We start from the raw sequence: 571128 nt of genomic DNA, 5'->3' as shown, positions 1-571128 counted from the left end.
CCTTTCTGCTGGCTGGCCTCCTTCACAAGCTCCCTGCCCTGGAAATCATTGTAACTCCTCTTGCTGTGTGAAGCGACCTGAAAGTTTCTCAGTCACCCCCCTTTCTGTTGCATGTCTTTGTTGGGGGCATGCAGTACCCAGAGGGCTCTTGCCCCCTTGCAGGGAGTGCTGAGGCTGGGGTGGCTGCTCCTGAACCTGCTGTGTGCAGTTTTCACTTGCAGCCAGTGTCCTGCTCAGGAAGGGCTGGGCTGAGGGAGCTTTATTCCATACCCCATCCCTTCAGGCAGAAGAAATACAAGGTTACAGGCTGCTGAGGGGATGTCTCACCCCACCAGGGTTGGAGCCAGGGTAGAGCCAGGTTTTAAGCTACTTGTGCACAGAAACCTTGGCACCTCCTCTTCCTCTTCCCATTACCAGCCCTTCCTTGGGTCATTCCTCCTCTGCACTGGGCAGGTGGATCTCCCAGTTTCCACCTTGTGGGGGCTTTTCTTTCACTGACTCTAGTTTTCACTTTGCTGAAAGGTTTTTCTCTTTCATTGACTTTTTAAAGTTAAGTCCCAGGGTCTTGAAAGAAGATGACTCATCCCTTCAGAAGTTCAGGCACCTCTTATCTCCTCTTTGGCACCAGCTGGGAGGTGGGCAAGAGAGAAGGGGAATAAAGAAGAAGAAATCAATACATCTTTCCTATGATTTTCCACAGCTCACCTCTTCTCTGTGCTCTCTTTACACTGCCTCTCAGCTGGGGAAGATAAAGTAATTTACTTGTGGCAATTCTTCTGCCCTTTTAGTCTAGAAAAGCCTTAATTCATTAACAGAGGAACAGTGTGAACAGCCCAGGAGGAGGGGAATAGCTATTTTTTTGAGCATTTTGGGCTCTGAGGAAGGAATCCTCCCTCCTCTTTTTACATGTACATATACACATGCATGCACACTGACCAGGCAGGTTGAGAGTGGTCCACAAAACCATGGTGCAAGATGGGTAAGATTTACCATCCAGAGCCTTCTGCAGAATGGCAAGTGGGATGTCCCAGGTGGTGGCTTCCAAGCAGACAAAGCAGGTCTCCTATGAAGGACACCTCTCCCATGAAGAAAGACTGAGAGAGTTGTGGTTATTCAGCCTGGAGAAGAGAAGGCTCCAGGGAGAGCCTTCTGGTGGCTTTTGAGTCCTTGGAGGGGCTGGTGAGAAAGCTGGGGCACTGGAACAGGAGCTTGCTGTGAGGTCTGCTGATGAAAAGGGGATGATGGCTGGGGGCCTGTGTTTGTGGCTCTGTAGGGCCAAAGGGATGGAGGGAAGCTGGACTGAGAGCTCATGCATGAAAAAAAAGGTCACTCACCTGTTTTTTCCCTTCCAGCTGGTTTAGGTGAGGCTGGGATTAGAGTCAGCTGCCATTTTGGAAAACCATGGGGTAAAAGACCCCAGAGAATCAAGTAAATAAGTGCTAACAGTGTCTCCCACTGATCAGCTTTAACTACAAAAGCAACAGAATTGGCCTTTTAAAGGTCAATCGAAGTGAAAACCTTTGCAGCAAATCTCTTAAATGCCTGAATCCCTCAATTGCTTTGCCTCAAGCCAGTGGCTCTGGGAATGGACTTTTGCCTCTGCCTGTGAAAAGCAGACACCTCCCTCCCCTCCCATTGCTGCTCTGTGGGGGACTGCACCCTTCTAACACAGCCCCTCAACCCCCTGGGGCAATCTTCCTCTGCAAGCCCCAAGACTGAGGCAGATAAATGGTGGTGAAACTTCTGGGACCCATTTCCAGTTCCACCACAGTTCCACCTTTTGCTGAGAGGTAGACACAGGGGAGATTGGTTTCCAGAGGGTTTCCTTCTGGGGCCTCTTCTGGCTGCAAACTGCCTCCTTTCACCCTCTGAACCATGCTCTAGATGTTCTCAAGGTGGGATGACAGCCTGGGATGATTCTTAGTCTTGTTGCATGCAGTGGTTCCTACATGACCCCCACAGCTTCCTACTGACTGCAATCAATTCATAGCCCTTTAAAGCTCAAACAGACCAACCTCCCATGCCAAGAGCAGGAACATCTGCAACTAGAGCAGGTTGCTCAGAGCCCCAAACGACCTCACCTTGAATGGCTGCAGGGATGGATGGGGCATCTACCACCCCTTCAGGCACACTTGGCCAGGGTCTCACCACTCTCAGTGTGAAACATTTCTTCCTCACCATCTAGTCATCTTCATAGCCCTAATTCATGTGCAAGGAACTCATTTCTGGTTCTCCTAGGACCATCCAGCTTGCAGCTTTGGCAAGGTCCTTTAATATGTGTGTAAATGAACAAGTCCAAGAAGCTCTTCCTCTCATAAGGCATTCCTCCTTCAGGAGACCTCAGAGGGCTTTAGGAAGGAGAGTGGAACCTTTTCCTCCACGGGAAGGAACATTTGTGGCAGTTTCAGGCATGCCAGGGCACTGGCCAGGAGGGTGCTAATTCAAAACCACAGCAGGAGCTGAACAGTCTGGAAGATGTTCCCATGGCCTCCCCTTGGATAGATGAGCATGGACAGCAGTCCATAATGCCACATGTCCCTGCTCTAGAAAGTCATGGGGGAATGTAAAAGCAGGATCCTGGGGATGGAGCTGGAATCACACAAGCAGGAGCGTGCAGCTGAGCCAAAAAGGCACAGACATGGTCCCCTTTCCACCCTGGATTTCGAGGTGAGGATACTGTGACAGACTGGAGCCCAGCTGAGATGTGGGGTGCAGGTGCCCATCAAGTGTGAGAGAAGCAGGAGGAGGTGCCAGTGAAACAGTCTGGCTGTAAGGATGGAGGGAAGCAGCAGAAGGATGCCCAGAGGCAGCTTCCAGCAGCTGTCTGGAAACAGCTGCAGTTTCCATGGCCAGTCACAGGAGCCTGGACAGCAAGAGATCTGCCCAGGTCTCTGCAGAAAGGGCTTCCTGCTCTCCATGGAATGTTACAGATGGTTTTTAACAGCCTCAAGCAGTGCCCTCGTGGAGGCATCTCCTGCTGCACCAAGGGCTCAGGCCAAAAGGGCCGCTTGGCTATCCACTGGGGCAGTGAAGCAGAAGCATCCCTGCCTGAATTGCCATCCCCAAAGTGAAGAGCTGTGCTGGGAATGGGAGGATTTTGGAATGCTGAGGGTATGGCAAGGATTTGTCTGTGTTCCTGTGCCAGTGGGAACTCAGGCAGAGCCAGCTCAGCTCAGGGAGACTTCACAGCTTGTTTTCCACAGGAAATGAGTGCTGGTGATTATCCTCCACATGTCCATCAGAGACCACCCATCTCCCCCCACCCACAGCTGTTCCTGAGCCCATGAGGCAAAGCCTTGGAGCAGCAGACTTCACTCACTGCTGGATGGTGGAGGTCCCACCTTTGTCCCCTTCTCCCAGCTGGCCCAGCAGCAGCGAGTCACACAGCTGTCCACAGCAGCGGCTCCAAGGCAAAGCTTCAGGGTGCCAGCAGGGTGCCACACGCTCCTCTCCCTGCCCTCATCTCTCCCTGCTCCTGAGCCCTTGCAGGAGCCCAGGGGAGTGGTTTTGTTTTCCCTGGTTCTTTGCCATCTCAGCTGTCAGGCTTGACAGGCAGTATTAGCCTTGCTCAGGTCTGCCACGGCCTTCAAGGTTATCACTTCATCTCACGGCTAATTAAGAGTGACCCAGTCCCTGCCATCACAGGCTGCTGCTGTCATTGAGAGAGACAAGTGATGATAAAGGATAAACTGGGGTTTAATTAGCCTGTGTGAGCCTCTGCAGTCTCCTAGCAGAGGCTGGGGTGGGGAGGGGGCAAGCCAAGATGACAGAAGGGATTCACTGATCTTTGCTTCCCACCACAATGCCTGCTTTGGCTTGTCCAGGCTGGAGAAGTGCAGAGAGTGCTTGGAGTGAGTGCAGGCTTCATGGAGAGCAGCAAAGGGTCCCACCCAGTGGCCAGCCAGCCTTTCCCAGGCACCACTGGCCAGGCAGCTTTGTGATCAGCCTGGATCTGAGCGCTTCTCCTGCCTTCACCCCCTTACATTATTGATTTGGAGGGTCCTGAGAAGGTGACACAGCCTTCCAGGGCCAACCAAAGGTGTCTCCAAGCCAGAGCAGGTGAGTAAGAAGGAAGATTAAAACCAGCAGAGCTGCAAAGGTGATGTTCACCAACTGGAAGATGGAGTGAAGATCCTCTTGGTTTGGCTGTGGGTCTCCACACCCCTTTCCAGTGGTCTGGCTCATCAGAGTTTTTAGCCACCCTCAGCACCTCACTGTGACCATTCTGGCTTTCCAGTACTGTTTTTGGTTGGGAATGTGGGGAGAGATGGCACCTCCATGGCTGGCACGAGCCAGGCTGCAACCAGGTCACCCTTCCAGCCTGTGCGAGGCAGGCAGGCAGGCAGGCATGGGGGGCGAGTCCTTCTCTTTGTCCTCTTTGGGGGCACAGGATGCTGTGTTGCTAAGGAGACCAGCACACTGGGTATCCTTGGAGTCCTAAATATACTCTTCAAAGGAAGGCTTTCTAGCCTGCCAGGCTCCCCACCAGCACAGCTCCCTTTGATTCCCGTTCCTTCCTGACCCACCTCAGGCAGTGCTGGCCCCATTCCCCTGTGTGATAGTTCTGGGGACACTGAGCAGGGACTCCTGCAGCTGGCTATGCTTGATGCCAGGTGGATGCTGGGGGCTTTGAACTGACCTGGCCTGCTAAGTGCAGGCTGCTGAGAAGCAGGGTGAGGAGTTTGAAGGTGAACCCTGCCAGTGTCACCCACCAGCTCCTCCCCAGGCTGTAGATCCCTTGCAATCTTCTGTGCTTCTGCAAGAAAGGTATAAAGAGCAAACTTGACACAAAGAGAGAAAAGTCCTAGTTCCACTGAGTTGTCTTAGAAACTTGAGTTACTCTGGAAGGCCACAGATGTCACAGGGGAGGCTGGACATTGCTGACCTCTAGGCTCCTGAGCTGCCAGGATGTGGAACAGTCCGTCCCTGGTCTGCCTGTCTTTGGGTCTTGCTGACTAACCCCTCAGGCTGCTGAATGTCCTGTCAGCCACCAGCCTGACTTTGAGCAGGGCATGCCTCAGGCTCTGGGAACACTGGATGTGCTCTGGGCATCACATCCCCTGAGACCTCCAGGCCTTTGTTGGCCTCTCTCCGTGCCGGGAGTCCAGGCATCACCTGGCAGAGCGAAAGGTGAGCTGGCTGCCATGGGCAGGCTTTGTGGGGAGAGGCATAAAGCTCAGGCTCTCCCAGCATGCTCTGACTTCATCTCCATTTCATGGGTGGAAGAATGAGGTCCAAATGAGAGGCTCTGGACCCTTGAGAGAGTCCCAAGTCTGCTTTCCACAACCAATTCTCTACAACATTTGCACTGAGACGGAGTCTTGGTGCCCCCAGCCACGAGCCTGTGCTGCCCCACTCACCAGAAGCCCAGCTCCACGACCCAAGTGCCAGGACAGCAGGTTTGATGGACATTTCTAGCCCTAGGGAATGATGAAAGGTGGGCTCCTCCTTTCCAAACCACCAACCACTTTGACACAGTTCTGTCTGAGCGTCAAATAACAAGAGACACTGAAGAGCAAGCTGCTGCCTGTGTGCCCTGGTGAAAGACAAACACTAATGTCAGGAGACAACTCCACTCAGGAATGACAGAGCAAATCTGTGACACTGCCTGTGGAGAACAGAAAAAACCCCCAACCATGATGGAGTTTTGCCTGCTACTCAACAGAGCTGAGATCTCCAGGCAAGATTTTCAACCTTCTGGTTCCCCCCCACCCCCTCCAACTCCTCTCTGCAATAAAAGTCAACCATTTACAAATATTATTAGCCAGGTAGAAACTGCTGGCTCAGGCACAGCTTGCAGGCACTCTGGTTCCCACCTCCTCTTCACTTCTGCTTGCTCCAGCTGCCACAAGAGCAAATGAGCTGGCAGCTCGAGAATCAGAAACCCTTTGCCACCTCCTTTGGGTTTGGTATTGCTTTGGGGTTTTATTTTTCCTTTGATTATTTGGTTTTTAGCATCCCAGTGTAGCTGGGGTTCCAAACCTGAGAGACCACCCTGAAAAGCTTGCAGAGCTGGGTAGCTTCAGAAGGGGGTTTAGAAGCAGAGTGGATAGTTGTGCAGAAATTAGGAGACTGTTACCATTCATTTAACATTTGTCCCAGAGGATGAATGGGGCTGACTTCCCCCAAAACTCTCAGAGGAGCAGCTATGACATTTAGTAGCCATCAAACTAAGCTAGGAGAAAGCCAGCCCAGGAGGAAGATAGGACTAGCTGCCAGCAGCTCAACACAGGTACCCGGGGTGGAAAGCACAGAAGCTCAGCACCACCCTGGAAGCTGTGGATTTGCCTGCTCAGGGTGATGCAGAGGAGAGCAGACATGGGTGCCACAGCTAGAGACACAGGCAGGAAATTTCCTGTGTCACCTGTGTATTAGCAGCTCAGTGTGCACTTCCTCTTCCATGGGGAATGAACACTTCCATGGGGAATGAACACTTCATAGGGGAATGAACACCTCACAGGGAATGAACACCTCACAGGGGAAAGAACACCTCACAGGGAATGAACTCCTCATAGGGGAAAGAACACCTCACAGGGGATTGAGCACCTCACAGGGGAATGAACTCCTCACAGGGGAATGAGCACCTCACAGGGGAAAGAGAGAGCGTGGTCAGCAAGGTGAGCAGGTAATGCTGTGCCTGGGCTTGCAGATGAGGAGCTCATGCTATGCCCTAACAAAGCCACCTGGCACTGAGCACTGTCACCCTGATGTCCAAAAGGTGATAATGAAGCTGAGGTAGCATGAATGCCTGTGGATGTGTCATGGATGAATCCAAGCCTTCTGTGACTTTGTGCTCACCAACAGAAAGACTGCAGAAAAGGTTCACCCTCCATGGCAGTGTCTCAGCAGGAGTGTGCTGCACATCTCTGGAGATCCCACAGTAGTTCTGTGGGACAGGGCAACAGGTAAGGACCATTGTACCACACCATCAAACACCACAGGAAGGCCCTGAAGAAGCCTTCAACTCTGGGGTTTTCAGTCTTAACCCCAAATTGAGGGGGCACTGCAACTCCTGGGAATATTTGGGATGTTGGCTGTCTTGCAGACAAAAGAATGGCAAGCTCTGTTTCACAGCATCTCCTGTAGCAGTCCTTCACCTCTCCTGGAGATCAGAACCATGTGAAGGTAAAGGTTTTGGGTGGACAGCTCCCCACTGGCAGCTCCTAGGGAGATGCTCACGACCAGGCTTGCCTTCTCCAACAATAACCCAAACAGATCAGGGCTCAGGTAATGGGCAGTGCAGCTTCACCCCAGGAGCCACAAAGACTTTTATCACTGCTGGGACAGGCTGACAGATGAGATGATTAGCTGATTACTGCTCTCTGGGCAATCAGCACACCTGCATATTACTGTTTTATGCCTCCTTTCTAGTTCCTGATAAAATAATCTCCCTCATCCTCCCTACCTTCTCCAAAGCCCTGGCCTTGCAGCTGTACAAGCAAATGACATCCCCTCCATTTATAACCATCACAGAGAAAGCAAGAAGGGAGGGGAAGAACCCCGACTCTCAGAGCTAAGAGCATGCATTAAAATGTTATTAAGTCTCTTGAATTTCATTTGCACAGCTGGAGCTGTCCCTGGTCTCTGCAGAGAACCAGCGACAGGAGTGGGTTGAAGGAAAGGACAGCCCTGCGCTGCTTGCTGTTTTCTGAGTGTATCAGAGCAGCCTCTCAGCAGGAGAAATGTGTCCCTGCAGGACACGTGGCAGATCTCTTCTCCCTGCTTGAGGCAGACGTGTAAATAAAAGGAATGGATGATGGGTGGTGCACCTGGGGAGTCACAAATCCACTCACAGCATCTCCTGCAAGCAGCTCTAAGTGGAAACGATCAGACGGAGGCAGCGATCTGCTCTTGTGGCCAAGCAGGCCGGTGGTGACTTGGAGTGCAACAAGAAGAGTGTGGTCAGCAGGTTGAGGGAGGTTCTCCTGCCCCTCTACTCTGCCCCAGTGAAACCACATCTGGAGTACTCAGTCCAGTTCTGGGCTTCCCAGCTCAAGAGAGACAGGGAACTGCTGGAGAGTCTAACAAAGCACTATGAAGATGCATCTCTGTGGGGAGGAAAGGCTGAAAGCCCTGGGGCTGCTCAGCTTTGAAAAGAGCAGCCTGAGAGGGGAGCTGATCAGTGCTGATCAATAGCTAAGGGGCAGGGGGCAAGAGGGTGGGGTCAGGCTCTTTTCAGTGGTGCCCAGTGACAGGACAAGGGGCAGTGGGCACAAAGTGGAACCCAGGAGGTTCCATTTGAACAGGAGGAGAAACTTCTTGGCTGTGAGGCTGCTGGAGCCCTGAAGTGGGCTGTCCAGAGAGGATGTGGAGTCTCCTTCCCTGGAGAGATTCCAAACACCTCTGGACATTGTGATCCTGGGCAGACTGCTGTGGGTGACCCTGCTTCAGCAGGGGGATGGACTGGATGATCCCCAGAGGTCTCTTTCTACTCCAACCACGCTGGGATTCTGTGAAAGCGAGGAGCATCACTTACTCCAGGGGTTGTGCTCACATAATGTCTCAGCTGTCAGTGCCAAATTGAGATGGATTTTATACCTGAAGACCTGTTCATTCGAGACCTAAGGCAGCCTGGGAAGGCAGGAAAAGGTGTTCAGCGTTTCCTGAACACACAGACAAGCAAGGAGCTCAGATCAGCTGCCTGCAAACCTGAGCTGGCCTCTGTGAAGAGAGTCCCTTGTCTGGGTTTGTCCTTGCAGCCCTAGAAGGGAAAGCATGAGGCTGGTGGAAATGCTGAATTTGTTGCAGAGATGTCTTGCAGTCACCTGGTGAAAAGACAAAGTATCTGAATGAAACACCAGGGGCAGTTAAAAGCTAATGGCTCAAGTCTCAGGGTTTTCCTCTTTGCAAGCTCACCTCAGTGCAGAGGTGGCACTGCTGTGGTGACAGAGGTGTGCCTGCCAACTTGCAGGCACACCTGCCACTCCAGCTGAGAGCTGGCATCCAGTAAAAACCACAGAAGGGGTTCAGATATCTGTGCCCTCTGCAAGTCTTGCTTTGATGGAGAAAGCCATGGCCATGTCCTCATGGACACAGCTTCAATCTTACTGCTGGCTTGTACAGTTGCCAGTGCTTGGCCTCGCCACCACCAGCTCCCTCTTCTCTTACCCCATTTTCCCATTTTCTATGTCATTCTTGCCTCTGGAGTCAATACTGATTTGTGGCTGCCATGGGGCTCTGCTGTCCATACAATAGAATGGAATGGAATGGAATGGAATGGAATGGAATGGAATGGAATGGAATGGAATAGAATAGAATAGAATAGAATAGAATAGAATAGAATAGAATAGAATAGAATAAAATAGAATAGAATAGAATAGAATAGAATAGAATGAACCAGGCTGTAAGAGACCTTTGACATCATCAAGTCCAACCTATCACCCAACACCATCTAATCAGCTAAACCATGGCAGCAAGCACCCCATCAAGTCTCTTCCTAAACACCTCCAGTGATGCCTCTAACCTTCCCTGATCTAGTTGAGGATGCCCCTGCTGACTGCAGAGAGGGTTGGACTGGATGACCTTTGGAGGTCCCTTCTAACCCAGACCATTCTCTGCTCTCTGCTCTCTCAGGGTCTGGCTGATGTTTCCCACAAAAGCCCATTTGGGTCTGCACTCCTGCCTGGATGGACCCTGGGAAGCAGGACCCCACCCAGCACTGGTGATGCCCTGCAGCAAGCAAAGCAGCACTGCACCCATCTGCCATCCCCTTGGAGCAGCGGCTGATGTGCAGGGAATAAACCCTGCTGCGTGTGCCTCACCCCTGGGGACACCCTGGGGCAGCAGCTCAGCCGTCCCCACTGCCACCTCTTTGATTAAAGGGAAAGGGAGTGGGGGGGGGGATGGAGGGGAAGCCCTGTGGAGGAAACCACATCAACATTCACGACAGCTCTGCCTTTTAATTTGATGATTTCAGGGCCGTTCATAAATTTACATATTTAATTAAATGCCACAAGCAAATGATTTTTCCATTAGGCTCTGTGTTCCTTATTGCACTTCACAAGGCACAAGTTCTCCTTCCTTGTGTGCAAGGCCAGATAACGCTCCCCTGACATTCAGGGAAGCAGCAGGAGCATGTTTCCAGGGTTTTTAATGCCACGTGCTGCTTCTCTCTCCCCCCACCCCAGCTCCTTTTCTGAGCAAGCTGCAAAATGAAGAAGAGGGAAGTTTGCATGGGGGTGTCTCCCCTCTCTCCTTCCTCTCTACCAAGGATGTCTTTGAACGTGTGAGATAGAGAAGAAGGAAGAAAGAGGAGACTGAGAACACTACAAGAAAGGGAAGAGGTGAAATTAGACAAAAAGGTAAAGCTAAAGGGAAGGCAAGGGAAATGTGTCCTTCCAGGCTGCTTGAAGAGATTAAAGTTCACAGCTTAAGGCTCCCTCCTGGCAAAGGAGATGCCAGGAAGAATTCCCTTTCCCTGTACGTCATCTGTGTCCCTGTCAAGGAAAATTGGCTGGCAAGCTCCAAGTACCAGGAAAAACCCACCCCTAAAATACCAACAAAGGTCATGGGGCAGGCAAGAGGCCTGGGAGGGCTCTCTGCAGGTGATCACCCCCTTGCAGGAGCAGTTGGCTCTCTTCCTTTAAGCCAGAGACTCTTCAGTCCTGCTGGTGGAAGTCACTTGTGCAAAGCCAAGCAAGATCCTCATGTAACCCTTGCTGGAGCCTCTGTACCCTTTCTGTCACAAAGAATAGAAGCTGCTCAGCATTTATGCCCAGGAAAGCACCACGAAATCCCACTTACCTCCTCAGCCATGCTTGGAAGCTTTGGCCTTTCTGCAAGGATTGGGTCCCTGAATGCCACTGAGCAAATGTTTACTGAAACAACAGCAGCTCTGGCTGGGGGAGGATATGGAGAAGTTGTTTGTTCCTAATGTTGTTGGAGAGAGAGAGAGGGAGATGCAGAGCAAACTGCTTCTCGAGATGCATATGACACTACAGGGAGCTGGGTATGATAAGGCAGCATGATCATAAAACTCCTTGTCTCCTCCTCAGAAAGGAACCCGACCCTCTGGAATTTGTCTTTGGGAATTATGTAAGATTTGGTTGTTGGGTTTGTGGTTTGTTTTTTCAAGTGGTTCCAGCTACTTGGTGGCCTTTTGGTTGCAGTCAGAGCTGGTGAAGCTCTTTAGAAGCTGCTCGCAGCCCAGCTCGGCATGAGGAAGGATGAGGGTAGATAACACATTGCTTTTGCTCACTGGCTTCTTCCCTCAAAGGAGTCTTACAGAATCACCAAGGTTGGAAGAGACCTCAAAGATCATCAAGTCCAACCTGTCACCACAGACCTCATGACTAAAGCATGGCACCAAGTGCCACGTCCAATCTCCTCTTGCACACCTCCAGGGATGGTGACTCCACCACCTCCCTGGGCAGCACATTCCAATGGCTAACAACTCTCTCAGTGAAGAACTTTCTCCTCACCTTGAGCCTAAACCTCCCCTGCACAGCTTGAGACTGTGTCCTCTTGTTCTGGTGCTGGTTGCCGGGGAGAAGAGACCAACCTCCACCTGGCTACAACCTTCCTTCAGGTAGTTGTAGACAGCAAGAAGGTCTCCCCTGAGCCTCCTCTTCTCCAGGCTAAACAACCTCAGCTCCCTCAGCCTCTCCTCACAGGGCTGTGCTCAAGGCCCCTCACCAGCCTCATTGCCCTTCTCTGGACATGTTCAAGTGTCCCAATGTCCTTCTTAAACCAAGGGGCCCAGAACTGGACACAGTACTCAAGGTTACTTCCATACCAGGCTGGTGAGAGGGGAGCCAAAAGACTTTCCAAGCCTCTGCAGCATCTTCATGAGGCCAGAAATTAAATCCCTATTATACCAAAAGGGAAACTGAGTCATCTGCTTCCTGCTGCTTGCTGAGGTCAGACAGCAAGGGTCTGGCTGGAGAGTTCCCATGGGTTATAGTCAGCTGCAGCATGTCCATCCTTGGTTGAGATTAGGTCAGCTGCTGGATCTCAGCTGACAGGTGGCAGGTCCTGCCTCTAGGGTCACAACTTATTAAACTGTAATTGCACTGTAAATTGAATGCACTGAACTATTGTCTGATCACCATCCAAATCTTTGGCCATGGTGGCAGTGAATGCTAATGATCTGTTCTGCCAAACCCAGGATCCAGAGAAAGGTCTTTCTGCACACCTCCCTTAAGGGCTGTTCGGCTTTGCTGTAGGCTTTGCTCTGGGAGCGAGGTCCTTAGCTCCTCTCTCAGTTGGATGTGGAGACACCACCCATGGCTGTATGTGAGTGAAGAAGGGCCAAGTGGAAACAGAGGAAAACTTTGTGCAAAACCATGCTTGCCTTTGCTCTTTGCCAAGTGCAGAGGTGTGGAGGTCACTGGGACTGAGACTTCAAACCAGGAGCACAGAAATGTTCCCAGCTAAGTGTTCAGCACTGAGGCAAAATGCTGCTAGAAGTGAAGGCTGAGAAAGCTCTGAAGCACTCAGAGGCAGATCATCAGTGGCTACTCCAAAGAGCTGCTATATTCCTGTGGTATCTGTCAGACAAACCAGCACCAGAACAAGAGGACACAGTCTCAAGGTGCTCCAGGGGGGGGTGGATGTTAGGAAGAAATTCTTCATAGAGAGAGTGATTGCCCATTGGAATGGGCTGCCCAGGGAGGTGATGGAGTTACCATCACAGGAGGTGTTTAGGAGGAGACTGGATGGGGTGCTTGGTGCCATGGTTTAGTTGATTAGATGGTGTTGGGTGATAGGTTGGACTTGATGATCTCAAAGGTCTTTTCCAACCTGGTCTGGTCTGGTCTGGTCTGGTCTATTCTATTCTATTCTATTCTATTCTATTCTATTCTATTCTATTCTATTCCATTCCATTCCATTCCATTCCATTCCATTCCATTCCATTCCATTCCATTCCATTCCATTCCGGAGCTGGTTGGGCCAAGCCCCACAGTCACCCAAGGAGGACCCTTACAGAATTCAGTTGCCCAGCCCATTTTACTGGTGAGTTTGTTTTCAGAGTCCATCTCCTGAACTTCCTTTTCACTGACCAACTAGATGGTCAAGGACACATGCCTGGTGTTGGGGCTCTGGACAGGACTGTGTTTGCATTTGAAACTCTAGTGTAGGGCAGTGATAAGCCCAAGTTGTCTCACAGGTACTCAGTCAGCAAAGAGAAACTGGGATGTCTCTTGAAATGCCCACTCTCAGGTAGGACTTGTGGTCAGGGAGTCTTTATTTCTGCAAGTAGGCAAAGTAAGGAGAAAGCACAATGAAAGCACCAAGGGAGCATCCAGACAACATGGCACAGGGAGGCAGGAGCAGTGATTAGAAGGTAGGGAAGGCAACACAGTAGATTATGAAGTGGAGATGCCCACCACACTTGTTGCATCCAGTGCTGAGGTTTAACCACCTCCCCATCTCCTATGTGAGCCCACAAGATCCTCCCCTGTGGGTCTGCCCAGGAGTATCATAGTATAGTATCAGTTAGGGTTGGAAGGGACCACAAGGATCATCTAGTTCCAACCCCCTGCCATGGGCAGGGACACCCCACACTAGAAGAAGCATCACTGTTGGCTGCTGGGAGCAGTGCTGCAGGGCACAAGCAGGGACTGCTCAGCTGTGGGCCCTTCACGGGGTGCAGGCCATGGAGATGCCACAGAATCCACCAGGTTGGAAGAAACCTCCAAGACCATGAAGTCCAACTGATCACCCAGCCCTCACTAATCCCCAAGCCCATGGCACTAAGTGCCTCACCCAGGCTTTTCTTACACACCTCCAGGGACACCCACCCCACCCCTCCCTGGGCAGCCCCCTCCAGTGGGCAACCTCTCTTTACTCTGGCCCAGAATTCAGCTCATTTTCCAGCGCTGCTCCTTCTCCCAGGCTCTCTCCCAACCACACTGGCGGCGCACCCGGAGCAGGGCAGAGCAGATGAGTGATTTTGCCGCGGAGCTGCTGGCTGGGGCCGGGTCTGTGCCATCTGCTGTGGCATATGCTGCTCACAGGACGCGCCGGCTGCCTCCCCGAGCAGCCCAAATTGGATCCGCGGGTAGAGGAGCTCCATTAAGGAGACGTCACCGGCAGCTCCTGCAGCCTGCAGAGCTGGGGACGTCTCTGGCTGCGGGCAGGCTTCAGAGGGGAGGCCGAAAGGATGCTTTGGGAGGGTTAGCTGCTCGGTGCCTCAGCTGGTGTGGAAGGAGGGGGATGTCACAGGGAGCAGGGCAGAGGCGCAGCGCGGCGCACGCGGAGGTGATGGAATGGTGGCGTCGAGCTTCAAGTCTCACTTTGGTAATGACTGCAATTAGAACAGAGCTCTCATTAAAAGAAACACAATTCTGTTGTGTACACAGGCAGGGAAGAGTAAATACCCATTACTTTATCCACTTTATCTTCCTGGATGAATGTGGGCAATCAAAGGCTCCTGCTCGTTGGCAAATGGGCTCATTTATTGCATCTCACCCACCCTGCCTGCTCCGGGTGGGAGGCTGCAGGAAAGAGCTGCTTGTGCCTCCTCGAAGAGAAGTTCCCTGCCCTGCAGCTCTGCTCTGGGTGGGAGGGTACAAGAAAGAGCTGCTTGTGCCTCCTCGAAGAGAAGTTCCCTGCCCTGCTCTGCAGCTCTGCTCTGGGTGGATGGGTACAGGAAAGAGCTGCTTGTGCCTCCTCGAAGAGAAGTTCCCTGCCCTGCCCTGCAGCTCTGCTCTGGGTGGGAGGCTGCAGGAAAGAGCTGCTTGTGCCTCCTCGAAGAGAAGTTCCCTGCCCTGCTCTGCAGCTCTGCTCTGAGTGGGAGGCTCTTAGCTGCTTGTGCCTCCTCGAAGAGAAGTTCCCTGCCCTGCTCTGCAGCTCTGCTCTGGGTGGATGGGTACAGGAAAGAGCTGCTTGTGCCTCCTCGAAGAGAAGTTCCCTGCCCTGCCCTGCAGCTCTGCTCTGGGTGGGAGGCTGCAGGAAAGAGCTGCTTGTGCCTCCTCGAAGAGAAGTTCCCTGCCCTGCAGCTCTGCTCTGGGTGGGAGGGTACAAGAAAGAGCTGCTTGTGCCTCCTCGAAGAGAAGTTCCCTGCCCTGCTCTGCAGCTCTGCTCTGGGTGGATGGGTACAGGAAAGAGCTGCTTGTGCCTCCTCGAAGAGAAGTTCCCTGCCCTGCCCTGCAGCTCTGCTCTGGGTGGGAGGCTGCAGGAAAGAGCTGCTTGTGCCTCCTCGAAGAGAAGTTCCCTGCCCTGCTCTGCAGCTCTGCTCTGAGTGGGAGGCTCTTAGCTGCTTGTGCCTCCTCGAAGAGAAGTGCTCTGCCCTGCTCTGCAGCTCTGCTGCACCATCCTTCCCTCTGGCCAGCATCTCAGCTCCTGTCTGCAGGTCCATCAAGCTCCCTGGTTCTTTCACAGGAAAAATCTCTGTGGGTGCAGTTGTTTCGTCTTCTTGCTGGAAAGAGCATGGAAGGTCTTGGATGCTGCGGTGTGATGTGTCCTGGATGGGGCCATTTGTGAGGTGAAGTGACATTGAAGCCCTTCAGACTAGATGCACTACCAACCCTCTCCACCACACACCCCTGGGAGAGGATAAGTGCACCACACACAACGTGAGCTCAGCAGCAATGCCTGGAATGGGAGGCAAAGGCAAGCTCGGGGAGGGTGAGGGGGAATAAAACCCTTTGATACCCCTTGTTCCTGCAGGGGTTCCCACTCAGCATGGAGCAACTTGTCTCCCATCCCATCTGACAATGGGAAATGTGCAGCAGATTGCCCCATTAACAGTGCTTCCAGCTGGGCATGCTCTTTCTTCAAGCCTTCATATTGATATGTAGTGGAGAGGCCACTCTAGCCCAGGAAATGATGTTTGGTCAAACAGTTCATTATGCTGGGAAATGCAGATTTGGCTTGAGTGAAACTCTCAGTGAACTAATTTTCCAGTCCTTTGGTCAAAAGCCTCTTAGAGAGAGTTTGGTGGTTGGGTTTTTTTTGTTGTTGTTTCCTTCCAGGTTGCTTTTTAAAATGATTCTGCTGTAAAACAGTCACAGCAGCTCCATTTTAATAATGCTGTCACATGGAATGTTTGATTTTTTTCCCCTTTTCCATTGCTGCCCTGCTTCAAAATCTAGCCAAATGCAATGATTGCTCTACAGGTAAAAGGAAGGGAGGGAGGAGGGAGTAACAAACTGAATTTGTCCTTTGAGATAGCACAAAAAAAACCCCTAAATCTTATCCCTCTGCATCTGGAAATTACTTTTCCCTCCCCTCCCCCCACCTCTGGTTTGAAGAGAGGAGTAGTGGTAATGCTGCATGGTTGATTTTCTCCCATTCTTGGGGGTTTCACTCTGGGTGGGCCCAAAATGCACTGCAAGAAGTTACTGCTGCCATTCTCCCAATTAAAATGCAACAACTTATTTCCCCCAGCATAGACCAGGCTGCAAACAGGCTCACGAGGAATTAGGAGGAGCAGGAGCCCTGCTTATGAAAATGCAAAGGTTTCCAGCCTGAGTGCTCAGCTCTGGTTTGCTTTGGGCAATAGAATTTTTTTCCCCCCCTGGATTTTTCTTTTCCTTTTTCATTTTGATTGATGCTTTTGAGTGCATTAAGTTGAAGGTGGCCAGAGGGTTGAGGGAGGGTCTTCCCCATCTCTACTCTTGCCCTGGTGAGGTCACATCTGGAGTACTGGGTCTAGGTCTGGGCTCCCCAGTTCAGGAGAGACAGGGAACTACTGGAGAGAGGTCAGGGGAGGCTGCAAAGATGCTGAGACTGGAAATGTCTCTGTGAAGAGGAAAGGCTGAGGGCCCTGGGGCTGTTTAGCCTGAAGAAGAGCAGCCTGGGAGGGGATCTTCCAGGGGAGAAGTGGTATGGTGCATCCACACTCAGAGGACCTTTCTAGAAGACCTGCTCCCAAGTATCTCCATAACATGAAGGAGAAACAGCCCACAATGCCTGGCACAGAGTGTGGTTCTCATGGCCTCAAACAGAAGCTACAGGACCTCAGTTTATCTGTAAGGCTCTGGTCTGTGCCAACACCATAAACCTGAGGCAGAGCAGGGCTTCAACAAACCCTGACTAAGAAGAGAGGTAAAAATCTCCCTCTGCCCTCATCCTCTGCAGGAGGCTGTTCTGCTCTCCTCGATGAAGTTCTCCCCTTTCCTCCCCTGTCCCTGCTGAGCAGTGCTAACCCTTCCCACAGGCATCCAGGCAGTGTTAATTCTGACTGATAGCTGTCTCCCAGCCTCAGGAGAAACAGCTGCTGTGTGAGCTTGGTACCATCCTCCTGCTGCTCCAGGGCTGCAATGTGTTCCTCCTCTCTTCAAAGCAGGGAATGTGCTTGGAAGAGGCTGTTTACCTCTCACACATCTCTGAGGGGTGAGGACTCCTTCCTGTGCCATCTCTGCTTTGGGCAGGCTTAGGGTGCAAGAGAAGAGATGGATCATCCCCTTGAGCTTGCCTTTCCAACCACAGTTCTGCTGACCAGCACCACCAGACTGGCAGAGAGGTAGAGGGTGGAGTGTGTGTGTGTGAAATTCTCTTGGCAGAAAATCTCTTGCCCTGAGAGCCCACCCTTTCCATTTCACAGACAGGTAAGTGAGATGCTGAGGGGCCACAGAGAGGAACCTCAAGAGGAATTGTTTTTGCTCTCCACCACTTTCAGCCTCAACCTGGCTCAGGCCAAGGTCACACAAAAAGGCTGGAAGGTGTCTGGGACACAAGTATCTATCTCCCAAATCCCTAGGCAGATGCTCAGACACCTGATTATCCTCCCTGGTGTGGAAGCTCTTCCCAGAAAGCACTTTGAATGACTGGAGACCATCTCCTCCACCGCAGCTGTAATTAGTTGTGACAACTGCTTTCCCTGCAAGTATAAACCGAGGACGTGCGAGTGGCTCTGCGAGCGCAGCAGCGCAGCTCTCTGCTCTCAAGGCCTGGAGAAGCATGATGCCTCCAGGCTCTGATGGCAGCAGCTGAACAGCCCTCTTCATTTCATGCTAATTTTATTAGTGCTGGGGTTTTGGGGGGAGGAGATAGCCTGGTCAGGCTGCTGCTCTCCGCTGTCCTGGGGTAGGTGAGATGAAGTTGCGGCACAACAGTGAGTGCTGCACAAGAAGGCACTGGGATGGAGGTTTGAAATGAACAATTGCACAGAGGGTTTGAGGCTGGGGTTTGGGAGGGATTTTTTTGGCTATTTTTTTTTCCCCCTTGCTGTTTTTCTATTTGCCTTCATGGAGACTCCCCACAGGGGACAACCTAGAGCAGTTTGCCTCTACTGATCCGACACACACGAGCATCGCTCTGCCCCAGCTGGGAGAGAGGAGGAATCTGAGAGCATCTGAGCCCCTTTTAGGGAGCCTGGTAAAGAACTTACAGCTAATGGCTGGGTGTGACTTTAGCAGATTCATAAGCTGGAGAGGCAGGTAAGGCAGTCTGGAATAGAATGGATTGGATTGGAAGGGACCCTCGAAAGTCATCTTGTCCAACCTCTCTGCAGTGCCCTGTCAAGTTTGACCTCGAATGTCTTCAGGGATGAGGCCTCCACCACCTGTCCAGGCAACCTGTTCCAGTGTCTCACCACCCTCATTGTGCAGAACATCCTCCTAATGTCCAAAGTAAATCTGCCTTGCTCCAGTTTCAAAACATTGCCCTTCACCCTATCACTCCAAGCCCTGCCAACCTCCCCCTCCCCAGTCCCCTTCAGATACTGAAATGCTGCTATAGGTATTGGATGCTGGCCTCTTCCCAGGCACAAGCACCCCCACAAACATACACCCTGAGGGGAAATACACTGGAGAGAGAGGAAACCTTCCTCCAACACAGGGGTGGTGCTGGATTTTCACCCCCAGCCCTGTGCATGCTGTAGGAGGAGGTGATGCTCCTCCTTAGTGCAGAAGGAATGTGTGCTAGAAACGTTGGATAGCAGTTGGGTGAAATTAGGGCTTTGTTTGGCACCATCACTCACTGCTTCTCTCCCACTTGCAGTGGAAATGCCAAGAGGAAGATGCCTGAGTTCTTATGCACAAGTAGCTCATGGTATGAGTGGCCTTCCTGAGGTTGCTGTAGGCAGTTCTGCTTTCCTCAGCCCAGGAGTCCCAAGCCCAATTAGTCACAGAGGCTGTTCCAACGTGTGGGCACAGGAGAGCTTGTGTTTTTGTGAGGTCTTTCTCTCAGTGAGGACACATGGGGATGCTGAGGTTACCAGATGATCTCCAGAGATCCCTTCCAACCTCTACCATTCTGTGATGTAGGTGTGGGGAGGGAGAGGATGATCTTTTCTCTCTGCCCCAGCTCCCTTCCTAAACAATTCCCTCTGCCTGCTTTCTACTCTCCTCTCCACATTCTACCTCTCCCCACTTTTTCTTTTCTTTCTTTCTTTCTATTTTTTTGTTGTTTTGTTTTGTTTAACATGAGTTGTGAGCTTTGTCTCATTCTCCAAGCCTCCAGAGTGACAGTGGCTGGAACTCTGCAGCCATCAAAGCTGCTTAAAACAGATCTCCTCTGCTCCTCCCTCGACACTGCCACGGGGCTGGATTGTCCATAAAGTGAGCAAACCACTGGGCATTGCTCCCTCACAGCTCATTTTTGCAGTCCACAATAAGCTCCCTAATCCTCCCTTTGTGGACAGCAAAATGCTAATCTTACCAAATTGCATGGCCCTGCTCTGTCACTACTGCAGGCTAAAAATCAAAGCTCATTTGACATAAACGGCATCAACTGGCACCATTATAACCTCCACACTACAGAGACCAGCTGTAAAGCCTGTGTCAGAAGGAATATCTCTCCACATATTATCAGCTGATTTAAATACTAATGAGCCAATAACCACATTTGAGCAGAATAATGACCATAATAATAGAAGCCATAAAAACAGAGGTACCTGTGGTACTCTCTGAAATGTTTCCAGGCTCCTTGCCACTCAGGTATTAACCCTGTTAGTAGTTCTTGCAGGAAGAAGCTGGAGAAGAGGATGTCCAACAATGCTCAGAGACAGCTGCAGGAAGGCATTTAAAGGCACCACACCTGGAAAGAGCTGTGGACAGGTTTATCCTGCACTGTGCCCAGATGTGAGAAGCCTCCTGGGTCTGCATCTCACTCCATTTGTGGGCTGATGGCAATCTCTTCCATCTTGAAGGTTTGTCCCCTGGCCTGTAGGTCAGGGCAGACATTCAGAAGATGTTTTGAATGAAGCTGATGCACTGGAGAAGGACTGGCTCATTTGGAGTCATCCACAGAATCGCAGCATGGTGGAGCTGGAAAGGGACCTCTGGAGATCATTCTGTCCAGCCCTCTGCCAAAGCAGTGACACCCAGCACAGGTTGCCCAGGATCACAATGTCCAGGTGGGGTTGGGATCTCTGCAGAGGAGACTCCACAGCCCCTCTGGGCAGCCTGCTCCACAGCTCCAGCAGCTTCACAGTAAAGAGTTTTCTCCTCATGTTCAGGTGGAACCTCCTGGGTTCCAGTTTGTGTCCCTTGTCCTATCACTGGGCACCACTGACAAGAGTCTGGCCTCAGACTCTTGCCCCTCACCCTTTAGCTCTTGCTGAGCACTGATCAGATCCCCTCTCAGGCTGCTCTGCTCCAGGGCTCTCAGCCTTTCCTCCTCACAGAGATACTTCAGTCCCCTCAGCATCTTTGTAGCTTCTGTTGGTCTCTCTGCAGCAGTTCCCTGTCTCTCTTGAACAAGAGAGCCCAGAACTGGACCCAATACTCAAGATGTGGCCTCCCTAGGGCAGAGCAGAGGGGCAGGAGAATCTCTCTTGACCTGCTGGCCACACTCTTCTTAATGCATCCCATGATACCATTGATCTTCTTGGGCACAAAGGTGCATTGCTGGGTCGTGGTTAACCACTTCCTCTTCTCAGTGTGAAGCCCTTTGGTAAGTCCATGGTCCAAGCCTTTAGTTGCTATGCACTGGCCCAAATCTCTCCCATCAGATCTTGGGGAGAAGAGCTCAAGTGCCTCAACTTTGGAGGCTTTAAAGAAGACTCCACCAGAGTTCAACAGAGCGTGTTCAGGTTCACCAACCCCTGGCCCAGTCCATGGCACAACATCAGCTCTCAGTGCTAATGGCCACTGAGCTGCCCTCAGGCTACTGCAGCTCCATTGTTATCCACTCTGGTTGTTATTGTTGTTACTATTATTGTTTTCATTTGACTGCTCAGACTTATGAAACTTGGCTGCAAAGCAGGGGACTGGGAAGGAGAAAATCCACTTGTGGGTTGCATCAGAGAGCCACTACAGCAAGAGAATAGGCAAGGCAGAGCAGCAATAAAGTGAATTATTAAACCAAAAAATGTTCCAATCCCCAAGTTCCTTGGTCAATTAGTAAGACTCTAAGTTATTACAAAGGCAGAGGAGAATTAAAAAGTGAAACCAAGTGAGCAATAGGAATTAATTGGAGAGGAATTTTAACCATGGTGGGTGAGTGAGATGTTAGGGAGAGGTGAGCAGGAGGTGGGAAGGGACACGTTTGCTCCTCCAGCTTTGCCAGGGTGCCAAAGGGCTGTGGGATAGTGCTAAAGGAACACTCAGGAGGACAAAAGTGACCTTGTGGAGGAGATGCCAGTTTTGAGCTAAGGGCAGCAGTGTCTGCCTCATCACTGAGTAAACCTCTGAAGCTCTCTATGATATATTCCTCAAGGTCATGCTAAGTTCATCAACGTTTCTGAGGGGCTTGGGGCTCACCATTTGCCTACAAAAGAGCCCCACAACCTCAGCCAAAGTTTGTCTGTGTCAGAGTGGGTGCTGAGGGGAGAAAAATACCAATTTCACCAAGGTTCCTCAGCAGAAAAGGGACAAAGAGAGCTTGGAATAGGTCCTAGGATCAGAGCTGCTGTATTTATTTCTGTCTCTGAAGCACAGGGGTTGTCCAGGCTTTTAGTTCTGCTGAGAAGAGCTGAATTAGGGTTTAGCCAAGCCTGTGATGTGAAGGAAGGGGCACGTGTCCCAGTTGAGTGGGCATCACTGGTGCTCCAAAGACTTAGGATCCGGGCAGGAGAGTCAGGGCTTTAGGGAACTGAGCCACTTTGGGGGTTTTATTAAGCAAATACCACAGCTCTGAGATCTACACTGGTTCTGCTCCCTGGTGACCCAGCAATTTCCTTCTGATGGAGCAAGTAAAGCCCTATATGGCTTTCTTCACCTTACAGGAAGGCTAAGAAATAAATGCTCCCAGAGAGGGAATGGTCCTTTGGCCCCAGAGCTGCTTCCTGACAGCAGGAGATGAAGCACACTGCAACCATGTGAAGGGGCCAGGGAAAGACTCCAGCTTTCTGTCAGTCATCCTTGCATCACATTTTGGTAACAAAAGCTTAGAGAGGAGATGACTCATTTGACAGGAGCTGAAACCTTCCCTGTGCTGAAGGTCAGCTATGAGCTTCTGGTGCACCATTGTGCATGGCTGGGTAACGCAGGACCAGGAGCAGCGGTCTGGAGAAGCATGAAGGGTAATGAGATGTATGATATGGAGGAAGCCAGGTGATACCTCCAGCAGCCTGTGCAGATCAGGTGAGACCTAGTCAAACCAGGGAAGGGATGAGTTCTGGCCTTCACAAAAGTCTGGGGTGATTGGGGCAGGTCTAGTGGGTAAATGAAGCTCCAGCACATTTCTCCTCTTCCCCACTTGGCATCCTCCTGTCCAAGGAAGTCCCAGGACTGGAGACTGCACCATCATCTTGTGGGTTTTAATGTCTTGGGCATTGCAACCTGCTGTGAAGGTTGTAGGGCTGCTCATAGGCAGAAAAGGAGCAGGGCTGTTAGAGGCAGTGGGCTGTGCCCATCTGGGCATGCAGGATTAGTGCCACGCAGTGTGGATCAGCTGGCAGCAGCTGCTGCAGCCACCTCCTGGATTTGGGAGCTTTCTGCAAGTCCAGTCTCAGCAGTGACTAAAAGCCCATATGTATGAAGTTCTCCTGCTCAAGGCTGAGTGTCAGCAGGGGAATTACACCAGAAACCAACTCATGGGAGAGTGGAAGGCTGCCGTGGGAGGGGAACAAGTGAGCTGTGCTGGCCCCTTTTGTTACACAGGTAACCCAAGAGGCTGTCCTGACATTTCCCAGACCTTTGCAGTCTCCTTGAGCTGTTCTTGTCCAAGTCAGCAAGTGCCTTTCAGTGCAGAGAAGCTCAGGGAGCTATGGCTGGTACAGATCCCAGATGATCCTTGAGGATTCCAGGACACTGCAGGTGACTCCCACGCTGCTGCTGGGCACTGCTGACAAGAGTCTGGCCCCAACCTTTTGCCCCCCACCCATTAGATATTGATGAGTGTTGAGAAGATGTGAAGCTAGAGCAAGGCAGATTTAGGCTGGGCAGCAGGAGAGGCTCTTCACAACGAGGACAGTGAAATGCTGGCACAGATTGCCCAGAGGTGGTGGAGGCTCCATCCCTGGAGACATTCAAGGTCAAGCTTGACAGGGCCCTGAACAACCTGGTCCAGCTGGAGATGTCCCTGCTTACTGCAGAGTGGCTGGGCCAGGTGCCATTTAAAAGCCCCTGGGCCAGGATGACTTTGGAGGGTTCCTTCCAACCTGATGCATTCTGTGATGCTGCGATTCGAAGCTGATTGCTCTCCATTCTTGCATGTTGACTACAGATGAGAGGCTTTCACCCGGACACCAGCCTCCAAGCCACTGTTTCCCACAGCAGAATTTCAACAGGAAGGTATTGGGAAAAAAAAAGCAGCCAGGGCTACCCTGAAGACCTCCATCAGTCTACAGCTGGCTTGGGCAAACCTCACTAGAAGCCACACAGTGGGGGGTGGGGTGGGGGGTTGGTGAGGAGGATGACAAACCTTTGCTGGCAGTGAGGTTGATGAGATACCTTAATAAGATCTTTTCCCATCTCTAATTTCTCTGAATTCAAACTGCTCATGCAGAAAGCAGGCACTGAGAGATTTGGAAAGCTATTTGTGTGGGTAATTGACATTATTTTCTCTGCTAGGCAGCACGCCCAACTTCCACTCTTAATATAAACATTTTCTTTCCCCCCACCACTCTCTCTCCCCCCACCCCCCCTCCTCCCTCCCCTTTAAATCAAATGATAGCTTGTGCATAGATTTTTTTGGTGTGGGCCCAAAGCAGGATTTGTATTTACAGCCAAAATGCATAATAAATAAATGCATATATTTGGGGGGAATATTTTATCTCCCTGGGAAGAGGAGGGGGAAAAAAAAACCCCAACCAACCCAACCAAACAACCTCAAACTATCTATTCAGGCTGATCAGAGATGCTTGTTCATTCTGGCTGGCCTCAGCAAAACATTTGGGTTAAAAGCACCTAACAAAAGAGTTTGGGCTCTGGGTTTTTTCTGGTGGGGGGGGGGGGAAGGGAAGAGAGAGGATGTGAAATGGTTTTTGATAGCCATTTTGGCCACAATATAGAGCCTTCTGGGGAGGCTTGAAGTGGTGATTCAAAGTTGACCTGTGTTACCCTTGATTTCTGGAGAAGGCTGAAGCAAGGAAGCAAAGGATTGATTCCAGGTTTGGTTCAGCCCACAGCTGAATGCTTTTTTTTTTTGGGGGGGGGGGAGAGTTTTGCATGTTTTGTTTGTGGCAAAAATTGTTTCTCAACCAGCCCTGCTGGTTTTCCTCCCATGTCTGCCATGGGGAAATACAGTTGCAGTCACATTTGGGGTATGGAAGTGGCTCGAGATTTGGCTTCACCGCTTCTCCACCTTGCCCCCCCACCACTGCCCCTCCTTTGCTGCTGTGTGGCTATGTTCCAGCTGTGCTGGCTGAACTCTTAGGGCCCTACCTAGATATGTGCCCTAAGCTAGGTGTGTGAGATGGTTTTTCACGTGCATGTAAGCAGTCAGCAGGGACATCTGCAGCTAGAGCAGGCTGCTCAGAGTCTCAAACAGCCTGACCTGGAATGTTTCCAGGGGTGGGGCATCTACCACCTCCCTGGCAACCTGGGCCAGGGTCTCACCACCCTCACTGTAAATCATTTCTTCTTTACATTGTCTAAATCTCCCTCTTTTAGTTTCAAACCATCAGCCCTTGTCCTGTCACAACAGGCCCTGCTAAAAAGAACATCCCCAGCTTTCTTACAGCCCCCTGGGAGGCTGTTTTAAGGTCTCCCCAGCACATTCTCTTCTCCAGGCTGAACAAGCCCAGCTCTCTCATCCTCTCCTCACAGCAGAGAGCTTTCAGCCCTCTGATCATTTTTGTGGCTTCCTCTGGACCAACTCCAACCAAGTACCATATTTGCACCTTCCTCATGTGGCTGCTGATGGCATGTGCTCCATGGAGGGGGTACTGATTAGGACATTCTTTCCACCCTTCTCTCCACTACAAAGCTCCTTTCACTCCTGCACATGCTGCCCCTCTCCTGCTTCTGCCCACTCAGCAGCCTCCAAGGCAATGCTCTGAGCCAGATCTTCCCTTGGCAGTTCAACATGAGGCCCCTTCCAAAACATTTGTTTTGCAGGATGATGCAGAGCAGGATGGAGTAACTAGGTCAGGAGAGCTTAGGTGGAAGCCAGCACTGCTGTTAACAAACAGGCATGTGGCACCTTCCCTGCTTTCCTTTCCTGATGCCCTGGTGCTGCCAGACACCTGCTCTGCCCCAGATCTGGCTGGATGAACTGGTTGGATGAGGTGAACTCTTACAAACCCCTTTGTGAAATGCCTCTGATCTTGTCTCTGTTGGGAGAGATATCACCAAGGTGAGGGCTCCTCCCTCATCCCTGAGAAGGATGGAGCAAACAACACAGAAGCAGAAAGCCAGATGGAAGCAGTGTATAAGTGACTTCAATATGATCTCCACTCTCTGTCTTGGACTCCTCACCAGCCCAAGGGGAAGAGCAACCTCTAGAAAGCAGAAAGGAATTCATGTAGTGCAGAAAGGCTGAGATAAATCAGCTCTGTAGTTAACATGTGCAGTCCCCTCCTCTCACCTGGAATTCCCCCACTGGTGGAAGCCAGTATCCCCTTCCTGGGCTCAAGTAATTCCATCTTCAGCAGAAGATACCTCAAGTAAGGACGAATTCCCATCTGGCCAAAACAAGGAGTTGGAACCAACGGGTTTTGGGAAGGCAAAGCAACCAGCAGCCCACCCCAGGAAGGAGCAGGGTAGGGAACTGGCAGTCCCAGGGGGGCTTCAGCCACACTGCTGCTTTGTGGTTTTGGAAGAGTACAGCTCTCTTACTGCCTTGGAAGAGGAAGAGTGTGGCCTGTGTGTAGTGCAAACAAGGTGGAACAGAGTGAAATGGACTAAAGGGCATTTTCCTACTGTGAGAGAGTAGCCAGCTGTGAGCATGGGAAGAGGCAGCCTCACAGATCAGTGTTGGGAGCCAAGATGAGCTGCCCAGTCAGAAATGGAGTGTGTCCAACATCAGAAAGGCTTTTCATTAGCTAACACAAACCCAGGTTCGCGTCATTTGCTGTGGCTAGGATGCCACGCAGTTCCTGTGGCCCTCCCATGCTGCAGAACATTTATGGCTGAAATAAATGCTCCCTGGCTGGGTTGGCCAAACACCAGAGAAGTGGAAGGATGGCATGAAAGTATCCTTTTCTCTACAGTAGGATAGATTAAGCTGCCCAATAACTATCTCTGCTTCATGGCTGAACACCATGGATCAGAGGGAGGGAGCTGGGCAGCAGCAGCATGTGTCATGGTCCTGCCTGCCTTGGTGGAAGATCAGCTGGACTGGCTCAAACCCTCTCCAGCACCAGCTTGCATAAAAAAGGTTGATTTTCCATGGGCAGGGCTAGAAGTGTTCATATGCTCCCATTCCAGCAGCTGTGCTGTGGGGACTACCACATACAGCCCAGGAGCACTTTGCAGAAGGCAAGGAGAGATCAGGCTGCTCATTTAGGAAACAGCTCTGTTGTTCTGTTTGCTTGGTTTTTAAAGACTTCAAACCTTAAAACCAAATCACAGGGTCCATGCTTAAGGCAGGGAACTCCTCACAGTTGCTTTCCTAGCCACTAATTGAGTCCAGTCTCCATTACCCTGGTTAAAAAATGCTGTGCTGCTAAAACACTGCTCAGATGCTTCTCTCTCCCAGTTCTGCAGCTGACAAGCATATGGCAGTAAAGGATGGGGAGGGTGAGCCAAAAGCATGGCACATCTGTTGGACAGGCTTCTGGAACCTTCCTGACAGGTGCAGTTTGGCAGGGTAAGATCCTGGTGGCGTCAGCGGAAGGCACGAAAAGCGTTGAGTCAGGTCCCTGGTCCCAGAATGGGAGCAGAGATGCCACACAGTCATGAGCATCCCCCCTCACTGGCAAAGCACAAGTGGAGGCCATTGAGCAAACAGAAATCAGTTGGCAAAGGAATGGGGGGGAAGTAAATCACTATCATGAGGCGAAACTCAGCCTCCCCCAGTTGAAATGCGGTGGCTGGACTTATTAAATGCAGAAAACCTCATTGTGCTTCTTCCAGAGGGATCTCTGTGAGCTGCTGGCCCCATTCTGGGACCAGGTATGCATGAAAACATTGTGGGTTTTATCCTGGGAAGGCTGCAGGTGATGTCTGGATTTCATTATCTCCCTGCCCTCTAGCCTCAGAAACAAAGTCAAGAGGCAGTCTTTGGAGACAAGCTAATTTAGACTGGGAACATCTAGCAAGTCTCCAGCCAGCTGAAGGTGGAAGGTAACTCATGTCAAGTTCACCTCAATAAGCCTCTGAAGAGGGTGTGACAGCAAAGTTCTGTTGCTCATTAAGGCTGTTTAACTGCAGACCTCTGTGGGGAACAGGTCAGTCCTCATGTGAGAAGTTCTGGACAGGCCATCTGCACAGGGGATACTTTCCTGTCCAGTCATGGCATGATACCAGGAATCTGTTTCAGGTAGTGTCACTCAGGAAGTGTTACCTGCCGGGGAGCACAGAAATCCTGCACCACTGGACAGGGAGCCAAGAAGATGCCACACAAGAGGATGAGAAGGATGATAATTATTGGGTGGTGTTATGATTATTACCAAGCTATGCTGGAGATTTCATTTGAACTTTAAAAACCACACACCCAAACCACAAACCCCACCTGCACTGGATCCCCATTGGCCAGGTTTTGGCTCAAACCACAGGGAAGACCATAAGCCCTTCTGGGGACCTTCCATGGACTAGGAAATCATTAATGGGATGGTGCCCATGGGAGAAGTGTATGCTATCAGTTGGGAAACCTGGGGAGAGTTGAGATTTGAAGCAAGACCTTTTATAGCAGCCCCATGGCACGTTCCTGATTTAGAAAACACTTTTTACATCAAGTGTGATGAGTGCAGCTGTCCTAAGGTACCCAGCTAGGCACTGAAACCACCAAGCTCCTTGGAGAAAGGGACTTTCAGCATCCCCATCAGATTATTGCTCTTGCTGCAGCTCCCTTCCAGTAAAACAGAGATAATGTAGCCAAGAAACAGCCCCCCTTAAACTTGTTATCAGTCCTTCCTTGCTTATTCCTGCCACCAATCATTTCCTATCAGCATTCAAGCAGCTGATCTCCTCCTTTTGTCACTGAAACAGAAATACTTGCTCCTTTTTGTGCCATCTCCAGATCCTCCACAATGGAAGCATGCAGCCATTAATTACCCACATTGCCATTACCAGAGGAAATGATAGTCATTAAAACTGAGGTGAAGCTCATTTGTACTTTCCTCAGCTGCTTCTTTTTTTCAGATGTTTATAAAGTCATCAACTTAATGCTTCCAGTAAAGATCCCAGGATGCAACAAGCTAAGGAGTGTGAGGAAAGTGAGTGGCATGTTGTCACTTCCAGGAGTTCTGCTTCCCTCATGCTTCATGCTCCTTTTCTTCCTCTGTGCTCTGCTGTCATCTGGAGGTCCATGGGGAAAGCAGCTTGGTCTTCCTCGTGACCCTATTTGCTCAATCACAGCCCTGCTTGACATGAAAGATTTGTCTTGAATGGCCTTCATCCAAACATGATGCTCAACTCTATGATGTTTTGATACACTTGCTGCCCACAAAGAGTGAGGGTCAGCCTCAATGATGCGATGATACAGGACTGAGAGAGTGGCTGTTCCCCACCCCCCCCAGGCTGTGCTGCCATTCAGAAAGGCCTGGAAATGGATGAAGAGTTGGGCAGAGGGAGGACAGCCTCATGAAATTCATCAAAAGCAAATGCAGAGTCCTCAGCTGTAGAGGAATAATCCCTTGCACCACTACAGCTGCTGAAAGGTGGAGGCTGAACTCCTGTGCCCTCTCTGCCCATGGGAAATGCAGGATGTGACCATGAAGCAGGGAAGCACAGCTCTGCTGAAAAAAACAAACCAAACTGTGGAGAAAGAGCAAAGCCTATTGGAATGGATGCAAAAGCTCCAGATACCTGCCCTAGATGCACATCCAGGCTTTATTAGACACAGAGAGATAAAAATTGTATTTGCCATTTCCCTCAGAGCTCAGCCATGGGCAGTGCATGAGAAAAGGAAGAGGCTGACTAGTTTATGGTATCAAGATAAAGGTTAAACAGCCAATTATTGTGTGTGGTAGCAAGGTTATGGGCCAGCACAACAAATGACTTTGTTAATATCTGCCTGGAAATTCAATTCCACTCCCAGCCACAGCCCTGGCCTGCTGCTGAACGCTGTTGATCAGCAGGAGCGTCCAGGGGTGTGTTTCAGCAAAGCATTTCTGCACAGCACCTGCTTTACACTTGGTTTTTAACTCTTCATTTTCATTCTTGGCTAGTCACAGTAGTCATAGTGCAAATAAAATGATTTTTCTGCAAGGCTTTACAGCCAGGGATAAGAACCCCTTTAAATCTCTGAATTTAGGGGATTTCTTTATGCCATTGCCTCCCTGGCAGCTATTCCACATCTGAGAGATGCCTACTGATGAGTCAAGATGCACCTTGAGTTTCAGGGCTCTTCTCTGGTTTGGGTTTGGGCAGAGCTGCATGAAGATGACTGAACAGCCATCAGAATCACAGAGTTATTGAGGCTGGCAAAGGCCTCTGAGAGCATGAAGTCCAGCATATACCTAACACCACCACGTCAGCTAAACCTTGCCCAGTGCCACATCCAATCTTTTCTTGAAGACCTCCAGTGATGGTGACTCCACCACCTCCCTGGGCAGTCCATTCCAGTGCCTTTCTGTGAGGAAGTCCTTCCTAACATCCAACCTAAACCTCCCCTGGCACAGCTTCAGGTCATGCCCTCTTGTCCTGTCACAAGTTGCCTGGGAGAAGAGCCTGAGACCCCCACCTGACTACAACCTCCTTTTAGGTTGCTGTGAAGAGTGACGAGGTCCCCTCTAAGTCTCTTCTTCTCCAGGCTGAAGACTCCCAGCTCCCTCAGCCTTTCCTCATACTACTTTCCCTCCAGCCCCCTCACCAATCTCTTGGCTCTCCTCTGGAATCTGCACTCTGCTGGCTTGCAGTGGCTTGGCCAGCTTGGGACCTTTCCCTTCAGAGTGACTAACAAACAGATGCAGAATGCAGATACAGAATTAACCAGGTTGGAAAAGACCTTTGAGATCATCAAATCCAACCAAATATTCTCCTACCTGGGGAGATTTCCCTTCAGATTCTGACTCAAGGCAGTTTCATCCCATTTCTTTCTCTCCCTTGTGTTCCACTCATTAGGTAAACAACACTCTAGCATGATTTCTTCTTTTCTCTTTATTATTTCCAACACCCCCCCCACCCCCCCATCTTTCTCTCACCTGTAAAGAAGTGCTCAAGTGTTTTTAGGTGGCTTTTGCTTTGTTTTGTTTGTTCCCATCACTGGAATGAGCATGTGGCTGTGTGGTTCACAGGCTCCTCTCAAACAGACGGCTAATTACTTATGAGCAGCTACAAAAGTTAACTATAAATATGTAAATTGGGACAGAATAAAATCCTCGTTAAACATTAGGCATTTACTATGGAAATTAAGTGTCATTAGATGCATAAAAAAGGCTCTGCCAGCATTTGTTCTTGTGGTGTTTCTCTTTAAGCCTTCATTAGTGTAGTGATCCTAATAAACAGGGGAATGGGACACCCCATCCAAATAAAATCTGAGCCATCCTGAATGTATGCCCAGAACTCAAACCCAAACAGTTTGGACACATTCCATCACCTTCAGTTTCATCCTCCCAGTTTGCTTTCACTCTTTGCTCCTTCATTCAGTCAGCAAGAGGAGTAAAACCTCAACAGAACGTTAGCAAGAAAAAAGCTGTTCACATCGTATTCTTGACTGAATCGCAGCCAGGTAGTGCAGAAGCATTGAAGGATTCTTGGCAAAATGTTTAGAGGAGCACTAATTTGGGACTTCAGAGGAGGCAAAGTAAAGAGCTGGAGGAAAATTCTTGGGTAAAGGCTGGGAAATCCAGCTCGGGGAGCAAGCCAGTCAAGCACAGCCCAGACAAACTCCAGCACCACAAATAGAAAGAAGGAAAGAGAGAAGGAAAGAAGGAAAGAGAGAAGGAAAGAAGGAAAGAGAGAAGGAAAGAAGGAAAGAGAGAAGGAAAGAGGGAAGGAAAGAGGAAAGGACGGAAGGAAAGAGGGAGGAAGGAAAGAGGGAGGGAGGAAGGAAGGAAGGAAGGAAGGAAGGAAGGAAGGAAGGAAAGAAAGAGAGAAAAAGAAAGAAAGAAAGAAAGAAAGAAAGAAAGAAAGAAAGAAAGAAAGAAAGAAAGAAAGAAAGAAAGAAAGAAAAGAAAGAAAGAAAAGAAAAGAAAGAAACAAAGAAACAAAGAAAGAAAAAGAGAGAAAGAAGGAAGGAGAGGAAAGGAAGGAAAGGAAGAGAAAGAGAGAGAGAGAGAAGGAAGGAAAGGAAAGGAAGGAAAGAAAGAGAAAGAAATAAGGAAAGAAAGGAAAGGAAGGAAAGGAAGGAAGGGAAAGAAGGGAAGGAAGGGAGGAAGGAAAGAAAGAAGGGAGGAAGGAAAGAAAGAAGGGAGGAAGGAAAGAAAGAAGGAAGGAAGGAGGGAAGGAAGGAGAGAAGGAAGGAGGGAGAAAAGTCAGATGTAAAGGTGGAAATAGTTCTTTTCTGTAAATCTTCTGTAATCTAGGACTGATTTGTTCAAATGAAGGAAAAGTGAACCAAGGGAAATCAGAAACTTGGAGAAACTGTGGTGGAAGCTCAGCAATTCCTGTCCTTTCTTTAGCACCCACCCACACACAGTCAGCCTGCTGTCAACAGAAAACCCATGATAAAAAATAAAGAGGGGAATTTTGCCACAGAACTTTCTAGATTGTCCATTTCCCCCCTGGAAAACATATATATATATATATGTATGCATGTGTGTGTGTAAATTATTTACAAGCCATCTTCAAGCCCTGCCCAGAGACGTTGTGGAATCATCTTCTCTGGAGACATTAAAACCCACATGGACACTGCAGTCCTGGGCAATCTGCTCTGGGTGGCCCTGCAGGAGGGTTGGACTGGATGATCTCCAGAGGTGTTCTCCAAGCTGCACCACGCTGGGATTCTGGGATCTTGTGACCTCAAAGCAGTGAATTCAACCAAAGGCCACAGCAGTTGCCAGTGTGAGAAGTGCTGCTGATGTGCTGCCGCTTCAGAGCAGCCCAAATATGCCATGCCGGTTACTGCCCAGCACAGCTTTGCTGGGTGGAGGGAAAGTCTCTTCAAGTGCCTGACAACCACCAGGCTGGATTTTAAGACAGTTTCTGGGATTTTGAGACACTTTGTGAGACAAAATCAGTTGGTCAAAGGCTACAGATGCAAATCCTGTGGCAGGCAGTGCACAACTCAGCATTTTCAGTGCAGGTGTGTCCAGTGTAATATTTTCTTACTCTCAGTTTGTCGCTTTCTATTTTTCAGCCATCTGGTTTGCAGCAAGCCCGTGTCAGTTTGGAGAAGGGCTGTCCCATTGCAGCATGCCAGCCTCCCTTGCCAGGGGAGAACTCCCTTCTCTCCAAGGTGCTGAAACTCCCATGAAAAACGCCATGAAATCTCTAGCACCTTCTGCGGTCCTCCTAAAGACCCAGGCGAGGGGGATGCAAGTTCCTCCTTCAGCCGAGGTCTTCTCATAAAATCATAGAACTGGTTTGGTAGGAAGAGATCTTTAAGACCATCCAGGCCAAGCATTAACCCAGCACTGCCAGGTCACCACTAAACCATGGCCCTCAGCACCACAGCTACACAGCTTGGAAACCCCTCCAGAGGTGAGCACTCCACCACTGCCCTGGGCTGGACAGCCCTTTTGAGTCCAGGGCTGGACGACCCTTTGGGGAGGAAAGTTTTCCTCCATCAACAAGAGCTTGGGGAGTGTCATGGGAATGAACTGTCTTTGTATCTAGGATGAAAGGCAAAAGTGGAGTGGGAGGTGCAGTGAGACACCAAACTCCATTAGAATAGAATAGAATAGAATAGAATAGAATAGAATAGAATAGAATAGAACAGAACAGAACAGAATAGAATAGAATAGAATAGAATAGAATAGAATAGAATAGAATAGAATAGAATAGAATAGAATAGAATTAACCAGGTTGGAAAAGACCTTTGAGATCATCAAGTCCAACCTATCACCCATCACAGTATCACAGGACTGATATCCTTTGGACCTTTGTTTCTCCATGAGCAAACACAGGCAAGTAGCTGTGAAGTCTTTGCCTTCCAACCACAGCTTTTCTACCCCTGAGGTTGTGCTGGCTTTTGCCTCAGCCACAAGACAGCATTGTCATCTCCACTTGCTACCTATGCTAGGAGCTTGTGGGGGGGACTTTTATGTCTGATGCCTCCCTCCAAAGCACTACATCTTGAAGTTTGTTGGACCAGGGCTTGAAACATAAACAGCATGTGATGGCATGCAGATGGCTGAAGACACGGATCTGCTTTATTTATGCTTCTTGGAAAGATGTTATTCAATATGCTGTTGGAGACTTAAATGTTTATTCTGAGCAGTTCCCAGACAAAATTTAACTAGCAGTCAATGGGAGAGCTTAATAAGGGCTGAGAGGAGAGAAAAAAGAAGTCTTATTCTGTGTCTATGGACCATAAATCACAGATGCTGCAAGGGCCACAAATCTTGGTGTTTCATGCCTTTTAATCTCAGTTCCCTAGCTGCTGTTGAAGGAGATTTAAAGGCTGCCAGTCTACTCCTCTGAGATGTAGGTGTGCTGATGTGCTCATTCATTAAACACTGACACAAGCCAAAGGGTTAGTAAAGCCTTCCACAAGCACAACACTGTGTCCTGGGAAGAGGGAAAGTAGCTTTTACCAAGCATGCTGGATTTTGGCCTGAACACCTGCAAGGAGAGAAAGCTCCCTCGGTGATCAGATCTGCCCTGGTCTGTCTTAAGCAAATAAGACACAGCTTGCTCTACAAATCATAGAATCAGAGAGTTGTTTTGGTTGGGAAACACTTCTAAGATCATCAAGTCCAACCATTAACCCAGCACTGCCAGGTCACCCCTAAACCATGTCCCTCAGCACCACATCTACACAGCTTTTAAATCCTTCCAGGGACAGGGACTCCACCACTGCCCTGGGCAGCCTGGTCCAAAGCTTCACAATGCTATTGGGGAAGAAATTGTTCCTCATGCCCAACCAAAACCTCCCCTGGCACAACTTGAAGCCATTTCCTCTTGTCCTATCATTTGTTCCTTGGGAGAAGAGACCAACTCCCACCTGGCTTAAGCCTCCTTTCAGGGAGTTGTAGAGAGGCAGAAGGTCTCCTCTTAACCTCCTTTTCTCCAGGCTGAACAACCCCAGTTCTTTCAGCTGCTCCTCACAAGTCTTGTGCTCCAGACCCTTCCCCAGCTTTGTTGCCCTTCTTTGGACACACTCCAGCACCCCAATGCCCTTCTTGGAGTGAGGTGCCCAATGCATCAGCTTTGTGTGTACTTTTCTAGTTTCTGGACACTCTTCATAACTTTTTGTCACCTGCCTTACCCTGGAAGCAAAAAGACGTTCTAAAACCTTTTGCTTTACTTCTGGGAGACAGCTGCAGGCAGAGCCAGCACTGGTGGGCAGAGGAAAAGCTGTGTTGGCCCCTGTCAGGCCTAAAAAGCAAGTGACCTGGATAAAGCAATGTGCAGTCCTGCAAGTCTGAAGTGTCTCTGCAGATTGGCAAAGCTCTGTTAACTTGTCAAGCCAGGGCACATGAAGTGGGGCCCTGGTCCAAGTCGAGTGTCAGCCTCACTGATGTCAAAGGCTTTCCTTAGTACCCATCACATCCAAGATGCTGTGTGAACTCCCATCCCCGAGGCTGCATCCCAGCTTTGGGAGAAGAGGGCTGTGTCAGTGCTGTGAGCATGGAGGGAAGGACCAGATGTCTTTGGCAAAGCTGAGGCATAAGCAACAACCTTGCCAAGAGTAAATGCTGCTTTTAGAAAAACCCAGTCCCACTGCTATTCATCTTTTTGCAGCCAGATTGAGCTTCTCTTGTTTTACCTTCTCTCTTGGATCTGTCTGAAATAACAACTACAGCTCAGACCTCTTTATTTTTTACAGCCATGATAAGTGATAAAATCATGTCATCACAGAATCCTTTTGGCTGGAAGAGACCTTTTAGATCATCAAGTCCAACCGTCAACGCTCATACGCCTGTCAGGTCCTAGAGTTATCCTCCTGTCCCAGCACAGGGGAAGGTTGGAAATGGCTGTTTGGATGCAACAAGACAGGAAGGATCCCAGTCCCACATGTCCTGCTCCCTGGCACACTCCCTCCTCTCGTGTTGCAGCCACCTAGCTTCTGCCAGAGGGATAAAATATTGGAACAGTTTACCCAGGGATGTGGTTGAGGTCCCGTCCCTGGAGACATACAAGATCAGATGATATGGCTCTGGGTAGCCTGATCAAGTTGGAGGTGTCCCTCCTTACTGTAGGGGGGTTGGACAAAATGACCTTTGGGAGTCTCTTCCAACCCAATGCAGTTTGTGAATGTGTGAAAAGTACTTTGGCTCCATGTGTGTCTTGGCTGCAGAAAGTGGTGGCTTGTCACAGAGAGCAGCTGAATCACCTGCTCAAACCCAGTCTTCCCCCAGGCTCTTGTTGTACGAGTACAGGACTCAGAATTAACCAGCACATAAATAAATAACCTCCAAACACTCTTTAAACCAGAGAAACCTCCTGACAGGTGCTTAGGAAGTGAGTTCATTGCCCTGGGGAAGAGGGATTTGTTCTCACACATGACATGATGCTTTATTAAAGGACAGAGGCTATTTGGCTGTGGCCTTTCCCTCTGGCTGTGTTGTGTTCACTTTCCCTCCACATCAGCCATGATACAGGAATGATGAGGGTGACAGAAGGGGCTTTTCAACCTCCTCTGCCTATTCAGCTGGTCAGAAATAGGTGGTCTTCTTCTGAGTCAGCTTTGGTGAAAGTGTCTGTGGATCAGACCCTAGCAAAGGTGCTCTGCATGGAAATGAGTGCTGGTGCTGAGCAAGGTTATCTCCTAAACTCTGAGGCAGGCCCAGCTCAGAAAAACACACTCTTAGCCTACAGAGTCTGTCTAGCTGTACCTACTTGAAAGACAGCTGGAGAAAGTAAGAGCCTCTGAGTTCCTTTTATGCAGGTCAGCATCTTCTTTATGGGGAGCTTCCATGAGCAGATGAACAGAGTCCTCAGCTACAGAAGGAAAAAGCATCCACAACCTGTAATGCTAGGACTGGTCCAAACCCATCTGCTCTCCAGCTTCCTGCAGGTGCATCCAGGAGAATCAGTGGAGGAATGATCTGAAGTTCATGGAAGGTCCTCCTTATCACTTATCAGCACCATTGTCCACTTAAACCACTGTGAGCATGGAAGAAGGAGGAAATTGAGGGACAGGAGCTTGCCTTGGTGTCTTAGATACTCCTTCAGGAGGTGATTTGGGCCCTTGCAGTTTACTGATGCCTGCAGGGAGGCAAAGCCTTCTACAGAACAAAGTCTCCATCCATGAAGCCCACAGTGCAGTAAGGAGTCACATGGAGCCACCTTTCCACCCAAAAGATTTCCTGTGCAGCTCTAGTAACTGTTCTGCACCTTAGCCATGATCCAGTGTTGGTCCTTTTGCTTAAATGCCCTGCTGAAAAGCATCCCACCAAAATCCATCAACACTAATTAATCTATTAGCCCTGGCTAGCAGAGTGGCTGGCTGATGCCTGTAACCCACATCCCATTGGAATGTGCTGCCCAGGGAGGTGGTGGAGTTACCATCATTGGAGGTGTTTAGAAGGAGACTTGATAGGGTGCTTGGTGCCATGGGTTAGTTGATTAGGTGGTGGTGGATGATGGGTTGGAGGTGATGATCTCAAAGGTCTCTTCTAACATGGGCTATTCTATTCTATTCTATTCTATTCTATTCTATTCTATTCTATTCCTATTCCAATTCTATTCTATTCCTATTCTATTCTACTTCAGTTCAATTCAATTCAATTCAATCCAATGCAATTCAATTCAATTCAATCCAATTCTATTCTGTTCTATTCTACTCTATTCTATGTTACTCTATCCCATCCCAGCTGATGAGCTCTTGCTCTGGCTCATGACAAGCTGTGTTTGTCCACCTGCATTTGTCCTCCTCACTGGAACTGCCTTCCCCATCTCTGGGCCAAAGCAACCAAAGAGGTTCTCCATCAAGCCACCCCATTACAGCAGTGTGAGAAGGAGCAGTGCCTGCTCCCTGTGAGAAGTGGGAACGCTGTCAGAGCACTGATTTACGAGAGCTGAAGCGGTAAGCGAAGCAGCAGCTCCTTTTCCGTGACGCCTGCCCTGTGTTTTGTGACCTGCCTGGTGGTCACCAGATGATTAGGACCTTTCCTGAACGCATGGCTTCCCTTCCCCTCAATGTTTATGATGGCTGGTTTCAATTATTCCTTTCCTCCACACTCTGTATTTCAACCTGCCTCGGATGAGCAATTCATCTACTCCACCAAATGACTTACCAAGATAGATTTCACATACAAGGCAAATATATTTTTTGCCTCCCCTCAGAGTTTCACAACACTCTCTTTTATAATTCTCCTTCTCTTGCCTTATTCCCAGCCAAGCTTTACCCACATCAGAGCTTTCCACCTGTGTAAGGGGGGCATGAAGTGCCATTGGATAAAAAAAACAGTAATAGGAAGAATAAAATAAGGAGAATAAAATGAGGAGAAAAGGATAAGAAAATGAAGAGAAAAGGATAAGAAAATGAGGAGAAAAGGCTAAGAAAATGAGGAGAAGAGGATAAGAAAATGAGGAGGATAAGAAAATGAAGAGAAAAGGCTAAGAAAATGAGGAGAAAAGGATAAGAAAATGAGAAGAGGATAAGGAAATGAGTAGAAAAGGCTAAGAAAATGAGGAGAAGAGGATAAGAAAATGAGGAGGAGAGGATAAGAAAATGAAGAGAAAAGGATAAGAAAAGAAGTGGTGGAGTCCCCATTCCTGGAGGGATTTCAAAGCTGTGTAGATGTGGTGCTGAGGGATGTGGTTTTAGTGGTGACCTGGCAGTGCTGAGTTAAGAGTTGGAGTTGATGATCTTAAAAGCCTCTTCCAACCAAAACAGTTCTGTGATTTACCACTATTTTGTCTCAACTTTGTGCCACAGCATTTCTCCTGTTACTTGACTTGATAAATGGAGCTGGGTCAGAGGAATGCTGGGGCTCTGCACAGGGCTGTGGCAACATCCCACCGGGGAGCTCCACGCTGCTGTGTGTTCAGAGGAACTGGCGCCAGTGCAGGGCTGTGTTTTACCCCTGCCTGTGCATGCACAGACAACTATCAGGCAGCAGTGATGCTGTGCTGCCTGTGGCAAAGCTCCCTCCCCCTCGTTTGCACTTGGTGAATTGCTGATGCCGACTCAGTTCAGACTTGCAGGAGAATTAAGGGAGTCGGTGCAATGGTCTCCTAGGGTGCATTAAGAGGAGTGTGACCAGCAGGTTCAGAGAGGTTCCCCTGCACCTCCACTCTCTCCCAGGGAGGACTAATCTGCCTCTGTGACAATCCACTGCGACATGTTCTGAGGAGACACAGGGAACTACTGGAGAGGGTCCCAACAGAGAGCCTCAAGGATCATTGAGGGAATGGAACTTCTCTGTTGTAAGGAAAGGCTGAGAGACCTGGGGCTGGTTAGCCTGGAGGAGAGAAGGCTGACAGGGGGTGTGACCAGTGCTTACAAATACCTAGTGGGTGGCTGTCAAGAGGATAGGGCCAGACTCTGTCCAGAGGACCCCAGTGACAAAGGGCAATGGGCACAAACAGGAGCACAAGAAGTTCCACCTATATATGAGGGAGAACTTCTTTCCTGTAAGGGGGCTGGAGCCCTGGAGCAGGCTGCTCAGAGAGGTTGTGGAGTCTGCTGCTCTGGAGACTTTCAAAACCTACCCTGAAGCATTCCTGTGTGACCTGCTTGGCAGGGGGCTTGGATTCGGGGATCTCCAGAGGTCCCTTCCAGCCCCAACCATTCTGTGATTCTATGATTTAATGCATATGCATTGCTCAGGCTTGATTTTCTTCTGCTCTTAGTCAGCATGCCTGGGACCCACAGAAGAGGGTTGCTAAGTGAGTGATGAGGGCTTGGAGGGTGCTTCCATGGGAGCGGTGCTGTGTGGGAGCCAAGGCAGGCACGGGCACCGCTACAGAGCCCAGGTGAGTGGAGATTTGTGTCAGCAAAAAGCAGGATGAATATCCAGGAGAGGCTGGAGGAGCACTCAGCAAAATTCATCTGCAGTTCATTGAGGCAACACATGGAGAGAGTTCACAGGGAGTTTATCATGGGAACTGTTGAGGGTTAATGGCCAGCAGAGCAGATTGAGCTGTGGGATTACTAAATAATGAACTTTTCTCTCCAATAAATTTGGCCCTGACTTATAAAAAATCAATAACCTGCTACACTTCAGACAATCTTCTTTTTCTTTTGGTGGGGTGGGGCGGGGGGAAGTGTGGGCTCAGAGTCATTTTTAAACCACTCTTTCCTATATATAAAAAAATATATTTTACCCTGACCATTTATACAAAGGCTCTGATGTGCCACATTTATTGCAGCTTCATCACCTAGATGGATTTTTATGTGGGTGCCTGGCTATTGCTTTGTTTAATCATTCCTTCCTCTCCCCTCCCCAGTCCCTTGTCTCCCTCCCCTTCCATGCTTTTTTACGACACCATCGCCGGCGCAGATCTACAGGAGGGGTTTTTATGTGATGCAGGATGTCAGAGAGGCCAGGGCAGCTGGGACAGAGCCAAAAATATTAGCACTTTCTTGCTGCTGAAGAGAGAAATTGAAATAATAGTTAGCACTTAGAGACTGGCAGATTTTCAGCTGCAGGAGGAGAGAGGGCTTGTGTGTGTGTGGGTTTGGTTTTGTTTCTAAGGGCAGAGGTGCAGGACAGACTTTCCCTGGGATGTGGGCTCGTCTTTGAGTCATCTTTGGGTTGGAAGTGGGCACTGAGCTGACAGTATCAGTATCAGTATCAGCACCAAGGTTGGAAGAGACCTCAAAGATCATCCAGTCCAACCTGGCACCACAGACCTCATGACTAGACCATGGCACCTCCAGGGATGGTGACTCCACCACCTCCCTGGGCAGCACATTCCAATGATGAACGGCTTGCTCGGTGAAGAACTTTCTCCTCACCTCCAGCCTAAACTTCCCCTGGCACAGCTTGAGACTGTGTCCCCTTGTTCTGGTGCTGGTTGCTAGAGAGAAGAGACCAACCCCTTCCTAGCTACAACCACATTTACTATTGGACTGCTGTAATTCCTGAGTTTCTTCCAGTCCCTCCGTCTCTGCAGGGCAGTAAGTACCACAAATAGACATCCATTTTGTGCCCAACTCTGGGCTCCACAGAGAGACAGGGAACTACTGGAGAGAGGCCAGTAGAGGCTGCAAAGGTTCTGAAGGGCCTGGAGCATCTCTGTGGGGAGGAAAGGCTGAGAGCCCTGGGGCTGTTCAGCTTTGAAAAGAGGGGATCTGAACAAGGGAGCTAATCAATAGCTAAGGGGCAGGGGGCAAGAGGATGGGGCCAGGCTCTTGTCAGTGGTGCCCAGTGACAGGACAAGGGCCAGTGGGCACAAACAGGAACCCAGGAGGTTCCATCTGAACAGGAGGAGAAACTTCTTTGCTGTGAGGCTGCTGGAGCCTTGAGCAGGCTGCCCAGAGAAGTGGTGAAGTCTCCTGTAGTCCTGGGCAGCCTGCTGTGGGTGCCCCTGCTTTGGCAGTGGGCTTTGACTAGATGATCTCCAGAGGTCCCTTCCAAGCCCCACCCTGCTGTGATGCTCCCTCACCAGCACCCTCCCCTTCAATGTACCTAAGTGATTGCTTGCATTGTCCTAGGGTTTCATTTACATTCTGGAGCTGCATTTCTTGATGCCAGCTCCTCTTTTACCTCGGGTGTTTTTCCAGTCCTGTCTGCTCTTCAAGAGGCCAATGTACAGGAGTGGGAATTAAGCCCCAGGAACAAGGTCCTGTTAAGCATTTGAACACCATGACCTTCAGCAAGCTTTATGACTTTTCTCTCTCACACACATAAAATGGTAGGGAAAATCAAATCCAGATGCCTGGTGGTGCACAGAGGAGTCGTTCCATCGCGAAGCAAAGGACTTTGCCTCTTTGATAGATGTCATGGATAGGTAGGGGTGGATGGATGCTTGCTCTGCCAGCCTGTGTGCTCTCCTGCCCTAAAATGGGTGAGGACAGAACTGTTGTGCTGTGTGCAAGTCTCTTCAAATCCCACATGATTCCAGAGAAGCTTTCTCAGTTGCAGGAGGAGGGCTCCTGCCAGTGCCCACAGTTGTGCTCTGTGTTTGTACAACACAGCAAAGCTGTGAGACACCAAAATCTCATTGACCATCACCACAGAGCCTGTGAAACTGACTGCACTGGGGCTGGCCTGTGGGTTTATGTCAGATGGGAGCTACTGCTGGGGAACAGAAAGTGACTACTTCCAGCAGCATCAGCTGCTGTCCTCCCTCCTTTCCCTGGTAGCGGTGACAGCCAGCCCACATTTTCAGGCATCTCTCTGTTCCAACCACAAACAGTCAAATCTTAGCCATATGATGTCTCTTCCCCTTTCAGGTAAAGAAGCAGCCACACCTAATGGTGCTTTCAAGAAGTCCTCAAGAAAAGCAGGACTGAAATGAAGAGGAAAGTTGATAACATGCATTGCAGAGTCATGGAGACCTGCTCCATCCATATGGCTGAGCTCCATCCATAGGGAGTGGGCACCATACGCATCAGCAGCAGGTCCACACAGGCTTTGTCTGCTTTCTGATGCCACAAGTATCATGAGGATCTGCCTGAGTAAGCACTGAGCCAGCACTGTCAATGGATAAATAACACTGCCCCTGGTTCTGCCTTAAGGGGAGGTGACAAGGCACTGGTAAGAGCACAAAGCCATTGTCCCCTGCTCTTAGCAATGCTAAGGGAAGGAACAAGGATGATAAACTCTATCATCAGGGTGTCAAAAGCCAAGAATGAGGAGAAGTTTCTGGCTTTATCCTTGCAGATCATTTCACAGCTCTGTGCAGGCTGCGACTGGGTGGTGACTGGGACTGGCTACGGACAAGACAGCATCCCCTGAGGGTGGCCAGCTCAGCTGCTTGTTTAAACCAAGGAGTCTACTGGCTTGGCCCGCAGCATACTTTTCACTCTTCCAAAGGGCTTCCCTTATCTGTCTGCTGACAGATGGGCTTCAGGAAGAAGGTTTCCAATCCAGTGTCTGTGTGATTACGGAAAGCCCTCCCAGAGCGCAGGGAAAAGCATGGATGGGACATTAAAACCAGTGGCTGTGGCTTCCTGTTAACCCTTTCCTTAGCACAGTGCCTGTTAGTGGTGACTTGCAGACCTCCTTGCATTCTCTAGAAGTTTCCAGCACCACACTTTCCTGACATCTATCAGAGCTTAGCAGTCTCTTTCTGCTCCTAACTGCAGTTATTAACTCTTGGAGGGAGGGAGGGAGGAAGATTTCTAGACATTATGAAATGGCCTAAATATGATTCTTTCCCTTCCAGTGTCATATTGTCCTCACTGATTTGGAAATCCTGACAAAAAGCAAACAGTTGGTGCTCGTTAAAATGCCATCATGCAGGAATGCAGTGACATTTAGGGGAGGATATTTTGGAGGTCTCTTTGACCTTTGCTTGGTGATTTCTCCACAGAGTTCAGGAGGTGCCTCCACACCACGGCAACACTTCACTGAGCTAAGGAGCTTCCAGCAACCGAGGGCTTGCTACTGGATACCAGCAACATTTGCTTTCAGTATCTACCTTCTACCTTCTGCTGGTCATCAAGCTGAGGTGCTTTTGTTCCATGAGACAGCCAGGAGCCACAGGCTCACAGGATGTTAGGGGTTGGAAGGGACCTCCAAAGATCATCCTGCCAGAGCAGGAGTAGAGAATCCAGCACAGGTTGCACAGGAACACATCCAGATGGGGCTGGAAAGCCTCCAGAGAATGAGACTCCACAACCTCTCTGGGCAGCCTGCTCCAGGGCTCTGTGACCCTCACAGGGAAGAAGTTCCCCCTCATATTGAGGTGGAACCTCCTGTGCTGGAGTTTCTATCCATTGCCCCTTGTCCCATCCCAGGGTGCAACTGAGCAGAGCCTGTCCCTGTCCCCTCCCTCTTGACCCCCAGCCCTCAGATATTTATAAGCATTTATTAAATCCCCTCCCTCAACCTGCTGGCAAACCCAGGACACAGTTCACCTTTGAAGCAAAGGCATTTTGCTGGTTAGCTTCATGTCCACCAGTACACCACAAGTTCCCCTGGGTCCTTTCCTGCCAAGCTGCTTTCCATCAGGCACATATTGGCAGCTGTAGCTGGTTCCCCAGCTGCAGGACATTGCTTCCTGAGGTCCCTGTTGGCCCATTTCTCCCTCTTTTCGAGGTCCTTCCTGACATGGTACTGTGTGACCAGGGCAGCATGAGCCTCAGGCATGTGGTACTTCCCATGTTAGGGAAAGCTGGTGAACCATTTTCACTGTAACCACCCAGTTACAGCATCCCTGTGGTCTGGAAAACTCCAACAATGGAAGCCACCTGCTGCCACCAGAGCCCAGAACGCTTTGCAGGGTTTACCATCCAAGAACCAGCTCTCAGCTGGCCTGTGCTGCTTCACTCCAACTCAGCCATGGCTGTTTCATGCTGGGGGGGTTGCAGCCAACCTGAGGAAGCCAGCAGCCATACAGCAATAACTGCTCACTGACCCAGAGCCGCTGCTGTGGAGCCAAGGAGAACGAAAGAGCAGGCAGCTGGCTTTGCCATCTGTGCCTGCCTAACTGCAGCTCCAGGAAAGTCCTCTCCAGAGTGCCCAGCTGTGAGGAAAGGTAACCAATCCAATGGTGCTGTGGGGCTGCATGTTGGCTGGCACTGTGGCTCTGAGTCATTCAGACATGTCAAGCAGTTTGCACAAGTCATGCACAGGCCTGGCTTCGCAGAAGAGAACAGTGCTGGGCCCTGATGGACACAATCCTCCACTCAGCTGTGCAGCTTGGAGTGATTTCTAGCCCTGGTTGCAATCCACCATGAATAAAAGACCAGGTGTTCAGAAATCACTTGGTGCCTAAAGTACTTGTGAGAGCTTTGCTGTGTCCTGTGTCCTTTCCATCTGGCTGGGCACAACAGGCAGAGCTCTGCACTGCTTCACTGGAGAGTGCTGGGGCACAGGGATGGAAAAGGCCACCTATGAATTCTGTCCCCTGCAGTCCCAGGGTCATGAAGTGGGGACCACAAATGTGTTAAATATCCAAACTGACCCATTTTGGGCAAAAAAAAAAAAAGGATAGGAGTTGGTACCTCTGCTGCTCACTCATGAAATGCAGGAGTCTAGTCCAAGCTAGCTAAGGTCTGCAGGAGGGGAGCCAGTCCTGCCTAGCAAACCAAAGAGGACCGGCTTCATTCTTCCAGCCCTCCAGCTAGCAGGAGGGCTGGGAACAGGTAAGAGGCTACCACAGCCCAGAGAGAGAAGAGAGGAGATTTTGACCAAGTGGTGCTGAGCCGCATCATGCACTTTTGCCTAGGGCCAGAGAATGTGTTCTGTCTCTTTTATGTGTTAGTATTGATGCAGGCTCAGAGAGGAGAGGTCAGCTGCCTGCTAGAGATGTCAGTCAGTTCTCATTGATTCCAAAGGGAGCCCAGACACCAGGTTAGGCTGGATGTTGTGCTTTCAGCTGGTTAATGCTACCTGGGATGCTTTGAGATGTCTTGAGTTGCGTGTTTGCTGTCCTGTGTCTACACAAACTTGATTCCTTCGGCTGCTGCCTGTCTGAGACCTGAACAATGCAGCAGGACCCATCTCTCTGTCTAGAAAGTGACACCTGCTCTCCCTTTTTGTGTGCCCACCTGGAACAATTCAATGTTTATTCCCTTTTGGACATCAAACCACAGAATCATAGGATGGTTTGGGCTGAATGTGACCTTTAAAGGTCACCTAGTCCAAACCCCCTGCAGTGATAGAAAAGCACAGAGAGCCTTGGCAGAGATGAGAAACTTTGAACTCACTATCTGGTGCCTGTGCCAGGGAAGGAATTGCACTGCTGTTATGTTTGTCTCACCACAGCCATGCCTCTTTCCCTCTTTAAACCTCCTGCAGCTCAGACATGAGAGTCTGGCAGGGCAGGTATTTTGTTTAAAAGGACACAAATCCACACAGCCTTTCTTCTTCCTCCTGAGGGTGTTGCAGTGCAGGTCTCTCACGTAACACTTGCACTTGCACCCAGCTCGCATTACCCTGGCAGCACATAGCACTGCAGGGAGAAAGCAGAGCCTGGGCATGGGGAAACTCAGCCCTCCAAAGAGCAGTCCCAGAAAAGTGCTTAGCTCTTCTTCACAACATCTGGAAACCCTTGGGCTGCGTGGTACTCGGTCCTGGTCTCACACCAGCTGTTTCAGCCCAGAGGCTGTCCACTTAGCGGTGATCTGTGTTTAATAGCTGAGGAGCACACGCCTGGGAACAGCCAGCTACAGCATGGAAATGCCATAAAGCATCCTGGGAGGGTCTAAGCCCTGTTGGCTGGGGATTATCCAAAACCAGGACAGTTTTATCTACTTGATTTCTACCTCACAATGTCACTGGAAGTTCAGAAATGAAGGCTGTCTGTAGGTTCAATGTACTCTGTGACAGACAGCAGGCATGATTTGTAAGGGCTACAGGGCCTCCAGAAGATGAAAAGAAAGCAATGATCTTTACTGGGGGAGTACATTTGCAGGAGAGATTCCCAGAAGCAATGACTTTGGTGGTCTGATTTACAAGGAGAATGACCATCTGGAGGGATCAACCCAGAGAAAGGAGAGAAACAAGAAGTAATGATGAGTTTGACTAATGCATCGTGTCACAACATGCAGCAAGCTTGGTGCTCTCAGCCCAGACAGCTCTCTTCCTACAATGTTAATTATGGTCAGCTTTAAGGCTGTCAGAAGCTGTCCTCCTCTTGGTGTTCCATCTCAACTTGCAACTGTTCAGCTCATGTGATGGCCTCATCTCTGCTCCCCCTCCACATTTTGTTGTCCTTCTAGGGGATCTGAAAACTGTCTTTGCGTGCAGCTCTCAAAGACAGGCAGCTCAGGAGCCCAGTTCCTTGCTGCAGCAATCCTCCATCTGGGCTGCAGAGTGATGGGAGCTCCTGGAAGGCACTGAAAAGGAGCCTGGGAAACACCTTGGTATCACAGAGAGGAAAAAGGCAGTGCAGGTCTGGGGCACCTCACATGACTGTGGCTGATGTAAGTGCTATGGGAACTTGCTACAGATATCACCGTGCAAGCACGACAAGACAGGATCAAAGTGCTCTGTACTGCAGGCATGTCCTGAGAGCAGAAGGATCAGAAGTCCAAGACACAGTTTAGAACCATAGAATGCAATCATAGAATTGTTTTGGTTGGAAGAGAACTTTAAGATCACCAAATCCAGCTGTTAACCCAGCACTGCCATGTCGCTCAGCATGACACCTGCATGGCTTTTAAATCCCTCCAGGGATGGGGACTCCACCACTGTCCTAGACAGTCTGGTCCAAGACTTGACAATCCTTTCAGGGAAGACATCTTTCCTCATGCCCAAACTACACCTCCCCTGGTGCAACTTGAGGCCATTTCCCTTTTGTCCTATCACTTGTTCCTTAGGAGAAGAGACCAAGCCCCATCTGGCTCCAACTTCCTTTCAGGGAGCTGTAGAGAGCCAGAAGGTGTCTTCTTAGTCTCCTTTTCTCCAGGCTGAACAACCCCAGTTCCCTCAGCTTCTCCTCACAAGACTCATGCTCTAGACAACAGTAGCCTCTCACAAGTATTGCCAGGATTTCAGTACAGGATTTCAAGGACAGTGTTCCTCTAGCTCCTCAGGGCCAACCTTTCTACTTGGCTTGAATCTGCTGTGTGGAAAAAGCCACAACTCGGTCCCATCCATGCCTGTGCCAGGAAATGCAAGAGTGAAGAGCTCAGCTGCAGAAATCAGGTGCACTTTCCAGCCATCCTGCCCCAAGCCTGCAGTGTTTATGGGGTTGTTGTGAGGTGACCCAAGTGCAGGACCCGGCTGGCACTTGGCCACGACCCATTGGCATCAGCCCATCCATCCAATTCGTGCAGATCTGATGCAGTGTCCTGAAAGGGCTTGGAAGTTCCTGGAAGGCTTTTCCCTGAGACATTCTTCCCTTGGCATGACCAGATCTGGTCAGTTGTTTCTGCACCCTGTTGGGTGTGGGTGGCACAGACAGAGATGCTGTGCATGCTCTGCCCTGGAGGCTCAGCCATTTTTCTTTCTCATTAGTTGAATTTCCTATTTAGAGTGAAGGTCACATCGCCTGAGAGCGTTGGCTGGCAGTTGGGAGTTTCTTTGCCACGAGGCCAAAAAGATAGCTGAGGTTACGTGGGAGGCAGGAAATGTTTGTAAGTGTTTGCTCTGTACTCATACACCTAGTGCACACTGGAGTAGGAAAGGCCACACCTGGAGTTCTGTGCCCAGTTTTGGGCCCCTCAGTTTAGGAAAGATGTTGACTTGCTGGAAGGTGTCCAGAGAAGGGCAATGAGGCTGAAGAGGGGTCTGGAGCACAGCCCTGTGAAGAGAGGCTGAGGGAGCTGGGGTTGCTTAGCCTGGAGAAGAGGAGGCTCAGGGGAGACCTTCTTGCTCTCTCCAAATACCTGAAGGGAGGTTGTAGCCAGGTGGGGGTTGGTCTCTTCTCCCAGGCAACCAGCACCAGAACAAGAGGACACAGTCTCAAGCTGCACCAGGGGAAGTTTAGGCTCAAGGTGAGGAGAAAGTTCTTCCCTGAGAGAGTTGTTAGCCATTGGAATGTGCTGCCCAGGGAGGTGGTGGAGTCCCCATCCCTGGAGGTGTTCAAGAGGGGATTGGACGTGGCACTTGGTGCCATGGTTTAGTGGTCCTGAGGTCTGGGATGACAGGTTGGACTTGATGATCTTTGAGGTCTTTTCCAGCCTTATTGATTCCCTGATTCTCTGATTGTTCAGGAGGTGGAAGCAGAGCTGGTAGCAGCAGTGCTCTTTATGTAATTCAGGCACAACGATCTGTCAGCAGAGCAAGGTAATTATCCCAATAAGATTTCATGGAACGAGAAAATACCCTGGATTTTATAAAGCCTATTAACATGCAGACTGAAAGCAAAACAACAAAAGGGGTCTTAAAACCAAATGTTATGTTAAAATCAATATTGATTGCCAGCGATAAGTGTTCTATGAGGCAGTAAGACTCCACAAAATTCCCCCCCTCCAAAGGGAGGGTGCAGACAGAGCCGAGGAGAGCAGGGGGCTCTAAAGCAGCCTAATGGCTCTGCAGATTGGGGAAGGAGCATCCCGCTGCCGATTTGTTCCCACACCAGCCTGGCTTTCCCCCCCAAACCCCTTCCTTTCTCCTTTCCTTCTCCTGCCCCCGCCCTACAAGGAGCCCGGATAATAGCCCATTACTGAATGCACCATAATGGGGCCTTCAGGGATGGGATTAGAGTAAGTATCAATTTGGAAATTAGCAGCCTGGTTCAACGAGCGGCAACCAGCCCTGCAGGCACAAGGAGACATTTGAAATTCACACATGTGCTGCTTCACCAAATGCTGCTTTCATTACCCTCTTCCCTTCTCCTCCCTGCAAACTCCTCCATCCTCTCCAGGCAGGCAGGCTGGTTCCCACCGGCTCATTTGCAGCAGCCCTCACCCCCGTGCTGAGGCAGAGATGTTTGCCAGGGCATGCTTGTGTGGTCCTCCAACTGCTGGCTTCCCCTCCGTACTTCCCAAAATTATATGTCCACGTGCACCAGAGAAAGTGGGCCCCAGAGCTTGGGTGTATCACAGTCTCACAGTATCACTAAAGTTGGAAGAGACCCCAAGGATCATCAAGTCCAACCTGCCCCAACAGACCCCGCAATTAGACCATGGCACCAAGTGCCACGTCCAATCTCCCCTTGAACACCTCCAGGGACGGCGACTCCACCACCTCCGTGGTGGTGGCAGTGTGACCAGCCCAAGAACAGACCCTGGTGGTGCTGAGCAGCAGTGTGCTGACCTCTTGTTCCTACCAGGCTCCAGGGTCATAGAATTAGTGAATGACTTCAGGTTTGCATCTTGACTCAGCACAGGAGCCAAGAGGAGACACCAGGACCTCCTCTAGGACTGAAATGCCATTTCCCCCCCATTGCTTTATTGTATCCCATCCTCTTCCACAAGAGGTTTCCCTGTAGAATAGGTGAACCTTCAAGGGAGTTTTTCCAACTGGTCCCTTAACTACATCATCCCTAGGGTGAAGAATGTGTTGTCAGAACCTTTTCCTCATTGTCACTCAGCTAAGGCAAACCATGGACAAAAGGAGTGAGAAGCAAGCTCACTGCTCTGGGCTTCAAGACAACAGACTTCATCCTCTTCGGGGATCTGCTTGGCAGGGTGTCCTGGGATAAACCTCTGGAGGCAAGAGGGGCCTGAGAAAGCTGGTCAGTATTCAAGGACCATCTCCTCCTGGTACAGTGCATCCCAAGAAAGAAGTCAGGCAAGAGTGCCAGGAGGCTGGCATGGATTCATCTCTTTGATTCCTCAGCCTCGATGGCTGTGGTGGCCACAGGTGTCATTACTGCCAACAGCACACACAACAACCTGGTTCTCTGGAGTTTCATTCCTACTTTGGACAACTGTCCCCGGCCAGCTTGTGGCTGGAGGTGGCCACGGCAGAGCCGGGTGGTCTGCAGCCCGAGCAGTTCCCGCCTCTCACTGTGGGTGCGAGCACATGGCCAAAGAAAGGATTGTCACAAAGGGTAAGGAGAGGAAAAGGAGGTCAGTGCTCATCTACTCCATCTGATCACAATCCCTTTGGAACTTCCAGCAAAGCAGATGAAGGCTGTAAGCCTGGCCAGGCGGGGCTGTTCCTCACCAGCGTTTTGGGAAACCAGATAACAACCAAACCCTGCTCCTGACCTCCCTGCCTCACAGGGATAAATTAAAACCAATAAAGCCCAGTGTTAGTGCTGATACTAACGAGGAGTTCTGAGCTCTTAGATGGGAAGTTTTCACAGCAGCAGCCTTCCCTCTGTGACTGGCAGCTAATTTGCTGCAATTGATGCTTCACAAAAGGAGCACTGCAGAGTTGCTGGGAATAGATGGGGGTGTGTTGCTCTAACCAAACCCTCCGGGCCAAATGCAGGGTGATCTCATGCAGCCTGTCGCAGGGCTGGCCTGAAATGTCAAGCCCTGCACTGGGATAGAGGGGTGAGAAGAGCAGGTCATGTCTGGTATTCAAAGGATTGTTTGTGCCACTCTCCATCCAGTGCCCTGGATTGCAAGGACCCAGACAATCCTTCTCTTCATCCCCCAGGACAGTGGTATTTTCGGGAAGACAAGGAGGGGCTTAGGAGTGGCTTCCCACATCTGATTATTTTTTACTGCTCTCTCCCTTCCCCCCCCCCCCCCCCTACTCCTCCACCCCCCACTTTGACACATCCTATTTGCACAGTGGAAGGGAGAGAGGGTGGGATTCAGATCCAGACCAATATCTGAATTAGAGAAACAAAAGAGTCCTTAGGTGATCTCTTTCTGCATCTCTTTGTCTCTATTTCATTGGATTGTTCTCATTTCCATCCCAGATGGTTTAGTTTCTTTCCCAGCCCATCAGCCTCTGTATCTCTTATTCCCTTTCTTTTCCCTGTGGGAAGGCAGAGGGGTTTGCAGAGCCTCTGGCACTCCTCTAGTGGCTGGCCAATCCTATCAGGAAACCTCTCTACAGGGCAGATGCTGTGGCATGACCGAGATCCACCTGCTGCTCCTGTGCCTAACAGAGTCACGATGGCAAGGAGCAATTCATGTCACCTGCTCCACAGCACTGCCAATCCTTTTTGCAAGGGAGAGAGGTGGCTCTAGCATGTACACCACCCTACTTGGATGCCAGGGGTTATTTCTATCTGTAGGGAAATAAGGAGCTGGTGTTTGCGGAGTGGGTGCTTCACGTTGATTGCCTCTCTCTTGACCTCACAGAACACAGCACTCACAGCGACACCTCCATTAGCAGCATTCATCCTCAGCTCTCTTTATAGTCAATGGCACTTGTATGGCCTGATTCATCCCACCAGAATTAGGCAAAACAGATCACATGCTGAACTACCTGCTAGTGGCTGCCAGGAGAGCCAAAAGGGATCAGCTCTGGTGGTGACGCTTACACTCTGCATGACTGAGGCTGGGGGAGAGCAACTCTGTTCCCCAAAAGGCTAAAGAGCAGCTCAGATTGCTGAGAATGTCAGAAGCACTTGGCACAGGTGAGAACTCCATAATACCATCTCATCTGATCTGCAGAGGAGGACATCTGACCCAATTTCAGGGCATGGAGACACCTCTCCTCCTGGATAGTCCAGACAGAGCTCACCTAAGAGATGGGATTTGAGAGAAAGTTGGCACCTACTTGTCCTTGTCCCTGCACACTGGAGACAGCAATATTAAACCTCAGCCTTTCCCCCAGGCTTTTAGCCCTCTTCTGGTACTCCACTGGAGAGGCTGTGCTGCTGAGGGACCCCATCATTTTTAATTTTCCCTTTCCCCCTCATCAAGCCAACCATTCTCTTATGAAACTGTGATTCCATTTCTTAATCTTCCTATTTTCTTCTCAGTGTGTGTTTGCTAATCGATTTCACAAGCCACTGCATGAAGAGTGGGCAGATGGGCTTCTCTTCTCCATCATTTGCCACTTTTCCCTGGAAAGGAGCCAGACCCAACCAGGTTCCTGGGTGTGCCTCAAGTTACACACCCCTGTACATGAGTGGAATGGAATGGAATGGAATGGAATGGAATGGAATGGAATGGAATGGAATAGAATAGAATAGAATAGAATAGAATAGACCAGACCAGGTTGGAAGAGACCTTCAGGAACTGGTGCTGCAGTCCTGTAACTAGGAACTCATGGCCTGCAGTACCTCCTTCCATCCAAGAGTGGGTGAGAAGACTTCATCCAGCAGTTTCTAGCAGCCCATGGTAACTGCCTGGAGGATCTCAGAAGACTTCTCAGCCGACAGCTGGAGGGAAAGGACAAAGATTAAAGCAACTAAACAGCTCTGAGGGCACAGCTTCTGATTCCATCTGTGAGCATGTTGCAAGAAACTCAAAAGGAGTTAAGTGACTCATCTATGAGCTGCTCACATGTATCACCCTGCAGCTCTGGGCAGTCTGGAGGTGCTAGAACTCCTTTTCCACTGGTGAAGCTCAAACACAGATTTTTAAGGGCACTCAGGTGCCTGAAGATGGAGAGAGACCTACTGGGATCTGCAAAAATGTCTGGTTTAGAGAATCTTTGTAGGTATTTCTCTTCAGACTCCTGGGTTCCTCTGGAAAGCTTCTCCACAGATACACAAAGAGTGTTGAAATCCCCTGATCAGGGAGCAAGCTCTGTCCTTCCAACCACCTGGTGCATGGCAGCACACATCCACACTGCTGAGACTGACCCCCTGGAGTGGTTCCTCTCCTCCAGGACTGTCTAGCCAGCCTGTGATTATTTCTGAGGTGTGTGCTTCCAAATCAAAGATCTTCCAGCAAAACACTGCCTGAGCTGTGATCAGCTTTACTGCAAGACCTGAAGGCATGTGCTGCCTGCTTTGTGGTGTGACAGCTATCCCACTGCCTGCAGATCTGCTGGTTCACTGCCAGGGCTGTTTGCTGTCTCAAGGAAGGGTTCATGCACTTCAGTCACCCCAAGCCACATATTTATGGGGCTACAAAAATGATCCAAGGGCTGGAACACCTCTGCTGTGAGGACAGGTTGAGAGGGTTGGGGTTGTTCAGTGTGCAGAAGAGCAGGCTCCAGGGAGACCTTCCTGTAGCCTTCAGCATGTAAAGAGGCTGATCAGAAAGCTGGGGACAGACTTTTTATCAGGGGCTGTTGTGACAGGAGAAGGGGTGGTGGTTTGAAACTAAAAGAGAGAGATTCAGACTGGAGAGAAGGAAGAGAATCTTTTCATGCTGAGGCTGGTGAGACCCTGTCAAAGGTTGCCCAGAGAGGTGGGAGGTGCCCCATCCCTGGAACCATTCCAGGTCAGGTTGTTTGGAGCCCTGAGTACCCTGCTCTAGGTGCAGACATCCCTCCTGACTGCAGGGTGGTTGGACTGGATGAGCTTTAAAAGTCCTCTCCAAGCCAATGTGTTCTGTGGTTCTATGATCCTGTTTGTACATCCATACCTCAGATGCTTCCAGTCCAACACCATGAGTCCTAGTAACTAACTACACCTTTGTCAAATTTTGGTTTCCAAACTGAGAACAGTAGCCTTAAGCACCTGGAATGAGCCCCCTGGACTTCAGAAACTCTTTTGTGAGCATTTGCAGCTTATGAAGGAGATTTTGGCAATGAATGGGAGGTGTTTTCCCCCAGAATCACATCTTCTGTCACAGAGCCCAGCAGGCAAAGTGCACAGCTGGAAGAGCTCCCAGTCTGACTGCAGGTGAGGTTCAGGGATCCTTTCCTAACCCAGAACCAAGCAGGATTTCTAGTGAAACCCATTTTGAAAGACAGGCATTGGGCCAGGACCTCACCTCTGAGGGAGGCTGCCCAAGGTTTCCAAGATGATGCTGAACTCTGTGCCCCAAAGCATGTCCCCTGCTCTGAAGTTTAACTAAGGACAACCTACTGTCATGCTTCAGTACCCAGCTGGTCTCAAGAGGGCTGCCAGCTCCTAAGGATGAGAAAGCACAACTTGTGAGATGCACTGTATGGCAAGGAGGCCTTTGCCTCAAGGTGTGTGCAGCAGACTGGCCACAGCTAGAGGGCAATACTTGATGGGGTATGGCTAGTCCTTGCCTTTCATAGACTCATCGAATGCAGTGGCTTGGAAGGGACCTCTAGAGGTCATTTAGTTCGGCCACCCTGCAGTCATCTGGACACCTTCCTGCAAGCAGAGACTGAGAAATCATCAGGATTGGTCACCCTTCCTTTCACTGCTAAATTATTTACTTTACTGTTTTCTCCTGGCAGCTGATTTGTCAGAGCAAGTGAAGCAGCTAGCAGAAGAGTTGTGGCTGCAGCAGGAATATTACAGCAATTAGAAAGGGCCATAAACAGTTCCCTACATATGAAACCACTCATTGAATTTGACAAGTGGCCTTTTCTTCTCCTCCCAGCCACCAAACACAATGCAGCCTCTTTCTCTTTCAGAAATGCCAGCACTTTTTTCTTTTTCTTTCTTTCCTTCATTCCCACCAAGGGTCCTGAGCACTCAGATCAATACCCTCACGGACTGAAAGGGACCTTTCTCCTCACGCTGAATGTCTTGTGGGTGGAATTAACACTGATGGAGTGTGTCACAGTCCAGCTGTAATCCAGAGACACATCATGAAGCCATGCTGTCCTGGCACTGGTCCAGCTGTCAGATGTAATAGACAAGTAAACCAGCCTCATCTGCCCCAGCAGCAGGCTGCTCTCTGGCAACCACCGATTCCGGCTTCCGAATCGCAGTGTCCGTGGGAGATGATTGATGAAGGACCAGTGGATGTTGCTTGCCTGTTCCTGGTGGAAATAGGTGAAGGTAGGAGGAGAACTGCTGGATGGGTTGTCTGGGCTCATTTCCATGTTCACCTGGACTAGAGAAGACAGAGAGGACATGCTGCCAGAGAAGGACATTGTAAATCACTCCATGATATACTGAGCAGGGCAGGAACCTGCTGAAGTTTGTGCAGCCTCCGTGATTGTAGTGAAAGACTGTTCCTTTCCATTCATTAGGGCTGAAATAATAGAATCACAGAATAAAGGCTAGAATGGTTTGAGTTGGGAGGGGTTTTAAAGATCACCTAGTTCCAACCCCCCTACCAAGGTCAGGGGCACCTTACACCAGACCAGGTTGTTCAAAATGCTGCCCAGCCTGGCCTGCAACACTTCCAGGGAGGGGGCATCCATCACTTCTCTGGCCAAGAACTTATTTACTAGATTAGAGAAGTCTTGTGACATCTCAGAGCTTAGGACCAGATCTTCTAGGCCACCTATCCTGCCATGAGGCAGATTCAGTTTTTCCCAAGCCAGCAGTCCCTTATCACCACAGCAGCCTTGGGTTCTTGGGTCATTCTGATTAACATTTCCCTTGGAAACAGGCAGCATGAGGAGAGGGATTATTTCAGGTGTTGATGTGCCCTTTGGGGGAAAGGAAAAGTCAGTGTGACTTGGAGAGGATTTGTGGGGGGTCCTACACCGAGTTGTGCTGCAACTGTGACAAGCAAGAGCACTCTGCTGCCAACAAGCAGCAAAGCAATCATCAGCCCAGCAGCACCCAGGTGGACATGGGGTTCTTTGCATTTGGCCAAGTAGCTCTGCACCTCACTGTGCTTTATCTGTGCCCCAGAAGGATTCTGCATAATCAGAGACAGGTCAGGGAAGAGCCACAGGAGCAAATGGGGGTTTAGGGATGGAGATGGCAAGAGCAGGGGGAGGATGTCTAAGGATGGGAGGCATATGCTGCCTGGTGCTATGGTGAAAAGGTTAAGGGGTAATTTATCACTGTCTGTAAGTACCTGCTTGGGAACAGTAATTTGAAATGAGAGAGCTCTTCACTTTGTATCACAAAGGGATGACAAGATCTGCTGGCTGGGAGCTGGAGTGAGCTGATGTGTTTTCTGAGACAGAGCGATGGCAAAGGGAGAGAGGAGAGAAAGGGCAGTTGTGGGAGACAGAGTCTCCAACCATTCATCTCTGGTGGTTACACCCTCCTTCTTTCTTTAGATGAGGGATCCTGCACCCATTCTCACATGGCAACACTGCCTTGAGCAGAAGAGACTCTAGAATTTGTCCCCTTTCCCATGGAAATATCCACACTGGATTTTCCTTGCAAACTGGGCCAAAACCACTGACACTGCTGAATTTTCTGCAGCTTAGGAATTCCAAGTGATCCATCCATGCCAGGCTTTTTTGCTTCAGGATATTTAACCCAAAGGGCACTTAAGTAAGAGCCAGCAGTGTACTGTTGTAGCCAAGAAGGCAAATGATATCATGAGGTGCATGAAAGCTGAGGGAAGTTGTCCTTCCCCTCTACTATGCCCTAGTGATGGAGCAAAGCAGCTTCTTGCTAGGCACAAACCATCCAAAGGAAAATCTCATCTTTCATCTGTGCAGTCTGCCCTAGGTGATCCTGCTCTGGCAGGGGGGTTGGACTAGATGGTCTCTGGAGGTCCCTTCCAACCCCTAGTGTTCTGTGACTGTGTGATTCATGGCCTGATATTGGTTTCTATGTCAATGAAGAAATCAGAAAGTGATGTTCATCTCCTTTGCCTGCACTGGTGTGAGTCTGCTTGTCCCTCCTAAGTGCTCCAACAATGTGGTACCAGGACAGTCCAGCACCAGCAGCTCCCTGTAACTGATGGTGAATCTACTCCACTTTGTGATGGAAGATGTGAAGGAATGCTGAGCATCATCGGGGCAGTGACTACAGACCACTCTTTCCTCTTCCTCACTGTTGTATCATGTAGTCAGGCATCTGCTCTGCCTCCCCAGCTAGCTAACATTCTGCTACTCAACCCTAGCTCCAAAGAAATGTCAATCCAGATCCTGGCAGAGCCAAAGGATGACCTCCCAAGCTCCAGCCTGCAAGGGTATTGGCTCCCTTCCTAAAACCTACATTGTTCAGGGACCCCTATAAGCAAGTCTGAGCAGCTCTGTGGCCTTTAGCAGGGCAGAAGACAGGGAGATGGCCCAGCTGGGAGAAGGATTTATGGCCAGAGAGTGAGGATTTTTCATGGTGTGACATTTTATTGAGCGCTGATGTGTTGTCACGAGTCCCGTGAGTCACCACGGAGGCTGATCTCCGGCTTCTCAATTCTCAGCTCTGCTTTTGTCTACTGGGTTTGCTTCTACCAGGGATTTAGCACTAATGAAATTAAGGTCTTTTGCTTCTGAATGAATTATGGCTCTGTTTCGTGCCAGAGCATGAGAGAAAGGGGCAACAGAAGCATCTGATCGGGCTGTGAGATGGATCAAAGAGTTAGAGGCAACCTTGCTCTTGGTGACAAGCCTTGTAGCTGCTCTTCTGGAGTTAGAGCTCTTCAGGAGAAAGTGAACATCAGCTGCAGTCTGCAGCTGAGGGGAGATCTGTGCTACAGGATGTGTTATCTGCAAGTGAAACATGGATCATCATGGAAGGTGTCAGATGGGTAAGTTGTGAGCATAAGGTTCCCTTCAAGCCTGACAGCTTTGATGTGGCAGATTTAAAGATCTCCAACTTAGGGAAACCCTTTTGTTGGTGACAGGAGGTGAAGCAGCTTGACTCACTGAGATCCCAGAGAAGTAAGCCTGGGGCCTCTGATCTATCAGAATCGCTTATAGCTTTGGGCTACAGCTGGGGAAACAAACCTGAGGATGATCTTGATAGCAACAATGGTGCAACAGCAGGATGGACATCGCTTGGGAAGCTGAGATGGTGACTACCCTGACTCGATCCTATCGAGACCACTGGTAGCTTCAGTCCAGGTCCTGGATTTCAGGTAGCCTCCTGCCATGAGTCACCATTGTCAATGTTGGAAGATACCTCCTCAGCCCAGCTGAACCTCTCCTTGAACATGATGTGTAGATGAATTAAATGGGTGCAGGAATGGCAATGGTTTTGCTATTGGCTGGGGGGGTCATGTGTTTGTCCCTCTCTGAGCAGGTTTGAATAGCTCAGCCAGTTGCTGTCAACTGTTTGTTGTCTGGGGATAGTGTCTTCATGTCTGCTGCTCATGTGTGCTGCTCATGTGCTGTGAATTGTGAATGATGGAGGCATTTGTGCATAAATGGAGTATATGTGGAATGACAAAGCAATGGGCAAAGACAGCTGGTGGTAGCTAATGAGGACAAGAGAGCCATACCCCTCTTGATGATGACCACTGACAAGCCAAGAGGCAAAGGGTGCAAATCAGAAAACAGGAGATGCAATCTGAGCACAGGCAAAGCTTTTCTAATTGTAAGGGTGGTGAAACACTGCAACAGGTTGCTCAGAGAGGTTGTGGAACCTCCCTTTATGCAGATATGGAAAACAGGACTGGATATGGTCCTGGGCAAGCTACCCTAGGTGACACTGCTTGAGCAGAAGGTGTGGATAGGGTCATCTCAAGAAGTCTCTTCCATCCTGGAAAAGACTGGAACATCATTTACTGGAACAGGTTGCCCAGGGAGGTGGTGGAAGCCTCATCCCTGGAGGTTTTTAAGGTCAGGCTGGATGTGGCTCTGGGTAACCTGATCTAGTGTGAGGTGTCCCTGCCCATGGCAGGGGGGTTGGAACTGAATGATCACTGAGATCCCTTCCAACCCCAACAATTCCATGATCCTAAATAGTTGTGTGATTTTGATTTGTGAGAGAGCAAGGTCAGGCTGTGGAAGGCTCATAAGCAGGGAATATGTACAAGTATCTCCTTCATGTGGACAGACTCTATCTTCCTCAATGTGCTCACAGTCTGTGATTCCCTAGGGGAATAACTGTGGAATAACTTGATTATGGTGCCATAAAAAATTCACAGCACAGCAGAGGCTGTTTATGCTGTGTTGTGTCCACCTGCAGAACTGTGGGTAGCTCATCAATATATGGCCAGTCCAGGAGGACTGACAGATCATTAACTTCACAAGCTGCAGAATGCCTCCACATGGCTCATGGTAAGGACAAGTAGAGAAGTCAAAAACCCCTCAGTTGTGCTTTAGGAAGAGACAATGAGGGCCAGAGCATCACTGTGGTCATGACAGCCTTGAGGGTTTTTTTGTCAAGGCCATGTTTGGAGAGACAAGCAGCAACTTCTGTTGGGACAATCTGTCTGGTGGAAAAGAGCAAAGTTCTCAGAGAGGATGGCCCTTCTCCAGGCTCATACTGCAAACAAAGTGGTAGACTCTGGGCCACCTTGCACAGGGCAAAAGGAATTGCAACAGAGCCTGTGAGCAGAAAAAAGGGTTGGGAAGAAAAGAGGAAGTTCCTTTCTTTACTCCAGCTCTGGATTCAATCTAGGTGCCATCATTCTTCGCTGGGTGAAACCAGGGCATCTTCATTAACCAGCAAATCTGTAGAGACTTTGTCTCCTGAAGGTTTATCTGCAAAGGAGGTCTCTGGGCCCAGCTGGAGGCAGATCACCCATCCATAGGAGTAGCCATGTGGAAGAAGGTTCAGAGACAGAGCACTCAGGCAATTGTTTTGTGGAGAAGCCTGTGCCAAAGCTGTCAGTGTTGGCGTTGGTTTTGTCCTAACTCATAACAGCTTTGCAATCATGATCCAGGAACCAGCAGCCAGGCAGGAACCATGACTTCAGATAGCATGAAGGTAGCTGCTGTAATTTTACATACAGATGTTTTATAAGAGCTGTGCATTGACCTGTATCTTGGAAAACAAAAAAGAGAATCAGATGAACCACTCCATCTGAAACACAAGTTCTGTTGTAACAGACCCTGGGGGGTAGTATGCAATTATGTAGAGAAATGTTGCATGCAACGAGCAGAAAATAACTACAGATGCATGAATCACAGAATCCCAGCATGGTGGGGGCTGGAAGGGACCTTTGGGGATCATCTAGTCCAACCCCCCCTGCTGAAGCAGGGTCACCTAGACCAGGATTGCATCCAGGTGGGCTTGGAATCTCTCCAGAGGCAGGCGGCTCCAGGGCTCCAGCAGCCTCACAGCCAAGAAGTTCTTCCTCCTGTTCAGATGGAACCTCCTGTGTTGCAGTTTATGCCCACTGCCCCTTGTCCTGGCACTGGGCATCATTGATAAGAGTCTGGCCTCATCTTTTTGCCCCTCATCCTTTGGCTCTTGCTGAGCATTGCTCAGATCCCCTCTGGGGCTGCTCTTCTCCAGGCTCAACAGCCCCAGGGCTCTCAGCCTTTGCTCCTCACAGAGATGCTCCAGGCCCCTCAGCATCTTTGTAGCCTCTGATGGACTCTGAAGGCCAGCAAAGTATGGCAGCCTTTATAAACTTCCTGAAGCCTCTTTAGGTGGCAGCTGTTGGCCATCACCAGGCTACGTGATGCAGTTGGGCTGGACAAGCCTTCAGTCTGTGGCCGCTCTTGCACCAATTCACGCTGTCAGCTTTCCCCTCCTCTTCTCCCTTCTCCAGCTGTCCCAAAGAAAAGGAAAGCACTCAGGAGAGCACTGTGAGAAGAAAAAAAAAATATATATAAAAAATTAACTGCCCTGTGAGGCTATATACAACCCTCTGGACATAAGCAAAGTGCCTTGGTGCATTCAGGAGATGTATGCATCCAAAGCAGCCTGGCTGGTCGTATGTTACCGACAGGCCACGGTCTGACGCCTCACTCCTGAGCCCCCTTTCTGGAGCAGCTGTGATTTATGAATGAGATGGTAAAGAAACACAAAAAGAACCCTGTCAAGCTTCTCTGTGTGTGTGTTGTAAATTGTCCCTATATCAAAGATATTGCCCACACTCAGCATTTAATGCTATCAGTAAAAATATAATGTGAGGGGGGGTGGAAAGAAGGGTGGGGAGGGGAAGAGAAAAGAAAAAGGAGTTGCTCAGGAGGAAGAATGAATAATAGGTGTGAAGTATTGAGCCTGTAAAAGCAGCATTTCTCCTTTGGGCTGGAGCACTGCTATTTTTTGCTGTTTAATTTACACAAATCAATGATTAAACAAAAATAATTACGTAATAAGAGAAATCAGATTCTGTAGCTGCTGGGCACCTGGGGGGATGTGAAGGAGGAGCTCTGAGGATTATTGACATGCTCCAAAGGGAGCAGCACTGATTGAATGTGATTCAGCACTGCTGAACATGAGCCAGCAGTGTGCTCAGGTGGCCAAGACGGCATCCAGGGCCTCTGGGGAAAGCTTGGTTGCTCATCAAGAAGTTGAAAACCAAAGGTAGAAACAGGGCAATGCGTCCAGGTGTGGTATCATAGCAGCCTGCAGCACATGGATCTTAGGGCAAATGGTGTCAGCATGGCAGAGGTAGGGAGAAGCTGGAAAATGAAGGTTTCTGGCCTGCAATGCAAAGCAGAGAAGAGCCAAGAAGAGCTCAAGCATCTGAAGAGACCTTGAAGACTGCAGCTGAAATAGCTTCAAGGAATTTCCCCATTCAAGGCCCTGCACTGAAGAGGGTTGAATGCACCTGGACTAACCTTGAAGCTTTATCTTCCCTATCCATCAAACCTTGCTGTGAGGGGAATTCTGTGGCCTCCCCCACCAGCCAGGTGCAACATTTCCCTGTTGGGTGGTTAGAAAGTTTTCTGCCATCCCTGCTTATTTTATTTTTGGGGTTTTATTGAAATTAAGCTGCCTGCCTTCTTGTCCTTCTCTCAGTGGACATGACAGCAGTTGATCTCAGCTCCCTGTATAACAACCTCTTACGTGTTGGAAGAGGGTTGTCATGCCAACCCTTTCTTCTGTTGCCAAGCAAAGGATGGAGTGATAGCTCCACTTCCAATTCTGCACTAGGCACGAGATCTCAAGGGGAGCCATCTCCTCTGCACAGGGAGACAGCAGAGCACCCAATCTCTCCCCAAATCCTGTTACCCTGACCCAGATGAATCTGCTGGAAGTTAACCCAAGCCAGGGGCACTTGGTTCCTGCAGCTGAGCTCTTTACTCTCACATTTCATGGCACAGGCCTGGATGGGACCAAGTTGTGTGGCTTTTTTTTTGAGGTAGATTCAGTTTTTCCCAAGCCAGCAGTCCCTTATCACCACAGCAGCCTTGGGTTCTTGGGTCATTCTGATTAACATTTCCCTTGGAAACAGGCAGCATGAGGAGAGGGATTATTTCAGGTGTCGATGTGCCCTTTGGGGGAAAGGAAAAGTCAGTGTGACTTGGAGAGGATTTGTGGGGGGTCCTACACCGAGTTGTGCTGCGACTGTGACAAGCAAGAGCACTCTGCTGTCAACAAGCAGCAAAGCAATCATCAGCCCAGCAGCACCCAGGTGGACATGGGGTTCTTTGCATTTGGCCAAGTAGCTCTGCACCTCACTGTGCTTTATCTGTGCCCCAGAAGGATTCTGCATAATCAGAGACAGGTCAGGGAAGAGCCACAGGAGCAAATGGGGGTTTAGGGATGGAGATGGCAAGAGCAGGGGGAGGATGTCTAAGGATGGGAGGCATATGCTGCCTGGTGCTATGGTGAAAAGGTTAAGGGGTAATTTATCACTGTCTGTAAGTACCTGCAGAGAGAGCAGAGCACTCAATCCCTCCCCAAATCCTGTTGCCTTGTTCCAGCTGAATCTGCTGGAAGTTAACCCAAGCCAGGAGCACTTGGTTTCAGCAGCTGAGCTCTTTACTCTTGCATTTCCTGGCACAGGCCTGGATGGGACCAAGCTGTGTAGCTTTTTTTTGTTTGGGTTTTTTCTGTTGTTGCTGTTGGTTGGTTTCTTGTTTGTTTGGGTTTTGGTTTGGTTTGGTTTTGGGTTGGGTTTTGGTTTGTTTTGCTTGTGTTTGCTTTGCTTGTTTGTTTTTCGTGGGAGGTTCAGGCAGCACAGAGAGGTTGGCTTTGAGGAGCTAGAAGAACACTGTCCTTGAAATCCTGCACTGAAGTTCTGGCAATGCTTGTGAGAGGCTTCTACTGTCCAGAGCATGAGACTTGTGAGGAGCAGCTGAGGCAACTGGGGTTGTTCAGCCTGGAGAAAAGGAGGCTGAGGGGAGACCTTCTGCCTCTCTACAACTCCCTGAAAGGAGGTTAGAGTAAGGTGGGAGTTGGTCTCTTCTTCCAAGGAACAAGTGATAGGACAAAAGGAAATGGCCTCAGGTTGTGCCAGGGGAGGTTTAGGTTGGGCATAAGGAACAATTTCTTCACCCAAAGGGTTGTCAAAGCCTGAGCCAGGCTGTGTAGGGCTGTGTGGAGTCCCCACCCTCGGAGGGAATGAAAAGCCATGGAGATGGTGCTGAGGGACAAATGGTGGACTTGTCAGTGCTGGGTTAATGGTTGGACTTGATGATCTTAAAGGTCTACCCCAACCTAGCAATTCTGTGGTGGACACTTGAGAGGAGTTGTACTTGGATCAGATGAATCAGGGGAAGAGATCAGTGACAGCAGGGACTGACTCTGAGTGTCTGTGCTTGCACCCAGGTATGAGGAAGCCCCTGTTTGCCACTGGTGTCAGAAGCAATGAATCTGCCTTTTAAACAGAGCAAAGCAGAAGATGGAGCAAGCTCAGAGATGAGGAAGGAGATATTTATCTCACACAGCTTCTCTGAGAGCAGCTCATCCAAGGGTGAAATCTGACATTTGCAAGGTTGCCTAGGTTGGTCAGACCAGTGTTGATATGTGTCAGTCATGCAAGCTTAAATCTGCCTGCAGTGGTGATGCACAGAACTGCCCAGAGGGCTCAGCTGATGGCAGCAGTGGCAGCCCCTGGTTTTTGGGGGTGCTTGTGTCAGTGCTGTACAACACAGGATGGAAATCTTGGGTGCCACCCTGCACCACTGCAACCTGTCTCCTTCTGTATACCTTTTTCTCACCCTGCTACATGCCTGGCCCATCTCAGGCACCTTCTGCAGTGGGTCAGACCACTCTCCACCATCATCTCATCATCAAAGCCACAAGCTGACCAAAGGGAAAGAGAGCCCAGGAGGGTGAAGAATTAACAATTCTGCTTTCACAGAACTGATGTCTGAGCAAGCAGCATCTAAATGTAGCATGTACCAGTATAGGCTGGAGGATGATCTGTTGGAGAGCAGCTCTGGGAAAAAGGACCTGGGAGTCCTGGTGGACAACAGGATGCCCATGAGCCAGCAATGTGCCCTTGTGGCCAAGAAGGCCAATGGCATCCTGGGGTGGAGTAAAAGGAGTGTGGTAAGTAGGTCACAGAGGTTCTCCTGCCCCTCTGCTCTGCCCTGCTGAGGCCACATCTGGAATCTTGTTTCCGGTTCTGGGCCCCTCAGTTCAAGAAGGACCTCAGGGAACTGCTTGAGAGAGTCCAGCACAGAGCCACAAAGCTGCTGAAGGCAGTGGAGCATCTCTCTCTGAGGACAGGCTCAGGCAGCTGGGGCTCTTTAGCTTGGAGCAGAGGAGCCTGAGGGGTGCCCTCTTCTTGGTGATGTGCAGGGCAGTGTCAGGAGGCTGGAGCCAGGTTCTGCTGAGTCCCATCCAATGACAGCACAAGGGGCACTGGGGGCAAGCTGGAGCAGAGGAGGTGCCATGGGAACAGAAGGGAAAACTTTGTCACTGTGAGGGTGCTGGAGGCCTGGAGCAGGCTGCCCAGAGAGGTTATGGAGTCTCCTTCTTTGGAGGCACTCAAAACCCACCTGGATGCATTCCTGTGTGACCGGCTCATGGTCATTCTGCTCTGCTGGGGGGGAGGGGGGTGTGTGTGTGGTGTTGGACTGGATGATCTTTTGAGGTCCTTTCCAACCCCTAATGTTCTGTGATTCTGTGTAAATGGAGCTCTGGAGGGAACAGAGACACGATGGTGCTCTAAAAGCATTTATTTGCCTTCCCCTTACAACCAACATCAGCACCAGCAGAAGGCAATCAGGGTTCGTGGCTGGGTACAGATGAGCCGAGGATGCTACACGATGTTTGGTCATTAGCTTTCAATGAGACTGTGTGTCAGGGGAAAGGGTTCTGCTGTTGGAGGAGGGGATGATTTACAGACTGGAGAAATAACCAACCTTGTAAGGAACAAAGCTTGGAAACCAAACTGCATGCTCCACCTGAACCGCGAGCTGCCGGCGTGCGTGCTCCCGGCTCGTATTTAGTGCTTCTGGTGGCACATTGACAGACGGCTTAGTGAAAACAAATGTTAATGTTAATGAAGCTGGAAAACTTCCCAGATTGTGAGAATGAGAGTGTTTGCTTGGATAATAATTCAGATAGCCTGTGCCCTGCTGAACGCTTTCCCTGGGAGCTGTGATCGCTCGGAAAGAGAGAATCAAACATCCTGAGGCGCCCGGCGAGCGCGCAGGTCTTTTTCCCGGCGTGGGGGGTGCTGCTCCTTCCAGCAGCTTCCCCAGCACTTTGGGCACCCTGAGTTCCACTGGTTAAAGTGGTCAGACACTCCTCACCTTCCTTCTGCTATGCTAACAGAGCTCACTGCAAGGAAATGCTTCCTGACGTACCTCCTAAATCCTCCTTTACTTGACTTCCCTCCAGTGCTTCTAGACCATGACAGTTAACCTCCCTTACTGCCAAGAGTAGCGAAGAGCAGGAGCTTGGAGGTCTGAGTAAGAACAGGCTGGGCAGGGCTTCCTGTGCATACAGTCAGACCTCCTTATTTGATTTCAATAATTTGAGCTCTGGTAGCTTCAATTGGTCTTCACTGACTTGCACCAGCTAATGAGCAGGCTCACTGGTTTTAAATTCCCTTGTCCATCCTTCTGATTCACATCATGGTCACCAGTGCCAGCTTCAGCCTTGTGCCTACCAGAAAAGGGCTGCTGGCTAAGCAGATGCTCCAGCTATCATCAGGGGGGGTGGGAGGGCTTAGGTGTTTATTTATCTAATTATTTACTTGTTCAGTGATTTAGTTATTTATTGCTGGAAGGATCAGGGTGGGGTGAGGGGTGGGGGTGGTTTATAATTGGGAAATGAGGGGAGGCACACAAATAGCCTAGAAATCCCTGGTAGCACTTCTGTCTCTCTAGAAGGCCACCTGATGGCTCAACACGTTCCCATTTTCTGCTCCACTGAGATGGGTTCCCTATTGCGGATGCAACACGCGTGGAGTCCCAGCTGGCAGCTTAGTTAACTGTTGGTGCTGTAATTAAGCTGCCTTGGCGTTCAGTTGGGGTGGTGCTCCCCAGAGGCCTCCTTAACGTTTTCCAAAGGGACAGAAGATCAGAGCTCAGAGCTGCTGCTGGAGCCTGCTAACCAGGCGGGCTGCCAAGAGCAGATCGCGGAGCGGCGAGGGAAGCGCTTGCCCGTGTCGTGCAAGGCAGGATGCTCTGCAGACCTCTCCCTGGAACGCAGGGAGGCACACAACATATTTTCTTTTAATTGCTACTTGCTTAGAGAGATCCTCCAAACTCTGTCATCTGGGCAGGAAGGATTTTCTGCTCCTGCGTTTCCCCTTTACGACCCTCATATATCCATTCTGGTTTGCATGGTGGCAGCCCTCGAAGCTACAGCTAGGCTGTGGTGGATGCTGTGCTCAGCCCAGCGAAGGATATATGTCCTGGGAAATGTGCCATTGGAGTGCACTTCCAGCAAAGCCATTTCATCTGGTGAAAATACTCACAGGCTCCACCCTAAATCACAGGATGGCTGAAAGCCGTGCTGGATGAGGTGAGCCAGCTCTCCTTGTGCTCCAGGTGAGGTTGTTTTTCATGGTGGTCTCTTTCCTAGCAACTGAAAAATGAAATGGAAGGAGAATAAATGATATTAAAATAAAGAGCAGAGCATGAGAGTGATTTGAGATGCAGTAGTTCATCTGACAGTGAGCTGACACTGAGCCCACAAGTGGTGACTGAGATTCCCACTGCTCTGCCTCTGCTATCTGACATGACACCAAGAGGTCAGAGGGAGTGGTTATGGGAAGTGGTGACTGGTGAACAACTCCACCTAATCCTGATAGTTGAAAAAGCCTGTGGAGCTACACTGCACTACTTCTCCTCACTACAGGAAGGGCATTGAGGTGCTGGAGTGTGTTCAAAGAAGGACAACCAAGCTGGTGAAGGGTCTAGAGCACAAGTCTGGTGAGGAGCAGCTGAGGAAACTGGGGTTGTTCAGCCTGGAAAAAAGGAGGCTGAGAGAAGACCTTTGGCTTTCTACAATTCCTTGGAAGGGGGTTGGCCTTTTTTCCCAGGGAGCAAATGATAGAACAAGAGGAAACAGACTCAAGATCTACCAGGGAAGGTTTAGGTTGGGCTTGAAGAATAATCTCTTCCCCAAAAGGGTTGTCAAGGCCTGGAGCAGGCTGTCCAGGACAGTGGTGTAGCCCCCATCCTTGGAGGGGTTTCAAAGCCATGCAGATATCACAGTATCACAGTATCACAGTAACTAAGGTTGGAAGAGACCACAAGGATCATCAAGTCCAACTTGTTCCAACAGACCTCACAACTAGATCATGGCACCAAGTGCCACGTCCAATCTCCCCTTGAACACCTCCAGGGATGGCGACTCCACCACCTCCCTGGGCAGCACATTCCAATGACGAATGACTCACTCAGTGAAGAACTTTTTCCTCACCTCGAGTCTAAACCTCCTCTGGCACAACTTGAGACTGTGTCCCCTTGTTCTGGTGCTGGTTGCCTGGGAGAAGAGACCAACCCCCTCCTGTCTACAACCACCTTTCAGGTAGTTGTAGAGGGCAATGAGGTCACCTCTGATCCTTCTCTTCTCCAGGCTATGGTGCTGAGGGACGTGGTGTAGTGGTGACCTGGTAGTGCTGGGTTAAGGGCTGTACTTGTTGATCTGAAAGCTCTTTTCAAACCAGAGCAATCTGATGATTTGATGTTTCCATGAAACAGCAAAATCCTTGAGCACTGTCCTGGTGATTTAGCAACTTCAAGGCCAGAAGACACCACTGAGCATTTAATTTGACCTCTTATTTGTGACTGATTTTAGGTGGTTAGCAGCATATTGAGAGCTCTAAGTCAAATGTGACTGCCTCTGAGGGAGAAATTCAGTCTTGATTTGAAAGCCTTCAGCAGCAGAGAGATGCAGTGCTTTGCAGGGCACTTTGTTCAAATGCTCCATCACTCTGTTCAAAATTATTTCTATTTGAATATGTCAGGATTCCACTGCCAGTCATAAATATACCTTTCCCCTCAAGATTAAAGATTGCTTTGCTAACCACAATTTTCTCCCTATGAAAGTACTTACACACCTTAATCAAATCAGTCACCTTTCCATCTTCTTTTTTTTCCCCTCCTTTTTTGGTCACCTAAGCAGATTGGATTGCAGAAAGCCTCAGTCCAAGGCATTTTCTCCTGCTCTCAGGTCATTTTTCTTGCACCTTTTTCTTTTTGTTGTTGTTATTTTGTTTGGACTCTCTTCAGACCTTTCCCCAACCTCCTTATTAAAACTGGCAGCAGCCAACCAGCTGGTCTGCACAGCTCAGTCCTGCAAAGAAGTGGAAAACATTTCTCCTTTCCCAATTACAACTCCCTTCTTGTTTTCTCTGGGGTCTCTGTTGATCTCTTTGGCTACAGCACCATGGTGGGAATTTCTGGTGAGCTGCTTGCTTTACAAGACCCTTTAACCCTCTTCCCTAACATGCTCTGCATTCCTTAAGTCTCTATGGGTGGTAACTTTGCAATTGTCTATTTAAAATCCTGCTTCTCCCTGTCATGACCAATAATGCATTTACTTTGAGTAAAAGCTTGTGTTAAGGAGTACAAGACTCACTACTCCCCTGAGTACTGGGGCCAGTTCTCAGCTCCCCAGTTCAGGAGGGACAGGGAACGACTGCAAAGAGTCCAGCAGAGGCTACAGAGATGCTGAAGGGACTCAAGCATCTCTGTGAGGAGGAAAAGCTGAGAGTGCTGAAACTGTTTAGCCTGGAGTAGAGCAGCCTGAGAGTGGATCTGATCAATGCTCAGCAAGAACTAAAGAGGATGGAGTCAGACTTCCTTCAGTGGTGCCTACTGGTAGGCCAAAGGGCACAAAGTATCACACAGGAGATTCCACCTAAACACAAGAAAAACTTTCCTGTAGGAGTATGAGAGGGGCACTAGACCAGGCTGCCAGAGGTTGTGGATTCTCCTTCTTTGAAGACTTCTGTGATTTACTCATGGAGGGAGGCAAGTGCCAATAACTGTGATGCCACCTTATCCCTCACTTCACTTAAGAAAAGCTCACAGATGAAGAAATGGAGTTGTTTTAGTTCCCAGAGATGATTTTTTGGGGGTGCCTTGATAGGAATTAACACATTCCAAAAGGTTTTCTTGTCCTCTGCTGCAATAAATAGACCTTCCAAGGACAGAAGAAATCCAAGAGAAAAATTGCTGAGGACAATTTTGCTGTCACATTGCTGCTGTCACATTGCTGCTGTCAGAAGAGCCAAGTTGATCCAGCCACCACAGGGAGAGGTGAGAGGGGAAAAAAGAGACAGAACAACAAACCAGAAAAGGTAATAAAATGGAATCATTTGCTGTTTCCAGCTGGTAGCATGATGGCAAATAAAAATGGTCCAGAACTGGTTCAGAAAACTCTATTGAAAGCTGCATCCTATTGTCCAGAGAAGGTCAATGAGGCTGGTGAGAGGCCTTGAGCACAAGCCCTACAAGGAGAGGCTGAGGGAGCTGGGGTTGTTTAGCCTGGAGAAAAGGAGGCTCAGGGGAGACCTTATTGCTGTCTACAACTACCTGAAGGGAGGTTGTAGCCAGGTGGGGATTGGTCTCTTCTCCCAGGCAACCAACACCAGAACAAGAGGGCACAGTCTCAAGCCGTGCCAGGGGAGGTTTAGGCTCAAGGTGAGGAGAAAGTTCTTCACTGAGAGAGTCGTTGGCTGGAGGTGCTGGAGTCACCATGCCTGGAGGTGTTCAGGAGGGGATTGGACGTGGCACTTGGTGCCATGGTTTAGTGATGAGGTCTGTGGTGACAGGTTGGACTTGATGATCTTTGAGGTCTCTTCCAACCTGGGTGATTCTGTGTGTGATTCTGAAAGCTTATGGCTAAAAGCGTATCATGATGTTGAAATAACAAGTAGGAAGAGATGATGTTCCTCCTGGGACCAGAGGTCTGTCTGGCCAATTAATTTGCCTTCAAGAAAAAGCGAGAGATAAGGTAGACTCCTATTTTTTTGCTCTAAAGAAACCAACACCACATAAGCAATACACCTGGAACAGTAATTTGCACAGGTTTTGCTACATAGCTGCTAGTCAGAGCCCTTCTTCATGCCTTTAGGAGACAAAACAGTTTTGGGATCTCCAGTAGCTTTTGATACATTGCTGGTTCCAAGCTGAGATGGCTGCTGGCACCTGGAACATCCTCAGAAATGCTTTTTATTGATGTAACATTTCCCTTCTGTGCACAGCTGAGCTTCTGCAGCTCAGAAAAGCAGAGATTTAGAGCAGGAACGTCAGGAAGGAAGTTTAAGTCACAGTCTTCATCTTTTTTTTTTTCCTTCCCCTCACCTTTTCACCTCCAATGGGAGCTCTAAACTTTGTGTGGGTGGGGAAAAAAAAGAATAACAAGAAAGAAGAAATTTTGTTTTCCACTTGTGTTGCTTTTCTGGAAAGCTCTGCAGAGGAAGAGCTCCCTGTGCAGAGCTCAGCAGCTTCCTCCTGGCCATGGCTTGCACTTGACTGGTGCTGACAGAATTTAGTTTATATTTTATGGGGTTCAACTGAACCCCAAATCTCATTATTAACCTTCAGACTTCATGAGAAAGCTACAGAAAATGGAGAGACTGTCCTGGAAAGTTCTGCTGAGGAAGAGCTCCCTGCGCAGAGCTCAGCAGCTTCCTCCTGGCCATGGCTTGCACTTGACTGGTGCTGACAGAATGTAATACTCATTTTATGGGGTTCAGATGAATCCCAAATCTCATTATTAACCTTCAGACTTCATGAGAAAGCTACAGAAAACAGAGAGATTGTCCTGGAAAATTCTGCTGAGGAAGAGCTCCCTGCACAGAGGTTGGCAGCTTCCTCCTGGCCATAGCTTGCACTTGACTGGTGTTGACAGAATGTAATACTCATTTTATGGGGTTCAAATGAACCCCAAAATCTCATTATTAACCTTCAGACTTCATGAGAAAGCTACAGAAAATGGAGAGATTGTCCTGATTTCATCACAGGACCGTTCCAGGATGCGTCTGGACCAAGGCACATGCAGTTGAGATGAGGTTCAAAGGGCTCTCTACCCACCTTAGTCATTGCAGAGATTTCTGCAAGTTAGGAAAGCAGATTGACTGATCAATTAATTGATCTGTGAGTGACTGACAGCTTGCATCATGATGAAAAAAACCCAACAAAAAACCCAACCAAAAAAAACCCCAACTCTAGTCACTAACCTAAAGAGGAGTGAAATTAGGGTTCAGTCACCATCCCTGGAGGTGTTCCAAAAGGGATTGGACGTGGCACTTGAAGCCATGGTTTAGCAGTCACAAGGTGATGGGTAACAGGTTGGACTTGATGATCTTTGAGGTCTTTTCCAACCTTGTTGATTCTATGATTCTTTGATTCATTTGTGTTCCTTTTTCCACTTCCATCTCAGGACATCTCCGGTGGAGAGGCGGTGCGCACACACACACACACACAACCAGGAGCGGTGCCTGTCCAGGGAGACTGTCACACAGCCAGATGGAGAGCAAGCAAAATGGGCACACACTGCTCACCTAGAAAACCACTGGAAAAGATGCTCAACAATGAAGTGGAATTAAATGAAATTCTAGCCACTCAGAATACATTATCCCTGCAGCATGTCCATGAAATCACTCTCTGAATTGCCGAGTAATTTGCTCTTAGCCTATGAAGCCTTTCATTTTTATTCCCCCTCCTTTTATTTCCTCCTCCTTCTTTTTTTATTTTTTTTTAATAAATTGTATTTTATTTTATAGCAATCAGTTGGGAAGCCTTTCCCCCCCCCCCCCCCCCCCCCCACTCATTTTGCTCCCAAAGGAAATATTGGACAAGGGAACAATCGTGATGTGTCATCGTGACGTTATGGTTCACTCATTCAGTGGCAGTAATGTGCCTGCTTCCCAATTGCTTTGCCTGTGTGCACTAAGCTGCTTTTGGAAGGGCTTTCATGTCCTTTAACTCTTCACTGGATTGCTGGCTGATTGTTTCAGCAACCACAAATTTGCCTTTGCAGAGGAGCACACTGCACAGACTGTCCTGGCAAGGGGCCACGTGAAGTACTCTCCTTAACACAGTCAGCAGCTCTGATTTGGATAGAGGGAGAATCATAGAATCATAGAATCATTTTGATTGGAAGAGAACTTTAAGATCATCACATCCAACCTTTAACCCAGCACTGTCAAGTCCACCACTAAACCATGTCCCTCAGCACCACATCTACACAGCTTTTACATCCCTCCAGGGATGGAGACTATACCACTGTCCTGGGTAGTCTGGGCCAGGCCTTGACAACCCTTTATGAGAAGAAATTATTCTTCAAGTCCAACCTAAACCTTCCCTGGTGCATCCTAAGGCTTTTTCCTCTTGTCCTATCACTTGATAGTTGGGAGAAGAGACCAATTACCCACCTGGCTCTAACCTCCTTTCAGGGAGTTGTAGAGAGGCAGAAGGCAGAGAGCAAGAAAGAGCTGGATGAGGCACTTAGTGCCATGGTCTAGTTGATTGGATAGGGCTGGGTGATAGGTTGGACTGGATGATCTTGGATGTCTCTTCCAACCTGGTTGGTTCTATGATTCTAAGCCTCCCCTCAGCCTCCTTTTCTCCAGGGTGAACAACCCCAGTTCCCTCAGCTGCTCCTCACAAGACCTCTGCTCTAGACCCTTCACCAGCTTCATTGCTCTTTTCTGGACATGCTCTAAGCCCCCATTGTCCTTTGTAGAGTGAGGGGCCCAAAGCTGAACCCAGTATTTGAGCTGTGGCTTCACCAGTGCTGAGTAACAAAGCTGTAGAGTCTTTTGCTGCTGCAGAAGCCAAAATTAGCTTAACCCAAAGCAGTGATGGACAAATTCATTGCCCTAAAGAACTCCTGTGCTGTAGATCCTAGGTATGATTATCTTCATCACCAGCTGGACAAAGTATACTGTTGGTAGTATTTACTACCTTAGTAAATACTAAGTAGCCTTAGTGGTGTGGCTGCAAAGGATTGCATTGCAAGATGTGAATGTTGATGTAGCCCGTGGTGGTGTGACAGCAAAGCCATCCTCCCTGTTCTGCAGTTCAGGAACTGCCTTCAGGTCCATGTGCACAACCTGCACAGGAGCAGCATCTCTTTTGGGCCTGGTTTCCTAATGCTATTGAGCTCAGGCAGCTGTGCTGTCTTCATTCATCTGTGTGTCTGTCTGCACATTCCCCTTTTCTTTGATGGTTGCTTTTGAATGCCTTGGATCATTTCACCCCAAGGGAGTGTCTGCAATATATAAACCCCATGGATGTATGAAGTCCCATGGATATATAATATCTATATCCACATCTATAATATCCATATAATATATAAACCCCATGGATATTTTAAACTCCTTTTCATAAAGTCAAAACTCCATGAAAAGAGAGAGCTGGGCAGCAGGGAGGCTTTTTGGTCCTGAAGCTGATAGGATCATCTCAAACCCCCTGTCAGACAGGCTCCAGGAGTTCCTCCATTCCCTGAACTACTTATCAACATAAGTAAAAGCCCTGAGACACAGCCTCCTCCCTGGCTTACATTTCCTGTTGCCATTTCTACCACCGGAGAAGAGGTTTGAAGAGCTTTTGGATTTGAATAGCAGAGATGCTGCATTTGCTTCGCCGTGATGGGGATGGCGACACCGAGGAACCTCCAGAGCTGCAAGTTCTGTTTGGGGGCTTTTTCTTTTTTAATTTACAAAAAAAAAACCCTGAGACAATCTGTTCATTTCACAGCTGCTCAACAGCTCTCCAGGAACAGCCCAGGTGTGCACAGAAATAAATCTGCTTTGTTTACTAGGTAATAAAGTCTGATGGAAAAATAAAAGAAGGTGGCACTGGAAAGTTTCCCTTTCTTTCCTCGGGAAATAGCTTTGCAATTGTGTCAAAGGAGAATCAAGATGCTCAGCAATGATGGCAACAAAACTTGGGCTTGGATAAAAATCAGATAAACAAAACAGTAAAGCTGCTTACTTGGTGTGGTGGTGCCCAAAGAACCACAGAGCTGCAGAATCCCAGCATGGGGAGGGGTGGAAGGGATGCGGTGCTGGGCCAACCTGCTCTGGCTGGCCCTGCTTTAGCACAGGGGGTTAGGCTAGATGATCACCAGAGGTCCCTTCCAATTTCTACTATTCTGCAATTCTATGATGTTCATCTGCAACCAGGCAACCAGAACAAGAGGACACAGTCTCAAGCTGCACCAGGGGAGGTTCAGACTGGATGTTAGGAATAAATTTTACACAGAGAGAGTGACTGCCCGTTGGAATGGGCTGCCTGGGGAGATGGTGGAGTCACCATCACTGGAGGTGTTTAGGAGGAGACTTAATAGGGTGTTTGGTTGCATGGTTTAGTTGATTAGGTGGTGGTGGATGATGGGTTGGATGCGATGATCCTGAAGGTCTCTTCCAACCTGGTCTATTCTATTCTATTAATTCTATTCTATTCTATTAATTCTATTCTATTCTATTCTATTCTATTCTATTCTATTCTATTCTATTCTATTCCATTCCATTCCATTCCATTCCAACCCATTCCAACCCATTCCATTCCAACCCATTCCAACCCATTCCATTCCAACCCATTCCATTCCAACCCATTCCATTCCATTCCATTCCAACCCATTCCAACCCAACCCTTGGGGAAAAGAGAGAGCTGAAAGTTGTGCTGGTTTTTTTTTCAACTGTGTCTTTATTTCTAGGCCCCTTCTGCTAATTGAGTCTGCAGTCCCACAATGACTGACAAATGTGTTTAACTTGCAGCATCGTGAATACCTTCATGGATTTCAGCCTGCTTTCTCAAGCTGAGATGTCAGGATCTGGATCTGGACACACACACACACACAGAGAAAAATCAAGTTAAAAGAAATTAAATTGTCTGGATGCTATTCATCTTCCATTTCACAAGGTTTTAATCTTCCTCGGTGTCCTTGCGTCTCATTTCAATGACATTTATGCTACTGCATCTCTCCACACATCTAGGCTGTCAGTCCCAACTAAATTTACTGGTGTAAAAAAAAAGAAAAGCCAACCCCAAACCCAAACAGCTACACAGACTTCAAAAATTGGTCCAGAAAAAGTCAATGAAAATGTGGAGATCAGCAAAGCCTCCCAAGGTAATCCAGAAACCTGCTTTTCGCTCTTTCCTGCAAGGCTCCTGTGGCTGGGTTCAGATGACCACTTGAGTCTACCACATGAGTCTGGTGTAACTCAGGAGTGAGAGAGTAAGCTGGGGATGGGATTCAGTCTGGGAAAGAGGCAGTTAGGAAGGGGTGATAAAAATCTGGAATGAAAGTATGGGTGCCACAAAAAAACTATGGCTGATGTGGCAGAAGTCACCATCCCCAGAGGTGTTGAAGAGGGGATTGGACTTGGCACTTGGTGCCAGGGTTTAGTCATGAGGTCTGTGGTGACAGGTTGGACTTGATGATCTTTGAGGTCTCTTCCACTTCCAACCTTGGTGATTCTGTGATAAGGGTGCAAAGGAAGTTGGGATAGTGTTGAAAGAGTGTGTAGGGCAGAGGGATCCAATGCAGCCTGCCCATGATCACAATGTCCAGGTGGGTTTGGAATCTCTGCAGACAAGGAGACTCCACAACCTCTCTGGGCAGCCTGCTCCAGGGCTCCAGCACCCTCACAGCAAAGAAGGTTTTCCCTTCTATATCACAGAATCATATTGAGGTTGGAAGAGACTCTTGAGATCTCCAGAGGTTCCTTCCAACCCCCACCATTCTGTGGCTCCATGCTTCTCTTCGGCCGCAACGTTGTCAGCAACGGAAGCCTCATTTCCCAGCCAGCACCCACAGAAGCCAGCCTTGGGTTGTGCTGCAGTCAGCTGAATTGCTCCTGGCCTCGCTCTGCAAAGTCCCTTTCCTCTCACAGGGAGGATTTAAGGAAGAAATAATAGCAGTAGGTCATGATGACGTTTTAGTGTGTGTTTTATAGGGCATCATGACTCACTGATTCAGGGAAGAACTTTGCAGCTCGCCACGAAATTGCCGGCTTCAATCAGTCCTGCTGGTGGCTTCTCTAGGAAGTTTATGAAATGCAACTTCTCTATTTGTGTGAGGGTGCCTATACATATATATATATATATAAAAATCTATGTATATAGAGGAGGCAGGGTATTTATTTTTGTTTCTGGAAGAACCAGTTAAAAGCAAACCTGAAAATACTGTAAGGAAAACCAAGAAGCCTCAAAGTGCTGGAAGCGGCACAAGAAACCTATCAGGTGAGGAGAAGAGCTTAGCTGCCATGAATAACCCTGGCAGGAACATCTCTCAGCTCAGTGGCTCAGAGTTAGAAGGGTTGTTGTCTTTGTTTTGCTTCTTTGTGAGCTGGATGCAGTCACCACCCCCTATGGCTCTGAAACTCTTGGGCCAGTGATTTCTGAGCTTTGTAAGTCCTCCTGTCACGGATGAATGGGTCATAAATCAACCTTCTGCTGCTGGCACACAGGAGCTTATTTCCTCTGTGTTGTTTACAGTTTGGCTACTGCATAGGCAGGTCTGAGGTCTCTGAGGATCACAAGAGTTTGGCTGCTGCTGGTGCATGGAGCCTGGACACCCCAGGGCAGATACATGCACACAGAGCCTCAGTAGACAAAGCATCACCATACACTTCCTTCTCCATCCTTTCCTGAAGGGAAAATAGAGACATTGGAGAAAGCATTGAAAGCATATCTCCAGGTTGGACTTGGAGTTGGATCCTGAGTACTGGTTAAAAATGCTTGGAGGGAACTGAGGTACTGAAGGAGGAGAGAGAAAAGGGCAAGGGAAATTATTCACTTTAATGGACAATGGTAAAATAGTTTAATTAATTGACTTTTACTTTGCAAAGTTTTCATTTTGGGTGGGGACAGGGACCTTGAACACTTCAAATGAGCATGTGGGAAGTGTAAAAACACCTCTCTAGTCCCCTCTGGGGAGCTGGGTTGGGCCTTTCAGTATAGGATAGCATCAGGAACCCAGCACATCCACTTCTTGTTGTGGGGATGACATTGTCAGTTTGGAGATGGCAGAGGGTGGGGGTTGAGCTGCAGAGAGAGAACAATCTGGTGCTGGATGCTTTGGGAAGGGCACTGCTAAGTTTTGCACCTGGAGAGGAGCAACCCAGGAAAGGATACTAGCATGTGCTGGGGGCCACCCACTTGAAGAGCAGCTTGAGAGAAAATGACCTGGGGGCCCTGGTGGCCATCCTGTTGGCCTTGAGCCAGCAATGTGCCCTTGCTGTGAAGAAGGCAAATCTCTTGGGCTGTGTAAGAAAAAGACTTGCCAGTAGCTCTAGAGAGGTGATCCTTCCCAGCTGCTCAGCACTGATGAGGCCACACCTGGAGCACTGTGCCCAGTTCTGGGCTCCCCAAACCAGGAGACAGACAGTGAAGAAAGTGCAACATCTGTCCTGTGAGAGCTGGGATTGTTCAGCCTGGAGAAGATCTTGCTAATATATCTAATGAACTGAAGGGATGGTGCAAGCAAGATGGACTCGGGCTCTTCCCAGCGCTGCTCAGAGGCAGGACCAGAGTTCAGTAAAGCCAGATGCATTTTTTCATTAAGTTTGTAGAAGCTGAAGGTCTTTGAGACAGAGAATGTGTCTGAAATCTGTTGGTGGGTTCAAAAGTTACGAAGGAGGACTAAGACAGACAAGCAGATATTTCAGTTACATAAAGGGCTCCTTGCCCTAGGAAGCCAGCCTAAAAAAATAACCACACCCTTCACAGCAAATTGATGCAGACAGCTCCATCAGATGTGAGCCTGAGCCATGCACACATCCAGAATTCCTGCTGCAGAGGAATCCTCCCACCCGTGCTGTCTCACTTCGGGATCCTGGCAGGAGGCGGCTATCCAAGATGTGTGTTGTCCTGGAGCCAAGATAAGACCTCACACCCCACAGAGTTTCTGTCCACAGCTCTTGTTCTTCCTGGAGGTTTCAAACTTATCTGCCAAAATCAACAAGCCCCACCAGTGACTTCCTAGATTCAAGCTGTAAATGTGGTTGTATGAGGCTCAGGACTCTCAGCAACCTCAAGAGCAGTGTAAGTGTCTGACATTGGACTCTTCTCTCTCTTGACTGGATCCACACAAGACCTTAAATACACCTGGGTCGTGTCCTTTAGGAAATAGGGGGACTTACAGCCTGGCAAGCTCCTGACTCCCCCCAGAACTGTGAGACCCCACCTCAAATCCTGCATCCAGTTCTGGTGTCATAAGAACACAGATCTGTTGGAGTGAGTCCAGAGGAGACCACAAAGATGATCCAAGGGCTGGAGCACTGCTGCTATGAGGATCGGCTGAGGGAGCTGGGGGTGTTCAGCCTGGAGAAGAGAAGACTCCAGAGGAACCTTAGAGCTTCCTTCCAGTACCTGAAGGGATCTTACAGGAAGGCTGCAGAGGGACTTTTCATGAGAGTGTCTGGGGACAGGGCAAGGGAGAATGGCTTGAGGCTGAGGGAGGGCAGGGTTGGACTGGAGCTGAGGAAGAAGTTCTTCAGTACCAGGGAGGTGAGACTCTGGAACAGGCTGCCCAGGGAGATTGTGGATGCCTTCTCTCTGGGAGTATTCAAGGCCAGGTTGGATGAGACCTTGAGCAGTTGAGTCTAGTTGAGAGGTGTCCCTGCCCATAGTGGGGAGGTTGGAGTAGATGAGCTCCAAGGTCCCTTCCAACCTGAGCCATCCTATGATTCTATGAGTCTTTGATTCTGCTTGGTTCTTGGCTGGCTGGGAAGTGGCTGAACAGAGGAAGTTCACAGGACATGCTGCTGCTCAAGGATTCAGTCCTTCAGCACAGCATCTCTGTGATGTCAATCAGGAAGAGTGTCTTAACTTGCTTTATTGCCTAACAAGGAGAAGTCCTGCTCCATGCTGGTGTGTGGGCAGAGAGGGATGCACAACACTGCAGCTTTTGGTGACTGTCACATTTCAAATGCAGGAAGACAAGATATTAGCTGCAAACAGGGCTCATGGGTGCTGCTTTCTGTATTTCAAGGTCAGAAGGGCTTTTAAAATCATCCAAGACTGGCTGAGGAGAACTCATTTAGAAATCCTTTGGCATCAGAGAGGATCTGCCTCCCCCAGACTCTAGCTGAATCCATGGAGCTGGTGGGTCTCTTTGTAGATCTTAAGATCCATCTGCCAATGATGTGGCTGACTGGACATTGATTGGGGTTTCATGAAAACCCTCTGCACTGCTTGCTGATGTCCTAAGGCAGCTGCCTTCATCACCTACACACTGAAGGTCTTCTTCAGAGAGTGCTTGACACAGCATGAACAAAGTAACATGATGATGACGACTCAGTGGTGCCCTGGAAGTGTTGGGCTCTTTGTGATCTTTGTGGTCAGGCTTTATGATCTCAGAGCTCTCTTCCAACCAAAACAATTCAGTTCAGGTTTCTTCTAAAGTAAAATTAGGGCTACAAGGATGATTATAGATGATTAATGGAACAGAACATCTCTCTTAAGAGGGAAGGCTGAGAGCCCTGGGGCTGTTTAGCCTGGAGAAGAGCAGCCTGAGAGGGGATCTGATCAATGTTTATAAACACATTGAGAGTGGGTGTCAAGAGGAAGGGTCCAGTCTCTTTGCAGTGGTGCCCAGTGATGGGACAAGGAGCAATGGATAAAGACTAGAGCACAGCAACTTCTGCCTTACACATGAGGAAAAACTTCTTTGTTGTGAGGGTGCTGGAGCCCCGGAGCAGGCTGCCCAGAGAGGTTATGGAGTCTCCTCCTCTGGAGAGATTCCAAACCCACCTGGGCATTGTGACCCTGGGCAAGCTGCTGTGGGTGCCCCTGCAATAGCAGGGGAGTTGGACTGGATGATTCCCAGAGGCCTCTTTCTCACCATTTTGTGATCTTTCCATCCTCCATTCATGCTGCAGGGAGACTATGGTGTTGGGCACAGGGGTCCTGCTCCAAGCAGGGAGGGCAAGAGCAGGCAGAAGTCAATTTTGTCTAGGTTAGATTTGGCTGCTGGAGCACTGATAGCTGTTTTCTCACCTGTCACACGGAGTTCACACTGCATTTCCCCTTATATTTTCTATTTTTAAGCAACAGAAGAAGCAGGGATTTCATTAGTTTCCTCCCACAGAGGCCAACTACTCAGCACAGGTAGAAATGGCATCTTAATTTCCCTTTTACTGAGCAGGCTGATGCCTGCTAGATCAAAAGAATGGCATTTCTCTAAGAGCAGGTTGCAAAAACTCCAGTGAAAAGATGAGCAGAAGGAGTGGGCCATCATAAGCCTTTCTCTGATGATATTTGGAGATGAGAAATTATAACCCTGTGTTTCCGTGGAGCAAGGCCTTGAGGCTGATTTAAAAATGGAAAGGAAGGGGGGGGAGGAAAAAAAAAGAAGAGAAAGAAAAGGTTCCCCTTTCCAGGAAGAGCACTTAACAATATGCAAGCAAAGTGGATAAAAGCAGCTCAGTAATAACCCCAATTGCACAGAGACTGTCTCCTGCATTCCTGCACATCTTTGCCTTTTTGACATTTAACTTTAATTTGTGGCAATTTAGCTGGCTCTCCGAGGCTGCACTGAACGTTTGGGAAAGCAAAGTGATCTGCTCAATGTTTGTCTGAAATGTAAATCAGGCACAAAGTACCTTTGTCTCCTCCTTAGAAAGGACAAAGGGCTTGTTGCCCCCCACCCTCTTCAGAGCAGCCTTATTTTGGCACGGAGAGGAGAATGTTTCCCCTATGATAAGTTCATTGATGCATGAGAGGAGAGCCACAAATTTGCTTGGCCCATTGGTCAAGGGCTACAAAAATTAGATGCTCATGGTTAGGTTCCTAAATGTGCCCTTCAGGTCCCTTATCATAAAATGACAGAATCAGTTTGGTTGGAAGAGGTCTTTAAGATCATCCAGTCCAACTGTTAACCCAGCACGGCCAGGTCACCACTAAACCATGTCCCGCAGCACAGCATCCCCGTGGCTTTGAAGCACCTCCAGGGACAGGGACTCCACCACTGCCCTGGGCAGCCTGGTGCAGAGCTTGACAGTCCTTGCAGTGAAAGAATTTTTCCTGATGTCCAACCTGAACCTTCCCTGGTGAAACTTGAGGCTATTTCCTCACATCCTATTGCTTGTTACTTGGGAGAAGAGACTGCCCCCACCTCGCTGTGTGTCTTCTCCAGCTCCAGATGTCTGGCTTAGCAAGAGGACCATCCTGCCACGTGCTTGGCTTTGTTGCACTCCCTGAGTGTCACTCGGGGATGCAAAGCCTTCAGAGATGATGCTGGAGGACTGTGAAGGTTGGAAGGAGCCATCCAATCCAAGGTGCCTGATGGAGTGAGCCCTGCACTGAACTCTGTCCAGGAATTTCCCCACAGGTTGCTATCCTGAGCTGTCCCAAACTAAGCCTGGGACAGCACCAGCGGTGGGACTCTGTATACTCCATTCAGCAGTGGAAAGGTAACAGCTGACAGCCAGCTAAGTTCACTAATCCTGCCAGAGATACCCAAATGGGCTGATTTTCTGCTAGGCTGAGGAGCCAAATCACATCACAGAGGACTCCATGAGTACCACAGTCAGAGCAGAAGGCCTAGGTGGCCATGGATGAGTGTGGAGACAAGAAATAAAAGGCCACTTTTTGGGCAGCAGAGAACCATTCAGTCATTACCATTGCTCACGGAGTCTCAGCCTCCTACAGCTGTCTCAGACCCCAAATTGTTGGCTACTGAGATTTTTCTGGGCTGCCCATGAGCATGAATTAATTGTCTGAAAAGATCATTTCCTTGTGATGCTTTTCACAAAGCTGGAGCAGGGGTAGGTGCCTGGGAAATGATTAATTCTGCTCTCTTTTTTTGCCTCTTCCTGCTCATGAATTCTCTGAAAGCGACCCTGAGATCTTTCCAGGTTTGCCAATTATTCAGAATTATTCACTGATGACCTTGTGAATATTCTTGGCCTTTCCATAACTCCTAAGGAGTCTGTGAGCAGGAGAATGTCTGAGAAGAGGGAGAGGAATTGGTCCGGCTTCCAGGAGAGTTGCACAAGACAGTGCTTCTCCAGCTGACCTCAGCCACATCACTGAATGCCCCTGAGCTGCCAACCCCACATCTGAGCTGAACTTTCCCTTCCATGGCAAGGACTGCTTTGATTAGAATGGTGAAATTATTCATGTCCTCAAGGGGCTTCTGTGCTAATGTCAGAGCAGGGCCAAGGTGGAAGCATCCTGAGCCATTAACTCAGAGATGTGACATAATGGAAAGGCTTCTGGTGGGATAAGAAACTGAAAATCAGCTTTCTGGAGCACTTGAAGAGTTTGAATGCAAGTTCCTAGAAACTGTGCACTAATGAAACAGGAGCTCTTGCTCTCAGGGTGGGAGCAAGTGATTGAAATCCAGCAGCCATTTACATACTGGGCTTCTGTCAGCCTCCCAAAGCAGTTTAGATCTCCATGCCCACGCTTGGATGGCGGCTGGGGGCAGGCGGTTTCTGTAGCTGTTGCCTCAATAATCTTAGTGCCAGGACTCTCTGCAGAAAATGCACAAAAGAAGAAGAGTCACTGACAGATCTGAAGAGGTTTGTTACTGTTTTCCAGCCCTTCACAGAATGGTTGGAGGGGACCCCAAGGCTCATCTTGTCCAACCGTTCCAGGGAACAGTCGAGTTGAAATGAGCTGGCCCAGCACCCTGCCAAGCTGGGTCTTAAAAGTGCCCAATGTAAGGGAACCCACCACTTCCCTTGGGAGCTGATCCCAATGTCTAACTCTTCTCATGGTGAAACATTTTCTTCTGGAGTCCAATAGGAATCTTCCCAGGAGTAACTTGTACCCATTTCCCCCCTGTCTTTTCCACGGCACACCTTGTAAAAGGGGAGTCTCCATCGTTCAGGTAGCCACCCTGTATGTACTGCTACATGCTAAGAAGGTCTCCCCTAAGCATTCTCCTCTCATTTCTTACTGTAGCTCTTGTTAGGGTAGTGCAAAACCCCATCCTCAGGAGGCCAAACCCTCCGTGGCTTGCTCTGCTCATGGTAATCTGACAGCAGGATGAAAACCTCTCCTGCAGGGCCCTGCTTTTACACTGCTGGCTTCCCACCCTGTGTCTTCTGCTGCACATCTAGAAAGGTTCTGTAAAAAGCCTCTGCTGGCAGCAGATAGAGAGGAGAGCTCAGACAGTGTGACAGCTTCAGCAGTCACATTTACAGAAGGGAAAAGCTCACAATGGGTTTGAATGCTGGCATCCATGCTCACTTATTCTCATCACCCCTTGGATCCCCTGACAGCTGTGTTCCCAGCTGTGTGCTGGGGCCAGACTTACTGGGATGTGTGAATCCCTGCTTCACAGAGGCTTAAGGTAACTGGAAGATGTGGATCTGGGCCAGAATGCTCATCATTGCAGAATCACAAACCCATAGTGTTGTAAGGATTGGAAGGGACCTCTGGGAATTATCCAGCCCAACCCACAGCAGCTTGCCCAGGATCACAATGTCCAGGTGGCTTTGGAATCTGCAAGGAAGAAGAGTCCACAGCCTCTATGGGCAGCCTGCTCCGGAGCTCTGGCAAACTCACGACAAAGAAGTTTTCCTTCATGTTCAGATGGAGCATCCTGGGTTCCAGTTTGTGCCCATTGCCCCTTGTCCTGTCACTGGACACCACTGACAAGAGTCTGGCTTCAATAACTTCACCCTCATCCCTTGGATGTTGATGATCATTGATCAGATCCCCTCCTGGGCTGCTCTTCTCCAGGCTGAACAGCCTCAAGTCTCTCAGCTTTTCCTGCTCACAGAGCTGTTCCAGTCCTTTCATCTTTGTAACTTCTGTTGGACTCTCACCAGTGGTTTCCTGTCTCTCAAAGTAGGAATCCCAGAACTGGACACAATACTCCAGATGTGACCTTCCTCCACCTGCTCAGTACACTCATCCTCATGCACTCTGGGAGACCATTTGCATTCTTGGCCACAAGAACACGTTGCTGGCTCATAGTGAACTTCTTGTCCAGCAGCACTCCTGGCTCCTTCTCTGCAGAGCTGCTTTCCAGCAGGTCACCCCTCACCTGCACTGGTGCAGGGGGTTGTTCTTCCCCAGCTGCAGGACCCTGCAGTTGCAGTTGCTGAAGGTGCTGAGGTTCCCTCTGCCCAGCTCTCCAGCCTGTCCAGCTCATCAGTGACACATGGCTTCACACCGTGTGTGTATCGCTGTGTTTGCTTATTGCCATGGCATCTACTTTGCTGCCTCAGAGGAGATAATGTGGAAATTAAAGACATCAGAGAGCCTCCTCTTCTGCATAATATTCCTCTTCCCTGGTAATTCCTGCTGGGAGAATTATTCTTCCATAGCAGAGACATGACAGCATTGAGTCCATAAAGTCAGAGCTGAACTGCAGCATAGCTTGTAGAAGAGGGGAAAAAAAGGTCCTGTCTCACTTCCAGGCCTGGAGTGATAAGGTATCTGCCACTGCTTTTGGCAGGCTCTGGCAGTCAGCACTGCTCTGTGCCGCTACCAAAACTGAAATCACCTTTCCTTCCCACCGCCAAGCTTTTTGAACTTCAGTGTCCAAACATGTGAGATCAGCATGTGGGGGGGAAAAAGAGGCACTAATGTGAGTGCTACAGATCCCCTGACACCAGAGGGAAATGAAATCTGGCCAGCTCAGGCATGTGTCCCAAGCTCATCGTCACTGTCTGAGCATGTGTGAGCTGCACAGGAAACTGGAGCTGTGAGCTTTGCTTCCATAGACCTTGCTGCTCTGCAGATGGCCTTGATTTGCCTCTGCCTCATCCCTTTTGCCACACTGGACATACTGGCAAGCTTCTGGTTTGGTTGGTTGGTTTGTTGGCTTTTTTCTTCACAGAGTCATAGAATCTTCAGGACTGGAAGGGACCTTGAAAGATGGTTGAGTCCAGCCCCCCTGCCAGAGCAGGGTCACCTATACCAGATCACGCGGGAACACATCCAGGCAGGTCTTGGATATCACCAGAGAAGAAATATTCTTTAGTGGTTTTGGTTGGTTGGTTTTGTTTTCTTCATCAAATGCCTGGTTTTCTGCTGTGTTCTGGTGTGACATCGCTTCCCACCATAATACCAGTCAGGTTTCTTCTCCCCTTTATTCCTTCAATGTTGCTATTAAAAATGGTCAGGAAAATGATGGAGAGGGCTGCTGAGGAGAAGCCTTCAATCCAGTGGTCAGGTGTGCTCTGAGCTTCCATCCTTCTTTCCAACAAATGTATTCCCATTGCTGCAGCAAATGGGTGCTGGATGGTCCTGGTTCAGCCCTGAGCAGGCAGTGAGCATCCTTTCCAATGCTGATCAATATCTAAAGAGTGGGGGTCAAGAGGACAGGGCCAGACTTTTTCCAGTGATGCCCAGTGACAGGACAAAGGGAAATGGGCACAAACTGGAACCCAGGAGGTTCCCTTTGAGCAGGAAGAAAAACTTCTTTGGTGTGAGGGTGCTGGAGGCCTGGAGCAGGCTGCCCAGAGAGGTTGTGGAGTCTCCTTCTCTGGAGCGATTCCAAAGCTGCCTGAACATTGGGGTTCTGGGCTACCTGCTGTGGGTGGTCCTGCTTTAACAGGGGGGTTTGGATTGGGAGTTCTCCAGAAGTCCCTTCCAACATCCACCATGCTGTGATTCTGTGATCTTTGGTCCATAAAGCAAGATGAGGAGAAATGAGAATGCACAACACTTCCAGCAGACTGCTTACACCCTGCGGTGATGTCTTGCAGACCACTCTTTGCCTTGGACAACTGCAATGGCATGGATTCCCCCAGTCAAGCCTTAACAACAAAGAAGCAGAAATGTTTTAACTCTCCAAGGCCCAAAAACCTGGCCACCCACGTTCACCTGAGAGGTAAGACCTGGTAAAATCCTTTTAGTTTGAAAGCCTCCCCTAGATTGTTAGATTGTCCCAGTGTGGCTATGAGTTACTGGTGCCTGAGGAAAACTACATGACACCTCATCTAACAAATTAAATGTTTCCATGCAATTAAAATGAAGCACTCAGCCTTAGTGTAATAAACTTGAGGCTATTAGTATTCCTAGCACTGTTGCCTTCATTGTGCTTTACAGTGCCATAAATATAGACTCAGCATGATGGCTCAGCAGGCACTGGGCATAGAGAAAAATATCTTGTAATATTTGTTATTAAAACATTAAAAAGTCCTTTACTTGAGCACACACATTTTTAAACCGCCTCTGACTCGGAGCCTCTGCTTTAATCTCCCTGTGTGCCCACGGCACTTCGTCACAGCTTCTCGCTGGAGTGACAGGGAGAGATGCTCCTGAAGGGCTGCAAGCCCCTCAGCTGCTCTGGGGCAGAGAAAAGAACCTGAAGAAACCCAGCACTGGCTTGAGGTGAACATCACTTCCAGAGGTGGCAGAAAGCCTTTAGGAGTTTTTTCTTCCAGGAGGTTGGATGTTGAGTGTGGAAAAAACCACCCAGAGAAGGAAAAGCTCATCTCTGGAGAACCACAGCACCTGAGCATAGTCTGATACCTCCAGCTCAAAAATCCTCCAAGAGGAGGATCACTGGGACTCAGCTTGCAGGTGGTGACATTGTAGTTCAAGTGTCTACACAAGAGTTATCCAGGTCCCTGTTATAAACTGAAGGAGACCGAGGCACCTCTGGAGAAGTGAGCAGGCTTTGGGTTCAGTTGCCCATGTTTGAGAACCCCCCTGGGGTATCTGAGACACCTTTGCAGTTCTGCCTAAAAGAACAGAAGACTCATGGGAGACCTGGGCCCTTTGGCTGGCCGTGGGGCATTACCTGATTTGGCTCCCAGAGTAAGACATCCCAAAATCAAGCAGCTAAAGGTGCAGGTGCCTTTGTGTTCTCTAGGTGTGCAGACTCCCCAAGGAAATGTTTTCAGTGAAGTCAGTGGAGATGCTGGTGTGATCCACCTGGCTGAATGAAGGCATCTTCTTTAGCACTGTCCTGGAAGTGTTCAAGATCAGGTTTTGCAAAGCTCCAGTTGCAGATGTCCCTGCCAGCTGCAGGGCATTGGGACTAGGTGAGCCTTAAAGGTCCCCTTCAACCCAAACCATTCTATGATGATTCTATGGTTTGACTTGAAGGTTGGAGAGCAAACAGTAGCGTCTCAGGCACTCTGGCAGGAGTTATCTAAAAGAAGAAGATCTTCCTCTGATGATCTCCTTTTTCTCTGGAATCCAGCTGAGTTATCTCTGCCATGTCCCCATCCATACTCTCCTACTTACACCCTCTTTAGCAACCCACCACACCCCTGCTGCCTCTGCAAGCCTCTTTCGATGGTTAATACATTTCACACCCCAGTTTCCCTCCCTGCAGCCTGGCTGAGCAATGTGTCTTTGAAAGCTGGGGTTGCAAGGCTTTTAATAAAATCCAAACAGAAACTCTTTATCCACTAATATTTTCAGCTAAAAATAGTCAACAAATTCCTCTGCTGAGATTTGCTCCTTAAATACTCGAGAATTTGCTTGTGGGTTTGAGCTTTCCCCCCCTTTCTTGATCTGCTGTGGAGGTCCTGATTTTGCTCAGTACTTGTTCCATTAGTTACAGTTACCACTGCCAGAATCACTCTTCTTGTTCAGTGACTGCATTCTTTATGTTTGCTTTTGCATTCTGTGCTTCAGGATTTCTTTGCTTCCCTGCAGCCTGTGAGGGGCTGCCGCCCGTGCTTGCATTCAGCTCGGCCAGGCTGTTCCCGTGCGCCCCTCGATCTGCGGGCATAGAATCACAGACGGGTTTGGGTTGGAAGGGACCTTTTTAAGCTCACCCAGTCCAACCTCTCTGCAGTCAGCAGGGACATCTGCAACTTGTTTATGCCACAGAAAGGGTGAGCAGCCCAGCTCGGGAGCTGGCCCTTTAGCATCCTCCTGCAGAGGACCTTGAGCTCATGGAAAAGTTTGGAAGCCAATGCGTGAAGGCATCACCCATGTGAAACCTGGCGGTCAGGGGTGCATGAAGGTTACCTACTGGGAGAGTTTTAGAGTGAAAGTTCTTATTAGCTCCCTGAATGCCCTTAAACTTTACAGACCATCACAACATGGCCATCTGGATCCTGGGCACAGGGTGTAAAGAACAAAGCCCTTACCATTTGCAGCACATAAACCTGGAGGGGGGATTTCAACGGAGGTGATCATAAAAAGGCAGAAGCACCAGAGGTCAGAACACTTGACTGACAGCAATAAAAATAACAACAATGCACAAAGGAAGTCATTTTCACTCAAATTTCCAATATCCTCCACTCATGGAAGCGAAATGGCACTCCCAGTTAAGACAGCAGGAGAAGACAAACCAGGGCTGCCATAAAAGCTGAAGGGGAGACATTGAGTCATACGTGACTGTGGGAGCAATAAAAGCATTTGTGACCTAATCTAAGAGGTTCTCACTTATTTTTTTGGCACTGCAAAGGTTTCCTTGATGCTCCATGGGACAGGCAAGTGCTAGACATCAATCCAGACCTATGTCTCCTCTGACCACTGGCGTTTTGCTCAGTGTCTCATCAGGGGAATTTGGTGTTTGGTGCCTGAAGAGAAGTTCCATCCTGAGAAAAGACCCTGCTGGAGCTCCCAGGGAAATACATCCACCACAGAGCTTTCTGCAGTTTCAAGCAAAAGAAGGAAGAAACCTGCTGAGCCTCCCAGGCCCTGTCCTTCCTCCCCCCACTCTGTGCACTCACCCTCGCACCGTCCAATTAGCACTAATTGAGGCTCTCAGCAGTGGGAGCTGAGGCTGTCCAGCTCCGCCTGTGTTTCTGGAGAAGGTCACTCCTGGTCCCAGGCTGAGTGGGAGGTGTGGAGGGCTGTGCCGGCACGGGCACAGGGGAGTGTGCTGCAGAGAGCAGCCGGCAGAGCACCGGGTCTCTCCGCAGCCATGTGACTCCTTCCTTCTCACTGCCCAGCGCTGGGGCTTTTAATTACCCTTTCCCTTCCTCTCTGACAATCAGAATTGCAGCTCCTCCAGGACTCATTTGCTGGAGGTGGGCAATGGCATTATTAAAGTCTGCCATGTATCAAATGTCAGGGACCAGAGCTGTCACATCCCCAGCACTTGCGTGCCCAGCATCGCACCCTCACTGCCCACTGCTCCTAGTGTGGATCCTCCTGGGCAAAACTTCCCATTTGGGCCAGTGTGTGACATCTGTCATTGTGTGTTGTCTGAGAAAGGAAAACAAGAGGCCAAGGACCTCATCAGAAACGTGCAGACACAGCAAATGACCCCCGAGGGCACATCCTCCAGCTTCCAGGACCACACCAGCATCGTGCATCAGCAAGAGCTTGCAGGAACTGCAGTTCTGCTTTAGTGTCTGACCATCTCCTACTCTGGAGACTTTCAAGACACATCTGGATGTGTTCCTGTGTGACCTGTGCTAGATTCTATGGTCCTGCTCTGGCAGGGAAGTGGGTCTTGATGACCTTCAGAGGTTTCTTCCCACCCCTAACATCCTGTCATCCTGTGATCTCAGCATCCTCCTTCCTCTCCACAGAGTTTTACACCTGGATCAATAAGATTGCACTGGTGAAGGCAGAGAGGGGAAAGCTGAGTGTCTGAGCCTGGATAACCTGAGCAGAAGTGGCTGAACAGAGCTCAGGGGGGTCATGAGGGGTCATGTCATGCAGCAGCGCATCATGGCTCACTTTGGTTTGGCTGCTCCACGCTTCGGGTGGGCATTTGCTGTGTCATCTCAGCAGTGAAACACTTCTGTTCAGCCCACAGCTGTCAAGGATGGGCACAGTAAAGATTGGTAGAAAGACACTGAACAGCAGTGGGGGGAAGGTGATTCCTCTACCAGTGCATCTGTGTCACAACACACATCATGATGAGGAGGTCGTAAGATGGAGGAGGATATTCCCAGTGTCCCATGAGGAGCTGCCACATGGGATGGCACACTCCTGGGCTCTGCAAGCAGCTTCTTTACTTGCATGGTCTGAACCAGTCCCTGGGTACCACTGGATGGCATCTCCAGTGTGAGTGCCCAGCGAGGCTGTGGAGACAGCTTCTGCTAGGATGACTTAGCAAAGAGAGAGAGGCTGGCGAAGATTTCATCCCTGAAGCTGGAATACCAGCTTGCCAGCAAGGCAAGATGGGAAGTGACTAACCTGAGTAAGAGCTACTCCAAAATACCCACCTGTGAGGATGCTTTTAACTCTCTTAGTACATGTAACTTACCCAAATATGGGTCTGCCTACCCCAAAACAACTTCATTTTTCAGGCCCAAGGCAATACCCACGTGTCTGGAGGAGATGTGTGGCAGCGCCTCCTCTGATAGCGATATGAGGGAGTCTGGGGGAGATATTAATAAAGCTCAGTCATGGGCACAGATTGCACCTTTCATGGCTGTGGAGACAGAATCGTTTTCAGCTGGGGACAGCTGCTTTCAGGGCTGTCTTTATTCAAACCAACCTGCTGGTTTCCCTGCGCTGGCAGATTGCAATTAGAGCACAGGACGCCGGTCAGAGCGGGCAGGGCTGGGTGGCCACAGCTCCATCCACAGCCCCAGCCGGGATGGGAGGTGTCTCCCCGGACAGCAGCAGATGTTGGGAAGTGCAAAGCCACGGCAGGAATAAGAAGCAACACACAGCAGTGAGACTAATGAGCCTGCTGCTCGACTCTTGGCTTATTTAAATTCATTTTGGACTTAGGGAACGTTTCCTGCACTTCCCCCCCACGCCCCCCCCTCCATGTTCCTGTGTGGTTGAAGGACATTTGGACTGAAGGTAATTGGCTGGATTTAAAGCCCAATGCTCAGGAAGGAATTTGAGATGCTCAGGAAGGAATTTTTCCCCAAGCAAAGCAAATTGTCTCTGGGTCAGATCCTCAGCTGCTGCAAAGTGACAGACATCCTGTGACCTCTGTGCAGAACCAGGCACGGTGTGCTTTAAAATCCTCTTTGTCTCCCCGTTGTTATTAATTTGTTAGAGGCTGAAACGTTCAAAGGAACAGAGGAGCCCAGGTCTTGTTGAAATGCAGCCAGGCTTCTATGGATTTCTTCAGGGTACTGAACCCCTAGAGTGTTCTTGGCACAACCCTGGGTTCAGGCTGCTGATGGGCTCAGCACCAGAGCACACAAACACACAAGTCATTCTGTCAGTGCCTTCTGCACCATGCTCCTCACCTGGCTGCTGGTTGAGCCCAGGGAGATCCTAGAACCACAGAATGGAGAGGATTAGAAGGGCCCTTGTGAGACCATCAAGTTGCCCAGGATCACAATGTCCAGGTGGGTCTGGAATCTCTCCAGAGAAAGAGACTCCACAGACTCTCTGGGCAGCCTGCTCCAGAGCTCCAGCAGCCTCTGTGATGCCCAAAGAGGTTGTGAAGTCTTCTCTAGAGACTTTCAAGACCCACCTGGATGTGTTCCTGTGTGACCTGCCCTGGATGACCTTGCTTGGCAGGGGGGATGGACTTGATGATCTCTAGGGGTCCCTTCCAACACCTGACATCCTGTGATTCTATGATCCTGTGGTGGGATCAGATGATTATGAAGCTTCTCAACAAGAATCACTCCTGAAACATTTCAGTAGCAATTGTCTTAGTCTACTTTCAAGGAACAAGCTGTGTCTTGATCTTGGATTCATGCTACCTGGGAATTAAAAAACCCAAACTGGATTCCAGGAAAGCAGCCCAAAGCAGCCCAAAGCAGCTTCTCCCACCAAACTACTCTCATGCAAAATGTATCCCTAGCTCACTCAGCCTAGAAGCCAATGGACCTGCAAAGACTTCGTGTTTTGACTCAGTGTATCTCTAACAGAGCAAGCAAAGCAGGCATAGGTTCCTCCAGCTTCCAGTTGCAGTTGTGGCTTGGTTCAGAGAAGCAAAAGGAGCCCTGTGGGAAAGCACATGGTCTTGACTTCCCCTTGACCCTGGTAACACTGCTGCAGTCACTCTGTCTGTCAGAGATCCACACCCCTGAGAAGGTTGGGCTGTTGGATCAGTCACATCCATCAGGCAGCAGGATCCAGCACAGAGGATTTTGCTCACGACACGTTTTTGTACTCACAGCCCATAAGGTCAGAGATTCATTTGCACTGGAAAGGACCTCAGGGCTATTCCAAGTCAGAGTCAGTTACAAGGTTAGTCAGGGTTTTGTCCAATCTGGTTTTGAAAACCATTTGGGATGGAGACTGTGTTGGTGTCTCAGCCCTTTCCAGTCCTGGAAGCTGATTTCCTTGCTGCTAGGTTCAGGTGGTCACTGTGTGTGGAGATGTTATTGAAAGGAATCTGTCCTGGGGAGCAGTCAGCAGTCATCTGCCACCTGTGAAAAGTGCAGGAATCTTCCTCTGGGGCTATGATGACAGATCCAGAGAATAGCACAGTGCTGCATTTCTGCCCTCATGTGTCAAGCTGGAAAAGTCTCAGCTGCTACAAAAAAAAGAAGAGGTGGATTCACCTAAGTCCACAGTGAAATACAGGAACCCCAAAACCTTGGATCAATGGCCTGGAAGAGCTGTCCTACAGCTGAGCCAATTCTCCTGCTCCCAAGAGCAGCCACAGCAGAAGCTGAGAGAGGAATCTGAAGAGGAGCATGCACATGACACCAGCACACTGCTGTCCCCACAGCACTTCATGGCTACATGTAATTAAGAGACCTGACTGCATCTCCCACCATGGATCCATCCATCTGACTTTCCAGCCTCTGCAAGTCCTCAGTGTGCACCACATACTGCAGCAAGGTGGCTGTGGAGAAGCATCTCCTTTTCTTCCTTTTGATCCTGCTTCCTGCTGCGTTCCTTTGATCTCCTGGCACCCTCTGGGGGAGCAGCAGTCCACCACCCAAGGCTGCATCCTGCCTCAATCCATGAATAGTTCCTGGAGGCAGAGAGGTGCTGCTCTTCCCTGCTCTAATGCAAATGTGGGAAGGCATAGAACTGTAGATGGGTTTGGGTTGGAACAGACCTTAAGAGCTCATCCAGTCCAACCCCACTGCAAGGAGCAAGGATGTCTTCAACTGGAGCAAGTTGATCAGAGCCCCAAACAACCTGAGCTGGAATGGTTGCAGGGATGGGGCATCTGCCACCTCTCTGGGCAACCTGGCCCAGGGTCTCACCACCCAAGAGAATCAGAATCCTACAGTCCTTCAGGTTGGAAAAGACCTGTTAGATCATGGAGTCCAGCCATGTGGAAGGTACATCACTGATGACCTGTGCTGTTGGCCAACTGATGGCTACATTTGCACTCCAGAGCCAGAGGAGAGCATACTTGGGTGCTAATGTGTCCCTCCAAGGCTCCATTTTTGTCATCCAGAGGATTGCCCAAGGATGAAAGTGAGGGCTTGGACTGCACAAAATCCATGTAGCCATCTGTGCCTCAGCTTCTGCATTTATGAGCTGGGACCACCTTTGGTTTGATGAAGCCAGGGAGTACAATTTGACTTCTAAACCCTTATTTTTCACCTTCAGCTGTGTAATCCATGTCTTGTAGAAATTATGTAATGGGGTGAAACTCACCACCAGGAAATAACATTTCTGCTAGCAAATGAAATACTCCTCCAAGTCTTCTCTAGGTGTAAAGGGACATCAGAGCTGTGGTTTAAGGCTCAGAGAGTAAGAAGCTCCTTCTGCCATCTGATGGTGAATGGAGGGAAGGAGTCATAGCACTGCATCTGCTCAGTGCTTAGCCAGAATTACTGAGGACCAGACCTTCCTTTTTTGCCCTTCAGCCGATGGCAAGGCTTGAGAAACATGGCCACAGGGAAAGCTTCAGTTTCAGATGTCCATCCTTAACCTCCTCCTGTGACACTTGCTGTAGTCACCAGGACAGAAGTCAAACTGAGAGCACTTCATGGGGTGCAAGCTGAAACACTCTGGAGGAAGAGATCTGAGGCTGTGGTTGGACATGTGGGAGGCAGCTCTGAGAGCGACCCTTTGGAGGTCCTCTGCATGCCTGGAAGTTTCTCAGGGATATTCTTCTCTCCCTGAGAGGACTATGAGAATCTACTTGTCTTGTAGGGATATTCGCCTCTAACCAGCCCATAAACTAGTGACCCATAGCAAGGGGAAACAGCTAGCACTGGAAGGAAGGCTTTAGGACTGTCTCAGAAACACTGTTACTGGAGCAACCTTCCTTCTGGCTCTTGGAGACTCTGTTCCTTCCCACAACTGCCCCAGCAGCTGACCAAGCTCATTGTCACTGCTGGGCAGTGCACCCTTGCTCTTCCAACTGTCCCAAGCATGGTCTCTCTTCTCTATCCTTCAGACTCCCTACCTGCACCCAGCCTCTGCAGCCCCTCAAAAGCCCCCCCTCCCAAACATGATGGTGCATGCTTTCCCTGGTGTGATGTGCCCCTGTGTTTTGGGAGTCTGAATGCCCTACAGCCCTGCAAGGTCCCGGGGGGGCTTGACAAGGCACTGAAGCTTCTGCCACTGTAACTAGAAGGTGACCATGAAGTCCCAAGCCTGCAGAGTGCAAGGGAGATCATGCCTCTTGTCACTGGAGTTGACTTGGCTTCTGTCTGGGACAGAAAGCACCCCCAGCCTGTGCCAGAGGGGTGGTCTTTCGAACTGATAACAAGGGCTTGATTTTAGAGAGGGTGACATTCCTCACATTTTTCCTGGTGATTAATGCTTCCCTTGTATGTCCTTGCCACACCACAAACTCCTTGGCTGTGCAGTAACCCTTTGTGTGCTGCAGGATGCATCCAGAGAGGTCTCAAAGCTAGACCCATCATGGTGAATGGCTGTGGGACAGTGTGGGCTGTGCTGGGTGCAGAAACAGCCCTTGAAGCTTAGCACCAAGATGCTGGTGGGATCTGATAAAATCACTCTACTAGTGGCACCTCACCTACTCTGAGGTTCACCTGGATGCTCTTTGCATGATTGTGATGTTGCAGATCACATTTTTGAAGTAGCTGAGATGGCAACAGTGATGCATGTCAGAGCATTGAGCATTCTAGGGCTGTGCACAGCTTCTGTACAGCTGTGCTTGCAGACAAACCTTGCAGAAGGTAGTTTTCCTGCAGGAGCCTCTGCTGCCCCAGTGGTGGTGCTGTGTCTGGGACAGGGCCGTCTAGGAACAGCCCAGGTCAACTGCAGACAAGATCTGGACAGAGTCTAGAAAACCTGGGAAGGCATTCAGCAGGGAAAAATAGCCAAGGGAAGAGCTTGCAGCTACATTATCACTGCTTGAGTGCCCAGTGCAGGCTGATTTGGAAAGCTGGGTGATGAAGTAGGATGGTATGAAAAGGGAAGCATCCCTTACTCATGTGGAGACAGAAGTATGTGGGAGGAGAAAGGGAGTTCTTGGGTTCCCAAGGCCTTTTGTAGGTCTGAAACAAACCCAGTAACTTCAAATCAAGATCAGGATGGAGAGAAGTATTCCATGTTTTACCTGCTGGTCAGTCAAGCAACAAGAGCTGGTGTCAGTGGAGCAGAGATGTTAGCTCTGCTGCTGGGAGAGCTGCTATGGTTGCTGGTTCTTCTGATGTGTCTTCACAGAGTGTGGTGGCAGCAGCAGCATTACTCAGCTGAGACCTGAGCCCTTCATGAGCATTAGACCTTCACAAGTAAGGAGGAGGTATGGGCTGCTCTTTCCAGACCAGGGAACAAATGCTGGGAGGCCACAGAACTAAACAGGCATGTGAACACAACGGGCTGTGCTTTCCACCATGAGCCTGGTGCTTTTCATTTGGGTCTCTGTGTCCAGGGGCAGTGTGAGCTGCTGCACTCCAAAGACCAGTCATCTCTTTTGGTCTCTGGATGCTGCACAGGACCCTCACCATTTCTGCCAGGTTGATGTTTGCTGATTCTCAGCTCATCTCCTTTCTTCCCCTTGATTTTCCATCATGTTGGGCTTTGAGGGCATCTCTCTTCCTCCACAGTGAGCTTACAAGAGTGGCTACGGCACTTATGCTGCCTGCAAAGCTGCATGAAAGGGAAGCCAAGAAACCAATGCTAATTGTAACAGTAATTAAAAGCCGAGTGTGAATACTCAGTCAAGGGTCAGCTTGGGTGAAGTCCCAGGCACAGCAGCAGAGTGGCTGTTTCAGGAGTGGGAACGTGCCTCATGCCTGAGCTCTCAGCACTTCAGAGCTAATTGCCTCTGGAGCAGTGCTGAGCTGGGAGGTCTGCCCAGCTTTCATGTCCTGAGCCAGGCTCTTCACCTGGAGCCATGCAGTAGCAACAGCTTGTCCACATCTTGAACCCAGGGGCTGCATGGCACCATGGCAGGAGCTCAGGGATCAAGAGGCGGCCAAAACTTCCTCCCTGAGGTGTTTCTGTCCTTTGGAAGCTGTGATGGAAGCTGTCACAAGACAGATAGGTGATCCAGGATGAGATCAGTCTGCACCTTTCTTCTGTTGGAACAGGTGTGATGGCCACAGCCACACAGAGCAGCTTGGCAGAGTTTGGGCCTGATCCTTCTGCTCCAGGGTGCAAATCATGAGTAGCTTCACAGATGCCAAGGTATCCCACAGGCTTTTTGGAAGCTCCCACTTGGTGAGTGCTCCTTGACTTTTGCTAAGTCTGATCAGTATGTGTTGCATCAGGGCTGTCACCTGGAAGTCATTTCAGGGGCTCAGCTATGCTGGAGCTTAGTGCTTGAGACAGCCTGAGTACTAGGCTCAGCTCACCCTTTCCTTCCTTCACCTCCCTTCACTCTGCCACCAGACATCTTCAAAATGCCTGAATGCATCCATGTGCAACAGGTGTGAGAGCAGAAGATGGTGCAGTGGCATTTAGCTGCCTTTTCAGCCACCCTCCACCCTGCTGTTATACACCAGAGGCATCTTCTCTGCGACACCTCCCAGAGACGCTCTCCCACCGACTTCCTCTGGAGCAGTTTACTCCACTCTCCCTCAACAGCAGATCCAAGCTGCCCAGTCACCAGTTAATCAAATGCCCTGCTGAGTAGCTTGACTACTTGACAACAGTGAACTAGAATGGATGTTTTGAAAAGCACTCCTGCAGGAAGCCTTTCTCTCCTCCATCCCACTGTGGTGGCATTGTTGATGCCCCTCTGGAACCCATCGTGCAGCAGCAACCATGGCTCTCCTCTCTCCACTTTAGAGGAACAAGGATTTACCCCAAATGCTCATTTTTCTGAAAGGCCACAGGAAAAGTGTTTCAAGGAGATGGAATTACAATAACTTGGGAAGAAAACTTTACATTGCTTGAGGCTAGCAATGAGATTGATCTCAGCTGAAGTCTCTGCTGCTGGGCCATGGGAAAGAGCTATGGTCCTAATTTCTTGAGGTCATTGTAGCTCTTGGGGCTCTCTTGGAAGAAACAGAGGATTTGTTAGCATGTCTTGGCCAGTTTTGAATGAGGTGATCACATTTTGCCTCCTGGGAAGGACAAGGTTTCCCATAGTTTCAGAACACCTGTCCCTGAGTCAACATCTGTGCATTTCTGTTGTGATATGGTATAAAAAATGCACATTGCCAAGTTTTCATATAGCTCCCACTACAGAAGTCCAGCTGTGGAGCCCTCAGCACAAGAAGGACATAATCTTGTTGGGGAAGGGCTAAAGGAGGCCACAAAAATGATCCAAGGGCTGGAAGCCCTCTGCTGTGAGGCCAGGCTGGGAGAGTTGGGGGCTGTTCAGACTGGAAAACAGAAGGCTCCAGGGAGACCTTCTGGTGGCCTTTCAGTGCTTAAAGAGGTGATCAGAAAGCTGGGGACAGACCTTTTGCTAAAAAGTCAGTTGTGGGGCCTCTTTGGGAGGTGGTGGAGTCACCATCACTGGAGGTCTTTAGGAAGAGACTGGATGGGGTGCTTGGTGCCATGGTTTAGTTGATTAGATGGTGTTGGGTGATAGGTTGGACTCGATGATCTCTAAGGTCTTTTCTGACCTGGTCTATTCTATTCTTCTATTCTATTCTATTCTATTCTATTCTATTCTATTCTATTCTATTCTATTCTATTCTATTCTATTCTATTCTATTCTATTCTATTCTATTCTATTCTGACAGGCCAAGGGGTGATGTGTTTAAACCCTGCTTTGGCAGGGGGGTTGCACTCAATGATCTCTAAAGGTCCCTTCCAACCCCTAACATTCCATGATTCTTTCTGCAAGACTCTGTGCTTTATCAATAGAGTCCTCGGGTCCAGCTCTGATGGACAGCCTGTTGGGAAACTGTCTGCCAGGAAATGCACCCAACAGGTGTCAAAGAGAAGACTGGGAGGGCTGGGTGTCAAGAGGGAGGGGACAGGCTCTGCTCAGTTGCACCCTGTGACAGGACAAGGGGCAATGGATATAAACTGCAGCACAGGAGGTTCCACCTCAGCACGAGGAGGGAGGTTTAGGCTGGATGTTAGGAAGAAATTCTTCAGAGAAAGAGAGATTGGCCATTGGAATGTGCTGCCCAGGGAGGTGGTGGAGTCACCACCATTGGAAATGTTTAAGAAGAGCCTGGCTGAGGCACTTGGTGCCACGGTTTAGTTGATTAGATGGTGTTGGGTGATAGGTTGGACTCGTTCATCTCAAAGGTCATTTCCAACCTGGTTAATTCTGTAAATTCTCTCACTGTGAAGGTCACAGAGCACTGGAACAGGCTGCCCAGAGAGGCTGTGGAGCCTCTTTCTCTGAAGACTTTCAAGACCCATCTGGATGCATTCCTGTGTGACTTGTGCTAGATTCTATGCTCCTGCTCTGGCAGGGGGGTTGGACTCGGTGACCTCCAGAGGTCCTTTCTAACCCCTAACATCCTGTGATTTTGTGAGCCAAGATGGATCCAAGTGGCAAAGTCAAGGTAGCCAGCAACAGAAGCAGAGGGGTTCCCCTGCATGTAACCAAGTTATTTCCTACCAGTCAAGCAAGAAAGAGCAGTGTCTCAGATATCACCTTAATGGTTAATGCAACGTTATCCAAGTCATTTTGGGTCATCAAATGCTGGATATAGACAATGCCACAGGCATTGTAAATCTGCATAATTGCTACTTAACCAGTAATAGTGGAATCAGTTACAGCCATAATTAAGAGTGTGAAATTCCAGTGTTTATTACACTGGTGTAGTGAGCCCTGATCCTCTGACAGCTTAAAGTGGAGTGACTCTGCCACCAGCCACCACCAGAAAGGCTCCAACCTGCATGAAGTGACACAGCATCTTGGGTGGTGATAGCAGCACTGATGTGCCACCAGCTGAGGATCAGACCATCCTCTATGTGCTCCTCCTCAGGAAGAGCAGAGTTAAGAGAAGCCATGTAAGAGCAAAGAAAACATCTTTCCTGCTGTTCTCAGACTCTGAGCCTCTTCCAGGAAAAGCCCAGGCAGTAGAGGATAACAGCTCTTTGGGCTGACCCAGGGAGGGCAGGCCTGAGATTGAGACACAGGTCTCTGGGGACAGCAACAGTTGAAGTCTTTCCAATTAGCTCTTTGGATTGGAGTCAAGAATTGTCAGGGCTCTAATTTACAAACCTGTGTCCCTCTCCCTATATACCCATGTGACAGCTCATTCGTTTAGGCTTGATAGAGTGCATGGCTGGCCTCTAGCTGCTCTCCCATCCATCTCCCTCCCCAATTTGCCTCTTCAAGAACATTTTCCAAAGGGGAATATCCATGGCTGGTGGAGGCACAGGTCAATTTATGCCAAATAGATATTTCTGATGAGAAACAAAAGTCTCTCTGAGTCCTTTTTACACTCAGAGATGGAGATGTTGGTTGGTGTCCACCAGTGCAGAGAGGAGACAATGCTTTCCTGCCCTACGTGTTGAGCACCTTTTATTCAGCCTCTTGGACACCAGCAGAACATAGGGGCTCTGTTGATCCTGTTTGTTCAAGGTCAGAGTAAGGGTTCCTGGTCTAAGTGTTCCCTGAGAGAGTCTGATACTTTGGGTTTCCTACCCAGGGTTGTCCTTGTGCCTTTCTCTGTAGAGTGGCATTAGGCAAGAAAACAGCTGACAGGGTCTTACATCCAGAAGGGGCCTTTATCACTCTTTGTTTTCAAAGCACATGAATCTGGACTAGCATCTGGAGGTATCCAAGCTTCATCTAACCTGGCATCCAACCCCCAAGTTCTGGTTCTGCTTGAATCTCCCTTAATACTAAATACTCTCAGTCTCCAGATCCATTCTTGAGCCAGTTGTCTCCAGGGGGTTGCTTTGGCCAGGCAGACAGGTCTGCAATGTGGAAGTCTCCACTGGAGCTAGTGCCCTGCACTTCCTCTCCAGGCAATGGGCTGAATCAGGACCCAAGCCACTTGGTCTGGTTTAGATTTTGACTTAAGAGATGATGAGTCATTCCCAGAAGTGCCCCTTTTGCTCCCTTGATGAGAGAGTGGGCAGCTACCTCAGATGGAGGTGTGTACGCTGATTTAAAGCCTCAGAGAGTTTAAAGGGTTCAAATGATGTGAATCCAAACGACCATAAATAGGAAGGAAAGACACGGCAGCATCATTATGATGCTGGTGGGATAAGGAACAGGAATAAAAACACAGAGCCAAGCCCACATGTTCTGCTATTAAACAGGTACCACGGGTCAGCTGCCCAGCTGCTGGGAGCCTGCTGCCTCTTGGACCATCCATACACCTTGACCGACGACCCTGAGCTCCAAAAGGATGCTGGGAAGAGGTAGAACAGGAGCAAGGTGAGGATTAGTTGGAAGAACAGTGTAAGAATCCACAGTTCCTCCATGCTGGTGAGATTTCAAGGACAGCAATGACGCCTGTGCTTCAGCAGAGACTGATGCTGGGAAGCAAACCCCTCACGCTCCTTTGTGCCTTTGAATCTTCCCTATTCAGCTGCGTCGCAACAAAGCCTACTGTAAAGCAGGAGCTGGGAGGGGGAAGCAGGGATCAGAAAGCAGTGAGCAAGATCAGTCTTGTTAGTCTTTAGACTGAGAAGAATAATGGAGAGGAGGAGGAGAGGGCATGAGAGAACGCAGGAGGATTAGGCAGAAGTTCTGTGAAGCTCAAGCAGCCTCAAACAAGAAGTGATTTGCACGCAGCGCCGTTTAACCTCACGGCCCTGTGACTAATGAATTTCCAATGCTGAGGGACAGAGAAAAAACCAAAACACAGCAGCAACAGCAACAACAACAACGCCAGAACAAGCCACAATTAGCTGGCAAGCAGCCAGAGGGTGGTGTTTTCCCCCAGCTACTTTGCAAAGCTGTTCTCAGGAGTGTATCTTAGGGGGCATCGGTGGTAGCTGGACAGGCTCAGCACAGGACTTCAATCCTCGAGCACTGTCTGACTGATAAAGATTTTAATTGGAGTGTTTATGTTTCCAGTCCTCCAGCAACACAAATTTGCTCTCATAATGTGTTTTTCAGGGACCAGAGGTAGCATTTGGAAGATAAATGTGGTGTCAGCTGTCCACTGGGTTACACAGTCGTTATGGCCCACGGAGGATTCATTATCCATTGTACTTTGAGGGCTTTTAATGAGTTTCTCATGCATCCATCTCTGGTTTTATGGAACTTTGCTTGTTCCCTCTGCTGCTAGGCATCAGGCTGGATTGTCACCTGATGCAAGTCAAGCCACTTTCCTAGATGTTATCATATATATAGCTAGGGTTATCAGGTAGGATTCTGAACAGCAGGGTTACTCTGGACACAGGACATCAGAGCTGCTTTTCTTGTGACATCCTGAGTTCAGCAACTTTCAGGGTTTAGAGAGAGCAGCAGCCCTGCATTCTCAGCTGTGAAAGACAGACCACCTCAACAAGAGGAAAGGAGTCAATATCTGCCTGATCCAATAGCCTGTGTGGCCATCAGCATCTCTGGAACCATGGAAGAGAGGAGGGCAGATGGAAGAAATCCATGGTTGCACCTCCAACATCCAAGGATGATATCAAGTTTCAGTCCCCAGACTGCACCAGTTCTTGTTGGAGGACAAGATTGTCTGGGTGATGAACCATGAAGTCACAGGGATGGTTTGGATTGGAAAGGACCTTAAAAGGTCCTCTACTCCAACACCACTAGTTCCAGGGATGGCACATTTGCCACCTCTCTAAGCAACTTGGGTCAGAGTCTCACTACTCTCACTGCAAAATATTTCTTCCCCTCTAGTCTAAACCTCCCTCTTTTAGTTTCAAACCATCACCCCTAGCCCTGTCACAAGAGGCCATGCTAAAAAGTCTGTCCCCAGCTTTCTTATTGTCCCTTTTAAATGCTGAAAGGCCACAAAAAGGTCTCCCTGGAGCCTTCCCTTCTCCAGGCTGAAGAACTCCAATTCTCTCAGCCTGGCCTCACAGGAAAGGGTCTCCAGCCCTCAAATCACGGTTGTGGCTTCCTCCAGACCTGCTCCAACAGGTGTTGAGGACTCCAGAGCCTGACACAGTGACCTGTGGCTCTTTTCAAGAGTCCTGGAACATCCAACCATCCTAATTCAGGGAAGGCTACAGACCCTCTATTATTAATCTATCCTTGGCAAGGGGCAGAAGTGTCAATCCCACCCTGGTCAGCACAGGCAAGGTCCTACACCATTTGTCTTCTCTGTCTCCAGTGTCTTGATTGGCTTGAGAAAGTCAGCCTGACACAGAGTTATTTATTTTAACTGCATGTGGGACATGTTCCAAAGTGCCACACTGACAGCCTGGGAAAGCATGGTCTTGCATTTACCCTGGAAAGGGGGGCAGGAGAGTAAATAGCCACACAGGCTCCATCTTCTCTGCCCATTGTCTTTCAAGAGGAGCTACCAGTTAGGAAGATGCATCACCAGGTAGAAGGATGCTGTCCCCCCACCTCTCTAAGCCAGTTCACAGCTGCTTCCCAGCAGCTTGCTGGGATACCTCCTTTTTCAGACCTGAAATCATTTCGTGTGAATGAGAAGCTCCTGTGGGTCTTCACAGCTGGATTTCAACAGCAACCTAACAACAAACAGGGCTGGAGCCCTCGAGTTTGTCCCCCTGAGAGGCCACATTTGCCAAAAAAGGCAAGAAAACCAAAAGGAATTTTCCCTTCCAAGGTGAAAAGAGGTGATTTCCCCCCCTCCCCCCCAAGATTTCTGCTCTGTTCTGGTTTTTCCCTTACAGCTTACCAAAGCCATCAGACTCATTTGAGCCTGGGAACATAGAGACATGAAATATTTAGAGTTGGCACTGGCTTTATTTTCAGTCTTCCAAAGGCAGTCCAAAAGCAAAAAAAAAAAAAAATCAGGTTCAGAAGATTTATATGCCCTTTGAATAAGCAGTGAGCAGAGCTTTTAATTGATCACACTTCATTTAGAGGGAGAGCTGGGCAAATCTGGGAGCATAGCAGGGTTGGGACTAACCAAAATCCACTTCCACATGCCCCTGGAGACATCAGTGCCATTGGCAAGATCCTCTACTCCTGCAAAAGGAGGGTGAGGGTGCTTGTGGGGTAGGTGCTGTGCAGCACCAACCAAAGTCTTCTTCATCCCCCTGTGGTTGTATGGAACAGATGCTCTGCCCTCTCCCTGTGATGCACTTGCAAAGACCTGTAAAAGGAACAGGAAAACCAGCAGAATGAGGTCCAGCTTGCAACAAGAGGAAGATTGGTTCTAACCTGGATGATTATCCCATTGACATTGAGGTCTGTGGAAAAGTTGCCTGAATGAGGATGCTAAAAAGAGGATTTTTCACAAATAAGTAAAGAGGATCTCCTTTACAACTTACCCCTGAGGCAGCCCATGGGAGAATTCACTCTCCTCTTCTTCCTTGCAGTTGGTTTAACAGCTAAGGTGGCCAGTGATGGTTCTCTGCCCCTGTACTCAGCACTGGTTAGGTCACACCTTGAGTCCTGTGTCCAGTTCTGGGCTCCTCAGTTTAGGAAAGATGTTGAGATGCTGGAAGGTGTCCAGAGAAGGGCAACAAAGATGGGGAGGGGTCTGGAGCAGAGTCCTGTGAGGAGAGGCTGAGGGAGCTGGGGTTGCTTAGCCTGGAGAAGAGGAGGCTCAGGGGAGACCTTCTTGCTCTCTACAACTCCCTGAAGAGAGGTTGTAGCCAGGTGGGGGTTGGTCTCCTCTCCCAGGCAACCAGCACCAGAACAAGAGGACACAGTCACAAGCTCTGCCAGGGGAGGTTTAGGCTGGATGTTAGGAAGAAGTTCTTGGCCATTGGGATGTGCTGCCCAGGGAGGTGGTGGAATCACCATCACTGGAGGTGTTTAGCAAGAGACTGGATGGGGTGCTTTTGCTTTGGGCTTTTCCTCAGGAAAGATTTTTGTGTCACTTCTCTTTTCTCCCCTTTCCCACAGGGAAAGGGAATGATCTCTTCTCCTTCTCCTTTTGGGTTGCCCTCCCCATTGCTGGACCTCTGAAGATCATCTAGCCCAATTCTATCCTTCCTACCCTTTTTCTGAATCCAAATGTATGGAGTCAGGCTGCAAAATTAAGCATGGACTGTGAAATTTTCTTTCTGGAATGACAAAGATATTGGTAAGACAACTTGTCTTTGAGTTATGAGTTTCCTTCTGTGTTTCCACTGCCTACACTTCAGACAAAGGCTAACTTTTGTTTGGAAATGGCCTCAAGGTCATCTAACTCTGCCTCACCCCCACTTTGTCTTCCCAAAGCAGCTCCTGCTCTCTCTACACCATCCTCCACCCTGCCTAAACAGCTCCTGCTCCACCACCTCCCTTTCTGCACCCATCCCAGAGCCACAGGCAAGACCCTCAACCAGCCAAGATACCACCCAGAGGAGCTCAGCCCCAGTGAGGAGCCCCAGCCAGTGCCCATGGATGAGATTGGAGCAGTCAGCAATGTTAGCCCTAACAACCGGGGGGCCACCAGGCCCCCCGGCCTTTGTGTCACCACCACCATCACCCAGTGTGCACCAGAGGCACTCACCAGAGATGAGAGGAGGATCCTCCAGCCCAGATGGGCTCAGCTTGGGGCTGCTGCCCTTCCTGGCTGCGATTAAATAGGGCAGTGGGTGGGGAGGGCAAAGTGCCCACACCTGGGGTGGGAGGAGACTCCAACAGAGCCCAGGTGCTCTGGGTTTTGAGGGGGGAAAGGAGAAAATGGGGTGGGTGTGTGGGGTGGAAAAGGGGCAGACTGTGAAACCAGTGTCCTTGAGAAATAATGGATAATATCATACTATTAAAATATGAATTACTGACTTTTAGTGATTGCTTGATGCTTAATATGGCCAGGATCAGGATGCTCCACTGCTCTTGGATATTAGATAATTCATTGGCAAACCCAAACAAGGTTTTGATAGGCCAATATTAAGCTCAATAAACAACCAAACCCACACACCACCTGCTAAGGTGAGCAGCCTGATGTAGTTGAAGACGTCTCTGCTCACTGCAGGGCAGGGAGGGTTGGACTAGATGCTCTTTAAAGGTCTCTTCCAATCCAAACCACTCTCTGATTCCCTGATTCTCTGGTTGTATGAGCAAACTCCAAAGGAAGAAAGCAGAGATTAAAAGTTTGGGGGCTGAGTTGGACCAAATATTGTTAGAGTCCAGTGAGTCATTTTTCACCAGGAATTCATTCAATTACAAGTGAAGGGTCGGGGGCAGCCTGTTATTTGTGAACGTGGGTAGAGTGTAGCTGATGGCTTCAGCTGAGAATAAAAGCATGAGGATGATGGAAGGGAAATGTCAAAATGTTTCTTTTCAACCTGTCTTGTGTTTCACATCACAAGCACCAGAGCCCTTTCAAAGCAAAACCCTCTCGGCTGCCATTTGTCATTTCAAAGTGGAATTCCCCTCAGAGTGGGCCTGGTTGGTTTTAATAACTCAGAAATGAACTACAAAACTTAATTGGGGGGGGGGAGGTCAAGGGAAATATTTTGGGGTTGACCTTCAGAGATTTTTCTTTTTCATTTCACTGAAAATGAGAAGGGGAAGAGTTGGGCTTGACTTACATCAGCTGCTGTTTATTGATCTCCCAGTTAAACCAGAGTGATTCCCAAGCACAGAGCCTTGCTCTGAACCAGGCTGTATCTCGTGGTGCTGTGGGTGGAGTACCTTCTCCTGATTGCAAATAGTCTGGGCTTACAGATTGAGAATACACCTTCCCCTGATTATAGTCTGGGTTTATAGATGGAGAATACACCTTCCCCTGATTATAGTCTGGGTTTATAGATGGAGAATACACCTTCTCCTGATTATAGTCTGGGTTTACAGATGGAGAATTCACCTTCTCCTGATTATAGTCTGGGTTTATAGATGGAGAATACACCTTCTCCTGATTATAGTCTGGGTTTATAGATGGAGAATACACCTTCTCCTGATTATAGTCTGGGTTTACAGATGGAGAATTCACCTTCTCCTGATTATAGTCTGGGTTTATAGATGGAGAATACACCTTCCCCTGATTATAGTCTGGGTTTATAGATGGAGAATACACCTTCTCCTGATTATAGTCTGGGTTTACAGATGGAGAATTCACCTTCTCCTGATTATAGTCTGGGTTTACAGATGGAGAATTCACCTTCTCCTGATTATAGTCTGGGTTTATAGATGGAGAATACACCTTCTCCTGATTATAGTCTGAGAATACACCTTCTCCTGATTATAGTCTGGGCTTATAGATTGAGAATACACCTTCTCCTGATTATAGTCTGGGCTTATAGATTGAGAATACACCTTCTCCTGATTATAGTCTGAGAATACACCTTCCCCTGATTATAGTCTGGGCTTATAGATTGAGAATACACCTTCTCCTGATTATAGTCTGAGAATACACCTTCCCCTGATTATAGTCTGGGCTTATAGATTGAGAATACACCTTCTCCTGATTATAGTCTGAGAATACACCTTCCCCTGATTATAGTCTGGGCTTATAGATTGAGAATACACCTTCTCCTGATTATAGTCTGGGTTTATAGATTGAGAATACACCTTCTCCTGATAATAGTCTGGGTTTATAGATGGAGAATACACCTTCTCCTGATTATAGTCTGGGTTTATAGATTGAGAATTCATCTTCTCCTGATTATAAATAGTCTGAGTTTACAGACTGAGAATACACCTTCTCCTGATTATAGTCTGGGCTTATAGATTGAGAATACACCTTCTCCTGATTATAGTCTGGGTTTATAGATTGAGAATTCATCTTCTCCTGATTATAAATAGTCTGGGTTTATAGAGTAGGAATATACCTTAGAATCATAGAATCAATAAGGTTGGAAGAGACCTCAAAGATGATCAAGTCCAACCTGACACCCAACACCTCATGACTACTAAACCATGGCACCAAGTGCCACGTCCAATGCCTTCTTGAACACCTCCAGGGATGGTGACTCCACCACCTCCCTGGGCAGCACATTCCAATGGCTAACAACTCTGTCTGGGAAGAGCTTTCTCCTCACCTCCAGCCTAAACTTCCCCTGGCACAGCTTGAGACTGTGTCCTCTTGTTCTGGTGCTGGTTGCTCCTGATTATAAATAGTCTGGGTTTCTATATTGAGACTATACCTTCTCCTGATTATAGTCTGGGTTTGTAGATTGAGAATATACCTTCTCCTGATTATAGTCTGGGTTTATAGATGGAGAATATACCTTCTCCTGATTATAGTCTGGTCTTATTGATTGAGACTACACCTTCTCCTGATTATAAATAGTCTGGGTTTGTAGACAGGGACTGAAAATATAAAGAATGAAGAAAACAAAATACAGAAGGAGCAAAGCTTTCTGAGCTTCTCACCAGCTTCTAGTGGTAGTCCTCAAGCCTGCCTGAAGCAAATCAGTCCTTAGAAGTTTGGCAGGGCTGGAGAGAGCACTGGGTCAAGGTGCTGGATATAGAAAGGGTAAAGGCAATGAACAGGGAGCTTTGGGTTAAACTAATGAACCTGGCACCACGACACTGCCAGCTTGTCCTCTTCCCGCAGCAGGAGGGGTGTGAGAGGAGGGAAGAGCTCATCTCTTTAGGTGTGGTTAACTTGTTGTAGTAAAAGGGAGAAGAAGACAAACAAGAGGTTTTGAAGAGAAGCACAATTAGTCCAGAGCATGGTGTTGGGTGCACATATGGGAATCACAAAGCCTCATACAAAGGATTTCCCATTCCAGAAGGAAACTCACAGCCTATAGACCCCAGGCAGTCTGGCCAGGTGTTATGGCTCTCTGATAGGTGATGCCACATGAGGACCAGGGGGAGAACTGAGCACCTTCCTCTTTGAGCCACAGAAGGATCTTTGGGAGTACAAAGGTGGGAAAACAACTCTGCAGATCTCCTGCTGGCATCCTTCTCTGCTCATGTTTGGTTGCCTGCAGTAGGTAGCAAATTACCATGGCTGATGAAATTCTGGGCTAGGAAGCTGTGCTTCTCTGCTCCTATCCTGCAGCCCAGGATGAAGATGAACTACAAGGGGATGTATTATAATTGTGTTTGGAAGCAAAGAATATCCTCCAATGCTTCCCTGGAGGAAAGTCATCACAGCATGCAATTTTAAAAGCCATGAGAGGAGATGTGGGGGAATATAGGCCTTGGAAATAGAGCTTTCCCTCACTATTGGAGTGGTTATTGGAAACACTAATTGGAGAGCACAAGGTCTAGGATGCCACAAGGCTTAAAAGAAAACCCCAAAACCCAAACTCATAAAACTTCCTGGTTAATGAAATGGAAGATTCCCTTCTAATAAACTGGAAAGCACTCTCTGAAGCAGTAATACAATGAGTCATCTTCCAGGAGGGGTTGCAGGGCAGAAGTGTTTGGCTTAGCAGTCAGGTTGGAAGCCAGCAAAGAGGGGGGAAAAAATTGTCTGGGCATTGGCTTTGTGGAAAGCATGAAGTGCCAAGGGGAAGCATCATGGTGTGTGATGTGGTGAGCTAGCTAAGTGTGAATGGGAGCAGTGATGACATCCATCAATCATTTGATTCAGGCTGAAGAAATCCGGGCAGGAAGGGTTTAAGGGAAGCAGCTTTGGGCAGGGTGTCTCCCAGAGGGTCATTTGGGACGTTAAAAAGAGACACTGAGCCCAGGGGGCAGCTGTTAAGACGTTTACAATTACAGCGTTTTTAAGAGTGATTTGAGAGGGATGAAAGCATTTCAGCTGATTTATTTATTGTGTGTGGAAAGTGCCTGTGGACGGCCTCACATTTCTCGCCAAAGGCTGAACTCAGGGAAGCTTTTGGCCAGAAACCTCCCAAAACACTGGGTTCAGTGAAAGGTTTAGTTTTTTTATATCCTTGAAAGAACAGAAGCTGCTGCTTCTTCCTTCTTTTTTTTTTTCCTCTTCTTCTTTTCAGCCTGGTTTGTTTTGATTTTATCTCTGTTTGCAGGAAAGAACAAAACATTTGCCAGCCACGTTCCCCTGAAAGGTTGGCAAAGTCAAAATCTTGGAATATCTCAGAGAACTTGGAGAGGGGCTCAAAAGTTTCAGTTCAAACCTTCCTCTGGGCTGTGCTTACATCATCTGAGATAACAACAAGGCCCTGAAGAGTCGTGAAAAAGAGCTTTGAAATCAGTGCCAGCTTCTGGCTCTGAGTTCTTCAAACTGTGGAAATGGCTGCCAAGGGCAGATCCAAATTCCTCCTAATCCAAGACAAGATCTGAGCACTTTGAAATGGACCTCGAATCAAAGCCTGGATCTGAATTCTGCTGGAAACATCTCCCTCCTCTCCAGAAATGCCTCCAAAAAATCATCAGAGGCAGCAGAACATCCAAACAGGACAAGTCCAACTCGTGCAGTAGAATATTTTTTTCCCTATTCATTTCATTTTTCCTTGCTGGCCAGCAAAAGGGAGGACAAGATGAGTGACAAGAGCAGGGCACACAAGAAGATTGTCTGCTCTGTGGTGGTTTGCTTTAGCATCTCCCTGCTGCAGCCACTGGAACAGTCAAAGAGCAATGACCTGAGGTCAGATTGAGGCTGAGCAGGGACCTGACCTTAGCAAACTCTCAGGTGCAGAAGATGATCCCTCCCAAATCCAAATGGGAATGGAGGTTTGGTCTCTGCTGTTTTGTACCATCCCAAGCCTTTGCAAAGAGAGGATGAATTCCTCCCAAGCATGAAAGCTGAGGTTACTCCTGCCCCTGATGCTGATCAGTGTGGCCATGGGCAGTGTTTCTCCATGGTCAGGGACAAGAGATGAAGAGTGTCACCAAACAATGATCAGTGCCTGCAGCAGATGAGCCCAGTGGATTCTCCACCAAAAACCCCCAAAACTATTTGCCTGGAGATTTCCTTATCCAGCAAGAGGCTCTTGAAGACAGGGAAGGAATGGGATCATGATTGGATTGTAATGAGCTCCAAAGCAGCCCCAGACACATCCAAATGCAGCATCAGGGTTCCATCCAAACACAGCCACCTACTGCTCTCCAGGGAGCAAATACTGACCCCATGTATCTGTGACCTCCTCAGCCCATGTCCTCATGGATTTACCTGCACCAGTCCTGCATGATGTGAACCCAGCTCCAGCCCCAGCTCCAGCTCTGCCTTGGTTGGGGTGAAGCTGGGTAGCTCCTTCCTTAGGCTTGCACACTGGCTCCTCTGTTGGCAGTCAGACCAGCTCTTGCTGGCCTCCCAGTGTACTTCTAATAATTGCCTGGCCCCAGGGTTAGATGAAAGGAGAGCAGTCACAGGAGAGCTCCAGAGGTGCACACTTCCTCCAGCACCCTGGTGCATGTGCAGACACAACACCCCATTATTCATGCCTGAAAGACAGAAAATAGGCCACATTGTGATATCAGAACCCAGCACCTAAAATCCCTCACTTTGTAGGCTGCAAATGAAAGCACCTATCTGATCATATTAGGCTGGAGAAGTTTCTTTTCCCAAGGAAATCTCACAAGACTTGTGCTATGGACCTTCACCAGCTTTGTTGCTCTTTTTCTGGACATGCTCCAGCACCTTAATGTCCTTCTCAGAGTGAGGTGCCCAAACCAGAACCCAGCGTTGCAGGTACAGCCTCCCCAGTGTCCAGTGTGGAGGTAATCACATCAAATAACCACAATGTGCCAAAGCCAAGGAGATGAACCTGTGTGTCTGAATACTCAGGCCAGTGCTGTGAGCATTAGATGTACTTTCCTGGAGGTGATACTGCTCCCCCACAGGCCTGGGGGGGAAGAATATTGGTTGCAGGTGGCCTGCCAGCAGCAGTTTTAAGAGGAAAGGTAAAAGGAGGAAGATTAAAGGACAGAACCAAAAGCTTTTCCCTTGTGGCATTTTTTACATGACCATTTTCCTTCAGAAGGTCCCAAACATCCATTAAGGAGGCTTTTAGGACCAGTCCTTTCCTGTTTTACAAATTAGGCCAGATGCCAAACCCCCAGAAGTGGCAGCAGCAGTAAAGCAAACCAAAGCAAAGCGGCAGATTCACCTCCTGAAGCTGGCAGCAGCGTGAGGCCACCTTAGCAAAGTCATGATGGGATCATCCATCTTCTCACAACAATTCTTACTGCTCTGATTAAGGAGAGACTGCAAGGATTTGGGTTTGAGGGTTTTTTATCAAATTTATCAAATTGACTTTTATCAAATCAACAGCACTCACAGCCAGAGGGATCAAGGTCTTCTTTGCTGTTCATAAGCAGGAGAGTCACTCAGTGAGCACTGGTGATGGATGGTGAAAGGTTGCTTCTGCTCAGGACCAAACAGGTCTCTTTCTGCCTGGACCAGAGCTTGGAAGGCATTTTGTTTTGCTGGCCTTTCTTCTAGTTCGACCCTGGCTTGTGGGAGGGGATGCTCACTTCTCACCTGTGATGTGAACTTGGTCCTAAAGATGTCCTTTCACATGAAAGAAAGGGAAAGCGAAAGGGAAAAGGAAAGGGAAAGGGGGAAAGGGAAAGGGAAAGGGGGAAAAGGAAAAGAAAATTTTAAAAAATAAAACAAGAAAAAAGAAAGAAAAAGAAAAAAAGGAAAAAAGAAAGAGAAAAAGGGAAAGGGAAAGGGAAAGGAAAAGGAAAAGGAAAAGGAAAAGGAAAAGGAAAAGGAAAAGGAAAAGGAAAAGGAAAAGGAAAAGGAAAAGGAAAAGGAAAAGGAAAAGGAAAAGGAAAAGGAAAAGGAAGGAAAAGGAAAATGAAAAGAGAAGGAAAAGGAAAAGGAAAAGGAAAAGAAAAGGAAAATGAAAAGGAAAAGAAAATGAAAAATAAACGGAAAAGGAAGAGAAAGAGAAAGAGAGAGAAAAAGAAAGAGAAAAAGAAAAGAAAGAGAAAAAGAAAAGAAAAAGAAAAAAGAAAAAGAAAAAGAAAAAGAAAAAGAAAAAGAAAAAGAAAAAGAAAAAGAAAAAGAAAAAGAAAAAGAAAAAGAAAAAGAAAAAGAAAAAGAAAAAGAAAAAGAAAAAGAAAAAAGAAAGATGGTCTGTATTTATTTCCTGCACTTTTCTCTGAGCATCTTGAAGCAAGGTAGGCAAAAAAAAGTGATAGGATGAGAGGAAACAGAGCCAAGTTGCACCAGGGGAGCTTTAGGTTGGATATTAGGAAGCATTTCTTCCCCCAGAAGGTTGTCAAACCCTGGAAGAGGCTGCTCAGGGAAGGTGTTTAAAAGCCACAGAGATGTGATGCAGAGGGACGTGGTTTAGTGATGACCTGGCAGTGTTGGGTTAATGTTGGAGCTTATGATCTTCACGCTCTCTTCCAACCAAAATGATTCTATGATTCTATCTCTCAATCTCTGCTCCTACAGAGCAGCTCTGGGAGAGTGTTTCTCAAAGCCAGAAAGCTGAGCGAGGTCTCAGGCAATCCCATCACAAAGTGACACACATCAGGCTTTGGGGTGAGAAATCATCTCCTTTCAAGTGCCTCCCCTCTCCTGACAAAGCAGCCATTTACCTTCTGCTTTATGGAGCTGTGGGGATATGGAGGAAATCATAGAATTAGGAATGAGAAATGTGAGCTAGTTTTTTTTTTCCTCCTTTTTACTGAGCAGGTTTTCACCAGGCAAAAAATGACTGTGGGGAAAGTGTCCATGTTTCATCCTCCACACTGAAACATCCCTCACTCTCCAGCGGCAACCTTTGTCAGCTTGCAGCAAATCTTTCAGGGTGTGCATAGGCTTTGGGACTTCCAAAGATGTCAGGAGAATATAATCCTTCCCCCTTTCATTCCATGTGTTAATTGCATCCTCCCCTGCCTGCCCCACAGCTCCCCAGAGCTGCTTGGATCCTGCTCTGTCTTTATCCCACTCCTGTCCCACTGACACTATTGCTGCTCTGGTTTTGTGTTTGGGGTTTTGTTTGTTTGTTTGGAGGGGGTTGGTCGGTTGTTTATTTGATTGTTTTGGTTCCTGTTCTATTTCAATGTTTGGGGTTTGGCTTTGTTGCCTTTCAGGAGTTTTGGTGACACCCTTCCAGAGGATTTTTGTTTGTTTAGTAAATGTGCAAAGCCAGCTGCTGGGGGAGAATCGCAGAGTCTCGGCACGGTGGGGGTTGGAAAAGACCAAGCCTCCTGCTAAAGCCACAGCAGCTTGCCCAGGATCACAATGTCCAGGTGGGTTTAGAATCTTCCCAGAGAAGGAGACTCCACAATCTCCCTGGGCAACCTACTCCAGGGCTCCAGCATCCTCACAACAAAGAAATTTCTTCTCCTGTTCAGCTAGAACCTCCTGGGTTCCAGTTTGTGCCCGCTGCCCCTTGCCCTCTCACTGGACACTGCTGAAAAGAGTCTGGCTCCAGCCTCTTGCCCCCTGCCCTTTAGACACTAATCGGCACCGAGAAGATCCTCTCTTATCAAAGCTGGTGAAGCATTTGCATGTCACTGCTAGGGACTACAAGTCACCAAGCTCTGGCGTCCTTGAAGCCGTGTGCCTTCCTCTGATTTAACACAGAGCCTTTATGTGAAGTTAAGGACAAATACCTTCCCTTTCAGAACCACTCCCTGTGACAGCCTCACTAATTAGTTGTTATTAACAGTGATAACAGAGCTATCAGTTTTAATAGGCAGCAGATTATGGCAATTACAGTGAATTCCTCGGGTATGGGAAGCTGGAGCTCTGGCTCTGGGGACAAAGGGGCAGATTTTGTCAGGCAGCACACGCAGGACAGAGCTGCTGTAGGGAAGAGAGTGATCCTCAAGACATCAAATCGTGGCTGGGAAGATGTACCAGCCAGTGGGGCTAGTGGGGCAGGGGAGGGTAGGTAAGGATCTGGCTGAGTGTCTCTGCTGTGTGTGAGCTGTTCTGGCTCGCTCCCCTGGGTGGTCATGCAGAGCTAGGCCAGCACTTCTGCAGAGTGCCAAGGCTCAGCCTGAGGCTGAATCTTTCTATAAATAGCAGTGAAAAGAGGTCTGAGGTCCAAGGGCCACCTGGCTGGAAGGTAGTGGTGTGAGAAGAGCCTCAGAGATCCCCACAGCTCAGCTCTTCAATGTCTCTGGCAGGTCCACCTGCCCGGGCTTGTCCAATTAACCAGAAATGTGGAAACACTTCTGATGACCTCCACGTCCTTCCTCCCCTCCAGCAGCAGAGACATTTCCCTCTGTCTGTGCATTTCCCTTTTCCCTGCTGAATTGTCCTTTATTAATTCAGCCTTGGGGAGCAAAACCAAAGGCAACCTACTGTCAGAGCAAGCCCTCACTCCTCAGGAAAGGCGTTTACCAGAGGCTGCTCTGGTTCCCCCATTATCACCCAAGCCGAGGCAGACATCCTCTTCCCATTTCTGCAACACACAGGTCCCCATTCCCCCCCCACCCCCTCCACTTCACTCAACCCTCAAGCAAGCAACGGGGCTGAAGCGGTGATCCACCACACGGAGGAGCCCCTGGAGCTGTGGTAAGAGCATAGCTCCAGAGGGACCATTCTTCTGCTCCTCAAAGGGGGACCCCATGCACTTTACAGCACAAGAGATGGAGGAAAGGCAAGAAGCTATTTATTTTACTTTATTTCATTTTTAATTTACTTTATTTTTATTCAACTTTTAATTTATGTTATATTTATTCCTTTTATTTTTATTTTTAACATTTATTTTATTTTATTTTATTTTTATTTTGGTTTTAATTTTTTATTAATGTTCTTTGCTTTAAATTTTATTTACTTTATTAAATTTTATTTTTAATTTAATGGAAATTGTATTTATTTTATTTCATTTTTAATTTATGTTATTTTTATTCAAATTTGTATTCATTTTATATTTATTTCTTTTATTTTAATTTTTAACATTTATTTTATTTTTATTTTGGTTTTAATTTTTTATTAATTTTCTTTGCTTTAAATTTTATTTATTTTATTAAATTTTTATTTCCATTTAATTTCAATTGTATTTATGGTATTTCATTTTTAATTTATGTTATTTTTATTTTCATTTTAATTTATTTTCTTTCTATTTATTTTTCTTTCTATTTATTTATTTTCTTTCTATTTATTTATTTTAATATAATTTTTAACATTTAATTGATTTTATTTTATTTTACTTTATTTTCATTTAAAAATTTGTCCTTCTTTTTTTTTGTTTTATTTATTTGAATGTATTAAATTTTATATTGTATTAAATTTATATTTTATCAAATTTAATGTACTAAATTTTATTTATTTTCTGTGCTTTAAATATTATTTACTTTATTAAATTGTAATTTTAATTTAATTTAAATAGTATTTATTTTATTTTGATTAATTTAATTAATTTAATTAATTTAATTTAAATTTATTTTCTTACTATTTATTTATTTTAATATAATTTTTAACATTTACTTTATTTTATTTTACTTTATTTTACTTTAATTTTAAAATTTGTATTTACTTTCTTTTTTTAGTTTTATTTAATGTATTAAAGTTTCTGTTTTATTTCCTTTTATTTTTATTTATTTTATTTTAATTTTAACATGTTCTTAATTTAATTTAATTTTTCTTTGCTTTTTCAATTTTGAATTTTTTACTTCTTTTCTTTCAGTTTCAGTTCTGTTCATGTATTACATTTTAAATTTAATTTAATTTGTATTTCTTTTATTTGATTTCCTTTTTAATTTAATTTATTTTTATTTTACATTGTTACTGATTTTCATTTTTCATTTATTTTATTTTCCTTTTAAACATTTTCTTTCTTTTAATTTCATTTCATTCAATTTTTATTTGATTCTATTCTTATTTATTTTATTTTCATTTGATTCATTTTCTCTGTCTCTCACAAAGCAGTAAAAAAAAAAAAGCCTGGCAGGGGCTCAATTTCTGCAGCGCTCTGGTTTCACCTGGAAGAAGGAACTTTTCAAGCTTAGGTGCCAAAAGCAGGGAAATTAAATGTGTGTTTAGACAGTTAAATAAGAGGCTCGGTTTTCAAAGGCAGCCAGCCCCTCTATTTCTAATTGCTAGCAGAAGAGACTGAAATCTCACTTCTAAAAGGATGTTTTCCAGCTTAAAAGAAAAACAACCCACACTTTTTTAGTTGCAAAGCCTTTTCACAGCAGATTTCCATCAGGGGATGAGGGACAGAAGTCCCCTGAAAAACAACAGGCGTGGTTTCCCTGTTCAGGGCTCAGCTCCTGGCAATGGGCAACCCAGATGGATTCAGTAGCGGCAGACCTACAGTGATCAAAGGTCTCCTGCTCAGCTCTTCCTCCATTCTCCTGCAGTGAAGTGCTGGAGCCAAGCTGCTGCCAGGGGAAGTTAGGAATTCATGGGACTCTCAGTGCTCATGTCTGCCCTCAATGTTAATAACTAGAGCAGGGCACATCTGGGCTGGGCATTAGGAAGAAGCTCTTCACTATGAGGGTGGTGAGGCACTGGAAGGGGTTGTCCAGAGAAGTTGTGGATGCCTCATCCCTGGAAATACTTAAGACCAAGCTGGATGAGGCTTTCAAAGTTACACCTTGTCACTTTTGGTCAGGTGTTTTCCTCTCTTCCTTCTTCTCTTGACATGGGCTTTGCATGTCCAGTTGGCTGACAGAAGGGCGACAAGGCTGGGGAGAGGTCTGGAGCACAGCCCTGGGAGGAGAGGCTGAGGGAGCTGGGGTTGCTTAGCCTGCAGAAGAGGAGGCTCAGGGGAGACCTTGCTCTCTACAACTACCTGAAGGGAGGGTGTAGCTAGGTGGGGGTTGGTCTCTTCTTCCAGACAACCAGCACCAGAACAAGAGGACACAATCCCAAGCTGCACCAGGGGGAAATTTAGGCTTGGGGTTGAGGAGAAAGTTCTTCACAGGAAGAGTAATTGGCCACTGGAATGTGCTGCCCAGGGAGGTGGTGGAGTCATCACCCCTGGAGGTGTTCAAAAAAGGATTGGATGTGGCACTTGGAGCCATGGTTTAGATGTCAGGAGGTGTTAGGTATTAGGTAATAGATTGGACTCGATGATCTCTGAGGTCTTTTCCAACCCTGTTGATTCCATGATTCTACTGAGCATCCTGATCTGGTGGGAGGTGTCCCTGCCCATGGCAGGGCAGTTGGAACTGGCTGATCTTTAAGGTCCCTTCCAATCCAAGTCATTCTGTGATTCTGTGAAGTCTATTTCTCCACTTAGCTTTCTAGCATGAGATCCTCCTACCGTGCTGGGATTCTGGGGTTCTGGGACTGTGTTTGCTTTTGAAGCTCCTCTTGCATCACACCAGCCCATGGTTACCCAGCTCAGTAATGAGCCACGGTCACCCTGATTATGCAGCAGGACACAGGCTGCTCCCCTTGGTATCAGGAGAAGGTTAGAAATGAGCACAACCTCACCATGTTATTAAGAAGAGGAGGAGGGAAAGGAAGCATTTCAGCAATAAAATTGTCAATCTCCAGCTTATTGGGGGAAAAAAACCCACCCCAAAACCCCACTAAAACAGTGAGCTGAAACTGGGGAATCTGAAAAACCTCCTGTGATAAATGTCAGTACTTTTAAATTAGGACAAAGGAATTAGAAAGGGGGGGGGGGGGGGGGGGAAATGGAGGCTTATGTTTAATTCACTTGAAAGCAAATTAAAGGGTTCGGCTTATGGATGAAAGAGAAAATTAGGTTGGGTTGGGTTTTTTTTTGTTCCCTGAGAGTTACCAAGGCTACTGCAGCCCAGAGAAAGCCACAGTTCAGCACACAGCTTGGCAAGCTGCTATTGACAGGGCTGTTTGCACATCTTCAGTGGGCTTAGGAGAAGTGCTTCCATCTCGGGAGCTGGAAGCTGGACCAGACACTGTCACATCCTGGCAGGGAAAACACCTGCTTGAGGTTGTCTAATCCAAGGATTTATCCCCAAATTGAGAAGTTTTGAGTTGGTTTGTTTATTATTATTATTATTATTATTACCTGGGGGTGCTGATTGACAGCCGGCTGAACATGAGCCAGCAGTGTGCCCAGGTGGCCAAGAAGGCCAATGGCATCCTGGCCTGCATCAGCAATAGTGTGGCCAGCAGGAGCAGGGAAGTCATTGTGCCCTGTACTCAGCACTGGTTAGGCCACACCTTGAGTACTGTGTCCAGTTCTGGGCCCCTCAGTTTAAGAAGGACATTGAGACACTTGAGGGTGTCCAGAGAAGGGAACGAGGCTGGGGAGAGGCCTTGAGTATAAGCCCTGTGAGGAGAGGCTGAGGGAGCTGGGGTTGCTTAGCCTGGAGAAGAGGAGGCTCAGGGGAGACCTTCTTGCTCTCTACAACTACTTGAAGGGAGGTTGTAGCCAGGTGGGGGCTGGTCTCTTCTCCCAGGCAACCAGCACCAGAACAAGAGGACACAGTCTCAAGCTGTGCCAGGGGAGGTTTAGGCTGGAGGTGAGGAGGAAGTTCTTCATAGAAGAAGAGATTGGCCATTGGGATGTGCTGCCCAGGGAGGTGGTGGAGTCACCATCACTGGAGGTGTTTAGGAAGAGCCTGGATGGGGTGCTTGGTGCCATGGTTTTGTTGATTAGATGGTGTTAGGTGATAGGTTGGACTTGATGATCTCAGAGGTCTTTTCCAACCTTGTCTATTCTATTCTATTCTATTCTATTCTATTCTATTCTATTCTATTCTATTCTATTCTATTCTATTCTATTCTATTCTGTTCTGTTCTGTTCTGTTCTATTCTGTTCTGTTCTGTTCCATTCCATTCCATTCCATTCCATTCCATTCCATTCCATTCCATTCTAAAGCTCCCCAAGCCCAACCTCTCTTGCCTCGTACCAGTGGATATTTTTGGGTTAGGGGACTGGACCACCCATGGGAGTGTGCATGGCAGGGTCTTGCACAGGAATCTTCCTCCAGGAAGACAGACCAGATTTCCATTCCAGTTTCCACTCTAACCAGGCTCACTCTCACAAGTGAGTTTCTTTTAATCAGCATATTTTATGTGCCCAGTGATTTCTCCACGGACCTGCCCAAACAATTCTTTCTTTCATTGCCTTTGCTAAACCCCTTGCCTGGAGCTCTGGGGAGCAGCTCTTTGGGATAGGTCTAACATAAGGAACAATGGGATTTTTTTTACACCTGACTGATCAATACCTCCTTTCATTTGTGAGGAAAAGCAGCAGGTAATTGTAAGAGGGGTGTGTGTGTGTGTGCACTTCACTTAACTCCATTCACTCCAGCATCCACCCAGCCATTAGGAGGAAGCACGGAGCTGATAAATAAGGCAGCAAGGAACAATGATCCCTCTTTCTTCACAGTATGTCTCTTCTGGGTGGCTTTTCCCACTGCATGGATTCTGCCCCCCCCCCCCCCCCCCGCATACATGGAATTACAGCAATAGCAGGAAATGCCTCCCTGTTGGGATGGAGCAGGGGGTGTCTAACACCAGGACTTTCCTCAGGTTCAAAGGCCCCTGCTATTTTTTTCCCCTTCAGACTTGGAAGGCTCAACAGGGCCAAGTGCAAGGTCCTGCAGCTGTGTCAGTGCAGTCTCCAGTATCAGCACAGACTGGGAGATAAAGGGATGGAGAGTAGCCCTCTAGCAAAGGGTTAGCTGGACATGAGCTGGTACTGAGTGCTCACAGCCCAGAGCCAGCCTGTCCTGGGCTAATCCCCAGCAGTGTGGGCAGCAAGGACAGGGAGGAGCCCTACACTCTGGTCTGCAGAGACCCCACCTGCAGTGCTGGGGCCAGGTCAGGAGTCCTCAGCACAGCACAGACAGGGACCTGTTGGAGTGGGACCAGGGGAGACCACTGCAATGCTTGGAAGGCTGGAATCCCTCTGCTGTGAGAAGGCCAGGTTGAGAGAGCCGGTGCTGCTCAGCCTGGAGAAGAGGAGGCTCCAAGGGAGTCCTTCTGATGGCCTTGGAATGCTTAAAGGGGTGATCAGAAAGCTGGGGACAGACTTTTTATCAGGGCCTGTTGTGACAGGAAAAGGGGTGATGGTTTGAACTAAAAGGGAGAGATTTAGACTGGAGAGAGGGAAGAAATGTTGTTCACTGAGGATGGTGAGCCCAGGGTGCTTGGAGAGGTGGTAGATGCCCCATCCATGGAACCATTCCAGGTCAGGTTGTTTGGGGCTCTGATCAAGCTGCTCTAGTTGCAGATGTCCCTGCTGACTGCAGGGGGCTTGGACTGGATGTGCTTTAAAGGTCCCTTCCCACCCAAATGATTCTATGATTCGCTGAAACCCTGCTTTCCCAGCACTGGTTCTTTCACAGCTTCCCCTTGTCCAGAGGGCCAGGCTGTATCCTGTCCTTAACCAAGGAAGAGACAACAAGGCTTCTTTCAGGTTGCCTCCTGCAGCTGTTCAGATGAAGGAGGTGGAGTTAGCTTTCCTGATTTGACCAAAGAGAAGGTTTTCTGCAGCTCAGACCCCAGCAAGGGGACAAGACACAGTGCCAGGGAAAACAATTCCTCACGACCCACCTCTCTCTGTTTAGCCTGAAGAAGAGGAGGCCCAGGGGAGACCTCATTTCTGTCTACAACTACCTGAAGGGAGGTTGTAGCCAGGAGGAGGTTGGTCTCTTCTCCCAGGCAATCAGCGCCAGAACAAGGGGACACAGTCTCAAGCTGTGCCAGGGGAAGCTTAAGCTGGAGGTGAGGAGAAAGTTCTTCCCAGAGAGAGCTGTTAGCCATTGGAATGGGCTGCCCAGGGAGGTGGTGGAGTCACCATCCCTGGAGGTGTTCAAGAGGGGATTGGACGTGGCACTTGGTGCCATGGTTTTGTAGTCATGAAGTGTTGGCTGACAGGTTGGAATTGATGATCTTTGAGGTCTCTTCCAACCTTATTGCTTCTATGACTCTATGATTCTCTCCACACCCTTGTGTGAGATGAGACACTGATCCAAGCTCATCCCTTTTTTAATGCCTGGGGTGATGGCTCTCAGAACTTATGGACTGAGGGCATTATGAATATTTCATTCCTGAGAACAGAGATTTTTCTTTTTCCAAGGCAAACATCTTTTTTTTTTTTTTTCCATTTGTTAAAAGCCAAAGCCATAAAAAGCCACATGTGTTCCAGTGACATTATTTTTTCCTGGGGAAGGAAAAATAATAAGAAGAAGAAGGAGAAGAAGAAGGAAAAAAACCTCCTTCAAAAACAGAACTCCAGAAAAGAACCTGCCAAATAATTAAAAGTAATAATAAGCAGAAAAATCCAATCATGTCCCCAGTTTCCCAGTGAGATGGTTCAATTGCATCTCACTGCAAGCTCATTTTGAAATTTGCTTGAATATGATCAGGCTCTTCTTTACAAAGGACAAATAAAAAGGGGGATTAAAAAAAAAACCAACCCCAAAGCCCAGCTCCAGAGGAATGCTTTGGGTTTTATTTTAACTCCAACGAGGTTTTGTCCAATTTGTTTTTCACTCAATCACACAGAATGGTGGGAGGGCAGAAGGGACCTCTGGGGATCATCTAGCACAACCTCCCCTGCTAAAGCAGGGGCACCCACAGCAGCTCGCCCAGGATCATAATGTCCTGGTGGGGTTGGAAATCTCCCCAGAGCAGGAGACTCCACCACCTCTGTGAGCAGCCTGCTCCAGGGCTCCAGCAGCCTCACACTGAAGAAGTTTTTCCGCCTGGGAGTTCAGATGCAACTTCTGGGGTTCCAGTTTGCACCTGTTGCCCCTTGTCCTGTCACTAGGCACACCTGAAGGGTCTGGCTCCATCCTCTTGCCATTGCCCTTTAGCTATTGATCAGCATGGAGAAGATTACCTTCTCAGGCTGCACTTAACCAGGCTAATCCCCACTCCCTGCCCTGGCAGGTCAGGAAATACTAATTTTGGGTGTGAAATACAATTATTCAAGACATCGATGTGTTTACAGCTTTTCAATGCTGACAGAGGACCAAGGAACTCACTGTACAGCTCCAGACTGCAGCCTGGGAGGAGCTTTCCAATGGAGAGGAAGGCCAGGGATGCAACTTTCCCTCTGATTTCCCAAGAGGGGAAAAAAAAGACACAAGGAAAAGAAGTGTTTCCTTCACTGCTTTATACTTCAAACCCACAAACAGCTGTATAAATTATTTCCCTTCTCTGTTTTGCTCACGAAAAATAAAAATGTGCAGTTCCCCTGGCGTTCTAGGAGAGCTTGCTGGAGGATTAATGAGGTGATGCCAGGAGGAAAGGCAAGTTAAGAACCCTGAACAGCTCCGGCAAGGAAAAAAAAACCCAAACCTTCCCAGAGCGCCTAAATACCTGCTTAGCTGGAATACCTGAGCCAGCAGCCGGGAAAGCGCTGCTGCAGAGCACAGCCTGAGCCTCCGGTGTGAGCTAAAGAGGAGTGGTTCGGCGAGGAGAGGAGAGGTTCGGAGAGGAGAGGTGGGGAGGAGAGGTGTGGAGAGGAGAGGTTCAGAGAGGAGAGGTGAAGAGGAGAGGTTCGGAGAGGAGAGGTCCAGAGAGGAGAGGTTCAGCGAGGAGAGGTTCGGTTCAGAGAGGAGAGGTTCAGAGAGGAGAGGTTCACTGAGGAGAAGTCCAGAGAGGAGAGGTTCAGCGAGGAGAGGTTCAGAGAGGAGAGGTTTAGAGAGGAGAGGAGAGATTCAGAGAGAAGAGGTTCGGAGAGGTTCAGTTTGGTTTGGAGAGGAGAGGCTCAGCGAGGAGAGAAGAGGAAAGGCTCGGAGAGGAGAGGAGAAGAGAGGAGAGGAGAAAAAAGAAATTAAGAAGAAAGAAGGGAAGAACAAAAGGGAAATAGAAAAGAAGTCCTTTGAAAGGACAAATCTGCATTAGCAGTAGGAGCAGAGGTGGCTGTGTTTACAGGGTGCTGACTTGGAAATGAGGCTTCTGACTGTCGGTCAGTTAATTGCTGGGTGAACCTGCAGACATCACTTCACATTTTGTGCCTCAGCTACTCCATGCATGAAATGGAGGTTGTGGGAAACGAGGCTCACTTGTCATCATAAAGACAAAAGGGGTGGCTTTAGAAGCCAGGCTGTGCAGCTTGGATTCCAAAAGGAGAGTCACCCAACAGGACACAGGGATTAACGGCGTAGGAGGCTGGGAGGAGGGAGAAGCACCAGAGGATGGTGACAAGGGACCTCTTGTAGGGACTGGATGGGCTCCGTGAGAAAGATGTTATGAGGACGTGGATGGAAGGTTATGGAATCACCTAGCCTGAATTTACGGAGGTGTTTTTTGGAGGAGATTTGGAAGGTGGTCGTGTTGCAGGGGATTACTGGAAGGTGTCGTGGCTGGGAGGGGTGTAGGATGTGGCCCAAGACTTCAGGGCTGTGCCTCTGATAGCAAAGAGTCAAGATCAGGGCACAAATCCTAAGGGTATGTAGCTGGGGCTGTCATCCTGAGCAAGCAGCCTGTTTGAGGCTGCAAAGATAAGAGGATTTGGGGTGGGGGTGAAGCCAGGAGCCTCCAGGAGGGCAGCGAGGAGGAGCGATGACATCCCGGAGGACAGTGAAAGGAGCCGTGCCCTGGGGTCCACAAGCTGTTCTTGTTTGCCGGAAAGCCCCCCCTCCACTTCACGGGGACAGGGATCCGGGGCCGGGAAGGCGGGCAGGAGTGGGGCCGGGCCGCCAAGCCCCTCCCCGCGGGGCCGGGGCCGCGGAGAGGCGGGGGCGACGGAGGAGGCAGCCCCGGGAAGGCGACGAGGGCTGCCCCGGCGCTCGGGCACGGCGGAGGCAGTGCCCCGCGGACTGATGTTTGAAAGAGAAGGAGGGGAAAAAGAAATGAAATAAAAAGAGGAAGGAAAAAAAAATTGAATAAAAAGTAATTAAAGGAAAGAAGGAAAAAAAAAAAAAAGGAAGGAAAAAAACCCCAGGGAATTAAAGAACAGAACAGCCAGTCGGCAGCCCCGGAGGGATGCGGCGCAGAGCGGCCGGCGGCAGCCCGCGAAGCCTGGCCCGGCTGCGGGCATGACCCGGGCCCGGAGCGGGGCCGAGCCGGCTGCGGTGTGAGCTTCGCCCCGGGAGGGCCGGGCCGGGGCCGCCTCTCGCCCTGCCCAAGCCTCCGCGCATCCTCCAGCACCGCCTGCGCGGGCCGTGCCGAGCCGTACCGAGCTGTGCCCAGCCGTATCCGAGCCGTACCGAGCCGTATCCGAGGCATAACGAGCCGCGCCGGGCCGGTCGGTCCGAGCCGTGCCGAGTCGGGCTGATCCGAGCCGTGCTAAGCGGTAGGATGAGGGGCATCCTTTACTTCTGCACGCTGGTCCTCCTGGGTGAGTAGCAAGGGAGAAGGGAAGCGGAGGGGGGACGGGACGACAACTTTCTGCTTGCGGTGGGTATGAGGGGGACGATGCATATTTCAACTGTCCCTGGGGCACAGGAGGTGTCCCCCTGCCCAGCATCCCAGGAACGGTGGGGTAGCATCTCCCAGATTTCTGTTGTCTCCTTTGCTCTGGGATCTCCCAAGCGCTGGGATCTTTCCGACTGTCACTCTGGACAGTCCCTGTTTGCCTCGAAATCACTCAGTTTAACCCCGGGAATTGAGACACTTCTTGCTGGGGAAGAGGAGCTTGGAGGGTTGGGATTGAGACATTTCTTGCTGGGGAAGAGGAGCTTGGAGGGTTGGGATTGAGACACTTCTTGCTGGGGAAGAGGAGCTTGGAGGGATGTGGTGGTGGTGGAGGTGGGGGTGAAGATTTTTTACGGCACCAGGTCACCCCGTTGTGAATGAAGGTGGAACATGGGGTCTCAGGACTGGTGGGAGAGGACTGGCAGCCCCAGCTCTGCTGCTGTGATATGCAGCACCGTGCACCGTATCCCGAGCAGTGGTCTGTCCCCAGTATGTTTTCTGTGTGTCGGGGCTTCCTGCTGCAGATTTCCTTGCACCCACCTCCCCCTAAATTAGGCAGTCCTCAAGGTGTTTGTTTCTGTGGTTGTTTTTTGCTCCCTGGGAGCAAGGGAGCTAAGATCCCTAGATATGTTCTTCATTCCTCCGTCCGCTCTAAAAGCAGCCTTTGAGCCTTTGTCTAGTGGCATGACCGGGGGATGCCGTCCCCCGGGGGATGCCATCCCATCCACAGGGATGTGGTCTGCAGCACTTGGGCTTTGAGCATCCCGCTCGCATCCTGCTTCTCCTCAGCTCGGGGCGGACGATTCTCCTGCCTGCAGTTCGGGCAGCTTCCCGCGTCCCTGGGAAGAGCTGTGCGCGAAGGGGCTGCAGCCCGGCGGCTGCGAGCCCTCGGCAGCGGACAGCCGCTGCTGGGAGACACCTCGCTGCCTGACGTTGCTCCCCTTAGGGCGCTTGTGTTTGTTTCTGGTTTTGTTTCTGTATTTGTTTTCCCTCCCCTGTGCTTCTTTGAGATAGCAAACCCCAGAAGAAGCTCGCGCTTCAACAGACGAGGAAAGGCTGTGGGGAGGCAGCGGGAAGGATGCTCTGGTCCTTTTCGGGTGGCCACTGGGGGGGAAAAAGGATGTATCGAAGTGCTTGGGACATCCCGGCCCGCCCGGCATGGTCCAGCACTGCCTCCCTTGCACCCCGAGCGTCCCTGCTGGGAGCCCACGTCCCGATGAAGACCCCGAGGGTTTCTTTTCTCTCGGTGGAGACGGCTTTGCCTGAGCTCCAGGTAGCTCCTCTTTCTCGGCTCTCCCTGTCACTAGATGTCAGCAGCAGCAACTCTTGCAAGTCCCAAAGGCGGGGGGTGGGAGACGGATTTCGACCACCCCCAGGAGGAACCAGCTCCAGCCAGGGAGTGCTTGGCTCCGGGGGTTTGGAGGAACACTAGGACCTGAATATGCTCCAGGCTGGGACAGCTGCTGCGTCGTGGGGGCTGGAGCTGTGCACTATATGCTGAGAAAGGTCTCAGCCTCCCTCAGAGCTGGGTGGGTTTTTTTTCCTGTGAGGCTCCCAGGGCCTCTGGGTGGGAGTCCAGGTCTCTGCAGGATCCATTTTCCAAGAGGGTCAGGTTGACTGACTCACTGATTGACTGCCTGGTTGACTGACTGATGCACTGATTGATTTTCTCAAGAGAAAGTGGACTTAAAGAAAAGAGCAAATGGCCAATCCACCATTGTCAGCAATGCAACTGGGAATAGCAGGCAGGTGTTATGGATACACTCAGTGCCTCCAGTCTATGCCAGAATAGAGCCATCACAGCCAGCAGTCACCTTTTGGCCTCCTGCCCTCAGTGTCTCCAGAAGGACCTTTTCATCTCTGAACTGGCATTTGACCTTTGCAGGCTCAGCTCCATCCCAGCAGATGCAATTCATTGCATCTAGATGTTTGTGTTCTGGATGGGTGAGGGCTGCTCATTCAGATGTGCCCAGGGATACCCACCACAGGGATCAGGGGTTCTGGACTGGAGACAGCAGCCTCAGCATGGCAATTCCCAGCTTCATCTATGCTGGCTGCACACCACATAGGCTGCAGTGAGAGCCTTCCTTCTTGTTTGTCAGCCCCTTGCCATTTTTAAGAGAATCATGTGTGAAGGAGGCAGGGCTTGGAGAAATTAAGGCTCTCCAAGGTGGTCATCATCATCCAGTCTAGATGGAGAGCTCCTGCTGCTACTTCATATCCAGCTCCTTGTCAGCACAGACATGCAGGTTGACCTAGGGCAGGCAACTCATATAGCTGAACACAATTTTTATGTTCCTCAACCACTTTTCAGCCAGATTGGCTCCCTGACCTCTCTCACCAGCAACCACATCAGTACCAGTGCCAGCAGCAAGGACAGAACAGGAGCACACTGCTGGGGACAGGGACATGGCTTGGGGAAGTTCATTGCTGCCATAATGTCCCCTGATATTTTGTTTCATGTGTGGCATTGGCTGGAAGTTGTTGTAAAGGGTCCAGAGGAGGGCCAGGATGATCAGAGGGCTGGAGCAGCTCTCCTGTGAGGACAGGCTCAGAGAAATGGCTCTGTTCAGCCTGGAGAAGAAAAGGCTCTGGGAAGTTTTTATAGTGTCCTTCCAGTATCTGAAGGGGAGCTACAGGAGAGCTTGAGAGGGACTATTTACAGGTTGGACTTGATGATCTTTGAGGTCTTTTCCAACCTTATTGATTCTATTTATGATGGCATGAGGTGATAGGATAAGGGACAATGCTTTTAAACTAGAGCAGGAACATTTGGATTGGACATCAGGAAAAGAGTTCTTTACTATGAGGGTGGTGAGACACTGAAAAGGGTAGCCCAGAGATGCCTGATCCCTGGAAGTGTTTAAGATCAGGCTGGGTGAGGCTTTGGGCAGCCTGATTTAGTGGGAGGTGTCCCTGCCCGTGACAGGAGGTTTGGAACTGGCTGATCTTTAAGGTCCCTTTCCAGCTCAAGCTGTTCTGTGATTCTATGAAGTGCCACCCACAGGACAGTGGTGAGGCATTCAGCAAGACTTAGTGGAAAATCAATGCTCCAGAAAGCATCGATAGAATTAAACAGAAAGAGGATAATTAGTTTTACAGGGACATTGGCGTACACCTGCAAGCAGCCCCCAAAGCGCTGCCCATCCCTTGTGCAGCATTCAGAGGACAATCTAACAGTCATTAAAGGATGAGAATGAGAATGTGGGCTAGAGTTGAAAGCAGGAGTTAGTGGTGAAGGCTCCATGGGACCAAGAATCATTTCTGCCCCATTACAGTGGAGGGCAGGATCCCCAAATGGCATCTGGGCTGTCGTCTGCTGACAACTGCTGTGTTTGTCTGTCAGGTTTCATTGCCCTTGGTGGTTAGCATAATTTCTGGCATATGTTTCCCAGAGGTTCTTCACCAATGCAATCAAACACAAGAGATCATCTGGCAGCTTTTCACCTGGTTTGGGAGCTCAGATCCCAGGGGGAGAGCAAAAACCTCTTCTGCAATGCATTGGAGTGTCTGAGAGAGGGGAAAAGCTCCTGAAATTAGTGGCCCTGTCAGTTCTGACAGGAGAGAGCCATTATTTGCATCAATAAGATTGGGATATTTATGTCTCTCTGGATTGGTGCAGAGGAGAAATAAAACTTCTCCCTCAACAGGCTGTCCTCAAACCCCGTGCAAATCCCTCTCCAAGGATCTCACCACATCCAGGAAGTATTTTTCTTCCATAGCTCTGGAGCCTGGAGCAGTAATTACTGCTGGGTAAAGATTAGTATTAGTTAAGCCTAATAATTAGTATGAATTACTGTGAATAGAGGTTTGGTTTCCTTTTGGAAACAGAAACCACAGTCACTGAATCCCAGCACAGTGAGGGTTGGAAGGGATCTGCAGAGATCACCCAGTCTAAACCCCTTGTTATAGCAGGGGCACCCCCAGCAGCTTGCCCAGGATCACAGTGTCCAGGTGGGTTTGGAATCTCTGCAGAGAAAGAGACTCCAGATCCTCTCTGGGCAGCCTGCTCCAGGGCTCCAGCACCCTCAGAGCAAAGAAGTTTTCCCTCCTGGGTTCCGTTTTGCACCCCTTGCCCTTTGTCCCGTCCCTGGGCACCACTGAAATGTCTCCTCTGCTCTCCAGGCAATTTTCACAGGCAATTTCTGTCGTGCCTGAAATTCCCTTCATCATTTTTGCAGGAGACTTGCTCATTTTTATCACTTTCTGCTTGGTCATTTTTAAGCATGGCTTCTAATGTCACTAAAGTTTGCCACTTGACGATAAAAATACTCTGCTACCAAGTTATCTGTGAGCTCCTTTTACCTTCAGTGGACTTTATATTCCTTTGGCTCCTTCAAAAATAATATTGTATTAAAAAAAAAAAAGACCTCTTTCTTCTCAACCCAACAGTGGAAGAGGACAAATTCAAAGGTAGTTCTCCTGCTAAACCAGTTCTTTTAGAAGGACACTAAAAAAGTACAAAGGAACAAAGCTGTGCAAAGCTTGTTCCTGTCAATCTTCAGGCCAGTACAGCTCCCTTGTTTCAAACACATCTGTCAAAATCCCCTCTGGTAACACCTCCTGGCAGTGAACTTCAAGCCTGGGTGGACTGCTGGAGGGAGCTGCGTGATGGTGAATGGGAGAAAAGGGCTGGGCAGCCATTTCCATCACCTCACGTGGACTGCCTTCAAGGGAGGTTGTAGCCAGGAGGGGGCTGGTCTCTTCTCCCAGGCAAGCAGCCCCAGAACAAGAGGACACAGGCTCAAGCTGCACCAGGAGAAGTTTAGGCTGGAGGTGGGGAGAAAGTTCTTCACAGAGAGAGTTGTTAGCCATTGGAATGTGCTGCTCAGGGAGGTGGTGGAGTCACCATCCCTGGAGGTGTTCAAAAAGGGACTGGACGTGGCACTTGAAGCCATGGTTTAGTAGTCATGAGGTGTGGGGTGACAGGCTGGACTTGATGATCTTTAAGGTCTCTTCCAACCTTACTGATTCTATGATTTTATGATTCTTTTGGCCATCACAGCTTTAGAGGTTCACATATGAGCTGGCCTCCTGGTGGAAGCAGAGTGGGAAACCATGGTTGAGAGCATGAGTTTGAAGAGGTGGATAGAAAGTGAAGCCATGGATAGGCCATGGGAAAGGAGGAAAATCAAGCTGGTATGACGGTGGGGCAGTGTGCCCAGGAGGGGATTGTGGTGGTCAAAGTGAGGGAGTAAAACAACCCAGCACTCTCTCACAGAGAGCAGAAAGGATTTTCAGAAGGTGAAGCCACCAAGGAGAACCTGCCACTGTCACAGGGAATTGAAAAGGGTGTTCATGATGGATCAGTATCTTCTGAGGTCACATCACATTCAAATCACCTGTGACTCCTCCAGGATTTGGGTCTAATAACAGGTGATACCATAGCTGGCTTAGAGTCATCACAGGATCAACAAGGCTGGAAAAGACCTCAGAGATCATCAAGTCCAACTTGTTACCTAACACCTCCTGACTAACTAAACCATGGCTTCAAGTGCCATGAGCTTGATAGGTGTTAGGAAAGTTTGTTACCTTCATGGATATGTCCAAGCATCTCCCTGGAGCCTGCTGGAGCTGGGCTGGTAAGAAGTGATAGAATAATTTTAGTAGGAAAAGATGTTTCTTGAACACCTCCAGGGCTGGGGACTCCACCACCTCCCTGGGCAGCCTGTTCCAGTGCCTCACCACTCTTTCAGAAAAGAAATTTGTCCTAATATCCAGCCTGACCCTCCCCTGGCACAATCTGAGTCCATTTCCTCACACTCTATCACCTGATACTAGGGAGAAGAGTCCTTCACCAGCTGCAGATGTGCCTTGGGGGTCCTTCAGTCACTCAGCAGGAGCACTTTTCCTTGCCACTGGGAATGGCTTCCATGCAAGCCACAGGGCATGGCCAGACCTCTGGGGTGTTCTCAGAGCCTGGGCACCTCCTGCACTCTCTGGTCCACCTGGAGCTTTCTGGGGGATATGGGATTCATCTGCCTGCAGCAAGAGGCTTGAAGGAATGAGCGACCCCCAGAGACAGCAGCTGAATAAACCTCTCTGGGTGCCTGGTCCACTGCTTGACTGTCCTCGTGGGGAAAGAAGTGCTTCTCTGTATCCTGTTGGCTTAGTTAAACATTCCCCAGCTCCAAACTGCCTTGGCCATATCCTGCCTCATCTCTTTCCACCTCCCTTCATGCAAATCCCTCTTCTTCCTCCACCAGCAGCTCCTCAGTGCACGTGTTCCTCTTTCTGTCCAAAGCCATCTGGGGAGCAGTTTGCATGAAAGATGCCATAAAAACAGTTGTGCTGTGGTTTTGATTTATGGAATCCAACTGGAAAATCCTCTCTGCAAGACCTGCCTTCCCTGAGTGCTTTGACAGAGTTATTAGCAGCTCTCCCCATGCTACTGCTGACATATGGGTTGGGGAGGTCGTTTTGACACACAAGTGCAGGCAGCTGGTTTCCAGTTTACTGAGGAGAACAGAATGGGGCAGGGTTTATGGTGCTTCTTCCAAAAGCAGGATCAAATTGCTCCTCTTTTATACACTGCCAGGCTAAGTGATGTCCCCCCTTGAGCCCCAGGGAATGGCAGTTCACGTTGGGATGGGATTTTAAACAGGTCCAGATGCTGAAGGGCTGTGGGAAGACCTGAGAACCTGGTGGATTTTTGTTCTCTCCTCTCTTCCTGTTGCTTTTAACATGAAGAAAAAGGCCAAACACAGAGACAAGGATAAACTTGAATGTTCCTCACTTGAATGCCCCTCACTACAGGAAAGACATTGAGGTGCTGGAGCATGTCCAACGAAGGGCAGCAAAGCTGGCGAAGGGTCTAGAACACAAGTCCTGTGAGGAGCAGCTGAGGGAACTGGGGTTGTTCAGCCTGGAGAAAAGGAGGCTGAGACCTTCTTGTTCTCTACAACTCCCTGAGAGGAAGCTGGAGCCAGGTGGGGGGGCAGACAAGATAAAATGACCTCAAGTTGCACCAGGCTTGGACATGAAGAACAATTTGCTCCTGAAAAGGTTTGTCAGTCCCTGCTCCAGGCTGCCCAGGGCAGTGGTGGGGTCCCCATCCCTGGAGGGATGTTAAACCTGTGTAAGTATGGTCCTGAGGGACGTGGTGTAGTGGGGCACTTGTCAGAGTTGGGTCAGTGGTGGAACTTGAGGTTCTTAAAAATCTTTGTCAACCAAAATGATTTTGTGATTCTGTGCCAGCTGCAGTTTTTCACCATGAGCTGCCTGTGCTGCAGCCTGCCTTGCACAGGTTTGCACACACATTTCAGGTCTCTTCTGCTTCTACTGAGTTTAGCCTCTAACAGCTGCAAAGCCCAGGAGGACTGGAGGTGACTAGGGGGAAGAGCTCAACTCTTTGGATAGGTAGCAACAGGAACGTCTCTGGGAGTCCCTGTCTGCATCATTTGAAGCCTCTGGAGACTCAGATAGGAGCTGGACCCAGCAAACGCTCAGGACAGGTCTTGGGAGAGCTCCAGGGTGCCTTCAGAGATGGCAAATGGAACACAACCTCTGCAAAATAATCAGGCTTTGCTTCAAGCTTTGCATCAAAGGAGACTGGCTGATGCCTCTGCAGCAGCCACCTGGGAAATCCTATCATACTTGATTAATCAGAGCACAGAAAACACAGGGCAGCTACAGCCTCTTGGGAAGGGAGCCTTCACTTGGATGATGGCTGTGAATTTTCTGGAGCAAACCTGGTGTCTGGGCCACCAGTCACCCAGAGTTCAAGTGGTGCTGTCCGTGAGCTTTTTACATAAGGAGTCAAATCAATCACAGAAGGCTTGGAAATTCTCAGCTCACCTTTTATCTTTCATCCTTTTGACCCTGGCAGCCTTTATTAAATTCATTGCTTTATTTTTCCCTCCTCCTCTGGCCCATACTGGACCTTCCCTATGTAACATCTCCACTGTGAACTTCCTTCTGTTCACTACTGGTTTGCATTACCCCTGGCTGCATCCTGGGCTGCATCAAAAGCAGGATGAGGGAGGTGGTTCTGTCCCTCTGCTCTGCCCTTGTGAGACTCCAGCTGAAGCACTGCATCCAGTTCTGGGGTGCCCAGCATAAGAAGGCAATTGAGCTGTTGAAGCAGGTCCAGAGGAGACCACAAGGATGATCAAAGGGCTGGAGCAGCTCCCTTATGGGGACAGGCTGGGAGAGTTAGGGTTGTTCAGCCTGCAGAAAAGAAGACTCGAGGGAGACTTCACAGCAGCCTCCCAGTACCTGAAGGGGCCACAGGAGAGCTGGGGAGGGACTTTTCCCCAGGGCTTGTGGTGACAGGATGAGAGGGAATGGATTGAAGCTTGAGGAAGGCAGATTTAGGCTGGAGATTAGGAAGAAATTCCTGACAGTGAGGGTGGGGAAAGGCTGTCCAGGCAGGTTGTGGATGTCCCCTCCCTGGGGATGTTCAAGGCCAGGCTGCATGAGGCTTTGAGCAACCTGGGCTGGTGGGAGGTGTCCTTGCCCATGGCAGGAGGATTGGAACTAGATGATCTTCAAGGCCCCTTCCACCCAAACCATTCTGTGAATCTATGAATCTGTAGCTGGTGTCCAGGATCTGCAGGCTGGCTCCCAAAGTATGGTAGATAAAACGATCCAGCTTGCAGCCCACCTGCCCCCTTCCTCAGACTTGTCCCAGGGAGAAAAGCCAGGAGGAAACTCAAAGCTTCTCATCCCTACCTGCTTCTGTGGCTCTGGATAAACAAGTCCTGATAACAGGCTAGCTATTTCTGCTGAGATTTTAACTTCCATGCATGGGAAGAAAAATGCATCTCCCCATGACAGCCTTGACAGCAATATCTCTCAGATATTACACAGCTGACTCGCTTACCTGCAATCTGGAAATAGGGAGCAGATGTCTCCTTCAGCACCAGGCATTTTTTTCCACCCCCCTTCCTCAGTTGCTGCCTGTGTTTGCCTTTGATATTCGTTGTGCACAGCAGCAGGCACCTTAAAAAGGTGTCACGAGGCGTGCGGCGACATAAATCCCTGCACTCTGAATCTGCTCTAATAAAGGCTGCAGGTTAGGAGGATGTGTTTGCCATCTCCTAATGGAGAGGAGAGCCAAGCAGCCTGCTGAATTATTAGACAGGGCTTGGAATGAATCAAAGCCATTTGACCTGTTTGTGGAAAGCCCCCAGACAAGGCTGAGTTGGCCTCAGTGTTTCCTCTGCACGGTGAGGAATTGCTCTCCTCCTTGCAAGGGTTACTTGATTTGGCACATCAGTTGCAGCAGTTTCTAGGAAGGTCTTTCCCCCCCCCCCCCTTCCAATCAGTTTTTGTTTCTCCCTCTTAGTAAGAGAACATAAACCAGGGAGGCTGCTTGAGAAACAAAGAGCACACCTTGGGCTGCCTGTCACAGCCACATCATGGCTTGGAGAGCAGGCATGGGCAGAGTCACCTGGGCTGAGCTTTCCTTCCAGCATGGGGGAAAGTGCTCAGGGGGTCATGGTGCTCACAGCTTATAAATACCTTCAAGGGAATGTGAAGAACATCTTGGAATGAGGAGAAACTTGAGCTGCATGGAATAGGAACAGAATCACAGAATAGTTTGGCTTGGAAGGGACCTTGAAAGATCATCTAGGGCAGGGACTTCTCCATCAGGGCCAGAAGATGTGGAAATGGAAGAGTGGAGAAGGTCTTGAGCTGATTCTGGTCTGGAGGTGCAAAGCAGGGGAGAAAGGGCTTCTGAGAGGCTGGACAGAAGATGCAGATGAAGCATAATAGGGAATCCAGGAACTGAGAGGAGGAAAGCAAAGGTTCATGAAGGTCTGAGAGACATTTTGGAGCTGGTGAAGCCCTAAAGGGTTTGAGTCCCCTGTCTGCAAAAGGTGATGTGAGTCTCAGCAGGGGAAGTGTATGTGAAGTGACAGCTCTGAGCCCCATCCTTCAGCGTGGAGTGTGGAGCCATATGCACAGCAGTTCAGAGCTACCACCCTCCTGGGACTAATGCAAGGAAATTTATCTCCCTCTCCTGATACTGCTGCTTTCTTCCTCCCTACAGACTCAGCCAGGCCAATCCTTAATGTGTGCTGGAAAGCCTGTTAGTAATTAAGTACCTGACTCAAGGGGCTGCAGATCTCTAGTCGAGTTCTTATGTACTATCACATGAACAATAACTATTAATTAGAAACAGAAGCGGCAGGGAGGGGGAACCACTGCCACCAACAGAAATGAAACCCAAACCAACCAAACCCCCAGTCCAAACAAATGAACAACCTCCCCCAAATAACAAAAAGGCGGCCAGGGAACTCCTCCCAAAGTGCTTAATCTGCTGGTTGAATGCTGTCCTGAGAGAGGAGGATTTATGGCATCTGCTTCTGGGTGGCTCTCAGGCTTTGGAACATGAGGCATCAGTGTGAAACAGGGCAGGGGAAGTCTGAGGCAGACCCAGGTGGCAGTGCAGAGCTCATCCTGAGATGTTTGTGTGAATCATAGAATTGTTTGTTTGGAAGAGATCTTTCTGACCAAGTCCAACCACTAACCCAGCACTGCCAGGTGACCACTAAACCATGGCCCTCAGCACCACAGCCACACAGCTTTTTCTTTACCCCTTCAGGGGACTCCACCACTGCCCTGGCAGCCTGGTTCAGGGCTTGACAGACCTTTCAGGGAAGAAATTGTTTCTCATGGCCTCATGCCTGGAGCATTTATGGGATTGTTGTGACCCAAGGCTAGGACCCAGAGCTTGGCTTTGTGGAGCCAATGAAGCAGGTTACTAAAAGCTGAAATGAACGTTTCTCATCAGCACATCAGGAACAAGGTGACTTGCAGCATCACAACAACCCAAAGCAGCACTATAGAATTAGAATAAACCAGGTTGGAAAAGACCTTTGAGACCATCCAGTCCAACCTATCACCCAACACCATCTCATCAACTCAACCATGGCACCAAGTGCCCCATCCAGGCTCTTCTGAAACACCTCCAGTGATGGTGACTCCACCACCTCCCTGGGCAGCACATCCCAATGGCCAATCTCTCTTTCTGGGAAGAACTTCTTCCCAACATCCAGCCTAAACCTCCCCTGGTGGTAGAGTTGCTGTCCCTGGAGATCTTCAAGAAAAGCCTGGAGGAGGCACTTAATGCCTGGTTGATTGTATAGGGCTAGGTGATAGGTTGGACTGGATGATCTTGGAGGTGTCTTCCAACCTGGTTGCTTCTATGATTCTGTGATCACCCATCTACCCAGCTCCCATTTTGGTACCCAGGCAGGAACTGAATCCCTCTAATCTGCCTGAAAATCATTCATGCTCCATACACAGGGCCCGGGGACCCTGCTTTGTGCTGAGGTGAGAGATGTGCGCTGCTGAAGACAGCGGTCTTGAGTTCAGTGGTGAGCCACGGAGATCTGTGCAGCTCTGGGGTGCAAAAACCACAAAGCCTCCAGCAGAAGAGCAGGCTTGAAAACAAGAAACTCATTGCCCCAGAAAAACCCTGGGCTTTTGGCACAATTTGGCTTCAGAACAACAGCGACAAATCAGGAGCAGTAAAAGCTGCAATAAAAGAGAGCGAGTGGAAAATAAAATGCTTATTAAGGATAATTCCAGGGCAAGAAAAATGAGGAATGAAATAAAGCCCCTGATGTTTCTGTTCTGGTTTGCTTGCTTTTGTTAAGGAAACAGAAAATCATCTTCCCAGATGGGCCCTGAGTGAAAAGAAGTGGAGCTTGCTTCTCACTCCCTGCCCTCCCGCCAGAGAGGGATGGGCCCAGCGGGCTGCAGGAGATGGGCTTCCCCCCACCCAGCTTTCACCTGGGCTCAGCTTTTCCTTCAAATCAGCAGAGAGGAGCTGAGAGGTCAAGAGGGACACAGACCCAATAAGGGGCTGGAGATGAACTGTGCAGAGCAACTCCATCAGGTGTTTGGGTGTTGGGTAGAAGGTTGGACCAAATAGAATGGAATGGAATGGAATGGAATGGAATGGAATGGAATGGAATGGAATGGAATAGAATAGAGTAGGATAGGATGGAATGGAATGGAATAGAATAGGATAGGATAGGATAGGATAGGATAGGATAGGATAGGATAGGATAGGATGGAATGGAATGGAATGGAATGGAATGGAATGGAATAGAATAGAATAGAATAGAATAGAATAGAATAGACCAGACCAGGTTGGAAAATACCTTTGAGATCATCAAGTCCAACCCATCACCCAACACCATCTAATCAACTAAACCATGGCACCAAGCACCCCATCCAGTCTCTTCCTAAACTCCTCCAGTGATGGGGACTCCACCACCTCCCTGAGCAGCACATTCCAATGGCCAATCTCTCTTTCTGGGAAGAACTTCTTCCTACCATCCAGCCTAAACCTCCCCTGGCACAGCTTGAGAATGTGTCCTCTTGTTCTGGTGATGATCTTAGAAGTATTTTCTGACCTTAATGGTTCCATGATTCTGTCCTAAGTTTCTTGCACAACCTGTGCCATGGCTGTATCAGCTCTGAAGTGTCCCCTCCAACAGGCAAAGCCTTTCTTGGCTTCCCATATCAGTGAGCATCACCTCGGGGAGGATAAGACACAGGGGAGAAATCTGAGGGAGCTTGGTTTATGCAGGGTTGAAAAGGCAAGAAAGACACAGGAGAGAACATGATCTCACTCTATAAATACCTTCAAGGTAACAGCACAAGGGAAGGAAGAGGATTAGTCACACTTTTGTAAGACAGGGAGTGGAGGAGAGGCAGCAACAGCATCAAGCAGGGAAAGAAAAAGTTTTGAGTTATTAGGAGCAAAACATTTAGGTTATTTTTCTTTCCTATTTGTACTGTACCAAGCAGTGGCAGGCTCTCAGTCTGGGCTAGATCTGTGTAGGATCTGTAGGCCATAGGTCTATCTGTGAGCTCAGCAAGGGAGCCTGTGTAGCCTCCAGGACTGGAGCAGTGTCATCAGGCACAGGGTCACCCTGCTGTCCCTTACCCTTGGAACCGAGGGCTGGACAGAGCTTTTTCATCCCCCCTTTTCCTGTCAGCCTATGTATCCCACACTCATGGTGAAGGTGCCAGGGGAAGATGGTGCTGCTCAGCCAAGGGTCTTAATGGTCAGTTGATAGTGGAGTTGGGAGGTAGGTGTCTCAGGGATAGATGAGGAGTCTGGGCCAGCCAAGAGGCTTGGCTAACCCTGCCTGCTGCTAACAGGTGATGGGGTGAATCCTGCTCTCCTTTAATATAGCAGCCTGGCACTTGGTGCCCCAGACCTGGCCTCACCAACTCCACCTCCCAGAGCCTCCCTGCTCCTAGCACATGAGGCATCCTGGCCCCATCCTCCCTAGAAATGAAGGTGAGGAAGACAGGAACTTTGGATGCAACCTCCCTGAGGCACTGGCTCCAAGTCAGGCTGGGACAATCATTCTTCTTGTCACCTTCCATTACTCTGGCACTCAAAAGTAAATGTTTCCCCCAGAAAAATAAAAGAATTGGGGTAGTTGCTGCCAAGATTTTTTCTCTGTCTCCTCCAGCAAGTGCCAAGAACTTTTCCTTCTCATAACAAATCAACTAGCCAGATATAGGTGTCCCTGGAGAAACCCCTTCAGGCCAGTATGAATTAACTACTTGATCCGAGTCAGGGTACACAAGCTAATGATGTTGTTCTTCAGCCTGTGGTTTCCTGAGAAGATCAATCCTGTGTATGTGGCTCAGCTAGTCCACCCCAAATAATTTCTGAGCCCACCTCAGCTGGTTTTGATAGAAGTCTCAGGAGATGCTCAGATCCCATAGGCTGATGTGAAGTCAGTGAGCTGACAGTGGACCTGGGCACCTCAATACAAGAGAGATGTGAAGGTGCTGGAGCCAGTGCAGAGGAGGGCAACAAAGCTGGAGAAGGGTCTGGAGAATAAATCTTATGAAGAGCAACTGAAGGAGCTGGGGATGGTTAATTTGGAGAAGAGGAGGATGAGGAGAGACCTCATTGCTCTCTACAACTACCTGAAAGGAGGTTGTGGAGAGGCTGGTGCTGGTGTCTTCTCACAGGTAATCAGTGATAGGACAAGAGGGAATGGCCTCAAGCTATCCCTGGGTAGGCTTAGACTGGACATTAGGAAAAAACTCACAAGAAGAGTGGTCAGGGCTTGGAATGTGCTGCCCAGGGAGGTGGTGGAGTCTCCAAGCCTGGATGTGTTTAAAGGTGGTTTGGATGTGGTGCTTGGGGCTATAGTTTAGGGGTGACCCTTGTAGAGTAGGGTTCTGGGTTTGACTAGGTGATCCTGAGGTTCTTTTCCAACCTGAATGTTTCTGTGACTCTGTGATTTCTGTGACTGGATGATCTTAAAGGTCTCTTCCAACCCAAACAACTCCATGATTCTGTGAGTTTATGATTCTGTGAAATTGGCTGTGGAAAAGGGAATGAGCTTCCACTGGGGGAAAAACTGGTGAAGCTCATAGCAGCAAAAGGGAAAGGAGATGGAAAAATCCAGGCTCTTTCCGTGGTGCTACTTATTTTTTTCCCAACTGAGCACTCAAGTGTCTGATGCAGTTCTGTGTAGAGCCAGAGAAAGAGCTTCCTGAAACCAAAAAGGCAGCCCAAGCAGCCTGCAAGCACAGAGAGAAAAGGCAAAGTGAGAGCTTTATGTGGGTTCAGGATTGCTCCTTGGAAGTAAAAGTAGTTGAGCAATGTCAGCAGAGAAGTATGATCCCGTGGATGTTACCCACCTCAAAGCAGCATAGCTTTGGATGCTAATGCCATGTGCTGATGGTCCTGTGGCATTTGCACCTTCTGAGGAGGGCTACATTCTCCAGGGGCACAGGTATTAGCATGGAAATTTGGGGAACTCACCCCACTTGAGTTTTCTTGCTGTGGTGTCACCTTGAACACACCAAGGAAAAGGACCTGGGGGTGTTGGCTGACAGCTGGCTGAAGACGTGTGTGCCCAGGTGGTCAAGAAGGCCAGCAGCAGCCTGGCTTGGACCAGCAAAGGATCAGCAGAACCAGGAGGGCAGGGCTTATCCCCCTGTATGTGAAGCTGGTGAGACTGTCCCTCAAATTCTGGGGTCTGTGGGGCCAGGGCAGCAGCTCCCGAGATGAAATCCACCTCAGCAAAGCACTGATGATTTGGAGCACCTGGTTGTGGCACAACTTTTCAGCAGCTTCCCCACCTAGCTCAGGGTGTGCTGCTTGCACCTCCTACGTGCTGCTCAGCTCAGCTGTGACACACAGCTTCCTCTGTCCCTGGCATCTGACGTGTTGGGTGGCAAAGGTTTTAATGGCTTGGCATGCGGTGGTCGATAGCTGTCGACTGCAATAGGTGTGGTGACAGCTTGCAGCAAGGAAGGGGCAGGGGCTGGGTGAGCTGCCTGCTGCTTTCTCTGCTGCTGTGCCTGTGATTTGTGTGCACCCACCTGAACCTCACTGCTCCTTCCCCTCATCCCATGCCCTGCTGCCCTGCGGATTCAGGGGCTGGTCCCTGAGGCACAGAGTTTCAGATCTGCCCCATAGCGTTTCGTGCGGGAATCACAAGGGGAAGGATCCGAGGGAAAAAGAAAGAACGGTGAGGGAGAGGGAGGGGAAAGAGGGAAAGAGAGGGAGGGGGAAAAAGTGAAGGAGAGGGAGGGAAAAAATGGTGAAAGACAGGGAGGGAAAAATGGTGAAGGAGAGGGAGGAGAAAGGAAGGTGAGGGAGAGGGAGGGAAAAATGGTGGAGGAGAAGGAGGAAAAAAATGGGGAAGGAGAGGGAGAAAAAAAAAGGTGAGGGGGAGAGAGGGAAAAAAGGTGAGGGAAAGGGGGGGGAAAGGTGAAGGAGAGGGAGGAAAAAAGAAGGTGAGGGAGAGGGAAGTTAAAAATGGTGAAGGAGAGGGAGGGAAAAAGAAGGTGAGGGAGAGGGAAGGGGAAAAAAGGTGAAGAAGAGGGAGGGAAAAAAAGGTGAGGGAAAGGGAGGGGAAAAAAGGTGAAGGAGAGGGAGGGGAAAAAAAAGCTGAAGGAGAGGGAGGAGGGGGGAAATGTACCTTCATGGTGCTTTTGTTTTCTAACAATGTTGACATTATGTGGAGCAACTGAGTATAAAATCTGCCTATCGTTTGGGAGCCGGTGTGCAGAAAAGATGCTGTTATCTGAGCCTTTTATGCCTCTTTACCCTGTCTGGATCAGAGGAGATAAATGTGTAGATAGGAGCCTCAGCTCCTATCTTTATTTAAGCTGTCAGGTACTGCTACATTACTTTATGCTGATTGTTATGGAAAGGCTCCACGAAGAGATGGATGCTTCTCGATTCCCCCCCGCCCTTTCCCTCCCCCAACATATCCTATTTTAATCTATAATTTAATAATAAAAGAGATGTATTTCCCTGTGTTATTTTTATTTGTAGTGTCAGTGCCTCTCTTCTGCTCTTCTCTTCCCAATAAACATTCACAGGCATCAGGCACTTAAAATATGCACATACTCAATCTGCTCTCTCCTCTCGTGGGCTCCCTCCCGACGCTCGCCGCAGTCATACTTTAATTTACGCTGCAAGGCAAACCCATTTTTAGCAGAAAGCAGGTTCCCCGTGGGGCTGGCAGGCTCGTGGTGGGCACACAGACACGAGAGCACGGCCGTGGATTGGGCTGAGAGCACTCCCACACCCACAGGGCTCGCTCCGCTGAAGCCGAGCGTGTGCGCGCACGGAGCCAGGCAGACGCCACGGCTGTCCTCCTGACAGAGCCACTGGAGACAGCAACAGCTTGCAACAGGTTGCCCAGAGAGGTGTAGATACCCCTATGCCTCAGAACATTCCAGGGTAGCTTTGGAAGGGGCTCGGAATGGAATGGAATGGAATGGAATGGAATAGAATAGAATAGAATAGAATGGAATGGAATGGAATGGAATGGAATGGAATGGAATGGAATGGAATGGAATAGAATAGAATAGAATAGAATAGAATAGAATAGAATGGAATGGAATGGAATGGAATGGAATGGAATGAAATAGAATAGAGTAGAATAGAATGGAATGGAATGGAATAGACCAGGTTGGAAGAGACCTTCAAGATCATCGCATCCAACCCATCAACCAATCCAACACCACCTAAACAACTAACCCATGGCACCAAGCACCCCATCAAGTCTCCTCCTGAACACCTCCAGTGATGGTGACTCCACCACCTCCCTGGGCAGCACATTCCAATGGGCAATCACTCTCTCTGTGTAGAACTTCTTCCTGACATCCAGCCTAAACCTCCCCTGGTGCAGCTTGAGACTGTGTCCTCTTGTTCTGGTGCTGCTTGCCTGGGAGAAGAGACCAACATCCACCTGGCTACAACCTCCCTTCAGGTAGTTGTAGAGGGCAATAAGGTCACCCCTGAGTCTCCTCTTCTCCAAGTTAAGCAACCCCAGCTCCCTCAGCCTCTCCTCACAGGGCTGTGCTCCAGACCCCTCCCCAGCCTCCTTGCCCTTCTGTGGACACCTTCAAGTGTCTCAATGTCCTTCTTAAACTGAGGAGCCCAGAACTGGACACAGGACTCAAGGTGTGGCCCTAACCAGTGCTGAGTACAGGGGCACAATGACTTCCCTGCTCCTGCTGGCCACACTATTGCCATTGGCCTTCTTGGCCACCTGGGCACACTGCTGGCTCATGTTCAGACCATATCTCCTGAGGTGCACAATGACCTCCTGGTGTGCACAAGCCCTACCAGGCAGCCTGGCCTTCAGCAGAGAAGGGTAACCAAAGCTGCTTGAACAGTTCCTGAGCAGCACCTTGGCAGTGTGTCAGGCTAAAAACAGTGGCACAGTTAGTGGAAGCAGTTTCAGCCTTGATTGTTTCCCTCTTAGGATTAAAAAAAGGCATCTGTGGAAAACTTGGGACAGTTTCTTTCCAAGTGTGTCGAAAATGGATCCAAAAGGGAAAGGGAAAATGAGGGAATGCCAATGCTGGTCTAACATTTCTGCCCTAGGGAGCCCTGGGGTATGAGCTTGGCTGCACACACTCAGCCATGAGTGCCAAAGTTTGGTGACCTTCAAGGACTCTACAACTTGTCTACAGCCTGTCTACAACTACCTGATGGGTGGTGTAGCCAGGAGGGGGCTGGTCTCTTGTCCCAGGCAACCAGCACCAGAACAAGAGGACACAGTCTCAAGCTGCACCAGGGGAAGTTTAGGCTGGAGGTGAGGAGAAAGCTCTTCCCAGAGAGAGCTGTTAGCCATTGGAATGTGCTGCCCAGGGAGGTGGTGGAGTCCCCATCCCTGGAGGTGTTGAAGAGGGGATTGGATGTGGCACTTGGTGCCATGGTTTAGTAGTCATAAGGTGCTGGGTGACAGCTTGGACTTGATGATCTTTGAGGTCTTTTCCAACCTTATTGGTTCTGTGATTCTGTTCTATGATTCTGTGACTCAGCCACAGTGCCAAGTGCAGGACAGGCTCAAGAATAGACTGAAGCATTTTCTGCCCTGGGGACCTTACACCCATGTTTCTGCTTGGCACCCACCTGGTCCATAATATCTAAATGGTGTTTTGGAAGAGCTTATTTGAGACCAGAAGGTTACCTTTTGTGGTCCTGGTCCATCCAGTCCACCAAGGGCTCTGCCTCCCAAATAGGACCATGTGGCAATTACTGGGACTGATAGGATGGACTCAAGGGTAGCTTTAGTTCTACCAAGGAAATGAATCAGAAGTGCATCTGAAGGAACAACCTGGCCCTGTCCACTGCAATACTTTGTCCACCTCCACCCCTGGCCACCTCTCTTGGCAGTTCATGACAACCAGTTTCTAGCTGTGGCTGTGTCACAGGCCCTGAAAGGCAGCCCATCTCCCCACAGCCTGCTACACTGAGCCTCAGAGATTTGGTCTAATCAGCAGGTTTGCAGAGAAAATGAAGGGTTTTTCACTTCCTGGCTGACTTCCAGCAGCAGCAGCAGCTCCAGCTCTCCAAGGCACATCTCAATTAATTAATACAGTCAAACCTTATTATAGACAATTGCTGGCCAGAAATTACCCAGTCCTTAGTTCTCTTTGCTTTTCTCCTTGTTGTTTCTCCCTGTTGCTTCCCTCCCTGCTGCCTTTCTCGCCAGTGAGGCAGGTCCTGGCAAAGCCTGATGGAGAATGGGAGCTGCTTCAGTGTGCAGTGGAGGTTCAACCTCTCTCCTAGCCCACAGCCCTGCTGCAGTCAAGGCTCCTGAGAAGATATCAGCAGAGCTTGGCCAGAAACCATGCAGACAGCCAAGGCTGGGCAGCAGCATGTTACAGCAGTTGGGCTCCCAGGGGCTCTTCTGTCACCTCAGACTTGATGCTGGTGGACTATCAGTGAGCTGTTTCTGTGAGACAAGTGAGAAAGTGACCCAGAAAGCCTTTGTGATGGGGGCCATTGAATCCTGGAGGTGCTGAAATCCATCTGCAAATATGACTTGAGAGTTCCTGAGGCTCCAAGGAAGGAAGAAAGGAAGGAAAGGAAAGGAATGGAAAGGAAGGAAGAGGGGGCACAGGGCAATGCTGCCAAGATGCTTGTTGGAAGATACTGCTCAATTTGTGAGCTCTAGGCTAGTGGTTGAACTTGATCATCTCAACGCTCTCTTCCAACCTCAGCAGTTCCATGGTTAATTGAGAGCATGTGCTGGAGCTGGAGCTTGCTGCCCAGCTTAGCAGGAAGGGCCTGGGGTAGCCCAAGTCAAGAAGGGTCTCCTTGCTTCAGCTCCCACCATACAGTTGCCCCATGCACGATCCACGGCCACGAGCTGCTGGTGTGCCTATGTCTGGGTATGCAGCTTGGAAGAGCTGCAGCTGCCCCTGAGGCTGGGAAATGAGGCTGGGGATGGCAGAGACATGGGCTGAAGGGTATTCTGGGGTTCATCCTCAGCAAGGAGCAGCAGTGCCCAAACCCAGGCTGATCTCTGTCCTAACAGCAGTGGTACAGCAGGGGCAGAGGCTGCTTTGTGCCCACGGGTGAATGAGAGGCACTCTGCAGGGCTGTCAGAGCAGCACTTTTCAACAGCCTCAAATTATTGTTATTATTATTGTTTTCTTTTAACATGAATGCAAATATGTCAGCCTTTCTAGGTGGCTTCATTACCCCACCCAGCACATCACTCAGAGCCTCACAATTCTTGTCAAGTACGGCCACCCCTCATCCCTGTTGATTGCAGAGTCTGAATTCCTCTATCTCCATCTCACCATGGCAAACAGGCTCAGGCTAGGATTAAACAGATATCCAGAAGATAACAGCAATTGGTCTTCTTCCTTACAGCCACTAAATACCAGGGGAGGTACCTGCCAGAGTCACAGCAGCGTGCACCCAGGGCAGCTCTGTGCTGTATCGTGGTGATCCAGGCAAAAGCCGAGTCCCATCCTGGGTCTGAGGGAGTTTGAGCTGAAAAGAGAAGTGGGGCAATGCCTCAGCCCCTCTGTGTGTGGGGAGAAGGACTCTCTCTCTTCCCAATTTTGCCTCTCCTTGATTGAGCAGGAGGGAAACAGAAGTGCTGCAGGGTTGTTATTAAGGCTGATCGGATTTACAACAGACTAACAACAGAGCAACCCTTTCATTACAGCAAGCTCTTCATTTGCCTCTTTGCTTTCACAAACACATCAGGCTGTTTCTTTGGGCCATCCTGTTTCTCTGGAGTTCTACCCACCTTCCCTCCCCCCCCCCCAAAAAAAATACCACCAGGCAGGGAACACGAATCTCTCTGCTGTGTATCTCACGGTCAGAGGCCACCACAAGCCTCACCCGTGGCTGCTGCGTGGTTCCTGGGGCTGCTGTAGTGTCTCAGTGTGCTTCCCCACTCTCAAACCTGGCCTTGAGGCTCAGCATTTCTCCTTGAAAATCTCAGCTCCTAGAATCACCTCCTTCCAGAACTCAATTCCTTGTCCCTGAGCAGCATCTGTCGCGCACAGGGAGAGATGATGGCAAGGAAAAGAATCATAGACTCAGTAAGGTTGGAAAAGACCTCAGAGATCATCAAGTCCAACCTGTCACCCAACACCTCAAGTAGAAAGTGTAGAAAATGTAGAAGCCTGTGTCCTCCCATTCAGTTTAGGATGCAAACAGCCCTGCCCTTGTGCTGATCCCTTGCAGAATGTGTCCAGACTGACTCCACTTCTCTGCCTCTCTTCCAACCTGGTCTCGTCTCGTCTCGTCTCGTCTCGTCTCGTCTCTTCTCTTCTCTTCTCTTCTCTTCTCTTCTCTTCTCTTCTCTTCTCTTCTCTTCTCTTCTCTTCTCTTCTCTTCTCTTCTCTTCTCTTCTCTTCTCTTCTCTTCCATCCTATTCCATTCCATTCCATTCCATCCTATCCTATCCTATCTTATCCTATCCTACCCTATCCTATCCTATTCTCTGTCCTAGAAGAAGATCCTTCTCCTCTCAGCTGCATGCCATCAAGAAAGCCTCCTTCAAAGCCCTCCAAACATGGTGCAACTCAATGTATTTCCCAAATAAGTGCAGCAGGGAGAGGAGGTTTCTACATCTCCTTTGAGGCAGGGGAGCTCAGGTGAGAGATTTGTTAATATACTGTAGGAGAAGGCAGATGAAGAGGCAATTTTGAGGAAGGGAAAGCTGTGGCTATAGAGCCACAGAATCATTCTGGTTGAAAGAGACCTGTAAAGCAATCAAGTTCAGCCCTTAACCCAGCACTGCCAGGTCACCACTGAACTGTGTCCTTCAGCACCCCATATACACAGCTTTTAAACCCCTCCAGGGATGGGGACTCCACTTCCCTTTCAGGGAAGAAATTATTCCTAACATCCAACCTAAACCTCCCTTGGTGCAACTTGAGGCTGTTTCCTCTTGTCCTATCATTTGTTCCTTGGGAGAAGAGACCGAGTCCCACCTGGCTCCAGCCTCCTCTCAGGGAGTTGTAAAGAGCCAGAAGGTCTCCCCTCAACCTCCTGCTCTCCAGGCTGAACAACTTCAGCTGCTCCTCACAGGATTTGTGCTCTAGACCCTTCCAGAGAAGGGCAACGAGGCTGGTGAGAGGTCTGGAGCACAGCCCTGTGAGGAGAGGGTGAAGCCTTTTTCTGGACATACTCCAGCATCTCAATGTCCTTCTTGGAGTGAGGACCCCAAAGCTGAGCCCAGTACTGAAGGTGCTGCCTCCCCAGTGCCCAGAGCCCAGTACTGAAGGTGCTGTCTCCCCAGTGCCCAGAGCCCAGTACTGAAGGTGCTGCCTCCCCAGTGCCCACCAGAGCAACCATCCATTTTCCTGCTGCATTTCAAGACCAGTCAAAAAACCCCCACATGAAGGTCTTGAGCAGAAGGCAGGGCACACAAACTGGGTCAAAGGTGTTGAGAGAGGGCCCAAAGTGCTGTTTTGGATGTGGCTGGAGAAGACCATGGCAGCTGATGTGCAGGGAGAGGCAATTTTTGGTGCCTTTTAGCAGCAGTGTGTCTGAAATGCCTGAGCCTTGATCTTCAGCTGCACAAAAGAGGAGCTGCAGCCTCTCAAGCCTTTGAGATGTTTTGTGTTTTAACGAAGGAGAGGTACTCCAAAAATTACAGACTGAGCTGGCAGGAGGAGTGAAGGAAGTCTGAGGTGCTAATTAAAACACCACAGTGGCTCTTTTGTTTCCTCACACAGCCATGAAAACTGCAGAAAGCTCAAACCAAGCTTCACATCTGAGGATGCAGTGATATTTCAGGGCTGAAGTAACTTGGGCTCTGCTGGCTTATCACCAGCCTTCACACCACCATACCTGCTTCCTGCAGGCTCTGAACCCTCCTGGTCCCTGGAGGGACAGAAGGCCATTCCTGGTGACCCTTTTCAAATCAAAGCCACTGTTGCACAGAGGAGGTATCAGGGTGTCTGAAAGCAAAGGCATCTTTGGAGAGGTTGAGAGCACATGTTTACAGATGATATTTTCTTAGTGGCTGGGAGCAGGGAAATGTGATTTGGGTAACAGATTGTCAGCCTTTGAAAAGCAAGGCTGGGAGCTGTAAAACCAGCTGTGTGTGGAAGAGCAAGCAGAAGTCACATCAGAAGAAAGAGCAATCTCCCGAGGTTAAACTCTTTCAACTTGAACCACTGCAACATTCACTGCTGACAACTTCCAGTCCTTGAAGGGGACTCAGAAGAAAGATGGGGACTGAGTTTTGGTAGGGTCTGCAGCAGTAGGGCAGGGGACAGTGGTTTAAAATTAAAAGAGGAGAGATTTGGATGAAATACAAGGAAAACAAATGTTTTACAGTGAGGATGGTGAGGCACTGGAACAGGTCCTCACAAACAGAGGGGGTGGGTGTCCCATCCCTGCAAACATTCCAGGGCAGGGCAGGGCAGCCTGCTCTGACTGAAGATGTCCCTGCTGCCTGCAGGGGGGTTGCACTGGATGACCTTTCAAGGTCCCTCCCAACCCAAACCATTTTATGACTCTGTGACCTTCATTTGGTTACAGGATGCTCTGAGGAGAGCAACCCCCTGCCAGCCCCCCACAGCCAGGCTTGGAGAGGGGACCTGCACCCAGGTCTGGGTGGCTGCTGTGGGGTTTGTGATGGATGGAGATGGCAAAGCACAGGCTCTCCTCACTAATCACCAGGAGTGTACTCACAGATAGATGCTGTTTCCCTTTGACTTTTCTCTCAAGCTCTACTGGTGGATTTCAGCTGTATGAAAACTGGACATTGAGAGGGCTTGGCCAGACTGTTGTGGACATAACTGGGTGCAGTGGTGTTGACAGCCCTGTGAGGAGTTTTGCTGCTCCTCGCCAGTGTTACTGTGGTTTAGTTGGCAATTTTTCAGACCCTCTCCACATCCTGAGCTCTTTAGTGACTGTCTTTGGTTTTTCACAAGAAACAAATCTGCCTGATTCCCAGAAGCAGCCAGCTGTGTGGCTCTCCTCACCCCCACAACGATGTTTCATACCCCCTCTTCTACCCAGCTCTGCTCCCCACTGCCATCACTAAATTCCCACCCTGGACCACTGCCAACTGCACCTCCTCCTGCCCAGCCAAACTCCAAACCACCCAAGCCCACCACAGCCCTTGCACTCAGGTAAGAGCTCAGAGCCAGCAAAGCAGCTCCAGCCCTCTGCTCATCCTTGTGGCCCTTCTCTGGACACCTTCCAGCACCTCCAGATCCTTCCTGTAACAGAGGCTCCAGAACTGGAGGCAGTGCTCCAGCTGTGGTCTCAGCAGAGCAGAGTAGAAGGAAAGAATCCCCTCCCTGGCCCTGCTGGCTCTGCTTCTCTTGCTGCAGCCCAGGATGTGCTTGGCTCTCTGGGCTGCAAGTGCTCACTGCTGGCTCCTGTTGAGCTTCTCAGCCACCAGCACCCCCAGGTCCTTTTCTTCAGGGCTGCTCTCAAGCCAGTCCCTGCCCAGCCTCTCTCAGTCTTTTCCATCAGTTTGAAAGAACCCAAAGGTTTTCTTCCAGTTGTATTTTCATTTTCCTTTCAGAAGCATTTCTCTTTGAAGCTGTGTCCCTCCTCACAGTAGAGAGGAATCATCCCAAATCAACTGAAAGAAGCACATAAATTATCAGCATAAAAATCTGAGCAAATGGAAAGGTTTGGGGTTTCTTTTCCCCCCCTTTAAAACACACATCCCACCAAAGCCCCAGCTAGCAGAGGGAAGCTTGCACACTCCTGATGGGTTTGTAGGAGCTCTATCTCTTGCTGCAGGGCCTGAGGCAGGCAGCTGGCCTCGGGCTGTGTGGGGGTTTGCTTTGCTTGTATTTAGACCTCAGTGTGCAAAGAAGTCATTCTTTGGGTTTGGAATGGCTTGCAATATTCTTCAGCTGACCCCAAAACACTTTGTCTGAGAACTGCTGCCATGGGCAATTCCTTGTAAGCCACTGTTGAAGGAGGTTTTTATCTGCCCTGTAAGCAAAGATAGGGACTTTGGTTAGCAGAGGCAATCCATGCAAAACCCAAGTGCTGTGTTTGCAAACTGAGTTATAATAATGATGGTTGTAGCTATTCCAGGGCTGCAGCAGGAGCAGCTATTCACTCGGGGAGGCTGGGCTTGGGCAGAGGGACAAATGAGTTGAAAGCAGGGATTTTGAGCTCAGCAACTAAACTGAAGTGAAAAGCCAAGTCAAGGCAGTTAATGGGCAAAAAAAAATTCACAGAGGCATGGAATCAGAGAGTGGTGGGGGCTGGAAGGCACCTCGGGAGATCCCCTTGCTTTATTGATAAGCATTGAGAAGATTCCCCCTCAAGCCTTCTCTTCTCCAGGCTACACAGCCCCAGGGCTCTCAGCCTTTCACAGCATCACCAAGGTTGGAAGAGACCTCAAAGATCATCGAGTCCAACCTGTCACCACAGACCTCATGACTAAACCATGGCACCAAGTGCCACTTCCAATCCCCTCTTGAACACCTTTGGGCATGAGCCCAGTGGATACCTGTGGTTCTAGAGGGAGATCTCAGAGACCCATCATCTTTAACCCATTTCTTTGCATCTGGGAAAGCACCACCACCCTTGCTTCAAAAACTAAAATATGAACTGCTTTAATAGCAAGGAGATGCTGGGGAGAAGCCACTGCTGTCAAGGTTATAGCCAGGGGGGCTGTCAGAATGTATTTAATGCAGATTTCCTCAAGGACTAGGGACTCGTGGATAGTTGAGAGGAAAAGAAAGAGCTCTGTGCTTCAGCTAAAAGGAAATACTTTCTACTGCTACTGGACCCTCTGCACTGGGGGCCAGGGTGGTGGTAGCACTCACTGGGATTTCTAACCTGGCATGAGAGGTTCACACAGAAGTTCAGCATGGTAGCTGAAATCGTCAGCTGGAATCTTCCATCTTCAGATGGAACCTCCTGGGCTCCACTTTGTGTCCATTGCCTCTTGTCCTGTCAGTGGGCACCACTGAAATGAGTCTGGCTCCATCCTCTTGGTCTCACACTTTAGCTCTTGCTGAGCATGGATCAGATCCCCTCTGGGGCTGCTCTTCTCCAGGCTCAACAGCCCCAGGGCTCTCAGCCTTTCCTCCTCACAGAGATGCTCCAATCCCCTCAGCATCTCTACAGCCTCTGCTGGCCTCTCTCCAGTAGTTCCCTGTCTCTCTTGAACCGGGGAGCCCAGAAGTGGACCCAGTACTCCAGATGTGGCCTCAGGAAGGGCAGAATAGTTGGGAGGGGAGAGGAGTAGCTCCCTCAACCTGCTGGCCACACTCTCCTCAGTGCACCCAGAAATGGCTGAAGGACACTTATGGGTTCCCATTTAACCATCTGGGTCTGATGTCTCTTGTGCCAGTGCACAAATGTGGCTACTGGCAGTTTTTCTCAGGGCTCTTTGAGTTTGGAGTCTTTCTTTCCAGGTCCTTTTCTTGTCCATTCAGTCTCAGGTCCTTCACATCCTGATGGGAATCAGAGATTAGAATAGAATAGAATGGAATAAACCAGGTTGGAAGAGACCTTTGAGTCCAACCCATCATCCAACACCATCTAATCAACTGAACCATGGCACCAAGCACCCCATCAAGTTTCCTCCTAAACACCTCCAGGGATGGTGACTCCACCACCTCCCTGGGCAGCACATTCCAGTGGCCAATCTCTCTTTCTGGGAAGAACTTCTTCCTAACACCCAGCCTAAAGCTCCCCTGGCACAGCTTGAGACTGTGTCCTCTTGTTCTGGTGCTGGGTGCCTGGGAGAAGAGACCAACCCCCACCTGGCTAAAACCTCCCTTCAGGCAGCTGTAGAGAGCAAGGTCTGCCCTGAGCCTCCTCTTCTGCAGGCTAAGCAACCCCAGCTCCCTCAGCCTCTCCTCACAGGGCTGTGCTCCAGACCCCTCCCCAGCTTTCTTGCCCTTCTCTGGACACCTTCCAGCAACTCAACCTCCTTGCTGAACTGAGGGCCCCAGAACTGGACACAGGACTCCAGGTGTGTCTCTCCTCAAATCCCAAAGGCAGCAGCTAAGAACCATCCTGCATTTTACACACTTGCAATCCATTCCCTCGTGTCTGCACTCTGCTTTTCGCTCTTTCCCCCTCAAAGGGCAGGGACAGCAATACTGAAAGTGTTACTCACGGCTGCAGTTGTCCTGTGGCCCAGGGCTGCTGTTTCATGGCCACTCCAAATGCCTCTTGCCTTCCCCCCTCCCCCCCTCCAAGTTAATCTTTTCCCCCCTTCTAATTTATATTTTGTTGTTGCAAACTTTTGCAGAGAAGCTCCAATAACCAGAGCCAAGTGATTAAATCATCCAACTCTTCCCCCACACCCCCCTTTTGTTTACTCTGGATAAATCTGCTGGCATCACAAAACATTCTTTCCTCTTTTTCAGCCTTTTCATATTCATTCTTCAGTTAAAATCTTTTAAGGAGGCTTTGGCACCCTGCATTCCACAGCCTTGTGCTGCACATTGCATCTAATGCCCACCAGCATCATGGCTTAAAAAGGTCCTCCTGACCAACCCCTTCAAGAGGGACAGCCCTGGGGTGAGATGATCTTGTGTTTAATATGAACCTGAAAGTGTAAATCTGGATCAGAGAAAGCTAAACACCACTGTGTGGGGGCAGTGTGTGATTTAAGACCAGACCATCTCTTCAGCACCATCCTTCCCTGTGCTCAGCAGCTTAAGAACTTCCTAATTCAAGGGCTGTACCCAGTCACAGGATCCCAGCACAGCAGAAGATCATCCTGTCCAACCCCTTGCTCAAGCAGGGCACCCACAGCAGGCTGCCCAGGATCACAATGGCCAGGAGGGTTTGGAACCTCTCTAAAGAGGGAGATTCCACATCCTCTCTGGGCAGCCTGCTCCAGGGCTCCAGCACCCTCACAGCAAAGAAGTTTTACCTCGTGGAAGTTCAGATGGAGCCTCCTGTGTTCCAGTTTGTGCCTGTTAATGAAATAGTCCCTCCTGTTTAATAGCACCAGGGGAGGCTTCAGCTTCATCCCACTGGGACAGGAGTCTGATCCAGGACTCAGGCTTTGCCATGCTCTTTCTGAGCACTTCCAGTCCAAGCTCTATGGCTGTAGTTTGGTTAGGGAAGAGCTGGAACAACAACCCCAAACCACTGAACAAAAAAACATCCTCCTCCTTGGACTCTTAATTCCTCTGCAGCCTCCACTCTGGCTTCATAAGAAATTAATAGCCAGCAGCAGAGCAGCCACGCTCCCCAGAGCAGGTGCTGGGGAAGAGATGATCAGTGATGCTGGCAGGGTAGGCTTGGTGTGAGCACAAACCTGGGCTTGTGCCACAACCCTACTGTGTCTTCCCAGCCCAGCAGGGAGGGAAAATGGACTAAGAACAGATGGAAAGACCCAGCAGGAGCAGAAAATATTTTGAGAAGAGGGGGAGGAAGGGAGAAGCCAAATGCAAACAAAGGGGAGGGTGCCAGCATGTTAGAAGTAGTCATGGGCTTCTGGGATTAATCCTTGGGCTTGTTCACTCCCAGGGTGCTTTCTGATGCTAATCAGGCAGGTGAGGGAAGAGGGAAGACATAAGCCTCTCTCCCGGGCTAAGAAGAGATGTGATAACTTTGCTAAGCGAGGAGGGAGAAAAAGCTCTGCTACCTGAAGTCCTTGGCAGCTGCTCCCAGCACGGAGCCCTGAGTCAACGGCTTGGGGCCAGAGGGATGGAGGGGCATGTCTTACAGAGCTCATTTATACACCTGGAGCCAAAACACACTTCCTGAGTGCCTCTGATCTAAGCTAAGGACAAGCTTGTCACCCTTTCCTCCAGGGCTCTCTGAATCCACCAACCCCATGCTGTCCCACTCCCACCCCAGTCTGGCTGTTCAGTCCCCAGCCTGGTCCTTGCTGGGCTGGTCTCAGGTCTGTGGAAGAAAGGAGGTGAAAAGGTAGAGGAGTTCAGCTCTGCAGCCATGCTTGGGGTAGAGAGATCCCCCAGGACCTCATGTCTGCACCAGGGGGGGGCTTTTCCCAGCATGTGTGTGCAGGGTTGGGTGTGATAGTGCTTGAGTGGCTGGGACTGGAGGGGGTTTAAAGGAGCTCTGGCAAACTTCTGTAGAATCATTTTATTAGGAGGACTGGTTTGGCTTTGGTCCTGGATGGGGACCTAGACTTGTTCCCAAAATGCTCTGTCAGCTTGCCTCTGAAGCCTTTGAAATCCAACAGGGAGCAAGTGCATTGTTACTCCTGGTTTCCTCTACAGTGCTCAAAATGATCCTGGGACTTGCAGGAGGTGGAAAGCACCAGCTCCTACCCCCCAGATACTCTCAGATGGCAAATGCCATCTGCATTTGCTGTCTCAGACAGGGGAAATCATAGCAACCCGCTTTGCAAAGCTGCCTCATGCAGAGGCCTGTGTTTGACAAGTGTGTTTAACCACTGAATACTCAGGGGAGGAACCCACCTCAGGATGAAACCAGGGACTTCAAACACATCCTGAGGCTGAGACCCAGTTGTGAGAGAGCAGAATGTAGAATCATGGAATCACTGAATTAGTAAGGCTGGAAAAGATCTCAGTGATCATCAAGTCCAACCTATCACCCAACACCTCCTGACAACTAATCCATGGCACCAAGTGCCACATCCAATCCTTTTTTGAACACCTCCAGGGATGGGGACTCCACCACCTCCCAGGGCAGCACATCCCAGTGGTCAACTACTCTTACTATGAAGAACTTTCTCCTCACCTCCAGCCTAAATTTCCCCTGGCACAGCTTGAGACTGTGTCCTCTTGTTCTGGTGCTGGTTGCCTGGGAGAAGAGACCAACCCCCACCTGGCTACAACCTCCCTTCAAGTAGTTATAGAGAGCAAGAAGGTCTGCCCTGAGCCTCCTCTTCTCCAGGCTAAACAACCCCAGCTCCCTCAGCCTCTGCTCACAGGGCTGTGCTCCAGACCCCTCCCCAGCCTCGTTGCTCTTCTCTGGACACATTCAAGTGTCTCAACGTCCTTCTTAAACTGAGGGGCCCAGAATGAGTGAGGAAGGGTGAGAGGGAAAGCAGATGAGGGAGGTGGGCTGGGCACTCTAGCAGCACAAACAAGAAGAAATGGCTTAGGCTGGTGAGTCAGGAGTCTGTGCTGGTGCAAAGAGCAGCAGTGCAGGACCTATGTACACTTGGCAAGGGTGGAAGGAAGGAGTGTTTGCTGTCTTGGGAATAATTTGACTCACAGAAATGTGTTCCCAAGCAAACCAGTTGATATCCAGGGGAAAATAATAATCATTATAAAAGAAGCTAAATAATACAACCCCCAACTGCACCCAGCAAAGGGGCCTGCAGTGACACCCAGTGAAACACAGCCATCCCCACAGCCAAACCTCCACATTCCCAGCTTCATCCTCAGCTCTTCCTCCCAGTGTTTATGAAAGCCCTCTGCTGATTCAAGGCTGCTGAAGTTCTGGCTCAACAGTTTCAAATGGCCAGCATGCCTTTAAAAGATAATCAGTGCCACCAAAGGCTTTTCTTCCTCCTATCCACCTTCCCACCAGGAGCAAAAAGATTCCCCTGCATAATAATTGGCCCAAATGGAAATTGCAGCCATTTTTTCCCTAAGGTATGCACAGCTGAGCATCTGTGCTCTCAGCTGGGAAGTTCCATTTTATTCAGCCATTCAAGCCCAGTGCTCAATAAAAAATGCAAGAGCGACAACAAGCACCAAAACCAGAAATCAAAGGGCAAGGGAAGGGAATATTGCTGCCAGCCAAACAGCTCCTTTTCATCTGGGCTCTGGCCTCCTCCTTCTGAGGCGGGAATGGTGCTGTTATTTATGTCAGATGAGAGGGGGAGATGGGATCCTAGGTGTGCAGAGCTGGAGTGGTTTGAGGAGATAAGATTTAGTTTTCAGAGGCAGAAGCTGGAGCTTTGTTGTTGCAGAAAGGAGGGGGGCAGGGGGTGTTGGGGGAGGCTATGGAGAGCAGGGGAAACATTGAAACTTTGCTTGGTATCGGCACTGGGCGACACAGGGCTGGATCCGGATCTGGATCTGGGTGGTCAGCCAGAGGCAGAGCAGCTGGACAAAAAGAGAACTGCTTCTGTGGAGTTTTGGAGGGTGATTTGCTCTGAAACTTCCTTTCTTTGTTGGGAAGAGGTGGCAGCTCATAATGATGTAGCTCCTGCATCCCTTCTGTCAACTCAAAGCATCCAAGGGCATGGAGCACCTCTGTATGGGCTACTGCCCACGAATCAAAGCACAGTTTTGGTTGGAAGAGACCTTTAAGATCGTGAAATCCAGCTGTTAATTCAGCACTACCAAGGACCATCACCTGCAGTCCATGTCCCTCAACACCACATCTCCACATCTTTTGAATCCCTCCAGGGCTTATGACTCTGGTTGGGATTGCCCTGGGATTGCTACATGTTGGGCATCAGGGATGTCCAATGATCACCTCCTGTTGAGTGAGATCCATTTAATGACTCCAGCCCCACCTGGACATTGTGATCCTGAGCAGGCTGCTGTGGGTGACCCTGCTTTAGCAGGGAGGTTGGACTGGATGAGCTCCAGAGGTCCCTTCCAACCAAACCATTCTCCAGCATCAGACCCAGAGTGAAATAACAGAGAGGTGAAGTAACTTGCCCATGACTGTGCCACCAGCCTGGATCAGAAGTGGGAAGGACCCTGAGGCTTCTCAGTTGTTTTTGGTGTTTATCATCATGCCTACAGCTTTTCCAAGGAGAAACTCAACCTTAATCCTCAATGTCTTGATGAGCTTTTTGGGTGTTAAACTAGTTGACAAATGCTTGACCAGAAAAACCTCTCTGAGCTTTAGGAGAGTGAAGGGGGAAAAAACCCCCACACTTTCACAGACAGATAGATAGGGATGTGAGCTCCCAGAGCAAACACTGGTGTGAGACAGTGAGAACCCTCTGGATACTTCCGTGGGTACCATACAGACCCCTTCCTGCACGCCTAAAATTGGGGTCAATAACACCATTACTGATGCTGACTATGGCAGCCCCATTTCCCACAGTGTCAGCTGTAACAAGATAGCTCCCCAAATGTCAGGCTGAGCATAAAGGATATTAGAATCCTAATGGAGCACATTCATACCTCTAATTGTGAGTGAAATATCAGCAAACGACTGGATACTTCAAGGGGGTGGTTTAATAATTAGGCCGGGATGGCAGAGTGAGGATTCAGCTTGCTGCTGAAAATGAGGCAGGGCTTATGATGAGGGGAATAAAGAGAGCCTTTTGCAAAAGCAATTTGAGACTAAATATTGCTGGAAGAGTGCTGTAAAAAATTGCCATGGATATGGTCTCAGCATGCACAGTCAACGGGAGGGCAAGCTCAGTGCACTTACTGCCCAGGGAGGAGACTGCCAGAGCTGGATGTTGGTGAATAAGCCAAGTTTAAAGAGCAACTTTGTCATATTTGCTTTCATTTGGGTTTTAACATCAAAGACCTCATTTATCCTCTCCTCCAAGCGAAAGGCTACAAGAGGCAGAGGCATCCTGCTACCTGAGCAGTAATGAAAACCCAGCAGCTTTGAGCTGGAAACATGAAAGAATCATCTTTGTGACCCTGCTTTGACTTTGAGAGTCTCCAGAGATCCTCCACATCCCTTGATTGCTGTGCTTCTCTGGATGGTGCCAGCCCTTCATGTAACTGCACTAAACTAGTGGGGAGACACTGGTGTTGCAGAGAAGCTCTCCTTACCCTCCGTGGGAACATGGCAATTTGACCACCTCCTCTCACCTCTGTGTGTGAGAGACTGCTACCTTTGTTGACTCCATCCCAGACAGCCTCCATCAATGTCATCATTAAGGGAGGAGTGTGGCCAGAAATGGTGCTGCAGGGCAGAGAGGGTGCTGTGAAGATGGATATGAAGAGTACAATAAGGTGACAGGTTCACTGAAAGGGTTGTTTCAGGCATTGGAACAGGCTGCCCAGGGAGGTGGTCGAGTCACCTTCCTTGGCTGTGTTTTACAGCCATGTGGTGCCTGGGGACATGGCTTAGTGGAGGACTTGGCGGAGCAGGGTTAGGGGTTGGACTTGATGATCTTGAAAGTCTTTTCCAAGCTAACTGCTTCTCTGGTTCTGTGACACTGCTCCAGGTCAATGTATGCTTGTGCCAGGCAGACAGGAGATGTTTGAGAAGATCCCAGTGGGTTTTAGAGTAGAGGTTTCCCAGCAGGGTGGGCTGGCTGGGTTTGGGGACAAGGTGATGTGCTCTGTTGCTGCATCCATCAGCTGTGCTCACCACTTCCGAGGCACCTCTGGCACCAGCGTGGTCACCGCCAGCCTGGCCCTGTTCCTGCAGTCACCATTTGCCTCCCCAAATCCTTCCCATACTCTCAATTAGAAACAATTTTCTTCTCCACTTCATGAGCCAACCAATTGCCTTGATTAGCTTTGCACTGTTGATTAAACAAGGCAGCTCCTGTAGATGGCTGGAAAGGAGTCCACGGGGGGTTGAGCGCTGATGGAATGCACATATTAATAGAGATCAATAGAATTAATGGGTTAATTCTGGGCTAATACCTAGCACTGGAGGAGAAGTCAGGCTAATGAAAATGCATGTATTCCCTAAACTGCTCCATTTGCATCAGATGATTCATCCACCACTGCTTCTTCCTAGCATTAATGAGATTAAAAGCATATTTACTAAGTGTAGGCGACCAAGAAGGGGGAAGGGAGCAACAAGTTGCTTTCTACCTGGCCAAATTCTCTAGGTAAGGTGCTCTCCCTGTAGGTAGCTTTTTATAGGTGAGCTGGGGAGCAGAAGAGAAGCTGGCAGGAGCAGGCAAGCAGTTGTTTGCTAGCAATAGCAAGATGGCTTGTCCAGATAGCGACCTTGCGCTAGATCTGCCCTGGGCTAGCTAGAATCATAGACTCATAAAATCCTTTGGGTTGGAAGGGGTCTTTAAAGGTCATCTACTCCAAATACAGGCTGGGTGATGACTGGATTGAAAACAGCCCTGCAGGAAAGGGCTTGGGGATGCTGGTTGATGAGGCAGCCCAAAATGTCATCTGTGTCCAGGGCTGCATCCAAAGCAGCGTGGCCAGCAGGTCAGGGGAGGTGATTCTGCCCCTCTGCTCTGCTCTCCTGAGACATTACCTGGAGCACTGCATCCAGCCCTGGAGCCTCCAACACAAAAGAGATGTGGGGCTGCTGGAGAGGGTCCAGAGGAGGCCACAAGGGATGATCAGAGGGCTGGAGCACCTCTCCTGCAAGGACAGGATGAGAGAACTGGGTCTGTTCAGCCTGGAGAAGAGAAGGCTCCAGGGAGATCTTAAAATGCCCTTCCACACCTCAAATACCGGGTTCAGTTTGGGGCCCTTGCTGAGAAAATCACAGAATGGACACAAAGAAAGACACTGAGGTGCTGGACAGTGTCTGGAGAAAGGCAGTGAGGCTGGTGAAGGGTCTAGAGCACAGCTCTTGTGAGGAGTAGCTGAGGGACCTGGGGGTGTTTAGCCTGGAGAAAAGGAGGCTGAGGGGAGACCTTCTGGCTCCATACAGCTCCCTGACAGGAGGCTGAACCCAGGTGGGGGTCAGTCACCAAGGAACAAATGATAGGACCAAGAAATGGCCTCAAGTTGCACCAGAGGAGGTTTGGGCTGGATGGCAGGAATAATTTCTCCCCTGAAAGGCTTGTCAAGCCCTGGAGCAGGCTGCCCAGGGCAGTGGTGGAAGGATTTAAAGGATGTGTTGATGTGGTGCTGAGGGACAGGGTTTAGTGGTGGACTCTGCAGTGCTAAGGATTGGACTTGATGATCTCAAAGGTCTCTTCCAACCAAAATGCTTCTGTGATTCTCCAGCACATTTGCATTGTTCCATATGCACAACCAAAGGCACTTTGGCTGTGGCCCTGTGTGGCTGGTCTGATAAAAGAGCCCTTTGTAGTCTTCATCCAAAAGCCACCCAGGCAGCTTAGGACTCACTTCAAAAACAAGACAAGAGCTTGCTGGGGGTCAGTCCAGACACTGCCTGAAAACAACCCCCACTGAGCAGGTGGTTATTCTAGCCCAGCAGAGCAGGCTGCAGGACCTTGGGAGCTTTGTTTCCCCTCTGTGGGAAATATTGACAAAACCAGAGGCAAGAGAGAGAGAGTCCCAGTGGCCTGCTGGATTTTTGGCAAGAGAAGGAAATGGGTTTGGCCAAAAGGGAGGTGATTTGGATCCTGAGCTGCATCTGTAGTGCATGCAGGGAGATGAACTCCAGCTGCAAACTTCAGAGCAGGAGTGAGCCAGATTGCAGGACTCACCATGGCCACGGTTCTGAGGCCACATCTGTCTTTGGGGGACATTTGGCTTTTCAATTAAAAGGCAAAAAAAGCCTTTGTCATCTTCTCTTGGTCTGTGCATCTCCCTTTGCTCTGTGCAAGGCTCCGAGTGGGTAAAAAGAAAGGCCTGATCCTACGGCACTTTGGGAGACAGTGCTTGGAGAGATTATTTTTGAGAGTCCCCCCAAAGCTGGAAAAGGAACCATTTCAAACCTCCCAAAGAGGGTCAAATGTATCCCACTGCTGCTCAGGGACTCTGCCAAAATTCCTGTGCTGCCCTTGGGTTTGTGCAATGAGAGCGGGCTGAGGAGCAGGGTCACCTTATAGGTGACAGGCAGGGCTCCCCAGCGCTGCTGCAGCTGGCTGTTTCTCTGGGTGCCCCACTATCTCCAGTTTTCCTTAAATTACCAGCTAAATGAGTCCTGTTATCTCCAGACTTTCTTCATTCCCATTAAAAGATGTCTTTTCTTGACCTTAGACAATTCCAGTCTTTGCTTAAGAACTAATTCAGTGGTCAGAGCTGCTGTCAATGGCTGTGAGGGCTGCTGGAGCAGGCTGCCCAGAGAGGTTGTGGAGTCTCCTTCTGTGGAGAGATTCCAAACCCACCTGTGCCCACTGTGATCCTGGGCAAGCTGCTGTGGGTGACCTTACCTGAGCAGAGAGGTTGGACTACACGATCCCCAGAGGTCCTTTCCAGCCCCCACCATGCTGTGATTCTGTGACCACCGTCAGGGCCAGCGTCCCTAGTGCAGATATTTGTGTATCCAGAAGAGGAAACAGAGATGCTCAGTCACGCAAGAAAATCATCCAGCTCATGAAACCTAGCTTTAATCTCCTACTTTTATACATCACTGACTTCACTGCAGAGCTGACACCAGCAAAAATAAGACCAAGGTCTGTTCCTGGTGCATTAGAAGCAGCTGTGATACCAGCAGACACCTGGAGTCACCAAGCTGAGCTCCGTGCGACTACTGTGACTTTCAAGTTGTGTAGCTGTGATTAAAACCTTGTCCCTACAACGGTGTATATTCCACAGGCCTTTTTTTTTTTGGATGTTTCCCACTGTGATTGCACTGGGGAAATTCCAGCTGCATGTTCTAGATCATGATCTGTTTGATTTTGTCATCTCTTCAGTCTCTTGTCACCGTGGCTACTCAGTCGAAGGAGTGGAAAATGATTGTGGCTTTCCCCCAGGCTGATGTAAATCAGTGTAGCTTCAGTGCAGTCATCTGAGTCAGCCACGTCTTCCCTTGGCTGTGCCAGCCTCTAATTTCATGAAGTTGGGGATTTCTCCATGCAGAAAGGCATTGCAGAGAGCTGGGAAAGCACAGCACAAGACTGGTATAGAATTCCCAGCTCAAAAGGCGACCCGAAGAGGGCCTGTCTCAAGTGGAGGTGGCTGGGCAGGAATGGTGCCCAGTTCATGACAGACAACTAAGTCTGCAAGCAGCACCACTAGCAAGAGGATTGTGCTGTTCAATAGCTGGCCCCCAACTGTCCAAGGCTGTCCATGCAAATTGATTCCTTTCCTCTTGTGCAAATCCATTCTGCTATGGTCTTTAATTGCATGGCTGAAAATATTGATGCTGCTCTTGGACAAGAGAACCATCTGTAGTGTGGAGGTCCTGGGTGACTGGAGACACAAATCCCCATGGTTGGGCCATACATGAGGCAGGTGCAATGAGCTGCTGCTTTATCTGAACACAGGGGCCAGGTTTCCAGGGTGGGAGGGAAGTCACAATCCCTTGTCACAGAACGGCAGAGAGAGGAGCTGGGGGCCAGGGCAGGCAGGGAGTCCTGAGGATTTGCTGAGAAGATGTTGCATGCAGGACTGAAAGCCTTGATGGGCACAGAGATGAAAACTCCCTGCTGGAGGAGACAAGCTCAGCTTGTGGGGCAAGGCTCTTTCCCACGCCTAGGAGGGCAGATGTTGAACCACTGTTTCAGAACTGATGTGCAATTCTGCAAGTACCTTCCAGGGACAGAGATTTTAGGGAGTGAAGTTGTTTGCAGAAGGCAGATGAGTAGTGCAGTGACTCAGTTTTCAAGAGGAGGAGGGGGGAACAGTTAAATCTTCCAGGCAAAATAATAACAAGTGGTGAGGGAAGAAGTTGGGCCAAATACAACCCAAGGAACCAAAAAAAGGGTGGTCAAGGATTGTAACAAACCACCCAGGCTGAGAAGAGAGTTCTTTCTCTGTTAAGGTCTTCCAGGCAGTGGGGGCTCTTCCCTGGACAATACACTTGAGCCAAAGACTGACTACAGGGACTACCACCACTGTCAGTGGATGCTGCCCTTTGGTCTGTGTAAGGGAGGAGGTCAGCTCTGACCTCCTGTCCTCTGAACCCATGAATCACACAGCCCTTTTGCTTTCTGAAGGGCTCACACAGGCAGCACTGAGGGATTTAATCAACTTCTTGCTGACCACAGCAGAATGGTGATGCCTGTGCATGCTGGCCGTAATGCAGATCTGATATGGAAGCAGCCAAGTGCTTCAGACCTTTCCCCTCTTCCACCCAAGGGGGAGTTTTCCTCCAAATAACCTTACACTGACCCACTTCTTAACTATGCATATTAGCTCTGTTCTGGTCAACACCCACAGCCACCCTCTGTTCATCCCACACAGATCCTTTATTCCTACGCTCCCAATGCCTGCCCTAATTTGCTGCCCCTCCTTGCCCTCGTTTACTCTGTTAACAGCTAAAATCGACTCAAGATGAGACCACACAGGCAAGCAAGTTTGCACCCACACAGACATCCTGAAAGTGTCTAAAAGACATCAGAAAAACCCCTTCTGCATTTCCAGTGGGCTCCTTCTCTGACGTTGTAGCAGCTCCTCATGAGTCTGCCTGGTCTGGAGGCAGGCTCATGCCAGTATCCTCCTGGCACTCATCTCTCCCTCCTCCCCCAACAGGCCCTGCTACAAAGTCTGTCCCCAGCTTTCTGATCACCCCCTTAAGCACTGAAAAACCACCAGAAGGTCTCCCTGGAGTGTTCTCTTCTGCAGGCTCAACAGCCCCAACTCTCTCAGCCTGGCCTCACAGCAGAGGGCTTCCAGCCCTCCCAGCATTGCTGTGGCCTCTCCTGGTCCCACTCCATCAGGTCCCTGTCTGCTGTACTGGGGACTCCAGAGCTGGCCCCAGCACTGTAGGTGAGGTCTCAGCAGAGCAGAGGAGCAGAATCCCCTCTCTGCTGCTGCTGCTTCCCACACTGCTGGGGATCAGCCCAGGACAGGCTGGGGCTGGGCTGTGAGTGCTCAGTGCCAGCTCATGTCCTGCTCTTCACCTAGCAGCACTCCCAAGTCCTTCTTCTGCATCTGGGACCCTTCTGCTGTTGAGCAGAGCACCATGAAGAAATACTGTAGGAGCTTAATTCTTCCCTGGGCACTGGGAACCTGAAGTTCATCCCCAGCTGAAAAAACAGTTTGAGGATGGAAAGCAGCCCCTGCAGCCCTTTGCCTTGTTGCTCACCCCCACACAGAGCCAGGAGCACCGACCCCCCACTGCAGCAGCACTTGAGAGCAGCAGTATTGACTCTATAAGGTGAAAGGCAGCAGAGGAACCAGGCTGGACTCATAGTGTTTTCCCTGGCCAGGTCTCAAACAACTCTGAGTTACTTCTCATCATGTGCTGGAGGAAGGGGATCCTCACAGTCAGTTGCTGGCACAATTTTCTGTCATCTTCAGCAGAGCATCCCAGAGCTGAGAGCAGCCTCAATGTGCCCTCTGTGTGTGTGTGAAAGGGGAAGTGTTCCTGAAACAACAAATGCCATTTGAGGAGAGCTGTGCTTAGCTGGGCTTTAGGCAGACGGTTAGGAGGAGAGCAGAACTTTATTGCTTCTGGCTTTTTCAGCTCTGCCTCTGAGCTATTCAAACTTCATGGCACTTAATATCAGGTTAAACATTAAACTTCTCTGAACTGGGAAACTGGAGGGGAGGGAGAGCAGGGGAGAGAGGCAAACCACACTGTTCTCTGCCTTGATTAGATGATAGAAAATGTGATTTCCCTTTAAAGGTCCTGTCGATTGGAGTGTCTGGAATCCACTGATGTGCAATAGAGGTTTTAATAGTCCACATGTTCCTGGTAACCCTTCATAATCAATTTCCCTTATGCTCTTCTCTTGCATTATCCATTATAATCATCTTCCCCCAGCTCTCCCCAGCAAGCAATTCTGTATGGCAGGCTCACTCACAACCTGGTGACCTCCCTCCCACCTCCCCCCTGTGAAAGCTGTGAATAATCACTGAGCGTGTGGTGTAAATATCTGTCTGTGTACTCCAGCCAGTCATTGCAGCTTAGGATTCTGCTCCTCTTCCTGGGTGAACTCCTGCTTTATGAGGGTAAGAGAAGCCTTCGAGCAAGTTGCTAGACCTCTGTATGGATCAAGTTGTCTTGGATTACAAACTCATTCCTTACAGCAAAATTCTTCTTTGGTTATTTGAGCTGAGCCTGAAAACAGATTTCCAGGACAGAAATAGAGAAGGCTCAGCATGAAGGTCCAAACCTTGCTTAACAGCATATTATTATTTAATTGTCTCCTGTCCCCTGGGATCTCTGGGATGGAAGGAGCATGTAATTGTCATAAGTGCAGGTCTAGCTCAGGTGAAGACATCATGGCTTTAGGATGCTGTTTCAGAGGGCATGCAGTGCTTCCAGCAGATGCCCCCTTGCAGCTGTGTTGCACTGCGAGCGCCCATCCCATCTCAAGCAAACTCTGACTCTAGATGCCTGGCTCCAGATGCTTTATTTAATCTCTGACACAAGCCAGAGGTCTTCTTTTTAATCAGCTTGCTGCTTCCTCTGACAATGGAGTTAATGATCCCTGCTCTGGCCACATTTGACACCTGGCACTTACATTTTCCCTGTCATCTCTCTTTGTTTCAGTGCACCCTCAGCAAACATCTCGTTCCTGCGTGGCCAGGATTAAGGCCCAAGGGTCATATCCTTCTAATTTCACAGCAGTGTCTATCTGCAGCTGAGCTGGTTGCCCTGCCTAATGTGCTGCTCAGTTTCCAGTTGCTGCTCCAGAAATGTGCAGACTTCCCATGGGACTGTGTAACATCTGCAGTCTTGTTGATGCCTTAGCTACTCTGGAGCAGCTCGAACGGCACGAAGCACCCACAGGTGGGCAATTGGCTCCTCCAGGGATATAGAAACAAAGATACCAAGCTCAGGTGGGATCAGCTAAATGGATGCAAACAATTCCCATCTCAATCCCTCTGCACAGCCCTTCTATGACAAATCATTCGAAGAACCATAGAATGGGTTGAGGTCATCCAGTCCAACCCCTGCAGTCAGCAGGGACATCTGCAACTAGAGCAGGTTGATCAGAGCTCCAAACAACCTGACCTGGAAACACTTCTTCCTTCTCTCTAGACTACATCTCCCTCTTTTAGTTGCAAACCCTCACCCCTTGTCTGTCCCCAGCTTTCTGATCACCCCTTTAATCACTGAAAGACCATCAGAAGGTTGGAACCTTCTCTCCTCCAGGTTGAACAACCCCAATTCTCTCAGTCTAGTTTTACAGCAGGGCACTTCCAGCCCTCCATCATTCTGTGTCCAGCTTTTCACCCACCAGCACTCCCAAGGTGCTCTCCAGCCCTTCATCTTCCAGCCTGTGTCAATACTGGGGGCTAATGTGACCTAGCTGCAGGACCTTGCACTTAACCTTGTTGAACTTCACAACATTCCCACAAGTCTACTTCCCTCTGGACCCCTCTGGATAACAGGGCATGTCCCCTGCACCACTGGGCTTGCTGTCATCTACAGATTTACTAAGGGAGATAATTCAAACTTGTTGAATGAGCAAATGAAATATTTGGGGTTTACTCTGCATCTTCTGTTGTGTTTGGTGTTGGGAATTTTAACATACTGCCCTCAGGGTTCATTGTCTGCCCATTGCCTCAACTCAGCACCTCTAAGGGGAACCCAATCTGTCATCTTGGGTTTAGAACAACCCCAAGACATGACCAGTTTTGCTTCACTCTTTCTTTCTCTCTCTCTCTCCATAGTGTTTCCACAGTGCTTCCCTGCCCTGTGGTCTCCACGTTGCTTTTATGCCTTTTATTACTAGCAGTTAGCTGAATGAAATATCTCTTTTGCTCTGCCTTTTATGAGATGGATTTGAAAAGCCTTGCCAAAGCTGCTTAGATCTTGCAACACTGCTTCTTACTGCACTCTAAACACAAGTACAAGGCTTGACTCGCTTCCAAAGGGGGATTTTTAACCTGAGTTTGATGACTGAAATGTCACCCTCTGGGTCTACCTTGCAGTCAGCCCCTGGTCTTTGAGGCGGTGGAGATACACATAGTAAGAAGCACTCTGGTGTGGATAGGATAGGATAAGATAGGATAGGATAGGATAGGATAGGATAGGATAGGATAGGATAGGATAGGATAGGATAGGATAGGATAGGATAGGATAGGAAAGAAATAGAATAGGAAAGAAATAGAATAGAAATAGAAATGGAATGGAATGGAATGGAATTAGAATAGAATAGAATAGAATAGAATAGAATGGAATGGAATGGAATAGAATAGAATAGAATAGAATAGAATAGAATAGAATAGAATAGAATAGAATAGAATAGAATAGAATAGAATGGAATAGAATAGAATGGAATGGAATGGAATGGAATGGAATGGAATGGAATGGAATGGAATAGAATTAACCAGGTTGGAAAAGACCTTTGAGATTGAGTCCAACCTATCACCCAACACCAGCTAATCAACTAAACCATGGCACCAAGCACCCCATCCAGTCTGTTCCTAAACACCTCCAGTGATGGTGACTCCACCACCTCCCTGGGCAGCCCATTCCATTGGCCAATCTCTCTTTCTGTGAAGAGTCTAAACCTCCCCTGGCACAGCTTGAGACTGTGTGCTCTCGTTCTGGTGCTGGTTGCCTGGGAGAAGAGACCAACTCCCACCTGGCTACTGCTGGCACTATGTGTTTGTATTGCTACAGACTATATCATCATGCTAGTTTGGGATGAGAAGGGTCGATTTCAGCTCCCTCTGGGTTCCTCCTGGCAGGTCCTGCTCTATGAATCCCTGCATTTACAGTCTCCATGTCGAGTTCTGTTCATTTCAGCAGGAGCTCTCAGGATTTTGCCTTTCTGCTCTTCCACCATCCCCTGCTTTTTCACTTCCATGACCTCCCACCCCATGTTTGTGGCTGTCTCTCCTGATCAGCCTCGCTGGGGCTGAGCACAGCTAAGCAGGGTCTCTAGCCTCTCCTATACTTGGTGACAGAATGTGTTTCCAGAGAGGAGCTGCTAGCACTTAATTCAGGGTCCTCTGTGGATTGCCTCACTCTTAATTACCTCTGTGTTCATTATCTCTGTGCAGTGATGCTGTGATGTACATTACCCTCTGCCTGTACAGATATCATGACCAGTAGGACAAAGGAGGGGATTCTGCCCCTCTGCTCCACTCTGCTGAGACCCCATCTGCAGTGCTGGGGCCAGCTCTGGAGTCTTCAGCACGGCAGAAGCAGGGACCTGTTGGAGAAGGGCCAGAGGAGGCCACAGCCATGAGAGGCAGATTTAGACTGGATATCTACAAAACAGATATTTTTATATATTAATGTATATATAGAGAGCTACATATCTAAATCCCAGCTGTCTTGTAGCAGCATTCATTTCTCACTGCCTTTTTTCTCTTCCTCTTCAGCATGAAGCTTCTCCAGTTTTCCCAACTTGGTTTCCTTTTCCAATCTCACTCTCTGCCTTATTCAACCTCACTTATGCTTTGGGCTTGCAAACTCCAGCCTTCACCTTCAATGTCTGGTGTCAGCAGCCAAAAAAAAGGCTGGCATGAGAAGAAGGGATGACAGATAGACAGAATGACCTGGCTTGGTACAGCCATGAACACAAGTTTGTCTTTGAACCCAAGACTGCCTGGAACAGTGCCAGTGGAGAACATATATCGGGAGCCTGGGGCTTTGTAAAGTCAGGAGAAGGATCTCTGTTCTGTGATTTTAATCATCATTCATCTTCATAAAACTTCAAGGAGGGTTAGCTTTTGTTGGAATGAATTTTGTGACTTCCAGAGAAAACAGAGGCCAGGGGTTGGAGGGGGAAAGCATAATTGAGGGCTCGCATTGTGCCAAATTCATCTTAAAGCAGGGCATGCAAATCACACAGCAAGTGCTGAATTATATATGATTAAAACTGCTCCAGCCCTTGCAAAGAGGAATAAAAAAAAAGAGAGAGAGAGACAGAGCCTTTTTATTCACCAGTTAATCATATATATATATAAATTCTTTTTAAATGGATGGAACAAAAATGAACTTAATCACAGAAAGAGAGGTCACAGTTCCTGCTTGACACATGGCTGGGCTCTCTATCAGAGCACTGCAGTGCAGAACACTCTGTCATTTAAGTGTTTTTAAAGAGGGACATTCAGAAGAGGGTTCACTGCTAAATGACCCTTTAAGAGCAGGTGAGAGCCTCTCCTTACCAACAGCTGCTCAAGGTCTGCACAGTTGTCTCGGCCCATCCTGGATGCTCCTGTGCTTTGCAGGCCGAGCTGGAAGGTGTTGCAGTGCTTGTTTGTATTTAATGATGTGTGGGATAGATAGGAGTGTGCTGAAGCCACTGGAGGTGTGATCCAAATAGTGTCCTTTTTTTTCTGCTAACAGCTGCTCGCCTGGCAGTGCTTCAAACTCAACACCCATGGACTTTCCTGATCCAGAAAGTACCAGAGATCAAACAAAGAGAATGTAATTTTCTCTTGCTTCTCTGCAGAGGGAATGGGAACCTGAAAATGAGTCCCAGCCCCTGCTGAACCAGCAGCGTTGTGACATGCTCTTAGGACTCTTTGATGCAGTGGGCATCACAGCTCCCTCAGAGAGCTTGCTGAACTTCATGTTCCCTCTGCCTTTGAAGGCTTTGTGCTTATTTTGCTATTGGCAGGAGTGGACAAGAAGATGCTACGTGCTCTGCCTTAAGAACAGGCCTGCAGAGATGGTGTTGAGACAAAGGAGGGTCCAGAGCGAGCAAATGGGCTCAGGTTGCCCTTGAGCTGCAGTTCCCTCAGCTCTGGCCAAGGATGGCAAGGGAGGACACAGTCCTCCAGCAAGTGCTGAACTGTGATTTCAACCCAGCTGCCTTTCTGCTGCTTTGGTAGCAGAGCATCAGTGTTTGGTGGTAGCCAATGGATAGCTGCAGAGCTTCAGTGGCTGTCTTAGGGCCTGGTGAAGCAGGGAAGAACTGCTGAGGGAATGCTGGCCAGATCTGTTTACAGAAGAAGGCAGAGCCACTCATGGATCTGAAAGTTCCATAAAAATGGGAAAACATCTCCTGGGATCTGGATGCTGTCTGGGGCTTGGGCAACCTGGCACACATTGGGATCTCCACCATCCTCAAGAGAACTCTGTGATGAGCTAGTAGGCACCAGCCTCTCTGTATTTCACTCCTAGGATAATCCAGATGGCTAAACTAGACCAGTACATGCCCAATGCTTCATTCATTCTCAAAGCTTGCCCTTCACAGGTTACTGTGGTGATGGTAGCCCTTCCCTAATGGAAGAGCTTCTAAATCCATGTCCTTTGCTTCCCATGAGAGTCCCTGCCCACCAGCCTGCAGAATTATCCTCAGAAGGGGAAAAGCTGTTGCTAAGACAGCAGTTTTAGCAGGCTTCCTTCTTCTGAGCTTTGCTTGTACACACCTGCACACAGACTGCTTCAGTGAGGTCGTTGCTGATGGACACCAGCTTAGCTGTGAGAGGAGGGAGATGTCTTGCTCTGGAGGAGCCACGTGTCACACAGGCTCCATTCACCTTTCCTTTGTGTCTGACACCACTGTGGTTTCTTTGAGCTTTTGGCAGTCCTTCCCACTTCACAAGCCCACAGCTGTCACCAATAACTGCAACTGGACAGTGTGGCAGGGCTGGAGAAGAGGAGTTGACCACACGTGCAAAGCCTGCTGCTCCGGCAGGGAAGGGAGGATGCAAGAGCTGCTCCTGACAGATGCTTCTGTAAACGGCTCCGTGGCTGGGGATTAAACAGGCCCTCTGTAATCTGTTCCACTTTTTAACTTCCCTTCTAACATTTTTCTTAATATCTAACCAAACCTCCCTTGCTGCACATTTGCTCCAAATTGCTTCTCATCTGCCATCCCAGGACAGCAGAGGGCTATCTGTCACTGTCCGCTTCTCAGCCCTCTTGTTTACACATCACGCTGCTCTGACTTTGTTTCTTCCTGAACACGACAAGCTGCCTTCTTCCAGCCTTTCCTCACCCTGGAAAAGACACTTGTGATTTAAACACCATTCCTTTGGGACCTTGGCCTCTTTCTTAGCATGTGTTGTCCCATTAAAAAGGTGGACCTGAGCTCCAGCAAAAGCCTGGCTGGAGCAGAGAAGTGCAGGGTAATTGCTTCCTGTGATAACTTTGCAGCACTCCTCCACATCTTGTGTTTGCTGTATTCTCTTGTTCAGCCTGTGACCACTCCCCACACTGCTGGCAAGCCTCCCATTCCCCAGTTTTCCTTCTCCTTCCTGTCCTCTCCCACTTGCCTCCCTCAGTGCCACAGTTCTGTTCAGTGTCATCCTCCTGATTTCAGACTCTGCCTTCGACTGCTCAGAACAATTCTGAATTCCAGTCTTGTCCTGCACACTGCTCGTGACCCCCCCTCCTCATCTTCTGTCAGCTCCAAATTACAAACATCTATTCTCTGTTCCATCATCTGAGTCATTATGAGAATCTTGAATAGTCCCAGGCTCAGGACAGACCCTTGGAGACCTTCTCAGCCTGAAGATGTGCCACTGCTGCCCTTCGTGGAGCACAGTATTGATGAGCACTCATGATTGCTCAGAGGCCACTCTTATGGGCACATCATGTGGACCTGTGCCAAGCAGCTTGCAGAAGTAAAACCACACCATGGCATCCTTTGCTTTCCTGGCCAGTCTTGTCCACATGCTTGGTCTGTATTCATCTAGCTCCTTCTTCTGCTTCCTTAAACAGGACATTTCACTGCTTTGTCCTCTCCTTTGGGATCTCATTCTTGATGAGGACTGGAACTACAAAGATGTTTTCCTACCATTTCTTGCAGTTGACCTACACAGACATTCTAGCAGATACCAGCAGCCCTTGGGAGAGCTCATGGGAGGGCTCATGGAATGGTTAGGGGTTTGAAGGGACCTCTGAAGATATTTCTTTGTAAGTAGTTTTGTGGCACGAGAGGTGTGGATTTAAAACCACTATGTGAAGGGGAAAATCTCTTCTTCTATGGAGAGTGTGGTGGGACAGGACAGCCTGGATGCAACCTTGACAGTCCTGCCCAAAAGGCTCCTCAAAGTGCTTCACCTCCTGGGAACTGCTGTGTCACCCAGCACATGTCCTGGCTTGGGCAGCAGCCCCAGGGCCTTGCACTTCATTCTGTCAGTGGAGAAGATCATGACACACATGCCAGATACATTTGTGTTCCTGACTGATGGGCAAGTACCTATCCAGCAACAGGTTACCAGCACAGACTTCCCTCTCTACACCCTCAGCCCCTCTCACAGAATCACAAAATGATGGGACTTGGAAAGGACCTCTGGAGATGATCCATTCCAACCTCCTGCTAAAGCAGAGTCACTTGAAGCAGCTTGCCCAGGATCACAATGACCAAGGTAGGGCTGGAATCTCTCCAGGGAGGGAGACTCCACCACCTCTCTGGGCAGCCCATTCCAGAGCTCCATCACCCTCACAGGAAAGAAGTTTTTTTCCTTATAGTTAGGTAGAACTTCCTGGAAATGCATCAGCTGCTTGTTGGTCAGCAGCTCCTTCATGGGAATTGACTGCAACCAGAGACCAAGAGAGATGGAAAGCTTTTTACTGTTCTCACTTGTCCCCAGCGTAAATCCTTTTTCATATTTACATCCTTAAAGAACCTGAAAGATGAGAGGGTAGCAGGAGCAGGAAAGTGATACTCTGCAAAGCTGGGTAGACCAGGAAAGAGGAGTGCTGGGGCTAAGGGAGTGTGTGTGAAATTAAGCTAAAGCCTTAATAAACTGAACAATAAACCTCAGCCAGCAGCGAGGGTGGCTGACAGGGCAGAGAGGGGTGAGGGGTTGACTTTAAATAAGGTCATTAAAAGAAGGGGTTTGCTTACAAAACAGCTACAAATAATAAAGGCAAAGGAAAGCCATTGTTGAGGCTGCTGAGAGGCATTGGTGAGCCAGGCTCAGAAATCTGTGCTGTCACATCCTGCACGCTCACTGCCTCAGCCTCCAGAAATGCTTCTCTGCTCAGGAGACAGAAATCAAGGGAAGGGTTTGGGCTATCTACTAACACTGCAAATAGGGCTTAAAAATAGAAGCCACTGCAATGTGCCTGCCCCTGGGAACAGCAGGGAAGAAGGACAAGTCCCTCAGACCGAGATTATATCCCAAAGAACTCAATAGGAATATTCAGAGAAAAATATTTGCCTTTGCCTGTCAGGGGAGATGGTTTCAGGACAATGGTTGGAGATGTGTTTGCTTTTTATGCTATCAGCTGCCCCTCTTGGGTCCTTGCAAATTACTCTGACCAAGAAGACTTTTGAAAGTCTCCATTTCCAATGTCCCTGCTGGGAAATGTTGCTTTGGCACAAATTTCCCTGGGGAATTTAACTTGCTCCTGAGACTTCTGACAGGAAAGTGCAAGAATCATTTGAAGCAGAGGAGGGCATTGCAATACACAGCAATGATCTCCTGCAAGATTGCTGGGAGGGGGCAGCAGAAGGGGAGGGCAGCAGAAGGCTACAGAAATGGGTAAGGAAATGGGGCATGGCAAGAGGCATCTGATTGAAAATCAGGAATGTGAGGCATTTGGAGGGAAATACAGGTGAAACAACACACACAGAGGCCCTGGCCACAGCCAGGTGCTTGCAGAAGTGCTGCTTTGACAGATAACAAAGATTTGAAGAGCTTGGCTCCTGGAATAAAATGACATGACAGTTCTTCTTTCTGGGATGTTACGTAGAAAGACTCAAAATGAAATGGGACTGACAACCTGGACAGGGGGATTTGGAAGTTAAAGAGAGAAGAAAGCAAGCATCTGAGTTGTGGCAAGCTGTGTCACCCAGAGGTGAACCACCTGACCAGTAAACCCCTCTGCAAAAGACTTGGGACAGTCTGAGAGAGCACTGGTGTGCTTTGCAGCCTGGTGGCACTGGTTATCACAATGGCAAGGGACAGGGCTGGGCCAGCCAACAGAGAGTGCCAGAGGCTCTCCATGAACCTCTCTGCCTTCCCAGAGGGAAGAGAAAGGGAACAAGGGAGAGAGGCTGATGGGGTGGGAAAGAAACTAAACCAGCTGGGATGGAAATGAGAACAATCCAAGGAAAGAGAGACAAAGAGATACAAACCAATATCCAACCCCTGATGGCAATGGTGGAACCATTGTCACCAGTGATGCTGGGGGCAGGCAGTGGGGAAGTCCCAGGCTGGACTCAGCAGCAGATGGGAACCAGATTCAGGAGCTGAATTCTGGAACTGAATTCAGGAACACACAGACTGAAATTGAAGGCAGAAGGAACAGAGTCCTCCTCAGACAACAGCCACTGAAGAAGAGACTTGACCCTGGTGATGCCTCAGCTTTCTGCTGAAGATGACACCCATGGGCTGCAATCCCTTGTTGGTCAGTTGAGGGTCACCTGTCCTGTCTGATCCTCCCTGCAGGTGCCACCTCTGACTTCCTGCACCCCAAGGTGGCACAGAGGATGTAGCAGTGCCCTTGGCTGAACAGGCAGAGTCCTGAGAGTGTTTGGGGAGCTTGTTCTTGAAGACTCTTTGGAGAACAGCATAAGATGTGCAAATCTGTCAGAAGAGATTTCTCTCATCTCAGGCACAGTAGGAAATAAACTTCTGGAGGCCACAGAAAAGACAAGACACTGAAGAAAGCTATTAACAGTGTCAATGAAGGAAGGCTTGGGAGTTACAGATCAATCCAGATCAGAACTTGCTGTAATTGATAGTACAGGGTACAGATGCAAAAATTAGTGGTGCCAAAAATACAACAGCCCTGAGGTGTTCTACAGAATCTGTGAGATCTTGCAGAATGCATTGCAGTTGTCACAAACAGATGAAGGGATGAAGAACATGGATAAATGGATATGCATGAAGTATGGCAACAACTTCTACCTTCAAGACAGAAACTAGTGATGGTGGGTCAGGAACGGTGCAGCTGCTGGGTTATCCAGAGCACTCTGAGACTGCATTGTTAGAGACTCTTACAATCATAGATCCACTTCAGTTGGAAAAGCCCTTTTAAGATCATGGAGCCCAGCCACTCTCAACTCTAAGCAGGCTGGTGCTAAACCCTCAGCACCACATCTCTGCCTCTTTTCAATCCCTCCAGTGATGGGGAATCATAGAATCAATAAGGTAGGAAAAGACCTCAGAGATCATCAACTCCAACCTGTCACCCAACACCTCATGACTCCAAGTGCCACATCCAACCCCCTCTTGAACACCTCCAGGGATGGTGACTCCACCACCTCCCTGGGCAGACCATTCCAATGGCCAATCTCTCTGGGAAAAACTTTCTCCTCACCTCCAGCCTAAACTTCCCCTGGCACAGCTTGATACTGTGTCCTCTTGTTCTGTTGGGTGTTGCCTGGGAGAAGAGACCAACCCCCACCTGGCTACAACCTCCCTTCAGGTAGTTGTAGACAGCAAGAAGGTCTCCCTTTGAGCTTCCTCTTCTCCAGGCTAAGCAACCCCAGCTCCCTCAGCCTCTCCTCATAGGGCTTGTGCTCAACCAACCAGCTCCCTAGGGAGCCTATCTTTATCAGTGTCTGAGAACCCTTTCAGTGAAGAATTTTCCTCCAATATCTTGTAGGAAACAGTAAAAGTTTATTTGACAGATAAAGACTCCCCAAACCTGTCATGTTTTACATCAGTCTGCATATAATTGACAGGACCTTGCAAGATTTTGGGGAGCTGCTGAATGGCAGAATTCTTGACTCAAAGAATTTGAAGCAAATTGCAGTTAAGGGAGGTAAAAGATTACAGATCTGTGGTTAGGTATTTGCAAGAAACCATTCCAGGCCCTCATAAAGATCTGCATCTCACTCTGCTGGACTGAAGAAGACTGCCTTTAAGGCACTGATCATTGCCAGCTGAAACTGTGCTCAGAAAGCTGAGAATGAGATTGTCTTGCTTATTCAGCTCTGGGCTGATAAGATAGATAGATAGATAGATTAATAGACATAGCTAGTTAGCTAGATGATAGATAGATAGATAAATATAGATGGATTAATATAGATGGATTACTAGAGATGGATTAATAGACATAGCTAGCTAGCCAGATGATAGACAGATAGATTACTAGAGATAGATAGATAGATAGATAGATAGATAGATAGATAGATAGATAGATAACTAGCTAGCTAGCCTTGGTGACATTACTCTTTAGGTCTCCCAGTTCTCCCATACAGAGCCCCCCAGCTGTCTTCACATGCCTCTGCATAGGATTGTGCCATCCTTGCCCATGCTTCCTGCACCTGCCTGCAGAATACTCCATTTGTTGTCATCTTAGACTTCTACCTGGGACAGGGACAGGGTGGTAGAAGCCCTGTGTCTCAGAAGATTACAGGTGAGGTTGAAGATGTTCCTGCTGACTGCATGGGAGGTGGACTAGATGACCCTTAATGGTCCCTTTCAGCCCAAACCACTCCGCGATTCCATGATTTTAAGTCTCCAGCTTCCCCAGACTGCCCCTCTTTGCCACAATTCAGGGTGGCAACATGCTTACAATCATCCTTCCCCCTCCAATGAGGATGGACTTTTAGCTTTGGGGCTTCTCTAGCCAGATCTTCCTTAGAAAGAGGCCTCCCCAGAACTGTTGCTTTCGGCATCGCAGTGGAGATCTCTGATGTATCTGTGGCTCACTTTTCTCAGGGACAATGAAGAGGAAGAGACAAGGTCCCAGCACTGGCCAGGGCAAATGGAAGTCTCCTGCTGGTGGAGCATTGCTGATGAGTGCTCTCCCTTTCAGCTCTCTCTCAGTGCCCCCCAAATGCTCACTGCTTGAAGCAATTCTGATCCCCCTCACAACAGCTGCTGCTAGTCCAAGGGTTTGGATGTGCCACTGAGAGCTGCCCTTCTGTTACAGCAGGAATCACAAACTGAAGCTCCCTCACCCAGTATACAAATATCATCATGTCCCCAAATTACAGCAACCAGTGGATCATGTTCCCTACCAGAACTTGCACCTCCTTGTACTGAGTGGGTTTCAGAGCACACATTTCAGAGCTGCATGTGCTCAGTCCATGGATGCTCAAAGGTCCTTCTGGTCTAATTCAGAAAAGGTACACAACACTCTCTAAGTGGGTCATGCACCGAGGGTGATGGTCTGATTTGCTTCTCCCTTTCTCAAGAATGTTGTTCAGAGCTGATTTGGTGGTTAGTCTGGCTGAGTCAGTCCAGCAGGACAGGGCACTCCAGAGGCATCTTTAGAAAACAAAGGCTGAAGCCTTGTCAAGAAGGATGTGTTAGGGTAGAGGCTTCATCTCCAGTTATCATGAGAGCTTTCATGAAGAACTCTTTTATCCTTGAGGATAATGGAGACATGATGTAACTCCACCAGACCACAGACACCCAGAGGGCTCCTCATTTTCATCTAGCTTGAAAGTTTGCAGACACAATCCAACAACTCCTGCCTCAGTCCATGATTATTTTTTTTCCAGCCAGGTCCCTAGTCATTGACTTGGTGGGGGACAAATAAATGGCTTCATCTTTTCAAGCTTCATCAAAGTCAGAGTGACACTTCCCTCCTTGGCAAATGGCTGAGGGAGCCACAGATGAGAAGGGCTGTCAAAGACAAACTGGAGATTAGGCAATTCATCTCAGCAGATGTCTAAAACCCAAGCTGCAAGTACATTTTGCAGTGCCCTCTCCCAGCTGTTCCCATGGCTTGTGTGCTGGCTGGAAGACTGACTGTGGCATGAAGAGAGTCATCCACCCTTGCAGGCAAAACAAGGCTTGCAGGGGGACAGCCTCCCACACAACATGATGTGCTGCATGTGATAGGATGTCGGTCAGCAGAGGATCTCTGAGGTGTAGCAGGCACATGAGGTGGCTGCCTGGAAATGATCTTCACCAAGGATACGGTCTAGTAGTCATGAGGTCTTGGGTGACAGGTTGGACTTGATGATCCTGGAGGTCTCTTCCAACCTTACTGATTCTATGATTCTATGATTCTGATTCTATGAAATGGCCTCCTTAGAGAGGAGACAGACCTTCTTGTTCAGCAACATGCACTTTGAGATACCTGTACAAGAAGGACCAAGAAGGACCTCTTCCCATTGTTAAGGCAATGGGAAGAGTCAAATGTGTTGCTTCCCCCTGCACATTAGGATTAACTTCATGTAAGTGCCACTGAGGTAAGCAATAACAGAAGCAGATGTGGAGCACAGCTACAAACAGGATGAGAAAACAAACTCATTCCTCCTCCTGCCCACTGTAAACAGTGTGAAATTAGCAGCAAGTGAGGAATAAAAAAATCAGACAATCTGCCTTTTAAAGAGAGCAGGGGGAGCTGGAAGGGCTGCTCTTAGAAAAGCAGAGCCATGGAAAGCCCAAGTCATGCACAACCTGCTGCAGAACCTGAGTCCCTGCATCAGTCAGGGGCAGTGGCAGAGGACAATCCCACTGTGGAGAGTCAGCAACATGCTGCTTTTGAAGGCAAAGCCAGAAAGGCCACTTCAGCTCAACAGGGACAAGTGCAAGGCCCTGCACCTGGGCTGGGGCAATCCCCAGTATCAGCACAGAATCACAGAATCAGCCAGGTTGGAAGAGACCTCCAAGATCATCCAGTCCAACCTACCAGCCAGCCCTACCCAATCAACCAGACCAGGGCACTAAGTGCCTCATCCAGGCTTTTCTTGCAGATCTCCAGGGACGGCGACTCCGCCACCTCGCTGGGCAGCACATCGCAATGGCTGGAGGAGGAAGGGCTGCAGAGTGGCCCTGTGGAGAAGGGCTTGTGGGTGCTGGTGGGCGAAAAGCTGGGCATGAGCTGGCTGAGAGAGTTGGGGTTGTTCAACCTGGAGAGCAGAAGGCTCCAGGAAGCCCTTCTGGTGGCCTTTCAGTACTCAAAGGGGGCAGAGAGGTGGGAGATGCCTCATCCCTGGAACCACTCCAGGTCAGGTGGTGTGGGGCTGTGAGCGACCTGCTGTAGTTGCAGATGTCCCTGCTGACTGCAGGGGTAAGCTTTAAAGGTCCTTTCCACCCAAAGCATTCCATGACTCTGCTATCCTCTGATCTTTGGGAGAGAAGAGCTGGTTTTGCTTTTGTTGCTGCCTGTTAGGAAGCACCATTTATTTTATAAGTCACAGAGATGATTTTTTTGTTCCCTAAGAGGCATTCTCTTAATGTTGCATAAAATTACTCTCTCAGGGGCAGTGTGAGAAGGAAAACGTGGTGCTGTGTTGTCTCAGTTGCAGAGACACTGCCAACAAGCAAAGGCCCTCAATGATTTGGTTTTTAAGTGACATGATTATGGAACAGGTCATCTGTGACGTTCCGCTTCCAGTTGCTTCAAGCACCTTTGTCATAAAGTCTGAATGAGGATGGTTTATGCTTTGGGCTTGGGCTGTAAATATTCACCCCTGGTCTTTGTTCTGTTATCAAGTCTCAGCTCCAGGACATATTTACTTACACTTTTTGCAGGGAAATTTCTCAGCTGGTCAATCTGCTTGATTTATTTCAACTGGGATCCCAAAGTGGTTTACAGCTTTTACAGGCTGGCTGTGTTTATAACCATCCTGGGGAGTATCTTCTGCAATTCATGTAGCAGAGAGAGGGAAGGAGGGTCATAATTTCTATTTTAACCTACTTTTCCAGCAGCTGACATGACACTGACAAAGTCATCTCTCCTGGAAGCAAACCCGCCGTGCTTTGTACTCGTCCAGAGGAGAACCTTGGGAGAAAGGCAGGACAAAAGAAGTCAAGCACCCTTTGTATTCTTTTCCCCACACACTCTGTGTTCTGCTCAGACAGGGGTGTGGAGAAGTCAGTGTTGTCTGGAAGCAGAGACTCTCAGCAGCCCCATGGATCTCAGTGAAACTGCAGCCCAAATGATATTGCAAGGGAAGTCATTCCCTGCGTTCGGAGCTCTTCAAGAGATGACAGCCCAAGGCAGAGTTTTGTACGTGCTGGAAATAATTCCTCTCTCTGCATTTGGCAGACCCAAACAGGCCCTGAGTGCTAAATAAACCAAGTTTATGAATAAATCAGGGGGAGGAGAGCTCAAAGGCGAGGTGTTGCGAGAGCCGAAGCAAGCGGAGGGCTCGACGCTGGCCACGAGGCACTTTGGAAGAGGCTGGAGCTTGATGAAAGGGTTTGCATTTGAGATGCCATTGAGATATTTTGGGAGGAAACCTCCTGGTGGGTTTGCCCAAAGTTTGTAATAAACATAATTGAAGTATCTGAACTCCAGCTGCTGCCTCCTACTCTAATCAAGAGTAACAGAAGCAGCTCCTTCTCAGCAAACACCCTGTGACTGCTATGGGAAGGGAAATGGATTGGCTGGGTTCAAGCACCAGACTGGGAGGGGAGCAAGAGGCAGGTGCAGAAATGCAGGGCAGGAGAGGTAGCAGGTGGAAGGAGGAAGGAAGGATTTTATGGAGAGATCAACACTCTTGGAGAGAGGGAAGGTCTCATGAAGCCTTCACAGATGGAAATCAAGGCCCCACATTTTCCTCAGGAGAGAGGATTTTCTGATGCTGTCACAGCTGGGTCTCAGCAGGAAGAGATCCTGGAGGGGTTAAAAAACTGGAAGGTGCCCCCACCTTATCTATCTTGTGAAAGGTAAACTGTCCTTATCCTTCTGGCTGACATCCCGAGGGAAGACAATTTATACTGGGGACAAGGAGTTCCTTTGAGAAGTCCTCCTTCAAGGTCATGGCAGCAGTTGCCAGTTTTATAGTGCAGCAGGATCCAAAATTACCTTGCAGGCACAGAGACTGATTCTCCCCTTCCATAAACCAGGTCTACCTCTTCATTTCTTCCCCAAACTATGATGCAATCATGCCCAGTCTATGTCAACACACTCCAGAGCATCACACCAATTGGAAGGAGCATGATTTGCCATGAGCTGATCCCAGTCTCTCCATCACCTAGGAGCCACTGTGCACTGCTGAGCATGGCTGAGCCTCTGACCCTGCCATTGTTGGGGCACAGCTATGTAGCCATGAGCAGAGCCCCAGGGGTCACTCTGGATGTGGCCAGCCTGCTTTATTGACCAGCATGGATATGGTGTGTTCCACCAGATGAAAACTCTGGGTGTGCATGCAGCAGTAATGTCTTCCTCTCATGCTGCCATGGGGAACAGAGAACTTCTGGCATTTTTACAAGTAAATCTGAGCAGAATCTACAGGAGCTTGCTTTGGGTTGGAAGGGACCTCCCAAGGTCCTCTAGTCCAACCCCCCTGCAGTAACTAGAAGCATCCTCCACTAAATCAGGTTGCTCAGAGCTTTGTTGAGCCTGACCTTGAATAGCTCCAGGGATGGGGCCTCAACTACCTCTCTGGGCAACCTGTACCAGTGTTCCCCCACCCTCACGGTGCAGAACTTGGTCCATTTTTCCACCTGAGGCTGCTCCATCAGCTTCTCACCACTTGTGTGTTCTTTCCTTGCAGAAGGTATGGCAGAAGCTGTCAGCTCCAGCAGGGACTGCCTTCAAGCAGGGGAGTCCTGCACCAACGACCCCATCTGCAGCGCCAAATTCAGGACCCTGCGGCAGTGCATCGCAGGCAACGGAGCCAACAAGCTGGGCCCCGACGCCAAGAGCCAGTGCCGCAGCACCGTCACGGCCCTGCTCTCCAGCCAGCTCTACGGCTGCAAGTGCAAGAGGGGCATGAAGAAGGAGAAGCACTGCCTCAGCGTCTACTGGAGCATCCACCACACCTTGATGGAAGGTGGGTCCGAGCAGGGTGCTCATTTCTGGTGATCTTTCTGCCAGCCCCTGCTGGGGCTTTCCGCTGAGCTCCCTCCCCAGCACCAGAGCGGCCACCGTAAAGGTCACTCCTGCAGTATTCTGTCCCCTCTCAGACCCAGTGCCCCCCAGGGTAATGCCATCCTGGGGAAAGCAATCCTAAAAGCCTGAGACATCTCCTTCCTTTTGCTCTCCAGCTGGTGTGTTTTTTATGGTGTTCTCAGTATACCTTGAGCTCTCCTGCTGGGGAAACACACGGTACGGTTTGCATCTAAGGATGCTAGCCACGACCATGGGCTTCACAGAAGGGCACCCAGCACCACAACAAGAGGACACAGTCTCAAGCTGCACCAGGGGAGGTTTAGGCTCCAGGTGAGGAGAAAGTTCTTCCCAGAGAGAGTTGTTAGCCATTGAAATGTGCTGCCCAGGGAGGTGGTGGAGTCACCATCCCTAGAGGTGTTCAAGAGGGGATTGGATATGGCACTTGGTGCCATGGTTTAGTAGCCATGAGGTGTTGGGTGACAGGTTGGACTTGATGATCTCTGAGGTCTCTTCCAACCTTATTGATTCTATGTTTCTATGACACAAATTCACAGAATCATAGAAAGGTTTGGGTTGGAAAGGACCTCCAAGGGTTATCTAGTCCAGCCCCCTCTGCAGTCAGCAGGGGCCTCCAAGGGTCATCTAGTCCAGCCCCCTCTGCAGTCAGCAAGGGCATCCTCCACTAGATCAGGTTGCCCTGTCAAGCCTCACCTTGAACATCTCCAGGCATGGGGCCTCAACTCTCTCCCCAGGCAGCCTGTTCCAATGTTCCACCACCCTCATGGCAAATTATGAGCATGGAGGAGAAGCCAGCATGAGCTCAAAAAAGAAAAAAGTGATAAACTCACTCTCTTGGAGGCTCTCAGATGCACCAGTGTCTGGGTTAGTGAAGATTTGGGGCTGGTGACATCAAGCTGGAGTGCAAAGTGCTCCCAGAGCCAGCATTTAGTAAGTTTGCATTTTGACATTTTTTAGGGGGCATCGTTAAAGTGCACCTCAGTGATCATAACTCTTCCTTGTCAGGCTGGTGAGTATTTTATGCACCATGAAAATTAAAACAGGGAGTAAAACAGAACCTTCCAGCCACGGGCTGTGAAGCAGATTAATAAAACACTGCTGGCTGAAAGGTGAAAGGGAAGGTGCAGGGGTGATAACACAGGCCAAAAGGCCAAGCAAGACAGAGGGTGGAAGCTGGGATGCACAGGCTTGCCAGAGTGGCAGATGCTGGGGCACCTTCCCAGAAAGCTTTCAGGTGACACAGCTTGCAGGGTCCAGAGTGTGGTGCTATGAACTGAAACCTCAGCACCACCCAGGATCCCATCTTTCCCATAATCATGTACCAGGTGACTTTGTTAGCGTTGAGGTGAAGCCTGGGGAAGAGGTGACGATCCAGCCTCTCCATTCATTTTACCAGCGCAGGGGTGTCAGGAGGACTTCCAGCTCTGGGACCACAGCTAGAAGAGCAGTGAGAGGATGGCAGGCAGTGCTGGGAGCAGGCAGGGCACAAGTGCAGTCTCCAGATGCAGAATAGCAGATGAGTGCTGGATAGTGCTGGAGGTTGGCTGGGCTTCCTGCCCAGTAGCTTGGGACCTCGGGCACGACTGTTGATAGGGATGTTATGGGAGATTTCCAAGACTCTGCCCTACTTCTCCTCTTTTGTCATGTCCTGGGTCCCACATTTTTCATGAGTGAAGTTCACTTGCAGTGCACTGCAGATTGACACTCACAAACCTTTGGGTTCCTTGCCTTAATTTCCCTGGGGAGGTATATTTCCTACCAGTCACATGCTGCAGAGTCCTTACACGTGTTTAATCGACTGAGCAAGGAAGCCAACCCATATGCTCCATGCAGAGCTTTGTCTCTCAGTCCTACCTACCCAGGAGGCTGTAAAAAGCTTCCTAGAAGCCCTCTCATAAAATCAATTGTGGAAGTGTGTGCTCAGGGAATTTACAAAGCACACTATTTACTCAGCTCCTCTTGAGCCCGCCTGTGTTTAGCCACCTTCCCATTTGGAGGCACAATACCGCGATGACAACCCGATAACAATCCTCTGATAAGGTGCTATATCATCGGGACATAAAACTGCTATGCTGCAACATACAAATGGGCCCCTCTCCAGCCAGCAACGATGCAAGGTATTTCAATGAAGGTGTAAAGCTGCCTTGTAATGCACCTGTGGTAATTGCAGGGGGCTCTCTACCCTGGGAGCCGTTTCCTCCTGACCGCAGCTGGCGATCAGCATATGCCTGGAGCAGGAGGTTTGATGGTCCTTTTATCCCAGAGAGTGCATCTGCTGCTGCTGCTGTCCTGTTCCATCTAAATGGCTAATAAAATAAAAAAATGATAGCAAGCTGTTTGCTTCAATAATATCCCCTGGTATCCATCAGGCTGGAGGGGCACTACAGCCCATTGAGTGCAGGGAAGGGAAGCACCGACGGAAGAAAATGAGCTCCCCAGCAACTTCAAAATGGAGAGGGGAAGTTTCTGTGGGAGTCTTGGGTCATTAGCTCTGTGCCAAGCAGGAGAGGGCTGGTGGCAAGGAGAAGGGGAGAGGGGTTAATAAACATGAAGGTGTGCACGTCGCCACACACGGAGCTGCTCTAGAAACAGGTGAGAGCCATTGAGCCAGGGAGGGATATGTAGGGAACAGCAATGGTGATGGAAACCTCATGTATGGAGGCAGTGCCAGGCAACAAGAGCCTGTGCTACAGTTTGGTGTCCTCATTTGCAACCCCTGTAAAGAGGCCAAGACCTGAGCTACAGAGGACTGCAGCTCATCAGTTCCCCCAGAGTTCCTCCAGAGCTGTGAGATACTTGCAAATGCCTTCTCTAAGGCTGTGGCTCCTGTGACTCTGAGGAGCCATTTACTCACAGCCCTTAGAGCACGTGTCCTCTTGCTTGGGACCCCCCAAGCAAACCTGCACTGCATCTGCTGAACCTCAGATGTGGCAGACATCTCTCAAGAGCCTCAGCTGCCTTCTCACTGCCCTCTCTTTTCAACACAGGCATGAATGTACTGGAGAGTTCCCCCTATGAGCCCTTCGTCAGAGGCTTCGATTACGTCCGGCTGGCATCCATCACCGCAGGTAGGTGGAGGGGGGAAGATGCCTTTGCACTGTTGGGTTCTAAAGGGGGGACCTGGCTATGGGATCAAATGCTCTGGACAAGGCAGTCCCATTGCTGAGATCTTGCACTCATTTTCCCAAGGAGCTGCTTCTCATTCTTGTGCTAAACTGTTGGTAGAAGGGCAAGTCCTAGGAGGAAGCACTGGAGATTTTCTTCACGTGGCTTTTTCCATCCTGGGCTGGGATTGAGGGGCATAGGAAGGTCTCTTCCCATAAGCCATCACAGATGGGCTGATTCTCCATAGCAAGTAAATAACCTGTGCCATAGAATCACAGAATGGTTTGGATTGGAAGGGACCTTTAAAGGTCATGTTGTCCAATCCTCTGCAGCAAGCAGGGACCTCTTCAACCAAAGCAGGCTTCTCAGAGCCCCATCCAACCTGACCTTGAATGTTTCCAAGGATGGGACATCCACCACACAGACATCCTGCCAAGCAGGGGTGCTTGGTTATGGTTAGATATGAGAATGTACTTACTTCCAGTCAGTCACAGGGTCACACTCTGCAGGCAAAAAGGTCAATAACCCAACCTACAGGTTGACCCCAGCCACAGCCTTTAACCCTATGCCCTGAAGGCAACCTCAGGACTCAGATCTGTGTCCTGCTCTACAACATGCAATCCACTTAATAATGTAAGCAGAGCTGCCTGACACCTTTTAAACCCCTCGGGGGCATGAACCCCTGGCTCAGTAGTTAAAAGGTCAGTGCAGTAGCTGCTAAGCCATCCATCACCAACATCACAGCTGCCACCACAACCAGTGTTGCTTATACACCACAGCCATGGGGAAGCTTTCCTGAGGGTGATTTTTGATACCCAACTATCCCATCTGGGAGCAGGTGATGCAGTGCTCTGGCAGCTGTGCCAGAACAGTGGTGCTGTTGCAGCTCCTCCCAAACATGCCCCTGACTCTGGCTGGCATCTGCTGCTGGAGTGCACCCAAGCAAGTAAAGAGCAGCAGGTCCCTGCAGCTGATGGATGCCTGCAGTCCACACAATGGTGAGGCACTTGTTAGGTGAAAATGTCCAGGAGCAAATGAACCCATCAGCCCTCAACAATATGAGCAGCAAAGAGAAAGGGGCTGCTCCCTGACCTCACATCTTCTTATCGACTCCACTTGACTGATTTGAGCATGGGAAGTGAAGTGTGCACAAAGCTGTTTGCTGGGTCATGGCCACCTTTGCTACAGCTTTTCCCTTTTCACCAAAGCCCCACAGGGCTCTTCAGAGCACGGTGAGTTCTAGGGATGGGGATTTTCATGCCCAGTTAAGGCATTGTCAGGTTTTTAAAGCAGACTGAAACCCACTGGGCTGCAAAGCAAATGGGCTTAGGGCAGCAGGAGAAGGTACCAGAGGACTCAGCATCTGTCTAGGGACATGAAGTAGCTTGGGTTAACATTTTTGGTGTATTCCCTATTTATTATTTAATTGTATTATAAACTGGGAGATGGTAGATTAAGATGGAAGGAAGGGAGATTTAGACTGGAGATTAGGAAGAAATTCTTTGCAGGGAGGGTGGTGAGACACTGGGACAGGTAACCCAGGGAGGTTGTGGATGCCCCCTCCCTGGAGGTGTTCAGAGGAGGAGTGGATTAAGTGCCTGGTGAGGAAAAAGGCTCAAGTTGCACCATGGGAGATTTAGGTTGGACATGAGGAGCAATTTCTTCCCTTAAAGGGTTGTCAAGCCCTGGACCAGGCTGCGCAGCGCAGTGGTGGAGTCTCCATCCCTGGAGGGGTTTCAAAGCCATGGAGATTTGGAGCTGAGGGACATGTTTTAGGGGTGACCTGGCAGTGCTGGGTTAAAGTTGGGACTCAATGACCTTAAAGATCTTTTCCAAGCAAAACCATTGTGTGGCTCTGTGATAACATCAGTGAAAAGGAAGGCTGGCAGCCAGTTCTGAGGTGCTCGGAGAGGCTGCCCATGTCTAAACGCTTGCCGGCAGGGACTGGCTGGTTTTATCCTGGCCAAAGACAGGGCTTGACTCTGCACTGGAAATTTATCACCCTGGGGATTTTTCCTCTATGAAAAAATCCTTCTCTGCTGGGGAGAAAGTCCTTCTAGTGTGCCTCAGGTCATGAGTTTAATTCAGAGAGGTGAAAAATGGCTTCAGATTCATTTTCTCCCTCACGCTTGGAGAATCCTCATCATATCTCTCTGATAAGATAGAGCCTAATGTCTCCACTGACTCCTGCTAGGAGCTCTGTAGCATTTCCCTGCTGCACGAAACATCCTCATCCATCTTTGGATGAACCCTAGAACCAGTGTTCCACAAATACCTTTCCCTCTCACCTGTCCCCAACACGTGCAGAGGAGGCCTTTGGCACATAAACTCAAGAGACCCTTGTGTGCCTACCAAGGGCAGTGCATTTCTCATCCATCACCACAGCTTTTGCTTTCTTTTCTTGATTGTCCTCCTTGCTGTAAGCTTTCATTCCTGCCTTCCTGCAGCACAGCCCTGCTCTCCCACCCTGGCTGCTCATGGAATGACCTTGTTAAGGGTGTGGGGAGAGACCCACACTCACAGGCAGGCAGCTTCAAGGTCTCAGGGGCATCAGGTGGGATGGTAGCTCTGATCTTCATCCTGTGAAGGCACTGTTGCTGCTTAGGACATACCATACTGGGCAGAACTGGGCTGGGTAGGGCACGTCAGAGGTGCTTTGAGACCCAGACAGCTCTTGTTTGGCTGGGCAGGTTCTGGGATGAACATAGCAAAGCTGCTGTCGGAGCCAGACTTGACTCTCCAGAAACCAGAGAAAATTCATTGCAGAGGGTAGAGAGTCTGAGGTGCAAGGATGAGTGCAGATCACTCATCAGTGGCATGGCCACTGACCCAGTGCCTGACCTTGAGCAATGTTTTGGACAAGGACTGTCCATCAGGAGAGATCTCATCATGCTGGTGGATCCAGTTATGGTTGTAAGTGGATCCATTTTCTGATGACTGCTGTCTTCCTTGGCCTGGGGTTGGTTCGTTCAGGTTGGTAAAGTGTTCTGAGATGTCCTGGGTAGAGGAAACTTCATTAAATGCAGGAGCTTGGTGGAGCCTGGTGGAGCAGGCTCTGGGGTGTGAAGCTTGCTGTGGCTTCTCTTGGGAAAGGCAAGCAGGGAGAGGAGATTTGGTCCGGGGCAGGGCGAGGAGCAGGGCCAGGGCACGGGGCGGTTCAGCCGGCGCAGGGCCCCATCGCCATCTCCCTCCGTCCCCAGGGGCCGAGAACGAGGTGACGCAGGTGAACCGCTGCCTGGACGCCGCCAAGGCCTGCAACGTGGATGAGATGTGCCAGCGGCTGCGGACCGAGTACGTCTCCTTCTGCATCCGGCGCCTGGCGCGGGCCGACGGCTGCAACCGCTCCAAGTGCCACAAGGCCCTGCGCAAGTTCTTCGACCGCGTGCCGCCCGAGTACACCCACGAGCTGCTCTTCTGCCCCTGCGACGACACCGCCTGCGCCGAGCGCCGCCGCCAGACCATCGTCCCCGCCTGCTCCTACGAGTCCAAGGAGAAGCCCAACTGCCTGGCGCCGCTGGACGCCTGCCGCGAGAACTACGTCTGCAGGTAGCCTGCGCCCGGCCCGCTGGCCGGCGAGGAGGACGGGCACAGCCTGGGCACAGCTCGGTGGCCAGACGCGGGGCGCTCACCCGGGGCACCCATCCCACCGCCCCCCACTGACACAGGCTGTTGCCTGAGGGGCTCCTTTGCATGTCCCACTCTTGGTGCGGAGGCTTGGCCAAGCCTGGGCTTCATCCAGCAGCCACAGCTCAGTGGCCAGAAGCAGTGCACCCGGAGGCACCCATCCCACCACCCATCCCACTGACACAGGCTGTTGCCTGAAGGGCTCCTTTGCATGTCCCATGTCTTGATGTGGAGGCTTGGCCAAGCCTGGGCTTCATCCAGCAGCCACAGCTCAGTGGCCAGAAGCAGTGCACCCGGAGGCACCCATCCCACCACCCATCCCACTGACACAGGCTGTTGCCTGAGGGGCTCCTTTGCATGTCCCACTCTTGGTGCGGAGGCTTGGCCAAGCCTGGGCTTCATCCAGCAGCCACAGCTCAGTGGCCAGAAGCAGTGCACCCGGAGGCACCCATCCCACCACCACCCATCCCACTGACACAGGCTGTTGCCTGAGGGGCTCCTTTGCATGCCACAGAATCACAGAAACATTCAGGTTGGCAAAGAGCCTCAGGATCACCAAGTCCAAACATTAACCCTACTCTGCAAGGTTTACCCCTAAACCATAGCCCCAAGCACCACATCCAAATAGCCTTTCATAGAATCATAGAATCAATGAGGTTGGAAGAGACCTCATCAGATCATCAAGTCCAACCTGTCACCCAGCACCTCATGACTACTAAACCATGGCACCAAGTGCCACATCCAATCCCCTCTTCAACACCTCCAGGGATGGTGACTCCACCACCTCCCTGGGCAGCACATTCCAATGGCTAACAACTCTCTCTGGGAAGAATTTAAACACATCCAGGCTTGGTGACTCCACCACCTCCCTGGGCAGCACAGCCCAGGCAACCTGAAATGGAGGGGTGCTGGCCTCTCCCTAGCAAGACAAGAGGGCACAGCAGGGAAGAAGAGAATCAAAGGGGCGAGAGCTGCTTCCCAGGAGGCTGGAAGCTGTTTCCTGGAAGCAGCACAGCTGTTCATTATCTGGCTCTTTGCTCTCTGGGTAGATCACAGAAAAGATCCTCTGGAGACGTGGTGGGAGCCAGGGGTTGATGTGTGACCCGGGCAAAGCTAGCAGTGCAGACAGCGGGAGAAGAGGCAGTAACAAATCATAGCCCTCAAAAGAAACGGAGTAAAATACTCCAGGGCTGCCCCTGCCTGCGCTGCTAAGTCCTCCTGCAGCTTCTCCACAGCCGTAACCCCTTGAATTTCCCAGCCAGAGGTGAGGGCTCTGCTGCCATGAATAACACAAACCCCTCAGTGCCTTCCTCCCTTAAATAATGCAGGCAAAAAGCAGTTTGCCTGGCCAGGGTTTGGGAGAAAGGTGGCTATGGGGCAAGCATGGAAACAAAGAGGAAGAAAGAAGACTGGGGGAGAGAAATAGGCAGAAAAGCTCAAGTCAGAGTGCTGACACTGACCAGCAGCATCAACACAACGTCTGGAAGATCCAAGCAGCCTGGGAGAAGCAACGTGCTCAGCTTTCCTGAGACTGCTCTGGCAGAGCCAGCATCTGAGGTTCACAGTTCAGACACTGCAGGCTGTCATCTAAAGGGCTGAAACAGACACGTGGATGAACTGCTCTCAAGTGGCAGCAGTGCTAGTGCTTGCTTGGGTTTCCTAAGCACCTCAGATGCCCTGTGAGAGGCCTCCTTGCCTGGCCTTGGGATGCCTGTTTCGATAGATCTGAACCTCCAGCAGGTCCTACGTCCTACCTGAAAGCCCCATGTGGGTATCTTAGATGTCCAGCAATGCCTAAACTAGATGCCTGTGTGCTGACTGACTCATCCCTAAAGGATTAGCTGGCAAATATCTGGCTGGCAGCAGGATTTACAGAGTTTACCCAACCAAGCTACCAAGAGAGCCACATGCCAAGAGCAGTCTGGCAATGTCTGAATGATGCATCAGCTTCCAGCATGGCCCAGACAGTCCCAAGGAGCCCAGCATGAGACTCGGAGCTGCTTTGTGCTAAGGGATTTGCCTGCAGGTTGCAAACTGAGGCACAGTGGTGTGTGGTCAGCCATACACCTCTCGCTCCACAGGCTTCAGCATCCAACCTTCTCCTGAGAGCGGGTGCCCACAGCAGGGAATGTGGCAGCAGCCCTGGTGCCTACAGCAGGGAACGTGGCAGCAGCCCTGGTGATGGTCAGAACATTTCATATCTGAGCCTTTGGGCTTCTCCCTTAATGTGAAGTTGGCCTTGTCTACCATTTAAATGATCATCACTGAAGAGAGAGGAACTGGAGCAGAGTGCTTCTCTCTTGCAGCAAATCAACCCTGAAACAAAGGTCTCATGGGGAAGTTATTACCCAAGAGTCAGAACATGGAAGTAGAGGAAGAATTCCCTCATGGTCTGCAGCAGCTTTTCCCTCAAGCCCCAGCTTCACACATCAGACAATAAACATTCCTTCCAAGACTGGAGCTGTCTTGCAGTCCCCAAAGAAGCCTGAGCAGCATTACCTACAGCACCTACTCACGACTCACCTCAAAGGTGCAAAGCCTGCCTCTGGGTTTGTTGGAGGGGGACAGCAGAGGATAAAGTGCTGCTCACTCAAGCTGGCTTAGCAGCACCCATGGCAGCAAAGGGTTTTGTAAATGAGTTCCCTTCTGTAACCACCACCAGTGTGTTGTCAGCATGGAATCACAGAATGGTTTGGGTTGGAAGGGACCTTAAAGATCATCTAGTCCAACTCCCTTGCCATGGGCAGGGACACCTCCCACTAGCCCACATTGCTTGAGGCCTCATCCAGCCTGTCCTTGAACACTTCCAGGGAGGGGGCATCCGCAAGGTCCTTGGGCAGCCTGTCCCAGTGCCTCACCACCCTCACTTCTTCCTTAGATCTGATCTAAATGGGGTTCTTCTCAGTGCTGGTCAGTATCTAAATGGTAAATGTCAAGAGGATGGGACAGAGCCTTTGTGTGGTGTCCAGCAATGGGACAAGGGGCAGTGGGCACAAACTGGAACCCAGGAGGTTCCATCTGAATAGGAGGAGAAAATTCTATGCTGTGAGGGTGCTGGAGCCCTGGAGCAGACTGCCCAGAGAGGTTGTGGAGTCTGCTTCTCTGGAGAGATTCCAACCCCACCTGGACATTGTGACCCTGTGGGTGACCCTGCTTTAGCAGGGTGTTGGACTAGATGATCTGCAGAGGTCCCTCCCAGTCCCCACCATTCTGTGCCCCTCTGTAGATCTGCCCTGCTTTACTTTGAACCAGCACTCCTTGTCCTGCCACCCCACTCTCTGCTAAAACACCCTCCCCATCTTTCCTGTAGCCCACTTTTACTACTAGAAGTCTGCTATATGGTCTTCCCAGAGCCTTCTCTTCCCCAGGCTGAGCAACCCCAACTCTCAGCATGTCCTTCCAGGAGAGGTGCTCCGTCTGTCTGACCAGGGTTGGACTCCATGATCTTAGAGGTCTTTTCCAACCAAAACTATTCTATAATTCTAGCATCATCTTCATGGCCACCTCCTGACCCACTCAGGTGGGTCCATATCTTCCTTAACCTTGTGGCCCCAGAGCTTTTTGCCCTGGATATCTGTGCTAACACGTCCCCTTCTGTGCTCTCCCCTGCCCAGGTCACGCTATGCCGAGTTCCAGTTCAACTGCCAGCCCTCCCCGCAGGCTGTCAGCGGCTGCCGCAGGGACAGCTACGCTGCCTGTCTGCTGGCCTACACAGGCATCATAGGTAAGGCCACAGGCTGTGTCCTTCAGCTGTCATCTTCCACCTTCTGGCTGGGAAACAGCTCCTCTGGGTGGGAAATACCTCCTCTGACTCTGCGAGGGGGAAAGCTGGGGCTGACCTCAGGGGGATGCTGGGCTTGGCTCTGCAGCCACTAGAGAAGTCCAAGCCATGAGCATGGGGTAACATCAGGCTAGCTGCAGGGGAAGGAGAAACCAAGCACCACGAGGAGCTGCATGATCCTAGCTTCTCTCTCAGGTGGAGCAATGTGGTCTGTTCTGGGGCATCTGGTCCTGAGTGATAGGACAAAGGGCAACGGCTTGACACTGAAACGGAGACTTAGATTGGATGTTAGGAGCAAGTCCTTCACCATGAGGCTGCTGGAACACTGCAACAGGTTGCCCAGGGAGGTAGCTGAGGCCCCATCCCTGGAGATATACAAGGTCAGGCTCAACAGGGCTCTGAGCAACCTGATCTAGTGGAGGATGTCCCTGCTGCCTGCAGGGGGGTTGGGCTAGATGACCTCTGGAGGTCCCTTCCAGCCCAAACCATTCTGTGATTCTATCAGATGTTGCTTGGTGCTACCACCAGTGATGCCACTGGAAGTCACCATCCACTGTCACCTGGCTGTCTCCAGAGGATGTCACCCTGGGTTTTCAGATGCTGCAGAAACCCAGCTGGCTCTTGTTAGCACAAGCACACTCAGAGTCCAAAGAGAAGCATCAATGGCTGTTGGACTTGGCCCACCCTGAGCAGTAGGACAGACTGACAGTTTTTTGGGTCAAGATTTCATTCTGGCTTATTCCTTCCATTGCCTCTGACCATTCTGGAGGCTGAGTTTGGCTTTTCCTATGCATTCACATACAGAGTTTGAATGTTCTTGGAGAACCTGAGTTCCAAACCTCTCCTCTCCAAACCTCTCCTGTCTGAATCTCTCCTCTCCAAACCTCTCCTGTCTGAACCTCTCCTCTCTGAACCTCTCCTCTCCCCTCTCTCCCCTCTGAATCTCTCTCCTCTCCCCTCTCCCTTCCCTGGGAGCAAAACAGTCCCGTGCCACCAGCACTGGAAGGGGTTTTTTATGCTGCCGTCAAGGAGGGGCTCAGCTGAGCTGCCAGCAGCCCAGGAGAGCAGCGAGGAGGGAGATCCTTGTCCCTTCCTGAAGCACCAGCCTGCTGGTAACGCTCCTTGCTTCCCGGCAGGCAGCCCCATCACTCCCAACTACATTGACAACTCCACGTCCAGCATCGCTCCCTGGTGCACCTGCAACGCCAGCGGCAACCGGCAGGAGGAGTGTGAGAGCTTCCTGCGCCTCTTCACCGACAACCTCTGCCTCCGTAAGTGTCACTGCTGCACAGCGCCCCCCGCAGGCGGGGGAGGCCTCGTGTGAATGAGGGCGTGAGGGTAGCCTGCTCCTCGACAGCCGGTGGGTGCCCAGCTCCCTGCTCTTTCAGCCAAGCAGCTCCGAAGCCCCTCAGGCGCGTGTCTGGGTGGTGCAGGCAGGGGAGGCTGGAGCAGGGCGCTGTGTGCTTTGGGAACGTTGCCCTCACCACACTTTCCTCCATCTCTTCCCCACACCAAGAAAATGCGATCCTGGCCTTTGGCAATGGGACCTACCTGAATGCAGCTGTGGCCCCATCCATCCCCCCCACCACACAGATGTACAAGCAGGAGCGAAACGCCAACAGAGCCGTGGCGACCCTCAGAGAGAACATCTTTGAGCACCTCCAGCCCACCAAGGTAGGGGAGGGCTGACCTGGTCCTGAGAGATGCTTGCCTGTGTCTTTATCTCCTCCATGCCCTTCTCACCTCAACTCCCTCTTCCATCTGTGTCTTTTCAGCTACGAGCAGACATCCAACCTCCCCTCCACCTTCTGGAGTTCCTGATTCACCCTCTTCTTCATGCCCTCACATACTCTTCCCCAACATCAAGCACAGGGCTGAATCTGCTCTCCTGCCTTTGGCCACCTTCTCTTTTCTTTCATGGGTGCTGCAGTGATGTGGTTTATGGAGAAGTACTGGGAAACCCATGGGGTGTTCAGAAGTGTAGAAGGGGAGCCAGGAGCATTGGTTTGGCTCCTCACTCTCCTAGAGCAGCTGCATGGCTTCAGCCAAACATTTCAGCTGCCTGGAGCACAGGTTCTCCATTGTTAGATGAGGATCCTGGAGGTCATAACATAGAGGCCTGACTGACTTCCTGAGGCTTCCTGGCTCAGATCAGCAATAGTGTGGCCAGCAGGACCAGGGCAGGGATTGTCCCTCTGTGCTCAGCCTGGTGAGGCTGCATGTCCAACACAGTTTTCAGCCCCTCACTTCAAGAAGGACACTGAGGGGCTGGAGCATGTCCTCCAGCCAGGGAACATCTCCAGCTGAAGAGGCCACCAGGTCAAGACTCTGGCCAGCAGTGTTTCCATAGGCTGCATGGATCTCCACTGACCAGAGCAGGCATCCAGGTACCCACCTCCCACCAAGACCTCTCCAACCAGTGCTCAGGCCTGTGAGCTGCACACCCAGTGCTGTGCCCACAGGATGACCCTGCTGTGTGCCACCAGCTACCTTCACCACCATCTCCAACAGAGCTGAGCTGACCTTTAGTCTAGGTGGGGTGTTGAGACCAGCCCTGCCTCCCTCTGCACACACACACATGGGAAGGCTGCACAGCCCCAGAAGGTTCCTCAGGGGCACCAAGGTGGGGGACAGCTACACCACTCACCCCGTGCTGCCTCCTTTCTCTTGCAGGTGGCTGGAGAGGAGAGGCTCCTGCGGGGCTCCACTCGTCTGTCATCAGGGACCTCCAGCCCAGCAGCTCCCTCCTGCTGGGCAGCCTCCTCGCTGCGGATGTGGCTTCTCCCCTCTCTTGCTGTGCTGAGCCTCTTTGTGATGTGAGGCAGGGTGGGCACACACCAGGCAGAGACTCTCTTTGTGTTGGTTTCTTCACAAAACAAGCAGAGCAGAAGCTGTTTTGGGGAGGAGGGAGGGGATGGAAGGAGAGGTGAGATGTGGACATCCCTTCCTCCTCCTCCATCTGCCAGCTGATTTGATTTTATACAACCAGCATCATCAACAACCACCTCATTCTTGGTCCTGGCCACCTTTCCACCTCACAGCTTGGTTGTTGTTCCTCCAGCTCTCTGTGGACAGGGTCAGAGCCATGGACAATTCCCTTGGAACAGGTGAAGGAGAAAGTTGAGCCAAGAAATGAGAGCTGCAGAGGAAATGATTTTTCCTGCCCTAGCCAAGAGGGGAAAATCCTTTGAAAGATGAGCTCTCAGGAGCTTTCCTGAAGCCCTGACTCATGTTGTGGAACTCTTGACAGGACATTCCAAGTGATGTGGAGTTCAGACTGTCTCCAGGGTTGCTCAGGACCTGAAGAGCAGCCCGCCTGGTTCAGACTGAGGCAGCCAGAGCGGCAGCGGGGAGCTGGCTGGCTTTGTTCACCAGGAAAGATCCAGCAGCACCTCTGGGGTGGACTAAGCAGCCATGCTGCAAACTGGCTGGCAGGGATTATCCCCCCCTTGAAACCATGGCCAGCATGCAACCAGTTTGAAACTGCCAGCTGCCACCTGCCCCCCCAAGTCCTGCCCTTAGAGGAACGTGTGCCATGTGCTGGTGGTGCTCAGGCAGAGCCCCCTGTGTGGTGTTCTCCTTGTGGTTGGCTTTCTTGGTGCCCCAGCCCTGGCATCTCTCTTCCCTGGTCCTGTAAAATCCTTGGGGCAGGTATTTCATTGTCACATCCAACCAACCAGAGGCCAACAGTGTCCCACTCCAAGCTGCCCTTTGTCCACGAGGGGTGGAGGTGTGAGCCTGGGGGCAGGACCCGACGTGAACCCAGCACGACCCCTCCTCACGTGCCACCTGCGTGCCCACCGGTCTGGCAGGGGGGCTTCAGGCAGGGGAGTTCATTAGCTTTCCTAGGAAGAGACAGGATAGAAAAGGTTTGCTAGATACCACCTTGGGGACAGAAATATCCAGCCAGGTTGTGGGAAGACCAAGTCCTAAATCATGGCCTGGCTTTGCCACGGTTGCCCTCCTTGAGGAGCTGGCTCGGGCAGGCGCCTGTGCCCAGGGCAGCATGTGAAGGGCACTGCTGTCTGCTCAGGTCAAGCAGTGGCTGGTGGAGAGGTTCAGTCTGCTCCTCTGGAAGGCAGATGTGTGACCTTGGGCTACCTGAGCATTTGGTGGCTTCCCTCAAGGAGGGGAGCTGAGGACTCTCAGTGCCTTCTCGGGGGACTGAACCCTTCGCTAGATCAAGCCAAGCAAGGTGATGGTAAGGGAGCAGGAGAAGGTTTCCCAGGATAAATGCTTACCCAGGATGACCACCACAGGAGGCATGGAATAGCTCCTGATTCTCCCTCAAATTTTAGGTCCAGGCTTGGCAGCAGCTCATTTATTGCTTGGTTTGTGCTCCTCCAGGGACCCTGTTGTCTCCTCAGTAGCTGGCTCCCCAGAAAGGCTTGGCAGCAGCTGGCACAGCAAAGTCCATCTCCTTGTGTTCCCATTCCCTGCTGAACACCTCCCATTGCTTACTGCTTCAGGTTTTGTGGAGAGACTGCAGCAGCTCTCCTGGGCTTTGGTCCAATATGAGACCTCTCCTGTTCTCAGCTGGACTCCTGTCCACACAGGTCAAGCCCGCAAGCATCAGCTGCTTTCCAGGAGTCCTGCAGTTCCTCCTGGCTCTACTCCTGTGTCTCTTACAACTCTCTGGTGGTGATGGTGAGAGGCCACTCTTCTGTCTCCTGCTCCTACGGCCAGCCAGCAGAGACAGGCTTTCTCTAGGTGGTCAGCATGATTGCCAGTCCCACTTCAGCTCTCCCTTAGATCAGGGGTGCTCTGAGCAATAGATGCAAAGACTTGTAGGCTAGAGGGGGTGGAGAAGACCTGCAGAGGTTACCCAGTCCGTTGCCATGCTCCAGAGCAGCACCAATGCTCCATTTGCACTTTCTGGTGGATTTCTCTCAAATGGTTTTTGACAATTTCAGTGAAAGCCATCACCATCATCTCCCCCGGACTTATATCTTGCATTAAAGACTCCTGAGGTGGTTGTCTCTAAGCACCACAGGCCAATGAGACCCTCAGGTCCTGTTGTGCTATCTCCTCAAGCCCTCAGTTGTGGAAGGATGGCAGCTCAACAGCTGGGAGTGCCCCGAGGCTGTGGAAGGGGATGGCCAGCTCCCATGGATCATTATCACAGAGGCATTGCATGAGAAGCTCAAAACCCATGGCCAAGGTTTGCCAAGGACCCAGCAGAAACCTCAGCGAGCTGGTGTGCATGGGTGTCTGCTGGAGGGGTTCCCTCCTCACACCCTTGGTTGAGGGGCCTCAAAAGCATCTACAAAGCATCTACAGAGTTGAAACTGCAGGTCTGAAAACACACTCCTGGCCCTCAGCCTTTGTCCTGTGCTGTGAATCTGGATCCAGCGTCCTCCAAGCACTGTCTCAGGCCAGATCCTCCTCTGCCATGGGTTCCCCATGAGCTGGGCATGCTTCAAACTGAAGCAAGTGTGGCACAGAGCAAGGGGGCTGGGATGGGCTGTCCCACCCCCCAGAACTCAGACCAGCAGCGATCCCCAAACCTGCATGACTTTTGCCTGATCACTTCACCCTTTTGGCCAAGGTTTCATGGCAAACCTCCCTCCAAGCCTGCTCACAGATCAAGCTTTGCCAACAGCAAAGGATGGCTTTGAGTCCTTTTGGAGAAGGCAAACCCTGTTACTTCCCTCCCCAGCCACCACCACCACCTGGGGGGTGGGGGGGTGGGGGGTAGTGGCCACCTTCTTTCCCCTTGTGAAGAGTCAGGAATTCCTTTGGATGAGATTTGACCTTTGTGGAGCTCTGTGAAGTGATCTTCATTTTACAGCCTCTTGACTCACTACTGCAAGCAGCTGCTTGCAAAGGCAAAGGACTGAGCAAGCCAAGGGAGACCATTTTGTAAGGAGATACTCCATACCTGAAGGACTTTCATAAGCACAAAGAAGAGTCAGGGGAGGCAAAAAAACCCCAAAGCCACCAGGAAAACACCAGCCAAACTCTCTGTAGCCACTGAACTCTTTTATTTTCTGGCAGCTCAGCACTGTTCCCAGTGGTTTGGAGTCCTGAAGGCCCAGGAACTGCTGTGTCTGTGCAAACACCACCTGGCTGTCAAAGCAGGAGTGTGAGCAGGGTGGGAGATGCTGCAGCGTGGAGCTGGTGCCAGAGCAATAAGCTGGTGGGCAGCAGGGGGTGGTGAGAGCTGCTTGCACGCAGGGGAGGAGGGCTGGTGCCTGCCTGTGCTGCTGGGGTGTAACCTGTACTTCTCTCTTCTGTACATTCAATAGTCAAACATATCCATGAATAAAGCACACATGCATTTTCCTGACCCTCCTGCTCCTGTCTGATGCCAGGCTGCTCGTGCCCACATGGCCAGGCTGGTGCTGCGCTCGCTGGCCCTGTGCTGTAAGGGCAGCTGGAAGAAATGGGCTCTGAGGGTGCTGAGGGGCCTGGAGCATCTCTGTGAAATGGGCTCTGAGGGTGCTGAGGGGCCTGGAGCATCTCTGTGAAATGGGCTCTGAGGATGCTGAGGGGGCCTGCAGCATCTCTGTGAAATGGGCTCTGAGGATGCTGAGGGGCCTGGAGCATCTCTGTGAAATGGGCTCTGAGGATGCTGAGGGGCCTGGAGCATCTCTGTGAAATGGGCTCTGAGGGTGCTGAGGGGCCTGGAGCATCTCTGTGAAATGGGCTCTGAGGGTGCTGAGGGGCCTGGAGCATCGCTATGAAATGGGCTCTGAGGGTGCTGAGGGGCCTGGAGCATCTCTGTGAAATGGGCTCTGAGGGTGCTGAGGGGCCTGGAGCATCTCTGTGAAATGGGCTCTGAGGATGCTGAGGGGCCTGGAGCATCTCTGTGAAATGGGCTCTGAGGATGCTGAGGGGCCTGGAGCATCTCTGTGAAATGGGCTCTGAGGATGCTGAGGGGCCTGCAGCATCTCTGTGAAATGGGCTCTGAGGGTGCTGAGGGGCCTGGAGCATCACTGTGAAATGGGCTCTGAGGGTGCTGAGGGGCCTGGAGCATCTCTGTGAAATGGGCTCTGAGGATGCTGAGGGGCCTGGAGCATCTCTGTGAAATGGGCTCTGAGGATGCTGAGGGGCCTGCAGCATCACTGTGAAATGGGCTCTGAGGATGCTGAGGGGCCTGGAGCATCTCTGTGAAATGGGCTCTGAGGATGCTGAGGGGCCTGGAGCATCTCTGTGAAATGGGCTCTGAGGGTGCTGAGGGGCCTGCAGCATCTCTGTGAAATGGGCTCTGAGGGTGCTGAGGGGCCTGGAGCATCACTGTGAAATGGGCTCTGAGGGTGCTGAGGGGCCTGCAGCATCTCTGTGAAATGGGCTCTGAGGATGCTGAGGGGCATGGAGCATCACTGTGAAATGGGCTCTGAGGATGCTGAGGGGCATGGAGCATCTCTGTGAAATGGGCTCTGAGGATGCTGAGGGGCCTGGAGCATCACTGTGAAATGGGCTCTGAGGATGCTGAGGGGCCTGGAGCATCACTGTGAAATGGGCTCTGAGGGTGCTGAGGGGGCCTGGAGCATCACTGTGAAATGGGCTCTGAGGATGCTGAGGGGCCTGGAGCATCACTGTGAAATGGGCTCTGAGGGTGCTGAGGGGGCCTGCAGCATCTCTGTGAAATGGGCTCTGAGGATGCTGAGGGGCCTGGAGCATCTCTGTGAAATGGGCCCTGAGGATGCTGAGGGGCCTGGAGCATCGCTATGAAATGGGCTCTGAGGATGCTGAAGGGCCTGGAGCATCTCTGTGAAATGGGCTCTGAGGATGCTGAGGGGCCTGGAGCATCTCTGTGAGGAGCAAAGGCTGAGAGCCCTGGGACTGTTGAGCCTGGAGAAGAGCAGCCCCAGAGGGGATCTGAGCAATGCTCAGCAAGAGCTAAAGGGCAGACTGGATGGAGCCAGAGTCCTCTCAGCGGTGCCCAGTGGCAGCACAAGGGGCAGTGGGCACAAACTGGAACCCAGGAGGTTCCATCTGAACAGGAGAAAAACCTTTGCTGTGAGGCTGCTGGAGCCCTGGAGCAGACGTGTGCCAGTGTCTCACCACCCTCCTGGGGAAGAACGTCTTCCTGACATCCAATCTGAATCTCCCCATTTCTAGTTCTGTCCCATCCCCCCAGTCCTATCAGTCCCTGACACCCTCACAAGTCCCTCCCCAGCTTTCCTGTAGCCCCCTCAAGATACTGGAAGGCCACAATTAGGTCTCCTTGGAGCCTTCTCCAGACTGAACAGCCCCAACTCCCTCAGTCTGCCCTCAGAGCAGAGCAGCTCCAGCCCTCTGCTCCTCCTCGTGGCCCTTCTCTGGATACCTTCCAGCACCTCCAGATCCTTCCTGTAATAGAGGCTGCTGGGTACCCGGGGTGGGGTGGGGGGGATGAAATTAGTGGGGGTGGCTGCTGCTGCACCCTCCCTGTGGGTACAGTGGGAAGGGAGATGAGGAGGAGCGAGGCTGCTGGTTGATGCCAGCTGAGGAGACTTCTATATATGCCACGAACATCTGTGAGTTATTTTTGGCATCTTGAGGAGAGAAAAAAGAAGGAGCTCACAGAGAAATTCATTAGCAGCAAATGGAATGTTGTCTTGCCAGCTCTGGGTGGGAAAGATTTTCTAGAAAACAAATGGATAAAAAGCCCAAAATCTACATAAAAATGCCAACAGAAATTCAAGTCAGTTCCTAAACACAAAGGGAGTTCAGGGCTGCACCCAGGAATGTTGCCCTTTTCTTCCTGAAAATCACAGTTGTCTTCGTGCCTGTGCTGAGCAGCTGAGGATGCAGAGGGGGACAAAGACTGCTGGGTCCAGTCCTGGGCTTCCCAGCTCAAGAGAGGCAGGAAACTGCTGGAGAGAGTCCAGCAGAGGCTACAGAGGTGCTGGGGGGCCTGGAGCATCTCTGTGAGGAGGAAAGGCTGAGAGCCCTGGGGCTGTTGAGCCTGGAGAAGAGCAGCCCCAGAGGGGATCTGATCAAAGGAGGAGGCACAAAAGGATGAGGCCAGACTCACCAATGATGCCCAGCAACAGGACAAGGGGCAATGGGCACACACTGGAACCCAGGAGGTTCCATTTGAACAGGAGGAGAAACTTCTTTGCTGTGAGAGTGGCAGAGCCCTGGAGCAGGCTGCCCAGAGAGGTTGTGGACTCTCCTGCTCTAGAGAGATTCCAACCCCACCTGGATGTTGTGGTCCTGGGCAAGCTGCTGTGGGTGCCCTGCTTGAGCAGGGGTTTGGGCTGGATGATCTCCAAAGGCCCCTTCCAACCCCCGGGGTTAGTCTAGACTTGGGAGCCTCATCAAAGCAGTTTCCTTCCCCCTCATGGCTGGGCTGTTTCATCAGCTGGAGTTCTTTGGCCACAAAGACAATTTCCTGGGGGAGTTCCAGCTGGTTGGACCTGCAACCTGCTGTGGCAATGTTGCAGGTTTGATTTATTTCCCATGTTTTCTTTGCAGGTGGCCACTCACCCAAGCTCAGCACCCCGGTGTGTGGGCATGGGGAAAGTCATCAGAGCCCCACAAGGGCCAGATAGGCACTGGGTGCCAGTGGGCACCTGGCAGAGAACCTGAGGACTCCAGACAGGACAGAATGTGCTGGTTTGATTGACAGGGTGAAGCATGGGACCCTTGCTCTGGGTCACAGCAGCTGGCTTCAGGCAAGCCTGGAATTAACCCATTCAGGGTGAAAAGAGGGTTGGAGGGGGCTTCGTCTGCCCCTCACAGATCCAGGTCTGAGTATGGCTGGGGGGGGGGGGTGGCCACTGGCTGTGCCCACAACAAAACTGAGCCCCATTCCCTTCTCTGGCCAGGGACATCAGCCTGGGACGCCTCTGAAGCAAGAGCAGATGAAATGATTTTCCACAGCTCCTAGAGAAATGTCCTACAAGCTCTGGAGCCCCTGGGGCATCCTTGGAGGTTCAGAGGAGAACCTTGCAGGCAGGACCAAGTACCCCCATGGCAGACACCACAGGAGGAGACCCTGCAGGTGATGTCCAAGTCCTGAAAGGGGATGTTCAAAGCAGAGGTGACAGCTCTCCAGCCCTCATCTCAGTGCAAACACTGCTGGAAGACTCTTGCTTTGGTTGCTGAAACGTTGTCTCTTTCCTCTGCTCTTCCCATGAGTGAGGGAAAAAAACCCTCAAGTGTTTATGCTTCCACCACACCAGCAGGAGATTTCACCACCCACACATCCAAGAGCTGCCCCACAGCCCAGCTTTTTCCTGTGGAAGGAGAAACATCAGCCAGTCCTACCCAAAGCCAAGGCTTTCTGCAGCTGGGGCTTTCCAGTGGTTGAGTCAAACTGGTTGCTTTGGAAAAGGACTCAAAATTCTCCTCCCCCTTTGACAGGATATTTAGGACTTGTGGAAAGAAGGGCTGCATGGCAAACACCTCTGGTTCCTTACCCAACTGTGTTCACAGGCAGAACAGAGTAGAGTAGAGTAGAGCAGAGCAGAATAGAATAGAATGGAATGGAATGGAATGGAATGGAATGGAATGGAATGGAATGGAATAGAATTAACCAGGTTGGAAAAGACCTTTGAGATCATTAAGTCCAACCTATCACCCTACTCAAAATTCCTCCTCTTTGCATATTTAGGACTTGTGGAAAGAAGGGCTGCATGGCAAGCACCTCTGGTTCCTTAGTCAACTGTGTTCACAGGTAGAACAGACTAGAGTAGGATAGGATAGGATAGGATAGATTGGAATGGAATAGAATTAACCAGGTTGGAAAAGACCTTTGAGATCAAGTCCAACCCATCACCCAACTCAAAATTCCTCCCCCTTTGAGAGGCTATTTAGGACTTGTGGAAAGGAGGGCTGCATGGCAAACACCTCTGGCTCCTCACCCAACTGTGTTCACAGGTGACACAGCCAAGAGCATCCTCCCAGCCAGACGCAGAGCCTTGGCAAACCTCCGTCTTCCCTTCCCCTCCTTCCTTTTTGCTACAGCACAAAACAGGGTTAAAAAAAACAACCATCAGAGCAGGGATGAACTACAGCCCCATACCTCTGCATTTTATCCTGCTGTCCAAAATGAGCCTCAACAAGCTTTCAAACCACCCCCCCCTGCCCACTTCATTTCAAGGCCGGGCACACCACGCTGTGCTTTCAGAGCGCCGCTCCGCTCAGCCCGGCAGCAATTTCTGTGCACCGGGCTCCGGCAGCCAAGCTTAATGCCACGGGAAGAGGCAGCACGATGGGCTGAGGAGATGGTGGTGACTGAAACCTTCATGGCTCATAAATGCCAGGTTCAACTCCGCTTCGTCCCAGCAGTGCTTAATTTCAGAGCTGAAGAGTGACATAAAAATAAATGGAGAACAACGGATTGCGCAGCGGCAGGAAGCTGCCGCCGGGGGCAGGGAGGGCTGCACGCAGGCTTCCGAGGGGTGGGAGAGGAGAGGTCACCTCTGGCTCTGCTCTCCCAGCTTTTGTGAGCACCTGGAACGCCAGCTGGCAGCAAAGCTTTGAGAAGGCTGCAGAAACCGGTGGCGAGCCTCTCAGGGTGGTGCAGTCCGCAGGGGTGTCAGATTCTTGCCTTGTGCACCAGAGGAAGGAGTGGGTGAGGGGGAGAAGGAGCAGGGAGGGCAAGGAAGGGAAGAGGCTGGGCTCTTCTGTTTCTGTTTGGCTTGTTTAAACCCTGAGGGTGGAAGCCCTGAGCTCTGGGGCTAATGCAGTGGCCCGACCAAAGCAAGATCAGCAAGGACTTGTGACCCCAGCACAGAGGAGGCTGGAGCTGATGAAAACCCTCTTCAACCCTCAGCCTGGCATGGAGGTTGAGTCCCTTTCTCTCTACAATGAAGTCTTGGACACCACTTTAGGATGCTCCTCCCTTCCACCAGCCTTCAGAGGCAGCTGTGGAGACGATCAGGGACAAGAGTTTCCCAAAGGCATCTTAGTGGGAGGGTGATGTGCCTGGGAGACTGCAAGGCAGCATGGACACAGAAGCTATCCCTGTGCTTTGCTGGAGGACACAACCCCTTTTACTCCTTCCAAATGCAGCACCTGGCTCAGGGTGGACACAGCCTGCTCAGGGAAACACAGAGAACCCCAGCATGGTGGGAGTTGGAAGGGACTCCTGGGGATCATCTAGTCCAAGCCCCCAGCTAAAGCAGGGGCACACACAGCAGGCTGCCTGGGATCACAATGGCCAGGGGGTTGGAATCTCTCTAGAGCAGGAGAGTCCACAACCTCTCTGGGCAGCCTGCTCCAGGGCTCTGTCACTCTCACAGTAAAGAGTTTCTCCTCCTGTTCAGATGGAACCTCCTGGGTTCTAGTTTGTGCCCATTGCTCCTTGTCCTGTCCCTGGGCATCGTTGATAAGAGTCTGGCTTCATCCTTTTGCTCCTCATCCTTTAGCACTTGCTGAGCAATGATCAGATCCCCTCTGGGGCTGCTCTTCTCCAGGCTCAACAGCCCCAGGGCTCTCAGCCTTTCCTCCTCACAGAGATGCTCCAGGCCCCTCAGCAGCTTTGTAGCCTCTGCTGGACTCTCTCCAGCAGTTTCCTGTCTCTCTTGAGCTGGGGAGCCCAGAACTGGACCCAGTACTCTAGACATGATCTCACAAACACCTTGAGATCAACCACCAGCATGGCAGAAACTCCTTATCCCAGCCAGGAGTTTCCAAAAACACCTTGAGCTATGGTGGGGGTTGGTTTCTTCTCCCAGGCAACCAGCACCAGAACAAGGGGACACAGTCTCAAGCTGCGCCAGGGGAGGTTCAGGCTGGATGTTGGGAAGAAGTTCTTCATAGAAAGAGAGATTGGCCATTGGAATGTGCTGCCCAGGGAGGTGGTGGAGTCACCATCACTGGAGGTGTTTAGGAGGAGGCTGGATGGGGTGCTTGGTGCCGTGGTTTAGTTGATTAGATGGTGTTGGGTGATAGGTTGGACTTGATGATCTTGAAGGTCTTTTCCAACCTGGTTAATTCTATTCTATTCTATTCTATTCTATTCTATTCTATTCTATTCTATTCTATTCTATTCTATTCTATTCCATTCCATTCCATTCCATTCCATTCCATTCCATTCCATTCCATTCCATTCCATTCCATTCCATTCCATTCCCCCTTCCATTCCCCATTCTATTCCATTCTATTCCATTCTACTCTATTCCTATTCTATTCCTTTGTTCTATTTTAAGCAAAGGAAGAGAAAATAAAGAACAAACCAAAGCCCAACAAGCAAAACCCCAACCAACCCCCTCCCCAACCAACCTAACCCAACCCCCCCGCACCCCCCAAGTGGGAGAATGAAAGGTTAACCAGATCATCTACGGTTTATTTCAGAGGAAAGGTTTGCATTATTTACTTGTGTTTATATACATGTACTTCACATTGGTATTTAAAATGCACAGAGCTCCCAAGAACGTCCTCCTTCCTGCTTTAAATGAGCTGCTATTGTACAATACAAAAGAAGTCTCCCAAGCCCTGCAGTCCTGAATGCCTGTGGATGCCACCCACAGCCCCTCCCCCTCCCCTTCCCCCCCCCCCCAGCAATGAAATAGTTTACAATACTGGCTCCTATTTACAGATGAATGCAGGGAATGCTAAATTATACATATTAACAAACTAAGCTCAGGTCTGAACACAGGTAAGGAGAGGAAAATAATTACAGGACAAAGAACAACTGCAACAACAACAACAGCAACAACAGAAAAAGAGAGAGGAAGGCTCCAGAGCAGAATGAATTCAAGGATCTGAGAGAACATTTATTGTGCACAAATTCCAGAGCACTGGAAAACTCTGGGCTTACTCTCTTTTTGCTTTTCTTTTTCTTCTCTTAAGAAAGAAAACAAAAACAACCACTAATGGACTGACATTTGCCACACTCCTCCACCATTCTGGTGGGTTTGGGGGGGTGGGGTGGTGGTGTTTAAACCTTCTGGTAGAGGTTGGTGGAGTCAAGGATCAGTGCAGAGGAAATGCCTAAAGAAGTCCAGCAGCTGGAAGATGAACAGAACCTGCCTGTGCAGTGTTAGAAACTGAACACACAACCTGCCCTGCCCTGCCCTGCTGCAGGAGCATTAACCCCAGCACATGCACCCCATCATGGCAGTCCTAGCGTGGAGAACTCCTCTCACTTAAGCAGCTGTTGACAGGAGCAGCGTGAATTTGGCTCAAATTGCCAACCCCACGTTCAGAAAGGAGACACAGACACCACCCCCCCCCTTCCCTTTGCTGCTGCATCCCCCACCACACAGGTCCCAGGGGCACCTTTCCATGCACAGCTCCTTCTCCCAACCTGCTCTTGCAGTTTAGCTCAGGAGGCTCCCAAAACCCAACCCTCCCTCCCCCTTCCCCTATGGTATGCCCAAATGAGGATGAAAGCTGGAAAAGGAGAGATCCCCACAGCTTCCTGCGAGGTGTAAAAGGTGCTCCTGGCACCGAGGGTGCTGCAGGCAAATCCCTGTTAGTAGGGAACAGGGTTTGCCAGGGGCAGACATGCAGCTGATGCTCTGCCCCTAGCTCAGGGTCTCATGGAAAAGGAAACACAGCTGCTGCCATCAGGAGCAGTCAAGGATGGAGAATCAGCCTCATCTTTGTGGCAATGGATTTGCAGTGGGCTATGGGAAAAGCTGAAGTTTGGTTTCAGCCTCTTGACTGAGGGGGGTTCACCAAAAGCTTGTTTCAGCTTGAGGGCCAAGGAAGCTGAGCTGCCAATTTAAAACCATGCAGCAAGCCCAGTCACTGCCTTTTGGTAAATGCTGCCTGCAGAGGAAGTGATGTGTCTGAGAAGTATTTACTTTAGAAAGTGCCACCAGGGACTTTCATGGCCTTGGTGGCACCAAGCCAGCACACCTTGGTGTGTTGTGTGCTATGACCTTATGTGACAGGACAAGAGGTGACGCTTTAAACCAAAAGAGGGAGATCCACAGAAAGAACAAATGTTTGACACTGAGGGTGGTGAGACCCTGGCCCAGGCTGCCCAGAGAGGTGGGAGATGCCTCATCCATGGAACCATTCCAGGTCAGGTTGTTTGGGGCTGTGAGCAACCTGCTCTAGCTGCTGATGTCCCTGCTGACTGCAGGGGGGTTGGACTGGCTGAGCTTTCAAGGTCCCTTCCAAGCCAAAGCAGTCTCTGATTCAATCACAGGCATTACCCCATTGTGCACAGCTTTATTTTGGCAATTTCAATACAGTGCATTTCAAACCCAAGGAAGTTGTGTCCTACAAACCATCCTGAGCCATGCCGTGGCAGGGGCTCCTGCCACCCACAGCTGCAACAGTCCAGAGAAAATCCTGGGCTAAAAAGAATGGAGAAGTGGTGAAGCAGAAAGAAGGATGCTGCTTGGAGATCCAGGGGCACTGCTGCTTCCTAGAACAAAAGGGCTACAGCATTTCTGAGCCTTCAGTCCTTTTTGTTTGCTTGTTTAAAAGCCACTCTCAAAGAGTAAAAATGCTCTGAGGGTTGAAACCTTGAAATGCTGAGTTTCAGCCAGTTCCAAGCTGGAAAACAGTGATTTTGAATGGAAATCACTGACACAATCTTAATGGTAGAGGCTCAAACTGCTGACCTAATCCTCCAAGTAATGACTGCTCTAAGTACATTTATTACTTGTCCTCAAGTGTTGGGTTTCCCCCCCTGCTTTGAAATGGAAGAGCCACATTCCCCCCTGGCTTACACAGCTGGGTGAAATGCATTTGAATACATCAAAAGTCAAGCTATGCCTCCCTGCTTTATACTGCAGGAGATCACCAAGATCATTGGATGTTTCTTTAAAGCTCTGGAGGGAGAGGAGGGGAGGAAAAGTGAAGCTAATACTCATCATACGAAGAAGTTATTAAGACAAAACTCATACATCATTGAAAATGCATCAAAAAATACATTCAATATTTTTTTTCTGGCTTATATACACTGGCAATCTTCCCTCCTTCTGCACACTACTGTATAGTTTATGTACAAGTGCAAAACGGGTGTGCTGTCATTTCTGTACAGGTTCTTCCCCCACCCCATCGCCTTCCCAAAGAAAGAAACCCACAAATCCTTCAGGTTTGCTCCTGACCCGGTGATAAACCACCAGCAATTCTTCCTCCCTCCCCTCCATTCCCCACACCTCTGCCTCTACTTTGACTTCCCAGTTGGGATGAGACTGTTTGCAGCAGAAAAATGTATGAGAATTCTCTTTCCTCCCCCTCATCAGCATGGAGAGGAGATGCAGAGCAGAGCTACATCCTGCAGGAGCTCTTGCCTTTGCCTTGTATAAGCAACCCTTGTCCCTCTCTTCAGCTTCTGGTTCTGCTAAACCTCAACATTTGGTCATTTGTTTTTGCTCAGCTTTCCAACATCTTCAATGTATTTGTTCATTCTATTCTCTCTGACGTGTAGCTCTGCGGCTACACTTCTGGGCAGGCTCCACGCCTGAGATGAGACAACTCAGCTCTCCGGAGGCAGGGAGGAGGTAAAAACCCTAACAACTCACATTTCCCTCTCTTTGTTAACGTCAAAATGTATCACCCCTCCGGGCCGGCTGTTCTGAAAGCTGTTTCTGTTCAGGCAAACCTAAGCAACAACTTTAAGCACCTGCTTAAGTGCTGTCCTGAATATGGAGACCTCAGCACAGAGCTTTCTCGCTTGGGGCTGGCAGCTCTCCCACAGAAGAGCTGGGGAAGCAAGAAGCCATGTCTGCAGATAAGGATGGGCACCGTGAACACAGAAAGCAAGCACAGGGGAGGGATTTCAGCCTAGCATTATTTCTCTAGTGCAGGTTAGCTCTACACACACAGGAAGTTAGATTTTTCAGGAGATGAAGCTGTCTGAGGTAATCTGTGCATCAGGTTAAACTTGGCCTAAATCCCTTCATTTGGAAAGACAAAGCTCACTCCTTTCCCTCCCATCATTTCTTTTCCCCAGAGGGCATTTAAACTTCTAGTTCAGAAACAGATGCATTATATATATCTCTCTATGTATCTCTACAGACCCACAAACATAGATCTATCTATCTAAAACAATGCATTTCCCCCCAGTACTTTTGCTGCAGTCCTGCTGTTATTTGTGAGCTGACACATTAAATCACAGTTCAACCCCACCACAGCCTCCACACCAGCAGGCTGTCTCCCATCACTGCTCTCTGGACACACACACACACACAGAGAGCAGTTCAGGTCTCTTTAGTGATGCCACCTCTGTGCTCCACAGAGCTGCTCCAAACTGCATGGTTAACCTCCCCCCAGAGCAGACCGAGTGGCTGATCACCAAAACATGCGCACACACACACACACACAAAGCTGCAGTGCTTTGCTCTGCACATGGTGCCACCTGGCCAGAAGGCTCAAGAGCACTTTTGCCTTCACCCCCCACCCTTGCTTTGCTAGGTCTCCATTTCATAACCAGCAGATGCCCCAGCAGAAGCCAGCAGCTCAGTGACCTGGATGAAGCCATCCTTGCTGTGATTAAGCACCGCTTACACGCCTTGTTGGGCACCTTCACCTAACAGCTTCCCACCAGCTTCCACATCACAGCTTCCTTTGGCCCTGGCACTGTGCCACATTCCAGAGCCAAGGGAGACACTGGGCACCAGCATGCACAGACTGATGGGTCAAGCCTAACCCTGAACTTCCAAACATAATCCCAGCTAGTGAGAGCAGGTCAGATGGTCAGACACCAAGAGCCAAACTGCCTCTTTGGTGTTTGCAAGGCCCTTCCTTTCACCACCATCTAAGAGGGCTCAACCCCAATGGGAAACGTCAGCAACTCAAACCTGTGGCCAAATGCAGCTGCTCTGCTTGCTTTTTATTTAAAGTTGGTTTTAAAGTCATCCTCAAATAATCTGGCACCTGGAGTGTTGCCTTTTACACCCTGTAAGGAGATGGAGCAAATTGTGCTGCTGAGGAGAGACGGCTCTGAGCTCCAGCGCAGCACAGCTCACACGTAGAGGAATGGCAGAAGGGAAGGAGAAGGGAAAACAGGCAGGGAAAATCAGAAGAAATATCATGTACCTGACCTGCAACCCAGGCTGCTTCTACTGAAAACACTGGAGAAAGCAGGAGTTTTCTCATGAGATAATGAAACCCTGCTTTCCCCTCAGGTACTTCCCTCTAGTTGAGTCATTTGTTGGTCAGGAAAATGCCATTTACACACCATAAAGAAGCCAGACTGCCCCGGGTGGCTCTCTGCATGTGCGCATACAGGCATGTAAAAGGAAGAGAAGGACGTTAACCATCGACGTGTGCAGCAGCCTCCTCACCCCCTAGATCTGTTCAAGTCTAGGCACTTGTGTATGGTGTACTCCAAGCAGGTTAAGACTATGTAAACACTGAGTCCTTCAAAAGCAGCCTTCAGCTTCTCCAGGCATTGCATGTGGTCTGAGCAAGGTGAGACAGCAACCTTGGAACCATCCCAGCTTCTGGGTCGCTGCTGTTCTGCACCGTGGCGGCTCCCGAGCCGCCGCGTCCAGAGGAGAGTTCCGCTCAGAGAGCGCAGGGGACAGACACCTGACGCGAAATGAAAACAAAGGGTGGAGATGCTGTGGAAGGTTAATAGTAGTGTTTATGTGCTGAGAGCTGACACCTGTAAACACTGCATTGTTTGCCTTTGTTTGTTTGTTTGTTTCCTTTGTACAGTTTGATAAATACAGGAACTACAAAGCGCTTCCCCTGTATAAACCTGAGTCTCATCTCCCTCGGACTGCCGTTCTATTTACACCGACCACCAAACGGAGCCCTCCGCACGCCACCGGGCCTGCACTGAAACCATTGTACTTGAAACTGGAAGGAAAACAAAGGAGCAATCTGAAGCCACGTGTCAGTAAAACTTAAGTGGAGCAGCTGTCAAATAAAGCCAACTATCACGGAGAGGAGAGGAGAGGAAAAAATGTTGGGCGCGAGGACGTTGCGGTGTTGGTTTTCGTGGAGGTTGGTTTGTTTGTTTGTTTGTTTGTTTGTTTTGAGTGCTTCTAGTCTCTTGGGAAATCTCTTCTTCTCTTCCTCCTCTTGGGTGTTCCTTTTCCATTTTGTTTAAAACAGTTTCTGATGTCCATGCATCAAATACAGGTTCCTGGCTGTGCAGGGGGCTGCTGTTTCCGGTTCCGTACCGCGCCCGATTTCTCTTTGTAGGCAATTGGCATCTGTTGTGAAATGTCCACCAGAGCGCTGGCCACCGCCAGACCTGAGGCAAGGAAACACAGCAGTCAGCACACACGACAGCCACAGAAACAAATCCTTCCACCGCTGCTGAGAAAGAAAAACAAGTACACCTGCGAGCCACAAAAATCAATGGGAATTTTGGAGTGCTGAAGAAAGAAAAAGAGAGCTAAAGAAGCAGAACAGCATTTGGGCTTAAGAGATTAAACTTCAGCAGCTATTCTAAAAGCAGCTTTTAAACACTGCATGCTTTACTGAAAGCAATCTGCAGCAGGGAAAGCTGGAAATAAGAAGTGTGGGGTTTAGTGGGTGTGAAACCCAAGACATTGCATGGTCCTTCTCTGCACCAGCACATGTGTGAGAATAAATCCCCAAAGCACAGTGCATGGAAGGGTCACTGTGCTTCCCAAGTGCCATGCTTTAGTCATGTGGTGACAGGTTGGACTTGATGATCTTTGAGGTCTCTTCCAACCTTGGTGATTCTGTGATCTATCTTGGCTTGGATCAACAACAGTGTGGCCAGAAGGACCAGGCCAGGGATCTGTACTCAGCACTTGACTATTGGGTTCAGTTTTGAGCCCCTCACTCCAAGAAGGACATTGAGGTGCTGGAGGTGCTTCATGATCTTAAAGGTCTTCAGCAACCAAAATGTTGCCATGATTCTCTGCCTCTAACATCCTCCTGGCAGATCCACAGACAAGCCACCACTGGCCATCTGGGATTTAGCTCAATACAGCTCACAACCAAATCATCCCAAATACTCTTTTAAGACCCTCTGCTTTGCCACACTCAGTGGAGAAATCCCCACTTAAATCACTCAGGAGATTGTCTTAGTGCTCTGCAAGCAGGTTTAAGTGAGAAAGGGCTGGGAACAAGGAAATCTTAAGCTGGATGGAGAAGACTTCCTTGTCCAGAGCTCCTAGGAGGGCATGGATGCTTTGAGAGGACTCGATGTCTCCAAATGGAGGTGGGAACGGAGGGAGCAGGGTGGGAGACAGGTTTCTTTGCCAAGGAGCTACTGCAAACCTGTCTGTACCAGATCCCTCCTTTTCCCCAGCCATAAATTAAACTCTAATCCAAATATCAAATGTTCATCCATCAACTGACCCAAGAAATTGAATCAAACCTCAGGTCAGAAGCTGGCAGAACCCAGGCTTAAAATAACCAGAGCACATCCTCTGCTGAGGTGCGGGCACAGCAACTGCTGCGGGAACAAGTCTGAAACTGCACGGTGATCTGAGCTGCTGGGGAAGGAGTCAACAATTAAGGAGTTAAGAATTAGAGAGTCAGTCCCAAGGCACATGTCTCACCTGACTGTCCTGGTGGTGGGATACCCCCCAGCCCTCGAGGCAGCCTGACGAACACGGAGAGGACGGCCGCTTTGTTGCCGAAGCAGGGCTCCAGCGCGATCGGCTTTGGTACGGTCTGCAGCCAGGGTGGGAAGAGGAGAACACAAAAGTTAGACAGTGTTCCACCCTCCCTCTTCCCCCTGCCTCCACTCTTTCAGATTGTACAGGCTTCAGGGCATGAGCCACGGTGCTGTGCTTGGCAGATTTCCAGCACGTAGCTGGCAAAGCTAAACCCAGCGTTCGCAGCAATCCAAACCCCAGTCAAGGTAAAACAATCCACGCTTCCCTCACCACAGCCCAGCTATTAAACAGTCAGGCACTGCACCAGGCCTGGGCTTCTCCCCAAAGGCAAAGCAGCAGCTCATGCTAAAACAAGAGCACTGAGGTTCTTATCCTTCAAACCCATCAGCAACACAGCACAAACATCCATCAGCGCAGCTGACCACTCGGACCTGGCTGTTCGGCTGCTGTTCCCAGAGCTCAGCTCCACTACCACCTTCACAGCAGCCTGAGTGGTGACATGGTGCACAACATCTACCCTCAAGCCACTATTTCACTACTGGTTGCTTTCAGCTGCGTTCCCCCAGTTCTGTCTTTAATTTCTGTTCTTCCCCAAGGGGCTGAGTTCATTTCCTAGTGGTCTTCTAGATTGCTCTGGACTATGCTCATAGAATCATAGAATGGTTTGGGTTGCAAGGCACCTTTAAAGCTCATCTAGTCCAACATGCTTGCAGTCATCAAGGACATCTGCTACTAGAACAGGTTGCTCAGAGCCCCAGACAACCTGACCTGGAATGGATCCAGGGATGGGGCATCTACCACCCCTCCAGGCAACCTGGGACAGTGTCTCACCACCCTCAGTGTAAAACATTTCCTCCTCCTCTCTAGTCTGAATCTCTGTTGAAGTTTTACATCATCTCCCTTTGTCCTGCCACAACAGGCCCTGATCAAAAGTCTGCCCACAGCTTTCTGATTGGCTCTTTAAGTACTAAAAGGCCATCAGAAGATCTCCAGGCTGAACAGTCTCAAGCTGTGTCAGGGGAAGTTTAGGCTGGAGGTGAGGAGAAAGTTCTTCACTGAGAGTTGTTAGCCATTGGGATGTGCTGCCCAGGGAAGTGGTGGAGTCACCATCCCTGGAGGTGTTGAAGAGGGGATTGGATGTGGCACTTGGTGCCATGGTTTAGTAGTCATGAGGTGCTGGGTGACAGGTTGGACTTGATGATCTTTGAGGTCTTTTCCAGCCTTATTGATTCTATGATTCTACAAACAGCCCCAACTCTCTCAGCCTGGCCTCACTGCAGAGAGCTTCCAGCCCAGTTGTGGCTTCCTCTGGTCCTGCTCCAACAGGTCCACATCCCTCCTGTGCTGAGGATCTGGAGCCAGTCCCAGCACTACAGCTGGGATCTCAGCAGAGCAGAGCAGCAGAACCACATCCTGACTCCTGGTGGCCACACCATTCCTGGATACAGGCCAGGACGCTGCTGACCTTCTCAGCTACCTGATCAACAGCTACTTCAATATGTCACTAGAAAGGCAAAAAGCAAGAGCAGAGCCCAGAAACTGAAAGATGTCCTTAGTTGAGCCTGATCCCACCCCAGTTATCCACGGTCAGTGCTGTTGTGTGGTGGCACATCAGATGCTGCCGTGAGCCTACACCTAGGAGTACAGGTGCAAGAGTGCTTGCTCTTGTTCCACATAAGCAAAAAGAGCTGAGAACCACTGTTTTACCTGCCACACTCAGTGCTTGCTGATCTCTCGTTTGCTATGGACAAATTCCACCCTGGTATTAATAAAATAATTATTGGTTTTTCCATGAGGCACAAAACTGTGCTGCTGTACTTCAGTGTTCAACAGAGACTCGACACAATGCCAGGCACTGAAAGAACGCAGTCAAACAATGCTATGAAATTACTGCTGCTCAATAAAAAAAGAGAAAGAAAGATGACAGGGAGCAAAAGGCAGCTGAAGGCTGCTCTCGTCTCTCCTGTTTGCTGCCATGATTGCAGCAACAATTTGCCAGCCTGCACAAGGTAGATAAAGACACATTCCAGGGGCTGGCACGGCCGGCGCCGCCGTTTGCCAGCCTCACGGCTGCGCAGCTCTTCGCCTGCTCCCCACCCCCAGCACAGGGATCACACTCAGGAGAAGGCCTTTCCCACCGAGCAGCCAAGCATCCCCTGGTGCTGCATCCCACAGGCAACTCAATTATCAGAGGTAATGGAGAGAGCACAGGGAAGGCAAGTGCAGAAACACAGCCCACGGCCTTTGGGTGTAGGAGCGGCAGTGTGCACCGAGCGCTGTGTCCGTGGGCTTGTGGAGAGAGCCAAGGACCCCAACTGCCCCCTGCCAGCAAACCAGGCCTGCTGAGCGCCCCACGTTGGAGCCTGGGGCTGAAGTCCTGCACACTCATCCTCAGCAGGGAGTAGAATGAGCAGCAAATCCCTTTCCATGGGATTTTCATTTCATCTCCAAGGTCACACATCTTCCTCGTCTCTGTTTTCCTGATCCCAGCCTGAAGCACGAGGTGTCACTGGCGCCAAAAGAGCCCCAAAGAAGCAGCCAGTGTGAGTGACAACAGACCTTGGCCATGCAGATACCTACAATTCAGGGGTATTTCATGGGGCTGAGTCTGACCCTCACACTGCAGTGAATTTTTAACCTCTCTGATGTACAAAATCAGTCACAGAGTCGTTTAGGTTGGAAGAGACCTTTAAGATCATCAAGCCCAACTGTTAACCCAGCTCTGCCAGGTCACCACTAAACCTCAGAACCACATTTCCACAGCTTTTAAATCCCTACAGGGATGAGGACTCCACCACTGCCCTAGGCAGTCTGTTCCAAGACCTGACAGCCCTTTGACTATCAAAAGCAAGTGTCAAATCTATTGGGGTGCTACCTAGCAGCAGAGGGGAAGGAAAAACCAGCAAGCCTTCCTGGACTGTACATCCAGGGAGAACACAGTCCAGCAGCTAAACAGCCTCTCCGGTTAGGGTCTAACCCTTGCAGTGGAGGAACATATACCATGGGCAGCTGAGGACACATCTCTGAGCCTCCTTCCTTCCCTTGTCAACCTGCTCAGAAAAGCTGGAAGCCAAACAAAACTGGGTGAGGTTTCACCACACAAGGAACTTCGTCTCTGTGAACCGTGCAAAGCAAGGAAACACGCTTCCTGGAATGATGCAGCCACGGTCTCCCAGGCAGTTCCCAGCTCATTTAGAAGGAATTAAGCACAAGACCATCCTGCTGCATCTCAAACTCTAATCTAAAAGGAGGAAAATGCTCTGCTGTCCATCAAACCCAGCTGTTTTCCTGTGACAAGCTGCTGTGAACAGCAGCACAAAGAATCAAGCCCTGCACGTTTATTTCTGACAGCAGCAGTTCAGGCACCTGCTTTTTGCCCTGTGACTCATCCAGCAGCTCAGCTCCAAGCCTGTGCTCACCAGGCCAAGAGACAAAGCGCAGCCTGCTGCAGTGACTCACAGGCCAGTGACGGGAAGGGGAATGTGACGCAGGAGGTCAGCTGGGAGTGAAGGGCACAGCCTGCCCCCCGCGAGGGACACAGGGACAGCCACGGAGCCTGGGGACCCTGCTCTGCAGACATGGAGGAAAACACGTGGGGAATTCAACCAGCAACTTGATCACAGAATTGCAGCCTGGTGGGGGTTGGAAGGGACATCTAGAGATCATCCAGTCCGACCCCTCTGCTGAAACAAGGAGGCCTAGAGGAGGCTGCCCAAGTTCACAATGTCCAGGTGGGGTTGGAATCTCTCTAGAGGAGACTCCACAACCTCTCTGGGCAGCCTGAGACAGGGCTCTATCACCCTCACACCAAAGAAGTTCTTCCTCCTGTTCAGATGGAAACTCCTGGGTTCCAGTTTGTGCACATTGCCTCCTGTTGCTGGGCACCACTGATAAGAGTCTGGCTCCAACCTCTTGCCCCCCAACCCTTTAGCTTCTGTCAGGCATTGATCAGATCCCCTCTCAGGCTGCTCTTCTCCAGGCTCAAGAGCCCCAGGGCTCTCAGCCTTTCCTCCTCACAGAGATGCTCCAGTAACCTCACCATGTTTGTGGCCTCTGCTGGACTCTCTTTAGTAGCTCCCTGTCTCTCTTGAACTGCAGAGCTCAGACCTGGACCTGGTACTCCAGATGTGGCCTCCCTAGGGCAGAGTACAGATGGAAGAGAACATCTGTTGACCTGATGATCATTCTTAATGGCCATCTTGATTGTGGATCTCACCCACATCTGGCCCTGCCATGACTCTGCTTGTGTTTTGACATGAACTATGTAGGTGCTAGCACAGCACAAACCCACTCAGGAGGAGCTGGCTGGCTGCAGAAGACAGCACACTGCCTTTCTTTCCCTGCCTCTGCACCACTTCTGCCTCCTGCGTGGTTTCTGAATGCTGTTACAGATCCAAGCAGCTTTTCTGCAAGAAGGCTTGGAGTGGACTTGAGAAGCAGAGCTGAGGTCACTCTAAATGCCTGTGCTTCAGTCTGACAGGTGGCTTTTAATGGTCCACTTTGAAAAGTATCAACTAGGTAGATCTCCCAACTTTGCACCACCTTTCATCAGATGGTTAAAACCAGCCTCTGCCAGAGACTTTCATGTGGAGTGTTTTGATAAACCCATTGTTGAATTATAGAAGCAATTCCTTTTTATTGAAGGCTTAATAGCACAATAAAGTAGACATTATTCAAATCTATGCAAATAAGGTGCCTCACTCAGACACTTGGCACATGATGACTGCTTCACGTGGTGCCTGAACAGCAGAGTCCCACACTGGGAGGGGGGCACAGTGAAGAGAGCGGAGCCCAGCTGCTGGAGCATGTGGAGGAAGACCACAGTTAATGGCATAAGATCTCCCCTTTGGTGGTGGGTCAGTCCCTGCGAGGCAAATTGCCATCCAACAGCCCACCAGAACGAGCTGTGCCCTTGACAAACACAGAGCACACCTGCCCCCAGCCAGCAGGCACAGCAGCAGTGAGGAACCTGGAGCCAGAAGTCTGTGTCCCTGCTGGCTGCAAGCAGGATGGAGGTCAGCGAAGGGGACACTGCAGCACCCAGGATGTATCTGTGCTTGGACAGACAACTGCAGTTGGCCTACCTGACAGACACCTTCCCCTACAGCCACAGCCTGTCCTCAGCAACGTGTTGTGAGTGAGCTGGAGTGACAATTTTACACAGCTGATCACAGACTGGTTTGGTTTGGAAGGGACATTTGAAGGTCATCCAGTCCAACCCCCCTGCAGTCAGCAGGGACATCTGCAACTGGAGCAGGTTGCTCACAGCCCCAAACAACCTGACCTGGAATGGCTCCAGGGATGGGGCATCTCCCACCTCTCTGGGCAACCTGGGCCAGTGCCTCACCACCCTCAGGGTAAAACATTTCTTCCTTCCTTCTAATCTAAATCCTCATCTGTTAGTTTCAAACCATCATCCCTTGTCCTGTCACAACAGGCCCTGTTCAAAACTCTCTCCCCAGCATTCTTCAAGTCCTGGAAGACCACCAGAAGGTCTCCCTGGAGCCTTCTCTTCTCCATGCTGAAGAACCCCAACTCTCTCAGCCTGGCCTCACAGGCCAACCTTATCTAATCAACTAAACCACGACACCAAGGGCCTCATCCAGTCTTTTCTGCACACCAGCAAAGCTACAATCAATGGAAATGGTGGGAAAAAGCCACCAGGACAGTGCAAACAGCAAATGAATGCCAACAACCCAGCCAAGTCCTCTCAGCCTGGTGCACCGATGTCAGCACACTTCACTGGCAGATGTGAACCATCAGGAAGCGCACTGCAGCAGCTGACTTTCACCTGGGAAGCCCTATTCTGTGCTCTGTGTTAAGAAGCCTTTGGAAATGGGGAGCTGCCCTTTTTGGATGCAAATACAAAGCCAGTGGTATTTTACTAAGCGGTGACAGGATCCCTTTGTTCCTGCGGGCAGCAAAAGCCATCCCCAGCTGTTTTCCACCGATGACTTCAGTGGCCAAAGCCAGCACTGAGAAGCCAACTAATTTCAGCTGTTGATGAGTTTTGATATCTACTTAAATACGTGTAAAGCTTCAACAGTTACAGGAGTTAAAAGCAGCAGGAGACCTATTAGGTCACCTCATTAAGTCCGCCTTCCCCAGCAGGAATTTCTACCCGAAAAGAGCATCTTCCAGGAGTGTGTCTGGGCTGTTTCTAGGTGACCCAGGTGTGATGTGCAGCAGCAGTTCCCTTGGGAGACAATTTCACAGCCAAACGGCTTCCTCAATCGAGCTGAATCACGCCACGCTCACCCTGAACATTTCCTCCTCCCTTGCTCCCCTGGTTCCTATCTACGCCGCTTCTATTCGACAGACTCGCGAGGTTAATAGCGTGGCACATCGAGCTAATGGCCAGCACAATAAACATTCTCTGCACCCTGAGAAAACAGCATCAGCTGTAGTTAAATTCTGGAATGCACTGCCAGCACAGTGCCTCTGCAAAACATGGGACAAAAAATGAATCATAGAATCGTCAGGGTCGGAAGGGACCTCAAGGCTCAGCCAGTTCCAACCCCCTTGCCATGGGCAGGGACACCTCACACTACAGCAGGTTGCTCACAGCCACCTCCAGCCTGGCTGCAAACACCTCCAGGGATGAGGTTTCCACCACCTCCCTGGGCAACCTGTTGAAGTGTCTCACCACCCTCATGGGGAAGAACTTCTTCCTAACATCCAATCTGAATCTACCCATTTCTAGTTTCGTTCCACACCCCCTAGTCCTGTCATGGACTTGATGATTTTGAAGGTCTTTCCCAACCTGGTTAACTTCTATTCTATTCTATTCTATTCTATTCTATTCTATTCTATTCTATTCTATTCTATTCTATTCTATTCTATTCTATTTCTATTCTACCCTACCCTACCCTACCCTACCCTACCCTACCCTACCCTACCCTACCCTACCCTACCCTACCCTACCCTACCCTATCACCTGACACCCTAAATGAAGTTTATTGTTTTGTTTTTTCCTAACAAGAAAACATATTTGTGTGCTTTGAGCAAAGAACTTGAACATGTCCAGAGAAGAGCAATGAGGCTGGGGAGAGGTCTCGAGCACAAGTCCTATGAGGAGAGGCTGAGGGTTGTTCAGAAGCTTTTCTGAGCTCTTTTCTGGAGCAGAGGAGGCTCAGGGCAGACCTTATTGCTGTCTACAACTACCTGACGGGAGGCTGTAGCCAGGTGGGGGTTAGTCTCTTCTCCCAGGCAACCAGCACCAGAACAAGAGGACACAGTCTCAAGCTGCACCAGGGGAGGTTTAGGCTGGAGGTGAGGAGAAAATTCTTCCTAGAAAGAGTAATTGGCCACTGGAATGTGCTGCCCAGGGAGGTGGTGGAGTCACCATCCCTGGAGGTGTTTAAAAAGGACTGGATGTGGCACTTGGAGCTAGTTTAGCTAGTCAGGAGGTGCTGGGTGGCAGGTTGGACTTGCTGATCTCTGAGGTCTTTTCCAACCTTATTGATTGTACAATTCCAACTCTGACATAGTTTTCCATTTCCAGCAAGGAAATTTAAATTTAAAAAAAAGGAAACATAATAATGATGATGATGATGATGATGATGATGATGTATCTTAGAGGTGGGGGAAGAGAGGAGCATTATCGAACCAGTTCAACGTTGTGATTCGACTCCACCGCGCCTGACGATTTCACTCTCGCAGGGAAAGGGTCAGGTGCCGTCTGCAGGTTTGTAAGTGGTGCCATTAAAAGCTGCCTGAACGTTTGTACAATCAGTCACAAGCAATTTGATTGCTGTGAAGAAACAGAGTATTAAGTTTTTTGTATATAAAAAAAGATCCTCTTCTGAGGGCAATGTGCTTGGCCCTCCCAGACAGAACCCGCAGCAAGAATTTGCGGCAAACGGGTTAAGATTAACAATTTACGTTTACCTTGTCCCTGCTGTCTGCCTTGGCACCCACACGGGGGGCTGGGGGAATGAATTGCTCCACGCTGCACCCCTGCCTCTCAGCGACCAAACAAAACTCACATGCCTTCGGGGGAATGCTAACAGCCTGCAATTGCAAGCACAGATCCCAGCCCTCCGGAGCGGGCAGGCAAGCCAGCCTCCACGGGGCAGCGAGCCTGCTCCTCTGCCACCTTTACCAACGGCTTTCTCTTCCCAAGTGCTTGTTGTCAGCCCAGCACAACACAGAGAGCAGCTCTGGCTGAAGGGAAGGATTGCACTCAGCAAGTTTGCATTTCAAAAGCAGTCACCCTGAAACGACTAAACCTCTGTCACAGCTCTGAGCACTGCCGCTCAGGTAAGCCAAAACTCCTTCCCAATTCCCTGCTGATGCCCCGGGGAGGGGATGGGATGGGATGGACGAGGCCATGGGTAGCATAATCCATGTGGTCAGTGGTGGGTATTTATTTTGCTTTTTGGCCAGGTGGAGAGACAGGATTCTTCTGGTTCTTTTTGACCACTTGGCTGGTTTTAACACATGAAAAAGTGTAAGCAAAATAAACCCCAGCAAAACAGGACAGCAGGATGAAGACTGCAAACACAAGAAGCACAAAACAACTACTTGGCATAAAAGAATGCAAACTGGGCCCTGATAATGGTTCTGAGAAGCTGTTGGTGTTCTTAGTGCTTCAATCAGAAGAGACACTAGAGGGAAAAGAGCTCAGAAAAACTCCTCTCCTGCAGGAAGCTTTGCACTCCTTCCTCTCCCTCCAGCAAATTCCTCCTTAGCAGCTAAAATCAGGGGCCATCTTGCCCCAAAATTTACAGTCTTCCAATCCTAAAGCAGTTAAATCTCAATGATCAACCAAATATTCCCTAAACACAAGGCAGGCTTAACAGATGCCTCTGCTGATCCCATGATAACTCCCTTCCCAAATACTTCATTACATCATGAAAGCAGCAAAGTTTTCCCCTCAAGTCCCTAAATTTTGCAACAGAAACCAAACAGATACCTGGCACTGGCTAACTGGAATTAGTTCTTTAGAGGAAGGTTCTGTCAGGTGGTGTTGGTGTTGCTTTTGCAGTACAGATCACAGCCACACTATAGACATCTCTAGTGCAGCCACTCCAGCTTTACACACCTCACCTGCCCAGACAACACCTCCTCCTTACCACTGTGTCCTGGTTTTAGCTAGACCAGTACTCATTCTGCTCAGGGATTTGACTTCTCAGCTCAGGCTCTGCTCACTGAGGCACTTTCTGCAGTTCAGGGCAGGGCTCCATAGCCAGAGGCTGCTCCTAGCAGTAAGAAGCTGATGGGGAGAGTTCTTGCCAAGGGCTGGGCTGCAGAAAGGCTCTGAGTCTTGCTCATGGGCACACCAAGGGCACTGCCACAGCTTGTGTGCAGGAAGTCAGAGGTGGCACCTGTGGGGAGCAGACAGGACAGGTAACCCTCAACTGACCAACAAGGGATTGCAGCCCATGGATGTCATCTTCATGAGAAAGCTGGGGGATCACCAGGGTCAAGCCTCTTCTTCAGTGGCTGATGTCCAAGGAGGTACCCCAGCCCAAGCCTGCCCTTCCAAAGCCACCTGCTTGCACAAGGACCCCCAATGTCAGTGTGCTGGCACAGTGAAGTGGGAGACTTCACGCTTGCCTTGCTGCTCTAAGCCCTAACTTCACTTTAAGCAAAGTGAGTTGGGAGGGGGTGACAGAAGCAAATTTGAGGAGCTAATAATAGGTCAGTAACAAATGCACTGAAGGGGAAATGAGTCACCAAGAGAGATAACCAGAACAGGGCAACAGTCCTAGAAATGATCAGTGCCTTGGCACTTAGCTGTTCCCCACTGATCTCCTGTGGCACAAACCAGCCCAGCATAGCAGGGCTCAGAGCTACACAGACGAATTAAGATGAAGTCGCCCTGTGGAAGTGCTGGAGCTGGACAATGCTTCATTTGAAATCATTCCTCACTGCAGTGGCACCCCTGCAGCTTCCCCAAACCCACCACCCCCGTGGCACAGGACTTCTCACTTCCCTGCTCATTACTGACAGTTGCAACTTCATTGCAGTGTAAGAGGAACTTCACAAGGGCACCGCTGAGATGCGAAATCCGAGGCGACTGCGAAGATAAATCTGTGAGATCTCTTGCCCACTCCTAAATCAGCCCCACCACTTCATCTCTGTACTTCTGGAACAGATGGGACCTTCTGGCAGTCTTTAAACCATTCAACAGCACTTTCTTCTACAACAAAGCAAACTAATTACTGGAGTGAGATGCTATTTTTCATCAGTTCTCCTGCTATTTTTAAGGACCTGGCCAGCTTGGTGAGCCGAAGGCTGCTGAAGGCTGTGCAGTGAAGCTGATTTGCCCAGCAGAACTAAATGCACATCAGCATGAAGGTACAGAGCATGCTACAGGAACGAGGACTGTGCTCACCAAATACTTCCCTCACACCACTTAGGCAGCCAGAGACGTGGACAGCTTGTCAATCACACAGGCAAAGATAATCATCTCTCAGCACTTCGATCTGGAGATGTCCCTGCTCACTGCAGGGGGTTGGACAAGATGACCTTTAAAGCTCCTTCCCTACCCAACCCATTCTGTGATCCCCAAACACAACACAGCAAAGGCTGCTCTGTGCACCAGCTCTCACAGGCACAGGTTCCATTCTGCAAGAGTGCTTTTCAAATCCTCCACAAGCTTTCAAGACATCATTTTTCCAACTTGAGGATCCTTTTTTCTTCCCTAATGCAACAATTGTCTTGATCATCCTGTAGGTGTTTGCTCAGGTTGAGCATTTGCTTGCTGCACTGTGCAAGTGTTTCTCCCAAGAACCATGTAAGTGGTTAACTTCATGGCTTTTACCCACCTCAAGATACCTGGAAATCACACAGTGGCTTGGAAGGGGCCTTAGAGATCATTTAGATCCAAACTCCTCTGCTATGGGCTGGGACATCTTCCACTAGACCAGGTTGCTCAGAAGCCCATCCCACCTGGCCCTGAACACTTCTAGAGACAGTCTGGCCATAAACACCTTCTCTGGGCAACCTCTTCAGTGTTTCATCCTCATCACAATGACAAATTTCTTCCTTGCATCTAATCTAAACCTCCCCTTATTCAATTTAAAGCCATCACCTCTTGTCATGTCACTGTATGTCCTGCTAAGAAGTCTGTCCCTAGGTTTAGCCATGAAGTCTGTGGTGACAGGTTGGACTTGGTGATCTTTGAGGTCTTTTCCAACCTTGGTGATTCTGTGATTCTTATCAGCCCCTTTAAGTACTGAAGGGCCTCCAGAAGGTCTCCCTAGAGCCTTCCCTTCTCCAGGCTGAACAACCCCAACTCTCTCAGCCTGGCCTCACAGCAGAGGGCTTCCAACCCTCCCAGCATTGCTGTGGCCTCCACTGGCCCTGCTCCCAACAGGTCCCTGTCTGTGCTGTGCTGAGGACTCCAGAGCTGGCTCCCAGCACTGCAGCTATCAATGTCAAAATTACAAACTCTCCAACTTATTTCAAGGAAGTTTCTTCTACAAATGACTGCAGAGGACTACAGGCCTTTGATTAATGAGATAACAGACTTCAAGAGACCATTTCCCACACTTGGATGAGTCCCAGATACCCCAGGATGTTAAATACTCTTAGGGAAATACCAAAAAAAAATTTGTGATAAGCAGCACCTCTGAACACACAAAAAGCTGCAGAGAAAAGCCAATGGATTTTGTAATAACTAAGCAAATTTAGTGGTAGATTTGTGATCCAGTGGGCATCTGCTGAGTGGGAAATAAACCAAAGCAGGTAGTTACGTGTTGCTTAGCTGCAGACTCCAATATGAATAGTTTCCCTGCAGGTAAATCACTTTCTATCACTTCTAAGTACCCCAGGAAAAATACTAATTGAAAACACAGTTCTAATAGTGTCCAGCTGGAAAACATCAGCTTAGGCTGGAACTAGCCTGACACCGGCTGCCAACTGGCTACGCACAATGGAAAAGGAAATTAATCTCTTGCAGACAAGATGTCCCATTTTCCACTTCTCCATTGTAACCCTCAAATAAACTCATTATTAACCAAAGGCTTTGATTCACACGAGGGGCGAAAAACCCATCAATGCATTTATGGTAACACAAGTCAAGGGTTCCTGCAGTCAAAGGAAAGCTCACAAATTCTGACACAGCGGATGGCAGAGTAACTGCAGAACGGCTCTTAGTCCAGCAGCCCAGCAACATCTCATTATTTGCTTGGCTAATAATTAAGAACAGGCAAAACACAAAGGAAAATGCAGTTCCACCATGCTGCATGTGCCAGCCCATCTTCCTGCAGCTCTCTCCTCCTAAGAGGTTTTTCCCTTGCGGGTGCCGAGGGAAGTTGACCCCACAGATACCGAGACTGCTTTCTCACCTCTGTTGAAGTTCGTTCACATACAGCATCCAACAGGCCAGACTAGCTCAGAAGGATCATTCTTTCAACCCACAAACTTCCTGAACCCCCTCTCAGAGTCACAGATGGCACAGTGCTGGAAGGGCCCTTCAAAGGTCATCTTGTCCAACCCCCTGCAGTCAGCAGGGGCATCCTGATCAGGCTGCCCAGAGCTACATCCAGTCTGAGCTTCAATGTCTCCAGGGATGGGGTCTCAACCACATCCCTGGGCAACCTGTCTCAGTATTTTACCACTCTCATTGTAAAGAATTTCTTCCTAATATCTCACCCAGATCTCCCCTGGTCTCCTCCCCATGCTCATCCAGCTCTGCTGAAACTTTCCACACTTCCACGCAGACTTTTATCCCCGGTCCAAATTCTCCAAGATGATAAAAAGCCACAAATAGCTCCCCAAAATTCAGCAACCCTCCTTGCCATGGAAAAGTATGGCAAGGATTCTGCAGCCAGACCTTCCAGCAGATGGAGTTACCTGCTGGCACAAGCATACGTGTCCACATTCCCTACTTGGCTTCAAGTTACTGTACAGGCTTTGTGCTGTCTCCCTGAACCAGACACTCTCACTTATGCTTGAAGTAGATTAAGAAACATATCTATGAGTTATCAGCACAGAGGGAAATTAGCAGTTGGTAACAATTTGTGGGTCTGAAAAAGGACATCTGTCCACAGTCTTGCTTATGCTTAAACCCAGCTTCTCCATCCGTTCCCGAGTAACCCAGGGAGGTCAGACAAGTGGGATATGGAAGAAAGAGTGAGAGAGAGATGAAACTGTCTGTGGTGCTGGCTATGGAAGCACTTCAAGAGAGAAGAGTCAAAAATTTCTATGATCAAAGTAAAAACTGAGCAGAAAATAAGGAGCAGAGGGTGCCCAAGTGAAGAAGGGAAAAGCACTGCCAGCTGAACAAGAGGAGGAACACCGCGCTGATCACAACGTGGGAGTTCCAAAGAGCTTCTCTGTAGTTCTTGAGCACAAATTCATCAGAGATCAAAGAGCCTGGGACAGCTTTGTGCTGGTCTGACCCTACAGGAGAGGGGTCTTTCGTGGAATCACAGACTGGTTTGGGCTGGAAGGAATCTTCAAAGGATGAGCTAGACCAAGTCCCCTACAGTCAGCAGGGATATCTGCAACTAGAGCAGGTCACTCAGAGCCCTAAACAACCTGACCTGGAGTGCTGCCAGGGATGGGGCAATAAGCTTTTTGTTAGCTTAGTTCCAGAAAATGGCAAGAGGGGAAGGGAACTGCCCCCAGACAGACAGACCACAACCCAAAGCCAGCAGCAGCCAAGCTACAGCCTCAAATCTGCCTCCAGCCCAAGGGGAACATGCATGCCCATCCCATGGCTCCTCTGATGAAGCAGTGAAAAAGAGGCTCATTCTACTTTGCTGAGTGACAAGCCAATTGCCCAAGCATGTATTTCAAAGTCTTGGTGAGCTATTAGCAGCTAATGACTTCCAGTGCCTACCATCCCTGTATCAGAAGTACAGAAATCATAGAAACTCAGAAAACCCAAATCATCTGGAGTCAAAAGAAGGCCCACAGGGAGCAGAACCGCTCAAAGCCTCCACAAAGAGGTCCCAGAGACAGGTCAGCTCAGCTGCCCAGTCATTCAATTACCACAAACTGCTGAGTGCCTTTGCAGATTCCACTTTACTGGGACAGCAACCCCTGCCTTCAGAGAAAGGTAACAATTCACATGGAGCAATCACAGGCATCATATCCAAGCTTGGGACGAAAGGTTGGGATGGCACAGAGTGCCATCTTCTACACAGTGCCCATCCAGAACATGCTGCAAGACACCAACCAGGTGGAAAAAGTCTCACAACTTGCCATGAGAGACTCTATTTACAGGTAATTATGGAACAGTTCAAGCTATACAGGCTTAACTGTGGCATTTATTGCTCCTAAAGCCATGACTTAGATAATATTTCTCACCAGACAGAAGTTCTGGGCTCAGACTGTTTTCCTGTGCTTTACTGTAATTGAAATACACACAGGTTTTTTTATAGAAGAGCAGAGCTTGCTCCTTTGCCACAGTAATAGAAAGTGAGAAACTTTGTGCTTGAACTAATGAGAAAGACTTCCAAGGAAGTGAATCTGAAGTAAACAAAGCAGCTCCCTCAGACAAGAAACAAACAGTGCTCCCAGGTTCTCATTTTTTTCTGCTGGTGTACCAGGCTGCTAGTCAAAGCATCACATTAAAAAGGTCTTTGAATTCATTAAGTCTCCTTTTAAACATGCTTTGCCTAAAAATACAACGTGTGGTGTCTCAGAACATGCCAGACAAGGATCTCTCTGCACTCCTTTGTGTGCATCACAAGAGGTGTTTGAACACAGGAGTTACAGTCAGAAATACAGTAATGCTACTGCAGCACAGACATGACTGTAGCCCTGTTTGCTTTGAGGTAGCACAGCAAGAGGGTTTCTGTTTGCAGCACCTATAGCCAAATCACAGAATCAACCAGGTTGGAAAAGACCCCAGAGATCAGCAAGTCCAACCTAATACTTAACACCTCCTGACAGCTAAACCATGGCTCCAAGTGTCACATCCAACCATTTTTGAACACCTCCAGGGACGGTGACTCCACCACTTCCCTGGGCAGCACATTCCAGTGGCCATTACTCTCTGTGAAGAACCTTCTCCTCACCTCAAGCCTAAACTTCCCCTGGCCCACTGTGTGGGACTGCATTCTTCTCTATCACAAAGCATAAAAACCAACAAGGCAAACAGAAAATCTCAGACCCTGGAGTATAATTATTCCAGTGAGGGTGGTGAGACACTGGAACAGGCTGCCTGGGGAAGGTGCAGATGCCCCCTCCCTGGAGGTGTTCAAGGCCAGGCTGGATGAGGCCTTGAGCAGCCTGGTCTAGTGGAAGGCATCCCTGCCCATGGCACAGGGGTTGGAACTGGATGTCTCTAAGGACCCTTCCAACCCAAACCATTCTATGAATCTTAAGAGTCTCTCCCAACCACAACAATTCTACAGACCCCTGAATCTGTTTGGCCCTCCTGGACTTAGTATCATAGTATCAGTCAGGGTTGGAAGGGACCACAAGGATCATCTAGTTCCAACCCCCCTGCCATGGGCAGGGACACCCCACACTAGATCAGGCTGGCCACAGCCTCATCCAGCCTGGGCTTAAACACCTCCAGGGACGGGGCCTCAACCACCTCCCTGGACAACCCATTCCAGGGCTTCACCACTCTCATGGGGAAGAACTTCCTCCTCACCTCCAGCCTGAATCTCCCCACCTCCAGCTTCATTCCATTCCCCCTAGTCCTATCACTACCTGAGATCCTGAGCAGTCCCTCCCCAGCCTTCTTGTAGCCCCCTTCAGATCCTGGAAGGCCACAATGAGGTCACCTCAGAGCCTTCTCTTCTCCAGACTGAACAGCCCCAACTCCTTCAGTCTGTCCTCACAGGAGAGGTGCTCCAGCCCTCTGATCATCCTTGTGGCCCTTCTCTGGACACCTTCCAGCACCTCCAGATCCCTCTTGTAATAGGGGCTCCAGAACTGGATGCAGTACTCCAGGTGGGGTCTCACCAGAGCTGAGCAAAGAGGGAGAATCACCTCCCTTGCCCTGCTGGCCACACTTCTCTTGCTGCAGCCCAGGATCTGATTGGCTTTCCAGGCTGCAAGTGCACACTGAGAGCTCCTGTTGAGCTTCTCCTCCACCAGCACCCCCAAGTCTCTCTCCTCAGGGCTGCTTTCCAGCCAGTCCCTGCCCAGCCTGGATTTGTGCCTGGGATTTCTTCCACCCAGCTGCAGGACCCTGCACTTGGTCTTGTTGAACCTCCTGAGGTTGGCTTGTGGCCAGCTCCCCAGCCTGTCCAGGTCCCTCTGGATGGCATCCCTTCCCTCCAGCCTGTCTGCTGCACCACACAGCTCGGTGTCACCAGCAAACCCGCTGAGGGCGCACTCAGTGCCACTGTCCATGGCGCCCGCAAAGACGTTGAACAAGACTTGCTGGCACCCAAAATAAAAAAAGGGTTTGGGATCTTTGCATTGATCACAGTTTAAACCGAAGCATCCACACTCTGCTGTGGCAAGGACCATCCTGAAGCAGCAGCTCTCACCTTTATGCTTCCCCCGATGAGATCTGGTGGCTCTTCGTCTGTTTCTAAGGCAACGTTGATGGAGGCGAAGGGGCGGCTTGCCATCTGTTGCATCTCACGGAGCAGTTGCTAATTTAATAAACAGAAAAATATTATCATCATATTGTTCCAACACAGAGATGAACAAACCCCCTTCTATCTGAGAGGTTTTTGACCAGATCTGATAGGATATCAATGAACAGAGGGGGTGGGGGGGGTGAAATAACCTCCCGGTGATGTAATGGCCTTAAGGGCGCGGAGAGAGCGAGCTGTAAATATTTGTGCTACTGCAACTTCATAAAGTCACTGCAAGCACTGCCCTGACCCATTTGGGAGGGAAAATGCATCTGCTTCAGTCTCCATAAAGCAGTTAGTTACTTCTTTTTTTTAAGCTCTGATATCCTATTTATTTGTCACCACCTGTCTGGGGCATGACAGGATTTGTGGGGACCACTGGAAAATTCAACTGGCAGCAGGCTGCCACTACTGTAAAACTGGGGACTTTTATAGCAGCAGCAGCAGCAGAATGCTGTCAGGCACATACTGAACAATCATCTTTCTGCATTGTTTCTGTTCTGAATACAGCCAGTGCATGGAATGGCACAAACCAGCCTTGTTGTGATATGCTTTATGGAAACAGAAAACCTTTTCCTGGGTATATCTCTGCAAGCCCTCAGGGCACAGGAGATCTTTTTATTGAGCTCTTAAGTTTGGTGTACTCTTAAGCTTATTTACTGTACTCCTAAGCTTATTGTACTCAAGTTTATTACTCTCTTAAGTTTACTGTGCTCTTAAGTGTTACGATGCTGCTCCCTTTTTTAGCACAAACAAAAGGCACTTCCTATATGGCTGGGCTGGGCAGAGCCCTTCAGTTTCAGCTGAGCTGCTTTGTGGCTCCAGTGGTTAGTCTCTAATATGAACAGCAAACTACACAATCTGTAAGTGGATGCAGAAGCCACAACCCTAATTCCCAGAAGCAGTGGGTGTGATGTGACTTGGCACCCCTGTTTAATACAGGAAGAGGCATACACTTTGTGCAGCATGTGCAAGCCAGCAGTTTTATCCCTAAGTGCCTAAAACCACTTGTTGAACGTAGCTTTACACATTTAGTGGTGCCACTTAGCTGCAGCAGTAGTAGTTGTACTAGCTTAAAGCTAGATTGAGGCACCACCAACAGCCCACTATACTTCCCACCATTACCACCCATATATTCCCATTAAGGCTGGGCACTTTGACACTCCAAGCCCTAAACTGATCATTTACAGCACTCAAAAAGTGCTGAAGAAAACACCATAAAATGCATCGTGCCTCAAATTACCCAGGAGAATACATTGCCCACACCCAGGACACAGCACAAAGAAGGTGCTGCTGTCCTGTGCACAACTCATTTGGACCAAACTAATCACATCACTGTTTCCTTGACCTCAGAAAAACCTTCTACAGTCTGTTCTATGCCAAGCCATCTTCTAGTTTTGGAGGGTTGTTTTGCTGGGACAAATGGAAGACTGCCTGTGTAAGCCTGGGGTACAGGCAAGGTGGCAGGAAGGCGTGATGGGATCCATGCAGCTAAGGGGGATAGCTAAGTCTCTGTGGCTGGCTGTCTAAAAATGATATACATAAAAGGCAAGTGGCAAAGTTTTACTTGCTTTCTGAAAGGGAAAGTAAAGAAAAAGAGGAATGGAAAGAAAAGTGGCAGGGAAAGGAGGGAAAGGAGGGAAGGGAGGGAAGGGAGGGAAGGGAAAGGAGGGAAGGGAAAGGAGGGAAGGGAAAGGAGGGAAGGGAAAGGAGGGAAGGGAAGGGAAGGGAGGGAAGGGAAGGGAAAGGAAAGGAAGGGAGGGAAGGGAGGGAGGGAAGAGGCATTTGAGAGCAGATTGTAGACACAGCAACACAGCCCAATGGATTCACAGAGACAGAGCTGTACTAAGCAAACCTGTGTGCAACTCACACTTGGGTCCGAGAACACGCGGAGCGCTCGCATATTTAAAGCACACCAGCAGATTGCAGACGAAAGCAAGTGTGAAACAGATTGCTGGGTTGTTGTTCCTGCAATTGTCCCCTTCAGCTATCATAAAGAGCTTTGTTTAATAGCTATAAAATCAAGGAACAAGCTGTCCTGATGAAGATGTCCAAGAGACTTACGAACTGAAAGCTATTAGCTCTTTGAAGGAAGTTCAGTTTCCTAAAGAAAATGGCCAATTTGGCATCATGACTCCTAGGGAAGTCAATAGTAGCTTCAAGAAATAAACCCCTGAGGCACAGAGACGTGCTACAAGATGAAGAGGAGGAAATGCAACGCTGACAGCAGCGTTATCGCCTTCATTTCCTGACCTGCCCACGGAAAGCCATCGCTTTCGTGTTTGTCCCAAAGACAACATAAGTGGCCAAACCAGGTGAACCCAAACACCTAAGGGAGAGCAGCCTTTTCCCAGTGTCAGTTTCTTGTGTGCCACAAGTCATGGTACAAAGTTTCCCCCTCCCAAAATACTAAGGCTAAACCTGAGGAGTAATTGCTCCGTGCCAGAATGTCACTCTTGCCCCCAAGGCAGGCACCGTGCCTGCTTCATCCGTGCATGTCTATAACCTTCAGCATTGGTTTGGTGTGTCAAAACTTTAATTAAAAGATTTAGCTGCCTTGTGAAGGAGAAACTGTGGCATCTCCCCAGCCAAGGCATCGAGTATGTCGTTAGAAATCAGAGGCAATTAACATCAAGATACCCCAGAACCTGGCTCACCCTCGCTCGGAATGATTGGCTTTCTGAGGTTTAATATAATGAACCTCAACCCTCTTTCCAGCAGCCCTGTGGTTTCCAGATCACACAGTTAATAGGACAGCCTGGGAATGTTTGAAATCACTTAGGTCTGAAAAGGCAAAACATTTGACAGGCTCACAACAAAACACATCCAAAAGCGTGGACTGGAACACACTGCTGGCCTTTTAATATTTAAGCAGCCAGAGACAGGCAGAACCTGCACCACTTTGCTCCCCACCCCCCAACTTTCCTGCCTGTTTTTTTTTTCCACTATCAGCATAAGAAAACTTCATCCAAAAAAATCACAACTTAAAGCAAGTGCAGAATGGGAAGTGTGGAAACCACCATCTGAAGGTCTTGGTGAAACTGGACACTGTGAGAACCCAACAAGAAAAATACTCAACAATGTACAGTAGAGGAGAAGAGGAGAAGGGAGATGGGGGACCTCATGAAGTTCGAGAAGGGCAAGTGTAGGGTGCTGCACAGGAAGAGGAACAACCCCCTGCACCAGCACAGGTGAGCAATTGACCTGCTGGAAAGCAGCTCCACAGGGAAGGACTTGGGAGTGCTGGTGGACAAGTTCACCATGAGCCTGTCTTGTGTTTTTGTGGCCAAGACCAATGGTATCCTGGGGTGTATTAAGAAAAGTGTGGCCAGCAGGTCAAGGAAGGTTCTCCTCCCCCTCTACACTGCTCTAAAGAGGTCACATCTGGCATATTGGGTCCAGTTCAGGCTCCCCAGTTCAAGAGAGAAAAGGAACTACTGGAGAGAGTCCAGCAGAGGCTGCAAAGATGCTGAGGGGCCTGGAGCATCTCTGTGATGATGAAAGGCTGAGAGCCCTGGGGCTGCTGAGCCTGGAGAAGAGTAGCCTGAGAGGGGATCTGATCAATGCTCAGCAAGGGCTAAAGGGTGGGGGGCAACAGGATGGGGCCAGGCTCTTGTCAGTAGTGTCCAGAAACAGGACAAGGGACAACAGCCACAAACTGGAAGCCAGGAGGTTCCATCTGAACATGAGGGAAAACTTTGCTGTGAGGATGCTGGAGCCCAGAGAGGTTGCGGAGCCTCCTTCCCTGGAGAGACTCCAAACCTGCTTGGACAGTGTGATCCTGGGCAACCTGCTGTGGGTGACCCTGCTTTAGCATTGGGCTTGGACCGGATGATCCTCAGAGGTCTTTTCTAGAGGTCTGAGAGCAGCCAGGCCCAGAGCTGCAGACCCAGGAGCGAACGGTGCAGAAACGCAGTGTCTCACCCCAGTGGTGTTTGAAATTCATATGGCTTGAGTAATGGACAATCCAAAATGAGAAGTGAGTTACTGATGGGAGAAACACCGCCAGAGGAACCGAGGGGGAACTTCTCATGCAGTAGCAGACGCTCTCACGCAGAAGAAAAACAGCGGTTGGGGTTAGCAGGTTAATTGACTAATATAACCTATGCTGTGCTTGTGACAAGGGAAGGCCTAGCGTTTTATTCCTGATAATAAAGCAGTCACCAGTCTCTGTGTAACCATCCTGCTCCCATCCATCTCAGCAACTGCCCCCTGCAGAGTCTCTTTTATGAGCTCAAGGCCACGGGACCTCTCGGGGCTCTGGTATTTTCCGTCATGGAACAGCGCTGGGTTTCTCCGGAAGAAAGCCACACGTTGGGGATTTTATCTGCTCATAATAGAATCACAGAACAGCTTCTGTTAGAAGGGACCTTTAAAAGTCAGCCAGTCCAACCCCCTGCAGTCAGCAGGGATATCTGCAACTGGAGCAGGTTGTTCACAGCCCCTAACAACCTGACCTGGAATGGCTCCAGGGATGGGACATCTACCACCTCTCTGGGAAACCTGGGCCAGGGTCTTACAATCCTCATCCTCAAACATTTCTTCCTTCTCTCCAGTCTGGATCTCCCTCTTCTGGTTCAAACCATCACTCCCTGTCCTGTCACAACAGGTCTGTCCTCAGCTTTTTATTGGCACCTTCAAGTACTGAAAGGCCACCCAGAGGTCTCCCTGGAGCCTTCTCCAGGCTAAAGAACCCCAACTCTCTCAGCCTGGCTTCACAGCGGAGGGCTTCCAGCCCTCCCAGCATTGCAGTGGCCTCTGCTGGCCCTGCTCCAACAGGTCTCTGTCTGTGCTGTGCTGAGGACTCCAGAGCTAGCTCCAGCACTGCAGGTGGGGTCTCAGGAGAGCAGAGAGGCAGAATCCCCTCCCTGCCCCTGCTGCCCACGCTGCTGGGGATCAGCCCAGGACATGGCTGGCTCTGGGCTGTGCTCATTACCAGCTCACGTCCAGCTTTTCACCCAGCAGCACCCCTAAGTCCTTCTCCAGAGGGCTGCTCTCCAGACCTTCATCCCTCAGCATGTGTTGGTACTGGGGATTACCCTGACCTAAGTGCAAGACCTGTGCTTAGTTTCATTGAGTCCCATGAGCTTCACATGGGCCCACTTCTCAAGCTTGTCTCAGTCCCTCTGGGTGGCATCCTATCCCTCAGGCATGCCAACTGCACCAGTTAGTTTGGTGTCAATCTGCAAACTTGCTGAGGGTGCCCTGGATCCCACTGTCTTTGTCACTGATGAAGATGTTAAATAGCACCAGTCCCAGTACAGATCCCTGAGCAACACTGCCACTGATCTCCATCTGAGCTTTGAGCTGTTGACCCCTACCTTCTGGATGCAACCACACACCCAATTCCTTATCCATTGAAGAGTCTAGCCATCAGACCCATACCTTTCCCATTTAAACAGAGCAATGCTGTGGGGAACTGAATCAAAGGCTTTACAGAATTCCAGACAGATGACACCCAGAGCTCAGTAGAAATATCACAGCCATTATAAAGAATGGCTTCATAAAAAGCCAACTCAACCAGCTCTCTAGAACTTGTAATAAACTCCAGCTTTAACAGGAGTATTTCATCTCAATTTTCAACAGAAGGGAAACAAGAAAAATGTAGAAACTCAAGCAGGAAAAAGCCCTGGGTGTGCTAAGCGGAAAAGAGGCAGGGGTGAGCTTCCATTTTAAGTCAAAGAGAAGCAAGCAGGGTCTCAGAAGAAAAAGACAAAGCAGACAGGACACATTCAGGTGGGAATCACAGCAGGAACATCTGGTACCATTACACCAGTCTGTGGCTGAAGGGGGTGAGCTTTAGTATGGGCAGCCAGAAATGAGCAATACTCTTATCAACAGGCTTTCTTTCCAGGAAGTTTGCAGATCTAATCCTTCAAAGTATTTCTGAAATGCAGAGCCTTCTGGACCCATGGGTGGCTGTTTTCAGAAGTGCAGCTGCTCTGGGGATCCTCAGCACGTAACAGTTTGGTTTTAGAAGAGCTTTTGCTGAAGGTACTTCAACAGAGCAAGAGCCATGCTCCTGGGCTTTGATGAGACAAGCATGGCTAAAGGTCATCCTCCGAGGAGCCACACTGCAGCCTTCAAGGCTGCAAGGAATTTGGAATGGCACTCCACAGCTAAGGCTGTGATCAGCCTCCTGCTGAACTGGGTCCCTGCTGCTGTATTTCTGGACCACCATGGAAAAAAACCTTAAAAAATCAAGCTTTGCTCTCTTATGAACAAGCAAAGCCCCCAGCTATGTCCTGCAAAGCCCCCAGCTAACCAGGAGACTACACAATCAGCTCTGTGTTTTGAGCCACTACTCTGTCTGTATGGCAAAGATAAACTGGTCCACTGGGCCAGAACCCACAGACCTCAAAACCAACAGTGAGGCCAAAGAAAGCAAGAGCTCCAGTCTCATGGAAAGAGGAGAAAGCTAAGAAAGATAAGGAGACAATCAACCAGAGCACAAAAGTTTCAAGATACTTAAGAAAAAAGGAGTACTTGTGGGCAGAACAAAGATGTCTCCTTCTTCCTGACCAGTCTTTTAAAGAGCAGCAGTTGTGCAAAGTTAGTCCTCTCCCATGATCCCTCCAAGGAGCACAGAACACACAACCTAATCAAACACCTAAAGGTCTTGCTGTGTGCACCGAGCAAAGGCAACAGAAATCCTCCCAGCAAAGCTCTGACTTGGCCACTTGCTAACTGAAGTCACAGTGAATTTGTTGAGGTCAGAAGATGGAGACCACTCCTGTCCATCCAAACCACACTGGGTAGAGTGGCTGAGCTGCTAGGCAGGCATTCTGAGCTCGTTCCTGCAGATCCTGGACTGCTCTAAGGGCTCCATCTGAATTCAGCAGGCAGCTCACAGCACTTGTGCACAGATACATATTTGTGTATGCACATAAAGCGGCAACTACTTACTTCAGGCATGACTGACTTAGAACTGTCTGGAGAACTCGTCCCAGAGCTCTCCTGTAATGACATCTACCCAAACTGCAGCTTGCAGGCTGCTGACAGGCAGCACGGGGAAGGGCCACCACCCTCCTGGGGTCCCCAAGGGCCTTTGGAGAAGGTGCCCTTCCCAGCGGCGACGGCAGCTGGATGGAGACAGCACCGACAGGTCCTGAGGCATCCCTGTGCATGACTTGGAAGCAACACATGTGTGTCTTGGTGTGGGAGCCTTTGCCTTAGGTCAGAGCTACTTGGTGACCTTGGGGGAAAGGGGAGAAGACAACAGAGTTACGTAGCAAACAGAGAGGGGCACGGCAAGGAAACAACCATCTGGGGCACGAATCCTGCATGAAGATGAGCGCCATTGTCTCAGAAAGAAGTGATTTAGAGCAGTTAGCTACAATTACATTAACTGCCATGTAAGTCAACAAACAAACAATTTTCTCTGACGCTTCCATCATCACTGAAAATGAAGTTTTGAAGCCCCTGGAGCAGCGCACATATTAATGTTGCCTAATTAGTTTTGTAACTGACTTTGCAGGCGATGTCGAAAGAGAGGGGAGGAGAGAATTAATGTTCAAATGCTTCTCAACAGGCATTTCCACACTTCAGAACTACAACATAACAGAAAGCAAAGCTGCTGGGAAGTTGCCTCATGCTGAAGTGACAGAAGATATTTAATTCAGGGCTGATTAAGGTAGGTAAGGTATTCATCATAATCATGCCCAGCAGGAGGGCACAGCAAAGCTGACCTTTAGTAAGAAGAATAAGATATCATTTTGTTTTAAAGGACCAGAAGTATCCAGCCCACGCAGCCAGAAACAGAACGCTGGTACCAGATAATTACACAACAGCAGAGCACACCTTTGATTGACTGGAGCTCTTCTAGCATAATTACACAAGGCTGCTTCTCTCCTCCATTTTCCCAAACAGCTAAATTAGATACCTCCACCACCGACTCCTACTGCCAAGGGACAGGCCTGAGTCCAGAACAACAGCGCTTTTGAGACCCACAGATCTTCTTCATGCTTACCAACAGCTAAAGGGCAGGGGGCAAGAGGGTGGGGCCAGACTCACAGAATAGAATCATGGAATTGTTAGGGTTGGAAGGGACCTCAAGGATCATCTAGTTCCAACCCCCCTGCCATGGGCAGGGACACCTCACATTACAGCAGGTTGCCCACAGCCACATCCAGCCTGGTCTTAAAAAACTCCAGAGATGAGGCTTCTGCCACCTCCCTGAGCAACCTGTGCCAGTGTCTCACCACCCTCATGGGGAACAACTTCTTCCTAACATCTGAATCTACCCATTTCTTGTTTAGTTCCATTCCCTCCAGTCCTATCATTACCTGACACCCTAAAAAGTCCCTCCCCACCTTTCCTGTAGCCCTCTTCAGATACTGGAAGGCCATAACTAGGTCTCCTCAGAATCCTCTCTTCTCCAGACTGAACACCCCCAACTCCCTCAGTCTGTCCTCAGAGCAGAGGAGCTCCAGCCCTCTGATCATCCTCCTGGCCCTTCTCTGGACACACTCCAGCACCTCCAAATCCTTCCTGTAATAGGGCCTCCAGAACTGGACACGGTATTCCAGGTGAGGTCTCACCAATGCAGAGTAGAGGGGCAGAAATCACAAATACAACAACAGAAATCTTTGCCAACTCTTTTCAGAGGTGCCCAGTGACAGAGCAAGGAGCAACAAGAACAAACTGGAAGTCAGAAGGTTCCATCTGGACATAATGATAGAACCATTTCAGTTGGAAAAGACCTCTCAGATCATGGACTCCAACTGTTGCCCTACAGCACCATGGCCATTAAGCCGTCACCCAAAGCACCATGTCTACACATTTTTTGAACACCTACAGTCATGATGATTCCACTGCCTCCCTGGGCAGCCTGACCCAATGCCTGACCACTCTCTCTGAAAGGAAGTTTTCCCTAATATCCAACCTAACCCTCCCCTGGTGCAACTTGAGGCCATGTCCTCTCATTCTACCATTTGATACTAAGGAGAAGAGACCCATCCTCATCTCACTACAACCTCTTCGAGTAGCTGTAGAGAGCAATAAGATCTCCCCTCAGCTTCTTCTCCAGACTAAACAATCTGTGAGGGTGCTGGAGTACTAGAACAGGCTGCCCAGAGAGGTTATGGAGTCTCCTTCACTACAGACATCCAAAACCCACCTGAATGTGTTCCTGTGTGACCTGCTCTAGGTGATCCTGCTCTGCAGGGGGGTTGGACTGGATGACCTCTAGCGGTCACTTCCAGCCCCTAACATCCTGTGATGTAAAATCATGTAACCAATCATACAGGTTATTTGTTATTGGTTCTGTATATAAGCTGCTGCTGTTTGAGCTCACAGAGACTAGATTTGGGACTGATGGCTCAGCACCCATTTCTTCAGGACCCACAGAAAGCAAACATCTTGGCTCGTGTGTGCCCGCTGGCTTTGCACGCCAGGGAACGGACCCTCTTCCTTTGGGACTACAAGATGATGGTATCCTACATGGACATTCTGAAGCTACAAATGTCAGCTCTAACAGGCCATCTGCACATCCACCCAGAGATGAGCTCAATTAGGCACCAAGTGACAGCAGCATGCTCAAACCAAACTGGCCCATCGGTGTCCCCGGAGGCTGCAATCCCTTGTCAACATTAATATCCGGGGATGGTTCTCCTTTTCAGGGCGTCTCTTCTTTCTGCTACAAATGCTCCAGTTGGTGACCAAAGCCACACAGATCACTGCAGAGAGAATGCAGTGTTTGTATTTTGGAAAAAAGCCTACAGGCACCATGAGTTGGTTCCCATTCATAGATTGTAAGTGTAGGGATAGTGGAAAGCTAATGATTATTGGATCTGACCTCCTGCATCGTTCAAGCCACTGAACTGCACCGTGTGACTGACCTAGAAAAGATCCTTCCAAAAGCACTCAAATTCTGAGAGCCCTGCTTCCACAAACAATAAAACAACTACTGCTGGCATTGCTGCTCTCACCATTAAACAGAGAAAAACAAAACAGCTTTTGACTTTCTTTTCCCCCCCCCAGCTGCAGACGCTGGGTGTTCTGCCGTTGGCTGATCATTTAGAGGACCTTCATCCCATCATGCATCTCCTATGATTCCTCTCAATAGACACCAAATTTACATCATCAGATCTCAATATGTTCTTCCCCAGATAAAATGAGTAATTTGTGATGCTTTAGTCTGCAGCTTATCTTCCAGATAACAAATTCATCTTGCAGAGTTGCTCTGTACCATCTGCAACACCCAAGACACTGCTGAGACCAGAGCGGCCACAGCACGTCAGCGAGGCTTCTGGCACTGTCTCCCAGAACATGGCCTAGGGAGCTGGGGTTGCTTAGCCTGCAGAAGAGGAGGCTCAGGGGAGACCTTATTGCTCTCTACAACTACCTGAAGAGAGGTTGTAGCCAGGAAGGGGTTGGTCACTTCTCCCAGGCAAGCAGCACCAGAACAAGAGGACACAGTCTCAAGCTGCACCAGGGGAGGTTCAGGCTGGATGCTTGGAAGAAGTTCTTCATAGAAAGAGAGATTGGCCACTGGAATGTGCTGCCCAGGGAGGTGGTGGAGTCACCATCACTGGAGGTGTTTAGGAAGAGCCTGGATGGGGTGCTTGGTGCCATGGTTTAGTTGATTAGATGGTGTTGGATGATAGGCTGGACTCGATCTCAAAGGTCACTTCCAACCTGGTTAATTCTATTCTATTCTATTCTATTCTATTCTATTCTATTCTATTCTATTCTATTCTAGCTCAGGAAGTGTGGGCTACATGACTACAGGACAGGTCAGGGCTTGAGCTGCTAGAAGGGAGCTCTGTTGAGAAGGACCAAGGAGTCCCTGTGGACAGTAAGTTGCCAACGAGCTAGTCATGTGCCCTCATGGCCAAGAAGACCAAAGGTATCTTGGGGTGCAGCAAGAAGTGTGACCAGCAGGGTGAGGGAGGTTCTCCTCCCAACTCAACTCTGCTCTGGTGAGGCCACATCTAGAGCACTGGGCACAGTTCTGGGCTCCCCAGTTCAAGAGAAACAGGGAACTACTGAAGAGAGTCCAACAGAGGCTATGAAGGCAGTGAAGGGATTAGGGTATCTTGGTGATGAGGAAAGGCTGAGAGCCCTGGAGCTATTTAACCTGGAGAGGAGCAGCCTGAGAGGGGATCTGATCAATATTCAGCAAGAGCTGAAGAGTCAGGGGCAAAAGGATAGGGCCAGACTCAGGACAAGGGGCAATGACAACAAACTGAAATGTAGTAAGTTCCATCTGAACATCACAAAAATATTCCTCTGAGGGTGGCAGAGCACTGGAGCAGACTGCCCAAAGAGGTTTTGGAGTTATCTCCTCTGGAGAGATTCCAAGCCCACTTGTTCATTGTGGTCCTGGGCAACCTGGACTAGATGATGTTTTCCCTTCCAACCCCCAGCATGCTGGGATTCTGTGACTCTGTAATGCTTACACATAACACTATGCTCCACTCACTCACCAAAGCACCTTAATCACAGTCTGAGAGAGAAGGGATGAGAGATTAATGAAACCCTAACAGGTGAGAGCAGCAGGGGGAAGCAAAGGAAGGCAGGGCAATAAATAATTCTCAGCTCCCATCTCTTGGAAAGTCTTTGTTGTGAAAATGAGCACAGAAAACCACCTGCCTAAACAGTGGCCATGGATGTTACAGGGGAGGATGCCAGTGAAAAAAAAGCAGCACTGCTACATTTAGAATACACTTGGGAGGAAAAAAAGGTTTCAGCAGTGAGCTCAGGAAGGAGAAGGATAATCCCTGCAGTAAATCAATACACAAACCTCATCCTGAATAAGCTGGGCAGTGCACTGAGGAAAACTGTTCAGTGCTGGATGGTCTTGGCAACAAAGGAAGCAAAATACAGACAGTTTGCTGTATGTTGAGGGTGAAATCGAGCTCTGGACACCCAGGTTCAGTCATCTCTGTAAGTGCTTGGTCTTGATGCTCCCCACACAATGGGGCATGGAGAGTGATCCAGCTGACCCTCATGTAGACAGTTACACCGGGCTGGCCTAATCACTACCCATGCTCTGTTTGCTGGAAAGGTCAAGAGCAGGGATGCCTTGCTCCAAGTGGTAGAGAAGCAGCAGGCTGAGGGTGAAGAGAACAGGGATTTGGATGCTAGAATAAAACAACAGGAGAGGAACTTCACAACAGCAGATGAGCACACCGAATTTCTAATGCCATCCTCATCCTCTGTGCATCAGTCTCTGTTATCACCTTGCCACATTTAACGTGTCATTTTCTCCAGACAAGACAGAAAGGTTTCCTATCCCTGTTTCATAATATCATTCACCTCATCCTAAGCCTCCTATAAAAGCTGCCTTTTTATTTCCATTTTCCCTCTTTAAGATGTCTGAAGATACTTAAACTTTGTGCTCACTGGAGGGGGAATAAACAGACAATTTACCATCCCATCTCCTGCATGCCTGATATGACACAAATTGTTCCCATTATTACTTCAGGTCAAGTTTTATACTCTGCGAGTCCTGAACTTGTGCTCGGTGCTCCAAACTCACTTCCCTGCAACTACACATTGGCTGCACCGAGTTTGCATACCCAAAAGACTTTCTTAGCCTTAAGGCTGAGGAACATCAGCACTGGCACGTGGCAAGCAGTTGGTCAGACAGGAATAAAGGAGTCAGGAGAACCTTAGATGCTGCTGTAGGTTCCAGACCTATGGCAAGCTGCTCTCCCAGGAAGGTGCAATGCAAATGTAGTTCAGCAAACGCCGCTGCTGTTCCCTTCAGCTGATACCCCAGGCACAGCTGTACAACTTCTCCCAGCACATTTTCCAAGCAATACTGTCTGAATAATTTTGACTACTAGACCTTTCAACACACTCCCTTTTTCTGCCCTATACATATCTCAGATTAAGCTTCAGCTATCAACTTTTCACCCTGCGCTGCGATAAGAAGCCAGGCACTTGCCGTGCTTATATTGGAAGCAGAAGTGATGGAGAGCTGGGAATTACCAGCAGATTGCATTATATTTTACTTACTTTTGGGTTATGATTAGAGAACAGGCACAGAATGACTACAGCACAGCCCATAGGAGACAGACAACTGTAACTTGACTACTTCTAAAAGCAGCCCAAACCAGAAAAATATCTTCCTCCCGGGCTCAGCATGTATTAGTGTAAAGCTTACAATATGTTGTCTGAATTGGGTGTCCTGTCACTGCTGCTTAATCATCTTTCCTTGTACCCTGCCTCTGAATTGTAATGTGGTGGAAGGAGGTGGAGGAGGTGGTTTCAAGGCAGCATGTAAAGATGCTGAGGGGCCTGGAGCATCTCTGGCAAAAGCCAGGAACTTGGCAGGTAAAGAACACATCGATGAACTGCCTGCCAAACAGCCACACATGTAAACTGAATCTGGACCACAACATGCCAATGGGTTGCTGCAGCTCCAGGTTGGTTGTGTTTTAACTTGAAACATGCATCATGCTCAAAGTAACTGAATTTATAGAGCTATTTCTCATTTAGGTCACTGCTGCTGAAGCATTTCACCTGAGCTCCAAAGCACAGTGTTTGCTTCTCAGTCTATATTCCTTACACATTCCCAGACAACTTGAACCCCAGGAGCCACCAGGGAATGTTATGCTGACTCCAGCTTACTTTCTTGCCAAGAAGGTGAGAAGGGAAAAAAAAACAGCCACCCTAGTAAAAATTTATCTGCCTTCAGAGAATACAGAAAACCTCAAAGACTTACATTATTTCACAGATTAAGGGTTATCTGCTTGAAAACTACTGATTAGATTATGCATTTGAATTCACAAGTAAGAGCAGAAACATCTGAAGCAGAAAGAGGATGAAGAGGAGAAGAGTTATCAGGCATCAGCCTGCTTTATTACAAGAAAGATGATCCTCAGAGCACACTGATACTATTCCCATTTCTGCACTGGGAAGTACACCCAGACAAGAGATTTTTGGATAGGCAAGACACTGGCACTTGCACAGAATTGCAGCACTGTAAAAATTAATCCCCAGAATGGTGGTGATCGGTTACAACAGAGGAATAAACCACCCTTGGATACAACAGTTACACGGCTGGGGTGCCTGTGGCTGCCAAGAGCTTCATCCCTGCAGGAGGGCTGGAAGGGAAATCTATGGGAATAGGCAGATTTCACCCTAAAATTCCAAAGCAGGGGAGCAATGCAACTCAGTCCTTAGGGAAAATTACCTTAATACACTTAAATATAGAACATGCACATGGGCTCACGTGAATAAAGTCTGGCTGCTCTCATTTTGTATGCAAGAAGAGCAACTGCACAAGACAAAGCTCCTAAAAATAATCACAGGTGTAGCTCAGCCCAACCTCTGCCTTTGCCTTACACAGGGCTCTGCCTTCCATGGTTTTAGCAGTTACTACAGAAGAGAACCCCAGGAATGTGTGGTCATCTGCCCTGTGGCACACAGGACTTGGTTCTCTACAAACACAGCTCTACCAGATAGTGGTACAATATTGTGGGTGCTGGAGCATGGCCAAAGAAGGGCCACAAAGCTGGTGAAAGGTCTAGAGCACAAGCCTGGTGAGGAGGGAACTGAGCTGGCTGAGCCTGGAGAAAAAGAGGCTGAGGGCAGAGCTTCTGGCTCTCTGCAACTCCCTGAAAGGAGGCTGGAGCCAGGTGGGGCTGACAAGAACAACTCTGGAAGCTGATACGGTCTACGGTTAGTTGAAGGAGAAAGATGTGGCACCGAAAGTTGCCTCTTTAAGTAGCACACAACAGCTCTTCAAGCTGTGGGTGGCTTCTCCCACCTTTCTCTTATGCTAGTGTGTTCCAGGGAATTAAAAGACAACCTCTCCAAAACCTTTTAATTTGAAAATGAGGATTAGCCTTTTTATAAGAGATTAAAGGGGGAGCTAATGCTATTCAGAGGTTCAGGGCTGAACTGCTCTCTTTTGAAGCAGACATGAAGAGTCCCCTCCTTGGGGGGGAGGTTGTGTTTGTGCCTGCCTGGAACCTGAGTTCTGACAACTCAGGACTTTAACCCCCATTTTTTTGTCCTTCACAGAAACTGCAGCATCAGGATACTAAAATAGCATCATTTGTCACTGAAACTGTAATGGAAAGTACACTATTATAAATCCCCAAACAGAGGCATTTATAGATTAGTGGAGCTTATCCTCAACTGAAGGTTAATGCTATGCATTTGTGAATAAATACAACTATAAAGAAGTCATTTAAGAGCCAGCATTCGGCTCTGCCAGTTCAACCTCTCTGCGTCGCGATGCCCAGCAACTCTGTTTAATCTTCCAAACCACAGCTGCCACCAGGAGCAAAGACAGGAAACAACTGCAAAGGGAAAAAGAGAAAGAAATATCTTATTGTCCTTGTTCAGAGCATAACAGCAGCTGAGAAACTCAAGCAAATCGAAAAAGATCAACTAAAAGTTCCTAGAATTCTTCCAGGTACTTTGAGGAGAGATAATAGAGCAGAGCAAAGCCTCCGGCACAGTTCAGTGCTTGTGACACCCAGGGAGGAGCCATGCACCTCTATCTGCAGAACAAACCAGGCCACAGGTACCTCTTTGACCTCTTTATCCATCCCCCAATTTTCACCAGGAAATCAGAACAGTAAGGTCAAAAGACTTAATCAAATTGGAAAAGCCAGCATTGACTCTCTCGGGTGGTATTGCAGGTGAGAGGATAACCCAAAGCAGTGAAAGCCTTGAAAGGAGGAGAGAAAAATAGATGATTTTTTTTTTTCCTCTTCCCAATGACAAAAAACAAGATAAAGTGCAGAGGATTCTTTATAGCTGGCTGCTGCAGAACTACAGGCATTTCTTGATTTCCCCAAATCTATATTGCCTTCCTTAATTCTGCAGAGCAGAAAAAGCTGAGCAGATTTATCAACGCTGGAGAGAATGCAGAAGCAGCAGATTGAGCAAAAAGCAGTTAGAATAATAAAAAGAATAATAAAAGTCAACTTTTATCAACAGTTATGATCTTATCATGTTGAATACTTAATGAGCAACTTCAAGGCACAGAGGCTTTCCAAGATGAAAACTTTCCCTTTTGTACATCTGAAGCCCAGTGAAAGCCTCTCTTCTCAAGTGCTGCACTGATGTGTAGGAGAAAGTCTCCAAACCTCCCTTCCTGTGCTCCAGTGGATATCTAAAGGGAGTGCTTCAAGGAAGATGAACCAGAAGAGATGATTTATTTCTTAGCATGAGGAAAAACCTCTTTGCTGGGAAGGTGCTGGAGGACACAGTCTCAAGCTGCACCAGGGGAAGTTTAGGCTGGAGGTGAGGAGAAAGTTCTTCCCAGAGAGTTGTTAGCCATTGGGATGTGCTGCCCAGGGAGGTGGTGGAGTCACCGTCCCTGGAGGTGTTCAAGAGGGGATTGGATGTAACACCTGGTGCCATGGTTTAGTCATGAGGTCTGTGGTGACAGGTTGGACTTGATGATCTTTGAGGTCTCTTCCAACCTTGGTGATTCTGTGAGCCCTGGAGCAGGCTGCCCAGACAAGTTGTGGAGTCTCCTTCCCTGGACAGAATCCAAACCCACCTGGACATTGTGATCCTGAGCAAGCTGCTGTGGGCGCCCCTGCTTTAGCAGGGGGGTTGGACTAGATGATCTCCAGAGATGCCTTCCAACCCCCACCATACTGGGACTGTGTGAAGGCTGCCCAGGGCACTGGTGGAGTCCCCATCCCTGCAGGGACTGAAGAGCCACGCAGATGGGATGCTGAAGGACACTGCCTGGTGGTAACACACAGGCACCATGTGATGCACCCTAATTACTCTTCAAGCTCAGATATGTACCGAAATGTGTTTTACTATCCTACAGTAGATGCTATTAAAAGATTTGCACTTGCATGACTTCAGCATTAAAACACCTGCAGGGCTTTTGAAGGCTCCTACGGTGCTTATTTCATGACAAATTCAGGCAGGATCATGGGGAGATTTGTTTGGCCTTTTGCATTTTAAGAGGTCCATATTCCAAATCACTTCCCCCACGCTTCCCCTCAATATTAAAATCTGCCATTATTTCCCTGCCAGAGCCTGCCCATTCCCCTGCAAACACTAATAGTTTAGACAAGCATTTTTAATGGCTGGTTTATTTTCCTTTTTGAGAGGTACTGGATTATTACTGACTTCTGCAGTAAAAAAAGCCACCGTGCCCCTATTAAGGTAAAGAGTATACGTTAAATCTTTAGTGCCTCTTTTGGTAAGGAACATGTATTATTGAGGGTTTCCTACCTTCAGCTTTCCCTTCCCTTCCTGAAGCTCCCAGCTGCTGCATTAAGCGATGGCAGACTAAGCATAGCACCTGGGAGCAGGATCTCTCTCCTGGCCAGGGTCACGTTTAGACTAGATGGATTTTTGTTGAGGCCACACTTGAACAGGCACGAGTGAATGATGGACCAGCAGAATTCTTGAGTGCCAACATTTGTCTTGGGACTTCCCCAAGGCACAACTGCTACCACACTCACTCAATGGATTTGGTTTTTCTTCTTTTAAGCTCCCTCTTTCCTTAAAGAAACTTAAAGCAACATTGGCTTTGGTTCTGAGATGCAAAGAGGACAGTGCTCCCCAAAAAGCAATAAAAGCCCAATAACCTTTACAGTGAGGGTGGGCAGACACTGGGAACAGCTTGTCCAGGGAGATGGTGGATGCTCCCTCTCTGGAAGTGTTTAAGGAGAGGCTGGATGAGGCCTTGAGCAATCTCATCTAGAGAAAGGTGTCTTTGCCAGTGCTAGAGGTGTTAGAACTAAGTGGTCTTTAAGGTCACTTCCAACCCAAACCATTCTACACGTCTCTCCATGCAAAACCAGCACAGCCAAACACGAGCTACACCTGTGCTCTGCTTTGTTTTCAGTAACATTTTCACATCACCATACAAATGCAAGGTGGAAATAAAACAAAACCTTGAAGGCAGCAGGAGAAGTGTTCCTGGCTCCACATTTAATGTAACCAGGAAAACAACAATATTCAAAGCATCTGCAGGAGTCCCCAGGACATGCCGCCAAAGCACAGCACCTGCCAGGCAATTGCCTTGACGTCATGACTCCAGTGAGAAGCTTCATCTCAGGATAAATCTTTTTAGATGCATGTCATGGGCAGTAGCTGCTGCCATGGTTTAGCCTAGTCTACCTCCTCAACAGCCCTTTATCTGGGGAAAGGAGATGGAATATCCAGAGGGCAAAAGGCCAGATACTTCATCAATCTCTAGCACCCATGTCAGAGATTTGCCTTCAGGAGGAGTTTCTCAGGAAGCAAAGCATACAGACGAAAGCTGCTTTGTGCTGGGCACAACCAGCAACCTCCACCTTCCTGGAGGTGACCCTGACAGGACACATGTACTCCATGGATCTACCAGACAGCACCAGAAACACACACGCTGAAATGAAGACACATGCCAAAACATGCTGATGAAAATGGCTTCATTGCAGGACAAATTCGACCCCAATGAGCTGATTTGGTTGACTTAAAGCCAGCACCTCCCTACATATTCATTTACTCCCTTGAAAAGAAAGCTGGAGGACCAAGAGGATTATGTTTATCCTCATATTAAATCCCCTTTCCAAAATGCAACGTTGTACATGTCAGTGCACACCACAAGGGTTTCTCTGCCCTGTCCCACTTCTGGCACCTCAGCCAAGGCCTTCCAAAGAGACATTAAGGATCAGTAAAACTCTTCTGTAAGTGCTTGCCGCAGCCTCCTGCGTCTCGGAACAGCACCATGCATCTTTGGACTGTCACAAGGAGGCAGCAAATACCCACAAAAGTTAGAAAAGCACTGAGGAAATCTCCCCCTTGCACGACAGCCCCTTAGAGCATGTTAAGGGCAGTGCCTGCTTGCCGGGTTGGGATCATCACCTGTTGGAAGAGCCCTGGGGGTAGAGCAAAGTCAAGCTCTATCTGCTGGGTTTGCTCAGCCTAAAACACCCAGAAACAAGTTCAAAGGTCCTGTCCTCCCATCAGCAGCTTTAAAGAAGCTTTTTTCCCCCATACCTTCTCTAGGAAAGCAACTGCAAGTACGGAAGTGAGGGAAAGAAACAGCTATGTGGAAGAAGAGCTGTGCTGGAAAATGATTTGGAGGGGAAGTCCACGGTTGGCAGAGTCCGGGTCAAATGCCACACTCTGCCCTGCTTTCTCCAGAACAGCCTCAGTGACCTCTCAGTCAGTGATGAATATCCATCTCTAAACGGCTTTAAAAATAAACCTTAGCTTCAGGACTAGTTTTACCTTCTCCTTTTCTTTCTTTCTCCTCCAAAAATATGAGCCTACTGAGACCCTCCTTCATTCCTGAGACCCACTGGTCATTTGAATCTTCTCTTGCTCTTGCCATCTCAAACAACACTTTTGTATCATTTCTCCTCATCTGTTTCTCTGAGACAAAAAAGATCAAAGAGCTGGATCAGAGAGCATAGAAACACAGAATGGTTTGGCTTGGAAGGGACCTTGAAAGCTCATCCAGCCCAAGCCCCCTGCAATCAGCAGGGACACCAGCAACTAGAGCAGGTTGCTCACAGCCCCAGATACCCTGACCTGGAATGGTTTCAGGGATGGGACATCTCCCACCTCTCTGGGCAGCCCAGGCCAGGGTCTCAACACCCTCAGTGTAAAACATTTCTCCCTTCTCTCCAGCCTGAATCTCTTCTAGTTTAAACCATCACTCCTTGTCCTGTCCTAAGAGACCCTGCTATAAACATTCATCTCTCAAAGGCCCCCTTAAGTACTGAAAAGCCACAATAAACTCCCTCCCTTCTTTCACAGTTTATGGACTATATTCTATTTGATAAACAGTTTACTTCAGTAAGCCTTAATTATGTATTAGGTGAAACACAATAAATGAGCAAGATGGTTATGAGCAAGCTCCTCTCAGTGGGCCTCAATGCCAGCATTGGTGGTTAGTGCATAGGGCTTGGGTGCTCTTTACACTGCAGGGTAACCCAGTATCACAGTATCACTAAGGTTAGAAGAGACCTCGAGGATCATTGAGTCCAACCTGTCACCACAGACCTCATGACTAGACCATGGCACCAAGTGCCATGTCCAATCCCCTCTTCAACACCTCCAAGGACGGTGACTCCACCACCTCCCTGGGCAGCACAGGGAGGGGATCAATGACGAATGACTCGCTCAGTGAAGAACTTTCTCCTCACCTCCAGCCTAAACCTCTCCTGGCACAGCTTGAGACTGTGTCCTCTTGTTCTGGTGCTGGTTGCCTGGGAGAAGAGACCAACCCCTTCCTGGCTACAACCTCCTTTCAGGTAGTTGTAGAGGGCAATGAGGTCACCCCTGAGCCTCCTCTTCTCCAGGCTAAACAACCCTAGCTCCCTCAGCCTCTCCTCAGAGGGCTGTGCTCAAGGCCTCTCCCCAGCCTCATTGCCCTTCTCTGGACACCTTCAAGTGTCTCGATGTCCTTCTTAAACTGAGAGGCCCAGAACTGGACACAGGACTCAAGGTGTAGCCTAACCAGTGCAGAGTACAGGGGCACAATGACTTCCTTGCTCCTGCTGGCCACACTATTCCTAATGCAGGCCAGGATGCCATTGGCCTTCTTGGCCACCTGGGCACACTGCTGGCTCATGTTTAGGTGGCTGTCAATCAGCACCCCCAGGTCCCTCTCCAGCCACTCTGACCCCAGCCTGTAGCTCTGCATGGGGTTGCTGTAGCCAAAGTGCAGCCCCTGGCACTTGGACTTGTTGAATGCCATCCCATTGGACTCTGCCCATCTGTCCAGTCGGTCGAGGTCTCTCTGCAGAGCCTTTCTATCCTCTAACTGACCAACATCTGCTCCTAACTTGGTGTCATCTGCAAACTTGCTGATGACTGACTCAACCCCCTCACCCAGATCATCAATGAAGATGTTAAAGAGGACGGGGCCCAGCACCAATCCCTGGGGGAGATCAACCCTGCCCTGCCAGGAAAAGCCTGAACTCACCCCACCCCTTGCCCGCTTAGATTCCATACTCCGAGCTCCCGTTCGTGGCACAGATGATATTCTCTCCACCCCAGCTCTCCTTAAAGCTCTTTTTCTCATTTTTAAATAGCTGGAAAACTCCATCAGCACTTTGATACGAGGCATCCATCCGCTGCGTTAGGGCCCAATTATTAAAGCCTCCTACCACGTTTGTCAACATCAGAACTGCTAGTAAAAAATGGCACTTTTAAGTGCCAGGATATACAGCAGCCTCAACACTAATATGTTTTAACATATAGAGGGCAGTTAATGATTTCAGAAAGCGCTGTGATGATCACTGGAAACACATCCCAAATGATTTTGATGAATTGGAAGCCAGCGCAAGCGCTATTTGGGAGTAAATTTTCATCTGCTGGGGAGAGTTATAGGCTGCGTTTTGGTAAGCGCTCGAGGCATTAAACCTCAGCATAATTGGAACAAGGCCCCAGCACCCTGCCTTCCTGCCTGCAGACAGACAGCCTGCCTTTTTCATAAGCCCAGAGAGGGGTGGTGAACGGTGCCACAGCCAGCTGGCAGCCAGGCACTAGTGGTGTCCTCCCGGGATCAGCGCTGGGCCCCAGCCTGTTCAATACCTTTATTGATGATCTGGATGAGGGGATTAAGTCCATCAGCAGCAAATGTGCAGATGACACCAAGCTGGGGGCAGGTGTTGATCTGTTAGAGGGTGGGAGAGCTCTGCAGAGGGACCTCGACAGGCTGGACAGCGTCCAAGGGCATGAGATTTAACACATCTAAGCGCCAGGTTCTACACATTGGCTACAACCCCCCCATGGAGCACTACAGGCTGAGGCCAGAGTTGTTGGAGAGCGGCCAGGGGTACCTGGGCCACAGTCTCAAGCTGCACCAGGGAAGGTTTAGGATGGATGTTAGAAAGAAATTCTTCACGGATTGGCCCTTGGAATGTGCTGCCCAGGGAGGTGGTGGAGTCACCATCACTGGAGGTGTTTAAAGAGAGCCTGGATGAAGCACAGAGTGCCATGGTTTAGATGATTAGATGGTGTTGTGTGATAGGTTAGACTCAATGAGCTCAAAGGTCTTTTCTGATCTGGTTTGTTCTCTATTCTGTTATATTCTATGTGATTCTGTGATTTTATAGCCTCAACAGCTTCTTTGGCAGGAAGCTCTGGTTTCAGTTGTGGTCAATTCAGACTTCTGACATCTTAGGGAATTTTGTTGGTCACTACCTCCACCTGCTCATTTTGGGTTTTTTAGGGCTGCAACACTAAGGAAGAGGAATGGCAGCAGTGGTGTTCTGTGACCTTCCTGCCACTAGGTCTTCTCCTGGCTAGTTGCATGCTAACTGCTTTACAGCCAGCTAGCACACAAGTCATGCTTCCAGCTCTAGTATCTGCTCTTGCTTAATGCCCTTCCGCATCTTTGTTTCCTTCAAACTGTTCTTAATAGTTCCATTAGAAATCTCTACAGAGCAGCACAGAAGAAATAACAGATTTGCTTTTTGGTTTCAAATATAAGGATCACTGGTGAGCAGTACCAGTTTAGAATGCCAAATATTCAAAACAGCAGGTATTTTCACATCCTCTGTGTTCAAAAGCACACTGGTGAAATGCCCATTGTCAGCAGGTGTGGTGGCATTCCCAGATGTTTTGGAAGACAAGGAATAAAATAGAATAGAATAAACCAGGTTGGAAGAGACCTTTGAGATGGATTCCAACCTATCATCCAACACCATGTAATCAACTAAACCATGGCACCAAGCACCCCATCCAGGCTCTTCCTAAACACCTCCAATGATGGTGACTCCACCACCTCCCTGGGCAGCACATCCCAATGGCAAATCTCTCTTTCTGGGAAGAACTTCTTCCTAACCTCCAGCCTAAACCTCCCCTGGTGCAGCTTGAGACTATGTCCTCTTGTTCCTGTGCTGGTTGTCTGGGAGAAGAGACCAACCCCCACCTGGCTACAACCTCCCTTCAGGTAGTTGTAGAGAGCAGTAAGGTCTCCCCAAGCCTCCTCTTCTCCAGGCTAAGCAACCCCAGCTCCCTCAGCCTCTCCTCACAGGGCTGTGCTCCAAACCCCTCCCCAGCTTTGTTGCCCTTCTCTGGACACTTTCCAGCAACTCAGCATCTTTCCTAAACTGAGGGGCCCCAAACTGGACACAGGACTCAAGGTGTGCCCTAACCAGTGCTGAGTACAGGGCAGAATGACCTCCCTGCTCCTGCTGGCCACACTGTTGCTGATACAGGCCAGGATGGCACTGGCCTTCTTGGCCACACTGCTGGCTCATGTTCAGCCTACTTTCAACCATTATCCCCAGGTCCCTTTCTGCCTGGACGCTCTCCAGCCACTCTGACCCAAGCCTGTAGCCCTGCAAGGAAGCAGAGATACTAACAAAGTGTTTACTACTGACTGCCAAAGCAGGTCAAATCACCTCTGTGGTGCTTCTGCTTGACCTTGTTGCTGCATTGTTTTGGGCAAGTCTAACAGCAACTTTCTCTGCTCCTTTCTCCTTTACGTACAGTGGGGTAGGGGGCAGAAAAAAGGAGAAGCAAGTAGCTTGTTCTTGTGCTGTTTATTAGTTGTAAATATTGTAACTACTGTACATGTTGTACATATTCACTGCATTTCATTGTAGAGTGGAGCTTGCTTGTAAATACAGCTTTCATTTGCTTTCAACTGGGCTGGGCTGGAAAAGTCAATGCTGGGGGGGTGAAATTTCAACCCACCACAAGATCCTGCAAGGCAACAGCAAGATTTGCAAGTGAAAGAGCTCTGCTACGAAAAGCAGAGGAGGAAAGAGTGGGGAAAGCCACAACTGGCTTACAGTGGATTCAGCTCTGCAAAGGTTAACAATGGTCAGAAAATAATTTCTGCTGCAGCTCCCATTCTAATGCAGCATTAATGACACCATAACTTCACCCTTCCACCCAGCCATTACCCACTGACATTTGCTTAGCTTAAAATAAAACCTTAATGTGTTGTTAAATAAAATAATGCTAACATACAGCCCCACACCTGGCCTCGTGCTCCGCACTGCACTGCTCCTGAAGGAGCTGCAGGAGCATCCTGGCCTGCACAGTAGTGTGGCCAGCAGGACCAGGGCAGGGATTGTCCCCCTGTACTCAGCACTGGTGAGGTTACAGTTTTGGGCCACTCACTCCAAGAAGGATGTTGGGGTGCTAGAGTGTGACCAAAGGAGGACAACAAAGCTAGTGCAGGGTCTAGGCCAGAAGTCTTGTGAGCAGCAGCTGAAGGAATGGGGGTTGTTCAGCCTGGAGAAAAGGAGGCTGAGGAGAGACCTCACTCTCTACAATTCCATGAAAGGAAGCTGGAGCCAGGTGAGGGTTGGTCTCTTCTCCCATGGAAGAAGTGACAGGACTTGAGGAAACAGCCTCAGGTTGTACCAGGGGAGGTTTAGGTTGGCCAAGAGGAACAATTTCTTCCTCAAAGGGTTGCCAAGCCCTGGAACAGGCTGCCCAGGGCAGTGCTGGAGAGATTTGAAGGATGATTTTGAGTTTAAGTGGCCTGTATCTCCAAGGTGGTTTTACCAACTGTCTTCAGGCTCTGCAGAAAGCCTTTTCATTACCTCTATTTGATGTGAGACTTTTCAGCCAATCCTCTCTCATTAACATCACAGGGGGCTATCAGACATTACTTATTTATGGTCTAAATTGGATCCAAGTGTAATTACAAAACACACCCTAGAGCATCAGAACTGCAAGCGCTTCAGTCGTTGCCCCTACAAACAGCAGAGATGAAGCCTGCTGTTCCAACCCACTGCTTACTGAGTGAGTTACAGGGACTGCAAAAGGAAATACTGGGAGAGGAACTCAGCAGTGGCTACAGTTAAAGAATGGGAGAATTTTTTATGCATTATAAATGCTTACTTGGAAAACACCAATCAACTGTCTTCTCCTAAATACACATCTTATTGCTCTGGCACGTTAAACAGTACAGCAACAGAACCTCTCAAGGGGATCCACAGGATAGCAGTGAAGGAGGGAAGGAAAACTCCTCTTGGCTATCTTCAATCTGCCTAACTTTTCACAGAACCTAAGCATGGTGGGGACTGGAAAGCACCTGTAGGGATCATCCATTCCAAGCCCCTGCTAAAGCAGGGTCACCCACAGGAGGCTGCTTAAGATCACAATATCCAGGTGGGTTTGGAACCTCTCCAGAGGAAGGAGACTCCATAAGCTCTCTGGGCAGCCTGCTCCAGGACCCTCCCAGCAAAGATGTTTTTCCTTTGTTCTGATGGAACCTCCTGGGTTCCAGTCACTCCTTGTCTTGTCACTGGGCACCACTGAAAAGAGTTTGGCCCCATCCTGCTGACCCTTTCTAAACTGATCAGCACTGAGAAGATCCCCTTGCAGTCTTCTCTATTGTGGACTTGCATTTTCAGCTGTGCTACTGATCTATTATGCACGTATCTTCTGCTTCAACCTGTGATTCTCTTCCAATCACAGGGCTGGAGGAATCCCTCATATAGCAGAGTTTCAAACTCTCACATGCAGGTGGATCTGGGTCAGCAGAGAACTGATGGATAGGCTTTAAAGCCCAGATTACTCTCCTGCCATCAAAGAGGAACTGAAGAACCAAGTGCTTCCCTATTCATTCTCCTTTTAAGTAATTACCTTGCCACAAAGATCTTTAGGGCAGACCTTGACCGAGCTGGATTCAGCCTAACAAATGCTTCAGTCTGATCCTGGAGTAAACACTTCATCTGTATCAATGGCAGCAAGGTGGTGGTTTGAGCATGCTGTTTATGTGGGATTCTATTAAAGCACACTCCACTCTGGGACTGCCACACACTTAAAAAAAATAAATGATCTAAACCACTTGTCTGAAGGACCCATCTGGAACTCCTTGCTTTAATTAAATTCAGCATGGAATCTAAAGCAAGATATTATTCCCATTGCTTATGTTAAAATGGGTACAACGTTGCCTGCTTTCAAAGAGGATGGAGGATCTGCAGTGCTGTTTACCCCAAGTACAGCCCTCCTGAGGGAGTTCTTATCAATCAACCATTGGTTTGTATTTGTGGAGTATTAACAGTTCCTGGAACAGAGGCTGACACATGAGATTTGAAACCCGAAAGAGCTGGCCTGTGATGCTGGGGTGGGGGGAAGCATTTAGTTTCTTTGTTGGGCTATGCTTTCTTGGAGGATGGAAGAGAAAACAAGTGCTGAGATTGTTTCTGTTGGTCCTCACTTCCAGGGAATCATCAGGGTGCTTCACACTAAGAAATGAACTTTCCCAAGCAGCTCACAAGGACAAAAGGGTATTTGGCTTCAGTTGTGCTGAAGTGTGTGTTTGTGTTAAACTTGACATGTCTTCAGAGCTCAGTTTAAAACCAAGAGGTGCTACCTAAGGAGTCTGACATCAGTCCAAGCTTCACTCAGTTTGAGATGAGCCCACGCTGGCTGATTTTTGTCTGATGCTGTGTATCTGCACTGGCTGTAAGTTATCCATTTGATCCATGATGTGGTAACTCCTATGATGTCTTCTACATCATTTTAAAAGCAGCTTCTCCACTTCAAACAGCCTCCCCTACCTCCAGCCTCCCCTTCCCTTCACACACAGGACCAAGATTCATTTGCAAAGATGGACTGCGAGTTTTCCTAACTATTCCCTCACAGAATACTTGAAACATTGCAGAGATTTCCATTTTCTAGGCTACAGTGTCAGACATTGAAGTTAAAAACCCAAAGGCTACAGCAGAGAGCAAAACCCAAAGAAGAAACATTTAACTATCTTAAATGGACAATACCTGAAAAAGGTCACAAAGAACTGCACCAGGTCCATAAAGTTGCTGTGCTGTGAGAATGCAATCTGCAAGAGAAAACACAAATGCCTCCTGTTACTCACTGCTCAGTAAACTGCACTCCAGATGCACTGCTGTTGGGATCAAAAAAGTACAATGAAATGGATCTTTACTCAATGAGCATTGGTGCACACTGCTTTGGAAAAGCTCTGAAATACTCTGAGGGGAAAGGAAACAAACTAAAACCTCAAGTTGCATCGTGTTAAGTGACTAGACAAGGAACATCTCTCCCAACAGCATTGAAGGAATTGCCTTCAGTGTATTTTAACTACCTTGGAGAACAAAAATATCCCACAAAGTCAGAACACAGGCATTTCCCAGAGATCAGATTAGAGCATCTCTAATTATGATGTCCACAGCAACCCAAATACAGCATTTTGTAGGCTCAGAATGCACGCCCCTCCTCGTTATTTACACACCAACATCTCCTTGGGTAGGTAACTTGCAGCAAGAGCAGCAAAGAGGCATGAAAGGCAGAAGGTAACAGATGCTGTAAAGTGGCATTCATCCTACCTCCCTTCCCTGCAATCCCCTCAAACTGCAGGGGCAAGTGGGAAAACAAGTGCGTGCTTTGGACAAAAAAGAAATCAGAGGGAAGAAGTGAACAGGGAGCTGGGAGGTGGTTAGAGGGAGAAGGAAAGATTCAGTAAAAATTAAAGGAGCAGAGGGAGGCAAGTCAACAGCAGAGCAACTTCTGCAATAGCAGGGAGCAGGAGTTTCTTTGCAGGTACCTCCTGTCTCCTCTGACTATCAATCTCAGCACCACAACAGGCTATTAACTCTTTCATGCAGCAACTGAATTGATTTTAAAGTGTCACTTACAAAAGATTCCAGGGCTATTCAATTGGCTTAAGGCATAATTTGCTCTTTTTCTTTTCCCTAATAAACTGCACGTTGTGCTGCCTTGAGCACAAATACAAATCTCCCCTCCCAGCAACAGTCACATTCCACAGATCATGAATAGATGCAAAACGAGTTACTGCTTGGGTTTCTGTGGCTCAAAAGCACCTTCCATTATCATATTTGCTTTAAATATTCATTGCAACTTGCTACAGAAGCTGAACAAACTAATTCCCTTATAAATGTATTGCAATGTTCTGAAGTTGAAAGCTCCTTTACAGCACATAACTCCTGCTTCACTGAAAAGCTGACTTGAAACCTGCAGACCAGATGCTTGTGATGCCTGCAGAAGACAAGAGAACACAGTTCCTTGTTTCCCAATAGCTTTTGGATTAGAAAAAGTCACTGAGTATGACTTCACTTCTTATTCTGACTCAGTGCATGGTAACTGAGATGGTTTTATTGGCATAAAACTGCTCCACCTCAACATGGGGAAAAGCTTTTTCACTGGGAGGGTGCTGGAGCACTGCAACAGGCTGCCCAGAGAGGTTGTGGAGTCTCCTCCTCTAGAGACTTTCAAGATCCATCTGGATGCCTTCCTGTGTGACCTGCCTTAAGTGATCCTGCCTTGGCAGGGGAACTGGACTTGAAGATGGCTGGAGGTCCCTTCCAGCCCCTACCATTCTATGATTCTGGAATGTCTTTGAGGCAAAGAAGTTTCTGACTCAAATACCCAGCACCCAGCCTGGGTTTGTGCCTGGAACTGGCCCAACCCACATGCTGGACCCTGCACTTGGACTTGTTGAGCCTCATGCAGTTTTCACTGGGCCAGACCACTGCAGGTGACCATCAAGACCAGTTTGTGTGATGGAAACCCATTAGAAGACACTCTGCTCTTGCTTACAAAGGGCAGATTCTGGGGCAGATTGATGGGACTGCAAATTCATCTCTCAGCCTCTACTAGAGGAAGGCTTTGTTTGGTGACAAGTGCAGGCATGAAATACAACAGAGGAGAAGAGTTTTGTCCTGTTTCCTACCGAAGCACTACAAAAGCTTCACCAGGGGAGCTGCTGCTGCTACCTGTTGGAGCTCTTCTCTTGCAAAGACCAGCTGAGGGTCTGTTCCCTTGTACACAGGAAAATAAGCACCCAGGTTGTTTTCTGCAATTGGCTTCTCACAAGCTAGAAACACTTTCTGCTATTAAACCTGACCAATTTATGTCACAGGCAATTTAGGATCATAATTGTTAATAGTTTGCTTACTTAGAGCTTAATTTCCCCTAATGTAATCTGTTCCTAGGACTTAATTAATTCAGTTACCCAAAAAAAAAAAAAACAAACCAAAAAGTGGTTAGAAATAGCTGTTAAAAGAGCCTGCTCATTCTGGGGACAGGGAAATATGCTCCACATTTCTTAGCAGCACAGATTTGTAATTAAGTTTAAATGACAGTAGGAGATTCATTTATCCTTTTGCCAAAAAAAAAAAATAATTAAAGCAGCTAATTGTGCACTGAAGGAATCAGCAGGGAAACCACAGGAACCAGCATCTAGCTGGTGGTGAGGGCTGGGAAAGTCTCCTCCAAGTGGCAAGCAGCACTTCGGCCCAGCTGCAAAGCCCAACTGCCACTCTCACGCCACCCGTGTCCTTCAGAGAGGTTTGAAACTACCTTCTGCTGGAGCCTTAAGCAGTGCACATCAAAACAGATCAGAACATTAATTAGGTTAATTCCAGAGAATATTCTAATGCTTGTGTTTATCTGATCTGAAAAGGTACCTGCAAACAGCACACCAGCTTATCAGGCTTCCTCTAATGCCACATCAATTGAGAGATCAAAACAATCTGGCTGCTTTCCAGAGGAACAAAACCAGCCGGCTATATGGACTGATTCAAACGCAGGATCAAGAGCTTTGCTTTCTTTATCATTTCCTTAGCATAAAATATTCAGCAGAGGAGGAAATTTGGCTGCCTCCAGCTAGCCAACAACATCTCAAAAGACACGCTTCAAAGGAGTTAATGGCCGAGTACTTGGCCACAAAACATCCTGAGTAAAGGAAAGGCAATTTGAACTTAACTGACCTTTCAGTAACAAACGGCATTTCAAACTGATTGAGCTTGGTATCTCCTCTCCCGAGGACTTGGGGGTGCTCTTTGACGAGAAGCACAACAGGGGCCAGCACTGAGTGCTCACAGCCCAGAGTCAGCCTGTCCTGAGCCGATTCCCAGCAGTGTGGGCAGGGAGGGGATTCTGCCCCTCTGCTCTGCTGAGACACCCTCCACAGTGCTGGGGCCAGATCTGGAGTCCACAGCACACACAGGGACCTGTTGGAGCAGGGCCAGAGGAGGCCACAGCAATACTGGGAGGGCTGGAAGCCCTCTGCTGTGAGACCAGGCTGGGAGAGTTGGGGATGTGCAGCCTGGAGATTTAGAGGGTCTACAGGAAGGATGGGGAGGGACTTTCTACAAGGCAATAGTGATAGGACAAGGGATAAACCTTGTCGAGTAGGGTTACCAGTTGGACTTGGTGATCCTGAGGGTCTTTTCCAACCTGAATGTTTCTGTGATTCTGTGAGGATAGGCAGCCTTCAGTGTGGAAGTGGTGAGACACTGGCACAGGCTGCCCAGAGAAGTTGTGGATGTCCCATCCCTGGAAGTGTTTGGAGGCCAGGTTAGGCTTTAAACAACCTGATCTAGAAGAAGGTGTCCCTGTCCATGGCAAGGGGGTTGGACTAGGTGATCTTTAAGGTCCCTCCCAACCCAAGCCATTCTATGAGAAGATGAGCAAAGACTGGCAGCCCTCTTTCTGCACCTGTTCTTCCCCTGCTAACAATTCAGGATTATTTACACGCCACGTTCCTCTCTGTCTCCACTGTGGTACAAAGTGACTCAATTGACATCAGCAACTTCATATGAGACATGAGCAAACGGGAAACTGGCAGTGATATTTTGAGCAGGACACACTCCTAGAATAGAATTGTACAAGGAGAGAAAAAACAGAAGTCCAATTAACTCCTGAAACCAGAGGAGTGCAACAGAGAAGGCACACCGTGAGGCAGGCTACTGGAGCGTGGTGCTTGCTGTGAATGGAGAAGGTATCAAAAGGTCCCTCCTGCTAGATGCATTAACCTCACCCAGCAGGTGGGAGAATGCCACAGCACTCATGTTTTCAAGGTTTATGGGACCACACAGCACTGAAACCCACAGAAATTCAGAGGGTTTCTTTATTTAACTACAGCCCCAGCACCATAGCTAAAGAACAAAAAAAGTAAGCATGGAAAACTGTGAGGCCAGGAGCTCCAAGGGCTTCCACAGAGACAAAGCCAGCAGCCAAACAAGCTGCAGGTGACATTTATGTACAGTTCCCCTCTTTCCTCCTCAGTATCTCTGCTGTCTCTTCTTTTCATGGTTAGAGGCAAGGATTTAGTCTGACCTTGGAGAATACAGACAACAGTAAGAGGATGCTGTGGCCTGAATGCTGAGTGCCTGTGCTTCTGCCAAAGGACCAGGTGAAGCACACACAGTTTTCAGGTATTCTTGAGCAAAGCCAAAGTCATGAGAGCTGTCACTCTGCCCTCTATGACAGAGATGGGGGAAAGGTTGTCCTTGTGCTCAAGAGGAACAGCATTGCCTGGTTCAGTTCTCATTTAGACACAAGCAGAAGGAGCTGTGGTGACAACATGTGGCAGAACACAGCTTGCTCTTGGTGCTCTCCACTCAACAGCAGCAACCAGCCAACTCCAGCAGTCTCAACAGTGAGACTCCAGGAAAGCCTGAGCCAATCTAGCAACCCAGCTGCAGCACCTGAAGGGTGGGCCTGGCTCTGCCACATGCTGCTGCTGTTTCACACGCTCTGTCAATGTCTCTACTGAACCTAGGCAAGCTGTGAAGACAGAGAGATAACCATAGGAGTGCTGGACTTTCTGCTGGTATTTTTAATGTCACCCTGCTCACTCAGCAGCAACCCAAGGGAGATGACAGAACCCAGGTGAGGTTGGAACCTCTCCAGAGAGGGAGACTCCACAACCTAGAAGGAAATTCCACAGCCTAGGAAACCATGAACTTCTTAAAGCAACCTCACAAACCCTGTTCTAACCGTTGGTGCCCTAGGACAACATACTCCAGCTTTGTCTGAGTAGCTTTGTGTCACAGTGTGCTGAAAGCTTATTTTTGGATGCCAGGGGATCAGCTGCCCTTGGTCCTCTTTCCTCTAGGGAAAAAAAAGGCTGAGCAGGTCAGTCTCCTGAGACCCGAACTGTTTGCATTGCACTGCACCAAGTACACTTGGGCTGTTACACAAAGGGATAATGGAATACAAATGCCAGGGAATGAAGACATTTGACAGTGAAAGGTGGCCACTGGATCTCCAAAAGGGAAGAGAAGCACTACAGCTCCTCACCTCGGGGCAGGGTTAATGTTCAGTTCAGTGCCAAGCAAGACCTACTCTGAAAAAAACCAAAAGATATTTGCATCCCTGAGGAAGAAGCAAAGCTTGTTACAGACCAAGACTTCACCACCATCCATCCCTTCCATCAATGCTGCCCCTGTAAGCAGTTCTTCTCGTACCCCAGCAGGAGTGTACAGTGTGTTTGAGCAGCAGAGCAAGCCAGACCCACAGCCCACTGCAGCTGAAAGCTGATCTTTGCTGAGCTAGCTTTCAGGTGGCTCTCTAGCCTGGTCACAGCCACTTGCATCACTTCACACCATGAAGGCAGGAGAACATTGCTTTCCAGAGGCACAATGGATCCATTTCAAATGAACAGCAAAACTACTTTTTGAGGTTAGGAAGAAAAATTTAGGGTGACAACCTCTTCAAAAAGATCTTCACAAGCTGCAAGAACAGCTTGTTGCACAGGGAAAGATGCTCTAGACAGGAAAGTTTAACCACGGAGAGAAGGAAAGGTCTCACAGCAATTAATTGCAACTTACAAAACTCTGACACACAACAAATTGAAGTGCAGCATGATTCAGAGGTGGGAGAACCCAGACAGCTTGAGACACCTGATGGTGTGGACACGAGGGGGAGGAGTTGTGATACTCAAGTGAAAGCTGACAAATTTGAGTAGGGGATAAGTACCCACAGCTGCAGCATCAGCTGATCTGACAGATAAAGGTCCAGCAGAGATGGATCACAGGAAACAGAGAAGTTCCAGACCTAAGCCCGGATTGATCTGCTCCTGCTTGCAGTAAGAGTTCCTCATTGCACATGAGAAGCTCAAACCCCATCCACACCTTGAGTCCTTTGTCCAGTTTGGGGCCCCTCAGTTTAGGAAAGATGTTGAGTTGCTGGAAGGTGTCCAGAGAAAGGCAACAAAGCTGGGGAGGGGTCTGGAGCACAGCCCTGTGAGGAAAGGCTGAGGGAGCTGGGGTTGCTTAGCCTGGAGAAGAGGAAGCTCAGGGGAGACCTTCTTGCTCTCTACAACTACCTGAAAGGAGGTTGTAGCCAGGTGGGGGTTGGTCTCTTGTCCCAGACAACCTGTGACAGAATGAGAGGACACAGACTCAAGCTGTGCCAGGAGAGGTTTAGGCTGATGTGAGTAAAAAATTCTTCCCAGCAAGAGAGACTGGCCATTGGGATGTGCTGCCCAGGGAGGTGGTGGAGTCACCATCACTGGAAGTGTTTAAAAAGAGCCTGGATGGGGTGCTTGGTGCCATGGTTCAGTTGCTGAGATGGTACTGGGTGGTAGGTTGGACTTGATGATCTCAAAGGTCTCTTCCAACCTGGTGAATTCTGCGCTCTGTGTTCTACTCTGTAAACCAAGCACACTCAGCCCGCTGCTCCCTCTTACGCAGGAGAAACACTTTGTGGCCAACTGGGTGCACCTGCTCAGATTTACATGCTCCAACAAGTGAAAATAAAACCCCCACTAAAATTTGATTCTTCACACCTCCTAATACAAGGCAGGCTGCTGCTGGGTGAAGGCCCAATGAAAGAGATAAACGACTTCCTCCTCTCTTTGCTGCAACACTCCCCAGGCCGTTGAGCTTTACGGCGCAAACGCTTGATACTGTGCACATATCAAAACTTGCTCACTCCTGAACCCAGCCCGAGCTGGAAATCGATTGATATTCCAATACTGTGCCTCCCTTCTGCAGCAGTCACAAATTGTCACTTTGCAGCTAATTGGCTGCAGTCAGCAGCTGGCTCAGAAACGCCAATTATCTGAGCTTTGTCTCCCCGTGCGAGCCCTCAGATTGCTGTGCAGAGCAAACAGGGCCAGAGCCGCCTCTAAATTACACACAGGGCTTCAGACTCGGCTCCCCCCACCCCACCCCCAATCCCCTGCATCAGAAAAATTACCACACAAATCTGACAAAGGGGAAGTATTTGCTCAATAAACAGCCAGGTGCTGAATAGTGATGCTCATCTCAATTTAAAGAGCACTAGCAAACAATGTTCTGCAAAGTCCCATAATTGGAACAGCAATCTCAGATCAGACCCTGCAAACCTCCTCTCACTACAGTAACACATCTCCAAATGCCACAGGAAACCTGAAGCAGGGCTAGGAGAAAAGCAGCTCTTCAGAACAAGGAGTGGGGTCTAGTGGAAGGCGTCCTGGCCCATGGCATAGGGGTTGGAACTAGATGAAGGCAATGGCTTCAATATAAGTGAAGTGAAACACTGGAACAGGTTGCCCACAGAGGTGGAAGTCCCATCCCTGGGGACATTCATGGTCAAACTTGATGGGACCGCTGCTCACTGCAGAGAGGTTGGACAAGATGACCCTCCAGCATCTCCTCTGACCCAGTGCATTCTATGGTCCTATTCTATCACCTTCAAGGTCCTTTTAAACCCAAACCATTCTGTGAGTCTATAAATTCTACAAACTACCTGAAGGGAGGTTGTAGCCAGGTGGGGGCTGGTCTCCCAGGCAACCAGAACCAGAACAAGAGGACATAGTCCCAAGCTGTGCCAGGGGAGGTTTAGGCTGGATATTAGGAAGAAGTTCTTCACAGAAAGAGAGATTGGCCATTGGAATGTGCTGCCCAGGGAGATGGTGGAGTCACCATCCCTGGCGGTGTTTAGGAAGAGGCTTGATAGGGTGCTTGGTGCTATGGTTCAGTTGATTAGATGGTGTTGGGTGACAGGTTGGACTATCTCAAAGGTCTCTTCCAACCTGTTGAATTCTATTCTATTCTCTAAGGAAGCTGTGATTGCTAAGGGTCATATGGGATGAGAGATTTAGAACACTTATTGATGTGTACCACAAAAGCTTTGCAATATGCCAGCCACAAAGTCTCTGCAGAAACTCTAAAGATTTTACATCCTCAATGTAGTAGTAAAATGAGTGTATATATGTTTGTTTATCATATAGATCAACTATGTATAGTTCCAAGTATATAGAAAGATAATATGTGAATATATTATTATATTAATGATCGGGGAGCCAGAGCACCTCTGCTACAAGGACAGGCTGAGGGAGCTGGGGTTGGTCAGCCTGGAGAAGAGAAGGCTCTGGGGAGACCTTCAAAACCCCCACAGACAAAATATTCAGGTAGTTTGAAGAAACTTTGGGTCAAGGTGTAGGAACCAGGACAGTGCTAGTCCTGCATGCAAAAGAGACTGTTTTAAGATATTACTAACACATGACACACAGCATTGAGGAAGAAAAGAGGAGAAAACAACCACCACAAAATTGCCACCAAACTGTATTCTTCCGGGCCTGCTCTCCACCCTGCTGGTCAATGCTGCCATGAGCAACGTTTGCCAATGTGGTTTAAACACACAAAACCCAACAATCCCTAAAAATATCAAGTCAGGAAAATAAGTGAGAGCAAAGGAAGTCTCAGTGACACTCCAGGAATGGTTTGTTTTCAACACAAGCAGCCCCACAGAGCTGTCTGCGAGCTGCTCTCTGTGTGCTGGGCGCTCTGTCTTCACGTCTGGTAGCTCAACAAGCCAGAGGCTTTCTGGTTTGTCACCCTCTGTTAGCAGGGGATATATTTTTCCCCTGGTGGTTTAGCCAGGTTTATCTACTACAGCACTGGAGCACCCTGGCTCCTTGTATTTTATTGGCAGTGCACTTGTCCTCTCTTCATTAACTCTGCTTGCTGTTCTCTGCCTCTTTAAACCAGCTTCCCTACCAGGAAATCCATCCAGCTCTTTTGGTAGCTGTAAAAGCTTCCCAGCACTGGCTCACATCATTCATTTCCTCAGATATATTTGAGCCTGAAGTTTCCATTTACATTCAGTGGCGGCACAGTCTATGTTCAAGAGCTACTCAGCACAGAGGTGCAGCAAGTGTAAGCACAGCATCACCCTGGGCCTCACCCAGGAGAAGTTAATTGCCTAATGTGGACTTTGCTGCCACACAAAATTAATTCTGTGGGTTTTTAGGTATTATGCTTCCCAGCCCTGCATCTGAAAAGGAAAAATAGCTCAGCTTCCTTAAAAGTAAGGCAATCCATAGATATCTTCTTCTCCTATCCAAAAAAAAAAACCCCTCATCCTAAGAAATCCTCCTGGTGTTATTAAATCTGAATCTCAGTCTCTGTCTCTCTGCTCTTCTATAACTTTGCTTATTTATGCAGCTATGGTTTTGCAGCAGCCACACGAGCAGACTCCCAATGCTGTGTGCAGATAGGACAATAAACCCTGACCACACTGACTCACTGCAGTTCATCCCAAGTGCAGCTCCAGCTGGAGATATAAAACCCCAAGACTTCAGTGGTTGGGGAAAAGGACAAAAAGCACAACAGGCACTTGGGGGAAGTTCAAGCTTGAGCAACTGTTGAGCTCGCTGAAGCCACCACCACCACCACAAAGCTGCAACACATCCCAGCAAGGGTTAACTGTCTTTGAGAGAAACCCTAGATCTGAAGGCTTTAAGAAGGTACCAACAAAAATGCTGCTCAATATGAAAGGGCCCAACTTCTAAAAGGAGGAAAATGTCAGCAGTGGATGCCAAAAATCAGGCGACAGGAGCAGATAAAAAGGAGGCAGCTGTTTCATGTTTTAAAGTAGCATTTAACTGTTCTGTTTTCAATCTTTCCATCCCCAGCAGAAGATGTCACTTTGCCTGCTCTGAAACAAAAAAAAAAAACCCACGACTAAAAAAACCCCAGCATGTAATTGCATGTCTCCCAAAGTAATTACATTCAACAGCAAATTTCATCAGATTAACAAATTGATTTACGTTTCATTGTTCGCTTTAAAGGGAACCTCTCACCGCAGCGAAAGGGGTGGAGGGAGAGAGGCTCCAAAGCACCTGCAGCCAGCTGCAAACAAAGGCAAGGGACATCATTAGCAAACAACTTCAGCGTTCCAGGCCTTTCAGAACCAAAGAAAAAAGAGCAGCTTTGGAGAAGAAGAGTCCCAGAGCGCTAGGGATGATTAGATCTCCACACCTAGGTCTGTTCCTTGCTAGGGGAAGCCCATCCTTCTCGGCAGGGTCTCAAGCCTACCCAAGTATTCAGTCAAAGCCATCACTACCTGTCTATAAGTACTTCATTCTCTTTGGCCAACAACAAAGCCAGTTAGTCCCTCCCTTGCCCGTCACTGAGAGCTTTCAGTCGATTAGCCTGTGGCTTTTGATTAGAGAAGAACATTAATTTAGAGAAAGGCTGGAACTCTGCAGGGCCATGCCCATTCCTTGGGGATATTTATGCCCTGTATCAAATACCCAATGTTTCCCCCAGACACCAATCAGGGGCTTAAGAGTCCGTCACAGCCCCTGCTCTTCAACAGCGCTTGGGTTTCTTCTCTCTGTCTTACTCTGTGCGTTATCAAAGCCTTTCAGTGAGGCTGCAAACCTCAAAGAGGTAACCCTAGAGAGCAGCACCACCTGCACCACTCACATCGCCTTACCGAGGTCAAAAGCCTTAAATCAAAGGAAGGTGGAAGCGTGGGATCCAGCAATCCTCCAGCTGGCAGGAGTAGCTGAGGGCTACTGCTTTCCTCAGCTGGCAGGAGCTGAGGGTACCCCAAAGCTTTAGCTGGCTGTAGCAAAATGTCATCCATCACTTGGCTCTGCAAGACGACAAATGCTTCCCCGACCACATTAAACACGGACTGGCAAGTAAAAGGAAAGCTTAATTGAAACTGGTGTTAAGATTCCTGCTAATGGAGACCACCTGTTTCATGGGTAATGCTGGCAATAAAAATAGCAGGATAGCAAAAATAGCAGGGGAAAGAGCATCAGAAGAAGAAATTTAATCCAAAACTGCTTCAGTGAAGGAGATTTCCTTTGAAAAATGAGAACTCGAGAAGATTTTGGTATTTGCATACTGCTGGACACGGGAACCAGGAAACGTTAAAGTAATGATGATAAAGATCAGAGCAAGAGCTTTGTCTGAGGATTGAGAAGACTTTGCAGGAATGTAATTCCTGGCACTTCATGAAATATTGGCTACTCTTCCCCACTTACAAAGCCACGTTCAGCACAAGAGAAAAAAAAATGAGCCTGCTTTAATCAGCCAGACAGCCACTCTTGAGAAGAGTCTCAGTCTAGTTTGTAACTCATCTCTGCCCTGAGATCCAGCTGACACCAGCAGCACATGGCCCCACGTGAACTCAGCCTACATGCTAAAGCTGGCACTTTTCTGAAGCCAAACGTGGCGATGAAGTGCCAAGCAAACACCACACGGTGAGACTCTGCAAGGGGTATATTCTGCATGCAAGAGGCTGCACAAATCCTTTGCCTCTTTTCGCTCCTTGAAGCATTGGGCTGATAATTAACGTTCAAGCGCATTCAGATTGAAATACTTCAAGCAACTCCCGAGAAAGAGAGGAGGCAATTGCCAGCTAATGACACAATTACAAACTCTGCTTTGTCCTTAATCAGCGGCCAGGCGCCTTCCACACACTCCAAAGGAGAGATCAATGCGAAAGGCTTTGTGGCAAGGGCTCCGAGTCTGGGAGAACAAAGATCTAGAATCAAATGGGACAGCAAGTTAATGAAAACAAGGGTTTGGCTAAGGAACGAGACGAGAACACAAGTTTTTGTTTAGCGAGTGGCACAAAACACCGACAGCAGCCAGCTGTAATGGAGCAGAAAGCTTAACAGCCATTACACAGGGTGGAAATTTGCAGTATTAGCAGCTCTGAATTTCACCCCCTGTGCGTTCAGGAGAGGGACTGGCTCACTGGAATCTGCTCCAGGCAGAGCAGTGAACGTCGTTAAAAACCGCTGACACTTACACCAGCATTGAAGGGAATTTCCAGCTCTCACCACCAACTACTTGTCACTTACAGAACCGAAGTTCTGCCTCTGAGTGAGCTGACTTTGGTCTGGATTGAAACCCATGAGATGATGTCCCCTGGAAGTTTCTGCACTGGATTTCCTTGCTTCTTACTGTAACACTGTAAATCTGATCATTTGCCTTCCATATTTGTGCCATTATGTCCTACAGCTCTTTTCTACTCTGAGATACATACTGAGAAAGCAGCAAAGCAAACCTACAAAGATGAAGAACACAGGAAAAATAGCAAGGGGAGGGGGAAAACACATTACATTCACCTGACAAAAATCAACCCTACAACATCCACTCATGTCCTCTTCTTCCTTCAGTGGAAGATCAGGAATGCTTCAGGCAGCTCTTTCCAAGCAGGACAGAGAAAGGTGAAGAGCTGTGCAAAGTTCGCACCACACTTCGAAAGTCACCGTGGCAGTGCCAGGGAAAGTTTGTTAGCAGAGAGGAGCCACAAGGCAAAGGGAAAGGAAACACCAAGATGTTGCTGACAAGACCTTACCTGGGTTTTCAAGAGAGCTTGGCAAGGCAAGGTTTTAAGTGACCTCCTCAGTGGAGCCTTCACAGTCAGAAACCTCTCAGAGGTGTTAGGAAGCAGAGTGCTGCGTTGGGAGGCATTTCTGCACTCGGCAGCTTTAGTCCTTTTACCAAGTCATCACTGCAAATCCTTGAAGCAGGCAGGGAACGACATCTTAAACCAATATACTCAACAAAAGAAAACAACCAGCCCTGAACTGAAGTGGTTTTGAAGAGAGGTGGAGCAAAAAGTGAAAAAAAGCAGCAAGCCAGAATGCAGGGCTGGCAGGGACACAGCTATCTCTGACACAAAAGAGCATTTATGCTCTCTCCAAGGCCAGATCTTCACAGGCCAGAGAGGGAAGGAGAGACAGATTTCAATCAAGGATTTCAGAATGAAGTTACTCATGTTGAAAACAAGCCAGGATAAGAGACTCTGCTCTGGCTGTTTATGGTGGTACTCAAACTACCCCAAAAACCCACCCCAAGCATCAGCTGGCCATGGCACACTGCACAGAATCAGACCAAACATGGGTGAGCTGCCAGGTGACGCAGAGCATGTTTTCCAGCAGTCTGGCAGCAGCAGAGTTTCACTGACTTCATCATCCTCCTTATATTAAAAACACTCCCATTCCAAAAGGGAAATGGAAACACGTTCTGTAGCTGCAGAAAGCAACTTTCATCCAGTGAAAGGAGACACAACAGAATAGAGAATAGAATAGAGCACAAGCCCTGTGAGGAGAAGCTGAGGGAGCTGGGGTTGCTTAGCCTGGAGAAGAGGAGGCTCAGGGGAGACCTCCTTGCTCTCTACAACTACCTGAAGGGAGGTTGTAGCCAGGTGGGGGCTGGTCTCCTCTCCCAGGCAACCAGCACCAGAACAAGAGGACACAGTCTCAAGCTGCACCAGGGGAGGTTCAGACTGGATGTTAGGAGGAAATTCCACACAGAGAGAGTGATTGCCCATTAGAATGTGCTGCCTGGGGAGGTGGTGGAGTCACCATCACTGGAGGTGTTTAGGAGAAGACTGGATGGGGTGCTTGGTGCCATGGTTTAGTTGATTAGCTGGTGTTGGGTGATAGGTTGGACTCGATGATCTCAAAAGGCCTCTTCCAGCCTGGTTTATTCTATTCTAAATGTGCAGGTAGTTAACAACAGAACAAGAGGGAATGGCCTCAAGCTGCGTAGGTTTAGACTGGACATCAGCAAAAAACTTCTCAGCAAGAGTGGTCAGGCATTGGAATGTGCTGCCCAGGGAGGTGGCCGAGTCACCAGCCCAGCATGTGTTTAAAAGTTGTTTAGATGTGGTGCTCAGGGATATGGTTTAGGGGTGAGCCATGTAGAAGAGGGTTAATGGTTATGCTTGATGCTCCCAAGGGGCTTTTCCAACCTGAAAGGTTGTGGTTCTGTGAAAAGGAGGTGCAGGTGAGCTTCCTGGAGCAGCCCATCACCAAGTAACAAAGAACTGCTAGACCCAAGATGTTTAGCACCAATAGGTATCGGGAGAAAGATGGCAGAAAAGCTTTAATCTGGGGGGAAAAATGCCTTTGTTTCCTATGAACTGAAGAGCAAAGTAATGGAAATCATACAAACCACATACTCCTGGATGTGATGTTGCTGCCAGACTTCTCCATGATAAGGGAGAGTCTCTCAACCAGTAAGAGCTGCTGCTATTCTAGACTTGGTTTTGGCAAGTAACAAGGGCATTCAGAAGAGCTGGTGATAGAAAATGAGCTTGGATGGAGAGCACACAAGCACATTCATATTGAGTTAAAGATAAAACAAGGCAAGTGTTGTAAGAGAACCAAAGTTCACTCTTTTTAACTATGCAAAATGGATTAATGCAGTAAAATAAAGGAGATAAGGAATGGGAAAGCAGCCATCTAAGCAGTCCTCTCAGGTCAGAGATGCAAGACTGCTTGAAAGCTGCAGCCTCAGAACTAACCTCAAAAGGACATTAGGGACAATTAAAGGAATCGATGTATTATGGAGGGGAAAGGGATTCATTAGCAAGAAGCCAGCAAGCAGTAAAAAGATAAACTAAGAACTGCCAAATGGCAAGCTGTGCCAGGCCTCAGCACACAATAAACACAATAGCAAGAGATACTTCAGCCACACAGCTAAAGGAGATCAGAAAAGGAAAGAAAAGCAGGTGGGCTGTAAGGATGGGCAAGAGATTAAACCCATCAGCTGCATCCTACAAACTACACTGGAGGCCTTCATGGAGGACAGATACTGAACATCAGTGCAAGGCAAAGCATCTAATAGGAACATGACTATGAAAGGAGACAAAACTCTCATGTTCTGATGCATTCAATGCCATGTCTCTTGCTTTCACTGGCTCAGGAAATAACATCTCTGGTAGCAAGGCTGCCTCTTGATCAGGGCCTGTTGTAACAGGGCAAGTGGAGATGGGTTTAAACTAAAAGAGGGAGATTTTCAGAACACAGGGAAGAAAGAAATGGTTTTTTTTACACTTAGGATGGTGAGATACTGGCCAAGGTCCCCTAGTGAGGGGTGAATGCCCCATCCCTGAAAATGTGTTCCAGGACAGGCTGGACAGGGCTCTGAGCAACTTGCTCCACTTGTAGATGCAGCCATAAGAATCAGCAAAGCAGAACAGTGCCATAAAAGGAGCTAGGAAGGTCCATAAAGACAGCAGAGTCTGTAGAAAGAAATGCCTGACCAAAACTGTACAAGTGAGATTAATACAAGAGAGCACAGAGAAAAAAACAAATGAGGCAACTGCACCTGAAAAACCTGTTTCACAGGACAAGGTGATAAGGGTTTGTGTTGCTTAAAGCCAACAAACAAACACTAAAGGCTGATAGAGGATGTGACCTGTACGAATTCATCCAGGGAAAGCAGGAGTCTCAGCTGCCAAGCAAGAAGATGGATGGGACCTTTAAGCTCAAGGACAACACTGACATAGGAAAAGTAAGTGGAAATTCACCATAAGTACAGGTAGAGTGGGGACTGCAGTAGGCACAGGAGAGCTTAGGGGACAGAAGGCAGCACTGTTCTTAAAACAGCTGAGGTCTTCACACACTTCTGCACTGAGAAATAGCAATACAAAAATCAGATTGAGGCACAGTCCAGCACTGATCATGGAAAGTCAATTTACAAGTTGGATTGGCTGATAGTTAACTAATACCTGATTTTATTCTGACTCCTGTGATTACTGATTTGATGAAGGAGAAGGCTGAATAGTTCCATCATTACACAGGTACCCACCTCTGCAGGCAGCACCTTACATCCTGAAAGCAGTGCTTATCTCAATGAAAACAATGAGGCTTAGGACCTGCTGAGTGCCCAAGACAGGCCCTTGCAGCTTTAGCAAACTCCTTTCACAGCTCATAATCAGGACTAGTCAATGAACTAAAACTTCACCTATTCATAAAGTGAGAATTCTCTAGCTGGCAAATGGTTACCAGTACTGTGAGTCTTTGTTTAGCTCAACAACAGCAGTCAGAGATGCCATGGATTCATACAATGGTTTGGGTTGGAAGGGACTTTAAAGATCATCCAGTTCCAACCCCCACCACCACGGGCATAGATACCTTGCACTAGACCAGGCTGGTCAAGGCCTCACCCAAGCTGGCCTTGAACACAGCTCTGTAAATAAGCAAGTGTCCAGCTTTATGCCACAGCACACTTTCAGATCCACTGGGCTGAGGCAATATCAGAAGATGATGAACCTTTCTGCTCTGAACAGGAACCTCAAGCCCTTTGTGCGCTGCGGGATTACACTGAGAGCATTTTCAGTCTGGAGAACACCAAAGTGGCACACTGCCTGAATGGCAGCAAGAAGTACTCTCAGGCAATGAGCTCCACACACGAGCAGGCCCTACCTGTATCTTTATTGGCCAGGTGAAGTTGCTGACGTAAACGAAGAAAGTGATGTTGGGATTGTTGCGGAAATCGAATTTCTCATTGGAGAAGCTGTCCTTGTACTCTTTGATATTGCTTCTGGAAACAACTGGGGTCTCCTCCCCGGCCTGGGTGCCAGCTGGTTTAAAGGAGCAAGAGAAGATGTTTCAATGCACTTGTTAAGAGGCAAACAAACAAAAGGGCGAAGAGATGAACGTTAATGTTTCACAATCGACTTCTCCCAACACAACTACTTGAAGCTACACAGCGTTATCAGGATCGCTGTATGCCAAAACACTGCATTACAAAGAAGCCAATTTACCCCCTCCGTGGTTCCAAAACACACTGTTAAGACAGAAAAACATAGCTCCTTGTCACGTTTTACTGCTGCCCCCCCAAGCCAAACACTTAAAGCCATTACAGAACAAGTTCACAGTTCAAACCCCCGAGGTTTCTCCAATTCAATCTGCATTCAGATCATGGCTCATTTTACCTGCAAAGCTTGTAGACCAAGTGATGTTGAGGTTGAAGTTTTTAGATGCATTGATAAACATGTCCAGGTCTCTGTTTTGCTTGGGGGAGGGGGAAAGAAAACACATTCTCAGGGTAAGAATTTTACTGTGCTGTTTTCCTAGCAAATCTTCACTGAAGAAAACAACATAATCATGGGAGTTGTATTTCCATGAAGCAAACACAGCAAGCAAACCACTATTTACATTTTCTGAAAGCAGCATTCTCCTCCCCAAGAAAAGCATCATAAAGAACAAACCCATTCACGTGTATAAAAGAAGCCAGGAAGAACAGAGACAACATCCTGGGTGAACAACAAGCAAGACTAGAGCAGCTGTCCAAACCACCATAAAGAACCAGCTCAGGCTCCTTATGGAATTCTACCATGAAGATTTGAAACTGCATGGCCAAAAGAAGCTCAGAAGGGGTTGGTCTCTTCTCCCAGGCAACCAGCACCAGAACAAGAGGACACAGTCTCAAGCTGCGCCAGGGGAAGTTTAGGCTCAAGGTGAGGAGAAAGTTCTTCACGGAAAGAGTAATTGGCCATTGGAATGTGCTGCCCAGGGAGGTGGAGTCGTCATCCCTGGAGGTGTTCAAAAAAGGATTGGATGTGGCACTTGGAGCCATGGTTTAGTTGTCAGGAGCTGTTAGGTAATAGGTTGGACTTTATTATCTCTGAGGTCTGTTCCAACCTGGTTGGTTCTATGATTCTATTTGCACCGTGGAGCTGCACAAATGTGCCACATAAAAGAGATTGCATCTAGAGACCCACAAACTGTAACAACTCCTTGACTCTTGACTCCCTGGCCAAGAAACAATGAACATGTACCCACAGGATGAAGTTGAAAAGGAAAGGAGAAAATTTACCTCCTCAGGTGTTGCTACAAAGTTGATGGCTGTGTAATAGCGATCATCCTCTTGAGACAGGCTGAAGGTGAACTGATAGTCAATGAGCAGAGTGTCTGCGAGGAACAAGTGGAGAAAGTTATCTTGGAATAAACCAAACTTCTGCAGAGCAGACCTGGGACTGGGCATCTACCACAACCACCTGGGCTAGTATTTCCCCACCCCCTGAGCAAGAATGTGTTTCCCTGTATCCAGTCTAAACAAAACAGCCCTGGAATCCCCACTGGGGAGAGCTCAGAGCTCCTCACATAACAAGTTTCCATACCTCAGTGGACTGCTGAGGGAGGATTTCTACAGAGCAGCTGCTTCTTAATGGGCACAGCTGACATTCTGCTCTGGGTCACATCATGGCCAAGCATCCCAGGACCAGTTTTTGGTCTGCCTGCATGCCCTCCTTTGTCCATGCCTGCCTAGAGCAGGGTTACCACCCCTCTGCTCATCAACAGTCACTTTTGGGGATATGTCCTCCAACCTGTTATTAAAAGAGTCTCATGACTGGCACATATGCCCCAAGCCATGCAGAAATATTCCAAGCAGCAACAAATATGAAGGCACAGACTAGCTATTCTTTTTGTCTTGTTGGCTCCTGGAGCCCCCTTGCTGGATGGTCACAAGCTGGACCACCTTTTGACATCTACCCACAACTCCTATGAAGCAACAGAAATTTTCATGGAAGCAAACCAAGTGAGACCTGGCACAAGGCTGCTCCTCTTGCATGAAGTTGTTCCTGGAAGAGCTGTAAAGTTTTGACTGTCCCTTTGTTTTTGCCCAGTTTCCCAGCCCTGCAAGGGCAGCACTCTTGCAAAGAGACTGCCATGAGAAGCCATCAGTGACCTTGTCTGGCTCAACAAGCAGAGTTCAGCTTCACTAAATAGAGCACATGGGTAATTTCTGTGTTGCACAAACCCACTCTTTAAGACTCCCAACTCTGTACTTTGTGATCAGATCCACCCAGGCTTGCCAGTGTGCTGATTGCTAATATTTGTAAATAGAAGCTGGAGAGTTTCCATGAAGTAATTTCAATCTTGGCAAAGGATCTCCTCCAATTGCAGGGGAATGCAACTGCTCATTTCAGAGGACACGTGGAGATGGTGTAGCCTCATCCATTCCAACAAGGAACAGAAACTTATAAACCCAGCATTCTGCATGTACTAAAGCTCTAAAGACAGGCTTCAGCTCTGACTCATTAGGTACAGACTTTAGAGCATTCTCCAGAAGACAAGATCTCATTTCAAAGACACACAAAACACATCTGAAAGTTGGTTCTGAAAGATCTAATCATCACACAGACCTTATCATGAAAGCTTTTCTCATTCCCTTTAAACAATACTTCTGAAACAATTCCCAGTTTTAAAGATATTTTTCAGTCCTTCCCTTAATCCTCTAAATTTTAAACAGATGCTGAGGCAAATAAAGCTAGTTTTAAATCACAGAACCCAAACATTGTAAGGGACCTCTGGAAATCATCCACTCCAACCCCCCTGCTAAAGCAGGGCACCCACAGCAGCTTGCCCAGGGCCACAATATCCAGGTGGGTTTGGAATCTCTTATGAAAAGGAGACTCCACCACCTCTGTGGGCAGCCTGCTGCAGGGCTCCAGCACCTTCACAGCAAAGAATTTTCTCCTTCTGTTCAGACAGAACATCCTGGGTTCCAGTTTGTGCCCATTGCCCCTTGTCCCATTACTGTGCACACCACTGAAGAGTCAGGCCCTATCCTCTTGGCCCTGCTTTCCAGTTCTTGCTGAGTATCAGTCAGATCCCCTCTGGGGCTGCTCTTCTCCAGGCTCAACAGCCCCAGGGCTCTCAGCGTTTCCTCCTCACAGAGATGCTCCAGGCCCCTCAGCATCTTTGTAGCTTCCCCTGGACTCTCTTCAATAGTTCCCTGTGTCTCTTGAACTGGGGAGCCCAGAACTGGACCCCAACACTCCAGAGATGGCCTCACTAGGGCAGAGTCGAGGGGCAGCAGAACCTCCCTGAACTTGCTATCGACACTCTTCTTAATCACAGAACCAAAATCCAATACATCATCCTAGACTCACAATCTTCTTCACCTACCCATAACACAAACATAACATTTGGAGAACTTATTTTAAACTTCCCATGTTTTCATCTCCAAACCAAACCCCAGGGGTACTCACAGTAACACGTTCCTTTGAGTGGGTTTCCCTGATACCTGTTTTCAACTTCACACCTGAAAAGAACACACATTTTCTTTAATCAATGCAAGTTGTTGGGTGTTTTTTTCTACCCCAGTTTTATTTATTTCCAGCCACTAAAAAAAAATCAGGAAATAAATCCTGTGCTGATAGCAGTGCAGAATTACAAATAAAAGATGCATGCCTGAGCCATAGTGGCCTGCTGGAGAAATTCCCTGCTCCCTGCAAGCCTAACTTGTAGGCAGCAAAAGTGAAACTCCAGATATTAACCTTTGCATCCACTTGGAATGTTGTTTATGAGCTCTGCACAACTGAAGGAACTGGTTTACTCCAGCAAAAAGCTGAAGTTCCCACCTACATTTGTGGCTATGCCAGGTTCTAGGGCCCATAAATGGCTACTCACGTGAGCAACACTTTAAATAAGCCTGGCCAGGAGATTCTTTGGAATGAGGTTATTTCCACTAACATTCCACTAAATGCATTTCTGTTATGCTACAGAGAGACCTCCAGCAAATTGGTTGCTCTGAAACTGCTCCATTAAAATGCTGCAATGTCAAAGTCTGCTTTCAGATCTATCTGCACTCCCCCAGAGCAGCAGCAGCAGCTATCGCACGGACAGCACACACCTACCAATTAGAAAGAAACTGCAAGAGGGATAAAGCAAAGTGGTATCTGTGGTTTAAGGGGGAGTGGGGGGGGTGTCATTTTTTTTTTTCACCCCATCCCTTCTGCATGACATTCCCATTTGAAATGTTCTTAAAACTAGAAGTCTTTTGGAACTCGTTTTTGCCCGTCATCTCCTCCCCGGGGTGGGAGCATGGCTGGCTGCTCCGGCAATGAAGTTAGGCAACTGTCAGCAGGAAGAGATGAGCAGAGACAGCATAAATACATTCACTGGAAGAAGTCAGGGGTCCATGCTGGTATGGGCTTGGCCTTCTGATTTCAAATCACCAAGAGAAATGAACTCACAGTTGACATTCGTCTCCCTTTATTCCCTTGGTGGTGCAGAAACACTTCCCCGTGTTCGTGTTGCAGACAGAGGCGTGGCCGTTGCACTTGCAAGCTGTTGAGCAGAGGAGGGGGACAAAAACACAGCGTTGAGTGAAGCAAGAGCTTTGATAGTAATTAAGTCCTTGGGCTGCCAAATTGAGATACATCAACAACTGGAGTGCCCAAGAAATTTGGTACTCTTTGGTTTCTTTGAAGGCAGCCAAAAATAGAATCGTGCGTCAAAACACAGCGAGCCTGGGCTCCGGGACTCAGGGGAGGATGAAAGCATGACCACACTCTGCTTTTCAGCCCCCAAAAGTTGTTTAGCACTGGAGGATATCATAACTGGTGTAAAAGAGAGCAGAATTTGGAACAGCTTTGGGCTGGTGAGTGTATTTCCAACTCCAAACTCCCAAGAGAAGACTCTTTTTGCAAACAAAGCAAAGCTCCCGGGGCTTTTGGGGCTTCTTCTAGGAAGAAATGAGCCTTTGAGAAAATGATGACACTGTCAGCAGCATCAGGGGATCTGCAGTGCAAACTGGCTGGGTTTGGAGTGCATGCCCCAGTCTGTTTTAGCATAGTTCTAGCCTGGCCTTGCAAGCTGAGCTGCCGCCAAGCCATCTGAAGCAGATTGACATGTCTTAGGCTATCATACAGTTATAGGACGGTTTGGGTTGCAAGGGACCTTTTAAAGGTCATCCAGTCCAACCCTTCTGCAGTCAGCAGAGACATCTACACCTAGAACAGATTGCTCAGAGCCCCAAACAACCTGACCTGGAATGGTTGCAGGGATGGGGCATCTAGCACCTCTCTAGACAACCTGGGCCAGGGTCTTACCACCTCCAGTGCGAAAAATGTCTTCCCTCTATCTAGTCTGAATCTCCCTCTTGGTTTGAAACCATCACCCCTTGCCTGTCACAACAGACCCTGATAAAAAGTCTGTCCCCAGCTTTCTGATTGGCCTCTTGAAGCACTGAAAGGTCTGCCGGGAGCCTTTTCTCATCCAGAATGAACAACCCCAACGTTCTCATTCTGGTCTCACTGCAGATTGGGTCCAGCCCTCCCATCACTGCTGTGGCCCTCCTGGCTACATCAGGTTTGTGGCATGCCCAAAATAAAGCAGCTCCTAGACTCGGAGCCTGCTTGAGATGCAAACCAAGGTATCACAGTGGGCACAGACAGGAGATTTACTCCAAAATCTCTCACTCCTGATTCAAATTTAGATGCTAATGCTGACACACTGTGAGACCTTTGTTCATAAAGGAGTAGAGGAAGTACATGTCAAAGAAACCCCAAAGCAAATCAATAACCAAACCAATACCAGCAGTTATCTTTGATCCACATGGCCACTGTAACTAGGAGAATGGATCTAACAGCCCTGCCCAGAGGCTGGGAGCCTTTCAGAAGTTCCAGCAATGAGCTGGAAGGTGCATTCACCTGGAGCTGTGCATGGCAGAGAGCACAACATACACAAAGGTCCCCGAGCTTGCTGGAACCAGAATGCTTTGAAGGCTGGTGCCTCCTGTTAGGCAGACATAAGCCTCCTCCTTCAGCAGACATGTCCCATTCCATGCACCTGTAGATTCCTAGACATGAAGTCCCCCTTCTGAATATCCATGCCAACCTTGCATCCTATTTTATGAATCCTTTTGATGACCTCTTTACACTGGCATGCAATGGAAGGTGCATTGAATCAGGGACACTTAATTGTGCTTCTCAGACGTGGATGAGTGGTTTCCTAGCAGCAACACGGAACAAAATATGAAGGCTCATTGTGGGGACAAGCAGACTGAATGGAGACTTGACAAAATAATTGCATTCTGTGAAGCCAACACACTTCTCATTAGTGGCACTTGAAAAAAAGTGTAATTCTTAATACTACTGAGATTGCCCCATGCTGCCTTGCAAAAGCTAAGCAAAGTGAAACTCCATCAATATTCAGTGCTAACACACATCAACATTAGGAGACATTTCCTGCATCATGTTGTTTAGATCCCAGTATCTTCAGCTCTACCATCAATGCTTCCTCACCCTGCTCTGCAGCCCAATGCTTACCAAGCCTGAAAGCTCCAATATCTTCCCTGAGAACAGTCCTTGTTCATAAAGCAGCATCACAGAATGGTTTGGCTTGGAAGTGACCTTTAAAGTTCATCCAGTCCAACCCCCTGCATTCAGCAGGGACATCTGCAACTGGAGCAGGCTGCTCAGAGCCCCATCCACTCTGACCCTGAATTTATTTGCCTGTTTTCCTACCACCCCCATAATTGGAGCTCATTCACTAAAGGCCTGGAAGATACACAAGAAAGAGAAATGATCTCTTGGCTTTGCAGGCAACTAAGATGCTTGGAAAGAAATTGTTGACCAAATGTACTAGATACCCTTGCTGGAGGCTTAAAGTTTCCCCCTGGAGTCTGATGCTAGAGCAGGAAGCCAAAAATTCCTGGAAATGGCTTTTTGAGTTCAAGGCATGGTCACAGCCTGATAGTGAACCACCTTACAGTGAGGCTCCTTCCACCTCCTTCACACACCCTGGGTCACAGCCTCATTCGGAATGGTCACTGGGATCACTGCTCCTCCTCCTGCACTGTGATGGTGCAGCATACCAACAGCAGCAGCATGACCCACCTGCCCAGCACAGCAAGAGCTTTAGCAATGCTCCAAGGCACTGGACAGCTCTGGGAGGTGGTGGTGGGGTGGGTAGCTGGCAGGACCATGGTACCAGCACAGCTCATCTTGGGCCACCAGCAATCGCTCCACGGAGGTGTTCGGCAGCGCTGCTGCAGCAGCAATCTGATTCCAGGCATAATAGAGCTTTCCGTTCCCTTGCAAATAACTTCCTTATCTGCCACTAACAGATTTCCATGGGAAACTTTAATCAGAACATTCAGAAAATCCTGAATGCAGAGAAAGCACCTTGCAGCTATTTTTACATTTGATGTGCTGCAGTCCCTGCCCTTCCCGATTAACTCCCCTCCACGTTGGACGCTTCCTAAAAGCAACTGCTGAGGAGTGATTTACCTACCAGTTAGTCATTATCTGCCCAGCTCCACCAACACCAATGCCTGGGCTGATATGCAAACAATTCTTTCAGAGAAATAACTGCACTTTGTCCCTTTTTGTCCCCCCCTGCAACACAAGCAATATAGCAAAGTTGACCTGCCCTGGTGGCACAGAGGAGCAGGAAAAGGCATCTCATTTCATCCGCTCTTCTTGTTCCTCTCTGGCTTTTGAACCCCATCACTACCACTTCCAGCTCTGCACAGCCTTACCTGCTACTGTTATCCCAAAGCTCAGCAGAATGGGAAACACCAAACACTATTGCCAGCACTGAACATTTCCCATTTGGAAGATACTTATGCCCCAGTGCTGAAGGGATACTGGGCTAATGCTGCAGAGCACAAGGATCACACAGAATGGCAGAGGTTGGAAGGGACCTCTGGAGATCATGCAGTCCAACCCTGCTGCTAAAGCAGGGTCACCCAGGACAGGCTACCCAGGATCACAATGTCCAGGTGGGTTTGGAATCTCTCCAGAGAAGGACACCAGAAGGAGACTCTGAGCAGCTTGGTGCAGTGCTCTGACACCCTCACAGCAACAAGTTCTTCCTTGTTTAGGTGGAACTTCCTGGGTTCCAGTTTGTGCCCACTGCCCCTTGTGCTATCACTGGGCACCACTGAAAAGAGTCTGGCTCCATCCTCTTGTCCCTCACCCTTCAGTTCTTGCTGAGCACTGATCAGATCCTCTCTTAGGCTCTCTTCTCCAAGGCTGAAGAGCCCCAGGGCTGCCAGCAGGCACTAAGTGTACAAACACACAGACACTCGTGCATCAGGCTGGAATGTGCCAGCAGCCATCTGCAGCAGGGATGGGACTGTGGGCTTAAAAACAGAGCAGCACAAAACACTGCACATAAATGCACAAAAGAGTGGAATCAGCACATGGAAAAGGAGGAAGGACAAACCAGGAGTTGGTTTTGTTGCCTGTCAGGAGATCCTCATCTTCAAAATGCCTCTCTGGAAGCCTTTCCACACAAGGGAAGTTACTAATGGCTGCATCAGGATCATTTCCTCTCGCTTTCTCTCTCCCAATCCACCTCAGTCTTTCTACCCAGCTTCCTGCTTCCCACATTTTCCTGACATCCCAGCACACAGTGTTAAATTACAGCAAATGAGAAACCCAGGCCCAAAGCACTTGAGAGCAAAGCACTCCTGACATGAGCTACTGGTTTCATCAGATAAGGAGTGAATGCTGCTCCACAGTCTCTCAGTACATTTCCTCATTTCTTTTTCAGGCATGTGGATGACTTGAGTCTATCATTTGTTATCTCAGCAACAAACTATTCTTGGACAACCCTCACATGAAAGTCTGAAGGAACTGCCTGGTAATTTCCACATGTGCAGAAAAGCAGCAAACAGAGGGCAGGTTGTGATGCAGTGATCAAACCTGAATGCTCACAGCACAACTGGCTGTTTTCTCAGGCCAACTCAGTCGCCATTTACTCATTCCTACGCTTCAAATGATGCTGACACAAAATGGGTTTATGGCTATCAGAAGTATTTAATCTCCCAGATGCTGTCCTGAAGCATGGTGTCAGAGAGGCACCTTTCCCTTTGTGCCGCTCCAACTGCACAGAGCAGCTGCTCCAGCACCCTTGTCTCTACATGAGGCAGCCCTGTCACTGTCTGCAATCTCTCCCTCTCCTTCCTCAAACCTGTCCACTGGGAATTTGTTCTTCACAGCCTCAAACTTGCTCCTCCTTCAGGAATTAGGGCAATCATGCTGCTGATGCTGATCTCCATCCAACAGGTCAATGATGCTTCCAGCAAACACCACATGAATGGTCAAGCACTTTCTGCTGGGCTGTCTCCACACTTAGAAGCAGCAACTCAAAGTCTTGAAGATCCCCTCATTTATCACTTCTTTTATTTCTTCTCAGCTCATAGAATCACAGACTGGGTTGGAAGGGGTATTTAAAGATCAATCCCCTGCCATCAGGAGGGACACCTGCAGCAGGTTGCTCAGAGGCCCAGACAACCTGATCAGGAATGGTGCCAGAGATGAGGTATCTACCACCTCCCTGGGCAACTGTTCCACCACTCTCAGTGTAAAACACTCCCTCCTCTCTAGTCTGAATCTTCCTCTTCTAGTTCAAATCCACCATCCCTTGTCCTGTCACAGCAATCCCTGATAAAATGTCTGTCCTTAGATTTCTTACAGGCCCCTTGAAGCACTGAAAGGCCACCAGAAGGTCTCATTGGAGCCTTCTCTTCTCCAGGCTGAACAACCCCAACTCTCTCAGCCTTGCCTCACAGCACAGAGGTTCCGTTTTTGTGGCCTTCTCTGGACCTGTTCCATGCCTACAAGCCAGCCACACTCATTTCATGCAGGTACTGATTCTACTCTGCCACTGAGCCATGTTACTGCTGTTCTGCCTGTCCCCAATTATACCACTGCATGTAACTTTAATCCACCAAAGCTCTTTGGAGCAAAAAGTACCGGCCCTGACATCTGTGCATCACCTGCCACAGCTGGAGTCTGGTCTCCCCCTCCTACAACACTACAAAACGTTGCAAGGCTCAAGGGCAAAACTCCAACCCTTCCATGTTCATTTCTGACTCTTGCTAGTGCTGGGCTTTCAGAAAGACTACTTTCCCCCCCAGTTTGTTAACTGGATCTTGCACAACAGAAAAAAGTTCTTTGTGCCAAAGAGTCCCAAAGCTCTTTACAAACTTCAAATGCAATTTTAACAAGGATCACCTAATCCCCCACTGAAATCCAGCCAACTCCTCAGTGCAATGTGGCAAGCCTTTCATGGAGCAGACAATTGTAACAACCACCCCACGACATATTAACCAAATGTAACAGAAAAAGGAATTTAGATCAGTAGAAATTTGTCCAAGACATTGGGATTGACTTTGTTCCCTCTACAAAACAGAATTGCCAAGAAACTGAAATGCAAACATTTTTCACTGTGGTCATTTAAAGTTTACAAAGGAAGGCAAAAAAAAAGTCATCATCATCTTTGTCTGGTGCAATGAGAGCCAAAGACATTAAACAAGCAGATTCTGTATCTTTGAAGAAACAAGGACTGGGCCTTGCTTGTAGGGAAGAAAAAATGCATTCTCAGGATATGATTTCAGCTAAGACAGAGGAAGGAGTTGAGGGCAAGAAGCAGGCAAGTGTTTGGTGCAGGAAGGCTGAAGGCATCACTTACGCTGACACGTTCCCCCGTTGGTGGGGTCCCCATAGTAGCCTGAGATGCAGGTTTCACAGTGCTTGCCAGTTGTCAGGTTCTCACACTTCTCACAGATGCTCTCATTTACACACTTACTGTGCCCATTACACTGGCAGGCTGAAGGGAACAGAAAAAGATGAGGATCTGTGCTCAAACACTGCACAGAGTATAGAGGCTCAGAAGCCTGTGTCTGCAGAGGATGAGTGACCCCAGCTCATGCAGCTCCCCAAGCAGCCCTGGCAGTTGTGCCAGTGCTCCATGAACTCCAAGAGGGGTGTGGAATCAGAGCCCCACTTCATGGAATGGCTTAGGCTGGAAGGGACCTCAGAGATCATCTACTCCAGCCTCCCTGCCATGGGCAGGGACACCTCTAAACTAGACTCAAATCCTCAAGGCCTCATCCAGCCTGGCCTTGAACACCCCCAGACAGGACCTCCCTGGGTAGCCTATTCCAGAGTCTCACCACTCTCCTACTGAAGAGCTTCTTCCCAAGATCCAGTCTAAACCTACTCTCCCTGAGCTTAAAAGCATTTCCCCTTGTCCTGTAACTAGACACCATCATGACAAGTCCCTCTGCAGCCTTCCTGTAGGATGCCTTCAGGAATTGGGTTGGAAAAGACTTTAGAGGTTCTTGTTTATCTTCCAAGCTCTTTTCCTCCTGCCATTAACCGAAGGCAACACAAACATCACCACAGCCTTTAGAACTCCCTCCTCTTGCATTTAACTGTTGCCACCAGCTGAAATGTTTGAACAATTCAGCATTGCTCATTTACCTGGACACTGAATAAAGGACCAGTTGTAGCTGTTCTCCACAGGACACATGCTGACATTAAGGACGGGCTCCAAGCTGTGCTTCCCGCTTGCCGATGGCACTGGCATCTTGACAGGGCCTCTGAAGGAGCCTTCGATGCACTTCCCCTTGCCAGTGTTGCTGGGGTCGGTGCACCAGCCACAGCCAGGCTGCTCCAGGCAGTGAGCACATGTACAGTAGCCTGAGCAGTTTTCAGCTATAAAACAACCACATCAAATAATAATAGAGTAAATCAACGTCCCAAAACACAGGAGACAACACAGCAGAAGCCTTTGTATGTCTCTCACGACCTTCAGTCTTTACCTCACCACTTCTGTAAACACCTCAGTAAATACTGACTGTCATATGCACAGCCACACAGATTTGTTCAGACATATGTATATGGGCAGGCTGTAGCAACTGGCTAAGGCCAACAGCATGCAGCTCAACAAGGTCAAGTGTCAGGTCCTGCACCTGGGTCACAGCAACCCCATGAACAGTCCAGGTTTGAGGAAGGGTGGCTGGAAATTGCCAGGTAGAAAAGGACCTAAGGGTGCTGGTTGACAGCTGGCTGAACATGAGCCAGCAGCATGCCTAGCTGGCCAAGAAAGGCACCAGCATCCTGGCCTGGATCAGCAATAGTGTGCCCAGCAGGAGCAGTGAAGTGACAGGGTCCCTGTACTTGGCAGTAGTGAGGCTGCATCTCAAATCCTGGGTTCAGTTTTGAGCCCCTCACTCTAAGACAGGCATTGAGGGGCTGGAATGTATCTAGAGAAGGGCAAGGAAGCTGGGGAAGGGTCTAGAGCACAAGTCTGGTGAGGAGTGGATGAGGGAACTGGGGTTGGTCAACCTGGAGAAGAGGAGGCTCAGAAGAGACCCTCTGGTTCTCTCCAAATCCGTGAAAGCCTGGAGCGAGGTGGGGGCTGGTGTCTTTTCCCAAGTGATAGGGCCAAAGGAAACAGCCTCAGGTTGCACCAGGGTGGGGTTCAGGTTGGACATAAGGAAAAATTTTCACTGAAAGGGTCATTGGGCAGTGGAACAGGCTGCCCAGGGAACTGATGGAGCCACCACCCTTGGGAGTATTTAAAAGATGCTTGGATGAGGAGCTTAGGGACATGGTCTAAACAGTCATATACAGGAGATGTTAGGTTATGGTTGGAACTGATGCTCTTCAGGGCTTTTCCCAACTGGATGACCCTGCTATCACCCTGGTTAACTCTTCCACAACTGAGGACCGAGCTGCAGACACCAAGCTCCTGGGGTCAGGCACCTTCACCCAGGGGGTTTTCAGCATAACTGAGGCACAGAGTGTCCCCCATGAAGCCACTGAGAGGAGACTGCAGCCCACCCGTCCCTTACTCACGTGGACAGCTGCTCATGGTGTACCACTCCATGCACTGCCCGTAGGGGAAGGAGGCCACGTAGGCGTTGGAGTCGACGCACTGCTTCATGTTGCTGCACCACATGCACTCGGAGCTGCCGCTGGTGCACTCCCCGCACAGGCTGCGCAGCGCGCAGGGCGTCCGGCACTGCTTGGCGCTGTGGTTTGCTGCGGGCAGGAGGGACAGGGGTCAGCTTCCTCCCACAAACAAACAGCTGGCCACCCCCCAGGGAGAAAGGCAAAGGAGAGCAAGCTCCTGCCCAGGATTCAGGCTGGAAAGCCGTTCAGCACCACAGACTCCATGGTTTGGAGTTGCTGGTTGGAGGGGGTGGCATGTGGCAGGTCAGGCTGGGTGCCTCCTCTTCCTGCCACGTAAGTTACACCTCTGGTGTCCTAAGCGTCCAACCCAGAAAGGTGGACACAGGAAAAGCCTATTTCATACCCATAAATCCATCTGTAAAGTCATTCTCTTTCTCCCCTCTCTGCTCCCATGGGAGATGCCCCCTATCAGGTACTGGTGGGGGAGTATCTCAAGGCCTCTTAGTCCTGTCCAGGCCTAATGCCAGAAGAAGGGAGAAGGCAATCTCAGACCCAGCCAGCCTCAGATTAGCCTCACAGGGTGGAGGGAAGAGCAAGCCCTGGGGTTTTGGGTATAGCCTCAGGTGGGGAGAAGGGAAGTGTTGGTGTGCTCTAAGAGCTTCGTGTGCTTTGGGATATCTTTGCCACTGTGCTTTGCAGTTTCTGTAAGACACCAATTGCTTTTCCATTTAAGCTTTCCACCACTTTCCAATCCATTTGCGAGTGTCATTCTTTCATCCCTCTCAGGGCAACAGAGGATCTGTCAGGCCCTAAACCAGGAGAGGAGGTACCTTATGGTGAAGGTGAGAAAGGCAGAAAGGAACTGAAATCATTGTACTGGTTGAGAAGTGGGCACGTGTGAACCTCAGGAGGTTCACCAAGGCCTTGCACTGCAGGGTCCTGCCTGCAGGTCAGGGCAACTCACAGTATCAACACAGGCTGAGGGGGATGAAGGGCTGAAGAAGAGCCCTGTGGAGAGGGACTTGGAGATGCTGGTGGCTGAAAACCTGGACATGAGCCAGCTGGCATTCAGAAATCATCAGCTGGAGTGGAGAGCTAACAGAGCAGGCCACTGGAGGAGATCTGTGCTCCCAACACAGCCAGATGACTTTCCCCCAAAGCAAATAGCTTCACTTTCAGAGTTCTCATATCTCCAAAGTGTCCTGCCAAATTAATTCCCAACTTTGATAAAAGCCTCCTCTGGCCATAGAGCAGGGGAGGGGAGGGGAGGAAGGGGAATTCAATTGGAAAGTGACTTTTATTTTTTTTTTAATTTATTTTAATGGCATATTGCTCCTTCCCATAATTAACCTAAATGTCACACCCAGGTATGCAATTTAGAGAGAAATAATTAAACTATAATGCAGTTCCAACATTTTACAGTTAACAGCCTAAGTGTACAGCTCTTTATAAAAACTCTCCCACTGCTGCATAAAACACAAGATACTGTTTCACAACTACCTGTCTTTGGCAAAGTCAGGATGCAGGTAAATTTAACTGCAGTGAATGGGATCCTCTTTACTCTCCAGGATATACAAGTACCTAGGAGTTAACTTGGGGCCAGTGGAGCCCTGGGGCCGTTGAGCCTGGACAAGAGCAGCCCCAGAGAGGATCTGATTGATGCTCAGTAAGAGCTGAAAAGCAGGCTCTAAAGGATAGGGCCTGACTCTCTTCGGTGGTGTCCAGTGATAGGACAAGGGGCAACTAATTGGAACCCAGGAGGTTCCATCTCAACACAAGGGAAAACTATTCTGTGAGGGTGCCCTGGAGCAGGCTGCCCAGAGAGGCTGTGGAGTCTCCTCCCCTAGAGAGATTCCAACCCCACCTGGCCCTTGTGATCCTGGGCAGGCTGCTATGGGTGCCCCTGCTGTAGCAGGGTGCAGGGGTTGGACTAGACAATACAGAAATGTCTTGTGCAAGGCTGCCCAGTGAGGTGATGGAGTTGCCAGTCCTGGAGATGTAAATGCTGTGTGGGAAAATGAATCCCAGTTTCTCACAACAGCAAGGCAGATTCATATCCTTTAGTGAATCCAGGGGAGGTTTAGGTTGGGCATTAGGAAAATCTTCTGTGCTGAAAGGGTTTTCAAAGACTGGGGCAGGCTACCCAGGGAAGTGACTGAATCACCATTCCTGGATGCATTTGAAATCCATCTAGGTATGGTGCTCAAGGGCATGGTGTGGTAGTGGCTCTGGTAGAATTAAATAATGGTCAGACTTGAGGATCTTAGAGGTCTTTTCCAACCATGCTGATTCTGTGATTCATTACTATGATCCCCAGAGGTCCCTTCCAACCCCCCCCAAGCTGGGATTCTGTGTCCCACGCTGCCAGGAGGCACACAGCAGGCGGGTTTTGTCACCTGGCCTCTCGCAGACGCTGCCATTGACCTCGTTGATGCAGGTGGCTGCCTTCAGCCCCTGCTGGAAAGGCGCCGCCAGGTAGCCGCAGAAGCCGGCGTCGCTGGGCTCCTCGGGCAGCCACTGCACGTGGGTGTTGGTGAAAGGAGACATGTCTTCCCAGCACCAATAGGACACGTTGATTTTCCTCAGTCCCACCCACGGAGTCAGAGTTTTGGGCTGGAAATGAAGGAAGAGGATAAGATTCAACGAGCAGGCTTATTGCTGCAGGTATGAAAAGCAAACACACATCGCTGGAGGAAGCTCAGAGCCGCTTGGCCAGCTGAGATGCTGCAATAAGGGAAATATTTGTTTCCATCAGAATTAAATGTCACAGAGAGAGAGAAATCCTTCAGGAAACATTAATGATTTTATTTCTCCCCCCCCACTTGCACGTCTTGTTACCTAAACCAGGAGGAGAACAAGTCACACGTTCACAATGGCTGACTTGTGACATTACCTGCAAGAGTCTCTTTGCATGTTTGTGCCTCCTGTAAATGGGTAGACAGGAGAAAGATACATCTCTGGAGCTAGAGTTTGATATGAAGAAGGAAGCTAGGGAAGTCCCTAGACAATGTAACTGATACAATCCACTTACTCTACTGCCTGGCTAGAAAACCTCTGCTGTTTAAGCGAGTATGTGTGTATGGAGAGATGGAGAAATGGAGCAGGTCAAATCTAAGTTGGCATTGCTGGCAATAAACTTCTCCACATGAAGAACCCATAACCTGGTTATCTCTGCTGGCAATTGAATTTTTGGCATGCTTCTGCTTGGGGAGAGGCAGTTTAACTGTGGTGGCACCAGAGGTTATTTTTTGTTAAAATGCTTTCTCTGTCAAAGTGCTTTGATGGCACAGCTGTCCTAAGGGAGCTTCAGACCACAGGGCTTCCCTTCCAACTGCAGCTAACCATCATCTACTTCAAGCTGATTTTATACACTCTTAAACCTTGAAGCTGCAACACTGGACATGAAGAATTTTCCCTGGGCCAGGCTGCCCAGGACAGCAGAGAAGTCTCCAAGCCTGGAGGGCTTCCAAAGCTGTGTCAATGTGGTGCTGAGGGACATGGCTTGGTGGTGACCTGGCAGTCCTGGGTTAAGGGTTGGACTCCATCATCTTTAAGATCAGCTCTGACCAAAAGGATTCTAAGATTCTGTGACTAACTGCAGCTGGGTTAGACAGCACTGCATGCCAACACCAAAATGCTCTCTCATCATTACAAACCCCTCATGCACAGCTTTAAAAAGGAGTCAAGTGCACAGCCAGCCCAGCAGCGTGCCACCAAAGGGCAGAAGTTCAAGTCCCAGACACCAGCTGGCTTTTTAGCCATGGCTTTTCCTCACATTACAATCACTCAGTACTAACAGCCATTAAAAAGGGCAAATTCAGATTCTTAAGGCTCACTCTTTAAAGGACAGTGTAGGCAAAAAACCCCACTGTAAATTAACAAAATTCTAGTCCCCAGTGTAAAGGTTCCAGCACCATTAGGGACTGGTTGCCATGCCTCTTAAGGCTTTACACTACACTTACCCACTGGGATGTGCAGGTACACCTGGAGCTGTAAATGTAGGTACCTTTCACAACAGCCCAGGCTTGGCTTCCCCTCTTTACAAAAGATTCAGCAATCAATACTGCTTGAATTGCACCTTGCCTTCTATGGATAAATTGAATCTCCTCTAAACCCCCTTAATTCTCTAACTGCCACTTTCAAATTAGGAATCAAAGCAGGGAATGTTCTTGTTCCAACAGGGGAATATTTTTCTTTAGTACTGAGGTACGCTTCCCTCTGAGCAGCAGTAATCCTACTGCCTCCAGTCTCATTCTTCCTAGATAAAACACTTCCTGATTGCCAGCCCTGCCCACAGTAGCCTCTGGGACCCAAGAGGAGTTCCTCTGATACTCCATCAAGCCACAGCAGCTCTGAAGCCTAACCCAGGATTTCAGCAAAGCTGCACAGCATGGTTTTTTTGTTAGGGCTTTAGCACCACCTACACAACCTGCCCTGAATGCCTCCCTGCTTCTGCCAGGGCCTGGAAAGAAATATCTGTTTATTTTATTGATGCACAAAGAGGGACAGATTCCAATTCCCCTCTCACTGGCTCTGACAGAAAAGCACCTGCCACTAAATCAAACATAAATAACTCCAAATAAGCCAAGCAGCTCCGCGGAGGAAGAAGGCGACATTTTAAACAGCCTCTTTTCTGAGGGAAATAAATAACTTTAAATGCTTTACATTAAACACCTCTGCTGCCCCAAAGGGACCTTTATTTATAAAACACTGTGTAGAAGTCAGGAGAGGCCTCCTGCTGCAGTCATGTATCCCACAAGAGAAAGGCAGGGGTGATTTCATTATGGAAAGCGATACCTCGGAGGCATCGTCTATGTTTGTATTTATCTTTCCCATTTACATTCTCTCCAATTTCAGTTCAAGAGCACCCATAGGGGATGTGGAATTTCAAAAGAAGAAAAATCAAGTCCTTCTCAGTTAAGAGGCATGTCTGTTCTGTACAGAGCACACAATACCACAGCAAGGAGCTCTCCGCAGTCAGGGCTTAATTACTCAAGGGACATAAAAGAGAAGCACTCACCGAGGACTGCATCTTCTGCAGCTCCTTGAGAACAAATTCCACCTTCTTCTGGGTGGTGAGAGAAGCCAGCAGAGCCCCGTGGGACCTGCAGGACAGTTTGGCATGGTCATTGTTCTCCTTGGCATTTGTGATTTTCAAGCAGGAGTTGCCAACCAAATGCCAGTTTGTTCCACAGATATTTTCTGGAGGGGGAGGAAGATGAAGTAAGGCAAACTTAGAGATGCAAGTGGCCTTCAACGTTCAATATGGTGAAAGAGCCCTCCCACCAAAACAAAACCCACAGCCCCATCCCAAAGCAGCACAACTCAGTGTCCTCAGGAGTGTCTGTGCAGGACAGCCAAGGGAGAAGGAAAGCTGCCTAGGGGAGCTGAAGTGAGGCCTCAGCATTCACTCATCTGCAGCAGCAAATGAACTTGGCTGACTGCTTATAGCCACTCATTCAACCACCCCTGTTAGGGTGCCTTTTGAGAAGAGGAGGTGGGGGGTGCTAATCCTTTTCAAAGAAGCAAACTTCCAGGATTAATAATGCCTTGTTTCACCTTGAGCACAGCCATGCCCATTGCTGAAGGGCTCCTTACACTTTGTGGCTAACTATTTCCCTTACAACAAAACCTGCTGGGCACCTTCAGGGTTGGACTCGATGATGTCAGAGGTCTTTCCAACCTGGTTAATTCTATTCTATGGGTGAATTTCTGCTCCAGCATCTCAGTTCAGATTTATCTAACTGATTGAAAACTCTTAAGTGTCAGTGTCTCAGATGGGCTTTTTACACACAGGACCAAGTCACCTCCTTTTCTATGACAAATTAAACACACCAAGCTCTTTATCTCATTGAAATAAGTTTCCCTTGCTTTCCTGGCTCTTCTTCAAAGTCTCTTCATAATTTCACTCCTCCAGACTAGCAAACACATCAGAATTGCTAGAGGAAGGTCTTCCATGCCCATTAAAAGGCCCTGCCTATGTTGGTTCATTCCCTTTCTCTCTATTTTATTAACTGTAAATATTATTCACCAAAGGTCTCCAATTTCTCTCCCAGTCTCTGGGAAACAAACCAAAACAAAAAAATGTTACTAGAGAGGGACTAATAATCAACTCCTGTGAGCTCCCCCTGGAAACAGCCTAATAAGAGAATTTCCCTTCTACACTTTAGGTGCTATTTGCCTAATTTGTCCAGAATGTGCCATTACACTTTGGCACAATTTTAGCTCCTGAAATTAAATAGCATGCATTATTAAATCTAATGTCTTGCAGAAGCCTATTATATCAACAGTACTGCTTCTATCAAATGAAAAGAGAGAGATGAACTACAGTCTAGTAATTACACAAAGGATCAGACTCCTCTTCAGTCAGCTGGGACTGAAAAATACTCCCATCAGACTTCCTGAGTTTACTAGAAAAGAAAGTCTCCTATCAAAGCTGGCTGTGATTGAACAACATTTACTCCAGTTCAACACTGAAAGATTACAGATTTGGAGGTAAAAAACCCAAAACCAAACCAAAGAACCTCCACAGCTTCTGGGCTGGGTGAGTTTGGGGTCTTCTCTTACACAAGCACAACCACTGCCTACCTGGTAGAGCGATGCACTCTTGATTCCTGGGCTCCCACTGACAGTTTTGATCCATGGCACAGCTTTTACAGCTTGTCTTTTTGTTACAGTAATAGGCAGGGTTATCCTTTGGACAATTGTCATACAGAGTAATAGGAACCTAAAATGAAGGGCACAGATGAGGCTTTTTCTCCATCCAACCAAAGCCAGCTTACAAAAGCCACAGCTACCACACTACACTTCCCAGTTCAGACCTACAAGCTAACTCCAAAAGCTGTGTCAATGGATACAGCCTGTCCCGTGTTCAAGATATTCCCCCAAGCCACCAGCTGACACATTTTCCTTAGAGTTTTTACAAAAAGGTTAGGATTTTACTTAGGGAAGGCTCTATTTGGGCAAACCCAAATGTCTGTGTGCTTTACAGCCTAACCCCACCAGGGTGAAACTTCCACCTCCTCCCCTGCCCACAGCCATCCTCCTAACTTGAGGGGAAGCCCTCGGACCAACTTGGAAACAATTCCAGCATGCCAAAAGTTTAAGGCTAAATGCACTGTAAAAGAACAGCAGGGGTCATAAGCCTGGCAGCTGAAGGCATTTGGACATTTGACATTTCAAAGGCTATCAGAGAAAATGTACCTGTTCCTCTGTGCAGTTGCTATGCACGGAGACGCACTGGTCAGTGCACCACTGGCAGTTGTTGGTATTTGCAGTACAGCTATAGCAGTCTGTAATCTGATCACATTTTTCATTGTCTACAGCTATTAAAGAAAAAAACCTGCATGACCAAAAACAGGCATTTCCTGACAGAGCTCTAAGAACTTGATTATATACAGCAAGAGACAGAACCAAACAGCAGCACCTGGAGACTCGCCGCTATGGACTGCTTAGTGAATCAGCTCCTTCCGTGGGATGGAACTGGGAGAAAATTGCATTCATTTGCAGCAGCAACCAATTTTTAGTGCCCAAGGAGCTGAAAACACCCCACCAGAAAATGCACCAAGACATGGCAGCACATGGAGTTAGAGCAGGCATGTTCAGTCAGTGCAGAGGACACTCCACAAGGGCAAGGACCATGTCCCAGTGCAGCCTGGTTCCGCTGCAAGCCTGGCCTTCAATTACATGGAGCATTCTCATGCAAAGCTTCAGCTTTCCACTTCATCTTTCCAATTGCTTATTGCCTGTGTTTTGAGAAAATTTATTGTACATTGAGAGCCCATCAAAGCAATGTCCCTTTACATCAATTTCTTTTAAATAATTAAAGGCTGCCATCTATTACAGAATCAAGGTTCGTGTAATTCAATCCCGATGCAGCAGGATAAAGAGCTGAGAAGCTGTGTGCAAAGAGAGGAGAACACAGAACCAGACCTTCAGACAAATGCTCTTTTTGTATGTCCCTCTCCATACTGCACTGCAGAAGGAGAATTAAAGCAACTTTTCTTAAAGCACTCTTCCTGCTGTCTCTCTTGAAGAGCCCAGGGTAATATTGCAAGACCCCAGGGCCCTATGGTGCTCATCAGCAAATTGCTGGCTCTCACAAGGTCAGTTCTTGGAGCAAGCATCTACAGAACCATGGTCCAGGCCTGATTCCTCACTGGTGACATCTCATTGGGATGGGAAAGGAAGTACAAGCAGTACAAAAAAGTTCCATGAGCAAGCAAGCTCAGGGAGATGGAGGGGGAAACATCTCCATGCTGCTGCAGGCACTTGGTCAGAAGAAGGTCTGCCCAGGCACACATGGAAACAGAACTATAGCCCCCATCTGGAAGCTGATTTGATAGTGGCATCCAGCTTACAAGAAACAGAACAAGATGCTAGGCACCTTTTGGTAAGGGAAAAGGGCAATGGAATGAAGGTGACACATACCTGGCCTGGGAGGACAGTCCTCCAAGATCTTTTGCTGCTGCTCTACTGTTGCATTCTCCCAGGGGACGCAGCCAGAAGGGGAGGTAGACCACACACACCTGACACCAGGGCCTGCTCGCAGGCAGGCTGTCTCGTTGGCAAAAGCTTCACATCTCTCAGGGGTGTACTTCAGGATGTCACTCAGGAGGAGGCTGTTGAAGCCTCCAAAGATATACATAGTGCTAGACAAAGGGGAAGGAAAGACATCCATATTTGTGTCTGTGTTCAGAAACCATGGACTGCTGCAAGTCGCTGCGATTCAAGGTGTGAGCAAAGTGGTTTAGCATGCAGAAACCCAAATCAATAGCTCCTAGTTAAGGAAGGCACTAAAGAGAAGGGCAGCCACATCCCACTGTTTCACAGAAGCCAGAGAGTCTCAATACATGGGTGCTGAAACAGTCCCTAACCTATCCAAGGTCATGGACCACCTTCCCCGCTTCAGCCAAAGCTCTGGGTGACACCTGGTCAAGGTGACTGCATGTGAAATGCTGCAGCAGTGTGGGATCCTCCTGCCAAGAATGTGGGCAAGAAAGAGAGGCAAAAAAACCAGGGCCAGAGCATCACACCATCAAAGCAGCGCTCAGGAGCTGTAACAAAACAATTCAGTGTTGTCACATCTTGCTACATGGCTGTGACAAACCCACAGTTATCTTCACAGCTGTTAGCAGCTGAGCAGAGTCACTGTGCCAGCTAAACAAACACACACACCTGGGGGAAAGGGGAAGGTGTTTCTGTTTTGAACCTTCTTTACTATCCACAGTTGCTTCAGGCAGACATGAAATAAGTGGTTTACACAAAAAAGCCACCCAACCCCCCTTGTGCATCTGTGTTTGCAAGTGCACATTCAAAAAGATACTGAAGAAGACACTATTCAATCAAAACTTTGATTTTCAGTTGCATTGGAAATGTCTTTAATGTGATTTTCACCCTGGTTTAGGATGAAAAGGACTAGTGCACAGGATTAGTTGTCCTTTCTGGGAGCAAATGCTTGGTTGGTATTCAGACCACACTGAAACAAGCATCACAGAAGCACAGATTGGTCTCTGGAGGTCTCTTCCAACCCCTCCCATCGAGCCCAAAATCCCTGCCAGAGCAGGATCACCCAGGGCAGGTCACATTGCAATGCATCCAGACAGGTTCCACTGCCTTCAGCAGCTTGGGGGCTCTGTGCTGGACTCTTTCAAGCAGTTCCCTAAGGTCCTTCTTGAACCAAAGGGCCCAGAACTGGACACAGTATTCCAGATGTGGCCGCAGCAGGGCAGGAGTAGGAAGTGATTTTTTACAGACAAAGAGTATCTCAAAGCACTTTCCTCTTCAAGGCAGTAAGAGTTATCTGCCTGCCTTAACCTGAGCTTTAAATCACATTACTGATTTACAGCAAGTATCCTCAAAGGATAAAGGAATTGGAAGGAAAAGCTCCTAAGAAATATCACTTCCAAACTCAGTTCTGCAGACTCAAATGCAATAACAGATGTTCACCTGAAAGCACAGACATTATTACAGTGCTATAATGCTTAAGAGTAGGAATCTCATCTCTGAGTTCACCTAAGCACTGCACGAAGAAGCAGCACACAGCTGTGTAAAGTGAAACACAGATGAGTTTAGAAACCATGAGGGACAGCATGATTTGGAGACAGAAGAACAGGTAGGCTGTAAGGTCACTACAAGAGTGAAGATCTGAGAAGTCTGAAAGGTTTGCAACACATTCCCAAGCCTCTGGTCTCAATGTTACTGATCCCCAGTAGCAGCACAGGGGTGCACTGATACACATGGCTATGAAGTTCACCGAGGCACAAACTTGTCACACTGCAGGAACTCCTGGTCTAGTGGAGGGGTCCCAGCCCACAGCAGGAGGCTGGAACTAGATAAGGTCCCCTCCAACCCAAACCATTCTATGACTGCATGAGAAACACCAACAGTCCCCAGTGTTTGTAGCCTTACCTGTTGTAGAGCACAGCAGAGTGTCCGAACCTGTTGACATCGTGATGGAGACCTGGGCGCGGAAGGACAGACCACCGATCGCAGGCTAGGACGAAGGAAAGCTCAGGTCAGAAAAGCTGCTCAGCATTAACAACTCAACTTAAGTAGCATGATTCTATCTGGAAGACCCCCAAGTACTTCAATAACTCTAAGGAGCCCATTGCACCCACCACCAAAACCTCCTGAGTGAAAAGGGGAGCTCATGGAAGTGCTTCATTATCTCCTTAGGCACTACTGAAGGCTCATTCTTCACCCTAATTGCCATGGGCTGAGAGCAAGGAAGGGGATGGATGTGATGTTGCCCAGGGAGGTCGTGGATACCCCATCCCTGGAGATGTTCAAAACCAGGCTAGAGAGGGCCTTGAGCAGCCTGGTCTAGTGGGAGGTGTCCCTGCTCATGACAGGAGACTAGAACTGGATGATCTTTAAGGTCCCTTCCAACCCAAACCATTCTGTAAATGAAGAGCCCATGAAACCAGCAAAGTTTCAGGGCATTGTGTGGAAGAAGTTCAGGGCTTTTTTTGCAATCACTTGTAATTAAATGGCAGTGGCTGGACTGCTTTTTCTCCTCTACTAGTGGCATGTTCCACTGCACAACAGGTTCAGGTTCTATCTGTTTAGGTGTGAATGAGATGCAGTTTTGCTCCACACCAGTATCACTGAGAACACAGGCTTAGCTTCTTTTTATCCCCCCCTCCCCAACCTCCCCATTGCAATCATTCTCCTAGAGGGTGGATATCCATGTTTGCAAAAAAACACCCCAACTATTTTTCATTCCTCACAGCTGAAGGATTTGTGGTTGTTTTTCCTCTTTTAATATAATGTGGGATTATTCCATCTCTTTTCTATTAGCATAACATTGAGAAGTTCTGCTTCATCTTTTATTCGGTTTCTCAGGTAATTTCTTCCTTTAGGCAGCATGGGGAAAAAAAAAGGGAAAACAACAAAACCCAACCAAACAACGACCTAAGAAACATCTAACCCACTGAGCAATCAAAGGAACAAAGGCAGGAAAAGGCAGTCCAATCCATATCACTTAAAGCTGGTAAAGTGAAGGGGATCACCTTGGGGGCTAGCATCCCTCAGGCAGCTGTATGCAATTTATGCAATTAAGACAGCAAAGTCAATCTGCTGTAAAGATATACAGAGCCCTCCAATACTAGAGGATTCCTTAATGCAAGGGAAAACTGCTGTGCCACCAACTGAACCTCTGAAACAAGAGAGCGCACAAACCCAAACTACTACGTAGATAAACTGAGAGGGCAAAAAAAAAAACCCACCCCAGATGACCCCAAATCTTGCTGATTTTTTTTTCTAACTGGAGAATTAAGGCTTAAAGCAACTGATCCCCAACCCATACTCCAGCAGGCTCCAAGCAACTGATCCCCAACCCATACTCCAGCAGGCACTGGTGTTCAGGAGTGCTGCTGAACAAAAGCCATAGCACCCAGTTGGTTGGATCTCATACTTTGATGGATTGTGGTTTTGAGTTCATTTTTAAGTGTCATCTGCTGGATTGTCAAGGAATTTAAGGCAGCCCAGCATATCCCCACCCCCACAAGACAAGCATGCATGGCTCCCATTCCTAACAGGAGACTCCAGCAAAAGTGAGCAGCAATTGGCAATGTTTTCCTCCAAGTTGTGAGGTATGCAAGGCCAAGAAACATATTTTTCTAGATTAATAGAAGGCTTGGAATGCTTTGTTCTAAGCTTCCTTCCCATCCTCAGCTGAAGATCAAGTACTGGAAGCTACAAAGAATCCCTCCTGGCCTAGGAGTTCAGCCAAGGCTAAAGCTTGCAATGCACAGGACTTAAAAGGTACTGTTCAAATTCAACACAAAGGCTATGAAAACACTCAGCCTGCTTCTGTGTTTGGCATCAATGCAGTTTGGGGTTTGCATCTACAGAGTTCAGTGGGTCAGGGAAGATACAATAGAATTAACCAGGTTGGAAAAGACCTTTGAGATCGAGTCCAACCTAGCACCCAACACCATCTAATCAACTGAACCATAGCACCAAGCCCCCCATCAAGTCTCTTCCTAAACACCTCCAGTGATGGTGACTCCACCACCTCCCTGGGCAGCACATTCCAATGGCCAATCTCTCTTTCTATGAAGAACTTCTTCCTAACATCCAGTCTAAACCTCCCCTGGCACAGCTTGAGACAGTGTCCTCTTGTTCTGTTGGTGGACAGCAAAATGCAGCAAGAATTATCTGTCACTACTGCTATCAAAGCAAACCGCTCTGGCCAGGAGTGTCAGCACACATGGTTTTAATCAATGAAGTGAATTAATTCCACAGGGGCACAACTTGAAATCACAGGGAGCAAAGTGAACAGTCTAACAGACAGCAAAATGGCACAAGGTGCCAAACCCTGCTGCTGGCAGCAGCCCATTCACCTGCTCACTGCTGTCACCAAGCAGGAGTGCCACCCCAGTGGGCAGAGAATGCAGGCTCACAGGATGGTTTCAGGGAATCAGATGGGTAGAGCCCACATTTAAGGAATTCTGAGAGCAGAAGGTAGAATGTGGTATGAGCCCAGACCTGTGTCTGTCTCCAGCATGGATTATCTGGACGTGCATGCACCTTCTTTAATGTAATTCCATGGCTTTTTCTGTCCCTCCACAATGTCTCTGCCTTCCAATTCACAAATAAATGCTGCCCTCTCCTGGCTGCTCCAACACCTCCAAACCCTCCTCCCACTAACATTCAGTCATTTGGCTTCCTCGTTCAGTAGTGCTCCGGGAGATCTTTATGTTTCCATCTATGCTTTTTAAGCAAACTAATCCTTACAAGAGCACAGCCAAACAAGTCAGCCAGCCTGCAGCTCAAAACAAGAGTGTGCAACCCACGAGGTGTGTGGCAGCAGGGTCCAGTGCTGGGAGCTGTCCTAACAGCCTGCATTTCTGATAGGTCACAGACAGATAAAGCACACTCAATCAGGGAATCACAGGCTGCTTTGGGTTGGAAAGGATGTTCAAAGGTCATTTACTCCAACCCCCTGCATTCAGCAGGGACAGCTGCACCTAGAGCAGGCTGCTCAGAGGCCCAAACAACCTGATCTGGAATGGTTCCAGGGAGGTGGCATCTCCCACCTCGGAGAAACTTGGGACAGTGTCTCACCACCCTCAGAGTGTGAAAAATCTCTTCCTTCTTTGCAGCATAAATATCTTTGAGTTTCAAGCCATCTCCCCTTGTCCTCTCACAACAGGTCCTGCTAAAAAGTCTGTTCCCAGTTTTCTGATCAGCCCCTTTAAGCACTGAAAGGCCACCAGGTCTCCCTGAAGCCTTCTCTTCCCCAGGGTGAACAACCCCAACTCTCCACCTCGTCTTGCAGCAGACAGCTTTCAGTCTTCACAGCATTGCTGTGGCCTCCTCCAGCCCTGTCTGCGCTGAGGACACCAGAGCTAGCCCCAGCACTGCAGGTAGGGTCTCAGCACAGCAGAGGGGTAGAATCTCCACCCTGCCCCTGCTGCTGGGGATCAGCCCAGGATAGGTTGGCCATCCTGGAGTACAGGACAGCCTTGTGCCCAGGATGGTAACAACATGCTTTCTGTTTAAGAAATAATTTTTGATGCCCAAGCTCATGTATCAACTGTTGACCAAATAACTGCTGGTGTACTTGCCTAGAAATCACTGCAGCAGCTCATTTGCTTGGTAATGTGCAGCAAGCTAAACGAGCCCCTCCTGACTGCACACTCTCCTGCAGCAGGCTCTGCAGCGCTCGCTGTAATAACGCTCAGCACGGGGATTAGTCATTCCAAAGACAGCTCCTCTGGAACATCCAACAGTTCCTGTTGTGATGTTTATTTCTGCAAGAACTTACCAATATCATAGGCCATAAAATCAGAAGAGAAGCACTTGGCACCATAGCTCATGGAGGTGTCATTGTGCGTGTTGCCTCCGAACACCAGCATGGTCCCGCTTGTGATCACCGCCGCGTGCAGGTAGCGGAAGAATCGGCTGTCCTTCAGAATCGTCCTTCAGAAACAGAAACAAAGCCATCACTGATTCATACCTGGCACAGACAGAACAGGCCAGAAGTCCAAGATGAAGCAGGTTTCAGGCAGTACCAGGGCTGATCTACTGGAGACCTGCTGGGGGAAAGAGGACCTGGGAGTCCGGGTGGACAGAAGGATGCCCATGAGCTAGCAAGCTACCCCTGGGGCAGATTAGAAGTGGTGTGGTTAGGAGGGTGAGAGAGGTTCTCCTCCATTTCTACCTCTGCTCTGCCCTGCTTGAATATCATGTCCAGTGCTGGGCCCCTCAGTTCAAGAAGGACCTCAGGGAACTGTTTGAAAGAGGCCAGCACAGAGCCACAAAGATGCACGCTCCGGTGTGCCTCGCTGCAAGGTGCCTGCTTCCCTGCTCTGACAGCGCCCATGACAGTGACACAACCAAAGAGAAGTTGGTGCTGCAACAGCCTGGGAGAGTATTGTCATCTTTGTGACATTTTCTGTCTATTCAGCCACATTTGCCCATTCATGGCTGAAGTGGAGGATGAAATGAAGCACGGTTATTACTGTGTGCACAAGAGAGCAGGCAGGAAGGGGGCTGAGAAGTCGTCACTGGTTACTGTACCCATCAGCACAGCCTCACAAACAGAAACACAAGCTAATTTCAACTCAAAAAGAGAGTTAGGGTGGCTCAAATTTACATGTATTCATTCCAAAGGTGGTCTCCTTTTTGTCAGAAGCCTTTATAAAGAACTTCAAGAGGAAAGTGAGGAAAATGCCTTTTTGTCTCCACAGCTCAGTTGTGAAGTTTTGCTCCAGCTCTTTAATAAAAGACAGCTTTGGGGAGAAACAAATCACAGCAGATTTCAGCTTCAGAAATGAGTGTTTCAAGCAGTTACAGAGCCAGAAGAAAATGGGGTTATAATAGAAATTCTTCTGTGTTCTTAACTGCAGAATGAATGATGGCTCACTTGCCTGCAGTAACTGCACTCACATGCACAGCCTGGACTGCTGGCAAGGAAATCCCATCAAATATTTTCCTTTTCAGCTTTAATACAACAATAGATTCAAATGGCTTTCCTGGCTCGTTCACAGCTTTGACTGCATGTGATTATATGACTCTCTATTCATAAAGGGACATAAAAATAACAGATACAGGAGCACACTACATATCCTGAACACAGGGAACTGTGTCCTGCTGTACCCCTTATCCAAGGCCCCAACTTCTTGTCCACTACAACCAATAACAAGGTGGTGGAGAGGAAGGAGGAGGACTTACCACATACGGGTATCAACTTCGTATTTGTACAAGTCATCTGCTAGCCTGTATTTGTTGGCACTGAAGGCTTTGTAACCACCATGGATGTAAATCGATCTTGTGCTTGGGTCATAAACACTACTGTGGCCATAACCTCCTTGCACCAAAGCTCCGCTGGTCTGTAGGATGCTCCACGTGTTGGTGGCTGAGGAATGAAAGCGACAGAAGGCAGTGAACTCATCTCCACTAACAGCTTACCAACAGATCTGCTGGGGAAACAAACTGGGCTTCCCCTTGACTCAGATCTAGATGTTGTCTCTATCACTTCACAGCCAAAAATGTTCTCCTTCAAGGAGTCTGTTGTCAAGAAGCATTGCAGAGTATTTTTAATTGGAGCAGAGCTATCCCTCCCACAGCCCTTTGTTATGGTTTTGCAGAGGATAAGTGAGACAAACAGCACAGAAATAATTCATTGCCTTTCAGTGACATGCAAACACCAGCACCATGGCTTCATCTGGAATGGGACCCAAGAGCACTTTTATTTGACACATATATAAAAGCTAGAGAGCACTGAAGCCAAGCTGAGTGTGACTGTGAAGAACACTGCAGTTAAAAGTGAATTATGTGATTAATGGTCCTGGATCTCCCTCACTAAAACAACGTTGGGTTGGAGCACTCTAGACATAGAATGGCAACTGAAACTAAAGTGCCAAACCACACCAGTTCTCTGTAGCAAGTGTAGAACAGGCTTCCTAACTCCAGGGCAGATCAAGCACAGGACAGGCAAAGCAATTCAAGGGGCTGCAAGGCCCCACATGGGAAACAAGAGTATGGAACCAAGTCTCTGCCCCACACAGCCTGGTTGTCCTAGCCTGCTCCTGTAGGAGCAAAGCTCACTCCTGTGGACACCAGTGAAACAGAGGAGGCTGCAGGAGATCCTCTGGATCAGGATGACACAAGGATAACAGGTCAACAGTGCAGTTCAGGCAACTATTTCTAATCACAGCCACCACGGTGAGCTTCCTCTGCTTAACTGTGTTCTCTGCGTGGTCTGCAGAGTCACAAAATTAACCAAGTTGGAAAAGACCTTGGAGATCAAGTCCAACCAATCATCCAAGAGCAAGAGATATGCCTCCAGGAAGCCATTCCAGAGCAGCTCAGTGGACATCTCTGAATGCTAGCATCAGAGTATGAACTGCCCCTGGAGAGATAGAGACCAGATCATATCAGACATATGGAAGCCTAGAAATTCACTTCCAGTTTTCCTAAGCAGTGGCTCATCAGCGCTACCGGAGAGCAGGGGAGTTAAGTGGCTACTTGGGCTGAACTCTTACAGCCAGCTTCCTATCTGTCAAAGGGAGAGAGGACAATTAAGCTAAACTGTCCTGCAGTTAAGCTGCTCTGTCTCTCAGTTACAGCTTCTTTGTCTCTGGGACCTAAGCAGCTGTATAAAGTTGGAGGCAGGTGCCTGTGGGTGTTACAAAGACTGGAAGCCACACTGAACTCCCGAACACAAACGGGAGCAGAAGGCACTGTCTGGTCTGGTTTTGCCGTGTGAACAGTGATCCTCCACATCACTTCCAAAGCAGCTGTTAAAACTGGAGAGGTAGGAAGGGGCTCCACTCACCCAAGTTGTACTCCTGGACGTTGCTGATGTAGCCATAGAGAGGGCAGTGGCCAAAGATGACGAGCATGACGGTGCTGTTGTCCCTCAGGGTGACGATGTGTGCCGAGTGCCCCACCACAGCGTACTGCTCCTTGGCTGCCGGCGTGGCCTGGGCCCAGCTCTGGCTGGGGATGTGGAACACCCACAGCTGGCTGCTCACGTTCCCCGTCCGGTCGATCTTGCCCCCGTACATGTAGATGTCGTCCTGAAAGGGGTCAGAGCTGAAGTGAGGCCCACCAGCTTGGCCAAGGAGTGCAACAGCTCCCTGTGGGGGCAGGCTGAGGCTCTTCAGCTTGGAGCACAGAATCAACCAGGTAGGAAGAGACCTCAAAGATCAAGCCCAACTGCTCACCCAACCCTAATTAATCAACCAGGCCATGGCACTGAGTGCCTCATCCAGGCTTTTCTTAAACACCTCCAGAGACATTGACCCCACCACCTCCCCAGGCATCCCATTCCAATGGGCAATCTCTCTGAAGAACTGCTTTTTAAGGTCAAGCCTGAACTTCCTCCTGCAAAGCTTGAGACTGTGTCCTCTTGTTCTGGTGCTGGTTGCCTGGGAGAAGAGACCAACCCCCACCTGGCTACAACCTCCCTTCAGGTAGTTGTAGAGAGCAAGAAGGTCTCCCCTGAGCCTCCTATTCTGCAGGCTAAACAACCCCATCTCCCTCAGCTGCTCAAAGAGCTGTGCTCCAGACCCCTCCCCAGCCTTGTTGCCCTCACTCCTGGTGATAAAGACCTAAAGGGCAGGGTCAGGAGCACTGCACTTACCTTGTGCAAGGCCAGCGAGTGGCCATATCTCATCTCTACCGAGTTCACAGTGTTGTTCAGGGGAAGCCACTCCTCAGAAATAAGATCATACCTGTGCAATAAAGATGGACTTAATTATCTGAGAAGCAGCCATGCCTCCTCTGGTACTTAACATCCCTGCACTGATTTGCCTTACCTTGAGTATTCCTCCCTGTGCAAATCCAGAGTATTGCCTGCTCAGCTGTGACAACTTGCACCACATGATCCACCCAAAAGAGCAGAAAAACTTCACACTAAGCTCATAGAAGTTCCACCTACCTGACAAAACCCAACCTGCCAGCCTTTAAAAGGCATTTTTTAATTATGCCTTTGCCACTCAAGCCTGTTTTGCTTGTGAACTTGAAATAAGATAAAGCCTCTGCCCTGAAAACGGCCTGTGGCTTTATAGACAGAAGGATGAACTATCCTCACCAGGCTTACAGCTTTGGAAGATAAAATAATCTCTGAGAAAGTGCTCAATGAAGTCACAGGGTATCTGTTGAAGCATCAGGCATGACTTTGAAAGGGTGAATTGTGGATGTGATCAGCAACTGGTCTACAACTAAGCCTGCAGGCTCAGCTCCTCCTGACTTCCCCCTCCAAGAGCCTACAGATGTGAAGGCAGAATTCACAGCTCTCACTCTGGTCCAAACTGAGGTGTACAGCTATCCCCAAGGAAAAAAAAATTCCAGCTCTTATCTAAATGTGCCCCAGTGCTTGAGCTCAAGAGGAAGCCTGAAACATTGCTTTGGTTTCTTTTTAGGGGGAATTTCCATAGGGGAGACAATTATTGTTTGACACTTTAGTTACTGTTAAATCCCCTCAATTAATTGCATAGGTGTTCATCATCCTAAATGCCACTTCCTGTTGCTGTCCTACCCACTGTGCACTAATATCCAGAGTGATCAGGATGCATTAAGGAGCCAAGCACTCTGAAGTCACACAGAAGGAAGGGCTGATAACACTGAACTGAACTCCTCCCTTGGAATATGAGACCTGAACGCATCTAGAGACCACAGGGAACAGTTCAATGCTGTCAGAAGCAGAGGAATCAAAAACTCACTCTCAGGAGCCACACACTTTTCCCCTTCCAAACTCAGCAGCCCTTAGCAGCTTTTTCCCACATCTCACACCTGAGTTTCAGTTTTTATCAGTGCTGGTTTCCCCTGGAGATGGAGCACAGGCCAAGAGCACAGCCTGTCAGGCAGCCCTTCCTAAAAATAGCTCTGCAATCCAAGTTCCCCTGCTTAGACTTTACCACCTCGGTCATACTCACGCTAAAACCTTCTGAGAGTCAGAATGATTGAAGACATAGCCTCCAACAATCCACATCTTGTTGTCATGGATTACAGTTTTGTGAGATGCTCTGGGAAGTTTGGGCAGAGAGTAGTCCTCCCGGGTCCAAAACGACTGGTTCGCAGGAACAGGAATTGAGCAGCCGGGGCCTGAGGAAAACAAGGTTTAAAAACATCAGCTGATTCTCCCCAGGCTTTGTGTTTCAGCTAGAGATCAACATCCTGCACCTCAGGTGACAGAGTCCCCTGGCCCAGGTAGGAGATGAAAGCTGTGACCTTCGCTGTCCTTGCGCACACCAGCAATCTGTGCCGGAGCTGCTGTGCTATCTCCCAACCATAACCACACACCTCCCATTCAAACTTGGTTTCAGAACAGAAGTGCAGTTGCAGAACAGATGACTCTCTGATGCAGCAAAGCAAACACTGCACTGTTCTCCCTGGCTGTGATGACAGGGGGGCACAGCAGAGACCCCTTCCTCCTGCCCATGATGACAGTATCTTCCAGCACCCATCTCGATGCCACAGGATCCCCAACACAACCTGAAAAAGCTTCAGGAGACCTCCTCTGCAGCATGCTAGAAAATTCCAAGTGTCTACAGCTCTTCTCATTCCTCTCCTCAGCAAGACATCTTTGTGATTTGCTCACTTCTTATTTTTCCCTTCTATTTCTGCTGTTCTTAGAGCAACTTCTTCACTGCCAGGTTTCTCTCCACAGTTCCCCATGGCACTGGAACAAGGTGCCCAGGGAAGTGGCTGAGTCACCATCCCTGGATGTGTTTAAAAGCCATGCAGATGGGGTGCTTGGGGATATGGCTTAGTGGTGGACTTGGCAGAGTAGGGTTAAGGGTTGGACTTGATAATTTTGAAGGGCTTTTCCAACCTAAAGGATTCTATGATGTGGTAGAAGAGGAGCAGCAAACAGCAAGGTCTCAGCAAGTAAAAAAATCCATATGGATGCTCTCACTTCATCTCAGTGGCAGCCATCCACACACACAGGGTTACTACAGACAGAGAGCACAGAACCTGCTGGAGAGGCTCCAGCTTTGAAAAGGGAATAGGTTTATGACTGCCTAAAGCTGTCCTGATAGAAGTGAATCACCACAGAACAGAGTTATGGTCTCGACTGCCAGAGACAGCATCTGCCTGTCCCTGCCAAGCTTCCACCAGTAGTAACCTGCAGTTCAGGAAAGCAGACTGGAATCTGGTTTATCAACTCTTGAAAAACTCCTGGTTTCTGAGGAAGAGAGACCATTTCCAGATGTAAAGCAGCTTCAAAATAAGAAAGGGGAGAGCAGCTGCGTTTCAGTCTGCTGTGGCTTGTCCGGGGGCTTTTGGGTTGGATGTTCTCATGGTTGTTTGGTTTTGACCCCTTTACACACAAATCTATTACAGAAATGAAAAGGAAAGAAGAGGGTAGGCTAAAAAAGAGCCCAGCTTTGCTGTCAGGGTACAGCCATACTCTAGGTAGCACTAGAAGGCACCTCACTGCATAAGGGGATGTGGCCTTCCAGCCTTGAAGTATCTGACTGTCAGCACGGCCCAGTGACAAGCAATGGACACAAACTGGAACCCAGGAGATTCCATCTGAGCATAAGGAGAAAAACTTTGTTGTGAGGGTGTTGGAGCCCTGGAGCAGGCTGCCCAGAGAGGTTGTGGAGTCTCCTTTTCTGAGGACATTCCAAACCCACCTGGACACTGTGATCCTGGGCAGCCTGCTCCAGCAGGGGCATTGTATTAGATGATCTTCAGAGGTCCCTTCCAACCCCCACCAGGCTGGAATTTTGTGATGTTCCACTGCTAGTCAAAATGCTCAGACTTGTCAAGCAGAACATTTTCAAGTGCTCTCAACCAAACTGCAAGAGCCCTACAGAAAAGGTATCCAACAGCAGCTCCACGTTCCTCAGACTCACCTTGCCAGCCTGCAGAGCACAAACAGGCCTTAGTATCATTAAAGCTGCAGTGGCCTCTCTCAGGTGCCCCACAATCCTCAGTGCAGTAGGGGATATCACAGGCCTCTCCCTTCCAGTATTTGGCACATTCACATTCCAGAGCATTGCTGCTGCTGTTGAGTTTGCATTCTCCTCGGCCAGAGCAGTTATTGGGACACATATTGAAACTGTAGAGATGAAGGAAAGGAGGTTGGTCAGGGCTGGAGCAGCTGCCCAAGCCATCCCCCTTGGTCATGAGCACCGGAGTGATGCTCAATAGAAGTCCATACAGCTTTGTTAACACACAAACCCACGGCAGCTGCTCACCTAGAACCTGATGTGAAGGACCTGCAGAGATTTGTCCCTTTACCTACAGAGCTGCATCACTTCAGCAGTTACACTTCACAGCGCCTCCAAAAAATTAGCAACGTGATTTGTAGCCATTTGTAATGCAAATGAACTGCCTCAGAACACCCAGCTGTAAGCCAGGGATGCAATCAGAGCTTAAAGCTTCTGTGGTGTCTGTGCAATTTATACTTAAAGTACTCCCAATCACCTGCTATTCTGGGCTCTGCTACCGCAGGAACACACCAGAGACCAACCCCCAGCCGAGGATGTGCCTGTTCTGAATCACCAAGTGAAACGAGGCCAAGTGTCCTACACCCGGGTCAGGGCAATCCCAAGCACAAACACAGGCTGGGCAAGGAACGGCTCAAGAGCAGTCTCGACAGGAAGGACTTGGGGGTGTCAGCTGACAGAGAACTCAACATGAGCCAGCACCCAGTTCCAGCGCCCTCAGCACCAAAAGGGATTGTAGTGACAGGACCAGGGGCAATGGCTCTGAGCTGGAAGAGGGGAGATGGAGGCTGGAGAATAGGAAGAAGTTCTTGACAGTGAGGGTGAGGAAACACTGGAACAGGTTGTCCAGGGAGGCTGTGGATGCTCTATCCCTGGAGGTGTTCAAGGCCTGGTTGAATGGGCTGTGGGAGATGTCCCTGCCCATGGTGGGGTCTGGAACTAGTCAATCTTTTAAGGTTCCTTCCAACCCAAACTATTCTGATTGCTGATTTTACACTATCTGCAATGGAGCTGAGGCTAAACCAGATACATTCTTGGTGCTGAGCCGAATTCAGAGACCTTACTGACTTGCAGATCTAGTGCCTGCTGGTGTATCAACCAGTACACCTCACAGATGGGGATTACCACCCAATGTTCTTACTGTTATGTGACAGGAGGAGTCTCCAGCTGCCAGACCCTAATTTCACAGGTGTTTATCAAGTACCTGTCTCCAGTAGGAACCATAAAGACTGTTAAATGGAAAAGAAACCAAGATACCCTTTCAGCTACTCTTTGCAAGTGTCTCAGGTGGAAACCTAACAACCAGAACACAGAGAAGCAGCAGAACTCAAACCAGTCCTGGTGTATTATTTGAAATGGTTAAGAAAGGAGGTGTTTAAAAACCCCCAAACAACCCATACTGACACGTCTTAAAAGGCCTTTAGGAAAGCATCCTGCGGTGCTGCAATATGGTCAGCTGGCAGTAGATGGTGACATGGTTCATGGGATCAGCCAGACTTTCAGTGCTACTGCTCGGGCTGAACCTTTCAAGTCACTTTGCAGAGACTCCTCCTCATCTTCTGCAGCAGTCAAGGGGTGCCCCACATTCTTCAAATGACCCACAAGATACTGAAGTGCTTCATAAGGATGAAAACACCAAGGCCACCAGCCAAAAAAACCCTAAGCACCTCATTTTAATAATCATACAATGGAATCAAAGTGTTCTGAGTTGGAAGGGACCTCCAAAGGTCATCTTGTCCAAACCCCTACAGTGAGCAGGGACACCTCCAGCTAGATCAGGCTGCCCAGAGACATATCAAGTCTTACCTTGAATGTCTCCAAGGATGCAGCTTCAACCACATCCCTGGGCAACCTATTCCAGTATTTCACCACTCTCACAGTAAAGAGCTTCCTCCTGATGTCCAACCTAAATCTCCCCTGCTCCAGTTTCAAACCATTGTCCCTCATCCTATCCCCAGAGGCCCTTCTAAACAGTCCCTCCCCAGCCTTCCTGTAGGTCCCCTTCAGATACTGCAACGTAGTTACAAGGTCTCCCCAAAGCTTTGTCTTCTCCAGGCTGAACAGCCCCAACTCTGTCTATCCTCACAGGGAGGTTCTCTAGCCCTCTGATCATCTTTGTGGCCCTCCTTTGGACCTGCTCCAGCAGGTCCCTGTCCCTCTTGTGCTGGGAGTCCCATGTGTGGACACATTACACCTGTTCACTGCAAGGTGGGGTTGGACTAGATGACCTTTAAAGGTCCCTTCCAACTCAAACCATTCTATGATTGAATAAAAAAGACTATCCCAAGGAAAGCTGCTGGAGGACCCCCAACAGCAGGTACAGTCCCAAGTGACTCCTGTGTGCTTCCACAGAAGTGTGGCTGGGCAGAAGCAGCTCTGCAGAACATACACCAAACAGTTCTGCCTGGCTGAGTATGAGCAACTCAATGTAATACCACAACAATAAATAGGATGATGTCTTCCTGAGCAAACCTTTCCCCACACTTACAACTGACAACTGGAGTTAATGTTGAGCACATCACAGTTGCCAGGTATAATAAAGACTCCAAATTCAAGGATCTGCTCATAATTACATGCCTGGGTGGCAGTCACTTACTGCAAGGGAAAACTGAGAGAAGAGGAAACCACCTTTTGTTCAAGCTGTTCCATCACTCTGGAGTGAGCTGGAGTACTACTTACTTGTATGTGATGTTGAACCCTGTTAGATTATAGGCAGCATCACTGAAGAAATGCAGAAGGGCATATCCAGAAGTGGCTACAACTTCTGGCACTGTTTCATTGCTATCTTTCTCAGGAACAATAAGACCACTGGAAGAGAGAAAAGGAGAAACAACCAAGCAGTGTTAGAATTGAAATAAAAGGAGGCAAAGCAACAATGGCAATTGCAGCACTATTAATAAACAATTGAAACTCAGTTTGCACCCATCTGAAGCCTAAAGAATTTGTGCAACCATCGTTTTGGCAGTCAACAAGTTGGTTTTCATCAACAGAACTCCCTCAGTGTTGAAAAGAACACCTCTCCAGACTGTGAGTACCTGCACTCAAGACAGACAGCTCCATTCTCAAAGGCATAAGAACCCTCAAGGCCCTCCCAGAAAGATAAAACTCACATGCTTCAGGGATGGGCTTATCAAGCCCTCTTGCTTGGCTTCATCATCTGCAACACAGTGGCCATGTTACTGCCCAAGGAGCAGACAGAGCAGGGTACTGAGAGCAGCATTACTGCTTACCTCCATGTGCACCACAAGGAGGAATGGCTGCAGAAAGCAGCGCAACTAGAAGACCTTGAAGTAATCAGCTTGGCTCTTGGGAAAGATAAATGTACATGAGAAGTGTTTCACTTGAGTAAACCTGAAGCTGTCTAGAATTCCAGCTACTATCACTAGAATCCTATTTTCCTTCCCTTATTATTCTGGATTTAGGCAGGATGCATTCCTAAAGCAAGGTGGCACATTTGAGAACAGAAACCAGTGTCCCAAAGGTGTAAGCCAGCAGTCCCCAGACAGACCACAGGTCTACCAAGCCCAGCACATCCTCCTGACTAGGGGCCACAGCACATGGTTTGGGAAGGCTGAAAATAAAGCAAGGACAGAGCATTTTGGTGGTGAAAACATCACAGTTCAGGTGTTTTGGCCTGCAGAATGACCCAAGTTGGCATAGCTAAACAAACCATTCCCCCATGTTTCTATCTCATTCCTTTCTCAACCATTGATACCAACTGCACCTAGAGCATCTGCAGCAGGGAGCTCAACAATTCAACTCTGCAATGGTAGGGAAAGGACTTCTCATGCCTGCTTTACATTTGATCATTCAGCACTGCCCCTTGGGCTTTCCTTCTGTGAAGAATCAATACAATTTTCCTTACTCACAATCTTCCTGCCCCTCACTTTTCTACAGAGCTCCACTCAACTCATCATCATCTGCTCATGTGTTGTTCTTTCTGTCCTAAAATGTTGTCCCACTCACTGCTCCCACCTCATTGTTTCAAACTTGTGGTCACCTCTGGCTGCTTCCAGCTTCAGCAAGATCCTCCAGCCTTTTAGTTTTACAAAGGTAGTGCAGAGCATGGAGGATGGTGGAAAAGACACCGGTGACAAACCGGTCTCAGCCCCAGAGCAGGCTGCCCAGAGAGGTTGTGGAGTCTCCTTTCCTAGAGAGATTCCAAAGCCACCTGGACATTGTGATCCTGGGCAGGCTGTTGTGGGTGCCCTGCTTTAGCAGGGGGGTTGGACTGGATGATCTCCAGAGGTGCCTTCCAGCCCACACCATGCTGAGATTGTGCAAAGGCTATTTACAGAGTTCAAGACTAGACAGGACAGATTTGAACAGACACAGTCTGCAAGAGCTGGAGCAAGCTGACAAGGAGATTAAATGTCTCTTGAAAAGAGTAACTGCTACCTCTACCTACTGCACAGCCCAAATTGGATCTGAAAGACAGTGTTTATTCTTCTTTCAACAGAAACAATGAAGTCAATTCCTCCCTCACACAAAAGACAGAGCAAGTATAAACTTGGAGTCTACTGAATTATTACTTTTTAAAAGCCTTGAAGCAAGGAGCCCTGTCTGCCACCACCAATTCATAGCCAGCTGTTGTTTTCCAGGAGAGAACCATCTTTCCCCCAACCCCAGCCCTACTCCCAAATGTTAAGGGGAAGCTTTTTGAGAAGCAGAGACTCCAAACCCCAGAGCTGAGTGTGTTGGGCAGAGAAGCAAAGGCAGCTCCAGCAGCAGCTCCCTTGGGAGTGCAGCAGAGCCTGGATTTGTGCCCTGGGACTTCTGAACATCCAAGGGCACCATCGATTGAAAAGCAACAATGAAAAGAGTTTGTTCCCCTGAAAAGAACTCACTTTTCCTCTGTCCAGCTCTGTTCAGAACAGAAGGCAAATGCCTGTGAAGACAGTCCCCCTAGGACAGGTTAAATGAGTTTCTCCAGGCAGGGGGAACACTGGCAGTGACCCATTCACCCTGCCCGCAAAGCGGCGCTGTGCCACTCGGCCTTCCCTGTGCCCAGCACACAGCACAGCGGTGTGCTTGGAGCACAACACACTCCCAAAGAGCACAGCTTCCACAGCTTTTGCTATACAAGTTGGAGCTGTTTGCATCAAGAGTGACAGAGGAATCATTGAATCAGTCAGGGCTGGAAGGGACCACAAGGATCATCTAGATCCAACCCCCCTGCCATGGGCAGGGACACCCCGCACTAGATCAGCCTGGCCACAGCCTCATCCAGCCTGGCCTTAAACACCTCCAGGGACAGCACCCCAACCACCTCCCTGGACTACCCATTCCAGGGCTTCACCACTCTCATGGGGAAGAACTTCCTCCCCACCTCCAGCTTCATTCCATTCCCCCATGTCCTATCACTATCTGAGATCCTGAGCAGTCCCTCCCCAACCTTCTTGGAGCCCCCTTCAGATACTGGAAGGCCACAATGAGGTCACCTCAGAGCCTTCTCTTCTCCAGACTGAACAGCCCCAACTCCTTCAGTCTGTCCTCACAGGAGAGGTGCTCCAGCCCTCTGATCATCCTTGTGGCTCTTCTCTGGACACCTTCCAGCACCTCCAGATCCCTCTTGTCATAGTGGCTCCAGAACTGGAGGCAGTACTCCAGTTGGGGTCTCCCCAGAGCTGAGAGAGGGGGAGCAGGGTAGGTCTGCAAGCTGCACACAACAAGTCCTATTGGGGCAAAGGGTATCCTTTGTTTTATCACCACTGAAACCTGATCCCGTGCTCGGCTGAACAGCTCCAGCTCATTGCCAGATATCTAGCCCAGTAAACACTGCCTTGGGAGAAAGCCAAATTATGTTTTTTCTTCTTTCAGATCTCAAGGATCTGAGATTGAAAGGCAAAATTCCCTGCCTGTTCTCCACGTGCAAGAGGTGCCTCTTTCATGGTACAGTTGGAGACTTCTGATCTGAAGATCACCTCTCCCAAAAGACCATCTCCCACAATACCAAAGAACAAAAAAACCCTAATAAACTCCTTGCTATTTGGATCATAGGTTCCCTTTGTAATGCAAAATAAAGGAGGGTAGTGCTCCACAGGAAAACAGACATCTGAATGTAATTCAGGGTAAGGCAAATTAGAGCTCAGGGAGAAGAGAAAATTCCTTTGTTCTGGTTTATTCTTCTTCAGTCTTATTCCTGCAGCACTTATCAGTGATATTACAGAGCAATCTAACTGCAAGGCTCTGGAGAGTGGAGAATGGCAGCAAAGAAGAAAAGCACAGAGTGAATAGCAGCAGTGAGAGACGACAAACCACCCCCATCCCCCCAGCAACCTAAGGGGGCTAGCACAGGACAGCTCTTTGTTTCCCCTCAGACAGCCCAGCTGGGGGCTTCGCCTGGGAGGAGCGCAGGTACCTCCGCGGGGGATGCTCCCACCACGCCCCCCACTTGCTCCTTCTTTCCACCCTTCTCTGACAGCTCCCATGTAAATACACTAAAGACGACGTTTCCCCACCTACAGGAGTTTAAAACAGCCTGGTGGAGGCTCACAGATAAATAGGAACTGCTCACAGAGAACACTAACACGACGATAGCGATCGGGTCCTTGAAAGGTTGGAGCTGCACTGCTGAGCGCACAGCATGGTTCTGACTCAACCAGCACAAACAGGACTTTTATCTGTGCCATGAAACAACTCCAAGAGCAGAATGGGAATGATAAAGGATTACACAAAACTTCCCTTAAACCACAATCCAGGATCTCTTCAGAGCCCGGGCTCAGGCCAAGATTAGCCTGTTTCACAATGTGCCGCTTCTGGTTCCTTTCACAGGGCTTCAAAACATTTCACAATCATCACTACTCCAAAGCAAATAAACACTCCTACTCGGCTAAGCTCTCCACTGACATTATTCCTGAGACACTGAAAGGCAAACCCCTGGTTAGCCCCGCAACAGCTTCTAGTTTCCATGTGCCGCATTTGGAGAGGCAGCGGCACAGTGCAAAACAGCATCAAGGAGACTCGGTTCCCATCCTGCTGCTGACACAGCCTGCCTTGTTCCCTCTGCAACACAGAAAAATGGGAATTATTTCAAATTCTCATTACTTCTCCTCAATTTGCTATGCAAGCATCATATGGTGACGATGGACACGAGCCAGCAGCGAGCACTCACAGCCCAGAGCCAGCCATGTCCCGGGCTGATCCCCAGCAGCGTGGGCAGCAGGGGAAGGGAGGGGATTCTGCTCCTCTGCTGAGACCTCCCCTGCAGTGCTGGGGCCAGCTCTGGAGTCCTCAGCACAACACAGACAGGGACCAGTTGAAGGAGGCCACAGCAATGCTGGGAGGGCTGGAAGCTGCCTGCTGTGAGGCTAGGCTGAAAGAGCTGGTGGTGTTCAGCCTGGAGAAGAGAAGGCTCCAGGAAGAGCTTCTGGTGGCCTTTCAGTGTTTAAAGGGAACAGTATGAAAGGTGGGGAGAGACTGTTCAGCAGGGCCTGCAGTGACTGGACTCAGGGGTGATGGGTTTAAACTAAAGAGGGAGATGTAGACTGCAGAGAAAGAAGAAATGTTTTATGGTGAAGGTGGTGAGACCCTGGCCCAGGTAGCCCAGAGAGGTGGGAGATGTCCCATCCCCAGAACCATTTCTGGTCAGGCTACAGGGCGCTATAGGCAGCCTGCTGTAGTTGAAGATACCCTGCCCATGGCACAGGGTGGGTGCCCTAGATGATCTTTAAGGTCCTTTCCAACCCAGACTCCATGTAAGTAAGGAGACCTCTCCAATCCACTTTCTTAAAGGAAAGGCTACAATTCTTACACAGCAAAATGAATTCCAAACAAGGGAGGGAATAATTACAATGACACTTACTCAAAGAAAGATAAATACAGAAGACAGACTAATTCTTGAGAGCTGGCAGTATCTCCAAGTGGTTTTCCTTGACCCCATCTTCTCTTTTTGCCATACAGCAGAGCCAGTTGCTGCATCACCAGCACAGGGCTGCCTTTCCCCCTCCCTGAGCCCTCCACATCAAGGGGGCTTTCCCAAGAACCTCCTCAGCTCTTACCTGATGCTCCTCCTTCCAGAATCCACAGAACAAACTGCTAAGACATTAAGCCATCTCTGAGGAGCCATTCAGTGATTTTTAAGCATTATGTGATTGTAAAAGCCTTGTTTCAAGGGAACATGGGCTGAGAAGCCTCAGGGGAAATAAAGCCCTCTTTTTTTCCCCCCATTACAGTGAAGAAGTACTTTAACAGCTGAAAAATTGTTTGAAGAGCCAGACCAGGCCATCAGCCTTGGTGCAAATGGCTTTTCCTTCTCAGAACCTCAAGCCTGTTGTTAGCATTCAATGCTCATGAAGCTTGGTACAGGAGATCTGAATTAGTGAAAAGAAAAATGCCATTCTTCACTCCATGAGGAACAGTTTAAAAGAGGAGAATTGAGACAGGGAAGAAAGTGAGGAAGGTCTCTGGCTCTGAACTTCCTCCATTTAACTCAGAGGATTTCTCTTCTTAAAGGCCTAGAATAGAAGCTGTCTTTGTCCACCTTGCCAAAATGGGGGGATTGAAGGGGACTGCAGGTTTAGGGAACAAAAGCAGGTTTGATACAATGCAGTAATCTGCCTTCCTGACCCAGAGGCACTTTGATTCATCAATTCTCATGCAATCCAGGGATCAGCTGCCTCACCCACAAGCCTCATTCAGCAGGCAGACTTCTAGCACCCCCCCAAAAGAATGTGCATCTGGCATCTTACACCAGTCCTTCCCCCCTGCCTTTTTTAATCAATACTCTGGAAATTGTGGATGTGAAGAAAAGCTAAAATAGAGCAACATAACAAACAGAGGACAGAGCACTGCAGCACCTCTCTGACAAGGGAAGGCTGAGAGACCTGGGGCTGTTGAATCTGAAGAAGAGCAGGCTGAGAAAGAATCTGATCTACACTGATAGAGGGTAGAGGTCTAGACTCCTTTCAGTGGTGCCCAGGAGCAGAAGAAGGGACAATGACACAAACTGGAACAGATTAAGTTCCAGCAGAACTTCCATGAGGAAAACCTTTGCTGTGAGGGTTTTGGAGCCCTGGAGCAGGCTGACCAGGGACATTGTGGAGTCTCCTCCTCTGGAGAGATTCCAAACCCACCTGGACATTGTGATCCTGGGCAAGCTGCTGTGGGTGACCATGCTTTAGCAGAAGGTTGTACAAGATGATCTTTAGAGGCCCTTTCCAACCCCCACCATGCTGTGCTATTCTGCTCCCTGAGCAGAGTGTGAGCACAGTGATCATACTGCAGCACAGCCCAGCACAAGCTGGAAGAGAATACATCCCCATGCCCTCTGTTAGGGACCAGGATAAACACTGATCTGGGAGGTGATGGTTGATGATGTGCTGAGTGCCAGCTCTATCAGAGAAGGGTGAGAACACTTGACAAGGAAAATCTTGGTTATACACATGAGCAAAGGGCATCCAGCTCATGCTTTACCACAAACAGAGCAATAACCTCCTTTCACCTTCCTCCCTCAGAGCACATACACCCACAGCTTGCTCCCTACCTACACATCCTATAGGCAAGGACCACTTCCTTCTCTAAGTCTGTCTAGCACCAGCTCTAAGACAACGAAACTCCCCAAGACAAGCAGTCACCACCACCCTTTTTGCACCCATCCCAGAATCTGGGCCAAGACCCTCAACCAGCCAGCATACCACCCAGAGGAGCTCAGCCCCAGTGAGGAGCCCCAGCCAGTGCCCGTGGGTGAGATTGGAGCAGTCAGCAATGTTAGCCCTAACAACCGGGGGGCCACCAGGCCCCCCGGCCTTTGTGTCACCACCACCATCACCCAGTGTGCACCAGGGGCACTCACCAGAGATGAGAGGAGGATCCTCCAGCCCAGATGGGCTCAGCTTGGGGCTGCCGCCCTTCCTGGCTGCGATTAAATAGGGCAGTGGGTGGGGAGGACAAAGTGCCCACACCTGGGGTGGGAGGAGACTCCAACAGAGCCCAGGTGCTCTGGGTTTTGAGGGGAAAATGGGGCAGGTGAGGGACTTTTGGGGTGTCAGTAATGACAGGACTAGGGGGGATGGAAAAAAAATAGAAATGGGTAGATTCAGAGTGGATGTTAGGAAGAAGTTCTTCCCCATGAGGGTGGTGAGAGACTGCAACAGGTTGCCCAGGGAGGTGGTAGAAGCCTCATCCCTGGGAGTTTTTAAGGCCAGGCTGGATGTGGCTCTGGGCAACCTGATCTAGTGTGAGGGGTCCCTGCCCATGGCAGGGGGGTTGGTAACTGGATGACCCTTGAGGTCCCCTCCAACCACAACAATCCTACAATTCTATGATTCTAAACCAATTTTGCACTTTAGGCTGGATGTTAGGAAGAAATTCTTCACAGAAGGAGAGACTGGCCATTGGAATGTGCTGCCCAGGGAGGTGGTGGAGTCACCATCCCTGGAAGTGTTTAAAATAAGACTGCATGAGGCACTTTGTGCCATGGTTCAGTTGATTAGATGGTGTTGTCTGGTAAGGTGGACTTGATCTTGAAGGTCTTTTCCAAGCTGGTTAATTCTGTGATTCTGTGTGTAAGTTGATTAGCTCCTCTGGATACTCTTGGAACACAAACAGTACTGACTCACACAGTTTGTGCCTTTCCCAGTATAATTAATCCTTGTTAGCAACCCCCCTGCTGTTATCAGCTGATGATTTGCTCTAAGGGTAAGCTGGGTTTGCAGGTGAGCTCAGGAAGGGCACTGAGGACAGAGGGTCTGGGTGTGCCCACAGCAGCTGCCTGGTTACCATTTCTGGCACAGAACTAAGAGAATAAGAAGAAAACCAAAAGGGAAGGGGGACACCCATATGAGGACAGGTGGAAGAAGCAAGGTTTGCTTAGCAGGGAGGAGAGACGGGGTAAAACCCAGCTGCTGCCTTCAGCTCCCTAAGAAGAGATTACAGAGCAGGTAGCACCAGAGGTTCACTGAAAACAGACACAAGGCAACAGCCACCAACTGCTCTGATTACACACCAGAGTAAGAGTCATTTTTTACTATCAGTATTTTGTAACAGGAAGGTGACCAAGCACTGGCCCAGAGGATCAACAAAGAATCAATAAGGTTGGAAAAGACCTCAGAGATCACCAAGTCCAGCCTATTACCTAACACCTCATGACTTACTTAAACCATGGCTTCAAGTGCCACATCCAATCCTTTTATGAACACCTCCAGGGATGGTCCTTAAGAGAAAGTCACAACTTTGCAGCGCCAACTCCTCAGCAAGAGCTTGATCCCACTATGAGCTGGCCCTGCTTTGAGTGAGGGATCAGACCAGGGTCCCTTCCAACCCAACTGCCCCCACATTTGGTGCCTTGCCTCAGACTTGGGTGTGCAAGAGCCAGGTTCACCTGCCAGCCATGGAAGGAAGGTGAACTGCTCCTGCTTTCTGAGGGGACAAGAGCTCACAGGGAGGCACTGTGCAGAGCACCAGCTCAGCAGGTGACCCTGGGGCACTGCTGCCACCTGTCAGCGCTGGCACCTGCCAGCAGCCACCAGCGGTCTCACCTCCCAGCGCCAAGCACAGAGGCAGAGCCAAAGGGCTTGCACAAGAGCTGTTGGGTTTGAAGGGAGGAACACCCCCTGTCAATCAGCACAGAACCAAACCAGAGGTGCAAAAGCAGCTCCAGTGAATGGTCAGCGTGGAGTGCAGTTAAACACAACCCCAGCACAGCTCACAGCAGGTGAGTGGAGTCTGCTTCACAGCTCTGCATCCTGTGCAGACGAACATACTGCATTCCCCTTTCTCCACATTCTTGCACTGCCCTTTGAAGCAGCACATTTGCAGGGTCTCACGTTGCCTACAATCACAAATAGAAACCAGCAGAGTTATTTTTAACCCTGCTTCACAGGCCAGAAAACAAACCCAAACACAAACCCTTGCACAGGACTGGGCTGCTCCAGGGGCACTCAGGCTACAGGGAGTTTAGCAAACAGTTTATGCAGACACTTGCTCTGTGTAAATGTTTGTGTCATCCAAATGTTTCTGGGAGTTATAAGCTGCTAAAACCAATTTAAAGTTTCTCCAGGAAGCAGTGCTGAGGATTTCCACCACCACCTCACATGCAAGGTGAAAAGCCATACTGTGAACAAACATAAGAGAGCATCAGAAGGTCAGGAAAACAAGGTGAGAAAAGTGAAGGAAGTGAAGGCTCAGGCAGCTGCTGTGAAAATCCAGGGGGGAAACAGAACCTGAGCTTTCAAGAGGGAGGAATTTATACTGTTTATCAACAAAGGCTGACAGTTTACAGTGTCCAGCTGTGGAGAGCTTCATCTTGCAAATCCCCTGGCATGCTCCAAAAATAGCCAAGAGTGGAACAGGGACACATTTCATATTAAGATTTAACGTAAGCCAAGAAAAGAGAGAGCACTTGAACAGATGAGCAGAGGCCAACAGGATGGCATTCAACAAATCCAAGTGCCAGGTGCTGCACTTTGGCCACAGCAACCCCATGCAATGCTACAGGCTGGGGTCAGAGAGGCTGGAGAGCTGCCAAGCAGAAAGGGACCTGGGGGTACTGGTTGATGGTAGGCTGAACATGAGCCTGCAGTGTGCCCAGGCAGCCAAGAGGGCCAATGGCATCTTGGCCTGCATCAGGAACAGTGCAGCCAGCAGGAGCAGGGAAGTCATTGTGCCCCTGTGCTCAGCACTGGTTAGGCCACACCTTAAGTCCTGTGTCCAGTTCTGGGCTCCTCAGTTTAAGAAGGAGGTTGACTTGCTGGAAGGTGTCCAGAGAAGGGCAACAAAGTTGGTGAGGGGTTTGGAACACAGCCCTGGGAGGAGAGGCTGAGGGAGCTGGGGTTGCTTAGCCTGGAGAAGAGGAGACTCAGGGGTGACCTTATTGCTGTCTACAACTGCCTGAAGGGAGGTTGTAGCCAGGAGGGGTTGGTCTCTTCTCCCAGGCAAGCAGCACCAGAACAAGAGGACACAGTCTCAAGCTGTGCCAGGGGAGGTTTAGGCTGGAGGTTAGGAAGAAGTTCTACACAGAGAGAGTGATTGGCCATTGGAATGGGCTGCCCAGGGAGGTGGTGGAGTCACCATCACTGGAGGTGTTTAGGAGGAGACTGGATGGGGTGCTTGGTGCCATGGTTTAGTTGATTAGATGGTGTTGGGTGATAGGTTGGACTCGATGATCTTGAAGGTCTCTTCCAACCTGGTTAATTCTATTCTATTCTATTCTATTCTATTCTATTCTATTCTATTCTATTCTATTCTATTCCCTTCCATTCCACTCCATTCCATTCCATTCCATTCTTAGCAGTTCATTTCACAAGCACAAGAAAGCACAGCAGAAGGTTGATTCTGGAAAGAGTTAATCAGCCACTGGGAACGAGCAGAGTCCAAAGGGACCCTTTGGTTTAGTCCAGAAGCCACTTGGGATGATTTTTTCTGCTTTCAGCTGAAAGAAGAGAAAACATAAGGTGGTGCTTGTCACTGCAAGACTGAAGTACATAAATGCAGGAGCTATATTTAGGCCTCTTCGTGAAATGCCGACTGCCAACCAGCAACCACACATCGGTCTCTCACCGCCGGCAGAGGAGCCACACGCCAGGCACCCACCACACCAACAGCTAATTTTACACAGGCCTCCACAAGGCTGTTTGACCCCTCCTTGCTGTTACTGAACACCTACAAAGGGCTTCAAAGTGTAAAGTTTAAGGTCCATAAGGATATAAATAGTTCTGTGAGATGTTTGCAGTGTTGGTTACTTGGCTCTTCATAGAATGGTAGAGGTTGGAAGGGACCTCCAGGGATCATCTAGTCCAAACCACCCCTGCCCACAGCAGGGTCACCTAGGGCAGGCTGCACAGGAACATATCCAGGTGGGGTTTGAAAGCCTCCAGACAAGGAGACTCCACAACCTCTCTGGGCAGCCTGATCAGAGCTCCAGTGCCCTCACACCAAAGAAGCTTCTCCTCACATTAAGGTGGCACCTCCTGTGTTCCAGCTTGTCCCCATTGGTCCTTGTCCTGTCACTGGGCACCACAGCTTCATCTTGACACCCACCCCTCAGCTATTTATAGACAATGACCAGATCCCCTTTCAGCCTTCTCCTCTCCAGACTAAACAGCCTCAGGGCCCTCAGTCTTCCTTCACAGCAGAGATGTTCAAGTCCCACAGTCACCCTCAGAGCTCTCCACAGATCCCTGTCTCTCTTGACTTGGGGAGCCCTTCTGTCAGCACTGGCATACTTAAGAGTTAAACTTGAGTTGTGCTCACAAATGATCAATGGGACACTTTTCTCCTTCAGAAGGAGCCTGCATAGGGAATCATCTCAAGCTCAAGCCAATGACAATCATTTTGTTGTCTCTCAAATAACCAGGATTTGGAAATGAAACCATAATACTTACATGAGCTGCTCATTGTAAAGGCAAAACAGCTCCTTCATTGTTGCTGCTGACGATGGCTGCACAGAAGGCCACTTGCTGTATGTGCTCTGTTTGCTGCCTTACACATTGAGATGAGTGCAATGCATTTACACTGCCAGAAGCCACATTTGATTCAGAGTGCTTGAGAGAGCTCTCACTGTGTGCATTTCCATTGCCACCAAAGGGAACTCACCTGAAAGCTGCCAGTAAGGGAGCATAAATGGAGTCTCCATCATACACATACAAGTGGTCCCAGCTGCACTCTGTGGCAAAGTGATTGAATCGAAGCCTGAGGATTGTGTTTGGCCTGCAAAAAAAGCAACCAACAACAATAAGAACAAAGAGAAGATCTGTAATAAGCCACTTGACTCACCAAGTCCCTCTAACAAACTGCTCTGGTGTGAAGCTCCTCTCCAAACAAGACTAAAGCAGAGTGGTTTAGTGTAGCTGCAGATGCATCCAACATGCTGTGGCTTCTTTCTGGTGCACACACTCCTCTGGTATTGGATGGTAGGAAGAAGTTCTTCACCAGGAGGGTGGTGAGGCACTGGAACAGGTTGCCCAGGGAGGTGGTGGAGGCCCCATCCCTGGAGGTGTTTAAGGCCAGGCTGGATGTGGCTCTGGGCAACCTGATCCAGTGTGAGGTGTCCCTGCCCATGGCAGGGGGGTTGGAACTGGATGATCCTTGAAGTCCCTTCCAACCCTAACAATTCTGTGATTCTGTGATTAAGCAGCAGATTCTCTATGGCAAGAGAAAATGTATCCTTAAACCTCTTTTCACCAGCACCAGCAGGAACTGAAAAGCAGGCACTGCCAGCCCTCCACTCTTCAGCAGTCCTGACTGCCCTAATGACAGGGCTTTGCAGGGCTAAGCATGGAAAGTCCACAGGGACATCTTGCTCTCCTGCAGATGTGGTACTTTAGGACATGGCTTAGTGGTGGACTTGGCACTGTTAGGTTTAGAGTTGGTCACAATGATCTTAAAGGCCTTTCCCAACCTAAATGACTCTGTAAAGGATCACAGCCACCATCAGGGAGCTAATGAGAGCTAGTTTCCTTGTTCAAGGGATTTTCTGCAGGCCAATGCGATTATGGTGACCTGACACGATATCATTTGCCCAGAAGCTGGCAGAAGTCCTCCTCTTACTGTATCACTTGTGCAGGACAGCAGGAAGGCCCTGCTGAGGGAAGCCCCTCCAAGCTGGAAACTGGAAAAATGCCTCAGTGGATACTAATTAAAGAGGTTCTCATTCTTGCTCACCACATTCTGGGAGCTGGACAAAACAAGTCAGGAGAATGAAGAGGAGAGTTGTCTCCTGCAGGATGAGAGGCCCTGGGGCTTTGCTTTCTGCCAGGAGCAAGCTCTCTGGTTGTTACTTGGACTGCCCCAGGGTAGTAAGCATTCACTGTTCCTCATTCCTCATAAATGCCAACCAGGCTGGTTTCTTCTGGTGATGTGTCACAAACAACACTGGGACCAGCTGAGGTTAGATGAGCTGGAAGTCCTGGGAAGACACTTGGTGCCTTCTACCTGAATGCAGCAGGCCCAGCACACCCTGATGAGGCTCCTCTGTTGACTTCCTAATTCAAGAGAAGAGCATCCAAGGCCCTGATCTTCTGAGCAGGAACAAAGTTTCATGAGTTGATGTGAGGATGGAAACAGGAACTCAGACACCAAAACATATCAACAATTCCTTCATTCCACACACAGAAGCTGCCCACTAAGCCCTAACCAAGTGAAGTACACTTGGATACCATTAGGTTCATGGTCAATACCTAAAGAGAATCACTCAGAAGCCACAGCAGGTAACAGCTTAGAGCTCAGCTCCAGGGGGGTGAAAACACCACTGACACTGTGCTTGGACCCTGAGACCCAAAGAAAGTCCATCTGCAGCAGCACTGCTTCTTCCTGCCCACAGCTGCTGAAAGGGTAGATGCAAGTGATTAGATCTCCACCAGCACTGCCCTTGAGTTCAGATTAAATCCCTGTTCATCCTAATCAAATCAATTAATAAGCTGTCAGCTTGCCCCAGAGTCCTTCCTTGCCACAGAAGGGGAATTCCTCAGGGAGTTGTTCTGCAATAGAATAATCTGAGACAGGGACAGTGACCTGCTCCAGGCCTTTGGAGAAGAGAGCAGCCAAGTGTACCTCAAGAATAATATCTTGCTTAAAGACAAAGCACCAAGAAGCCTCAGCATTACAAGCCAGCAGCCTAGGAAATTGCAGGGGGCTTGCTTCCATTCTAATGGTCTGACAGCTGCAGAACAGAAAGAAAGATTTAATCAATGAAAGCTTTAGACCAAGAACAAAAAGATTATCTTTGCTACAGCTCACAAGTCATTAACAGACAGCACTCATTTGTGAGCAGGCTCTGCCTCAGATGGGATCCTCAGGCTGGAGGGATCTCACCTCCCTTCTCTCATGCTCCTGGGGAAAAATGAAAAGGACACCCCCAGGATGAGGACACAGCACAGGCACCAGTCAAGAAGAGTCAGGAAGGGTGCAAAAAGGAAATGAGTGCAGCACACAGGGCTTTGGAACATCTGATCTATCCAGCAGCCTCAGCTGCACATGTGGATTGTCCCTCTACCCACTGCCCCCCACAGCCCTCCACACCCTGCTATGCCAGCAACCAGCTGAGGGCTCTCAGCAGCATTTCACAGCTTTGCCAATGCTGCTTTCCAAGTCCAGATCTCTGGGAGCTCCACATCTGGCAGAGAGCTAGGGCTGCTTTCACAAGGGTGCATATCTCAGCAGCTTTAATCAGCATGATTGTCTCCTCTGTCCGCCACCATCCTCTGACAGAGGGCACAAGCAGAAGCAGGAAAAGGACATCCCTTAACCTGGTGATCAAAGAAGGAGGAACATTTTCCTCCACCTCTTTACAGCATGTAAGACCTCACTTCAAACCCCAGGAAGTGAGAGTTCTCTAGGAAGCCTCTCAGTAGTAGCAGCCAAAGGCTGAAGGAGCAGTAATGGTGACATTAACAGGGACCCATGAGCAGCACATCACTTCTGATAAAAACCTGAGTCACTTCATCACAGGATGAGGCACAACATCCTTGCAAACCAATCTTTAATTGCTTGTAATTCCAAGCTGGCTGCAGTTGTATTTTTGATTGCCTACAAAAATTAAGAGGAGTTGCCACTCAGAGCATCTAACTTTTGATCTTAACCACATTACAGAACTGGGCTCCTTCCATAGTTAATAGTGAGTGGCAGGCTCCCAGTTTCAGTGTTGTATGGGGCTCTCTGGAACAGCTCAGTCATCACCTTTCAGCATCCTGGGAGCTTAGGTATGGAAGCTACTGATCCAAAGTAAATGTCTGAAGCAGGTGAAGTGAACACCAGTTTCCCCACCAGACATCCCAATCAGGGAGGGAAAAACCACACTGGAAAAGCATGCCCTGGCCTTTGAGCAGGTTCTGACCCACCAAGATCACAGAATCAGAGAAATCATAGAATGGTTTAGACTGGAAGGCACCTCTAAAAGTCAACTAACCTAACCCTCCTGCAGTCAGCAGGGACATCTGCAAGCACAGCAGGCTGCTCAGAGCCCCAGGCAACCTGCCCTGGAGTGGTTCCAGGGATGGGGCATCTCCCACCTCTCTGGGCAACCTGGGCCAGTGTGCCACCATCCTCAGAGTACAAAAATGTCTCCCTACTCTCTAGTCTAAATCTCCCTCTTTCAGTTTAAATCCATTACCCCTTGTCCTGGCACAACAGGTCCTGTCAAAAGGTCTGTCCCCAGCTTTCTTATCAGCCCCTCTGAGTACTGAGAGGCCTCAATGAGGTCTCCCTGGAGTCTTCTCTCCTCCAGGCTGAGCAACCCCAAAGATGCCCAGAGACCTCAGCTTAGGAGCACTCAGTGCAAGTCAAGTCATTCCTGCTCTCACATGACAGTTCCCCCTCACAAACCTCCCTACCTCCAGACTGAGGGACTGCATGGAATGTGCCCTCACCCAGAGCTGCTATCACACAGCCTCAGAACTGACCATGCAGAGTTTTCCAGCCTAAACAAATGGATTTCACACTCCTGGCCTCAACACTGAGACCAGTCAGAGGCTGTGAAGTGCTGTGCCACCAATCAGGTGACAGTCAGAGGGTAGGCACTGGCCAGGCTGCTCCTCACATCTCTGCAAGAAACCCCCCTGAGCAACAGAAAGATCAAATAGGGGAAGGGTAAAGAAGAGAGAGGAAGAAGCCTGAGGGACTTCTCATGGTTTAGAAGACCTCTGCCAAAAAAAGGTCAATGGCCTCTCTGAAGTCCTCATGGCCTAGTGAGTAAATAAGTGTCTGAAGGACATCCTTACAGAACAGCTCTTCATGAATAAGAGCTTTAATAGAGTTTGCTCCACTTCCCACAAACTCCCTAGCTAGTGAACCCCAAACACCCACTGCCCCACTAAGGGAACTGTGAAAAACTTTCACTGCTTTAGTTCTTTACTCAGATGCTTTTACTCTCATTTGCTATGTGTGGTTTTAACAGAAAGGGTACTCTGCACAGCAAACCTCCACTTCAGAGGTCACTCTGAGGGCCTCAGAGGCTCAAAGAGCCATTATTTAATACCTAAATGCTGCCCTCTCTTGCTTTGGAAGGGAAAAAGAAAAGGGAAAGCCAAGATGTGAAAATACTCCACTGGAGATAACCCTCACCTAACTTAACCACAGTATCATAGAATCAGTCAGGGTTGGAAGGGACCACAAGGATCATCTAGTTTCACCCCCCCTGCCATGGGCAGGGACACCTCACACTAGATCAGGCTGGCCACAGCCTCATCCAGCCTGGGCTTAAACACCTCCAGGGACGGGGCCTCAACCACCTCCCTGGACAACCCATTCCAGGGCTTCACCACTCTCATGGGGAAGAACTTCCTCCTCACCTCCAGCCTGAATCTCCCCACCTCCAGCTTCATTCCATTCCCCCTAGTCCTATCACTACCTGAGATCCTGAGCAGTCCCTCCCCAGCCTTCTTGGAGCCCCCTTCAGATACTGGAAGGCCACAATGAGGTCACCTCAGAGCCTTCTCTTCTCCAGACTGAACAGCCCCAACTCTTTCAGTCTGTCCTCATAGGAGAGGTGCTCCAGCCCCCTGCTCATCCTCCTGGCCCTTCTCTGGACACCTTCCAGCACCTCCAGATCCCTCTTGTAATAGAGGCTCCAGAACTGGAGGCAGTACTCCAGGTGGGGTCTCCCCAGAGCTGAATAGAGGGGGAGAATCACCTCCCTTGACCTGCTGGCCACACTTCTCTTGCTGCAGCCCAGGATGTGGTTGGCTTTCTGGGCTGCAAGTGCACACTGAGAGCTCCTGGTGAGCTTCTCCTCCCCCAGCACCCCCAAGTCTCTCTCCTCAGGGCTGCTTTCCAGTGTGGATTTGTGCCTGGGGTTGCCCTGCCCTTGGTCTTGTTGAACCTCCTGAGGTTGGCTTGTGCCCAGCTCTCCAGCCTGTCCAGGTCCCTCTGGATGGATCCCTTCCTCCAGCCTGTCTGCTGCACCACACAGCTTGGTGTCACCAGCAAACCTGCTGAGGGTGCACTCAATGCCACTGTCCATGGCACCCACAAAGATGTTGAACAAGACTGCTCCCAGGACTGATGCCTGAGGGACTCTGCTTGTCCCTGGCCTCCACTGGGACATGGACCCATGGACAGCCACTCTTTGGCCATCAAGCCAGCTCTTTATCCATCTAGTGGTGCACCCATCAAACCCATGTGGCACCAGTTTGCAGACCAGGATGTGGTGCAGGACAGTGTCGAAGGCTTTGCTCAGGTCCAGGGAAACAACTTGTGGTCTTAAGATGTGCCAGGGGAGGGTTTTACATTGGATATTAGGGGAAATGTCTTTACTGAAAGAGTAGTCAGGCATTGGAACAGGCTGCCCAGGGAGGTGGTGGAATCATCACCCCTGGAGATCTTCGAGAAGCTGTAGCTGTGGTGCTTCAGGATACAGCTCAGTGGTCATGGTAGTTGGGTTAGAGTTGGACTCGAGCATCTTAAAGGTCTTTTCCAACCTTAAAGATTCTCTGAGTCTGTACCTCTGAAAATCCCAATAAAGGAGCTCTAGAAAGATGTTTTACTACACTCACCTTCCTTCAATGAGCCAGGTGCATTTTGTTTTGTATTTGTAATTCCCAGGCCCATCCGTCACATACCCTGAAGGCCCAGTGAGTCTGTAAATAAACAGAGATAAAGACAAGCATTAGCCTCCAATGGTATTAAACATTCATACCAAGAGCCCCTGCATTTAGAAGATCCATCATCAGGTTTTCATTTACTTAAGAGCCACCACAAACAAACCAACAACTCAACACAAACCAATCATGCCATTGGGATTCTCCCGGTGAGCTCCGGACGTGCTCTCAGCTGCTGTCCTTAGGGAAGGACAGCTGAGAGTGATGGTTTCTCTAAGACTGATGGTCTGCTTTCAAATCAGCACCCTAGGAATGAAATGACCTTCCCCCACAAAGACAAGCACACAGACTGGCCTCAGCCAGCCAGCAAGAGGGCCTCCCAGAAACAGAAGCTGAAGTTATCCCTGATCGATAGGCAAACCACACAACTCCTGCAAGAAGGTCAGCTGCAGCCCACGGCACTACCTCGTGCCCAGCCTGTACTGACACTTCACAAAGCCACTGAATCACCAAGGCTGGAAGAGACCTCCAAAGATCATCAAGTCCAACCTGTCACCACAGACCTCATGACTGGGTCACAGACCTCATGCCACGTCCAATCCCCTCTTGAACACCTCCAGGGATGGTGACTCCACCACCTCCCTGGGCAGCACATTCCAATGGCTAACAACTCTCTCGGTGAAGAACTCCTCACCTCCAGCCTAAACTTCCCCTGGCACAGCTTGAGACTGTGTCCTCTTGTTCTGCTGCTGCTTGCCTGGGAGAAGAGACCAACCCCCTCCTGGCTACAACCTCCCTTTAGGTAGTTGTAGACAGCAAGTCCTTGAGCAGAAGACTTGATCCCCACAACCCTGCAGTGCAAAACCTTAATTCCTCCTGCATCAAGGGCCACATCACTCAGAACAGCATCAGAACAGACACCTGACTTAGTGTGAGGTGTCCCTGCCCATGGTGGGGAGGTTGACACCAGATGATCTTTGAGGTCCCTTCCAACCCTGGCAATTCAGTGATTCTGTAACACCCAAGCTCCATGCACTCCCCACCTTCAGTAGCATGTTCCTATCCCCATGGCACTCCATATCAAATGATCAAAGGGTGGTCCCCACTGCCAGGACAGTGCCAGCACAACCCTACAAACACCCCTTCTCCACTGTGCCTGTAAACAGGAGGTGACAACTTGACTTGTTATTCTGATCTGAAAAGGACAGATGTTCCTGCCAGGCAAAGTGATACTTATGGACAGGTTTCATTGCAATAGCCACCACTGGGCTTTGTTGTATGAAGTCTTGAGGGGTTTGTTCCTTTTGCATGGAGGCAAAGCAAACCATCAACTGCAGCTGTGCATTATGGAAAATACAGCTAGTTTTAAATCCCCTTCTTTCACCACCACCTCCTCTTTCCCACCATATCTGCCCCTTTCCCACCTCAAATCCCAGAGCACCTCACACTAGATCAGGTTGCCCAGAGCCACATCCAGCCTGGCCTTAAAAACTCCCAGGGATGAGGCTTCCACCACCTCCCTGGGCAACCTGTTGCAGTCTCTCACCACCCTCATGGGGAAGAACTTCTTCCTAACATCCAATCTGAATCTACCCATTTCTATTTTTTTCCATCCCCCCAGTCCTGTCATTACTGACACCCCAAAAGTCCCTCACCTGCCCCATTTTCCCCTCAAAACCCAGAGCACCTGGGCTCTGTTGGAGTCTCCTCCCACCCCAGGTGTGGGCACTTTGCTCTCCCCACCCACTGCCCTATTTAATCGCAGCCAGGAAGGGCGGCAGCCCCAAGCTGAGCCCATCTGGGCTGGAGGATCCTCCTCTCATCTCTGGTGAGTGCCCCTGGTGCACACTGGGTGATGGTGGTGGTGACACAAAGGCCGGGGGGCCTGGTGGCCCCCCGGTTGTTAGGGCTAACATTGCTGACTGCTCCAATCTCATCCATGGGCACTGGCTGGGGCTCCTCACTGGGGCTGAGCTCCTCTGGGTGGTATCTTGGCTGGTTAAGGGTCTTGCCCCAGGCTCTGGGATGGGTGCAAAAAGGGTGGTGGTGGAGCTAGAGCTGTTTTGGCTGGGTGGAGGATGGTGTAGAGGGAGGAGGAGCTGCTTTGGGAAGCTGAAGGGGAAGTTGAGCTGGTTTCATGCTGCTACTACTTGAGGAAACTGTCTATGGATGCAAGCAGCTGCATTAGTCTGAGCTGCAGTCTTGATAATCACTGCCTGATATTGAGAATGTGATGATTCAAGTAGATGCTGTGAGTGACAGGGTCAAGCCCCTGGCAGCCCCCAAGCCTTTGTTTTGCCCCAGGAAGGTGCCTGAACACCAGGCAGAGCCCACCTTGGCACCTGCAGCAGGCTTGCAGACCAGGAAGGTTACAAACTCCCCTGCTGGCACGTGGCTGGAGCAACTCACAGCCTTCTGGCAAAATTAAGCTGTCCTGCTTCAAACACTGCTTCAATAAACAAAAGCCCTCTGCAAAATCAAACTTGGCAGAAGGGAGAAGGAAGTAAGGTCAGAGTTTCCCCAACCCAGGGTTTTGGAACCTGCAGCTGTGCCTTTCCCTAGTGATCTGTTAATGCTATCATCTGATCTCTGGAAAATATTTTGCCTGAGTCAAAATGATTCTTGCAGACTCTGTTTTCCATTTGTTTTCAAGTTCATCTCTCTCTAATCCAAATTCAAAAGGCAGAGCCTCCAGACTTTGGAAACTACCTTCCTCTTTCTCCACACTGATTTCTTATCTCAGTTTTTCCACCACAGAAACTTAGTTTCAGGCAGTTGAAAACCAGTTGCTGAGATCCTGAGGGTCTGCACTTAAGGAAGTGAAAAGTCAGCTCCAGTTTTCAGGAGCACAGGAAGTATCTGAACCTTTTATGGAGTAGAAGGAACTACAGATGTAGCTGAATGAACAAACACAGAGAGAGAATTTAAGGTAGCAAAATCTCTGCACACTCTACTGACCAGAAATAATGCAAAACCAGCTGCAGACCTCAGAGCAGCCTTCCAGTACCTGAAGAGGGCTACAGGAGAGCTGGGGAGGGACTCTTCACAAGGGCCTACAGCAACACAGTGTCCCTAAGGTTGGAAGAGACCTCAAAGATCGAGTCCAACCTGACACCACAGACCTCATGACTAGACCATGGCACCAAGTGCCACATCCAATCCCCTCTTGAACACCTCCAGGGATGGTGACTCCACCACCTCCCTGGGCAGCACATCCCAATGGTGAACAACTCTCTCTGTGAAGAACTTTCTCCTCACCTCAAGCCTAAACTTCCCCTGGTGCAGCTTGAGACTGTGTCCTCTTGTTCTGGTGCTGATTGCCTGGGAGAAGAGACCAACCCCCACCTGGTTACAACCTCCCTTCAAGTAGTTGTAGAGGGCAATGAGGTCACCCCTGACCCTTCTCTTCTCCAGGCTAAACAACCCCAGCTCCCTCAGCCTCTCCTCACAGGGCTGTGCTCAAGGCCTCTCCCCAGCCTCGTTGCCCTTTTCTGGACATGTTCAAGTGTCTCAATGTCCTTCTTAAACTGAGGGGCCCAGAACTGGACACAGGACTCAAGGTGTGGCCTAACCAGTGCTGAGCACAGGGCACAATGACCTCCCTGCTCCTGCTGGCCACACTATTCCTGATGCAGGCCAGGATGCCATTGGCCTTCTTGGCCACCTGGGCACACTGCTGGCTCATGTTTAGGTGGCTGTCAATCAGCACCCCCAGGTCCCTCTCTGTTTGGGACCTCTCCAGCCACTCTGACCCCAGCCTGAACAGGACTAGAGGGAACGGACTAAAGCTTGAGCAGGGCAGATTTAGCCTGGAGATTAGGAAGAAATTCTTTCCAGTGAGGGTGGTGAGACACTGGCACAGGCTGCCCAGGGAGGCTGTGGCTGCCTCCTCCCTGGAGGTGTTCAAGGCTGGGCTGGATGAAGCCTTGAGCAACCTGGGGTAGCAGGAGGTCCCTGCCTGGAACTGGATGCTCTTTAAGGTCCCTTCCAAGCCAAACCATTCTGTGAGCCTATGAACTGCCAAGTTGCAGGCAACAGCAACTAGATATCATTTTTTTTGTTTTTGGTCTAAAACTTTGTCCCTTTGAAAACAAAAAAGGAATCAGCCTGGACCAAGGCTTCAACACTGCCAGCACTTTGCAGGCAACCAGGAGTAAGCAGACTCTGGAAACCTGAACAACTCTCACAAGCCAGAAACAATCCTCTCCAACCTGCCAAGATCTCAAAGAGCCTCTGCTCAGAAAACTCTCTGAACACTTCTCTCTGGAAACAATTAATCATTCACCACAGAGATGCTATCAAGGGTAATGGAAACAAAACCAACAAACCCATCAGAGCTGCTGCCATGTCACCTGTCAGGGGAAAGAGCATTTCAGCATCAAGGTAATTTAATCACACTTCAGCAAGGCAAAAACAAAACACAGGATTTGGGTTTACCCAACTAATCAACATTCCATTTCTTTGATAAGCAAAGGAGCAGGGAGTGCTGCTGGACAAGTTCACCATGAGCCAGCCAAGAAAGCCAATGGTATCCTGGAGTGCACTGGGAAGTGTGACCAGCAGATCGAGGAAGGTTCTCCTCTCTCTGCTCTGCCCTGGTGAGACCACAGTAGGAGTCCAGTTCTGGGCTCCCCAGTTCAAGAGAGAACTACTGGAGAGGGTTCAGCAGAGGCTACAAAGATGCTGAGGGCCCTGAAGCATCTCTGTGAGGAGGCTGAGAGCCCTGGGACTGTTGAGCCTGAAGAGGAGCAGCCTGAGAAGGGATCTGATCAATGCTCAGCAAGAACTTAAGGATGGGGGGCAAGAAGAGAGGGCCAGACTCTTCAGTGGTGCCCAGCAATAGGACAAGGGGCAATGGGCTCAAACTGGAACCCAGGAGGAAAAACAATCTTTGCTGTGAGGGTGCTGCAGCCCTGTCTGGGGCTGCCCAGACAGGTTATGGAGTCTCCTTCTCTGAAGACTTTCAAAACCCACCTGGATATTGTAATCCTGGACAGCCTGCTGTGGGTGATGCTGCTTTAGCAGGGAGGGTTGGGTTAGATGATCTCCAGGAGTCCCTTCCAAGCCCCACCACCCTGTGCCTCCATGACCTGTAAGTTACTGAGACTCCTCACTAAGCTTCAGCAGCTGCTGCCATTACAAACACATACAGGACATCTCAAAAGAGAAAACAAAAATCAGGTGATGTCTCCAAGAGCAAAAGGCACAGAGGAGGTTAAGTTTTTCTCCCACGTGGTGCCTGGCAGGAGCAGGGCATTAGCAGATCCACACTACTCTCTAAACACACTGCAAGGCAGGGGGAAATAAATACTAGGCACAGAAAGCAAACCTAAGCTAAAAGCAAACTGAAACTGGAATCTTATCTTTACATTCAGTGGCAAAAGCTAAACTGCTCTCAGGCTCTAGGAGAAAAAGCAAACAAAAGCCTTTGATCCTTCCAGCTCTGTCCCAGGGGCACTGCAGGTGACATTGGTACTGGTGGGCACTGATAAGTAAGGACATGTCCTGCACAATGCTTTGGCTTGGTGAGCAGAGGTTCAGGATGGGAATGCAGGGGACACTCCAGGAGTGAAGCAGTTGAAGGCAGGACACGGTCTAACACACAGCCAGGTGGAAGAACTTACACAAGGTCACAGGGTTAGCACCTACAAAGCTGCAATATTGACTTTAAACCTCCAGGGTGGAAAAAAACAATCCCAAGGGTTTGTATACAAAACTCAAGGTGTAAAAACACAGCCCAATGCTCAACACAGAGCTCTGGAGGCTTGCTTCCAGCTTTACTAGGAGTGGCAACAGCTTTCTGCTGGGCTGCTGTCAGTATTTCACTGCTTTTTCAAGTGGACTGCAATATTGAGGAATCAAAGGGAAAAAAGGGGAGCTAAAGCCATGGTTTAGTAGTCAGGAGGTGTTAGGTGACAGGTTGGACTTGGTCTCTGAGGTCTTTTCCAACCTTATTGATAGGAAGGGCTCCAAACTTGAGTGCTACTTACTTCAGCTCTTGATCATACAAAGTGAAAAGGGAAGCAATGAAAAGAATGAAGCTCTCCCCAAAGAGAGCCTGCTTCAAAGAGAACTGTTGTATGGTAAAGCTCTGTGTATTTAGCAACTCCCCTCATAGATCTGGGAGCCCCCCCTCCAGAAAGCACAGAAACACAAAGCCAGAAGTAAGTAGCAGCAGCAGCTCCTGGGTAAAAAGCCACAGAGGACAGTCTCAAGCTGTGCCAGGGGAGGTTTATCTTGCATGTTAGGAAGAAGTTCTTCACAGAAAGAGTGATTGGCCATTGGAAGGTGCTGCCCAGGGAGCTGGTGGAGTCACCATCACTGGAGGTGTTTAGGAAGAGACCGGATGAGGCACTTGGTGCCATGGTTCAGTTGATGAGATGGTGTTGGGTGATAGGTTGGACTTGATCTCAAAGGTCTCTTCCAACCTGGTTAATTCTATCTGAGTACTGGAGCACAGCAGCTACATCCATGCTTTGAATAACAGAACAATACCAGGAGTGGGGACTTTTCCAGTACAAACTAGTAGACACCAACAAAGTTCCTGCAGAGACATGAACTGCACAGCCAGACACAGCCTCCAAGCCCTTACCTAATGCCCACCTCCCAAAGCTAAAGCAATCCTCTTGCTAATAGCAGAGTGCAGAAAAAACCAATCATATACCTAAGACAAGAGTAGCTTAAAACTTAAGAGAACCCCAGCATGGTGTGGGCTGGGAGGCACCTCTGGAGATCATCCAGTCCAACCCCCCACTGATAAAGCAGGGGCACCCACAACAGGTTGCCCAGGATCACAGTGTCCAGGAGGCTTTGGACTTTCAGAGAAGGAGACTCCACCACCTCTCTGGGCAGCCTGCACTGGAGCAGGGTGCCTGGAGAAGCTGTGGATGTGCTCTCCCTGGAATTGTTTAAAGCCAGGTTGGACAGATCTTTGATCAGTCTGATCCAGCAGAAGGTGTCCCTGCCCATGAGAAGGGGTTGGACTAGATCTTCAGGAGATCTCAGAATTGGCTTGGAGGCAGTGATGTACAGCATCAGGGGTGACTTGCCAGCAGGCTTGGCTGGAGAGTTCTGGCACAGCCTTTTCACCCACACAAAACAAAAACCAACCCCAAAACCAAAAAGCAAAACAAAGACCAAACCACCACAAAAGAAGCAGCCCAAACCGGCCCCAAACTCATCCTTCCTCTCAAGCTGCTCTATGGAGAGACACAGGCAAACAATGACTCTTCCTCCTCTCTGCTCTCCCTGCCCCTCAGGCTCAAGCACAGCACAACTAACAGCCATTGTCTGGGGTAAAGCTGAAGTGAAGCTGAGGGCCGTTCCGGCCTATTACCAGAACAAGGCCATTCTGGCCTCAATTGATTGACACTTTCACTTTGTTCAATTTCTCTGAGGTTAAAGGCTCCATCCTTCCAGGGTTTGCTGGAAGCAAAAGCCCTAATTTATAGGCATGGAATAGTGAGCAGCCACAGAGGGGATGAAAGAAAGAGATTAACAACATCTAGGCACCTATGGCATGAATTTCAAACAGCTCAATCCCCTTCCTCTGCCACCCCACAGGTAGAGCTGGGGCCAGAATTAATGACATGCCAGGTCTCACGGCGGGGAAGGCAGCGACACTGCTGCCAAATCAGCTCTGAGGAGGATTTCAGCTATGTAGCATCAGGAACCTGCACAAAGACTAGCAGCATCCCCCAGCTGCTCCTCCCAGGACTTGTGCTCTGCACCCTTCCCCAGCTTTGTTGCCCTCCTCTGGACACCCTCCAGCGCCTCAATGTCTCTCCTGTAGTGAGGGCCCCAGAACTCAAGCCAGCACTGCCGGTGTGGCCTCCCCAGTGCTGAGCAGAGAGGGACAGAGCTGCGCTACTCCAGCGCTTGCAAACGCACCCTGAGCACTGCCTCCACCAGGCCTCTCCTCCCCAGGCACCTGGGGATGTCGAGGTCACTCTGCACCACTCGGGCAACCTCACCATGGCACAGAGGTCAGAGAGAAGTGCTGATCACTGTCTATGTTTAATGGCTTCTCTTTTCATCCCCTTTTCCATGGTACAGCTGAAGTGATTCTGAAGAGCTGCTTTGGCTCAGCACAAAGAGGGAATGATTGACACTGGATTTGCTAGGGGAGAGGTTGCTGCTTCAGAGCTAGAGATTAGCTTTGCCCTTCTGTGTGAGATATGTAAAAATATGGAAAGTGATTTCCTGGCTGCTGATCAGAGATAAAGGCAGAGCCTGGAAAGCCCTTGGAGGTCTGAGAAACTGCAGCAGGTGAAACTTCTCAGCACAGCCTCTCCTGCCTGAGTCATGACCTGCAGCACTAACACCTCCAAACCTGCCCAACCCCTCTTTGCTCCTGAAAGAGAGGTCCTGTGTGTGCTCCCCTGAATGACCATGGACAGCCTGAGAGAAATCAGAAGGAACAAATGTTGTGCCTGTCTGGCACAGCTGGCCACCAGTACCTGTGTCACACTACCTATCTTGACAGACTGTCCCAGCTCCTGCTCTTCTGTCACCAACACTAAATGCCACCAGAGTTGTCTCGGGGCTGGCTGCTGCCTCTGCCATCGTCCTGCTGGAGCTGCCAGCTGCTTTCAGCACCATCAGCAGAGCTGACCCTGAAAGGGTCCTGTCCTAGGCTTAAGTAAGCTGAGCCTTGCCTGGAGCTCCTCCCAGCTTAGTTACTCCCTCCCAGCTCCACTTGCTCCTCCAGCTCTGCTGCTGGGGAAGGAGAGGAATTTCTAAGACATGGAATCTGAAGTGCACTCCAGCTCCTCTGTACAGAAGAGCTTTGCTCTCTGTCATACTCTACAAGCCCAGAAGCTGTAACAGTAAGTGAATTATATCCAGGTAGAAATCCTTTGACAGGACACCAAGTTACCCAGCACTCAGGCAAGAGGAACAGTGAAGGAGAAGCCAATTTCCCTTCTCCAATCCCATTTCCTCCTGTCTGGGAAAAACCCACCCCTGTGCTGGATCCCAAAAGACACCAACATTTAGATTAGGTATAAAGAAATCCTTCAGTGTGAGCATGGTGAGGCACTGGAACAGGTTGCTCAGAGACTGTGGATGTCCCTGGGAGGGTTCAAGGCCAGGCTGGACAGAGCTTTGAGCGACCTGGTCTAGTGGAAGGTGTAGGCAGGGAGGTCAGAACTAGGTGACCTTGAAGGTCCCTTCCAACCCAAACCATTCCATGAGTTCAGTTGTTTCCCAGCCACCTGTTGAGGGCACTGCCTGGTAATGACACCTCTGTTTGGACACACCACGAACATCAGCTCCACATGAGGTTTTTGCCTCCAAGTTTCTCCAGCTGTTAAACTCAAATAGCAAATATCCTAAATCTAGACCCCTGCCTATCCTCTTCTTTCTTTCCAGCCCCATCTCAGAGACCACAACACAGCAGAGTTGTTTCAGAACCTCATTTTATCTCTCTCCAGCCAAACCAACTGACTGCAGTGGGAATGCAAACACTGTGCAAATTCTTCCCTCCATTCCAGTTTCCTGGGGCAAAGAATACAAGCTGTCATTAGCAGCATTACACCACAGGAGCATCTTCTTCACACTGGCACCGTGCTCCAAGAGCAGACCTCTCTGGCTTTGCTCTGCTCTCTTACCACTGATCTCTGCCTCCACACCACAGCAACTCCAAGCTTCATTATCAGTCTTGTTTTTCCCCTTCCAAACACTTTCCCCAGTGCCTGTATGAGCTGCAGAAACATTCCCATGGTGTCAGGCCACTTCAGCACGTCCCCCTGAAGCTCACCTCTGCCCAGTGCCCACACCTGAGCCCATGGGCAGGCAGATGGTGTATGCTAGGACAGTTGTCCATGAAGCTGATCTGGCAGTTGCATTATGGTTTCCCCATCTGTTCACAAATCCATTTATTGGATCTTGGCCTAGTTCTTTGAAAGGAAGATAATTTATCTGCAAGTGCTTTGGAATGCCTGGAAAAACTCAGCTCTCATCCTCAGTGGTGGTCCTGAAACACTCTACTTGTAGTTTATAGTGGTGGCTGCTTCGTGTCAGGCAGGAGGAGACAACAGCACGGAGCAGAAGCATACAAAGCTCCCACATCGGCAGCTTTGCAGCACAAAAAGGAATCCAGCAACCCCTCTCCCTCCCCTGCACACAATGAATCCACACAACCTTTGGCCAAGAGCCCTTACAAACAGTCTCACCCCAAACAAACTGCCTCAGCGTGGCCCCAAGTTCAAACTTCCTGCAAGACCAAAGGAAGGAGAAAGCACATTGTTGTGCTTGCCAGAGAACCATCAAAGCCTAAGGAGGAAAGATCTCCAGAGCCAGACCGCTTCCATCAAGGTCTACACTGAAAGATCAAAACCAATTCACTGCATTAGATGATCCAGCCTGGCTTCAGGTAATGCACAAAACAAACACTGTAACCTATGCTTAACCCAAGTGTGTGTGCTGAGGAAGAAATCCTGCTTCTGAGCACACTCACAGCCCCAAATCTCACTCTTATTTATTTTCTCCTTGATCTGTGTCCCAGTTTGCATTTCTCAACCCTCAGGTCCAACCATGAAGTTCTTGCTTAGTGTTCTAAAGGGGGTTGAGGGCAGAATCCTTTACTATTGAAATCTATCAACCAATTCTGAGAGCCTCCTTCAAGGGTTCCACTACTGAAACCCTGACTACAACTCTCAACCAGAAGAAATTCTGCTTAGAATCTAAATCCAGAAGAAAGTCTGGTTAGAAACCCAACCCAGAAGAACTTCCACCAAACATTCAAGTTCAGTCATTCCTGTTTCTATCAGCTGTACTCATACCTGCAAGCTTTCCAACTCATTTTAGGGTAAAACACAGGAACTTGAGACAAATTCAGTGTAGCTTCAACAAAAAAAAGAGTCTATGCACATCTTAGGTCTACACAGAACCTTCAACCAGCTTAGCACACACCTAGCCAATGTCTTTCAAGATCCTGCTGGTGTGGTTGGTCTCTCTTCCCTACTATCAGGGGATAGGATGAGAGGCAATGGCCAGAAGTTGTGCCAGGGGAGGGTTAGGTTGAAGACTAGGAAAAGTTCCTTTGCTGCAAGAGTGGTCAGGGACTGGCACAGGCTGCCCAGGGAGGTGGTGGAGTACCCATCCCTGGAGAGGTTCAAGAAACCTGTGGGCATGGCACTTGGGGACATGGTTCAGTGACCACAGTGGTGTTGGGTTGATGGTTGGACTGCAGGTGGGGTCTCAAACCACCCAAACTCCTCCCCCTGAACCGTGAAGAAGCAGGTCTGACCTCTGCTTTAGCTGAACCTTTGCCCCGCTCTGTCACTGCTGATCTCTAGGCCACAGGCTGAGAGCAGTACCTGGTAGCAGCAGTCACAGGAAAGCTCCAGCCAAGGCTCAGTCACTTTTGTAGCAAAAAAAGGAGACAAATTAGAAAAAGGGAAAATGAAAATACTGAGAGATGCTATAAATAAGTACCACAGCCTGACCCACTTTCCTAACAGGGACAGAAAGCATTCCTTTTCCTTCCTGCCTCACATTCCAAACATTTCAGGGCTACTACATATCAGTCTTACCTGCTGGCCAAACTGGGAAAGACAAAAGTTAAGCAGCAGCTTGGTGTGAGGCTTAACCTCCATTTGATCTGACCTGAAAAATGGATCTTGACATGGATTCACACAAGGGGCTAGCTTGGAGGGGACCTTCAACATCATCCAGTTCCATCTTCCCTGGCACTGACAAAGATACCTCCCACTAGCCCAGGTGCCTCAAGGTCCTGTCCAACCTGGCCTTGAGCATCTCCAAGGAGGAGGCATCCATGATCTTCCCAGACAACCTCTTCTGGTGTCTCACCACCCTCACTGGAATGAATCTCCTCTTAATCTCCAGTCTACATCTGCCCTAATCTGCTTTAAAACCATTGTCCCTTGTCCTGTCACTCCCAGTCCTTGCCAAAAGTCCCTCCCCAGTCCTTGTCAAAAGTTCCTCCCCCAGCTCTTCTGTAACTCTTTTCAGGTACTGGAAGGCTGCTCTAAGGTCTCCCTGGAGCATTCTCTTCTCCAGGCTGAAGAGCCCCAGCTCCACCAGCCTGTGACCATAGAGGAGGTTCTCCTGCCCTCTGATCATCTTCATGGCCTACCCTGGAGTTGCTCAAGCAGTTCCATGCCCTTCTTGTGTCAGGGGCACCAGAACTGGATGCAGTGCTCCAGGCAGAGTCTCACCAGAGTAGAGAAAGGCAATCGTGTCCTCGTGTGAAGATGATTAGAATGATAAAGTATGTCCCAAGATGCAGAGTGGCTTTAGGGAGCCTACAGAACAACAACCTCCAGCATTTCAAAGCAGGTTTCTGAATGAAGTGACATGGAGAAGGTCATGTAAAGAGCAGGGAATCAATAGAGGAGGAAGGAGGAATCCAGGCTGGGAGGTGTGTTTGTGGTAGCCTGGCTTTGTTTACATTGATTTGTTGCTGCAACACGGTGTGCACTGAATATTCACAAGAGCTCCTGCACCCAGCACAACACCACAGGTGGCACAGCTTTTGCTGCTTCTGGACACCAGGCACCTATCAGTGCAACAATGACAGCTAACCAGCCAGAAATGAACTTGGAAGAGAAAGGTTGTTTCCTTTATAACACAAGTTTCAGCTGAAGTACTGATCTGATGACACCTTGGTAAGCTTACTAATGAGGCAACTGCTCTTAAGGATGCCACCAGCACCAACAAAGCAACCTCCACAGCAGCCCTCATAAGCTCTCAACATCAAGTTTAAGTTTGGTCCCCTGGAAACAAAGGAGGGAATCACAGAATGGTTTGAGTTGGAAGGGACCATAAAGGTCATCCAGCTCCAATCCCCCCGCCATGGACCTGGGCACCTTCTGTTAGACCAGGTTTTTAAGGCTCCATGCTGGATCTGAATACTTCCAGGCTTAGAGCCTCCACAGCTTCCCTGGCCAATATGTGTGTGTGTCTCACCACGCTCATGAGGAAGAATTTCTTCCCACTATCAACTCCAAATTGTGCTAATTTCTGCTTCTGCAGCAAGTTCTCATTTCCATATCCAGACTGGGACAGAAGAGCAATCACTCCTCCTTCCCTCCCCTTACATTTCCCAGTTCCAGCCAGCTGCTCCTCCATCCTGTGGCCTGCTGGACTACATTCTTAATTGCAGCAAGAAGCAGAATTGATTTGTAACCCCTTGCAGAAAAGCACCACTGGTATTTTCCCCAAATGACTCATTTTTAATGAAAGCAATTTCACAGCAGAAAGCTGCAAAGGAGCTAAGTATAGAAAGCTTCGAGCACCGAACCACGGCAGATGGACACAGCGAGCTTCCTTCAGAAGTTCCTCTCCGTTCAGTAGAGCAAACCTCCAAAATAGAGTAAGCCAGAGCAGGCAAATCCAGGCAGGGCAACACTGACACCCCAGAAATGCAAATCCTCAGCACTCCTCCAGCAGCCTGCTCTCACTCCTCTGATGCTCATCTACTCCATCCCCCACCCAACAGCCACACAGAGCTCACAGCCCCGCAGGGAAAAACCTGCCGCCAAGGTGGGAAATGGGGGGGAGGAGGAGGAGACTGCTATTCATCTCGAAGGCTCCTCAAGAATTCATTTACTATCTGTCACAAGTTAGGGCTAAGCTGGCCACCAGGGGAGTGCCAGAGGCTCTCCATGAACCCCTCTGCCTTCCCAGGGGGGAGGGAAAAGGAATAAGGGAGAGAGAGTGATGGGGTGGGAAAGAAACTAAGCCAGCTAGGAGAGAACAACCCAATGAAATAGAGACAAAGAGATACAAACCAATATCCAACCCAACCCACGATGGCAATGGTGGCACCACTGTCACCACTGATGCTGGGGGCAGGCACTGGGGAAGTCCCAGGCTGGGCTCAGCAGCAGATGGGAACCAGACTCAGGAGCTGGAGTCTAGAACTGGATTGAAGAATACACAGGCTGGAGTCAAAGGCAGAAGGGACAGAGTCCTCCTCAGGCATCAGCCACTGGAGAAGAGGTTTGACCCTGGTGATCTTTCAGCTTTCTCCTGAAGATGGTGTCCATGGGCTGCAATCCCTTATTGGTCAGTTGAGGGTCATCTGTCCTGTCCACTCCTCCCTGCAGGTGCCACCTCTGACTTCCTGCACCCCAAGATGTGGCAGTGCCCTTGGTGTGCCCAGGACCCAGACTCAGCCAGAGCCTTCCTGCAGCCCAGCCCTTGGCAGGAGCTCTCCCCATCAGCTTCTCCCCGCTAGGAGCAGCCCCTGGCTGTGCAACCCTGCCCTGAGCTGCAGAAAGCGCCTCGGTGAGCAGAGCCTGAGCTGAGAAGTCAAATCCCTGAGCAGAACTGGTTCTGCTCTAGCTCAGAACAGGACACTAATCAAACACAGCTCCTGCACATCTCTATACTAACAAAGCCCTGGATGTTTGGCTCAGCACCATGAATGTTGATGCTTAAGGAGGCCACTGCAATACAGCTGCAGGCTCAGTGAACATCAAGTGCTAAGGCAGGAAAGGCCAGACTTGACGTAGATTTGGTTTGAATCATCTTAATCCCTTAAATGAAAACTTTCTGCTGCTGGCACAGATCACTTCAACCACACTCAGCTTACTCCACCAGCCAGACTAAGCTGTTCTACCAGCTTCTTGCAGGAATGAAGCAAACCCACGCCACTTCAACCAGCACAATGTTTCAAGAGCCAAGAAAAATAAACCAAACATGAGAACCTTGCCCTTTTCACATGAGTTTATTGAGGAAAGCAGGAAAGACATCCAGCAACTGAGGGAGGTGAGGAGCTGGAATGGCTTTCAAACCCTGAAGGGTGTTTGTCAGCCTCGCTGGGAGCAGCAAGCATAAATCCTGCAGGGAAAAGGGTGGCTTCAGCCACTCTCAACTGCTCTGCTTTATTAAATCTGTCTGCTCAATAAATTTTACAATCTCTATCAACTATTTCTTAACCCACTGAGACAGATTCTTGGCTGTTACAACACCAAGCCTTGATTCCTTGCTGGGATGGAAGCAGCAGCAAAACAAACCCAAACCAAACCCAACAACAACAACGAATCACTTAAAAAAACCCAAGAAATCCCTTCTGAAGAAGAGACTTTTAAAGTGCATTTTCATCCAGCAAAGACCACGGGAAACCATTTTCTCTCCAGAATAAGGGCTGAAGACTTGGACACAACGCACTCATTGGCATCTAACAGCATTGATGGCTTGTGTCAGGGCAGCCTCAGCAGCAGACTCCTTACCAGATCTTGGATTAGAGAAATCCAAGCTGTGTTGGCATTTCTTTACAGGCTAAGTAGCTCTGGAGCATTTGCCTGTGAACTAGCTTGGTGGTGCAGGGAAGGTCACAGCCACCACTGGCTGACTCCTCAGCTGCAGAGGCACAGATGGGGGTTTTTTGTTACCTCTTGTCGTAAGGCAGCTCCTTTGCTACCCACTACAGAGCAAAGCCAGCCTCCTTTGAGAACAAATAGCTAAATAAACCAACCAGCTCCAGCAGATGGACTGTTTGATGAGCACTGGGGTCAGCCTGGAAGGGAACACAACTGTGGGCGTCCTCCCACGGGGCAGGACTGCAGAGCTTGCAGCCCTCCGGCAAAGAGCAAACGCCCCGAGGGAAGGCGGAGCTGCAAAAATGATTGCTTCCACCTCCATATGCACCTTTCCTTTTGCTCCTAAAATGACTTAGAAGTTATTCTTGGACAGTGGCAGGAAAAAAAAACCCACAACAAACTGCAATTCCATCTGCTCCCCCCAGCTCTGTAGCAACACACACAAAGCCGGCGGCTCCACACCGCTCGGGAGGAGTTTTGATGCCACCTCTCGCTGCACTGCCAAGCTGGGCAGGATTCACAGGCCACAGCTCAACTGTCTCTGAGTAAAACTCCCACCTCCTGATTTAGGCTTCAGCCTACAGAAGGATTCTTTCCTGGCTCTGGTAACAGCCACAGGAGAAGCATGTTTGCACTACCAAGGAATGGGGCACAAAAGGTTCACGTTAGCAAGAGAAACAGGAAAAGGTTTTGCCTCTTTCCAGCATTGCACATCTTGACTGAATCACTGACAGGACAAGGGCTGAGGGGGTTGAACTAAAAGAGGGCAGATTTAGACTAGAGAGAAGGGAGAAACTGTTAACTGTGAGAGAGGTGAGACCCCGGCACAGTTTGCTTGGAGAAGTGGTAGATGCTCCATCTCTGGAACCATCCCAGGTCAGGTGGTCTGGGGCTCTGAGCAACCTGCTCTAGTTGCAGATGTCCCTGCTGGCTGCAGGGAGGTTTGGACTGGCTCACCTTTAAAGGTCCCTTCCACCCAAACCTTTCTGTGTTTCTATGATCATTTATAAGAGCACTGCTGCACACCTACTGGAAGCACCCTAAAACCCTGCAAGAAGTTGTTCACTCGTGCCTTGAAACGGCTGAAATGAAGATGGATACTTCCTTGCACCCTCTCAGGAGCACCACTTCTGCAGAGCCCTCTGGAGCAGAAGGCAATAAGCCACTCCACGTCGAGTGCTTCCCTCTGGCACGCTCCAACAGTGCCGCATTGTCTGCCCGGCCACGCTGCGTCCAGGGAAGGGTTTCAAGGGGCTGCTGCGACTCGGGTGTCCGCAGCACCGCTTCCCTCCTCCCCTGGACTTTTGTTCCTGGCCCAAAGCAGCTCCCTGCCCTGCTGCTGGGCTGCTGAATGCACCCAGGCACAGCACTGAGGGTAGTCTGGCTGCCTTAGGGTGCAGTTCTGCTATTTGGCACAATAAATACCAAGCTTCAGGTCATCCAGTGGAGGAAATTTCAAGCTGCACGCTTCCCAGCCCTAACCACAAACCTCTCGCTGCACCGTAAGGTCAGTCAGTTCCTCTCATCTCCTGTACTTTCAATTAAGCTGCCAGAGATCATTTATAGAAGAAGGAATGAGAAGTGAAACAATCATGGCAACGAATTCCTCTCTGACACAAGAGAAATACAAAGGTACCAGTCCCTGGACAACAGTTTTCAGGAGCCATTTTCTTCTGCTGCTAAAATTATCTATGCCCAGGTTTAAATCAAAAGCTCCTCCTGCTGCTGCCTTTGTCACTTTAAAGGCAGCCAGGCACATGCAGTAGGGTTGAATCCACAGCTGGGACAGTGGAGAAGTTACACAGTGGACTCTACAGAGTTCTGTGGGGTTGGATTAGATGACCTTTAAAGGTCCCTTCAAACCCAACCCATTCTGTGATTCTTTTACCTATGAACGTCAAAAGGTTTGCACTCTGTGGTTCAAAGACAGAACCTGTAACACAGCAGCTGCACAATGCTTCCTCAGAAATCTGACACATCACACACCCAGCTTCAGAGCCCCTCTGAGCATCCCAACTATCAGAACCACAGGCACGTGGCTAGGTGTGGTCCCCACAACCTGGGTTATGTTAGGACTCTTAACTTGAATGTGCAAAACTGCAACCCTGAAAAGCAATCACAGGTTGGAAGGGACCTTGAAAGCTCATGCAGTCCAACTCCCCTGAAGTCAGCAGGGACATCTGCCACTAGAGCAGGTTGTTCACAGCCCCAAACAAGCTGACCTGGAATGGTTCTAGGGCATCTATCACCTCTCTGGACAACCCAGACCTGTGCATCTCAACCATCACTGTAAAACATTTCTTCTCTCTTTTAGCTTCCAACCATCATCCTTTATCCTGTCACAACAGGCCCTGCTAAAAAGCCTGGTGAGAGGCCTCGAGCACAGCCCGGCAAGGAGAGGCTGAGGGAGCTGGGGCTGTTTAGCCTGGAGAGGAGGAGGCTCAGGGGAGACATTCTTGCTCTCCACAACTCCCTGAAGGGAGGTTGTAGCCAGGAGGGGGGTGGTCTCTTCTCTGTAGCAACCAGCACCAGAATAAGAGGACACAGTCTCAAGCTGTGCCAGGGGAAGTTTAGGCTGGAGGTGAGGAGAAAGTTCTTCCCAGAGAGAGTTGTTAGCCATTGGAATGTGCTGCCCAGGGAGGTGGTGGAGTCACCATCCCTGGAGGTGTTCAAGAGGGGATTGGATGTGGTACTTGGTGCCATGGTTTAGTCATGAGGTCTGTGGTGACAGGTTGGATTTGATGATCTTTGAGGTCTCTTCCAGCCTTGGTGATTCTGTCCCCAGCTTTCTGACCCACCCCTTTAAGCACTGAAAGGCCACCAGAAGGTCTCCCTGGAACCATCTCTCTCCAGGATGAACCACCCCAACTCTCTCATTCTGTCTTCCTAGGAGAGGGAATCCAGGAACACTCTTCCTGACTCACAGGAAAGCAGAGAGTAAGGTGGTGCCCAGCTCTTAGAGTGTCCATCTGGGATGAGCCCTGGGATGAAGGGGAACTATCAATACAGACACCACCATAAGGCCAAGCAAGATGAGGATGGAGACCCAACTTGTTTTCCTCCTTCATCCCACCTGCACAAGCAGATGCTTTCCTGCCTGCCAAGAGCCCTGTGGTGCTATTTTGAGCTTTTTGCATCTCAGTATTTAACTTATTTATTACAGCCTGATTTGGGAAAGAGACAAAACCTGCTGGAAGAATCTGAGTTGTGTCTAGATTAAGGCAGGCTGTTCAAAGTGGCTGCTGGCCACACTGTTCCATTAATTACAATCCCTCTTTTAGAGGAAGTGGAAGAATTCAGGCAGATTCTCCTGCCCCAGAACTCTTTCCTCTGGGGGTGTACTTCTCATCTCAGCAAGCTCAACAAGCAGAGGTGCACCAAACAATTCTCACCTCACGAACTGACGTTCCCCAGCAAATGCTGCGCTTCTAGCTGGAAAATTGAAAGCATATTGACTGATGGCCATTAGTTAAATATTAGAGGGCAGAAAGCAGCAGCTGCCACCCATTTCAGATGAGAGGGGCAGTAACACCCCAAAAGCAGCAAGGATCAGCAGCATTTAAACTCTCCCCATCAGGCAAACAATGAATGACATCCCTTTGTAAATGAGAGGGCAGGTGTTTTAAAGAGACAAGAAGCAAGAACTGATAAAGCCTGAATGCTCAGCATTTTGAAGAGCTGGGGGGCCCTAATGTAAAACCTTCATCTGAGTCACCATTTTCAGCTCTGTGTGGCCAACAAGGACTCCAAGAGTGTTTCATGAACAGTAAACACACACAATCCTTGAAAGCAGACAGGGCTCTGGCCAAAGACAATTACTAAACTAACCCACCCAGTGCAGGGCAAGACCTCTGACGACAGCCCCTGGTAACAGCAGAGAGCAAACTGGCCACTTCCACAAGGTTTGTACCTAGGTGTTTGTTGTTGCTGCCAAATCCAAACAGTTCAGCTCCTATTTGCATGGCAGCTTCACTACCTCAGCCAGACAGGATTTCACACTGTTAATGTTGAGTGGAATAAAAATCAATAAGTAATCCAGGCATGGAGAGCAGGTAGTCAAAGCTGCAGGAGACTCATTTATTCTGGGTTTGGTTCAGAGCTGTCCTCTGCCTGCCATCCTCACTGCTCCATACTCCACTAAAAAGCAAACCTCATCCCAGGGCTCCTCGTCCTCTTTTCCTCTGGAGACAGAATCATTGCTACATGAGCAGTGCTGGGCCTTGTCAACAAGCATATACTGCTCTGCCAAAGGAGCCCTGATACACCAGAACCTCCTCCAGCCACTAATTTGCTGCAGAACATTTAGTTCCCTCCTTGTCCCCACCACATCCCCCCAGGCCCCAGGAGCAGCGGCGAGCCTCGGCGCGGCGTTGCGTAAATGCCGTGTGCCAGTGCAGAGCCACGGCGAGGTTACCCAGGGGGTCGTGCCAAACTGGAGTGAAAACAAACACTTTGTGACCTCAGGAAGGAGGCTGCAACGACTGAAAGACCATTTCTCACCATTTAGACACGTAGGGAAGAAAGAGAGTCCTGTGCAAATAGGGCTAGTTGGTATCTGAGAGAAACCAGAGCAGAGGGGCAGAATCCCCTCTCCCCATCTGCCAGCCTCACACTTCCTTTGAGGCAACCCAGGATGCCACTGGCCTTCTGGGCAGCAAGTGCACATTGCAGCTTCAGGTCCAGATTCTGCCCTGGCCAGGAGGGTTGGACTGGCTGATCTTTCGAGGTCCCTCCCAACCCTTAACACTCAGGCATCCTGTGATTCTCAACCACCAGCACCCCCCAAGTCCTTTTCTGCAGGGCTGCTCTCAGTTTCATAGTAACTATTACAGAACAAACTACCTGTATGGGAGCTGTGAGCTGGAGAGCTCTAAAAGGGAAGATTGCCTGGCAAAGCCTTCTGCAATCGCTGGTTCCAGTCTGTAAGGCACTGAGCAGACATCACTGGGCTGTACAGCAAGCGAGGCACAGGATCAGCAGGGGGCTGGCAGTGAAGGGAATCCTCAGGCTCCCTGGATAAACATCAGGCCTCGTTTCATTTCCAGATTTGTTATTTGTTCCATTTTTCCCCCACCACAGGCTGAGTGCTGTTAGATGCTTGGCAAAGTGCACCTTCAGTAATTGAAACCCAAGTTTCTGTGAAGCACTGCTGAAGGAGTGTTCCCTGCCTCTTATGCTGGTAAGAAAGAGCTGCTGGCAAGAGCATTTGCTAATCAATAGACATAAAAAAACTTAAGCACAAATAACAACCAGACCCCTAAAAACAAGGCTAGAAGAGCCCTCTTTGCTAACAGGTGATTAAAAGGAAGAACACTTCATCAGAGGAGGATGATATTTCCCAGGAGATGTTCTTCCCAGTGCTCTGAATTATAATATCATTTCCCTTCCTTCTCCTCACTGCCTTTTCGCTTTGTCTCCTGAAATGCATCATCCTGACAAACAACAACCAGTCACAGACCAATTACTGCTTCTGGGTCTTTTCCGTGTAACTCCATCTTACTGCTTCTGCAGCAGGCTGTGAGCAGAACACCACACTGCTGGAGGCCCTTTCGTCCCCAGCCTGTCACTTCATCCACCCTGCTCTTCCAGGCCGGCAGCGTGATCTCTGTGCCCAGAGACCACGTCACAAGTGACACACAGAGCACAGCTGGGCACTCTGCCCAGGCCACCAGGCAAAATATTCAGTCAAGTTCCAGCTCCAACTTCTTACCCAACAAACACTCCCCTTTTAATCTCCACCTGTTTTAACACCTCATCAACTGCTGCCTTTGGGTCAAGGTCTGAGCTAGAACAGGACATTTTCTGCCCAGGGATTTGACTTCTCAGCTCAGGCTCTGCTCACTGAGGCACTTTCTGCAGCTCAGGGCAGGGTTGCACAGCCAGGGGCTGCTCCTAGCAGGGAGAAGCTGATGGGGAGAGCTCCTGCCAAGGGCTGGGCTGCAGAAGGACTCTGACTGAGACTTGCTCAGTCTTGTGTGCCACCTTGGGGTGCAGGGAGACGGAGGTGACACCTGTGGGGAGGAGTGGACAGGACAGGTGACCCTCAACCAGCTAACAAGGGATTGCAGCCCATGGACATCATCTTCAGGAGAAAGCTGAGGGATCACCAGGGTCAAACCTCTTCTTCAATGGCTGGTGTCTGAGGAGGACTCTGCCCCTTCTGCCTTTGACTTCTGAGGAGGAAAGGCTGAGAGACCTGGGACTGTTAAGCCTGAAGAAGAGCAGGCAAAACTTGCCAACAGCTGAAAGGTAAGGGCCAAGAGTATGAAGCCAGATTCTTTTCAGTGACAAACCAAGGGCAAGAGGCACAAACTGGAACCCAGGAGGTTCCACCTAAATAGAAGGGAAATACCTAATGGGATCCTGTACTATTTTGTTTAGAACAGCATCCCTTACAAACAGCAGAGCCACCTGGCGATTTCTGTCTCACATCATGATTTCCTTTAGCCTCTGCTCTCAAGGTCAGGTTGGTGTCCCTGTAGGTACACAGATCATCTTTCCCACACCTTTTTTCCCTTCCCAAGGAGACACTGCACATCACTATTCCACAGTCCAAAGACTCAACTAATGTTACTTTCTATGACCAGCTCTTCACCCTCACTATTTTTAAAGCTCCTCTTAAAAGATTATGAGACACCTGCCCAAGGGCAACATTCAATTATAATTACATGGAGAAAGGATTTGAGACTTGAATTCAAGAGGATGGAGGATATAACCCCACTGCCAAAAACCTAACCAAAGCATCCAGATAAGGAGAGTAGCAATGACAGAGGCAGCAAATGCGGTTTGGCCCAGTGAACAGGAATCCCAGTGGTACACAGCCTCAAGACAGCTTTCAGCAAGGACTATTTTAGGGGGAACCCAAGCCAAGCGTTGCGAGCGGGGCTCCCCCGCCGGCCCTTGGCACAAGCAATACGAGCTGCAGCCACGTGTGCCGCGCCTGCCTTAACGGGGCTCAGGAGCAGCTCTGCACTCCAGCAGGCAGCTCAGGAAAGGACTTGGCATTCTCCACAGCACTGCTGTGTGCAACAAGGCTCCTTAAGACCAGTTGGAGATTGACAGCTAAGTCTCTGATTTGCATCAGAAGTCTGACAACACTCCAGCCTCAGTCTGCAAGGGCCACAAAGTACCTACTTGTACTGAATCAATTAAGCATCAAAGCAGTTAACCAGTTCATAAATCAATCCTGTAATGCCAGCCTGCATTAATTCACTCACAGAGGGTAGCCTGCTACACCCTTTGGAACTGAACCTTCCAGGGAAGAAGTCAAGGGAAAACCATGACCAGGAAAAAAGAAGCAACAAAAAAACCCCCCAAAGAGATCAAGTGATGCACAGCAACGTCCTTGCCCCGTGTTCAACTCTGTTGTCATTTGCTGCCATGGGTTTGCTGCTGACACCACCGGGAAGCAGGGCATGCTGCACCCTCTTCAGCTTCATCTACAACCTGGAATAAGGCTGAAGGTGACAGACCACCTAACTTTAGTCACCTAAACTACTCAGTGCCTATATCAGCATGGTCATCAGGCTGGACATGAGGAGGAAGTTCTTCGCCATGAGAGTGGTGAAGCCCTGGAATGGGTTGTCCAGGGAGGTGGTTTGGGCACCGTCCCTGGAGGTGTTTAAGCCCAGGCTGGATGAGGCTCTGGCCAGCCTGATCTAGTGTGGGGTGTCCCTGCCCATGGCAGGGGGGTTGGAACAAGATGATTCTTGTGGTCCCTTCCAACCCTGACTGATACTATGATCTCCCATGCAGTGTATGGGCAGTGCTCCTCAAAAGGCAGCTCAGCACATTTCATTCCATTTCAGGGTCCCAAAACACCACACAGGGAGAGTTTGGCTTTACTCTGTGTACAAGTGCCAGCAAATGGAAGGCATTTTACTTCAAGGTATTTTACTGCATAATCAGTTAGCCCTTAGCTCATAAGGAGAGGTCAGGATGAATTCTTCTCTAATGTGAATTATGTGAAGTATCAAAACTACTTTAGACATCTCTCTCACACTGCTGACCTGGCCTCCTTTCTTCCTTAGCTCCATCCCTTAATCACAACATTATAGATTGAAGAACATCAAGTGGCCTGCCCAATAATTACTGTAATTCCACCCCTAGGTAATTATACAGCTTTACCTGCACTACAGTGGTTATACACTTAAGAGGCACAGAGTTAACTGCCAGAAAAAGAACATCCTGACAAGGAAATGTAGAAATTTCCCACTCCTACTGTTTTCCTGCTGCCCAAAAGTTATAGAAAGCCACTGATGGACAGGGATGCATTAAGAAGAATGTGGCCAGCATGTTGAAGGAGGTTCTCTTCACCCTCTGCCCTAGGGAGGCCACATCTGGAGTACTGACTCCAGTTCTGGGCTCTCCACTTCAAGAGCAACAGGGAACTACTGGAGAGAGTCCAGCTGAAGGGCCTGGAGCATCTTTTTGAGGAGCAAAGGCTGAGAACCCTGGGGCTCTTTAGCCTGGAGAAAAGCAGCCTGAGAGGGCATCTGATCAAACTCATCAATAGCTAAAGGATGAGGAGCAAGAGGATGGGATCAGACACTTTTCAGTGGTGCCCAGTGCCAGGACAAGGGGCAGTGGGCACAAACTAGAACCCAGGAGGTTCCATCTGAACATGAGGGAAAAATTCTTTGCTGTGAGGGTGCTGGAGGTTTGGAGCAGGCTGCCCACAGAGGTTTTGGAGCGTCCTTCTCTGGAGAGATTCCAACCCCACCTGGACATTGTGATCCTGGGCAAGCTGTTGTGGGTGCCCTGCTTGAGCAGGGGGTTGAACCAGATGATCTCCAGAGGTGCCTTACCACCATGCTGGCAGTCTGTAAAACTGATCACAGAATCACCAAGGTTGGAAGAGACCTCAAGGATCACCAGGTCCAAACTATCACCACAGACCTCATGACTAAACCACCACATTTTACCAGAGTTCATTTTTGCAGACACTGCCTACATATTGCAGAGCTAATAATGACCATGCAGGACCCAGGGAAAAAGCTTCTGAAAAGACTGTTAGGTACAGAGTGATTTCCACTCAAAGTCATTAGCAGAGAGGAGAGCCTCTGTCAAAATGCCAGACAGTCACTGTAGAGAGATCCATGTATTTATGTCTGTGTGCATATTTAACCCCATTAAAATTACAGCTATCAGGAGTGGTTTATTTAATTGGAGATTAAAGGGAAAGCATTTTATGCCAAATCAGTCCTGACCTGCTGTTAATCTTTAGCCCATCACAAGCCCATCAACAGACTCCCAAAGGGCTTCCAATGCTCAGCCTGTTTGTCAGCCACAGCCCCTTGTACTGCTCTTACCACCATGTGTACATTAGGTGAGCTTAAAGATTCTCCACAGTATTTTCTGGTCTCAAAAGGAGTGGCTTTTCTTCTTCAGATATGGTAAAGAGAACACAGAAATCACTCTTAGTGGTTTATCTCCTCCAGTATTCATGGACCATGGCCTTCACCCAGCTCCTCTTAAATTCTCAGTGTGAATTTGTTGCTTTTGGCCACACCACTCACAGAACTGCTATGCTACCAGACACCACAGCAATCAGCAATTCCAGTTGTGTTTACTGCAGCCTGTAAGTCTTTCTACACCTGAACAGTAAGATTTCCTTCAGTGAACAACAGGACTTCATTTACTATTTATTGGCTTGGCTACAGGAAAGCAAGACAGCCTTGATGCCCAAAGAAGGACCCCAGGAAGCCCAGCTGTGAGGTGCATGTCTGTGACTCCATCAGAACTTTAACATCAATAGGGAATGTACAAGGAATTCAAGTGTCAGCAGAAATCCATGGCCACACACACTGTTGTGTCCTACAGAATTCCTTCTTCAGATTCCCAGGTAAAAGCAAGGAAGCTCTTCCCAAGAGCTGACTCCTTCTGTTAGCCTCAAGAGAGGTCAATGCAAAATCTCTTTCTCAGGTAATGCTGGAGTCAGGGTCCAAAAGAAGGGCAGGAAGGTCACTCTACTGCAGCAGGCTTGCAAAGCAACAGGGCAGAGCATCCTTCCCTCCTCCTCCTCACACGTGGTGTAAAGGGAAGATCTCAAATCCTTCTCCAAGAGATTACAGAAACATGACTCCTTGCTGGAAAGGGTGGAAGATCTGGGGACTGAGAAGGAACACAACAGTCAGCCTGAGATAGGAACAGGAAACGTGTTTGGACCACAGCAGTTGTGCACACCCCGAGTCCTATGGCACAGCCTCTGCTCTGACCCCTGAACAAGATGCCTGAAGTGACATCAGCCTACAGCAAAAAAACCCCAACAACCTGGGAACATCTCCCTCCACCCTCCCTGGAACAGCCTCCAGCCCAGCCACACTGACAGGCTCCAGAGGATGCTGCTTGTCCTCCAGCACAGCAGCTCTGCAGGGCAGTGTCACCAGCAGCCCACAGCCTGCAAGATCTCACCAGCTCTGAGGAGCCTTGTGGTGGAACAGCTCAGCACAGTTCCCTGCTGGAGGAGGCCAAGTACACATCTGGTAGGAAAGCCTCTGGGATTGTTAAGCCTGGAGAAAAGGAGGCTCAGGGGAGACCTCATTGCTGTCTACAACTCCCTGAAGGGAGGTTGTAGCCAGGAGGGAGTTGGTCTCTTCTCCCAGGCAACCAGCACCAGAACAAGAGGACACAGTCTCAAGCTGTGCCAGGGGAAGTTTAGGCTGGAGGTGAGGAGAAAGTTCTTCACTGAGTTGTTAGCCATTGGAATTCCTGCTTTCCCACCAGAAATCCTAATCCCCATCCTTCCACATCCAAGCAGGCAGCCTGCACAGAAAGTGCTGCTGTGCCATTTGCATTAGGGAATCAGGCACACACTGAGACATTTGCATGCTCCCCCCAAAACCGCTGACAGTTCGGGTTACCGAGGAGAGCTGCAAACGATCCACAGACTGCTGGTGGAAGGTTGTGTTTCACATAGCTCTGAGTGTCCTCAGAAGGTCCTGCAGCTGGCTCAGTGCAATCCCAGGCACTGATAGAGGCTGGGCAGCAACTGGCTTGAGAGCAGCCCTGAAGAAAAGGATCTGGGGGGCTGCTGGTGGCTGAGAAGCTCAACATGAGCCAGCAGTGAGCACTTGCAGCCCAGAAAGCAAATCACATCCTGGGCTGCAGCAAGAGAAGCAGAGCCAGCAGGGCCAGGGAGGTGATTCTTCCCTTCTGCTCCACCCTGGTGAGACCCCACCTGGAGCACTGTGTCCAGTTCTGGAGCCTCTGTTACAGGAAGGATCTGGAGGTGCTGGAAGGTGTCCAGAGAAGGGCCATGAGGATGAGCAGAGGGCTGGGGCTGCTCTGCTCTGAGGACAGACTGAGGCAGTTGGGGCTGTTCAGTCTGGAGAAGAGAAGGATCCCAGGAGACCTAATTGTGGCCTTCCAGTATCTGAAGGGGGCTACAAGAAAGCTGGGGAGGGACTTTTTAGGGTGTCAGGGAGTGATAGGACTGGGGGGAATGGAACAAAACTAGAAATAGGTAGATTCAGATTGGATGTTAGGAAGAAATTCTTCCCCATGAGGGTGGTGAGACACTGGCACAGGTTGCCCAGGGAGGTGGTGGAGAACTCATGCCTGGAGGTTTTGAAGGCCAGGCTGGATGTAGCTGTGAGCCACCTGCTGTAGTGTGAGGTGTCCCTAGCCATGGCAGGAGGGTTGGAACTGGCTGAGCCTTGAGGTCCCTTCCAAGCCTGACAATTCTTTAGGATCATCACATGAATTCAGGAACAAAAGAAAAGGAATAAAAAAGGCCAGTAACAGTGATGGTCACCAGAAAAAACCCATACAAATCCACATTTTCCACCTCACTCCACTGGATGTTAAAACCCACAAACAGCATAGGTGGGCAGTCTGTGAAGCGCTTCAACACCTCCTCAAGATGATTCATACTGCAAAAGTTGAAGGAGGGCACAGTGAAACACCCATCACCATTCCCAAAATGAATAAGCACCCAGTTGAGGAATGGCTGCAGCCTGTGCCTGCGAGGAGCAGACCCTGAGTGCCCCAGCTGGGAGGCTCTGCTGGGGAGTGTGACCCCAGCACAGCAGTCGGTAACAAAAGGCCGTCGGCAGGCTGCGAGCAGGCAGCCACTGCAGGCACCTACACCTGCAAATGGGGAGGACCTTCTGCAGCAGGGGATTTACTGCCACATCTGTCAGCAAAACCAAAAGCAACTGGCTGTGATTCCTCCTGTTCCTGATCTCCCCTTGAGAAGAATACAAACGACAGCACCATCGGCGACCTCGTGATCCCTTGACGTGCCCAAGGACGGGAGGTCATCCAGAGGGACCTGCACCTCATGAGGTTCAAGGCCAAGTGAAAGGTCCTGCACCTGGGTCAGGGCATTTTTGGGTATCAATGCAGGCTGGAGGATAAAGGGATGGAGAGCAGCCTGTTGGACAAGGACTTTGAGGTGCTGGTGGGTGAAGAGCAGGATATGAGTGCTCACAGCCCAGCCCCAGCCTGTCACGGGCTGAGCCTCAGCAGTGTGGGCAGCAGGGGCAGGGAGGGGGTCCTGTCCCTCTGCTCTGCTCAGACACACCCCACACACCCCCAAGTGCTGGGGCCAGCTCTGGAGTCCTCAGCACAAAGACCTGTTGGAGAGGGGTCAGAGGAGGCCACAGCAACGCTGGGAGGGCTGGAAGCCCTCTGCTGTGAGGCCAGGCAGAGAGACTTGGGGTTGTTCAGCCTGGAGAAGACTCCAGGGAGACCTCCTGGTGGCCTTAAAGGGGCTGATGAGAAAGCTGGGGACTGACTTGTTAGCAGGGGCTGCTGTGACAGGACAGGGGGTGATGGTTTGAAACTAAGAGGGGGATTCAGACTGGAGAGAAGGAAGAAGTGTTTCCCACTGAGGGTGGTGAGACCCTGGCTCAGGTGGCCCAGAGAGATGTGGGATACCCCTCCCTGGGATCCATGCCAGGTTTGGGGCTCTGAGCAGCCCCTGCTGGATGCAGCAGGGGTTGGACTGGATGACCTTTGAAGGTCCCTTCCAACCTAAAGGATTCTGTCATTCTCTGATTCTATCTGTTTGGAACTCAATACTTTTCTTCCAGAGGTCCAACATCCTTGCTGGCTGCTCACAATTCAGATCCAACAGAGTATTCTGTCCTTGGTGGGACGTAACACAGGAGCTTTCCCTGATGTTCCTCTTGCAGGGCAGCCCTGCACAGTCAGCACTTGAGTCCCACACTGCTTTCCATCTGAAGTCTTGTACTGGCTGGAAATTCTTCCCTTGGCATCGCCTTTGCTGATGCCACACAAGATCAAAGCACGCAACAAAGCCAGATACTGGAGACAGTAAGCTCTGAAATCATATAAAATTCATGTGACACTCTCCACCAGGCTTTCACAGAGTATCAGTTGTGCTAATTAATCATTAATCAGGCAGGTGCACGACTCAGGCAGGGGCTGTGCTGCACATGGCCACAACAGCCCTTCACAAAGCCACCTTGAGCAGCTCCTTTTAGAAGAACTCAAACCTCTGCTTGAAGGCAGCAAGGAATGAAACCCACAGCATGTGCACAGGGAGAACCCCAACTGTGCTGTTCCTCCAGAGATGGCAACTACATCCCAAATCCTTGACAGTGAGGGTGGGGAGACACTGGAACAGGATGCCCAGGGAGGCTGTGGATGCCCCTTCCTCCCAGGTTGGAGGAGGCCTTGAGCAACCTGGGCTAGTAGAAGAGGTCCTTGCCCATGTGTGGTGGTTTGAGCCTTAACTGGGACTTAAGAGCTCAGATGGGGGCCAGGCTGAGAATCCTTCCCCCCTCCTCTTTCCCAATAGAGAGGAAAAGAAAGGAAAGGAGCAAATCCACCAAGAAAGAATTTGGATTTGGCTTGGAAGTAGAGGGGTAAAGAGTTTTCTTTAAACAGTATATACATATGTAACACTAACAGGGAGGGGTCACAAGGGTAAGGAACAAGGCTGCATGGGAAAAAAGAAACAGGAACTACAAACCCAGTCCTTTGCAAAGGCAGAGATGTAGCAAGGAGGACCACGTGGCAGAGAAGCAGGGAAACCAGTGGCAGTCCTCCTCCAGGCAAAAGGCAGGGGCCAAGAGAGCAAATGGCTGCAGTGCCCTCCTTTTACAGCCTTGCTGGACAAGGAGGGGGAGTGGAACAAACTAACTTAGTTTCCCAGGGGGAAAACCCCCTGCAGGGAGGGCAATGCTCTCACAAGCCCTCTCCCCACCCCCCACCCTGCTTCCAGGATAGAATAGGATAAGATAGGATAGGATAGGATAGGACAGACCAGGTTGGAAGAGACCTTCAAGATCATCGAGTCCAACCTATCACCCAACACCAGCTAATCAACTAAACCATAGCACCGAGCACCCCATCCAGTCGCCTCCTAAACACCTCCAGTGATGGTGACTCCACCACCTCCCTGGGCAGCACATTCCAATGGCCAATCACTCTTTCTGTGAAGAACTTCTTCCTAACATCCAGTCTAAACCTCCCCTGGCACAGCCTGAGACTGTGTGCTCTTGTTCTGGTGCTGGTTGCCTGGGAAAAGAGACCAACCTCCGCCTGTCTACAACCTCCCTTCAGGTAGCTGTAGACATCAATAAGGTCTCTCCTGAGCCTCCTCTTCTCCAGGCTAAGCAACCCCAGCTCCCTCAGCCTCTCATAAACCATCACACCATGGCAGAGAGGTTGGAACTAGATCTTCAGGGTCCCTTCCAACCCCAACCATGCCGTGACTCCATGACATACCTGGCAGCAGGGCCGCGGTACCAACCTGTGAAGAGCAGGACAGAACGCCACAGGCACAGAGACACTGAGGAGACAAAAAAGCCTCTAAACCCACTCACCACACAGCTACACATCAACACCAGCAGCAACTCAAAGCTACACACACTGGAGGAGGAATTTTTTTTCCCCCTTTACCATAGCAATACTAATGACAGGGGGGAAAAAACACCACAGCGGGGAGCAAAACTACCGAGGGCTTTCAGAGCAGAACAATTGAAGTCATTCTTTCCCTTCACTATGAAATAGTATGAAATTCAACCTAATTTTTCTGAATGGATGGAAAAAAAAAAAAAAGGTACTTCTCACCTTTCTGTATTTGAGTTCAGAGAAGGAGTTTACAATGAAGGCTAATTCATCTGTGCCAAGCTGCTTATACTCCGAGCAGCCAAGCACCACCTCGGAGCCGGGTGTTACATTTTCATGCAGTACAAACACTGACTAATCAAAAAGTCTGCACAAGGGTGTTTTCCTAAGGCAGCCCTCCTGATTCTGTGGCCTTTCAGGTAACAGAGGCTAGCAAAGAGAGCAGCAAGAGGAAACCAAAAGAGGAGTAACAGAAAAACCTGGGGCTTTTTGCAGCTGTGCTTGCGCAGCCTGCAGAAGGCTCAGTGGCACTGGGTCAATGGTAGAAGACATCAGGGAGGATTTCTTTCCCTAACAAGGTGTGGATCACTTTGCACCTACACCAAGCAACAAGCCCTGTGCATCCTGGGCTGCATCCAGAAGAGTGTGGGCAGCAGGGCAAGAGAGGGGATTCTGCCCCTTGACTCTGCTCTGCTGTGACCCTATCTCTAATCCTGCCTCCAGCTCTGATGTCCCCAACATAAGAAGGACACAGAGCTGCTGGAGAAAGTCCAGATGAGGGCCACAAAGATGATCCAAGGGCTGGAGCATCTCTGCTATGAGGACAGGATGAAGGGTCTAGAGTACAAGTCTTGCCAGGAGTAGCTGAGAGACCTGGGATAGTTCAGCCTGGAGTAAAGGAGGTTGAGGGGAGACCTTCTGACTCTCTACAACTCACTGAAAGGGGGTTGGAGCCAGGTGGGGGTCAGGCTTTTCTCCCAAGGAACAAGTGATGGGACAAGAGGAAACAGCCTCAAGTAGACCCAGGGGAGGTCTAGGTTGGACATGAGGAACAATTTCTTAGCCCTGAGACATGTCAAGGCCTGGTCCAGGCTGCCCAGGACAGTGGTGGAGTCTCCATCCCTGGAAGGGTTTTAAAGCCATGGAGGAGTGATGCTGAGGGGCATGGCTTGGTGGTGACCTGGCAGTGCTGGGTTAAGAGTTGGACTCAATGATCTTAAAGGTCTCTTCCAACCAAAACGATTCTGAGCTGGGGTTGTTCACCCTGGAGAGGAGAGGACTCCAGGGGGACCTCAGAGCTGCCTTCCAGTACCTGAAGGGATCCTACAGGAAGGCTGCAGAGGGACTTTTTATAAGGGTGTCTAGAGACAGCAGTAGCCTGCATCTCTACCAAGTAAGTACTTAACCAAAGGGAGGGAAGGGCATTAGTGACAGTCCCAGGTAAACTCTAACTCCGTGTGGATCAGCCCCCAACACGAGCCAGGGAACAAAAGCAGGAAACAAAAGGCAAACATCATTACTGGTTCAGTGTTTCAGGGGCTAAATGAGGATTTGATTCAAAGCACATTCATGCACAAAGGCAAATTATCATCCCTGTCCTGCACTGTAAAATTGATTAGCAAATTTTCCAGCCCAGCTTCCAAGGCACTGCAGTGGCTCCACGGGCAGAGGTTGGCACGTGGCTGTACAAGCACAAAGTACTGCAATAAAACTGGGGTGGTCCTCCTTAGGGTGAGCTCCACTTTGCAGTGGCTTACTCCTCCTCCACCCTACACCACTTTACCAACACAAAAGAAGAATCCACATCATTCACAATCCCATCCTCTCCATCTTTTGCTCTATCTTTTCCCTGTGCTTTAGAAGCTGTGATTTAAGAGCTCCTACAGAACCACTTGCTGAGCACATTTGGAGTGCAGGGGAAAAAAAAAACAACCCACAAAGCTCTACCAGATCAAGAAGCTAATTCCAAGCCCTGTGCATGGAACATCAAATTGGAAAGAAATTGTTCGAGGAAATCAGCTCCTTAAGAAAAGAGCACCAGGGGTATCATAAATTAAAGCACTAATACAACAGTTTGGGCAGCAGCAGCAGCAGCATTAGCTCATACAGAGGATTTTCAGCATGGATCCTCACAGACACATGAGGCGTGGTAAGCTCACGGTGTTAAATTCGACTGCTCAGGGAGAGCTTCCGAGGAGCAAGGCAGGGAAGTGAGATCTGTCAGGCGCATTCCAAGGGGTATTTCACTTTACAGGACACACAAGGAAAGCATGGCTGTTCCTGCTTCTTTTGAAAGCTTAGAAATACTCACAAAAGCCCAAACACAAAAGCTGCTCCTGTGCAAACAGCGCTGACACCTGGGTCATTTGTTGGGGCTCCAGTAGAAGCCACTTAGGTTAAACGGTAAAGTCATTAAGATGGTAATGAACGCCCAGTTGGACACAAGCTTATTTGGGATCCATAATGAAAGAAGCAGCTGAGACCACGGCACAACAGAAAAGCCTAGCCAGGCAATGTCTGCAGAGCCTACTCAGGCAGCTCTCCCCTGCTCTTCAGGCAGACACAGACATGCCTCTCGTGTTGACCACTGCAGGAAAAGAGGCGTTTGCAGCGAGGTCTGAGGCGGTGAAGTGTTCCTGGAGCTGGCAGGCAGAGAAACCTCATCCTCCACCTGCACTGTTCCAGCAGGTCTCAATGCTTAGCAAGAAGCCAGAAGGCTGGACACTGCTTCCTCCTCTCTCCCAGGCTGAAACCAGGGGGTGCTGAATAATTCCAATAACCAATGCTCCAGCAGTGGAGACGCTTGCCATGCACGAAGCAGAGATGACAGGAAGGAGCTAACGTGCACTGCATTGTCTCACTGAGCCAAACTGCCAGCTCTCAACGCCTTGCTCTCAAGCAGACTGGAAAGCAATGGCAAGAAGTGAGCTTATTGCAAACATTACCAAAACCTCACACAAGTCAAATATTTATGCTGGCTGTTCAGTGCTAGGCAGAGAGTGTAAAAGATACACTTCAAAAATACTGAATTATCTCACAGATGAATCTTTCTTCTCAAAACAGCCCTAGTAAAATATCAGCCTGTCCAATAAAACAGCAAGAGGAACACTCAAAGTGCTCAGATGAAGCACTGAAACAGAGAATTCAGGTGAAATAGGAGCCCTGAGTCTCCCTCTGAATGAATGGATCATTTAAATACATGTACAGACAGACATACAGATCACGAACGTGGAGACAGATACACACACTGCTCCTAGCAAAATGCTAGCTCCAGAGCTGGAAACAATGCCTCCAAGGATTAAATACAAGCATATAAAGGCTCTTTGCCCCCACCCCAGGGTATTCTTTAAACTTAATAATGCTTAAGTGTTTCCTACTTGAACAGCCAATATCTGAGCGAGCCTTTCACACAGCAACAGGGAACAGAGCATCATTTTAAAGCATGATAATGCTCTAATGAAAAGAGAGAAACAGAATGGGGAGCAGGCATAAATGCAGCACCCAAATCTAATCCGAGCACTCAAACTGATTTGATTCCCGTTGCCAGCATCCTTAGATACATTAAGTAGCTTCCTGACTCTCCTGAAGCTTTGAACTGCCTCAGGTAGCTTTCTAAAGACCAGGGGGTTGTGAAGCAGCTTTTCACAGAAGCACAGAAACACTCAGGCTGGAAAAGACCCTCAGGATCACCAAGCCCCACCGAGAACCTTGCTCTACAAAGTCCACCCCCAAGCCGTATCCCCAAGCACCACATCCAAACCACCTTTAAACACATCCAGGCTGGGTGGTGACTCAACCACCTCCCAAAAGTTCCCATTTAGTTAAGAACAGGAAGTGTGAGAGGTCTTTGCCAGCTAGCACCTCTCTCCAGCTGATACACTCAAACCTTCTGGAGATACAGTTCCTCCTCACTGAACTATTCTTTGGCCAAGGACACTGTATTACCACAGCCTCTTAATAACGTTCAATCAGCAACTCCTAACTGCCTCCATTAAATTAATAAAAAGGCACTTTCAAAGAGACACTCTAATCTCTTCTTTTTATTCTCCAAATGTCATGATGCTGCAACGTTAAGCACCACTCAGCATTTTCCATCTCCCCCCTCAAGAAAAGCCTCAGTGTGACAGGAGGAGCAGCACCTTTACACCGGCACACACGCACATCCCTCCCGCCGGGTTCTGGAAGCCTTTGGGATTTCACTGTACAGTCCAGAAGAGACTGTGCCACTGTGCCTTTCTGCACAATTCCCACACAGTCACTGTTCCAGAAGCCAGCTACCCTCCTGACTTTGCCAGGCCAGTCCTCCACAATCTCTGCCCACTAAATCCCTGTCAAATAGCAGTCATTTCTTAACCTGTGTTTTACCTCCCCCTCTGCAGCCCTGGTCAGGCAGACAGCTGAAACAAGCCAGTTGGAGCAGAACAAGAGGTTATGTCACTGATCTATGGAAGTGCTTTGAAGAGTTTGTGGTCTCAAAGCTTGCAGCATCCTTCTGACTGTACAAGACCCAGTGCTGCCACCTTCGCTCTTCATTTTGGTGGTGTTGAGCTCCCACTGCTCAAAGATATCACCTCCAGCATGCTGCTGCAGCTCTGTGACTGGGAGATTTCTAATCCTTCCCAGAAGACAGCCTCACAGCAGTAGTCCTCTCCTGCCCAGACTACAACAGCTTGAAGCCAGAGGCCTGCAGCAGCCTCCAGCCAGCAGAGAAAGCCGCTGGAGGCTTGTACAGAAATAGAAGACACGAGCACATCAGGTACGTCCTATATTTTCTCTTTCAGCTTCCTTTGAAAGCAAGATCTTTATCTCTAAAGAATTCAGGTGGCTGGTTCCACATCTAAAAAAAAAAGTCATTTCAAGTCCTTCCTACCTCAATCTCCTACCCCAACAAGAGCACAAGTGCCCCGTGCAGAGGTCAGCGGTGTTTTTCTGAAGCCACTCCTACACCCAGCACCGATCGCTAAGGAAACCACACACAGCTACACCTCTGCTGTGCCCTCTGGCTTGTCACCAAGTCACAGCAGCCACACGGGCTTCCAAACACCCCACTGAGCTGCCTCAGAACAGGAGCACGCTGCTCCCCTCTTGCAGCTGGGGTGAAACAAGACAGAACATGGTCTGCCCCGGGTTTCTTACCCCTGTGTCTTAAACAGGCTTTCCCAAGGAAGAAGGCAAGCAGAAGGTTATCAGCCTGCAACAGGAAGCTACCACATTGCCCCTTCCCTGCTAACGAAGGAAAACGCCGGGGATCAGGAGGTCAGCGAAGCACTGCTTGCAGCATGACAACCCCAGTGCTCAACAGAAGCAAAACAAGTCAAGACCACAAACACAGTCATCATATACATCCAGATAAGGACAGGAAGATGAACATGCCAAGCGCAATTCATCTCTCCTTCAAGCAGATAAGCATGTGGAATATACCACAGGCAGAAAGCAATTTCCACCTGTCCCACTTCCCTTTTGCACCTACAGCATCTGACAACAAGTCAAAGCCTTCCCAAGCCAAGCTCTTGACAATCACACACCAACACCCCCCCTGCACTGCCACTCCTAACAGGAAACCGAGTGACCCAAAGCATGTGAAGGTTGTGACTGCAAAGCTCTAAACACCACTGAAGAATTCTGCACTGTTTTCAGAGCTCAAAGTTTAAAAACATCACTGGAAAGTGCAACTGGTGAGCAAACAAATAAAGGGCTAAATAAAACACTGTGAAAGAAAAGCAAGCATTATACTGTCAGTTGAATTTTTAGACTGGATCTTCTGTGTGAAGGAGAGACAAGAAGTTTTGTCAACATGGTTAACAGGTTAACAAAACCAAAAGGCTGTTAGCAGTGGGTATTTCTTTGCTTCACTCAGCAGTTTTGCCATTCAGAAAAGACCTCTCTGCCTTGACTCACATCTAGTCCCACTGAAATGACCAGCATCCTAAAACTGGCTGAGGAAAGGAGCAGGTAAGTGGCTCTTTCACCACGTTCTTTCTCAGCTAGAAGGAAATTCTTAACGTGAGAGTGGCAAAACAGCACTAACAGGGAAGCCTCCGACTTCAAGGGTTTGCCTGGCATTGTTTCCACACAAGATCCACTGCACCACACACCCAGCCACAGACTGGCAGAAAACAAACATAAGGAAACCTCAACTCCTAAAGCACAAAAAGGGTTTTTCCTCCATCAGCTGGGCTTATACAGGCAGCTCCCCTTCCTCCCAACCCACAGCAAGCACTGGCAAAGAGTGCTTGGTACTCTCTCTCAGGAATTCCCCGAGAAAGCAACTGCTGCCTAGAATAATCCTCCTTTTTTTGGTCGTTCCCTTCTTTTCCAAGAATCAGCTCTGCCCAGGGAATTCACCTCACACATGCACACACACAGTGGCTCTCACTGCCACAGCTGATAAAACCACAGCAGGTAACCATCTTACAGAGCCTCCTGCCTCTGAAAACACCAAGTTTATCGAGAAGCCAGGGTCCATTTCCAACCTACTCCCATTTCCACTTTCTTATCCTATAGGAAGAACTTTAAACACATAGCCTGAGCCTCTCATACCACCAGAACTGGTCTTGGCACTGCAGACAGTGCACTTTTCAGTATGGCAAAGCCCAAAGACCATGGTTCCCCTGTGCTGTCACCCCTCACTCCCACACACACACACATGCACGTGTCCAGGACAAGCACAGAGCCAGGGGGTCACCACCAGCCTGCCCAGAGCCACCACTTAACTTTTTTTCCTGATAAACACATACATAAATAAATGAACAAGAACTCTACCCAGAGGGAGGACCCTCACACCAGTCCCTGTTCTGTTCAATCCCCCAGCTCTAGCCTTGTCCCCCAGTAAACCTGAGAGCTTCCTTCCACCAAGCTGTTATTCCCAGTGTCCCACCGGAGAGCCAGCATCACTGCCACACACACTCCCTCTGCCCCAAGAGCTGAGCCTCCCCACATGCAAGCTCCCTCCTTTGGCACTACCCCCTGTAAGATGCTGCTGCTGCTGCTCTCCCCTGCACATACATCGCCCAAATTCACCCTTAACCAAAACCAACACCTACTTATGCTGTCTGCCAAGACGTGCTTCCTTAACCCCCCCTCCAAACACCTCTATTGCCTCCACCCAACCCTAACACCCACTCGCATGCCCTTCCTCTCCCACTCCAACCTGCTCCCAGTCGGACCCAGTCCCTCATCTGCACGTCAGTCTTTCTGCCCCCGCCCAGGAACTGGCCCCACACCCACGCTGTCCTCCAGCCCAGTGAACCTGCTCCTCACTGCTCCCATCTGTCTCCAACACCAGCCACCATCATACACAAAACCAGTCCTCATTCATCCACTATCCATCAGCCTTACACAGCCCCCAAACCTGCCCCCACTGCCCCAAATATGTGTCCCCCACACACACACCCCCTCCAGTGCTACTTTCTCTCCAGATCTCGTACAACACAAACCAAATTACTCACCACATTTACACCTCATTACCTGCCAGGCTCTGGCCTGCACAGTCCACTGAGCCCAAACTCACACCAGAGCTCTACAGCCACATCCCTTCTCCTAACACAGATAAGGCTCCACCACTGACCCCCAGCTACCCACGTGCAATTCCAGCAATCAAATTCCATCCCCTCAGAGGTGCCTATTTGCAGAACCAACACCCTGCACTCACCAAGTGCTGCTCGGTGGGGCACCCCTCACCCCCTTATTCCCCCACGCGGCTCCCGAACGCCTGCACCGCCTGCGGGACACCGGCCCTGGCGCTGTACGCTCTCAGCCCTGTCCTGTCACCCTCTGTCACCCCTCGCAGCCACATAACTCCAAGATCTGCCCTCCTGCGCCTGCCCAAATCCTTGTTGTCCCGCACCTGCCTCCCACCCAGATCTTCACACCACAGTCCCCCGGCTCTGCCCCTCATGCCCACACCCCTGTTGCCTTCAAACTTGCTCCTGCGCAGACTCACCCAGGGACGCCCAGAGCCCTGTTGCCCCCTGTACACGCTCCTACCCAGCCCTTACTGCTGCACCCTTGTCACCTGGGTCTGTCCCCCGCACCCACAGCTCTCGCGTCCTGCACAGCATCAGATGCAGGGGCTCCCACCCATTTTGAGACCCCCAAAGCTGCTTCTCACACCCACCTCCCTATTCCTCCCCTTCTTAAGTGGTCCCCCTTGGGCAGCATAAAACAGGACCACCAAGCCCCTTTTGTCCCCTGGCCACCCTGCAGCCCAGCCCCTCAGCGCCCACGTGTCCCCCGGTGCCCCCAGAGCTGCCCACGTACCCAAAACCTCCCTCACCCGCCCCTCACACACCCACGGCCATATTGTCCCTAAACGTCGCCGATCCCCGACCGGGGACACCCGCAGCCCGCCCCGCTCCCCATCAGGGGACTCACCTGAAGCGGCCCCCACAGTGCTGGCACTGATCGCCCACCCAGCCGGGCTGGCACTCGCACTGCCCGCTGGCCGGCTGGCACCGCCCGCCGTTGGCGCACGGCTTGTCGCATTCCTTCGCTGCCGCCGTCTCCTCGGCGGCCGAAGCAGCAGCGGCGGCCGCGGGCCCCAAGCCCGGCAGCGCCGGCATCAACAACAGCAGCAACGCCAGCAGTAACCTCCGCGGCGGCGGCCTCCCGCCCCGCCAGCCCGGGCCCCCCCGCTCCATCTGCCACCGCCGACGCCGCCGACTCCGAGAGGGGCGGGCGGGGGGCGGCGGGACAACGCGGACCATCCGCCGCGGCGCCTCCCGGGACGGTGGCCGGCGAGGGGGCTTCCGCCGCTCCCGCTACGGTGGCCGCGAAGGCGGGAGGGGGGAGGGGGGGGCTGGGGGGAGCGGCAGGAACGCGCCGGACGAGCGCGCAGCAGCAGCCAGGCGGCGCCGCCGGGCCGCGGCCGATGACGTCACCACGAAGCCGGCCACTGGCAGCGGGGTTCTCCCTCCTGCCAGCGAGTGGGGCCGCGGGGGCGGGGACAGAGCGGCCCCGCACCGGCACCTCTGGCGGCTGGGGAGCGCAGGGACCTGGGCGGTCCCCGGTGCTGGGGGCTTCCCGAGCCCCCTGCCTCGGCTGTTCCTGGCAGTGGCCCCTCAGAGGCGGGGTGCGCCCCACCCCGCGCCTACTTCCACAGCCCCCCCGCAAAACTCGTCCCCTAAAGTAGAGCGCGGAGGCCCCGGCGAGTGTGGCGCTGGGGCGTGTAGGAGGCCTCCTGGCTGAAGGGGACAGGGAAGATGGAAAAGAGCCCGGGGGGGGCTTGAATTATGGCTCTTGCATCATTTGCTGCGGGGGCTTTCTGCCGTGGGTTCTGCAAACTGCCAGCTCCGCACCTGGCTTGCCAGCGAATCGGAGTGCTTCGGGTTGGAAGGGACCTCTGAAGCTCATCCAGACCAACCCCGCTGCAGTCAGCAGGGACATCAGCAACTAGAGCAGCTTGCTTACTGCCCCAAACAACCTGACCTGGAAAGGTTCCAGGGTTGGGGCATCTACCATCCATCTGGGCAACCTGGGCCAATGTCTTAACCACACTCGGTATAAAAAATGTTTTTTATCTACTCTGAATCTTGCTCGTGTAGTTTGATACCATCACCCCTTGCTTTGTTGCAAGAGGACCTGTTAAAACGTCTGTCCCCAGCTTTCTGATCACTCCTTTAAGTACCACAAGGTCTCCCTGGAGCCTTCTCTTCTCCAGGCTGAACAACTCCAACTCTCTCAGCCTGGCCTCACAGCAGAAGACGTCCTCTAGACACATCCATGTCTTTGTTGTACTGTGGGGAGAAAGTGAACATGCAGTGAGGGGAGGTGTGGACCGTCCGTGGGGTCTCCACACTGCTCTGAGGCAGTGATTGCCCTGCCAGACTGGATGCCAAGCTTGGTTTGCTGCAGAGAATTGGATGGTGGGATGGGATGCTGTGTTGTGCAGCTGGAAGCGGGAGCAGTTCAAGCTGGAGCTGTGCTCAGGTTATGCTTTGGGGATTCCCAGGTGGCAGTTTGGTTAGTGCTGAGATCCACTGCCATCAGGTCTGGTTTAAGCAAAATAAACATTCTGCTGTTCAGGCAAGAATTAGAGTGGCACAAAAAACCCTGAGCTCAGCAGCATGGAACATGATTTCCTGCTTAAAATTGGGATGAGCCTTTGTCTTCTTATTTGATTGCTTGAGCAAGAAAACAGGGATCTGCAAAGATCTTTCTGCCCTGCAAAACAAGTTAAGCTAATGCTCTCCAAGGATTTCTAGGCCATCATTCATAGGAGCCAAGGACTTGAGGGAGGAAGAAGTAAAGCAGTTCAATCTCTGGTCCCCTCCTGAATTCCCAGGCAAAGCAGCCAACTCCTTTGTGAACACACTATCAAGGATGCCAGTTGCAACAGGAAGGTTGGAGCAGAAACACAGATGATCATCAGAACTCTCAGACCTTCATTTTCAGCAGGGTGAAGAAGGACTGGGAAGATTGATGATGTTGGAATTCTTGGATGAATGTTGCCTTTGGTCTGTTTCTGTTAATTCTACCTGGAGTTACTCAGGTAGTTAATTGAATGCCTTGTTTCAAATGTGGAGAGATGGGATCAGCTGAGAAATGTGTTTGTTTATTAAATGAAAGCAGAGAGGGATACAATTCCCATTTTTCCCTATACAAAAACAGGGGGCTTGGGGATTAGGCACAGTGATGCAAAGACAGGCTTCAGGCTGGATGGAAACAGTCAGCTCACTGTGTTTAAACAGTTCATTTGTATTTAGTATTCAAAGTACTAGTTACCTGTCTGAGCTGAAGGAGGTTCTTCAGTAGGAGCCTGGGTAATTTCTGTGTGAGTTACAGGGATAATGAAAGGTGCTGAGCAGATAGGAAAGAAACCAGTCTAAAGACCAGTTTGTGTCTGTCAGTCAAGCATCTGTCTAACTAAACCATTGTTCATGTATTTTGCCTTTTCTGCTCAAGGCTGCAGGAAGGAGAATGGAATGGTGGCTTGGGCTTAAAACTGCTGGGCTGAGCTGGGCTGGTATCCAGAGGAGACACAGAACCAAAAAGGTGTGAAAGGTCAGAAACAGGCTATGAATGAATGCCTCTGGGGGTGGAGGCACAGAGAGGTTACCTCTGTATACAGAGGTGCTCCTGGGACACAAACCACTGCCAGCATGCCCTTAATCTGCAGATTCAGATACCATCCACTGCCATTAGCCAAGGTGTTGCCAGCAGCAGCCGGTCAGGATCAGAGACTCACCCAGCACAGGGTAAAGCCAGCATCTGACACTGCTTTGGGGTTGTCCTCTGTGTGTCACACAGGTGCTGCCAGCACAGCTTGCTCCCACGAGCCAAAGCCAAAGGGAAACTCCTCTGACACAGCTTCTGTCCCACATGGATCAGTTAGGTGTTACCATCTGCTGTTAGACATCCGCTCCATCCTCTGCTTTGTCTCTTTCCACATCTGTTTGTATTCACTTGCAGTTCTCAGAGATAACAATGCTCACATTTTCACAACACCTGCTCCCCATCTTCCTTGCCAAACATAGCTGCTTGTTGCACAACAGACTGAGAGTAAAAAACATTGGTTAATGTGGTGAGAAGAAACTTGGGGAAATCGTTCCCATGCTGAACTTCAGTTGAACTTCTCTGCATCGCCGCCGTTCTTGGAGAACACCCTGTGTGCTCAGCAATTGCTATGGGGTTTTTTCTCCCCCCAGCAATGTGGATAAACACAAGATGCCATTTCTCTTTCTATATTTCCCTGCCATTTGTCTTTTTCTGGAGTAGTCCACTAAAATCAGTAAATGGAAAGGTTTTCTATCAAATAAAGAATCCAAGCTGTGCAGTGGCTGCTGAGTTGTTTTTCATCAAAAAAAAAACCACCACCCAACCCATAAACTCTCTTAAATACAAGAGTTAAGAAAGCTCATCCAGCAAGTGAGAGTGGGGAGAGAGAGTTCTGACATCATGACAATCCAGTAGTCCAGTTACTGGAGAATTCCCCAGCTGCCAGTGGCCGGGCTGAAATTCTTTGGAGACAGCTAACATCCGTCACTGTTGCACAACAGAAGAAATCCTTCCCTGACCTTCTTAGTCATCACACTGTGCCCTGTTGCTGTCTGCATGAAACATTAACTGTGGGAGATCATTGTTGTTAAATTAAGTTTAATCTGCTCAATTTCAGCAGGCAAAGAACGTTCAGAAAGGCTTCTTTTGTGATTTGTTTTATTGGCAGGCATCTTCCCGACGCGAAAACGCGGTTGGGAAGGGGAGGAGTTAGGTTAGCCCAGAGTGCACACTAGGCTATTTTTGTTGCAGAAAACAGAAATATTTCATAATAGACATACTAGGATGATTAAAACAGCCTTTCCTGGCAGCAGGCACAACAAGAGAGTGGTGGGTTTTTCTGCTGAACCACGCTAAGGATGGAAGAGTCCTGGGTATCGCAGCTAAAATAATAACCTCCTCAGAGCAGCACTTAAATAACTCACACAGCTTCGTGCAGCACGTGGAACCAAGAATTAATTATTAAGCAAGCACTTCCTCAGACATGGATTACAGACAGGACCCCACAGTGAGCCAGTACAAGCAGCAGTGAGTTCTGTTTGGAGTGAGGAGCTACCCTTGGCTCTGTTTGCTCTGGCTGCCCAGCGTCTGTGGCCCTGCATGCTGCTGTTACACGTGCAATTAGATGCATGTTTACTCAGCACATATTTGCTTAGTATATAAGTCGAGTTACTACCCTCTTCATATGCTCAATGACAGACTAGCTGGAGATGCTAATTAATGAATTGGCCTCTGGGGTGAAATTATGTCCTCGTTAAGGAGGCTCCCATTGATATTAATAAGGTCAGAACATCATTGCTGATGGCTGAGTCAGGGCTGAGCTGGACGTCGCAGACATATAAACACCGGAGCTGCCCTGGGAAGGTGGGTGCTTGGTCTGTTGATCTGCACAATTCAAGATGGATCCACTCATGGTGATAGTGCTGTATTGTACATGTTTTTTCCTTTCCAGTGAGATCAGCTGTATTCCAGAAATAACTCCCTTCCCAGGGGCCTGGAACCAGCTATTTCCAATTAGTTCATAACCCGACATCACCAGTTTTTGTGTTCCTCACCTGACCTGCTCTTTCCACTCACTGCATCCTCTGCCCATGTTCCTTTTCAGCAGGGCCTGCTGTGACAGGATGAGGGCTAAGAGTTTTTAAGCCAAAAGAGGGAGATTTACACTTGAGAAAAGGAAGAAATGTTTTACACTAAGGGTTGTGAGACCCTGGCCCAGGGTGCCCAGAGAGGTGGGAGATATCCTGTCCCTGGAAGCATTCCAGGTCAGGTTGTCTGGGGCTGTGAGCAACCTGCTCTAGTTGCAGATGTCCTTGCTGACTGCAGGGGGGTTGGACTGCATGACCTTTAAAACTCCCTTCTAACCTAAGCCACTCTATGATTCCCAAATCTTAAGCGTCTCGTAACTCCATCCCTTTTGTTGAAGGTCTTTCCAGCTGCCCTGCTTGTATCCAGATGACACAGGGCAGTCTGGCTCCAGGAGTGTGTCCTTGTTCCCTATCCCATGCATCCTTCTTGAGGTACAAACAGGAGGAGAAACGACAAGGCTATCCTGCTATCCAGCACTGAGGTCACCTCTTGCACCCAGAATTCCTCACCTTCCCAAAGGAAACAGCAAGAAAGAAATCCCTGGCATTGCACAAAGCAGCTCACATGCAGCACTAAAGCTTTCCTTATAAAATTCCACTTCAGACCAAGCAACTGAGATGACTCACACAAAAGCCCCTTTCCCCAAAGTCCCTCTTCCCTTGGTGCTTCTCCTCTGCAGTGCCAGTGCAGTCTCAGGTTTCAGCAGGATCAGGTCCAGTCCAAAATACATCACCTGAGCTGTGTGCTCAGTGTCTGGGGAGGTGTGTGGGTCAACCCTGCACTTAAGTGCCACCATCATCTTCATTCAGAGCACTCTCTGGGCTTGTTTCAGTTATTTTTTTTTTTGCCTCTTCACAGTTCAGATTTGCTGGAAACAACTCACCCTTGTTTTCTTTTGCTTTCTGTGATCATGTCCCAGACCTCACGCTGGCACAAGTTCTCCTGTGCAAATCAGGAGCTTTTCCATCCAATTCCTCACCTGATACAAATGTCAGAGCAGCAGGAGTAAGCAGAAACCCTCTATTTTCTACCCACCCACCTGGAAATCCTGCCATGAGCATGTTTGACAACACACAATTATTAAGGGCATTTAGGCAGAAACTCAGAGTTTGCTAGAGGTCTGCTCTGACCTCCTTTTTTTCCCCTTCATTTAGCTGGGGATGTAATGGACAAAGGTCTTCCAAAAATGCACTTAATAAGGAATGAAATACAGTAACTAAAAGTGCTGCTGGGAACAAAGGTCTGATGGATTTGCAGGCACGGTAATGATGGAGAGCTGAAAAATGCTCTGCCCAGTGGCTGTAGATCTTTCATTGTTAGGGTGAGGGGAAAACAGGAGTCAGACTTCATTAAACTGTAGGAATTAGGAGAGAAGATAAACACTGCACCTTTCCAAAGCTGTTGCTGGAATGGGGGCTAGCGAGATGGTAACAACCCCCCCATGGCTCTGGGTTATCTCAGAGCTCTGGTGATTACAAATCTCAGGCCTTTGGCTTTGTGTCTACTTCAGAAGCAGCAATGTCTCATGCTCTGCAATTCAGTGGCACCACGAAGGTTCAGCAAAAAAACATCACAGTGGCCAAGTGGCTCTCACTCTATCTGCTCTGCTTCTGGTTTTCTTGTAGAGTTTCTAATTTCAGGCCATGCCTTGAAAAGGTTTTATGGCAAGACCCATAGATCTCCATGTGATTGTAGTGGGAAGATGTGCAGGCTCTGAAGACCAGCATCTGATGGCCCTGAGTTGGGTAACTATGAAAACAGAGTGTCTGCTTGGGAGAGTATTGATTGGTACAGGCTGGGGACCAAAGTTACAGACAAACCTGGAAAGTGTGGCTCCCAGCTCAGAGCCACACTCTCCCTAAAGCCACTCCTTTGCAGTCCTGGGGTATTCTGAGACAACCTCCAGCTTCCTAATGAAAATCAGAGGACTGTGTAAAGAGTAAGGAGGAAAGCCAAAGGAAAGTGACTTGTACTTCTCGGGAACAGAAAAAAAACCACTTCAGCCTGCCATCTCTGACTGATAGTTTGTGAAAACTACCACAGAATGGTAAACTTGCTGCAGGGGGAAAAAAAAGAAGAAGAAGAAGAAGGGAAAAAAAGAGCCAGCTGCACTTTTAAACTCAGGCACTTGTTCAAAGAGAGGCTTTGTCTGCAAGCAGCTCCTCGGTGCAGCCTGACCGTCCCGCTCCAGCCTGCTCTTTGGAAGGAGCGTGTGGAACACATCAGCCCTTTTTTTGCAAGAACAGAGCAAAGTCCCAAGTGTAGCAAGGAATTGAAAGATCATTGACCAACAATAGCAAGTTAGATGCAGTCTGGGGAGAGCCTGGATGCTATAAAAATAGCTCTGTTTTCCCTCCTTCCTTCCCAAAGGAGAGGGTAGCGAAGGGCATTCAGAGCTGCTGCCAAAGCCCAGTAGAATGTGACCCCTCTGCACATTCAGCTGGAGGGAAGGGGCTGAAAAGAGAGGAGCTGCTGCCATTGTGTGGGGCGTTCTTGGGAGGGATAAAGAGAGGCAGAGCAGTTTTGTGTGTTCAACACAAAGCCCCCAAGAAGACGGCAGACAGGCTGCGCATTGTTAGGGGCTGCGCCAGACACTCCGCCTTTCGCACAGAGAAGCATCTCTGCTATGTCTGACCTCGGCGACTCCCCCCTGACGTCAGGGCTGGGAGAGCAGCTGGTGCTCCTGGTGGCTTGGTAGAGCAAGAGCCTTGGCAGCCCTGCCATGGGTGCCAGACTCTTACCCTGCTAGCCACGGCGTCCCAAGGGCGCCTTGGCAGACAGGCAGGCAGATGGTGCTGGGTATGTTTGAGGAGGTCTCACCTCCTGTGGAGAGATCAGGTTGGTGAGGAAAAGGATCAAGGCAACGAGATGCTGTAGCATTTGTGCCTCCCCACCCTCTCCTCTTCCCCTGCTCATTTGCAAGCACACTGCTTCTATGATACTTCCTCCCCTTTGCCCTGTCTGGAGAGAGTGGCAGGGAGCTGCCCAACCCTCACCGATGCTGCTGCAAGGGAACAGTTGCTGCCCGTGACATGCAGCATGGCTCTAGCTGACTCAGGTACTCAGGACAGAAACACCTTCCCCAGTCAGCCCTTGGCACTGCCATCCCTGGAGCGGCTTTCACCACCCAGACACCAGTCACACCATCAGAGGGGTTCCAGGGAGGTCAGGCCCAGGTGCATTTCTGGCTGTGTGACACAGCATCTGCCGGGTGTGTTGCCACCAACAGGCAGTAATTAGTTGAGGGGCTGATGCATAAACATACCTACAGACACCAGTTAGGTTTATTTCTGCCTCTTAGCTCTGCTACCAGCTCTCCCTTTCCTCCTCTGGCTCACACACTGAGTCGATTCCATCATGGGAAAGACAACTGTGTGCTATTCACCATCTAGGAGAAGATGCTAATCTCCATTCTCTCAGCTGCTCGAAGCCATTACCACCTTCCCTGGCTATGACCAGGAAAGCAGCAGCAGGAGACACGAGCCTTGGGCTTTAGGGCTGGTTTGGTGACCCTCTGTCTGACCTGTTGTGGCTGTACACAAAAACACCCTGCTAAACAAGCCAGTCAGTGCAAAGTCCTTCCCACAGCTGCCTCCTTGGTATTCCTGGCAAAAACAGTCCTGGGGCTCCACATCTCCAGCTTGCTGTGCTGAGCCCAGCGACATTCTGCTTAGGGCACACCTTGAGTCCTGTGTCCAGTTCTGGGCCCCTCAGCTTAGGAAAGATGTTGACTTGCTGGAAGGTGTCCTGAGAAGGGCAACAAAGCTGGGGAGGAGTCTGGAGCACAAGCCCTATGAAGAGAGGCTGAGGGAGCTGGGGTTGCTTAGCCTGCAGAAGAGGAGGCTCAGAGGAAACATTATTGCTGTCTACAACTGCCTGAAGGGAGGTTGTAGCCAGGTGGGGGTTGGTCTCTTCTCCCAGGCAACCAGCACCAGAACAAGAGGGCACAGTCTCAAGCTGCACCAGGGGAGGTTTAGGCTGGAGGTGAGGAAGAAGTTCTTCACAGAAAGAGTGATTGGCCATTGGGATGTGCTGCCCAGGGAGGTGGTGGAGTCACCATCACTGGAGGTGTTTAGGAGGAGACTGGATGGGGTGCTTGGTGCCATGGTTTAGTTTATTAGATGGTGTTGGGTGATAGGTTGGACTCAATGATCTCAAAGCTCTCTTCCAACCTGGTCTGGTCTATCCTATCCTATCCTATCCTATCCTATCCTATCCTATCCTATCCTATCCTATCCTATCCTATCCTATCCTATTCTTCCTGTGCTGTGCTGGGCTGCTGGTCCACAAGATCTCTGTCAGCTCTCATGCAGAGCTGGTAGCAGCTATTATGAATTTGGCTTCATGCAGGAGGGAAGAGAGACCATTAAAAAATTGAGTCTGTCAAAGCATAAAGTTCCTGCTCCTGACTTTTATCAGAGGACAAATGCATGGGTCTAGCATGTGGGCTCTTCTCCACCTTTCTTCTCAAAGCCTTAGAATCTTTTTTCAAATGCTGACCCCTTAGTGGTGATGCCCCTGAAGTTTCTTGCACCTCAGCCAGGTTTACACAGGAGGCTGTCACAGGAGAGGTGCACTGTGCCTGGATGTTCGTGGGTGAGCACTGGAGTTAAGTTGTGGGTTGAATTCGATTGGCTTGAGTTTCACAGCTCTGCCTCTTGAGATGCCTTGCAACCTGCGCAGCACACCAGCACCAGCGAGGCTTTGGGCTTCAGAGCACTGCCTGCTCGGCTTCAGAAGAGCCTGCCTGAAGATAGCTCCTGTCTCACACCAGTCTAACACCATCAGCTAGGGGAAAGCTGCTCCTCTTTCCATAGTCTAAGCAGAAAGAGAACTAGGACTGTGTGTTCTGTGCTAAGTATGACAAGGGCCGGGCTGCTGGCTTCCCTGGGTGAAATTATACTGCTTTAAATCAATTTAATAATTGACTGGGGACTGTGTTTGCAGAGCAGATGTAAACCCTGTTGTTTAGCCACCTCAGGCTAATTTGGTTTCAGCAAACATAGGTCCTCTGGGATCCAGAGCCAAACATTTATACAAAGTTCATTAAACTCCACTTCATCCCAACTTTTACACGTGGCCTTGTAATTAAGAGGGTGAGTGGTCCAGCTGACTCCCACAGGAGTGGCTCTCATTAAACCTGTGCCTGCAGCTCACAGGAGTGAAACTGCCCCACAGCCTGCCCCTGCCCTGTTGAAACAGCACGTAAGGAACTTGGTTTCCAGATTACATCAACACATTTTGCTTCCTCCTACCATGGCAGGCCAAACCAGTAAGGACTTACTGATTTTAAACTGAAACCGGTCCTCCGAAGGGCCTCTTGCACCCCGGTGCTAGATAGTTGTGCAAAGTGTCACTGGGATGATAAAGCCCAGGATAATGCCAGCATTGGAGCAGGGGTGTTGCTAGAGGTTGCATGAACAACACTAGAATCATAGAATCATAGAACCAATAAGGTTGGAAAAGACCTCAAAGATCATCAAGTCCAACCTGTCACCTTCTCGGTGGAGCCCAGTGACAGGACAAGGGGCAATGGGCACAAACTGGAACACAGGAGGTTCCACCTAAATATAAGGAAATTCCACCTAAATATAAGGAAAAAAACCTCTTTTGAGGGTGCTGGAGCTCTGGAGCAGGCTGCCCAGGGAAGTTGTGGAGTCTTCTTCTCTGGAGAGATTCCAAACCCACCTGGACACCTGGGTTCCAAACCCACCTGGACACCTGGGCAAGCTGCTGTAGGTGACCCTATTTCAGCAAGGGGTTGGACTGGATGACCTCCAGAGGTCCCTTCCAGCTCCTACCATCCTGTTATCCTGCTAAATGTCTTTAAAAGGAGGGTGCAGGATCAGATGCAGAGCAAACACAGACTGCAGGGATGAATTGTCTTGTGCACAGAGAAAATGGCAACGTGGAATCACAGACAACATTGAGCTGGAAGACATCGCCTTGTTCAACCCTCCCCCCTTCCTCCCAGCAGCACAAACCACTTCAGCATCATATTTAGGGGTTGAAAATGAAATGGCTCATCAACACCTCTGACCACTAATGCAAGATTAATAGTTTCATGCTACTTAACTGCAGTACAGCCACAGACACCTGCATATTACAGGGCTTAACAAAAGATTAAGGCAATTTTAGGAGTGAGAAAAACACTTGGTAGGAGGAATGCTTGCTCCTCACTTGTTTAGATCTCTGGAATTCCATCCTGAAGAGGTACACCAGGCATGGGTTTGGGGAGGCATGGGGAGGAGGAATACCCTGCTGGAGCAGGGCTGCAGTGGCTTTCACTGAGTGGGGTGAGGCACTGTAAAACCTGGGGGTGCAAGGGCAGAGGGGTTGCATGGGAAGGGAAAGTGAGAAGCAAACAGATGGAAGCACAGGGCTGTGTTTTGTGTGGGATTTATGGGATACAGTTCATGGAGTCAGTGGTAAGGGAGGGACCATTAGATCACCGAGGCTGACTTCCTGCATCCTCAGCTATGGGGGAGCTCCATCCTGTTGCCCCTGCCTGAGCTGCAGATTGGACTCCCACTCCATCTGCAGCCCCCAAAGGCCTCACAGCTCCGTGCTCCTAATTGCTGCTGCAAAAGCTGAGTGCTGTGGCACAGTTTGGGGTGACTGCCGCTGCCATTTGAGCCCTGTGCAGCTGTTCAAGGAAGCGTAACGCTTGGCTCAAGAAGAATATTGCTATGTAATCCCTTGGGCTTCTTGGGAGGAAGCAGTGTCTCATTATAGTCCAAAAAAGGCCTGGGAGGGGGGTTGGGTATATTTATTTATTCTCAGTTTAAATTAATCTTACAAGGTAAACTGTGTTGTGATTTATGAAAGCAAAAAAGGGAGCTTCTCCTCTTCTCTTTCTGCCCCTTTGAGCTCTCCTCAGCACCATCCAGTGTGAGCAAAGGCAGCAGAGAAGGAGAGGTGGGGCAGGGGAGTAGGGAAAAACCCACCCCTCCTTCAGGACGTGGCTTGTTGTACGCAGGGGTGCAGCAGGGACACTTTGCCAGTGAGGGCAGCAGGCTTGGAGGTGGTGGATGGGCACCACGTTCTCCTTGGTGTTCAAGTGGAGGCTCCGGACTATCGGGAGGTGCAGCAACACCTGCCAAAGCCTGGAATGTGGGTTGGGAAAGGCAGGAACTGTCTTGTGCAGAACTGTTTGCTGCAAGGATGGCCTTGCTGCACACAAAGGTAGCTGCTGCTGCTGTGGCTGTGTGTGAGTGCAGCTGGCAAACAGAGCAGGCTCTTAGCAGCAGGACACTCCCAGGAGGTGTCTTTAGAGCGGTGCTGTGTGTTTGAGGAACAGCGTTGGAGAGGGGCATTATCTGGGGACCTGTGAGTCAGCTGATGGTTGGTACTGCAGATAAATGTGCTCTTGAACCACACAGGATGAGACCCATCTCGAAGGAGCAGCTTTGAGAGCCGGGCAATCGATATGGGCAGCACGTCTGCTAACGGTGTGCAGACACCAGCCCTAGGAGCTGCTGTGCTTCAGCCCTCAGCAGGCAGCCAGAGCCAAGAAAATGCATTCCTTGGCTGAACTGTGTTCCAGCCAGGAGAGGAGGTGGTGGCCTTTGCAAAGCCATGAACGTGGTCCTTGCTCCATCCAAAAAGTGCTGTGTCAGCTCCAGGGTATGCTTCAACAGCTTTGCCTCTGTCTCAAAGGAGGGGACTCATCTCAGCTGGCCTGAGACGCTGACAGCACAAATGTCTCTACCTGAGCTGGTCCCAGAGGTGTGCTCTGCAGTCAGTAGAGATCTGTAGATGCTTCAGTGTAGGATTTTCTTGTATCACTGCCCTTCTCTGGACCTGCTCCAGCACCTCACTGCCCTTCTTGGAGTGAGGAGCCCAAAACTGAACCCAATATTTGTAGTGCAGCCTCATGGTCAGAAATGAATGGATTTGCTGTGGGGCAAAAAGAAATACATAAATAAATAAAAGCAAAGCCCAGATGATTCTTCCTGCACACAGATCTGGAGCTGAAGAGTGAGGAGCACAAGGTGGAACTAACTCAGCTGGTGACACGAGGATTTACGAGTGGGAATGCAGGGCTGAGATCAGGGGTTCTACTGTGGAGGAATTTTAATGACATGCAACAAGCACCCTGCTGTAATTAAGTGCTGAAAAAATAACCACCTCTCATTAAGTGGTTGCATTATAGACCCAGCAACCAACACCTCGCAGTCTTGATCCTGGTGTCACAGCAGGATGTTCACTGGGGGATTAATGAGAAGTTGAAACACCAGAGCTCCTCTCCAGAGGGTTATCTTCAGGAAGTGCCTGCCAGCTCAGCTGCTGTTACTTAAACAAACAGCAAATGGCAGCCTGGAAAAGCAAGTTGTTCACACTGTCTCATCAAACCATCAGAATGCAGGTGAAGGGGAAGGGTTTCACAGCAAAGAGCCTGGGGCACACTTCTATAGAATGGAATGGAATGGAATGGAATGGAATGGAATGGAATGGAATGGAATAGAATAGAATAGAATAGAATAGAATAGAATAGAATAGAATAGAAAAGAAAATAATTAACCAGGTTGGAAAAGACCTTTGAGATCATCAAGTCCAGCCTATCACCCAGCACCATCTAATCAACTAAACCATGGCACCAAGCACCCTATCAAGTCTCCTCCTAAACACCTCCAGTGATGGTGACTCCACCACCTCCCTGGGCAGCACATTCCAGTGGCCAATCTCTCTTTCTGGGAAGAACTTCTTCCTAACCTCCAGCCTAAACCTCCCCTGGCGCAGCTTGAGACTGTGCCCTCTTGTTCTGATGCTGGTTGCCTGGGAGAAGAGACCAACCCCCACCTAGCTACAACCTCCCTTTTGCTTGACTTCTGCCACAGCTTTAGCACTCCAAACTCCTTTGTTTGCTCACGTGTGCCATGAGATCAGTGACTTTGTTTTAGAGAGCCCTCTGCCCTGGAGAGTGGAAAGGAGGTTGGAGTGAGGTGGGGTTGGTCTCTTCTCCCTAGTATCAGGTGACAGGATGAGAGGACATGGCCTGAAATTGTGTCAGGCGAGAGTTAGGTTGGAGATGAGGAAAAATTTCCTTGCTGCAGGAGTGGTCAGGGACTGGAACAGGCTGCCCAGGGGATTGGTGGAGTCCCCATCCCTGGAGGTGCTCAAGAAACGTGTGGGCATGGCACCTGGGGCCATGCTTTAGTGGTCATGGTGGGGTTGGGTTGATAGCTGGACTCGGTGATCTCAGAGGGCTTTTCCAACCCAGTTATCACAGAACCATAGAATGGTTTGGGTTGGAAGGGACCTCTGAAGATCATCTAGTCCAACCCCCCTGCAGTAAGCAGGAGTGTCCTCCACTAGATCAGGTTTTCCAGAGCCCTGTCAAGCCTCACCTTGCACACCCCGGGGACGGGGCTCCTCCCAGCTCCCTGTCTCTGCCATTCTGTTTCTGCAGGAGCTGTTCTGTGAGGGACAGCAATACAGGCTTCCCATTTCTGCATTCTTTATTCCCCCTGATGTGAAAATACCTTCTTCTGCTTCTGCACAAGCCCACAGAACTGGGGGGGCTGCTGTCTCCCGTTAGAGGCATAAGGATTACAAAGGCTTAGGGCCGGGAGCCTGATGGAGGAGCATCGCTTTGGAGCCGGCGATTAGCGACTCCACTGACGGCGCTTCAGCCCCACCGGCGGTGAGGTGGTGCTGCAGAAGTCACTCAGCTGCCTCGAAAGCGCCGGTGGCTGATCCGGGGGCGAGGCAGGAGGTTGGGTGAGGGTGACTCAGGAGCCAGGTGCTCGCAGGGAAATGAACTCTCTTTGTAAGCACGGAGATAAAACCCTGATTTCAATATGTGTCATCCAGGAATTGCTTCTGGTACGTGAGCCCACTGAGGAGACAGGAGCGGGCCAGGCTCCTGGGGTGGGAAGCTCTGAGATTCCATGGATCACTGGCCACCACTTGTCCCCAGAGAGAAACAGTCCTCGTGCCACAGTCAGCAGGATAAATGCAGACTTAGATTCATAGAGCCATAGATACACAAAATGGTTTGGGAAAAGACCTTTGAGATCTCCATGACAAGGATGGGGCTGGGCTCCTTGCAGTGGTGTCCAGTGAGAGGACAAGGGGCAATGGGTACCAACTAAACCACAGAAAGTTTCACTGAAACATCAGGAGAAAAGTTCTTTCCTGAGTGTGCCAGAGCCCTGCAGCAGGCTGCCCAGAGAGGTTGTGGAGTCTGCTTCTCTGGAGAGATTCCAAAGCCACCTGGACATTGAGACCCTGAGCAAGGTGCTGTGGGTGACCCTGCTTTAGCAGGGGGGTTGGACTGGATGATCTCCAGAGGTCCTTTCCAACCCTTACCTTTCTGTGATTCTCTGATCATTGAGTCCCATCACTTTCTAACTCTGCTGAGGCTGGTGCTAAACCATGTCCCTCAGCACCACATCTCTGCATGTTTGAAACACCTCCAGGGTTGGGGATTCAGCCACCTCCCTGGGGAGCCTACTGCTGGGTTTGAGAACCCTTTCAGTAAAGAATTTTCTTCTGATATCCATCCTCTTTGCACGGGCTGGAGGAGGTGATTTTCATGCAGCCTCTGAATCAGGTGCATGGGTAGCTGGGAAGAAAGCCTTTGGCAGCAGGAAATGCCCTGGAGAAGACATCAGCTCTCACCACCTTTACAGCCTCCAGGCATCTAGCAGAGCCCTTGTCTTCTTTAAAGCACAGTTCAGCTGCTTCTGAATGGGAGGTGCTGTGGGGAGACCAGGTGGAAATCTGTCATATGGGATTTAGTTCCCTTCTGGCATTGCTGGGAGGAAGGGGGAAAGGAAGGGAATGAAAAGGGAAAGCTCACTGAAATCATGGCATCACAGACTGCTCTGGGTTGGGAGGGATCTCTAAAGGTCATCCTGTCCAAACCCCTGCAGCCGGCAGGGACACCTCGACTAGAGCAGGTTGCTCAGAGCCTCAGACAACCTGACCTGGAATCATAGTTTGCTTCCCAGAGCACAGCACCTTAGGACCTCACTTCTCTGCCCCACTCCCATATGGTTCTCTCAGCTCTGGCCTCAGCTTCAGCTGCACACAGACATCTGCCAGGCAGCCATGGGCAGGACAACAAGCAGCAGACCTCAGGGCTTCAAATCTGGCTTTGAGGCTTTGCTAGGTTCTTCAGTCCCTGGTGCAGTATTTTTGGTGCAGAGGCTCTTGCTCCTGCTCACACTGAGCAGGGCTGATGGGCAGGCTGTTGAGAGGCAGGAACAGGATCTGGCTCCCCATGAGAGAGGAACTGGCCTGAGCTGTGCAGAGCTAATGAGCCATGAAAATGCCCCTCCTCACCATCCTGGAAGAACTGACTTTAATGATGAGAGACATTCTCTTTTGAGCCTCATCAAAAGGGTAGGAGGCCTTTTGGGGAGGTTTTTCAGAGCATCCCATGTAGTCAGAGTGCAGGCCTGGCTCAGAGCTTTCTCTTAACCCTCTCCTACCCAGAGCTGGGAATTTCCAAAGCTTACCTGCTGGACTAATACAAGATCTGTGCATCTGTTGGGTGCTTGGGTGTAGGAAGGCTCTGCAAGGGGATCTGGCTAGGCTGGATCAATGGACCCGAGGCAGTTGAATGAGGTTTAACAAAGCCAAGTCCTGGCTCCTGCACTTGGGTCACAACAACCCCACAAACACTCCAGGCTTGGAGCAGAGTGGAAGGAATGTTGCCTGGCAGAAAAGGACCTGGAGGTTCTGCTTGACAGCTGCTTGAACGCAGGCCAGCACTGTGTCCCGGTGGCCAAGAAGGCAAACATCATCCTAGCCTGGATCAGCAAGGCTGTGGCCAGCAGGACCAGGGCAGGGATTGTCCCCCTGTACTGGGCACTGGTGAGGATCAGTTTTGGGAGCTGAGGGGAGACCTTCTGGCTCTCTACAACTGCCTGAAAGGAGGTTGGAGTGAGGTGGGGTTGGTCTCTTCTCCCTAGTATCAGGTGATGGAATGAGAGGACATGGCCTGAAATTGTGTCAGGGGAGGGTTAGGTTGGAGATGAGGAAAAATTTCCTTGCTGCAGAAGTGGTCAGGGATTGGCACAGGCTGCCCAGAGAGGTGGTGGAGTCCCCATCCCTGGAGGTGCTCAAGAAATGTGTGGGCATGGCACCTGGGGCCACGGTGGGGTTGGGTTGATGTTGGACTGGATGGTCTTGGAGGCCTTTTCCAACTGAAACAATTCTGTGGCTCTCTGGTTCTATGATTCTATCTGTGCCTAAATTTGGACTGACAGTGCCAGCAGGACCCTGCGTTGCAGACAGCTCCCGATGTCCCCTCATTACTCCCTGTACCTCCCTGAGGCAGCACTTTTTCTCTTGCTTCCCGTGTCTGAGCATTGTGTCCTAATGGCCCAGTCTCAGCCCTGGGGGCTCTGAGATGCGATGGAAATGCTGGGCTATTCGTCCTGCCTCCAGCTGAGCTCCACAGACCTCCAGAGCTCTAGCTGGAGAGCTCAGATTTAGGACATGGCTGCAAAGAGTGATGCAGGAGTCGGGGGCTGAGGTTTTCAGGGGGGTTGTAAAGTCCCTCCTGCTAGCAAGCTGGCCAGAGGGGACTGTCAGTGTGAAACCAAATGGTTATAATTTATCCTGGAGGAGGACACTTACCCTGGGAGATGATCCTCTCTGTGAGGACAGCTTAGTCTCTCTCACTAGTTAGTAGTAATAATAATAATATTAACTGGCTTTGCAGCAGCAGCTGAGGCTACAACCACAGAGGACAGAAGAAGGTAGTCCCTCCCATGGGGCTGTTGGAAGGAGGCTGATAAAGCAAGCTGAACATTCTGGGTCCCTGTGGCCAGCCACAATCCCCCAGCCTGGGTCAGAGGTGGCTCAAAGCTCAGGACCAGCAGTCACACCATCCTGCTGCTGATCCATCAAAAGCATATCAGGAACCCTGAGCCTCATGTTCATGTCTCCAGTAACTGCTGAGAGCAGAGAGGGAGAGACTGGCATGGCTGCAGCAGTGCTGGAGCACGAAGCCTTTTGCCTCTAAAGTCTTCAGGTAGAGCAATTAACAAAGTAATGGAGTGAAGTGATGGATTTAGCACGATCTGAAGGCAAAGCTTTCCAATTCCTCTGCAAGTTCTCCATGCCAGACTGGCTTGGGGTAGAGGCTTATGAATTTATGGCATAGAGCTCCCAGCATGGGCTGCTGTGCCTCAGAGCTCTTCTCCATGCTGAAAACCAGCCACCCTTAGCTCTGGGTCAGGAGGGAATATTCCCAGTATAAATGAGTTTATATTGCTTTGAGATGAGTCCCTGAAGGACTCTCCAGCAGAACAAGTCTCTGTCTGAGCAGTTCATCTCACATCTGACCTTTCTAACAGGGCTCTGCACTTGATGTGGAGGGAGGGGCTTGATCTCTGTCACCAAATCCTCTGGACACTAGCAGCTCTGCTGAAGCAGCCTGGCCAGTGTAGGGAGGCGACTAAACTCCTCACTCAAAGCTAATGGTCACCTGCTGGGAAGGATGCTCACTCACTGCCCAGCCATTGTGGGTTCTGGCCCGTTCTCAGCCCTGGGGATTGCTTGCAGTGATTTATTGAAGCCCATGGCAGGGCCAGGTCTGCAAGCCACATCCATCCTTCCTGGCTTGGATTTCTGTCATAGGACAATCCACCCTGCCGTGAGGGTAGCTCTTTATCATGGGACAGAGTTGCTCATGTCACCACCTGACTTTCCACCCGTGGCTCATCTGGTTGTGCCTGTTGTGCAGTGAGTGGAAAGCAGAGTGTTCAGCCATTGAGGTTAATTACCAGAGGATGATGCTCGTCAGGGAGCGAGAGGGGAAAACTTGAAGCGGGCAGAGCGCCTGGGTCAGGCGAGTGTGCAGCAACATGTGCTCATGAATTTTACATCCCCCCATCTCTCTGCAGTGTTCTCAGCCCCTCTGGGCTTCAGCAGTTCAGCTGAAGAAACCAAAGCCTGAGCCTGTCTCAAACCCACGGTGTGAGTCTGTGTGCTGGCAGAGAGGCAGTGCTGCAGAGCAGCAGGTAGCCGCACATCCTCCTGCTCCAAGCGGTGCCTTTGCAAGTTCTGAGCAGCCTTCCCTGCTACACCTCCTCAAAGCCTGGGGGTGAAACGCTTCCCTCTTCCCAGGAAATTCATCCCTGCTGCAGAGCTGGGATTTCACAGAATCACAGCATGCTGGGGCTTGGACAGGACCTCTGGAGATCATCCAGTCCGACCCCCCTGCTGAAGCAGAGCACCCACAGCAGCTTGCCCAGGATCACCATGGCCGAGGGGGGTTGGAATCTCTCCAGAGAAGGAGACCCCACAACCTCTCTGGGCAGCCTGCTGCAGGGCTCTGGCACACTCACAGGAAAGTTGTTTTCCATCATGTTTAGATGGGACATCCTGGCTTCCAGTTTGTGCCCATCGTCCCTTGTCCTGTCTCTGGGCACCACTGAAAAGAGTCTGGCCCCAGCCTCCTGCCCCTCACCTTCTAGCTCTTGCTGAGCATTGCTCAGATCCCCTCTGGGGCTGCTCTTCTTCAGCCTCCACAGCCCCAGGGCTCTCAGCCTTTGCTCCTCACAGTGATGCTCCAGGCCCCTCAGCAGCTTTGTAGCCTCTGCTGGCTTCTCTCCAGCAGTTCCCTGTCTCTCTTGGACCAGGGATCTTTTTCCTGGCACTTGTATCTTGTCCCTTTGCTCTGTATCTCTAGGAAGTCTGTCTCTCAGTCTCTCTGTCTTTTCTGTCATTCATCCCACCACCAAGACCAAGTCTTTGCAAAATCCTTTTAAAATGTATTTCTATACAACTTCTAGACACAGAATCATAGATGTGGGTTGGAAGGGGCCATGTCCAGGATCATCCAAGGGTTTCAACCCCTCTGCAGAGATGGGGAACATCTTCCAGTAGTTTAGGCTGCTCAGAGCCCCACCCAAACTGGTCTTGAACACAGCTTCTCTGGGCAACCCCCTCCAGTAGTCTCATCACACTCACAGTGAAGAATGTCATGGCAAATCTCTAATGTACTGAACAGGACTAAAGTTCCTTTGTGTAGTAAATCATCTCCTTGCAAGCACAATCATCTCCTCCCAGCACTACCAGAGGCTTGGAGACTCAGTGTCGTTTTGGTGGCATTGACTCGCTGAAGCTGGGTGTCTGGATGGTTTCAGGAGCTGCACCCAGCAGAAACTCGGAGTGCCATGTGCCTGGGCAGCCCCAGCCCCAGCTGGGAGCTTTATTTGAGCAGCCTCGAGACCCTTCAACGGGGCCCTCTCCTGACACACAAGCAGCCTGGTGTGGTGGCATGCCTGGGGAGGAGCCACATCAGGAGGAGTCCAGCAGGATTTGCATCTAGCTTGCTGGGTCACTTGTGAAGAGCATTGGCAGGTGATGCCAGCTGTGCTTGGGGGCTCTTGGACTCCACGAGAGATCAAGAAGCTTGCAAGGAGGACTCGGCTGGCGAGGCTGCGAGCAAAGGGAGAGAGCTGGCTTCCCCCAGGCAGCATCACTGCTGCCATGCTGCTGGCACAGAGGCCCCTGTGTGCTTCAGCAATCAGATGTGACTGGAAGACACAGGAGAAGGAGATCTGCTGGGAAAGAAGAAGCTATTTTCATTTGGAGGTCACAGAAAAAGCATTTGTGGCCACAGCCGCCTTAGAAACAGAGGCCCCTTATTGTTTGCAGAGACACCCTTGGCAACCTTTCTTAGCAGCCTGGACAGGAACCAAGAAGGGCTTTGTGAGGCCTTATAAAAGGGCATTATGAGCAGGGGCCCCACGGGCAGGCAGGATGTGCCAGGGAGGCTCTCCCACAGGGAGCTGCGGGAAGGAGGAATCTCCAGGGGATGTTTTCTACTGGAGCCACTCTGGATCCAGGCTCCCATGTGCTGGGGCTGGGATCATTGCTCTCACTTGCCTGCTCAGGATGTCCTCCCAGTCAGCAGAGAAGCTCTTTGGGAAGCTGGTCGATTGCTGTGGGCAATCTGACTTGAGCAGCTTCACTGGCACCCACCAGACAGTGACCATGTAATGGCTGAATTGGGGTGAAGGGCGTTGGGTCCTGGGCTGCTCTGCTGCAGAGCATCTGGATGAGCACCAGTGCTCAGGTGTCCCAGACCAAGAAAATCCTGCTTTCCTGGGAAAATGGGAAAAGATCAGGTGGTGAAATCCAGTCCTCCTTTCATGGGATCTCAGGGATCATGCCCTGACTCCAAAGCAGGTCCTTGGGCTCTGGAAAGGCTTTTCCCTCTCTTTGGTCACTTGACAGCATGAGTCCTGTTAGACACAGGAGCTGCACATCTGTCCTGGGACATGCAGACTGAGCCCATCCATGACCTGGCATGTCCCTGGGACACTGTGCAGGGGGGTACATTTGGGACATTTGATGCTTGTGACAGTCAGAGGTGTTGAGACCACAAACAAGAAGAAGCCTTTGGTGGCTCTTCACTTGTACCTGGAGGACTCCTGAACAGATGGGGAGGTAGCATGAACCCTTCTGCAAACCCCTTATGTGAGGATGCCCAATGGCTACCTCTCACCAGAGCACTCCCAGAGCAGCTGCTGGTCTCCATTCACCCTGCTCTGGCAGGGGTGAGATTAAGCTCCATCCCTGGAGCCTTGTATGTGGGCTCCATCTCCTGGCTGCACTGCAAACCCAACGACCCTGACCCTGCTGCCGAGCACGGTCCAGGTCCCAGCAAGGGCAACACCAGCTGGGCAGCCACTGCCACCACCTCCTTCTCTGATCCTTCCTGGACACTTCTCTGTGCAGCTGTGCTGTGCAGCCACCTGTTCCTAAAGAGCTGTTGAATCACATCCCACTTGCCAGGGGAAACTTTCCCCAGGAGGTGCTCCTGTTGCAAACCAAGGAGCTCCATCATGTCTTGTTCTGACTTTCCTTTTGGAGCTGGATAGAACCACCCCATACTTCAGCCATCAGGCTGGATCTGTAGCACCTTCCAGCTGAGTCAGTCTTCAGCTCCCCAGGGGATTTGGCTGATGGCTCCAACTTCCCTTGTGATAAGAAGCCGTGCTCAAGCCAGGAGCTTTTCTCCTTTGTGGATGAGAGGAGGCTTTTCAACTCATCATGACAGAGTTTGGAGGAGCCCAGCCTCCACCAGCTGTGCTGTAGCCAGGAGAAGCTTTCTTAACAAGGATACATTTGCCAAAGTGAGGAGCTCAGACTATTTACAAATTCAAGCCAAATCACTTTTGGCAGGCAAAACCCTTCAGAATCTGGGCAGTGAGGTTGCTGGAGCAACAAGTGAAGCCCTGTTCTACTGGTAAAGGCAGGTGGTGGCTGCAGCAACCTGCCCTTGGGACTGACCCTGTGGGTCTATGGGGTATCCTCAACCCCATGCTGCAGTCTAAAGGGACAGCCTGAGGGTCCCTACAGGCCATGAAGCCATGCTTACATTTCAGCCACTTCTCCTTTGCCATAACAAGAGGGCTGGCTGGCATCAGACATGGGTCAGGGCTCTCTCATGGTCTGTCCTGATCAAGCTGCTCAGCCAAGGGTGAAGCATTCACCAAAATGATGTTGGGGACATCTCTAGGACATTCTTCCAGAGAAGAGAAAATGGAAGCATCCTTCTCTTTTTCATCACTCACACAAAATTGTCCATTGTCAGCAGAGAGTGGAGAAGAGCCTCCTTCAGCTCTGACCTTTGACTGGGAGCCTTTAGAGTAGTAGCCTGGCAGGAGAAGCTGCCCAGGCAGGGAGGCTACGAAGAGCTGAGCCGTTTGCCTGCTGGGTGGTTTCACATCAAGGGAAACGAATCCTGACAAGTGGAGATACAAATGAAGAGTTTGATTTGGGGGGGTTATGACAAGGAATAATAAGAATAAAAGAAACCCAGCTCCATTTTCTCCTTGGCACTTGGGAAGCAGACAAGAACTGCCAGCAAGAAACAAGTGACTCAGGGGTCGCGGAGATGAGAGAGCTGAGAGAAATGTGATTAATGCGAGAAGGAGGAACAGGCTGGCAAGGAAGATGCATTTCCTAACAGCCAGCAGCAGCTCTCCAAGAAAAGGATGAGAGTCCCAGCATGGGGAACTTGCAGTTTCTGATAGGTACCAGCCCAGAAAGCATCCTGCTGAGGCTGGTCCCCTGCTGCAGAGCCAGGCTGGCCGCCTGAGCTCACCGCTGCCGTCAGCTGCAGCCTCTTCCATTTTCACACGTTCTCCAGGCTTGGGAGCCCGGCCTGGAAAGTGATGAGCAGTTGTGAGATTAATTGCTTTGAAAGCACAAAAGGAACAGAAAATGCCTGAAGGCACTGGGACAGATAATATGTTGTATTCATAAAGGGTTTAATAATTTATTGCCAGCAGCTGTATAAAGTTATTCTGTCCCCTTCCACTGCTTCTCTTCAAGGACAACTCAAGGCAGCTCAATTCCTACTCAAGGAGCAAATCAAAGGATGCCTCGAATCCTTCTAGGTGGAGTCATGTTTTATTAACCAGAGAAACTTGTTTCCTGGTAAGAAATTAAAAGCACTTTTATTGAGCTTGGGGCTCCTGAAAAAAATCCAGTTGAATACCCTGGAAATGGGAGATGGTGTTTGCCTTGGCTCTCCCTGGAGAAAGAGTCATTGAATAGAACAGAGTAGAACAGAGTAGAATAGAATAGAATAGAATAGAATAGAATAGAATAGAATAGAATAGAATAGAATAGACCAGGTTGGAAAAGACCTTTGAGATCATTGAGTTCAACCTCTCGCCCAACACCATCTAATCAACTAAACCATGGCACCAAGTGCTTCATCCAGGCTCTTCTTAACCACCTCCAGGGATGGTGACTCCACCACCTCCCTGGGCAGCACATCCCAGGGGCCAATCTCTCTTTCTATGAAGAACTTCTTCCTAACATCCAGCCTAAACCTGCCCTGGAGCAGCTTGAGACTGTGTCCTCTTGTTCTGGTGCTGGTTACCTGGGAGAAGAGACCAACCCCCACCTGGCTGCAACCTCCCTTCAGGGAGTTGTAGACAGCAATAAGGTCTCCTCTGAGCCTCCTCTTCTCCAGGCTAAGCAACCCCAGCTCCCTCAGCCTCTCCCCACAGGGCTTGTGCTATGGGCTAGGTTGGAATGGACCTTTAAAGTTCATCCAGTCCAACCCAGGAGTTAAGCATATCCTTAAAGTTAAGCATGTACCTAAGTAGTCTTATGAAAGAGAGCCCAAAACGCTGCCTGGTGCAGTGCTGCAGGACTCTCCTTTGCCACAGAACACCAGGTCCCTTGGCAGGGAGAAGGATGGACATCTGTCTGGAGTTATCCCTGTGGATGTCAGTGCCTCACAGGCAGTTCCTGCAACAGGACATTTGGTCTCTTCAATACAACTCCTTTTGTTTGCAGCCATAAACCTGATAATCAGCCATGGGGACCAGGAAAGCCTCTCAAAGGAGGGGTTGAAGTCTCTGGAAGGAAGGTCAGGTTGGATTCATTTAGAGGGTGGACTTGGGCTGGCATGACTTGCCATGACTGCCCTTGCTGAGCTAGGAGTGACTCATGAGCTCAGCTGACTGAGGGGAAAACCAGAAGGATTAGATCAAGGGAAGGAAATTTACTAGCATCCCTACCCTGGGCAGAAACCCATAGGGAAAGCAATCCTTAGCTTTGCACCTACATGCAGCCTGTTTAAGCATAGCCTTGTCCACACTGCTGCTCTAAGTGCTGGAAGGCAGAGCAGGACCCAAAGATCATCCCTTCCTTGAGTGTGGCCAAATTGCCATCAAGCATCAACTGACACCACTGGGGGCTAGTTGTGGAAGTGTCTCCTTTCCAGGGGTGGTGAGACACTGGAACAGATTGCTCAGGGAGGTCATGGATGCCTTCTCCCTGGAGGTGTTCAGGACCAGGTTGGATGAGGCCTTGAGCAACCTGGGCTAGTGGAAGGTGTCCCTGCCCATGGCAGGGGGGTTCATCTTCAAGCCCCCTTCCTACCCAAACCAGTCTATGATCCTGTGATATCCCCCAGGGAAGGATGACGTGCCCAGGTCACAGCACATCCCCCATCCCCAGCAAAGCAAGCAAAGCTGGGCTGTGCAGCTGCTCACTATTCCAGTGGGCCTCCTCATTTCCATGGAAATAACATCTTCATCACTAATGTTTTACTACTGCTGCTCCTGGGCTCCTCCTGAGACACCTCGCTGACCTCTCCAGGCCTTTTCTGTCTCCTGCTGCAGTTAATCTCATCGTGCACATCCTCGTGGTCTTGGCAAGTCAAAAGGGTGCCATAAAGACCTAGGCATTAAATATTTCATTAGCAGGCAGCACAAGATATTAGCAGGGACAGCTAATGGTGAATGTCCCCTTTGTGAAGGAAGAGGAATCCATTCCTGACACACTGCCTTGCTTGTTTCCACAAGGGTAAGGGAAGAGTCAAGATGATTTCACTCCAGCCTGCACAGAAACACCCAAGAGAAATAAAACTGAAATCCTAGGGAAGGGTTTGCCCCAAAGGCTTTGTGTAGTGCAGAGATCCCTGGGTGGAATACTGGGCTGCTGGCTCTGCACAGCAGCAAGGATTTCTGACTGAGTTGGAGCAGGTCCTGTCTCAAACCTGCCTGGCTGAAGCAAGGCAAGAGAAACTGAATGCAGCATCTTTGGAGAAAGAGAGCACACAATTGCCAGCGTCTCCTCTCTCTCCCTTCCTTCCACTGAGCCATGCCACTTGTCTAGCTGGCAGCCATGTCATTAATTTGATTAATTAGTCAGATTCTGCACTGTTGCTGAAGCCTATTCATTAGAACAGAGGTTGTTCACAGAATCCCAGCAGTGTGGGGGTTGGAAGGCACCTCATCCAGTCCAACCCCCTGCTAAAGCAGGGCCACCCCCAGCAGCTTGCCCAGGATCACAATGTCCAGGTGGGGTTGGAATCTCTCCAGAGATTCAGGCTCTCTGGGCAGCCTGAGACAGGACTCCAGTGCCCTCACAGCTTAGGAGCTTCTCCTTCTAGGGGTTCAGATGAAGCTTCCTGTGTTCCAGATTGTGCCACTGACCCTTGTCCTCTTGCTGAGCATCACTGAAAAGAGACTGGCTAGCAAGGACATTAGGAGGATGCTGGATCACCTTTGGGCCACTGGCCATAGAAAAAGCCTTCCTGGCCCTAGGAGGTGAAAGGATGCAAGGGGCCAAGGGCAGAAGGCAGAGGTCCCCATGGCTTCCCTGCTCCTCTGGCCCTGACCCCAGCAGAGGTGATGCACCAGCAGCTGTGGCTCTGGATGTGGCTGAGGAGCCACATGGCCCCAGCCATGCACAGGGTGGCTTTCACTCAGAGTAGCAGCTTTAGTGGCTTTTAAGACATATAAACAATGAGTCAGTGACATTTACTGGTGTTGGCAACCCAGCCAGGCTGCCAAATTCCCCCACAGGGAAAGGGAAGGGGCTTTATCCCTGCTGCACCTGCTGGTGCCTGCCTAGGGCATGAGCATCATGGAATCACAGAATGTTTGGAGTTGGGAGGGACCTTTAAAGGTCATCCAACCCCCTGCAGTCAGCATGGACATCAGCAGCTAGAGCAGGATGCTCACAGCCCCAAACAACCTGATTCTGGAATGGTTCCAGGGGTGGGACATCTCCCACCTCTCTGGGCAACCTGGGCCAGGGTCTCACCACCCTCAGTGTCAAACAATTCTTCCTTCTCTCCAGTCTAAATCTCCTTCTTTCATCTTAAAACTGTTGCCCCTTGTCCTGTCACAACAGGCTCTGCTATAAAGATGCCCCCAGCTTTCTTACCAGCCCCTTTAAGTTCTGAAAGACCACTGGAAGGTCTCCCAAAGTGCAGAAGAATCTATTCCACTTGAGAACACTCTCATTCAATGTCCATGCAGGATGCACAAAAGCATGATGCCAAATTCTGTTTCATTCCTGCCTGCTTGACTGCAAACCAGCTCCAATCCCTTGCATTAGAGGATCACTAAGTCTTCATTAAGTCTGCATCGTGGGCAACTGGTCCCAGCCTTCAGCCCAGCGCTGGAGGAGTGCCCAAACAGTCACAGCACTGATGCCTTAGTGCAGCATCTGGGACACTGATGTAACCATGGTCCTACCAGGACAGCCCAGTGGGGAAATGAGCCATGGACACAGGAGATCTTTGTATAAAGCTCAGCCACATGTGAGATGTCTTCAGTTAACTGCCTGGGTTAAAAACCACCCCAGGCTCAAGCACTGAAGAGGAAGGGAAACCAGCTGGACAAGTGTTTGCCTCTTCTGATCTGCTCCCTCTCTGCTTGCAGAGGTGTGAAGGATAAAGCTGGAATCACAAGGAAACTTTCATCTGTGTGAATTGAGAAGCCACCACCTAATTAAACCGAAGACATGAATCCCTCTTTTGTTTTCCTTCTCCTTTTTTGATGTCCCAGACCAATTTTTGCTGTCTCCAAGATCGGTGAAGTGATAATTCCTCCAGCTGCAGCGTTCAGTCTGCTCCAGAGCAGGCTGCTTGTCTTCAGCTTAGATCAGGTGCATCTATATGTTAATGTATTCACAGCCCTTCCTTGCACAGGAGACAAAACAGCTGGTAGAGGACTGAGGGAGAAAGGGGAATTTCATTTCCATTGATTTGGGAAGGCAAAATATTTAGCACAGTAAGACAAAGGAGCTTGTTGTGGCTTTTTGGTGATTTTTTTTTCCCCCAACTCTCTTTGAACTAGCAAGACTGAAAACAGGAGATAAAATATGCAATTACTTGGTTCAAATCCCATTTCCATCCCTTTTTTCTCACCTAGAGTGTCTGATGCCTGACACACAGACAGGGTTTGCTGCAGTGGTTTTCACCCAAATGTGTCACCCAGCCAGTCAGCTTTCTTGCTTCTTTGTTTATCCCTTCTGATATTTTTCCTCATCTTTCAGGACCAAATCTTTCAGGACTCCTTCTTTGCCACCTGTCACTCCTCAGATCCTTCCTTGCCCAGTCTCAGGCAATGTGAATATTGCTAGTCACACCCAAGGGTTCTCCTCCTCATTAAACCCGACCCTAAGAGCCGTGGCCTTGGCTCAAAACATCCTGGTAGCCCTAATGGAGAAGCCAGGGGGCTCACAAACTCCTGTCCTGTGTCTTTTTGCTGTCCCTGCTGAAGGATGTGCCAAGCAGCAGACAGCAGCACCCACAATGCAAAGCAATGGAATTTTGACTGCTATTGGCTGCAACCTGCTCTGCAGGCAGGGAGAACTTGACAGGCAGACTTCAACACAGCTGTTCTGGGAGCCTTGTCCTGGTCTGAGCTGGGATTTGACTTCCCAGCTCAGCCTCTGCTCACTGAGGCACTTTCTGCAGTTCAGGGCAGAGTTGCTCAGCCAGGGACTGCTCCTAGCAGTGAGAAGCACTGGGAAGGCAGAGGGATTCAGAAGGGGCATCTGACACTCCTCTAGTGGCTGGCCCTGACCCCTGACAGGGCTATTTTAAAAGCTCACTTGTTATCCTTTAGTTTAGCAAAGGAACCCCTTGCTTTGCTTCTCGGCCCCCCTTGCAGCTCACCCCCACCCCAGCTCTGTAGCCCCCCTGTGGCACCCTGCAGTTTGGAAAGATGGTGTCCCTGGTGAATAGGAGACACAGAGCTGAGGCACCAGTGATGAAGGTGCTATCCATGGATACAGGTCCCACCAACTTACCAGGGATGCCAAAGAGCTGCTCTGGAGGCCCCTGGACATCCCTGCTTTGTTCCCCTTTGCTGCATTCTCTGCGGCTCCTCTTCCGTGCTGCAAACCACGCAGAGATGCCAAGCACCTTCTGCAGCTGCTTGCCTTCCCCTGACCTTTGTGCACTTTCATGGTCACAGATCAAATGTTTGAGGAGGGAGGGAGGTAAAGGGTGTTCTGTGAGCTGATCTGTGTCTTCTTATCGCTGGGGTTCTCTGCAGTGCTTTTGATACTCTGACTGGAGCACATGGATCTCTGTGGCTGTGTTTCCGCCCCCCTGAGCCTAGCTCCCCAGCAGCAGTGACTCAGCCCCTCTCCACGCTGGCTTTGCTTTCATGTGCAGCCCGCTCCAGGTCTGTGTGTGTGTGTTCCAGCAGCCACAGGACTCATTTGCAGAGCTGCAGCACCAGGAGCATCGAGATTGGTCAATAAAAGCTCTCAGGGATGGGGAACTGGTTTTTTCTTTCCAGCTCGCTCTAAAAGGAAGCAAACACACAGGGAGCATCTTCTGACTGCCCACAGCCCTAGGAGCACGTTGATGGAGAGAAGAGGGGAGGAAACCTCTTGTCCCATTGACCCAGTCTGGGATACTGGGGGTTTTCCACTGTGTTCCCTGAGCTGAGCCTGTTCTGGACCATCACTTTGGCCTTCAGCTGGGGGCTGTGGTGGGATGCATTGCTTCTGGAAGAAGAGCTCCCATGGGACTCTCATGAAGTTAACAAGTCTTGTACCTAGGACAGCACAACCTCCAGCATCAACACAGGCTGGGGGACGAAGGGCTGGAGAGTAGCCCTCTGGACAAGGACTTGGGGGTGCTGCTGGGTGAAGAGCAGGACATGAGCCAGCACCGAGCACTCACAGCCCAGAGCCAGCCTGTCCTGGGCTGAGCCTCAGCAGCATGGGCAGCAGGGGCAGGGAGGCTCCAGGGAGACCTTCTGGTGGCCTTTCAGAACTTAAAGGGGGTTTGCAGGAAAGATGGGAAGGGACTTTTTACATAAGCAGGTGGTGACAGGACAAGGGATAATGGCTTTAAATCGAAAGAGGGGGATTTTGGTTAGATGTAAGGAAGAAAGTCTTCACTCTGAAGGTGGTGAGACCCTGGCCCGGGTTGCCTGGGGAAGTTATGGATGCTCCATCCCTGGAGGTGTTCAAGGCCAGGCTGGACAGGGCTTTGAGTAACCTGCTCTAGTGGAAGATGTCCCTGCCCATAGCAGAGACATCTGGCATGGGTTGGAGATCGATAACCATTAAAGTCCTTTCCAAACCAAACCGTTCTAGGATGACTTGACTCCATCAGACTTGTGCAATAGCCAGCCCACATGCTTCAGCTCCCAGGGGACTGAGTGCTGCCTCCCTGTGTGGCTGATCTGCCTGCCCCCTTCTATTTGAAGGCAAAGTGATCTGAAGATACCAGGGCTTGCAAGCTTCAGTGAGATGAGATCACCTGTGGGGCAGAGCTTGCTTTGGTCCTGTTGGCTTTGGAGGAAGGGCAGGTCAGCACGGAGAACCTCTGCCTGCACTGGCCTGGCCCTTGTTTTGGAGGGATCAAGAGGCAGCCCCTATCTCCCTGATAGGAAACAAGCCCTTCAGATCCTTGTTTTCTCCAGCTGGATCAGGTGGAGACATTTGCAGAGGCCACTCAAAGAGGTTCAGTTACCTGGAGAGCGAAGACTTAATTAAAACACAGCTTGAAAAAAGCCCATCTGACAGCTCACAAGCATCTCAAAGGTAGCAAAGCAGAACATCCTCACACTCAGGAGAGAAGCCTTTGCCTTCCTCGTTTCAGAAGGGCTTTTTATTTTAGTGTCTTACGCACTGAAAACCAGTCAAAATAGAAACAACATTTTGAGTGACCAGAAGGTTTGGGGGATTTTTTTTTCTCTCCAGGAAAGGTTGCAATGTTTTCTCTGACTCAGAGCAAGAACTTGCTTTGGAAGTTATTTTTTCCCCCCTGCTGAGGTGGTGCCCTCCCTGTAAGCAGCTGGAGATTAGAGGTGATTTATGCGCTGGGCTGCAGAGGAACACGTGCAGGAGCAGCGCCCAGGCATCGAGGGCAGGATGCTAGGAATATCTGATCTGACCAAGACAATGATGGGCTGGGAAGTGGGCTGGGAAATTTGGCTTCTCATCTGCAGCTTTTGGAAACAATGTGGAGATCTGACAGTGCTGTCACACACATCGAGTCCTCAGCTTCACAGCGTCAGAGCCACAGAATGGTTTGGGTTGGAAGGGACCTTTAGAGGTCAGCCAGTCCAACCCCCCTGCAGTCAGCAGGGACATCTGCAACTAGAGCAGGGTGCTCACAGCCCCAAACAAGCTGACCTGGAATGGTTCCAAGGGTGGGACATCTACCACCAGTCTGGGTAACCTGGGCAACCTGTCATCACCCTCAGTGTCAAATGTCTCTTCCTTCTTTCCAGTCGGAATCTCCCTCTTTTAGTTTCAAACCATCACTCTTTGTCCTGTCACAACAGCCCCTGGTAAAAAGTCTGTCTGCAGGTTTCTGATCAGCCCCTTTAAGCACTGAAGGGCCACCAGAAGCTCTCTGTGCTGTGCTGAGGACTCCAGAGCTGACCCCAGCACTGCAGGTGAGTTCTCAGCAGAGCAGAGGAGCAGAATCCCCTTCCTGCCCCTGCTGCCCATGCTGCTGGGGATCAGCCCAGGACAGGCTGGGGCTGTGAGTGCTTGGTGCTGGCTCATGTCCTCCTCTTCACCCAGCAGCACCCCCAAGCCCTTCTCCACAGGGCTGCTCTCAATGTCAGGACATCTGGGCTGCAGCCTGTCTTTGGGTTCATCCTTTGGTGGTGCAAACAGGCCAGGGGAGAAGCCATGGCTGCAGCCTGGCTGCCTCTCCAGTCAAGCTGCAGGGTTTCCTTGTGGGGTTTGCCAAAGTGCCCAGTTTGCCCTTTCAGAGTGAAATGTCTCCTGGGTGGTTTCAATGTAAGGTAAAGGTTTCAGAGCTCTGTGAAACAGGTTTTGGGGCAGGGACAGGTTTGACACCGTGGTGGTAGGTGCTAAAGGTCACCTCCTGATAATATTTACACAGTCTAAATGAAGCAATTAAAAGAACCAATCTGCTGCTGTTATCTCTCACAGGAGACTGTCCCAGCAGCAGAAATAACTTCCTCAGTGGGAAAAGCTCCTTGGAAGTGTCTGATTGGCCAGCTGAAGCTCTACCTCATGGGAGCCTCTGTTTGCCTTCACATTTCTGATGCACTGGGAGCAAAGTGCTCTTCTGAACCTGGCTCTCCAGCACTCCCTGTGCAGACTCAGAGGGTTTGCACATTCCCAGGCAGTGCTAGAGGCAAGAAGCTGCCTGCAGCCTTCATTTCTGAGCAGAATGGGGAAAAGTGGAAAGCCTCTCTCTGTCTTAAGCTATTTTTAACCCACACTGTATCCAACAGGTCAAAGGAGGGGATTCTGCCCCTCTGCTCCTCTCTGCTGAGACCCCCCCTACAGTGCTGGGGCCAGCTCTAGAGTCCTCAGCACAGACAGGGACCTGTTGGAGTGGGACCAGGGGAGGCCACAGCAATGCTGGGAGGGCTGGAAGCCCTCTGCTGTGAGGCCAGGCTGAGAGAGTTGGGGTTGTTGAGCCTGGAAGGCTGCAGGGAGACCTTCTGGTGGCTTCTCAGAGCTCAAGAGATCAGAAAGCTGAGGACAGTTTTTCAGCAGGGGCTGTTGTGACAGCACAAGGGCTGATGGTTTGAAACTAAAAGAGGGAGATGCAGGCTGGAGAGAGGGAGGAATTTTTTTATCCTAAGGGTGCTGAGACTCTGGCCCAGGTCACCCCGAGAAGTGGGAGCTGCCCCATTCCTGCAACATCCCAGATCAGCTCTTAGGGCTCTGAGCAACCTGCCCTAGCTGCAGATGTCCCTGCTGGCTGCAGGGTACTTGGAATAGAAGACCTCTCGAGGTGTTTGCCAAGCCCAGACGTTCTGTGATTCTCTGAGTCCCAGCACTGCCCCGCACTCTCGGCTGCAGCGCGGTGGCAAACTGACCGGCGCCACCTTTGTAGCCATCAGTGCTCAGCTTGGATGATTGGAGTGGGGAAAAGAAGATTCCCAAGGTGCTGCCAGCCCCTTCATGTGGGAGGTGAGACACAGGAGGTGCACCTGCAAGGGAAATCGATGTTGAGACCACACTGAGTGCAAGGGGCTGAAGCCTTTCCTCGCGGAGGAGCTGCGCGGTTGCGCCGAGAGTGTTCTGCTTAACTGGATCAGAAATCTGCAGGAGGAAAACAGATTGGAAGTTGGCTGCCACAGTGAATTTGCCTTCTGTTGCACTTCTCACACTGTTGACACTATATAAATAATAGCATTTTATGATTTATTTATGAACAAGCCTGAAGGTGACCTCCAGCTGTAGACTCGTGAAGCTGCCGTAGTCACGCAGACATTTGGATATTGATCTCTCAGGGCAAATGAGATCTGTGGCACCAAAGGAAATTAAAAAGATGGCTTGAGTCTGGGTGTGGTTTGGGTTTATTTCTTTTTCCCTTTCAATTACTGTTTTGGTGTTGTTGGGGCATGACTGTGAGGCTGAAGGAGGCCAGGGATCGTTTATCACGGTGGTCACGGGAACATTGGTTGTGGGGAGGCACCTCAGAAACAGGGCTGGGGAGGTAATGGGAGAATCTCTGCTATCTGAAGGTCTAAGGAAGGAACTGAAGAAGATGTTTCTTCATGTGGACAGGAAAACCCACACACAGTAAAGAATGGATGGAGGCAGACTGGGCCTTTTCAGCTGTGTGGTGCCTAGGGGCTGGTATCTACAGGCACTGCAGCAGCAAAAGGATCCACGTCCTGTGTGCACCTTTTTGCCTCTCCCTGTGGAGGGCCTGGGTAAGGGATTATCACTAAGCTCTGCTAGGACCCATCCTCTCTAGGCAGATGTGGTAAAGCCCCACTATAAATAGAAATCAGAGACTCAGCCAAAACCCAGGGACCCGAAGCAAACCCCCATCCCATTCTGCTTGGATTAACTGAAGATCCCACAGACAAGCTGGGAAGTCCAGACACTGTGGTTCCTCATCAATGTGTTTTCAAGTCACTCTGCACTGGAAAATTGTCAATGCTCATTTTCCACAGGAGCCACCAGCCTGTCAGCCATGGACACATTGTGGTTTACTCAGCATGGGGACTGTACACCTCATCCCTGTACCTCCTCTCCATGCCCTACTCATCCAAATCCACCCTTCGTCCAAATCTGCTTGGGAAATGGCCAAGGCTGGTGGCTGCTGCACCACAAGTCAATGTCTCCCCCAGCCAGAGCAGTCTCCCTGGTTCTTTGGTTTGACTGCTGCTTACAGTGTAGGTCTCCTCCCTGCAGCTCCAGTAGAGGTGGGCAGCACTCTTCCTGCAGGTTAGTTATAGGGCACAGCATTATTCCTCTTCCACTTGTCTTGCTGCTGTCATCTTCAGAACTGCATTTCAACAGCACACATGAATGATTGTAGCTCTGTGACAGACCTCTGCTTGCATGTTCTTAACCAGAGACTGTTTTTTGCTCTGGCATGTGCAAATGTAGATCCAAAAAGCAAGGCTGACTTCCATTTCACAGTTCCTTCACTGCTGCCCTGTGCAGTTTGCTTTGTGTAATCGCAGCCAGCATTTCTTCTCTGCAGTTTGGAAGGGGACTTGCTCTTGGAGGCAGCAGCATTGCTGTACCTAACTGGCTTGGGGAGAAACCAGGTGTTGGATGCTCAGAAGGTGGTAGGACAACACCTTGTTTCTGCAAAGCTGCTGGGACAACCCTAGAAAGCATCTGAGCACAGCGAGCAGAACGGCCCTTGGCCCTCACAGGCAAAGGGAGGAGTATGAGGAATGTGACACCTCCAGCTCCCCCTGCTCTCAGTCAATTATTATCAAACCAATTAATCTGTCATTTAAAAATCTCAGTGTGCATTAATCAGCCCAGATTCCACCCCTGGCACCAGGCCCTCTGTACCCAGCTGGTACTGGAGTTATTTTTCCTTTATGTTTGATGCTCTGCTATTAAAGGGAGAATAAAACCCCCATAGCTGCACTTCTGCTCTCGCAGATGCCAGCAAGTGAAGAGGCGTAGAGCACAGGAGATGAGAGATGGAGAATGTTTATTTATGTAACATTGTTTGGGGGCTGTGGGTTGTTTACCAAAACAGCAACTCTCCTGAAGCCATCACCTTAAAAGAGGCACAGCCTCGCCGATTGCAGCATTGACTTCAACTTCCAGGCGTTTTGCTTGAAGCCTCCACCAGCAAACCATCTCTCGTTGTGCTTCTCACCAAAGATGAGAGGGCTTGCAGTCAGCAGGATCATAGAATCACAGAATTGTTTTGGTTGGAAGATTCTTAGATTAAGATTCTTAAGAGTGGGTTGGGTTGGAAGGGACCTTGAACATCATCCGGTTCCAGCCCCTCTGCCGTGGGCAGGGACACCTCCCAGGTCGCTCAAGGCCTCATCCAACCTCTCCAGGCAGGGGGCACCCACAACCTCCCTGGGCAACCTGTTTCAGTGTCTCCTCACCCTCACTGCAAAGAATTTCTTTCTAATATGCAGTCTAATTCTACTCTCCTTGAGCTTTCCCTCTTCTCCTGTCACAACAAGCCCTTGTCAAAATCCCTTCCTGGCTTTTTCTGTAGGTGCCTTTCAGGTACTGGCAGGCTGCTACAAGATCATCAAATCCAACCATTAACCCAGCACTGCCAGGTCACCACTAAGCCACGTCCCTCAGCACCACATCTACATGGCTTTTGAATCCCTCCAGGGATGGGAGCTCCACTGCTGCCCCAGTCAGTAGTATCAGCAGGGATGGTGTTAAGGACAATTCCTTGTCTTATGCTTCTTAAAGCTTGTTCTTCCTGCTTGCTGCAAAAAGCACACAGAACAGCACAATCCAAAACACAACATAAAAGGCTACAAATAAACCCAGCTGGAGGATGGATTTGGCTGCATGTCCCAGAAGCCAGGAGAATGATGAATAGCTGCTCCTCACTACAGCTGCCCGGCAGCTCCACGCTCCCTCCAGCCTCCTCGGACCACAGTGAGCAAGATGCTGCCAACCCAGCAAAATTGCACAGAGGCTTTGAGGGATGGGAAGGAGCAAAGGAGGGGGAAATGGTGTTGGGGGAGGAGTTTTACTTTAATATTGATAAGAATTAACATGCAGGAGAGTAGCTGTGGTGTGCAAGACCTTTTCCAACATCCCTTGGGAAAGCAGCGTGGTGCTCACCTCCGTTGACTTTCCATGCCTGGAAAACTCCTTTTGCCTTTCATTTTCCTCTCTCATCCACTAGGACTGTGCCTGCTTCAGGCTATTTTTTGCTCTGAAGAATAGGTGCAGGCTGCTCAGCTGCTGTCCCAGTTTGCCAGTGCTTTATCCTCACGGGAACAACCTGTCTCCAGAGTTACCAGAGCATCTCGCAAAGCCGTGGGCACAGAGTGCGTGGTGGTGGTTCAGGATGGTGTGCTCAGATCCCAGATGGTCCTGCTGTGAGTCAAACCAAACAACACATCTTTTTTACCCTCTCCAAACAATAACTTTCAAAAACTTGTCCAGCCTTGAAGGGAGGTTTGATTCATGTTGCTTCTTCTACGGTCCTGCAAAGAGCTAGGACCTCCAAAACTGCCTCCTCCATCTGCTCTTCTCCTCCCACCCCTGTTTGATCACAGCATCACAGAATGGTTTAGGTTGGAAGGGACATTTAAAAGTCATCCAGTCCAACCCCCTGCAGTCAGCAGGGACATCTGCAACTAGAGCAGGTTGCTCAGAGCTCCAAACAACCTGGCCTGGAATGATTTCAGGGATGGGGCATCTCCCACCTCTCTGGACAACCTGAGGCAGTGCCTCATCACCCTCAGGGGAAAAAATATCTTCCTTCTATCTAGTCTGAATCTCCCTTTTTTAGTTTCAAACCATCAGCCCTTGTCCTGTTAAAACAGACCTTGCTAAAAAGTCTGTCCCCACCTTTCTGACCAACCCTGAAAAGCACTTGAAGTTCCCCTCTCCAGAAGGTCTCCCTGCAGCCTTCTCTTCTACAGGCTCAACAACCCCAACTCTCTCAGCCTGGCCTCACAGCAGAGGGCTTGCAACCCTCACATCATTGCTATGGCCTCCTCTGGTCCTGCTCCAACAGTTCTCTATCTGTGCAGAGGACTCCAGAGCTGGCCCCAGCACTGCAGGTGAGATCTCAGCAGAGCAGAACAGAGCAGAGCAGAGCAGAACAGAGCAGAGCAGAGGAGCAGACTCCCCTCCCTGCCCACGCTGCTGGGGATCAGCCCAGGACAGGCTGGGGCTGGGCTGTGAGTGCTCGGTGCCAGCTCATGTCCAGCTTTATATCCTCCAGCACCCCCAAGTCCTTCTCCACAGGGCTGCTCCCCAATCCTTTATCTCCCAGCCTGTGCTGATAACCAGGGATTGCCTCAATCCAGGTGCAGGACCTTGCACTGAGCCTTGTTGAACCTCATGATGTTAACACAGTCCCACTTCTCCAGCCTGTCCAGGTCCCTCTGGACAGCATCCTGTCCCTCAGGAGTGTCAGCTGCACTGCTCAGCGTGGTGTCATGTTCAAATTGCTGAGGGTGCATTCAGTCCCACTTCCACGTCATTGACAAAAATACTAAACATCACCAGTCCCAGTATGGACCTGTGGACACAGTGGCTGTTGGGCACAGCAAGTCCTGACTGCTCTGTTTTGCTGCTACAGCTGAGAGTCATACCCCTCAGAACTGAAATCCGTGTCCAGTTTACAGCATGAGGGATTCTGTCCTGGAGCGAAATCTATTCCAGCTCCTCTGTGCCCTGCAAGCATCTCTGTGCTGCTGCTTCTGATTCAAGGATGGGGGAAAGCTTCTCTTATCCCAAGGGAATTGCAGGAGATCAATGCCAGGAGTGAGTTTCTGAGTCCTTCTGCCACGTGGTGCCTGTCAGACACAGACCTGATTGCTTTACCTTGCTGGATCTGTTTAGCCTGCCATGCCAGGAGAGAAGTTGATGTGTTCTTGTTTCTTTCTCTTTCTTACTTTATTTTTTTCCCCTTTACCTTGAATTTTAGAAGCATTAAAGGCTTCACAGTGGTTGAATAACTTGAAATTGGATTTTCAATCCCTGCAAAGCTCCTGCAGAGGTATGGCTCCAGCACAGATGATCTGAGCCTTCAACTCGTGCAGCAATGAGAGCTCAGTTCCACCCAGCTGCAGCAGGTCACCAGCACTAATCCCTTAAACTGTTTGGGTACAAATTCTCTAAGGGAATCCAGGGGAGGTTCAAGCCTAAATAAATCTGGTATTTGTTCCAAACACCTTTGAGCCAGCTTTGTGAGACAGGGATGACAGCACCTCTGCTGCATCTGTGCTGTGAGGACACAGCCAGCATGCTGTCAGGACCTCAGAGCTATTGGGAACAGTCATGGATCTGAGTCATTCTTTACTGTTCTTCTTCCTTCTGAGGCTGCCCAGAGAGGTTGTGGAGTCTTCTCTCTTCACCATGAGCCAGCAATGTGCCCTCGAGGGCAAGAAGGGCCAGTGGCTGGTCTGCTGGGGTGCATTAAGAGGAGTCTGAGCAGCAGGTTCGGGGAGGTCCTCCTCACCCTCTGCTCTGTCCTAGTGAGGCCACATCTGAAGTATTGTGTCTAGTTCGGGGCTCCCCAGTTCAGGAGAGACAGGGAACTACTGGAGAGACTCCAACAGAGGCTACAGAGATGCTGAGTGGCCTGTGAGGAGCAAAGGCTGAGAGCCCTGGGGCTGTTGAGCCTGGAGAAGAGCAGCCCCAGAAGGGATCTGATCACTGCTCAGCAAGAGCTAAAGGGTAAGGGGCAAGAGGCTGGGGCCAGACTCTTTTCAGTGGTGCCCAGTGACAGGACAAGAGGCAATGAGCACAAAGTGGAAGCCAGGAGGTTCCATCTGAACAGCAGGAGAAAACTCTTTGGTGTGAGGGTGCTGGAGCCCTGGAGCAGGCTGCCCAGAGAGGCTATGGAGTCTCCTTCTGTGAAGGGATCCCAAACCCATCTGGACATTGTGATCCTGGATAAGCTGCTGTGGCTGTCCTTGCTTTAGCAAGGGGTTAGATTAGATGATCTCCAGAGGTCCCTTCCAACCTCTGCCATGCTGGGATCCTGTGATTTGCTGCACTTCTAGTTCTGAACTCTGTCTCTTGCAGTGATCTGTTTCAGAGAGGTCCTCGTGCTTTGGAAATAGGCTTGAAATACTAAAACCCCAACAACAACAACAGAACCACCACCAACACAACCCAAACAAACAAACAAAAACCCATAACAAAAACACCCCTGGAAGTTTAGGTCATAGTAACATCAACAGCATCAATATCAGAGCAGTCCTGTTCAAACAGCAGGTTGTGGTGAGAATAGAATACAATAGTATAGAATAAAGCAGGTTGGAAGAGAGCTTTGAGATCATCAAGTCCAACCTATCATCCAGCACCATCTCATCAGCTAAACCATGGCACCAAGCACCCCATCCAGTCTCTTCCTAACACCTCCAGTGGTGGTGACTCCACCACCTCCCTGGGCAGCACATCCCCATGGCCCATCTCTCTTTCTGGGAAGAACTTCTTCCTAACATCCAGCCTAAACCTCCCTTGGCATAGCTGGAGACTGTGTCCTCTTGTTCTGGTGCTGGCTGCCTGGGAGAAGAGACCAACCCCCACCTAGCTACAACCTCCCTTCAGGTAGTTGTAGACAGCAATAAAGTCTCCTCTGAGCCTCCTCTTCTCCAGGCTAAGCAACCCCAGCTCCCTCAGCCTCTCCTCACAGGGCTGTGCTCCAGACCCCTCCCCAGCTTTGTTGCCCTTCTCTGGACACCTTCCAGCAGCTCAACATCTTTCCTAACCTGAGGGGCCCAGTACCCTCTGTCCTGCCTAGCTGCACTAAGGATGCCATGCAGCACAGTGCCATGGGGATGTTCTAGGTGTATGTATTCAGCACAGCATCTGTTCAGTCTGCAGATGATCTAAGACATTCATCAGGTTAGTGAAACTCATATTATCCTGTGTCAGCAGGAGAGTCTGGGCAGAATCCTAAAGAGGTTTCACCTTTCCATCCCACTTAACTCTGGTCACGGACTCAGCCAGCCTGATGGGATCTCTCCCATCAGGGAGGGACAATAGTTTTCATGGGGAGGATGAAATATGACTTCCCCCTCCCTGATACAAATGAGGAACAAAAAAGGGATTGGGTCCTCAGGGCTTTTTGCACATGCTGCAGGGAGCTTAGGGGAGAGAGCAAAGATTGTTTCCATCCTGCTCTTTGCAGCTGGCATCACTCAAGGTCTACAGTGAGACCAAAGAGTAAATAGAAGGAGAATCAGTGTGTCACTGAGCTGCCACTGACTTCATCTTGTGCTTTACCAAGTCAATAGCTGTTGAGGCACATCCCCAGGGAAAGATGGAGAGAAGACTTGATCCTCTGCTCAGAGCAAACCTCCCAGCACTCAGGTTGTGCCAAGGGAGGTTCAGGACCCAGTCCTGACCCCTGGGGAACACCATGAGCTACAGGCCTCCAACTAGGCTCTGCAGCACTGATCACAGCACTGAGCTGTGTCCTTCAGCCAGTTCCCAACCCACCTCACTGTTCACTCATCTTACCCACACCTCCCAAGCTTCACTCTGGGGATGTTATGGGAGACAGGCTCAGACACTACACCAAATCACCCAATCTGAAGGCACTCAGTGACACCACAGCCCCTTTATTTTCTGCTCCCAGAAGCAAGCATGCAGAGGACAGGAGGGCAATTACTTTCCTGCAGAGTTTCCAGCCCTGGTACTATGGCACAGGGCTTCTTTCAGGATCCAGTAGTGGATCTCATGCTGCAGGTGACAGCCAATGTCAGGTTTTGCCTGGAGGTGCAGGATGGGGTGAGCCAACAAAACTCTGCTGACCCAGGAAGAAGAGCCTGCTGCAATTAAAACATGGTGTCACATTCTCCTACTTCCTCAACTACCTAACAGCAACAGGAGGCAAAGAAACAATGAGAGGTGGCTGTCCTGGTTTTGCAGGGACTGAGTTCCCAGGCCATCAGTGGGCTGAGGCTATCAGCAGGTCTGAGTCAGGCAGGACAGCTGACTGGAGTTGGCTGCAGGTGTGTCCCACACCATCAGCATCACACTCAGCATAAAGAGGGAGGGTTCCTGGAGGTGGGGAGGGAAGGTTCTGCTAGAAATTCCTGCTTGGGTTCCTCCTCCTACTCTTTTTTTTACCCCTTTCCTGCTCAAGTGGAGTGATCCTGGATGTTGTGACTGCTGCCCCTTTGCTAAGCATAACTTTATCTGTCTTGACATTGGTATTCATTTGGCTATCTCATCAAACCCATTTGCCTTTTGACCTGTAGATCTTCTCTCCTTATCCAGGTTCCTTTTCCCTGCTGGGGAGGGGTCACTGGGTGACAGAGCAGCTGCTGGAGTTTGCCCCGGATACAGGCTAAATGCAAGCGGAGGCACAGCAGCAGCCGGGATGGATTTTTGTCTTGGCACCTTTATTGTGTATTTGCTGCCTCCTGGTGCCTGCGAAGCAAGGAGCTGGAGCAGCACAGCTGTGCCGGCAGAGCTGGCCCCAACACGGCAAAGGTGAGAGACATGAAGCTGCTGCAGGTATGGAAACATCAGCTCATGACCTGACACATCCAGTTTCAAGTCACTGGTCGGACTAGGTAAACTTTAGAGGTCCCTCCCAGCGCAAGCATTCTGTGGCTCTATCCTTTTGTGCTGTTGAATAGCAAATTTGGGCCATCCTTTGTTGTTGATGCTCTTAGAAAGCAGGAGTGTGCCTGTCTCTAAGCTCTGTCCACAGGGGTACGAACAGATGCAGCTCCAGGGAAGAGCAGCCTGAGGGCATCTTCCCAGTGCTAAAGGGTGGGGGGCAAGAGGACGGGGCCAGGCTGTTAATGGTGCCCAGCGACAGGACAAGGGGTACTGGGCACAAACTGGCACCCAGGAGGGTCCACCTGAAGACAAGGAGAAAAATCTTTGCTGTGAGGGTGCTGGAGCAGGCTGCCCAGAGAGGTTGTGGAGTCTCCTTCTCTGCAGAGATTCCAACCCCCCTGGACACTGTGATCCTGGGCAAGGTGCTGTGGGTGCCCTACTTGAGCAGGGGGGCTGGACTGGATGACCTGTGATCTCTAGGAGTCCCTTCCAGCCCCACCATGCTGGGATACTCTGATTTGTGGTATGAATTTCACCACAAATGTCTTCATTCCCAAGCTCTTATCTGAAGGCACATTCTGCAGGGCTGGGTTGGGTTGGGGTTTTATTCCATAGCAAATTCCGAGCTGTTGAGGGTTTGTAGCAGGCTAGAGCTCTGAAACAGGTTTCCAAGATGCTGTCATGGTTTTAATGGAATGGAAACACAATGTTCTGTTTGCACTGGAAATAGAGATCAGTTCTCAGAGGAGAGAGGGCAGAGGCAGGCACCTCCACACTGCAGAGCAGCAGAAGGGAAGCATTTCCTTTCCTCACCCAGAAGGCTATACAACATCTATCTCAAATGAGCTTTCTGAATGTTAAAATACTTCTTTGGACCAAAAACAAGATTTAGCTTTAGTTTTGTGGTGCTTGCCTTCAGAGCCACCCAAAGCCAGCAGCAGCCCAAGGGCTGTGCCTTCCCAGCAGGTTTGCCAATGAGCTCAGTAGTTGCTCAGCCCTGAATGGGCTGCAAGAGAGGACAACTTTGAAGGGCTGTGCTTGGAGCTGGAGTTGCCAGGAGGCCCTGAGGTAGAAGCTCCACTCCTTTGTTTTCACATGGGGGACAGCTATAAACTTCAATTTAACCTGAGGGCTCAGTTCTTATTGTTCCCTTTTTAAAGATCAAGCAAGGTAAAGGGCTAGATGAAAAGCTGAGGCTGATATAAGGGAGAAGGTAGACAAGGTCAAAGACAGAAGCCCTCATGCCCTGCTCTGCACAATGGGGTCATTTTATTTCTGTGATTTTGGGGCAGGATGCTTTGATATCCTAATTTTAGTCTCCTTTTAGCTGGTAAACAGGGAATGTGATTGTGCTGCCTGAACTGAATCATAGAGTTACAGAATTGTTTTGGTCAAAAGAGACCTTTAAGATCATCAATCTTGCTGTCTGTGTCCCTGCTCGCTGCAGGGGAGTTGGACAAGATGAGCTTTAGAGTCCCTTCCAACCCTTAACCCAGCACTGCCAGGTCACCATTAAACCATGTCCCTCAGCACTACATCTCCATGGCTTTTAAGCCCCTCCAAGGATGAGGACTTCACCACTTCTCTGGGCAGCCTGTTCCAGGCTTTGACAGTTGTTCCTCATGGCCAACTTAAACCTCCCCTGACTCAAGTTGAGGTCATTTCCCTTTGTCCTATTGCTTGTTCCTTGGGAGTACAGACCAACCCCCACTTGGCTCCAATCTGCTTTCAGGGAGTTGTGAGAGCCAGAAGGTCTCCCCCCAGCTACTTTATCTCCAGGCTGAACAACCCCAGCTTCCTCAGCTGCTTCTCATCAGATTTGTGCTTGAGTCTCATTCTAAACAGTGATTGTGTTCACACAATCCCCACTTGGCTTTTGCAGGTACTTCCTATTCCATGCACAATCCTATTTCCTCAAGTCGTGTTCCAGTCAGGAAGAGGAGCAGTGCTGAGAGCTCATGTTGCACCACCAGACCTCAGACCTCCTCATGTTCTCTTGTATTGCTCGCACAGAGGAACAGCGGTGCCTGCATGGAGAGCAGCACAGAGCAGCAGCAGCAAGGGCTTTGAGGCTATTTCCACAGATGCGATCCCAGGCAGCTTCTCCTTCTCCTCCTCCTCCCTTGCCGGCTCTCATCTCACTTCTATGCAGTCCCCTCCCCTGCGTTAAGCACTCCTAGACCTGAAATCTCTCCCAGCTGGTTGGGGAACAATTTGTGGTCATTATCCCCAGATCTGTCATGCAAAGGCAGCACGGCAGCCCTGCCAGGCGAGCGGCAGCAGGCTCCTCCTTCCCCTCGCCAGAAAACTAGTCTGGAGACGTGAACTTGGCCACTTTCCTGAGCCCGGGGCAAGGACGGAGCGGTCCCGATTGTGATTGCATCCTAAGTGTCCTGTGCTGTGCAGGAAGACAGCAGATTTCCTTAATTCCTTGTGTAGGAAGAGAGCTGCTCCTTTGTCCCCGGCAGAACAAAGGGATGCCGGCAGCCTGGTTAAAGAGGGAGGGCTGAGCCCATCCCCAGGGTAAAGGCGCTGCCTTCATGGGCTTACAGGCAGGAGAAATTTGGCTCCGAGTGTGTAATCACTGCCTGAATTGATGAGAGAGGGTTTCTGTGGGCTCAGCTGAATGGCCCAGCTGCAGCAATTATCCCATCACTCAGCAGAACGACGACAAAATTAGTTCCAGATATAGAACTGGCCAAGGGAGCTGAGACCCCCACTGGGGATTCATTTGCCCAGTTAATGACACTCGAGGTTGCTCTTCTCTCCCCGTATGTTTTGTGCAGCCTGTGCTGCACCCTCACAGCAAAGTGCTGGGGGCTCACACAAGGTGAGACAGGGACCTGGATGTGGGTGTGTGTAGCTGGTTCCTTTTCCAGGAATCTGCCAGATCTAGGATCTGTCTCAGATCACCTCTCCAGTCCCCACCTCTTACCTCTAAACTGGAAATCCCAGCCTGGCTGAGCCCCATCCTTGTGATCATTGCTCTTGATACTGGGAGCTGCATCCTCACACCAACTGCAGTGTGCAGGTATCCTTTTCCATCCCACATAGAACCACAGGGTGGCTTCAGTTGGAAGGGACCTTAAAGATGATCTGATTCCCCCCCCACCCTCCTTGTTGTGAGCAGGGACACCTCCCACTAGAGCAGGCTGCTCAAAGGTTCATCCAGCCTGGTCTTAAACACTTCCAGGGATGAGGTGTCCACAGCTTCTCTGGGCAACCTGTTCCACCCTCACAGTAAAGAACTTCTTCATAAAGCCCAATCTAAATCTGCCCTGCTCTAGTTCAAAGCCATTGCCCCTTGTCCTGTCACCCCAGGCCATTGTAAGAAGCTGCTCTCCTGTAGCCCCTTTCAGGTACTGGAGGGCTGCTCTAAGGTCTCCCTGGAGCCTTCTCTTCTCCAGGATGGACAGCCACGTTGTCGATTGTGCTCCCAGCCGACCAGCAGAGCTACATAAATAACCCAGCTGCTGCTGCCAGGTGTCACCCATGACTTCCAGGAAAGGGCTGACAATGCCTCTTCCTCACAAGGAAAGCTGGCAAGTGTGAGCCCAAGTGGTGGGAAAAGCCCCTGGGAGGACGCTGTGCAGCTGGCTCTGCGCCACACTCCTCAGGGCAGCGGCAAGGCAGCCGCCCCCGTTCCACGCTGCCCCTCACACCAAGGATCTGAAGGGGGCTACAAGGAAGCTGGGGAGGGACTTTGTAGGGTGTCAGGTAATGATAGGACTGGGGGGAATGGAACTAAACCAGAAATGGGTAGATTCAGATTGGATGTTAGGAAGCTCTTCCCCATGAGGGTGGTGAGAGACTGGCACAGGCTGCCCAGGGAGGTGGTGGAAGCCTCATCCCTGGAGGTGTTTGCAGCCAGGCTGGAGGTGGCTGTGAGCAACCTCATGTAGTGTGAGGTGTCCCTGCCCATGGCAGAGGGGTTGGAACTGGATGACCCTTGAGGTCCCTTCCAACCCTAACAATTCTATGATTCTGAGTGGCAGCCACCAGCACACGTGGGACTGAACCACCCCTCCCAGACCACACATGGGAGAGGAGATGAACACAGTCAGTACCAGAAGACATCACCTTGTGGTTAAAGACCAGGAGGCACCAACTCCCAGCGAGCTCCTCAGCCAGCTGAGTGAGCTGAAGGAAGCTTTCTGTGTGCTGGGTACTTTACTGGCTCTGCTGCACTGGGATTAGCACTGCTGATGCTAATCAATTAATTAATGCCGATGGGATTCCTCCCGAGATGCAGCTCCCTTGTGCTGAGCACATTACAAATACCTGCTGAGAAAGCAATTCCTGCTCAGAGAGCTGCTGCCTTGGCTGGGCTAGGCCCTGGGGTAGATAGGTCTTGTAGAGGCTGGTGCTGGTTCAGTGCAAGAAACAGAGAGCCCACAAAGGCTTTCGTGCTGCAGCCTGGAGTGGCACGGTTCCTGCCTGTGCCCAGAGAGGAGGAATCAGGGCTGCTGTCCCTATTGAATCAAGATCTTTTCCTTGTGGAAGATGTGAGCTTCATCTTTGAGCTTGGCCCCTGCTGTGTGCCCCAAAGTGGTGAGGTTGGCACAGGGGAAATAATCTGAAATAATCATAGGATGATTTGAGTTGGAAGGGACCTTGAAAGCTCATCCAGTCCAACCCCCTGCAGTCAGCAGGGACATCAGCAGCTAGAGCAGGTTGCTCACAGCCCCAAACAACCTGACCTGAAATGGTTCCAGGGGTGGGACATCTCCCACCTCTCTGGGAAACCTGGGCCAGGGTCTCACCACCCTCAGTGTCAAACAATTTTTCCTTCTCTCCAGTCTAAATCTCCTTCTTCGAGTTTCAAACCATCAGCCCTTGTCCTGTTACAACAGGCCCTGGTAAAAGGTCTCTCCCCAGCTTTTCCATCCACCCATTCAAGCACTGAAAGGCCACCAGAAGCTCTCCCTGTGAGGTCAACCTTCCTCTCTGTGGGTGGAAGAAAAGGATGGAGTGATGCTGGTTTTGATTATCCTAATCTTCATTTTCACAGCTGAGTGCAAATGAGTAGGCTGTTGCTGAGGGTGAAGGCAATAGCTGCTCAGTATTTCCTGAGCAGACTCTGAGCTCTCCACTGGCCAAGCAAATCAGAAACCCAACAGCTTTCCAAATGATCTCATGGCTGTTTCCTTCCCCTGGATCCAACAGCAGGGTGGACAGTGAGGTTGATCAGCGAGGTATGGACTCATTGGAGATCCAGGAGCCTCTGCAGAGAACCTGGTCTAGCACTGCATTTTGCCATGGAAGAGGTTCAAAAGGAGATTGAGATGTGGTCAAGGAGGCAAACAGCATCCTGGCCTGGATCAGGAATAGTGTGGCCAGTTGTCTCCTGTATTTGGTAGTAGTGAGGCTGCAATTTGAATACTGGGGTCTGTTTTGGGCCACTCACTGCAAGAAGGACATTGAGGAGCTGGAATGTGTAGAGATAAGGGCAACAAAGCTGGAGAAGGGTCTGGAGAGCATGGCTGGTGAGGAACAGCTGAGGAAACTGGGGTAGTTCAACCTGGAGAAAAGGAAGCTCAGGGAAGAACACCTCACTCTCTACCACTCCCTGAAAGGAAGCTGGAGCCAGGTAAGGCTTGGTCTCTTCTCCCAGGTAATAAGTCATAGGACAAAAAGAAATGTCCTTAAATTGCAGCAGGAGAGGTTTAGGTTGGACACTAGGAACAATTTCTTCATGGAAACTGTTGTCAAGGGCTAGGGCAAGCTGGCTTTCTTAGTCCCCTTCTGTGGACCCCTTTGGAGGAGCCCAGAGATCTCTAGAACCACCAGCTGAGGACCTGTGACATATCTGGGATGCTTTTCTCTTACACATTCAGCTGTTGAAGACCTTATATTGCCTGAAGTTGCAGCCTCTCCCCAGCCTGATGGTCGAGGCCAGCAGGCAGAGACTTGAGAGTGAGCTGGAGAGCTGCACAATCAGATGGTGCTGGCTTGAAGCAGGCTTGAAGGTGTGTATCCCCAGGCAGCAGGGAGAGGAGGCTCCTGGAAGGGCAAAGCACAGTGAGGGGAGGGATCTGAGCCCCAGAGGAAGTGGGATGGGAGAGGTGGAAGCTGTTGCTGGAGATAATGAGGTGCAGGGGAGGCCACACAGCAAGCACTGTAGTTCCTGGCTTCCTCTGCTCATCTGAGGCTGAAATGAGTAAATAGGGAGGAGGGGAAAAAAGATGGGTGTAGGGCTGGTTGCTGCTGGCCACCCAGAGGGAGAACAGCTGTAGAGCTGAGGATGGGTGGGTAGGTGGTGGCTGTATAGAGAGAAGCAGGTCTCAGTGTGCTGCTGGGTGAAAAGCAGGACATGAGCTGGCACTGAGTGGCCACAGCCCAGCGCCAGCCTGTCCTGGGCTGATGCCCAGCAGTGTGGGCAGCAGGGGCAGGGAGAGGATTCTGCTCCTCTGCTCTGCTGAGACCCCACCTGCAGTGCTGGGGCCAGCTCTGGAGTCCTCAGCACAGACAGACACCTGTTGGAGCAGGGCCAGAGGAGGGCACAGCAATGCTGGGAGGGTTGGAAGCCCTCTGCTGTGAGGCCAGGCTGAGAGAGTTGGTGGTGTTCAGCCTGGAGAAGAGAAGGCTCCAGAGAGACCTTCTGATGAGAAAGCTGGGGACAGACTCTTAACAGGGTCAGTTGTGACAAGACAAGGGATGCTGTTTGGAAATGGAATGAGGAAGATTCAGACTAAATATCAGGAAGATTTTTTCTTTTCCTTCCCTGATCCTGGTGGGACCCTGGCCCAGGCTGCCCAGGGAGGTGGGAGATGTCCCATCCCTGGAGCCATTCCATGTCAAGTTGTCTGGGGCTGTGAGCAACCTGCTCTAGTTGCAGATGTCCCTGCTGACTGCAGGGGGTTGTCTGGATGAGCTTTCAAGGTCACTTCTGACCCAAACCATTCTGAGATTCTATGACTTGGAGGTCCTGAATCCCTTGCAGTTCATAGTCATCCTCGTCTCTCTCCCTGCTGAACTCCTTATTTACAAGGAGCAGGAGCTGTAAGAAAAAGACTTTGGGTAACTCTGGGTCAGTTGTGCTATTTCTGTGATCTGTTTCCTGTGCCCACAGGATCTCAGTGTGTCATGTCTCCATTATCTCCTGCATCTCCACCCTGTGTGTGATGGGTGCACGGTGCCAGATTCATGGTGGTAGCAACCTGCAGATGTCAGCCTGCTGGAGCAGGAACTCAGCCTTTTGTTTGCTTTGACTTGGGGGCTGCATTTTGCAGTCAGAATCAAACAAGCATTTAAGGGTAGAGGAAATCTTAATCTCTCTCCTCTCAAAATAGCACTTGAGAAGAACTAAGATCTCTTAGCCTGAGGAACTTGGATAAATGGAGTAGGAGGCTTTTCTATCACCATCATAATTCAGTTAATTTTGACTCCTGAGGTAAAAAGGGGGAAATTTTGTTACAGTCTTGCCTTATCCCTGTCTGGTGCTATCCGTAAATTTGTCATGAGCAGCTCTGTAGGCAGCAAGTTTCTTCTTGGCATGAACATCTGCAGCCTCTCGGGACGCTGCCTGGAGGAGGGACTCTCTTGACACCTTTATGGGAGCTCATAAAGGCACCAGGATCCCATAAACCTGGAGAGAAGGGAGGGAAACCAATTCTTAGGAGGCACAGAAAGGGGGGACTCTCTTGCTCTTTTACCATCCAAGTCCAGCCCATCTCATTCTTTTTCTCTCTATGTGAATTCTGAATTATTTCCTGGAAAGCCCTGATATGGTGGGAAAAGGACTCCTCATATTGTGATGCTACACAGGGATCAGAAAAAAGAACCTGAAAGCAGCACAAGATGGATTTTTGGCTCATAGGGATCTGCAAGCTGACAGTGGCAACCACAAAGAATCCCAGCAGGGGGTGATTGAAAGGGACCTCTGGAGATCATCTAATCTAACCCCTCTGCTCAAGCAGGGCACTCACAGCAGCTTGCCCAGGATCACAATGGCCAGGTGGGTTTGGAATCTCTCCACAGCCTCTCTGGGCAGCCTGCTCCAGGGCTCCAGCACCCTCACAGCCAAGAATTTTTTCCTCATGTTCAGATGGAACCTGCTGGCTTCCACTTTGTGCTCACTGCCCCTTGTCCTGTCACTGGGCACCACTGAAAAGAGTCTGGCCCCATCCTCTTGCCCCCTGCCCTTCATCTCTTGCTGAGCATCGCTCAGCTCCCCTCTGGGGCTGCTCTTCTCCAGGCTCAACAGCCCCAGGGCTCTCAGCCTTTCCTTCTCCAGAGATGTTCCTCTGCTGCCCTCAGCATCTCTCTAGTCCTGTGCTGTACTCAGGTCTTCTTAACCCAGTTTTCAGTGGTGTTGGACAAGCTGTAGTTCAGGAGGACCCATGAAGAAACATCAGCAGCAGCTTTCCTCCCTTTCCAAAGCACTCTGCTTTTCCTCTCCCTTTCTTTGGCAGTTTTTGTGGATTTAATTCAGCTTTTGCAGCCTTCAAAATGTGGAACAATGGTGGGATGGCAAACACTCAGGAAGCAGAAACAATAGTTGGTGTTGTGTCCTTTCCCTGCTGTGCTGCCAGACACCTCTTCCCCTTCCACATCACTCCTCCAGGAAGCCTGACCTCTCTCTTGGGTGTTTGTTGATCTGCTTTTGCATTGCCTGCTCCCAAGGGCAAAGCTACAGGTGGCAGCCTAGTGCAGTGCACCAGTGAGGCAAGATGTCTTCTCTTGTTGGCTCAAAGAGGAGCCTGGGAGGCAAAATTGCACTGGTTCCTGTCCTGGGGTGATCCCTTTCTCCTCTCACCATGGTCTTGATTATTTATTGGGGAGGGGGTGTGTGTTTGTGCTCTGCACACCCCTGAACATACACATGAATGCCCATGTGGTGATGGATTGTGGCCATCAGGGTCATGGTTGCATGCCAAAGAGAAGATGGAAGGACTTCACACAGCACCCAAATGTTAAGGACAGTGCTTGTTTCGGGGAAAGGACAGCAAGGACACGTTGGTAGGACAGTGCCCCTGCAGAGGAATCAGAGGGAGCCTGGCTGAAGCCTTTGAGAGGCTGCAGGTTCATGAGCTAGGACAGGGACAACTGGCTGAAGCTCTACAGCAGGCTGCTCTATTCAGCACATGGATAGAGAGAGAGGAGGGACAGGTTTCTAAGGGCTTTGTGGAGGGAAGCCAAGGTGCTCTGGCAATGCTGACCAACACCAAGGTGTCTGGTTTCCTTTCAGTGCTTTGGTTCCTGATGTTGCCCTAGCAAGCTCACTTCAAAGCACGTCCAGGGGCATCAAGAGTAGGGAGAGCTCTGGATGGAGGTAGTACTAACACCCTGACAGCACAGGAGGCAGGGCTGGGTGGTGTCACCTCAGGACACCTGTCCATCAAACCCAGCTGAACTTTATTGGTAGGGCCAGCTCAAATGCATCCTGGTTGCCCCTGGGTGGCTGGGTCATGGCCCAGTGTATTTATCTTCTCTGCTCCATGGCAGTGAGCAAAGTCCAGTTTGATTTTTGGGGGGGGAAGAGAATGCTTTGGAACATGCTGTCACCTGCAGTGAGTTGAGTGAGGTGTGCATGGGGTGCACAGCCCTCAGTCGCTCTTCCTGTGCCCCCTGCTTTGTGTTGGGATCCATTGTAAAGCAGAGGAGGTTGCTTTGAGCAGCCCATGTGTGCATCACACCCAACAGCTGCAGGTGTAGGGCTCTGGGCAGGAGTGGCAGTAAAATATGATGCAGATGAGCCATCTTATCTTACTCTCCATCATGGATGAGGGGCCAGGGTGATTAATGGGGGCTGTAATGAGCGTGGAGAGCTTGGCCATCACAAATTAATGTGGGGCTTTCTGGGAGGGTAAAGCACTCCAGGAGGGGATAACAGTGGTGACAGCAAATCTGAATTTCCTTAAAGCTTACTCAGCATCTTCTCATGTGGTTTCCTTTCCTCCAAACTATGATGATGAGGCGTGTGGAGAAGGATGGGTTCCCCCACAGCAGAGAGACAGGGAACCACTGGGGAGAATCCAGCAGAGACTACAAAAATGCTGAGGGGACTGGAGCACCTCTGGGGGGAGGAAGGGCTGAGAGCCCTGGAGAAGAGTAGCTTGAGAGGGGATCTGTGCAATGCTCAGCAAGGGCTAAAGGGAAGACAAGAGGATGGGGTCAGCATCTTTTCAATGGTGCCCAGTGAAAGGGCAAGGGGTAATGGGCACAAACTGGAGGTTCCATCTGCAAAGAGAAAAAAGGTCTTTGGTGTGAGGGTTGCTGGAGTCCTGTCTCAGCCTGCCCAGAGAGGTTGTGGAGTCTTCTTTTCTGCAGAGATTCCACACCCGCCTGGACATCGTGATCCCAGGCAAGCTGCTGTGGGTGACCCTGTGCTAACGGGTGGGTTGGATTAGATGATCTCCAGAGGTGCCTGCCAACCCCTACCATGCTGGGATCTTGTGATTAATAGATGCCCTGTGCCCCTGTATGCTTCATTAAACCCTGTCTCCAGCTCATTGCCCTCAGTCCTTTAATGATACATACTTGGAGGTGTTCATGTGCAGGACCTAAAATCCCTGCTCCAGCACCACCAAGTCAGGAACTGTGTGTTTTGGCTCACATTCTTGGGCAGTGATGCAACATGCAGGCCCAGGGGGATGCTGGAAAGACAGTAACAGTAAAAAGGGGAAGAGGGAGGGGTGAAGGCCAGAGGCTGTGGTGGGGTTGGCACTGCCAAGCAGGGCAGGACAGGGCAGGATGCAGGAGGTGCCAGGGGCTTTGCTTTCCTTGCATCCCAAATTTCTGTGTAAAGCAAAGGTGCTCCTGAAGGTGGTTGTACGGGTACCAGGACACAGTGCCAGATGGGTGCTGGTTGGAAAGAGGTGGGGGGTGTTTTTGGAGAGAGAGTTAATAGAGTTCCCATGGGACATGGGGGAAGTGCTGGTGACTCACCCCGGTGGGGTGCCTGGACAGGGCTGCCACGGTTTCAGGGCATGGCTCTGTGGTGAATGGCAACTCAGGAGGGGCTTACAGGGGTGTGTGCAGTGCTGGGGATCACGGGGGGGCTGTGTCAGGGCACATTGCCTCGCGTGGTTCCAGTGCAACCTTGGAGCTTTGGGTGGGATGGGGGGGAGGTCTGTCAGGTCCCGGGGGTCCGTGTCACATCATCCCGCAGAGCTTTGTGGGACTCCAGGGCACTGCAGGGCTGGGGAGGAGGGGGGCGGCCGGGAGTCCGTGTCACGCCGGCCCGTGGGGCGCCGAGAGGTAGGGTCCGGGGAATTGGTGTCACACCGTCCGGCGAGGCTCTGGAGAGAGTCTGGGAGGTTCATGTCACACCGTCCCGTGGGCATCTGGGGTGCTCCGTGTCCCCCAGTCCCGCGGGGGTGTGAGGGGGCCCGTGTCTCATCGTCCCACGGGAGTTTAACGGGGCCCATGCCACACCGCCCCGGGGGGCTCCGTGCGTTCGGACGAGTCCACGCCACGGCGTGCCGGGTGGGGAAGCCGGGGCGGACATCGGGACGCAGCCACGCTCGGCGGGGGTGTGCGGAGCGAGGGGGTGTGTGCCGGGGGGAAGGCGCGGGGGGGGGGGCAGGACTTGGTCGAACCCATGCCTGGCGGACGGGGGAGGCAGCCGTACCCCGCGCTGTGTTTGCCCGGCTGCTGCCGCCGCTCGACGCCTTCCCAGCCGCCCTCCCTGCGCCACGAGGAGAAGCCCAGGCTGAAGGTTGCGCAGCGGGGCAGGCGGTGAGCGGGGCACTGCCGCGGCCGTCTCGCAGTTCCGCTCTTTCCCCCCCCCGCCCCCCGCGCAGGGCCCGCGGTGGTACGTGCGGGGCGAGGCGAGACGGGGCGGAGGCCGCGGAGCTGTCGGTTGCCTGCTGCCGCTGTCGCCGCTTCGCCGTCGCCATGGCGCTGTGCGGCCGCTCCGCGCTCCTGCCGCCGGCTCAGCGCCCCTCGCCGCGCCGCCCCCGCGCCGCCGAGGCCTTCGTCAGGTAACGGAGCGGCCGGGAGGAAGCGGGGCCGGAGGCGAGAGCTGCCGGGGATATGGCGTTGAGGGAGCGCTGAGGACTGACAGGGAGGGGCCGAGCTCTGGGGGCTCTGCGCTGGGGGTGCTCTGCGCTGGGGGTGCTGCGGGCAGGGCGCTGGGGCGCAGTGCGAAGGAGGCTGGGGGCGTTCACGGTGTTAATAGCGGAACAGCGTTGTTAAGGGAGCTGGGGGGGCTGCCGAGGAGGGGGTGATGCTGGGGCAGCTGACGGGAAGGGGTTGGGGGCGTTAAGGGGCTTGGTTGGGGGAGGCTCGGGTGTTCAGAGAGGTGTTTGGAGCACTCAGGGTGGTGCTGGGGGAAGCAAATAGGTTGACAGTGGCACTGGGGTGGGGTGGTGGGGAGGATGGGGCGCTAGGGGCTTGGGAGGTGCAGAGGCAGGTCAGATGAGGGGTTTGGGGACATGAAGAAGAGGTTCTGTGGTGCACAGGGGGCTTTGGGGGCTGTTGCAGGGGGGTTGGGGTGGCGAAGGTGGCTGGAGTGGTTATGGCAGGCTGGAGCACTAAGAGCATCATTCGAGGGGCTGGGGGAAAAGGGCTGGGGCATTCTGAGGGCAGGTTTGTCTTGTGGGTGGCTGCTGGGAGAGCTGCTGGTGGCCTTGACAGCATGGCAGGCAAAGGCCTGGCTTGGCCTTACTGCTGAATCCTGAATCCCACTGGAAGAGGATGTGTGGGAGGCTGCAATGGACTGGATGCAGGGGGAGAGAAAGAGCTGTTTGGGGGCCTTGGAGCAAGACAGGTCTGGTGATCTAATTGTGGGGAGCTACGCCTGGCTTTGGGAAGGGATAGATGCCCCACATCTATCCTACCTTGGAAGTAGGGAAAAAGGGCTTGTGAAAGGTGGGAAGGCCGAATTAGGGTAGGGAGAGCAGAGGTCTGGGAGAGGTTGGGGGATTATGGAGAGAAAGGAGATGGTGTGTTTGTGTGGGCACCTGCTGGGTGGCTTCTGGAGAGCTGCTTGAGGCAACAACATTCTGTGAGCTTCAAAAAGATGGGGAAAATAATGTGAGGAGATGGGGCGTGGGGATGTGTTAGGTGGTAGCGCTGGCTCGACGGGAGCTCGGGTGTCAGCTCGGGTATCCTTAGGTTGCTGGAGCTCTGTTTCCACTTAGCATCTTAAGGTGCGCCGGTGTGCGTGTGTTAAGCTACAGCGTATTGTCTGAAGTGCCTGAATGTTACAAAGAACGACCCAGGAACTGAAGTGCTCGATGCTTTCAATAGTTACAACACAATACATGGAAACATTCGCTAGCCTGAAGCCGCTAATGGAGCGCCTGGGACGTCGCATGTAAATTTCACACAAACAGTTGTCCAAGCTGCCCGGCTGTTAGAGTGGTTACGCCTTTGCGATGGCTTTTCCATTTGAAAACAAACAAACCAACCCAAATGGCTGTGATGCTTTGTTTGAGGAGGGCAGCAAAAGCATTTTTACTTCCCGAGAAACGGGGAATTCTGCACGGAGAGGGAGAAATGGAGGTCGTTGTGTTTGCTTGGACTACATGAACATGGCTGTTCTGTGGTGGTTGTGCTCCCTCCCTGCCTGCAGCTAAGAATGAAATTGATCGTGAGGAGGAAGGGGGGTGAAAAAAATGACCTTTTCAGATAACAAATATTTGACTAAATTAATCTTGTTTGTTTAGAAGGAGCTTAGCATTTGTTTACAGCTGGGAAGCAGCTAAAAATGCACAAAGCCAAGATGGTTTAAAACCAAAAAAAAAAAAAAGCTGGGAGAGAAAATGGTTTCCACTGAAGCCTCTCTCTTTATGAGTGATTTTTCTTTCTTGTAATCTGAGATCCTGTTTGAGGGCTGTCATGAGAACATTTCGGCCTCCCTGTGAACATCTGCAAGCTTCTGAGCTCCACCGGGAGATGCAGGCAGCATCTGTAACCCGGCATGGCACCCGTCCACTTCCCCCCCTCTGCTCGGGGTTCGTTCTTGTGCCGGGTTTGTTGCAGGCCAGATGGAGGCAGGGAGGCCAGTGTTGGCCATAAATTTCCCAAGCAGTCAGCAGATACCAGGCAGTTCATTAAAAATAACTTAAAACAAAAAAATCCCTTTCCCCCCCCCCCCCCCCCCCCCAACCCCCCAAGTCCCAAACAGGAATGGAAAAATTCTCAAGACTATATAAAGAATAGAGAAAGGGCCAGAGATAATTCTTGGAGTTCTTCCACATACTTCAGAGTTTTTTGTCTGCTCTGTGGCGTGTTGGGAGCTGGTGCTCACCAGGCAAGCCAGTAGAGAAGTGGGGGGGTTGTAAATGAAATGGTTTGGAGGTTTACAGAGTTACAGGGTTTGTAAATGAAGAGGGAAAAGCCCTGAACAAAGAGGTGATGTTGGCAAAAAAGGGGGTCTGCCTCTTTAGAAGGTGGTGGCATGTTTTGTGTGTGTGTTTAGTGGTGGGTGAGCATCTCCTTTTAGACAGGCACTTCTACACAAAATGTAACTCAAATGTGGTGTTTCTTTTTCTCTTTCATGTCATTTTTTTCCCCCCCTAAACCCATTGCAAATTGGCTCTATTTGGTAGGGCTCTAGACCCACCCAGTTTTCACTGCCTTTATGTAAAACACAGTAGGCAAATCCTCATTTATGAGCCATGTAGATAACATTCTTCAGATCAGTTCTCACTGTGTGTCTATGTGGGGAGATGGCTCCTTGGGTTAATTTTTGTGCTGTCTCTGCCTGTGTGTCTAATATTATCCTCTCAACCACTCTGGTTTTAATCACACAGTGGTTAAGTGCATGGCTTTTTTTCCCCCCCCCTGTGGCTTCAGAGGAGCACTTGGTGGGGTGTTCAGGAGCACGGTGGTGCAGGGACAAAGGAGTTGTTGTGGTTTCCCAACCAGTTGAAAGATTCTCCATCTGTGTTGAAAGATTAACAGTCTGTATCCATGTGTTTCTTATGTCACTGTGCTGAGGTCCAGGGGTTTGCAATAGCACTGTTTGACAGACCTTTGTTTTTTAAGGATTGCAGGGAGAGAGCTGATTGAACTTGCTGCAGTAGGAGAGGGGAAAGTAAAGAGAAACAAACCTTGTTCTTTGCATCTTGATGGGTTTCTGCCATGTTAGGGGAGTAAGGTGGTGTAGAAACAGAATCACAGCATGGTGAGGGTTGGAAGGGATCTCTGGAGATCATCTCCTCCCACCCCCTCTGCTAAAGCAGGGGCACCCACAGCAGCTTGCCCAGAATCACACCCAGGTGGATTTTTGGTCCCTCTGGAATAGGAGACTTTGCCACCTTTCTGAGCAGCCTGCTCCAGAGCTCTGCCTGTTGAGTGCTAGGCTGTAGCCAAAGTTAGGAGGGGAATGCAGGACTGTATGGTTGATAAAAATAGGTAGAAGTGCTTGGTGACAGAAAGTTGCCAAGGAGAGAAGCAGAGCTCTTGGGCTCACTTGGCTGCCCAGGGAGCTTCAGTCAAAGTCATGCATTTGTGATTGTTCACAAAGGGCCACAAAGATGATCAGGGGGCTGGGGAAGCTCCCCTCTCAGAACAGACTGAGGGAGTTGGGGGTGTTCAGCCTGGAGAAGGGAAGGCTCCAGGGAGACTTTATTGCAGCTTTGAAGTACCTACAGGAAAGATGGGGAGGGACTTTTTATCAGCGAGTGCAGTGGGAGTACAAGGGCTGATGGTTTTAAAGTAAAAGAGGGAGATTTAGATTAGATAGAAGGAAGAAATCCTTTACTGTGAGGGTGGTGAGGCACTGGCCCAGGTTGTCCCTGCATGTTGTGCATACCCTATCCTTGGAAGCAGGTTGAACAGGGCTCTGAGCACTCTTGTCTAGTGCAAGACGTCCCTGCCCACGGCAGGGATGTTGGAACTAGATGGTCCTTTCCAACCCAAACTCTTCTGCCATGCTATGATTCTGTGATACAGATTGAGCTGAAGGCACAGCAGCTGGCTTTGTGACTGCAGTGCTTCTAGTCTGGTAGTGGGGTCTGAAAATGAATTTAGTCTGAAGGCACTGCAGATTAACTTCTGGTTGCTGCTGGTGCGCCTGGTGCCTGCCTTGCCTCACTGGGGACTGGTTGATGTCAGAACAATTGCACTCGAGCTGCTGGTCTTTGCTGCATCTTCAGAGCAGTCCATCACTCCAAACATGCAGTTCATATTCTCAGGTGATGCTTTTTAAGGAGGTGCAGTTGGTGTCCTCCATAACATTCCCTGCAGACAGGGAAAATAGAGCCCTGTGTACCTAAATCTTCCTAAATAAGGCTGAGAAAGCACATTCACTGTTCAAGCTAGACAGCACACTCCCCATAAGTTGCTTTTGAAATGAATGAAATTATTTGTGCAACCTGCTGTGGGTGCCCCTGATTTAGCAGGGGGCTGGACCAGATGATCTCCAAAGGTCCCTTCCAACCCCACCATGCTGGGATCCTGTGAAATTCGGAGTCTTTAACTCAGTCTGACTTTGGTTTCTTTTGGTCTCACAGCTCTGGTAGGCTGATGCTAATGCCAGGCTGTGGGAAATCCAGGAAAATCCTGGATTCTGATATAAGCAGACAATAATAATGATGATGCTTCTGGTAGAAATTGTGAGGTCCCCAAAAGGCCCATGAGAAATAAGCCTGAGCTTTTGGGGGAGTAGAATGGAAACACGTGGTGGTAGCAGCAGCAAACAAGAGGTTTGGGGGGGGGAGGGGACAGCAAAACTGTTTTACCTTTCCATTTTAGTTATTTTTCAATGAAGTAGTTGACATAAAACCCCAATGTCTGTCTGAGGTAGGCAGCAGGAATCTAATCAAGCCATTCCCTGAAGGTGAATGCTGCTAATGTGAGGATTTGCACAAGCTTGCCAGGGCTGTCTCAGGTTTTCCCCTTGTCGCTGCGATCCGTCAAAGCTTTACCACATGTGGGTGTTGGAGACCGCCTGGCCTTTGTGGGGGAGGAGCCTCACATCTGCCAAGATGAGGAAAACATCACCAGCACAGTGAAATCATATCCTGGAACTGCCTGTTAACCACAGCCGCCTGCAGCCCAGCCATATGGTGAGCCAGCCCGGGGCAGTCCGCTGGGAATCGGTCAGGGATCGATGCTAGTGTCTGTCAGGGTTAGGAAGGGCTGGGCCAGCCAACAGAGAGTGCCTGAGGCTCCCCATGAACCCCTTTGCCTTCCCAGTGTTCAGAGAAAGAGAATAAGGGAGAGAGGCTGATGGGGTGGGAAAGGAACTAAACCAGCTGGGATGGAAATGAGAACAATCCAAGGAAAGGGAGACAAAGAGATACAAACCAATATCCAAGCCCTGATGGCAGTGATGGCACCATTGTCACCAGTGATGCTGGGGACAGGCACTGAGGATATCCCAGACTGGACTCAACAGCAGATGGGAACCAGATTCAGGAACTGGATTCAGGAGCAGACAGATAGGGACTAAAGGCAGAAGGGACAGAGTCCTCCTCAGGCAACAGCCACTGGAGACTTGACCCTGGTGATCCCCCAGCTTTCTGCTGAAGATGACACCCATGGGCTGCAATCCCTTGTTGGTCAGTTGAGGGTCACCTGTCCTGTCCACTCCCCCCTGCAAGTGCCAACTCCCTCTTCCTGCACCCCAAGGTGACACACAAGATGTGGCAGTGCCCTCGGTGTGCTCAGGAGCAAGTCTCAGCCAGAGCCTTTCTGCAGCCCAGCTCTTGGCAGGAGCTCTCCCCATCAGATTCAACCCTGCCCTGAGCTGCAGAAAGTGCCTCAGTGAGCAGAGCCTGAGCTGGGAAGTCAAATCCCTGAGCAGAATTGGTTCTGCTCTAGCTCAGAGTAGCACGATATTGTTGCTGCATTGCTACCACTGGATTGCAACATCAAGAAAAGGAAGTTTGAGGGCAGAATAAAGGCAGCGAGCACCAAGAGATGCAGGGGAAAAGTAAGACATTGTGGAAGGATTAAATAAAATGAAAATTAAAATAGCATGTGGCATCACTTAGAAAAAGCTGCTGTGCTTTTTCTGGCTGAGCAAGGCACAGTTGGTGATGGTTCCTTTGTTTGCTGACAGCCGTGGCTGGCGACTCCGTGTCTGTTACCGAGTTGTGACAGCCCAGACTGCTGGACAGCCAGGGACTCTGCCTAATTAGTAGGAAGACCTGAACAGATGAGCACTAATTCTTAGAACTGAATGATTGTCATTATCTTCCTCTTTGGCTGGATGGAGTCCAAGATTAGCAAGCAAGTACCTCAATGTATAGTTTCTTAATGGGCCCAAGCAGAGTTTGTTGCCAGATGCCACCACAAAACGTGGCTTTGCCTTCTGACCCTCCATCAGCAGTCACATCAGCTTGCTGATGCTTGAGAGTGCTGTTTCTTTAACTCCTAGGCTAGAACTTGTTTGGATCCATAAGCTGATCTGACTTGACACATGGCTTCAAGATGGTTAGTGCAGACACAGTGGCAGTGAGGAGGGTGAGACCTTGCAGGGCCTTGGGCTCTTATACGGGCAATAAGACAATGTGGAAATCACACAATCATCACATCTTCTGTTCAAAAGGCTGTGCTGGAAAACTTCTGACTTCACCTGCTTCCACTGATGGGATAGAGAGCAGCCCTCTGGAGAAAGATTTGGGGGTGCTGGTGGGTGAAGAGCAGGACATGAGCTGGCACTGAGCGCTCACAGCCCAGAGCCAACCTGTCCTGGGCTGATCCCCAGCAGTGTGGGCAGCAGGGGCAGGGAGGGCAGTCTGCTCCTCTGCTCTGCTGCGACCTCACCTGCAGTGCTGGGGTCAGCTCTGGAGTCCTCAGCACAGCAAGGACAGGGACCTGTTGGAGTGGCACCAGGGGAGGCCACAGCAATGCTGTGAGGACTGGAAGCTCTCTGCTGTGAGGCCAGGCTGAGAGAGTTGGGGTTGTTCATCCTTGAGAAGAGAAGGCTCAGGGTGACCTTCTGGTGGCCTTTCAGTACTCAAAGGGGCTGGAGAGATGGTAAATGCCCCATCCCTGAGGTTGTTCAGGACTGTGAGCATCCTGCTCTAGTTGCAGATGTCCCTGCTGACCCCAGGGGCATTGGACTAGATGACCTTTGCAGGTTCCTTGTAACCCAATCTATTATTTGATTTGACGAACTTCTTATCCCCTTCTGAAACAGCCTTGTTGTCTGTGGTGTTGTTTTTGTTGTTGTTGGCTGTGGTTGGATAAGTGGCTTGCTGCTCATGTTGTGTCCAAGCCTCACTGAAATCCAGGAGTCTGGGGCTTTCTTAGAAGGGCTTAATGTAATTGTGGTTCCAGATGCACCTAGTGCTGATTTTTTCAGCAGCACCCCACTGTGCCCTGTCGTTGTGGTCACGTCTGTGGGTGCTTCTGGAGCCACATCTTCCTGGCAAGCATCCTGAGGTCCAGAGGACTGCACTGGCGTGTGGCTGCCATCCTGCAGGGCTTCTGTTTGGCTCTGGGTTCCTGTGGTACAAGGAAAAGCAGAGAATCACAGCATCACCAAGGTTGGAAGAGACCTCAAAGATCATCAAGTCCAACCTGTCACCACAGACCTCATGACTAAACCATGGCACCAAGTGCCACATCCAATCCCCTCTTGCACACCTCCAGGGATGGTGACTCCACCACCTCCCTGGGCAGCACATTCCAATGGCTAACAACTCTCTCAGTGAAGAACTTTCTCCTCAGGCAGTGCCTTTGCTGGGATGCTGGCTTTGGGAGTGGGACTAGTCATGGATCTGTGTTTCCAATATGATTGCAGTGCCTAATGTGAGCTGTAAGGGACTGCCAACTTTTTCCGCTGACTTTACCCAGCGCAGCCTGCATTGTTGGAAAGCACCTCCTGAGAATTCTAATCATTCTCTTGGCTATTTTGGAAGAAAGCCTTCCTTCAGACCCACAGCTCTGCTGTTTGTAATGTCAGCCTTTGAATGCAATGATTTATACACCCTTGGAATGATGTTTGAAATGTCCCTCCAGAAGCTTTTTCAGCGATTTCTTTCACAGAAACCACTTCTTTAAATGAACCCAGGGAGAAGACTCTGCTGCAGGCTGTTTAATGCTGAGATTGAAATAAACAACTTTATGGTCATACATCTCATTATGAAAGAATGAGTATAAAAACCTGGCTGCTTCTGTCTGTCTCAGGACTGTCTCCTGAGGGGAAGCGTAGCCCCAGCATTCAGCTTTGCTTTGCAGAAACTGCAAACTGAGAAGTTACATATTTGGAAGGCTTGCAGCAGAGTTGTGATTTCTCTGAGAGATGCTGAAAGCAATTCTGGGAGAGTAAAATCCCAAACCTCAAGTGAAAAATTAAGGAGGGAAAGAAATACCCAACCTAGGACAAAGCAGCAAGTCCTGTCCTCCCTCCGTTCCTCTTCCCCTTCTCCCAACTCCTGTGCAGTTTGGTTGAAGAGAGCAGAAAATACTTACTCAGAGCTCAAGCAGACAAAATCCTGGTGTGGTTTGCTCTGCTCAGGCTCCTGCCACTGCTTTCCCTGTTAGATGATAAATGTGTTTGAGCACATCTCCCTTGCTAGTGTGAAATTGGAATTTAACAGCTTAGCAGTAACTTAACCTTGTACCATATAATTTTTTTCTTAGGAGCTTCTGTACTTGTTCTTTGTCAGATTGAGTTCTGATCACTCCTTTGTTTTGAACATGATCAGTAGAGGGGGGAAGCATGAAAGGAAAGCCAAGGTATGTGTTTGTGCTGTGTTTGTAATGCAGAAGGGCTTCTTAAAATGCTTTGCAATCCAGAAAAACCTGTCCCTGCCTGGAGAAGTGCTTAGATTGGCCTTGAGAGAAAAGCTTGAACACCAGCTGTAGAGGGGTTTTTGCATCTTGTTTGAGAGGAGATGAATGGAAAGCCACCTCTTGTGCCTTCAGTTTGGAAATACTCAGAATATTGGTTTCTGATGACAGCTGCTTTTCTCACCCCGAGCAGAAGCAGGACGATGCAGCCCCTGATGTGGGCAGTGTTTTAACAGAGGTCAGTCTGGGAGCTGTCTTGTGGCACAGCAGAAGTCTCTGGGTGTGCTTTCACAGGGTCCTTTCTGTCTGTCCTTCAGACAGGCTGGGGAAATAGGGGTCTCTCCTAAACAGTCCTTTGCAGATAGGTTGAGAAGCATTTTGGTTGTCTGTATAGAAAATTGCTTCCATTTCCTTACGGCTTGCCTTTAGCTGGTCCTTAAATTACTAGAGGCTTGGTTTGCTGCTTACAAATAATACAGCAAATGTATTTGTTCCCACTGTGAGGAGTCTAGACATTGGTGAGATGAGAAGTATAGAATTCAAGCACTGTATAGCTGGCCATGGGGGTCATCTCTCACCCAGGTACTTCCAGGGTATTCCAGGGTGGGAATAAGATCCAAAACCTTAAGTTTGAGTAACTGAGATTCAGATCTAGGTTGGGTTTTAAGGAGCTAGTCATGAAATCATTTGGGTTGGAAAAGATCTTTAATATCATCAAGTCCAACTATTAGCAGTAAACCATGTCCCTCAGCACCACATCTACAGGGCTTTGAAACCCCTCCAGGGATGGGGACTCCACCATTGTCCTTAGCAGCCTCTTCCCCTAAAGGCTTGTCAAGCCCTGAAGAAATTATTCTTAACATTGAACCTAAACCTCCAGTGGTGCATCTTGAGGCCATTTCCTCTTGTCCAGCATGATGTTGTTTGGGAGAAGAGCCTGGCTCTCACCTGCCTGACTCTCCCTGGCTCCAGCCTCCATTCAGGGACTTGTGGAGACTGAGAAGGTGTTCCCTGAGCCTCCTAATAATGAGAGGCTGCTAAAATGTGCAGCATACAGTTAAGTTTTTCTGTCATGGGCTTCATAACATCACCTCCATGGGCAACAGCATCTGATAGTACCGGATGAAGTGTCTCTTTGCTGTAATTTCTGTTTCTGTATCTGAGACTGCATCACAGTCTCTTTTCATACATACAGTGGGTGGTGATGCAGTACAGTGAATGGTGTGAACTGGGACATTTCAGCCAAAAGAGTCAGTGAGAGCCTGGATGAGGCACTTGGTGCCATGGTGTAGTTGATTAGATGGCGTTGGGTGATAGGTTGGACTCGATGAGCTCAAAGGTCTTTTCCAGCCTGGTTAGTTCTGTTCTGTTCTCCAAAGAGGCAACCTGAAATTGGAGGGGGGGGGGGGGGAATAGAACTGGAGTGGTTTGCACTGATTTAGTTCTTCCCATGAAGGAATCTTTGTTGTGTTTTCTGTCCTTGGCTGTGGCCGTTCCAACGGCACCGCGATCAGCCGTAACGTAAACCTGCTGCCTTCGTTCGGGGCAAGTAGAGCATGATAATTGTCATGGCACTGAGAAGCTCCACTTGCTTTTTTACTTAAGTAACTCTGAAAATAAGCCTAGGCTTTTTGTTTGTTTGTTTGTTGGAGCTGATCATAAAATTAGCTCTGTTTAAGTGTTCCTGTAAGGGGCATTTGTGTAGGGACAGCTGATAGTCGCATCAACAAGGTTACAAACAAGAGAACACATTCAGTGATATCAGCAGTGGTGTATCTGGCCTTCTATCTGTATCAAAACCAGCCTGGAAGCACAAACTGTGTTGCTTTCTGGCTGGCTGTTGCAGCTGAATTTTTTTTCCCTCATTTAAAGAGGCATGTTGGACAACTGTATCTAATCAGCAGTTCATTGGGATGATGCATATCTCACCAAGACTTCACATTGTTTTGTTTGGAGATTATCAAAGCTTAGACTTTAGGTTTAGAATTTTCCCTAACTCTTCATTTTGGAGGAGAGGAAGGGGGAAAAAAAAAAGGTTTGAAATCAGAAGTCCTAAGAGTGGTAACATGCTTTATGAAAATGATCTTGATGTTTCCTTGGGTGTGGAGGAGGAAAAGGCCCTGCTATTTTGCTTCCAGCAAGGATTAGTTATTTAGAGTCATTCTGAGCTGTGCTTTGCTTTCTGCCTTGAAGCCCACTGCTGTGAGTTCAGCTGTGCTTTTTGATTTGATGTGAGAGCTAAGGGATGTGTCCTCTTTGTGGAGCTACTTAAGGTGGAAGGGATCTGATGGTGCTGAAGCTCAACCTTCTGCCGTAGGTGTAGGAGCTCTGCAGTCCTTTCATTTGCCAGCTTTCTACTTGGGCATCACTTGCCCCATGTTGCTTTGCTCTTCACTTTTTTTGTGGTAGAGAAAGGTTTTATTGGCTTGGTGAGAGGAAACTTGAACAAAAGCTTTTTGCTGGAGGTAAGAGATGAACAGGGCACTTGCTCAGAAGCTATAGTTAGAGGTTCCAGTCTTCTCTCAGGGTATGTGGTTCATCCCTTAGTATACACAAATAATGTGGGGATGGTTTGATAGGGGATCTAAATGTATCTCAATGAAAAATACCCAAGGTGAAGTGTCTTCACCTAGTTTATATGATAAAAAAAAAGAACCCAGACTAAGTCAACTCTTTAGCCTACTGCATTTGAGCACTTCACTGACCTGAGTTCTCTTCCTTTTGCAGCTGCAGCCGCCTGCGAAACATTCAGAGCATCCTGACACAGAGCAGCAAATCTCAGCCTGATGGAATCCTTTGCATTCTAGGTTAGTTTTACTTCCCCTCCCTGCCCCACCTGCCTTTTGCTCTTACTGTACTGGTAAAGATACCATGGGTTTCAGAAAGATGAAGATCATCTCAGTGAGGGCCTGTGTCCTCTCAGATGGCAACCCCTCACTCCAAGGACACTTGAGGTGCTAGAGCGTGTCTAAAGGAAGACAGTGAAGCTGGTGAAGGGTCTAGAGCACAAGTCTTCTGAGGAGCAGCTGAGGGGACTGGAGAAAAGGAGGCTGAAGGGAGACCTGACTTTCTTCAGCTCTCTGAAAGGAGGTTGGAGCCAGGTGGGGTTGGTCTCTTCTCCCAGGTAACAAATGACAGGATGAGAAGAAATGGCCTCATATTGCACCAGGGAAACTTTAGGCTGAACAATTGGAAAAATGTCTTTACTGATGAGTGGTTAAGCCCTGGAACAAACTGCCCAGGGAAGTGGTGCCTGGAACTGCTCATAAAAGGTGTGGACATGGTGCTGAGGGACAGGGGATAGTGGTGGACTTGACAGTGTTAGTTTAATGTTTAATGTGATCCTGGAGGTCTTTTCCAGTCCTCAGGATTCCCTGACTCTGTGGTTCTCTTTTGGTCAGTGTTAACTGCATCACCTGACATTTCTGCCCCACATTCTTTAGGGTAAGAGCTGAAGGAGTCTTTAAGTAGGAACTTTACAGCTAGGAGATCTGGAAGGTCACTGTGTCAACCTCCCAATGAAAGTTAAGTGAGAACATTATGGGCCTCTTGGGAAAGTATTACAGGCACAAGGAATTGCTGTGTGTAATCCTCAGTGTAATGTGGAGCATTTAAGTCCATAGCTCTCAATAAAGAAGGATTTCTGGGAATACAGGGAGTGTGAGGTGTCATTAGAGCTGTGCTATGCACTGAGCTCTCAGTGCCTACAGTGGGGCTGTTGTTGTTTAATCCGGCCTGCAGAATTGCTTGCATAACTTCTGATTAAGCAGCCATGTCTCCCTGCTATAAATGCATTAAATCTGCCTTCAGAGTACCACCTTCAGGGCACCACAAAATTGGTAGCCTCACATTTGAAGGCCTGTTGGCTTGTGTGGAAAGCAGGTACTTGTAACTGTGGTTTTATGCAGTCATTACAGGTTATATATATACACTTAGCTGTCTTTAATGGCCTACAGTCAGTGCATTTCCATCACCCCAACTTTAATTTTACACACTGAGCTGTGAGACAAAACCAGCACAAACTTGTGCTGCTGTTAAAGCTGCTAAGAGAGCAGTCCATACAATTACTTAAATTATACTCTGTTTTTTTTGCCAGTGGTGTTTCTTGCCTGTTGGGTTTCAGCTCACGGTTAGGTTGCTGCGAGTTCTGTTTAGCTTCAGTAGGGTCTGCCTATGAATCTGGCTGTGGCTGTTCTGATTATAGATCAACTGTTTCACAGTTCAGCATTGCCAAGCTAAAGTTTTGCAGACCTTAATGTTTACTTTTTGTCCTCCCTGAAGAGGGCAGGAGTACCTCTGGTTGATGGTAGGCTGAACATGAGCCTGCAGTGTGCCCAGGCAGCCAAGAGGGCCAATGGCATCCTGGCCTGCATCAGGAACAATGTGGCCAGCAGGAGCAGGGAGGTCATTCTGCCCCTGTGCTCAGCACTGGTTAGGCCACACCTTGAGTCCTGTGTCCAGTTCTGGGCTCCTCAGTTTAGGAAGGAGGTTGACTTGCTGGAAGGTGTCCAGAGAAGGGCAACAAAGTTGGGGAGGGGTTTGGAACACAAGCCCTACGAGGAGAGGCTGAGGGAGCTGGGGTTGCTTAGCCTGGAGAAGAGGAGACTCAGGGGAGACCTTATTGCTCTCCACAACTCCCTGAAGGGAGGTTGTAGCCAGGCAGAGGTTGGTCTCTTCTCCCAGGCACCCAGCACCAGAACAAGAGGACACAGTCTCAGGCTGCACCAGGGGAGGTTTAGGCTGGATGTTAGGAAGAAGTTCTACACAGAGAGAGCGATTGCCCATTGGAATGTGCTGCCCAGGGAGGTGGTGGAGTCACCATCATTGGAGGTGTTCAGGAGGAGACTTGATGGGGTGCTTGGTGCCATGGGTTAGTTGTTTAGGTGGGTTGGATTGGTTGACAGGTTGGACACGATGATCTCAAAGGTCTCTTCCAACCTGGTCTGGTCTATTCTATTGTATTCTACCTCATGGGCTGGGCCTGTAAATCTGTGTGTTTATTCTACCTTGATTCTGTTCATGTATTACTTTCTCAGATCTTTTTACCCATCCCCCCTCCATTAAATCCCTCCTACACAGAGCTTTTGCTCTCAGGATGTGGGAAAAACCTCACCAGCACTTAGTACATGGCACTGATTGTTCATCCCCTTCTCTTTCCAAGCATTTGAAATGGTTGTTGTGTCACTTCTCATGGCAGTTCCACAGCTGCATGTTGGGTTTGGGTAAGTGTCTGAAGATGGTCAGTCCATTCTCTCCAGCCTCACCTTCCTGCTGGCCCTGGAGCTCACTCACATGGCTGTTCAGTGTGTTCTGGCACAAATGTGCTTTCCCTTGGTACTCAGGGCATGTCAGCAGTGCATGGCTGAGACAAAAGGCAGGACTCTACCTGTAGGCTATGTTTCTGTCAGCTTAGCAAGTGTGAAATAGCAGATAGGAGACGTGGCTGACCCGGATGCTTCTTGCTGTGCACAAGGGGAGTCTCAGCCTGCCCCTGGACTGCTCCTCTTCCCTTTGCTCTCTTTCCTTGCCACGGGCCGTTGCTGTCAGTGCTGGTGGCTGTTTGATTTCTTGCCCCGGCTTCATCTTACTGAGCAGGCAGATTTTTTGCCCCCGTATTTGGCCACACTTGTTTTCTGCCCATTTAGCAAACTGAGTCAGCTCCCTGAGAGGTCAGCAGAGACTGACTGCAGGAGGAGAGGGAATGGCTCTTCGGGCAGTTGAGTCACTGTCCTTGGGGTGAGCTGGGAACAGGCTGGGAGTTAGATACTGAACTCCCAGCTCAGCGGGAGACAGGCGTGGGGGTTTCCTAATGAATGGCTCTCTCCATTGTTCTGTTGAGGGCTCCTGATAGCTTTCTGGAGGTATCTTATCTTCCTCATTGTTTCATTTCCTGTTTATTTGCCACTAACTGTATCTGTTCATTTAACTCCATGTGTTTCTGTAGAATAGCAGCAAAGCTTCTTGTTTGTACTGGATACTGCAAACAGAAAGAAAGCCTCCAAACCAATCATGCTACAGAGTTAAATCTTTTATGACAAGCTAATGGTATGGTAAGAATTTGGGGGATGATATGCAGAGTCTGGCTTGTATCAGCCCTGGTGTGGCCAGCAGGACTAGGGCAGTGATTGTCTTCCAGCACTTTGCACTGGTGAGGCCTCACCTGGAATACTGGGGTCAGTTTTGGGGCCCTCACTCCAAGAAGGACATTGAGGTGCTGGTATGTGTCCAAAGGAGGATAGTGAGGCTAGTCAAGGGTGTAGGGCACAAGTCATAGAATCAATAAGGTTGGAAAAGACCTCAAAGATCATCAAATCCAACCTGTCACCCAACACCTCATGGCTACTAAACCATGGCACCAAGTGCCACATCCAAACCCTTTTTGAACACCTCCAGGGATGGTGACTCCAGCACCAACCTGGGCAGCACATTCCAATGGCTAACAACTCTCTCTGTGAAAAACTTTCTCCTCACCTCGAGCCTAAAGTCTTGTGAGGAGTGGCTGAGGGAACTGGAATTGTTTAGCCTGGAGAGAAGGAACATGAGAGGAGACCTTCTGGCTCTCTACAGCTCTGTCAAAGTAGGTAGGAGCCAGGTGGGATCAGCCTCTTCTTCAAAGCAACAAATGATAGGACAAGAGGAAATAGCCTTGAGCTGCAGCAGAGCAGGTTTAGGTTGGATATGAGGAACAATTTCTTCTCCAAAAGGCTTGTCAAGCCCAGGACCAGGTCGTGTTTGCTTGTGAAATGCAAGCAAAGCTTCTTGCAGAACAACTGATCCAGCAGCCTGCTGCCCCTGAAAGGGGCTTCCCAGCCCCTGCTTTGTGCCACATTGTTGCTCAGGTGGTTGCCTTCAAAAGCTGCCTGTTAGGCAAGTAATCAGCAAACCAGATTGTCTTCAGGACGTTGTGTGTGCCAGCTTGCTAAGGCTCTAACTGATCTCAAGGAGACTGATTACATTGAAATGCAGTCCCCAGAACAATGGGACAGTTGCTTCCCGGAAGAAGGGAGTCTCCACACTTGACTGCAACTAAAATCCCACCTGGAGACAGGGGCTTTGGCACCAGTGGAGTCCCATTGAATTCTGGCTTACATTAGTACTCCTGCTTTCATGGGGCTGGAAGCATAATTAACATGGAAAGCCAGGATGTGTTCCCCCACTTATGCCTCTTGGTGCTCTCTCCCTCCTCTCTGAGTTCCCAGATCCAGGGCAGTTTGATTGTGCAGAAAATGACTGGCATGGCAAAGATGGAAGATTGCAGCAGAGAGGAAAAGGAGTGAGTGTTCAGCTGAGTCTTACTGATGCCATGACCTGTGTTACAGACTGGCTGCTGAGGCTTCTGAGAATCCCCTTGACAAGGGGTGCCTCTAACACTCAGAACTGGGACTTGTTTCCAAAAGAGCTCCAAGGCTGTGGATGTGAAGTGGAGATCAGTGCTAGTGGCTAGATAGCAGAGGAATTGAGGATTCAAAGGTCATGGCAGGGCTGAGAATGTTGGGGCAGGTGTGATGTAGCTTCTTCCTTCTCCCACACAGAATCACAGAACGTTGGGGGTTGGAAGGGACCTCTGGAGATCATCCAGTCCAATCCCCTTGCTAAAGCAGTGGCACCCACAGCAGGTTGCCCAGGATCAAATCCAGGTGGGTTTGAAATCTCTGCAGAGAAGGACACTCCACATCCTCTCTGGGGAGCCTGCTCCAGGGCTGCAGCACCCTCACTGCAAGATTTTCCTCATGTTTAGGTGGAACTTCCTGTGTTCCAGTTTGTGCCTGTTGCTTCTTATCCTGTTGCTGGGCACCACTGAAGAGTCTGGCCTCATCCTCTTGACCCCTGCCCTTTAGATACTGAGATGATGTCTTCTCAGGCTGTTCTATTCCAGGCTAAACAGCCCCAGGGCTCTCAGCCTTTCCTTGTAACAGAGATATTGCTGTCCCTTTGGCAGCTTGGTAGCCGCTGCTGGACTCTCTCTTGAACTGGTTAGCTCTTAAAAGCTGAAGCATGACTTAAAGGAAGGGATACAAGGAGGAGAGCCTAAGGTTTGTTCTAACTTCTGGTACATTCAGGTGACTCTTGAGTGGTTTGCTTTGCAGTGCAAGTCCTGAAACCCAGACGTGCAGGCTGTGTGACTACATTCTGAGTGCACTAATCCCTCCTCTGGACAGTGGTCACAAATCTGCATTTATTGTCAAACCAGCCAGCTGTATCCTAATAGAACTTGGTAGGAGAGGCTGATGTTGGTGTGTAAGGGGAATTTTGTAGCAGTCAAAACCAGTGACCTCTGTCAGGCGTGGCTGTCAGGGATGCTGCTTCATGTGTAGGTTTATATGTGGAGAAAAGTTGCTTTATCACAGTACAATGAGGAGTACTGACTGTGACTGTCTTGAAGAGAAGCTAAACCATTTCCTAAACCTCTGTCCTGTTCCCTTTCTTCCTGTGTTTCTCTTCTGTCTGTCTGTGCTCCTGATCTTGGCTTGGTTGAATCTCCTTTTCCCAAGGACCAGATGAAGCTTCCCTCGGGAGCTGTTTTGTGCACCGTGTGTTCTGTCAGAACATCTTTCTGCCGTTGCTAGGAGTCTGCACTGGCTTTCTGGTGACTCAGGGATTGCACTATAATACTGATAAGATAATGTTTAATCATCTATTCCAAAGCAGGAGAGATTTAGGTCATGGGATTAGTTTGTTAGGAAGCTTCAATCAAGAACATATTAATTAGAATGCGTAGGTCATGCAGACAGATGTTGAAGTTTGCATTTTATGAGGTGAAAGGCAACTTCTGTTGATGCAGAACACTGCAGTTTGCTGCAGACTTGCTTAACTATTTTTCTTTTAAGCAATATCTGTGGATTTAGGTCAAGAGTGGAATGTGAGCATGTGGCAATGAACTTGAAACTCTCCTTTTCCCCCTCCTCTGTTTCCCCAGAAGATTCAACAATAGAATAGAATAGAATAAACCAGGTTGGAAGAGACCTTCAAGATCATCGTGTCCAACCCATCATCCAGTATCACCTAATCAACTAAACCATGGCACCAAGCACCCTATCAAGTCTCCTCCTGAACACCTCTGGTGATGGTGACTCCACCACCTCCTCAGGCAGCCCGTTCCAATGGGCAATCACTCTCTCTGTGTAGAACTTCCTCCTAACCGCCAGCCTAAACCTCCCCTGGCACAGCTTGAGACTGTGTCCTCTCGTTCTGGTGCTGGTTGCCTGGGAGAAGAGAGACTAACCTCTGCCTGTCTACAACCTCCCTTAAGGTAGTTGTAGAGAGCAATGAGGTCACCCCTGAGTCTCCTTCTCTCCAGGCTAAGCAGCCCCAGCTCCCTCAGTCTCTCCTCATAGGGCTTGTGTTCCAAACCCCTCCCCAACTTCGTTGCCCTTCTCTGGACACGCTCCAGCAAGCATGGGTGCCCGCTGATTATGTGAGGAGATTGAGTTAATACTTCTAAAGTGTTATGAGGGAAGAAAGACAACTCCTGGGGGTGTGGAGGCAGGACATACAGCACTTGTCCTGTGGCTTTGCTGTTGCAGGAATCGACAGTCGGTACAATGAAGGGTGCAGGGAGCTGGCCAACTATCTGCTCTTCGGCTTGTACAACCAGAGCAACCACGACTTGGAAAGAACTGGCTTCCCTGAAGAAGTTCTTGATGGTGAGCAGCATTTCTGTCCATTCAGCCTTTCTGGGGAGGGGGTGGGCAGAAAAAAGGGGCACACCTCAAAGAAAACAGGTCAGGAAATCTCTGGTGGTGTGTGCACCCCTGAAAAATTGTTCTTCAAAGCCCTGCTGAAGAGCTCCCTTAGGTTGTGTTGTGGTTTGGGGGGGTGTGTTTAAATACCTCCCTCCATGAGCTCCCCCAAATATTCTAAAGCTGACTGAATACTGCCCACTGGGAGAGATCCTCAAGCAGTCATAGTGCATGCACATATGTTAGCACAAACCTCCTGAGGTCCAAAGTACTCAAAGTCTTTTTCACTTTAACTTGCTTTTGTAATATTTGAAAGGTGGCCACTCACTGTGGTCATGGATTGGCATTTCCTTATGGCTTAGGGCTGGCATGGCCACTGGATGAGTGCCAGAGGCTCCCCATGAACCTTTCTGCCTTCTCAAAGGGAAAAGAAGAGAGGCTGATGGGGTGGGAAAGAAACTAAACCAGCTGGGATAGAAATGAGAACAATCCAAGGAAACAGAGACAAAGATACAAACCAATATCCAACCCAAAACCTGATGGCAATGATGTCACCATTGTCACCACTGATGCTGGGGGCAGGCACTGGGGAAGTCCCATTCTGGACTCAGCAGCAGATGGGAACCAGATTCAGGAGCTGGATGCTGGAGCTGGATTCAGGCACACACAGATTGGGATTGAAGGCAGAAGGGACAGAGTCCTCCTGGGTCACTGGCCATTGAGGAAGAGGTCCCTCCTTTCTGCTGAAGATGACATCCATGGGCTGCAATCCCTTGCTGGTCAGTTGAGGGTCACCTGTCCTGTTCACTTCTCCCTTTGGCTTCCTGCACTCAACGGTGGCACACAAGATGTGGCAGTACCCTTGGTGTGCCCAGGAGCAAGTCTCAGCCAGAGCATTTCTGCAGCCCAGCCCTTGGCAGGAGCTCTCCCCATCAGCTTCCCCTTGCTAGGAGCAGCTGCTGGCTGTACAGCCCTGCCCTGAGCTGCAGAAAGTGCCTCAGTGAGCAGAGCCTGAGCTGAGCAGTCAAATCCCCGAGCAGAAAATGTTCTAACATAGTTCAGACCTGGACAGCCTGGAGCTTTGGACATCCACCCCAGAGGCTGCAATCCTGGTTTGAAGTTGGAACAAACTTTCTGATGTAATAGCAGGCAAGAGCAACCACAGCGTGCAGACAGAGTTGTAAGTGCTCTAAGGACTCATCACTGACCCTCTGGGCTTTTAGAAGGCTGATGCAAGTTCTGTGCAAGACTTCAGGAAAAAACCCACAGTTGTTGGGAACAGTAAGAAGAACTCTTGTCCTTGGAACTGTGAATGGCTTCCAACTGCTGTTCTCGGGGGGGGGGTTTGGGGGTGGGGTGGGGGGAATGATTGTGTGTGCAAATAGTTAAACAGTTTGCTTTCAATGAGGCACATCATAGGAGAAGCATTTTTCCGTTCAGCGGAGGGGATTTGTGCCCAGGAAATTCTTCTGTGCAGGGAGCCTTGGTGCTGGAATAATATTTGTTCTGCTTGCTGCAGATATAATCATCTTGATAAAGCCTGACAGTGTCCATCTGTACTGCAACCCTGTGAATTACAAGCACCTTCTGCCCTACGTGGCGTTCTGGAGGAACTTGCATTTCCACTGCCTGACTGAAAATGAGGTGAGTGGAAAGGGCCTGCAGATGGGAATTGCTAATGCACTTGCTAATGGACTCACAGTTCAGACTCAAAGTGGAAACCTGGTTGGTGGTGTTTTTTTTTTAACATCCCTTCTGAAAGTATTTTATTTCTCATGCTCCTCAGAGGAGTGATCTGCCTGCCTGCATTGATCATAGTGCCAATGTGTGCAAGGAGAATATGGTTTTAATGTGTTTGTAGGAGCATGGAGACAGATTGCTCCTCTCTCCCACTAATTACTCTTGTTTTTACATGAGTCAATGATCTTTTGATGAGGAAAATCATGTGGGCTGTGAGAAATACAGAATCTGAACCAAGCACCATGTGGAGATCACAGAATGTTAGGGACTGAAGGGACTTTGAAAGACCATCTCCCAAGCCCTTGCCAGAGCTGCATCTTATGGGGTTTTATTGAATCATAGAATCAAAAAGGTTGGAAAAGACCTCAAGGATCATCAAGTCCAACCTGTCACCCAACACCTCATGACAACTAAACCATGGCTTCAAGTGCCACATCCAATCCCCTTTTGAACACCTCCGGGGATAGTGACTCCACCACCTCCCTGGGCAGCGCATTGTATGACTGACTGTGGCAAGTAGTAGCCTTAATCACACAGTGTGGGCTTGAAGTAGTGGCATAACTGGAAGGGGAAACCATTGGCCTTACTTTGGAAATGGATGGCAGAGTTTGGGTTCTGCTGCTGCAAATGCCAAGTTCAGTGCTGCTTCATGGGAGCCAGCTGAGCGATGCACTTCCACTCACATTTCTCATGTATAAGGACTGCCAGTTCCCTACATTGCTTCTGAATGGGAACCAAGAAAACGTTTCTGTGTCAGGCATTCAGTGCATCCTGTTTACAGGAGGAGTGCCTGCAGTGGCTTTTCAGTGTTTCTTTTTCAGCCCCAGCAATAGCTTTTGCTTGCTTTCATAAAATGAAAACAAAACAGAATCAAGAGTCCTAGAAATACAGCAAGCAATGTTGTACCTGGCTTTGTGCAGCTCTGGATCAGTCTGGCAGCACCTGGAGTCTTTCTTGCCTTTCATCCTTCCTACTTACCTAGCCCACAGGAATTGAAGCAAGCATTCTAGTTATTAGGAGAAAGAACATGGTGGCTGTTGTTCTCTTCTAGTAACAAGTGCTAGGACAAGTGGAAATGGCCTCCAGTTGCCCCAAGGGAGGTTTAGGCTGGATGTTAGAAGAAACTTCTTGACTGAAAAGGTTCTCAAACACTGAAACAGGCTCCCCAGGGAGGTGGTTGAATGCCCATCCCTGGAGGTGTTGAAAAGGGGCAGAGATGTGGTGCTGAGGGGCATGGTTTAGCACCAGCCTTGGTAGAGGTAGAGCATGGTTGGACTCCATGATCTTAAAGGGCTTTCCTAACCAAATGGTCAGATTGGGTAAAATGCTGATGTTTGGTGCACACTGTATAACCTTGATGGGTTCCAGGGCTGTAGAGTTTAGGGAGCAGGCTGTATTTTTACCTCCAGCAGCAGATGATGAACAAACTTTTAGCACCCTGCCAAAACCCAAGTTCTTGTTCTAATGGCATTTTCAGTCTTGAGAAACTGGCAGTTGTTTGAGGCTTGGCTTTGAACTGCACCTTTGATCTGGCTTCCTGGAATTGAAGAAAGAGCACAACCTGGGCTGCATCTTAAATTCAGGCTTGTCTTAAGAGAACTTGTTCTTAAAATACATGTGTTGGGTGTACCCCTGAAGCTCCCAAGAGCTGTGTACAAAAGGTTCATTGTCATGTCATTTACCTTGGTGTTAAGTTCAGAGTATTGCACATAGAAACAGAAAGGAGATAACCCCCCCCTGCCTTCTTGCCTTGCTCCAGAAAGCAGGTGACTCCTGGAGCACCCAGCAGGGCTAAGTCTGCTGGTTTCAGACTTGCTGCTGAACTCCGCATCTTCAGAGACAAAAACAGAGAGAATTTTGAGGGCTCTTTTGGTTTTTGGTCTGAAAATGATTTTTGTGTGATTTGTCTCTAGTTTTTGTGTTTCTCTGAGCCCAGAAGTATGATATTTATAGAATCATAGGATTGTTTTGTTTGGAAGAGACCTTTAAGGTCATCAAGTCCAACCGTTAACCCAACGCTGCTAGGGCGCCACTAAACCGTGTCCCTCAGCACCACATCTGCCAGTCTGCACATCTGCTTCCCAAGATGGTGACTCCCCCTCTACTCTGCCCTGGTGAGACCTCTCCTGAAATACTGTGTCCAGTTTTGGGCTCCCCAGTTCAGGAGAGACAGGGGTCTGCTGGAGAGAGTCCAATGAGAGCCATGAGGATGGTTAAGAGACTTGGACATCTCTGCTATGAATAAAGAGTGAGAGCCCTGTGGCTGTTGTCTGGAGAGGAGAAGGCTGAGAGGGCATCTGATCAATGTCTGTGAATATCTGAGGGGTGGGTGTCAGGATGAAGGTGCCAGGCTCTTTTTGGTGGTGCCCAGTGACAGGACAAGGAACAACAGGTACAAATTGTAACACAGGAGCTGCCACTTCAACATGAGGAGACACTTTATGTGAGAGTGAGAGAGCCCTGGAGAAGGCTGCCCAGAGAGGTTGTGGAGTCTCCTTCTCTAGAGACTTTGAAAACCCACCTAGATGTGTTCCTGTGTGACCTGCCCTGGGTGACCCTGCTTTGGCACAGGGCTTGAACTTGAAGGTCTCTGGAGGTCCCTTCTAACCCCTCTGTGATTCTGTGCTGGCTGAGCTTTTGAAATACAGAGACTGAAGAGGTTCTTCAGCTTCTGGAAGCTGCAGGTGATATTTTAGTGGACAAGATGGCATTTGCTATGGAATTGAAGCAGTGAAATACCTATTCTCTATACTGCAAGGCTGACTACAATCAAATTACATATGCCTAATCACCTTTTATTGCCAATGGCTTCTTGCAGTACGAAGATGAGGAAGCAGCAGAGGAGTTCAAGATTTCCAGCTTCGTAGACATGGTGCGAGACTGCAGCCGCATTGGCATCCCCTACAGCTGCCAAGGTAGGCTGGCTTGTTTCATGCTTATCATCTAAGGGCTTTGGAGTGTGCAAGTCATGCAGTTCAAGGAAGCACATTTCCTTGCCTTTGGTAAGAAAGAAAGATTAATGTCTCAATGGTTTCCTTTAGCCTCTTTTTTTCCCTTAAGAGTGGAGTTTCTTTCTGACAAATGCACGCCCTTAGAGCTCCCCAGAGGAGTGAGTGCTCACAGCATGAGGCACAGAATTTGCATTCAGAGAAGTGTGCTCTGCTGCTACAGAACTCCTCTGTTCAGATGGGAGCTCCAGATAAATCCTCCTTTATGTAAGGAAAGAATAAACATTTCGTTATGCAAGGTTCCTTTTTTAGCCCTGAAGAAACTGGGCTGCCTGATTTCCTGTTGTGATCTGGAGCCAGCCCTGCAGCCTGCCCACTGTAAGCTTGCATTGTTTGCTGAAGTGCACCTCCCAGGATCCCCAGCAGTCAGTAGTGCAGGAGCAGTGCAGTGCATGCACTGCACTCTGCAGCTTCAGCCTGTGGAGCTTTTGATCCACAGAGCAGTAGATGAGAGGCAAGGAACCAATAAAATTGCTTTCTATTTTTTTTTTGGCAGCATCTGAAGTTCAACCCCAGCTGATTTAGACTTGCTTTATTTGGTTCCTAATCCTTCATTGCTTCTCTTAAAAGAAATGATGGTATGCTGGGGCTGCCTGGAAAGTCATTAGTGAGTCAGGGCATGGGGGCAGGATGGTGGTGCTTTGTTAGGAAATACCTAAAGGAGGTGTATAGCTTGAGGATAATAATCACACTTCAGATGGCTTACAGCTTCAGGGATGAGCACCAGGCTGAATCATTTTCCTCTCCCCTGCTTAAACTTCTGATTAACATGGGGATGATGTCAACAGTGTTTCACTGATGGCCAAATATTTGAAGAAATTGGAGTAGGCAAAGCTCCCTGTTTGTTATCTTGAATTTTAATGAGCACAGTTGTGCTAATGGTCTTGGAATGCAATTTGCAGGGAGCCTTAATATGCTCTGCTAGACTGAGAGCTGGAGAACTGGACAGCATGTGGGGGCTGGAGGAAGGAGTTTCTAAAAGAGACTCTCTTCATGAAAAAGCATTTTCCAGTTGCAGATTTTGAGTTGTACAGAGACAGGGTAACTGGCAACCTTTACTGGAACCTCCAGCATCTCACAGACTTAAACCACTGGCCTTTGGGAGAGAATCTGTGAAACCTTTCTTTTGCAGGTCACCTCCAGATATTTGATATGTTCATTGTGGAGAAGTGGCCAATAGTGCAGGCTTTTGCCCTGGAGGGAATTGGGGGTGATGGCTTCTTTACAATGAAGTATGAAGTAAGTAATGTTTCTCATTTTCTTCCATTTTCATTCTGAAGCAGAAATTGAGTCATAGTTGGAAAGTACCTTGTTAAGTTCCTCTAGTCATGACTTGCTGCTCAGCTGATCTTGATCTTCTGAGTTGGATGAACTTTTTCAGGATCTTGGGGAGTTTTGGATGTGTCTTGCTGAGAGACTGTAAACTGAGCTGCACAGCACTCTGTCCTGGCTAAACCCTGATTGTTTGCTTATCCCCCCTCAGCCTCCCTCTTTTGATTTAGAGCTGTTTTCCTTATCTTCTAGACACAACTCTAGCAATAAGAGTAGACACTTCAGCCCTGCTAGATGGAGCTAGATCTTCAAGGGCAGTGCAAGAGAAGCTGGGTGGTGACAAATGCCCTGAGAAGAACTGAGGAAATCAGAAGGGCCTGTACCTCTTGGGTCACTGGGTTTCACACAAGAGATGCCATCTCCTTTTCTCACCAGCATTATTCTTGGGTCATCATAGGCTGCTGAATAGGGCAAGAGTCAAGCTTTTGGATGATGCTCCTGCTTTTAATAATGATTTGCTGTCCCACTCTGAGCAGCTTGTGTCATTTGATTTGCCTATTTATTAATCACACTCTAACAGGGTCTTCAGAGTACAGCCCTCTATTTATGTTCTTGTCTGAAACATCTTTGATTTCATTTTCTTTGGCCTCTGCCACAGAAATGCAGCTGTCCTGTTTTTCTTGTCACTCCTCCATTTTTACAGCCAGAATGGCCTTTGTCTGATTTCTGACAACCAGAGAAATCCCAAGGAAGTCATAGTACCATTGTTACAGTCTCATCACATCTAGTACTGTACATGCTGGCTCAACAATCCACTGTGTGAGCTCAAGTGTGCCTTTCTCTCTCACAGCACTGTACTCTTTGCACTGATATCTTCCTTTATGCTTTTTCTTCCCTTCCATCACTTGTACTGCAATCATTTGGGTGTGTGAACCTGTCATAACCATTAAATACCAAGAGCAAACAGAGAAGCATCCTCGTGGAGGTCTAGTTAATTATCAAGAGCCCTGCTTGATCAGCTGTGAGATGAGCTAACCAAAATTTGCCTGTGAATTCAGGAGCTGTTTGGGTTTTTAATTCACAGGAAAGTAGGGTTGGAAGGGACCTCTGGAGATCATCCAGTCCAACCCCCTGCCAAAGCAGGGTCACCTGGCCATGATGATAACTTACTTTTTTTCAGTGCTTTAAGGTCAGTTGCTCTGTTACTGCAGAAATCAGAGTTGCTGAAGAATAGAATAGAATAGACCAGACCAGGTTGGAAAAGACCTTTGAGATCATCAAGTCCAACCTGTCACCCAACACCATCTGATCAACTAAACCATAGCACCAAGCACCCCATCCAGTCTCTTCCTAAACACCTCCAGTGATGGTGACTCCACCAGCTCCCTGGGCAGCACATTCCAGGGGCCAATCTCTCTTTCTGGGAAGAATTTCTTCCTACCATCCAGCCTAAACCTCCCCTGGTGCAGCTTGAGACTGTGTCCTCTTGTTCTGGTGCTGGTTGCCTGGGAGAAGAGACCAACGTCTGCCTGTCTACAACCTCCCTTCAGGTAGTTGTAGAGAGCAATAAGGTCTCCCCTGAGCCTCCTCTTCTGCAGGCTAAGCAACCCCAGCTGCCTCAGCCTCTCCTCCTAGGACTCTGCTCCAGACCCCTCCCCAACTTTGTTGCCCTTCTCTGGACACGTTCCAGCAAGTCAACCTCCTTCCTAAACTGAGGAGCCCAGAACTGGACACAGGACTCAAGGTGTGGCCTAACCAGTGCAGTGTACAGGGGCAGAATGACCTCCCTGCTCCTGCTGGCCACACTGTTCCTGATGCAGGCCAGGATGCCATTGGCCTTCTTGGCTGCCTGGGCACACTGCAGCACAGGGAATTTCTGTACCAATAGGTGACTAATGGGAATGCTGTCTAGGAAATCCAGTCAGTGTTGCATTTTTAGGTAAATGGGTGGTGAGGAACCCTGTCAATGCAGAAATTGCTCTGATAGAAATGTCCCTTAGGAAGATATTTTGGCATGGTTTTCTCATGCATCTTCCTCCTTTGAAGAAGCTGTTGTGAACTGCTAAGGCGAGCTAGCTTAGCTTAAATTTACATCATGCCTACAGCAAGAATTGGCTGCTGTGTGGGATGAGTAACCCTGGAACCTGCTTCTTGTCTGCCTGGATCTTTCCCTTTTCCTGGCACCAGCTGATAGTGTTTGCTGTTAACTGAATTTGGAAGACCTCGTGACGTGACTTGTTTGCGAGGCGCAGGCAAAGCTCCGCACCCACCTGTAAACTCTCCCTTGAGATGAGTCCTCATCTAGGAGAGTTCCATCTGCTCAGGTCTTTTGTAAAGGTACTGCTGCACTGGGAGCTGAGGAGGACAGTGTGCTACAGGCCTGTGTCAGTGTGCCTGAAGCCTGCCCCTGTGCTGATCTTCAGGGGGGGTTCACAGGAGTGTGTTCAAAATCTTTTTCAGTTAATGGACGTCAGTGTGGATTTGTGGAAGACATACAGCAAAATGGACCCTGTTTCCCTGGAGGACTTGCTCTTTGAGGTAATGCAGGTGAAATACTCCAAAGCAACTACTGGGCAGCGTAGCCACAGAGCCAAAGTGTTGTGATTTTGTTTGGTTTTGACAGTGCTTATGGAGGTAAGCTCCTAGCTTTGCATGCTGTCGCTTGCAGGGTCTCTTCCCTTTCCTCACACCTACCCCACCATCCACAAAAACTCCACCAAAACAGCTTGTCTTGGATTCCTTGGATTTCTTAATATGCCTGAAAGTCTCCTAAAAGCTTTTTCTAAGTGGTGTGGCTATCCTTCAGGTCGCAAAGCCATGCATGAGGTACAGAAAGGTGGGACGTCGGTGTGAATTATTCCTCCTTGTGCAGCTAGGGGGAAAAAAGATTCCACTGGAACACAGAGCCGTGCTTCCAGGAAAGAGCACTTCCAGGAGTGCTTTGTTGCTGTTTGAGTGGCTAACAGTGACACACAGTGGATGCTTTGTGATGTGCAAACCTGCAGCGTGAGGAGATGGAGAAGGAAAGCAATGTATCAGCTTTCCTGTTACTCTCTGGTTGAGTTTGATCAGTTTCTAGCTTGGCAGCAAAGCAGGCTTTTAACCTGTGGTAAATTCAGCTGTAAATATCCTTGGTTAATGAGATATTGGCAGTTCACATCAGCCTGGTTGTGTAATCGACTGCAGCAATGGAAATGAAACTGTCATGCAGTTCACAAGGCTGTCGGTCTTGAGCAGTCACTCTCTAATGCTTCACTTCCCCCTCACTTAAAGAGAGGTAACTGGCTTTGGACTTTTCTTGTACCTGGTAAATCTACCCTGAAATAAGCTCATTTATCCTATTTTGATGTTTTGAGCCTCAAAATTGTTGTTGAATTGAGGTCAGGTTTGCAGAAAAAGGCAGTTAACAAATGGGCTTTCCATGGAGCTTTGGCTTAATGGAAATCGGTGATTATAACAATGATTCATTTCCTCATCAGGAAGCATCTTGGTATATGTTTGTACCTCAGTTTTTTTGTTCACACAGCTTGGATTTGAGAAAGTTCTGATTAGAAAAGCTCTGAGTTGAACTCAGCTTGAGATTTAAAAGAATTTTCTCCACAAAATTGGTACGTTCCAAAGAGCTGACAGAAGCACTTCTTAGTCCTATGAAAAGCTTATTTGAGACTGGAGTATTCTCCAAGGATAGCTCCTCTCTCTAAACCTCCATTTTGAACCTCTGCTATGGGCTGCAGTAGTAATTTGGGAGGCTTGTAAAATTTCATCAGCCTTCACTCTCTACATTGAAATTCATTGCTGCATTAATGAAGTGGCTGAGGTCAGATGTGCATCACAGCACTGCTAAAATCATAGAGGTTGGGAAAGACCTCAGAGATCATCAAGTCCAACCTGTCACCCAAGACCTCATGACCGCTGAACCATGGCTTCAAGTACCAGGTCCAGTCCCTTTTTGAACACCTCCAGGGATGGTGACTCCACCACCTCCCCAGGCAGCCCATTGGCTGGTTCTGCTTTGGCCTATTACATGTATCTTCAAAGCTGCACTTTCTAAAATCAGGCTCTTTCATTTTCCAAGGCAGTGTGTGACAAAAAAACCTGACAGCAATGCTGAGAGCCTTCTGAAATTGCTTAGCCCTGTGAGGTTCTGCTCTATCAGTGTGGCACACTCCTTCCTCTTGATTGATTCTTGGGTTTTTTAAATGATTGGTCTCAATGCTGTTATGAGCCTGAATGCAATATTTACCTGCCTTTTTCATTCTGCTTTAGTGAGCTGTTGCTGAGATTTCCTCTTCCAATTAGCAATTCAATTTTTCGATGCAGATAAGGAAATGACTGTCTGCAACTTGCATATCAGGAGCTCCCCACCTTCCTCACGCTGTCCCTCACTTTCTGTCCATTAGCTTACTTAACATCAGATAGAAACTCCTGTGTGGTCGTGCAGTAGTTTCTACAATGGAAAATAAAGTCCATCCAAGCATTCATTTGGGAAGTCTTCAGGGAAACATGAGGTCTGAGCTATGAGGGATCCCCAAGCTGTGTACTTCCTCAGGTTAGGAGCAAAGAGTGCAGGTCCTTTTCTCCCTACGAAAATAACCTCTCTGGTGCTTTGTTCTCTCTGAAAGTAGCCACAACCCCAAACAAAACCAACCCCCCCCACACCCTGAAGAGACCCTGTAAAACCCATCAGGAAGTGCTTCTCTTCTAAGAGATGTTTATTTTCTTGTACTACATCTTCAGCTGGGCAGGCTGAGTGCTACACTGCCCAGCCAGGGCTGTGCTTATCTGGTAGGAAAGTCTGAGTTCTCAAGTGATTTGGCTTCATTCAGCACGATCTGTGACTTCTCTGGGGTAACCCATGCCTTGCTAACTGATGTGAAATGTTTTCCTTCTAGAATTTAAGGCTTTTTGAACACCAATGGACCAACTTCTTTGCTAACTTCGATACTGAAATTCCCTTCATTCTGGAGCTCTCAGAATCTCAGGCGGGGGAGGTAGGCCTCCTTTCATCATCCTTTGAAATGCTGCTGCCATCCATCCAGAAGTAATAACTACTCAGCATTGGGGTTTGGGTTTGGCTGTTGGTTTTATTCCTTTTCTCCCTGCTCTGTCTCACCTTTCATGTCTGAGGAGTGCAACCTATTGTTTCTTCTGAGTTTACCACCCAGCTTGCTTAGCCACAGTATGAAAACATGAGAGACTTAGCACTGCCCACTGCAATCCAACTGGGGAAGCCCTCTGCTGTGAGGCCAGACTCAGAGAGTTGGGGTTGTTCAGCCTGGAGAAGAGGCCAGCTCTGGAGCTCTCAGCACAGACAGAGACCTTCAGGGAGACCTTCTGGTGGCCTTTCAGTGCTTAAAGGGTTGATCAGAAAGCTGGGGACAGACTTTTTCTCAGATAGGATGAGAGGCTTAGAATAAAAGAGAAGAGATTTAGTCCAGACCTAAGGTAGTCATTTACACACTGTCCCAGGTTGGCCAGAGAGGCAGGGGGTAGATGCCCCATCTCTGGAGCCATTCCTGATCAGATTGTTCAGGGCTCTGAGCAGCCTGCTCTAGGTGCAGATGTCCCTGCTCACTACTGGTGGGTTGGATTAGGTGAGCTTTAAAGGCCCCTTGCAACCCAAGCATTCCATAGTTCTGTGCTGTGTCACACGTTTTGTCCATTGGCTCGTTAATCAGCTTGCATCTTTGTTTGTTTTTCATTCTTCACAGCCTTTCAGGAGTTACTTCAGTCATGGGATGATCTCAAGCCATATCACAGATAACAGGTAGTGCTGAGTGTTCCCTGTGAACCTGTGCTATCTCTAGTACCCTGATGTGTTATTTCCCTATTTCTGATGCCATAATGCTTTTAATTCCTTTTGGGGCCATCTCAATTTATCACATCTCATCTTAGCATATGTTAATGCAAACATTTCTGGGAAAGGCAAGGTGAATTTTCATGGGATTTGATGCTGCAGTTATTACATCTGCTATGTAGATGTGTTTCAAGCCATTGGCTTTATGCTTTCTAGTGATCAATATCTTCATAGTGTGATACCTCAAGAAACTCAGGAACACGTTTGAAATTGTTGGTCCTACCAACAGAGATTCAAAACCAATTGCAATGTGAAGGTTGAAGAAGTCAATCTGCTGCTGTGAGTCACAGCATGCTTAAAGCAGGGCACTTAGCACCCCAAATCTCAGCCAGTGTAAGCTAGGCAATACAGGTCAGGTTCATTTGATTTCAGCAGAGAATCTGAACTGAGAGAGGAAGGTTGTTGGTTGTATGTTGCAAACCCAAGTGTTCTGCTGGTCTGAGTTCAATAAAGGTTGCTCAGATCCTTAAGTGTTGCTGCAGATTCTTCTGCAGCTGGATTTGAAGTTCAATGTCCTTTATTGTTTTCAGCATCCTATGTTGCTAGTGTTTAAATAACAAAGATAAACCTTGACTTCTGCAGCAGGTTTGGGCCCAAAGCTAGGACTAAACCTACAAGCATTCTGTTTCATTCCAGTGCATTCATGCCCTGGTTCTCAAGATTTGAAACTAGGCAGCTTTTCAGGGGTATTTACTTTTAAAAAAGAGGAAAAAATGTCTAACAGCATTTGGGAAACAGCCTGGAGATTTGTTCTTGTGTATGTGTGCCAGGTTGAGGCAGATCCTCTCTTGCCTTTCACTGGGGCAGAAAAAAATGAGACTCAGACAAATGGATTGCAGAAGTGATGGAAAGTTTAAATGGAAAAGCAGTGAGTGTTTGTATTACAGAGAGCTCCAAGCACAGTGACAAAGGAGATCCCAACGCATACCCAGAAGCCTCCCAGCACTCCCCTTCTCCCTACCTGAGGGTACACCCAAAATCCCCAGGGTTCTTTCTTCCCCCCCCTCCACTGTTAGGCTAATGTCAGATGGCCAGATCTGAGGTTGTCCTTCCCCCTTCTCCTCTTGGCATTAAGCCTAGCCAGGCCCAAGAGGCCTTGAGATAACTCCCCTTCCATTACCAGATAGGGAGCATCTCCCACAGGAGCAGAGAGGGAAGAAAGAGGAAGTGTGAGACCTTGCTGATAGATTTATAGGGAGCAGGACATTATGGGTATGAAATACACAGTTTCCTGTGACCACCCACTGGGCTGGGCACCCAGGGCACCAGAGGTGCTCTCCAGCAGGTGCAGGAGGCACCCAGCCTAGAGCACCACAGTATGAAAGAAATAGTATCATAGTATCAGGCAATCATTGATCAAATCAAATGATGTCAGGCAATCAAATGATGTCTTGGTGACTGGAGTGGTGTTTTCCATTGGAACTTTGTCTTTTCAATGGGGAGCTCTCTGCAGATACAGTAAATGAGTTTAACCCTACTCTCTTTTAGTGAGAAATTCAGTAGTTGCTCTGTCTGACTTGCACCCTTTGGTTTCATTTGTTGTCTGTGAGTTTTCTTGCACTGTTCTGGCAGTGACAGCCTCTTTTCTGCTTAGCCCTAGCCGGCAGCCCTTTGTTCTGTTTGGGAGCCACTCAACTAAGGAGAACTTGAACTCTGGGAACTTCAACTTTCCATCAGAAGGACATCTTGTCCGAAACACTGGCCTTGGTGGGAGCACTGCTAAGCATATGGTAAGGCTGTTCAGTGATTAGCTAATATTTAGGAGCAGTGTATATTCTGTTTTCATGGTAAACACTTTGGTGCCCTTAAAATGCTTCCCTTCCGTGAGTTAAATACCCAAGTCTTCGAAACATATGAAAGCAGATGTTACCTTAACACTCAGTCAGTGGAACACAGTGCTTTTTTTCTTTCTCTTTCCAAGTCAAACTGAATGTTTAATTGGGGACTGCTGAATGATTTAAATAGTTTTGGTTTGGGTTATTTTTATCCCTGCTTTTCCTCCCTGTTTTTTGCCTCTTTGCTTATAAAGACAATGCTTTAACTGCCTGCGGTGCTGTAAACATGTGGGGGGCAGGGAAATTTTCTTTGGGAGGATGCTTGTCTTAGCCATAAAGTGAAAATCTTCCTTGTGTACTTAACTCTGACATGCAGATTCGATTTTAATCAGAATAGGTTCGCCATTTCTTACACAGAAATGGAGAAAATGCCTGTTTTGATCATGACTTTGTGACTAGACACGAGCTACTTAACCTGTATCCAGATTTCAGTGTGTACCTCAGCACCTGAAACTCTTTCTGGTGCTCCAAGACTGTTAAGATCAAGTTGTGAGATTAACTTGTTTCCATTTTCAAGTAAAAGCTTAGTTGTAAAACATAGGATGAGGTCGATGGCTTGTGGCACTGCCGCGCAGGGGACGTAACTGGGGAAGCGACCCCAGGGAGTTGAGATCCTCTGGCTGGCTGGGCTGGGTGCATCAAGAAGGTAACTCACAGCGAAGGAGGAGAGGTAGAGTGGAGATTGCATTGTGTAGTTCTCCCTGCCAGCCACTTTCCACAGGCTCTGGGAGTGTCCATCAGTTGTGCGAGTCCGAAGTCTGTGCTGCTGAGGAGATGGATGTGGTTGAGTACAGGTCAGCATGGAGTGATCAGATGATTGAGGAAGTGAGCTTATGATCTTGGCATGACAGCATCTCATGTGTAAGCTGCATTAGGGATGGATGGACGTGGGGATTCTGAACAGAATGAGTCTATGATCTTGGCATGACAGCATCTCATGTGTAAGCTGCCTTTAGGGATGGATGGATGTGAGGATTCTGGACAGAATGAGTTAATGATCTTGTCATGATAGCATCTCATGTGTAAGCTGCATCAGGGATGGATGGACATGAGGATTCTGGACAGAATGAGTCTATGATCTTGTCATGATAGCATCTCATGTAAGCTGCATCAGGGATGGATGGATGTGAGGATTCTGGACAGAATGAGTTAATGATCTTGTCATGATAGCATCTCATGTGTAAGCTGCATCAGGGATGGATGGACATGAGGATTCTGGACAGAATGAGTCTATGATCTTGTCATGATAGCATCTCATGTAAGCTGCATCAGGGATGGATGGATGTGAGGATTCTGGACAGAATGAGTTAATGATCTTGTCATGATAGCATCTCATGTGTAAGCTGCATCAGGGATGGATGGACATGAGGATTCTGGACAGAATGAGTCTATGATCTTGTCATGATAGCATCTCATGTGTAAGCTGCATCAGGGATGGATGGATGTGAGGATTCTGGACAGAATGAGTTAATGATCTTGTCATGATAGCATCTCATGTGTAAGCTGCATCAGGGATGGATGGATGTGAGGATTCTGAGCACAGTGCATGCGTCAGAAGCCTGAGAAAGGATTGTTGGTGCATACTGGTGAAATCTCATCCTCCATTTGCTTCGCTACCACTGTTTCTGTACAAACTTTGGCTTTTCTCCCTCTGTTAACCTTCCCATTAAGACCATTTGATCTGTCTCACAAAGCGAGTACAGCTCTCTTCGGATGTACTCGCTCCCTCTGTTGTCTTTGGATTCTGATATTTGTTCTTCAAGTGGTTTATTTGCAGGTACATGTGATACTGTTTTAATAGGGTGTCATGAAAATAGCAAATAAGACCAAGTGCAAGCATAGGTGTGGGAAGCTGGCACACTTTCCTCTTCTTGCAAAGAGCAGTTGGCTTAGGAGATTGCAGACAGATGTTTAACGCTTACGGAAGGCAGAGCTCATCTCCTTTCCAAAGTCTTTCAACCATTCAGGTCAAGTCCAAAGTGAAATAGACCTTTGGAAACGTAAGTTGTCTCTTTCAACTCCAGTTCAGTCTGTGTTGTACACTCCCTGTAGCGTGTCAGTGGCTAGAAGGGGAACTTAGCTTATTGGTAATTACCCCACCAGTATGTTTTTTACTAAGGGCTTTTTGTGTCTCGTTACTACTGACAACTAGGTTGTGCAGTGTGTGTCTCCAAAGGGACCTCTGGCTTGTTCAAGGACCTATTTCTTTGGAGCCACTCATGTTCCTTTCCTGGGTAAGTGTTGTTACAAATACTGAGCAGTAAGCTGACTACTGAAAAACTTGGGGTGATTAGAAGATGGTTTGGGTTGCTCTCTGAGCATTCAGCCACGGAGTGGTAGATACTGTGCAGGAAATCAGAGCAGAACACCGTTCTGTTGCGTGTCACAGCCATGTGACAGTTTGAAAACCATTTGCTTACCCATTTGAAATGGTTGTGTGAGTGCAGGGATAAAGTCTGTAGAGTTACTGTGTATTTTGAAACCATATCCAGCTCAGATATCTGAAGATGGTTGAAGGTTTGGAAAATGGAAGGAACTGCAGCATTTATTTGCTGTAGGTCAGAGAAGCATAGAATAGAATGACAGAATCATTTAGGTTGGATCATTAAGATAAGTCCAACTGTTAAGCCAGCACTGTGATGTCCACCACTAAGCCATGTCCCTCAGCACCACATCTCCATGGCTTTTAAGTCCCTTCAGGGATGGGGACTCCACCACTGCACTGGGCAACCTGTTCCAGGGCTTGCCTACCCTTTCAAGGGAGACATTTTCACTCATGTCCCACCTAAACCTCCCCTGGGTCAACTTGAGGCCATTTCCTCTTGTCCTGTCACTTGTTCCTTAGTACAAGAGGCCAATCCCCACCTGGCTCCAACCTCCATTCAGGGAGCTGTAGAGAGCCGGAAGATCTCTCCTCAGCCTCCTGTCCTCCAGGCTGAACAGCCCCAGTTCCCTCAGCTGCTCCTCACAGGACTTGTGCTGTAGACCTGCCTTCACCAGTTGTACTTTTTCTGGGCCATGCAGGAATGCTGCCTTTGGGAGCTGGGCTGCATCATTAGAGGGATCTTTGGTCTGATCTAGTGCAACTGTTTTTAGGGAGCGCAGATTTCATCACAGCCACACTGCTCCGAGTGAACCAGTGCTTTGCTCTTTTTTATCTGCCACCCAACTGCAGGTGTAAAAATACTGGGTAAAAGTCATCTAAGATATGCAGCACCAATGTTTTGCCCAGGAAGTTCTGTGACAATGCTTCTGAAGGTGCTAAAACCAAATGTTTTTTGTTTTGAATACAGGAAATGACAACGAGGTGCACAAGCAAGCTGAACCAGTGTAAGCTGCCAGCTTTTTCTTGCTCCCTGACTCTTCCTCCCTGGTGGCAGTAGGTCAAACCTGCTTTTAGTCAGCATTGGCTGTTGGCACTTGCAGAGCTATGTGGTTCTTTAGAATAACATGAACGTGAAAGAGTTTCAAAGGCAAATTGCTCCTCGAGGGCTTCAGTGGGCGAAGCAGGAATGGTTAGTGTGACATCCCTTCTGTGGCACAGCAAAGCATGCAAGGAAATAGGAGATGTTGCTGTTAATAAAACTGAGCACTTACTTGAATCTCTGTCAAATGTAGCCCATATAGAGCGAGGGGCAAAGTGTCTGTAGCCGCTGGGAGCGTGCTCCCCAGATAGAAGTGGAAGTAGCTTTTAGACTGGTTTCATGTGTGCAAGATGTGTGGTGCTTAGTGCACGTGCCAAGAGGCAACTTCCGAAGAGATGTCACTGTGCCAAAGAGTATTTCTGCTAGAAACCTACAAACCTTCTGCACATTTTGGCCTTCACAAAATAAACCTTCGTTTATCCATGTTGATGTCCACTTCTCTGCATGTCGTAGATACCTGTCAAGCTTTAAGAACATGGTAGATAATCTGCTTTGGTCCTGCTTTTAACCTTGATGAATGAGACTTTTTCCTTAGAGATTTTGTCCTCCTTGCTAGTCAGGATCATTTTAGGAGCCTGCTCTTGCTTTTGCAGCTTGGAGCAGTTTGCAAATCTGAGTGACATGTTAGCAAGATACTGAAGATGTGTCGGAAGGAGCTGGCAGTGGTGATTGTTCATGCTGAATACTGTAGACTTTGGATCATTGTTATATTGGTCTCAAAGATGTAACCTTCCAATGTTTGAAGGGAACCTACAGAGCAGCTGGAGAGGGACTTACTGCAAAGGCATGTAGTGACAGGACAGGGGGTGATGGCTTCAAACTGCAAGAAGCTGGAGTGAGGTTAGACATTAGGAAGCAAATCTTTACCGTGAGGGTGGTGAAGCACTGGGACAGCTTGCCCAGAGAAGTTGTAGAGGCTCCAGCCCTAGAAGTGTTTGGAGTCAATTTGTCTCGGGCCTTGAGCAACCTGGTCTAGTAGGTTAGTAGGTGAAATTGCACAGAAGAAACTTCCAGTAGTAAGAAGGTTGGATTTGAACCAAATCATAGGCTTAAAGCAGAGAACGCAGAATGGTTTGGGTTGGAAGGGGCCTTGAAAGCTCATCCAGTCCAGCCCCCTGCAGTCAGCAGGGGAATCTGCAACTAGAGCAGGTTGCTCAGAGCCCCAGACAGCCTGACCTGGAATGGTTCCAGGGATGGAGCATCTCCCACCTCTCCAAGCAACCTGGGCCAGGATCTCACCACCCTCAGAGTAAAAAATTTCCTCCTTCTCTCTAGCCTGAATCTCCCTCTTTTAGTTTGAAACTAAAAATACTGTATCCTTCTCTTTCCTCCCACCTAAAAGTTCAGCAGTTGCAGAGCAGTAATGCAAAGAGCTGCAGTGTGAGGAAGTAGGGCTGGTTTGTCCATCTGCTGAACTTTTTCTTCCAAATTAGCCAGAAAACAAAGGCTGAGGTTTGCCAGTTGGTGTCTTCCAGTAGTTCTGGAGCTGTAGATATGTCAGGAGCTGCTTCTGGCTTCACCTAAGCTTTGGTTGTTCCTGCACAATTTTTTTCAGTTCCCTTTGAAGAAGGGAATCAGACTAAGCTGTGCTGTAGATGCACTCAAGAGATTGTGGGGACTGGTTTGGTTTGGTCTCTCTTTTGCTTGACATGCTCCAGAAGAAGGCAGGCTCTGAAGCTGGTTCTCTGGTCGCCAGCTTGGCCTTTGGGGGACTGGGGGGCTGCATTCTAATTCTTGTGGGAATGTCAGCCAAAGTCACCAAGAAAACATTTACTTGTGTTCCTTGCCTGATGAGAGCAGGCATACATTGGTGCCAAGAGATTTTTTGATTCCCCTCCCCCCCAGAATAGCATTCTAGAGTCACTTTGATTGGGAGAGACCTCTGAGTGCAAATCTCCTGCAGCCTGAGCAATTTGCTTGCTCTAGTTCTTGTCTGGGTTTTGTTTGGTTTTTATTCAACTGAAAGGATAAGTGTAGAGCAATTTCTACACCTATTCCAGCAAGGACCCCATACCATAGGAGGGGAGCTGTGTTAATGAGAGGCAGACCCCTGCTCCTGTTACAGAGAGGAGGATGAAAGCTCTATCTGTCTAGTAAATGTTGTGTTTGTATTTCTCTTCAGTACGCTGTTGTCGCAAATATATACTGCTGTTGTAGAGGCTGTGCTTGCTGGCATTGAGTGCTATGCTAAAACTTCCACTGAATCCAAGGTAAATGAAGCACTGGTTCTGTACCCTGTCATTGTTGGTTTGGATTGCTTGCAATAGAAGATTCCATGCAAACCAAAAGAAAGGGAAAAACCCCAGTGAACTGAAATGATTGTTTCAGTCAAGTGCATAACATCAGCAAAGTTAATACTGTGCCCTCCAACCAGTCTCTCTGAATTCTGTTTAAAAAAGGAGGCATTTCAGAGTGTATCTCATTTTCCCCATCTTCAATTGTTGGTTTGGTTTTTTTTTTTCCACCTGTCATGAATTTTCCTAACCTTACAGTAAGGAAAATCAGCTATGGGAAAGAACAGCTTTTAGCCTGGTGCATCAGTGTGTTACTGTTTAGCGTGTGATCTCTTTTTCTTTATGGGTGCTCCTGTGCTTGCTGGGATTTGCAAAGGTGGGGAAAAAAAATGGCTTTATTCTGCATTTCCTCTTTCCAGGCAAAGGAGGTGGCAGAGCAGACACTCCTGTCTGTGTTGGATACCCTTTGTTTAACACAGCTGAAAACTGCATTACGGTAGGTCTGCTCTCTTGTGACTGATGTCTTGTGTGCAGCCTGGGCTAGTGGGAGGTGGCCCTGCCCATGGCAGGGGGTTGGAACTGGGAGAGCTTTAAGGTCTCTTCCAACCTAAACCATTCTGTAAGTATAGAAATCTAGACCCTGCTTGCTGCAGGGGTGTTGGACTAGGTGACCTCTGGAGGTCCTTGCCGCCCCAGTGTGTTCCATGAGCCAGCAGTGTGCCCAGGTGGCCAAGAAGGCCACTGGCATCCTGGCCTGCATCAGAAATAGTGTGACCAGTAGGAGCAGGGAAGTCATTCTGCTCCTGTACTCAGCGCTGGTTAGGCCACATTTTGAGTCCTGTGTCAAATTCTGGGCCCCTCAATTTAAGAAGGACATTGAGACACTTGAAGGTGTCTAGAGAAGGGCAATGAGGCTGGGGAGGGAGAGTACAGGCCCTACGAGGAGAGGCTGAGGGAACTGGGGTTGTTTAGCCTGGAGAAGAGGAGGGTCAGGGGAGACCTTATTGCTCTCTACAACTCCCTGAAGGGAGGTTGTAGCCAGGAGGGGGGTGGTCTCTTCTCCCATGCAACCAGCACCAGAACAAGAGGACACAGTCTCAAGCTGTGCCAGGGGAAGTTTAGGCTGGAGGTGAGGAGAAAGTTCTTCCCAGAGAGAGTTGTTAGCCATTGGGATGTGCTGCCCAGGGAGGTGGTGGAGTCACCTTCCCTGGAGATGTTGAAGAGGGGACTGGATGTGGCACTTGGTGCCATGGTTTAGTAGCCAATGAGGTGTTGGGTGAGAGGCTGGACTTGATGATCTCTGAGGTCTTTTCCGACCTTACTGATTCTGTGGTTCATGGTGCATTCAGGTGTTTGAAATCATTGTCATGATCTTTCTTCCCTTTTTTTTGGCCTGCTTTTTAAAAATCAGGTCAGCAGCTCTTTTGCTTTAGATCTGTAGTTGCTTCTCTTTTGCATGTAGGAGAAGTATAAACCACATCATTCACCAGTGCAATTTCTGTTCTGCAGCTCCAAAATGGCTTTTCAGATTCAGGCTGTGAATAACCATGGAAGGTCAGTATCCCTGTCTCGTGCTCCTTGCTCTTGATTCAGGGTTTCAATCCAGCCATACATTTGGTTTTTGGGTGGGTGTTTTTTTTTTGTCTTGGAACTTCTTAAGAAAACTTTGGATGATTCCACCCAAAATGTACTAAATGCTTTTATCAGTGAGACAGTTTAATGATTTCACATTGTAGTTCTGGGGAATCTTGAAACCCATCTGAAACAACTGGGCAGCCCAGTTGTCTTAACTGATGATGAGGAAAGCAGCGTGAGTCCATTAAGAGCTTCCTTTCAAAACACTGCTTTTAGCTTAGCTGATATCACAAGCCTGTGGGGTTTTTTTTTAATGCCCTCACTATAATTGACTGAAATGGCCTAGGCACAGAAGAGTTTGTTTTAAAATGAAAGTGCTCTTCTGGCTGCTCGTCACTCTAAAGGAGCTAACCTTTAAATGTCTCATTCTTCTTCTTCTTCTTCTAGAATTATTCCCTTAGATAATGAAGACAGCCTGAGTTTGATTAAAACAGTAAGTAAGCTGTTGAGGATCCTGATGATACATATTGTTAGGAAATGGAGCTGGAGTGGCTGTTTGTGTGGGGCATGCTGAGCTTTGTATCGATGTGAATGCAGGTATAAGGGGGGAGATGAGGTTTCAGATGCTGCGACTGAGTTGTATGATGAAGTCAGGCAGTGTAATCAGGAGGGAAACATTAACACAGAGTTCTGATCTCAGGCTTTCCACCACAGCATAGATACAGTGATTTAGGAGGTTTCAAAATCTGCTTCAAGTATTTCAATGTGGCCAGCAGGAACAGGGCAGGGATTTCCCCCCTGTACTTAGCACTAGTGAAGCCTCACCTGGAATATTTGGTTCAGTTTTGGGCCACTCAGTTCAAGAAAGACATTGAGGTACTGGAGCATGTCCAGAGGAGGGCAATGAAGGTGATAAAGGGTGTGGAGAACAGGGCTGGTAAGGAGCAGCTGAGGGGAGCTGAGGTTGTTTAGCCTGGAGAAAATGAGGTTAAGGAGAGACTTACTGCTCTCTACAGCTCTCTGAGAGGAGGTTGGAGTGAGGTAGGGCTTGGTCTCTTCTCCCAAGTAACAGCTGATAGGGCAAGAGGAAAGGGTCTTACCTTGTGCTGGGGGAGGTTTAGGTTGGTCATGAGGAACAAGTTCTTCCCTGAAAGGATTATCAGGCCCTGGAACAGGCTGCCCAGGGCAGTGGTGGAGTCCCTGTCCCCGGAGGGAATGTAGATGTGGTGCTGAGGGACCTAGTTTGGTGGTGACCTGATGATGCTGGGTTAAATACTGAACTCAGGAATCTTAAGGGTCTCTTGTAACCAAAACAATTCTATGATTCTAAATTCTGCTTCCTCTGCAGGCATCTATGATGGTATTTGACATTCCAGACTTGCTCACGGGAAGAGGATCCCTGGGATCTGTTGTCTTTTCAGAATCATTTCTAACATCCCAGATACAAGTAAAAGAAAAAGGTAACTATTTTCAAACCCCCACACCAGTGTTGACATTCTGTTAGCTTTGGTGTGATGGAAGAGCCAAAGAGCTTCCAGTGGCTAGTACCAGTGTTGCCACTATAGGGTTAAGTTGCTGGGTTAATTAGAAGACCTAAACGTTTGAGCTTTCTAGTAATGAATATCTTGTGTCAAGAGCTGCTGATCTCACCTGGGGCTTTGTGGCTGCCTTGTGATACAGCAGGGCTGAGGTGTCAAAAAATTCAAGTGTAATAGTCTCCTCCTTCAGTTTTCTTCAAGTGAAGAAATGTTTTGGGTTTTTATGAAGCAGTTAGAAGAGCATCACTTTGTGAGACTCATTTTGTAGGATGTGTTTTAATTTCCTTTGTTCTTTGTTTGAAACAGAAGGAACAAAACTGGGGAAGGATGTGCTTTTTAGAAACCTTGGGGTTTGGAGCAGCCTTGCATTTCAAATACAGGATAAGATGCTCCCTGCCTGGAGGTGTCCAAGGCCAGCCTGGATGGGGCCTTGAGCAACCTGGGCTAGTGAGAGGTGTCCCTGCCCATGGCCAGGGGATTGGAACTGGATCTTTAAGGTTCCTTCCAACCCAATCAATGATCCTGAGTGATTTCCAAGACCTGAGACAGGTGCATATTTTCCAGACTCTTTCCATGTGGCAGATAGTTTTGGAGGTTGCCTGGACAATATTTAAGAGCTCTTGAATTCAGGCAGGCTGTGGGTTTTTAGCCACAGGAGTTGGAACACTTTGGGGGGGAGGTAAAGCAGAAGCAGCCATAGACTGGAGCAAGTTTTCTGTGGCATTGTAACGGCTCTGTCTGGGGGCTAGTCTGCCGTGAAAGCCTCACTAAGCACTGCAGAGGCTTGAAAACAATGAGGAAATGTTTCACGTTTCAAGTTGTAGGAGTAACACGTTGACCAGTCTGAGGTATGTGGATGGCATTGTAGTGTTTTGCTTTCTGTTTGCTTCCCTGCAGATGGCAGCATCAGTCCAGAAACCAGCCACATCATCCTGACTGCAGCTATCCCAAGATATGCTTCTTGGCTGGTTAGTACACAAAGACATATTTGTTTGTTCTGTACGTACAGATTCACAAATGCAAAGCTGTTAGAAAAGGATGTGGGTGTGGGAGGACAGAGTGTGGAACTGGGGCATTGAAACAGAATATTCCTCTATTAGTGCCACTCTGGTTTTTGGATTTGGGCTTAAAGTGGTCAGCTGCTAAGTGGGAACAGGCTGATGGTTCATCACAACACGAAGGTCTCAATTAGCTCATTCTCACCACTTCAGGTTTTAAGCTGTGTGAAGGCTTGAGGCTTTTGCAGTGGCACTTCTGAAAATCCTGATGCTTGTGGGGCACTTCAGATCACTTTAAATGCCTGACCCTACAGGAAAAAAACCTCTGTTTCCAGACCTCTGATGTGCCTCGGTGTTCCGGGTGTGGTTCCAGTGGGTCTTATGAAGCTGGACAACATGATGCCCTTTGACAATCTGTCCTGCTTAAACACCTTAACAGCAGTAGAAATGAAGACAGTGCTTTTTGGCTCTTGCAAAATGTCAGGAGGTGTGTCCCCTTGAATATATTTCAGGGATCTATTTCAGTCCCATGGCGACAGTGTACCGAAGAGCACAAAGCTGTCTTCTGAGGCGCTCGGCTCTCAGGGCCCTATCTGTGGTACCCAATGTTCCTGTTTGCACTGAATCTTCTTTCATGTTAGACTTGCTTTCTCTAGTAACAATACAAATGGGAACTGTTTCTGGCTACAGGTTGAAGATAGTGATGTGAAACTGTCTGAGAAAGCACAGCAGATACTGAAGGTAAAATTAAACCTTTCTGTTCATCTGTGGAAGTGACGCTTTCAAGAAGCCCTATTCAAGACAGTGGCAAAAGTGGCTCTTACTGTGTTTGTTCCTCCCCCCCCATGAAGGACTTGCCTGTTTTAGCCTGTCTCTTTCAAACTTGGACCTGCAAAAAGCATACATTGTGTGTAAAAGTTTGAGCTTTTCTTTATTTCAATGAATGAGAAAAGCCAAGGAGCAAAGAGAGCTCTACAACACCGATGGTTTCATGGAAGTCTCCCTAAGCACTGCCCACGGAGTGTTTCAAACAGCCCCTGCAACCCAGTGCCACTCCACATGCAGCTTGCTTTTAGCTTATGTAGCATGCAAAATGTCTAAAGGAGAACACTTTAAACACTGTGGAAAAAAAGGAAAGAATGTGGGCTCTGGGAACATCTCAAGCCACAGGAGTTTCACATTTGTGGCTCAATTTGCGGTCACCAGAAATGTTCATTGTAAATAGATTTATTCTCCTGTAATCCACTTTGAGTTCAGTAGATTGACAGCCTCAAAACAAAAAGCCTTGTGGCTGTGACAATAAATTGTGACTTAATAGCTGCTGGGAAAACCAACATGGGGGCAGAGTGCTTTTGAAAGCTGGACCTTGACATGCTGTCTTTCACTAGTTGTTCTGGGCAGCTTAAAACTCTTTCCAGGGTTCTGACAGATGCTGTTGAAGCAAAAGCATGAGAAAGGGCTCTGGCTTTGAGTGCAGTCCTGGATCCAGCCTGTGACACTGCTGTTTGCTTTTCCTCTTTAGGAAGACAAATCTTTTCTGGGCACTTTACTCACTGGAGGTGATGGAGCATATATTTGTTCCAGCAATCCCCAGGCCATGCCTGCAGAAGGTGAGATGTGTTTTAGAATCACAGAATGTGTTGGATTGGCAGGATCTGGCAGAGCTCATCTAGTCCAGCCCTCTGCATGAAGCAGGGAGATCCCCAACTAGATCAGATTGTTCACAGGCTCATTGAGGTTGGAAAAGACCTCAAAGATCATCAAGTCCAACCTGTCACCCAAGACCTCATGACTACTAAACCATGGCACCAAGTGCCACGTCCAGACCTCTCTTGAACACCTCCAGGGACAGTGACTCCAGCACCTCCCTGGGCAGCCCAGTCCAATAGCTAACAACTCTCTCTGGGAAGAACTTTCTCCTCACCTCCAGCCTAAACTTCCCCTGGCATAGCTTGAGACTGTGTCCTCTTGCTCATCAAGCCTGACCTTGCATGTTTTCAAGGATGGGGCCTCCACCTCCCTGTACAACCTATTCCAATGTTCACCACCCTCATGTTAAAGAACTTTTTGCTAATATCCAGGACAAGAGGAAATGTCCTCAGGTTACACTGAAGGAGCTTTAGATTGGACATTAAGAAACATATCGTGCCCAAAAGTTTGCTCAATATCTGGGACTGGCTGCCCAGGGCAGTGGTGGAGTCCCCATCCCTGGAGGGATTTAAAAGCCATGTAGATGTGGTGTTGGGGGACATGGCTTAGTGGTGAGCTGGCAGTGATGCATTAAGAATTGGCTTTGATAATCTTAGAGGTCTTTTTCCAGCCTCAGCAGCTGTAGTTGCACAATGCAGTGTTGAGAGTAAATGATGACGTGCAAGGAAATGGAACAGCAAACTTCCCATGCTGGAACTGGCTTTTGCTCTGCTTGGACAGGTTTGAGACAAGGGAGGTTAACACAGAGTATCATCTTCAGATGTTTTGCAACACAGTCCTGTGGGCACACGTTCACCCAGGAAACAACCGGAGAATGGGGAAATGAGGGGATTTGGGTTGCTTCGGTGAGGCTTTTTGGCTTTGTGAGGGCTGGTTGTGTGTGCTTAGTGGAGCAAGTTACTTCTTCCCTTTTTCAGGGGGATTTTTGACATGAAGTGTTGTGCTAACTCCTGGGCTGCAGAGTTCTAACTAGATGGCATAAGGACTATTATGTAACCCTTCCACAAGCAAGATACTGTCCGAGGTGCCAAGTGAAAATGAAGGCAGCTTGCTGTGCTCTAATCTGAGCTCAGCTGAGGGTGTTGCTATGTAGTCTAGCAAGATGAGGTGGGAAAGGTGCTATCAGCCAGGCACTCATCTTCTCTCCCTGTCACTTTGTCTTGCTGTAACATGGTGTGTACATGTGGGACAGAAATGCACCTGAAGAGTTCAGACTGTTAGACCTTTTCCGTTGTGTGCTAATCGAGCTGCTGCAGTACCTGAGTCGACAGCCTTGCCACTTAAACTCCTTTGTGGTTAATCTCTTGTGGAAAATACACAAAGAGTATGTCAAGTGGTTCTTGATAGAATCCAGTGACTCCCATGTTGCAAGAAACCCTTTCAGTCTGGATTAATTAGCACTCATTTTGGCTTGCTTTCCTGTTACAAAAGAGTCAGCATCTCTGATTCCCTGCCCTTCCCCATCGATTCGTTCTGTGAAGTCTGGGAGATGTGAGAGAAATGTGCCTCTCTTTGATGGAAGGGGCTAGATGCACAGTCATGTTTGGCTATGTTTTAGTTAGTTTGCTGTTTGGCTCTGCTTTTTTCATAGAATCCTAGAATGGCTCAGGCTGGAAAGGACTTTAGAGGTCATCTGCTCTAACCCCCCTGCCATGGGCAGGGACGCCTCTCAACCAAGCTTGGTTGCCCAAGACCTCATCCAACCTGGCCTTTTTTCACATGTAACTCTTAAGTAATGCCTTCCCCCCCCACTTTCCCTTTAGCTGACTCAAATGCTTCCCTGTATGGGCTGTGATCCTGCTTTTAATGCATGGTCCAGCACTGGTAGCAGAGGTCCAGCTGGCAGCCCCTGCTTAGTCATTTGTTCATGGCTCTCTTCTGGCTGTTGGAAATAAGCTTTTTGCTGATGTCAGTCTGTAGCACTTGGATGGAATTTGGGGTTTATGCATCACACCATCCAGCCTTCCTGTTTCTCATTTTCCAGCTGCTTTCCCAACTCATGCAGCTTTGTTCAGAACCAAAGGGTCTGTCAGATGGCAGGAGGAGCAGAGATAAAACAAACGGCGTGTGTCTCTTGGCTGTCACTAGCTTGTTAGCTGCCAGGGAGATTGCTGCCCAGTAACAGCTGTCTCTGTACACACAAGAAAACAAACATCTGCAGGTAAAGGGGTTCTTGATTTTAAACACTGTCAGGGACACAAAGTGAAAGCAAGAGTGGCATCTTGGTTTGGATTTTCCTTGTTCTTGGTATGCTGCCACATTGCTGGACAGCTGAACAGCTCCTTTCAGTCTTTGCAGTTGCAGGTGTTTGGATGCAAGGTTTTCTGAAGTTCTTGTTCTGTCAGTTCTACATTTCTGGAGTTTTCTAGTTCAACACCATGGCCTTTTTTTTTTGGCTTCAGAAAGAAGCCATTTAGGCAAAGTGGGCTCCAGGGGATAAGATTAAATCCAGTGCAATCACAGTCATGATTCCTGCCTTTTGATTGTGAGAGACAGTCAGGACTGAGTGGTTGTGCTCTGAATGCTGTCTAGATGCTCCCTCAGATCTTCACTGCATGTTAGATAAAACACAGCTCTGCAGGAACACAGATTCCACACTCAGAAGGAGGAGGCATTGCCCACATGATACTGCAGTGTTGATGTGTATCTAACACACTTCTTTTCCTTTCCAATTGTAGGCAAATTGTACTTCTTCTCAGATGGCATTCTCTTTTCTGATCCCCACCATGGCAGCATTTCCATGTCAAAGAACCACATGAGTTCCATTTGTCTTTATGATGGGGTGAGTATTTCCTTGGCTCCTACTGTCAGGAGCTTTGAAGCTATCTAAAACAATGCTTCTGTAGGGTAGTATCATAGTAGTATTATAGTATCAGTCAGGGTTGGAAGAGACCACAAGGATCATCTAGTTCCAACCCCCCTGCCATGGGCAGGGACACCCCACACTAGATCAGCCTGGCCAGAGCCTCATCCAGCCTGGGCTTAAACACCTCCAGGGATGGGGCCCCAACCACCTCCCTGGACAACCCATTCCAGGGCTTCACCACTCTCATGGGGAAGAACTTCCTCCTGAATCTCCCCACCTCCAGCTTCATTCCATTCCCCCTAGTCCTATCACTACCTGATATCCTGATAGTAGGACAAAGTTCTGATGGCAGCTGCAGTTTTACAAGGTTGCTCATGAAACTGTAGTAACTGGTGCAAATCATCCTGGCTTGCATCAGGAGTAGTATGGACAGCAGGGTCAGGGAGGTCATTCTGTCCCTGTACTCAGCACTGGTTAGGCCACACCTTGAGTAGCAGTGTGTCCAGTTCTGGGCCCCTCAATTTAAGAAGGACATTGAGACACTTGAAGGTGTCCAGAGAAGGGCAGTGAGGGTGGGGAGAGGCCTTGAGCACAGCCCTATGAGGAGAGGCTGAGGGAGCTGGGATTGTTTAGCCTGGAGAAGAGGAGGAGGGTGAGGAGAATGACTTGTTCATGTTTCCCAAGATGAGGAGTGAGAAGGAAAGGGCATGTTCACAGAATCCCAGCATGGTGGGGTTTGGAAGGAACTTCCGGGGTCATCTAGTCCAACCCTCTGCTAAAGCAGGGCGCCCACAGCAGCTTGCCCAGAATCACAATGTCCAGGTGTGGTTGGAATCTCTCCAGGGAAGAAGACTCCACAACCTCTCTGGGCAGCCTGCTCCAGGGCTCCAGCACCCTTAGAAGAAAAAAGCTTTTCCTTGTGGAAATTTGGATGGAACCTCCTGGGTGCCCATTGTCCCTTGTCCTGTCACTGGCCACATCTTCTTGCCCCCTGCCCTTTAGGTACTGCCCAGCACTGCTGAGCTGTTGGATGGAATTACTCATATTTGGGTGGTTGCAGTCTTCACCTAACATTTACCATTTTGAACTTTTACCATTCCTGTGCTCAGCTTGTGTCACTCCAGCTGGCTAACTTGCCACACTAATAGTTTGGTCTTGTGGATTGAGACTTAGATTACTAAGATGGAAACTCAGCTAGTTTTTTTCCCCCCTCTTTAAGGCAGCCACACTGGGTTAACCATCACACTTCCAAAATGGAATGGAGATTGTTTTGGTTGGTTATTGTTTCCTAAGCACTGGGGGGGGAGGGGGGAAATCACAAAAATCTCTGTTTCCTTGAGTTTCTATTTTCATCAGGTACAGTATTCCACATTTGCTCAGTGCCCTCCATTGTGTTGCTGTGATTTCATCATCTAATGGAGGAAACCAGTGAAACACAATAAAAGTGTGTGATTGAACTGAGCTGAAAACACAGCAGTGAAGAGAATCCTACCTTAGCTGCCTTTTCTTGTACATCATATAGATTGCCCCTTGGTAGCTTAAGAAGCTATTTTAACACTGACCTTCCTTCTATTGTCTGATTCAAGACACTCACTTTCATAAAGCCAGCTATTTATGGGAGTTGGCTGAAAATCTTGAACTGATGCCAGAGTTTTGTGTAAAGCTAAACCTTGACAGAGAGCATTTTATTGTTCAACTGACTTGGCATAATACCAGGGTGGAGGGCTTAGAGCATTAAGAAGTGACAGGAGAAGCAGGGTAATTGTTAGTGTGCCTTTTCTGAAAGTCATTGCAACAGCAATATTGATGGGAAAGAAAGGATGATTGAGTGCTAGGGCTGGAGTTAAAGGCACAAAGACTTGAAGTGATGCTAAGTGCTGTTTCCTAGCTCTATCACCATGCCTGCTAGCTGCCAGTAGGTATTGAAATGCAAGCTTTTCTTTTTCAAGACCAGATGAAGTTTAGGTGCTTAAACCAACCTGAGATGCTTGCTTTCAAGCTTGTGGTGTCTCTGAAGAAGTAGAATCTGAGCTGTACTTCAGGAGGCTGCAGTTGATTCTTCTGCTCCATACCTGAGTTCTGTAAACTAAGCAATGTTCAGATGTGTGTGCCTGGCCACGACTTGCAGTAGTTCTGTTCTTTGCCATTCAATCTATGAAGCTTTCCCCCCTCCCCACCCCATAATTAACATTTGTCCTCTTTCTTCCTCTTCTAGGATTCAACCAGTGTTGTTGCTGCTCTCTTCATAGACTTTAAGAGTTCCTTGCTTGCTCACCTCCCCATTGAGTTCCATGCCCGAGAGAACTTTTTGATGATTGCACTTTTCCCCAGAACAAAGATTTATAAAGCTTTTTATTCCCAGGTAAAGTGAAAACAAGAGGGATTGGTTGGGGTGGGGAGGGGGTGACCTGTGGCATCTGCCGTGTGAACTTGAGACTGGTGTGGAGGGGGACTGCCCTGCCTGGCCCTGTGGACCTTCCTAGGAACATCGTTGCTCCTGATCTTTGGAGCTTGCATGTGTGAGAAGCTTTTAACGTCTGTCTGTGCTTCTAGTGACTGTGTTGCTCGTTAAGTTTTACGATCCCCATCTGCTTTAATTTTGTCTCCTGAAGCCAGTGAGTGCTCTGCAAGCTGGTTTTCTAGTAGTTGCATTTGAAAAGCAGCACTGGTTGGTGTCTGACTGGCTGCAGCAGTTGTGTGTGGTGGCAGAGGTTCTATTGTGTCCTTTTGTGGTTAGACACACTTGGCTGGGGATCCTCGGGGAAGCTCTCTTAACATCTTTACATCTCCCATATGGCAGTGTATTATTCTCTCAGATTGGCTTCATATATTGTAATGCAGAGGCTTTTCATAAACAACACTTTAGAACAATGGCACTTTTGAGGAAATGAGCCTGGAGATTTTGGGACTTCTCAAGGGTTTTAGTGTGCAACCATGAGGCTGGGCTGGAAAAGACCACCTAGCCCAGTGAGTGATCCCCACGGGTAGTATTAATGTTACCATCAAACTTCTCCTCCTTTTATCTTAAATATTTAGTTTCCTCCTGCTGTTCCACTGTGTGAGTGGTTTGGAATGTTTAGTTGGGTTTTGAATTTTCAGCCTATTTTATTAGGTCTCCTTTTATAGCTCTTAAGCTCTAGCAGCTCAAGCCTCCTTGAAAGATACAGAAATGTCAGATCTATTCCTTCCGGCTCATTCAGCCTAATAAAGTAAAACCAGATCCTTTTGAATCTAGGCTTATGAAAAGGTCTCTTTTCCTCTGATGCTTGTGATACTTGTCTTTTGATCTCTGTTTTGACTGGAGAGAGCCCAAGTGTGTGTAGTGTCCATGATGAGGGGATTTGCTCCCTGTACAGAAGCAATGAGTTGCCTCCTGAGCACGTTCAGAGGTGCCCTACCCTTGGTTTGCTTTGATTCAATAGATCCTGCTCTAACTTTGAGAAACTCCTTCAGCTACTTTCTCTTTTACTACCCACTGATACTGCAGATTTAGATTGGATATTAGGGAAAAAATCTCTTCACAGAAAGTATGGTCAATCTCTGGACCCAGGGCAGTGGTGAAGTCATCACTCTTGAAGGTATGTGAAAGTTGTGCAGATGTGGTGCTGAGGGACACGGTTTAGTGTGGACTTGGCAGTGTTAGATTGATGTTGGGCTTCATCTCAAAGGTCTTTTCCAGCCTAAACAGTTGTGTGATTCTGACAGATTCTAGCATTCAGGCTGTCATCCTTACTTTCTTCCTTTAGTATTTCTCTTTCCTCTGTTACTGCAGCTAGATCTGTGTTTTCTGTGGAGCATCTCAGGGTTGTGTAGACTCTCTTCCAACTTAGTTACCTGAAACAGTGTCAGCTCCCTTCAGCCAGTGCCAGACTCATTGCAAAGGGTGTCACAGGGCTTTCCCAAAGCAACTCTGCTGTTGGCTGTCCCCAGCCTTCTGCTGCCTTTTCCCCCCTCCTTGTTGCTATTTATTGCAGTCTTGCTTTGAGCCAGCTTTTTGCCAAGCAGTTTTACACAGAGTTTCAGTTTCTGCTGTTGAAAAGTTTCTCATCTGGCACCATACCAGTGGCTTTGCTCAAGCTCAAGGAGATGAAATGTGTCTTTTGTCTTAGAGATGTTATCTCATCCATGAAAACTACTCATAAGATCACGTGTGCATGATTGTGAGTGGCATGGAAGCACAGGGTTGTGTTTTGTTAGCATTTACTGCAGGTATTGGTTGACTGCCTCACAAATCTTTTCTGCAAGCCTGCATTCTCTTGGAGTCACAAAAAGTCAGCATTCTACAAACCTGTAGATACAAAGATTCACAACAATGTAGGTTCTGATTTTATCCTTCTCCAATCATGTGGCACAAGACCTTGCTTCAGGGATCTATGCTTCAGTTATTCCCAGCCTTCTTGAAAAGGGAACACTATTACCCATTCCTCCAGAGCTGAGTGTGCTGAATTCCTTCCAACTCAGACAGCTGCATGGTTTTGAGCACACAGAACTGGAATCTGGTTTGCAGATTCTGCCTAGGCAGGACACTGTGTCTCACATCCTTACTTTAATTGGTAGGGGAGGAATATTAGCATTAAAGTATATGGATTATGATTTATCTCCACCTTCATAGAATCAATGAGGTTGGAAGAGACCTCAAAGATCATCAAGTCCAACCTGTCACCCAGGACCTTATCACTACTAAACCATGGCACCAAGAGCCACATCCAATCCCCTCTTGAACACTCCAGGGATGGTGACTCCACCACCTCCCTGGGCAGCACATTCCAATGGCTAACAACTCTCTAATGCCACACAGCAGTTCTTCTTTTAATTGTTCATTAAGCAACAGGAAAACACTGCTCTGTTTCCAGCAAGCTCAGTCTCAGCCTGACCTGTGTTTTCACTTCATCCCTAGCCCCCTGACTCAGAAAGAATACAATTTTCTGCTGACAATTTTCTTCTTTGCATCCCTTCATCAGTCCTTTCCATCCCCTGTAGGCTTTTCCCCTAGTCTCTAAGACATGGATTTGAGTGGCTATTTGTCTGATTGCGTGGATCCTCCTACACAAGCAATGATGTCTTTGTTAATATCAAGAGCTGAGTTTATTTTGATGGGTTTTATCTCAGTACCATTGTGTTTTGGATGCCAGTTTGTTAATGGAAAGCAGTCCTTCCTCCCCCAGTTTTGTCTTGCAGCAGATTATTGTGAGCAATGACAATGGCTGTTGCCTTTACTTGTTAAAAGAAGGGAAATACCGAGCTCTGAAAGGACTGTGTGATTCATCTGACTGATTTCTAGGTTCAGAGTGCCATTCAGATGAATGTGGCTTGGCTTGAGCAATAGGATGCCAGCCAGAAGGTTGTTGCCTAGAGAAACGAAGGGCTCCCTTTTTCTTTTGTGATGGAACAGTTTCTCTTCAATTTCTAGCAATGATTGCTGCAATCTTACCTCATGAAAATTGCAGTGCTCCTTAAAGGAGACTGCTATGAATTCCCTCCCTGCTGTACAGCACTTGGATTATAGAGATGAAGTATTTTTATTCAGTGAAGCATGCTATGATTAAAAGATAGCTGTGAGTGGGACTCTTACTTTAGTGGGTAATTTTTTTTCTCAAGGATTTTTTTTCCCCAGCTATGAAGATGGAGGGAAAACTAGAACATTTCAGAAAGGTTGCTTCTTCAAGCAGTTCTAGCCCAGCCAAAGAGAAGCTTACACAATCTGAGCTGTGGGGACTTCTTCCATATTTTCAATCAAGGAATCACAGAGTGGTGGAGGTCAGAAGGGAGATCATCTCCTCCATGCCCCCTGCTCAGGCAGTGTCACCCACAGCAGCTTGCCCAGGATCACAATGTCCAGCTGGGTTTGGAGTCTCTTCAGAGAAGGAGAGCCCACAACCTCTCTGGGCAGCCTGCTCCAGGGCTCCAGCACCCTCACAGCAAAGAAGTTTTTCCTTGTAAAAGTTCAGATGGAACCTCCTGGCTTCCAGTTTGTGCCCATTGCCTCTTGTCCTGTCACTGGGCACCACCGACAAGAATCTGATCCCATCCTCTTGCCCCTCACCCTTTGCTATTGATCAGATCCCCCCTGGGGCTGCTCTTCTCCAGGCTAGGCAGCCCCAGGGCTCTCAGCCTTTCCTCCTCACAGAGATGCTCCAGGCCCCTCAGCATCTTCATAGCCTGCTGGACTCTTTCCAGTAGTTCCCTGTCTCTCCAGAGCTGGGGAGCCCAGCACTGAACACACAACTCTTGCAGCCACACCAGTACCGTGAGCTATTTAACTCCTAGCTAACATGCACATATTCCTTCAGGTGAGCAAACCAAATTCCTAATCAAACTGAAATCAGTTTTTCAAGATAATGACACTTCTGCATGTGTCTGGTTTGTTGCAGGTTTATTCTTCGTGGCAAAACCAGATCAACTCAGGAGTATCTCTGAGGGATGTCCAGGAAGAATTCCTCTCTGCGGAACAAAAGAGACTGTAAGTTGATGCCACTGACTGCAGAGCAGTTGCACATTCGACTGTGGGCCACACTCAGGATGATGCTGTCACTCCTTGAGGGTCTTGGTAGTGACTCAAAAAGGAATCACTGGGTTTGTAGTGCAACACTCCCTTCATCCTATGGTACTAGGTGTATGTAGTCATCTGATTTAAAGCAGATTGATCTCTGCTTCTTCTTTAGCTAACCAGCAAATGAATTTCCTTGTTTTAGGCATTCCAGTGTTCAGAAGCTATTTACTGCCCTATCTTTTCCTTCTGGGGAAAGACACAGGGAACTGAAAATATCTGCTGCCCTTCCAGAATTAGAGAGGTGAGGAATTATTTCTGCTTTCAAGGGGTCACTTTTGTCAGAAACAATACCAAAAAACAATTGGCATAGGTCCTAAAAGTTGCTTGTTCAATAACTCTGTCTTCACGCTGGCTATTTGTATTCTGAGCTGAATTATTTACTTTCTAGGAAACCTCTGTTTGGCCTCTCTCCTTATCCTTTCCCAACTACTTATCTTAATGAAATCTTTTCATCTCGATTGTAAGAAACTAATTAACTTTTCTTTGGAAGGTTTGTGCAGCACTTTACAGTCAGCAGCGTCAGTCACCAGCCAGTAATGAGGGCACATCTTCCTATTTTGCTGCAACAGTCAGACATCATTTCTGAGACCAAGGCAGAAAGTGAGAAGGTAAGACAGCAACTTCCTCTCCCTGCTGCAGAACATTGAGCAAATATTCTCCCTGTCATGAGCCCCTCTTGCAGCTAATGCACTGGAGTTTGTTTGGCTGTGCTCTCTGCGTCCTCCCCCAGTGCCAGCAGCTCACACTGAACTTCCTGCAAGTCTGTTTCTTACAATAAATTGTTCTGCCCTGTTTTCCTGGTTACATTACTTGCATTTTCTACTTTGTTTGTCTTCGTTTAAGCAGTCCTTTGGAAGTGCTAATGGCCCTTCAAGCCTGCTAGCATAAAGGCAGAAAACGAAGCACTGCTCTTCAAGCGAACGGCTTTCTCTGATGTCCAGAGAGACTTAGCCCTAAAGCAGGAGCTTGTTTTTATGAATTGCTGAATAATTTAACTGAATTGTTCCCTGGAACATAAAAGTCCTTTAAATAGCATGGAGGTAGCACATGATATTTAACATTTACTGATATTATCTGTGGAACACTCAGTTCTCTATAGGGCTAATAACAATTGTCAGACTTAAGGAGCGCTTTAAATAGCGTTTGCAGAGAAAATATTTCCCTGTAACTTTCCAGCAGTCGAGATCTGCTGTAAGCAAGAATGGCAAAGCAGCAGGAATTTAGTAGTTCTCTTTGGATGCTGCAGTATGGCAGCAGACTTATTTCCTGGGCTCTGGCTTAGAGAGCATACCAACGCTTAATTACATTAAGTGTAAATTACTATTCCTTAATGAATGCTTTCAAATCTGATTGTAAGGTTGGGGGGAAGTGTTACTGTGTATAGTAAAACACAACAACAAACAAAGAAAAATCCCAGAGTCCCAACATGGTGGGGGTTGGAAGGGACCTCTGGGGATCATCCAGTCCAACCCCCTGCTAAAGCAGGTTGCCTCAGGCTGCTCTTCTCCAGGCTCAACAGCCCCAGGGCTCTCAGCCTTTCCTCCTCACAGAGATGCTCCAGGCTCCTCAGCATCTTTGTAGCCTCTCCAGTAGTTCCCTGTCTCTTTTGAACTGGGGAGCTCAGAACTGGACTGAGTATTCCAGATGTGGCCTCAGTAGGGCAGAGTAGCGGAGGGGGAGAACCTCCCTTGACCTGCTGCCCACACTGGACCCAGTACTGAACCCTGGGCAACACAAATAGGATTGAAATAGTCTGCAGATGGCTGTCTTCAAATACCACATAGTTAGGAACTGGAAGAGGTAATTTGTCTGTGAGTAGCAGGCTGATGAGCTGTGATGACTGGTTACCAGGGTGACAGAACTGGTCAGGTTCAGCACAGAGAATTGTCTTAGTCATGTTTCCTCCGGAGCTCATTTGCTTCCTTCTGCAGCAGCCTCCAGAACACAGTGTAGAAATGTCTAGATACACACCCCTGGGAGAGGTGCTCTGACTGCTTTGCAGTGTTTCTTTGCTGTCATCCCTGTCCAAATCCACAAGAAGGACACACAATGAAGACAGAGGTGCCTCAGAGGTGGTAGCATGTGGGAGCTGTTGCATGCAGCTTCTGACCAATCCCACTCAAAATGCAGCTTGGCTGGAAGAAATTTTGTGTATTGCATGCTTGGTTCAGCATCGGAAACCCAAGGCTGCTCTTTGTGTTTGATGAGACTGCCTTACACCAACACTTTGGGAGCCACTTTGCTCAATTACTGTTCTTTGTATTTGAATGAGCCCTTTCCAGCGCAGGAAGCACAGCCTCTGGGGTGCCTCTTGCAGTGTTTTGTCTGACAATTGCATTAGTACTTATACTGCAGACTAGATTTTAATGTAAATGGTTTTCTAGTGCTCTTTGCTGTATTTATTCATTATCCTTTACAGTATTTCAGGTATGAAGGCCAAGAGTAAAGGTTGTTATAAAATGATGCTGATCTGAGTAACTGCATAAGCACAATAGTCCCACGCTATCTTGCTGTTCCTGTGGCCAGTGTCTCTTAATTTTGGCTTCAGATTTTTATCAGGACAGCAGCCTTCTGTCTGTGCAGTTGTTGTAGCTCATTTCTAGTCCTCGGGCTGCCCCCCCGCTTATCTGCTCCCTGTGTTTCAGGTGGTTGTCACCATCATAACTGGGCTGCCAGGATGCCGCTGCAGTGACCTCTGCGCTTTTCTCGTCACCTTTAACAAGGAGCATGGCAGGTTTGTACGGCTCAGTGGTCATACTGATCACCAAAAAATAGTGAGGAGTGAAGCAGCAGGAAGGAAATGAAGCTCTCAGTGTTTCACTTAATTTACTTTTATATCCCAGTTGCCAATCTGTAAGCAGGTGTGTTGTAAGAAGGGATTCTGTCAGTGTTATGAGGCACCTTAACTAGCTCTGCGTGGCACCCTGCAGGCTTTATGACTTCAGGTACCTCAGCTAACTCTTACACCAAGTAGATTGGCCCTTAGAGTTTAGATGCTGAGATGTTTCAGAGGGGATTTCTTTGTTGCTGTTCCATGCTAAGAATACCACAGGTAGCACTGTATGATGTGTGCCTGGGACTGCTCCTGATGCTACAAACAGCTAAGGATAACCTTAGAAGGGCCACATGCTTCAAGCATGTATGGACATCATCACAACTTGAAAGAAGGTTGAAAGAGACCTTCAAGATCTTCTAGTCCAATCTTTGACCCACCACTGCAAGGTCACCACTAAACCATGTCCCCGAGTACCAGCTCCACATACTATTTAAATACCTCCAGGGATCCTCACTAATTCGAGAAGAGCAGATTTAAATGGGATGTTAGGAACAGGTTCTCTGCCAGGAGGGTTGGTGGAGCACTGCAACAGGCTTGGCAAGGCTCTGAGCCACCTGATCTAGTGAGGGATGTCCCTGTTGACTGCAGGGGGGTTGGACTGGATGACCTTTGGAGGTCCCTTCCAACCCAAACTGTTCCATGATCATGTTCATGATGGTGACTCCACCACTGCCCTTGGCAGACTGTTGCAGTGTTTGATAAATGAGTGAAGAGCTTCCAATTTGTGACTTGTGGTAGTGAGTCTAAAATGCATTTATCTTGGAGAGAAGACTTCACTACAGTCCTTGCTACAGCATTGTTTGGAATCTGACCTGCTTTCTGTTCTACAATAGCAGCAGATCTATTCAGGACATCTATTGTATGGCAATAAGATAAAGCTCCTGTAGGAATTTGCCATTCTGGCTGTTGATCCAGCTTCTGGAAAATGAACAAAGGAAGTTCTTAGCCTTTTAAGTCTTACAGCCAAGCACTCTGCAGTTCATCTTAGTATGCAGAGGATGTTCTGGACTTTCCGTGTGCGTTGCTTTGAACTCAATACCATGACATTAGCAATGTTATCAGGGTTCTGGTATGGATGCAGAGCAGGATCATGGTTCTGGTTGTTAGTGTAAACATGTGAGGTGACTTTTCAGTGTTCTGTCAGAACTCATTTCACATTTTTCTGCTATTGCCAGTGCTACTTAGAATTTTTGCAGTGAAATTGTTTTCATGCCCAGAGTCTTTTGAAGGGGATTCATCCGATTTGTGTTTCCTGCACGACTACCAAAGAGCAGAGTCCCGCACGCGATGCGGCGCGTCGAAGGAGCTGTTGAATGTGGTTTTATCAACAAAACCCCTACCAGACAGCCTTTGGGCAGCAATGCACAGAACATGCCTGTGCTGAAAATGTTGGGAAGCCATGTCAGCCCCTCTTTGCCATGTGGTATCAGCACCCTAGAATCTTAGGGCTTGTCAGATGTGTTACTGAGCTCTCGGTTCAGGTCTAGTCATGAGGTCTGTGGAGACAGGTTGGACTTGATGATCCTCGAGGTCTCTTCCAACCTTAGTGATACTGTGAGGGGAAGAAAACAGAATTGGATGCCAGAGAAGATTGACTTCTTCCCTTGCTTTCTCTCCTGTAGGTGGCTGGTTTACAGACAAACTATGGACAGTCCTGAATGTTTCAGTGCAACTCACTTCCAGCGCTACCTCTCCAGTGTCTTGGAGGCCCAGCAAAGCCACAGCCTCCGTCTGTCTGCATATGCTAAGAAGAAAAAGCGTCTCTTGGTGGTCTTGCAAGGGTAAATGTTTGAAACCATTTGCAGTGCTGCAGGGATTTTCTGTTCCCTTCCTGTTTCCAGGGCATTTTTCATCTTTCTCCTCAAATTTCTGTGCCGAACTGAACTGTGCACTAAACTCAGCTTCTCTGCAACACATTCATTTTATGGCATAGAATAGAATTAACCAGGTTGGATGAGACCTTTGAGATCATCAAGTCCAAGCTATCATCCAACACCATCTAATCAACTAACCCATGGCACTGAGCACCCCATCCAGTCTCTTCCTAAACACCTCCAGGGATGGTGACTCCACCACCTCCCTGGGCAGCACATTCCAATGGCCAGTCTCTCTTTCTATGAAGAACTTCTTCCTCATCTCCAGCCTAAACCTCCCTTGGCACAGTTTGAGACTGTGTCCTCTTGTTCTGGTGCTGGTTGACTGGGAGAAGAGACCAACCCCCACCTGGCTACAACCTCCCTTCAGGGAGTTGTAGAGAGCAAGAAGGTCTGCCCTGAACCTCCTCTTCTCCAGCCTAAGCAACCCCAGCTCCCTCAGCCTCTCCTCACAGGGCTGTGCTCCAGACCCCTCCCCAGCTTTGTTGCCCTTCTCTGGACACCTTCCATCTTTCCTAAACTGAGGAGCCCAGAACTGGACACAGGACTCAAGGTGTGGCCTAACCAGTGCTGGGTACAGGGGCAGAATGACCTCCCTGCTCTACTGCTTGTTGCTCCACTGACACTCTGATGTCCAATCAAATGGAAGGACAAACTGGTTCATCTTCCCTGCTTAGGAGATGAGTTTTAAAGTTTTGGCTTCTCAAAAGAAGCTTTCCCACCCTTTTCTAACAGCATCTCAGATTGTTGCTAAGTTACATTTCCTTTACTGGTGCAGCTGTGTGTGGTTTCATTTGGGGTTTGTGTTTATAGGAACCTCAGGCTCACATAAACTGCTGTCATGCAGAAGCTGTTGGATGATGAATGTGGACATGTTAATTGTAGAAGCTCACTGGAATTGGAATGCTGAGAATTGAGAAGTGTTACTTTTTAATGGCTTTTTTTTTCCCCTCTTCACTTGAATCATACTTAAAGCTTAATATACTTCCAGCAGGCACAACAAGCTTGGATTTCATTAGGCTTTTTGTGCTTCCTGAAGGCTGGGATTTTGGGGTTGCATTGCTTCTCTTTCTAGTTGCCCATTTATTTCTAATGTTAGTTGCAGTCAGCTGAATTTGTCTGGATTTGCCAAGTTTTGAACTGCTTCATGCCTATTTCAGGAGGCTTTTTGGCAGTCTTCCCCTCTTGCAAGCAATTGATTTCTTACTCTGTGCTGGAATGTGTCATTCTCTTTCTCCTAAATAATATTTCTTTTTGCTTCCTTACAGGTACACTGATGTGATTGATGTGGTACAGGCCCTGCAAACTCATCCTGACCCAGATGTGAAGTCTTCTTTCATCATTGGAGCAGTTAATACTTGTGTAGAGCCACTGAGCTGCTATATGGAACACAGGTATACTCTTAACAAATAAATGTTCAGTAGTTTGAACAGAGATGTGTCAGTTTGAGATCACTTTTTCAGCAATTAGAGATATGTGATATGATAGCCTGTGGTGTGGGGACAGGCTGACAGAACTGGGGCTGTTCAGTTGGAGAAGAGAAGGCTTCAGGGAGGCCTTAGAGCAGCCTTCCAGTACCTGAAGGGGGCTACAGGAGAGCTGAGGAGGGACTTTTGACAAGGGCTGGGAGTGGCAGGATGAGGGACAATGGCTTTGAGCTGGAAGAAGGGAATTTAGATTTCATATTAGGATGAAATTCTTTACAGTGAGGGGTGAGGGTGGTGAGATACTGCAACAGGTTACCCAGAGAGCTTGTGGATGCCTCCTCCCTGGAGGTGTTCAGGGCCAGGCTGGATGAGGCCTTGAGCAATCTGGGCTAGTGGGAGGTGTCCCTGCCTATGGCAGGGAGGTGGGATTGGATGAGCTTTAAGGTCTCTTCCAGCCTGAAGCACTCTATGAATGTATGATGGTTGGTGCCATTGAGCTGTCTTCAATCTCATCTAAGTATTAGGTAACCCATCCTGGGTGAACTTGGGAGTGCTGTGTGGTCAGAGGCATGACGCTTGGTTTCTGCTAGGTCTGAAATGATTCATAGTGTTGATCAATGCTTAGCTTGGGGAACAATAACCAAAGGTTGCCTTGAGTGTACTGCTGCAGTAGAGGCACTGTGGTGAAGGGCTTGGTAGAATCTGGACAGCCATCTGCTTTTGGATCCGTTTTCCTACAACCTTTGTGTGAGCGGAACTGAAAGTGGAGACACCTCTGTTTGGCTTCTTGATTGTGTCACTGCTTGGGAATATGAAAGGAAGGCTTTCCAGATTGAAAACATGGGATTTCTGGGAAGCAGTCCCACATTCAGTTGAAGAGAGCGACAAAGCACGGAAGCAAAAGCTTTGCATGCGTTAAAATCTGATATCCTGGGTGACTGCAGAGGCAGGGTGGGGAGGAAACGGCAGCAAAGCCAAGTTGCTGACATTTGAAAGTAGTGGTGTGTGGTGGTGGTTCACACTGCAGGCCTGTGCCCCACACACCAGCCAACGTGGAGCTGCTTTGATGGGCATGGCTGTACAACCAGGCTGCTTAAAGCCTTGCAGCTGACCTGATGAAAACAAGTTAAACCAGTTGCAGTTTTCAGTATGGAAAGCGTTGTGGACAGGCAGCCTTCTCATGAAGGGTCCCCACCACCTTTGGAAGGCACAGTTCTGTGGGGCAGGCTTCAAATTGCTGTTGTTTAACTAGGAATGAATGTAATGTTGCAGCCTTTCTGACTTCTTAGACTGCAGAATAGATTGTGTGGCAGGAATTAGCTCTCAAGTCTGTCTGAATTCAAACCATCTATAAAATGAACTTTGAGGAAAGAACTCTCGTACGACAGTTATGTCAGTTGAAGAAAGGAAACATGGAAATGGATTTGGGTGCAGAGACTTTGTCTGTGAGTGCCCAAATGAATGCAAATGCTTTACTTAATGATCTCCATTCCTGATGTCCAAACTTCTGCTTTTCCAGGCTGCTGTTCCCCAAGTTCTTGGACCAGTGTTCGCAAGGTAGGTGTCGCTTCTGCCTCTGGGCTGAGCCATATGGCCAGGCAAGTGCTCTGTAAATGTAGGTGCTCAGAGGATGGTAGTAAACCCTTCAAGCTAAGAGCCAGCTCTGCTCAGCAGACAGTCTCTGCCCACATTGTTGAACACCATGGGTACCTGGAGAAGATGTGAGAATATGGAGGATGGTTTCCAAAGACCATGAGTTAAACAGCTTACCTTCAGCTGTTGTAACTTGTGCTGTGTTGTTAATCTAGGAGCAAAACAGGCAAAATGCCTCTTCTGGGCAAGCACAAGGAAATGGAGCTCTCCTTAATTCTGCTTTAGCAGGGACAAATGAGCTGCCCATGTTGTTTGTCACATCCTCCTCTTAATGCAGTGTGGAGGATCATTGCAGGGTTCATTTAACATTGCAGAAGACAAAGAAATTCCCTCGCAGAACTGCTGCTTACCTGTTTATTGTGTTTGATACCCTGACCCTGAGTCCCCCTTTGTCAGGCTTGGAGTTTAGAGCAGCTGTTGGTGTAAGTGGGGTGCCATCCTTCCTGACATGCCATCATATTGGCTCTAACTTCCAAGAGCAGGAGCAAATATGGCTGTAGCACCTCTGCAGTTGTTTGTAACAGTGGCATAGCAATATTAAGAGCGATGGATGTGGTATGTGTTTATGTGAGGACAGACCTCTGCAGTCAGCTTACAGGAGGTTGTGAACAAGGGGGAAGTATCTGTGTTCTTCTATATAAAGCAGCAGTTTATTCTTACTAGAAGAAAACTGGTGGTGCTCTAAACTGAGGAAACAAAGACAAGTGTGGGTATAGGCAAGGAGGAGTTAATTAGACTTTGGAAGGTTACCTTCACTACAAAAGTATCCTACAAATGTGGGGTTAGCCTCTTCCTGCTGCTTGCCAGGTCACTTCTGTTGTGTGGCTTTCTCTGCAGTGATTGGCATCTCCTGTCCTGTGTATAAGGAGAAAATTTTTGCTGTGAGGGTGCTGGAGTCCTGGAGCAGGCTGCCCAGAGAGGACTTGGAGTCTCTTTCTCTCAAGAGATTCCAAACCCACCTGGCCATTGTGATCCTGGGCAAGCTGCTGTGGGTGATGCCGCTGTAGCCGGGGGGTGGACTGAATGATCCCCAGAGGTCCTTTCCAACCCTTACAATGCTGGGATTCTGTGTTCTGAAGTTGCTGTGCTGATGAAGACATCACCATTGTTAAATGTGCCCATTGTACGTGTGGGAGCGAAGAGGATCCATTATTTCTGTGGAGCATATGGATTTTTAATCGATCCCTCCTGTGCCTCTCCTGCTTCTATTGAACATGCTATTCCCCAGGCTGCAAAGATTGTCATTTTTTTCTTTAGATGAATGCATAAAGAAGGAATTAAACAAAACTGGGTGGTCTTCAAAATGCAGTAGAAGCAGAGATGGCAGTGACAATTCAGAGAGAGGAGCTCAGAATTCTTCGTTACTGAAGCTTTGCAGGCACCTTTCACTTCTCAGGAAGCTATTTTTCTTCTGGGATTACACTACCTGTTGGTCAGTTTAGTGTCACAGACTTTTCACAGAACCACAGAGAACTGTTTGGGTTGCAAAAGACCTGTAAGATCATCGAGTCCAACCTTCAGCCTGACACCACCGTGGCCACTAAACCATGTCCCAGCCAGCCATGTCCGCACACTTCTCGAACAGCTCCAGGGACAGTGGCCCCACCACCTCCCTGGGCAACCTGCTCCAGTCCCTGCTAATCCAAGGCCAGTTTTTGTGGGCTGCAAGATTTGTGCACAGGTGTGGGCAGAGCTGAAGCTTGCAGGTTCCCCAGGCTCTGAGCAGGTTCCTGTTACTCCCAAGGTTGCGTGGGAGTTTACAAGCAAGGCTGACAGCGAATGCCCGAAAGCTGTTCCCCTGAGACAAGCACAAATGAAGTGGAGATTGACAGAGGAGCAGGCTGGGTGATGAGCATGAGGCAGGGTGCAGGGGCTTCTTATTTGCTGGCTATTTATATTCCTTGAATCTTTCCCTTGGCTGTAAGCTTTGCTGGCTTAGTCCTTGACGATTACCTGTTCTCGGCCTGGCGCAGTGCTTCGAACTGTGATGTAGCATTTCTGTTCTACAGCCCTTCTTATTGTTCTCTGCCAGCCTCCCAGCAAGCACAACCATGTTTGTAATTAAACTTGACTTTGAAATTAAGATCAAGTTGGGGATATTAAGCAAAATCCCCACTGTACATAATACACTTCACAAGGTGCTGCTTGTTGATTAGCTTATTCATACTTCTCATCTGAGCTGCGTGCTCTGCATAGCAATTTCAAGCTCACGTGTGATCTGATCTTCTCAGCATGCTTGCTGTTCTTCCCCTCTCCCCTGCCCTATCTCTCTCAAGAGCAGTGGTGTGCTAAAGAAAACTTAAGATGTTCTGGAATTGCAGTGGAAGCTCCTTGGAAGATTAAAAACTATAGCCACATTAATGACAGAAGTTTGCTTGGGCTGTTACTGAGGTCCCAGCTGGCCCCTGATGCAAGGACAGTAACTGGGAGTGTGTGGTTTAATGGGAGTAGCCCAGAAGCATTTGGCATAGAAATTCCTGTGTAAAGAAGGCTCCACAAGGCTTGGTGGACTCCAATGACTGATGAGGAGTAACTGTAGGCAGCAGATTGTGGATGTGAGCTTTGTTACCTGTTCTGCTTTAAACAGTGATGAGCTGAGGGCAGGAGAAATGCATCTGCAATATCTCTTGATATTCAAGAGTTGTTCTTCTGTCTTACACTCAGCTTGTAGGTACAGGAAAGTGTCTGAACTTGAGCAAAAAAAGAGCATTCTTCCTGTCCAGACAATGCTGACCTCCTAGGGAGTCCCAAAGGCCTGGCACAGCAATCTCATTGAGGAACTGGGCTGAAATTCTTTCTGATGTAACACCTTCTTGATGGAATTGGCCAGCAGAGACCCTGTAACACTGGAATGAGTCAGATAAATGTGAGATGTCATCTCACATTTGCTGTTTAATGAGATCCCTTCCAGTGCCCACAGCGTGATGGCTGCGATCGCTGGTGTGCTCTTCCTGCTGGCCCTCAGAGGCATCTGCAGTAGCAGCAGTTGGTTCTTACCTGACAGGAAACTTGACTTACACCTGGCAAGACACACCAGACACCCTAAGGCTGTGCTGCCCTACAGTGAGAGGTGGACAGGCTGGAGAGATGAGTGGAGAGGGAACTAATGAGGTTAAATGACTGCAAGAGTAGGGTCCTGCACCCCGGGAGGAACAAACCCCTGCACTGGTGCAGGTGAGGGCTGATTGCTGAAAAGCAGCTCTGCAGAGAAGGACCTGGGAGTGCTGGTGGACAGCAAGTTCATCACGAGCCAGCAAGAGCTAAAGGATGGGGGGCAAACAGGTTGGGGCCACATTATTGTCAGTGGTGCCTAGTGACAGGACAAGGAGCAGTGGATGCAAACTGGAACCCAGGAGGTTCCATGTGAACGTAAGGAAAAACTTCTTTAGTGTGAGGGTGCTGGAGGCCTGGAGCAGGCTGCCTAGAGGGGTTGTGGAGTCTCCTGTGGAGGCTTTCAAAACCCACCTGTATGTGTTTCTGTTCAGCCTGCCCTTGGTGATGCTACTTTGGTGGGGAATGTTGAACTGGATGATCTCTGGAGGTCCCTTCCAAGCTCTAACATGCTGTGATTCTGTGATTCCTGCCACAGGCCTGGTGAGCAACGTGGTGTTCACAAGCCATGCCACCGAGCAGAGACATCCACTGCTGGTGCAACTGCAGAGCCTCATCCGAGCGGCAAACCCTTCTGTCTCCTTCGTCTTGGCAGAGAATGGAGTTGTGACCAGGTAGCACCCAGCACTGCCCAGCCTTTCTAGGACACCTGCACTTAAACTTTCATCCTTTTGTTTTACTCTGGTAACTTCCACAACACGAGATGCAGGCTTTTCATGGCTTCTTCCTGCAGAAGGCATCTTCCCTTTGCATTTCTGGTCGTGGAAATGGAGGGATTAGGAAATGTGTGGCATTGTTAGCAGGGTGTGATTTATGGAGCTGTTACTGCCACAGCAAGGGAAAAACACTTTTACTGTGCCACCTTCTGCTGTGTGTAAATAGCAGACAGACAGTAGGCCCTTTGATTGCACTTGTAAAACTAAAGATCTTCCTCTTGATCTCCTTTACAGGAATGAGGATATCGAATTAATCCTCTCGGAAAGCAGCTTTTCCAGCCCTCAGATGATGAGAGCTCGCTATTTACTGTACCCTGGCTGGCAAGTATCTGGGCTATTTCATCTAATTAACGTGGAGATTAAAAAGTCCTGCTAACTTCATTTATATTTTCTTCACTACTACTCATTGGGAGCAGGCAGCAGCTTTGTAAATCATTTCTCAGAGGCAGCCGATGAGTGCTGTTAGCAGAGCAGGATTGGTGTCCTTTCACAGGGAGAAGGATCCTTTCTGGGCACCATTTAAATCATGGCAGGATTACTGCTGCTTTACAGAAGAATAGAAAAGAAACCCTCTGGGAATAAGCTGGGAAGGATTGGACTGAGTGAGGTCAATAATGACTGGAGTAATATTGTGACAGCTCTTCAGCCTTACTGGAATGAACTTGCTATGTCAGCCTAGCTGTTAGCAGAACAATTACTCATGGAAGCCTCCAACCTTATTGACAGTCTTGGCAGAGGCAGAGGGCACAGCGATGCATGGTACCATGTTTTGCAGTTCACACTGAGTGATCATAGCATGGTTTGGGTTGGAAGGGGCCTCCAAAGGTCATCTGCACGATTCAGGGTTCTTTACACATCTTCTTGTTGTTATCTGTGCTGCACCTACTGGGCAGAAAATGCAAAGCTGTTGGAACTCCTGGCTGCCTGTTCTCCTCTCAGGTTTATTGTGCTGGAAGTACCACTGATATACCATACCCTGCCAGTCCTGTATGGATGTGTAGCTTTTTATTCTTAATTCTTGCTCTATATTGAGTGCAAGTAAGGCTCCTAAAGTCAGCTGGCACAGAGCTTGGGATGTCAGAGCTGCTTGTGGATTGCAGGACACAAGGCAGAGAGAGGAAGCAGGAAACAAAAGTATTGCAAACCTTTGGGCAACTGCTAATCTGTTTGATGAGAGTATGTAAGAAAAAGAAATGGCAGCAGGAGGAGACTCAAAAGGAGTGCTGAGTGCTCTGGAGAACCTAACCGTGTTAGTATCACAAGTTCGTGGGTGCCGTAGTAGTGTTCTTCCTGTGAGCAAGACTTCATTGTGGTGACTCAACAGATGTTCCTTCTAAGCAGTTTGTTAGATGCACAGCACAAGCAGTTGTGGCTTCTGTGAGCTGAAGGGCTGTGTGTGTGTTTTTGTCTTAAGGTATGAAGGCAAATATGGAGCTGGCTCTGTCTTCCCTCCCATGGTTCAGATCTGTGTCTGGTTTAACCGTCCGCTGGAAAAAACACGATTCGTCACCAAGTGTAAAGGTACAAGTGGCCTTTGGCTGCCTTGATGGAAATCCAAGCTTGAAATACTGAGGAGCAGGGGGGGGAAGGCAGGCACTGACATAGCACAGTTATTTAATTACTGCTGGAGTAAACTTCTAATTGAAAAACCCAGCTTTGCTTCTTTAAAGTACATTCAATTATCTTCTTCAGTGCCTGACCCATGGTTTTGTTCAGATGGAAATCTAATTTTTGTTTGGTTTCTAGAAACTGAAACACTTAGCTTCATATGTTTGCTTTTAATTTGATGTTTAATTTTATTCAGCAGTGTTGAAATGCAGTTTCTAAGTGACCATGAGCTTCTATTTACTTCTTTTCTATGCCAAGTAAACCTTTGTCGTTACTAGAAAATAAGCTCAGCTCTGCGCCGAGCTGCTAGAGTAGATCTGTAATCATGCCTTTCCTTCTTTCCCTAGCAAAACAGTGTTAAGGAGCACCATTACACTTTCCACACACACTGTAAGCCTTCCTTCTGCCAAACACATGTTGTTTCCCACCTACCTCATAGCAGAGAAATGAGAACATCTAGAAATGTTCCGTAGTGGGGCTCCCGGGCACACTGCAGCGGTTTCCCCTAAGCACTAGGATGTGGATTAGAGACCTGTAGTGTAGGTTTGACCAGAAGCTATGCCTGAGAGAAGAAAACTAAGTGAGAGAATCTGTTTGTCTTCTGTTTCACACAGCAATTAAGTCATTGCTCAAGCCAAGTCCTTTTTCTGGAAACATCTATCACATCATGGGCAAAGTGAAGTTCTCAGGTAAGGGCACATTGCTACTTCTCAGTCACAGTATCACACTATCACTAAGGTTGGAAGAGACCTCAAAGATCATCAAGTCCAACCTGTCACCACAGACCTCATGACTAGACCATGGCACCAAGTGCCACATCCGATCCCCTCTTGAACACAGAGTCCTTTTGGTTGGAAGAGACCTTTGAGATCATCCAGGGCAGCTGTTAGCCTGGCACTGCCAAATCCCCCACTAAACCATGGCCCTCAGCACAGCATCTCCACGACTTTTCAATCTCTCTAGAGCTGGGGGCATCACCACTGCCCTGGGCAGCCTGTGCCAGGCCTTGACAACCCTCGTGGGGAAGAAATTTTTCCTAATGCCCAACTTAAATCTCCCCAGCACTCTTGTCCTATCTCCTGGGTTTTGGGAGAAGAGACCAACCCACCTTGCTCCAACCTCCTTCAGTAGTTATGTGTTTGTCTTGTGCTGGCCCTGCATATGTGAAAACTTTTTAACTTCCTTTCTTCTGTCTCCACCTGTGTGTGGATGCTAAATTAGTTCAGCAGTTATTCAGACATTTCTTTCTTCTGTCTCCTCCTTGATAGATTCTGATAAAGTGATTGAAGTCTGTCACAACACATCATCTAATTCTCTCAGCCTTGTGCCTGTTCAGGAGGGGCCAACTCCCCCTGATTCGAGAAGTGATAACAGAGATTGCAGCAGCCAGCAGGAGTTTTTCCTTGTGTTCATTGGCTGCTCTCTTAAGGAAGAGGATATCAAAGATTGGCTCAGAGAAACTGCAAAACAGGTTTGTGGGCATGTTTACTTCTGCTTGGTGGGATCCACTTGGCTTTTCTTAACAACAAAAGGAGGAACTGGAGTGTCTCAATGAAACATTTCTTTCAGTATTTGATCTCCTCTTGCTTCTGCCCAGGTATTAGCATTTCAGGCTGTCAGTGCATTTCAGACAGGGGCTAGGAGTGTGCAAATGTGCATGGTAATTTGTGTATTGTTTTATTACCTGCTGCAGCTTATTCATGGGCTGACTTGCTCTTGAGTGCTTGAGTGAATGGACCATGTCCAGAATAAACACAAGATTGTTTAGCTGGGACATGATTGCCAAAAGCTGAAGTGTGGTGTGAAATAAATCTTCTCGAAGTACCTGAACGTCAGAAAGCTGCAGACATGTTTTGCTTGGCTAAATTAAACCTCCCTGGAAGCAATTCACTGGAATGGGGCAGATAGTTTTGTCATGTTGTCTTGCTTCATTTGTCAAGTGTGTGGCTAGGAAAGCCTTGCTGTCTTTCTGCATGGCTAGTGTACCTGTGCCTTAACAGCTGGAGAAGGGGCCAGGCGTGGCGCACGCTAGGAGAAGGCTTGAGCCACAGGGTGCAGTTGCAGTGTCTTGCTAGCTTGTTAACTTGCTAACAGGTACCACCTGACCAGGGCTGCAGGGCAGGATGGTTCCCTGCTGCAAATCATGGGACTTGCAGGTATTGCTTTTGCCAGCCTGCACATCAAGCTCCTAGGAAGTGAGTCTTGAGGCTTGATTCAGAAATATGCCTGAATGGAAACTGTTCAAGCATACAGGCTGTTTATTTTAGCACTCTAGTTGGAACCTGAGCCTACAGTTCCAGCTGTGCCCTTTTGGATGCCCATATTAGAATCACAGAATTGTTTTGGTTGGAAAGACTTTTAAGATCATCAAGTCCAACCATTAACCCAGCACTGCCAGGTCACCACTAGACCGTGGCCCTCAGCATCACATCTACACAGCTTTGAAACCCCTCCGGGTATGGGGACTCCACCACTGCCCTTGGGCAGCCTGGGCCAGGGCTTGATAATCCTTTCAGGGATGAAATTGTTCCTCATGTCCAACCTAAACCACGACTGGTACAACTTAGGGCCATTTCCTCTTGTCCTATCACTTGTTCCTTGTGAGAAGAAGCTGATCTCCACCTGCCTTCAAACTTCTCTCGGGTGGTAGTGGAGAGCAAGATAATATTGCCTCATCTTCCTTTTCTCCAAGGTGGACAACTGCAGTTCCTTCAGCCACTCCTCATAAGGCTTTTGCTCTAGTCCTCACATTTTGGAACACTTGTTAGTTAGAAATCCTCCTGGTTACTTCCTTATAGCTTTGGATTTTCATAGTAGCTCTAAGAAGTTGTGTAGGAAGGGAAAAACCTTCCCTGCAGACTGTTGTTGGAGCTGCTCCTAAGGCTCCTCAGGTTCTCACCTCTGTTCTAGCAGGTGGTGTTCCTGCAGGGAAGTATTCATTTTCTGTGAAGGTCTCTCATGCTCTGTAGATGTCACATAGCTGATGTATGGAGACAAAAGGTTTGCCATGTAAGAAAGCACTCTGTGCAACACCATTTGAATGTCAGGAACACTTAGAACTGAAATGCCACCAAGTTTGAAGTGTTTCCTCTTTGAGCAGTTCAAGACTGAAGTGTTTGTACAGTTCCAGTAGCTAGTTCAGGGTGTCACTTCTGAGAGCTCCTGCATGGTGCATGAAAGAAATTAATTACCATGGATTTTTTAGACTAAAACCTGTACCTGTGCCAGGCTTGGGGGTTGGTTGGGTTGGGTTTGCTTGCTTGTTTGTTTTGGATGTTCTTGCATTAATTTATTGAAATTGAGTGGTTTGAAATACTCTTAGAATCATTTCTGCTGAGGTTTATATGTCAGATCACTTCATTTCTACTTCTGTTTCCAGAGCATAGTTTGAGGGCCCTAGTGTAATTGAGTGATGCTGTCTAGAAATGAGAGAGGTTTGAATCCATGCTTGTAAAAGGAGCACTTCTATGCTGGGCATGAACATGCTAATGTGATCATAGATTTCACTGCTATTATCCATGTTTTCAGGAAACAGTGGCTCTGTTTTGTGGTTTGAGTTCATGTTTGGGGGGGGATGGTGGTGGGGGGGTTTGTTTGTGTCTTTGTTGTTTGTTAGCAGGGTTTTTTTGTTTGTGCTTTTTGTTGATTGTTTGCTTTAAATAACTAAACCATAGTATTGCTGTATCACTCAGTAGATCTATAACTGGGGTCTAATTCTTCATGCAGAAACCTCAGAGGAAAGCCCTGAAGACCAGAGGAATGCTAACCCTTCAGGAAATAAAAAACATTCATGTAAGTAGGAGCAATTCATAACCAGCCCTTCCTTCTCCTGCTTTCCTTAACTATCCATCTACCTGCCATACCAGGCGTGCTGAGCACTAGGTGATTATGGCACTCAACCATCTTTTGATATCCTTAAAGCACAGCTGAGGCTTTCCAGGGAGGATTTTTGGGATCTAAACCTTGGTGTGATCTCACAGTTAGCTGTGAGGAGCCACTGGACAAGCATAACGCCTTTGGTTGCTCTAAACACTCCTTCCTCATTGTTTCTCCCTGTGCTCTGTAGGCTCTTAGTTGCAAATTAAAAGCCCAAATGCCTGATCCTGCCCAAACCAAGTCCCTTTGGGTTGTAAGGGCTGTCTCTGGGTTGCTAAGAGTCTGGCATGGCTATCATCAGTGTTGTTCTACCTAACTCCCCTAGGCCACATGGATGTCATTTCTTATGCTGTCTTTTCAGAGTGCTCCTGTGTAGCCAGGAGCCTTACCTCCCTTGCTGGGTGTTCATTTCCAGAAGAAAAATTCTTTCATCTGTTTTTCCACAAAGTGTTTTCACTATTTTGTTATGCTAAGGATGGTGAGACACTGAGCCAGGTTACCTAGAGAAGTGGTAGACACCCAATCCCTGGAACCATACTAGGTCAGGTTGTTGCTGCGAGCAGCCTGCTCTAGCTGCAGGTGTCCCTGCTGACTTCAGGGGGCTTGGACTGGATGACCTTTGAAGGTCCCTTCTAAGCCAAGCCATTCTGTTAGGGCTGTGTCTGAGCACTTTGGGGCTGTAGATGGTGACTGTATGGTTTGTTGGTGTGTTTCTTCTGCACGCAGGTGAAGCGCCACTTGGATCCCCTTCCAGCTGGTTACTTCTACAACGGGACCCAGTTTGTCAATTTCTTTGGTGACAAAATGGATTACCACCCATGTATCCTTTCAGATGGGGAGGGGTTCAGCCAAGGTAGGCCACAGGCCCTGCAAATCACCTCAGCAGATGGTACAGTGAGGGGCCAAACGTGGTTTGCAGGTGGCAGTATGAAGTGAAAAGCTTAGTTCCTTAAACCTGGGCATGGCTGCTTGCCATTGGAAGCTGACTGTTGAGGCACTTTCTCAGAGAACAGAATCAACAAAACAAACCCAAAACCTCGACATGAGCTCACATGGAGAATAATTTATGACCCATAGCTTGTCCAAGAAATCTGTCTCAAACCAAATAGTGCTGCAGTATTGCTTGATGCCTGGTCAGGGCTGGTAAAAGTTGCAAATGAATGTGATTTTGTGTGCCTGCACACGCTGGAGTGAAAACAATCAGGGTTGCTTTAGCTCTTACCACAATGTCCTCCTTTTTTTCTGCCACGTATTTTGCAGCAAAGCTGATGCTGAAAAGGTTACTCCCGTGGTGTGAGAAAAGCCTTACTGGGCCTGCAGTAATCTGAGCCTTAGAGAACATGAACTGCAGCTGAAGTAGGGACCTCTGGGGTTGTTGCCAGAAGTTGGCTGTCTCCAGAAGCAAAGTACACTCAAAGTGCTCTGTCCATGCAGGTACCCTTAGATGATGTCCCAGTCTAAGGGCAGCATTCAGGACTGGAAGGCTACTGAGGAAAGCAGCTCACAGTGGCTCTCCAGTGGGGCTCCCTTTATACCCCAGCCCAGTGTGCACTGTGGGCATTTTATTTCCTGGGGCAAGTCCACAAGAAAAGTAGGGTAAGGGCCTGGACCCTGAGGTGCTCTCTGATGGCCATGGGGTGCTGAGCTGATCTTTAGCAGGTCTCTGGCAAGCCCTGGCCCCTGGTGTCTATTAGGGGTTTGTGTCTCTGCCAGCTGTTTGTCAGGCTTCTCTGTCAGAGTGGTTGCACCTTCTACAGCTGTGCTGGCTGAAAAGAGCTGAGCAGCAAACTTGGCCTTCAGTAATTAATAGACATTTATTCCCCCTCCAGCCTGGTGTTTGCCAGTAAAAGATTCAGGCACTGCTTAACCACTTCTGGATGACTTCACCTTGGGGTGGACTAATTTTAGACTTGACCAAAACAGCTGTGGACATCTGCAAACCTGCTGTAGTTTTGTTCTTCTTACATCCTGCTTCTGGACTGGGAAATGTTCACTGTGCAACTCCTCCTTTGTTCCCCAGTACTACAGAGCAGTTGTGGTTAGGTTTGACTGCAGCTGTCCTGGAACGCCATAGATGGAATTTCTGCTTTCCATACGTGTCCCTCAACTGTCCCTCACCCTTCCCACCTGCTTGTTCTTTTCTAATGAATGCTCTTTGCACAAACATTTATCCTTAGCTTGCTGAAATCAGTAATGGACCAATTCATGAACGATTACTTGGAGGAGGCCAACAGGGAGATAGAGAAGTACAACAGAGAGCTAGAAGAGCAGGAGTATCATGATCTCTTTGAGCAGAAGACATAAGCACATGCATTCTCTATATTTCTGAACCACCTGTTGTCAGTAACCAAAAATGCTGTTGTCCTTGCTGGTTAACTAGAGAACTAAGTGAACTGTCAGTTTTCAGCACTCCTTCTCAAACTAAGAGATCATTCCTGTAAGGTTGGCATTTTAACATGGTAACTGCTTAGCTGTTTGTTCTGTCAGGTTTGCTTCCACTTCACCTTAATTCCAGACTGTAAAAAGCATCACCTGGAATCTCTGGCTAGTAGTGGAAACTTATTTAAAAGAAGAAGAAGAAGAAAAGAAGCAAAATTGTACTTCTTAGTAGGTCAGAATGTAATATGGAATTGGTCTGTCGTGCAGATATCAAACACTTCCGTCTCTGGGTGTCCCTTGAAAGTTGTTGCACAGAAGCTTTGATGAGCAGTGGGGTCCTTAGTTCAGAGTGTGTGGGATTAGGGGGTGTTCCCAAAGCGAGAAATGGGGGAACACTTCAACAGCTCAGAATCTGAGTACCCAAATCCCACAGCTGTGAGAGCGTTCCCAAAGCGAGAGATGGGGGAACCATTACATAATTCAGAAGAGTGCAGAGCCCCACTGCTGTGAGGGTATTCCCAGAGGGAGAAAGAGGGGGGGAAATAGCATTCAGAAGAGTACCTGATCCTGCAGCTTGTGAGGGTGTTCCCAAAGCGAGAGATGGGGGAACAATAAAACAACTCACAAGAGTACCTGATCCTACTGCTGTGGAGTGTTCCCAAAGCAAGGAATTGGGGAGCAGTTAGCTCAGAAGAGTACTTGATCCTACTGCTGTGAGAGTGTTCCCAAAGCAAGGAATTGGGGAGCAGTTAGCTCAGAAGAGTACTTGATCCTACTGCTGTGAGAGTGTTCCCAAAGCGAGAAATGGGGGAACCATAAAGGAACTCTGAGTACTTTATGCCACTGCTCTTGGAATGTTCCCAAAGCGAGAAATGGGGGAACAATTCAAAACCAAGGAAGGCTACCTAATCCCACAGCTGTTGGGGTGTTCCCAAAGCAAGAAATGGGGGAACAGTGAACTCAGAAGAGTAGCTGATCCCACTGCTGTGAGAGTGTTCCCAAAGCGAGAAATGGGGGAACGCTTCAAGGGCTCAGAGGAGTACCTAATCCCACAGCTGTTAGGGCGCTCCCAAAGCGAGGAACTGGGGAGCAGTGAAATAACTCAGAGGAGTACCTAACCCCACAGCTGTTAGGATGTTCCCAAAGCAAGAAGCAGGGGAACAATTAATGACTCAGAGTATGGAATCCCACTGCTGGCAGGGTGTTCCCGAAGCAAGAGACGGGGGAACACCTGGGCAGCTGCATTGTCCCAGGGGACCGCACTTCTCACAGCCTTTGCACAGTTTGAGTCTGCAGTTCCAATTCTGACTTTCCTAAAGAAAAGGTGTTTAGAGCATTTCAGGGTGAGGTGAGGTAAGTGGAGATGTCTCACTCTCATCCCAGTGTTGTTACTGGTGCCCTAGAAAATCTACGGCACGAAGGGCAGTCATCTGCAATTTAGTGTTGCTTAGAAGATCCTCTCTGGAGGATTCTTACTTCGGTAGTAAGAGCTAAGTAAAGCAAGAGAAGAGGGAAATTCTGTAGCTAAAGAATTCCTTTTCATGAAAATTGCTTCTTTCCAAAGGTAAAAAAAAAAAACAACCATTATGAAGAGGTAGGCTGGGAACAGGAGAGAACTTGTTTGGCAGGCAGCCAGAGGAACTTGCTCACCGTAACACTTCATTCAGCTGCTGCACCGGGTTTGAAGCACTTGCAGCTTTCCTAGTTCCTAAAACCGGTGTAGCTACTAAATGACCCCGTACTGTGACTTCTGGCAACTTGTCTTTTAACTTAATTTAGTGCAATTTTAAAGTGAGACTTCATAGCCCACTGACTGAAGGATTAGAAATTAGCCTAGGAATTATTTAAAGGTAATTATTGAAGCTTATGTGAATGAGTGGCTTATTGCGGCATGCCGTAGGGGGGCAGGATTTTAGTCAAGTGAAAACAGTCCAGGAGGAATTGGGTTTTTTTCACTTCCACACTCCTTTGCCTTAGGAACAGCTCAGTCTAAAGACTAAAGTACAGCTGCACCTCTGCTTTTTTGGTCAGTTGTATGCAATGCAGTAAGAAATGGAAGGAATCGTTTCTTACAGCACACTGAAAATCCTTACGCCGAGCCCCCGCAGCCTCTTTGCCGTGGCAGGAGAAGGAGCTTTGCCTCCTGCCCTCTAACCTGAGGCCGGAGACTGTTTTGTCTGTTGCTTCTGAGATAACCTTTTTTTACCTTTGGAATGTGAAATGGCTGAAATGTCAAGAAGCCTGTCAAAAACTGAAACACCTTTTAGCTAAATTCTCAGTACACGTTGCTACTAGCTGGCTGGGTGCCTGCGCTGGGGTGGTGCCAGGGCTCAGGGGCGCAGATCCAGGTGCTGCAGGGTGGGATGTAGGTGTTGATAAGGTTTTGTTCTTAGCTTCCCTACTAGATTTACAAATCTGTCTGAATCTAAGAGATATTTTTCTGTTGTTCTTGCACACCACGAGACTTTATAACCTACTTGTATCCTGTGGAAGCTCAGTAAAAGCCAGCAGTTAGTTCGTGTCTCTAGGCTTTTGGGGGTAAGCAGGTATAGAGCATCACCATAAGCTCGTGAGTTTATCTATGCATGGCTATACTTTAGTCTTAATCTTGTAGTGCCTGGTAGAGTAAACGTAGCTAGCAGTGGATTTGAGGGGCTGGCAGGTGTTTACAGACTGAGTACAGTTGGCAGCATGAAACTATTGGTCAGACCAGGATGAGTGGAGTACGAGATCCTGGTCGTAACGCGGCAATAAAAAAGGGGCATTAGAAAAGAAAAAACAAAGCAAACCAAAACCAATCTTGACAAATTCTAGTGCTTTGCCAATGGACTTAGTGTAAACCCAGCCTGCTCCTCGTCCAGGACAAGTTATCTAATCTGCAAAGCCATATTTCTAGAGTAGTGGCAGGAGGATGTGAGGGAGCAGGGAGCAGCAGCGGTCGGGACGGCGGCGCCTCCGCCCGCCAGTCGGTGTCGGGGAAGGTTGAAGTGCGCTGGGACCGACCGACAGATGAAGATGCTGCAGCTTGCCTGGCTCTGCTGAACTCTTTTGAAGAGCTCCCAGTTTGTGCAGCAGTGCTGGTGGGGCTAAATCTCCTGTGGCCGGTTGTAATGCCAGGGGAGATGCCCCCACGGAGGAGAAAGGAAATGAACATTTCCAGCTGGGGAGCTGCTGCCCAAATCGAGCTTCGAAACGGAAGCAGGAGAGCTCAGAACAAAGGCCTAGTGTGCTTCTGTACTGTACTGCATGCTGTGTGTTCTGAAGCCCTTTCACCATACTGGTACTGTTTCAATTCCTATATTTTTGGTATTGAATTCAATTGATTACCTCAATTGCTAAGGGGTTGGGTAGTTTGTTTTGAACTGTGACTTTAAAGCGAGGAGAGAAAACAAAACAAACCACAAAACAAACCCAACCCAAACATTCTGAAATAGTGAAAGCTGTGACAGTGGTATCCTTTGAACATTAGTAGTGCCTTGCAGATGACAGCCATTTATTCCCCAAGCATCAAATAAATGGCTGTCAGGGGTTGCATTGCTTGCACCCTCTTGCTGGTTTTTTTTGGTTTGTTGGTGGGATTAAAAACGAACGGTTTTGGTGAAAGGACTTAAACTTAACCTAGTGAAGAGTATTATTAGCACAAACGGTTCCACTCGTGAAAAGAAAACTCTTTGAGGACTGAAATGGGTCAAATGCCTGCTGGCTGCTGAGCAGTTGCTGATTCTTTTGGAGTTACTCCTAAGGATTTTAGGGAGCAGAGCCTAGCTATTGTAAATCTGCTCGGAGATGTTTGTACTGTATCAAACCTGCAGGGGAATTGGGTTTCCTCGCTCTCGAGGATTGAGATGCTTCTAAAGCTCTAGTTTTGGAACGTTGGGGGGTTTTTTTTAGCTACTGTAAAACTGAAGAGAGGGAGGGGAGGGGGAAAAAAAAAGAACCATAAATGTTTGGGGGGGGAAAAAAAAACAAAGGAACAAAAAACCCCGTGCCATTCCAGTGTTGCTCTGCGCCTGCAAATTGGTGGCAGTCACTTTGTCTCCAGGCGTTTTGGTGTCCTGCAGAAGTGCTGCGAGTCCTCAAGGGGTTTCCAGGCTTTGCTGACCTCCATGTTAGCAGCTTTGTGGTGGTGGCTTTTTTTTTGTTGTTGTTTTGTTTGTTTTTTTTTAAACTTCCTGACCTGGGGTGAGTGTGATCAGAAGTTACTGAAGTTATAGGGAGACGAACAAAAATGTGATAAGCTTAGGAGGGGAACCTTTGCAACTCGAAGCACGGTTGGGTTTTACTCCCGGCGGACGGCAGGGAGGCTTTGGAGCTGCGTGGCAGAGTTCCCCTAATAAGTTTCTTTTTTTTACACTTCTTGTTGTTTGTTGTTTTGGTTTTTTTTTTAATTGAAACTGTTATTGAATTTGCACAGATTTAAGCTCTGGAATACTTTGGTATTCTTAAAAGGGAAAAAAAACCAACCCAACCCCAATTGTGACTAGTAGAGTGAGTTGTAAACTGTGAGCGGGCAGAAGCGCATCGCTGGGCTGCTTTTAGGTTGCCTAAAGGTGTACCTCAGGCAGCCGTGGGGGGCAGTCACCCGAGGGGCAGATGCTGATGTAACACTTCTCACTTTACAAGGTGCCAAAATTCACCTTTTTTTTTTTTGTACTAGTTCTCAATGCTTTAAGATTTGCAACTTGAAGAAGTTGTGGTTACAAAGACACTACTGTAACTTCAGTTCGGCTGAGTTGTGTGCTTGAAGCTTTTTGCCTGTCCTATTTATTACACGACTTGACTCGGTCAATATCAAAGTTACCTGTCCCTTTATTTTTGTATTGTTTTACATGTTTATACCTGCAGTTTGTGTGACTTTTACACCTGTAACTCAGATGTGATGGAAAGAACCAATAAACACTATCCATCAGCTCTCTGTCTTGGACTTCTTTAGCAAGCTCAGTGTTTCCTAACCTGGAACTTGGCAAGCTTCGAGCAGTTTTCTTTTGAAACTGGTTTTACAGTTGGCAGAAAGGTGACTTGTTTGTATATGACAGCTGGACTCGATGGTCTTGCACCAGTACAGGTTAGAGGTTGACCTGCTGGAAAGCAGCTCCATGGAGGAGACTTCACATCTCTATCAGCAGATCAGCTGTGTCCAGTTCTGGGCTGCTGTGGAAATGAGGGTTTGTTACCTCGTAAGTGACACTCACTGCAGATCCAAAACAACTTGGAGGGGGAAGTGATGGACTGAGAAGTTACTGCCCCAGCTCAGGGAGCAAGGCACTCAGTGCACATGCTTGCATGTGGGTGGTCCCCTGTTTGCATGAGGTCCCTGAGCACCCACCATAGTTGAGGGTGAGTAGAACAAGCGGTCTGGAGCTTCTTTGAGCAGCCTTTGGGGATGTGCCTGGAAAAAAGGGCTCAAGGTCTGGTGAACCCAACCTTAGCACCACCACTGTATGAGTGATTTGCTATTGGAATGTGCTGCCCAGGGAGGTGGTGGAGTCACCATCACTGGAGGTGTTTAGGAAGAGCCTGGCTGGGGTGCTTGGTGCCATGGTGTAGTTGATTAGATGGTGTTGGGTGATAGGTTGGACTTGATGATCTCAAAGGTCTTTTCCAACCTGGTTAATTCTATTCTATTTTAACAGGAATGAGGGCACCCCTCAGGCTTCTCTGCTCTAAGCTAAAGAGCAGCAACTCTCTCAGCCTGTCCTCACAGGGAGATGCTCCACTGCCTTCAGCAGCTTTGTGGCTCTGTGCTGGATGCTTTAAAGCAGTTCCCTGAAGTCCTTCTTGGACTGGACCCAGGTGGGGCCACATCTGATGTTCTGAACCCAGTTCTGGACTCCCTGGTTTAAGGAGATACTGGAGAGAGCTCAAGGGAGGTTATGAAGATGCTGAGGGGCCTGGAGCATCTCTGTGAGGAGTAAAGGCTGAGAGCCCTGGGGCTGTTGAGCCTGGAGAAGAGCAGCCCCAGAGGAGATCTTCCTAATGTTTACAAATGTGTGAAGGGTGGGTGCCAAGAAGGGGCCAGGCTCTTTTCAGTGGTGTCCTGTGATGGAACAAGAGGCAGTGCAGGAAACAAACTGCAGGAAGTTCCATGTCAACGTAAGGAAAAACATCTTTGCTGTACGGGTGCTGGAGCCCTGGAGCAGGCTGCCCAGAGAGGCTGTGGAGTTTCCTTTCTGGGAGATGTTCAAAACCCACATGGATGTGTTCCTGTGTGACCTGCCCTGAGTGATCCTGGTCTGGCAGGGGAGCTGCAGTCAATGATCTCCAGAGATCCCTTCCAACCTCCTGTGAGTCTATGATCTTGAAGGTCTTTTTCCAACCAAAACAATTCCATGACTCTAAACTGTAGAGATACAAGGATTTAAGGAGCTGGCATTTAAACTTCAGACCTTCTTGCTTGGGCTTGTGGTTGGGTAGTATTAGAAATGGGTTGCAGGCTGGAGGATATTCATCTGCTGCCTGCCTGCTGTCTGTCTTTCAACACCAGCACACGGGCGTAAGCTGATGGTTGCAGATACACAAATGCAGGAGCTACATCCTACTCCTTGCATCCCTATGAATGAGGATGCAGCTTCTGCTGATCTCAAACCAGGCTGCCATGGAGAGGGCAATCCCACCTTACCCTCCTTTCTCTGCTTCAGTTGCTGAGCAGGAGCCTGTGCTGAGCCAGATCCATTTGCTGATTAAACAGATCTGAACTTGATCTCTCTCTGGCAGCTTCCGTGCTGCTCCTTCTGCTCCACTGCCTTTTAGGAACTGTTTATGTAAAAGAGCAGGTGGAGGGAGGTTCTCTTCCCCCTCTACTCTGCCCTGGGGAGGCCACATCTGGAGTTCTGGGCTCCCCAGTTCAGGAGAGACAGGGAACTACTGGAGAGAGTCCAGTGGAGGCTACAGAGATGCTGAGGGGCCTGGAGCATCTCTGTGAAGAGCAAAGGCTGAGAGCCCTGGGGCTGTTGGGTCTGGAGAAGAGCAACCCCAGAGGGGATCTGAACAATGCTCAGCAAGAGCTAAAGGGCAGGGGGTAAGAGGATAGGACCAGACTCTTGTCAGTGGTGCCTGGGGACAGGACAAGGGGCAACGGGCACAAACTGGAACACAGGAGGTTCCATCTGATCAGGAGGAGAAACATCTTCAGGCAAAGGAAAAGCAGTTCTCACCCACCTGGCCTTTGGTATGTTGTCAAGGTGGGGAGCTGTTCATGTGGAGATGAAGGGGCTGGTGGAGGTGTCACAGGGGCTGTCAGGAATTGGCTTAAGTGCCACGGTTTCGTGGTGGCCGGGCAGTGCTGGGTTAAGGGTTGGCTGGCTCTTAGAGGTGGTTTCCAGCCAACCCCATGGTGTGATTTCTTGCTGTCCATTAGCTCTTTGGGTTTGGGGAGCCTGGTGGTATCTGCAGAGGTTTCCAGTTGTGTTTAGCTTTCCACGAGCTGCCCTGCCTTCCAGCCTGAAGCGGTCTGGAGGTTCCTCGCCTACGTGTCGGCAGACAAGCGCTGCCTTCCTGAATCGCTCCCTTGGTTAATGAATTCCCAGTGGGAATTGCATGGAAATGGAGCACTTGCTCACTGAATAGCCCTGGGTTCAGCTCCCATTGTGCACTTCCAGCAAGGTGCTCCTCTGATCCCTCCTATTGAATTTGCTTAAAATAAACCTTCAGGGTAGTTTGATGTCTCGGTAGGAAAGAAAACACCCAATGGGCAAGGCCTGGAGGATTTCAATAGCTTGATTGCTCCAGGACAGACAAAATAAAGGAGGAAAAAAACAAACCACCCAGAAGAAAAGCATGGCAAGGTAGCTGCAGAGCCCCATTGATGGCTAGGAAGTCATTAGGCACACAGTGCATTGTATGGACCACTGCAGAACCGCCCGACACGAGCAGCACAGGAAACTGAGAATGGTGAAAGCTGGGCCATGCCTCAACCCCACCAAAACTCCTCCATTTTTCTGGCTTATCAAAGTTAGTTCAATATTTGCTGTATATACATCCTGTTCCTGACTTGGACTCCTCTCTATAGCCTACCTTCCTGCCCTCAAACCGTTGATTTAGTGCAGTACCAGGGTTGGCCCTGAGCTTTAACTCTTTATCTTGTCAGCCCAGGAGCTCCTTTTGTCCGTGGCGGCTCTGTGAAGCTCCAGAGGAGGAATGCCAGAGGAGCTGGCAAAGTGAGGAGCTTACAGGGACTGTAAGGTAAGGATGGGTTTCAGCATCTTCTGGAGAGAGATGCAGAATATCAAAGGTGGTTTGTCTTTATCGAATCAGAAGCTGGGTGGCTTTGCCCAGGGTGTCTCTGAGGTCAAGGGCTTGCAAACATGCAGGGCGTGCTCAGTGTCATACAGTTGTAGAATGCATCCCTGGAAGTGTTCAGGGCCAGGCTGGATGAGGCCTTGAGCATTCTGCTCTAGTGGAAGGTGTCCCTGCTCATAGCAGGGGGCTTGGAACTAGATGTTCTTTAAGGCCCTTTCCAACCCAACCCATTCTATGCATCTTGCCCAAGCCCCCTGCTGTAAGCAGGGCCATCTTTAACTGAATGTCTCCAAGCATGGGACCTCCATCACTGGAGAGGTCCTGCTGCAGGAGCTTGAGCTCTACAAGCACAGGAAGGAATGGAAGTCCTAGCTCCATGTGCCCACTCTACATCAGTCTCCTCTTCCCCAAAAGTCAGTGTAGCATGTGGAGATTCCATGCCCCTTCCCAGCTGTGGTGCTGGGCTGAGGATCGCTGCCCTCCTGATGCCCTGAGGCTGTCTGCAGGCTTCACCCCGCTGCGGGGAAATGGGGAGGAAGTGCCTGGCTGCAGGTCAGAGGGGATGTCACCAGCAGAGGGGGAAGGTCCCACAGGCAGGTTTGGTGCTGAAGACTGTTGAAAGATGTGTTTCCTGTGCAACAATAGAGAACTTTGTTTTATTTCCCTGTGGAACCTCTGGAGATAAGGGCTGAAGTTCATCCTGTACCAGCAGACACATCCCTTCTCCCTTTGTTGGCACAAAGAACAGCTCAAAGGACAGGACTGCAAACTGTGGTGCCTCTTGCCTGCCTCGTGCTGTCAGAGGTGACCTGCTCTCTTCAGTGTGTTCCATCCTGAGCAGACCACCTGGATGACACGTACCTGCCTTGCACCCATCCTCATGTGCACTAGGGACTACAGCCCTGGGTAGAAGATGCCTTGGAGAGAACAGAGGACTTCTGTTTGGAAGTTTAAGAAGAAAGGGCAGGGATTACTTTGCCATTCCTGGACTCTGCTGGTCCTGAGTCCAGCAGCAAGAGGAGGCAGCAGCCAGCCTGCTGATGGGAAGCATCTCCACATCCTCTCATGTCTCTCAGCTGCTGCTCCAGCCTGGGGCAAGGTTGCAAGGGTGGCTGGCTCCAGTTTTCTGCTCTGTAGTGACATAACCCTTGTGGTGGGCACAGCTCAGATCTTTCCTCTGCAGAAATAGCTTAGCCATGTGAGACTTGAGCACTTCCTTCAGACCCAGTTCAGGCTGGCCAGGAGCTCAGAAGGTGTTAATAGAGAGTGCTCAGCTGTTTCCTGGCTTCTGTGCTGGCTGTTTGGTGGCAGCTATTTTGGGGGTCTGAGCTGTGTTTTGTTTCCATTTTGAGGCACCTGAAGTATTCCATTCAGGCTGTGACTGGGGAGGGCCTGGGGGAAGGAACAGATTAAGAACATTTACAGTAAAGAGATACTGAAATAAAAGCTGAACCTGTGTTTCACACAGGAGCTGGGACTGTGACGATAACATCATCTGAAAATGGACCCCAAACCTGGCTGTCCCATCTCATGATGTCCCCTTGGGCACCAATTTCTCCCAGGAAAGGAGCATTTCTGGAGAAGAAAGCCTAATAAATACAATTTTTGCAAGAAATCCTTTCTGCTCTGGTCCCCAAACATAGGTGGACAAAAGGTCATGGTCAGAAGCTGGATGTTCCCTCATCTCATCTCTCAGCTCCTGGAAAGGGGAACCAGATACATGCTTGGGTGTCCTTGGAGTGTAAGGTTAGGAAGAGATCCAGCAGGGTTAAAGAGTCTAATGAGGAGATTTGGTGAAGAATCACAGAATGCTTTGGGCTGGAAGGGACCTCAAAGTTTATCCAGCTCCAGCCTCCTGCTAGGGGCAGGGACACCTTCCACTGTATCAAGTAGGTCAAAGCCTGGCCCAGAAGACTTCCAGGAGGCTGTGTTCTCCAGGGACAACATGTGAAGGCTGCCAAGCCCTGGAGCATCTCAGCCCAGGGTGCCTGCTTATTTCTTGGCTGTGAGGTCTGTTGGGGCCCTCACCTTCCTTGCACTCAGGCTTTGGGACCACGGAGCCCTGTTTCATCCGAGGAGCTGCTGTCGGTGTCCTGCGAAAAGGAGGAGGGGGAACGTTGTTTTCCCTGGGAATAAAACTCACAGGAGCAAACCCCAAGTAACCTTGGTTACCATGCTCTTAGTGCTGGTCAAGAGCAGGCTTGCTAGCAGAAGCCTTTGACAATGTTTGTGCTGTGGACACAGAGTGCCCACGGGTGGCAAAGAGCAAAGCCAGGGCAAGGAGGACTTGGGTAAAGTGATCAAGATGTTGTCAGCATGGTGCCACGGCTTCCTCACCGCCCCACTGCTCCTGGGGAGTCTCTCCTGGCTGGCTCCTGTACAGTGGGAAGTTGTTCCTCCTCTCTTTTGTTCCTGCCCAGCTTGTGTTCCGTGGGGATTTGTTTTTGCAGCTCCTGGAGATGAAGCCTCTCTGGCTGCAGTCATGAGAACACAAACAAGGTGTCCATGGTTGGGTAGCTTTGTAAAATGGGTCTGTGGCTGAAATTCTTCATCATGTGGGATTTGGGAGATGTTTGCCCAGTGCTCAGCCTACCCAAGAGATAATCTCTTGATTCTGTTGTTATAGAAATGTCCTTTGCAGCTTTCCCACCAGCCTTTGGCTCTGCGAGACCTCTCTCCAGCCATGTGCAGAATGCCTGCTCATCATTTGCTTTCTTTTCCTGTGCAAAGTGAGACTTCGACAATCAGCTGCAGTGTGCAAATGGGTAGACTTGAACTCTTGTTCTGCTGTCTCACTGTTCATTTGCTGCAGTCTGACAGCTAACTACACATAGATTCATGGAACAGCAGGTTGGAAGGGACCTCAAGGATCACCTGCTCCCACCTGTCCTGTCAAAAGTATGGTCTAGATGTCTCCATTTGTTTCTGCAAACTCCAACATCCTTTCTCCCCATCCAGCAAACCCAGTGAAGTCCAAACAGGTTGGAAAGGATGGTCAGCTCAGGTTTTAATGGCACTGAAGGGAAGAGGCCAAAGAAAGCACAGTCTGCATGGACATCTCAGTCACAGAATCATGTAGGTTGGAAAAGACTTTAAGATCATCCAAGTCCAACCAGTGATACAGACTCTGGGGAGAAATGCAGCCTAAGCAAGTATTAACAAGAAGACAAACACAGGCACAGCACAGGGAAATGTGTGGAGCCAAGGAGCCTGGAGAACACATCTGGTGGGTGTTGCATGTGGGTCCACAGAGGAAGATAAAAGCTCAACCCAGCTGATGGCTGTTGTCTTACCTTAGCATGCAGGTTTCCAGTTCAGCCCTTCCTGGTCTTACCTGCTTTGACTTTGGTTGTAAGGGAGGCTCTCAGCCAAGCTGGCTCATGGAGTTGGGTACAGCCTCCTGTTCAGTTTTTGGCTGTCCACAGCTTGATGCAAGCCTGGAGGCCTTCTCATGACTTTTTGAACTGAGCTTGCCCAGACCTAGGTGTGTTTCTAGCTCCGGGGGTGTGTTGCAATCTGTCTTTACCTAATTTAATCTTGCTGGGCAGAGGAGACAAAGGGAGGAGAGAGGTTTGGGTTCGTTCTTGTGCTTCACTTTGTTGTTGCATGAGTGACACTTGCCCCAGGGCTGTTGTTCTTGGAGAGCTGGTGCTCCTGTTTATTGCAGAGGCTCCTGGAGCTGGGGGCACAGGCTTTGAGGTATGCAAATCTAAATCTCAATGACATTTGAAATAGGCTGCATGCTATCCCCAAGTGTGCACAGAGAGGAAATGTGAGTAGATTGACTTCAGATCCTTGAAGTGAAAAATCCCCCCGTGGGAGTATCATTAAAGTTCTGAGCACCTCCAGGTAATTACATTCTGGCATAAGTTGTTTGGACCTCAGCTCAAGGTAGCTCTAATCTGGACCTCATTATGGTGGATGAGGAGGAATTAATCACTGAGTTGGAAGCTGGATTTTCCCTGGAGGCATGTGATCGTGTCCTGCCTGCTCAAAGTTGGGCAAGGATGGGACAGCTTCTGCTAGCAACATGCATCTAGACACAGAGAGGTTGGGTGACTCAAGAGGGCTAGAGGGGCACAGCTGAGGGGCACTACAAGGGTGATGAGACTCTGGAATGGGTTGCCCAGGGAGCCTGTGGATGCCTCCTCCCTGGGGGTGTTCAAGGCCAGGTTGGATGAGGCCTTGAGCAGCTGTGTCAAGTTGAGAGGTGTCCCTGCCCACGGTGGGGAGGTTGGAGTAGACCATCTCTGAGGTCCCTTCCAACATGAGCCACTCTGTGATGATGATGATGACAATGACTTGAAAGGAGAAGGACATGGAAAGGAAGATGGCAGTGGGAGCTGAGAGTCATTTTGCTCCTCAGCTGGTTTTGTTCACCAAACCAAAACACTTCCACAAAGCACACACCAAAACAGACTTTGAGAGCCTGGTGGCTCTGCAGGTACCATTTCACTGCTGGGGCTGTCTGCAGGTAATGCACAGGCTGGGAAGTACCAAGGAGGCCTGGAGAATAACCTCCCCATTGCTCAGGGAGGGCAGCATGGTCAGAAGACCACTGGCCATGGCAGGTATGTGCAAAAGTACTCAGCTGGCGGGAGGGGTTCAGAAGACAGCACTGATCACCAGTCTGTGATTCTGTGTATTCCCCCTCCATCTCCTGAGCAGTGTCCAAAAATAACCCACAGCTCTCGTTCTCCATGAGAAGAGCATGGCCAGCAGGGCAAGGGAGGTTCTTCTCCCCTTTACTCTGTCCTAGTGAGACCACACCTGAAGTATTGTGTTCATTTTGGGCATCCCAGCTCAAGAGGGACAAGGAACTACTGGAGAGAGCCCAATGGAGGCTATGAGGATGATGGAGGGACTGGAACATCTGTGTGATGAGGAAAGGCTGAGAGCCCTGGGGCTGTTTATTTGGAAGAAGAGGAGACTGAGAGGAGATCTTCCTGTTTATGAATTTCTGAAGGGTGGGTGTCAAGAAGAAGAGGCCAGGCTCTTCAGTGGCGTCCTGAGATAGGATGAGGGGCAATGGGTACACGCGGAAATCCAAGAAGTTCCCTCTCACCATGAGGTGCAAGGGTGCTAGAGCCCAGGAGCAGGCTGCCCAGAGAGGTTGGGGAGTCTTTCAGGACCCATCTGGATGTGTTCCTGTGTGCCCTGCCCTGGGTGATGCTGCTTCAGCAGGACTGACAATGCCCAGAGGTCCCTTCCAACCCCTACCTGTGATCCTATGGTTCATTATTGCAGCCAGACCCACATCTCAAGCACCAGTCCAATGCAGGCACAGAGAAGTGTTTCCACTGTGTGGAAACTTCCACCTAAGCATGAAAACCAAGCTGCCTGTCAGTAAGTGGTGTTTGTGGAGCCTTGCAGCAGTGGCAGTGTTTGAGAGGGGAGCTGCCTATGCTTTTGCTCAGCAATTAAGATGCTTTGGCTCCAGAGCTGCTTCCTTGCCTGCTCCCTCTCTGCTTCAAGTATGTATCTACATGTCATCCCAGATAACAACAACCTGGAAGAGATTTTCAAGACACAGATGATAAAGTACAGCATCTCTTTACTTCCCTTCCCCTTTCCTCTGCCCAAGCACAGAGTGCTCCTCCAAGATCTTACTTTACTACCAAGCCATGTATTTTAAATCTTGCTACCATCTGAAGCTGTTGGCTGCAGTTTGGGGCTTTGGGGGTTTGTCCTTTTGCAGTTGTTGTTGTTGTTGTTGTTATCCTCTCAAGAGAAAGAAACTGTGTGGGTTTCCAAGTTCTTGAGTAAATGTCAAATAAAACATTCCAAACAATTATTCAAGCTGGTAATAAGCAGTGAGACATCCTTCCTGTAGAGAAGCTGAACAATGCTTTCCTCTGACAGAAGCAAAATATTAGGGGCCTTCCATATGCTGGTGCTGATTTAAATGGCAGGAACATCTCCGAGTGGGACAGGAGGCCCCAGCCAGTATCTGGATATCCTGCGGGAAGAAAGGCTCTGTGGGTAACACCCAGGCTCTCCCCGATGTGCCATCAAGGCCTGGGAGTTTTCTCTGTGTCTCCTCAACATCCTCCACTTTTGAGAGCGTTTGCTTCCTTCCCTTGCTTTTTGAATGCTGCCCAGCGCGCCCAGCACTCCTGTGCCTTACCCCCAGCGCCCCGGGGAGGCGGGTGAGACGCCCTCCACCTCCAAGGCTAAGAGGAGCTCCAGGGAGGAGCGGCGCTGGTTGAACTGGGCTGCTAGCGTGACCTGTGTCCCCACAGCCCCCGTCAGCGCGGCCCCTTCCCACACTGCGTTCGGGCTCTGCTTCAGCTCCGTCTTCTCTTGCCCAAGGACGACAACTTGGCAGGCTTTGGGCACCTTGACCCTGACCCGCACCCGGCTCCGCTCTGGGAGCGTCCCCGTGCGTGGCTCTAGCAAGACGCAGCCTTTCCCCCACGGGCTGTACACCCTGGGGAAGGGAGGCCAGCTGGGAGCCGAGGAGCAGCGGACCACGTAGTCACAGATGTGGACAAAGGCTTCCTGCTCCTTGCTTCGCCCGAACAGCTCCACTTTGTAGGTCCCTGCCTCGGGGAGCGCGACGCGCACGCTGACCTCGGTGCCCAGGTGAGTGACCAGGACGTACCTCTGCAGGGGGTACTTGGCACCGCTGGCTTGGTCCTTGCTCAAGCTGGCGGTCACCTGGACGTCGGTGGCGGTGCGGAAGGTGATGTTGCACTTGCCCAGCGTGGTGGCGATGATGGGGCCGGCGTGGCTGGGGCTGGAGAGGCCGTGGCTGCTGGAGCTGATCCCGCTGCCGCAGTGCAGGCTCAGCCCCGAGGGGAAGAGCTGCTCCTGCTCGACGGGCCTCAGGCAGCGCAGGAGGAAATTGGCTGCGTTCCTGAACCTGCTGCCTCCTAAATCTTCCACGAACACGGAGAGCCGGTAGTAACCTCGGAAAGGGCAGAGGATGTGGCAGCTCAGCCTCTCCTCCTCGGTCTGAGCAGCCAGGCATCTCTTGCTCAGAGCATCATCTAAATCTTTGTTGACCAGCTCGTATGTGCCCAGCAGGGGTCGGGATGTCTGGAGAGTCAGGAGCAAAGTTTCCTGTGGAACCACAAGCAGCTTCCCCATGTGGCTGCTCTCCTTGATGCCAAATTCTCTCACCTTTTGGTGAAGGCCCCAGAAATGAAAAGGGTTTTCGGGTGGTTTCTCTCCCTTGTGTGGCTCCAGGCACTGGATCTCGTAGGAGCACACCCAATTGTAAGTGTCCTGGGAGTCAGCAGGGCGTGCAAAGATCATGAGGTCAAACAAGCCCTCGGTTGGGGGAGTCACTGTGATGGTCATGTTGTCCTCAGACACTGTCATCATCCCATGAACAGCACTTATGTCCTCTCCATTCATGGGGCCCTGGAGTCTGGAGAGCTGGTAGGTGAACTCTGTTGGGTGGATGCTCCCCAGCATCACCGACACCTCCCCCTGGACTGCAGAGGAGTGAACAAAGCACCTTTTACAACCCCTTCAGCAGCAGCATCACACTCATTTCTGGGGTGTGGAACCAAACCATCTGCATGGGAGAAGGAGCTGCCCAGGGAGGTGGTGGAGTCACCATCCCTGGAGGTGTTCGAGAGGGGATGGGACATGGCACTTGGTGCCATGGTTTAGTAGTCATGAGGTCTTGGGTGACAGATTGGACTTGATGATCTTTGAGGTCTCTTCCAACCTTATTGATTCTATGAATCTCCCCCTTTTGCCTCTGCCTCCTGAAGGACCCTAACAAGACCCTATTTCAGCTTCTGCCATTTTTATGCCCTTGCTGAATATTGAAATAGAAATGATACCACTAGGTGTGGAGGTGAAGGGGTCAGGTACAAATAGGTATCCTTTGGACCATGAGACACCCAAAACTAAGCAGGAGGCTTTAAAGCCAATCTGAACTCACCTTCACACCCCTAAATGAAGCACCTCCAGGGGAAGTCACCATAGAGAAGAGTCAGAGTAGCTTTGCCTTCACCCCCAGCCTCCATGTGCCATGTCTTGCTGTTTGCAAGCCCAGTCCACAGCAAGAGAGAGCACTTAGTGCAGCGAGCCCTCCCGGGGGGTGTCCATCTGCTCCTGAGCAGACAGAGCAACGGTTCACAAGCCCTGAAGCCTTGACCTTGAAGAAGCCAGGACTGTCTAAGCAGCAGCCAGCAGGCTGCTTTCAGCACTTACTGAGCTGCATCGTCCCACAAAGCCACAAGTACTGAGGCAGCCTGGATGGAAACCCCTGGGTTGAAGTACTTGATATCTTTTTTTTTCCTCTCTCTTTTCCCCAAGGTATAGCTGAAAACATGAGAAAAATGGCCACAGGGAGCAAGACTTTGAGTCCTTCAGCCCTTGCAGGATCCCACAGTGCTTTGCAGAGCCTGGCACCGGCACCCAGATGCAGCCAGATGTGTGCTCAAGCTCACCGTCCTCGAGGGCTGTGGAAATCAAGCCTGCTCTTCATCACCCAGGCTCTTCATCACCCAGGGAAGGCTTATCCCACGCTCTGCACCGTCCCATCCTCACCACGGAGCAGCGGCACCACGGGGGCCCAGGGCTGGTATCAGCGCCCGTGCTGTGCACAGAGCTCATTTGTTTTGGGTGCTAACACGGCACGGCAAAAGCCTCCAGACTCATTCTGGAGAACGCTGCCCTGTGCTAATGATGAGATTATGAAATGTGTTTCATTATGAAATGTGTTTCATAATCGAATGAATGCTGGGGGTGGGATGGGGTGGGGGCGGGGTGGCTGGTCTGTTGGGGTTTTTTTCTCCCCTGTTTGGATTTTTCTCATTGTTTGCCCCACGGTTTTTTTTGCTGGTAGGTTGAGCCCAAGATGTGAGAAGAATGGGCAGGCTGGGTTTTATTTGTGCCTTGCCTGTTAAAGCTGTGACTTGGCTCACACAGTAAGTGCAAACAATCCTCTCCTGGCGAGCGTTCAGGGGGGACATTGCTGCTGACAGCCCTTTATTAACTGCAGGTTTGCTTGTGATTAAACTCACTCGGTGCTAGTTCCCAAAGCTGCTGGCCTGGCTGCCTGCATCCTATTAGGATCTTTAGGAAGCAAGGAAGGAACAGAACATTGCATGTGGTGGAGCCAGCGATGGCGAGATAGGGAAGCCCCGGCAGAGCGGCTGGCTTTGGGAAGGAGGCCCAAGGAGGCAATTAATGGCCACGGCTAAACCAAACGTCTGTTTGCTTGATGGAGTTAATTCGAGCCAGGCACTAAAGATGCCTGGTTTCCAGGGAGGCCAGGTGAAGCTGGGGATGTGTTCCCATGTCAGCAGGCTCAGTGCTGCGGGAGGTCAATGTATGTTGCGTTAATTGTTTTGGGGGGGTGGGTGGAAAACCCCAGCATTAAAGCACAGGCATGTTTCCAATTGCCCAGAGCCTGCTTTCAAAGGCTTTGCTTCCCCTCTCCCAGCCCAGCTATTGTATCTAAAGCATGCCACCAGTGGTTGGCTTTCTGGAGAAGAGTTCATCCTATGGAGTCTTCCTTCCACAGGACTGAAAGCCCTCCAGCACTGCACCTACCACTGCTAATGGCCCAGGCCATGTGAGCAAGCAAAAGGGCTGAGTTTTTAGAGGATGGCTGCCAGGTGTTTCCTGAAGATCAGGTATCTCACCTCCAGCTCCCATCAGATAGTGATTTGTGGGAGGAATCTCGGCTTCCAAGCATTTTGAGCAGATAGGAGATCCTCTGATGTAATACAGCAGTTCTAAAACTGGGACAGGAGTGTTTCAGATCCTGTTTTATTCGGGTCCTGTTTATATCCATTGCCCCTTGGCAGGACAAGGGGCAAGGGATATAAACTCCAGCACAGGAGGTTCCACCACAATGTGAGGGGGAACTTCTTCCCTGTGAGGGTCACAGAGCACTGGAGCAGGCTGCCCAGAGGGGTTGTGGAGTCTCCTTCTCTGGAGACTGTCAAGACCCTCCTGGATGTGTTCCTGTGCAACCTGTGCTAGATCCTATGGTCCTCCTCTCCAGGATGATCTTTGGAGGTTCCTTCCAACCCCTAACATCCAGTGATCTGGGACTCTACTTCCCCAGCTTATGGACAGGCTGAGGATTGTGCCTCAGGTATGCTACTGTTGGTGAATTTAGATGAGGGAAGCCAGGCACAAAAGGGATGTGGCTCAATTAACTCTAATTTATGAATCCTAATTCCCAGTTTACTAATTACAGCATCACACAATGGCCCTGATTTCAGAAATTGCTTCAGCATGTGCCTCTGCTCCTACTGGCTGCTAAACCTGTGCATAAAAATAGGGAGATGGGACATTTCCTGCAGGGGAAATGTCTTCTTCACCCCCAAACTTACCTCTTGAAAGCAATTTCTTTCATAGTGCTAGGATTTAGCCCTCACTTTGCATTTACCTGTTGTGAGGAGGGAAGTGTTTGGAGAAAGGAGGGAGAGCTGAAGTCTGAAAAACTCTGAAGTTTTAAAAACCCTCTGCTCAAAGTCTTCCCACAAGACAGGGGGCTGCAGAAGCTGCCACTGGGGGTCCTCTGGCCAGTGGCTCTCAATGAAGTGCTCAGGGTCAGTAAGGAAGAAAAAATCATCGTACCTGTGAGGCAAGAGGAGAAGGCACTGTGGAAGGAGCAAGAATCGTTGGATCATTAGGGCTGGAAAAGTTCTACAAGGTCTGCAGGTCCAGCTCTCAACCCAGCACTCCCTTGAAGCTCTCAACCCAGCACTCCCTTGAAGCTCTCAACCCGGCACTCCCTTGAAGCTCTCAACCCGGCACTCCCTTGAAGCTCTCAACCCAGCACTCCCTTGAAGCTCTCAACCCAGCACTCCCTTGAAGCTCTCAACCCAGCACTCCCTTGAAGCTCTCAACCCAGCACTCCCTTGATCACTAAACCACGGCCCAAAGGGCCACATCTGCATGATTTTTTGACACCTCATGGCTGGTGACTCCATCCCTCCTCCTGGCTGCCTGTTCCAGTGCCTGATGACTCTTGCAGGAAAGAAATTACTTTTTCTAATAGAATAGAATAAACCAGGCTGGAAGAGACCTTCGAGATCATCGAGTCCAACCTATCATCCAACACCACCTAATCAACTAAACCATGCAACCAAGCACCCTATCAAGTCTCCTCCTGAACACCTCCAATGATGGTGACTCCACCACCTCCCTGGGCAGCCCATTCCAACCTGAGCCTCCCCTGGTGCAACTTGAGGCCATTTCCTCTTCTCCTATCACCTTGGTACTTGAGAGAGGACACCAGCACCCAGCTGGCCTGAAACTGCTGCTCCCAGCCCTGTAGCAGACCTCTTCCAGCAACCAGCTAAGGTGAGCTATGAGTTGCATAGAAGATATTTTCACTGGGATGCTCCTCTATATCCTCTGCTGCTGGAGGATGTAATTCAATGTGACTTCTGACTTTGGTTTAAATCTCTCCCAGTAATTCACACATAATTGAAGAAAACAATGCATCTTGGTTCCAATCTGAATGTGCCTTGCCTGGGCCTCTCACTCCAAGAAGCACACTGAGGTGCTGGAGTGTGTCCAAACAAGGGCAGTGGAGCTGCAGAAGGGTCTAGAGCATAAGTCCTCTGAGGAGCAGCTGAGGGAACTGGGGTTGTTTAGCCTGGAGGAGACTGGGGGGGAGACCTTCTGGCTCTCTGTAACTCTCTGAAAGGAGATGGAGCCAGGTAGGGGTTGGTCTCTTCTCCCAAGCAATGAGGGACACAACAAATGGAAATTCCTTCAAGTTGTGCCAGGGGAGTTTTAGGTTGGGCATGAGGAACAATTTCTTCCCCCAAAGGACTGTCAGTCTCTGGATCAGGCTGCCCAGGTGTCAGGTAGGCAAACCAGGCAAAGGTCTTCACTGGGGCACGATAGCCTTCAAAATCTCATTTGAAGCTGGTTTTATTTTTAACCTTGCTTCATTAGTTCTGGCTGAAACAGGGCTCTGTTATCTTCACAGGACTGCCTCCTTCAGTTGCTTGATAGGCCAGCTCCATGGATCTCCATTCCCAGAGACCACAAAAACATCTTTGGGTTGTAAGCATCTCAGCCTTCCTCCCAAAGCACAGTGCATGGCCCTGCATGCCTGCTCCATGCTGAGCTGGGCACTTCCACCACAGCAGGGCACTGGGGGAGTCCCCATGCTTGGAGGGACTGAAAACTCTGGAGATGTGGTGCTGAGGGACATGGTTTAGTGGTGAGCTGGCAGTGCTGGGTTAAGGCTCTGCTCAGTTGCACCCTGTGACAGGACAAGGGACAATGGATAGAAACTCCAGCACAGGAGGTTCCACCTCAACGTGAGGAGGAAACTTCTTCCCTGTGAGGGTCACAGAGCACTGGAACAGGTTACTCAGAGAGGTTGTGGAGCCTCCTTCTCTGGAGGCTTTCAAGACCCAGCTGGATGTGTTCCTGTGTGACCTGTGCTGGATTCTATGGTCCTGCTCCGGCAGGGGGAGCTGGACTTGATGATCTCCAGAGGTCCCTTCCAACCTCTAACACCCTGTGATCCTGTGAAGCATTGGACTTGATGATCTTAAAGGTGCTTTCCAGTCAAAATGATGTTCCAGACATCACCCTTGCTTAGGGGGTTGCTGAGTGGGTCAACTTGTGGCTGCATGCTCAGCCTTGTATTGAGGTCATCCTGTGAAGCCCTTGAGGTTTTTGAGGAGCCACAAGAAGCTATTATCTCTGCCTGCTGTTCTAGGTGATGTTTCATTCTCCTGTTTTTTTTTTCCTCTCCCCCTCTTTTCCCCATGCTCAGCTAAAAACCAACCCACACTCACTGGTGTTTTAAACTGTTCTCAGCAAGATAATTACCTATTAGAAACTCCACAATTATTTCATTATGCATTATTAGAGGGGGGAAAAAAAAACCACCCAGATTAAAAATGCAATCCCATAATAGAGCTAATGGAAATTATTAAATTGTACAAATAACTTCCATGAGAGTCATTATTTGCTTAGCATGGGCTGAGAAATCTCAAATAATTACAGACATAAGAGCAAAGCTGCTGTGAAAATGAGGGTTTGTTACCTCGTAAGTGACACTCACTGCAGATCCAAAACAACTTGGAGGGGGAAGTGGTGGCCTGAGAAGTTACTGCCCCAGCTCAGGGAGCAAGGCACTCAGTGCAGATGCTTGCATGTGGGTGGTCCCCTGGTTGCATGAGGTCCCTGAGCACCCACCATAGTTGAGGGTGAGTAGAACAAGCGGTCTGGAGCTTCTCTGAGAAGCCTTTGGGGGTGTGCCTGGAAACAGGGGCTCAGGGTCTGGTGAACCCAACCTTAGCACTACCACTGAGTGATCTACTATTGGAATGTGCTGCCCAGGGAGGTGGTGGAGTCACCATCACTGGAGGTGTTTTAGGAAGAGCCTGGCTGGGGTGCTTGGTGCCATGGTGTAGTTGATTAGATGGTGTTGGGTGATAGGTTGGACTCGATGATCTCAAAGGTCTCTTCCAACATGGTTTATTCTATTGAACTCTATTGTATTCTATTGAAGCTATGCTATGCTATGCTATGCTATGCTATGCTATGCTATGCTATTCTGTTCAAGGAGTGTATTGGGAGGGTTGGGGGATGACCGTTCTAGGCTGTACCCAAAACTGAGCGGCGTCTTTGCGGTGTTGGGGACCACGTCTGCAGAGATGGCAGGGGAACGGATGTCTCACCTGGGCACAAACAACCTGTTCTCTGCATCCACAGTCCCTGCACCCCAGCAGGCATCCAGGAGGCACCACTGTCCTTCCAGCTCCACTGCGTTCCACATGTGGCTGCTCCTCTGCTCACGCCGCTGGCCCCCACGGGAGCCTGGGCTCCGGCCAAAGCCTGCGACTCCCACGCAGCTCAAGCCTGCCTCCCTGGCCCGGGAGAGACAGGAGGGGAGGTAACTGCAGACCAGACACTGCCTTGTGTTTGCTTTCTTGAAGAGCAACCCAACCTGCCTGGTGAGCACCACCTCCTTCTCTGTCAAGCCAGGGCTACACAAGTTGTTGTCCAAGCTCACCTTTTACCCTGCCTCCTCTCTTCCCCACAGCTACTCCCAGCCCTCATCCCTCATATCTCCAGTTTAGGCTACCCTCTCAAAGCCTTATCTCCTTCTCCATCCAAGGAGAAGAGGAGGGAGGCAGCTGCCGTGCCTGGGGGTGTGGGTGAATGATGCTGGCTGTGTGGCAAGCCCCCTGCCAGGTGTATGTCCCCACCTCAGATCTTCATGGGGGCAGGAGAAGAGAGCCCAAGGTGAATTTTACCTGCACATTTCCTGGCATAAATGGGCATAACCAGAACACACAGCTCTCCCCGTGTGCAGGACCTGCTCTGGCATGTGGATCTTCTGAGCCAGCCCCAAGAAGCCATCCACATCATATTCTAGGAAAGGAAGAATGCCATCTGAGTTCAGGCTTATTATTTCCCAAACAATCCCATTCCTTCTCCTGCCCAGCCCTATTTCTCTTCCTACCCACCCTGGAAGCCGTGACAGCTCTTCTATCCATCATCAGCCAGGAGACTGACAAGTCCCCATCTGGGCAAAGCCTTGCCAAAGCCTGGGGGCAGCTGAGTTCCCAGCACATGTAAACAGCTGCTGTGCCATTCAGGCGAGGTACGGGGACAGGCACATTGTGCCACACACATGGCTGTGGCAGGCTGCAGGAGCACGAAGGGACTGCATTGTGCTGAGATCCCTGTGTCCCCAGATGACTGCTGCCAGCCCCAGCTCAGCCCCAGCCGTCAGGGAAGCAGCCTCTGAGGTGTGGAGGCTGAGTGCACCAGGAGCAGGGGGGGCTTCGCTGGGGTCCCTGACACCTGAGAGCCAGCTGAGCTGCTGTCATTTCCAGGAGGGAGGGTCCCAGAGTGGGAAGCAGATCTTACTCCAGGCACTTCCCTGAATCCAAGAGGATGACATTTCAGCTCGTGACTGCAACAGGAACACTGAGAACTCTGCTCTGCAGGGTATGAAAAGCCAACATGCAGGAGGTGGCAGACAAGGAAAGGGCTTCTCCTGTCTCTGCAGAGCTGTGGCACCAGACTTACCGATGTTGTGGCAGAGCCAGACCCATATCGCCCTCACTGTTTCCAGTTTGCTCTGGCATTTGGCAGTGATCAGGGGAACAATGGCCTGGACAGACAACCTGGTGTGCCTGGACTTCAGCTGCAATGGAGAGGACAGGTGAGTGAGAGGGAATCTGGGTGCCACCCCTGCACGGGTAGGTCGCTGATCTGTACTGTGGGCTTGCTGGAGAGAAAAGGTACAGCATGAAGACCCCAGAGTTTAATTCCCACACCCTCCCTCCCCCTTGAAGTGAGAATGCAGAACTGTTTGTGGCAGAGCAGTGCTTTCCCCATCTCCCTAGACTTTGTACAAGTCTGAGGGCTGAAGCTGCAAGCTGGAGGAAGTGACTGCTCATTGCTTTGGAGCAGCTGACTGAGACACACAGTGTCCCTGCTCTGGTGCCCTCTCTGTTCAGTCCCGGGTGTCCTCTGGCTTGTCCTAGAGCTGGGTCTCTCCACTGGTGCTACTCTTGCAACACTAACGTAAGGACAGCAGGTTTCCAGCCCTGCACTGCTGAACATCTCAGTGTGTTTAGGCAGAAGAGGAGCAGACTTGTGGCTCAGGGGCTCTTCTCAAGGCTGCAAAACCTCCCTCGAACCAAAATGAGTGGGGAGAAGATTTTTGCCACAAGAATGTCACCAGCATTCCTGACCTCCCCCCCCCACACCTTTCTGCTCCTTTCCTCCCATTCATGCATTCCCCTTTCTGGGCTCTTCCCTCCTTTGTGATAGCAGAAGCATTTTTAGCAGCAAGCTTTTCTTTGCCTGGGTTAAAATTAGCCCAGCTGGTTTCTCTGACGTCCTGCCCCGTGCTATTTCATTCCTCAATGACTTTCCTGCCCCAACCATCTGTAAGACAGTTTCACATAGCTGAAAATGCCTTTCCTTTTGCTTGTGGGAAATGCTGCTTCTGGAATGACCAAAGAATTCCTTTGGAATGGGGGTTTAAAAACGCTGGTGCAGCCAGCAGAGCACCTGTTCCAAAAGGATGGTCCTCCTGCAGGTCCCTTGCAGCTCTGGCATGAGGTGGTTGTGAGTGTGCAGCTTCCAGGCTGTGACAGGACAAGGGGTGAGGCTTTGAAACTGAAAGAGGGAGACTGAGATTGGAGAGAAGGAAGAAATGGTTTACCTTGAGGATGGTGAGACACTGTCCCAGGTCTCCCAGAGATGTGGGAGCTGCCCCATCCCTGAAACCATTCCAGGTCAGGTTGTTTGGGGCTCTGTGCAACCTGCTCTAGCTGCAGATGTCCCTGGTGCCTGCAGGGGGGTTGGACTGGATGACCTTTAAAGGTCTCTTCCAGCCCAAACCAGTCTGTGACTCTGAAATCAGCTCTTCTGCTGCGTGGGGAGCAGCAAACACTACATATTGCAGCTACATAGAATCACAGAATGGTTTGGGTTGGAAAGGACCTCCAAAGGTCATCCAGTCCAACCCCCTGCAGGCAGCAGGGACATCCTCCACTAGATCAGGTTGCTCAAAGCTTTGTTGAGCCTGCCCTTGAATACCTCCAGGGATGAGGCCTCAATCAACTCCCTGCACAACACGTTGAAGTGTTCCAACACCTTCATGGTGCAGAACTTGTTCCTCACATGCTATCTAAATCTGCTCTGCCCCAGTTTGAAGCCATTGCCCCTAGTCCTGTCCCTGCAGGCTTTTGCAAGCAGTCTCTTTCCACACGCTGGTGATGAGCTGGAAACTGGCAGCAGTGGGTCCTGGGTGGGCAGCAGATCTTCAGAGGTAGCACAGTGATCTTTACCTGGGACTGGGAAAAATCCACAGCCCAAGGCCTCTGGTTTTGGTCTAAGGCACCACCTTGTCACTGCTGGCAGCAGAGCATATGGTGAAAAGCTGCAAGTAAGAATGTGTATCTGCTGGTGGCAGAAAAGTAGGAGCTAGGCTGAAGTCCCACCTCCAAACTGTAACAGGCACCACCTATGTTCCTACTGAAGGACATCAGGACCTACCTCCTGGCTCACATGCAGGACGTGGGTGTCTACATGGCTGAGAACCTCTGGGTCAGAGAAGAGATCTCTCCTGGTCTTTCTCTGGGGATTTTCAGCCTGCTTCTCATTGTCCAAGCTGCTAAGCCCTTGCTTGGGATGGAGAGCTGGAGAGCAGCTTCCTGCAGTCATAGACAACTTCTGCAGTGGCTCTTGGAAGGTAGTTGTTTTGCTGCCCTCTTTAACTTTGTTGGCCCAGAACGTGAAAGCTGCCTTGGAGGACTCCTTGGGCTCATCTCTCACACTTTGTGTGGCTGAGGCTTTCTTTAGCACCCTGGCCTTGCTCCTGCCTTTGTTGCTGACTTGGTGAGGGAGTTTCTCTGAGGTCTTGCAGCTGATCTCTTCAGCAGCCTGTTCCTGGGGGTAGTTACCATTACAGACACCTGACATCTCAGCTTCCCTCCAGCCAGGCAAGATATTTTCTGCCTGGGATGGCATCATGTTTCCCCCCTGGCTCCTGCCATGGGCTTTTCTAGATGTGCTTTGGGTAGTTGCTTTTCTGTGATGGTTGCCACTCCTGGAGTGCCAGGAGGGAATCATCTCACTTGCCCTGAGGGTCTGGGGTGTAGATGTCTCCATCCAGGTGGTCTTCATCCAGGCAATGGGTCAGGGGGTGAAGAAACCATGGAGGTCTGTGGGTGGAAGGAGAGAAGATGGGTTTTTCCCAAGAGGGGAGTATGCTCTGCAGCAATGGCTTCAGAGCCTTTGTTACTCCTTGGGTAATTACAGCAAATCATCCAGGCCCTGGAGAGGCACATCAGGGCTGATGGCAGAGCAAGGAAAACCTCTGAAGAAGGGAGAGATTTCTACTCACCTGCTGGTGACACAGCTGTGGCTCCTCGCTCTCTGCACAAGGCAGGCAGCTCCCAGCAGCCCCTGTCCCTTTTATAGACAGCCCAGAGCAGGAGCCTCTGAAGGGTTTTCTGCACCTTGCTAACGCCAGGAGGGCTAAAAATACTCTAAAGTGCTGGTGAAGGTGCCACCATTGCTGCTGCTGCCAACCAAAGCCTCTGCATGTCTGCAGAGCAGGCGGCTGGGGAGTGTTTACAGGAGGGATGGGGACAGATAAGAGATTTCCCTTATCAGCAGGCAGGCTTTGGCAAGGCAGCAGTGGCTGGCTCTGCCCAGCTGGCTCGTGCCCATCCCCCTGCCCAGGGAGGGCAGCTCCCTGCAGGAGGTCCTGCAGCCTGGGCAGTGCTTCAGAGTTCCTCCTGCCTTGGGTTTTTTCTAGGCACCTTTCAGCATCCTGGCTTTGCCCTGAGAGTCTTCTGCCCAAGAGTAGTTATCCAAAGAGCTGGTGGGTTGTTCCCCCTCCTTCTCTGCTCATTAGCACTGCTTGATCCGAATGTCTTCTGAGATGCTCATCACAGAATCACTGAATGGTAGGGGTTGGAATGGTCCTCTGAAGATCATCCAGTCCAATCCCTCTGCCAGAGCAGGATCACCTAAAGCAGATCATGCAGGAACACATCCAGGTGGGCCTGAAAAGTCTCCAGAGGTGGAGACTCCACCACTTCTCTGGACAGCTTGCTCCAGTGCTCTGCCACCCTCACAGAAGTTCCTTCTCCTGTTTAGATGGAGCCTCCTATGCTCAGGTTTGTGCCCAATGCCTCTCAGTGGGGAGCAACTCACACCTCTGCAATCACCTGCATCTTCCCTGCACTTGCTGTAGCCCTGAAGCTCCTGCAGAGCTCCCTGTGACACTGGGCTGCAGCTGCACCATTGGAAGGGGGACTTTTCCTTCTGGCTTTGCAGATCACAAGCTGCATTGCAGCCCTGTTGGACTTGATGATCTCGGAGGTCTTTTCCAACCTAAACAACTCTATGACTGCCTTTGGCTTGGTACCTTGGGAAGTCCCCAGTGCACATCAGGAATCAGAACACAGTGTGATAGAGGTGACCAGGAATTTGGAGCAGGGGAGTTGGAATATTGTTCTTTTCCCTCATCTAACTCTGTTCCACTAAGTGGCATCACATCCCTTGTTTCTGTTCACTCTTCTTAACTCTCTCTCCAAATATTGCAAATTTTCTTCATCAAACAGGAAATAATAAGGAAGGAAAAATATTTACTGGCTGAATGGCAATATGTCTTTGGAAGAACTTTCCTCCCCTTTTTTCCTCCCCTTTTTTCCTCCCCTTTTTTCCTCCCCTTTTTTCCTCCCCTTTTTTCCTCCCCTTTTTTCCTCCCCTTTTTTTCCTCCCCTTTTTTCCTCCCCTTTTTTCCTCCCCTTTTTTCCTCCCCTTTTTTCCTCCCCTTTTTTCCTCCCCTTTTTTCCTCCCCTTTTTTCCTCCCCTTTTTTCCTCCCCTTTTTTCCTCCCCTTTTTTCCTCCCCTTTTTTCCTCCCCTTTTTTCCTCCCCTTTTTTCCCCCCTTTTTTTCCCCCCTTTTTTTCCCCCACTTTTTTCCCCCCTTTTTTTTCCCTTCCCCCCCCCCCTTTTTTTCCCCTCTTCTTTTTCCTCCCCCCCCTTATTTTTTTTCTCCTATCCCCTCTCCCCTTTTTTTTTCTTTTCTGTTTTTGTTTTGTTTTTCCTGAAATTGGGGAAGGAAAAAGAAAGAGAAAAAGATTACTTTGGAAAAGAAGCAAAACATCCTCGTCTCTGTCCTAGGGTGGCCACATCTGGAGTACTGTGTCCAGTTCTGGGCTTTCCAGTTCAAGAGAGACAAGAAACTACTGGAGAGGCTATGAAGCTGCTGAGGGGCCTGGAGCATCTCTGTGAGGAGCAAAAGCTAAGAGCCCTGGGGCTGTTGAGCCTGGAGAAGAGCAGCCCCAGAGGGGGTCTGAACAATGCTCAGCAAGAGATAAAGGGTGGGAGGCAAGAGGCTGGGGCCAGACTCTTCAGTGGTGCTCAGTGACAGGACAAGGGGCAACAGTCAAGAACTGGAACCCAGGAGGTTCCATCTGAACATGGGGAGTAAATTCTTTGCTGTGAGGATGCTGGAGCCCTAGAGCAGGCTATCCAGAGAGGCTGTGGAGTCTCCTCTGGAGAGATTCCAACCCCACCTGGACACTGTGATCCTGGGCAAGCCGCTGTGGGTGCCCTGCTTTAGAAGGAGGGTCGGAGTGGATGACCCCAGAGATCCCTTCCAACCTCTAGCATGCTGGGATTCTGCCTCTGATTCCATTTAAACTCCTCTCAGACCTCAGCCCCCCAGGCTCACTCCCTTTACCAGGGATTTGGAAACCACAGCCTCCTGACGCTGCAGGTTCTCCCCAGCTTCCCTCTTGGAGCAGGGCTGTCTCTGGTTTGGATGCAGTGACCTCCACATGTGGGAACTTCAGGACTGGAGTCAAATGTGCTGCCTCTGAGAGGGACCAGCCATGGGCTCATGACCAAGGGGCAGGGATGGTGGCCAGAGTTCTGTAACCTCGTGAGGAGTGTGGCTGAGAAAGCAATTTTCATTGTCATGGTTTCTTTTCCTTGTGAAGCCTTCCAGACTCAGGGAGTCTCTTGGCTCCAAAGCCACGACCTGGCTTTTGGATTATATATTTTTTTTGGCATTTTTTTGGGTCCAAAGCACTCAGCAGGACTCCAGAACTGAAAAGACAAGGGAGAATTGCTCACTCTTCAAGTGCTGGCAGCCAGCTGCTTTTCCAGTTTATTTCCCTGGAAGGAGGGGAGGAATCCATGGCAATCAAGCAAAAGCAAGGTTTTGAAATCTCCAGACAAGCACCTTCTCCTGAGGTGGGTCTGGGTTGGCTTTTTGAGCCAGCAGCCTGCCTAGCCTTGGGGAACCAGTCACCAGTGGCGTCCCCCAGGGATGGGTGCTGGGCCCCATCCTGTGTAATATCTTCACTGATGATCTGGAGGAGGGGATTGAGTCAGTCATCAGCAAATTTGCAGATGACACCAAGCTGGGAGCAGATGTTGGTCAGTTAGAGGGCAGAAGGGCTCTGCAGAGGGACCTTGCCAGGCTGGACAGATGGGCAGAGTCCAGCAGGATGGCATTCAACAAGTCCAAGTGCCAGGGGCTGCACTTTGGTCACAACAACCCCAGGCAGAGCTACAGGCTGGGGTCGGAGTGGCTGAGAGCAGCCAGGCAGAAAGGGACCTGGGGGTGCTGATTGACAGCTGGCTGAACATGAGCCAGCAGTGTGCCCAGGTGGCCAAGAAGGCCAATGCCATCCTGGCCTCCATCAGGAATAGTGTGGCCAGCAGGAGCAGGGAAGTCCTTGTGCCCCTGGACTCAGCACTGGTTAGGCTACACCTTGAGTCCTGTGTCCAGTTCTGGGCTCCTCAGCTTAAGAAGGACATTGAGAGACTTGAAGGTGTCCAGAGAAGGGCAACAAGGCTGGGGAGGAGTCTGGAGCACAGCCCTGTGAGGAGAGGCTGAGGGAGCTGGGGTTGCTTAGCCTGGAGAAGAGGAGGCTCAGGGGAGGACCTTCTTGCTCTCTACAACTCCCTGAAGTATCACCTGATACTAGGGAGAAGAGACCAACCCCACCTCACTGCAGCCTCCCCTCAGGGAGCTGTAGAGAGCAATGATGTCTCCTCTCAGCCTTCTCTTCTCCAGACTGAACAACCCCAGTTTCCTCAGCTTCTCCTCACCAGCCCTGTTCTCTAGCCCTTCAGCAGCTTCATTGCCCTTCTCTGGACCTGCTCCAGCACCTCCATGTCCTTCTTGGAGTGAGGCCCAAAACTGACCCCAGCATTCGAGGTGCAGCCTCCAACGTCCGTGCGTCTCAGCTTCTCTTGGTGCTCACTTGCAGGGCCTTGAGCTCACAACCTCCTGCTCCCTCTGTGCTCTTGGCAGCTCAGCACATGGGGCCCAGTCTCTGGTGGGACCTTTCCCTTCTGCTGCAGCAGAGGGAACAGATTTAGAGTGCTGTGCACGGACATCCCAAGGGGAGCGAGCTGCTGCTGGGTAGAGCTCACCCATCTGCCTCGGGGAGCTGGAGCTGCTGTGCCGCGAAGGTACATTTTAAGGAGCACTATGGGAAACAATGCCTCAGACACAGCTGTCACCAAGCTGCCTCATCTTCTGCAGCAGTGTCTTTGACGACCTTTTCCAAGAGCTTTCTCTTAATGAGTAGTTATTTTTCTGCAGGCTGAGGCAGAACAGAGGGGCTTTTGACAGTTCCCTTCTCTCACAGCTTCCTTTCCTTTGTTTTGCTCTTTCTTTCAGGTGAGTCCTTGAACCAGAAATGAGTCAATTCCTTTGGGTGGTTGTTGGGTTTTTTTGATCAGAAGCACAAAGTATCCTCCAGAGACTGGGCACATTCTGCTCTCTGAAGTCACAGCACTGGCACCTCACCACCACGATGTGTTTGGTGAGCTCCTAACAGCACTGCAAAGAGCCATCCCCTCTTGAAGCCCGACTCCTGGCACCAGTCCGACACTAAAGCCTTTGAAGCTTGGGCAAGTACTTAACTGACATCACAGAGCTGGCCCCATATCTTGTGCTGAAGCTGTCAGGCTGCTGCAGACAAAGTGATGGAACAATGTAAGTGACCTTTTGGTTTGGAGGAGGCTGGAGTGGTGGGAAAGCACAGCCAAGGGTTAGAGCATTCACACTCCCTGCTGCGTTTCCATCCTTTGCTCTCCTCAAGCATGGCTCACCAAACAAGAGGACACAAGGGCCCATAGGATTTCCTGGCTGCTGGTAATAGACACAGCAGCCAGGTTGTTTTGAGCTGTGTTTGGTTGCCTGGTGATGTAAAAGGTCCTCACAGCTCAGCTGATGCACAGGGACATGCTAAGGTTGCGTGCAGGTGGAATCTCTTTCGCCTCCAGTTGCAGTTCCCAGTCAGGAACTGGTGCGCCAGGGAAGACTTCTTGGTTATGCAGTATCCCAAGAAAGATGAGATGTTCTGGGTAGCTGCTGAGGCTCCCAGCACTGGGAAAGCTTCCAAATGCGTGTCTTGGGGCAAAGGTAGGGAAAATTACCAACCACAGCTCTGTGGCTTTGAGCTGTGTTTGCCAGAGAAGGCAGAGAACCCACGGGGTCCATGTGGATCCCACAGCAGGTTTCTAGATATGGTGTTGAGCTGTCTGCAAAACCAAACTGCTCCTACCCCCAGCAGCAAATCTGGCAGCAGAAGAGGCCAGAGGATGCCCCCAGGTGTGCAATGATAAATACACCTCCCAGCTGGCCCCAGCACTGCTCACCTGGTCGTGCCTTCTGGTTTTGCACTGGTTTTTGTCTCCCCCCCATCCACCAGGGCTCCTGTCTCAGTCAGAGCAGACAGGGCAGGCTGTTACAGGAGTTGCACTCCCAGAAATGTGCTGCTCTTATTTGCTTTCACACCTTCCTGCTTTGCAAGGATGAAGTGTGTGGGAAGAACAAATGATCTGTCCTTGCAAATAGGAAGGGAAGAAGAAAATCAACAATAGCTTAATGTGAGATTGTGCTTTCAAATCACTAAGCCTGGATTTTAGGCCTTGCTTGGGCTTAAAGGTGACTGGATGACAAAAATGGACACCTTACATTCCCTGGCACAGCCACCAGGCAGGAGAAAGCTCTGAGGCAAGGAGCCAGCCCTTCTACAGGAATTAAGAGGAGGGAATCTCCTTCCTCAGGAGCTTGGCCATCAACGTGGCAGGCATTGTCTGTGCTTGGACTGCAGTGCTGACTTAGTTTCCTTCATGGCCTTGGTGGTGCCCAAAAATACAGAGAAGGGACCTTGGATGCCATCTATTGGAGAGGTGTAAGAAGGGAGAAGGGAAGAAGTTTAGGAAGAGAGGAAATGGCCTCAAGTTGCCCCAAGGGAGGTTTAGGTTGAACATTAGAAGAAACTTCTTCATTGAAAGGGTTCTCAAACCACTGCAACATCCTCCCAACCTTTCCTCCTGACAGAGATGCTCCAGTCCCCTCAGCATCTCTCTAGCCTCCTCTGGACTCTTTCCAGTAGTTCCCTGTCTCTCTTGAACTGGGGAGCCCAGAAGGAGAGGAGCATAGAAGGGCTGTGTGTGTGTGCTTGTGTACAGTCTGATTCCAGCTGGACTCAAGCAGAGACCCAACACACAGCATTACTTTCTTTGGACTAATGAGTGGTGGTGGTGGAACAGGCAGCTCTGTAATCACAGCTTGTCCTTTGGGGCTCTCCATGGACCCAGGGAAGCTCACTGTGAGTCTGTAGGGTGTACACAGATGAGCAGCAGTGCCTAGGAAATAGGATTATCAGCGGGCAAAAGTCACAGATTCCTTTTGGCTGAGAAGGCCAATTCTCTGCAAAACAGTGATCCAGGCTCAGCAGCACCTAGCAAAACAGGAATGCTGGAATAAAAGCTCCAAGCCTCCACTTCCTCAGCTGCTTTGAAGCATGTTGAGCTTGCTGAAGAGAGAGCAGCCTCCCTTTCTTTTAATTTGCTGTGAGTGTTACATTAAACAAACCCCCCACAAACCACCTGCTGCCTCACTTAGGATGGAGCGCAGCAGCTTCTTCAACCACCCAGCTCTCAACGTCAGACAGTTCCCTTCCAGCAGCAAGGCACACCTCAGGCAGGCAGGTGAGATGCTTCATTAGAGCAGGAGCTGCTTTCAGTGTCGTGGAAAACTGATCACAGGCTAAAACAAAAGCAGAAAAATATGGAGCTGGGCTGGTAGGCAGGCAGGAGAAACCCTGGGGGAAGCTGGCCCCCAGCTGTTGTCCCAGACAGACCATTAGCAGCAAATTCCCCCCTCCTCCCCCCTTTTTGAGTAGAGTAGAATAGAATTAACCAGGTTGGAAAAGACCTTCAAGATCATCAAGTCCAACCTATCACCCAACACCATCTAATCAACTAAACCATGGCACCAAGCACCCCAGCCAGGCTCTTCCTAAACACCTCCAGTGATGGTGACTCCACCAGCTCCCTGGGCAGCACATCCCCATGGCCAATCTCTCTTTCTATGAAGAACTTCTTCCTCACCTCCAGCCTGAACCTGCCCTGGCACAGCTTGAGACTGTGTCCTCTTGTTCTGGTGCTGGTTGCCTGAGAGAAGAGACCAACCCCCACCTGGCTACAACCTCCCTTCAGGTGGTTGTAGACAGCAAGAAGGTCTGCCCTGAGCCTCCTCTTCTCCAGGCTAAGCAACCCCAGCTCCCTCAGCCTCTCCTCACAGGGCTGTGCTCCAGACCCCTCCCCAGCCTTGTTGCCCTTCTCTGGACACCTTCAAGTCTCTTAATGTCCTTCTTAAGCTGAGGAGCCCAGAACTGGACACAGGACTCAAGGTGTAGCCTAACCAGTGCTGAGTCCAGGGGCACAATGACCTCCCTGCTCCTGCTGGCCACACTATTCCTGATGCAGGCCAGGATGCCATTGGCCTTCTTGGCCACCTGGGCACACTGCTGGCTCATGTTCATCATCAGATGTCAATCAGCACCCCCAGGTCCCTTTCTGCCTGGCTGCTCTCAGCCACTCTGACCCCAGCCTGTAGCTCTGCATGGGGTTGTTGAGACCAAAGTGCAGCCCCTGGCACTTGGACTTGTTGAATGCCATCCTGTTGGCCTCTGCCCAGCTGTCAGAGATGGACCTGAGCTGCTCTGCACTTGAACTGCCCCAGCCCTCAGGTGTGGCCATGGGTTGAGTTTCGAAGAGCGGGGATGGGGTTTTTGGCAGCCATCAGAAGTATTTTCACAGCCTGACCACCTTTCCCCTCAGCACCACACTTCCCACTCTTGGGGGTTTTCTTCTTTGTTTTTTAAATGAATTTTCTTTGCCACAAGTGGAGTTGTTCTGACAAAAACGATTGGAGGGCTTCCTGATCCACACCAACCTGTGAGAGCTTCCACCTGCTGGTGCAAGGGATGTGGGCAGCGGGGGTCAGGGGTGGTTGGCACCACAGATTGGGTGTAAAAAGAGGTAGGAGGAAGCAGCACAGACATGTTTTACTTGGCTGGGAGCTATGGGAGAAGCTGGGAAGCCAGCTGGAGAGCTCTCCACTGTAGGAGGTGAGGAGTTTTCCTACTTTCCTTGAGCAGGGGCTTTTCACAGCTCCTCCAGGTCTGACAGACGCAGACAGGTTTGCTGTAGGATGCTTAGCCCACAGGTGCTGGTGTCTGGGGAGTAGCTGCTGTCACTGGAGGGCTCTGTGTCCCTCTCTGCTAAATCAGCAAAGGGCACAAGTCATCGTGCAGCCACCACAGGCATCTTCATCTCGGCTCAGTGTCGTCCCCATGGGACAGGCCAGGGACCCCAGGGCAGAGGGGTGCACCCCACACCAAACCAGAGGGCAGCTGTGCATTGCTGCTGGGAGTGAAAGCAAGGCTCTGGCTATTGTTTGAGCAACAAACAGAGGAAGTCTCTGTAATCTCTCTTCCCTGCCCCTCCTAAGGAGCTATCTCGTTGCCTTTCCTGCAGAGTCCTCTGCTGTGGGTCTGCCTGTGGGAATTGTTACTGGCTGATTTAAGCTTTGACCAGTTCTTCTCAGGGGTTTTAACAGGGTTCTCCTTTCATGGCAGGAGGAATAAAACTGGGTGAGCTCCAGTTGCTATCAGTTTTGTGAGTTGAGATGAACTGGCAGCTGGTCTGCTGCTAAAGCTCAGCTTAAGTGCACTGTTGCCACTTCTCAAGTCTGTCTTCTTGATGACCCTTCCCCTCTTGTTATGTGCTGACAGATGTCCTTCTTCCAGAATGCATCTCCTCTTTAGTGGCTCACACCTGTGCTGGGAAAACCCCTGCCTGCACCCTACACCTCAGAGTTTGGTTTGGCTTAACATTTGTTACCAATGCTGTGTTGTCAAGGATCAGGGCTGGACTGGTCACTAGACAAGTGCCAGAGGCTCCCTGTGAACCCTTCTGCTTCCCAAAGGGAAGAGAAAGGGAATAAGGGAAAGAGACTGATGGGGTGGGAAAGAAACTAAACCAGTTGGGATGGAAATGAGAACAATCCAATGAAACAAATACAAATAAAACCAATACTGAACCCTTTAAGTACTGAAATGCCACCAGATGTTCTCCCTGGAGCATCCTGTGCTCCAGGATGAACAACCTCAACACTCTCACCCTGCCCTTCCAGCCCTCTCAGCATGGCTGTGGCCTCCCCTGGCCCCACTCCCAACAGGTCCCTGTCTGTGCCGTGCTGAGGGCTCCAGAGCTGGCCCCAGCACTGCAGGGGAAGTCTGAGCAGAGCAGAGGAGCAGAATGCCCTCCCTGCCCCTGCTGCCCATGCTCCTGGGGATCAGCCCAGGACAGGCTGGGGCTGGGCTGTGAGTACTCATTGCCAGCTCCTGTCCTGCTTTTCACCCACCAGCACCCCCAAGTCCTTCTCTCTGGGCTGCTCTCAATGCCTACAAAACCTGAGCTGTGCTTACAGCCTGTCCTGCATCCCCACAGCATTTCAGTGCTCTGCAGCCACACATTGTCTTTCTTGTCTAACTCTGGACTGGCACTAAGACCCCAGATAAACGTTCACTGGGGACTGAACCAATCCATAGGGTCAGAACCCCCTTGCTAAAGGTAGGATGAGAGTTGGGAAGGAATTGTTTACGTGCTAAATTTCTCAGAGCACTCAATTTCCCCTTAAGTGGCATTTTCTTCATGCTGACATGTTTCTGAGGGCCCCCAGGACAGAGGAACTTGGCTCAAGCTCTGCTCTCTTGTATTACAGAATCTTCCAGACACAAGCTGAGGTGTGTTTTGTCTCCACAGGTGGAAAGGATGCAGACACCACTGAGAATTTATATTTCCTATTTCCTTGGATGCTTTCCTTCTGGGACTGGCTTTGTGATGTTGCATTCTGGATGCCCACTCCCAGGCAGAATGGCCTCACCAGGCTCATTTGTGTCCTGTGAGATAAGGCAATGGCTTTGGCTGGTTTTCAGTTAATTAACAGACCACTGATGAATTGGTGCCACTATCAGCAGGGGGTTAGTGCTCTTCTGGGCACCTGCTGTCAACAGGAGGTGGAGAATGGAGAGTTTCCACAACATCCATGGTACAGAACAAGTGGTCCCTGTGGTCCTTATCCCACCACCAAGGGCAAGAAGAGTTGCTGCTTCCAGATAGAACCAGAAAATCTGCTGTGTTGTGGAAAGGATCAGGCTGCTCCCCTGCAATACAGGACACATCCTCCACTGGCAGGTACTGACTGCTCCCTCTCCCCTCAGTTCCAACCTGGTTTATCCCATCCCATCCCATCCCATCCCATCCCATCCCATCCCATCCCATCCCATCCCATCCCATCCCATCCCATCCCATCCTATTCTACTCTATTCTACTCTATTCCATTCCATTCCATTCCATTCCATTCCATTCCATTCCATTCCATTCCATTCCATTCCATTCCATTCCATTCCATTCTTATCCTATCCTATCCTATCTTGCACAAGTGGGAAATCTGAGGTCTCTTGGCCACAGTTAGATCCAGCTCCCCCCAAAAGCTGCTCTTTGACCTGCCCAGTGCACCAGTCCTCCTTTCTGGGAAGTGATCTGGGCTGGGGGAGAGGGGGGCACCTGGGAGCAAACACTGCTTTTTGTTTCCCAGGCTGGCCCCAGGTTCAGGTCAGTGGCAGAGCAGGGAGGGAGGCTTGAGCTGTCAGGCTTTGTGCTGGGGGGCACAGGCCACAGGGAGCTCCTGCCCCCCTCTGATTTTGTGTCACATGCCCCCAGTGCCAGTTGTGCCATCTCCTAACCCCCTTCAGCAGAACCCTTGGGCTCTCCCAAGCAGGTCATGTTTATGCAGCCTCCCCAGCCCAGCGACGCAATCCTTCCCATTCTCTCTAGCCAACAAACATCCAATTCAAATGTGCAGTTACCATGGTTTCTTCCTCACCAGCCTAGGTAGCTTAGATGTGAAATTTGGGGTTGCAGGGGGAAAAAAAAAAACCCAACCCAAACACAACAACAGAGAGTATTTTCTTGTTGGGAAATGTACTCATCAGGCTGATGGGCTTCAAATGCGCTGTGCCAGCCCACTCTGTGCCTGGGGACTTGGGGGCTGTGATTTTGGAGGGGTTATTTTTTTGTGTGAGTACTCAAAATCCACGGAAAGGGAAGAGCTAGGGGATGGCTTGCCATAACAAATACATTGTTTTCAGAGTCGATTTAAGCGAGCAGAGAGGCTGGCTGGAGCTGGGGAGCGTTTGCTGGAGTGTAGGAACGTGCTGCTGGAAACAGTGTGGTGTTGGTTAAAGCTGGGTTTAATTGTCAGCTCTTAAAACCCCCAAATGTCCCATAAAGGAAAGGGGGGGAAAAAAAAACCTTGCAACAAAACACATCTCTTAGGGCACAGCTGAAGATGAATGTAGAGCCTAGAAACAAGCTGGAGTTTGTTTGGCCTGGGTTACAAAACCCCTGGCTTTAGTGATGCAGCATGTCGCGCTGTCCTGCTTTTCAGGATCCTTGCACAGCAGCTGAACAATGGATTCAAATCCCTGGCTCCATGCAGCACCTTAGGGATCAGGCAATGTAATCCAACTGCTTTCTGCACTCAAGCCCACAGAGGAAACAAGAGGCCACAGCAGGCAGGTCGCAGCAGCTGCAAAGATGGAGAGCAGAACGTCAGTGACAGGTGAACTCAGAGAATGGTCTGGGTTGGAATGGACCTTTAAAGGGCATCTAGCCCAAGACCCCTGCAGCCACCAGGGACATCTGCAACTAGAGCCAACAACCTGACAGGGAATGTTTCCAGGAATGAGGAATCTACCACTGCTCTGGGCATCCTGGGCCAGGCTCTCAACACCCTCAGTGTGAAACATTTCTTCCTTCTCTCCTGACTGAACCTCCCTCTCTCAGTTCAAACCATCACCCCTTGTCCTGTCACAAACAGCCCTGTTCAAAAGGCTATCCCTGTCTTCTTACTGTTCCCTTTAGGCACTGAATGGCCACCAGAAGTTCTCCCTGGAGCCTTCCTTTCTCTACACTGATGAACCCCAACTCTCTCACAGCAAAGAGCTGCCAGCCCTTGGGTCATTTTTGTGGTCTCCTGTGAATTAGCTCCAATAGGTCCATGTCTTTCAAGTTAGGCTCAGCTGAATCCCATGGCATGTTGAGAAGATGGAAAACTTAGCCTGGGCTGTGATAAAACCAACATAATTCACAGCTCTTCAAGCCATCAGTTCATAGCTTCTCCCTTTGCAGACCACATCAGAAATAGTGTGGCCAGCAGCAATAGGAATGTGATGGTCCCCCTGTCCTCAGCACTAGTGAGGCTGCACCTTGAACATTAGGTTCAGTTTTCAGTTGATGCTGCAGTGTGGCCAGACAAGTGCAGTGAAGCTGGTGAAGGGTCTGGAGAACAGCACTGGTGAGGAGCAGCTGAGGCAACTGGGGTTGTACAGCCTGGAGAAAAGGAGGCTGAGGGGAGACCTTCTGGCTCTCTACAACTCCCTGACAGGAGGTTGGAGCCAGGCGAGGGTTGGACTCTTCTCCCCAGGAACAAATGACAGGACAAGAGCAAACAGCCTCAAGCTGTGCCAGGGGAGGTTTAGGTTGGACATGAGGAACAATTTCTTCCCCCTGAGGGTTGTCCCAGGCTGCCCAAGGCAGTGGTGGAGTCCCCATCCCTGGAGGGGTTTCAGAGCTGAGCAGATGTGGTGCTGAGGGCCACGGCTTAGTGGTGACCTGGCAGTGCCGAGTTCATGGTCGATTTGATGTCCTTAAGGATCTCTTGCCACCAGAATATTCTATGGTTCTAGCAGCTCTCCCATTTCAACAGGCTCTCTGGTAAGCATGGCCTGTGCAGTGTCAGCCCATGAGATCATCTGCTTCCCTAAGGTTAGGATGGAACAGCATTTCACCACTGATGGAAACCTCAAAGCAGAGCAAAGCCACTGCAGCCATAATTGTGTCCTTATTGTGCAGGGCCAAGCCGTGGCGGCCTGGCAGCCTGCCCTCCATTCTGCAGAGACATCTACATCAATGCTGCACCACACATGTGGCAAGGGCTGGTAGTGCCCTTGGAATTCAGCAAGGGGCATCTCCATTCACATCCTTTCCTTGGCAGTGCTCTGGGTGTATGTAGATCCCATAAAGAAGGACTTTGTTGCCTTTCTCCCAAGCAAGTCCCTCCTGGCCACTGCATGGAGTGATGTAAGAAGGGCTTTGTGTGGCTTGTCAGCAGGAATGCTCCAGCTGAGACTGCAAAAGGCATGCAGGAGGTGGATGCAGAGTAGAGATGAGGCAGCAGAGAAGGAGCAATGCAAAGGTGGTTGCTATTTAGGCTTGTGAAGAAGCGGGGGGCTGGGTTGTGACTTGTGAAAAAGAAATTCTGGAAGCCCAGCAGTTTAGTGAGGAAGCCTGAAGAGCTGGAGAGTGAAGACAGCTTTGCTGAGAAGAAAGCCACCCTGGTGGCAGGGTTAGGGCTAATGGGTGGAATGATGGCAACAGAGTCAAAGAATGCATCAGGTTGTAAGGGAGCCTCAAAGGTGATCTGTTCCAACCCCCTGCAGCAAGCAGGGACATCTGCAGCTAGATCAGGTTGCTCAGGACCCCATCAGCAGAGGGATGGATATGGCATGTGAGCCAGGGCTGGCTGAGCAGATGATTGGCTCTTGAGGACCTCAAAGGAGCCAAGAGCTCAGGTATGTGGCGGGGGAGACCATATCATTAATGTGCCCAGGTGTGACCAAGAGAGACTCTGATGGAGAGGTCTGGAGAGGGAATGGGTGAAGCTCTGGTTTGAAAGTGTGAAAGGCAGAGTAAGAGAAAGGTTGCTTGTTAAATGAGGAGGAATGAGTGAGAAGAGCTGAGTCAAGATCCAGAGGGGATGAGATGAGGGGCAAAAAGAGAAAGTCTTGAGAGATGAAAGATGCTACAGTGAAGAGAAGAGAGGAAGGTGAAGAGACTTGAGGCACAGGCCCTCAGAGGAGAGAGTCTGGTTGAGAGATGAATGTGGAGGCTGGAGGAGAAGTGATGAGGAGCGGGCAGGACTGTTATGGGAGGCTGAAGTAAGAGTGGGAAAAGGAGGGAGCTGGGAAACCATCTGTGTTTGACTTGGCCAACAGGGGATGGGATACAGCAGAGCAATACCCTCCCCATCCCCAGCTCTGCCTGCCTGGGTGTGACAGCAGGGCTCTGGCTAGGTAAAATGCTTTACACAACACAAATGCATTTTGTCACATTAAGGGCAGAGCATTTCCAAGTGTCTTGGCTCTTCCACACTGAGGGAGAAGATAAATTAGCATCCTGAGTTGCCATGGTAAATAATACAGCAGCACCCCTGCTTAATGCCACTCTGCAAATACTTAAATATTGAATGACTGCAATTTTGCTTTGGAGCCTGGAAAATAGATTCTGAGACCAACTGAACAGTAGCTGATGACAGTAATTTTGCAGTGGTCTCTTAAGCATCCCCTAACCCAGCCAGGCAGGCAGAAGCCAGACAAATAAGGAACCTTATAGTTTTGGGGTGTTCTTTTAGTCAAGTATCTTAAAGCAGAAACTGGATGGTAGTTGTGCTATCAGTGCCCTCAGTGGGATGTGGCTTTGCTCGTGATTAATGGCAGCAATGCCTTTGGTATCCATCTTCCTTATTTATTGGGTATTGACAGGGGGTTTACAGCAGCACATGGCAGAGAAGTCCCAGTTCTCAGCCCAGTGATTTAAACAGCTCTTAGGAGCAATGCTGCTTCAGAGGAAATGTGGACTGTGGTGAAGAGCTTCAGGAAAAACAACTCCTCCAGAACCCTCTTCCCTGTCCTGATGATTTCTCACTGTTTCTCCTGCATTCCCTTCTCTCAGCAGCCTAAGCAGAAGTGAGGTGGTTTCTGGGGTGCAGGAGCTGTCCTCTCTGTTGCAGGGCACTTCACACCTCCATTATCTAGCCCTTGCCTGGTGTGCAATCAGTCCCTCTGTGCCCAGGCTTCTGGCCAGGAGAGCTGCTTCCTGCCTTCATTGCAGTGGAGCAGGACAGGTGCAGCAGACCTTGCTGAACAAGAAGTCAGGGAACCTGGGCTCTGTCCTCTGCTCTCTCACTGATGTCCTGTTTCTGTTTGGTCAGGTGATAGCTTGTGCTGTCTTTTGGGGGGTTCAGTATCCCACATCCAAAGATGATGTTCCTCACTGGGCTTGCTACTTCCCAGCATGGTACATGGGGTAATAACAGACTGAGGTGGCATTGCAGCTGCCCCATAGTGGTTCTGCCAAGCTTCTCGAGGCAGCAGCTTTTATCAGAGTTAAAGTAAAAGGTGGTGGTGGTGGGTGGGGTTAGACTAGAGAGAAGGAAGAAATTTTGCAAAAGAAAGAAAAGAGAAAAGGAAAAGAAAAAAAGTAAAAGAAAAAATGAAAATTTTTAAAAAAGGGAAAGGGAAAAAGGAAAAATAAAAAAAGGAAAAAAGGAAAATAAAAATAAAAAGGAAAAGGGGGAAAAGGAAAAGGGGAAAAAGGAAGACAAAAATAAAAAGGAAAAGGGGGAAAAGGAAAAGGAAAAAAGGAAAAGGAAAAAAAAGGAAAATTGAAAAGGAAAGTAAAAAAGGAAAAGAAAAAGGAAAATTAAAAGGAAAATAGGAAAAGAAAAAAAGGAAGAAAAAAGGAAAATAAAAAAGGAAAATTAAAAGGAAAATAGGAAAAGAAAAAGGAAAAGGAAATGAAAAAGGACCCCTCCTGAAACAAGCTCTATCCTCTCCTGCATCTTGGTGCTGATCAAGGCTGAGATTCTTTGCCTTGACAAAACACCAGCGGTAGGTCTCAGAGCAGCATGCTGAGACACCACTTTGTCCAGGAGCTTTCTCGTTCATTCACAGACCTGGCAGCGGCGGCGTGCTGCAGCTGGGCAGGCTTGTCCTGTCATGTCTTCATTGCTCCCTGTGGGCTTGGTGGCTGAGGAAGCTGGAATTCAGGATTGCTGGATATTCTTCTACTCAGCTCCAAGCTGCCCTGCTCTTTCCCTGCAGCAGTCTCTTCCTTTAAAAAAGCACCACCACTAATCACAGTCTCCAGCTGTGCCAGGGGAGGTTCAGGCTGGATGTTAGGAGGAAGTTCTTCCCAGCAAGAGAGACTGGCCATTGGAATGTGCTGCCCAGGGAGGTGGTGGAGTCACCATCACTGGAGGTGTTCAAGAAGAGACTGGGTGCCATGGCTTAGTTGATTAGATGGTGTTGGGTGATAGGTTGGACTCGATGATCTCAAAGGTCTTTTCCAACCTGGTTAATTCTTCTCCTTCTCCTCTCTTCTCCTCTCTTCTCCTCTCTTCTCCTCTCTTCTCCTCTCTTCTCCTCTCTTCTCCTCTCTTCTCCTCTCTTCTCCTCTCTTCTCCTCTCTTCTCCTCTCTTCTCCTCTCTCTCTTCCCTTCTAATCAGAGACAACATCCCTTTTAAGGACTTCAGAGCTGGCTGGAGACAAATCAGGGGTACAGAATTCAGTGTTGGCTGCAGCACCTGCATGCAGAAGAGGACCTCATCTCTAAAACTTGGGTGAAGTCTTGGACAGCAATAGGAGAAACAATTTCTGTTTTCCAGAGCCTTTAGTTGGATTTCTGTGTAACACAGCCTGGTGCCATCTAGGGTTCAGCACTCCTAAGAGATGCTGCCCCTGTTCAGCACGTCAGTGGATTGTTCTTCTAATGAGTCAAAGCTTTAGCCTCCAGAGATGGCTGGGATTGACTCTCCACATTTTCTGTGGCTGTAGGTGTCCACAATCCTTTCCAAGCATCAGAGCTGGGCAGTGGCAACTTTGCCTCTGGGGAGTTACTCCAAGAAAGGCACAAAAGCAAAGCTGAGCACTGGGGACAGGAAGGGTAAAGCAGAGGGAGGAAAGAGAACCATCATAGAATAGGCTCAGTTGGAAAGGACCTTTAAGAGCATCAAGTCCAACCACCAACCCAACACCTGTATGGCTGTGACCTCACAGTTTCACATCTGCATCTTCCTGAGATGAAGGCTGCTGTAAGCTCAACACAGGTCCCAGGTTTGCTGATTTCCACCACTTTGCTCCCCAAACTGGGCAGCTGTGACTCCTCACCCTTTGCAGACCACACCACTTTGGAGGCCTGTGGCTTTGCTTCTTTTGTTGTTGTCTCTCCTCTCTCAGCACTGGCAATGTATTTCATCACTTGGCTTCATGATGCACCTCATGCCCTACAAAGAGGGGATTCTCTTCCTTAATGGGAGCTTAGAAGAAAGCTGGGGATAGTCTTTTGAGCAGAGTCTGTTTTAACAGGATAAGGGGTGATGGCTTGAAACTAGAAGAGGAAGATTCAGACTGGAGAGAAGAAAGAAATGTTTTCTACTGGGGGTGATGAGACACTGTCCCAAGTTGCCCAGAGAGATGGGAGATGCCCCATCCCTGGAACCATTCCAGGTAAGGTTGGATGGGGCTCTGAGCAGCTTTATATAGGTGCAGAGCCCAGAGGAGTTGGACTCACTGAGCTGTAAGGGTTCCTTCCAACCCAGACCATTCTATGATTCCTCTTCTCTCAGAGCAGCAGAGACTGCACTGGCTTGTGGCTTCCACACAAAATATCTCTGAGGAGATTTCTCAAGTTGGCAAGGCATTCTTTCCTTCTCCTGGAGCCCTTGCTCCACTTATCCCCATTGCTTCAAAGCCATCCCTGCAAGACCAGATACAGGAAGGAGAGGAGGTGGTGGGGGCTGCTGATGGCAGCCCCCAGTTGCAGGGGGTGTTTGCTGAGGGGCTGGGTTCGAAGGCAGGTTTTCATTATGTGGAAAGTGTGTATCCAAGCTGTCCTGCAGGGTGGCGTGGTGCCTGTATTTACAGTGCTGGCAGCTTTCAATAGCAATCTATTTGTAATGAAATCAAGCTGGAATGTGGTGCCTAAAGCCTTGATTTGAGGCAGATTTCTAAAGGGAAGATTTACGCAAATTTGCTTGATTGGAAATTAATTACTGCGACAGTCGAGTTCAGCTCAAGTAATCTTGCAGAGACAGCCACAGGAGTCAGATAATTCATGCTGGAGAGGAGACACCAATTTGACATTCCTTACATTTCCATTTGGAAGGTTTCCTCATTCTGGAGCAAGCAGGAGGCGTCGTGAGGAGAGCAAAGGGTGAGGGAGACCGGAGCAGCCTGAGTCGCTCCCCCAAACCCTTCTGAGAGGAGCTTTGTGCCTGAGCCATGGCAAACCTGGTTTCACAAGAGAGAAAAACCCCACACACACTTGGGGTGTCAGCTCTGTTGGATGCCCCTGTGAAGTTCAAAGGATGCTTGGGGGCCCAGGTGGCAGAGGGTTGGTCTTGGTGTGTTAGGGACTCTGATGTGTAAGTGTGGGGTCCTGTGGGCATCAGGAGACTCTCCTGGGCTCTGGTCCTGCTTGCATTTATGGAATCACAGAATAGTTAGGTTGAAAAAAGACCTTTAAGATCATCCAGTCCAGCCATTAACCTAGAACTGCCAGGTCACCACTAAACCATGTCCCACAGCACCACATCTACACAGCCTTCAATCTCCTCCAGGAATGGGGACTGCTTCACTGCTCTGGGCAGCCTGGGCCAGGGCTTGACAACACTTTTTACAAAGAAGTTTTCCCCAATATCCAATCTAAACCTTGCCCCTGGTACAACTTCCTCCCATCTCATTGCTTATTCTTTGGGAGAAGAGACTGACCCTGACCTGACTCCAGCCTCTTTTCAGGGAGTTATAGAGAGGCAGAAGGTCTCCCCTCAGCCTCCAGGCTGAACAACCCCAGTTCCTTCAGCTGCTCCTCACCAGACCTGTTCTCTAGACCCTTCACCAGCTTTGGTGCCCTTCTCTGGACATGTTTCAGCACTTCAATGTCCTTCTTGGAGGGAGAGACCTAAAACTGAGCCCAGTATTCAAAGTGTGACCTCACTGGTGCCAAGTACAGGGGGGCAATCCCTGGCCTGGTCCTGCTGGCCAGGATACTGTTGGCCTTCTTGGCCACCTGGGCACACACTGGCTCACGTTCAGCCAGCTGTTGGTCAACACCCCCGGGTCCTTTTCTGCTGGGCAGCTTTCCAACCACTCTTCCCCAAGCCTGGAGTGTTGAATTTCATAGTTCCTCTCCCATTTCCTGAGCTGTTAGCCAAATTGTGGGGAATGGGCGATGAAGTGAGACAGTTCATGAGCTCAGGCAGCGCTGGGGACACGCAATGTCTGCAGTCACTCTGCGTTGCAGCATCGCCCTTAGCCGGTTATTTCCTATTCAACTGCACTCCAGTCCTTCAAGTAAACTAAGAAACTAGCAGTCTGGTATGCACACAGTGATGTGAGCCCCTCACCCTCCCAGCAGGGCTCCCCAAGCTGGCGTTTCCTTGCAAGATCTGGAGTTGGGCTTCATCCTGTGTGAACTCCAGGCAAAAAGGAGCCGGCAGGGAGCAAAGGGTGGACAGAAAAGGATCAGGTTGGGAAACCCAGTGATGCTTTGGCGAGGTGCCTGCCCTTAGCCCGTCTCTCACAGTTGGGAGTGATTAAGCAGACAAAGTTCTCCTTCCCCCGCCGTGTCCCGCTGGGACGCCCGGCTTGGCAGAGGCGGTGCTCCGGGTTCCTCTTGTTCTCCCGGCTGAGTGCAGCTCCGGCGACAAAGGGGCAGGCTCTGCCTGGCTTACTGCTGCTGGCTTCAGCAATTTCTCTACCTCCTCAGCCTCTCTGCTGCCTGGCATGCTCCAAGTCTCTTTTCCCTGCCTCTGTCACCGTGATGTGCTTCAGGAAAGGGAGCAGAGATAGGAAGGATGCTGTGGCTCTCTGGAGTGCCGAGGGCTGTGCTTCTCTTTGAGGCCGGTTTGGTTTCCCAGCCCTTTCCAGTTTGCTGTGTGACATCTCTCCTCGCCCGCCACATGAACTTCAGGAATCTCTCTGATCCTCTCCGTGGACAAAGGAGATCTTTTCCTCAGTCATTCCTTCTGCTTCCAGAAGTCATAAATGAAAAGACTTCTAAGGGAGCTGTTGAATCCTTGAACCCTTGGATGGGTGTTGAAGTTCCCCCTGTTTGCCCACGGCTGTCAAGAGCTTCATGAATGCTGTGGCTGCAGACCACAGGCTGGGAGCTGCTGAAACACCTCCTTGAGGGATTTCTCTGAGGAAGAGCTGGGCTTGATCCCAGACACCCATCTTGCTAATAGGGCTGGCATCCCAATGAAGTCCAGTCTAGCCTAGTGCAATGTTATTAATGCATGAAAGTGTTTGCAGATAAGGATATCAAAATCATACAATCATAGAATTGTTAGGGTTGGAAGGCACCTCAAGGATCATCTAGTTCCAACCCCCCTGCCATGGGCAGGGACCCTTCACACTAGATCAGGTTGGTCACTTGTCCTGGACTAAAAGATTACCTTGCTAGTGGACAGCACTGAAAATATAGGAAGGTGGCATCCTAGCCTCTAACAATGTGTTTAGGGTCTTCCTGGACCATAGGGCTACTTGTGTTTGATATCCTACAAACATTTTTCTTCCCTGAACTTCTCCCATCATGTTTTGAACACTTGTAAGGCACAGGCAGTGTTCAGCTCTGCCACAGGTTTCCTCAGGGATGCTGGGAAATCAGCTTTTGCATCTGTGGTGGGTGGTTGAAATTACCCCTCAGGATGAAACTGCCAGACCAGCTCAGTTGAAAGCAAATGAAGCTGTAGTTAAAAGCAGAACTATGGAATGCAATGAATATATGCAAAATATACTCTCTCTCTCTCTATATATATATATATACACACAAGATAAGACCCCCCCTGGACAAAACCAGGAGGTTACCAACAGCTTTCCCCTCCTTGCTCCCTTCCCTCCCCTGCTGTACAAGTGACAAGAAAGGAGAGAAGCAGAGAGTGAACACAGCTCAGGATGCTGAGCTCCAATCCACCCTGGTGCTGAGCAGCCAAGAGCATCCAGACTTTTCTGGCAGACCATGAGGGACTGAATCAGGGCTAGAGCTCCTCCAGTTTCGTAGAACTGGTAAGTGGAGGGCAAACAGCTGGAGCACACCATGGAGCCCAGGGTGCATTTCCTGAGGAGATGTGGCTAAGAACAAATAATGGTGACATTAGGCGTGATGGGCAGAGAAGTATTTTGTTTTCCTGCCATAGGATGCAGTGTGCACAAGGAGTAGCAGAGAACCTGCTTGAGAAAGTGCCTGACTGCTTCCTTTTAAGCTAATTAAAGTAATTCTGGGTAGCTTTTGCTTGCTGGAAATTAGGCAGAGTAATTTGCCTGATATTTAGGTCACCCTCAGTGCACACTGTATTTAGCAATGCAGGCTTTTTGGCTCACGTGGCTGTCTTTGCCTCTGTTCATGAATATCTGCAGATATTCCTCCCCCCTTCACCCCTCTTTGTAGATAAATTTGTCCCTGAACAAAAGATGGAAGCTGAAATCTTGAGGATTGCTGCTGGTTGCTGCAGTGAATGGACATGCAGCCTCCTTTGAGCATGAGGAAGGAAAGGGCAACCTACATTTTGTATGGGAGATCAGGGATAGTTTTACACAGGTACAAAGAAAGTGTTTTCTCTTTTGTTGCTCACCATGCTCTAATTGCAGCAGCATTAATGGGAATGAAGTGTCCTATTTAGCTGGAGCAGGTGCCCCTGCTGATGTTATCAATGCAGTCAGCTCCACTGGAGAGTTCTGAGCATGGGGTCTTAGGCAGGAGAAGGCATGTTGCAGTGGCTCTTTCCTTGTTGAGGAGTGCAAAATTTCCTATGGTGGACTCTCCCAGCTCTAGGTCCCTCAGCACAGGAGAGACATGGACCTGTTGGAGCAGGGCCAGAGGAGGCCACAAAAAGTATATGAAGTCCTCTGCTGTGAGGCCAGGGTAAGGAAGTTGGGGTTGTTCAGCCTGCAGAAGAGAAGGCTCCAGAGAGACCTTCTGGTGGCCTTTCAGTGCTTAAAGGGCTGATCAGGAAGATGGGAACAGAGTCTGTTGTGACAGGACAAGGGCTGATGGTTTGAAACTCAAAGAGGGAGATTTAGACTGGAGAGAAGGAAGAATGTTTTGATTCTGAGGGTTGTGAGACACTGCCCCATGCTGCCCAGACAGGTGGGAGATGCTCCATTTGTGGAGTCATTCCAGGTCAGGTCGTCTGGGGTTTCGAGCAACCTGCTCTAGTTGCAGATGTCCCTGCAGGGGCTGTGGACTGGATGTGCTTTAAAGCTCCCTTCCAACCCAACCTCTCTGTGATTCTATGACTTCCATGCAGATGTCACCAGCGTTTGTGTGGCTTTGCCTTCTCACTCATGAAGCTGTGCTAGCAAACTGTAAGGCAACAGAAGAGGACAGGAGCTTCAGCAGGCTTATGGCACTTGGCTTTAGGGCACAGTTTTGAGGAGAAGTGGAAGGAATGACTTGATGTCTGGAGGAGGTTGCAACAAGGATGAAAAGCAAGCAAACTCTGACCTGATGCTAAGAAAGTACTCATCAGAGCTGAGAAATTCTTGGCTAGCACCAAACAAAGGCTGAGGGACAAAAAGCATGTAAAGACCTGGCCATTCCAAGATCCATCTTCACAGCACCCTGTCCCCAAGAGGCAAAGAGGGGATGATTAGGTAAACAGCAAAAGACAGATGGAAAGTGCAGTGGCATATCCTCAGCTGCACTCTCCACGCTTGCAGTGACCTGCAGGTTAAAGCTGCTGGGCCAGAGGTGACTTCAGGAATCCACACATAGCTTCAGCTTTACCTTTTTGCTCTGGAAAGCTCTGTGAAGCTGCCTCCTCGTCTGTTTTCTAGGGATAGACCTTTGGAGAAGAGAATTCTCTGCACCCAGCTGGGAAGCCCTTATGTTACAGGACAACAATTTAACTCTGTCCTGTCCTGCTGGAGTTCTCTGAGCTCTTATCGCTCAGTGACACAGAAGGAGCCTGAGCGTGCCAGGAGCAGTGGCCAGCCTTATTCCAGACCTTGCTTTTAACATTAATCTTTCCCAGCTGTTTCAAGGAAAGATGTAAGAAACACCACACTTGATAAATGATGCAATTTTCCCACAGGGGAAGTTTCCTCCTAATGGGCTGTTGGTAGCTTGTTTGTGCTCCGCAGTACAAGAATTTATATCCTTTTTTTTTCCCAGAGCAATCTAACATGGCTGAAGATGCTCCCAGAGCCAGATAAATGCCATTTCAATGTCAGTTTCTTTCTTTCCCTCATTTTTGGGGGTAATCTTTCCGACCCCTGAGCTTGCACAACAGCTCCCAGTGCTAAGTTCCACGGCGTCACTCGACGCTGTAGTCACACATTTGAAACTGATGAGCTGCTCCATCTGCTGTTTGACTGACTTGGGTGGGTTTTCTTGGTGGGGTTTGGGGGGTGGTGGTTGTTTGCTTGGTTGGGTTTTTTCCTAGATATGATGAAAAGAGTGCAGGAAGGAATTCCCAGCCTGCTCTTGCAGAACCATCCATCATTTTAGGTCCTCCTTTCTCATCTCCCTCTCCACTTGAGGAGCTGTGAATCTCCCAAGGCAGGGGAAAGCCTTCCTCTGTGTGGTGGGTTGAAATTTCCCCCCAACACTAACTTTGCCAGACCAACTCAGTTGGAAGCAAAGCAGTCTTACAGCAGGGATTTCTCCAATGGACCCGTTCAGAATGATCTTTAGCTTTCCTTTTTACACCCAATAGTGAGTTATTTATCTCTCTCTACTTTTCTGCTCTAATTCTGTAACAAAAGTTTGGAGGCACAGCCTGAAACTACCACAATCTGGTTTGTGAGCTGAAATCATTTTGAAACATGGGCAGAAAAATAATCCACCTTTCTCTTTAGCCATGTGAGGGCTGGGAAGAGGCAGAGAAAGTATCTGGTGGTGCTTCAGGAGAAGGGCTCAAGGGTCCAGGAGAAGTTTTGCAGGAGGGGAGTGGTTTCGCTGGGGTGCACTGGATTCAACCACGTTTGCCATGAGGAAGACAAAACCTGTTCTTTCAGCTTTTTCCTCTAAAAGAGGAAGGAGAGAGAAGGAAGCTGCTGCTGACTTCATCATCCCATTTTATTTTTGACTTCTGGGCTATAAAGGGTCAAAACAGGATGAAGCAAGATTACAGTGTCCAGCTTTGGAGTACTCAGCACAAGGACATGAACCTGTTGGAACAGGTCCTGAGGAAGGAACAAAGATGGTTAGAGGGCTGGAAGCCCTCTGTTGTGAGGCCAGGCTGAGAGAGTTGGGGTTGTTCAGTCTGGAGAAAACTCTAGGGAGACCTCCTGGTGCTTAAAGGGGCTGATAAGAAAGCTGGGGACAGACTTTCCAGCAGGGCCTGCTGTGACAGGACAGGGGGTGATGGTTTGAAACTAAAAGAGGGAGATTTAGACTGGAGAGAAGGAAGAAATGTTTCCCACTGAGGGTGGTGAGACCCTGGCCCAGGCTGCCCAGAGAGGTGGGAGATTCCTCATCCCTGGAGCCATTCCAGGTGAGGTTGTCTGGGGCTCTGATCAAGCTGCTCTAGTTGCAGACGTCCCTGTTGCCTGCAGGGGGGTTGGACTAGAATGACCATTCTGTGATTCTAAGATTCTAAGTCAGAAGCAATATTTTTTTCCCCCAAAACTCAAAGTAGTTGCTGAGATTTAAAATGCAAACCCAAACAAATAACCAAACAAAACACCAACCAACCACAGAGGACTCTATGGGAGACTTCCAATGGGACTTAGTTATTTATTTGGTTAAGAGAGATTTTGAATTTTAAGGGAAACAAAAATCCCTCTTGTCTAGGGAGCCCAGAGGAAACCCCTGCAATGTTCCTGTTGGGAGAGAGGATGAGTCATACTGTGATTTATAAACCCAACTTGTTTGGGATCAGGGGACAGGGATTTGTTTCTTGTCAGGGTTACACATCCCCCCTGCAGCTCTGAGCAAGCCACTCAGAAGCAAACCTTACCATGGATTCAAACATCACAGTCCTGAGCACTTCATTACCCCCTTTTGAGCTGTTTACTGCCTGCAGTGGGGCCTGAAGTCCCCAAAGAGAAGGGAGCAGAGGCCAGGGAACACATCCATATGGGAACAACAGATTTTGAGCAGAACAGCTTTGCTCATTCAGCGTTCCTCATCTCTTCCAAGCTGGTAAACTTCCCTGAAAAACCCTTCACCATCACAGCTGGAAGCTGTTGTGCATCAGGGAAGCTCTGCTGTAGTGGCCATCAGAGATACTTGGTGGGATGTTTCATGTGGCTGGAGTGCCACAATGGTTGGCTGCAAACTCTTCAGGATGGACAGGTGAGGAAGGCGAGGCAGCAGGGTGGCTCTGCATGTTAGGGAGGGTAAGGAATGTCTAGAAATTAACGACAAGTGTTTATGGGAAAGAATGAGGAGGAAGGCATATAATCATGGGATCATAGAATTGTTTTGGTTGGAAAAGACCTCTATGGTCATCCAGTCCAACTGCCTACCCAACACCACCATGACCATTAAGCCAAGTCCCCAGGTTCCATGGCTACACATTTCTTGCACACCTCCAGGGATGGTGACTTCACCACCTCCCTGGGCAGCCTGTTCCAATCCCTGACCACTGTTGCAGGGAAGAAATTTTTCCTACTCTCCAGCCCAACCCTTCCCTGGCACAATATCAGGCCATTCCCTCTCCTTCTGTCTCCTGATACAGGCAGAAGAGACCAATAGATAAGGCAGATACTGTGGTGGGAGTCTGTTACAGACCAACCAACCAGGATGAAGAGAGAGATAGAAAAGCTGAAACACTTGATGCTTTGACTCAACTTCAGTAGTTTGCCCAGTTGTTCACTGGAAGGTTCGAGGGATGGGGCATCTCCCACCTCTCTGGGCAACCTGGGCCAGGGTCTCACCACGCTCACTGTGAAACATTTCTTCCTTAGGCTGAATCTCCCTCTTTTAGTTTCAAACCATCACCCCTTGTCTTGTCCCAACAGGCCCTGATAAAATGTTTGTTCCCTTCTTTCTTGTTGGCCCCTTCAAGTACTGAAAGGCCACCAGAAGGTCTCCCTGGAGCCTTCTTTTCTCCAGGCTGAACAACCCCAACTCTCTCTCTCCTTCTTAGGGAAGTTGTTCCAGCCTTCAAATACAGAGATAGAAAAAACCCACAAGCTGTTCTTTCCTCTACAACTGTAGGAGTTTCCCTGCACTAATGTCTGAGGAATATGGGTCATACCTGTCCTCAGATGTTTTGCAGACCAAAGGGGATCTTGCACTTAGTGGCTACAAAAGATCAGCCCTGCAGCTCCCGCTACAGCAATAGCAGATGGGCTCCAAACGCTCCCACCATTATTCTTTTTGTGATGGATTTTTTGATCCTGGAAAAAATATTCTTGGGCAGAAAGATGACCTGCAGAGTTGGATAGCAAAGGAAAATCTGAGTGCTCTCCCACTGTGCTAGGGCCAGCTCTCGCTCTCCGAGGAGGGATGCCACTGCCGAGCCCGGGCGCCGAGTCTGGGAGAGCAGCTCGGTCCTGCTCCCGCCTGCCAAGAGCAAGCCAACACGTAAGTTTGTCTTTGAGGCAGCAGATCTCGGCTGCCAGGGCTGGAGATGTGAGACCTGACTTTGTGGTTGAGGCAGGACCTTGGAATCAGGGCATATTTCTTCTGAACTGCTTAATGCAAAGCAGAGCTGCGGGACAGGTCTGCGCTCCGCCGTGCCCTGGGCCGAGCGCTGCAGACGAGAGCTGCTGGGAGCTGGGCCCGAGCGCTGCAGAGTCCTTTAATTGGAAACTTGCTGCTCTGTCAGGGCCTACAGCCACCAATCCCCTGGGCATGGTGAGACCCATCTGTTTACTGAGCTCTGCAAGTCCAGGGTATGACAGGGAACTTGGCTGGCTTTGGTGGAGGAGGCTGTTTTGAATCTTGCCTCTTTCTTGTGGGATGGCGGCGGGGCAGAAGTGAATCCAGAGCTGGGCTTTGATGCTGCCACTTTCTGGCAGCGTCCTGCAACTGTGGACGGGTGGTTCCTGCACTGGGAATCTACTGAGGGCATGGGCAGTGGGCACAGTGACACTAAACTAAATGAAATATTTCTCAGGAATGGGGTGGAGACATCAACAAAACCTCTGCCTTATGCAATTGCCGCCAGCATTACAGCAGATTTAAAGCAGCTGCTGCTGGCTTTCCCTCTTTGCTTTCATAAACTGTTTGTCTGTTTGCTGGATCCAAGTGGACGAGATGGTGGGGGAGTGAAGAGGGGATGCGTGGGTGAGCAGAACAAAGATGGTTGAGTGAAGGGACTGTGCCCCAAACTGCCATCTTTGGCAGAAGAGAGCTGGGTAGCTTGAAGCTTGGCCACCCTGACATGAACAGCAGTGCTCTTGTCATCCCAGGCAAGAAGTGTGAGCTTAGAAGGTCCATGGAGGGCCATAAACAGGGAATTGTAGGGTTGAGCCAGAAGGATGTTCCTGGAAACACCAACTGGAGAGGAGCAAGATGTTGCCATCAAGGCCAGAGAAGAGGCAGCTCCTAGCAACTGAGATACAAGATGAGAAGGGTTGAAGCAAAGCCTTTGCTTCCTCAGGCAAATAGAGTCACAGAATCTCCTCATGGTGGGGGTTAGAAGGGGCCTCTGGAGATCATCTAGTCCAAACTCCCTGCTCAAGCAGGCTCACCCAGGGCAGCTTGCCCAGGATCACAATGTCCAGGTGGGTTTGGAATCTCTCTAGAGATGGAGACTCCACAACCTCTCTGGGTAGCCTGCTGCAGGGCTCCAGCACCCTCCCAGCAAAGAATTTTCTCCTCATGGTCAGAAAGATAAGTCTGATTTCTTTCTCCTTTTTTTTTTAAGTAGGAAGAAGCAGAGGTACTAAGATTGGACAGAGCTTGAATGGGTGGTTGAAAGGAGAGGACTGGGTCTAGGGTGACATTGGGGTGGTGACCTCAGGTTGCAGACAGGTGCCTGACCCTGCTGAGGCTGGGTTTGGCTGTGCCAGGCCTGGCTTGGTGCTTGCTGTGCTCAGCAAGAAGCAAGGTGGAGGACAGGATGGTGGGAGATCCATTAGAGCGTGGAGGGAGGATGTGATGAACTTGGGTGCAAAGATGAGAGGAGCAAGAGGTGAGGTGAGGGAAGGAAGGAAGATAAACAGAGGGAAGGAGTTGGCCTGGGAAAGTCTCCATTGAGCACTCGAGTCTCCTCTCTTCCCTGCAATTTCAGCCTCAACAAGGCTTGAGTTTCACTGCTTCCAGCAGCCTGCTTGGAACTCTCTGCAGGGTGGGAGAAAGCCCAGTGCCCAAATCACAGCCAGTACCTTCCCATGCAGAGCACCTCCCCCTGGGCATGGCTGTTCCTAGGTGTCCCACAGCGGGTGCCCCGGGCCAGGCTGCAGGAGGCCTTGAGCAGCCGAGCCTAGCTGAAAGGTGTCCCTGCCCATGGCAGGAGGGTTGGAGTAGATGATCTCTGAGGTCCCTTCCAGCCTGAGCCAACCTAGGATTTTTCATCTCACCCCAGAACCAACACCTGGAACGCACAGCACAACCCTGTGCTATACCTGTGCTGAACTGTCTGAATTCAAGCCCTGAAGGAAAGATTGGATACCTCTGAGCCCTTCCCCAACCCCCACCCACTCATCTTCAGCCATGTATTTCTGCCCTATGTATTCACCAGCTTCTTTCTGTTCAAGTAATACCAAGCACAGGCTCTGACAAGGGTCAGCATGTCTTAATATATAAGGAGGATTTCAGCAAAACCCCAGGAGCAAGCAAGTCATCACTCGAAGAGAAACAGTCCATCAAGATATCCACAAAGAAGCCTTTTCCATCATTCCAGGAACCAGTCCCTCAGCTGTCTCCAGCAATCCTATTGTGAATAGATGTCTTTTGCCACTTTCCCAGAACATCCACAAACGTGGGGAGTTTCGAATCCAGAGAGGACAGCACAGGAAAAAAACCAAGATTTAGAGTCTCAAGGGAGGCAAAGGCATTGCCCTGTCATCCAGTCAGCTGAGGTGGAATGAGCTCCAGCCCTACCAACGATCTTCTCAGCATGAGACAAAGTAGGTCGTCTGAGTTTCTTTGAGCCTTGACCAGACTTTAAATGCATGATTGGTGCAGTTTAAGTGTGGCTTGGCTTGACAAGGGGTCTGGGAGTCTACAATGAAGTCTGGAGACAGGGTGGCAGTCAAAGACTGCAAAGGCACTCCAACATTCGTGTCCCTTCCATCGCCAGCAAGCCCAGCTGTCCCTTTGTAGTGAGTGAGTAAGTGATCTATCACGGAGCAACTGCCCCGGAGAACCCCTCCCAGCACATCAGCTCTCCTTTTTCTGAGGCTGCCTTTTATCTGTGTGGTTTGTTCGCTCCTTGGGCTGGTAGCCACATGCGTGCCAGGTCCCTCTGCTTTGCTTTAAGCAGCCAGCTCATTGTTGAGCTTTGTGTTCCCAACCTCACTGTCTCTTTCATCTTTGCATGCTAAAAAAAGGAGCAAACACCTGCACAGTTGTGGTTTTGTCTCAGTCTTTGAGCTTCTGTGTTGGGAAGGTCAAAAGGAGGAAATGCTTCTTTACCAGCCTGGATTTCTAACGAGCCTGGTCTTCGCTTCCACACTAGAAAAGCTTTGTTGATAGCTTGGTGCCCACCAAACGGTGAATCCTCATCCATCTTCTTACTCCTGGAGGGAATTTGCATTCCATTGCCAGGGATGTGGCTGGTGCCACAGCAAAGATGAGCTCAGGGCAGAACAGTTTGTACCTCAGCTGGGGTCAGATTTAAACCAGAAAAGCAACAAAAAAGGACCAAGGCAGAGGAATGCAGCCCACAGAGCTTCCCCCCAGACTGGGGAAACTAAGGCAAGGTTAGAGCAGGAGAGAGTGGAGCAAAGTGCAAGAGAGCCTTCTAAAGAGCATGGGCCAGCAGCCTCAATCCTTGTCTTGAAAGAGAGAGAAGGCAAGAGGAAACAGGCACAAGTTGTGCCAGGGAAGGTTTAGTTTGGACATCTCTTCCCCAAACGGTTGTCAAGCCCTGGACCAGGCTGCCTAGGGGAGTGGTGGAGCCTCCATCCCTGGAGGAACTTAAAACCTGTGTGGAAGTGGTGCTGAGGGAGCATGGTTTAGCAGTGACCTGACAGTGCTGAGTTTCTGGTTGGGCTTGGTGATCTTAAAGGTCTCTTCCAACCCAAAACAGTTCTGTGAGACATCCTTATTCCCTCAGTCCCATGAGTGCTTCTTTTAGGAGAGGCAGGAAAATAAGCATAGGAGGATACTGCTCAGCTTCACTGTGATCTTCCTGTACCTGCAAGGTATCATAGTCTTGATTTGGTTGGAAAAAAACTCCAGAATAGAATAGAATAGAATAGAATAGAATAGAATAGAATAGAATAGGCCAAGTTGGAAAAGACCTTTGAGATCATCAAGTCCAACCTATCATCCAACACCATCTAATCAACTAAACCATGGCACCAAGTGCCTCATCCACCCTCTTCCTAAACACCTCCAGTGATGGTGACTCCACCACCTCCCTGGGCAGCACATTCCAAAGGCCAATCTCTCTTTCTATGAAGAACTTCTTCCTAACCTCCAGCCTAAACCTCCCCTGGAGCAGCTTGAGACTGTGTCCTCTTGTTCTGGTGCTGGTTGCCTGGGAGAAGAGACCAACCCCCATCTGGCTACAACCTCCCTTCAGGTAGACAGCAATAAGGTCTCCTCTCAGCCTCCTCTTCTCCAGGCTAAGCAATCCCAGCTCCCTCAGCCTCTCCTCATAGGGCTTGTGAGGTCTCTAAGATCATGAGGGCTCTAAGGTCATCGAGTCCAAGCCTCAGTTGGACTCAATGGACTATCCCCCTCCCCAGGTGAGGGAGTTAAATCAGACACAGACTCCTCCACAACTCTCAGCAGTTGTGCAGCTCACATGCACTTTCTGAATCCCTTCCCCTTGCCCATGCTGGTCTCTCCTACCCTGAAACAGGAGGCTCCATATGTGGGTCTAGTTCAACTGCAGGTGAGCCCCACAGAATGAGGTCAGGAGTCACCAGGTCAGTCCACCAGGCAGTCTCTCCATGTGTCAGGCTGTCTGTTATGCAGCCTGGCTCCACACACAAAGCAAGATCTACCCTTTGTGGAGATGTCATCCCCACCTCCTCTCCTCCCTGCTGCCTTGCTGGCCTGGACACATTCAGCTGCCTGCCCACCAGGATATGCATGATAACCATGCCAGCCCTCCTCCCAGGGAGAAACTCTCCAGTCTGTTTCTCAGGCAGTTTCTCCTCGTGGGCCAGAGGTCCTAGCAGGATGCCCCATCTCCATAACTTGCCCTGTAGCTTTGTGTGTGTGTGTGTGTGTGGAGAACAACTGGGCCAATTAATAGAAGAACAAAATTCCACTGAAGCCTTGAACACAAAGACATCACTCTTGGCTCAGGATGTCTGTGCTGCAAATTGCAGACTGACAAGTATTGTGGGGAAGGATTGCTACATACTGACCCTCTGCTACTGCTCCTCCTTAGGCTGCTACCCCACTGCCAGAGGACAGGACACAGGGTGACTTGGACTTGCCCTGGCTGCTCTTGCTCTCAGAGCTAGGTCTGTACTTCTGTGAGTGTGTTGGAAGTAGCTTGTACAGCCCTGGAGTGAGGTGAGCTGTTGGCACAAGCAGAGTAAACCAAAGAAGGTCCACATGTACAGAGAGAAAGGGTGCAAGGAGACAGCTGTACAGAGAGAAAGGATGCAAGGAGACAGCTGTGACCAGGAGGGCTGAGGACAATGAGGAGTCTTGAAATGACACTGAAAGCAAAAGAAATGTTCACAATGGTATTGAGCCATCACTGGATTGAAATGGGGGGGAAAAAATGTTGATAATGATGAAGGCAGAGAAGTTCCCTAAATATTTCTGCTCTGGAGTTGGGAGCAGCCAGCTTAATGGAATCACAGGAGGGATGGGGAAATGCTTTCCATTCCAACAGTAACCCCCAAGGGGGGCTTGGGCAGCAGCTATTAATTCTTGACGTGGCTGGGTCTAGATAACTGCACCCAAGAGCTTTCAAAGAGCCATCTGAGGAGGTCTCTGGAACATTAATGATAGGGGTTTTTATCACTTGGTTTGGGTGGTTCTGAAAGATGAGAGTCCAGCTAATGCTGTAAGTTCTGTTTTTCAGAGGGTAGATGGGATATCCTAGGAAAGTGTAAGTTAGCCTGGCATCAGGCCCAGGCAGAACAGTACAGAATCTAACACAGGACGTAATAAATTAAGGGAAAATAATTAATAGAGGAAGGAAATGAAAGGAGGGTAACCAAAGTGAGGCCAAGCAATAATCCTGTCAAGTGAATTTGGGAGCTTTTTTAGGCTGAGATTAACAGGTTTTGCAGAACTGTAACGGGATTGATCTCAGGGCTTTGTCAGCAAGCTACAGAAAATGCTGCTCCAAGTTTGGTTTTGGTGTGAATTAGAGTTAGAATGGTGCACAACCTGTGGGGGACATTCAATAGCTTGCAGTGTAGCTAATTAATAAGCATTCAAAGGGCAATTGCAAATGTGTTCATAAATTTATTGTTTCCACTAGGGCTGGGCAGAGTTTAAACATTTGAATTAATGGCCTGAAGAAAGCATACATTTGCTGCTGATAAAACCTTCCAGATGACCCAAAGAGCAGGGAAGTCATAAAAGACAAAGGAAGGAATTCTGCAATACAGAAAAAAAATTGGGGTTTTCTATTGTCACTTCCACTGTGAAATATTGAGGCTTCATTTCCCCTTCCACTTTGTCTGGCTTGAATGACTGCTGAGAGAATAGCACAGTGACCCATGTGGCCCCTGAAAATCCCCCTTCCTCTCCTCAAAGCCCTACACAGGTCATGCTGCTGTGCCCTGCCATGCTGGCTCTTGCCATCCTTACTGCAGAAGAGATGAAAATCATAGAGCCACAGGATGGTTTGGGTTGAAAAGGATCTTAAAGGTCACCTAGTCTGTCCACAGGCAGGGACACCTTCCACTAGAGCAGGCTGCTCAAAACCCTGTCCAACCTGGCCTTGACCGTTTCCAGGGAGTGAGCATCCACAACAATCTCTCTGGGCAGCCTGGGCCAGTGTCTTGCCATCTTCATCATGAAAAATGTTGTCCTTATGTCCAATCTCAGCATATCCTCTTTCAGTTTAAAACCATTGACTTTTGTCTTGTCACAGCAAGCCATACTAAAGAGTCTGTCTCCAGTTTTCCAATCAACCTCTTTCATCAGTGAAAGGCCACCAGAAAGTCTCCCTGGAGCCATCTTTTCTCCAGGCTGAACAACCCTAACTCTCTCAGCCTGGCCTCACAGCAGAGGGCTTCCAGCCCTCCCAGTGTTGCTGTGGCCTCCCTGGTCCCTCTCCAATAGGTCCTGGTCTGTGTTGTGCTGAGGGCTCCAGAGCTGGCCCCAGCACTGCAGGTGAGGTCTCAGCAGAGCAGAGGGGCAGAATCCCCTCACTGCCTCTGATGTTCACACTGCTGGGGATCAGCCCAGGAGAGGCTGGCTCTGGGCTGTGAGCGCACAATGCCAGCTCATGTCCAGCTTTATATCCTCCAGCACCCCCAAGTCCCTCTCCACAGGGCTGCTCTCAATCCACTCATTGTCCAGCCTGTGTCCATGTCTGGGACTGCCAGAGTGAGTGAGAAAGCTCTTGCAGAGGCCATCAGAACACAGCAGCATCCCTAGCACAAGTGCCTTAACGTTGGAAACTTCTCTGCAAGGAAGCCTGGCCTCAACTACTTCAACTGGAGAAGCATTTCTTCTTAAGCCCTGAGTTCAGCAGAGCTGGGAGTATCAGGGAACAGAATTTCAGAAAAGGGAAAATAAAAAAAGGGCAAAAAAGGCATTCAATCCACCCTACTGATTGGGCTAATTAACAAGCAGTGGAGCCTGCCTCCGCTGGGAGGTTGCCTCAGCCCTGCGGTTACTCATTATGGCATTTGTGATTTTCCGTCTGAGATGGCCTCAGAATTAGGGGGTGGAGATACTATTTCCTAGACACAGCGTGGTTCTGCTGCACTGGAGAGGCAGTGGGCTGGGAGCTGCATCAGCCACTGTGACCTCCAGCTACAATGTGAGTCATGACAGAAACTGCTCTCTTCTGTCTCGAGAGGAGAGCTTCGCCCCGCGCCAGAGAAGGCCAAGTTCACGAGGGCCATGGGGCAGACTGGGGAAGGGTGGGGAGGTCCAAGAGGATGTTTTTTTTGTGGGTTGGTGGTGAACAACAACCTGTCTTTGGCTCTTCTTGGGTGCCAGGAAGGGGAGATGCAACTGCCCTACAAACTGATAAGCCCCAGTTTTAAGACACAGTATGTGTTGCGAAGTACTTTTCCTTCAACTTAAGCTGCCTCTGGTCTTCTTAGGCTCTGTTACTGGGAGGTCAGGCAATCTTCTTTCTCCTCCTGGGTGTCTCCTACCAGAACTAGTAGGGATCAGGCAAAAGAGGGCAAAAACCTGATTATGTCAAGAAAGCATGCTTTCACATCACCACAAAAGGGAGCATCACAAGAACGCTGCTCAACCACCTCTGCTGCGAGGCCAGGCTGAGACATCTGGGGTTGTTCAGCCTGGAGAAGAGAGGGCTCCAAGGAGACCTTCTGGTGGCCTTTCCATCTTAAAGGGGATGATAAGAAAGAAGGAAACAGGCTTTGTAGCAGGGCCTGCTGTGACAGGACAAGGGGTGATAGTTTTAAACTAAAAGAGAGAGATTCAAGCTGTAAGAAATTTTTTACCCTGAGGGTGGTGAGACCCTCGCCCAAGGTGCCCAGAGAGATGGTAGATGCCTCACCAGTACAAGCACTTCAGGTTGTTTGGCCCTCTGAGAAACCTGCTCAGGCCTTTAAAGGTCCTTTCAAACCCAAACCATTCTGTGGTCAAGAAAAAGTCTGGTACTGAAAGCCAGGACTCCAGCTGAAGTGCAGTCCCTTGCCTTCAAAGGGCTGCTGGGCACCAAGCTCCAGAAAATGACTTAACTCCAGTAAAATCAGTGAGAAAGCACTACCCAAGATCAGAATAGGGTCACCTTAGTGCAGATGGGGGGTGTAAAACACAACCCAAAGCACAGCACGGCATGTACTGCTGTGCTGTTTGATTATGTAAAGCACAGTCAAATGTGGCTTCTTGCTCCAAGAAGTTGTTGCTGCTCCTCTGACCTGCTGTAGCTGAGTGATCCTTGCATCACTGAGCAGTTTTGGGCTGTGCTCAGGAGCATAAAGCCTCACCCAAAGCTCACTAAAGCCTTGTGGAGGGCAGTAGATGCCAGATCTGGCTGTGCTAAGCTGCTAGGAGATGGCCAGGGGGCATACTGGAATTCCTGCCAGGACAACACTTCAGTTGGTTATCAGATTGATAGATAAGAGTTCCTAAATAAAGAGGAAAGCTGTAAGAAGATCAGAGTAAGAGTCTTGATATGGACTAAACAGCAGTGGAGAGCAATGGAATGTGATTGCTGTTTGCAAGGAGGTTCATACAACATCAAACAAATGCTGTCAGAATTCCAAGTCTTGTGTAACCTCTTTTTGTGGTCAGTGCTTTTTGGGGCATCACCAAAGAGCTTTTGTCATCACCACCTGAAGGGTTTCTAGCTGCCTCTTCAATCTTTCCTCTAGGAAGGCCTACAGTGGCAGATCCCTGACAAATTCTGCCTCTTTTATTATGTTAGGGATAAATGGTTACTTTGAACAACTCTTCAGCAGCCCAGTGCTTGCTAACTCTGAACGGGAGATGGTTCAGGCATGCAGAGCTCACAGGTTTCAGGTTGGAAGTTCAGCTGCAGCCATGTCCCACATTCACCCCAGCATGGTGACATTCAAGCAACTTTCCCCTTTTTACCTGCAACATCTCCCCTCTGAACCCTCTGTGAGCTGAAAGCCTTCACCTTTTCAGTGCCTTCTCCACTACTGACATTTCAAACAGCCCCAGTGAACTCAAGGGCAGAGCTAGCACAGGGCTGTTCTCACCAGCACTTATTTGCTGTCTCCTGGTAAATGATAGTGTCCTCTCCAAAACTTAACTGCATGATATGTGGTGAAAGTGGGGACTCCATCCTCACTGGGGAAAGAGGAAGCTCTTCAAATGTAGCAATGGTCTTCAGGCAAAAATAAACACAGCTGAACTTGCTGAGTGTGGACTGTGCTGGGGAGGGACTTAGCAGCCAAAGACTGGAGCTACTTCTCTTTTTCTCAATCTCTTGGATATTGGGAATACACAGATATTAATGCAGGGGGAAAAAAACCACAACAGGCCTGCTTTGTTTTGTAACCTTGACTGGCAATCAGCCAATGAGGTTGGGGCACCCTTAACTTGCAAGTTTCTGTAGACAGGAACTCATCCTTTGCTTCATGAGCTCCTGAAGGTGACACTGAGAGAGGGTTGTACCCTCCTGTGTAACAGACATCTGCAAACTCTGCCAAGAACATTTTCATTTCAACTTCCTCCTTTTGATTTCCACCCCCCTACCCCCACCCCTCATTATAGCCAGCTTTGGAATGATATGCTTAAATCTAATCATGAACTTAGGGAACCAGTTAGACCAATTAAAAGCTGATGACAAATCTACAGACAGACCTCCTTTCATTTGAAAATGTGCCCACACCGACACACTCAGTCAGCTGCCTTGCTCCATGGGAGAATGTCTTCCTGGATTCAAATAACAAAGCCAGGCTGGCTTTGCTCTTGGGAGAAGGTATGAGTTTACATGAAGAGCTGAAAGCCAAGTGTCTTCACTCACAGCCTTGACCAGGCTGCTAGCTGGGACAGATGCTCTCAAAACCTAGCCTTAGTTAAAGGTGCTGAAAGGAAGAGTTTGGGAGCCACAGATGTTTTTCCATCACTCACTGTTTCTCCAAACCACACGGGGAGATTGTTTCTTTACTCCCAAGACAGGGCATGTGGCTCCTGTGCTCCTTGCCAGTTAGCCTTGCAGCTTCTGCTTCCCTCCTGCTGTGTCTTTCCAAGGGTGGCTGTTCAGCTGCCACACATTTTACAGCTACTGTGGCAAATTCACCTGCACAATCTTAGTCTTTCAGCACAAGCATTGTCTTGGCCTTTGGACAGCGTTGGTGAAGTTAAGTCTCGACCTTGACTTGGATGTCTATTGAAGCACAGGGCTTGGTAGCATGCTGGGGGATATATGGTAAGCTGTTCTTCCAGACTCTCTGTTCTGCCTCTCAATGGTTTTTCCTCAACTCCCACCCCACTGGGATCATACTGGTGGAGGAACCAACATGCTGCATGTCTGCTGGTCCAGTCCAGCTCAAGCTGGCTTTGAATTCAGGTGGCTCTCACTTGGAGCAGCACAAGGAGAAAGCTATTTGATCTTCCTTGGTATGATTCAGTGTCCATTTGCTGTTGTTGTTGTAGGCTACCCCTATTTCAGTCTTGCATTTCCATAGCAAACTGCCCTGTAAAATAGTTCCCAGCAGTGGGAAGATGTTGACAAATGCCAGCACTGTGACAGAGCAGCGTCACTGCAGTTGGAGATCTTCTGTGTGTTTTAATGTGGTTCATGGAGAATGTGAAAAGGCTTTCTAGGAAAATGGCCCTGTTGACAATTCACAAGAAACAAATGTTTTCTGTGGAGCAGTGCACTCAGCATGCCCCACTTCTCATGGTGCAAATCGAGCCCTGTTTATATGTATCGTGCTCCTCTCTCACTTCCAGCCTTGACCCCATCTTGCCACCACACCAGCCAAGCTGAAATGCCATGTAGGGTACCCTGAGAGCCACACAACCACACTACATCATGGGAAGTCCAAGTAGGGCTGGTCAGTGGCTGGATGGGTCTGGGATACCCTGCAGCTATACAGCAGGACATCAACATCAAACAGTGCTATGGTAGTACCACTTCCTCTACAGCAATGACAGAAGTGGATGGAAGTGATCTCTGGGCTTTGACCCAGCCTGAAATCCCTCCATAGAGCCTGGCTCCCCAGCCAAAAGCCAAGCTTGCCTAAAATGTCATGCACAGGACCACTGGTCCCATTCAAGTCTTGCTCCTTCTTCCTGGATAAGGACAATTCCAGAGCTGTAGGACTACAGCATAGTATACCTATAGTAGCCCTCAGAGCAGCTGTAGCTCACAGTTCTGTCTTTAAAAACCTATTTTCCAGCTCAACATCCTTGATTTCCAGGAACCCATGGACAGAAAAAGATACTCTGTTCTTGGCAACTAAATAATATCATTAAAACCATTATGAATCCTGCAAAACTTATTCCTGTCTGCCTAACTGAATCACATAACAATGACTATTATTAACCTGTCTTCTGCTGCTGCCATTTGAGATGATGGCCCTGGATGCAGGGGTAGCTGTTCTATGATTCAGTTGTTGCAAATGTGCATTGCCCTGAAGTGCTCCAGTGCCTTCTCCTTCAGACAGCTCCCCAAATGCATCCAGCCCAGGGCAATATGGTGACACTGAGGAGGAAGATGAGGAATTCATGGAGCAGTAGAAAGATTACCTCTTGTCCTCCTCAGATGGATTGGTGTCTCATGGCTGAGTTCTCATGGCTAGCTACACAAGAGATCCAGTGGAAGCTCTTCCTGTGACTGACAATGACATCGCTGTGTGTGGCTTCTCCAGTGTCTGTAACAGGCTTCAACTCCTTCCACATCATGGCCACCCCAATTTGGCTGTAAGGAATGACACAGTTTGGAAACCTATGAATTTCAGCCAGCTTTGGCTCCACACCCTCAGGCTCTGTCTCACAAATCCTCAGCTGTGGAGAAGAGAAAGCAAGTCCTTGTTTGGTCTCATCTCAGATTTTGACCATGTGCTCCCAGCCTTCACCTCAAAAATGCTGCCTCTTGAGAAGATAGCACTCCCTGCAGTCTGCCTTGCTTTTGGATTCAATATCAGCCTCAGCAGGATGTGTTTCATGAAGGTAAAGTCCCTGCAGAGAGCAGGGCAGACCCAGAGCTGGGCTTCACCTCTGTCTAAAAGGGATTCTGTGATTCTGTGATCCTGTGAAGGTGCTAAACATGCTTCTGCCCAACTCTCATTTCTCTGCTGCAGTGAGGTTTCTCTGCACCACAGCAGCAAATATCAGTTATTTCTAGACATCTCCAGCAGGAAATGATGCTGTTTCTGCTGTGAAGCATGGAAAAGAGGAAATATTATTAGCCTATTTTTCTAATGCATTGCAGGCACACAGGAGCACCACATGAGAATGTCCATGGGATTCCCACCCCACTTCTCCCTGGGGGAACTTTTTACCTCTTTCACCAATTCCAGCTAAACCTGACAGAGCCACAAACCCACTGATTTTCTGCAAGATTCATGCAAACAGACAGCTGAGCAGAGGTGAGAGGCCACAGAAATCTCCTGTGCACCCTGGCTCCTGTGACATGTCCACATGGACAGCAGCAGCCCAAACCTGTAGGAAAGCGGACATCTGTGTTCTCCTCTGGCCACAACTATTCATTTTTCAGTCTGGTTCTGTGGGAGGAGTGAGGATCTCAGATTCTGCTCTGGATGTGCAGGTGCTCACACAAGAGCACTTCAGGCACTCTCTTACTGAGATGGTATCATCCTGCCTTCTTGTGACACTGTGAGTCTTCATTAGAGTCTCATGAATGAAAAAAATTCTTCAGAGATAGGCTTGTGAAGCACTGGAACAGGCTGCCCAGGCAAGTGATGGAGTCCCCTTTCCCTGAGGGATATAAAAGCTCTGTAGATGTGGTGCTGAGGAACATGGTTTAGTGGTGAGCTGGCGGTTAACGGTTGGACTTGATGACCTTAAGGGTCTCTTCCAACCCAAATGATTCTGTGATTCTGTGACTCTGAGTCTATGAAAGATGCTCCATCTTTCACACTTGTAACTTCCATGAAGTTATCTGTGTGACTCTCAGAAACTGCAAGGCAGATCTCAATTAGAGGTTGCAAACGAGGCCAGCCAGAGGACATCCCTCTTGATGGGTGACCTAATGCCTGATTTGAGTCCAATCACACTGCTGCTGGCACCAGTCGTGATGTATAGCATAACCTAGCTGTCAGGGACAACATAGTTGAGAGTTGAGGTAATTTCCACGCTGGGTGGAAACTATTTTCACAGTGGAATTCTTGCTTCTCATTAATTAGGAGTTCTTTTGCAGAGCAAAGGGGTTGGAGGGTATCCCCTGCTGGCTCCCGGGCAGCGTGCTAGAGATGCATGCTCAGGGCACTGCTCCTCTTGAGGCAGGGAGCAGTTCCTGCAGCAGCCTGCCACAAAATGGAGTCACTTGCAGAAAGCAGGGGCTCCAAGTGAGCATCTCTCTCTGATTTCCCAGGCTCACTGTAGCAGCTGTAGGCAGAGGACAGTAATATTTTTCCCCCCATTTCAGAGCTTTTTGCAGGCCAAGATGAAACCTTGTGGTTCTCTACAACTCCCTGAAAGGAGCCCAGTGGGGGGTGGGCTCTTCTCCCAAATAACAAGTGAGAGGACAAGAGGGAACAGCCTCAAGTTGCACCAGAGGAGGTTTAGGTTGGATATTAAGAACAATTTCTTCCCTGAAAAGGTTGCTCAAGCCCTGGGGCAGGCTTAGGGGATGTAGTCCCCATCCCTGGAGGTGTTAAAATGCTCTGTAGATGTGGTGCTGAGGGCCATGGTTTAGTGGTAGACTTGGCAGTGCTGGCTTAATGGTTGGACTCGATCATCTTAAAGGTCTCTTCCAGCCAAAACTATTCTATGATTCAATGCAATACCAAAGAGTGAGACAGAGTGCCATTTACTGTCACTTGAGTAGGTGCTTGGATGTCTCTTTTTTTTCCTCTCCTCAGAAACAGGGATTAAAGTCTCTACCTGAGATGTGGAGCCTGTAATGGTACTGACCAGTTGGGTTTGTTATTATTTTTCATAAGGTTCCTTGACATTTTCCAGCTTAGCCATCAGGAGCCCAGCATTGTGAGACAAAGCACAAAGAAAAGTGCTTTGAGATGAGGACAAGCAATTGCCTGGAAAGGTATCAGGAGTGTTGGATTGTACCAGGCACAACCCACAGACATAGCTTGGGAATAACACTGAAAAATCAGAGAAATTGATAAGGGCCTAAAGCAAACTCAGCTGCCTGGTCTAAGCTCTCTCTGTCAGGTAGTCCTCCAAACATCTCACAGACACAAATGCTATTCTTTTGGAGATCTCTCACCTTACTTGTCACTCATTTCTCTAAACCTCTCTAGTCCCTAAGGGATGCTACAGGGAGGAACTTTTGGGGAAGAGCTCTTTCTTGTCCCTGTCTCCAAGTGAACCTGCTTTCCCCATCAGGCTGCCCAGCATCACCTGTGCAACCTCCATCCCACCCCAGTGCTTTGTCCCACACAAGCTGGTGTTTTCAAACACAAGCAAGGTGTTGGGAAGCATCAGTGAAATACTTCCTGACTGCTGCACCAACAGACCACCAAGCTGAACATCTCCAGCTGTTCCAGTCTGACCCATCTGCCTACCTGGAGAGCCAAGGAACCCTCAACTCTTGTTTATTAACTACCCAGGGAAATCAAGCCTGGGCTGGGCTTTAACTCTGTGAGCCGAGGAGCTTCCCCCACCACAAAATGTAAATGAGTTTATAGGAAATAGCTGAGGGTAAAGGCCAGGGTGGGTGGGGATGCTATCTTCCTCCCCACCCTTATTAGAAGACCTAGCCTCCTTGCTTTGTGCCCTCTTCTCTTCTCCAGTGGTGGGGGTGAGGAGCTGATTTTCCAGGGCTTGTAGTGGAGTGATGAATGGGGTGTCCCTTCAGGGAGCTAGCACGAAGAAAGAAGGAGGGGGCTGTGCCCTCCATCTCCTGAAGCTCAGGAAGATGAAAACTGAGTCCAAGGAGGCTCTGAATAGTGAAAAGGAGCCCTCTGTCCAAGAAGGTAAGTTGCCACTTTTGTATTTTGCTGCTTTCTTGTCTTTGTGTGGCTGCCTGAAGCGAAGGGAAGGGAGACAATGCGAGAGATGCAGTGAACGGTGGAGCTGATGTGGAGTTGGTGAAGCAAATAAAGCTCTTGCAGGGCTTGGGCAAAAGACATCTGGTTTCTGATATTTTTTGATGGATTTGGGGATTTTTATTTTTTTAATCTGTTCTTGAGGAGTCTTGCTTCTCTGTTGCTGCTTTCCTGGGAAAAGCAGCACTCAGGGGTGATGGCTGTAGAGGCCGTGCTGTAAAAGCAGGAGGAGCAGAGCTGTGGGACAATGCAAAACAATGAAGGGGACAAAGGTGAAACGTTTTCCCCTCTTTGAATACAAAGGCTGATGTGGGAGTGAGTATTGCTTGAAATGTCTTCTGATACAGAGCTGCTGTTTGCCAAAGCCACCCTGTTACACGGCCCACAGCTAACTTGTACTTTTAGCTAATAAAAAGCCTTTGGCAGAGAGGCTCCGCCACAGCCTGGCTTGTGGGGAAGCCAAGGTGATGAAAGGCTGTGTCTCTTCTCCCTTAAGCAGTGGCATCTCTAACTGTGCTCTTCAAGAGAAAAGGCAGCTGCTGCCAATAGCTCCTGGGAAGAAATCTCTTTGCTGTTGTGTGGAGGAAGAGCCAAGAAAGCTCTGTGCCTCCTGCAGCAGCGTACGTTTGTGGGCAGGGTGATGTATGAGCTATGTGAGCTAATGCAGAGAGATGTTTGTCCTCAGGAGAAGAGAAGTGTATGGGTAGGAGACCAGGCAAAGCTGGTGCCTAGGGATTTCACTTAATTCTTCATGAGAACTTGGGCTGGAAGAGGATGAAATAAACAGAGTGTGAAAGCAGCTGCAAGCCCCTTGCCGCCAGGGATGAGGCCACAATCTGTGTACTGCTGCATTGAGAGACCTGGCACAGCTGCCTTGGGAGATGGTGTGGGAGATAAAGAAGCTGTGGGGATGGACCCTATGCAATGATAATTCCTCCACTCACTCATCACAGCAGCCTTTGAGCTGTGCCTGTTAACTGGCTACAGAGCCACAGTTGAACAGATGCTGGTGGTGTGGCAATGAAGAGACCTGATGTTCTCGGTCTTTACTGCTTCTCCTGGATAGGTCTTGGTGGACCAGGTTGCTCCTGAAGGGAAGGAATGAGGGATGTTGGTAACCACCAGGTGGGAACTTGTGTGTTGGAGACACAAAGGAGTTTGAGTGTTTGATTCTTTAGCCACTCAGTGTGTTGGGTCAGGGATGCAGGCAGCCCAGAGGAGCTTGATGGAAAATGTTCTCAGGTGTGCGGCTACTAGATGCTGAGGAAGATATCCCAGAACCCTGAGGTGTTCTATCTAAAAGGGGTGTTGTAGCTGGTGGACCTTCAGTTTGGGACAGGCTTAGGTCTGTCACTCTTGCTTTGGAGTTTGGATGTTCTTCAAACCAGCCTCATTTCTGCTGTTTAGGACTTGAATTTAGGGTAACTGCTGTGGGAAAAAAGCCTCCTCTGACTGCCTTGATCTGTCCCTGTGCCCTCTGCTCTTGCTGAAAAGGGGCTGTAGAAGAGCAAACTGTGTCCTTCTCCCAGGAGCTGGAAAACTGCTTTCTGTGTGGCCCTGGGAGAAAATGTGAAAGTGAGCTTCCCCCCAGTTTAATCTTCAAAGCAACAAGCTAATTTGATCAACAGCTGTGAGATAGGAATTGACCCAAATATTAAATTGCTCCATGCCCTGCAGTGAAGAGGAGCTGCAGTTCAAAAGCCAAAGGCCCCTGTTATCTCCCGTGGCAGCTCCTCCTTCCTGACAAACGTCTCCTGTGATGACACGTGCTGCCCCAGCAGATCAAGTTGAGTGGGTGGCAGTCACATGGGATCCCCAAGGGGGGCTTTGGGGAGCAGAGCAGACATTTTCCTTTCATAACTCAATTGGTTGTGACAGGGGAGCTCCCTTTGGGGATGCAGTGGTTGGGAACCTTCTAGTTAAGTGAGCCTAGCTGGGGCCCCCCTTCACGGAAAAACCTTAGTTCAAAGAGTGGCTTTCAAATCTGAACATCAAGTTGTCTGGTATTGGAGGGTGGTTTTAGCTAGGACCCTGGGCTCCTGCAAGCTTTAAAAAAATATTTAATTATTAAAAAAAAGAGGCCAGAATTAAACCCCAGCTCCTAAAGTCATCCCTGGCAGGCTAAGCTCTGTGTATCTGCTGTGTCTGCAGGTTCCACTCCTGTTCTCCTTGTCGTCTTGGCACCTGCCCTTGAAAAGCTAAGCCCCAAATCCTCCTTATTTAATCCATTGACCCATCCTAGCTACACTTGATGGCAGTAGACTGTTTGAAGGCATTTGGGTTCCATGACATCCAGTAACAACTTATTCCAATCACTCCTGTTATTGCCCCTGCTGAAGAGGGACTCTTTAAAACCCAAGACCCATCAGCAAAGAGGGGAAAATGGAGCTGGCCTCTGGATTGCAACCCCAGGGAAGGATTTTTCCCTAGCAGAACCAAGGCTGGGTGCTGCAGACCACCTTATGTGCATTGCCATGCAACTAGGTTTTGGATCCTTCACCCCAGTGACCAACCTGCTTTAAGGCAGTGCCTTGGGGGATTCAGCACCTACAGTCACCTGCCAGAAGCTTCTACTTCACACAGGTGCAAGCACATACAGCTTGGCTAAAGCCTTGCCTGGAGAGAGCTGGAGTGAGCTGCCCTTTGCCAGGCCCTTCTTTGGTCCCCTAAGTTACTGGGGCTGATGTAGAACTGACTGTTAAATGTTGCTCAGGGTCAAGAGCAGGTGAAGCAGAGTAAAATGTCATTGCCCCAGCTGCATGCTCATGGCAGGAATGGAGCTAAGGGACAGGCTGACACCCTCAGCCATACAACATATACACTGACTGAGGGGTGGGATGAACTCCATCTCAGCTAAAGGCTCCTCCTGCTCTGGGCTGAGGACAGAATTGCATAATACAGAGGGCAGGAGGGGCTCCCATCAAGTGGAAACCGTGCCTGGGTCTACTCTTCTGTATTTCCTCATGTCCGCTTGCTGCCTCCAGTGTTATCCTCTGGACTGGTGTCTGCTATCTTGGCATCAGCTTGGGGGAAGCTTGGACAGGATGTTTTGCCTTCTGAGATAAGAGTGAGAAGCACTTAGTAGCCTGTGGTCTGGGATATTAGAGGCATGTCTGGGTGTGGAGGACGGTGCTCTCATGAGACCTCAGATAGGTGGTTCTTGGGAAACCCAAGCCCCATCCTACTGCTTATCTCTGAGGAGTCAGTTCACAGGTCTCTTCTCTTTTTTATTTTATTAACTTTTTTCTTCCTTTTTAATTTGTTTTGAAGCTGGGTGTTCTCCAGGAGGGAGCTGTTCTTTCACTGAAGGGAGGTTGCTGTGGTGTAGGTCTTGGCAAGTGGCACCTGCCGGTCTCACCGATTTACCGAGCAGGGTTGGGAGCGCTCGGCATGGTGGCTCAACAGCAACTGTGCTTTGTGGGGTGCTCCTCGGGGGGAAAGCCTCCATCCACACACCTGGTGTGAAGACAAGTTGATGTGGTGCTGCTGGGAATTGGATCTGCTGTGTAAATACTGTAGCAGAGCAGCTTGAAAGCTCTGCTGAGCCTTGGAGGCAGCCCTTCACACATCTTTCCCCCGCTGAGCCCTGGCAAGGGGCTGAGTCATTCTCATGTTTGGGGTTTTCTGATCTCTGTGTGGCTCTTTCTAAGAGTTCTGTGCAGTTGGAACTAATGGATGTATGTTCCCAGAACAACAAAACATGACATCAGCCGTTCCCATCCATGGAGTGAAGGCCAAAGCCTCCAGATGTCACGCACTGGGGGGTTTTATCTCAGTTTGACTATAGGAACTCTTCCTTCACAATTCTCAGCTAATGAATAGAACAAAAACCAGAAATCTGCACTGGGTTAGAAAGAAATGAATGTGTTTTTAAAGACCTAATGCATGTTGACATGGGTGTGTCAGGGCTTGTGGCTGTGTCCATCTAGGCAAGGGGGACATTAGTAACACATGGTGGCTACCAGTGGTTCCTGCAAGACCAGTCTGAAACAGCCTACAGGTATTCAGCCTTAAACATCCTCTCTCAACACGTGCAGAACATCTCTGCTGGTGGGAACCCCTCCTGGGGGTGGTACTTGTGCTGTTGTCTTCTTGTTCCTATGATGGCAATGTGATGTGTGTCTAAGCCTGGGAGTTGAAGGACTGGTGAGGGCCCACTGCTCCTGCTGTGAGAACATCTTGATTGCTGCTTTCCTCATGCTAATCGAATCAAGCCTGATGCTTTAATTGAAAGAAAGAAAGATCTGATATGTGGCATCTGTCAGCAACCTCAGAAGGAGGTAGGGATGTCGTTTGTGTGGTAGGCAAGACCATCCAAAGTATTTCCTCGAATGTCGTATTTGCTGGGAAATGCCTTTAATCAGGTTGGAACACTTCCACCCTTCATCACCAGCCTGGGAGTGGAGCACTCAGCTTGATTCCAGTAAGGAACAGCTCCTCTGTCAAGTTAATAAAATAAAATTACCTGGCCAGGCCTTCCACATTCCTAGTTGGCTCCATGGTATCTTCTTTAAAACCCTATACTACATCTATAACTGGTAAGAAAAACCTCCCCCAGGTTCAGGCTGGAGGTGAGGAAGAAGTTCTTTACAGAGATTGGCCATTGGAATGTGTTGCCCAGGGAGGTGGTGGAGTCACCATCCCTGGAGGTGTTTAGGAAGAGGCTGGATGAGGCACTTGGTGCCATGGTTTTGTTGATCAGATGGTGTTGGATGATAGGTTGGACTCGATGATCTCAAAGGTCTACTCTATTCTATTTTCTCTTTAAGTGAAGTCCAGGCTGGGTTGTTGGGGGCTCCTGGCTCTCCTCTTAGCCCTGTAACTGTTTTATGAAGTGAGTGCGAAGTCAATAAACACTTCCTGTGCGATGTCTGCCTCGCTGCCTTCTGAAAGATGCTTCATAAGAAGTCAGCTCTCTCACCTGGCATGCAGCTTATCTCTGGCTCCCTGCTAAGCATGATATCAAAACTCATCTAGTGTGGGGGGGGGGAGGGAAGAAAATATCCCAACTTCAAAAGCAAATAGCCTTGCGTCTTCCTCTTAATGATGCCGCACAGATCATGCGGTAATGCAGGGCAATGAAATTGCTCTGAAATTGGATTCTGGAGCCAGCTGAGCTTCAAACCCTGATGGCTGCTGGGAAAGCTGGTCTGTGCTTGGTGTGGAGAGTGAGCACCCAGCTTGTTTCTTCCTTGCTGCTCTCCAGCGTGACAAATGGAATTTGAATAATTGCTGTGTAAACTGAGAGCAGTTGTTGAAACCGGCAGGGCTGGAGATGTGCTGCTCAGCTCTGTTTGCTCTGCTGCTGATGTTGGTTCATGCTGCTCGTGGCTGGAATCTCAAAGGCTTGCTGTATTCCACCCTATTCTGTGCTAAAACATAAGGTAGGCAGATTCCTGCTCTGCAAAGTTAGTCAGGGCAAAACCTGCTTCTCCCATCCTCTCTCATTTACCGTGACTGCTGCCCCTGTAGACAACTGCGTTGGACCTGCTTTCTCTCGTGCAGGAGAGCCCCTGTTCTTCAGTTACAATGACACAGCCAGTTGAGTATCAGCCAGAAGTGTGCTCAGGTGGCCAAGAAAGCCAACAGCATCTTGGCCTGTATCAGGAGCAGTGTGACCAGCAGGATGAGGGAAGTGATTGTTCCCCTGTACTCAATGCTTGTGAGACTACACCTTCAGTACTGTGCTCAGTTCTGGGGCCTTCACTTTAAGAAGTCCATTGAGGTGCTGGAGCAGGTCCAGAGAAGGATAAAAAAAGCTGGTAAAGGGACTGGAAAACAGGTTCTTAGAGGAGTGGGTGAGGGACCTGGAGTTGTTTGGGGGAAAGGATGCTGAGGGGAGACCTTCTGTCGTTCCACAACACCCTGAAAGGAGGTTGGAGCATGGTGGGCATCAGCCTCCTCTCCCAGGGAACAAGCAATAGGACATGAGGAAATGGCCTCAAGTTGCACGAGGGGAGGTTTAAGTTGGACATTAGAAGAAATTTATTGACTGAAAAGGTTCTCAAACATTGGAACAGGCTCCCCAGGGAGGTGGTTGAATGCCCATCCCTGGAGGTGCTGAAAAAGAGCAGAGATGTGGTGCTGAGGGCCATGGTTTAGCACCAGCCTTGGGAGAGTTAGAGAGAGCATGGTTGGACTTATCTCAAAAGGCTTTTCCAACTGCAACAATTCCATGACTGCTCTGATGGGACCTGACAGGTAATGACTTCTGTTTTCCCCATGTAGAAGAGACTGAGTTGAGATGACTTAGACAAGCAGCCCCTAGCACAGATGCTGTTGTATCACTCTGGAGCTCTTATGCTGTTGTAGTTAAAGCTGAAGGACAGAATTAAGATAATGCCTTGCAGTCTGCATGTGGCATCTCAGAGAGGTGCAGAAGCTGTGAGCAGACAGGGCAGCAAAGCTGCTATTGCTGTGTCCATGTGAGTGCTTGCTAGCTCGATCAGACCTGAGCTATTCCTTACTGGAATCAATGAGCTCCCTGCTCATGTGGTGCCTCTCACATCGGCTGGAGATGGCTCCCTGGCTCTGAGGTGCACATGAGGAAGGCTGCAGATAGGAAGTGCTGACAGCATTACTTCCTTTGCCAAGGGTAGTTATGTGCAGCCATGGCAAGCCTGAAAAGATGGGATCTGATAGCTGTGTGGATGTGGTGAGGTCACACTGCCAACAGAGACACCACGTTTCACAACTCCTCTCTGCAGCTTCCCTGAAGGACCTGGGATTTGTGATATCTGGAGCCCAGGGAACTCTTGCTTGCTTTTGAATGGCTCTCAGCAGATACAATCTGCTGCTGCTTTTTGAAATGGCTTGCATGACAGTGGAGAAATATCTTGGTCTCATTCCCACCTGGAGGAGGGACTGAAGCCTGTGTGCTCAGTGCTTCATCTGGCTGGGGAGCCTGCCTCTCCTGACGCCTTGAGATGATAAGATCTGGTAGGTAGGTTCCAGAAACCCTACAGCAAGTCCTAGCTAGCTGCCCCTGCTGGCATCCAGTTTGCTAACTGCAGTGCTACAAAATAATGCCCAAGAGACCAGCTGAGTGTGAGCAAGCCACAGTCTAGCCTTGGTTAACACTTTTCTGTTTCATGTCTGTGCTCACAGCAGCCCTCAATTGGGCTGCTGTGGTGGTCTTTGATCTGCAGCTGTGATGCTCCCAGCGTGACCATGCATGTCTTCAGAGGCCAGCTCTCCTCTTGGCTAAGAGGGCTGCTCAACTGAAGTTTTCCTTTGGTATTGGGGAGGGAAGGGGGGGGGTTACTGCTACCTTGTCACTGTTGCTGAGCTTGGTGGCTGTGGGTTCTGTGAAATGCAGGTCACAAAAACACAGTTCAAAGGAAAATACTCACTTGGGTGTAGTTCTTCAAAGACCTGTCTGGTTCTCATTAGTATTTTGGAGCTCTATTTTAACTCTCTTGCTTGTTAAAAGGCCCTGAGGTGAGACAGAGGACTCTTGATAGAAAAAATATGGTCGTGATGGCAGCAGGAATATAAATGTTTTTGCTAGTATGCCTTGAATAAGGCATAGGGATGCTGTGCAAATGCTTCTCTGGCCTCTCAGAGAAGCCACTGCTGTGGTGCCAGTCTGTTTGATGGTTTCTTTGGCTTGAGGTACTCAGGTAGGCAAGCACCAACATTTCAGATCAAGGATTCCATGATCATAGATACGAACCTATGGTTTGGATTGGAAGGGACCTTAAACACAATCCAGTTCCAACCCCCCTACCATGGGCAGGGACACCTCCCACTAGCCCAGGCTGCTCAAGGCCTCATCCAACCTGGCCCTGAACACCTCCAGGGAGGGGGCATCCACAACTTCCCTGGGCAACCTGTTCCAGTGTCTCATCACCCTCACTGGAAAGAATTTCATCCTAATATCAAATCTAAATTTCCCTCTTCCAGCTCAAAGCCATTGCCCCTTGTCCTATCCCTACAAGCCCTTGTCAGAAGTCCCTCCCCAGCTTTCCTGTGTTCCCCTTCAGGTACTAGAAAACTGACATAATGTTTGTCCTGATGAGTGGTGCTCACCTAGCCCTGAAGTTTCCTAGCCTCAGCAGACTAACCAGTGTTGCTTGTTGGAGACTTCTCTTGTGCTGTGTCCTGTAAAGAGAGAATTTACATCCTGGAACGAAATAAATAATAAAAAAGAAGCCAAACAAAGCAAACATAAACCTCCAAAACTAATAAACCACCCTGCAGCTCTGCCATCCTCTCTGCAAATGGGCTCTTTTCTTCCTCTTGCTCTCCTGGAGGATTGTCTCTTGTCAGCCTCTGATTGCTACTTTCCTGACAGGCACGTCAGAATTTTGCCTTTTGATTTGACTGCTTCAGAAATTGCATTTCTACAAGGAAGGCTTCTGATCTGCAGCTGTCAGAAGTGCTTCTGTCTCTTCTGAGGCAGAGAAGCCAGCATGGGAAGGTGTGTGTGCACTGCTCTGGCTGTCAGCCTTCCAAAGAAAGATTTGGAGGGATGTGAGTAGGACAAAACAAAGTGTTTGGGAAGGCTTTGATAAAACCTATCCAGGTCCCCTTTCAGCCATGTACATAGTTGGCCCCACAGGGAAAGCAGTTATTGTTACCAGGCTGGAGGTGGGATGTTCATGCAAGTGGTAGGAGATGAAATGTGGAGCTTGGAGCTGCCCTAAGCAGCTCCTGCTGGTCCAGGCTGACAATCGCATGGTAGTGCTGTGCTATGAGTCCCTTTGTTCCCCTTTCCATGCATGCTGACACCTCCAGCAACATGTTACTGAGCTGGGGAGCTGACCAGCAGTGGGTCAGTGGTGGCCCTGGTGGGACCTAAACCCTCTGAATTGTGGTGTTCCTTGCATCTCCATAGCTAAGGCTGTCCAGAGCATGTGCACGCAATGTGATGTTCTGTGGGACAGAAGAGCTGTTAAGAAGGCTGCCAGGAAGTTCTGTACACAAGCAGCCCTCTCTTCCAGCAATGCTTCACCTCATGAACCTTTCTGGTGCTGAGACTTGGCTGTGGTACTTGAATGGCCTTAGAGGAGCAAGCATATGTAGTGCTTTCTTATTTCAGTCTCACTTTGAGCTACCCATCTCAGGTTGCTTTCCTGTAGGACCAACACCAAGGGAGCAAGCATGTGAGATCTTTGCTTTGGCCATCTTGCAACTGAAAACCAGATTCCCAACAACAGCATCCCTGTAGACCTCTTCTGCATAAAAATACCTGTCCTGAGGTCACTCCAGAGAAACTTTCAGGGCCTGTTTTTAAGTTTTCCTCGGGGACAGGAGCTGTTGTTTGGTCTCACTCTGAGCAATGACTCACCAGTGCTTTCAGCAGCAGCAACAATGGCACAGATGGGCAGCGTCTCTTGCAACGTGATTTCTCCTCATTTGTGCAGGGTAGAGAGCTCTGAAGTGGAGTTGTACTTCTCCCGTGTGTGCTGAAGGGAAAGTGCTTTCAATATCTGGAGTGAAAAGCCTGGCAGCCTCACATCAGTGAGAAATTATATTGTAGAATAAATGAGGCTGGGAGGGAGGTCTGGGAGGCTCAAGCCCAACCCACTGTTCCAAGATCGGTGACCTTTAAAGCTAGATCAACTTTTAGAAGCAAGCTGGGAGTACTTTCCAGGGGTGGGAGCCTCTCCCACCTCCCTGAGCTCCTGACCCAGTGCTTAGTCATTAAAGAAAAAATACTTCCAATCCTGAGTTGGCATTTCCATTCTCACAGCTAGCATTTGTCACTGCACCTCTGAAGCCTGTCTTCTCCACTGCCTTATGCCAGGTAGCAATCAGATACCTCCTCAGCTGTTTCTCCAAGCTGAGCAGATCCATTTCACCCACTCTTTTCACTCCCCTGTATGCTCCAGCCCCTGGCTGTCCTGCTATTTCTCTGCTGGTTTCACCTCAATTTGCCTGTGGTGCTGGAGAGGCCAGGATCAGATGCAGCACTCTTGATGCCATCTCACCAGTGTTGAACAGGGGAGAGATTGTCACGGTTGAAGACACAAGGGAGAAGTCCACCGCTTTCTGGGGTCAGAATTCTCATGTACTAGGAACAGAGTGGCCAGCAGGACAAGGGCAGTGAGGCTACTTTGCCCAGACATAAGCACCACGGCCTCTTGGCTGAGTGCCTCCACTGCAACCTGGTTCATGTGTCTGTCTTAAAAGGAGAGGTCCCACTGAGAGACACCTCATCCAGGCTGAGCTAAACCAGAACTTCAGTTATTTCTCTGGATCTTGCTAGACCAAGCAAGTGGCTGATAGCATCCTCCAAGACATTTCAAGACTAACAATAAGCACCCCCATCTCTGGTGTCAGCAGCTTTAAATAGTGGCATTTCCCCAAATAACTCTCTTCCTCCTCTGCCGCTCTAGGAGCGATGACGCGCGTGCTTGTGAAGGAGTGAAAATGATGCTCAGGCTCATTCTTGTCTTGCATTAAGGTGATAAACAAAAGGTTTAAGTCTACATCAAACATGCTGCAGCTTGGTATCAGCTCTGGGATTAGTCATAATTGAAAGGCGTAAAGCTTTATGCACCAGCTGCTGCTTTAGCACTGGAACAATTGGCTTCTCCAGGCAATTAGCTTGGTGACTTCTGAGCTGAAGGCTCTCACCTGCACAGACAGTGAGACCAGAGGACTCCTGAGGTGATTTCCTGAACTTTTTTTTTATGTGGCCAAGCTTGTGTGGCAACTCTGCCTCGGCCCTGCCTTGTTTCCTAATCTGGTGGTAACTTTGGCATGACAGACTCCTCTTTCAAGTACAAGTGTCTGCATCTGACGTCTCATTAGGGTTTCAACAGAGTTATGCAAATGTTTGTTATTGTCCTGATGGTGTCTGAACCCATGGCTATTAAGCTTGCCTCTGCTTACTTCTTGTTAGGAAGTCAGGCTGGTATCATTCTTGCTGCAGGTCCAGCTCTGCGCTGGCAGCAGCCTCGGGCATTGATCTGCTCGCCGGTATTCAGCGGTGGTTCAAAGTGGTTCTGTCCGGGGTGACTGCTTTGTTGCATGCTGAGAAACATGCCCTGGATGACAGCAGTTGGATGAGGCTGTGTGCCTGCTGCAGCTGTCCCCAGGACTGCTTTTTACAAGCTAGATAGCAAAGTCATTTGCCAAATCAGCAGCCAAAGGGAAGAGGAGTGAGTGCTGGGGCTCTCTCTGCACACAGGGTTTCTCTCGGTGTTTGTCCACAACACTGCTAGAGTCATGACACTTCCTTCTCCTGTCCCCCAATGATGGGCTCAGCTGCAGTTCTCTTCTGTTCTTGAGAATGGGACAGAGCACATCAGCTAGTCCCTGGGGCAGAAGTAGCTGGAGATACCAGTCCCCTATCAACACAGAATCATAGAATTGTTTGGGTTGGAAAAGCCTTCTAAGATCTGAGTCCAACCACCAACCTAACACCACCATGACCAATAAACTGTGCCCCCCAAGTGGCATGGCCACACATTTCCTGTGCAACTCCAGGGACAGTGTCTGCACCACCTCCCTGGGCAGCCTGTTCCAACCCCTGACCACTGTTGCAGGAAAGAATTTTTTTCCTAATCTCTTACCTAGCCCTCCCCTGGCACAACTTGAGGCCACCTCTTGTTCTGTCACCTGGTACTAGAAAGAAGAAACTGACCCACACCACACTCCAGCCTCCTTTCAGGGAGCTGCAGAGAGCAGTGAGGTCTCCCCTCAGACATATCTGGGCCCACTGGTGTTGATGACATTATCTATTTGCAGTGAAGTGTTGGACTGCAATCCAACACCCAAAGAGGCAGAGCCTCCATGCATCTACTCCCCACATGCTTGCACACCAGTTCCTTTGTGTGTCTGCTTGTGCAAAATGATCCTTGGATTAATGCTAGAGGCTTTTGCTTGACTGGTCTCTGGATTCTTGTGTTCTTGCAGTTAGAGTTTCCCTTCAGATTAGACACTCTTCTCTTGGAAAGCAGGAAGGTCTCCTGTGAATAGGAGATATGGCTGTTCAGTTCCCATCAGCCCACTGGCACCCTCCCTACCTCCAGACAGAAGGGAGTTCAGGAGGGAGTTTGTATCAGCAAACCAGCACAGCGATGCCCTGCGCAACAGAGATGAAATGGCTCCTTTGGGTGCAGGAGGCTTGCAGCTGACAGCTTGCTCAGCCTGGGGAAACCTTTTACTTCAAACCAAAATGGAAATAAATGTCAAAGTCTTTGCAAGCTGTTGTTGTGACTGAATGAGGTACTGCATCCTCCGAAACGCTCCCCTGGACTCGGGTGCGCTGTTAGCTCTCACAGCCCTCGGAGAGCCAGACTCAGCTGAGCCCCCAGCACTGTCTGCATCCACATCTTGTCACTCCCAGATCTACTGTAGTCTCTGCACTGGGTATTGGAAGCAGGCTCCTAAGTATGTAGGAGGTGCTCTTAGCTGCCTTTCCCCCTACAGGAAGGGAGGTTTTGTGTAACGGTACCGCATGTGGCCTCCTTCTAACAACCAGCTGCAGCCAGAGGAGATTGGTGATGCCAAACCCAAATCCTTTGGGTTAGAGGGGACCTTTGAAGCTCATCTACTCTGCAGTCAGCAGAGACATCTGCAGCTAAGTCAGGCTACTTGGAGCCCCAGACAACTGACCTGGAATGGTTCCAGGGATGGGGCATCTACCATTTGCCTGGGTAATCTGGGCCAGTCTTTCACCACAATGGTGGAAAAAAATGTCGTCTTTCTCTGCAGTCTGAATCCCCCTTTCTTAGTGTTGAACCATCACCCCTTGTCCTGTCACTACAGGCTCTGCTCTTAAAAAGTCTGTCCCCAGCTTTCTGCTCAGCACCTCTTTAAGCACTGAAAAACCACCAGAAGGTCTCCCTGGAGCCTTCTCCTCTCCAGGCTCAACAAACCCAACTCTCTGAGCTTGGCCTCACAGCACAGGGGTTCCAACCCTTGGATCATTTTTGTGGTCCACTTATGAACCTGTTGGAGCAGGTCCCAGGCCTTCCCTGTGCTGAGGACTCTGGAGCTGCATGCAGTATTCCAGGGGAGGTCTTGCCAGAGCAGAGCAGTTGACTTTTGTTGTGCTTCTCAAGGAAACCCTTGTTTATCCAGCACTAGTCTGCAATACCAGAGTGCTGTCCAACACTGGTTATGTAACCCACTTTTAACTCCTCCCTAGTTTCTGGATATAGAGGCGAGTTGGAGGTCACTCTTGAAGTGCTCAGAGCACTACAGTCTCATTGGGTAGTGCCTGTTGGAAGGAGCATGGTTGTGTTAAGTTCCACTCTGACAAACTCCTGCATTCTGTGTGGTTGATTCCTTCTCCCCTGGCTGGCAGATTTCATGGTCTGAAGCACAGGTCTTGGGAGGAACGGCTGAAGGAACTGGGGGGTTCAGCCTGGAGAAAAGGAGGCTGAGGGGAGACCACCTGGCTCTCCACAACTCCCTGAAAGGAGGTAAGAGTTGGTCTCTCACAAGCAACAAGCGGCAGGATAAGAGGAAATGTCCTCAAGTTGTGCCAAGGAGGTTTATGTTGGATGTTTGGGGAAAACGTCTTCCCCCTCAGGCTTGTCAAGACCTGAGCCAGGCTGCCCAGGGCACTGGTGGAGTCCCTATCCCTGGAGGGATTGAAAAGCTGTGTAGATATGGTGCTGAGGGGCATGGCTTAGTGGTGAGCTGGCTGGGCAGGGTGAACGGTTGGACTGGACGATCTGAAAGGTCTCTCAAGCAAAATGATGCTGTGTTGTCAAACAGAGGTTGTCTGAGATGACAAATAGGCAAATCGGAATTTGGCTCTGTGTTAACCTCCCAGAATTGCCAGTGAGGACTCTGCTGAGGCTGGGGACCCAAAAAAACTCTTGTATGAAAGCAATCCTATTGTAAACAAGTGTTTTAGTCTCAGTAAGGAGACACTAAGTGCTGTGAAATTGCAAATGGTGAAACTGAACTGCAAGGGCTAACATTTAGGGGTAGACTCCTGCTCTGGACAGGATTCATTACCTGTCTGCAAGGCATTTATTCAATAAAGCAGTGTAACAGATCCATTTCTGCCCCATTTTCAGATGCTATCATATGCTTTTATTGCACCCTGAATAAGGCACAATCAACTTTGTGGATGGAAATCTGGCAAGGGCTAGAAAATCAAGATGGTATCTTATCAAATTGACCTTCTGAAGAGTGTGGACTGACTGAAGGGGAAGAAAATGCTGGTGGGGTCAGAGCTGTGGTTAAGCTTGTGTACTGTGCACCTCTAGTTGCCTATGCTTCTACCATAAACCTCAAAAGACTTGATAAAATTGTTTCTCTTCAGCTCAAAAGTGAGAGTGAATAAACTGAGGAAGGGCTGGTGTTACTCTGGTCACAGGCAGGTTGTCTGCTTTAAGGATCTGCATGTCATGGATTAGAAGCAGCTAGACTTGGCTCTCACTGGCAGCAGGGACGTTCTCACACGTTGCAATTAAGCCTT

General features: G+C 49.4%; 3 protein-coding genes across 3 annotated transcripts; 2 read left to right on the top strand and 1 right to left on the bottom strand.

Moving 5' to 3' along the window:
- The first annotated feature begins 123454 nt into the window (after positions 1-123454).
- GFRA4 (GDNF family receptor alpha 4) lies at positions 123455-193834 on the top strand. Its single transcript, XM_054172401.1, has 8 exons — positions 123455-123829; positions 179463-179741; positions 182806-182886; positions 186124-186469; positions 190162-190271; positions 191465-191599; positions 191845-192002; positions 193002-193834. The coding sequence occupies exons 1-8, from the start codon at positions 123790-123792 to the stop codon at positions 193146-193148; spliced, it is 1296 nt and encodes a 431-aa protein (XP_054028376.1). The 5' UTR covers positions 123455-123789; the 3' UTR covers positions 193149-193834.
- Positions 193835-207362: 13528 nt separating this feature from the next.
- On the bottom strand, positions 207363-364052 carry ATRN (attractin). Its single transcript, XM_054172307.1, has 29 exons — positions 363706-364052; positions 325172-325255; positions 319278-319391; positions 307425-307553; positions 304650-304855; positions 302721-302889; positions 301427-301517; positions 300617-300860; positions 299011-299194; positions 297602-297756; positions 293737-293821; positions 291757-291977; positions 290530-290651; positions 289915-290053; positions 288347-288528; positions 285723-285939; positions 283270-283455; positions 281890-282123; positions 281096-281233; positions 274864-274957; positions 273877-273929; positions 271698-271792; positions 270814-270892; positions 270302-270459; positions 253860-253921; positions 242414-242492; positions 227140-227247; positions 210668-210782; positions 207363-209382 (listed from the first exon to the last, which is right to left on the bottom strand). Exons 1-29 carry the CDS (start codon positions 364035-364037, stop codon positions 209258-209260), a joined length of 4200 nt encoding a protein of 1399 aa, XP_054028282.1. The 5' UTR covers positions 364038-364052; the 3' UTR covers positions 207363-209257.
- Positions 364053-416368: 52316 nt separating this feature from the next.
- Positions 416369-490550, top strand: DNAAF9 (dynein axonemal assembly factor 9). The gene is made up of 37 exons (XM_054172425.1): positions 416369-416546; positions 427990-428069; positions 434787-434906; positions 436462-436586; positions 439501-439597; positions 440823-440929; positions 443423-443500; positions 445855-445953; positions 446674-446729; positions 448414-448549; positions 450807-450888; positions 451948-451984; positions 454202-454289; positions 454733-454809; positions 455823-455867; positions 456336-456381; positions 457237-457348; positions 458324-458394; positions 459115-459165; positions 459947-460034; positions 462813-462916; positions 465156-465302; positions 469312-469400; positions 469633-469731; positions 469981-470098; positions 472136-472224; positions 473949-474107; positions 475469-475594; positions 477147-477184; positions 480870-481005; positions 481342-481428; positions 482522-482628; positions 483330-483404; positions 483984-484186; positions 486442-486507; positions 487318-487411; positions 488783-490550. The coding sequence occupies exons 1-37, from the start codon at positions 416461-416463 to the stop codon at positions 488893-488895; spliced, it is 3531 nt and encodes a 1176-aa protein (XP_054028400.1). The 5' UTR covers positions 416369-416460; the 3' UTR covers positions 488896-490550.
- Positions 490551-571128: the final 80578 nt, after the last annotated feature.

The sequence above is a fragment of the Dryobates pubescens genome, chromosome 23 (genome assembly GCF_014839835.1).
Source record: "Dryobates pubescens isolate bDryPub1 chromosome 23, bDryPub1.pri, whole genome shotgun sequence".
Taxonomy (NCBI): domain Eukaryota; kingdom Metazoa; phylum Chordata; class Aves; order Piciformes; family Picidae; genus Dryobates; species Dryobates pubescens.
Note: the sequence above shows the minus strand (reverse complement) of the source record. Positions and strands in the feature narration are given on the sequence as shown.

Excerpts from the sequence above, each read along its gene's own strand:
- GFRA4 (XM_054172401.1), top strand. The coding sequence starts at position 123,790 with ATGAGGGGCATCCTTTACTTCTGCACGCTGGTCCTCCTGG. Across the intron at positions 186,470-190,161 it reads CGCGAGAACTACGTCTGCAG|GTCACGCTATGCCGAGTTCC; the intron begins GTAGCCTGCGCC and ends TCCCCTGCCCAG. Across the intron at positions 190,272-191,464 it reads GGCCTACACAGGCATCATAG|GCAGCCCCATCACTCCCAAC; the intron begins GTAAGGCCACAG and ends GCTTCCCGGCAG.
- ATRN (XM_054172307.1), bottom strand. The coding sequence starts at position 364,037 with ATGGTCCGCGTTGTCCCGCCGCCCCCCGCCCGCCCCTCTCGGAGTCGG. Across the intron at positions 299,195-300,616 it reads CGTCCAGGAGTACAACTTGG|CCACCAACACGTGGAGCATC; the intron begins GTGAGTGGAGCC and ends TTCATTCCTCAG. Across the intron at positions 274,958-281,095 it reads CAACGGGGGAACGTGTCAGC|CTTGCAAGTGCAACGGCCAC; the intron begins GTAAGTGATGCC and ends TCTGCTCAACAG.
- DNAAF9 (XM_054172425.1), top strand. The coding sequence starts at position 416,461 with ATGGCGCTGTGCGGCCGCTCCGCGCTCCTGCCGCCGGCTCAGCGCCCC. Across the intron at positions 436,587-439,500 it reads ACTGCCTGACTGAAAATGAG|TACGAAGATGAGGAAGCAGC; the intron begins GTGAGTGGAAAG and ends GGCTTCTTGCAG. Across the intron at positions 486,508-487,317 it reads AGGAAATAAAAAACATTCAT|GTGAAGCGCCACTTGGATCC; the intron begins GTAAGTAGGAGC and ends TTCTGCACGCAG.